The 451,399-nt window shown below is 40.2% G+C and overlaps 14 protein-coding genes and 1 long non-coding RNA gene across 26 annotated transcripts in view; 6 read left to right on the forward strand and 9 right to left on the reverse strand.

Annotated features, from left to right (window-relative positions):
* The window catches only part of mmp16b (matrix metallopeptidase 16b (membrane-inserted)), a 21,605-nt gene extending 20,910 nt beyond the window's left edge, over nucleotides 1–695 (reverse strand). For 2 of the 4 annotated variants that reach the window (XM_034702174.1, XM_034702173.1), the window contains exon 1: nucleotides 131–590. In XM_034702174.1, the coding sequence (XP_034558065.1) occupies nucleotides 131–262 (132 nt within the window). In that variant the 5' untranslated portion in view covers nucleotides 263–590. Of the gene's footprint in view, nucleotides 1–130 lie in introns of all 4 variants that reach the window. The other 2 variants (XM_034702176.1, XM_034702175.1) reach the window with 2 other exon arrangements.
* An 11,873-nt stretch (nucleotides 696–12,568) lies between these two features.
* Nucleotides 12,569–59,641, forward strand: egfra (epidermal growth factor receptor a (erythroblastic leukemia viral (v-erb-b) oncogene homolog, avian)). Of its 2 annotated transcripts, none has more exons than XM_034703793.1 (28): nucleotides 12,569–12,824; nucleotides 36,247–36,401; nucleotides 37,045–37,231; nucleotides 37,343–37,474; nucleotides 37,570–37,638; nucleotides 38,146–38,264; nucleotides 38,635–38,776; nucleotides 39,367–39,483; nucleotides 40,305–40,431; nucleotides 40,530–40,603; nucleotides 40,691–40,778; nucleotides 40,933–41,132; nucleotides 41,317–41,449; nucleotides 42,075–42,165; nucleotides 43,111–43,268; nucleotides 43,872–43,910; nucleotides 44,066–44,210; nucleotides 44,336–44,458; nucleotides 47,103–47,201; nucleotides 48,416–48,601; nucleotides 48,861–49,016; nucleotides 51,210–51,285; nucleotides 52,075–52,221; nucleotides 52,335–52,432; nucleotides 53,471–53,638; nucleotides 56,302–56,349; nucleotides 56,477–56,570; nucleotides 57,806–59,641. In XM_034703793.1, the coding sequence occupies exons 1-28, from the start codon at nucleotides 12,746–12,748 to the stop codon at nucleotides 58,147–58,149; spliced, it is 3,594 nt and encodes a 1,197-aa protein (XP_034559684.1). In that variant the 5' UTR covers nucleotides 12,569–12,745; the 3' UTR covers nucleotides 58,150–59,641. The 2 variants fall into 2 exon arrangements, with proteins under 2 accessions (XP_034559684.1, XP_034559685.1); XM_034703794.1 differs by having other exon boundaries at nucleotides 36,250–36,401.
* Nucleotides 59,642–62,960: 3,319 nt separating this feature from the next.
* On the forward strand, nucleotides 62,961–79,368 carry npc1 (Niemann-Pick disease, type C1). Its single transcript, XM_034703596.1, has 25 exons — nucleotides 62,961–63,124; nucleotides 66,353–66,481; nucleotides 66,637–66,743; nucleotides 67,058–67,203; nucleotides 67,453–67,620; nucleotides 67,863–68,112; nucleotides 68,239–68,321; nucleotides 68,417–68,787; nucleotides 68,923–69,149; nucleotides 69,694–69,794; nucleotides 70,350–70,452; nucleotides 70,551–70,740; nucleotides 71,019–71,201; nucleotides 71,376–71,490; nucleotides 72,487–72,614; nucleotides 72,864–72,998; nucleotides 73,160–73,249; nucleotides 73,481–73,671; nucleotides 73,860–73,975; nucleotides 74,458–74,587; nucleotides 74,754–74,939; nucleotides 75,746–75,977; nucleotides 76,934–77,047; nucleotides 77,408–77,570; nucleotides 77,666–79,368. The coding sequence occupies exons 1-25, from the start codon at nucleotides 63,029–63,031 to the stop codon at nucleotides 77,746–77,748; spliced, it is 3,837 nt and encodes a 1,278-aa protein (XP_034559487.1). The 5' UTR covers nucleotides 62,961–63,028; the 3' UTR covers nucleotides 77,749–79,368.
* A 7,252-nt stretch (nucleotides 79,369–86,620) lies between these two features.
* cables1 (Cdk5 and Abl enzyme substrate 1) lies at nucleotides 86,621–110,268 on the reverse strand. Of its 4 annotated transcripts, XM_034703199.1 has the most exons (10): nucleotides 109,493–110,266; nucleotides 101,907–101,978; nucleotides 101,189–101,281; nucleotides 99,959–100,036; nucleotides 96,098–96,203; nucleotides 94,791–94,947; nucleotides 94,537–94,640; nucleotides 91,564–91,670; nucleotides 90,356–90,563; nucleotides 86,621–88,365 (listed from the first exon to the last, which is right to left on the reverse strand). In XM_034703199.1, the coding sequence occupies exons 1-10, from the start codon at nucleotides 110,083–110,085 to the stop codon at nucleotides 88,225–88,227; spliced, it is 1,659 nt and encodes a 552-aa protein (XP_034559090.1). In that variant the 5' UTR covers nucleotides 110,086–110,266; the 3' UTR covers nucleotides 86,621–88,224. The 4 variants fall into 4 exon arrangements, with proteins under 4 accessions (XP_034559090.1, XP_034559091.1, XP_034559092.1 ...); XM_034703200.1 differs by lacking the exon at nucleotides 101,907–101,978 and having other exon boundaries at nucleotides 109,493–110,268; XM_034703201.1 differs by lacking the exon at nucleotides 99,959–100,036 and having other exon boundaries at nucleotides 109,493–110,265.
* Nucleotides 110,269–112,032: 1,764 nt separating this feature from the next.
* On the forward strand, nucleotides 112,033–143,314 carry LOC117826800. The gene is made up of 4 exons (XR_004634093.1): nucleotides 112,033–112,102; nucleotides 114,812–114,912; nucleotides 142,679–142,888; nucleotides 143,156–143,314. It is a non-coding gene; the product is annotated as an uncharacterized LOC117826800 (long non-coding RNA).
* Nucleotides 143,315–143,558: 244 nt separating this feature from the next.
* Nucleotides 143,559–150,525, reverse strand: gata6 (GATA binding protein 6). 2 transcript variants are annotated; one of them, XM_034703145.1, is made up of 7 exons: nucleotides 150,405–150,525; nucleotides 148,891–149,799; nucleotides 148,133–148,305; nucleotides 147,157–147,282; nucleotides 146,966–147,053; nucleotides 146,766–146,863; nucleotides 143,559–146,285 (listed from the first exon to the last, which is right to left on the reverse strand). In XM_034703145.1, the coding sequence occupies exons 2-7, from the start codon at nucleotides 149,735–149,737 to the stop codon at nucleotides 146,124–146,126; spliced, it is 1,494 nt and encodes a 497-aa protein (XP_034559036.1). In that variant the 5' UTR covers nucleotides 149,738–149,799; nucleotides 150,405–150,525; the 3' UTR covers nucleotides 143,559–146,123. The 2 variants fall into 2 exon arrangements, with proteins under 2 accessions (XP_034559036.1, XP_034559038.1); XM_034703147.1 differs by lacking the exon at nucleotides 150,405–150,525 and having other exon boundaries at nucleotides 148,891–150,290.
* A 26,250-nt stretch (nucleotides 150,526–176,775) lies between these two features.
* mib1 (mindbomb E3 ubiquitin protein ligase 1) lies at nucleotides 176,776–238,142 on the reverse strand. The gene is given in 23 exon segments (XM_034702703.1): nucleotides 176,776–179,041; nucleotides 181,243–182,048; nucleotides 183,515–183,667; nucleotides 183,786–183,830; nucleotides 183,833–183,863; nucleotides 183,959–184,148; nucleotides 186,070–186,223; nucleotides 186,226–186,250; nucleotides 188,744–188,902; nucleotides 189,371–189,457; nucleotides 190,514–190,646; nucleotides 221,575–221,726; nucleotides 221,924–222,121; nucleotides 222,285–222,392; nucleotides 223,270–223,403; nucleotides 223,528–223,672; nucleotides 224,999–225,182; nucleotides 225,580–225,784; nucleotides 226,228–226,294; nucleotides 227,334–227,438; nucleotides 231,457–231,586; nucleotides 235,833–236,004; nucleotides 237,209–238,142. Coding segments are annotated over 22 exon segments (3,078 nt in total). The 5' UTR covers nucleotides 237,438–238,142; the 3' UTR covers nucleotides 176,776–179,041; nucleotides 181,243–181,776.
* Nucleotides 238,143–240,784: 2,642 nt separating this feature from the next.
* Nucleotides 240,785–253,642, forward strand: abhd3 (abhydrolase domain containing 3, phospholipase). The gene is made up of 9 exons (XM_034702245.1): nucleotides 240,785–241,051; nucleotides 242,933–243,096; nucleotides 244,990–245,172; nucleotides 247,035–247,080; nucleotides 250,054–250,166; nucleotides 250,527–250,700; nucleotides 251,055–251,103; nucleotides 251,195–251,360; nucleotides 251,488–253,642. The coding sequence occupies exons 1-9, from the start codon at nucleotides 240,890–240,892 to the stop codon at nucleotides 251,667–251,669; spliced, it is 1,239 nt and encodes a 412-aa protein (XP_034558136.1). The 5' UTR covers nucleotides 240,785–240,889; the 3' UTR covers nucleotides 251,670–253,642.
* Nucleotides 253,643–257,488: 3,846 nt separating this feature from the next.
* On the reverse strand, nucleotides 257,489–306,483 carry greb1l (GREB1 like retinoic acid receptor coactivator). 3 transcript variants are annotated; one of them, XM_034703827.1, is made up of 34 exons: nucleotides 306,335–306,483; nucleotides 282,150–282,261; nucleotides 278,352–278,511; nucleotides 277,722–277,895; nucleotides 277,327–277,503; nucleotides 276,967–277,143; nucleotides 276,728–276,850; nucleotides 275,053–275,175; nucleotides 273,976–274,113; nucleotides 273,738–273,863; nucleotides 273,097–273,234; nucleotides 272,806–272,991; nucleotides 272,291–272,590; nucleotides 272,049–272,177; nucleotides 271,283–271,417; nucleotides 270,701–270,898; nucleotides 270,369–270,549; nucleotides 269,587–269,776; nucleotides 267,510–267,646; nucleotides 266,996–267,338; nucleotides 266,444–266,559; nucleotides 265,747–265,979; nucleotides 265,077–265,639; nucleotides 264,835–264,940; nucleotides 264,568–264,714; nucleotides 264,302–264,441; nucleotides 263,958–264,119; nucleotides 263,659–263,863; nucleotides 261,926–262,088; nucleotides 261,497–261,724; nucleotides 261,241–261,382; nucleotides 260,921–261,121; nucleotides 260,275–260,413; nucleotides 257,489–260,166 (listed from the first exon to the last, which is right to left on the reverse strand). In XM_034703827.1, exons 2-34 carry the CDS (start codon nucleotides 282,213–282,215, stop codon nucleotides 260,003–260,005), a joined length of 5,910 nt encoding a protein of 1,969 aa, XP_034559718.1. In that variant the 5' UTR covers nucleotides 282,216–282,261; nucleotides 306,335–306,483; the 3' UTR covers nucleotides 257,489–260,002. The 3 variants fall into 3 exon arrangements, with proteins under 3 accessions (XP_034559718.1, XP_034559715.1, XP_034559717.1); XM_034703824.1 differs by having other exon boundaries at nucleotides 270,701–270,901; XM_034703826.1 differs by lacking the exon at nucleotides 306,335–306,483 and adding an exon at nucleotides 285,263–285,453 and having other exon boundaries at nucleotides 270,701–270,901.
* Nucleotides 306,484–310,828: 4,345 nt separating this feature from the next.
* Nucleotides 310,829–350,338, forward strand: rock1 (Rho-associated, coiled-coil containing protein kinase 1). 2 transcript variants are annotated; one of them, XM_034703828.1, is made up of 34 exons: nucleotides 310,829–311,773; nucleotides 326,838–326,919; nucleotides 330,489–330,589; nucleotides 330,723–330,860; nucleotides 330,988–331,163; nucleotides 332,526–332,610; nucleotides 332,773–332,917; nucleotides 333,106–333,244; nucleotides 333,443–333,534; nucleotides 335,304–335,463; nucleotides 335,805–335,871; nucleotides 336,452–336,540; nucleotides 336,717–336,765; nucleotides 337,004–337,139; nucleotides 338,963–339,054; nucleotides 339,211–339,457; nucleotides 339,953–340,059; nucleotides 340,214–340,364; nucleotides 341,573–341,733; nucleotides 341,827–342,011; nucleotides 342,506–342,575; nucleotides 342,656–342,759; nucleotides 342,843–343,008; nucleotides 343,111–343,204; nucleotides 343,290–343,378; nucleotides 343,479–343,670; nucleotides 343,775–343,940; nucleotides 346,463–346,533; nucleotides 346,669–346,757; nucleotides 346,875–346,953; nucleotides 347,059–347,320; nucleotides 347,895–348,102; nucleotides 348,317–348,386; nucleotides 348,755–350,338. In XM_034703828.1, the coding sequence occupies exons 1-33, from the start codon at nucleotides 311,681–311,683 to the stop codon at nucleotides 348,366–348,368; spliced, it is 4,137 nt and encodes a 1,378-aa protein (XP_034559719.1). In that variant the 5' UTR covers nucleotides 310,829–311,680; the 3' UTR covers nucleotides 348,369–348,386; nucleotides 348,755–350,338. The 2 variants fall into 2 exon arrangements, with proteins under 2 accessions (XP_034559719.1, XP_034559720.1); XM_034703829.1 differs by lacking the exon at nucleotides 348,317–348,386.
* Nucleotides 350,339–352,766: 2,428 nt separating this feature from the next.
* usp14 (ubiquitin specific peptidase 14 (tRNA-guanine transglycosylase)) lies at nucleotides 352,767–361,015 on the forward strand. Its single transcript, XM_034702942.1, has 16 exons — nucleotides 352,767–352,990; nucleotides 353,859–354,004; nucleotides 354,966–354,998; nucleotides 355,123–355,227; nucleotides 355,941–356,044; nucleotides 356,212–356,270; nucleotides 356,364–356,494; nucleotides 356,598–356,678; nucleotides 356,767–356,849; nucleotides 356,995–357,109; nucleotides 357,347–357,412; nucleotides 357,525–357,617; nucleotides 357,717–357,845; nucleotides 358,681–358,741; nucleotides 359,708–359,815; nucleotides 359,946–361,015. Exons 1-16 carry the CDS (start codon nucleotides 352,975–352,977, stop codon nucleotides 360,092–360,094), a joined length of 1,479 nt encoding a protein of 492 aa, XP_034558833.1. The 5' UTR covers nucleotides 352,767–352,974; the 3' UTR covers nucleotides 360,095–361,015.
* Nucleotides 361,016–361,533: 518 nt separating this feature from the next.
* On the reverse strand, nucleotides 361,534–367,683 carry thoc1 (THO complex 1). The gene is made up of 21 exons (XM_034703685.1): nucleotides 367,552–367,683; nucleotides 367,242–367,315; nucleotides 367,076–367,136; nucleotides 366,925–366,994; nucleotides 366,452–366,570; nucleotides 366,290–366,338; nucleotides 365,693–365,788; nucleotides 365,525–365,607; nucleotides 365,366–365,439; nucleotides 365,164–365,272; nucleotides 364,899–365,033; nucleotides 363,935–364,035; nucleotides 363,774–363,840; nucleotides 363,551–363,601; nucleotides 363,359–363,429; nucleotides 363,127–363,222; nucleotides 362,896–362,961; nucleotides 362,719–362,802; nucleotides 362,439–362,586; nucleotides 362,241–362,325; nucleotides 361,534–361,964 (listed from the first exon to the last, which is right to left on the reverse strand). The coding sequence occupies exons 1-21, from the start codon at nucleotides 367,597–367,599 to the stop codon at nucleotides 361,687–361,689; spliced, it is 1,965 nt and encodes a 654-aa protein (XP_034559576.1). The 5' UTR covers nucleotides 367,600–367,683; the 3' UTR covers nucleotides 361,534–361,686.
* Nucleotides 367,684–374,207: 6,524 nt separating this feature from the next.
* On the reverse strand, nucleotides 374,208–377,487 carry LOC117826502 (aquaporin-1-like). Its single transcript, XM_034702601.1, has 4 exons — nucleotides 376,889–377,487; nucleotides 376,649–376,807; nucleotides 375,167–375,247; nucleotides 374,208–375,075 (listed from the first exon to the last, which is right to left on the reverse strand). Exons 1-4 carry the CDS (start codon nucleotides 377,237–377,239, stop codon nucleotides 374,881–374,883), a joined length of 786 nt encoding a protein of 261 aa, XP_034558492.1. The 5' UTR covers nucleotides 377,240–377,487; the 3' UTR covers nucleotides 374,208–374,880.
* An 11-nt stretch (nucleotides 377,488–377,498) lies between these two features.
* LOC117826503 (aquaporin-1-like) lies at nucleotides 377,499–379,246 on the reverse strand. Its single transcript, XM_034702602.1, has 4 exons — nucleotides 378,820–379,246; nucleotides 378,044–378,202; nucleotides 377,784–377,864; nucleotides 377,499–377,689 (listed from the first exon to the last, which is right to left on the reverse strand). Exons 1-4 carry the CDS (start codon nucleotides 379,180–379,182, stop codon nucleotides 377,516–377,518), a joined length of 777 nt encoding a protein of 258 aa, XP_034558493.1. The 5' UTR covers nucleotides 379,183–379,246; the 3' UTR covers nucleotides 377,499–377,515.
* A 9,493-nt stretch (nucleotides 379,247–388,739) lies between these two features.
* LOC117827422 (aquaporin-1-like) lies at nucleotides 388,740–391,165 on the reverse strand. The gene is made up of 4 exons (XM_034704026.1): nucleotides 390,727–391,165; nucleotides 389,854–390,018; nucleotides 389,538–389,618; nucleotides 388,740–389,322 (listed from the first exon to the last, which is right to left on the reverse strand). Exons 1-4 carry the CDS (start codon nucleotides 391,087–391,089, stop codon nucleotides 389,143–389,145), a joined length of 789 nt encoding a protein of 262 aa, XP_034559917.1. The 5' UTR covers nucleotides 391,090–391,165; the 3' UTR covers nucleotides 388,740–389,142.
* Between the last annotated feature and the right edge of the window lie 60,234 nt (nucleotides 391,166–451,399).

The following is a 451,399-nucleotide window of genomic DNA, read 5'->3' on the forward strand; positions in this document are numbered from 1 at the left end:
GAGCCCACGGATAGCGTGGGGAGTCGATATGAAGCCTCTGTATGTTTTTTCACGCTGAGGTAGATGATGTGGAGGAGAGAGCACGGTCATTTATGATAACCAGGGAGGCAGGGAAGGCCATTTGTCTTACCTCAACGCTGAACTGATGATGATCCTCCTCTCCGGACACGGCACACGAAATCCAAAGCAAAAGATGCAAGCAGAAAGCTGCCGCGTGAAAGCAATCCGATGGTTTTCTTTTCCTGGAGGATACTAAGGTCATAATGACCTGTTTTTCCCGAGTGTTTATTAGAAGAAGCCGCCCGTCTGCTTTGGCTCTTGTGTCAAATGGAAATCATCAGGCGAGCTGTCAAAGCGGGATTCAGATGAAAAAAGAGGAAAAATAGGGCCACGCGCTTTAAAAAATCCCGATGGTGGCATAAAATGTTCCGATGTCAAGCAGAGAAAACGCGGCATGTTAGACCCACTGCCCTCGCCATTCTTATTTACATCAGGGGCTACATCTATCCAGCAGCATCAATGGCCATGTACAGTACCCAGTCTGCGCAAGATAGGCTCCCTCCCGACTCCACGCCTGCGCTTTGATTTCTCACACGGCGCAGCGCTGCTTGGCAGCATCACAAGAGCTGCCCTACAGAGTGCATGAGAGATGAAAAAGCATGCCTCAGAACTGGCTGTACCTTTCACTTTTGCATGGCAAAGGCCGAGGAACTGCGCAATAAAAGGGGCACATGTGCAGCCAGATGGTTTGATAAATAAATAAAAAAACCAAGGCCTGTTTACAGATTATTGTCTCTGATGCAACCTACATTCCTCTACTGATGCATGCAGAACCCTAAACGATATATGTGCTCTATAATTTAAAAAAAAGTGAATTGATTACATACAAATTACAGATAATTCAAATAGTTATACTCTCTCCAGCATTAACAGCAATCTATATTAGACATAAGGGTAAAATATGGCCATCTTATATCCTCACCTATCTGATAATATGTGTCCCACAGCCCCTCCCTGTGTTGATCCTTACCCTGAGGACCAAGAAAACATGTCCTAAAAGCCTCTCCAGGCATTTATAGCTCTTGCAGCTCTTTATAGCCAAGAGATGCTGAAACAAGCTGCCTGAAGCCGACAGGCCACACGATGGCGGTGTTTCACTGGAGAAATGTAGCCGCCAGCTGTTTGCTTTAAAACTCTCTGAGGACACAGAACACACCGAAACCTCAGTCCACCCCGACACATACTAATGAGGAGGAATATGGATCTGATTTTTATTTAATGTGACAAGTGAAATGACTCATAGAGAGGAGTGAAGAAGAAGATTCGTTACACTGAAGTTTTCTATGTTGTCATACAGCAGTGTCTTATTGAGAGGTCCTGTAGGTTTTAGGAAGTAGATGATGAGCTAATACTCTAATGTATGAAAGGAAACTATCAGGTAAGATATGACACACTGAGGTTTCCCTCCATGTTTAAGTTACAAAACCACCAAATAAGAAAGAAGCAATCCAGAAGTTAAAGGGAAATACAGAAAAGGGAAAAGTATAATCCTGTATAATTGAAATGCACATTACCCCAATTCACAACACAAGCAAAACATGTGTGGTGTCTCACAGAACAAAACAACACGACCCAAATCAAAGTTACTAGCATCTGTTGATTTCCTAAAGCATTTAGCAGGCATGAATGTAATACCAACTACAAACCTTAACATAGAAAAGTCCCACATGACTCCTGTCAAGTTGCACCAAGCGGCAACTTCCGGTCCAAAAATATGAGTCCAATGCGGAAGTTCTAAAAACTAGAGTTCATCGAGGATCCGCTTGAGGCTGGCTCCGGAAGTACCGGAAACCACATACACATCAATTCAAAAAGCCGATCTATACAGCAGAAATAAACATGTTTACAGCCTGGTACAAAAGTGTGTAGTCTGGATAGCTCATTTCTCGATCGGCACACACTACGGGGGTGATTTTTTTTCTAACGCAGCAATTTCAAAGATATTGAGATTACGAGTCTTCCAATAAGAGGAACAGCTGACTTGATTGGCAGGCGGGAACACTGTAGCTTTTGGCTTATGTCTCAATCGCTCGACAGCAGCAATATGGATGCCACCGACGATTGGCCTCAAAACAGCGCTTCAGAAACAGATGGGTGACGTTACGGATACTACGTCCATATTTTATACAGTCTATGCGTTGCACCTGCCTGCTAGCTGTAGCAAACTCTTTCAAGAGGCCCACAACACATTACAGAAGTAGCTTGCTCCTAGCACATGAAGCAAACATACAGCATTAATCTTTGTTTAGGCAGTCCTCATTTTCTTCCCCATCATTAAGCACCGTGCGGCATCACAGTGTCTCAACTATGTTAGAAGTCTGCATCCTAAGAGCTGGAATAAGTGGTCTTTGGTCATTTCCCTACCGCCTCCACTCCCTTGGTGTATAATGGAGAACAAAGTAAGGCCTTACGTGACAGCTGAGGAGTAAAAATTTTACCTAAGCGATTTCCTACCTGTTGTATTTCCTGGACTCCAAACTGTTAGAGAAAGGTTTGTTTGTGTTCCCCGGTATGGATCAAAGTTAAAACTACAAATCTAGAGGGGTCAAATGTCAAACTCACTCGCTCATAGAATCATGATTATTAAATTCATAGTTTTTTTTCACATGAATATAAGCCAGATCAATGTCTCCACGTGTTTATATTACAGCTTTTATCCCCCTTCTATTTGTCATCACAAAATGATGTCTTTTACAGGAGGGCTTTAAGAACCAACTTAACAAGCCTTTTCAAACTACTTTCTTTAAAGAGAAGTGACTTTTATGGACCCCTGAAGAAATTGTGGCCACCTGCAGGGTTATTTACAACTTAAGGGGTTACATTCATGTTTTAATTCCATCAATCACTTCTACAATAGAGAAGTAGAGTGACTGTCATCATGCCAGGCTGACACATGTGTGGCTTGGCAGTTTTTTGGTGAGCACAGTCCAATACAAAATGTGGCCCGCTTCTGTAGCCAGTCTTCTGACGGTCAGTCTTTTGATCCCTATTATTCCCTCTTGTGAATGACTCAGAGATTCCTGTAGTTTGAGACACTTTCCCACCGCCGATTTGAATGAATTTGATAGAATGGGCTAACCGTTACCCGAGGAGAACCATAGTATGACCAGCGTTGTGAATGCAGACACTCACCCCGACTGTGCCGCTTTTAGTACCAAACCACTTCAGTGCACTCTGGTAATCACAGCTCCATCAAACCTTAAGAGCCTCATCAAAGACTAGAAATTTCACCTAGATAAGGTTTGAACTTGATGGAAGATTGTTGGAGAGCATGTCTGAGAGCATCATACGTTTTTGAGGCTGATAGCCATTTTTTCTCTAGATGACAAGAGACCAAATGTAACATAGATTGCAGTAAGAACTCCCGAAGAAGAATCCATAATATTCTCTTCAGAAATCTTCAAAAACACGTCGAAAAGTTCAGTGAACTCAGAGAACACCTTTGTTTTTGTGAGAAAGAGCTGTTTTTCCAGTAAGATATAGTGTATTGATTCAATACAGACACAGCCAGGCCCAACGTATAGGATTTTTGTGAAGGTAATGATTGAAGGGGGGGAATTCACTGACATGATTATGCAGTGGTGCGCTGCAGGCTGCTCTCTTAAAGGCAATGTGAAGAGTTTTTAACTGACTTTAAAATAGTCTCACTCTTCTTGACCTATATAGTGAAATGAGATTATAGGCAACAAGATTGGGTGTTACATCACACTGAATTTTACCGCCTGCGTTCTGGCACTAAAAGTTGGGTCAGAATTTCTGCAAAAAATAGTCAATATACAGCACTTACCTGGAAGTTGGTCTGTTTGGAACTCTACTTGTAAAGTTTGGAAGTGAGAAGTAAGTTAGTACGCATGAGTAGTTACTTTTTTTCTTTAGATATTTATTCTTTCATGTAATGTTTTTTTTCACATGGCTGATTCTGGAACTAAATTAGCAAAAGGAGATACTCTTTCTGTTAAAATATTAATAATACACATGGGCTGTTACAGGCAACGCTAAACCAGTAAAACCGGTCACCTTTTGTAAGCTAGCTTAAGCTAAAAATCAGAGTTTACTAAGCTTTGTTTTTACAGCTAATAATTTTACAAAGCTACACATCAATATGGTAACTTATCCCTCTGCACCCTGCCAAAAGTTGCCTTGAAGAAAGAAAGGTAGTATGAAAGAAAAGATCTGTATTCTAAAACAAATGCATACTTCGGGAAGAGCTACATCTATGACAGTGGGTGATGGTGCTCATGAGAAATTCATATTCATCCTGAAAAAAGCTACCAAATTCTTCTGCAGGGTCATCAGAATCAACACATGAAAAACCCTTATAGTGCCTTTAAATAAATTATGTTATAAGATAATATTTGACATTGTGTAATTTGCTCAGCTCCATGTGCTGCAGACAGTGCTGAAAGTACTGTATATACTGGAGCCAAAGAATGTTCTACTAGATAAACTAGGACATGACACCACCTCTTGATCAACACAAATGCTAAATTATACATTATATGTTCAGTAAAAAATATTTATGTCAGTGTAATTAATGAATTTTACAGATTGATGACGATTATATTATTTTTATAGGCTAATATCATAACTATTTCAGGTTATTACTCCTATTACTCAAGTTTATTAGTCGGACTCTAATGTGTTCTAATAACCTTTGCGGATTATTGCAGTTTTATGTTTTATTTTTCATATCTCTAACTCTGGGATCTCAAACTAGTACACCTCTACTGCTGCACTGCATTTATCATGTTTCATCAGTTTTTACATGTTTAACTGTGTTTATTCTGCATCTGTGTGTGTGTGTGTGTGGCTTTGTTGTTATTTTAATAGTCCCTTCTCACCATTATGGTCTCACTATTAAACTATTTACTGTTCACATTATTCAGTTGTATTGCTCTATGTTTGGCTTCTTACAGTACTTGGTGATTCTATAACCCACATATATTGTTATTATGAGCCTCACACACATGCATAGAAACACACACACTTGCATATGAATAATCACCCGTACCTTTAAACCTGCACACATCACATCTGCCAGGAATCATTCACATTACTCATAACTGTGGACGAGGTGTACCGTGTTGTGAAACAGGATGTGACTGGTTGAGAAGTTGAGAAAGGGATTCCTATTGGATTAAAACAGGTTCATTCATTTACTCAGAGGTGTTTACTGTGTAACCCAATGGGCTGCCATGGCGACCACATGCTCTGGCAAGTAAACCTGGCTCGGATCCAAACACTGGCGGGGGCACTACCAGGAAACAGTAAAACACAGTGATATAAGACATACACGTGTTTTATCTCTCTTCAAAGCAAGAGAAAAAAAGCATGTGAATGTGTGTTTACTCACTATAACAATACCACACACCCATTCATACATTCAAATATTTGCCTTTGCTGTCTAAGTTTAGCTGAAGGAGCATTTCCTTCAGGGGGGCAGATGGTGGGGTACAAGGTAATCTCGCTGGCTTCTCTAATTAAACCTAATTAATTGGTGCTTGACAGTTTGTTCTGAGCGCCTAAGGCTGTTCAGCCATACTGCTGAAAACAGGATTTAAGGAGCTATTATTAAAGCTTTATGGATTCAGTCAAATCCAGTTCAAGTCCACGTTCTTATCTCACATGTCAAAGAAATAGCAGCCATGACAAGGGCTTAAAATAGACCTGAGATGCACAGCAAGGCCAAGTGAAATTTAAAAAGGCTGTTTTCTATCTTTGTTATGATTGATTTTCGAAACCATATCAGTCATAATAACCTGCAGTTTAAAGAAAGGCTGTCAGTCTCCCAGACTCCAGCTTTCTCTCTGACCCATTAGGGCAATATGTTCCTATATGTTGTGTCATTTTAGTGTTGTGTGACTTTTTTTTACTGACTTTCTTGCACATGTGCTTGTTCTCCCTTATTTTCTTTCCTTTCTTATGGTCCATTTGAGCTGTGAAACACATTATACCCTCTGTGTCAACTGTATAAATCTACGGGTTAAGCTGAATTCGGAAATTTAAAAGAAGAGTTAGTTAAAGCTCTTGTGTGGAACTTTCAGCTTGTGTTAGTCTTGATGCCCTCTTTGGACAAACTGGTACCTCTTGTCTTTTTACTGATTTTGTGCTGTACTTGTGTGCAGTGAGTTTCCTAATGATACATTTAATCCTGCTGTCTTTTAACAGTCAAATGTAACACTCATTGAGGTCTGTTGCTGTGGAAAACAAGATAAGATATGATAACACTTTACTTGGGGAAATTTGGTTGTTGCAGCAACACAGACATAGTGATAAGAGTAGTACAAGAGTAATGGAGCACAAATAGAGAATTCATTTAAATACAGTAATAACACAAATAAGAATATATAAATAAAAATAAGACTAATAATATAAAAGGTATACGAAAATTTTAAACATTGTGTAAATAGTTGTAATTACAGGGAATAGCCAAGCGGCAACCTCCGGTCTCATACGATGAAGCCAATGCGGAAGTGTTGTAAACTGCAATACATCGAAAATCCGCTTGAGGCTGGCTGCAGAAACACCGGAAACCACATAGTTATGAATGGGGAAAAGACGATCTTTGCAGCATTAATAAACATGTTTACAGCCTCGTTCAAAAAACGGCTTGGCCCTACAAAGCTAATCTCTCTAATGGCACACACTGTACGGGGGGTGAATTTTTTTTCTAACGTGATGGTTCAGAAGATATTAAGATTACGAGTTTTGCCCAAATAAGGACATGACTGACTTGACTCCCAGTCGGGAACACATAGCTATTGGCTTGGAGGCTCACACTACGTCACACTCTGCCTGGTTGAGTTCCGCATTTCCAATATGGCTGCTGCCATCGATTTGCTTCAAAACAGCTCTCAGGAACAGATGGGTGACGTCACGGATACTACGTCCATATTTTATACAGTCTATGGAGTAAGCACATGTTTTTCAGTAGTGACAGGTTGATATGGTGTGATGTGATTAAGGTTTGGTTATGACAGATTGCATTCAATATAAATAAATATATATGGGTATATATTATGTGTATACAGAGATAGAGAATATTAAAAAGTACTATATAATAGTAACATGATCAGTTTTAATAAATAATCATAATATAATATAACATAATATAATATAATATAATATAATATATAATATAATATAATATTATATTATATTATATTATATTATATTATATTATATTATATTATATTATATTATATTATATTATTTAATGTGGTATAATACTATATTATGCATTATAATATATTGTATATAAACATTAACAAAGACTGTTTTTGTGGCCTGCAGTTAATCACTTCATTAGACACCTACCCTGCGGCAGCAGTTCAGGCATGAAACAAATAGAAATAATACATTGAAATTAACATTGAGACATAGGATTCTATTCTCATTTATTTGTGTACCTCATAAAGAAGTAACAATGTTAATTTTAGCCAGTTTCAAAAACGGTGAAATATTCTCACAGTAGCTTTAAATAGAGAGAAAAGACAACTTTTTTCCCTTTAAACTGCTTTTCACTCAACTTTCAACCCAATCTACAAAAACATATAGATATATTTTGACAAATATTATTTTGAGCTTTTCAGGCCTGACATGATGATAGTAGAAGACCATGGACAGAGTAACTAGGAAGAGAGAGGGGGATGATATGGGGCAAAAGGCTGTTAGTAGGACACTAACCCTGGTCGCTTGCTTCAAGGACAATAGCCTCAGTACATGTGTTGTGAATTACATCCACTCAGCTGCCACGTATGCCCCTCTTTCAAAAGTAATCAACAATTATTGTGGTACAACCAACCCAACTAGTGTACATGGCTGTTGTGTTCATTATAGTTCCCTCACATGTATCATCTAAACCTAGCGTGATGATATGTGTGGACACAGCAGATGTTGCATCTTTGAGTGACAGTGAATCCTACATGATCCCATATGTTGTGCTCCTCTCTCCTTCATCTACACCTCCTCCTTCTCCTCTCCTATCTGCAAATGCTCATGCTGTGATAGTGGGGGTTGCTATTTTCTTTGCATGTTATTTTTTTCTCCTAATATGTGCCGAGATGTTGCTGGTCCATCTGGGCCCTGTCATGCAGATCAGACTTCAGACCTCCAGGATAACGACTCATCTCCCCTCACGGCGTCGTCACATGACCTTTCTGCCTCACTGAACCACTTAATAGAACTCTTTGTGTAAACATGAGTCTCTCGGAGGTCTTCTATTTGTACTTTACTTTACCTGAAATAGCATAAATACAAATACAAACATAAGCTGCACTGATTAAGGTATAATCCAATATGTTCCTCCAATGCATACCAATATATATACCGAACATAAGAAATGGAAAATGTGAGAAATTGCAAGGTGGGACATGCATTATGTGTTGACATTGCTTTCTTGTAGCTGGCATCTCTCCTTGCTCTTTCCCACACTTTCTTTTTCTCTCCCTGGCCCTTTTTTTTTCTCTTCTCTCTTTTGAATACCCAGCGGTCTGGCCGTTATTCTGTGTTTGTTTTGTGTTTCTGCTCGGCTGACTGACAGCTGTGGTCTGAGGCTTCATATTGGCCTGTATGTGCAAAAAAGCACACAAAGCCTGAAGACAGCGATGGATGGGGACATGAAACTTGGACTTCTTTCTTTCTTTCTTTCTTACAGTGGAACATTTCATTATTGTTATGTTGACCAGTGCTGGTGAGAGGCCAAGGTGATTTATTTCCCTTTTTTTCCTTTAAGGAGCCTCCTTTGTGGCTGAGTGTGTGGCAAACCTTGGTTTAAAAAACATGTTAAACTCAGCCCTTAGCCAGATTGAAAAATATGACCCTGAAGTGCAGCTTTTATTTGATTTTCACAAAAATGTAAACTTCAATATTTGACCCATCCTTATCCTCTTAAGAGACTTTAAAGTTGGTAACCTTGCAAAGGGAAAAAGTTTCTCACTTATTTGTGCTCCTTCCAATCTACCCTGGCTTACTTGGATTTTTCTCTATTTCCTGTTGACAGCACTTAAAACAGTCAAACTGACAGTCACACCACATCCACAGCACGCTTAAAAACGGGAACGTTAGCCTCACATTACAGGTAATTTCTGCTTGAGGAAAAGGGTCATAATTTCACCCAACACAATAACCTCTTCCTCCAACAGCACGACCAGAGACGATTTGCAGAGCCATTAGGTCGCGGTAATGAAATAAACACCCGTGTGAAAAATGATTTCTATCACTCCTGTCCCCATAGAGTCTGATCTGTGTACAACAACAAACACATTTAAGCAGCTTGACATCCAATTACACTCAAGTCTGATCACACAGTCACTCCATCAACGGTCTAGACGTTTGTCATTTCAACCCCTGTATGACACTGCCTGTCTGTCATGCATGCACATCAACAATTAAACATGGATAGAAGGCAGATTTAAGGATGCCAAAGCTGTTTAGTGTTGTTGTTAAAGGCTGCACTGTAAGAAACCTCTGGAGACTTTTTCCTGTGAGACAGATGAGTCATCAACCTCCTTTCTGCTAACTTTTTATCCTTAAGTGTTCACCTTAAATCCATTTACCTTGGATTGTATATATTGTTAATTTACATAAACCTGTTTCTCCTGGCTTTACAATACCTTGACCAAACTTTAGTCATCACATTTTTTTTTGTTACATAACAAAGAAAAAGCAGTGGTATAAAGATGACTCTTCAGTTATCATCCTTAGAGCTTTATCTCAAATGAAACTACAGAAAATACTCTGCAGTTCTATACAAGCCAATATCAAGTAACTAAACGCCTGTAAGCTGGTAGTTTGACCCTTATCTTACCTTATATATAATTTTTTTTTTTGGGGGGGGGGGCATTTTTGCCTTTATGACAGGACAGCTGAAGGTAGACAGGAAACATGGGGTGTAGAGAGTGGGAGAAGACATGCAGCACATGGTTGCGGCTGGGAATCAAACCGACAACCTCTGCGACAAGGGCTATAGCCTCTGTGTGTGGGGCCTTTAGACCACAAGGCCCCCAGTGCCCCTATCTTACCATATTCAACATCTCGAATTAGCTGTTAGCATTTCAATTCAGCATGCATATATTCAGGGGCACATCTAGAGGGGCAGCTAGGGGAGGCATTACCCACACATCCACCCTCTTGAAATCTGATTGGCCACCCCAAGTGCCACCCTGAAATCCTAAACTATGCCAGCTAAATTAGCTACAGTATCTGCCTCATCAGAAGTGGGATTTATATTAAAATTGTCAGTCTGTGTTGTTGCTTTCTTTTTATTTAAATATAGTACATTTTTTAGTATATACACTGTAGAAACATAGTTTATGATAATAAATATATTTTTGATAAACAGTGTTCAGGAATTTGCTTTCTATTTCAAAGTACTTTAAATTGTGACTCTTTGCAAAGTTAACTCATTATACACAGGAACACAATATATGTATGATACTTAAATATTTGTAGATTTTATTAGTGGAGACAGAAAAGATTAACAAATTCTATCCACTTGTATGTGTGTGTGTGTGTGTGTGTGTGTGTGTGTGTGTGTGTGTGTGTGTGTGTGTGTGTGTGTGTGTGTGTGTGTGTGTGTGTGTGTATATGAGCAAATACTTACACACCACCCCTGCAGAAGTCAGTGCCCGTGCGAGTGTTGTCAAAAGTCTGGACACGGCCCTGCATATACTGACTGACAAGTGCTAAGAAATTGCGATACATTAATAATATACATGTCTGAGGTGGGCAGTTAAAATGCGCAGTCTCTCTATTTGTGGTTTGTCCACTGTCCTAGGAAATGCTTTGGACGTACTTTTAAAAGAAGTTGAAATGACTGTCAACAAAAATGATATGTTGGCTTTATCCTGTGTTATGTTTGGCCTCAAAAATCGACTACAAGTCAAGGTCTTGTGTGTAATTATGCTACTTTATGCACTTTAAAAGTTGTGTCCTGCTAGAGAATATCCAAATCCTATCTCTTCCCCCTGACAGTCTTTTTTAAAAAAAAACTTTTTAGAATGGTTTTAAAGAAAAAGAACACATGGTATGCATTTCTAAAGTTATATTTTTTTTTGGCATTTTGGCCTTTAATGTACAGGACAGCTGAAGAGAGACAGGAAATGTGGGGAGTGGAGAGTGGGGGAAGACATGCAGTAAATGGTCAACCAGCCGGGAATCGAACTAGCAACTTCTGCAAGGAGGACTATAGCCTCTAAACATGGGACGCTTAGACCGCTAGGCCACCAGCGCCCCATGGTATGCATTTCTGCCTGTAAATTATTTGATTTGATGTCTTTATTTCGAACATGTAAAAGTAAAATAGAAAAAAAAACAACATACAAGTAAAAAATAAGAAATCGTTATACAAAAACCCCAAATCAATGAGTTCCATTAGCAAGCACGGAAACATTTTACTTTACATGTGTGAAAAGGAATAGAAAGAAGTTAAAACTGATCTAATCCTACCCCTTTATTCACTATTTTCTGGCATTATACGAGAGCATTTACACTAAACAAATCTTCATCTCCTATCTTCATACTTACACCTACAATCAAAAGCAAACCCCTCATGATTCTTAACACTTGTCTTTCTCCTTGTACCTCATGAAAATTACTTCTTTATACCTCTTCCTGAACTGGATTATGTTCTGACATTGCTCTAGCTCAATGTTGAGTCTGTTCCACAGCTTTACACCACAGCTTGAGATACAAAAGCTTTTCCTTGTGGTCCAAACACTCACCATCTTTAATGTTAACTTCCCTCTTAAGTTATATAACCCCCCTCTCTTTCAAAGAAAAATCTTTGAAATAATCAGAGAAAAGCTTGGACAGTAGATCCCTGAATAATGTAGGCATTGCTATGCATGTAAGATTATTATAATCAAAGTGATAATGGGAAACTGCACTAATGTTGCCCCCGCCTCCTCCTCCTCCACCACTTGAATGTTTACTGTTGTTATTGATTTCGTGGTTTTGCATATGTGTTTTGTTTTTGTTTTTTGTGTGTTTTAGTGTTATTGTAAATCAGGTGTACTGTCCCTGTCATCGTCCTTCTTGTTATTTGGAAAATCAAATAAATATTGAATAAAAGAAGAAAAAGAACAATCTTTGAGTATTTCCTGGCAGAAGATTTTCATTGCCTTATGCCTTATACATAATTTGTGCAGATTTAAAATCCACAAGGTCAAATGATTTCAATATTTTACATTTGAGGAACAAATGAATTCGTGTGTTCACGGAAATAAACATTGTGACTGATGTTTTGAAGGACTATAACTAGTTAAATTAAATTAGTTAAATTAATCACAGCAGGTTTGCAACTACATGTCATTTTCCTATGCGTTGGCTCCATCTAGTACTCATTTTTTGTTTTTCTACACACTACAGACTATATCAAGAGAGCAGAGTATAATTTTGTCTTAAACTCAGCCTCTCTGATTTTACCTGAGCACTCAGAGAGGCGCATCTGTCCTTCCTCCTGCTGACGTCAGAGCAGCCAGTAGTTTGTCCTCGCGCTGCACGAGCCCCGGACTGCTGGAGATATCTGCGAGGAGGAGGAGCTGTCAAAGTTTCCCAGAGAAGGAAAAACTCTTTTCACTGAATAAGACAGAAGTACCTACAGATCCTTCAGTTTTGTGAAAGCGGAATATCGCGGGACATTGGCATGGAATGACACCTTCTCACGCGGAGCTTCAAAACCACGATGGCAGCCTGTTTAGTGAAGTGGATCAGTCTCACCTCTGTGCTGTGTCTGGGCTGCTGTGCTCTGACGGAAAAGAAAGGTATGTCAGACAGGGAGATTTTTTTTTTTTTACAACATATAGCCTGTGTGGGGCTCAAGTCTGAGCTCTGATCGGGCTTTCGCTTTCCACTTTGCTCGTTCAGCATTTACATAAATCTCATAGAAATCACAGACCGCTGAAAAAGCCGCAGAGAAACTTGATCCGGTGTGGGAGAAAAGTTTCTCTCTGCCCCTGTGTTCAGTCTGTGACCCAGTAAAAAGTAGCTACATAGAGGCACTACTACAGTTCAGTGTCCAGTATCAATGCTGGATGATTATTGATAATGAAAACAGTCGCTCTGTTGAGGAAAAGTTGTGATTGAATTGACCTTATGGAAAACTGCGCAATGAGAGATACGCACATTTGCACCACAGTGATTTGATTTGATGTCTTTATTTCGATCATGTAAAAGTAAAATAGAAAAAAAACAGACAAGAAGAAAAGAAGAAATAGTTATACAAAAGAAACAAAATCAATCAGTTCCATTAGCAAGCACTGAAACATTTTACTTTACATGTGCGAAAAGATGATGCTACAAGGAGGGGTGAGAATTGTGCAACTTCTTGCATACTTTACTTTATTGTCATAATGTTTCTATTTTGTCTTTTTTTTTTTTTTTTTTTTTCAATCTCTTTGCTATCTGGTTAAAGTTAGCATTACTGTCTCAAGTGCTTTACACTAACAGAGGTACTTGCAGAGCAACTCAGGATATGATAGGCTACCTGATCATATCAGGTCACAGAGAGTCTGCGATAATCCTGCAAGACAGTCATATAATGACACAAAACACAATCTGATTAGATGAAGAATACCTCTTAAAGGTAAAGTGCATAATTAATGACCAGTTTTGTCCCATCCCTCCTTGCACAGCGTTGACCTCTTTGTAGGCAAAAATAGAAATTGAATGAGGACAATGCTGTCACCTTGAATCCCAGGTACTCTTGTATCTTCTTACAAAAAATAATGGAGGACCAAAAGCATTTTCCCAGGATGCATCTAGTTTTTGTAAGTGATCTATGTACTGAGGATGATAAAAGAACAAGTGTTAGACAAACAGGCGCAGGTTCCTTGGTCGCTCTTGCTCTACATGTTTTAGTGTTTCCTTATGGCCCTGAGGTAAAGGCCACAGAAATCAAATGTTTTAAACACGTTAGTGTTTTGACTCTAAATTGAAAGCTTTCCTTCACGTATTATGTGTTTTCTTTTTAAGTTTTAGTCTGTAAGTGAACCACTCACTTGAGGCTAAGGTAGAATCTGACATAGATTTGACTGAAAAATAAGCACAGGAAAGATCCTGTTTCCTCGTGGTTGAATTTAATATACGAGCACTTCACGTGTAGTTTGAGTGACTCAGCCCTCATTTAGGCCAGATGTCGGGGAGAGAAAGTGACCAGAAGTATCACTTTGCTCCCTAATGACTTTAACTTCCTATTCTCATGAATCATCACTGTCCATCTCATTGCACTGTTGTTCCTCCTCATGAGTAGACAAGAACAGTGAGCACAATGCCAGCAGCACATGTGTGCAAGTTGCATCTTTCACTGTCTCTGTTTGCGATTCAAGAAAGACAGAGTTCCTAAATATTTCTTTGCTCCTAAACAAACCAGACAGCGCAGATTTCATGCAACAGAAAGCCTCCACAGTAAATAAGGATTATAGAATTGCATTAAGAACAGAGGAGATTAGAAAGGAGCAGCTGAAATGATAGCTATGCCAAGCAGTGCTGTTTGGTTCATTTTTTGACACTGATTCAACTTCTATTTCAAAGGAAGAGCGAGGCAGCCATATGGTGTGAGAGTTTTATTTGTTGTTGATGTTGTTTTTGTTGTTGGCCAGAGGCTAAGACAGATGTTTCTGAGTGGCACACTGGGATTTTTTAGCACACCGAGTCCAATCAACGTGAAACAGGTTTCGCACAAGATACTAATTACATTCTTATGGCATCAAATCTTCAAAATAGAACATCCAACTGACACTTGATTTAATACATGAGCTGCTTTATTTCTTGATAAACACAAACGTTTTTGTTATTGATTAAAGAAAGATTAGCTGGAGGGTGTTGGATTGTGTTCCTGGGATTTTCGCCATCAAGTTTACAGTTGGCTTATCTATTAACTCAGAATAAATCCTTTTAACTACACTTTGACTTTTTGCAATACTTTTTCTTTATATTAAGCATTGGTACTTGGATGATAAACAAAAACACACTGTGAATACTTTCACTCATGGCTTCCCTGCAGTCATTTTGAGAGTGAACCCTTTTTCATTCCCCAAAGAGGTCCCTTTTCCACGAGGCAGTTCCAGGGCTGGTTCGTGCTGGTGATAAATTGAGAACCAGTTTTTTGAGTTTAAACTGCAAGAGAGCTGGCTTCCGGCCAGGAAAACAGGTTCCAAAGTAGCACCAACTCTTTGCTGGTCTAGAACCGCGAAGCGCTTACGTCAGGGATGAGGGGTTGCCATGACCAAAAAGACCTACCAAACCAGTCTCCGCCATTTTCCTGCAGCGTAAAAATAACAAAACAAAGCTAATGGATTCCAAGGCTAAGCAGTGTTCAGTCGAGGTTTGGTCCTCGCAGGAGATCCAAAACAAGCTGGAAGGATTGATCAGGACCAAATCCATTTTAGAAGGGATCACCAGCAAGCATGCTACATTGTCCGCCATCGTTGTTATTGTCAGGGAAAGTTCGTTTGAGCGCTGCCTGGAAAAGCGGTCACGCAGAAGTGACGTCATGACGTTGATCTTCCACGGGCTCGAGCGGCTGGAAAAACAAACTGGTGCCGAGTTGGTTCGCAAGTTGAACCTGCTCCAAACCAGCAGGAACACCAGTCCGAAACTAGAACCAGGTTCGTGTTGGTCGAAAAGATCCCTTGACACAGAGTCATGGCACAACATTCAGGCCTTGCTTTCATTATTTTATGTCAATTGAAATATAATGAATCAGTCCTGCTCTTTGACAATGAAGCCTTCACCCCAGGTGTATTTACATTATTCGGTGTCAAATGGAGATCATAAGCAGCACCGTCGTGGACTACGGTTGAGCAATGTCCACCAAATTGGCAAATGAGGATGTCCTGAGTGAACTGCTGTGATGGACAACCTTATTGTTGTTTGGGAGGAGGGGAGGGCTACAGCTGAAGGGGCGCTTGTGTGTTTTTTTTTTTAGCTGCATCGTTGCACTCAGAGCTTTTCTGGAGAAACAGTATAAGAGGATGTCGCATGGATCTTCTAACTGAGGTAGAGGTGGATGCTGGTAGAGGGCTTAGTGAGATCATCAGCTGTGAATGACAATCGCTGACTGAACCAACTTATATGTAACATTTCCAAATCGACCCAATTAAAGAAACAGTATTGAAATATAGCACATTTAACGTAAGCATCTCTGCAATATCAAAACAAACAGACAGAAAGCAGTCTTGATCGGAGCTTAGTGACAATGCATTTCTGAGATAATCCATGGGGTTTGAAAGGGTTTAATAAGACTTAAGGAAGAGGATAATTTTCTCAGCCTACAAAGGAACGTGTAATCCTTTGACTTATTTTAAAATCACCGGGCCAGGAGATATGTTTTTCAGTGATTGACGACAGTTTGATTTGTATTGGTAGTCAGTTATAGCTGAGAGTGTTTGTGTTGCTAAGAGAAAGGTGAGAACACCTGGTTACCAAGAAGAGGTGAGAGTTGTTTGATTGAGAAAAACACAAAACTGAAATGTAGATTGGTGCTAGAAAATTAATTTATAGTGCTTGATGGTGATGCTCTCTTTGGAGATTTATTTCTTAATAAATACAATCATTCATCCTGTTGTTATTCTAATGATAATGAGTCAAACTCCTTTTCACTATATATATATCAATGAGCTGAACAAATAACACATTAACAATCCTCACTTAATCAAATAAACCACTGCTGAGCTGTTAGTGGACTGAAATGTACACACACATTAAACTCACTCACATTCATCATTTTTAATTAAGTTTATTTAACTCCTCCCACAAGCACTGATTGTCCAATCATAGCTTAGCAACCATCACTGAGCATAGCAGGCCTGTCAAGCCTTGGATTTCTCCACATCATGTTGAAACAGTGAGCATGAGGCTGTGGTAAGAGGGATTTGAAGTGTTTGGTGGGTGGTGTCTTTTCTGTGTTTGCCTTAAGAGAAAAATAAACACGGACAGAAGTTAAAGAAAATAATCAAACTGTGTGTTTCTTTGTGGAATCATAAAGCGAAGACACACATCATATTAACTTGGTAACAGGTCACATGAAGGCTTTCAAGCTGTGTGAGAACAAGTCCTGAATTCCACTTTTAATTTGAGTTACCAGAAACGGCTTAACGTCTGCCAAACACTGAGCTTAGTGTGAATGCAAAGGGCCTTTCTCTGTGCTGTGTTCCAAGTTAAACTGTTTGCATTTTAACCATGCAGTCAAAAAGAATGATGTTTGAACATAATCTAATCTTGTTCAGAACATTATCACTTTAGGAAAATCAGCCAGAAACCCTATAAAATAGTACAGAGTGTTTTCAATTAGGTCATGGAGCGTGTGCTATCTTAGCTAGCCAGCTACAGCTGAATTGTGCTAGCAGTGGTCATTTCAGCTGGAAAAAATGACAGCTCCTGGCTGGAAGTGAGAAATTTAACTTATGTCTACCTCTCCCTTACATCAAAGACTTCTTTTTTTTTTTTTTTAAAGATTATAAGAAATTTAAGGTATGAAGTTTACCTCTGATGTCTCTGTAAACTGTGAGTTCAGGGATGTCATAAAACTTGACGGTGAAGATGAACCACAATTAAACATCGGTGTTAGCACATATATTTCAGAAGAATCAGAATCAGAATCAGAATCAGCTTTATTCGCCAAGTATGCTTGAACACACAAGGAATTTGACTTTGGTAAACTGTGCTCTCTTTGTACAAGGCATAAGAATAGGAATAAGAATAAGAACTACAATAAAAAATAAAATGAAAATATAATAACAATAACCTTAGCTATAAATACAAAGAAACAACAAATAGCTTGACTAATATGTACAGGCTAAAATAATATGATAAAGTGCAGTGGTGAGTTGCAGAGGTAGTTTTACATTATAAAATAGAAGTTAAATAATACAAAAAATAGAAATATGGAATTCTGCTTGAGAATTGTTGCATTGTATATCTACATGTATATTTACAGAGAGTATTTATCTGACAGGTATGACACTGTTATGGTTTAGTGTTCATCAGAGTGACAGCCTGGGGGAAGAAACTGTTCTTATGGCGGGTTGTTTTGGCGCACAGTGATCTGTAGCGCCTGCCGGAGGGGAGGAGTTTGAAGAATTTGTGTCCAGGGTGTGAGGGGTCAGCGGTAATGCTCCCTGCCCGTTTCCTGGCCCGGGACCGGTACAAGTCCTGGATGGGGGGCAGGTCGACACCGATGATTTTCTCTGCAGTCCTTATAGTCCGCTGCAGTCTGTGTTTGTCTAGTTTGGTTGCAGAGCCAAACCAGACAGTGATGGAGGTGCACAGAACAGACTGGATGATGGAGGTGTAGAACATGATCAGCAGCTCCTGAGGCAGGTTGAACTTCCTGAGCTGACGCAGGAAGTACATCCTCTGCTGGGCCTTTTTTCTGATTGTGTCTATGTGGGAGGTCCACCTCAGGTGGATAGACATCAGCGCATGGCAAATAATGCGTAATGCACCAGAGTCAGACGATGCACAACTTGGGTTAAAGCTGCTGTTGGTAGGAATGGTGTAAAAAAACGTTACTTTTTTCTGGTGGGTTTGGAGAAAAGGTCTTAATACCCATCGGTACTCATCGGTAACTGGAGTCATTTAAGACTATTGCGAAATCTCTGTGTTTTCCAATGCCTTTGTATCAAGCAATGTTATTATTCCCCTCGTTCCCATTATGATGGACCAATCATAGCTAATCTCCAATCCTCTGTCCTGATTGGTTAAGGGGCGGCCCCTACTACGTCCTCCGATTGGTTATGAGTCTGGCACTATCATGACTGCAGACGCCGATCTGTGTTGGGGGGCTAAGAGGAAATCTGGTTGGGAGGGATAGTGTTGACATTCGAAGTTCCTCTCTCTGAGTCTGAACAGATGTTTACTCTGTGACTACCAACAGCAGCTTTAAGAAAGAGGTTTTATATCGGGCCGAAGAACTGACTGATGGTGTAATGTGAAAGAATATGCTGGCAGTGTAAGAGTATTACACTGTCTCTGTGAAAAATCATCAACATGCAGCTTGTCAAAGATATACCAGTGACATTTCAAGAAGAGGTACTCCTTGAATTACTTTGAATACAGTAAAGCTCATTGTCCCATAAAACCTTACAAGAAGAATAATAATGCAAAAACACCAGTGTTAAATCAGCTAGTTGCTAAATCTTATTTAAACATTGGTGATGATTGACTGATTTTCACATTTGGTGCATTTCTACTTGACATGGTGGAAGCAGCGTTTGCTGACAGAGGAAGGATGTGTTGGACAATTAAAATATTCTTATTCGCAGATATGTGAAATGTATGTTCTTATTCTGCGCGTACTAACTGAAATCCTACATGAAAATAAGCAGATCCTCTCCCACATAGTCATTTAGCCCTGCCTCTAGCTGCACTCCTGCTATGGGGAATCCATTAAGTCTTTTTGGAAATGAATTTGAGATTTGATAACAGTCCTGGCAGCGAGCAGCTTCTCCCAGAGGACGCCCACCTGTCAGTCGGCTACTCCTGACAGCCAACAGTGTGTGATGCTTTCTGTGGGAGTCAGACAGGACCTGCTGAATAATAGAAAAGAGCCTCGTCCCCACGCGCTGGCATGCTCAGTTTATTAACTGTCATCATGTGTGGAGAGGTTGTAAATAATGCCCACAGCTTCTCCCAGCACTTAACCACAAGTAATAACTGAGGTGATTTATTTCCCATGATGAAATACTGAATGGTTTTTGAATCATTTGGACGAAAGTTGTACGGTAGAGATGATCACATTTTTTTCCTACATGTATAAATATTTCCAAACTCTTCTACCTTTTAAGTGCGACTGTTCCAAGCTGCCTTAGCACAGTTATGAGGTGAGTCTGTCTGAGATCCCCCTTTAACTGGGCTATGGTTTAACCTGTGAGATCAGACTGTAATCTCAGGGGCATGTTGATGGCTAAATCCCTAATCCCTTATTCAGGACTCCTCTGCTTTCTTTCTGCACGGGATAACCGGCTTATATCCGTATGCTTTTCCCAAGTTAATAGGTGACTCTAGTTATTGACAGAATGAGATTAAAAGATAATATACTGGTGAATTCCAACTCCATCTTTTCTGGATTTAAATCTGCTTGCACACCTGCAAAAGTTAAGCTGAATCATGACTACATTTTGCTCCTGCAGTGCATTTTAGCACCCTGAGTAAGTGCTTTTCCCTCTGCCTTATGTGGGGATCTAACGAGTCAGCTCTGCTCATCGGTCCTCTATTTTTTCCAGAAACAATACCTTTTCTTGTCATTAAACCCCCTCTTTTGGATCAGATGGACAACGGTAGTGAAGTATAGGTTATGATCATGTGAAATACTAGAATCTCTACTTCAGGTCCATAGTGGTCCTTGTTATACCACTGATTCTGCTGTGTCTAGCTGCTTCTCTGACGACCTTCCCAGACTTCCATCTGCTGCAGCCATTGTTGAAAATGTAGCTTGTTGGAATGAGCCGTGGGAGCTGGAGGGATATTTCCTCGCCTTCCTCCTCCCCAGCTTTGATAAACTGCACCATGTCTGAGTGGTAGAGCTTTTAAGAGAGCGTCTGGCGAGGTGTAGGATTCTGGTTTCACTCTGGGACAATAGTGCCTCTGTAAAAAGGCAGGTTATCCGGCAGCGCTGATACTTCTGAAGAGCAGGCGAGATCTGTAGTGTGCAGCAGACGCACCCGAGGCTAGACTTGTATGTCATCAAGAGGGAAGACAGAAGTGAAGCCGCTTTTTGTTGTCCGGCTTACTTTTAGGCAAATATGAACACAGTAAATCTGTTGTGTAGAGAATCGAGTGGTGCTGTAGCCATTAATTACACGTCTGGTTCCTCTGCTGTTCAGACTAAACAAACCACAAACAATCAAAGTTTTGTGTATGGGATAAATATTTAATATGTTTAGAAATACGGCCTGCTTCATCTCTGATTTTAATTCTTGAAAGCTCTTCTTTGGGCCTTTCATTTAAAGTAAACCAGTGTTTGTTGTGTTGTAACTGCAGCTACTGAAATCCATTGTTTAGTTTGTATACATGCACTGAGAACCCAGCATGGAATAAGTGAGTGAATGTGGTTACTCATTGAACTGATCTGCGTCCTTTGTTTGTACACGGTAACAAAGTGATCCGCTGCATTTATGACCTTTCCACAATTCCCTGGCTGTGCGTGGAGTCTCCAGTGGAAAGAGACTCAGGAATTCAGGCTGGAAAAAAAAAGGCCTTCCACTATCTTCCCATCTCATCAGGTGCAGTGTCGTGTTAAAAGGGAAAGAGGCCTCTGCTCCAATTGAGTTAGTCAGACCGTCCATGTTTACTAACCTTGTAAGAGATTTCCAACTGAGGTAGTGTTAAAGAAAGGTCACACATTTTTATGATATTGGTGTTTTAAGAGTCACAGTTAATCCCTTTCAAAGAACAAATCACTTCACCCTGATAATCCTCTTTTTGGGGGATTTAATGAATCCACAACTGATTTAGTATTTTTAAAAAAACACAAGGTAGATGTACACTAAGAAAAGGATAGAGCTTAGTGAAGAAATCCATCCCATCATGCCCTGATTCCGATATTTATGCTCTTCTGATAAATTACCAAACACACCACATGGCCCTCAATGTCCCAGACGACCCAAGCTTGAATAAAGATGGGCAGCCAGAGTCAGTACATCACACCTCCTCTTACCTGTGTTTTGTCAAGCTATGCCCATTGTACCACATAGTACCCTACACCCCACACCCCATGCTCCTTACCTCCCACAATACCAAGATGCAAAAAGAGAAAAGACAACAGAAAAATCGTCTGTAGAGTTGAAAGAAAGAAAGAAAGAAAGAAAGAAAGAAAGAAAGAAAGAAAGAAAGAAAGAAAGAAAGAAAGAAAGAAAGAAAGAAAGAAAGAAAGAGGACAGGGAAGGAAGAAGGAATGCTTGGGCTAGGACTCACCCCGCCAGGTTAGGCTGTATGCCCTACCTCCTGCTACCCGCCCCCTTTGAGGCAAGAAGACAACAGAAGAGTATGTGGCGAGATGTCAAAAAGAAGACCGGGAAAGCAGTAGCTAGGGCGAGAAGCCTGTTCATGCTCAAGCTCCGGGTGGGTTAGGCTGTATGCCCTACCTCCCCCTGCCCCCTCAAGAGAGGAGAGAATACAGTGAAAACAGAGATAAGAGTATATGGAGGGATGTTAGAAAGAGGACAGGAAAGGCAGAGCAAGGGCAAGAAATTTCATACTTAAGTGGGTTAGGCTGTATGCCCTACCTCCCCCTACTCCCTAAATTGAATGAAGAAAGAGAGAAGAGAAGAGAGGGAAAACAGAGAGAAGAATATGTAGTTGTCAGAATAAAGACAGGGAAAGCAGAGCCAGGGCAAGAAGCCTGCTTTGGCTGGGACTCACCCCTTCCATGTTAGGCTGTATGCTCTACCTCCCTCTACCCTCATACTTTGAAGAGAGATGAGAGAAAGCAGAAGGGTATGTGGAGAGATGTTGGAAAGAGGACAGGAAAGGCAGAGGCTCAAACTCATACCCATGTGGGTTATGCTGGAAGCCCTACCTCCCCCTACTCAACGGAATGAAGAAAGAGAGAAGAGAGGAGAAGAGAAGAGAGAAAAAACAGAGATAAGGGTATGTAGATGTCAGAACAAAGACAGGGAAAGCAGAGCCAAGACAAGGGGCCTGCTTGCGCTAGGACTCTACCTTTCCATTTAAGCCTGTATGCACTACCTCCCCTTACTCCCTCAATTTAATCTGGGAAGAGAGGAAAGAAGAGAGGTTTGACAGAGAGAAGAGCATGGAGAGATGTCAGAAAGAAGATGGGGAAAGTAGAGACAGAATGAGAAGGCTGTTTGGGTTAAAGCTCTCACCCATGTGGGTTAGGCCTTATGCCCTACCTCCCCCCACTTCTAGATTTTCATGAAGGACAAGAAAAGAGAGGAAAGGGACAGAAAACTTTACCTGGCATTCCTCTTTTGGTCTCATTTGCATTTGATAATAAATGTAATACCTTCAGGTTTTGGGTTGTTTATTAAAAAAATGTTTTTGACCTTTTTTTCGATATTTTAATGAGTAAACAATTCATCAAAAAGAGAAAGCCTGTACATTGATTATAATGACTTAAAAAATACCACTTGGGTATGCTAGTTCATTCTTTTTTTTTTTACTTTGTATCTTTATATAAAGATTAGAACAGAATACAATGCTGCATTAGCATTTGATACCTTACACCTCCTTAAAGAAACACTTGACCTTCATATGAATGTCCTTGCTGTTCTTAACATGTATTTGTGTATATGATTTTTCTCACACAACCTTTGAAACATACTGTGGGAACAAGCCCATAACTTAGTTCTGCCTCAGTTTATTGTCAGACATAAAAATAATGTCCATTGGTTGGCTCGTATTGCCGTCTCTTTACATTATGTCGGTTGTAGGAACTGAAATATTTCTGACCAATTCATCTGAAAGAATTTCCTATTTCTTTATGTGTTTGAAAAAGCAGTTTATAATGTTTCCTGTCAGTCTGGAACTGCTGAGAACATAACTCAGTTAGAGAAGCGAAGGTTACGATGGAAAGTGGGCACAAACATGTTTCCAAACTGGAGGCTTTCAGTTTGAATGAAAACCATCGCTCATGCCAGCTCTGGAAGGCTTTTGCAGCCCAGTTCAGTGCAGAAGGAAAGCAGAGAGGCATCGTCTGAGGCCTTGTTTTTCTTACTGATTTATAAGCCGTGGTATTTGTATGCAGTGCTCGGCTCTATGGATCTTCTTGTCAAAATGCAAATGTAAGAAATGTCAATGAGATGGACGGGGTGATGCATAGATTAAAGGAAGGATCCTGGCAGGGGGAGAAAAACAGGAAAGTTGAGGATGCACAAACAAACATCAGAAGGACGGGGTGAGATCTTTGACTTTGGTATTCGTGCTCTCACGTAATCACTATTAAAGAGGCCTCTAGCTGTGCTTTGCTCCACTTTTGCATCTAAATTGGAGATGAGAGTTTTTCAGCACTATCCTGAAGAACAAGTGCAGGTGTGGCTTTTTCTCCAGTGACCTGAGGGTAACAGAACTCTGAGGAGGTTTCAGGCAGACAGTGCTCGCCCGGATGAGGACTCCCCTATTGAGAGGGAACAATAGCTTGGTAAACAAATCCACATCTTAGAATATTCCAGAAGGAAGCATTGGTTGGAGGGCTGTGGCTGATCTATGAAACTTCCCTTTTAGGATTTAGCCTCTTCCTGTGTGGACCATTGACCTATTAACAAAGTGGTGCATTTTAAACGATAACTCTCAGTGTTTGGTTTGGAACGTGTGGCACATTTTGGTCTTTTTATTCAATTCCTGTTAATAAATTCCTGTGTTTGTCAGAAGAAACTGGAACAGGAGATCTGGATTTAATTTGTCATCCGTTTTAAATTAAAAGCTTCTTGATTTAAACCTATTTAAAAGGATGTTGAAGCTCTTTTCCGGCTTTATTTAAAGTAGTGGGCTATTTTCTATCAGTTTGCATTGGCTCTGGTTGAGCCTATAACTGAAACGTTAAAAAGCACGTCATTAATACAAAGTAACTCTTCTTAATTCGACTGTACTGCACAGTGAGGGTTAATTTATGAACATCAGAATCTATGTCAGGTTCATTTTTAGAATACATAATGATTAATTTCTTTCCAGGGAAACCTGATCAGGCTTGTCTTCTAGTTTTTATTGCTCAACTACCTATGAAAAAGTGTGTTTTCTTTGCCAATGTTATTAAAGCATTACCTGCTCTGTTGCAAGGGCTTGGTACAGAATCAATCATGTGCTATATTCTTGGCAAGAAGAAGACACACACCTTCTGTAAAGTTAAACCTATATCCTGCTGTCAGCAGCTCTTGGATATTTGTATTAAGAGAAAAATAGCTTGCTAATTTGCTGATTTTTAGATGTATTGTGAGTGTATAGGGTGATTGAAACATGCTTTACAGTTAAGTCGTTCTCACGAGTAAAGTAAACATCTACAATGCACCCTCACTTGTTAACTGATACCTGTATTGCCCCCGGGCTTCTTCTTGTCTAGACCTCCTGTCACATCTTTGAATGGGTCTGGGATTGACAAGTTGCAGAGTGCAAAGCTTGAATTCTCAACTTACAGTGTGCCTTTTGTGGTAAGCCTCTCTGGGCTTCCAAACAGGAGTGTCTACTACAGAAAATGTTAATAGGGCTGAAAATTAGCCAATTGACAAAGTGGGTGGGTGGCCAGGATCCAAATAAGAAAATGAGAGAACACGCATGACTGATATACGTACACAAAGAAAATGAAAGTTAATGAGATGAGTTAATTCTCATTGAGCCTCTGTGGCTCATGTGTAGACCTAGCTTGAAGGGATCCCTCATTCTCTGCTGAAACCCAAAGTCATTGGACAAAGGGTTCTTTATTCAGGACTTTGTTGTCTTCTTTGACACAGGCTTATCTGTCTTCCTTGACCTTAACTTGCCTTGTAGACATGACTTTACAACCCTCTGTCAACAGTGAGGAGAAAAGCATCCCTGTTGGCAAAAAGTTATGAAGCCTGCTTTGTCTAAAGAATCCATTGAGCTGTTTTGGAGTTTGATGGTGGATCAGGGCATCTAATCCTACACACAAACATTAGTAGAGAAAGAAAAACTTCTGGAATGATATCAGGATTAAGAGTCTGCAGCCATGCTTGCAACTCCTGAAGGCAGTACTTTGGCACAGAAGTACTTTGAGATAAATGTTGATCTCATCAACAATGCTAACATGCATTCAGTGTTTAAATGCTTACATTTGCTATTCTGCACTGAAAAGTAAAGCTAAGGCAAAAGGGAATATCCTTCATGATTTTGGTATCTTGCAGTGATGGCATGAAATGGCAACTTAAGGATTCTCAATGTTAAGACCGTTAATGAGGGGAACATTATTGTCAATACTATCCAAAGTTACTAATTCTCTTTACTAGTACAAAGGTAAGACACCACTCAGAAAACAGTCCAAACTGAGCACAATCTATATAGCTTTAAAATGGCCAAACATGGGAACACATAGTCTGCAGGTTAACAATTCCAGAGTGGTTAGCCAAGTGTGGCTAACTGATCATCATTGATCCAGTGGAAACCATTATGGCCTACCTGTAGTTCTCACAGTTGTGCCAGAGCATCAGAAAAGTCATTTGGGATTGGTCCTTGGGATGCCATGGATAGTCTGCACCAAGTTTTGTGAGATACGTCAGTCTGAGGGAAAATTGTTGGATCAGTCTCCGGGCTATGTCCCTAATGTGGCTATATTGTATTCTATCAATAGTTGATCAGTATGTTTTTGTTTGCCTGAAGGTTTGGTTTAATCAAAACAGACCTGCCTTCCAATGCATACTCTGTCTGAGCTACAATAATAATAGTGCTGCTGGTTGTGTATATGTTGAAGTGTGTATGAGGAGGAGAAGAAGATGTCAGCCCTTCATTGTCCTGGTTCCTGTGTTTTACAAGCCAATATCATCTCTCAGGGATTTCATCATCATTGTAAAACATGTTTCACCCCAGCCATTTCTAGCTGAGCTAACAGTGTTGGTTATAATATCGTAGTGGTGGCAAGCCTTGGCGAGAGCTGATCTGTGATTTGTTTAACTCCCACTGGAAGCAATAAAATATAATGTGCTCCAAACACAACACCTGCCTTTTCTAATTGCCCTGTATGTTTCAACAACACCAATGCTTCGTTGAGCTCGGAATTAATTTCCTGGTGGGACTCTGAGCGGAACATCTTCATTACCACATGTTTTCATAATTGAAGCCAGAGGCCTGTAAAAAGGAGGAATTCTGTTTGCCCTGCTTGCAGTGTTCCTCTTAATAAAATGCAGGACCTGACCCTCTTATTGCAAGATCGCACACCAAACCATTAGAGAAGGCCATATATTGCATATATTCCCATGCACTGCAGCACATTACTGCCCCGTGACACTTAAAAGCAGCACTGAAAAACGATCAATATCAACTCCTCAACTTTCATTTTCATAACAAACCACTCCAGCTTGATTGCAGCGAGGTGGAGAATAGGTTCCCTGGTAGAAATACCCTGGAATGCATAGTTGGCCTAGTGCCAGGCAGTAAGGATTAGCCCTCTGGGCCTGCAGTGTATCAACAACCTCTTCCTGAGCTGATTAAGGCTGTCTGAGACTTTTTAATATGAATTTACTTGTTTAGTTTTGATCTGAGTATTACTTCACTTATCAGGCCCCCATAATATTTCAAGGAGATTAAAAATAATCACAATCTGATTGGGTTTCTGGGTCAAAGGACATGTAAACAACCCACTGAACTTGATTTCTGCTAACAGTCAAGCAGGAGGTATTTGAAATATGCATCTACAGTAGAAAAAATATTGACTCTGTCTTTGTGGTATGGGTTAGTGAGGCAACATTTTTGATAGTTTTAATATGCCTGTATCCTGTGCTTCCAGGAAATGAAGTGATCGGAAATGTCCAAGATTTATCCTGGGTTATAAATGCTTTGCACCTGCTCAGCAATTGAAAAACATCCGAAATGAGATCCAGGATTTAGAGCTGGAAAACATCATCACATCTGTTGAGCTGTTTGTAACTGAAATCTCACCATAATGTCCACATGTTGAAGCTACTCTAGAGTTTTTGATAAGGTCACAGAATCATCATTACTTAATTGAGTTTGTCCATCTGAGATGGAGGGAGAGAAGTATAAATCCTGTTTTTTTTTTCCTCTGAGTTTGAAGTGCATTCCAAAGTGTCCCTACGTTTCCATGCTCAGAATTTAAAATCATGAGCATGGAAATGCAGGGACACTTTGGAATGTGACTTGGGAAATTGAGATTGAACCTCCACCTTCCCACTGGGAGATGATCCACCACTGAGCCACCGTTGAGCCACAGCTGCACACAAATGGAAGTGTACGGCTGCATTTGTTTAAAAAAAATCATATAACTTCTACCTGGACTAATTTTGTTTCTGCTAGTTACCCTTTTTCAAAGATCAAGAGTTATTCTGTTTCAACATTCGTGGCATGCTTGCACGTGTCATGTATACAAGCATTACATTTGGTGGAATTAGGGCAAATAATTATCCTGCTATAAGATCAGATAAATTGATGGTTCTCTTATTGGTTGCACACGAAATAACTGAAAAGTTAGGAAGGTTTTGTGCCCTGACTACACTTTGTAGTCCACTCTCTGTCATACTCAACAAAGTTCGGAGAGCTTGTTTCATACATACTGATACAGAGCCAGGTCCTTATGTTCAGCAGTGTAGCAGATAGCGAGAAAGGGGTCTGGTCTGCCAAGTCTGGTGCCTTTGATGACTGATTCAGAGCAGCCAGGCCTTAGGTTGTGCAAAAGCCCCTCTGTGTCTCTGTAGTGAGGGGGCGGCCTTAAAACAACTACCCTCCTCAGTCATAATCGTCTTAAACAAGCTAGCGCATTGTTTCTGAGCTTTGTTGACTATGTGTGATGTTCTTTTTTGTCAGGAACAGGATAACGCCCCGCACGTTAACAATGGGCGAAATCCGAGCCGTGGGCTTGTGGGAGAGGTGTTTGATGAGAAACTACCACCATTTTCTGTCAGTCGCTGCTGCTCACTCTCTTTCAGTGGAGATAGAATTGTAATGAAAATACTCTGAAGATTATAACCTAGCGCTCTGGGGCCCCGAATACTTGGCAGTGGCACCCTGTTGCATTTCAAACATTTTAGTCGGATGTGTCAGCAGGAAGATGGAGCTAAATTCTTCCAAGCTTTCTTGAGCTAATTAAATTGGTCATGCTTTTGGCAAGTACAACGCAACATGTAACAAAATACCCTTTTCACAGTGTCGAGATTGATGAGAGCTCCTCGGCTGTACAAACTAATTCCCCAAGCCCTATTTGTTCGTGACTCCTGGCCTCTGCCAGCGTGCATGAGGAAGAAAGTACTCATCAGTGGATTTAAGGGCCTGCTGATGTGTAAAGCAGAGGTTGAAATGGTGAGTAACGGCTGAGCAACAGAGTAAAGCTTACTAACACAAACCCCAGGGCTTTTGGAGAATATTCCTTTTATGGGGTCTATCTTAGTGAAGACTTCAGCGGGGCAGAGTTTGCTAGAGACATGACTAAGGCAGTAACAGAGATGTTGGCAGGCAACGCAGTGAAACAGTGTTAAGACCTTCACAGAAATAAGCCTGTCAGCAATCGGGGCTAAAAATAAGAAACCCTTAAGCCGAAAGTCTTCCTCAAAGAGCATCTCTTTTGTTTGGATGAAGTGAGGAGGCAATGAGTGAGAGTTATCTGTCCCCTCTGTTGATGTGCTTTAACCTGGGCCTGCTGCTCCGTGCTGGGAATCTTTAAACCAACTGGGAATTCCCGAGTCACAGCTGCTTTCTCCTCCTGGAATGATGTGTGAAATGTGTGGGTTTCTTCGCTTGTGGTTGTTATTTTTCTTTCTCGCTCACTGCCTCCCTTCTTCCTCCACTCTTCTTTTCCAGGCATGGCTCAGTGATGGTTTGTGGAGAGTGGGGGGTGGGGGGGGGGTTGAGCATTGAGCTAGCAGCAGTATGCCTGCCGCCCACTCCCTCTCCAGTCTTCCTCTCGCACTTCCTGTGGGATTGAAGAGGAGTATGGTTTTAACAGGGAAGGAGAAGGAGAGAAAAAAGAGGGGCGGTGGGGGGAGTTGTCTTGGCTCGGATGGCCTTCAATAGTAAGAATGTCTGCACGTTATAGAGGAAGTGGGTTGAACATTTCAGGAGAATGGTGGGTGCATTGTTGGAATTCAAATTGGGCTGGGGCGAATGCAGGCTGTGTGAGTTTAGGGTAACAGGAGTGGGCTTGTTTGGTGCCTTCATAAGGGGGTAATGGACTTTCCAACAAGGCATGTGGGAGGACAATTGTCTGACTAATGATATGTATTGCTTGATTATTTGGGCCATCATATTGAACCCCTTTTTAAATTGGCCCCAGGTGGAGAGTAATGGCTGTGCAGCTGTGTGTAACTACCCCCAATAAATCAACTCGCTGCCCGGTAATTTATGCCTTTTCCGGTGCATCTTCTATCATTTAGGGTTTATTTATCTCCTCTGTCATGGGCACCGCTGTTGGGTAATGAATGCATCATTGACTATTGAGATAAATGGGTCGTATGTTGATTATTCACAGCACTAGCCCGAATGATAACTAGCACGAATACAATAAAAGATTTTCATAGAAGTCTGGGGGTTCGATTGCAGGTCATGCTGTCCACATGCTGAAGTGTCCTTGGGCAGGACACTAACATGCCCCCTGTGGCTGCGCCAGCGGTGTGTGAATCTAATTAGTTTATACAGGTGGGTGCTTTACTTAGCAGCCTCTGCCATCAGTGTATGAATGTTGTGTGAATAGGTGAATGTGACATGTGATATAATGGCGATTTGAGTGGTTAGAAGACTAGAGACAGCGCTTTATAAACACAGTCCATTTACTATAATATTCACTTATTCTTACCTCCAGTTGGATTTCCATTTACACGTGCACCACCTAGCTGCTAACTTCCTTCTTGCTAACTTCTGTGCACATGGATGGATAGGTGGCATAGAGAAGTTTTCCCACAGTGTCTTTGCTGAAAAAGATTGCCAGCTGGCCTCTTCACATGAGACACATGATCTATCCAAGTGTTTACATAAAGATATTGAATACTGCAGTTTTTAAAAAGGAAACTTAACCTCAGTTTTCCAGGAACAATGTCTTTGTTAGGATGGATAATCCACAGATGTCAATTAGGGCAATTTCCCTGGGACTACTTTCCACAGATTTTTTTTCCTCCGAAAACTGCCGACAGTGACATGTGACGCTCTCTCCATGAAGAAATATTTCTGTTGAATTTTATAAATATGATCTTATTTGGATGAGCAGCTGTGTTGAGCTAATTTATAGTCCTAAAGGTCTTTAAAATCACTGACCACAGTACGCAGCAGTGTGAGTATACATGCTGTATTCCTGTGTTTGTGCTGAACCCAAATCCACAGTTTCCTCACACTGAGGTGCAGAGTAAACATGAACATGGGCCCAGCCACAGGTATCTGGAGTGTCTCACTGACTGGTAGAGAGTGCTCTTCGGGAGCGGAGAGTAAACATTAGCCTTTTTGGTCTTTATTTGGTCACTTTGCTGAGCTTTTAACAGACTAAACTTCACTGACTGCGCTCACAGTGAGAGTCTAGTCTCTTGGCTTGATCTGTTTAGAGGATATGTATTCAGCGGGACGCTTCATTTGCTTGTGTTCGGCTACAGCTGGCCTGTCACATGGTTCGTCCCCTTTGTTAGCCTTCCTGAAAAGGTCAGCTATGTTCATACATCAAGTGAGAGGCTTTACACCCCCTTTTCACTTTTTGACCCCACAGCCGACTGCTGTGTCCCACATCCACATCTCGGTTAGCTTAACCACAAACCTCTCCTAGCTCTTCTTTTTTTTTCTCCACACACTTCCTTTCCATCAGTTCTGTTTCTCCCATAGTACATTATGCTCATCCTCCTCCACTGGAATCGACAATCAGCTACCATCTGGTTCAGCATCACAGGGTAGCCGTGTGGAACTGACCCCATGCAAAGATCAACTTCCTGAGATGTCAAAGGGACTTGTGTTATTGCATTCACTGGGGATAGGGAGGGAAAGTGGGGAGGGGGGTATCCTCTCGTCCTTACTGGCCCCTTTTTTTCTCTTCTCTGAGGCCCCAAGATGTTTTCTCCAAGGGATTGATGCATCTCCCACGCAGAGGAAGATAGCGTTTCCCCTTTGCAGAGTGCAGGATATCATGAAATTCTGTCAACTACACTACAAAGTGTGTTTGGTTTGCAAAGATATGGTACACCAACAAAGAATGCACACATTTGTACTTGTGCTGCTGCTTTATGTGACATTTGATCCCTCATCTCCTCCTGAATCTGAGCCAGAGAAAATCAAGGAAGTGGCTTTTCTTCCCTGATAGCTTTGAGAGATTTATGCTTCCTTGAATTTTGAAGGTCTGGAAATATGAGTTAAAGCAACCCCAAGTGAGCCCCAAGTTTAAAGCGAGGTCTATAAAAGCAGAACATGTGTTTTTTTTCCTGCTCTTATCACCATGTCCCTACCATACATGTGCACAGACATAGGGGGGTAACAATAATTTACCTCTAAGTAGGGCAGTTAATCCTGGCATTGATTTGTTATCAGCAGAGAAACAGTGCTTATTGAGTTACATAACATACCCTCCCGTAATGCCGCTGACTTGGAGGGAGAAATAAACAAGTCATGTCAGTTAGCAAGGTTACTTCCCATTAATTATGTGTAAGTTTTCAGATAATTTGATTCCCAGACTCTGGACACAGCGTAATTGAATTGCAGGTAGTGAATTAGAGGAAGACGACGCAGCAGGATCATGCCTGTTGTCTGTAGAAAAACTTGATGATTTTAAGGTTTTGCGTGACTCGGCATGCCATAGGAAACCATTAGGTGAGTAAGGGATATTTTTGATGTGTCCAAGGAAAGTTAGGTTTGGATATTCAGGATTTCCTCTCATGGACAGAAAAATACAAAGTTTCCACCAAACATTTAAATGTGACCTCAAAATGTGATTTTCTTTCGACTTTCCTTTGGTTAGTTTTTGGATTAACATTGTTTTATTTGATCCTACCGTGTTTGGTTAATGTTCCTCTATTGTTTACTGTAAATGTTGTCTTCCATGACTTTGGTTTCCTACTCTGCTTTACCAGGTCCCTTTTTCTCTGACAAAGGAGTACTTCTGTTTCAAAGTTAAATGAAAAGTTCAAGTTTTACAGTTTAATGCCAACGAATAATGAAGGAGAGAGACAATAACAGAAGCAAAATTAGCATCTCTTTCATCACTGCCTTTTTAAAAAGTTGTATTTTGGGGCTTTTTCGTCTTTAATGGATAGGAAAGCTGAAGAGAGACAAGAGATGCGTGGAGCAGAGAGTGGGGAAAGACATGCTGCAAAGGGTCTCGGCTTGGAGTCGAACCCGCGGCCGCTGCGACTAGGACTAGCGTCTGTTTATGTGGCACGCGCTCATCCCACAAGGCCAACTGTGCTCCAATAATGCCTGCATTTGGGGAGTTTTCTGTGTTTTTTAGCAGATATATTGACACTCTTTCAGGAAACTAGATGAAAAGATTGCTGGAATTCTGCTGGAATACAACATAAAGCCTCTACAAGCAGCCAGTTAGCTCAGCAACTAAGCTAACTGCTTGCTAGCAGTATAGCTTCAACCTTGCTCCTGATACCTTTCTCTTAGTTTTGTTTTGTGAGAGTTGTTGGTATATTTCCTGTCATTCTGTGCTTTACATGCACATTAAAGCTTTCTTTTATGAATTAAGTGGTTAAATTTGAGTAATGTTGCCTCAATTTCTACATTTTGGAGAGAAATACAGGAAGCTAAAGCTCTGATTGTCCAGCGACTCTCCAACAGCAACATGCGTATTCTCAACTCTAGTGTGGTACTTTAGTGTGTATTGAGTAAGCCCCTGGATAATGAGCTAAAAATATTTTGTTGAAACAGATGTGGTCCACTTTTTTTCAGTTTTACAGATCGTATAGCCTCAAGAAACAAATATCCACCACACACCCTCGACTTCTAGCACTAGTCTCCAAGTAAACACCATGAGAGCAATATGCAACCGCACATTTCAACAAGCTTAGATGAGTAATGATCAGGTTTATCAAGTCTTTTGAAAAGCGCTGGCTTGGTGCTGATCAGTGTAGTGCAATCCAGGGAACTCTTTACAGTTATGCACACTCCAACAGACACACACCCACATACACCCACGTACACACAGACATGCACAGAGTCCTGAGTATATGTACCAGAACTGCCACTCCTTATTCCTAGTTACCTCCTGAACTTTATGTGACGACAATACAGCTGAAGGAAGTGAAGCAATCTGTAATTAGTCTTTGTCACAGTATCAGTTACGTCATTGAAGGCTCCACCCTTACATTTTGGCAGATGGCAGACAGAAAAGCTGTTTGGTGGCGTGTTTGATGAGTCAAAATTGAATCAGACACTATGGGATAAAAAGTTTCCCAGTCGTTTCCAGACTGTAAGGGTTTCTTAACACTACTGTTGTCTGTCTCTACCATCACAAAGGTAGTTTTCAGGTTGTGCAACCTTTTTTATTGTCACTGTATATGGGAGTCATTTGTATCAGATTCAGAATCAGAATCAGAAATACTTTATTTATCCCGGGGAGGGAAATTCGGGAGTAGGCAGTATTGTAAGAAGATGTAGGCACATGAGGCAATCTTTTGCTATGGTATAACCTGACCTTGCTTCTTCCCCCTATGTTGCAGCCTGATGAGGAAGTCAGTTTATGATCCTGGATATCAGGTCACCTACCACCTGCAACTCAGTTTTGAAATCACAACTGAAGTGTTTACTATCCCTCTGCTAGCTTGAGCAATCAACGTTTTTTTCTTTCGTGTGCACAACACCAGTGTTAGTTTCTGTTAGGGGGAAGTTTGTTGAACCTTTAGTCACCTGCTAAACGAAAACTTTACTGCTCATCATGAATATGAACCTAACAAAACATACAGACAGGAAGCAGGTTGTATATATGCACCTGCAAGCTATATACATACTGAATATGGTAGCCCACAGACTAATTAGCCATTATCAGTATCACCACAAGCAAACAGTACAAATCAGGTTCAGTAATTTTCACAGCTTCACAATAATGGCAGCATTTGTTTTGTTTTTTACAGTTAGGTCTCTCAGTCTGAGTTATAATTAAGCAGCTAATTACATCTCACATTGCTCCTAATTAAAGTGATCAGCTTGCTCTTGCTAGTATACCCTTTGTTGCAGCCTGGATGATAGGCTGCTGGACTGCAGGGTTTAAGTCGGGGAGATCCCTCAGGGACAAACTAATGAGGAGGAGGTGAATAGCGAGGTGGGAGACAGATGTTTGTGACTAATTCTCTCTGATATGGTGCCCTGGTGTGGTTGGTTTGTGCGAATTGAAGTCAACAACATGAGAAAAACACACAAAGGATGAAAAATATTGACTTCTTAAACCAGTTTGACAGAGCTAAAAGATGACAACATTTTTAGAAAATTTGGTAAATCAGACATGCCACAGTGAAATTACATTTGGTGCTGCGAGGTGTGTCCCAGAATTCTCAGCAGCGTATTATATTTTGGCTCTCTTCTAGTCAAGAGCAGACACGTTGTGGAATGTGACCCAAGAGACATTACAACAACGCCATCATTTCTGAAAAGGAGGAAGAATATGTTGTTTTTCTGACCCTGTTGCTCAAGCTAACCACAAATTAGAGACCTAAAAGAGAAAATCATTATATACTCATTATGTGTGCATGCAGAGCGTCTGCATGTGTGCGTGTATTAGTGATGTCAATGGTGTTAGACACAGCTGACTCTCTTCTGTGCCAGTCAGAACCTGTCTGACCAGCTCAGGGAAATGATAACACGCTTTCCTAAAACTCTTCCTTTGAAAACTACCACTTTAAAAAAGCCTCTTGTTTTTTCTGTGCTTATCAGTAATGCGGCTCTCCTTATCCAAACACTTAATTGCATAACGCCTTATCAGCCCATGACTGCAGTTTGGTGAATCTCCCCCGCAATAGCTGCTCTGTATCAAACTGAACTGCATGGATCAGCATTTGATTTAGGCCCTGAGATTTTATTTAGTCATGTCAGGAACCTGCCCTAAAAGCAAATACGCTTTAACAAGGCTAAAGTTATTGAATTGGCTATTAATCATGAGATTTAGAAAGATACATTTCCCCCCAAAGAAGCACACTCACAAATCTCATGGAATATATGACACACCAAATCTTTTTTTCTCTGAAATGACACAGCGGGCCTGGAGATGTCGGTTGCAGTGGTTGTTTAAACTAGCCTGCGATGCAGTGGAAAGATTCAGGCCTCTGCCAGTATAAATACAGCCAGCTCACTTTGACTCATGAGCCAGAAATCACTTCGTTGGTGAGATCTGATTCTGACTGTAGATGCAATCCAGATCGCTTATTTTTCACATGACAGCTGGCCAAGTTATGACTGCGCAGACCAAGATTCACAAACAGAGACACACGCACAGAAAGTTGTAAGTTGGAGCCAATGAGTTACATAAGCAGTGAATGTGTGATGATAGCACCGTGGGCCTTGGATAATCAATCGTGCAAATGCTCCAAAATGGTTTGCATCTTGTGCTGCAACTCAATCTTACAAATTATTCTGTTGTTTTTGTTTTTCTAGCAGTATGCCAAGGCATCACCAACCGCTTAAACCTACTGGGTTCAAAAGAAGACCACTATGTGAACATGGTGAAGACGTACAGCAACTGCACTGTGGTCCTGGAAAACCTAGAGATCACCTACATGGAGGAGCACCGTGACCTGTCCTTCCTCAGGGTAAAGACTTCATAAATGCACATGCAAATGACAGATGGGGAAAGTTTCCTACTATCAGTTTATTTAAAGAGTCTCTTCGGTGGTCTAAAGCCACTTTGTCAGACAATCTATCCTGGATCTTTACAGGCTCGTCATAGCCACTCTTATCGCTTCAGTGCAGATAATCAAAATCAGTGGAGAGTGAGTCCGTTGTGACGGATGATTCAATGTGTTTATGACGCTCTGGTTGAAGCTTTTGCTTGAACCCCAGCTGTAAAGACAAGGCTGTGAACACTGGGGCAGATGTGAAGAGGGACCACACACACACACACTCGCATGCAAGCTTGCAAACTTGAACGCAGAATAAAATACATCAGCAGATATTGTGCAGAAGTTTGGGGATCTAATTTCCACTTGTGGGGAGGGGAGGGCATTACCTCCACACTTTTTCCAAACCTATTTTTGTCTCTCTTGCTTCTACATTTTAAGTTTGATAGAATCTTACTTGATAAAGTCCAGCTGTTACATTCCTAATAGGAGAAAGCCTTCATGTAGGTTCAGTTTTCATTCTCTTTGATTCTAATTTTTGTTTGGAAAATTACTGACATTACAAATTAGCTAACCCAGTTAACAATAACAACAACAATCTCATATTTTTCCACAGTCTATTGAAGAAGTTGGCGGCTACGTCCTGATTGCCCTCAACACAGCGTCCAGGATTTCTCTGGAGAACCTTCGTATCATTCGAGGTCATTCTCTCTATGAGGGAGACTTTGCTCTTGCTGTGTTAGCCAATCATGAAAAAACGACAGGTCAGGGCACCAATGAGCTTATTCTCACCAGCCTCACAGGTAACTTCACATTCATATTATTTCAGTTTTTAGTGATGAGAAAGCTTCACAGAATTGTGCGTCTTTAAGTGAATTGTTATATCCCAAAAGCCTTTTTTCTCTCTTTTACAGAAATTCTTAAAGGAGGTGTAAAGTTTGGAACTGGTCGTCTATGTAATGTTGAAACAATACAGTGGTACGATATCATCAATGCTGACAACAAACCTGTCATGGAGCTCCCATTGGCAAGCAAAAACCCGCGCTGTGAGTAGATCACTGATTTGTGCTGTGTTCAAGAATGTCAACAGTTTGAAATGAACATTTGACCCTCTTTGTTTCTGATGGTCCTGTTCTTACAGGTAAAACATGTGACTCAAGCTGCTTCAACGGGTCATGCTGGGCATCTGGTCCTGAAAACTGTCAGACATGTGAGCTGTCTTTTTAAGATTTGTTATTATACAGTACACAGTATATATAATTTTGTATGACCAGGAAAACACTTTATTTTGCCATGTTTTTTTAAGGTATCTTTATTCAACCTTAAATTTTTTGTCTACATTCATATTCTTATGAAATATGAGGCTTCAATTGAGCCTGAGAAGATCAATCGAGCTGTCAATCTAGAACAAGAAACATTTACGTTCTGATAAATACCAGAAGGATTCACATTTTCTGTGGTGTCCACTGCAGTTGTCCACTATGCTGGCAGTATTCACAAATAAGCCCCCAAAGTGCTGTGTTTTGCATAACATGGTCTGTTATTGACATTTTCACTGTATACCATCAGCAGCAAGGTGAAAATAAGTTGCAAGTATGCTACATTGTTTGTAGCACAATTTTAAAATGTATTCAAAGTTTTAACACAGCCTCAAAATCAACGGAAACAAAACTTGCTGGAGGTCATCCCACTGACTTTGTACTGCTCTATATTCCAGTTACTAAGCTGAATTGTGCACAGCAGTGCTCTAGAAGATGCAAAGGACCTTCACCCAGTGACTGCTGTAATGAGCACTGTGCTGCAGGCTGCACGGGACCAAGGGCTACAGACTGTCTGGTGAGAGGAAGACACCTTCATATGGAGGACAAGAGTAATGGAGGAGAAGCTTAAATAAAAAAAACACTGAATGTTTTATACCTCTGCATTAAATCTGGATTTGAAGCCTGCCATAAAACAAAGCCCTCACTCAGCAGCATCTGCTTTTATGATCAGAACTTTTAGCTGTTATTGGTTTCAGTACCAATGAGACATATAACTGCAGATTAAATCTTTCATCTGGCACTGCCTCGAGTATCAGCGTCTGCTCTCCCTCTCTGTGCAGCTCTGAGGATTAAGCCAAGGCTGTGATAGAGGAATGCAGTGTTATCATTACTGTGGGGCTCTGTTATGGTCCCAGACTGCTGGATGACTGTTGTTTGTGCTGCAGGCCTGTCGGGATTTCCAGGATGATGGGGTGTGTAAGGACGCCTGCCCGGGCCTCATGCGCTACGACCCCAACCTGCACCAGCTGGTACCCAACCCACACGGGAAGTACAACTTTGGGGCCACCTGCGTCAAGAGCTGCCCACGTAAGAAGGACTATAAACAGAGAAACTTTCTGTATTTTACATCCAAACTGTCTCTAAACCTTCATGACACTGGTATATTAATCACTTTGTATAGAAGTCTGCTCTATAGCTCTTATCTTGACAGCCAAGATAAATAAAAGAAAACTAGGTTGCTTCAATGGCCCATATGAAACTGGCCATGTGTGATTACGAGCTTTTTCACATTGTGATAAGCTGAACGAGTGGCCTGGTTGTCCTTCAGAGCCGTTAGACATTCAGTGGTTACAGTTAGTCTCAGTTTAATTATAAACTGTATAAACACGGAAAGAAAATGATTGAGTTTCAGGGCGTGTTAATGCAACACTTCTCTCTCTCAGTTTAACTTACACAGCTCTGCCCCAGCTTTACTCAGGCTATATTGCTTTCAGTTTTATAACATACTTACTGCAAAGTCACACTGGTGGTATAACTCATACAATCTTAGAAGTTAGATTGATTTATGCTGTAATGTTGAGGCTCTTTTGTGCTCTGATTCTTTGTAATATTCAACCTTTAGTTGTTGAATTCTACGTGACTATGCAGTAACAGCTTGTATTTTGCAATCACTGCAGATAACTATGTTGTGACTGATCACGGAGCATGCGTGCGGACGTGCAGCGGTAACACATACGAGGTGGACGAGGGAGGAATCAGGAAGTGTGCAAAGTGTGATGGGCCGTGTCCAAAAGGTAGGGGGTTAAACCATCACTGTGCAACCTGGGGACATATTTCTGACTCATACATACTTTCCACAAGTATAGTGCTAAATTAGAATTCCAAGGTGCTAGAGTGCTTCCATTTTATTCTAATGAAACTCCAGCTTCACAGAATCTTAAAGGCCAATACTTTGCTGCTTGGTCAGACAGACCCAGGGTAGTTTTTTCCCACTGTTGCTAGTAGTCATGCTAAGCTTCAAGGAACATTCACACAAAAACTGCATGGATAAAATTAAAGACAAATTGCGTTATCAAGTTATCTTTTTCAAAATGTGCACATTTTAACACATTTTTTAAACTTGTTTGGCCTATTATTATATGCCCAAACTCTGTTTTTGTTCATTTGTTTAGCTAATGGTTATTCTATTTTTAGAATGTATGATAAGTCAGGTATAATGTTATGGTGGACCCTGGCAGGATGAGCAGACACAAAGCAGGGCGGTTTAGCTTCTTCCTGAAACCAATGGTTTCTTATCGAGAAATAACAGATTGCTTCTATGGAGTATTGACCAATCAGAGTCAAGCATTCAACACGGCTGTGTATTACACCACTATAAAGGAACACACTGCTGACAGGATACTTTTACTGAATATATTTTGCTGATGAAAGTTGATACTATTCATGTGTTGTTTCTTTTTTACCAACGTAATGACTCTGAAAACTGCAGAGTCATTTGCTGTATTACCTCCTTAGTTTGGGTAATGCTTAATACCAGAAATAAGAGGAAGTTCCAAAAGCTTAAGATAAGTGTTGGTACTTATATTCTGGACTAATATTTTTTTATGGTTTTTAGTGTGTAATGGACTTGGAACAGGGAACATGACTCACACCCTGTCCATTAACGCCACCAACATTGACTCCTTTAAAAACTGCACTAAAATCAATGGAAACATAGCCATCATTTTCACTTCAATTCATGGGTAAGTCAATGACACAAACATCATTACAGCCTCAACTCCGTAATATGTCTCTAATCTGTGCCAACTGCATTTAAAATGTGTGTCCTTGCTATCTGTAGGGACACGTACACCAAAACACCAAAGATGATTCCCTCCCAGCTTGATGTGTTTAAGACGGTGAAAGAAATTACTGGTAAGGCTGTGTTAGACTTGGGAGATGTATGACGCGCTGAATACACACTGAAATGTTTCACAATTAACTTCCCGTTTGTCGCTTCAGGATATTTGTGGATTCAAACGTGGCCGGAAAGCATGACCTCACTGAGTCCTTTTGAGAATCTGGAGATCATTCGGGGGCGAACTAAACGGTATGTTCCTTGGAAAGACCCCCTGTAGATTCACAACAGCTGGATCAGAGGAAATTAATTTGTTTTTCAAGCATTGAGTAATACACAAGGCTGAATAAAAACTTTCCTTTTGTTGGGCTTCCCTTCCTGTTCCACTGTTGTTCTTTTTCTGTAGTGGCAGTCGCAGCGTGGTGATGGTTCAACTTAACATCCAGAGCCTCGGCCTTCGCTCCCTCAAAGAAATCAGTGATGGAGATGTGGTCATCAATAAGAACGAGAACCTGTGTTACACTGATAAAAGCCACTGGAAGAGGCTCTTCAAATCATCCAGCCAAACTGCGACCATAGAGGAGAACTCTGATCCTGCTATGTGTGGTACATAGAAAATATTTTCCCAAACCAGACTCAGTCACTCTCTTATTGCTTCACTCTCTTATTGCTTTGTAGCTTCAGCTGACCCAGTGCGCAAGACAGATTTAATTAATGACCTCTAATTTCTTAAATTGGATAATTATGGAGGAAAGATTGTTTGTTGAGTTGTTTGTTTGTCTCTTTACAGCTGGAAGGAACGAAACGTGTGACAGGAAGTGTACGGCTGATGGCTGCTGGGGCCCCGGCCCGGACATGTGTTTTGCCTGCCGTGACTTCAGCCGTGAAGAGAGCTGTGTTGACTCCTGCAACATCTTGGAGGGGTGAGGAGGAGTTTGTGTTTTGATGCTTTTCAAGCTTTGAAACGCTCTGTTCTTTTTTTAAGACAAACAAACAAACTGAGTATCAGATCTTTGTGTTGTAAAGTTAACTCCTTCAAAGTCTGCTTTTATACCTTCAGTGTTAAATACATTTGGGGATTTACTATTAAAACAATTTTAAGACTAATTACAATCCTAGTTATTGTGACAGTAGAGCCGAGTGGAGACTAGTAAATTCATGAGATTTAAGACTGGTATATTTTAATGATGGTTTTGTTTTGTTTACCAGGAATTAATTTACAGACTTCCAGCCACTCGCACTCAGTATAGCTTCTGATTGCTTTAAAAAAAAAGCTGCCTTGTGAAGGTGTGCAAATTAAAATATCGATGCAAGTTAAAACAGAGCTTTGAAGTCCTTGTTAGTAGACAGAAGACAAAACATTCCAGCTGCACTTGCACATCAGTTTATCTTTGCAGAACTTTGTCAAACATTGAGTCCAGACTTGCTTACAATTTAACTCATGGCCTCAAAAGAGGGATGACGAATTTCACTTTACATGTAACTGTTTGAAATGCGGTACACTAGCAGTGAGAGACTGTCAGCTGTGATGTTGTTTTTTTTCTGCAGAGAGCCTCGGGAGGCGGTCATGAATAAAACCTGCATGGAGTGTCACCCCGAGTGTCAACGCATGAATGGGACTGCAACCTGTAGTGCGCCTGTATGTGAAACAACTAAAATATCAATACAAAGGATAACTAAGTGGACGTTATTTATGAATCAGAACCCCATTTCCACAATGAAATGAGATGTTGTGTTAAATGTAAATAGATACAGAATGACAGGATTTGCTAAACTGATTGCGAGATTTCCCACCAGGTGTTTTCTTTTAGCATTTCACAATTTTTCTAACTTTTTGTTGCCACTGTCACACTTTTTTTAAACATGTTTCTGCCATCAAATTCAAAACTGGCATATTATTCTCCAAAACAATTCTAATTTCTCCATTTCAACGTTTGATATTTTGTATTGGTGCTATTTTCAAATGTTTTGCCAATCATCACATCCTAATTCTATTTACATTTTACACAGCATTCCAACCTTTTCTTGGAAATGAGGTGATAAGATGTCAACAATAAATGTCTGGTTTTTGCAGCATTAGAATCCAAAAGAAACTAACAAATTATGCTGCATGAAGTCTATCGCAGAAGTGTTAGTGCTACCAATTTCTCCATCAGCAGCAGCTTTAACAAACAATAATTAAAGTGAAGCCACAAGACGTGTTTTGTTTGGACTAAAAGGTGTGGGTGTGTGAAGAAGTTGTTTACTTTTACAGGAACATAATCCCATCTTTGACTGAAAAGGAAAAGTTCAAGCCCCTTTAAAGAGATTGTGGGAAGAAAGTAGGGGAGTTATTGAAAATGAGGTAGAAAGGTTGAAATAAAGTATTGGATTGCAGCGTGAGATTGTCAGGTTGTGCTGACTTAAAGTAAACTTACCGCCATCTCTGTGTGATCTTTTATTGCTAAACATTTGCGTCTTTATGAGAAACATGGATGCAGCTTGCTTGAACAAATTATTACTATGAGACTGCAGTTTACATAATATTTACTACTCCTCTCAAGAGCTGTAAACATCAGGAGTCTTTTTTATTTTTTACCTCCAGGGCTCTGGAAACTGTACAAAGTGTGCCAACTTCCAGGATGGACTGTTCTGTGTGCTTCGCTGTCCACAAGGCGTGCCAGGGGAGGATGACACGCTGGTGTGGAAATACGCGGATGAGATGAAAGTGTGCCAGCTCTGCCACAACAACTGCACCCAAGGGTAAAAGCATTGTTCCGCCGAACTGAGAACTGGCACTACTTTTCTCTGTGCAAACATTTGTGTGGTAATGTTGATGCAGTAACTTAATCCAGGAGCCAGAAGGGTCAGTTGCGGTTCTGTTGGCTTGAGCTGGGGGGAAAAAGGTCAGCTTTCAAGATGAGGCAATGTTTGCCGAGATGAATGATGAAACCGGAACATTAAGGAGGGATTATGTGGACTAAGATTAAAGGAAAAATACCAGTGATGTCTCATTTTTGTGTCCCAAAGAACAGAGAAAATTTGGGTGATATTTAACATCAATTCTTCTCTTATTTTTTTAAATCATTCCATCATTTTGTAGATTTTGTGATCCTTTGCCTTTCATTTCCATTCTGTCTTGGATTAAGATTAAAAGGACTGCACTGCATTACAAAAATTAACTAAAAAGGTTAGCAGAAATGATGGAACACTCACTATTCATGTTTTCATGATTTTAAGGACAATAAGTGCAAAGTGTCCCCATGATTTTTCATTTTTTTCATGACATGAAATGACTTGTTGAATTAGCGTTGATAAAACACAGTGATCGATAAAGTAATACTCTTTGTATCGATTTGATTACAGGTGCATCGGGCCTGGTTCTGACGGCTGCAAAGGTAGAAGGTGAGTAAATACATTACCACAGATTTCTGACGCTGGAGTATATACTAACTTTCCTTAACTCAGCATCCTTATTTAATCTCTCCTTCTTTAATAAGTTAGTATATGTGCTCTGTTTCCTATCTGCACTTTTAAGTCAGCTCCCATCTGTCTTTCAGCACTTCCGGTCTCTCCATGATTGCTGCTGGTGTGGTTGGTGGACTGCTGGCTGTTCTCATCGCGGGCCTGTCTGTGTTCGTGTTGCTACGCAGACGACACATCAAGAGAAAGAGAACCATGCGCAGAGTTCTCCAAGAGAGAGAGGTAAGATGAGGGGACTGAGTCACCACTCTTGCAGGGACATTATGATGTTGGAAGTAGTTGTTTTTGAAACCCTAGCCGTGTAATTTATCTGACATTATGTAAGATATTCAACCTTTCTTTCCCAGTTGGTTGAACCTCTCACTCCGAGTGGAGAGGCACCGAACCAGGCTCTGCTGCGGATCCTGAAGGAGCCGGAGTTTAAGAAAATCAAAGTGCTTGGATCAGGAGCTTTTGGTACAGTATACAAGGTATTACCATGCTTCAGGTTTGTGTCTCAAAATACCTTGCTGTCAGAATTACCCCTCTCTGCCTAGCTGTATCGAAGCTGGAGTTCAGGAGTGCTTTATGTGCCAAGTTTATATAACCAACACCCTTCAGTGTTTCCCTCACCCACATCTGTTGTCAATTTTTCAATTAAGAGACACATTTTAAACTTGCCAGATCATGCATGACCGACTCCAATCTCACTTAAAGAGCAGTGTGTGTGTGTGTGTGTGTGTGTGTGTGTGTGTGTGTGTGTGTGTGTGTGTGTGTGTGTGTGTGTGTGTGTGTGTGTGTGTGTGTGTGTGTGTGTGTGTGTGTGTGTGTGTGTGTGTGTGTGTGTGTGTGTGTGTGTACTTGTTTTAATGTTCTTGTGGGTACACATGTTTACACTGTGACATACAGGGATATATCTTCAGTATAGAGAAGACAGGCCTGTCTCCAAAAAGTTGAAGATCTATTTTAGGTTGCTTTTAGGTTAAGGTTGGAGTAAATCCCCAGACAAAGAATGTAGGTTACCACAGTGTTCTTCCATAGAACAAAAATAAGTGAATGTGTGTGTGTAGTCTAAGACTCCTATATTTGTGAGGACCACTGTGACTTTTGGACCTTGAGAATTTTTGGACAGAGTTGGAAAGTAAGCACATTTTTTGAAAGGGCTGTTTGAGGGTTAGTCTTGTTTTTTACAGTTTGAATTTGGTCAAGTTGAGGTTAGAGTAAACATTGAGCTCAGCCGTTTAGAAGTGGAAGTTAAAGGGTAATCCTGGTATTTCAAACCATGGTCCTTTTTAACATATTTGTTGTTTAAATGATCCATGGGCACAAACAGGTTTGGAATTGCTCCAATACACCGCCTCAGCCAGCAGAAGTAACATGGGCTGCAAAGGCTGTAAGCTCATTCTTGTGGCCAACTGTGCCTTTGATTGTTGTTTCATGTGTCTCCCAATCCCTACAGAGACAGTCTTTTGTGTTAAAAAGTAACATTGTCGTTGTTTAACCAGAAACAGAGATATCACTCTGAAATGTTACAGAGGTGAATTGTTGCAGGAAAACTGTCTAAAACCTGAGGTAACGTCTGTAGGGATCCTTTCACTCACAGTGTCAAGAAGTTAAGATAACAAAACCCTGTCACTGCAAAGATGAGTTTTTAAGTGGGCATACCATGATTTGGAACAGCTGTCCACAAAAACTATGTTGATGCTTCTGCAGCCTAACAGTGACTGTCAGAGGGGGTCTACTAGAGCAATCTCTTTATTTTCTTTGGCATGCAGCCTTAAAGATTAATTTAAGAAGATGTGGCCTGGATTAAAAATACAAGGTTAGGTCAAGTCTCTGCTGAGAGAAGTATTCACATCTACAGTAAAGGCAAACTTAAGGCTATAAAAATAATTTATTTCAAGTAAAACTCCTGCATTATAAATTCTCCCTCAAATCAAAATATAGGCTTCAAAGTGTAACAAACACATCAACAGAATGATAATTATCACAGTGTTTGATTTTGTGTAATCAATATAATTATTTTATTAAAGGTCAAGTAGCATTTTTTATTTGAGTTATGATATGGGGGATTATTTTTGCTACTTAACTAGTCGTCTAATCTATGACAGTTCATCATATTGATAACAGGTACTTCATATAGAGAATCCAGCAGTCAGAATTAAAGAATTTTATTTTCCCTGAAAGTGAAGTGAAGGAAAATTATAAAAGTAGCATCATCTGAAAAGACAAGTACCTGAAAATTGTACTTGAGGACAGTGTTTTTTAAAAGTCACCACGAAGCGCGATGGGGATCGTGGAAATTTGGAGGGAAGAGAAGGGAAAGTGGAATAAAATAAAAATCCACTAATAACATTTTAGAATGTCTATTTGGATATTATGTATCGCTGCATGTCAAAATTGTTGTTTTCCTTTTTCCTATTCCAACCCTTCTAATTTAAAAGACAACACACCACTTTAGCCAATCAGAATCAAGCAGCCGCTAAAATGACACTGATTTATCAGAAAGTTGCTGCAACACTGAAAACCAGCCTCCTATCTCTTCTTAAAATGGAAAAATATATGAAAAGAAAAAGACCACCATATGACCTGAATGAAGAAGACTCAGCTGCTACAATTACACCAAATTTTCTTGGCGTCTATAATTTGGCAGTGTGAGGCAGTGTGAGAGAAAATGGCTTTACTAAAGCAAGTAAGAATGGCTGTGATGTGCCCAAAAGTTTACAAAAAGACATTAAACAAAATAAAAGAACAATAAGTTATTAATTTTAAATGAAAATAGCAAATCTATTAATAAGTTGTATTATTCAATCTTTTGGTATTTGCCATCATAATGTAAAAGGAATTTAAGAAATTATGCAAGAGGGGGTTCCTGTCAGAAGCTAATGCTACATGGGGATCCTTGGCAAAATTTGGAAACCCCTGCTTTAGAACAACCTTAAGGAAATTCACTAGGTCCTCACAAGTACAGGAAGCACCAGTTTTGTGGGTGTGGTTTCATTCTTGCAGTTTCATTCAACAACATGTCAGCAGTTGTGCTTGTTCTGTACATACTAACATTTGTATGTAAACATGTGGTCGTATGATGTCAAATGTAATTACAGCATGTACAATAACACACTTGTTTCCCCACAGGGCCAGTGGGTTCCAGAGGGAGAGAATGTGAAGATCCCCGTTGCCATCAAGGTTTTGAGAGAAGCCACATCACCCAAAGCAAACAAAGAGATTTTGGACGTAGGTTTTTTTTATTTTTATTTGTGCGGTTCATCTCTGGATTGCGAAACTTACTGTAATGCTTTGTCAGAACTAAAAAAAGCCTTTCATATGAAATCTTATTCCCCAAACTACTTCAGTGAAGTGTGTGCTGCTGGTGGGAAATCACAAAGGGAAAATAGACTCTCAAAACTCTATGCACATATTTTAGTAATTACCCCAATATTTTGACTTGAATGAAGAGAGCCAGAAGTACTTAGAGTGTTGCTCAAAAGTGAGTGCTCCATGTGTCATTTCAGCTCTAACCTATCCTTTAATTTATAACACATGCAACTATAAATGAAACAAATGACTACTTCTTTCCTTGTAACAGGGGATGTGTCATGTTTCTCAATGGTGACCCTCTTACCAGACTGTAGAAAATGGGATTAACTCATTGGAGGGCTGCGTGTGGGTGTAGGTGTGTAATCCAAGGCTGAGGTGTTCAGGAAAGGAATGCAGTCCTGTAGCCACCCCGAAAAAGCACCCAGTCAAAATGGGCTGTGCAAACGGCTGAATGTGCAGCCTGGATCCTGTGATTTTTGCGGTCTGGGCACACAGTCACTGCACTTTAAAAACTGTGGTTCACATGAACGTCTGCTGAACTTTATGACATCAGGGCAGAAGCCGGTTGCTTTGAAGCCTCTTTGTCATCAGACTGAATTACAGAGCACCTAACAGTTAAGTGTGTATTCACTGAACATTATAATGCTATAATAGGCATGTGGGAAATATTTGGTATAATATCAATGCATTTGTGGCAGGAAATGTAGAGAATAAAGCTTAGTTTGAAGTGCTGTTTGCACGTGATCACTCCGAGGAAGCCTATCGTTGGTGGCAAGAGCGGATTATCCCCATGGTTTCTCTTAAAGCGACTTTCTTGTTAGGACAACGTCTGGTTTACACTTTTAGCTGAGCCACAGAAAATAAATGCTTTTTTGGGGCTGACTGCTGCTAAGAAACTTATCACCAAATGCTTTATGTCTCCACAAATGTGTTGTGACTGACCCTAAAATACAGTCTGTTGTGCTTTCACAGAAAACTCTTATTTAAACGTTGTCACTAACTTTTAGTTGATTTTTCCTTTCTCCTCCTGCTCTAGATGAGGGAAGTGTACTGTGTTTCTCCTGATATCTCTCAGATGATATGAAGTATTGAATTACAATGTTTCTTGTGTTTCTTCATTGACATCACAGGAGGCTTATGTGATGGCCAGTGTTGAACACCCCCACGTGTGTCGTCTGCTCGGCATCTGCCTGACCTCCACAGTGCAGCTCGTCACCCAGCTGATGCCTTACGGCTGCCTTCTGGACTACATCAAAGAGAACAAGGACAACATCGGCTCCCAGTGCCTGCTCAACTGGTGTGTGCAGATAGCCAAGGTGAGACAGGAACCTCGTAAAGGTGTCAAGTTACGTCAAAGTAGGAGAGTCAATAGATACAATCTGTTTTGGGCTGGGTTGTTTACTGGAGCTGTTTTGCAACTGTTGCCTTCAAATGCTCAGAAAAATGTTGGATAACTTGAGTTATGATGATTCTAACAAGACAACACTCAACACACCCTAAGATTTTTTATGTGTGCATTTCTGATGTATGACAAGGTAAACATCCATGTAAACATTTTGTTTTGTTTGACAAAAGGGTATGAACTACCTGGAGGAGCGCCACCTGGTGCATCGAGACCTGGCAGCGAGGAACGTCCTGGTTAAAACTCCCCAACATGTCAAGATCACAGACTTTGGTCTGGCCAAACTCCTCAACTCAGATGAGAAAGAGTACCATGCGGACGGTGGAAAGGTAAGCTGGAGAGAACAGTAGCTGCAGTCTATCAGTAATGATTATTTCCCCCTTCATACTAAAATATCTAAGTAATCAAACATTAACGCCAGTCCAAAAACAAACAGCTTTCAGCTCGAGGCAGGCATCTCTGTCGTTATGATGATGATGATGATGATGATGATGATGATGATGATGATGATGATGATGACCTTATTTTTTCATTTGGAGCCTGAAACTTTAGGCTTTTAAGATAGATGACTTCCTGTAGATCAATACATTTGCTCCATGTCATGAAGGGTGATATTTTTGTATTTGTAGTAGTGCTCTAGATTGCATCTTATGCAAGAGCTCCAGTATAAATAGTTCTGACAGAGAACCGAGTTCAGAGAAAAATGATAAATCAGATAAGTTCCTCTTTTTTATCAAAGTTTCTTTGTACCTCTGAAGTCACTTTATCCCAAACAGGAACATATGTAGTGTTTGTGTTTACTTGTAACTACGGGGAAACCTAAACACGTCTCGTTATAGAGACCAACGTTTTCCATCCAATTATAAATCTGAAATATGTGTAACTCCATTTGAGCAAAAGTAACACATAAAATAAAGTAGCATGTACTGACATATCTCCCTGTGAGGCTTTCAAACTTCCTGTTCTTTGATTAGTTTTCCAACTGACAAGATACTTTTTCTGATAATTTAATCGAGTATGAAGTTTAACAGATTTTGAGCAGACGTGGAGACTGTCCAGCTCTTTGAAATGTATAAGGACAAAGTTGGACTGCAGCTTAAACATAAAAAACCTACTAATAATGAGATTTCCTGAATCCTGTTTGTTGCAGTTAGATGTATTGCTTCTCTGAAACTTTCCTTGACAGCTTTCCAGACGCAGAATAAGCCTCCAGTTAGAGAGTATAAATATCCCTCACAAAACACTTTCAGTATGTTTCCAATTTAATCCCTTTGCAGGAAACTTTCCCAGAAATCATCTATAAACTTTGTGTGACACACTTTGAGTGATGACAACAAACCGCCTCTCATCTAATGTAAAACCCAAACGGTACCAGAAACAATCCTAATTCTAAAAATCAAACCTATTACTGGTTATTTCAATCAACAATGTGGATTGTTGTATGTTTGAGTATTTCACCACAAGGTGGCAGCACCGTTACATTGCATTCTTCATTTTGAAAGGATACTAAAGGATTATTGTTTTAAAAATGCTACATTTTTTAAATCGAAAAGACAAACTTGTCTGTTTTAGTGAGCTGATACATCTTTTCATTCAGTTTAAACCTCCCCCTGCAAACACAGATGTGTAAAATGATTTAAAATGATTTAATAAAACATAAACCTGAATACAGCATTCTTTTAGAGTCAGTTTTATGCAAGACAAGGTAAGGCAAAGCAAACTAATTTATGTGTTATGAAATAAACACAAGCTACTTGTGATAAACGTTCAGTGAGACTCATCCCAATATATGTGTCTTACTACATGGCCTCTTGTCTCCCCCACCACTCGTGGACAGATGGGCAGCGAGAGCCGGTACATCACCAAGGTTATCAGTTGGGGCGCCTCTTTACCAGCGTTTTGTCAGGTTAGGCCCAGGACAACTCAGGTACCCCTTTTCCACTAAAGGGGTTGAAAATAGAGCCTCAACAGGTGGCTCCAGTGTCCTGGAACTACTCCCTTCATGCTAGCTCTCACCTCATGCTACCCACACATGACAAAGAAAAAAAGAAGAGGGAAAACCGAGAGAGGAGTCTGTGGAGAGATTTAAGATGTTAGAGGACAGGGAAGGCAGAGCCCGGACCCAAAGTTTGTTTGGGTGAGAGCTCACCCCTGCCATGTTAGACTGTATGCTCTTTCTCCCCCCGAATCCCGCATAAAAATAGGGGAATAGATGAGGAGGGAGAAAACAAGAGCGAGGATGATATGTCACATATCAGCAACCAGGCTGTTCAGAGGGATTTTCACATGATATGAATAATGACAAAGAATCACATCGTAAGAGGACATTCAAAAGTCTTTAAAAGTCAAGAGAAGATCAAATAAAACAGCTCAAACGGAAGCTAATGGAACAGTCATAAAATATAAGATAATTCATAGAGATATGCTAGTTCCATTGCTTATTGATATGCTTAAATGAATAGATATGTTCCATATTTATAAGTTATTTGGAGACAATATCATTTCTTATTTTTCTCCCACAGGTACCAATAAAATGGATGGCTCTTGAATCCATCCTGAACAGGACATACACACACCAGAGTGACGTATGGAGTTATGGTAAGTCTTGTGCATGCTTCATGTTGTGAACATACACAGACTCTAACCCAAGGAGGCCTGCCTGCAGTGTGAGCTTGTGTAACTTCAGATATGTAAAGCAGCTGGGCTTCAGTACTCTGGGGTTTTGGTGACAGCCTCAGTGGGGGAATATTTATTCATTGCTTGATAAAGTGTTTTAACATCAAGGGGAGGAAACGAGGGAACAGAGTTTTTGAACATTCAGATAAGATGTTGTTTTTGGATCTAATAAGGCTTGTCAACATTTTACAGCACGACATGCGAGAGGGGAACATCTTGCTAGCATCTGTGATTTGAGGACACTGGTAGCACACACCTACACACCAGCAGTCTCAGATGGGCAATATCACGTCAAAAGAGATTGTTACTGACACCCACATGAACAGAAGAGTACATTTGCACAGATGCCTAAATACACACAGACGCAGAAGCCAAACACAGCACAGCTTTCTTGTGTGGGCCAGCGTCCAAATCCCCCGAGGGTTTGATCAGGCCTTCCGCTCAATATGGCAAAAGCATCAGTAAACCCTGGCAGAAGTGACATGCTTCTTCCTTTCCTCCTTTTTCTCTTCTTCAGTTCCTTCAGCACAGATACACATCCTGCTGCCTCCCACTCCTGCAGCCACAGCCAATTTGTCAACATAGTTATTTTGATACTGTGTGATATTTGTCGAGCTTACATCCTGTCACTCGTTTTTTCTTCTATTTCTCTCTTCGATTGGGAGCAAGAACAAAATGCTCATTGGGCCAACTGTGCTTGTTTGTCTGTAGGAGTAACAGTTTGGGAGCTGATGACATTTGGGACCAAACCGTACGATGGGATTCCTGCCAGTGAGATAGCCGGGGTCCTTGAAAAAGGGGAGCGACTTCCTCAGCCACCAATCTGTACCATTGATGTGTACATGATCATGGTGAAATGTAAGCAAAACACTTATTATGAGGTGCATTAACATGTTGGTTCGCTTTCCTCACGAGTAGTGCAAATGTTTAATCTCATGGTCTTGTTCTCATATGCTGCTTTTTGTTTATAGGCTGGATGATTGATGCAGATAGTCGCCCTCGCTTCCGGGAGCTGATAGCTGAGTTTACAAAGATGGCTCGTGATCCTTCTCGCTATCTGGTCATTCAGGTAACATTATATAAGATAGCAAGTTTACAAAAAATTCTATCTTAAAGCTCCTTTGGCTAAATCTTGAATGGTTCAGAAACTGGTTGAAAATGAAAGGGATGGCTCTCTGTGACCAACAAAAGCAAACAAGAACATCAACAACAAGACTAACAATTTCTATGTTGTCATTTTCAATGTCTGGAACTGCTGTGAGGGGGTAGGTGTCAGACCTAATGTAGCACCCTGAAGAAGCATATATTCACACATTCCACTGTTAAAAGCAGAGAGAGATTTTATTTGTCATAAAACAAAACTCACACATGTACAGGAAAACCAGCAATGATCTAAGAGGTACCGGCCTTGTCCACAGGGGGTGCCAGAGTCAACACAAACAGAAAGTTCCTCACAGGAGCTTTATATAATTTGACAGCGATGACATTATTTTAACCTTTTTTCTCTTGAGAAAAAAATTAAGTCCTTTTTGCAAAACATCAAGGCATGTTGTGGAAAGGAGATCTGTGACAAACAAAAAATTGTGACATTATTGCTGGGTTTTTTAATTCAGCAAGATTCTGTTCACCAATTAACAACACTTGAGTGTTTTTTTTTTTTAGCTTGAATGCAATCTTCAGGAGTGAAAAGTTAAATTTTACTTATTAAAACCTCCACCACAGTCACATGACGTTAGCTTAGACTTAATAATTTTGTTCCAACTAGTCTGTCATCTTTGGTGCCAACAACAACCTCAGTAGTGTCACAAGAGAAGCAACCTAGCAGCCTTTTATAAGACACACTAAGGGATCAGCATTCACAGGTATTTTATTGCATACTTTTATTGAATCTTCCAAGCTTCTGTTAATCACTCACCCTTTTTCAGTCATCTAACCAAAGCCAATTCAAACCCTGTGACTCTTAGAGGAGGGAAGTGGAAGTGCAGAAATGCTAACTCATTTCCAGTCTGAAGGTCTTTTTTTCCTGCAGCGCTCTACTTTATGATGAATTGCAGTAATCCTCTGGACACGTGACGCTGACTATGTAAATTCTATTTCTACTCCGCAGGGGGACGACTGCATGCACCTGCCGAGCCCCTCCGACACTAAACTGTACCGCAGCCTGATCAGCGGGGAAGACATGGAGGACACTGTGGACGCAGACGAGTACCTGGTGCCTCAACATGGCTTCTTCAGCAGCCCGAGCCATTCACGCACTCCACTGCTTCACTCCTTAGTAAGATCTGTAGAAGAGTGCACAAGCAGAGCTTTTGGAGTACATCTGTAGCTGTTTCTCCTTTGTGACGTGTCTGCAACTTATATTCTGGCGAAAACTGAGAAAATTATATGTAATTTAAAAGGAGGCTTATCATATATAGTATAGGCAAACAATCATGAACTAAACACCAAATTACATATTAACCCTGCTGGCCTCAGAGTCGCACATGGAGGAAAGTGACCACTACCTGTATTGATGTTGGTCTTCCACAAGATGGTGTAGTTTTTCTGGAAATACATCCTTCAATACTTTAAACATCCCAAGATATTCAGTATGATTGTTCATTTACAGTAGTGTAACACATTGCACTGACTCTCTTAGTGTGCAGTCTAAGGTATCAATTCAAAGGTACAAAAAATACAAATAATTGAGAAAACCAAAGTGTTTGATAGAGATAGGTTTATAAAACGGCAAAGCACACAAAGAATTACAGATTGAACTTTGAGTTGTGGCCCTGCAAATCTTATACCGATCCCCACCTGCTCACTGTACACTATTCTGCTTATTACCCAACTACTAACTTCAGAAATGAACAAGTTAATGCAAAATATTAATTTAAAGATTATTTTATTCATTTAAAAGTTATAGATTATTCAGCTTTAAAAAAGTCCCTCTGATTGATCAGTAACTCTTTCATGACAGCAGATTCTAATCAGCCTCCTTTTTGTTTGAATCAACATAGAACTTAACATTTAAATTAACAGGGAAGTTGAAACATTAGCTTGCGTATTTATTAGGATTCATATTGAACTGAGGCTTTATAGTAGACACGTATGAACATACATGAGGCAAATGTCTCATGGTTAAAGTGACTTTGTAGCGATCAGCAACTTAGAGAGCTGTGCTGCCGTTGCCTAGATTGCAGCACAGGATCTTGCTCTACACTTCCTTATTGGAGATGGTTGGATTCCAGTAGCTCCTCAGGTTGCTCTCACATCTGTGCCCCACAACTGTCATTATTTCCCAACTCTCAAGACTTTTGCCACAGTGTCAACAGGCAGAGTTGAAATGTGCTAGACTTGTTTATGCAGGTTGATTGATACGACGTGTGTGATCAGGTTATCCCTGGCGTTATGAGGTTTCGGCCAACCAGAATCAAGTATTATTCACAGCCGGGGGATATTATGTGAAGAACTATTTTCAAACTATTGCAGTTTTTGACCTTGTTCATAACATTTACTTCCACAGATTTCAGGTTTTAGCTTGATTGAGCTGGAGAAGTGTCTCAATATTTAATGCTGTGAACTTTCAGCTTTAATAGATTCAACAAAGTGTATCATACATGTAATGAGATTCAAACAGGTTCCACAGACTCCCTCACTCTGGCCATAACTTATAAAGTAGTGAATGAAAGTATTTCAGCAGCTGCTTTGGACGGTGAACTTTCCCAGAAAAGGGAGCATTAATTGATTAAGAAATTGCACCAAATGCATTAGCAGTGAACACCTTCCCAACTGTTCCAGATTTAATAGAGCTATTAACTGGGTTTTGGGGGAAAAGGATTTCTGCACAAGTCATTAAGCCATGAGTCAGAGTGGAAGTAATCGCATAGTCATATTTTGCCTTGTTGAAATCAATTATCTTTCACTTGAAGCAGCAGAACTCTGACTGCTTAACTGAATCCAGGTGTTCACACAGTGAGGAGAGCCGTACCTGATCTGAACTCCACTGAACCTACCTACCCTCACTCTGTTCCCCCACTGGGATCATTTCTCCTCTTCCTGACCCCTGCCCACTCGTCCTCATCATCGTCCCCTCTCCCACGTTTCCTCCCAGGTGCCCTTTGATGGATGAGCGCTGAATGAGCAGAACTCCTCTGCCTCAGGTTCAGTGCAGGCCATGCGTAGGTCTGGCTCTCCTTACCTGGAATCATTGCCGGACACTGACAGCCTGCTTAGCTCATATGAGCCTTAAACTTTGATTACCTTTGCAGGCATCCAGGGGAAGTCTTTAAAATCTTTGTCCAATAAAAGCTCAGCATAAGCCTGCTTGTGTAATATCACAGTTGGGGCACGGCCCACTGTGGGTCAAGACATTTTTCACAGATGGCTGCTCTTGCAGCCTGTTTAATTTCCTTTTCTTGTTGAAAGTAATTGCATTGCCACAGCTGTCAGTCTCTTCTTTTGATTCACTCGGTTTCCATGGATTTTACCTCACTCACAGTCCTCTCTGCTCGAGAAAGTGACAGACACAACAAAGCTTGTCACATTGTCTGAATGAATATGAATCTGCTCGGTGGACGGTTATTTCGATCCCTATCAGCTTGTGCTGAGATGACAGCTACGGTTCCAGAGGTACCATAAAAACACATATTTAAAGAGAACTCATCGTCTCCTGAGAGGCCTTAAAACTAATCACAGTGACGGAAGGAAACACACTCATTTCAGGAAACTTATCTATAAATGAAGGAAGCCAGAGTTATAGGAAGAAAATTGACAGATACGAAAAATGAAGGAATTGCCTACATCCTAAAATAGAGCACAGAGGACAACTTTTTGTTTGGTATTGCACTAAAATGTCTATAAAGTTACATTTTCGGCCTTCTTTTTCCTCTCTTCTGTTCTGCATTACTGATGATGGTGTCACCATTTTAAATCAAATTCATTGTATCTATTCTGCAGAGCGTCACCAGCAGCATTGGAAGGTGTCACAGCAGAAATGGCTTAACGGTAAGACAAAGTAATCTGTCTAATTGCCCTTATAGAAACTGATTCCCCTCTTGGATTTGAATTAGTTTTATTAAATTTTTTCATGAAGGTTTTTCACAGCTTTAAAACCATTTATGTTTTCTTGCAGAATGCGTACCCGAGCAGAGATGGAAGCATGGTTCTCCGGTACATTCCTGACCCCACAGACAAAAATTTAGACAACGCCTTCCAGCCAGCTCCAGGCAAGTTTCCTTCACCTTCCAAATTCCCCTCAGTGGCACCACATTTATTTTCGGTGTCAGTCAAATGGAACTCAGTAAGACTCAGCCTATGTCCTCCTAGTTGATTCGGTGAGTTGGGGGAGCATCTAGTGGACAAGGAAAACACTGCTCGCCCAGCTGGATGTGGTTTCTGTTAACTGTTTGGTGTGCTCTTTTGCAGTGATATAGATGCTTTGGGGTAAAGCAGAGACTGTAAAACATGAGACATTTATAATTACCATCAGTATCAAATTATTTTTTGTAGACCTCTTTGAATGCCATGCTTTTTTTTTTAGAAACCTGAGTACCTGTCATTAACTATTTGTAATGCACAGACTTCATAATAAGGGTGTTTTGGCAGAAATAGTAATCCTAGAATGAACCATTTAGTCTCTATTTCTTCATAGAAAGAGCCCCACTCACTGATGCATTGTCATGGCACAAATGAAAGATTTATCACTAAAACTTTATCTTAATAAAAATTTCACACACACACACACACCCTCTTCATGTGCTGGTAGCCATTGCCACCATTGTTGATTTAGTGTTGCCCTTTCATATAGACTTTCTTGTGACGCATTAAAAAAGAAAAATATGAATTTTCATGCAGCAGGGACGCTAGTTGGCCTAGCTGTTTAAGGGCACCCCATGTACTATGTAGGAGCCGCAGTCCTCTTCATGTCAGTCACTGATTTGTCTTCCTAGCATGACCGTGTGCTGCACGTCACGCCCCACTCTCTACTCCTTAAATTCCCTGTCTCTCATCAGCTGTCTTAGAAATAAAGGCAAAAATGCCACAGAACTTTTAAAAAAATCATACAGCAGAGGAAAAGGTTTCCTTGATTGTACGTATGTGTTGTGATGGAGTTACATGAAGGTGTGATTCTGCATTTTCCATGATGCATCTAGTGGCCTTTTTTCATTTTCAGAGACCTCCCTGCTTTGTTAGTGTATTATTGTGCAGACTTATCATCAAACTTAAAGTTATCCATCTGAAGCCATGATGATGATGACATAACAACACAACCAGGATTCATTTCATTGACATCAAAGATAATGTCTTTCATACTGATGTGAAAATATGTTATCCCCTTTTATTCAAACTATTCCTCAATGTAGGTATTTCAAAAGGATAACTATCTGCTTACTAATTATAAGTGTATACAATTAATAGGAAGCTTCAAGTGCAAAGTCTAACTGAACTGTCTTTGTCACAGACTACATGAACCAGAACGGTGTCTCAGATGTGATGAATCCCGTCTACCAGCAGCCTGGCCCTCCTCGCACCATCCTCCCCACCATCTCTTCAGATGACGCTGAGTCAGAGTACCTGAATTGCTTTAAAAACGAGGACAGCAGACCCGAGTACCTCAACGAGCTCCCGTCCCCCGCCATCCTCCCTCTCACCTCCAACGGCACGGTCCACAGCATTCAAAAATACCAGCCACAGAACAGCATAGACAACCCTGATTACCAACAGGACTTCACACCCACGTTCAAAACCCATACTAATGGACACATTCCCGCGGCGGAGAATGCAGAGTACCTGGGACCAGATTGAGGACTGCGTTGACACAAAATAAGAGACTTCATTTAGAAAGGGCATTGATGTCTTGGCTGGGAAAGCATAGCTAAATGGTACCACCAGTTATCAAATATGTTGTATCCATCCGTACAGAGACACGGGATGGTTTGTGCAGCTTTGTGTTGTTTGTGTGCAGTCAAACTCGCCACACAAAACCCCCTCCTCTCATTTAAAATATTTTCAGACTACAAAAGATTTCTTCGTGAAGAAAGCTGGATGAAAACCGACCCCTTAATGACTCTGTCGACTTGAGACTTTCTGGGCCAGACATGCAAAAAGTGAAAGCCTCTCTTGTACAGCGAGCGGCTCTAGAGCAGAAAACAAAGAACACACAACTGGCAGCTCAACTCAAAATAAAAACCAACCTAAGGTACATGTGATGTTTCATCACAAGTTAGATACACAATCACTCAACAATATCCACGGACATAAACACACAGTGGTGCTTTCTGCCTTGATTTGAAGCCACAGAAGTTTTCACTGTGATGAAGTCAAGATGATTAAAGGGAGCTTTACAGGGCATAATGCTGACTGTTCTGGGTCCTCAGAGGCCTGACGACGCTCGTCTTCAAGGATGAGTCAATGAGAAAGCAAAATGTTGCAATGTATAGAATGTAAAGTCAGTTTAAAGGGGAGTACTGACGACTTTAAGGTTTAAATATGTTACCTTTATACCTAAGACAGTTCTATGTGTACTACATAAATTGCTGATCTCAGAACAATATACTCACAAGATATGTGATGTAACACTAACTTTAAAGAGAACGTCATGATTAATATCTCAAATGTCACACTGTAGTGTTCAGACTCCTGTAGCTGGCTAACACTGCAGCACAATACTCTGTGCACCCAGGAAGTGTTTTATTAACGATTATTTCCCACACACTCAGAATTTTTTATGATCAACACAGGAACACAATTCATCAGGAAAAACTGTTGAGCAGTTCAAACAAAGACCTCCCACTGCATTTTAATTCATGTGTCACTACTTTTGTGTTGTTGTTTTTTACTTGTTTGAAAATGCTGGATGAACTGTCTTAGGTCATGTGAGTAACTTGTTTGAAATGTGTAGACTAAAGTAGTATCTCCCTGTAAATATGAGTTTTATTTGAATGTCTCTATGTCCAGTCAGAAGTAAGGACTCTTTCTGACGTGTCTACATTATTTCCTAAAGATCTGTCCTTGTCTAATTTCTTTTTAACAAAAAGTGTAGACTTTTGTTCCGCACAGGGTGTTGACACCACATCTATGAATCTTCTCTTCTATAAAGACTTGTAGTCTTATGAGAGCATTAACTTTGCGAGCATTATTCCTAGTTTTAAAGGAATATACTATTGTAGCAGCCTGTAAACCTACTTTTGCAGATTTTACACAGGTACATGTACAGAAAACAGACATTGTGCTGTAATTTACTCCCAAAATAATCACCTATAATTTATACTCAGTAAACACTTTTTGTCACACCATACGTGAATATGCACTTATTCTTGAATTGTGATTATTTCATTCAGATGTGAAGATGAATAAATCATTTTTTTTTCTATGTAAATACCTGTTTGTTTGTTTTTTCTCTCTCTGAGCACTCAGGGAGTCATTCATCTACTCAGGTCTGTTTATCTTGACGCCTGCAGCACTTCAAATAACAGCTTGATGAAACGCCTTGAGCTGTTAATCAGCTGAAAGAGAGCAGCCTCCCCCCGGTGACTTGCTGTTTCACTTAAAGTGAGTCTGATTAAAATGTTTAAAAGACTTTGTGGTTTCTGTGTGTCAGTGTGAGCAGCAGTCTTTCACAATCATGATGTGAAACCTCCACGAATGAGATACAAGTCATTTGATAGAGCATTACAAAACATAGTCTTATTGTAGGTATGACATGTTACATACAGTATTTATACAGGAAAAACTGTGCCTCTTCAATAGATCACTGGGGCTCTATAGATCAGTTCTTCCTCCTATGTTTAACATGAATCAAATATTACAACAGGAAGTATTATCAGTATGGTCAATGGCTGATGTTTGCCTGCTGTTTGAAATCCCTGTTACATTGCTTTTTTAAATGATGATACACTTTAGAGGTATTAGTTTTATCTTTCTGTTAGCTATATTTATATTGATTTTGAAACTGCATTTAAATCCAAATATAGATCCATACAATGGCCTTGTTTTACGTGATGTGTTCAGGAGACTGAAATTGAACTATTGTGTGAAATTCCTATAGCAAACACTACAATGAAAATGAGCTGCAGAGTTTAAAAACAACCAACATAGCAGGTTACGGTCATCTTAAAGCCAGAGTAAGAAATGTTTAGCCTTTATGTTTCTCATTTTTAGATATTTTAGAGTGAAGTTTCTAACAATATATGTAAGTATTAGGTCATAGATGATAATTACACATAGGTGGAATATTTAAGAGTTTAGATCCTGAAAAAACATACTCTCAGATCTTAGGTATTCCTCTTAAAAATACATCTATGGTTATCATTAATTAAATCTTATAGCAGGAAGTATTATAGGTTTCACATCCAGCTTTATCTGCTTCATCAGGACTGTTTGTGTGTGCTTTGATCAGATCTGATTGACAGGTTCCTCAAACTTTGAGGAACAAATCAGGAACAAAAACAAAGACTTGGAGGATGAGCTTAAATCAATGGTAATGACTCCTTTTGATTGCATATTGGTTGTGGGCCTTGCATCAAAATACATACATATGCTATTTCCCATAATGATTATTCCCAGAATGATTTTGTATAGAGATGATACCACAAAATAAGTCAAAGTTGTTATAACTTTGGTAATCAATGGAACAGGTAAAATTCTGTTTAAAATGGTGAATAGTATATTACATGGAAGTGTTCACAGCTTGTTTTCCTGTTTTATCGAGAGGACAGGAAGTAATACATTTGTAACATTAGGGCAAGGGCAGAAAAATAAAATCTTCAACTAAATGATAGTGTCAAAGCCTGAATAAAAGAACAAAACTGCAAAACTGCAAGGTAATAGTACTTTTTACATCGTATTTTCCTTTAATAAATATAATTGTCCATGTGATTGATTTTTCTAGCCTTTAAGTCCCTGTTGGCAGCTAATGTTTCTTGACATCTGATCGACACTCTGATTAGACTTGACAGAGATCGATTGAAAGTGCAAACACCGTGGACAAAATAATACAATTTCAATAAATCTGTAAAAACATTATCCTACAAAAAAACAAACTTTGACTCATACCAACAAGCTGATCAGTACAACAGGTATTCGAGACCAGTGGTGGACAGTAACAAAATAAATTTACTTGAGTACTGTACTTAAGTACATTTTTTGAGTATCTTTACTTTACTTGAGTATTATTTTGGGGGGAAACTTATTACTTTTACTTCACTACATTCACAAGACAATTATTGTACTTTTTACTCCACTACATTTCTATCAGTGCTCTAGTTAATCACTACTTTTGCTTTGAAGTCAGCTCATGAATTTACTTCTCTTTTCTGAAATCTGATCCCACGGTTGAACGTGGAGCAAAAACAGAGCAAATTTCACTCAGATCAGGCAGTTCATTTAGAGGTGGTAATGATGGCTATAATTCTCATACCTGAGCACACCCATGGTCATATCTTCAGCCCGTGTTAGAGGTTTTTAAAATGAAGAATGATACATATAATATGAAATGTTCTCCCTGTTTCCCACTCTGCCCAAACATACAAACATTCACTGTCCAACCTGAGAAAGCGTGTTGAGCTACGTAACATTTGTTTCACCCCAGATGAACATTTCAAACTAAGTCGTCTGTGCTTGGAGTAACTTAGTTTCTGTTCTAGATAAACATAATGTAACCGAATGTACTTCTATGTATTCTTGACTGATGTATTGTGAAAATACAACATTCAAGACTTTTTTAAGAAGTACTTTGAATACTTCAGTACTTTTAAAAGCAAGTACTTCAGTACTTTAACTCAAGTAATAATCTGACAGAGCAACTTTCACTTGTACTGGAGTAATATTTGACCTTGTAGATTTTAAAACTGCCCAAATTGTGTAAAAGGCAAGGACAAGTCTACTGCCAGGAAATATTCAATGATTGTTCTTCGAAAGAGAGGGGGGTTATAACTTAAGAGGGAAATTAACATTAAAGATGGTGAGTGTTCGGACCACAAGGAAAAGCTTTTGTATCTCAATCTGTGGTGTAAAACTGTGGAACAGTCTCAATATGGAGCTACAGCAATTTCAGAACATAATCCAGTTCAAGAAGAGGTATAAAGAAAGGATTTTCATGAGGTACAAGGAGGAAGACAAGTGTTGATAATCATGAGGGGTTTACTTTTGATTGTCGGTGTAAATATGAAGATTTGACGTGTGGGAGTGCACTCGTATAATGCCAGATAATAGTGAATGAAGGGGTAGGATTAGATAAGTTTGAACTTCTTCCTACTCCTTTTCGCACATGTAAAGTAAAATGTTTCAGTGCTTGCTAATTGAACTGATTGATTGTGTTTATTTTGTATAACTATTTCTATATAAATATATATAATATTTTTTTCTATTTTACTTTTACATGATCGAAATAAAGACATCAAATAAATAAAAATCCAATATTTGACCTGGAGTATCTATCCTTTGACTTGTGTAATTAGTGAAAGTAATGATGCTGTGTACTTTGTCCACCACTGTTGGAGACCAACAGAGATGAACACAATGCAGATCATTGTTGTTACATGATTTCAAAGTGTAGTGCGCCCTCAGCCTCGCTGGGTGGCAGCACTGAGGCATCCGTCGGTCCCCGCCCAAAACAAACAATCCGACGAAGAAGAAACCAACAACAAGATATGCGAAACTTTAACTGAGCTGTCACTTCGTTTGGATGTCTTCAGTAAGAGGGATGGGATTCTTACCGAGGAGAAGCTTTATATGTGTACTTTCCCTCATCGTTCTCCTGTCGGAGGGACATTTCCGATGGGTAAGTGTGATTCAATATCGGCGTTCTCGTGACAGAAACATGACTCAGCTCGGTCTGATGTTGATCCGAGGCGGCTAGCGAAAATAACACTGAGTCCAGATGAGCTCTTCAGGGTTTAACCTCCTTCTACACAGGTTACAATCAGCGTTAGACACTAATTGGCTTAGTAGTGGTCCATATATAGCTGTAGTTAGCATGATTGTCCTCGTAGATCACGGTCTGTTCCGTAACGTTGTCGAAAGTGGATGAGATGTTAGCTGAGGCGTCCCTGAGAGACTGACAGTGATGGTACAGGTTGTATCCTGGAGACTTCGCTGGATCAAATGAAGCTTTACTTTAACTAGGTTGGGAAACTAGAAGAGGTATAAAGAAGTAATTTCCATAAGGTACAAGGAGGAAGACAAGTGTTTAGAATCATGAGTTTGCTTTTGATTGTAGGTGTAAGTATGAAGATAGGAGATGAAGATTTGTTTAGTGGGAATGCTCTCGTAAAATGCTAGATAATAGTGAATAAAGTGAAATGATTAAATAAGTTTTCACTTCTTCAAACTCCTTTGTTATTATCATTATTTGTATTATTTTAATCATTATTATCTAAACTATTGTTTTAACATGTATTTATTTATCTTATTTATTTCTTGTGTTCATCTGATCTTGTTCACTCTACCTTATTTTTAACTTTTCTTTCCACTCTTACTTATTTTATTAATTTTACTGTACTGATTTTCTTTTTTTTTTTTTTAAGTATTTCCTTTTTTTAATCATGCCTTTTATAATTTTACCATTGCTGTTGTTTTCTTACTGTCTGTTATTCTGTGAAGCTCTTTGGGCTACGTGTTTTTATGTATGAAAGGTGCTATATAAATAAAGTTGAGTTGAGTTTTCACACATGTAACGTAAAATGTTTCAGTGCTTGCTAATGGAACTCATTGATTTTGGGGTTTTTGTATAACTATTTCTTCTTTTTTACTTAGTATGTTTTGTTTTCTATTTTACTTCTACATGTTCAAAATAAAAGACATCAAATCAAATCAAAGTAAATCTAGGTCTAGATAAATATGTTCAAGAAAATCTATCGTCTTACCACCAACATAAACGTTGCTTTCTCTTTAAACTGGGATAAAAACACAGAATTTATTATAATCCACACAGTCCTTGGTTTTTATTCAGCAGGTGTACGTGTAACTCAGTCAATCAAAGTAGACTCTGCTGTCAATGCTTATAACATGAAATCAAGCAAGTAACATGCTTGTTTTGATTATCACTAAAAGATCAGCCCTAAGCTAAAGATGGGCATAGAGGTGTAATACACAAGATCTACCTTTATAACATACTGACACATTCATCCTGCTCTGTAGTGTAGGGGTTCCCAAAGTGTGGTGTGGTACCCCCTGGGGGGTCTCAAGACACAAATGGGGGGTAGTGAGATGACCTCCAGAATGTTTTTTAAAATTATTTTTTTATCTAAAAATAGTACATTTTACCCATTATAGTAAAAATATAGACAAAAATACTAGCTAACTTTGAAAATAGAAAATGTAATGAGTTTTCTGTCTTTCTTTTTGCCAGATGACTCCTAAGTTTAGGGTTAGTGAACAGTTAATTATCAAAAGCATCAGTAGCAGTAGGTTAATAACGGCACAGTAAACACAGACACATGCTCATATAGGTAGGCTAATTTTCTGCAGACCAGATAAATGAAGCCACATTAAATCCCTCTGAGGGACAGTGGGGGTCACAAGACTTTGGCACCAATATTTTGGGGGTCGCTGGCTGAAAAGTTTGGGAACCCCTGCTCTCTTATTGCACAGTGGATGGTGAATAGGTTATTCCAGAACACAGCAGAATAAAGGCTCCCAGCTCTTGGTGTTTGATCTGAGTTAATCAGATACAATCAGTCAGTTTTCATTATTAGCAGTTTCTCCCTCTGATCTTATGGCTTCATTGTTTGCACCCTTATTCATGAGGTAACTAGGTCATTCAGTTTTTTTTCATAGAACTGCATGAAAATGTCCTAAAACGCATGATCTGACTGTGGTTGATTATTATAGTTGCAAGATAAGATGTCAGCATCCTGATAAAAACAACAAGGATGTAAGATTAGTCAAATATTGACTTTGCAAAGCATACTGAGAGGATTTGAGAGAAACTTGCATACAAGCATGCTTCTTTTGTGGGTCTCGGGGTCACACATCAGCTTAGTGAGTCTCATAAACCACTTTAAACAAATCTTGCAGGTTTCTGCTTCTCTCTTAATAAAAAGAAAATCCTCTTACAACAAGTTCTGAGGCTTGCCAGTTGACTTGGGGCGGTTTTCCCGGTCTGCTGTTAGGGGGTAATGACATACGAATGCTGCTCTTGAACTTCGATGCACAAAGCGCAAGTAGGACAGAGCGAAACACTGTGTCCACTCATAAAACAGTCTGTAGAGTAAGTGAATTAACTTCCTCAAGCACTCCTCTCGACTCAGACCACGTGAGAGCTTTGATGCTGAATAGACGGATCACAGAAAGCTCTGACTGCAGACGCTCACACTGGTTTCGACATGTATTGAACATGTGTAGGAAACAGCTGTTCTTTTTCTCACACATGTAACATTTAAAATAAAAGTTTCAACTTATCCCACTGAGCTTGGTTGTAGCTGTAACAACAGTGAGCAAGTGTTGTTCTGTTACCATAGATATCTGACAGCAGTTCTTCTTTTTCTGCCCTGTTTTATGTAATATGACAAATTAGTCAGTAACACATCACTGTGAGGGGCATGACTTAAACATCTTTTTTTATCTAACAAAGCTCACTCTTTTCATGCAGGTTCATAAAGAAGAAGTGAGATTATTGTTTTTAGACTTTCTAAGCATGAGACACCAGAAAGACAGGATGAGACACACACACGGGTTTTATGTGCTGAATGTAAAAGTTAAAGTAAAAAGAGGTTACTTTTAATTTCAGATCAGAATGTTTGCGTTTACGAGGAGCCGAAACCAAGCAGCCAAGAGGAACTCTGTGTGTTTGGGCTCTCAGTTATAGATGTGTTTGTAAGACCTTGCTCTTGATCTTACTTGATTAAGTAGAAGGTATCTTCTATCAGTGAGAAGATTCAATAGACTCTACTGAGAAACAGATAATCCACAAGCAGGCGAGCACCCTGAAACAATAAAGCCAGATGGATTGACTCTGTGAACACACTGCACAAGTAATCACTGCGTGTTTTTGTTGCCTTTCTGCCAGGTTGAGGCGCAGCACTGTGTGTGGTACGGGGAATGTGGAGAGTCGGAGAAGGTGCCCGGGAAGAAGTACAACTGCAACTACACTGGCCCTTCCATCCCCTTGGCCTCTGAGGGATATGAACTTCTCACGGTACACACAGTCATCTTAACATCTTGGTTAATGCTTCTGCTGACGTTCAAATGCTCAGACGTGTCTTTTGCAACATACTTCTCCTTTTTTTTTTTTTTGCACCGTTCAAAGAATTGAATCAAAGTGACGTCACGGTTTCTGTGTTTGCATTGCAGGAACTTTGTCCTGGATTTGACTATGGAAACAAGAGCCTCTGCTGTGACGCTGACCAGTTACGCACTCTCAAAGGGAGTCTTCAGCTGCCCCTTCAGTTCTTGTCTCGGTATGCATTACCATTATAGCATTAACTAATAAAGCACATGACATGGTTGGGAGGACATTATCATTCCTCTTTAGAGCTCCCGAACAAAAACAAGAGACGATGTTGTCTGTTTAAATCTGTCAAACTCTCAGTGTTGTTGTTCTAACATGCCAGCCTCATATTTGCATGTTCTAAATATGGGTTAAAGACAGACTAACTCATTCACAGTTTTGCATATTTTTCTATCTTTTATCTACCTTAGTGCATTTATCATTTCCTGCTTTTATTATTATGTTATATATCCTTTCTCTTTTTTACAATTCTTTTGTGTTCAGGTGTCCTGCGTGTTTCTTCAACCTGATGAACCTCTTCTGCGAGCTGACATGCAGCCCCAACCAGAGTCAGTTTATGAACTCCACCAAGGTCGATGGTCCCAATGTGGTGGAAGTGCAGTACTATATTGGACAGACATTCACGAATGGTGAGTTCACTGCCAGGTGAAGATTTGAACATGAAAACGACATCTTAACCCACATTGCTTTCGTGGTTTGTTACATCTGCTGCTGTCCTACTTAAAAAAAAATTCACGCTCTCACTTGTGCAAATCTGTGGTTGGCAAACATCTTCCAAGTTCCTTTTTTTGGTCAAATAAAAAAGAGGAACTGGCAGTTTAATGTCACAGATCATACGTTTTTCCCCTAAATAATCAGATTGTGTTTTTTTTTTCCAGCCATGTATAACGCCTGTAGGGATGTCCAGGCACCATCCAGTAATGTGAAGGCATTATCTCTGCTCTGTGGGAAGGATGCAGCTGAATGCAATGCTACAAACTGGATCCAATATATGTTTGATATAAACAATGGGCAGACTCCATTTCCCATCATTCCAATATTCTCAGGTGAACTCTATTGTCCTTATGTTTATAAATGTTTACTTTTTTTTAGATTATACTTTTTATAGCAGTATTTCCTTTTTCACCACAAGTTAACAAATTATATATAATTTATACAAAACCAATTAAAAATAATTAAATAAAAAAAAAAGAAGGTAAACATAAGAAAAAAAACAGAATTAAATAAACATACAGGCACTATATATTATTAATCTACCATGCCGTTTCATGGTGTATCTTCTGTCTAGATGCCCCGGTGGCTGGTTACGATCCCATGAACAACAAGACATACGACTGTACAGAGGGCCTGGAGGACGGTTCAGGACCCTGCTCCTGTCAGGACTGCTCAAAGGCCTGTGGCCCCAAACCTGTGCCTCCCCCTCTCCCCCCTCCCTGGACAATCCTCGGTATTGATGCCATGACTGTCATCATGTGGATCTTTTACGTGGCCTTCCTGCTTGTGTTTATTGGGGCTGTAGTGGGAGCTTGGTGTTACAGGTAAAGGAGTGACTGCCTTTGATTTTAAAATAAAAGTTTCAAGAATGTTTTCACCTCATAAAAGTGAAAAACAAAATCACTGATTGATCTTTGTGTGCTGGGTTGTGTTGTTGTTTGTGTGTACAGGAAAAGGACCATCATGTCTGAGTATGGCCCCATACTTGACAGTAATAACCCACTATCTCTCAACGGTGATAATCCCGGCCAAGGTATGGTAAAGCATCCAAACTGTCTGATTTTGCATTCTCAGTCTTTGGTTATAATGTCACCGCTGCAACTAACTCTGAGTTTTTTTGGTCCTTAGTAAATGCAACCTGCTGTGAAATACTGGGCGAACGCTTCGAGACCATCCTTCGAAACCTCTTCAGCTCCTGGGGTTCCTTCTGTGTCCGGTATCCCTCTGTCGTTATACTGGGAAGCCTGATTCTAGTAGTTGCCTCCTCTAGTGGTCTGGTCTACATGCACATCACCACAGACCCTGTCGATCTATGGTCGTCTCCCAGTAGCCAGGCTCGCCAAGAGAAGGACTACTTCGACAGCCACTTTGGACCCTTCTTTAGAACCGTGCAGCTCATTATTACCACTCCACTCAATAAATCTTTCCTCTACTCCCCGTACTTTGGAGGATCAGATGTCCCGTTTGGTGGCATCCTGGACAAAGAAATCCTGCACCAGGTGGGTTTATATTTTATCATTAAAAAATGATCTGTCACAAAAGAAATGCAGAACAGGACAGAAGCTTTGCGTGTGTGCCTTTTGAAACTATGGGTGAACAAGTTCTTGTTTTTTCCCTCAACCTTAACCAACCAGGTGCTGGACCTGCAGCTTGACATTGAGGCACTTGTAGCCACATACGAGGGCGAAACTGTCACCATGAAAGATCTCTGCTTGGCTCCACTGGCCCCGTACAATACCAACTGTACCATCCTGAGTGTGCTCAACTACTTCCAGAATAGCCATGCTGTGCTGGACCACATTATAGGAGACGACTTCTTTGTCTATGCTGACTTCCACAGCCACTTCCTCTACTGTGTCAGGTGATTGTTTTCTTCTTCTGAAGCTGGTTCAGTTTCTTGTTTTTACTTTTCAAAAGACGAACCAACAGGCTGGCACTCAAATTGGTATACCTTACTTTATATCTTTCCCCCAGACAGAGAGGTCCATATCAGCAGAAAAAACATAATAAAAGATATAGACAACAACACATTCATCTTAACTCTCTGCAGAAATCTGTTTCTGGTTCTTGGTCTGGGAAAGTAGCAACACTAAAAAGGTGCAAGAAAATATCGTGTGCTCAAACACCTGCAGTTCACGAGGATCTGTTTTCACGAGATGCTGCTATCTGCAATTTATAGGGTCGTCTTAAAATAGCTGCATCATACTTCCTCATTGATTGTCATGCAGTTTGTTCTCTCTGATTTTGACTGTAGGATGGTTGTGGCTCAGCACGCTATCTAAACACAGTCTGTTTCCCATTCAATTGCACAACAATAAGATCAGATTGCAGAAAACTTTTAGGAAGAATTGGGTTGATTTGGGAACATTTTTCAGGCCATTAACTGCTTCTCTTTTCTTCCGCAGTGCACCAGCATCCCTCAATGACACCACCCTTCTCCATGACCCCTGTTTAGGCACATATGGCGGGCCCGTCTTTCCTTGGCTGGCCCTCGGAGGTTATGACGGTGAGTGATTAAAACCTTCAAAACATGTGCCGAGAGATAGAAAACAGAGCAGTTTTTCCATCAGCAGCAGTTACATAAACACTTTACAATCTCAGTATGAATTATTTCATAACCCTAAGAACTGAAACACTTTGTTTTATGGGTCAATGAACTTTTATACATTATCCTGCTGAATGTTGCAATGTTGATCCAGGACTGTCTTAAGCAACAGCTCACATGAAGCAATTTTAAATCAGCTAGTATTGAGATTGAGCCACAATTTGTGGCATCAATGAAGTGTTTATAATTATGATGATAACTTAATTATTTGTGTGTACAAACTCTCTTTCCTAGTAATCATCACAAGTAAATCATGAAGTGCTTTTTTATCTTCTATTTATTAGATGAGCTGCCATGCTTTTCAAGAAAATTGTATCTATGCTTTTTCTTCCTGTCCACAAAAGGAGTGCTGAGCTGCCACCTTATCACTCTTTCACAATGTGACTGATAAGCAGCTCTTGTTTGAGTCTTGACCTCGCTTTTAAAATAACTGCATTTTCTTATTCTGCATTCCAGAGACAAACTACAACAACGCCACTGCTTTAGTGATCACATTCCCCCTCAACAACTACATGAACGACTCAGTCAAGATGGGCAAAAGTCTGGCATGGGAGAAAGAGTAAGACAACAATCTGTGTTTTTAACATTCATCACAGAGCGGGAAATACTGCTACCGGTGGCTAAGCTAGCACTCATTCAATTTCTTTTTGTGTGCAGGTTCATCAGCTTCATGAAGAACTTCAGCAACCCCAACCTGACTATCGCTTTCAGTGCGGAGAGAAGCATCGAAGACGAGTTAGACAGAGAGAGCGACAGTGACATCAGCACCATAGTGATCAGCTACGCCATCATGTTCATCTACATCTCACTCGCTCTGGGTCACATCCAGAGCTTCAGGAGAGTCCTGGTGAGAGCCACAGCACCAATCCATTGACAGACTCTTTCCTTCACAATGTGTCTTACATTGTTTCAGCTCCACGTGTCTGTTAACCCATATCTGAAATATTTTAAGCATTGCGCAATACAGCTCCTCGTCTCCGCCTGTGACACAAGAGCTTGTAAAAATGATTCAGTTAAACTTGTGGAACAGGTCTGACAACTTCTTGCTACTCAAGCAGAAAAGAGAGCAGCAGAAGGGAAGACCATGTCTGATCCTCTATCTCTCGTGTTTTTTTGCCCGTACAGGTGGACTCAAAGATCTCTCTGGGTATAGCAGGTATCCTGATTGTGCTCAGCTCTGTGTCCGCCTCTCTGGGGATCTTCAGCTACTTTGGTATACCCCTCACCCTCATTGTGATCGAGGTCATTCCTTTCCTGGTGCTGGCTGTGGGAGTGGACAACATCTTCATCATAGTGCAGACGTATCAGGTAGCCTAGATTCACCCAGTCGATACATTATCACCCACTGCTTATGATCTTTTAATAAAATCACTTGTACTTATATTTTCTCATATGAGCTTTTGCTTCTCTTTCAAAGGAGATCTTGATCTCAGTAACTGATGAGTTGTATTAAAAAGACTTCAATATTTTATTCCCTCACAGAGAGATGAGCGGATGCCACAGGAGGAACTGCACCAGCAGATTGGCCGTATCCTTGGTGATGTGGCCCCCAGCATGTTCCTCTCCTCCTTCTCTGAGACAGTGGCCTTCTTCCTGGGTAAATTCTCCTACATAAACACAGACAGTGGCACTAGATCATAAAATTATTCCACATTTAAATCAACTTAACTTTATTTAAATAGCACTTTTCATACACAAAAGCATGTAAACCAAAGTGATTCACAACAAAGGAGGAAAAAAAGATATATGGATCGCAACAGTTAAAATAATAAAAATATAAAAATAATTTGAATAATTTGAAAACATTATTTAAATAAATAGATTAAAATAGTTTAATAAATAGAAGTCAGAAAAATCAATTAAAATAAGTAAAATTTGAATAAAACTAAATAAATACCAAAAAATAAAAGTATTGAGATGTCAATAAAAACGTTGACTTAACTCTTCAAAGCCATTTTTTAAAACATCAACTCAAGTCAATTTTATTTATATAGTCAATTTAAAACAACCAGTGTTGGCCAAAGTGCTTTACAAGGGAAAAAGGACAAGAAGAAAACAATAAACAACACAACATATTTATATAAAAAAGAATAATAAAGTGAAATCTGTTGGGAAATTAATGTTCTCATCTCGAGGAGAAGGCCAGAGACAAGAGATTGGTCTGCAGTAATGATGTAAAACATTCAATTGTGTGGGGCTGATCGTATCCAAAGTGGTTAGCTATTCCAGAGATGGGGGCAGCAATTGCAAAGGCTTAATCACTTTTTAGGTGAGTTTTAGGCACAATGGAAGCCAATGGTAGGTCTTACATCTTCTTTTAAAATCAGAGAGTTTGCTGTTTTAACATCCAAAGGCAGAGATAAAAACAGAAAGCTCTCTCTCTAGTTCCTGTGTAAGACACATGAGGAATGTTTTAAAAGGAAGCATTCGAGGACCTCAGTGATCTGACTTGAACATAAAATGATAGAAGATTTGCAATATATGGAGGTGCAAGAAGTTGAAGTGCAGAAAATTGTTCCCGTTTACAGAATTGGTCCTGTAGCTACAAGAAGTGCACATGTAAATTAAACTGTTCACTTGTCTCCGTCTGTAGGAGCGCTGTCCAACATGCCCGCCGTGAGGACCTTCTCCATGTTTGCTGGCTTGGCTGTTTTTATTGATTTCCTGTTGCAGATCAGTTGCTTTGTCAGCTTGCTCGGCTTGGACGCCAGAAGACAGGAGGTGAGACTGGTGGTTACTTACATGATGAGACTTGATGTGTTTCAGAGGGCTGACAAAATGTGAGTTTTTTACGAATAGAATTTTACTTCTTTCAAATGCCTTGCACAAGCTTCATGTAACGGATAGATCTGCAAAGAAAGTGCAGAGATTGTTTGCAGTCAGTTCTCACCTGTAGGTTCAGGAAGCTCTCAATGATCACACCTCCAAATCAGTCACTCACTTTGCAACTGCTTTTTTTTTTTTTTAAAGGCGAGTCGACTCGACATCCTCTGCTGTGTGAAGCTGCCAGAAGGACAGGAAGCAAAGACAGACAGCTTCCTCTTCCGGTTTTTCAAGAAAGTCTATGCTCCATTCATTCTCAAAGAGTGGGTGCGACCAATCATAGTGAGTATCTCAGAGACACTGCAAGCCATGCACATCTGTCTTTAGAGATTTCGTCACCCTCTAATGTTAGACTATCATGTTGATGCACTGAGCTGGATGTATCTGTGACATTGAGAAGGAATAAACTGGTTGTTGATGATTTTGTATTTCTCTATTTTTAGGTGGCAGTGTTCGTGGGGATGCTCTCCTTCAGTATTGCTGTAGTGAATAAAGTAGAAATTGGACTGGACCAGAAACTCTCCATGCCTGATGTGAGTCTTCTTTCAGTTCCTGGTTGCCACAGTGTGCTGCATCCAACTTCTTAAATAGATGTCTGAAGAGAAAAATGGTTCTCTTTTTTATGTTTTATGTTTTTCAATGTTTATGTAAGAAATCCAACAAGCTAACTCTGTTCAGAATAATAATCCCATGCTGTGTTTGTTTGAATTTCCATATATTACACTGTTACATCATGTTTTTCTAATCGTCTGTTTCTCCGTTAGGACTCCTACGTGCTGGACTACTTCAGGAATCTGAGCAGGTACCTCCACACTGGAGCTCCAGTGTACTTTGTGGTGGAGGATGGTTTGAACTACAGTAGCCCAGAGGGTCAAAATGTAGTGTGTGGAGGAGTGGGCTGTAACAATGACTCTCTGGTCCAGCAGGTCTATGCTGCCTCTCTCATCAGCAACTAGTAAGTCTCTCATGATGATGAACAGATTTCTTTTAAGTCACATGAAGCATGCAGCATATATTCAAATAGAGCCAGGCCTTAGCTTTGGAGATTTGGGAGTTTAAATCCGGCAACAGGACCTAAACTTGTCTATACCTACCTTTCATTATGTGATCTATTCACTTCATTTTCCCCCTTTACTCTTTCAGCACAACCATCGCCTTCACACCGTCCTCTTGGCTCGATGACTACTTCGACTGGGTGAAGCCTCAGTCCACCTGCTGTCGATACTACAACACCACCGGAGCTTTCTGCAACGCCTCAGGTACAATTTTATCAAATGTCAACAAGCCTTGGTGCTTTGCTTCACAGTCTTTATATTTCAAAAGCTGCTGTTTGACATCATTTCCACATGACACCCTTGTTTTCATGCACAACACGCAGGGCTGATAGCTTTTCAGGACACAATGCAGCAAAAGCAGTGAGGAATTCAGTGCAGTAGGATTTATTTAAAAAAAGGTGCAGTTTCAGGGAAATTGTGCACATAAACAACTTTTTGCTTCAGCTTTTAAAAAATGTATGATCTAATAAAGTACGATTTTACTCCAGTTACTTCTGTTGTTCAGGCTCAGAATAGTACAAAAAAAAGTTCTTTATTCAGGAGTAACTTTTATGTCTTAAAGTGCATGTTTGAGGTCATTCTATCCGTTTGTTTTCACTCCATTGCTTTGTCTTGGAGCAATTTGTTGTTGTTTTTCCCATCCTGTTGTTTTAATGGACGGTTATATCCCTGATCCCGTTCTCCAGTGGTGAATCCCTCCTGTGTTCACTGTCGGCCTATGACTCCCAGTGGGAAGATGAGGCCAGAAGGAGATGACTTCATGCGGTTTCTACCCATGTTTCTGTCAGACAATCCGAACATCAAGTGTGGAAAAGGGTAATTTTACAGCCCAGCTGAAATCTTTTTATTACAAACACATGACACGACTCTGAATTACTTTCACTTCAACTTCTTTTTCTTCTGTATTAAAAAGTATTCCATCACAGTTTTGCTGCAGTTGGTAAATCCCCCTCTTTTTGTTTCTTTCTCAATGTTCCTTCAGTGGTCACGCAGCTTATGCAACAGCAGTGGACCTCTATCCTGAAAAGAAGGGGGTTGGAGCAACTTACTTCATGACTTATCACACAATCCTGAATGATTCCCCTGACTTTATACACGCTTTAAAAATGGCCCGAAACTTGGCTCACAATATCAGTCAGTCCACGAACCACAAAGTGTTTGCCTACAGGTAAGTCCTGCTGTACAAGTTGTTCTGTTGCTCTGAGTATTAAGATGTTTAAGTCACAATAAATGTTGCCTTTATGAAAATAATGATGTGCACATAGTTTCCAGTGTGAAGTTTTCTGAGGTGAAATACTTGTGAGAGAAGTTCTGCTTGTTTTGAACTCAAGGTTCAAGGGTATTCGAGAAGTGGGTCATAGATAAGCATACAGCAAAGAAAACATAATAAAAACCCCAGACACTGAAATACTCTGAATGGACCTTGTTACCTGGAAAAATGAAAGAAGTGAGAATAAGTGGATTTAGAAGTCCCAGTTTAAAAAAGAGAGTGAATACTGGAGCAGATCAACACACCTAGTTATAAATAACAAAGTGAAAACTACAGAAGAGGATTAGGGACACTGAAAAAAAAATGTTTGGTGGGCAGGCGAGCAAAAAAAAATTTAAAGTGTAATTTTATTTAACATTCTGAGATTAAATTTGGAATTCTGACTTTTTCTCATTAGACATAAAAAAGTTCAAATTTTGGAGGGCAGACAAGAACAAAATTTTGTTGTATTTTTTGTTAAATTCTGTGATTAAGGAAGAATTCTGAAGAAAAAAAGTCTGATTTCTGAGATTTACGTCAGAAGTCTGTCTTTTCTCAGAAAAGATGAAAAATTGTTTTTCCTCTATTGCCCTAAAAATTGTTTTGTAGTGCCAAATCCTCTTCCGTAGAAAATAGTTGCATATATCAGCCACATTTTTTTCTAGACCCCAGCTATCAAATTTTTACAGACAATGTTCACTAAAATAGATCTTCTTCCTCTGCAGCATCTTCTACGTCTTCTACGAGCAGTATCTCACCATCGCGTATGACACGGCTCTGAACCTGAGCGTTTCGCTGGCATCCATATTCGTGGTGACGACGGTGTTGCTGGGATTCGAGGCGTGGTCTGCCATGATGGTCAGCATCACCATCGGCATGATCCTTGTCAACATGTTCGGCGTCATGTGGCTGTGGAACATCAGCCTGAATGCAGTCTCTTTAGTGAACCTGACCATGGTGAGAAGCAACATGGATCACACATTGCTGCTTATATTTCAAAAAGTGTCTCATGTACCATAAGATAAACATCAAGTTGTAGATAAGAAGGGATTATTTGGTTTTGAAGGAGAATTATTCAGTGTTCTTAATTTATTTTATGGCAGGTGAGTGTAACCATTATGGATTACATTGTGTGCTGAAGTTTTAATTGGGCACAGAATTTTTAAAAGCTACTTATTTTATAACTGGACCCTGACTATTGAACAGTCTGATCACCTGATGAGAGAAAAAAAATCTACATTTCTTTTAAATCACTAGTAATTTAAATCAAGTAAGCAATAACTTAAAGTTCAGATACTATGTCTTTGGGGCACTGTTGCCCTAGCGGTATAAGCACGCACCCCATATACAGAGGCTATATCCCTCGTTGCAGATGTCGCAGGTTCGATTCCAGCCTCGACCATTTACTGCATGTCCTCCCCCTCTCTCTACTACCAACATTTCCTGTCTCTCTTCAGCTGTCCTATCCATTAAATGCCAAAATGCTCAAAAACATAACTTAAAAAAAAAAGATACTATGTCTTTTAGTGAGTGCTGAAATAACGAGTCATCATGTTTAAACTCTCTTTAGAAGTATTTTTAAAGATTTTTTGGTGAGCCTATAAGAGACAGAACGTACGTTACTGTTTAATCACAGATTGTATCTTTAACCTCGGACTTGTTTGCTTACTGGCTGGTGGTGTCATGTAGCAAACCCTTCAGGACTTTGAACTCACAGTTTCAATTTGTCCCAAAGTTTCCCCACCTGCTTCAGAGAATTAATGTCGCAATCATCAGCTGTTATGAACCTGCTTTACATCTCACCTGTAGAACATTCAGCTCAGGACTTCAGGATAAAAACATTTATTTACTCTGTTTTATTCCAGCTCTTCTTTGTTATGGTGCTGACTTTATTCCCCTGTTCTCTGTTGCAGAGTTGTGGTATCTCAGTGGAGTTCTGCAGTCACATTGTGCGAGCTTTTTCCATCAGTGTGAAGAAGAACAGGGTGGAGCGAGCGGAGGAGGCTCTGGCTCACATGGGCAGCTCTGTAAGTTTAACTTTACCTCTGACCATTTTCTTTCTGAACATAAGTAAATAAGGAGCTTTTGGGGTTCAAGGAGTCCTTTTGTGTGTGCTAGAAATGCAAACTATAAACAGAATTCATAAATCTGCTGTAGCTCAGAAAATAAGTCCTGAAATTTAAAGTTTTTCTAATACAAACTTTTTAAATAATTTAGGTAGAGCTTGTTTCCGTAGCATCACACTGCAGTGAATAATAAACCAATTGGAAACCATGATGATGATGATGACAGAGTTTCGTTACAGCTTGCAGACTCGTAGTATTAAAGATCTAAAGTGGTCGTCCTTACATGACATGACATTACACAACACTGTTTTCTCTCCGCAGGTGTTCAGTGGAATAACACTAACAAAGTTTGGAGGGATCCTGATCCTAGCACTCTCTAAGTCTCAGATCTTCAAGGTCTTCTACTTCAGGATGTACCTGGCCATAGTGTTGCTGGGGGCCACACACGGCCTCATCTTCCTCCCTGTCCTGCTCAGTTATATCGGTCAGTATTCTAACAAAAAGATAATAATGCAAGATTTAAGCATTGAAGTCCTTACAGTTTGGATTTCATGTTCTTTATTGTTGTTTTTATTACAGGTCCTTCGGTGAACAAAGCAAAGGCATTTGCTGCGAACAAACGCATTGCCGGCACAGAAAGGGAGCGCCTCCTCAACTACTAGCGGGCCGGTTTGGACAACGAACAATGAACTAACTATTAGACTGTGTGGGTGTGAGTGCGAGCCGTCTCTGTGATTACTGACACACTCATCATCATCATCATCATCGCTGCCGCTACTATGCACGGATTTAACTCAGGAATATACTCGTGGAGAGGTGTGCCGGAGGCCTTGTCAGACTGCAAACTTATATTGATTTTCCTCAAGAAGACTTTGGACCCCCGACATTTCACCTCTCCTCCCCCCTCCCCCTCTTTATCCTCACACTACAGGACAAGCCCAATTTCAGTATTTTGAAACTTGAGCACCCAACCCATCACAGAAGAAAAACTTGTGTGACAGTGTGGAAGTAGGAGAAACAAGGCGGCAAACATCGGTCAGTGGACAGACTCTCAGCCGGCTACATATGCTATGAGATATTTTGATTTGGGAAAACTCTAAAGGGTTAAACTGGTCGTTATTTTCATGTTTTTTTTAAGGATGAAACTGAGATATAGAAAGACAGCTTTTGAAAACAGGACTTTTGTAGAACTTTTTGGTATTATGACTAAATGACGCATTGAAGCTAACAGACAGAAAAATGATATAGGCCCTTATAGACTGGCATTAACATGTATCATATCTGGGACTAATATTATGAAGCAGGCTAGCTGGTTGCAGTATTCTCACCTTGCATTGATGCACAGCTTTTAAATATTTGGAAAGCACTGTTGGAGTCCAGCTCCTTAGATTTGAATGACCTTTGCTTGAATGCTTAAAGAGGAATTGTAGCCCCTTATTTCTTTGACAGCGTTTATAAAAAAGCTATAAGGCAATGGTCTCTGCAGTCCTAGAACTTTAACACTGTGCATCTTAGGTATTCCACACTGCTCTTAAAGCTGCATCATGCCTGGTCTGCTGCACTGCTGTGCATATCTCTCTCTCTCTCTCTCTCTCTCTCTCTCTCTATCTCTCTCTCTCTTAAAAACACTCACAGCAATAACCCAAGTGTGTCTTCTCAGACACGTGACATGTTGATGCCAGGTTTATAGGGTGCCATCATCCTATATACGGTTTTACACTCGAGTGACTGAAACTTTGCAGTTACTGAACTTTGTTTTGTTGCACCATGAGATGAAACTAAATGTTTAACTGTAGATAGCTCACCAGGACTGATTCAGATTTATAACTTTGTCATGTTGAAAACTGTTAAATAACTGGATAACGGTAAAGTCCAGACCTTTTCATTCTTAGGCATTAAGTTATTATATTTTTATTTTTATTATTAACATTTTGTTACCATGCTTTGCTGTTCACCTTTTACTTTGACCCAGTTGGTACAAAATCTTTTACCTGAACAGCAATGGTCCTCGTTTTTAAACCCCCTCCTCCCCCTTTTTTCTTTTCTTTAGATGCGGTAAAAATGTTGTTACTGCTGAGAAATGAAATCATGGATGTGAGCATTTGTTTATCGGCTACTAATAGAACAAGTTGTCTCATGAATGATGCAGAAATGTGTCTGTTAACAGTGCTGTGCATTGACATGGACAAATCGTCTCTGACACTGAGGAATGTGATTGTGGGGAAAAAGTCTTTAGTTTTTAACTATTTTAACACATATTAAACTCTTCTCAGATTTTTGAACATGTTTGTCTTGATCTTCTTTTTGGATGTTTGTCTTTGAATGTTTTCTTTGTCCTTCACAGATTAATTTGACTGAGAGAAAAAGGTTCTAGTTAAATGTAAAAAGTCACTCCAAACATCTTTTTCATTCCTCAAAACTTTTAAGAGAAAATTGTCCTCTTTTTTTAACCATCATTGTGTGTTTCTTGAAGGTAAATCTAACTGCAGTGAATTCCTCTGAAGCATAAATAACACACACTGAAGTTGAGATTGTTCAGTCTGGCCACAGTGTGGCGCCTGGATCTATCCTTGTAGCTCTGCCTGCATCACGCTCTCTCACTAATGTAGTGGGAGTGACCTAATTCATGTTCCTTGAAGAGAAGCAGTAGTGCCAGGCTTTTTGCATAGTCTTTAAATTACATTTCTGCAGGGGGACAAAAATTTTGAAACACCAAGTCCTCAGAGCATCTGAATGGATCTTGTTGTTCAGTCTCTTAATCTGCAGCTTTTGGACGTGCAGAGCAGAACTTCACAGGCCCATCAGTCACTCACATCCCATCTCTGCCAGTCTCTGCCAAACCCCTAGTTGAGCACTTCCTCGCGGCGAGTGTTGTTGTGTCTGTCTGTCCAGCTCTGTTGTCACACAAACCTCCAACTCATGACTTATTTATCCGCTGCCCTGTGAGAGCCGGGGACTGTTCTTTGGCAGGGAGATTAAAATATTAATTTCCTCTGCAGGTCTGCACTGCTGTCTGCAGGGGAGAACATGCAGGCTGTGAGAGGACTATTATGTAAGATGTGCAAGGCTTGGCTCTCACCAGACTCTAACCTGTCCCTATACTTCATTATGACAGAAAGGCACACACCAACTGCAGAGTGAGGGTGTGGTATCTATAGCTGGAAAAATATACTGTAATTGTCTTTGTTGACAAATGTAAAGGAGGAAAATTAAAACACATAGGTAAGTAAAAACCTGTTAGAGCAGAGACACACACATCAATCACTAAATCCTAATCATCTTTAAAGTTCTCTGGTGAGTTCCGTTACATCTGTTCTTGATGCTCAGTCTTGTGAATATATAGTTTAGACTGTAGAGAGCATGTATTATCCATCCTTCAATCTGCACCGCTTATAGTAATAGAGGTCATGAAGGGGCTGGAGCCAGGGGCGTGACCAGAGGGATGGCTAAGGGTGGCATGGCCCCTCCTTTGAAATCTGATATGCCACCCAAAATCCCAAACCATGAAACTATGATGGGCTTTTTGCCTTGTCAGAGGCTGGAAACATTGCCAATAGATGTCATTTTGACAGTAAGTACTTACAAATTTTAAAGTACTTTACTTGTATTGTGACCTTGTACATACAGTACATCTTCTTTTCAAGTCCTTACAAATTTAAGCTCACCAGATGTATATGTTGCCACAGTACAGGGAAACATTACATCTGTATGGTATTTTAAAAGGAGCAGTTAAAGTAGATATGATGGATGGAGGCCGGGAAGAGTAAACAGATTTCTGTCTTTGTTTATGTGTGTACACGAAACGAAAACTTTTAACTTACATTAAATTCAGTGCACTTTAATGTCATCACTTTCATGTTACCAGACTTCACCACAGAAACGCAGCACTGTGGCAGTAGACACTTCACTTTTTCACTTTACTTTGAGCTGGGGAGCCTAGTGGTGCGTCGGTCCCAAACAACTCAGCTCTCAAAGATACTACGATAATAGGAAGAGGCGTTAAGGAGCTGAAAGACCTCTTGTCTTGGCTGCATGAACTGAATCCACATCAAAAGTCAAACCCCTAGTTGGGTCATCCCAGTCGCACCAACTGACCTAACAAGCATGTTTTTAGACTGTGAGAGGATGCTGGAGTACCTGGAGTAAACCTAGGCATGTATGGGGAGGACTTGTAAACTTCCACATAGAAAGACCTCAACCTAGATTCAAACCAGGAATCTGGTTGGGATGGGAGTTGTAATCCGAGGTGCCTGCCGGGACTTGACTAACTTGTAGATAGACTTTTTTGGGGGGTTAGTTTGAACATATAGGGCACTGGAAACCTAGCTGGGATTAGTTGTATAAAAAAGCTTCTGCTGAGTTCTTTGTGCAACCTGTCTGTTTGTCCTTTTTTTGATAGTCTTGATATCCAAGATTTTGATGTGCAGCTTTTGTTTAGTCAGGAATCCGTTGTGATCCCAGTATACACTCTTTAAAAATAAACACAATCAAGTCTGTGGGTTTTGGGCAGGATGGTGGGTGAGTCTCCTTTCTTTTACCCTGGTAATGTACATTTTAAAGAGATTTGTTGCCACAGCTTGTGATTTGTGACTGTATTGAAAAGATGAAAAGCAAACATTTATATTTTTTGCGTTCCCTTTCTCCTTGAGCCTCCTTGAGCCTCTCCTGTGAGCAATACCCCCTCCCACTGAGTCACCATGAAGCCCAACATATGCTAGATAATTTAGAAACTATAGTATAATCTCCTGCATACGTCATTTAGGATGACTTGTACTGAAATAAATCCTTACATCAGAGTTTGATTTGATAAGCTGAGTGATGCTGTGCATCACTCCCACTGAGCTTCTCCCATCAGAGTGTCAGCAGCCCTGGATTATCTGTCCCTGAAATTGAATTCTTCTTAGATAACAGGACTAATATATAGAAAATAATCCGACAATAATCTTGTTGCTTATGCAGTTCAGAGGCTGTAATTTCAACAGTGGCTGAAACTGAAATAAAAGAATTGAAACGGATGTGGTGAGGAACAGGTAGTTGTGACTCAATACAGAACAGCTGTATGGTTGATGATGTATGATATCTGTACTGTTTGGTTCAGAAATCACAAGGTGATGTAATGTTATTATCAAATTACTTAGCCTGTAAACATGGGAATTTTAGTGACTTTGTTTTGTAAGGGAACTTTTTTATAATAATCCAGATTACACCAAAAGAGCTTCTAAAGTCATTATTTAAAATACTTCAATGAGTAAAATAACTACCAGTGCTTACCTATGAGTGTACAGAATTCAATCCCAAGTTCATGATCACATCTCTCTCTGGAACTTACATGTCGAATGATATGGAGTGTACTCAATGCAAACATGAACTATCCTCACATGTTCTTCCTTTAGTGTGTGCTTCCTCCTTCATTTGTCCTTAACCTGCCCTCGCGGCCTCCACCACACCGACTTTAAAAGTTGATCTGCACGTTTTTAAAACATCCATGAATAAATAAGTGGAAGAGGCGTTTAATGCCCTGTTTTGCGTCACTGGTTTTCTGTTACAGTGGGCTCGGTTGTCTCTGAAATGGACTCTTGGGGTGGAACAAAAGGGATTAGGTGGCCTTGTCAAACATGAGGAGAGGATCAGATTTTCAGGTCCACCTGCAGAGCTTTCCACCACTGACCAAGGAGTGAAAACACAAAAAATACAGAGGAAAGAAGTGTGTAGATGTCCACTGAACAGCTACTGTCAGAACAAAACATGCCTAGACTTTGGGAAAGTTTGAGGAAGTTTTAGGAGGTGCAGTATTGCTAAAGAAGAGAGTGAAGGATGAAAGTTGTAACTATTCCACAGTCCTCAGTGTTGACTACTTCCTTGTTTACAAGCTACTGCAGATGTAGGAAAAGTCCTGAGTCACAGTATCATGACAGGAAAGGGGGCAAAATGCCGTTTCAGCCGAATGTTGTTATTTTAAAGTGAAGGCCAATCGATGGTACACATATTTTCACAATGAGGGTCACTTATGTGCGAGCAGGGCTCAGGAAGGCCTGTCAATAGAGGCCTTTATGAGGTGGCGAGGGGGGAATTAGGCTGTCAATGGAGGGGACTAAGCCACGTATGCCATGTGGCCACGCTTGGCCCCGGGGCCTGTTTGTTTTGATGGCAGCACGAGACTGGCGTGACTGCAGGTCTTGTTTACATTGGATATGTGTCAGGCAGCAAGAGTTCACACTCTGCATGAGAAACTGACCTCTCAGATTGCATCAGAGCTACAAGTGTAAGCCCTTTTCCAGTCAAGGCTTGTGGAGTCACACCTTGTATTGCACTGAAAGGATCAGCTATGACAGCTGGATAATATGAGTTATGCATTTGCAAGACAAAGAAAGGCGTGTTTCAGTCTGAGAGCCAGTCTGAGAAGTGCTGGGTCATGAGTTTGAAAGGCTGAGAACATTAAGGACAAATCACACAAATTCATTATGGACAAAATGTTGATCAGATTTGCAGCATATTAACCAGATAATATAGAGCCTTAAGCAATACAATTTAAATTAATTCAAACATTCCCAAACTTTAAGCAGCATCTTGAAGACCACTAGTGAGCTGGTTCCATGTGATTTTTTCTTAAATTGTAGTGTTGGAAATTAACATGCACTATGTGTAAGGTGATGTTGCTCTATTTTTAAGCACCATATACTACCCCATGCATGTAGTTTACCTTGCAGTAGTATAATTAAATTCCTTCTGAAGTAACTCACGAGTAAGGGATCCCTCAGTTTGTGTGCTTACTCCATTATGTTGATGAATTTCTGAGAGCAGATAGTAGAGATACTACTATGAGTCCAAGTAAATCATCAGGTTTATGATGATTGTATTGCTTATAGGATTATGTGCAGATACTGGAAATATTCATATTTAAATTTTGCCCATGACCAAACGTGATAAATAAAACTTGTCTGTATGTTGACTTTGACATGACTTGTGTTCATGCAATCACAGAAACCTTCAGTGAGGAACTGTCTCAGTCAAATGGACTCATTGTTCAGCCAGGAGTGGAGCTGCAGGAAGTTGGAGAACTAGCCCAACCAGGACACAAGTTCACATGGATGAGACTAACCTGAAGTACTTCAGTGCAACAGCATTACAGGAAAGAAATCAAGAAATACTTTATAGTAAGTGAGTGGTCTTGCTCACCCTGTAGGGATTCTAATTCACAAAGCCACCTATTCACTGAACATTACCTCACTTATACCCAGCTATCAATTGAAATTTGATGCTAAATATGATTGAAACTGAAAAAGACATAAGGGCTACAGAGTGGAGACAGTTGAGAGGTTATTAAAGGAAATAAAAAACTTGAAACCCTTAAATGGAACGCTAGATGTAATGATACAGATTAAGCAGGAAAGGGAACTCAATATCAAATTTACAACAGATGAATGGCTTAACATGTATGAAATGGGTCACAACAAATTCAAGGACATGGAGTTTGAACCGGCTCCCTCATCACACCTGAACAAAGAGAAGAGAAACTGTTTTGAAACAACCATGTTGGCAGTTATGAGGAAATAGGGCAAATCATACGCACATCTTTTGGGAATGTAGGAGCATTTTGGGATATGTAGTAGCTAAGGAATGTGAAGTTATGTACCTTGGAAATATAAGTGACTGTGTCACTGATAATGAGCGATACTTAACAAGATTAGACTAAATGACTTCCAGACTTAGACAGAGGAAATGTTTTTAGCAGTAAATGGAAGAAATGGATGATTTATGACAATGTCAAATGTTTATAAAGTGACTGATAAACATCAAGATACTGGATCTGCATCCCCCCTTCTTTAATAATGGACTCCTGTGACCATGGCTGTTTTAAGTTTATTTTGTCAATTAAACACAAATAAAAATCTATAATATTTTTTTTGTATCCACAAAAAAAAGTAAACATCAAAGTTAAAAGGTATTGATCAAAAGTTAATTTTATTGGTTCAAAAATTATTTATTTATCCAGCTAGAAAATATTCCCTCAGGTTCCATGGTTGATTGCACTTCTTTGGTAACAGTATATTCTTATCAGCCTTACACCCAGCATTAAACTTTTCCTTCATTGTAAAGTCAAAACATTAGTATTTCTATTGTGATTTTGAAATGATGCATAAAGTGACTGCAGCACCACCTGATTAAGCTCTAGTGCTCTAGTGCCCTGTCACTTTTAAAGTCTGTTGACATTTCTTTTCCTAACACTGTGTTTAACCTCCTTCACTGTTTCTTGCGCCTCTTCTTCTTCTCTTTGCTTCGGACTGGTCAGCCATTAACAACAAATTTAAAGTGATTTTACAGTAAATACATTAAGAGTTATATTAAAAATATTCTCCATGTTGTTTTTAAATGCTACTGGAAGTTAACATTTCTTGCTACAGTGCTGTGAGATCAGGTCAGCCCTGGTGTCTCTTTTGCTGATCTCTGTTGTTGTGGAGTTTTGACCAATCAGAATCAAGTATGTAACACAGCTGGGTGATAAGACAGATTAAATAAATGAAGGTTTCTCTCTGAAGAGTGGTGTGAACATGCAGATGTGTTTAATGACCATGAAATAAAATGTCTATATGGTTGCTAACTAAGAGGGACAGGTTGTTGTTGTTATAAAGACACACTTTGTGTTCATGTTGAAACAGTTTTGCTGAGCTCTAATGAGGGATTCATTGTTGTCTTCCCTGTGATGGAGTGGGCAAGCTTAACTGAAAAGAGATTATGTCATATCCCCACACACCAATCACAGTTCAATCAAAATCTGAGGACACGTGACTGTTGTGATGTTTACTTACGTCACCTATCCCTCAGACAAACCACACCCACACAGTTGCAATGAGGCTATTTCAAATGTTTTGTTTGTTATTGTTTTAATAAGCAATAATGATGTATACTTAAAAGATAAACATTAGGTCATCAATAATTCATAAATTAGTTAAAAGGCTGAAAAGATTGTTTTTATGTCTTCAAGTGGTTTGTTCAGGTCTACCTCAGGAACATGTGACATCAGTGTTAAGTGTCTGTACAAGTGCAACCAAGCACATCTCTAACCACACCCAGTTTAATGAACACAAGTGAAAACAAAGTTCCCACCAAAGAGGACTGAAACACTGCTTTCAACCTACTGTTGAGTTAGTCTTTCAAAACATTAGATACTATTACTTCAGATTTGAAAACAGCTGTTTGTATGCGTGTGTGTGTTTTCCTTCTGACCACGAGGTGGTTGTCGGTGGAAAAGGCGACAGGCAACATGTTCTGATGCTGACACTGTCAGTTTAAAGATAAATAAGTTGGCATAGCTACTGAGGCTTTATCAGTCTACTTCATGAATATGCACAGAAAGGAGAAGGGAAAAAAGGGAGCTAAAGTTTCTGCAGAGATCTGAGTTCATTCAGGGGTTAAACTGAACACAAACACAGAGGCACACACCCACACTCAGTTCAGTGGCTAGAGGTGAAATTTCACACCTGACATATCACCATTTCTCGTAGAATTTGAGTGAAACGAACAGTCAGAGTCTCGTTTGATTGAACAAGCAAAGCAATTTATTTACAAACATACACAGGTCAAAATTGTCGCCCATGAGTCTTCCCTCGCCGAGTATTTAGTGTGCATCTAAACGCAAAATCTTTGGGCTTCAAACATAAAAAAGCTCAGGATGTTTTCTCCTTTAATCAGCTTTATCGATGCTTTTTCACATTTCAATTCTTTTAATTCTTCAAGCAGAATTTAATCTCTCATTTATTCATTTTATATTTAGTGCCCTTTCAATACTCTGGAATTGTGTGAGACAAGTTTTAAAGTAACACAATGAGAAATCAAGTAGAGCTACATGCCAAATAAAAGGAATAATACTTTTGAGATCGGTCACATTGGTTAGTTTGTTGATTTTCTCAGTTTTATTCTTTCTAAAAATATCTTTGATTGCAAATCAACAACTGCTGATTCAAGCTCTATGCAAATATTTGATCTGCTATTGATCCCTGTTGGAATCTCGTTGAGGATTTCCTCCTCTTTCAAGAGATCAGAGGTCAAGTCAGCTAAAGTGCAGCTTGCAGGGATTCTTGCTGGAGGACACTTCAGCTTCAGCGCCCTTCAACCAGTCTGATGCTGATCCCGCTCATTGCTTAATGGCATTTTTGCACTTATAAACACCTCATCAGGGCTGCCTTCCTGACCTCGTTTAGCACTGTAAATGTGCTAGCAATACACTCTAACATAGAGCACAGGAAATTTGACACTGATAAAAAGTAGATCTGGTCTCAGTTAGTCCATAGCAAGCGATTGAATGGTAGAAAATGAATGGAATACTTCAATGAAAATAGAAAGTCCCATCTGGTCTGCAAGTACCTTTGTACCTGTGTGTACAAATGATCGTCACTATTCATGCAGATAGTCGTGGCTAGAAAACTGTGAACAAAGCATAAGAGAGAAAACAATTCAAAAGGTCCATTCAAATGAATTGAGTGTGGTGTTCATGAACACAGCTTATTTTTCAGGGTTAGTTCCAAAGCTCAGAAAAAGTCTTAGAAAATGTTCCCCCTTTGTTTCACAATACTCAAAAAGTGCACTTTTTAAGACGATGACTTCAGGAAATGTGAGTCACTCTGAGGAATCGAAGTCCAGCCAAAAAAACAGCCACTTAAAAGGCTTCTGTTTGAATTTTACAGCGGCCAAGAGGCAACCAATCAATCCAAAGCTTACAAGAAGATTAATGGAAAGCGATGATAAAAAAAATGGTACAATCATTGGTTCCTTTAGCTGAAAAAGTCCATCATCAGATTCAAAGTTCTCTTAATCAACAAGAGAGGTGAAAAATATAAAGATGAAGACACGTAGAAACATGCAAACAAGAAAAACAATTTGTTTGCAGACGATACAACCCTTTCTTTTAGTAGTCCGTGTAGTGGTGATGAATGTAGAAGTCAAACAATGGAAAAAAGTTTTGGATACGTGGGTCCCTTTGGCTGATTTCAGGTCTCTGAGAGGGAGGAAAGTGTTTATAAGCCTGCGGTACCTTAGATCTGTCAGAGGGGAATGGAGAGAAACGTGGGGGAATGGAGACCATGGGGAGTGGAGGATCAGGAGAAGAACCTGGTGGTCTTCCTCCTGATGGGTCACTAATGCTAGGAGGTTTGCACCAGGCGTCTGTAATGGGGCATGATCTCGTGCTCAGGCAGGTGCAGGTTGAACTCTAACGCCACCAGGACTGGGAACTCGAAGGCGATCAGCTCTCTGCGGTTCACTCTGAATCTCTCCTCCAGTTTCTGAATGATAAAAAAATATGGTTAAGATGCTGCATTGGATGGATGCTTGAGGCAATCATTGTACTTTCAAGCTAATGACAAAACGCTAGTGCAGTTGAACGTTCAAATTTGACATGGAAAAACTGATATGAGTATCTTTTAAAGGGTCACTCTACACCTAAAAAACAGCGTACTTTCATAAAAGACCAGAAAGCCAGTAAAAGAGGTTTATAATGTCTCTGTGACTCCACAGAGAAGAGAGACTCTTTCAGCTGCATTATGGAGATTAGGAACCAGAGAGTTTGAGACCCCTTTTAGAAACTGCTCTTAAACTGGTGCACCTTTGAGACCGAAGAGTAAAGAGCAACTTGATTTACCCTTAAAAAATGTGGACATTTTATTCTGACCTCCTGTGGTTCTCACCGTGCTGCAGACCTCACTGCAATACCTAAGTACTGCTTTTCAATTCAGCTTGAAACTACTCTTTAAATGTGTCACACTGGAAACAAAATTCAGGAAAGCATAGCACAAATTTGCAGATTTCCTCTTTAAAGGTCAGGATCATTCGGCTATAATGATGATGGTAGAGTATACCGGAGAATACAAGTTCCAGACTCTGTGGGTTGACTAGCAACACCAGCTGTTGTTTATGTGTAAATACTAGATCTGACACTAAATATCAGCTTCTAGTGTAATCAACGGTTATGTCAGCATGTTACTTTTCTCTGACTGTCACTAACACTCTCTATTTATCCATTTTCCATATCATTGGACCTCTTTTAGAAACCATTCAGAGGAAGATAGTTCTTAAAAAACACCTATTTACATTTTCAAGACAATTCTGATATTCACAAAAGTTTTCTTATCTGGGATTTTTTCTCAGGTGGTGTTGTTTAGTATCTGTGTGGTGTCTTGTTTAATGTACATTTTGTATTTTTCACATTTATGATTGATGTACATTCATCTACAGTTCAGGTGTAGTAGTGCTACACTCTTTTATTATAATAACAATAATACAAAGAAATAAAAGACAATTGAGAGCATACTTGTGTACCTTTGAGTACTGATGTCAAATTGTTGGTTAGTATGTTTTCCTTAATTCTACATCAGTTTATAATTGAATTACATATATAAAGACATGATTTAAATAATGTTAACTTTCATTTCAGATATGCAATGGTTGCTGAAAACAAAAAAAATCTACATTTTAAATATTAAATTAAGCACATAGGGAACAATTTTTAAACTTATGTTGAAAGAGAACACTTTTCCCACAGTAACTATAACCTGATTTCACACATGGGTAATTAAATGACATGTGATCTGTCACATGCTTCGTTATTTTACAGCAACAGCTTCTGGAAAACAATGTACAGTCAGAAGATAGGTGTCCTAGAAAATAAGTAACATGGTTAGTCTCTCTACACGTCACATCGCCCAATGAATCTGGCTGTAATTTAGATTTTAAATCCACTACTGATGCTGATAAATACATTATAAAAGCTCATTTTTTGTTCTCTTCCTACAGCTCTATGTCTATTTAAAAAGTAGTACACTTTGTCTTACATTTAGATCCCAGTGTGTGCAATGGTTTAAGGATTTTACTTTGACCATTCAGGACTTCTCTGTACTCCTCTCTTTGATCCTCTGCGACTGTGCACATGGAGCTGCAGTCTCATGCCCTTTTATGGGCATTGGAGGGGCGTTTACCTCTATGGCGCCAGTGTTTCTCATCTACTTCAAATTACTTTCAAGAGGTGGTCCTGATGACCTCCATGTCTTTTTCTTAACACCTGGAAGATAAGTCAGCACAATTTTAAGTTTGATTTGGGACACCAGTCATTTGAAGGTTCAGTCTACCCAAAAATGTCCTACTTTATGTGGACAGTTTTCCCTATGTGTGATTTGTTGTGAACCGACCATTAAAAATAGGATGATATAAAGACACAGGTCAACATGAAAGTATAACGGGACAAGTTGTAATTTGAAAAGTGTGAACCAGTAAACTTACATCTATCAGGAGCTTGACCTCATGTTTTTTAAGATCACCACCAATCTTTGCCGCAAGAAGGACACACGCTCCAGTGCAGAGTTTACGGTTCTGCTTGTTTAGTTTGCCTTGAAGAACAAGTTTCTCGAAATACACGAAAGCCATGGCCACCGTGGGTTCCTCGTACCCACATTCATCCTGGGCCAACTTTCTTATCTCCCTTTTCAAGCTGCAGAGGTGTGAAGAAGGAGAGAATAAGGAAGGAAAACAGAGAACAGGGAAGTTAAGAAAGACATTTTTTTGTTTAGAAAACCTGCTTAAAGTAGAGCTACCAAGGCAGTTGTGTTGACCCATTTTACATTTTGCAATGTAACGACTTTGTTAAAGCACATGTAACAAGTGGACCCTGTATTTTCCTGAATATCAGTTCATTTCATTTTTACACTGATATGTTATCAAACCTGCCAAACACAAGGGTTCCTCTATCTAGAATGGCCATTACTATTCATTGTTGAAGTGTTACTCCCTTACTTCAATACAAGTTTTCATTGTGTTAATACATAATGAAAACCTCTTTCTTTGTAATGGTCAGGTTGACTATTTGGACACTAATGTTTTTGCCTCTGTTTAGAATGCTCATGGAAACAAATGTTGAGTCTGCTTATCACCAGGCTTTGTTTAATACTAGAGTAGTTCCTGATGGGTCGTACCCCCTGACAATGGTGATTCCTTCTCAACAGCAAACGTCTCCACAGGGACATCCTGATCGTACACATTACATGAAACAAATCAAAGAAAGGAGTATTGCGCATTTCACCTCTGTCTGTTGACACTGTGGCGTAATGTAAGTTTCTGTTGCCGTTCTAAAATGATCAGAGTTTTGTCTGTCGGGATTCCAACGGGCATAACTACCTGCTCACTATAAAATTCTTTACTTCTTCACTAGCTCACCATTATTTTAATAACCAATACAAGATCGAAGACTGAATAGAAATTAATCTGCAGAAAGGAGTTCTGGTATATTACACCTCCGCCTGTTGACACTGTGGCAAAAACATTAGTGTCCGTTAGCATTCTAAGACATTATGGGAAGGGGGCTATCTCACCCTGCCGGTACTCTAATCTGCTCACTATACATTATCCCTTAAATAATGACTGTTATCAATCTAAAATTCATCTAGAATTTTAAATGTTAAAACCAACACTGTGTACATTTCTATGCGTTTTACCTCCTGATCTTGCTGAGTGTGAGCCGTATGTGGGGGAACTTCTCCTTGAAGGTTTCATTCATGTCCTTCTTGAGGTCGGAGGGTTTCACGTATTCAATGACCGTCGTCTGAAATGAAAACCAGAAGCGGTGTCACAGTGAGCACACTTTCAGCACTGAAGCAGGTGACCGGATCCTCGCACACTAGTGTTGGATACCACCGTCTCACAATGAGGCTTTACAGAGATCTGCTGTTACACACAAACACAACACTTAAAGGATAAGTTGAGTAGTATTCTATATTTCTCTTATTGTCAAAAAAATCCCATGACAAGGCCAGAGGCAACAATAGACTGATCCTACTAACACACATCCTGCTGTGTGTATCCACAAACACAGAGCACCATTGTTGTCCAAATATGACAGCACAGTCATATTTAGTGTGAGTCACACTGTTGCTCTGGCTGACATGCTCCTTCATTACAATAAACATGAGCTTGGTGGTTTATTTTCAGTCAGTCCCACACACACCATCCTGCTGCTGTTATTACTTTCTTGCACACAGAATGTGGATCATTCCTCTGCAGAAAACAGTCTCCAACAAATTCATCATTTACTCCTGTTTGCTGTCTCAGCTGTTCCAGTACATTTCTTGGCCAAAAGACAGAGTATGGATCTTAAAAGAACACTCAGATGAATAAACCCAATGTTGGCTTTGTTTGTATCACTCATTATTATTGCCTGTCATGTTCTGTAAACATAGGGGATACAAACATACTGGCTTGCTAACTGAGCTTTCTATTCCTTCATCAGGCATGTATTAAACAGCCTTTGGAGCCTGTTCTAACATGCCGTGAGTACCATGACAGTGAATCACGTTAAGATGGTTTAATGAGCTGCTGAGAGTTTGGGCTCTGAAGAAGATCTCTGAAGTGCATTTCAAGTATTTTGTGCAATCCATAATTTGTTAAAGCTGTTCTGCAGAGACAGAACAATCTTTACTGCTGGATATGAGAGAATCATTCTAACTTTCTTAAACACACATCTTTCTTATTATTAATAAAAACAAGCTTATTCCCCACAGCTGGCATTTCTCCACCTACACGTTATTATATATGAAGGTTTGGAAAATACTGTCTGAAAACGATGCAATGATAAAAAAAATATATAAATTTTATGAACACACAATACAGTTTACAGAACAACTTCCTGGTTGAACTTTGACCTCCTGTAATAGTATCTGTGCATACAGGGTTGTAACCATCATCTTGTAACTGCTTCATTTCTTCTTTACATCACCCACACCCCAATTCAACCATTGGAGTGCAACTGCAAACCAACCTAACTCTGGTGAATGTCTAATTTAGCCAAGTGGTTAAATCACACACCCCATATACAGAGTCTATAATCCTCAAAGTGGGCAGTGCAGATTTGATCCCAACCTGCAAGCCTTTACCACACGTCACTCCAGACTCTCTCTCAAAGTTTCCTATACTGACCTATCCTCTCAATAAAGGCTTCAAAGCTCAAAAATAAAAAGTTGAAATGATAAAATGTTAATCTAACAGGTGTAGGCTTGTTTAAAATCTGAATCTATGTCTGTTCATGTTTCCTTTCCGTGACCAAAGGTGAAGCTCACCATGAGCTCTAGAAATTACTAATCGCTTTTCTACACCTTATTGCTTTTTATTTTTTATTTTGAGATTTAATAATCAGTTTAAAAAAAAACATCTGCAGACTGATCATCAGTAAACTACATCAGCAGTGGCGACTTCAGCGTAGTGAATGGAGATTTCCAAGCTGAAATAATGATCCGAGATGTACAGGAATACAAACAAAACTGAAGAAGAGCCCACTGAGCAGTAATTGTTAACAGGGGACACACTATTTAGTGGTGCCTGAGGATATTAACTCTTGACATGCATGTAAAGTACTGTGGGCCCTGCATATAGTGTAGAAAAAGGCATCAACAATAAACAACATGTTACTGATTATGACCAGTGTAAGGAAACACATGCTTAACACTGGTCAGAATGTCGCCACATAAACTATTATCACATGTTTTTTGAGTGTGAGAATCCTATTGGCTAATGAACAAGCTACCCTTTTCAAGGAAATGAATTATAAATAAATTGAGCTTTACTTTCTTTTTTAAAACAAAGGTTTCCTCATCGGCCTTCACAAGCATAAAAGCTGATTTTATCCCCAGGTTGAAATTGAAAGTTCACTCAGAGAGTCATGTCCTCAAAACAGCCTGTATTCAACCAGTAAAATGCTGAGAATTTACTGGTTCCATTCCTTTAGTAAACACAATTGCCATTGTTGTGAGATGCAGGGTTTTGTAATTGGAGGAAGAGGAAAAAAAAGCACATAGCTTGGCCTTGACTGAACAGATCAACTCTGTCAGTCCCTGTTGTGTATTCTGCCAGTCTGTGTAACAAAAACAGAGCCCAGGAAAGAATGAGGTGGGAGTCTACTCCCGTTTGTTTTTCTTTTTGCAACCACGATAAAACATCCGTTCTTTTCCGGAAAACTGTGAGAGTCACTCGTGCAGAGACAGAAGCACCACTGTTGCTGAGTTTAATAGCTCATGTCCACTACACTGTGATAAAAGTATCTGTATTCACTCCGAAGGTGGGAGAGATTCTCAGCCTGTGACCTTGCTGATTAAAAAAGTCTACAACACGGTGCTGGCTTCTTTTCAATAAGAGCTGATAAATCTCATGAGGATTTTTTGTCTGTTGAGACAATGTGTTATTGTCCTTGGTTTTAGTGGGAAAAATAAACACCAAAAAATCTCAGCAATGACCAAAATAAACACTGAAATAGAAACAGTGACATATCGGAGGACAATTTAACAAAACATGTCAAAACAGAGGAGCTTCAGCAAATCAAACAAAGCACAACTTTGGACAAGGTCACACTTGATGTTTTTAGTGTTGTGGTTGTTTTTAGTGGCGGTGTTGTATTAGAAGCAGCTTGTTTACTTTCTCACCATGTACGAAGGGAAGATAAGGACTCTCTTGTGTTTCCCACAAGGCCACTGTGGGTCATCCAGCAGATTTGGGTCGTACTCCCTGAAGTCCCCCAAATCATTCCCTGAACAAGCACAACAACAACAACAACAACAACTTGAAGAAGTGGAGCCAAAAGTTAACATTTTCAATGTATCATTTCTAATTACAATATAGTGGTAATACGTAATGAAAAAAAAGCTACGAGTGACGAATACAAAAGCATGTGACTGACCTGTGTCAATGCTGCTCTGGTTGCTGTTGGCTCGGCCCAAGCTGAGGCTTCTATGGCTGGCGTTACGAGACTGAGAGAAAGACGAGGTGGAATCGATGGTGTTTCTTCGACCACCCAGCACATTAGTGGGATAAAGGAACTGGGTGTAGGACACAGTCTGAGAACACAGATTTCAGTAATTAGAATTTAGAACATGACCTTTTAATTATTTTACAAAGTTAAAAAAGTTTGCTCTTACACATTTTACCAGTTCAACCTGCTGGATTATCGGCTACTTTAAAAGCAATAAACAGGAAAGTGCGAGCGCCTCAGCTTACATTAACTACAGCGAATGTTATTGGTGTCTCAGTAAATTATTCCTATAAGCCAAAATACATACTAACAGGACCTGGATCTGACTAGCTCTAATCGAATGTAATCATCAATAATGTGGTAATTATACCTGGTTTCCAGCTGCAGCATGTAAAACTGCTCTTTGAATAGAGGCCAATTGCCTGGATCAACTATGACAAAAAATCTGTGTTGATTAGTCTGAATCACCTGCTCAAAACTACTTAAAAATACAAAATTATGCCCCCTTTATTTCCTTTTCATCTAAACTGAAGTGCACCTTTTGAAATCCAGAATTTAGTCATAAAAGCGAAATGAAGAGGCAGCCTAGTTCGTCAACATTAGCTTCTGTCACCGCTAGCAGAGAACAAGCTAGCTTGATTATCCTTGAAACTACAGGTAAGAGCGTATAACTGGAGCCAAGCAAATGTTGTTACATTTAACAAAACAGAGCATGCATACGTTTGAGTAAGACCTTAATGAATAAGAAGATAAAGCTGAAAAAATATTGAACCATCTTTTAAGGAAAGTTGTTCGGGATGTAGCCCACAGACCGCTAGCTACTGATGTAAATTTTCAAAACAAACAATAGCAAATTACATACAGTGGTGAATGAGTTATAAAGAAGCTTAGGGTGTTTGGTTGAGCTCACTTGAAAGATTTTCAGATTGTATTTGTCTCTTACACATTTTTACATTTGCTCTGGTGTTCATAAACATCTTGTGCATTACATGTCAAAGTGATTCAGGTTTGCTTTCACAGGATTTGTATTATAATCTTCCTAATTGGTCCCATGCTAAGTGGTAGCCTTGAAATAGTGTTTTTTTTCATGTGCGATCTTTATTTGATTCAAAGAGCCCTCCCTACAATGAATCAAATCAAGAAGTGTAAACATACCACTGATTTTACTTTGATAGTGATGCCTATACAATGAGGATATTCCCCCTCCAGATATGACACCTCTGCTGATTCCTCACCTTTCCATCAGCTCCCAGCTCCACTCCCTCCAGCCCAATCACCATCTCCTTGGCACTAACACCTCCTGAAGGGTGCCGCTGACGCCCTCCTTCCAGCTTCACATCCCTGATGAGCAGAATATCTTTAGAGCTTTCATTGCACAAACCAATTCTAAAGCTTCTTTTATCTCCCTTTTCCTCAACATCTTACTGAGGCCTGTTCAAGCTCACCCCATGATCTCCACAACACAAACGGTATCCTGTGGCCCTGTATCGATCTGCACTTACCAGCTGCCCTAGTTTCTTTAATCGTCTCGTCTTTTGGTGCATGTTTGGGCAATCAGAAATAAAGAGCACCCCTGGGAGGAAGAATGGTTGAGAGCATAGTTTTCTTCTTGTAGGCAAGTCTCTTTGGACTCAGCTGCTGCCTCACCAGAGCCTGACATTTCGTACTACTGTGGGAGATTTTCAGGGGGTCAAATACTGAAGTAGAAAACATACAACTGGAGATTAAAGTGTGTCAGCGGAGCAAACAGTGGCAGGTCCTCAACTGGATGGAATTTGTATCGAACATATATTTTTGTATTTAATTCTGGCTGCTAGGAAAGGGATTTGGGCAATTGCATGCAAAATAAGGTCCTGTATGCACATTGAGCCAGATTTAATTGGCATGTCAAATGTGTTCATCAAAGCAGAAAACTTAATTGGAAAATATGCTAATTAAAAATTAAAATTGCTTTCTGCTTTAGTTTAACTTTTTTGAGTACTACAGGTCACTTCTAGCAGAGGGTAATGAGTGTGTGCACTGACAAGAAAGATTACATGCTTGCAGTCCACATCATTCATACTCTGCCATTATAAATAACTGGGCCCAAAAAGGTAATGGCTTGTTAAAAACTCTAATTAATTCCAACAATGTTAGATGAGTGATCAAATGAATGCTGGAAGATTTAAAAGTAAGGTAAAAAAAAAGCAGAGTTAAATATCTCTTGGACTTGCTTTCATTGAAGCAGGAGTACAAAAACAGCCAAATATTGGCATGTGTTGGGGTAATAAGAAATACAGCCGTACTTTAGCTTACATTGTAGTGAAATTTTGGAGCGAATTGGCAGCTGCAGACATTAAATCATGACACGGTCCTGTTTTTCTTATGCTCCCTTGTCTGCCCTTTTCTGCCTTGCTCTCTGTTTCAAGCAGTGCTCAGATAAATCGGAGAGATGACACAGTGGACCCTCACATGACTCTCCCAGTGTTTTGATGACATGTGGGGCAAATCTGTTATAATGAAAACAGTGTTATCTGGCAGACAAGGCACACCAGGACACAATGTTGACAGATGCATCACGGACATGGAGACCCCCAGGCAGCAGACGTCTTAAAAAATAGTAGAGATCAAAGTAAGAAAGGGAGGAAACATAATACACAGAAAGCTTTCTAGGGAGAGAGCTTTTCTATGAAGCCATCCAGAAAATAAATTGTTGTGCTTCGGTCTGCTGAGAGTAAAGAGAAATTAAAGAAAATCAAAAGAAAAGCAGACATTACTGAACATGCATGAATAAGAACCAATGGCTTGAAAGATCTGTACGTTATAAGTGTTATAATTTATTAAAAGTTCTTATGGTGCCCTGCAAAATGTTTCTAAATCTAGCATATGACAAGCTTAGAATAAAAATGACTATGACTACAAGAATCTGAACCCCTACTGGCTGATTTACTACCAAATACTTTACAGCTCACATAAACTGTTTAGGGTTTGGTTCACTGGCTTGTAATAACATTCCCCAACAGCCTGGCCCAAGCTTCAGCCAGTAAACTAAACTCACTAAATTATACTTTATTAATCCCTGTGAGGGGAATCTGACCTCTATATTTGAACCATCTAAAGTTTTACAATAAAAGTCAACCTTAACTTCACTCTAGTGCCAGGAGCATTGCCTAGCATGCATGTCATTTCAGGTCAGTAGCTGAAGTATACTGAATAAGGAAACCCATGCCAATAGGGGTAGAGCATGACAAGGAGAAAGTTAACGCTGGCCAAGGTTGAATCAAGGACTATCTGGCAGTTATGATCGATGCCCCAAACACAGTTACACTGATGAAACTTTAATCTGTTTTATTCATGTTTTCACATTTAGAAAAATAAATCACTCCTGTTTGTCTTCTTGGCCCTCTACAGCTAGATTAAAACAGACATACCACTTGTGTCGTGAAAATACAAAGCTGGAGCAGATAGCCTGTTAGCTTAGCCTAGCATGAAGACTCGAGCTCTGCTTAAATAGCTAACTTTTAATATTTTATCATTGTTTAGTCTGCCGTGCTGTGCAAATAAAAGGAAGTGTTAAAACATCTGAACTTGTTTTAACACATTTCATCTGAAGGGTTATTTACTTTTAGACAGGGGGAATAGCTTCTTTGCTATAACTAGAAGAAAAGTCACTGCCTCCCTCCATAAAGTCCTTCCTTGCTTACAACTTCATATCTGTTAAACTGAAAGTTGTTTAGGATTTTTACTTCTTTGTAATTCTTTTTTTGCATTCTTTGTTCGCTAGCTTGCTTTTTATCCCTGCTGCCTTGTTCTGCTAGCTAAGCCAGCCGTCACTTGGCTGTAGTTTCATATTCAACAGAAAAATACAAGAGTGGTATAAATCGTTATATTTAAAACTTTGCACCTAATTGTTTTCACAATGTCACCTTAATGCGTAACCTAACTTTAAATGTAACTATTTACAGTAGTAACTATAAACTCCTGTAAGGAGATTTGTTAAGACCAAGCATGGCTGCTATGCAAAATCTGGCCACTTTTGCTAATGGGGCTAATGAGTTGAAGTGTGGAGACAGATAGTGGAAAAAAGAGGGAGAGAAAAAACATTCAATCAGCTGTGACAGCCCAGCCTAAATAAAATGTTATTTTGCAATAACAGTATTTGACTGAGCGACTGTAAACTGACAATTAGCAGCAATGATCAGTCGAATGTGCATATTGGATAGCCCTCACGGTTTATTAACCCTTGACCTTTCTCTGATTGGCTGGCTTAGGAAATTTCACAAACGGATTGAGCCTTTTATGCTCTTCAGTAAGCTCCGGTGTGAAGCTTTTCAGTCTCTGCATTGTATTCTCTGGTGTTTATCTGTCCCTTTTCTCATTCACTTCCTCCCAAACACATGGCTTCATGTGACTGGGGGGGTCAGAACCATGGCCGTTACAGAGCTATCATCGTACAAACCAGGAGGGTTACAAAACACTGAGCCATGTGCTGCTTTGAAAACAAGATATCAAATATTGTCTACAGATAAGCCAGAGGTGTTTTCTGTTAAAGCACCACAAGATTTTAACTGAAGCAAGGAGTACAAAAATGGTTAATTACACTGTCATGACTGTAAGCAGTTCATGCAACAGAAACTCCAGTCTGCCAGCATCGCATATAATTAGACAAAAGCAAAACAAGAAAGTTACGAAAGAACTAAAGAGTATTTCTCTAAATCTAAGACGAGCAGGAATCCCAAGAAAGATGGAACTTACATGCTAAACAGCAAAGCTAGCGACAGTTGCAACAGACAAAAACGGGTTGACTTGAACAAAAAGGATGAGAGCCCAAAACCACCAGGCTATTATGGAAAAAGCAACACAGGCAACAAGAATTCAGCTCAGATGTGGTCTTAGTATAAAAAAAGATTGATTCAAAGCCCATTTAAGCTCACATGTAATCAAATTATTTGACAATAGGGTAAAAATGCATCCACCAAAACCAACCCGAAGTGATGTATGCACCAGTCAGAGGACAGTACATCCACAGAAAAAGAAGGGATGAGAAAAAACAAAAGGGAGAGAAGGAGCACAGGCTGGAGGAGGTTACAAAGTTCGGCATGCTGTAGTATACATACCCTGCTTGGCTACAATCTCGATAGGGCAGGACAGAAAATACACTATAGAAGGATCTTCTGCCACTGATAAGGACTATCCTATAAAAACACAAATGGTAAACAAGCTAATCAATATCTATGTGACAAGATCCACATGTTAAAGTTGGAGAGAGTGTGCAGTTAATATGAGAATGAAGAGAATGAGCTGAAACGTCAGAATAAGTGTGTGTGTTGTGTAGTAATGTAAATTATGTAGTCAGTGGTTTGGGGGAAACAATGATGCATTTTTGTATTTTTAAAAACTTGAGTTAAGCTATTTCAAAGTGGGACTGAATGTACGTATATATGTTGTTGTACAGTCTCCAGTGAGAGATGTTTCCCAGTGACCGGATGTCATCAGCACACAGTAGCATTACAGCTTTTAAGTACTACTTTGAACAGCTGCAACACTCATGATGGATCCTTTTCTCCACCAGAATAAATACCAGGACATCATCACAAGAGAGTCATGCGCCTGGATAAGAAGACAAACAAATTCACCTATCTGGTGACTTTATTTAACAAGTGAGGCTCATCTCTAGATGGAACAAAATTAGAGATACTGCACTGACTAAAAACAGAGATCTGCTCCTTTATACTCCTACAACACAGAATAAAGAGAAGCTAAGATTAACAAATATTTCTACCTCTTAAAGTGACAACTAAACTTGATAATATTTCCTTTGTATCTACCACAGCTAGACTTTGAAACACACACAAAGAAGCTGAAGTAATTAAATATCATCACCATCTGATATGCAGATAATAACGAAGGTCTAAAGGTCAGTTTTACTCTAAACACTTCCCAGTTGTCCTTGCCTTGATTTAACATCCATATATCCTTAGGTTCTGCATGCCCAGTAAAACATTAATATTAACATCACTGCACTGGGCCATTTGTTTTTCATAGTCAAGGATTTGTGTGCTGCATACATGCTCATGTGAAATGTGACATCAATATGAATAGATTTGCAGCAGTGAGAGTGAATTTTTAGTGATATTAATGTACTCATATTAAACTCTGTGTGCTCACAATCAATAACATTTCATTCAGAAGTGAGAATGACATGCTGTGAAAGGACCGGGCCTGATTACTACAATGTGGCCTGTAATGTGAGAAACATCCAAACTACAGTGCATTGACTGGGGCAGCCTGCCATTGTACACTCAGGACTTGTATTGACTAAGAGCTGGCCTTGTTTGCCTTCATACCTTCCATTGCGCATATCATGTTGCCTCATGTTCTTTATGAAGTGGATCTTCTTGAAGCTCTTTGGTCGAGGTGAACCCGATAGGGTCCGGCATCTAAAATGTAAAACAAACAGTACGTATTAGCAACTTAAAAAACAGAGACTCTTGCCTTGTGTGATGAAGCACATTAGATGGACTGACACAAGCCCTTTTCATACTGTGAGTTCACAGCAGCACAGAAAGACAGCTTTGATTATCTTGTTTTGGAGCGTTCTGTGAGTGTGTGTGTGTGTGTGTGAGAGAGTGTTATGCGTCCTCCAGGCCTCAAATGATGCACCTCTGCTGCCAGATGAGGAGCTTTTACTGTACTTTGATTGTGCAACTGCTTAATATTGGTGTCCCAATATACATTTTGCTCAGGTGTTGCATAAGCACGAGAGATAAAAACACAGCAGGTGCTTCACATATACACACACTCAAACTTGTAAACACATACAGCCCTCCCTGCTCTGTCAGCTCACAGTGATCACATCTTGCCTCTGTTACTGTCTCTGACGCCCGCACAGCAGTGGGGTAGCTTGGTCCCACTACTGTGAGACATTCATTTAGAAGGCGAGACGTTACAGTGGCGTAAGTATCACGGCTTGAACTAGCAATATGAAAAGGGCTTTAGTGTGGACGCAAAAAAATGTCACAGTCAACCATGTGAATGTGACATTATCTCTGTTCACATCATTACCTTCTAAGAGGAGCGTTTTCCTCAATGTCCTCTAGTGTTTCAAGTGAAGAGCGCTGAGAGATGAGTCGTCGCCTGAAGAGAGAAGTTCGAAGTTAGGAGATGTATAAAGATATTATCGCAACAAACACAGGACGAACTGTCTTTCTGCAAAACAGCTTTTCAAAGGCACATCATAAATCAAAGTCAAGCAGACAGCAAAACCTAAAACAGCTAGAGTGACACTAATAATCCATCCAAAATATCCTTAAAGCTTGCTTCATGCAGTATCATCATGCAGCATCAAAATAGATATTAACTTTTTCTACATGACTCTGCAGATACACGTTGGTCAGAAACGTTCATTACTCAGTACTTGACTTAAGTTAAAGTGTGGTCACTAAAAGCACTGGAACAAGAGGTCAGTGTTCTTACATTATCACCAATCTCTGTGTGTCCTGCAGTTCATTTACAAAAACAAGTCTTGCCTGGCTGAGTTATGACCATCCATCAACACCCCTGTTGAGCCTTTGTGTGGTCAATGATCGCTCCTCGATCTTGTGTAAATCACAGAGACTTTTTCCAGGGATCAGAGCCGCTAAGAGGATAACGATCTGGCTCTGCGAGCACTTTGTGTAACACATTTTGTCACAGATGGCCTTTATTTCACACTTTGGTTGCACGACTCAACAAGCTAAGTCTACTGGACTACTTTCATATGATCCACTGCCAGTTTAAGAAACAAACCCACATGTGATAGCTGAGTGTGCATGAGCTGTTCCAAAATTAGGTTGTAATTGCATGTTTAGCACCACAATAACAGCATAATCCAACTCATTAGTCAGCCTCACAAAGTGGCTGGATTTAGAGTTGAGGAAATGAAAAACGGTGAAAAGGGTTTATCTGTCGTCAAGTTCTTAATAAAATCTACAACTTCTTACTACTAGGAAAGTTTGGACACAAATAAAATGACTGTTCACACTGTGTTTAATCTTTGTAAAACTTTTGTTTTCAGAATGTGCTGTAAAACTGAAGATCAAGCAGCATTCAGACAAGCTGGTGACACTTGACCTGACTGGACCCCTCTTCACTGAGGATTTCAGCCAGAAGGGGAAGCAGAGGAGTGCAACAGAGGAGCATAACAGAGGAGCGTCTGGTTAATGAACAACAGAGCATGAGGACAGATTAACAAAAGATGACTCTGTCCTTGAAGATCTCCCGGGGTTAAAACCAACAAACGCTGAGTGAACACTGTCTAACAGAGGAGACAGATAGAGATGAGTGTTTACACGAGGAGCCAGACTGTTCGAGTGGATGTAACCCGAGGGCCATCACACTAGCTGACCCTCTGCTCTGTATATTATGACCTTAATGATCAAAAAGTGAAGGGGAGGACTCAAACTTTGGTTTCGGAGTGAGGCATCTGGCATCAACACTGACTCTTCTAGTGGGAGTCAAAAGGGTCGTAATGAAAGGGCGCGACCTCAGCCTGAAGGTCAGATGAGTGGGATCATGTGATTTATGGTTTTGCGTCATCATTCTCTCCCCCTGTGACAACCCTGAAAGATGGATTGGATGGATAAGGATCTCAGACTTCGGGTAGTCTGAATAAAGAAGGCTTGTAGTTTTCTATGATGCATCATTTAATTTTTTTTAACTATTTCATGCTTTCAGACCAATCTAGGTAAAGAGGATATTCTTCCAAGGTGCCATTATCCTGTATCTTCACGTATTTAGAGGGAAATGGGATGTTGGCATGGAGTTCAGTCATTAGCTAATGGAAAGTACAAATCTCATATTAGCCTTTTATCTCAAACTGACAAAGATGCAGGGTTTTAATCAAAAGACTTACCATCATTGTATGTAAACAATGAATTAAATGCATAATGTAAAAGGTGTCAGGCACCGTAACTAACCCACTAGAGATTTATCACAAATGGCAGCAGTTATCTTTAGCTACGGAGCTAGTTTAGATTTTGTTTTTAGTTTATGGCCCATAACTTTAGTCTAAATGTAGATTGCAGATGTTTTAGAAACATTGTTAGCATCTAGCTAGTAAGATATACAAAAGATATTTTTCTAAAGAAACGGGTGGAGAACAAAGCAAAGCTAAAAGGAGATGAATCCCCAAGATGACACTTAATCAGTGATTCCCAAACTGGGGGGCAGGACATCTAGTGCGGCCTAGAGTTATGACTGAGGGGTGCAGGGAGGTGCAAGACTAAATGAAAACATACCATTATGAGCTGTTTGCAAAGCACGTTAAATTTTGTGAAAGGACTGCTAGGTAAACAAAAGTCTGATGATGAATCTCAGCCAACAACACAACCATTGAATCAAGAAAAAAAATTATGGGGAGTCATACTGCATCCTCAGCTCCACCTCCTCCAACAGTGGTCTGCCTACTTATTGAAAATTTGGAAGTTGCATGCTGCAGTGTCGCTTTTAAAGGCTTCCTCTGTTTTTGTTTTTTCCTCTTCCTCTGTATTTTTTGCAGAAAATATTCAAGATCATTCTAAATGGATACAGATGATTTTCTACGTCTGCAGGAAATGTGAACATGTAGGTGGAACTGATTGCTAACACTTTTCTTTAGCAGTATAGTGTGTTAGCCATGTGTAAACAGCTTTTAGCACTAGCTCCAAGCTGCCAAAAAAGTTAATGAATGCAGGTTTCTGAATTGAAGATTTGTTTGTTCTTTTTAACAAATTACTCAGCGTTAGTGTGCACATTTAGAGAGTTTCTTTTTGGTGTTATCATTCACTTTGTCTTTACTAGCATGATGCATGGAATTATTGGGGTGAATGGAGCAGAGGATGAAGTCCAGATTTTGTTACCTTGCCTTACTATATGACTGTCATTTTACTACAAAGTTGCACTTTTGCAGACAGGTTTTTGTGGCAGGGTTGCAGGAGAGGTATGCTAAGATGAAGATGGAATTTTGTACTGAAAGTCAAAAAACATTTGGACATACTCTCATTTAAGTTGAACTTTTACAGTAAGATACACACTTATTGTACCATCTTTCACGGTGCAGCGAGGAAAGGATAAATTCTGAAGAATCCACTGACTCTTACATTACAAATAGGCATGAAGGACTAAAATAAGACCAAATCTGACTTTATACTCTACAAAGATTGATACACAGTATTTCCCAACCTACATTTAAGACAATTCATCTCTCATTGGGACCATTTGTGTTTATCCTTTGCTCCTGTTCCCAGAATAAATTGTTATTGTTTCTCAAACACCAATCACTGGTTGGTCGAAGGTTATGTTTCCAGTTCATAAAGACTCAAAATGATCCATGAGGACTTTGATCTTGGTGCTGTAGATGAATAGCAGTAGGACGTGATTATTTTATGCACAAGATGTTTTCCAGGCCTGTAAAGATTCTGGAAAAAATAACAGGCCAGGCCACTCATTTACCTCGGACACAACTCGAACAACTCAGGTTAGAACAGTCAGGTTTTTACCCGGTTTGACATTAACAAGGCTGAGCCAGAAGCTTCAAAGAACGCTCAGAATAAACCAGCTGCATGAGATCAACAAGTATCCCTCAGTATCTCTGACACAGTTCCTGCGATTGTAGCCTCAAGTGATTTTGTTGGAGTATGCTTCATAAATGCAACCGTGTTAAACCTGCATTAAGCCATTTCTTCTGCAAACACAAAGCCATCTTTCTGCAACCAAACATTGCAGAAAAAAAGGTATTGATAATCCTGCCCAGAGGTCCCATGCAGTGGGGCTATAAAACCCAAGAGGACTGTTTAGATATGGAGATTAAACAGTTTCACACGTACACACTGTTGGCAGCGTGCCACAGGACATAGTCTTCCATTTCACCGGAATGGAAATAAATGTAACATGTTGGACTTCTTTACTCCAAAACAGGCCAGGAAAATGGAAATGTGATTATTTAGATTATGTTTTAAAAGCCAGTCTAGCAGTGGTGAAACACGCTGGGAGTACAAATTGGATGTATCTTCCGATTAGGCAAGAAGGAAGATACAGAAACAGAGATAAAGAAGTCATTTGTGCAGTCTAGAAATACTACACACACTGTACATGGCAGTGTTAGCTGCTCAAAGTGAAAAACAGAGCAAGTAACAAGGGGGAAATTTCACCCCAGGGTCCAACTTGAAACCTGCATGAAGTAAAACACGTTTTTCTTATTCTTGTAGTATTTTTTTCCCCAAATCTTGTGGGCTTTACCCGGTGTTCGACAGCTCTGACATTGAGAGACTCAGTGAAAATGAGGCATTCTTATATAATCCTGTGATTATGCCAACCATGACCTCAGCAAGCAACAATCAGGCTCCTAACCAGAAGTATGTGACCCAATCGCACAAAACTCCACAGGACCATTATGATGGCTTGTGCTGCTTGTTTTCCAGCCGCAGCCTCTGCTGCCTGATGCAAAAAAAAGCTTGTAAAGTACACGATTCTGCACTCACAAAAGGTAACAGAAATGTGACTGAAGGAGGATGTGAAAAGATTTAACCTGGGAATGTTTTAGGGGGAAAAATGGAATGGAAATAGCTCTGCACCTTGGGCAGACACAGCCTGGTGGTAATAGCAATGCTATTTTTAAAGTGCAGCGCTTGGCATGCTGATTCATGATGGATGGAGGCCGAGGAGTGAGAGGAAAAGCTGAATAAGAAATCATCCATCACTTTCATGCATTAGATTCTGTTGAGGAGATGGTCTTGAGCAGTTTTGGCCTCAGACTCTTTTCTGGCGGCACATCAGAGGCTCAGCGACTTCCTGAATGGGAGCAGCACTGAGGGCCAAAAGTCTGAGGGGAGAGTGTGTCTCTGATGCCCCTGGGAGAGGAAGTGGAGGACAGAAAAATACAGAGCCCAGAGCCAGGCTGCTTCTGAGAAAGCCTGGGCATCCTGCCTCTCCCAGCCAGGGACCTCTGTACACGTTTCCACCAGCTGCCCTCAGAAAACAAACCCGGCACTGTGCACAGTGCTCGCCTGTCTGTGCACTGCTGGAATATGGCCACACTCCATCAACAGGTTGCTTACTTTTCTACATTAGAATTAATTTTGCATGGATGCACTCCAAGCACATTCCAAAAGCAGGGAACAGTCAAGGTTTAACAACTTCATGATGGGTCAAACGACTGAGGGAAAGAATGTAGCAATTACATGCCAGACATGTTACACCGTGGCAGAGCTAGGTACTGACATGAAGAGCTTAATTGGCAAAAACTGAAATGAGTTCACAACACCAAGTATCGAAGAATGACAAGAAGATTAGTAATTATTTCAGGGACTGTTTTCAGCATGCATGTCATGAATAAATCAGAATTCAGGCACATTTCTGAGATTTTAGAACACAACTTTGCCGAAAAATAATTTCAGTTAAAGTACCCAAATGCCTGCGTGTGAAATATTGAATACAATAAATATTCACACACAAATTCCCCCTGCTATTATTCACAACCACCATATACACCTGTTTGAACCACACAATTTTCATTTCAGGACCAGTAGTGAATTCTTGATCTTTAAAACAGGAGAATAAAAGAGCAGCATTCCACAAGTATCTCCATTCCAACAGCTGTTTTTGTTTATTTTTTAAGCACTTTTAAGCTCCTGTGAGGACTTTCTAACTGGTTATAAAACAGACTGTAGTTAAGGTTGATTCCTCTTTATGGCTTATAAAAGCACACAAGACCATTGGCAATTTCCCCACAATTTCTATATTGTTATCTTTGCTGCCTGCAAGAGGGTGATGTCAGATGAGGACATTTAAAGCATGTAAAGAAAAACATCTTTTAACTTATTTCCTCAGCAAACATTTATAATGACTGATTTATTTGACAGTTAAAGAACGTTGAGATTTTTTGCTAGAAAACATGATTTACATGTAAACAGGTCAAAATAAGCTTATTGCAGGTATAACTTTGCCAACAGGGGACATTAACAGAAAGTTCCTAACAGGAGCTTTAAGGACTTAAAGGTGCAGAAAAGCAATTTATGGACCTTCTAGTGAAAGTGTTCTGTCACCTGCTGTTTCTGAAGTCAAAAAGGAACTACCAAGACAAGAGTGTCCAAAAAGTGCTCAGGAAAATTGCTATTTTAACTTCTCCAATTTCATCACAGCTGGGAAGACGCCATCTGTTTAGTATAATCAACTGATGTGATTGATAACTTCTGAACAGCTGCTTTAATGTCTCTGTTGTTTTGTTCATCCTCTGTGCAGACTTTATTAATCATCTATGCAGAGTTACATAACTTCTGTAATGGCTCAATTTCCTTCAAAAAACAACTGATTAAGAGTTTTGGAAGTGGTTACTTTGGCAGTGCAATTTCCATGAATTCAGAAAAGGGGAACTAAATGCTCATTGAGTGTTGCAGTATGAAGAAGAGCTTCCTGAGGAGTCTGGCAGAGGCAGCAGAGGGAGGAGAGGATTTGGGGAAGAGAGGAGCTTTGAATGGAAAGCACAGAGAGTGAGAGGGAGGGGGGATTTGACAGCAGGTTCGGACAGTGAGAGGACCATGAGACGAGTGTTACTGACAGCTTTCCTAGTGCGAGGTCATACCCTCCTAACTCCTCCAACGTTTGGACGGAGAGGAGAAAAAAGAGGGCAAATAAAAAGGCATGCACGTAGAGCAAAGAGAGCCTGTTGTATATGTGTATGAAGAGGGGTGTAGAGTTACAGGATGTTTACAGAGGAGGAGGCAGCAGGTGTGAGGCAGGTTTTGGAATGACATTCACTAAAAATAATTTGAAGTGTAGTAAAATCTGACAGAGAACATGAGAGAATGTGAGGGGGGAGGATGAAGAAACAAAAACAGAAACTAATGAGGTGTGCTGCTGAGATCTCTCTCTGGGGGAACTGTGTTACAGCTCCACAGCTGCTGGACCTGCAATCAGACTGGATGTATCTGTCTCTGTGAGTCATGAGGCTACAAACACCTGCATGGAGCAAATACACAAACAGCTGAACTTTATCCTCCCTCTGTGGGTTGTTGCATCCAGGCCGAATTGTTTTGCCAGAAACCAAAAGTACCTTTTAATACAGCTGACTGTAAAAAGAAACAAAAACTGCAAGAACTGTGTGTAGAGTTCATTCATCAAGCGCCATGGTGAATGTGGTTGGAAACAGGAACCAAAAGACTGTACCTGATGAGCGTTTCAAATGAAGTAGTAGTGGGCAGTAAGCATCTTACTGTAATAGCCAAATTGTGAAAAACATTAAGTAACATGCTAATCTACCTGAATTTAACAAGTAAACCCATATCTGGCAGATTTTAGGGGCTAGTTGTGATTCATAATGTAAACAAACTATATAAATCCAGGGTCTTTAAGGGGGATCTTATTGGAGTTGTTAATGCAGGATTCAGAAAACACATGAAACCTTGACAGTTGTCTGCAGTTGTCTACCAAACAGTCACGAGGACAGACTGTTCTTGCATACAGTAGCAGACTTCTCAGTTGTTTTAGTGGAGTTTTGGTTTGCTTGCTGTGATAACATAACAGTGCAGTATAAACTCCTGACTATGTACATCCTGCAGACAAGCTTGCACCTTTGCAACTCTCATGAGCCCAATCACACTGTACACCTGACAGTTAATGAAGATTCACACTGTTACCTTGACCTCTGCAGCTCTATTGCAGAGTTGGCAATCTGTCCACCCTCCAGGCAGTAGTTTTGGGAGCTTTGCCTGGAGTAGTGGGCAGGTAGGATTCCCTGAGTGTATGTCTGCAGTCTCCCTCTCGTCGAGGCTGGTACCGCGGAGAACGGCGAGCTGAACGTCGAGGGCAGAAAAGCGTCTCCCTCTGTGTCCGAACCTGCTGGGGCAGCTGCGGGACCCGTCCCAAAGCTGGCCCGAGTGCTGGCAAGGAGAGCCTGGTTTGCAAAGGCGAGCGCTTGGGCGGCGGTGGTCGCAGCCGCCGCGGCCGCAGCAGCTGCAGCGGCTCCGGCGGCGCCAGCAGCAGCAGCCCCGTACGCCGAGCGCTCCGGAGAAACCAGGCTCTGTCTAGTCCTAGCATCGAGCGAGTTCTCCTCCTCGGTTTGATTGTCTGTGTCGTCTTGCACGGGTCTTCCATCTAGAGAAATGTTGCTGAGAAAAGACAACGCCGCCTGCCTCCTCCTCGGGTCTATGCGTTTCCGCGTATGCTCGATACTGGAGTGCTTGATCTGGAGCGTGGCTGTGGATGTGTTGCTGCTCGTGGCAGCCGCCATGGTCCACTTACAGCGATCCGAGTCCCCGCAGCGGCGATCTTACCTTTCTGACATGAATACTGTGTGAATCGTGCTTGTGTTGGTGAATGGTAGTGGCCTGTCTTTTAAGTACATGCGTTAAACTGGGTGAAAACAGGGAGGTCACGTGTGTGCAGTATTGTGGCAGCACAGGGAAAATTTGGACCAATGAGCTGTCAGGAATACATGTGTGTTTTTTTCACCTTTTCCTGCCTGCTCTTTTTCTGACTGGGTACAACAAAATTACAAAAGTGAGGCTGTATTCTCTCAGACAGACTGACCTTCTAAATATCAGCATGTAAACAACATTTCATTTCAACTCAATTAATTTATATTCCTACAAGAAATGTTTAACTTTGAGAGCAGCTTTTCTGCATAACAAATTTCACATAACCATGTCGAAAGTGCTGCATGCTGCGTCCTCAGTCTGCACAAGACGCGGTTGTGTATATGCAATGATGAATGGGCGCTGACAGACAGAGTGGGGCCCTGTTACTGTTTGTTTTGAAAAGCTAGATCATTTTTCTGAACTGTGCAAGTCAGCATCTCTGTGGCGATTGCGCCATCTGTCTGTTTGACATGCACCGCGTGTACTGTTTTTGACCATAATCCAGCGAAATGTGCCATCTAGTGGATTTTCAATGACAGTATAGCCTGTGAGGGGCGTCATAACTATCCCACATTGATGGACAATCAATCCGACTATGCTATCTGTATTACTTATTTATTACTGATGACTGAACTATATTCTGTACTCTGTGCAATAACGTGCAATACACTGCGCAATATCCCTGCAACTTCAACATATACAATACCTTCATTCCCAGTGCTTTTCTTTTCTTTTCTTATTTTATTCCTTCTTTCTATTGATATTTTGACTTTTTCATACTGTGTATTAGCATTGTGTAACAACTGAATTCCCTGAATAAGTTGCTTATTTCCCACATCCCTGTCAGGTCAGTGTGGCCACAAACTCCCTATTATGATAATTTCACTATAGATGGCCTTGGGGGGACAAAATTCAGTCTGCATGCCCTCACTTGTTGTGTTCTGTTGCTAGTTTGAGGCCATGATGCGAGCAACAGAATCCACAAAGTAGACCCTATAATGAACACTATCACCACCATGCTGGAAATTCTGTCACTTTTTTCTTCATTTGTTAGTGCAGGGGTATCAAACTGATTTTAGTTCAGGGGCCACATACAACCCAACTTGATCTCAAGTGGACCGGACCGGTAAAATCATAACACAACCTATAAATAACAAAAAACTAAAAATGTTCACATTTAATTACCTATCTTTTAAAAAAAAAACAGCTGTTGTATTTTTCACTCAAATGAGTCTGAAAGTGGGCCAAATGTTACTTTATATTCTTTAAGGACTGAAACCTGCTGTGAACACACCAAGCATACATGTTTCCCATTCACCTGACAGTGTGTAACAGCAAAAGAACAGATAGATTATAATAATTAAGAAGGTAAAGTTGACTATTATGGACCCCCCAGCTCCAGCATGAACACTTTGCTTGCTTGACAGTGTTGTATGCAGGGGTCCAAAATGTCTATGAATTTCCACCAGACTCCAAATATTATTTTTCCCACTTTGAGAAAAAACAGTCTCAGAGCGCTGTTCAGGTGCCCCCTGTCAGTCGTTTGATTGTAGGACAAATTTGAAACAGCAGTTACTTTTATAGAAAAATTGCAGTTCATATCTTCTCTGTAATTTTTTCACTTTGCAAAGTCATCCCATGGGCCGGATTGGAACTTCTGGCGGGCCAGTTTTGGCCCGCGGGCCTAATGTTTGACACCCCTGTGTTAGTGTGACAGAAACCAAACCTATTCACAACAAAACAAAAAAAAAAACCTGTAAAGTCTTTCCTTAAGTTGCTAGTCGGACCGTCATGGGAACACACATAAAAAGGCCGGAAGTCTTTACACCTCCACCTGTAGGCCGAACATTTGGCGGGAAAATGAACTTCTGCCCGAGCTGCAATGATACAGTAAGTTATCTACACAAGCTTCAGTCCTTTTACCTGCTGTGTTTGGGGCATACACTGTAGGTTTGGGGCTAATGTTGTCCATCGCCGACAGTCAGCTGCTAGCACATTGAAGTCATTTATCACAGTTTCCCTGTAATGTAAAAGGAAACTGGTTTACCACAGATAGTCGTCCAGTTCTGCTGTGTTAATTGCTAACACCTGGACTATTAAGTTCATCAACAGATATTACTGTAATGGCTTCTCATTTGGCTTCTTGGTTGTTGTATTGCTACTTTTTGTATGAATTTGTTATGTTGAACTGTAAGGCAGATAATTAACAGCTTAATTTATGCTGTGTTATTCAATTTAAAGTTTACCCCAGATAACTTCATCTGTTTTTCTTCAATGATTTTATTTGAAAACATCTTGCATTCATTGCTCCCTCACTGGAGCTGCATTGAAATTCCGCATTAGGCTATCAGTTTAAGTAAGAAAAAGTAATGTCTGTACACCAGTGTCAGAAGAAAGGGGGGAAAAAAATCATACATAAAGTGTGTAAAGCGTAGCAGCGTGCCTGCTATCTATCAGCAATGTTTATTTAATAATGAAATATTTCAATTTGTTTAGCAAACATATTCTCATTGCATAAAAAAATAGCTCTTTTGTGGTGATGTGTTCATTTAATCACAATCCAAATATTGACTCATATTGCTAAATGAAGTTCTAACTTAGCAGTTCACACCCATTTCACAACATATAATTTGTCATTGTGACATTCATTGTCTGTCTGAACATCATCAATAGATCCAAATGTGTATTGGAATCCACTTTAATTAATATTCTTTGTAAAGAGATATCATGTTTTCATACAGGAAAGATAAATAGATTGTGAAAGAGACATGATCCTCAATGCCACAGCACCATCAGTCCTGTCCTCATTTACAGAATAGGTTTTACAAATAGATCTTACAAATATAAATCAAATATTGTTGGCATGTGGAAGTGGTTGTAGTCTGTTAAAGAACATAGCACTCCTTCACCACTAGAGGGCACTGTTAGACCTTTAATACACACAACCCTGCATGTACCCTGCATTCAGCAGTTCACAAAGTATCACTGAGTTCTTACATCCCCTGGGTGAATATCCATCATAACATCAGCCTTGTGCATAGAGATACCATGAAACCTCGGGCTGTATTGATCATTTCTAAAATACTGTACTGACACAAGTGTTAAAGGCCCTTATACCATTTGTAGACTTGTTCAATGAGTTTAATCGCTCAACTTTTTCATGGCAATGGAAGAACCCAGTGGTATGCAGTTTTTAGGTGCATTTTGAAAATCCAAAGAACATGTGATTCTATTCTATAATTTTAGCACGGAAAAATAGACTCCACCAATACACTTCATGTGCACAATGTATCTACATTTAGCTTTGGCTTAGGATTACAGCACCACAGCCTGAAGATCTGTGCTCTGATGCCTTTCAGTAGACAGCCCGGGCAACAATAAAGAGTAGGAACTGCAGGTTCTCTGGCCCCAGTTAATCTGAGCAGCCCATCAGTCCCTGCAGCGCCGCAGTAGAGACTCCTGCCCTCGGTGAGAAACACTGAGCTTCCTGTGTTTGTGTGAAGTTTCCTACTCATGAAGTACTTCAGCACCTCATTGTGAGGCTTCATGCACATGACTGCTATTACTTCACAATGATTAAAGACAAACAGGCCAACATGCACCATCAATTTCCCCCACTGACACAGTACTATAGTCTCTTAGTGGATATAGCATTGTACAGTAGTGCCAGAATCTTGGCTCTAATAGTGAGAAGAGGGGTTTGGAGGAGAAATAGGACAAAGTTACGTGGATAGAAAGTGGAAGGAAAAGGACAGTCAGAGATAACAATAGGCTAATAAAAACGTAGTTGCCTGCGTATTTAGTGTTCTATGAAAACATGGAATTTACCTTTCATTTGGACAGATTCCCCTTCATTGACGTTTTTAAAAAACCCGACCTCTGCATGGGAAAGGATCAATCTTTTTGTTTTTTTGTACCATTTACATTTTGAGTCATTGCAGGGTAAAGCAATTAAAATGCCTGCCAAGCTATTTCAGGGGTGTCAAAGGCCCTGCTTGCCATAGTTGGTCTTGCTCAAACACACTCCTATATGCATATGTCACACACACAGAAATACAGAGGCAGGAAAGCATGATGATGTCATCTAGATGACTTTTTGAAAAAGGAAGGGAAAAAACTATACAATATGAAAACAGTAGAAATTGTTCATAATCCAGGAGATTGTCCACTTTAATGGTGCAGAAATGAAAAAGTTTTGTTTGATTTTTAGACCCTGAATTCCCCAGAAAACAATCAAATATATCAGCATTAGCAGCCGTGGTCAGATTAGGTGTGTGTTGATGAAGGATTTAGATAAGAGTGACTGCGTGAGGCCAGCGCTCAGCTTTCACACTGGGACCGCTCTCACTAATGGGACCGGGCTCTTATCAGAGGAATCAAAAGAGCTCCCTGAAGTTCACCTCGGTTTAATCACAGGCTTTTGGAAGACACAAAGCCCAGTGATGCAATCGCTGTAATAAGCTTGGTGACAAATAAATGAAGAAAACAGATTTATTTTATTCCATCCAGAGAGTGTTGATGAGTCAGAAGTGCGTCAAGTCTCTGAGAAATTTAATGAGGAAATAATTTGCACTGATCTTTATGCTTTCTGTCCTACAGCAGAAAAGATTGATGGCATTTTGCGTGAGGGTGTAGCTGCAGCCAAAAAACAGGTGAGCTTAGCACAAAGAAGAGGAAACCAGTCCTGGCCATTTTCAAAGGTAAAACAATGCAGCTTCTTGCACTTCAAAGCTCACTAATATATTATATTTCATTCAGTTCAGTCAGTGGAAAAAACAGTGTTAAAGCAACATGTTGTGGTTTTTGTGGGGGGATAATTGCGGTACTATTTCTTGGCTGGAAGCAGTGACAAGGGATGCTCTAAAGTCGAAAGGTAAGGGACACTCAGAGTGTTCAATAGATGTTGGCAAAATAATCTAAGATGATGAAGACTTGCACAGAGAGGGGTCGTCGTCAGAAAGGGCTGCTCCAGAAAAAAACAGACAGTTGCACTCCACTAATGACATTAAAACTGTGCTTTACCTTTTAGGGGCATTTTAAATCTCTTAGTTAATCAGATAGCGTGATGCATCATAATAAGATCGTCTTATAATTTAACAATTATCATAGCAGTGATGTTACCGTAAACTTTAGCCATGTGCCAGGTGTCTGGTATCTTGTCGAATCATGAGCTACCCTGATTCCCACCCCTATCTCTGTGTGTCTGCCTGTTTGTGCCTGACACTGACAGATATTTTTATCCAGCGTAAGTGTTAGTGCTCTGTGGTCAAGAGGGCAGGGCTGGTTGTGGTTGAGTCCATGGTTAGAGGAGGAGGAGGAGAAGGGGGTGGAGTGGGTTTGTGGTTGAGGCCTGGGATTGATGACTCTGTTATAGGTCGCGGAGTAAGAGCCCACCCGCGTGCCACAGCCCCCCAACATCAAACATGCCGTATTATGTTGATCTATGGAGATGGCTGGGCAGCACTTTCAACTGAGTCCGGCCAGGTCCATCAAAGGATTTATCTCTTCACAAGATTAAAGGGGGGCCGAGGCGTCTGCCAAACAAAGGCTAACTCTGAGGGTCAGTGCAGGTCCTGAACTGAGAGATTTACACTGAGACAGCCTTCAGGTCATAGCAAGACGCCCCCAAAGAATACATTTCAGGTTATGTGACGTCTGCTTTACATCTGACAGCTAATAATTTCAGTTAGCTGTTAGCTTGCAGATACTGATACCATAATTGTCTGCCATGATTGATAAAGTCATAGTTATGATTTTATTGTATGTAAATATTCAGATGTATCATCTGACGCCATAAACACATTAGCACATACTTTCTGTCAGACTGTAAGGCAGGCAGGGTTTAAGTAATTCAAAACCTCCTTTATATTTCTGACATGTTCCTGGCATCTTTCAGGATTCCACAGTAATGACGAAATCACTTTTTGGGAACATTAGGTCAGTTATTTTTTCGTATTTCCTTTTAAATAGCAGGACGGGTTCTATAGTTAATCTTGTGTGTGAAAATCTGGAGCGCTTTTGCACAGATTCATGTCACATCCAGTGACTTGTTCCTGTTGCTTTGACCTTTGCACTCCTTCCTATTAGTCATTTGTAATGTTTTTAGTCTAGGAATGTAGGCCTGTTTCACTGCTGCAGTTAAAGTTGGATGCTTTGGAAAATTTAGAAGCTGGAAGCCAAAAAAAAAATCTGCAGAATATCCTTTGTGGATGAGAATCTAAATATTAATTATTAATCATGTAGTCATCATCTTTCATTTGCTCTTGCAGTGCACACAAATGCAGACATGAAAACAATTTGGCCACAACTCTCTTTCCAAGAATTTCCTTCTTTTGTTTTCTTTTGGACAAGTTTGCTCCTTCTTAAGAATATTATCCTGTGTTTTTAGTAACATACTTTGCTGTTTTTGTTCCGTCTCGCAATGAAAACACTCATTTATATTCATTTGGAATGGAGTGGGTGAGAGACATGAAGTGGGCTTGTGGCGAGATACGATCGAGAGCAGTGACAGGGGAGACGTGGTCTCTCACACGTTAGCATCGAGGCTTTAAACACTTTAAATCAGGGTTAAACATTTGTAGGAATGCACCTTCACATACCTTGTAGTTCACTTCACATGGGAATATTTGTCTCACTTACAAAAATCTGTGCCTCAGAGTGTTGGGTGATGGTAATGGAGGAGTGAGAAGAAGGGAAGAGAAGACTTTTATTTGAATTCTTGTGTTCTTCTAAAGCAGTAAATCCATTAAAGAAGAAAAACGTGACCCGCACTGACATCTTTACACCTCATGATTCAAATAACTACTCGGCTGTTTTGATTGGCAGGCTGCTAGTCATTGTCTTCTTCTAGATAACATTGAGCACGATTAAAGAATGCAGCTGAGCTATTTACTACGTGCATAGTTTTAGAAATAAACACAAGAAAGCAGAATCAAATTCTGCACACTCCAAACTTCAAATAAAGCAGTGCACTGAGCAAATATCACTGTCTTTATTCCTTGAGCGTGTGTATGTGTGTAAATGTGTGTGTGCATGTCTGTCTGTTGACATATCTGTGCATGCACATTAGCACATTGTTGCTACGTGCTGCACCACCAAGCCTCGCCCATAGTAGGAGGAGAGTACAGGGCAGGGTCAACACTGTGTGAGCCAGAAGAGACGCTGTGCCTGGCACCACCACACAAACACACACACACCCACACACACTCTTTCTCACAGACACACACACACACCGTAGACAGGCAACCTTGGGAATCAAAGCCAAAGCAGAACAGAATGTACATTAAGGAGGTCGTCTCTCCTCCTCTCTTCTCCTTATTTCTCTCTCTGCACCGTCCATCCTAACTGCATGAAGAGGCTTAAAAGGTTCATTTAATTTCTGTGCTGAGGTGCAAATTCATGTCTTTCTAATTTATATTACAAGTAATTTTCTAACCATAAAAGTGACTCCAGTAGCACTTTACTACAATGTTTGTTTCTCTACATGAAGAGCTTTTAAAGGTTGAAGAGCAGAGTGCTATAGTCAAGCCCTCACCCTGTTGCGCCCTTCCTCCTTCAGTCACTGTCAAATAGTTTAAGCGTTGGAGGTCACATGGCTAAACTCTGCCTTGTAAACACCCATGGCACAGTTTTATCTTTGTGTTAAATGTCCTGCGTTAACAGTGCACCCAATGAGTAGCAGATGAGAGGAGTTAAGTTTTTAAGCTACATGGTGGTGGTGTGCATGTGTCGGGGTCGGCTGTGCTGTCATGTAGGACTTGGAAGATGTATTGCAGGTTTTGGGGGAATTCAGAATTAGCATGTGTGTTAAATGTTTTAGCAGTGGAGGTAACCAACCATTAACTATATAAAGGATGGATAACGTGACAGCCCCCTAAAAGGGAAGACAAAATATTTAGAGGTCCCCCTACTGACTGGTTGCACTGCAGATCATAGACCCTGCCTATTCCATGTTAACAGATGGGACATGTGTGAACAACATACTTAACAACAAGACAGAAAGGACACAACAAGACAGTAAGGACAATAAATATATAAACCTAAACACAGATCCAAAAAATCTAAATAAAAATAAAAATACTATCTGTACAAAGAAAGGTAAAGAAGTACTTTTAAAGACATGCAATACGTCTAAGCAGAGTGCACATTTAGTGGATGAATATAATAATAAGATAGATTATGGGAGAATTTACAATATTGCACATTGATATTGAGGTATTGCACCGGAAATCAAAGTATTACACATGTATGTGATCAGTCACAGGAGTCTTTTGTTGGCATACACATTTTCAGCATAAAATCTGTCAGTATGGTTCGTTCTTGCCATGCTGATTAATGTCAAAGTATTTATATTTTAGTTTTAAGATGATTTTGATTAGTTATATATTGCTTTAAAAAAAGGTTGTAACGCGATGACGGACTGCTCTGCCGACAAATGTGGCCCCATTTGCACTGTGTGCACTGGATTAGCAGAGCTGAGGAGGAACGGCAGGAGGAAAAACGTGCAATAGTTATACTAGAACAACTGATCTTTCTTTTCTTTTTCTTTGTTCTAATGTGTGTTTTGGTAGGCGGGAGAGACGAGACGTGACTTTTGCGGATCCCTACACTGCAGACTGGCTCAAAAATAAATAAATAATAATAGTGCAACAGGTCAGGGCAAGACTTTACCGTAGACTATTCTCCTGCCAGCCAATTTGTCCTGTCACATTCTGGAATTCTGGCCATAGAGACATTATAAGCTTTGAATAGCCATACATACCTAATAACCCTTCATTTATCAGAAATAAGATACACAAAACCAGCCAACTGCTCTGAGAGGGAGAGAGAGAGCGACCCCTATCATAAAATCATTTACCAGTGTTTTTACACATGTAGGATAATGGAACTGTCCAATCATTTCATTGTGTGTTTTATATGTTTTTATAATGCAAATGTTATACTATATAATGTCCCATGAGTGTCAGAAAAGACATTCGTTTTCAATGTTGTTTCAATGTATATTTCCATCAATAAAGCCAGCTCAAGCTGCAGAGTCCTCCTCATTCCTCTTGTAAGTGAACGTGGTGTAAATTTTTCAAGACTTCATCCTGTTCAGCTTGTGGGGACTGTAATTCTGGTTGATGCCGTGCTCGCAGATTGTGGATTCACTCCTGCATCTCCTGAACGTTGATCCATCTTCCGCCAGCACAGGAGTCACCTTTTATTGTTTTCTTCTGACTGCAGTTAAATTTCGACTTTATTTCGTCTCTGCTAACTTTTGGTTTAACCTTTTAAATAGTTATATAGTAGAGCTCACATCAATTTAAGCTTGTGAGATTGTAAAATCTCTTGTTTCGAGATTCCTCTGTAGGCCGCCAAACCTTACTGAAAGTCTACCTCCAGGAGTTGGCGATGGTAATGTGTTGAACGTGGTTTTCACAGACGGTAGCTGAAAGGTTTCAAATGGCTCCACTATAAAAATGGCATAGTGTACTGCTTTTACTGTAAAGCCTTTGGGAGGTTGCAGGTAACACTGTGTAGCCAGTATATTGTAGTTGTGGTGCTCCTAAATTTTTGCTGGTGCTCCTAAGTTTTTGAGGTTGGGAGCACCAGTGCTAGCTAGTAATGAACTTCATTTCCACCTCCGACATCGGACAAGGAATTCAGCCCTGTCATGCCTTCAAGCTCACCACCTCTCCCAACAACTCAGCATTGTCCCCCTATTCTTCCTGTTATGGATCCTTGCTGCTGTTGATGAGAAAGGGTTGGGGGAGAGAAGAGAAAACACAAGCAGCAGATTTCAGGCATTCTACAACGCATTAGGTCATGAGAATTGGAGCTTGTGCTGTTTAAATGATGAAATGGCTCACCAAAGGGACCTTGTTCGAGGTCCACACAATTGGTCACCAAGAGGTCATCTCCAGCCAAGAGAGGAGAAGGAATGATAAATACACTCGGCTCCGCACAATTATTAGATTTCTGTCTTCTTGTTTTTTCTCTTGCTCAAGAGTAAATGAAGTTGTTCGTGAGGCCTGTTTGGGTTTCGAACATGAGCTTTGTCTTGGTGTGGGAATTTGAATGTCACAGACACACAGAGAGCGACGAGGGCCAGAGAACGAAGAGGTCGTATCCAGACATCAGAGCTATTTTTGTTTGTAGAAATTCAGAAGTGGTCCTGTTACCCTGGAGGCAGCTCGTGTTTTCCATATAGCTCAGCGACTTGGCAGGCCTCTACAGGGGCAGTTTCACATTGAGCCCCCTCCTGTCCCTCCCTGCGTCTAGCTCCTCTCTCCCTCATGCATCTCCCCCACCCTTCTCCCTTCCTCCCTCTATCCTCCCACCATCCTCCTCTCACCCCCAGCAGGAAAACGCTCGTGGCCCGCAATGGAGACAGCCTGACTGCGCAGGCGGCCCGGCAGATGCACTGGAGATAAGTTTGTGTGCGTAAGCTGGGCCGCGACCCTTGGCGGCAGGACATTGACCAGATCCTGTCAGTGAGAGGGCAAGAGCCGGCCCTAGCACCTCTCCTGCTCATTTGCTTCTATGCTGCACCCCCTCCCCCCTCCCCATCCTACTGTCTCCATGCCTGGCTTCCCCAGCAGCCAAGCAAGGGCCAGAGGGGCGGACAGGCCCCCTGGAGCCAAGACTTTCCTCTGGGATCTGAGACTCCATCCCTTTTCTCCCCGACACCTCCTGTATGCACTGCAGAGGTGCCACAAACACAGTCAAAACTTCACCAAGCACACAATAGGTCCCCAAGATAACTTCCCCTGTCCCACGGAAAGATAATGGATAGTTGTGGCAGACTCTGCAACAGAGATGCCGAGCTGCTTATGAAAACACCATCGGTCATGCTACATCAGCACTTTTTGGTTTCTTTTGTCCCAAGAGTGGTTCTGGAGGAAACACCTCGGCTGGAAATGTGAATGATTTGTCATGTAGGAGATCGCTGGTGGCTTCAAGTGGGAACACGAAGAGAAAGTGTCTTTGATTTTTGTGTAGTCAGGGATTTTCCCCAGCAAGAATAGTATGCAACAGAATTTCTTCCTTTCCTAAATCCTTATTTCAGAGCCAGTGGAGCCGAGCGGAAAGATATGAAAAGTCATCATTAGATCATAAAAAGCAAAAACCTGGACTACTGGAATAAATTCTCTAATAAGCATGATTGCTCTTTTACAGTATAGTCTTTTGCCTTTGCCCTGAGTGCCAAGCAATGCTTTGACTTCCTGACTCTGTTTAAGTGCCAGGCCCTAAAGGACCATGGGCAGAGATGAAAGAACTGGCACAACTTGAAAAGCCATGGAGACATATCGATAATGTAGCTGCTTTGAAGTACAGATAATTAAGCTTTCACTAATTTTCTCCTCCTGGGACTATATTTAAACCACTGTGTGCTGGACGGCATCATTCAGAACTCGCCTGCAAACCAGTGGCAAATACTCTGTAACACAAGCCTGAGTTCCATGAGTTTTTGCAAATGCCATAATTAAGAGGCAATTCAGAGCAGTCTTCTTCAAACAATGAGCGCTTCAACTTCACTTCCCCAAAATATAAATAGAACCTTAAATTGCAGACTCATTCATGTCCCTGTATTTTACAACAAAGGTGCTTGTGATTCAAAACAAAGTATGCAAGAGGTATTATAAATCCATACCTTCTTCTGCCCTGAATCAGACCTATCCCCAGAGTTCATTTCTCACCAGAGGAGCAACTCCCACACAAAGCAATAAGAAGCTGAGCCCAGCTACTCATAGCTGTGAGGTTAAACCTAGTTTGTCATCAGATTCTGGTGGGAGGGATGGATGAAGGCTAGTGCGTAGAGGAAACAGGCCGGTTCACATGCAAGCAGGGACTGACTCCTACTGACACCTCTTCTTAGAAATTTCATCATCAATTCCCTTTAAAACCAGAGGCTTCATGTCTTTCGGCACTCTTACTCCTCCTGTGCTTAACTCTCCAGAGATAATTGATTGTGTGGCAACTTTTAGGCATCATCCCTCTACACCTAAGACCCACAACTTATCTGGGGGAAAAGTTGTTTTTAACCTAAAGAGAGAGGTTTTATCAGCTTATTAAAACTTGTGTTTTACAAAGTACACTACAAGGTCTTTCTTTCCCTCTATTTTCCTGGACTTCTTCTTTGTTGCACATGTTCTTTGTCCCAATATAAATGATGGTACTATACAAAAATATATATATTAAAGACAGACCCTTTCTTCTAAATTGTTTCACTGCTTGCTAATATTGATTTTGTTTCTTTTGTAAAACTGTTTCTTTTTATTTTATTTCTTTCTTGTATGTTTGTATAACTCTTTTTTCTTTTCTGCTTTTTTTTTTTTATTGTATTTTTACTTTTACATGTTTGAAATAAAGTCATCAAATCAAATCAAATCTTTGTAGAATTCAAAAACTGTCCAAAGTCTCTGAAATGAACAAGAACTGACAGAACGAAAGTAAAGGTTTGTACAAGCCATTGCAGATGTACAACACCTTACAATGACGCCAAGAAAAACTCCCAGCCAGTAGTAGGTGTGGGTTTTGGTGACTCAGAGCTGCACCTGTCCACCAGCAGCAGATCAATGACTCAACAAACCCCACTTAGGGTTTAGAGGTATTGCTCATCCAAATAATGTTGGGCTAGTTGTTGTAAAGTGACTCTGGTCACTAAGTCGAGGTCCAACAGCTGGGTGCTGAAGAAACAAAACATAAAGTAATGTAACACCTAATAGTTGCTTGTTTTATCCTATCCAGTGTATCATAATGCACACAGTCAACTTTTCTTTGCTTTCAGTTGAATAGTTTGATAAAAACTTAAATGATAAACAGAAATACTCTTTCATAAACATTAAGTGTTTATGTAAACATGTGGGTGTGACATCACCCTCTGCAAAATGTACATATGCTACACATCTATGTCCTTTAACTTTGGGAAAAGACAGCACTGTAAGTTGATGATTATTGTTGCTGTCAGGGTAAAGATTCAGGCCAGTCCATGGCACTTCATTTCAGGTACGTTTGTTTAGTGTGTTTGTGCATGTTGTGAAAGAAAATGAGTTTTGACTGATCACAGTTCAATGCAATCTTGGGTCCCATCAGGCTAACGGTGTATCTGTAGGCCCTGATCCATAATCCAAAGCGGTAAAAAACTTCTGTTTTGCATGCATACGTCTGTGTAGAAACTTTGTGCTAAACTTAATTGGATAATTGCTGGTAGATTTTGGGATAACAGCACATCAGATGCCATCCTGATCATTTTGCTCGCCCCTCTGTCTTTTTCCCTGAGTACAGCCAATACCTGCTGAAATGCATGGTGAACAAACGCTTACGGATTGTCATTATTATTCGGAATCTGTAAGTTTAGAGCTGACAATCCAATGAAAAGTAAAGTCACAGCTACGATTTGTGACTCCTTTATAGTCTTCTCTAACAGTGTCCACATCAAAAGAAAAGTTATTATGATGTCTGATCATTAAATTTGAAATCGTTAAACAAATGGAACCGAAAGGATTTATGAGGCATTAATGACACCAAAAAGAACGTCCAGCCCAAGCAAAATTCCAGCCAACTACGTAAAGCAATGGAGTCATCTCTATGAAAACTATCCCCATCACACCCACGGCATGTCACTGATGAAGAGTTATTAGGTCTTAGAGGTGCATTAGGAGGACCACGTGGAGCTGAAAAACTCAGCTACAGTGCTCATCAGGTCTGAAGGAACAATGTAATGTTGTGTCCAGCCACACTCCCTGCTGCATCGGGCCGTGAACTTCCTGTTGCATTGCACAATATGTAAGAGGCTGAGATCCAGAGTAAATATTGTCATAACATGATTCACCCAGAAAATCTTAAGGACACTGGTGGTGAGAGTGGTGTGACCAAAAGGAATTGACTCTATCGTCAGCATGCTGCTGTAACAGTAACTGTGAAGAAACAATGACAGCTTATTGAGTGTTTTTCTGCTTAATGTAAGGAGACTCACTTCAGAGTATGATCTTTACAGCTCTGTTTTTGCCAGACAAAGGGTCCTGTATTGTATTTCCACTTTGCTTTTCTATACTTTGACACCTTACCTGTACAAGAGAAATAATCAGCATTTGACATTCCCACTATTTTACACATATTACCTACAAACCACGAATCATTGTATGAGCTATGATGCATTGTTATAGATTTAAATGACAGTACTGGGTGTGTTTGTGTTAGACTATATATAACGTACATGAAATATCGGCCAGCTTACGCCATAGGTAAGAGTTCGTAAACAAAGTCCCTGTGTTCTAGATTATGGAAGTGTTTGCCAAAGCACTTTCCTTTGTCATAATATACGAAAAGTAGGATAGACCCAAATGCAGACATGTAAGGTGGCAGAGTGGTTTCAATTATTTAGCAATACTTATAATCAGGAACAGTTATGCTGGCAGGGCAAAAACAATGCCCGGGAGAGCAAGGTAACAACAAGAGAAAACTGTGGAAGTAATAAAAACACAAAGACTGATACATTCAGCGTGGGCACAGGTTAGGGACTGAGGTGCAGGCTGGGAGACCAGAGGGAAATCTTGGATGAAGGGAATAAAGAGAGTGGCAGGATCGGGTATAATTAGTAAGGTCTGAGGTCGTCTTGCTAAAAATAACAGTGAAGGACAATGGGAGTTGAGATGTCATTGAAGACAAAAACAGAGAGGTAGGTAGTCATTGATCTATCACACCTCACATGTGTATGAATTTCTTTGTCAACTACAGCAGATAAACAGTTTTGGCTCAACTTTGACCGTCATTTTGTCAGTTTTTACTGACAAAACTTTCAGTTTCAATTAAAGCTTTTTAAACCTTTTTTGGTATAAAATCACTTCTATAAAGGATCTAAACACTTTCATCCACTGCTGCTGGTCTGTATCAAGTCCAGCCCTGATTGGTTTTTCATCTTTAGTCAGCCTCATGTGGATATGCATTCATTGACCATTCATATCCACCCACTGAGATGAAACATGCTGTAATCGTTGCTTTGTTTTGTATTCTACTGTCACAAAAAGGAATAGTGCTTTTTGTGATGCATTGTTATGCTTTAACTCATATAACTTCACTCTCAATTATCATGTGAAAAACCATGTTCTTGAGGGAGTGTCTTGTTACGATTAGTGCTTTAACAGCACCATTCTTCAGCACGGCGCTCAGTGGTCAAGGGAATACGTTTTCAGTTCTTAGGAGCTCGTCTTTCAGCACAAGCTGATTTTTGCAACAGGTCGAAAAGATTGAGTCAATATTTTTAAAATGTTGAGGGACTTCCCAGATTAGAAGATCAGCTATGCTTAAGTTGTATCTGTCTCAAACTCTTCTGAGACTGAGTGAGTTACATTAATGTGACGAATGTCTTATATTAGTAGTGTTTATGGCTGAACTAGAAACACTCCAGGCATCTTTTATTTTGTTTGTATAAAAAGAGACTATAAATTATTCATAGTCTCAGAACAGGTAAACTATAACAACTGAAAATGGGATTATCTTGATTCATGCTGTGAGGTTATTTTTAATATTATTTATATATATATTTTAAACTGTATTTAAACAGATAATACCCATTGAGATCAATCCCCTCTCACAAGGCTGACGTGGTCAACAGGTCAGCAGCATCCATCATAATAAATATCACGTGCTGAACAGTCCGCATATAAATGTAACAAGATACAAGGCAGCCCAAGGTTGAAATAAATCTCAACTAACTGCTGTACTGTCATTTTTAGATCGAAACTGGTTGATCTCCAGTGCTAACTTGGTATCTCATGCGCACCAGATACTTTCCAAAAAAAAATTTCTGCACATGTCACTTTAGGGGCTCCGTAGAAATGACAGGCAGAGGGCAGAAAACAGCAGATCATCCAGGTTAATTCTTGCGCACCACATGAATGGCAAAAATACTAAAAAAATTATAGAAAACAAGCCAGATCAAAAATATAAAGTTAAATGATGACTCAAATAAAATGAAATGCAGTATGTAATTTCACAACAGAGGGTCTCTTTAGCAAAACAATAACCCATGGCGTAGTTTGATGATGTAATGAAGATGCATGGGATCATGGGAGTTGTTGTTGTCAATGTTAAATTACCATCACAGATGATAGTCTCACATAAAGGTGAAAATCAATTCCAGTCACAAGGAAGATAGTCAAAGTTGAATCAGCCACAGCTAATATACACTAGCATAGTGGTCCACTGGCTTCCCTTAATTTAAACCTCTGACATAATAACCAGTCTTTCCTGTGTTTCTCCTGAAGATATGCAACCAAATGAAATGCACCTTTACTTTAAGCAATATCGTGGATTTTTCTGAGCTTTAACACTGTCAGAAACATCTTCAGTAATGTGTTTACAGCTCAAAAAATGTACTGCATTAGTCAAGTGATTTTTTGGCAAATTCTAAGCAAAGTTACTCATTATATACCTTTTAAGGAGTTGGTATCAAACCTGAAAGATCCTTGCCATTAACACCCATAAGCCATCTAACATATGTATGAGACAATGCCTGCCATCTATTGTTGAAGATATTTAGTAATATAGATAATGCAAACATGCACTTCTAATCTTTCCTTCAGTAAAACCCTGAAATATCCTAACATATTTTCACTCTCGCTACAGCAAATTCCAGGTCAATAGTAAAAACAGGGTCAGAATAGGCACAGTCCTGGCAGCCACCAGCCCTTCAGTCAAACTATATATCAAGAAAGTCAACTGACGTCCACATCCGCTGACTAAACATGGAGTGGGTAAAATATTGTTCTCTGCTGTTTACTCCACATACTGGCCACCCTTTAATCTCTAATCCCTCTGTGAGCCCTCAGACAACACAGGCCAACGGACCCATTGTATGGAATTCCACGTCCCCCTCTCAAGGTGTGTGATTAACCCCTACTGTACATAAGAGCAAACAAGGCATCAAAGGCAGCCACAAAAGGGTGTCTGCAGGTGACAGGTCGGCGAGAGGTGAAGGGTCGGTCGCAGGCTGGTGGAGCAAGCAGTCTGAGTGGGAACAGAGAAAACAATCAAAGCAGAAAAGCTGGTTGGCTGAGAGAGAGACCGGGTGAGAGTCTTAACAATTGATTTCTCACTCCTCCATCAGAGCTGAAATTAAACCTTTGCCTTTTTAAAACAAATAGTCCCAATGTGCCTGATGAAAAATGACCCAACAAACCCTGCTGCTGCTCATTGTGTGATAAGGTGAACAAGACGTATTCATCAAAGGATTGGCTAAGTAATCGCTGAGTCTGAAAAAGGCAACGATATTAAGAGGTTGTACTTTATTTGTCTTGCTTCAAGAAAAACAATCTTCAGTATAAAATACATTTAATATGTAAAGTACATGAATCAAATCCTATATCAATACAAATTGCCTGTGGTGTTGAAAACACAGGAATGCAAAGGCTAACATGACATAAAACATGTGTCTTTGTTCCCATAACTCTCCCTCAGGTTTCACACAATTTCTGAAAAGCATTTACTTTCATTTATCCTAATAATGCAACTTTGGTTTCACCAGTCTATTTATGCACTGCCCCTTTAAAAGCCTCAAGTACAACTACTTTTGGACACACCAAACAAAACAAATATTATACATAAATAAAGCTTTGGTATTGTGATCGTGCCGATGTTACAGGCGGAACACATGCATGTGGCACTTGGTTCCAGTCCCTTAGAGCGCTAAGGGACTCATGTTGAGTGTAAACAGCCAAACAGCTGCTGTCAGTCTGCATTTTCATATCGTACACAGTAGTATACATATATGAATATAGTATATATGTCTAGTATATAGGGATGCACTCTCAGCTGGTCCTCGCCCTTCTCAGTCTCTTTTGTCAGGGTTGAATGTGTCCCTCTGACAACACCCTTGGCCTCAGCCTGGCCCCCCCAGTAAAATTGGTCTAGAACCGTCACTGGTGAGCATAACCACTCCAGCATTTCTGGTGATTTTTAAATAATTAAAGAAAAGTACGACTGCCACAAAAATAGACCTGAGATTACGTTACATTTCTGTATCATGACCTAAAAATGTACTATGTAGTGCCACTTGCAGTGTAACTTCTAAGTCTCAAATCTATCTTTTTTTGACTAAGTGTACATGACCTCTACTGTTATGCTAAGGATAAGATAAGCATTTCTAAAAAAACTAAAATTGACCTCAAGCTGAGGGTAGGTTAGTGCTTATATTCCTAAAAGTACTTGTTACAAGAGCATGACATACAGTTGCAAGTATCTGTGTATTCATTGTAGGGTGATAGATCTATTTAGCAGGTGTTGACACCCATGTGGAGGCAGGTTGATGTTACTTTCTGTAAACAGAGTCACCACAAACACACTCACTCCTCTAACCACCAACAGAGATTTCACAAAGACCACACAAACTGTATTTACACCTTGCATTGCTTTGCGTAAACACGCTGCTATTAATTGACTTCATGCTGTTTGTGTTCTACTCCATGCTGCTGTAGTGGGATTTGGGGAACAAAGATACTTTAGCTCCCTCCTCCTCCTACTCCTCCTCCTCCTCCTTCACTAATTGAGTGATTCAGAACAGGGCTCAGACACGCCGCCCCTGTGACTCTATCTGACTTGGATATTATCGGAGTGGCTGTCAGACAAGGGTCCAGAGCGCCTTGAGAGGAATGCAGCCTACGACTGTGGGCCAGCAATAGACCCTCTTCTGCAACTGCAGACCTTCAGCCCTCCCCACCCCCACCCCACAGCCCCTTATTCCCCCAAACCACCTCAGGCCAATCAGTCAAGAGGACCCCAGGGCCCATTTTCAAAAACAATCACTCTCTCTAAGTAGTCAAGAGGTGCCAGGGCTAATTATAAACAAACTATTGATGTTCTAGCAAAGGATTGTGCTAGACTGTGCCAGTGTGGTAAATGTTTGTGTGTCTATGTGTGTGAGGGTCACAGGAAGGTTCTGCTTGACAGAGGATTGGATTGCCCATTTAACAGACCTCACCCGAAGTGAACGCTCCACGAAGTTGGCCATGAACTCTGAATGACAAGTGCCTCTCTGAAACAGATAACGAAAAACTAAGTTTCTTACCCAAAATTCTGATAAAGATGTTTATGCATTTTTATCAAAGTTCAGTTAACCCGTATTAGAATTGGGTCATTTTAAGCTACATGCACTCAAGACTGGTGCACACAATGTATCAACAAAGTTTGGTGTGTATTGCACTTTCAATACAATTTTTGTCATCTAAAAAGTGAGCTGCATCTTGTACACTGGAGCGGCGAATTAACCAGTATTGTTACTGGTGCAGAGACATGTATTTTTTTATGTTATGATATATTACCCAGAGGTTGCACATAGAAAAGCAGTGCAGGGATGTGAAAAGCATGCTGGGTATACCGTAAGACAGACCCGTCTAGAGGCAACCACTTTTCTTTTCTTTTTTAAGATATATTTTTGGGCTTTTTTTGCCTTTTATTAGATAGGCCAGCTAAAGAGAGACAGGAAATGTGGGGAGTTGAGAGTGGGGGAAGCCATGCAGTCAATGGGCGACCGGCCGGGAGTCGAACTGGTGACCTCTGCAACCAGGACTATAGCCTCCATACATGGCACACTTGGACCGCTAGGTCACCAGCGCCCCGAGGCAACCACTTTTCAATGGCTTTCCTCCCTCGCTAGGTCATAATCATGCATTTAGAAAGTACTGTGGTATACTTTTCAGCAAATAAAACTTGTGGAGTGCTGGTTTGAGCTCACTGCCATACAGGTGGCAAGGGCAGAAACAAGTATTACCAGAAAAGGCTACACAAGTGCATTGAAATTGCACAGTGTTGAAATCAATGGAAGTCTTCAAGCAAGACAACAGTTTAGACCTTTCACTTTATGAGACCTCCAAAAACCGACTGCGTCTTATTTAACATGTGACTTATACTGCAGATTCTACTGTTATTGAGAGCAAATATTAATATTTTATATTTAATACATTTTGAATGTGAGGGACATCTATCCTCAACTGAAAAAAGGAACACGTACATTAAATTTGAGCTTAAACTATAAAATACACATTAAACATCCAAAAGTAACTGAGAAAAGTGGAACAAAACCAAAGGTCTTTGTGAACTCTTATGAGTGACACTGTAATGGTTGAATATAATGCCAGTTCTTACGTTGTGACATGCTTAGACTTACAACGCTATCACGATTGCATGTACAATGTGTACAATGTTCACTGTCTTATATGCAATGGTTTGAAGCGTCAACATCTGTTGTCTTCATTGTTTTGATAGCGTTACTGACCTTTAACACACAACTCGGAAGTGATTCGCAAAAACTGTTTTCTCTGGAAAATCAATACTTTTTGTTGGATGCAGCTTGTGATCTTTTTTTCTGCAAATATTGGCCATCCACCAAGTTTCCATCCACCAAAGAGCTCTGGTATAATGGGGGCTTTCTGTGGTTGTCCATTGGATCAACTACCGCTGTGTTAACATACTCAGCAAAGGACGTTGACGTAATAGATATTCAGTTAACTGCAAATCATGTTTTTTAACTCCAATTATAACATAAAGGCATTTGATATTTAGCTTTAACCCCAAAGCTAGAATAATGGATGCAGAGGCAATGTAAATATTTTTCAGCTTTGATGAGAAAAAATATTTTGGAAATAGAAATTTTGACATAATGTTGGCGCTAAATGATAAGCAACAAGTTCACCAAAGTTATCTGAAAGGAGTGTTAGACTGCCAACCATGGTAATCTACAAAAAATTCTTCAGACTTTCAGAAGTTATCCTCTTGGCGCCATGAATGACTGTGTCAAATCTCATGGCGATCAATCCGGTAATTGTTCAGATAGGACTAACAAACCTACCGACAGAGATGCAGGCAGAAACATGCCTCCAGTGAGGCTATAAACTCAATTAATGAATGTTAAAAAAAAGCTGCACCAAAAACTCAGCCTCCGGTCATTAAATTCAGAGTGACACCGTGAATCCAGTTCCTCTGCTGAGTCTCGCTCCCTTTAAAGTAATGTATTTAGTTCTAAATCATGCGATAAGAGTGTATGCCGTTGGTCTGTGCTTGTGTGACGGAGACAGAGTGACAGACGCTCTGCAGAGCCAGAGAGTTCCATCCTCCTCCGGTTAAAACAACAGTCTTTTCCTTGGAGCTATCTCACTCTGACACATGGTCTGAACCAAGAGAGCTATATTTATTTTGGTATGGGCTGCATTTCTTTCCTTGAAGTAATGAATTAAGAAAACACAGAGCCTGGCGCTGGGATGTGGAGATGTGTGGGAGAGAGCTGTGTGCACTGTCTCACTGCAAACCGGAAAGGAATGGAGTCGGGTGCAAGGTATACAAGAAAAGAAGAATCCGTCCCCCCCCTCATCCTTTCATCCTTTCATTTCTTGACCTTAGGACCCGTTTCTCTGCTGAAGTCATGTTTTAGCCCTCGGTCCTAGAGACATGGCCAAAATTGGGAGGAGTGGATGAAGCTGCTGAGAGTAGAGGAGTTGGAGGGAGTAGGGGGATGTCTTAAGAGCAGTCTAAAACACTGACAGAAACACAGAGAGAAAACAGCAACTGCGTGTCTTTTTACTAGCATATAAATTTGCATGGGCTCTTTACTGTGTGTGTAAGGATACCAGTGGAGGTTGATAACAGGTCAGCCAAATAGATTTGGGAACAGCTCCCTCCCCTGCACAGCCTCGACAGAACACCTTCTGCAGAAGGGTTAAATAAATGTTAGTGATGTGATAACCAGCCTGTTTATTGAGGGGCCTCAAGCAGGACAGCTCGTGGGCTTGCTTGGATTTCCTTTTTGATGATGTCATACCGCCAGTCCACCAAATCAAGTGTCCCTTTTCTTTCCATCTCTTAGACATAACTTTGAAAAAGAATGCGCGTTACACTATTTCATTTCTTTTTCAAAGTTGAGAGACTGTGAGAATACAACTTGTTCGGCATTGCATGATGGTTATGCAAGAACTCTTATGTATTAAGCTTTTGTGACTGAGAACCTGTGAAGTGTCTCGCTTTGCAGCAATACATTGTGACAATGGATGTAGAAAGGCTGTAACTCTATACCTGACTAACTCTGAATTCAAGGCCAGGATCTCCTTAATCTTGCCAAATAAGTCACAAGTCAGCAGGCTGTTTCCTCTGTGTTTAAATTAACAAATTAAAGGCATGTTTTCTTTTCCTGTAGACTCTGTTGAAGGACAAGAATTCAACCACTTGAGGGAAAATGTGAAGCCAAAAAGTTTGAGATGCAATATATTTTTCCATGTTACACTTTCACTACAGTTGCCACCTCCAAGCTTACTGAACTTATCCAGTGTATTTAATAACAAACAAAACTCCAAAATCTTCCACTCACAGCAAAAAGCATCAACTTATGCAGAGTTATGGACATCTACCAGACCTCTCATTTTTCAATTTCAGGTCTAGTTGCATTGTAAATTAATTTTGTTCAATATGCACTTTGCATGTTGTGAGTGTGGGAGGAGTCAGGTAGACTGTCAAGATCAATGATTTCAACTTGGAAACAACCTTCCATAGACACTCAGTTACAGTTTGTAGTACAACTTATTCTTGTATATCTTTTGAGACTGAACTTCAGAGAAGGGATCTACTTCTCCAAAAATGGTCTTTTCAGTTGAATGACAGAGTGCAATCTTTACAATCATGCTGATCTGAGCAATGTGCAGTTAACCGATCATTACTTACAATAGGCTAGCAGTGTGTAAAGATCATTCATGTTGTAAAATAATTTAAGTAGCTTATCATCATATTACGAGGACATATAAGGTGTAATCAAAATCAAAAGCTTTTTTTTTTTTTGTGTATCTGAAGTCAAACTCTGATTTATTTCATTTTGAGCAAATAGAAACCTGGTGCAGTACCATGTTTGGATGCAATGAATACATGATGAGCAGGCCACATTTAAGTAAGGGATAATAATGTATGGTTAGCAGGTAGTTGTGGGAAATAGAATCCCAACAGGGTGAGACAACCCTGACAAGGCTTTTAGCACTGCTACTATTGTCAACACCACTCATGGTTTAGGTTTTTGTTAATAGCGACCGGTAACTCAAAGTTGCACTCACCTGCTCCGTTAAGGGTGCTAACATTGTTGGACAGGATCCAATATGAAAATGTCTGTAGCCTGTCGGTTTCGCATGCTAACCAAAGCAAGTGTTTTAGCCACAAAGTTTTGATAGAAAACTTACAGTTTTACCTTGCGGTCTATGTTGTCAACAAGCAGATGCAAAATATACAGGGACTCTTTTCCGTGGATTGATTTGACATGACGTGTGATCAGTTAGTCCCTGGTGTTGATCATGTTAGTGAAAGTCTGTACTCTTGTCAAGGGGTTTTGACCAATCAGAATCAAACATCTTACACAACCGGACGACCAGTATGAAAGCAAGGTCATAATGCATTGTATTGTAAAATTGAAAAATATATCTCTGTTGAGGTGTAAATGTCTTCATCTGATATCTGAAAATATCCGATTATTCTTAGAGTTCCAGTTTGACTATATGAGCATAGGAGCAGGTTACATTTTAGAAATTATAATCAAATGAAAGTCTATTTTTGATCAGAATCAGGAGTATGTGTGTTTTGGTAATTCAGGCAAAAATAATAAAATTCTTAACATGCTGATAAAATGACACACAGAATCTGCAGTAATCCATCAGCCTGTTAGAGCAATCATTTATAGTTGATTTATTAATCAGTGTTTGGTAATCATACACATCGAGATTCAGTTACAATGGTAGAAAGATAATGGAAGAATTCCCCTCTGTACTTTTTTCATAAATTGGGATTTCTCAAGAAATACTCACCCTAATTCCCCCTTATAAAGTGTTCCAGCACTGGTACGTCTTCTCTTTCTCCTCCTTTTTCCTGTTTCCCAGTGAAAAACAGAGAGGGCGAGGCCTGGAGGTGAGTTTCAGTTCAAAGTTGAAAAGGACACTTCTCAGAAAACGCTGGCAGGTGTTCAACAACTTTGGTTATGATAACAGTCAAGTTGACTTGGTGCTCTTGAACACTGACTGTGGATTTAGTGTAACTGAAAAAAAAGACAGAGAGAGAGAGATATGAAGTGTGTCTGCTGTCAAGGTCAGTTAGTACATTTGTGTTCTGGCTTCTTTACTCAGCTTACGAGACAATAGCAAAGCCATACAGTAAGAAGCAGACAAATATCTGTGCACAGACTGCTGAATTGTGCAGTGTAAGTGAAAGTTTGACCTTATAACTGCTTAGTGTTAATACAGCAGGAATTCACTGGAATTTTGTTTTCATAAATGAGAACAGGAAAGGGTAACAGTGGAGGCATAAATCAGGGGTTTTTTCCCTCTCCCCTCAGAATAAGTGACCGTATGAGTGTAATAATAAACATCTCAGAGATTGATGTTGGATGGGCCTGACTGAGGGCACGTAGTAGCTAAACCGTGAGCGGGGCTGTGCCCACCTCAGGCACCAACTCGCCTCACAATTCCCACATAATACGGGGGCGAAGCAGGAAGAAATGACAGACATAATTTCCCTGTGATCAAACATTGTTGATCCGTACATTAACACAGCTGATCCAATCTCCACTGGGCACAAAATAATTGAATGTGCTGAAATTGGGGACTATTTTGAGGTATTTCCTCTCTTTAGAGCAGCGGGGCAGATTGGCTTAATTAAGGAGGGAAAAACAGGAAGTTTTAAAGTCATGTCTATAATTAATTGGTTGCCTCAGCCAAAGGGTCTGCCTGGTCAGGGGGGCATAGGAAGCAGCTCTGTTGTTGTGCTCAGTCACCGAGTTCACATAAGACTATATACAGTCTATGCTACTGTGGAAGGTCTTTACAGGAAAACTATAAGGCTTATTACAACTTCAGTTTCAGTTTTCAAGCTCTGCCTCACAGTTGTTTCAGTTCAAAGTTGCACTGAAAAGTGCTGACTTCTTTTGAATACTGTAGCATTGTCAAAGTAGCTCCAAAGAGGAAACAAGTGTGTACAGGGTGTACGTACACAAGCTCATAGTTTTGCCTCATTAGCTACTACAGCTTTCAGAGTTAAAACTGACAAACCATTAAAAGTAAGCAAGTCTATACTTTTGAAATAATTGGCATCAGCTGCTCTCACTAGGCTGATTAAAAATAATAATAATGGAAACTGGCTGGTGTTTAATAAGAATTATGTTCTGATGCATAGGCTAATGCAGTTTGCTTCTGTCCTAAATATTAGTGATGTTCTTAAATCTATAACCCAATATATTTTTCTAATTCATGAATTGATAAACAATCCATCTTACTGGATGTTACTGAACATCTTACTAAACATGTTACTGGTTCAGAAGCCATATATGTTAGATTGTAATGTGCATGGAATAATGGATATGATGATTATTCAATTGTTTTACTCAACTGAATGCAAACAACAACAACAATCTGATATCTGCATTATGTATCAGCCATCAGCAGACTTTCTCTCAAATTATCATCATCGGCCATTGAAAACTGATTTTGGTCAACCACTACACTCATTACACTTGAGAACACTTTGAATATGGCAGATCAAGGAAGTCAAGGTCTGACCTCTGAGCAGACTCTTTATGGGCTGCTTCAACCTGCAAGGGGACTGTTTAATAACAGAAAAACACATGCAAAGGCCTGCGTAGCCTTGCAAACATGTCCACTCGAACTGTAACGAGTTAGCATCTCTTAAAGGCACATAATAAAACAACTGTTAAACTATTTCTAAATAAATAACCTGCTGAAACTCTTATTTTTTTACATTATTTAGTGACCTATTACTATAATTCCAAAATTTCAAGCAAAAGGATTTAAATAGAAAACATCAGTAATTTAGCTGACATTAATCAAGAATATACTGTTTACCCTGCATGAACATTAAATATATATTCAAGAGAATCCAATTTACTTACACTTTTAATTTCATCCCTTCAAAATCTCCAATGTGTTTGTCTGGTACCAAGCATGAGACTCGGCAAATTGTGTGAAAAAAACAAACATCACAACATGAAGAGCAGGCTGTGCCATTGTGTTTGAAAGACAACAAATTTCCAATCTGAATTCATTTTAATCCATAAACATATTATGTTATCCTAAAAATTTTGTCAAACCATCAGCATGTGCTGTCTTTAAGCTTGTTCTGTGTCATTAGTATGCAGATTAGCTTAGCAGTGCTGCTAGCATGGCTAACCTTAATAACACATTTTTATGCGGTTAGTACTTCAAAGGAGAGATGGGTTTGCAATTTTACGGTTTGTTTCTGTCCTTCTTTTCAAAAGTTTTTACCAACATATTAGTTTGTTGTTTTGTTTGGTAGAAGATAGCCCCTTGCTCTGTCCTTGCCCACAGACTGTAAAAAATATCAACGTAGTATCCGTGACGTCACCCATCTGTTTCTGAACGCTGTTTTGAAGCCAATCGGCAGCAGCCATATTGCTTCTGTCGAGCCAGTGTGACGTAAAGAGGCGGGCTTTGAGCCTCCTAGCCAACAGCTGCAGTGTGCCTCTCATTGGAAGACTAGTAATCTCAATATCTTCAAAGTTGCCGAATTAGATAAAAATTCACCCCCCTCACAGTGAGAGGACATCGAGAAATGAGCTATTCAGACTACACTCATCTTTTGTACCAGGCTGTAAACATGTTTATTAATGCTGCAAAGATAGTCTTTTTCCCATTCATGTGTATGTGACTTCCGGTACTTCTGGAGCCAGCCTCAAGCGGATCCTCGATGAACTGCAGCTTTTAACACTTCCGCATTGACTCATATTTTTAGACCGGAGGTTGCCGCTTGTCCTTGCCCTACTTTTTCAGTAATGTCTCAACAACTACATTGATGGGAACAATGTCATAAGGACTGGCTGAGGCTATGAAACCCAGATTGTGGAAGTTTTCCTTTCTGATCTTTGTTAACCCTCCTGTTATGTTCGTTTCTCTGGAACAGCAATAATGTTCCTGGGTCAATTTGACCCGGGGCATATTCAATTATCTAAAAGTGTCAGAACCCCAAAAAATCCCAATACACATTTTTTTAAATCTAAAATTTTACTCAATTACTAACCATTTAAATCAAGATTTGGTCCATTGGTGTTCTTTAATTCTCATAGATCGCGGTTCAATGAGGATAACTCACTCGTTTTTCATTATTATAAATGTTAAAACTTTTTTTAATGTACATTGGAAAGCCCTAAATATAAATACAATAGTTTTACATGACATAGATTTTTGTTTATTTTATTTAAATGTTTTTTTTTTATGAAGTGATGTTGATAAATTAACGCGACACCTCTTCTGTCACACGCTGCCCAGATTTTTATGCTGCATTTAGCTGGTTTGGAAGGCATATATTGCCTAGAATAGACTTTAAAAAGGGTCAATTTGACCAGCAACATAACAGGAAGGTTAATTCACCTCAAAAGGAGGGCGGCAGTCGCTCAGTGTCCAGAGACTTGGCCTGGGAACTAAGGTATATCATCATCACCGTCATCTTCTTCATCTCCTTCGTTGTTGTTGTTGTCTTTGTCTTCTTTTTCTTCAAAAATATGAGACAACAATTTGTCTTTTTGGAGACGTACAGGGTCCTTTCGTGCACAAAGTTGAAATCATGGTTACTGTTCTGACTTCTATGTCTGGTGAGATTTTAATGAGCTGCTCTATCTCCAGTTTGGGAGCCTGCCATGCGTCAGCCTGTTATTTATGTTAGATGCTCATTTGGTTATCAGGAGTTTTCTTAAGAGGTCTCAGTAGAGAGACACCCAATCAGCAGGCAGCAGAGGAGCCTCGCTGGGCTCTTCAGTCAGGCTGCTGCATCCTGCAATTTATCCCCCAACTTCACTTTGTGGCCGTGCTTCTATCTAGAGCTCCAGATGTAAATTTATTACATCTCAAGACCTCAGTGGGCCAAATGATGTTTACACAAGCATACCTCGCTCGAAGTCCTAATGTCTGAGACTCTGTGTTGCATTCTGGGTAAGGAGGGGCTGGCAAAATCCCACCAAAATGTCATAGCCTTTAGTCAACCCAAGTGACTAAAGCTGTGACTCTGTCAATTCTCTGGAAGCATGGAGACTCCGAGCAGACTACTGATAACACTCAGGAAGGCACTGTTGCCAGCTACATCCAAGTCAAACACAGACATACAAACAAAAACATGCAACATACATCGTGGAGCATGGAAGTCACCCATCTCTGACTCACTTCATTGTTTTGCCTAATTCCAAATAGACATGAACAATCGAGAAAGATTCCCTTCAATTTTTTTGAATACCTTCTAAAAACTGGTAAATGAGCCTAGTTTCAAAATGATGACTGACTTGTGATCATACATCATCAGCAGAGAATTGTTTTTCCCTGGTGAGATGATGATTAGCATATTGCTTGTTGACATATGTTTAATTGATTAAATAAGGCCTGCAGTGATTTCACTGTTTTTGTTTGAAAAGGCCAGGGCTCTGACAGAAATGCTCCGGGAAGTATTGCATTTGGCGGCAGGCTCTGGTTCCCATACACAAGAGCACTGAGCTTAATTCAAAACGCCTTGGACACAAGGCTGACTGTTGGGCTAGTAGGAGAGGAGAGATAGCTGTAACCTTGCATTGAACTCCCGAGAATCTCAGCGTACTCCTTGGACTGCAGCAGAAAATACTTACACCAGTTGCATGATTTAATGGGCGACTTTCAAAGCACAGACTCCTTTAAGCACAGGGCTCGGTAATGAAATAGCTTTTCCATTAAAGAGGAACAGTTACCTGACGAAACTGGCATTGCATTGTCTAGAAATAGGGATGGATTTGGTAGTCAAATTCTGTTAAGCTCCTCACATACTTTACATACTTAACTTTGTTCCTGCAAATGCACAAAGCTTGAAAAGAGAAGTTCCAACCACTGAAAGGGAGTTTGTAAAATAATGGAGAGGAAAGAGCATGAGAAAAATAGAAACATGGTAGCAACAATACCAGCCCAGGGTTTTGTTGTTATGTATCCATGATGTATTATTTCTAGATAGTATTACTTACACTTCTAACTTCCACAACACATAGTATTTCAGGCCACGTGTTACTTCGATCTACAGTGAGTTAGTTGGATATTCTTGGTCCCCAGAGGATAAACTTGAGCTACTTTGGTGACCCCTGACTTCCCCTCAAGATCTACCATGAGATTATCACTTTCTTTGTTTAGTCTCATGAACTGTTAGATGGGTTGTTCTCTACTTTCATGCATTCAGGTCCTCCAGAGGTATAAAAAAAATCCATAGATTGAATTAAAATAACATTTCCCATGTGGACCCTATGTTGTTCATATTTTAAGCTTTTTCTGAGAATTGCTTTAAATCAATCATATCTGTGTAAATCCATGCTTGGTCTGATCCTGATGTTTGAAAAAGAAAGCAGGGGTAGTAAAACAAAGCATTCAAATCACCACATCCTTGTCCTCTTTTAAAAACACACTTTTTTAAATGTGCTTTTATTACTTAACTCATCACTGACTTTTTAATTTCTGCATGGTTTTTATTATTGTTTTTACTTAACTCATTTTGGCTCTCCTTACCTTTGTCATGTGCTTTAGTGTTTTCACTCGCTATGTCTTGCACTCTGTAAAGCACTTTGTAAACATGTTTTTAAAAGGTGCTATATAAATAAAATGTATTATTATTATTATTATTATTTGCCAGCAAAGCCTTCTTAATGAACCAACTCCTTCAAAATGACCGAGTGTCATTTGTCCTAATGTCGTTAGTATTGTGATTCATTTTGATGTCCAGCCTATCAGGTCACATCTGTTTACCTCTCAGATCTCCTCCTGAATGACTTCACTGAGTTTTAATTCTGCATTTTGTTAATAGCTCTCTCTGTGACTCAAACTTTTTCTTCATGTTTGACAACTCACTCCCGCACGAGGTAAACATGATTAACTATGATGGCCGCAGCCGATTTATGGCCATGTATTGTGTATTGTATTGTATTGTATCGTATCGTATCGTGTCTTATCTTATCATGTGTACCCTGTGATTCCCGACCCTACTTAGAAAAACACTATTTAAAGAGGAGTTATGACGAAGACCCAACACATACTACTGTTTCTTCTAAAAGTTAAACATGTTTGAGACCTATGCTACATTTTTTCTTATTCTATACATAATGTTAACAATCTATCCTCACGCAGTCGTGCGTTAACCTCATGCAAAAACAAATTGAATACAACCCTCCAGTACAATGACCTCAATCTCTCTGTGTGCCTAAGTGCAAGTTTGGCAGACTATTCAGAGCAGAAAGTTCTCAGCAGTCTGCACCTTTTAGGAGGAACAACAGATTGAACAAACAAAACACTTGACCAACTTTTTCACAGGCAGGCCAGACATTAAACCCAACATTGCTCATATTTGTCTTGAATGTTTGCATATCAGTGTAGATCTTTATTTACTGGACTTGCACGGCCACAGTCTCAAACATTCTTTTCGAGAAATATTTTTCCTCTTTAATCATAAATACTTTTGTGAGCCACAGAATCAACAAATTCAGATTTGGGGTTGAATATTATACTTAGGGTCACATATTAGACACCTGCCATGTGGACAGCAAAAACGCAGGGCCATTGTTGGTTGTATGCACTGGGCATTATGCTACTGATTTGGTTACGTTTGTGCGGTACTGTTTTGTTTAACAGCATGTTTAAAGGGAAACATTGCTGCTCTTTGTTGTTACACCCAGGCATTAGGGCAAACAAACACATCAAGGTCAATAGTTTTTGATTCACCGATCTGTCCACAGTTTAAAGAACGCTGTTTGAGAAGACGCTCAACATGCATGCGCACTATGTACTTCTATGCGCACTATGTACTTCTATGGCGTTAAACTTGACAGACTGACGTTCTTTCTCTGGATTTGCATGCATATGGAGCCGTTTTCAACTGTTTTGCGTTATCATGATGACAGAAATATTAACTGACAACTCTGGTATGGTATGGACAGTGGTGTGTCCAGAGGGGTTAGGGTTAGTAAATCCAATTGGCCACCCCAGGGGCCACCCCAAAATCCTAAACTATGATTGGCTATTTGCCTTGTCAGAGGTGGGGTTTCTGTTAAAATCTATAATTTGGGATGAGTTAAAGAGCTGACATTAGATTTCTTTATTAGTGCCCTCAAATGTGACTTTGAAGAAACATCTTTTGTAAGACCTTAAGCTTAGATGATTTATGCCACTTTGTCATGTTTTTTTTTTAAGTCAAAAGGAATATAACACCTGTTTAATACTTTAATGAAAGTAGGTTGTAAAGACAGAAAGGGTAAATGTTATTTATTTGTAAATGCACTGACCACCCCTGCCTATGTGACAGCTTCAGTTGGGTCACCCCAGTCAAAAAGTTCTGGACACACCCCTGGGTATGGACAAGATCCTCTTTTGAAACTTAGAGAAAAAGAACAGTTTTTTGAAATTCCCGTATATGGTTGGACGTATAGCCTCAGTTTTTAGTGCGTAAAATAATTCATATTTATGTCTACTTTTATAAAAGTAATCCAAAACTGTAATTACATTATAGAGACTAATGGGGCACTTGTGCCAGACTGGTGTTTGGTGTCAGCAGATAAGGTTATGTGATGGGAGTAAAGTTGGACAGTTGATACATTTACATGAAATACCCATTATTAGAAACGGCAAGAGTTTATGTAAATCAGTAGCTAATCTTATATTTGCATAATAAGCTATAATTCCAAAATATACACTTCATTTGGAGTGATACCCAATGGTTAAAAACTAATCTTCACAGCTTTTCAGCTTTACTGTTTGTTGGAATCTGGTGTAGTTTCAGTTAAAGGTTAATGGGCTCCAGGTCGTTCAGGAACTTTCCTTTTTTCATCATACCAGTGCGTTTTCCTTTTGTGCTTTTCCTCCACTTTCAGCCTTCCATTAGCTCCTATTCTTGATAACTTCCTGCATTCCTCACAGCAAACACACACTGAAGAGTAATGCCAAAGACATGTTTCCCACCCTTTGATTTTTACTCTTCTCCACCAAGTGTCATAAGTTCCAACACCCAGCCCTCCCTGAACACACTCCCACTGTTCCTGTAATAAGACACACTGACTATACATAGTAATATTTCATCTCTGCACTGTGACACTGTCATGTTAGTCCCCTTATAAAAGTTGTATGATCAGAAAGAAAGGAGGTGTGTTTCTATTTCTCACTTGTTATTTTCTGCTTCTGAAATTTACTGTTGTGTGTCGCAAACTTCCTGTGAGCAAGAGTGTGAGAGTTTATGATGTCACAGGTGGAGGAGGCGTTTTTAGTCTTTCCTATGTAGCTGTGGTTGTGTTTGCTAACTGAGTGGGTGAAATGCTCTGTGGACAAAGCTTCAAAGACACTTTGAATGTGACAAGTCATATCGTCTCTCTTTCCATAAAAGGTTTTTTAATATAACTTCAGCTCTAGAAGGGCTCCAAAAACAGGACAGCAATCATGACTTCTTTTTTTTTGCTCCCAGAATGTGCCCCTGTGTCTGTCGAGGAAACTCCAAAAGGGCTGAGTCAGAGATCCCATCTCTTCCGGAGGCAGGGCCAGTGGTGCTCTCCTTTGAAAGGCAACATGGAAAGATCAACGGGCATCTCCTGAGGGAGCCACTGGGCATTACTGTGCTGCTGCCCCCCTCAGCCAAACAGCGCTGAGGCCTGTAGTCTGCTGCTGTTGCTGCTGGGTTAGCATGCTCTGTTTACTTTGAGAGGACTTTCAACCCTGTTCAGCAATCAGGATCTCTGTAGTCTCCCTATTTGCCTGACTCTAGCATACTCTCTTCTCCCTTCTTTCAATGATTTAATCACTTATTTTGACATCATTCCCAGTTTCCCCTCAAAGCTGCAGCTCCATGCAAACATTCAAAATACCTTATCACTGCACAGATAATAACTGTAAGCTAACCGTTAGCATCACTTTGCATGAACATCGTTGTCTCTGTGACCCTCAGCTCTCTGGAACATCCATCCAGATGAGAGCGCATGCAGGGAGGATTTCTGCGCTGTTGTGTTTATATTTCCTCCCTCGCAGCACCATGGATACCAGTCAGACAGTGCCAAGGTAGGACCACCTCATAAATTCACATACCCATAAATATTTGCCCATGTTTTGAGTTCATCGCTAGTTTGCATTTACACATCTAAAGGTGGTTTAGTCATTTATCCACATGGAAGCTCAAGAGCTTAATCCCTGGTGGTCTCAATGTACGAGTTGTGTTTTATGTAACACCCAGCAGTAAATGAAGCCACGTTTCTATTTGCCCTTTACAGCGAACCCTGACACTGGTGATACAGACACAGAAAAATGAAGGTTTTTGATTAACAATTCAGGTATAAAACCAACAACAGTTTCCATTTGGTTTTCAAAATGATGAAAAGTTTCATTTTATTTCTTAAAAAGATGAAAATGAGTGCCCTCAATGTGGCTGTTGTGCAGTGTAGCACATTCCTCCACACTCAATAAACTCGGCTAAATCAATACGTCAAAAAGCAGACAGATAACGCTAAGCCCAGACATAAATCTTAACCATCTCTAAGATCTTTTCATGTGCTATTACTCACAGGCCATATTCGCTTCAGTACAGTAAACATTGTGACAGGTACTTTGAGCTGCTGGTTCAAGAGGACAGAAGAAAGTGGATCATGCTTTTGAGCCTTCAGGGGGCCGGCAGAAACGAAAAACTCTTAAGTAAAAAAGCTGTCAGGATGAAAAAAGGCCTGCTTTAATGAAACATAAGCAGAATGTGGGAGAGAGCCACCCCGGAAAATCTGAGAATCTGGGAGCATAGAGTTTGGTATGAGATGCAGTTTTTGATGCATTCAGGTCAGATATCTGAATACCTTTTGTCCTCTGTGTTAATCCCTGCCTTGCATTTGCTGGTTTGGATCCTTTTTTTAATGCCATTTATCCCAATCATGAAAACATCTGAAATAAAAGGAAGAACAGGGATGAAGAGCATGACAGTGATTGCCTACTGCAAAAACATCTTAATGTAATGAGTGTTGCAGGAATATTGGCCTTTTTACAGCTTAAATAAACTGCTTTTTTTCTTTAAACAGGGCAACTTTTACATGATTTGCATCATCTTAACAATTTATTGGACAGGATTGGAATAAAATAACAAAGAAAAATCAACACGCTTTTTAAGGAATAAATAAATCCGGAAGAATAAATTTCATGTTCATTTTTGGATGAAGCAATTTGTGAAAAATGAAAAATGAAAAATAAATTGAAAGAAGAAAGGAACCTCTTTCATCAAGTTTCACTTGCAACTCCTCAGGTTTTTTTAGCTTCAAAATGCCACCATAATCGCTTTGTGGCTCGACCTAGCTTTTTGAGCCTCCACTCATACCATACCTCTGCTGAAGGAGACAAACAGTTTTTAAAATGAGACATATCCTCAAATGTTGACATGGAGTAGCAACCATGCAGCTGTGAATTCAAAATAAACTCAAAATTAGATTTAAATTTCATGAAAAGGTTGCATTGACATACCGCTGCTGTCAGGCAGAAACCTTGTATCTCTATTTTTTTTTTCTCAAAAATGAATATTTTTGGTCTCCCTTAGTCCCTTAGTGTCAGTGGGCATTTCAAAATTTCAGCCTAGGAAAAAAGAGTTTGTGACTAAATCCCTTTAAGTGTTTTGTTATTTAAAAATCCCAGGTTTTTTTTATTTCCTGAGAGGCTGTAGTTTTGGAGATAAGAGGTTTCAGTCTGACAGCAGCCATCTTAACCACTTGCCTATTTGAACAACAAATCAGTCAACCAACTAAAACCTCATCATATAAAACTAGCAAGTCATCACTGACTTCTTCTGATGCCTGAGTCAAAGTCATCATGCAGTTGTTCACAGGTGACCTCACTCTTTGCTCTAATCCTGACATAAAAATGATGCAACAGTACACATTTACAGTGTGACAGGTACAGAGTTTATAGTGAGTCAGGTAGTGCAGCACGCAGCCTTCTTCTGTAGAATGTGTCTTGTAATGTAAAGGTCAGTAGACTCACTGCTATTCTGGGCGTGCTTTGTTCAAACATACCATCCAACTGCTTTACATGAATTTGAAGCTCTGCATTGAGAGGAGTACCACAATGCCGCTGACAACATAATTTCATCAAAAACAAGTTTAAGGGGGTTGATAATTTGCATTTTCTTCAGGAAATAATTAAACAAAACCACTAGATGTCATAGTCTTTTATACCCTGTTTAAACCAAGCTAGTTTCAGTCAAATACAGTAAGAGCTTTCAGTGAAAAACATGTGCACATTCAACACTCCTGTATGTAAAACAGCCACTAATAAAGAAAAAAAAAATAGAAAAAACGACATCAGAATGGTTAGACTTCTACTCTATAATGATATCTTTATTAACAATCATAGCCATGTTTTCAACAATGGAAGATTTATAAATATTTTTTTAAACTTTTGATTCATAAAAGTTGTCTCGGCACTTGTGGCATGATTCCAGTTGTGGAAAGAAAACTAAAGAAAAGTCTAAATGTCCTTAAAGAATACAGCGCTTTGGGAAGCTGTGGTATCCAATCAGCAGCTTCAGAGTGGAAATCTGTTATGTACAATGATGGCTTTATTTTGAAGAAGAAAGATGTGGTTCTGTGCCATGGATGGGAGAGATATCAAGTTCATGGCAGGGTCCAGAAACCATCCAAAGCGGGCCATCTGATTGATCTTTTAGCCTCACTATTCCCTTTGTTTTTCCCACACCGGCCTGGAAACTAAATCCAGCTATTCCACACTCGCATCTCGCTTCTTTTCCATCGTGTCCATCTCTTCTTGAATCAGCTGCAGGGAAGGAGTCAAACGTCTCCCCTGAATACTTCCACACTACAAAGCATCCAGACTGACAGATGGATGGACAGACAGGGGATCAGGGATTTCTGTCCTCTCAAAGATGAATGTGCTCAGGCTAAGGCCATGGGACACCAGGGTTCCCCTCTCACTGCAGCCACGTCTGAAGGCTGGGTCAGAGCCACGCTGGTGTACAGGCTGTCCTGTCCTGCGTACTTCACCGCTGAGCCTGATCCTGTTCCCTCCCCTGAGCTGGACAGCACAGACGAACTGACCTAAAACAATACAACAAAACAAAATTTAAATGTCAGGCAAATTATTATTAAAGAGAGCACTCATTCTTTATTTGAAGTACATCTTCAACTTTTGTCCTGAACCGGATTTATGTGACGTTTTTTTTATTGGGACTGACTTCTGTCAGCACTGCCTCATTCTGAGTAATGTAGAGCTCATCTTACTGAAATCTTAATGTGACACATTAGTGAGCTGCAGTCATCACCATCTGACAGCCGGCATATGATTCTTTGTTACTTGGCAACAGACCTGCCATAATTAATGCAGCAATGCTTTCACTTTGAACATTTCACATCCAAGGAATGTGTTTGAAAAAGGTTTGACATTAAAATATTTCTAGGCATTTTATAATTATTAATAACCACATTATTTATTTTATTTGTCACTAAAAATCCTGTTTTATACTGTAATTTATCAGATGCTTTGACTCGAAAAGAGCCAATGAAATAACAAGGTCTTACCCCTGACACCTGTCCAGATGGAGAGCTGGTTTTCGAGCAGTCTTCAGAATTAGATGAAGATGTGGATGTGGGAGTCATAGAGACAGAGTTGTTATTTCCTAAAGGAAAACAAATAAAAACGGTGAATATAGTATAAAAATCATAATTTGGATGATATTTTTACACCTGCACATGCGCATTATTATATATCAGCAACGTACCAGAGGACCCCTTTGCTTTATTCAACGTTTTGGGTTTTCTTTTCCTTGTCTGGATTCCCTCTTTCTTCATGGCGAGCGGCCGAGGTACCTGCACAATTGGAATCATTTTGGAAACAAATTATTATTTTGACCCTTATGATACATTTTAATCAAATTGGATATACGATTTATTAAATTAAGTCTTGACTTACCCCGTGTAATTTCGTGTAAAGCCCACATGCGTTACACACCGGCTCTCCCTCTGCGTTTCTGCGCCACAAAGTGGTTGTGCTGGTTTGACAGTTCGCGCAGGACAGACCGATTCTTCTGGACGTCGACTGAGGACAAACACGTTACATTTAATAAAGGATTAGAATCACTACATAAGTGGGACATTTCAGAGGAGAAGGGTTATTAAAATATCTGAAGGGCTTAAATGACTTTGTCTGCCACTTCAAGGGAAAAAAAGGTTTTTAGTGAAAAGAACACTTCACTAATCCAATTACAGCTCGGCCATTCACACCCTATTTCCTAACCAAAATACGGCTCCCATTATGATCTCCATTTAACTGCCATTTACGCACGCCTTTTACAGGATGTTAATTTTCAGAGAGTCCATATTTGACATTAGATTTCCTTGTGAAAACTGTGCGTAATGCGCGTAATGGCACCAGGAAGAGATTTGCCCTTATTCTGACATATTGTGATTGAATTACCCAGCTGACAGATTACTGATTAATTACATCATCAAAAATCTTCACTTATGAGTCGAATAAAAGTAATGTATTCGAAATTGTTACAATCGAAATTCAGGGACATCACTTGTAGAAATCATGGTTCAACTCTGCGTCAGCACCATATCTTTTGTCTGATAAATTAAGTTAATTTGTAACTATGAATGAACTGGCATTAAAACTCAAAGCCTTAACTAAAACATCAACAGCATGTATTACTGTTTTGTTTTTTTTTAAATAGATTTGAGATACATTTTACATACGGTCACAAATGAAAATAAATGAAAATTATTTTAAAAATGTCTACTTTAATTAAGTCTATAGTTGGAATTATCACACAACCGTTACTTTCTTTGTGTTGGACACCATGAGTATCGCCTGCGATAACCTCCAGCTAATGTTAGAGACAATTAGGCAGGAAATTGAGCGGATAAGTGCTCCCCTGGCTGCTTACCGTCCGTTTCTGTGGTTTAATTAATGGCCGGCTAAGCCCATTCATTTTGCTGTAAAGGCCGCAGGCGTTGCAGAGAAAGTGGCCCGTGCCGTCGCGCCTCCACAGCGGCGTGGAGATGGAGCCGCAGTTTACGCACTCTCTGCTCTCTCCCATGTCATCGAGTATGTCTGAAACTGAAAAATAAGACTTGGATCAACAAAAGGAACAGGTTCTACACCGAAAACATGACAAAAAAAATATATTTTCCAAAAGGAGATGTTGAAGCAAACTACATTTCATACACAGTTTTCATCCAGTAAAGAAATCAAGAACATTTTAAATATATAGGTAGTATCATTGCATTATAATGGCAGATAATAAACGTCAAACTTTGACGATACATTTATAATTTTTAAAACGTATTTATATTTCAATGGCTAGCCACGTTATTCTCTGCTACAGGTATGTGCGCACAAATAGGCCTAACACGCAAACATGCATTTGAAGACAAAATCCAGCCCGGTTTTAAATCTGATAACATCTTTGTGCTACTTTATTCAGAAAAAAATGTTATATATATCTTTTTCGTCTTTTGAACTCAGGGGACATCAGGTTTCTGTTACAGAAATCCACTGGAATGTAGCTGCCTTGCTTGAAGATGATTCAGCATTCTTCAATAAGGAATATACAACGGCCTTATGAAACGAATTTCAAAATAATTCCTGCATCTCTTTTAAATATTTCAGCACTTTCCACCATCTTCTCTGCATTTTTCTTACCTCCGTTTGGTCCTCTGATCAGAGGAGCTCCCCTGCTCTGCAAGGTGTGCAGCATGGTGTTATCAAAAGGTCCCCCGTTCCAGGGCGAGGCCAGCTGGGAGAGCTGCGGTGCAACATAAGGAGAGTAGGGACTCGCATAAGTCCCGCCGAGGGACCGAGAGAGGCCATACTGGTCTCTGCTGCTCACATTCAGCGTGTTGCTGTACCCGCTGTCCCGGGGAGTCCCGTTATTCATAGGCGGGCTCGGAGGGTAGTGGAACCGGCTTGAGGCGTGGGGACTCCCTGTGCTGTATGAAGGGCTCTCCGGGGTGGACTGAGACCACACCGAGTGGCTGGAGACAGCATGGCTTGGTTGTGCGGAGCCGTTGGCCTGCAAGTAGGAGAGGCTGGGTATCATGGGCCCCACGCGGGAGCTGGGCACGTACACGGGGGAGTTTGGGTTGGAGTGCATATAACCACCAGAGGAGGAATCATATCCAGTCTGGCTCTGGGCCGCGGCGATGGCCAGTGTTTGGTACATGTCGCTTGGGTCCACCAGCAGGCTCGCCTTATGCGCTCCGCCAGAGAGGACCAGTTTGCTGCCCTGGTCTAAATCCGTAAACAGCGGAATGTCCTCTGCAGCGCTCAGGCTGTTGTGATGTCCGAAGTGAACGTAGGAGTGTAGAGATCTGCCGTCCGAGCGGCGGTGCCCCAGTGCGTCTAGGTCGCTCGGAGGAGTCCTCAGCTCATCCGAGGCGGGGCCGTCTCTCCTGCTGTCTCCCGTCAGGTAGGTCTGCTCAGCCGGCGAGCCTGGGCTGCTGGAAACTTCTCGCTTGACCATGGACCAGCTGTTTTCGCCCAGGTCCATCCAGGAGCACTTTCCATACACCGTATAGAGGTTAATAAAAGATCGTCAGGGAGTAGTCTACCCTGTGATAACACAAGGTTTCAACCGTTAGGATAGCAGGAAGAAGATACGTTTTACGCATGGTAAGTTTTACGCATGTGTTCCCAAAAACATCTGGATAGGAAGACATGAAAATGCAAATCAATTCCTTATGCGCAGCGCGTTTTCATATTTTAAAGTAAAGCTGACATGATCACTAGAAAGGCCCTAAGCTATTAATCTGAATTTAAATGTTTCGGCCTGTTCACCGACTCTTTCTCATCTGTGACTCCAGTCAAACATTCACTCCACTGTGTCTGCCATACTCTCATCAAGCGCTTTTTTAAGAGGCGCTGGGTCCGTCCAAGTCAAATCTCTGTCCTCCCACACACACAAGTAAACACACACACACACACACATAAGAGATAGGAAACAAAACGCAATATGTCTCCACAGCAAAAGAGATAACCGTTTGATAAGACCCAAAACAGATAAGAGCAGAGGGGAAGGCTGAGGCGATAAAACAAAACCCCGAAAGGATGAGCTCGGTCCTGTTGCGCTCACAGCCAGATGTTCAGAGCAGCTGGATGAAGCATGAGAGGCAAAAGACAGTAAAAGTAGGAAACATAAGACTCTTTCTACGACATACCTGCTAGTTGTTTGCCATAGGTCGCACGCAAAGTTCCTAATAGTGGCTCGCGCTGCTTCTCCTGGAAGTACTGGGAAACGCTGGTGCGCTCTGACGACGTTTATGAGAGGAGGCGCCTCTGGGTGCTGCGGCTGCAGGAGGCGGACCAATCATGAGGAGTGTGAGCCGCTGGAAGCACGATGGGGGTGCCAGCCTGAGGACTCCTCCAATCAATCACAGAAAGGAGAGACAGAGTAACAGGGAGAGACTTGATCATGTCTGGAAGTTCTAATAATTTGCAAATGCAATCACGTGTCAGAGAGTCTGTTTGATTTGGACAGAGAAACGAAGCTCCACCCTTCTTCTTTGTTTTGATTTTTTAATTGATGTGATTTATGATCAATGGTTTTAACCTGTTTATTTTTAATGCAACGATCGACGGCTATTTAAATGCCCAGTTGTAGTACATATCATTATGAGTCTATTGTTTCACTCTAAGACGATAGTTTAAATTAGTGAAGCTGGATGCATTATCTTCCATACATCTCTCTTTTACGCACTTCTTTAGGCTATATGAGGGCGTCCACTATATGTTTCACTCTACTTATACTATATTTCATTACAGTGGGTGTTTTTGCAGTATTAAAAACGCCATAGTCATTGGACAGCAACATTTACTTTCCTGATTACGGGTTGGATCAAAAGATCGCGTGGAAGCTATCTAAATGTATTATTATAGAAAATTACTCAAGTATAAAACATGCCACAGAGTCAGTAACTATGAGGCTTACGGTGACATCTTTTTTACTCATTTATACACCCATGATAATAATCCTAGAACATTATATTTTTCACAAAGAGAGGGCTTGTTTTTTTTTTAATATATACATAATAGCAACATTTTTTTTGCCGCATGATTTTACTGGAAAAAGCCACATCTACTGTCGTTAGATTTAGCCTAAATCTGTCATCATGGGCTGATATCAGTCCTGTAGCCTATTAGATGACTGATTGATTACTTGGGACTAAATTACAATTAACACACACTTTAAAGAGCTGAGTACATTTGGATCATTGTCAAGAACCTTTTAATGGCAATATTATGTTTTTATTTCTACATGGATCATGCAAAAAAAAAAAAGGCTGGGTTACTGATGTGTTACATTTATTATCTGTGGCATTCTTGAGGTAAGCAAACGCCCCCTCTTTGTTTATTCTCCGCATACTCACCACAGTGATCAATAAATCTGCTCTTAATTAGTTTATTTAAGTGAGACGCTTTCATTGAGGATTAAATGGTTCAGCTTTGTACGAGCACAAACTCCCCTGCAGCCGTGAACAGCTCCACTTTGAACCCAATGATTCGTTCAGCCTCAATATACAAAGAGAGTGAGTGAAGTGATCAAAAGTCGCGAGGTGCCAATTGAATCATTCATTCATTCAGTCATTTACAGCGCGTCTCCTCCTCGTGCGTGTTCACAGAGCTCACAAACAGTTCATCACACTGTGCTGCATTCAGCCGCTGTTTGTGTGTTTACATTCCGTCTGTGAGGAGACAGACGAGCACTGAGCTTTACACACTACTGACCACTCCAACATTTACTACAACCAATACATCGGCTGTTACTTTAACGACTCGTACAACATAACTACAACTGACTTCACCACTGTTATTACTACTTCTGACACTGTCTTTACTTATAGTAGCCTTCTGCTGCTGGCAACAACAGGCCTGGGACCACCGGGAAATAGCTTATAATAATAATAATAATAATAATAATAATAATAATAATAACTTTTAAAAACAACGATTTGCAAAGTGCTTGACAGACAGCAGGACATACATAAGAAAAGAGCATAACAATTCAACAGCACACTTCTAATACAACAGTAATATTGCCAATTTATTGATATGCTAACATTAGCTGTGCCTCTACCATTATGCAAACTACAACTAGATGGCAAAGTGAAAGCAGTAGAAGCATATTCACTTTTTAATCCTAATATATCTTTCATTTATGTTTTTGTATTTCAAATGTTGAATGATTAAACTACCACTGCTTTAACTGTCGAATAAGAAAATGGAATTGCCATATTTTGATTTAGCCTCTATCACTGCTATCTACTGCAGCAGCTAGCGATAGCTGAGATCTCTAAAATAAGCATATTTCTTTTTAAATCTCTCTTTGTTACCTTGTTAAAATACATTTATGATTGGATTGAGATAACAAACCTATTTTTATGCTGTTGTGGTTATTTTTCAAAATCTGACTCACTGAAAGGCCTTCTGCTTTTGCCTTTACAGCTGCTACCCACTGCTAGGCAGCAGTTGTTATCACAGCCTCTTTGCACTTCTTCTTTTACTACGACTGTTAAACTTCTACTTTTATTTTCTCATTGATTTGACCTGCTGTGATAACTGCTGCTTAATATGTTACTGCTGATGTCACATAACTACCTCAGAGTTTATTCTATCAGGTAGCTTCCTTTTCTCCTTCAGATAACTGTGACATTCTGTAGATACAACACATGATGACAAATAAGGTGACATATAAATATTTATATGTTATTGGGGTTAATTTGAAATAAATTGATACATTTAATTGACACCTTCAGATTTCTATCATGTTAGTGCTGCTGAAAGTGTACAGTAACTTCTAGCTCAAACTGTGTGCTGATGTCGGTGTCAGCGTGGCTCCTTGTGCCTACAGATGTGTGTGTTGGTAGTTAGACATTTTGAAGTCCTAGCACCTGAACCTTTGATAAGTTTGGTAACATGGTATTTTTACGCATGCACGCAGACGCAATGAGATGCAAGGCATCGTGTCTTTTTTTCTCTCTCTCTATCTCAAATGTAAACCGCGATCAAAGTCGTCCCTCGATCTGACAGCCCTGGTGAGCGATGAGGTTTTGGAGCTGTGACTTTATCAGAGGGAGTAACCAAACTATTCCGCTACTGTCTCCCATCCCACCGTCTCTGCGAGCAGTTGTCAGGGAGGTGTGAGAATACAAAATCCTGTTGTTTTTTCTTCTCCTTTTTCTGTCTCCCCCTCCTCTTTCTTTTTTCTCTCTCTCTCTCGCGCGCTGCAGAGCTCGCAGGATGATGAATGAGGTGTTTTCTCAGTGATGTCAAAGTGTGCTGCTCTGACACACGGAGCCCGAGAGGAGAAGTGGCAGGACGCCGCCCTGTCTCCACGTTTATCCACGCACAGTCAAATACTGCGGGCCTGCGTGGATGACAGCCACGGAGAGGAGACACAGGCCTTTAATCCAATTATCCTTGTCATACATTATCCTACTGGGAAAAGGGCCTTTCGAAATGTATATCTTAAAATTGTAGGCTAATGGCTCTACTACTACTAGTAGTACTAATACTACTACTACAAATAACGATAATTATGGTGGGCCTAATTATTATAATGAATTGTTATTATATTGTAGCTTTAACATTATATCAAATTTCACTCAGCTACGTATTTAACACAGTAATATAACTCTTATGTCGATATCTTAGAAAATGTCAATTTGTGTTATAATGTAAAAGCTAAAAATAAGAGAATAAAAACAGTCTGACATTAGAGATATTCAAATAATGTGTAAATAGTAACAATACCAACTGGGACAATACTATTTGTATTCTATTCACTATCGTCTATTATTTGTTATACTCTAAATAATCGTTAACAAATGCAATAAAAACAATAAATACTTAATGTTGCTATAACTGTTTTTTAAGGTAATAATACTACTACTACTAATAATAATAATAATCATAATAATAATAATAATAATAATAATACATCATTTTATGTAGGCCTATTTAAATGTTTTGTTGTTTTTATGGGATTTTTACATTAATTTAGTTATTTTTTTGCAGAGCCTCATGGCAAAAGTACTTTCGAAGTTTTTATCATTCTACTATTAGTTTCTTTCAGGAGGTGCACATTAATGTCAGGCCCTCTTCAGGTGTCAGAGCCTTATGTACAGACCTGATAATGATTATCTCCAACACTCCAGCTTTGTTATAACCTGTTGCTGATGAGCCAATACTGCTGCGATATGCACCATGTTATTCAGATAACAGGGAGCATGGATAACGCTGAGTTCACATATGTCTCACTAAAAACAAGGATATAGCCTTTACCATAGTATTAACCAGGATGAATTACTCTAATTGATAACGAATGGGGCGTAGACTAAGATATGACAATGAGTCCTGATGTTCGTTAGCTTCTCTGTGACTCCGAAAAAATATACTGAAACGTAGTTTTGATTTATTGCATGCGTGCGGAAAAATAAGAACAACTTGATGGACTTCAGTTCGACCTAGAACGAGTCTGATACTGCGATAATGATCAATGACGAACGACTGTGGGCCTAGTTGACATGTTAATCGTGGAGTTCATCATTTTTATTGCCTCTCAGCTGCCATGGCGCACAAAGCCTCACACATTATGATAGGGGTTTTTAGGCTAATATTTTGATTGGGAACATGTATTTAATTTAAAGCGGAAAATTATCTTTTAAATGCGTAATTTCGGCCTCCATTTACATAAAATGTACATCTTTGCTGATTAATAATATTAACATAATCTTTATTTGCGGACAGTAAGGTCATTCTACTTACAACACAGACTGCTTCACTACCAAGGGACACATTGTTTTTTTATAAAAAGAATACCTACATATCTTCAGATGCCATTCATTTGTCATTTGTTGATATTATGAACAGTTAAAGGACCCTTGGGGCTTTTTAACCAACAAAATGTTTTTCATATTTTGCTTTTAAGTGCTAGGAAATTATTCAAACACCAGGTAATTATTTTCATGAAGAGGAGACAAAAAAGCTGAATACTATACATTTTTATAGTGCTTAAAGACATTGGGAATTAAGGGATTTTGTGAGTTATATACTTTTCTACTACTATGGCCATTAAATATATCACAGTGGTATTAAATGTGCATCCTTAAAAATGGAAACACTCAGTTTCCATAGTAAACACAAATAAATAAATAAATAAATAAATAAATAAATAAATAAATAAATAAATAAATAAATAAATAAATAAATGTCATCTTCTTCTCTGGGATAATGCGGAGACACGTGGGTTAAATCGTACAATTGTTGTTCCTGTTTGAAAATAATATACATTTAAAACTCAGAAAGGTTTTTTTTTTTTTAATAAACTGGCTCTTCCACAGTATAATATTATTATTTCATATAGTAAATCTGAAGCACCATGATTAAAACTCAGGTCCCACAGCACCATCACTTTAAGGAATAAGATTTAACAGCAGATTTAATGGTTTGTAAAGTTCAAATTTGAAAAAATTTATTGAAACAGAAAAGAAAAAACAAACAGCTCATGAACTCAGCAATGAGCACATATTTATTCTAATGTTGTTCCAGTAAAGGTGTGAATTCATTCAGGATTCATCAGTCCACTTTAACCTAGACCAGTTCATGAGAGAGATGTCTTCAATTCTGGAATATCAAATCAGCTTCAGTTACTGCAACATATCCTGTATTTATCATGTCCATGTCTTTGCTGCTGTAGCTTTTGAAACATAAACTTATTTACTCAGATTTTATTGAAGACACAGTTAAGTTTTATACCAGCACTGGTCTGCCTTCTATGAACGGCTGCTTGTCCAGGGCCGCTGGTGCAAAGGCTGCTGGGAGGCTGGGAGCAGCAGCCTCTCCTTGTTTGAAGAGGTAGATGATTAAACGGGGCTGTGACAGGTGTAAAAGCAACCTTTGTCATTTTGTCATGTACCGTCCTTGCTTCCACGGCTCGCCCTGCTCACCTGCCTGCATGAACTCATACTGTGTGTGTGTGTGTGTGTGTGTGTGTGTGTGTGTGTGTGTGTGTGTGTGTGTGTGTGTGTGTGTGTGTGTGTGTGTGTGTGTGTGTGTGTGTGTGTGTGTGTGTGTGTGTGTGTCAGGATTTTGTGGCAGGGATTCGTTGCTATAGCAATCATATCATCATATATTCCCTAGTAGTGTCGCAATCCTGCAAAATCATATACTCCCTAGAAGTGTCATGTGATCAATAAATTTTCATTTGTGAGGTGCTTGTTTTCTCAGACTTAAAGCTTTTGTACTGCAGTGTTTTTAAGAAAGGCCAAAAATGAAGGCACACACTCTGAGGGAACACATGCAGGCATAAAAAAAAGCTGGAGGCTCCTTTATCTATTGTTGCTGGTGATTATTTCTGTCTCCACAGACTCCTTTTTTATCACTTTCACAATGTCACATCAGTCTGACACACACAGGCTTCAGGGTTTATTTGACCCATTCTTATTACTCTGGCTCCAGTCATGCATCAACTACAGTCTATGTTGTGTTATTATGAATTTGTTTTATCATTGCTCTGCTTTTGTTTTTCTTGAGAAGATACCAGCCGTAATACTCGAGTTAAACTAGATACACTGTTTAAGAAGTCTGTTTTAGTTACATATTTTATTGAAAGATCCCCACAGACTGCATTCAAATACAGCTTTAACAAACAAGCTACTTTTCTGTTGTATGGACTAGTTGAGAAAAGTCTTAATGCATGTAATTATTATATTAATTTGCATGTTTATCAGATTGTGCTTTAAAATATTGGATGAGGGATTAAGCAGAGAAAGCGAAGGATCTTCTCTTGCACTGAGTTGTGAAATAAGTTTAGGACTCATCCAACAGCAGCAAGTTGTCTGCAAAAGACCAAAGTCCAGTTACTTATTCTTGATTTTCTATAATGTGGACTGATGACAGGGATTCCAAAAGATGCTTTCCTTCTTTGTTCCAGATTATGTAGTGCTTCTTATATTGTATTGGAAATTGCACTTGTGTTGGTTGACATGAAGAATTCATAGGAATTTTTTTTTTAACACTGATTGATACATTTATTTCCAGTGAAAGTCAGGCTGTGACTCACACTTATTGTGTTTCACAAGAAGTCGACTCAGAGCAGAAAGGTTTTGTTTTTGGTGGGAACTCTCTACCACGTCAATGGAAAGACCCTGTAGTCAGATAAGCACCCCCATAAATTATAAAACTGTGTTTAAAAGATCATTATAACAAGATAACAAGGTGTACAATTCAACACAGTTAATCACTAATTGCTTTTACGTTGTGATCACGACAGTGAATTGTCATGCCTTAGACAGTGGAATTGTTTGACGTGTTGAAGGAAACTGAAATGACCACTTGAACACAATTTCCAAGCAACAGCTGCTGGAAATTGGGAAAAATATCAAGACTATGTCATAGGGCATGAAGGTTAGATTTTGTTTCAAGCAGGATGCTGATATTAGTTGTCTTTCAGAGTTTGAAACATTAAAAGGAAAATAAATAATAATTTCTGGCTTAGCCCCCTTGATGCCTCCTCTTTGTTTAAGTTTAAATTCTTTGATTCAGTGGGTCATAAAGGAAAATTGTATTCTTGCTGTTAAAAAAGCATTGGGCACCAGTGGTTCCAAACCTCTGGGTTGGGACCCCTCAAACAGTTCACAAGAAAAATCTGAAGAATCATTTCCAAAGAGAGTTTGACATTTTGGAGAAAAAGTGCTCATTAGGTTGGGAAAATATGAGCACAAATATCGACTCTCATTTTTGTACAATATTGTTGTAGCTTAACTTCACACAGAGACTGAAGGAAGGTGAAACGATTAGCCTGGTCCTGTGCAGAACACAATATGTTACACACCAATTTGCCTATTCTAGAGGTTTTCATGCTGGTGCTGACTTTGGACAGAGCCAAGCTAAGTATTTTCATTTTTGTATGCTAAGCTAAGCTATCTGGATGCATTACTGTATTTGGTCAGCAAGAGCATGAGCAAATTTCCCAAACATATTGATGGAACACAAAGTTCTGTTCATGTTTCCTGAATATTTCAAAAAAACAATTTGTTTTAGATTTTCAGACTTGAAAAAACATTTGTTTAATGTAACAGATTGACAAAGGAGTAGTTACTCCTCTTATTAAACGATTTGACACCAAAGAGGAATCCAGCGTAGATGCTTAGTTTCATCAACTCAAAGACGCCTAACTGTCCGTCTCTCTGTCTCTGGAAAATCAAGCCTCATCACTTGTCTAGATTCGGAGGCTGTGTTATTGTTTCCACGCTAACGTCTCCATCCTGTGGAGCCAGTCCCTCTCTATGTGTTTTGTCTCAGGAGAGAAGGTCAGTTCTCTGGTACACTCTGTGACTTTCCCTGAATCAGCTGTTAGGAGCCCCAGCCTGAGAGAAAACAGCCTTGGGCCGTGGTGACGTCACTGATAGCAGAACAGAGAGTATTCAGAGGTAAGTGGGTGGCAGTGGTGGGCTGGCGGTTGTGGTGGGGGATACAGAGGATTTGATACTTGGGCCTGGCACCGGAGTGGAGTATGGACGGGGCAGCTGGCAGACCTTGCAGGCCCACTCATGCTTTCAAGGTCTGGGAGGCTCAGCTGCGTGTCAGAAAGATATGAGAGGTGTGTGTGGTGTAGCTGAAACAGTCACCAATTGTTAAAATCTAAATTGGGGGATGGATGGAGCAGACATTTGATGTGCAGAAGTAGGAAGAGCAGAGGTGGAAATATTATGATTAGTCAAAGCTTATTTCCTTTAATTGGCTTCTGTTTCAGGGTCCTGCTATTGTGGATATAGGCTCACTGTATTCACAAATGTATGAGTCAGAAGCAGAACCTGATGCAACTTAAAGATCGTATATCATGGGCTTGTGGGTTCATCAGATTTGAGGGCTTTTTAGCTGATCTCTCCTCTTTATCCAGTTATTATGGCAACCTCTAACTGCACATATAATACTGGACATCTTGACTGCCTTCTTTCACCCTTGCAAAGCCGGTTAACAAATCTGTTCGCGCTATCGTTGTTGAAGACAATACAAACCAACAACACTTCCGCTTAAGACAGGAAGTGAGATGACAAACTGACGCAACATGTTGCCGCCCTAGAGTTGGCAGAAAACAAGGTGAATAGGTTGAACTGTGACATGACTGATTTTGAGGAGACCTAAGTGAAGTCTCTTCAAAAACTGTCACTTGTAGCAAAAACAAAAAAGAGGACAGACCACATTCATAATCTTAATATTCACACATAATCAAGGTTATTGTTAATTTTATTCATATTTTAGTCTTTGTGTCTGGTGTTGCTTTAGTCAAGACCTAGTCAGCGTGACTTGATGATAGTTTTTTCAAGAAAAATATTTCTTCTGGTTGTAAAAACTTCAATTGGGAGAAAGAATACCTACCTGTGTGTAAGGTATAATGTGTTTCTAGCTTATACCTCTTCTTTGTCAAGTAAATAAAATGAATGCTTAAGAAGTGCTATTAAAAGTATAAAAGATCATATTTCAAAAACAGAAATTATATCACCCTTTTCTCTACCATATTCACACATGGAGCTGCATTGAACAAATTATATTAATCAATATTTTAAATCAATAGCAGAGGCCAGATCACACAGAGAGTTTTGAGAGTTACACTTTTATCCATCTCATCCAAACATCAGGCATCATTGTTTTTTACTTTGGCAGACACTTCAGGGTGCTTCGCCTTCAGGTGGCTTTTCAAATTCCCAGTGTGTTTTTTCTCCCATCTTTTCCACTCTGTCCTCATTGGGAACCACATACTCAGTCTTGTGTTCGGTATGAATACAAAAAAGTGTTCCACAGGTAGTCTCTTTTCTTACTTCCCACTGTACAGGTTCCTAGTTGTAAAGAGGTCCTAATTTTTTTAACACGTCAGCTGTCATATTTGCAGGGCTTCAAATAAGATCGCTAGCTAGTTTTAGCTTATCATCATAGACTGTATAAAACAGACTTTTTTCCAACATTTACCTGGTGACACTGAGAATTTGTACCAGCACACTTGTTGCAGACAAATGATTGATTAAAAAGGAAAACAATTGGAAAGCAGTGAAATGATAAGTTTGTCAGATTCTTGATGGTTTCGTCACTTACAACCTGGAACACAGCAGAAAGACATGCTAGCAACATTTGAGCCTCCCATCCTGAGCAGGATGTTGCAGAAAAATTGCCCCCACGTGAAGATGTTCCATGCATCATTTATCTCCAAACCAAAGCAAATAATAACAAGAGTAAACTATGAATAAATCTGGACCAAAAATCCAGGAATGCAACCTTTTAAAAACATATAGCAGCATGATGCCGAACATTGTTGCAAAGAAACTGTCTCTCTAAGTAGTAAGTGTCCAAGTTTGGCCTTGGCCTTCTGTAAATACAGTTAAACTTTCTTTGCAGGAGAAAATGTGTTCAGAGCTTTTTAGTTACAAGAACAAAAAGCTCTTTGACAAGCAGGTCTGGAGCCCCACAAAACATGGCCAACTTTGCACTTGTCCTTCCATGACCGTACAACCTCGCCTTGCCACAGCCTCTCACACTTAAGACAAACACACTTACATGGCTGCCCTTCCACACACATTAAACACTCTCAGGCGGACTCTGAGGTTTCTGACGCCCTCTCCTTCACTTGAGCCAGTCGCCAGACAATGAAAACATTAGGACGTAGTTTCTCCGGTGTGACTAGAGCTTTTTGTTTGAATGGAGAACATATGCATACATGCTCCAATTATGTTTTATCAGATCACTGTCAAACACACGATCATGGCCCTCCTTTGTGCCCTCTCTGACAGAGTGTACTGTACCGTTCGGAGCAGTGGCTGGCTGTATTTGCCCATGGTGCGGGTAAAAAACCTCAGACTGGTCCGTGCTGGCAGAAAAAACTCAGCCTACTTGAAAAAACACTGTGTCACAATCTCTTCTGCTTCACTGTAACAGATGGATTTTTAAGGCAGGACTTCCTTGTTTGAATATTACAGCAAAATTAAACATGAGTGGTGTTGCACCTCTAACAAACACATCCAGATTCTACTGCCAGCACTGGGTCTCCTGTGCTTTAAAAAACAGGCCATATCAGGGTGATCTGCAGCACGTACAGTTAAATCCCTTATTGTGACTTTCACTGTATGCCTCAACAAAAGAGGCCAAGAAATACATGGCTGCCCTGAATTACCACTGGCTCAGTTCTCATTTCTGTTTGGAGTCAAAGTCACGTCCACATCCCTAGTTATTTCACAACAATGTTGTTATCTTATAAAGTTGTATAACCATATTATAAATATGTGGTCTGAATTGTCACATGTAGCTGGAAAATTTCCTCTATTTATAAGCAAATGTACTGGGTTTTTTTTTTTTTAAAAAAAGGACTGAACCTCCAGACAGGACAAAAATACATTCTGAACTTCAAAAGAATCTTGACCCAGCTGTCTGTCTCAAAGACAAACTCTGGTCAGTGTATGGGTGTGTTTTTTTCACAGACACTGGTCAGCAGCTCAGAAACTAATGCTCCACTAAGCCACTGTTTACAGATCTGTTAGGACACTGCATTATAGCCTCAAGATGTAGGCAGACATCACTGAGGTCTGGACTGCCTGATATTATCCACAGAACATCATCTGCTACATGAAAAATCTGCTGCCAAGATTCCAAGATCTCTGGGTTTCTGAGGTTAGCGTCCAGTTACAGTACTTTGGACATAGATGTAATAGCCACTCAAAATATCCTCTATTTTTTTTTTAATCTTTGCCTTTATCAAGCTGGATAAGACGAAGAATTAGCAAGGAAACCAATAAGAAAATACATTATTTTTATTGGAGTTAAGCTCTGATAAAGTACAACTTAATATTTGTATGTACATTTTTGTGATAAATTAAACAGATTCTTGAGAGGGTATTAACAACCACTGTGGAGTAAAATGCATTCTTTTTATGTTATCCATTTTCCTTTTTATCTGTTGTGGAATATGTTCAGGTAAAAATATCAATGCCTTCTTCTGAGATTTGAATGAGAAAATCACACTATCATCATGTCTCTGTGATAACTATAGAGCTGGATCATAACTGACTCAGCTTTGCATCAAGACTGACTGCAGGAGAAACAACTGGTCTTTATTCCAAAGTGAAAGAGTAAGTCTAGAGCTGTGTCTGAAACCACAGGATGTATTGCATACTGACTTTTAGTATGCTGTTAACATCATACCAGTGCATGTCTTTTTCACGACAGGACTGTTGTGCATATTTAAAATCAACTACAATACATAAACGTTTGTCTCTTATTCAGCACACATTAAGTGTATCACATTTTTAGTTACTGTTGCTGGTGAGCACCACTTGAGTAGAGCCACAATGCATTTTGGGATGATTCAGTATTACTAGTGAGCTCTCATCTCATACTCGGAAATTCTGGTCAATTGAGGGTACATACAGGTATTTTTCACATGTACAAATTGTATGCTATGAATTGGAAAGTATTACACACTAAATAGTCATACTTGGTATAAATAGTATGAACATACATGGTTTTGGTTCCAGTCTGTGTCTTTTTGAAGGTTTAAGTAAACATGCTGTGTTTATTTGTTTAACCTGTACAAATCTGAATGTAAAAATGATCATTTATGTTAGAGACTGCTGAAAGAGCCATACCTCCCCCACACTCACACTCAGTTCCACTTTGCTGCTAATTTCTGCTACGCTAGGCTGATCATCCTCTGCATCTAGCTCTGAACTGAAAGCAAGGTCATAGCAGAATTCATATTTTTACAACATGCTGCTCCTCTAGTTCAGAGCACATTTCACTCTCTTCTCTTCACTCTATTCTTAGCTTTACTCTTGTGCAGCCTCTCTCACTCTCTTCTTATATTTATTCTGTCAGCATCCTCTTTGGTGACTTCCCCTCACCTTGGTGTCAGCATTGAGAATACAAAGCTAAGACCAGTATTAGCAGAAACTGACCCTGAGGGCATTCCTGCTGGAGATCAACCAAAAGTTTCATACGTGAATAATGGGATTGAGAAAGCTTGATTCCTCCTGTTACAGGTCAGTGTATGTATGTATACATGTTTCTGCATCTCCCTCTATCCTGCTCTCTCGGCCCATGTACCTGTCCATCATGAGTCTAGTTCGACTTAAGATTCTGTTATCGGTCAGCCATTAACCACAAATCTAAATTTTCCGACGTTATTGAAAACTAATGTTCTTGCTACAGTGTCAACAGGTAGAGAGGAAATGTTCCAGACTCCTTTCCGGGGATTGATTTGAAATGACATTTGATATTTGATATGTGGTCAGGTTGTCCCTTGTGTTGCATTTGTTGTTGGACATCAATCATACTTCACTAATCAGAAATCAAGTATTTAATAAAGTCAAGTAATAACTGCAACTAAGACTTAATCTTCCAGCACCATGTTGTAAATATTACCACTGATTGTAGCATAAGCAGAGTTCTTATCGCCAAGTGTTTTCACATTGTGCTTCGACACCTTGACATTTCCTCACAGCATGTTTTTCTGTACATGTGCTGTGAGTCATTCATCAATGTCCTCTACACCTTAGACTTTTACCCCAGAGTAAAGTACCTGCAGCTCTACATGCCAAACATGATTCCTCTCGACTTTGTACAAGACATCTTTACGTCTTTACGTTTTATGGCGGAGAGGATAAAGGTGAAAACATCCAGTGAGGGAGAGGCCTGAACTGCGTAAACGAGTCTGCGTGGGAGAGAGGGAAGCACAGAGGAATGAATGGAAGGGAGGGAGGGAGAGAGAGAGAAGAGGAAGAAAGAGTTATGGCCAGAAGGGAGGCTGCTTTCTGACACCACGCATGGTGAAGGTCTGCGTGTAAAAAAGCCACGCCACACAAACAAGTACACACCTAGTGGGATTCCTACTGTGACTCAGGTCAGTGGGAGTCTCAAGAGCATGAGGCGCTAATCAGTAACTGTGTTATATGGCTGTGTTAATGTGTAACGTGGCCCCTAGACACTGTGCCCCTGGCCCAAGCACCTGCAGCCCCTTTTACAGGGATCATCCACAGAAAGAACAAATAGTCTGAATGCTTGTTGGGCACATCAGCTTTATATGAACCAGCTTATATCCCCATGAGTGTGAAAAAATAAAGGTAAGAGGAATCTTTGTACAAAGAAAGGGTCAAATATTGGAGATCAAACTCCGTTATTAGCCCCATAAAGTCTTGGCACACAATGTACACTTTTATTGCCAGGTTGTTTTTTCTTCTCTCCTTTTCTTCTCTCCTCTCTTCCAGCTTTCTCTCCAGGGTCACAGTAACAGGAGTGAGTGCTTTCTGTCTGCCTGACTCCCCCACATGGCCTTCTGGCTTCACACAGACAAATGAATATTGACTAACATCCCTGTCAAAAAGTTGTTGCTGTGTGAAATTAGCTGCTACTTTTTTGGTCTCTCTCTTTACAGATAGGCACATGCACTAAAGTATGGATTGACTTAAAAAAAAACTGAAAAAAACATGCACCCAAATGCCTCCCTTACTTTTTGATAAACAGAGGCAGCATGAAATAAAACTCAGGTCAGGTTAACCTCACTGTGACCCACCAGATCTTTCTCCTGTAGTGACCTCTTACACCAGCTGGCCTGTTAGCCCAGCCCTGTTGCCACCATACACACACACAGACACAGACACACACACCCACCCACCCACCACAATGTGTGTTAATGTACCTGCACACAGGTACTTCTAAAAAGCACTCAAGGCTCTTCTCTCGTTTCTATGATCGGTTTGTGATAACTTTTCATTCATTATTCCACATGCAAGCAGAATTGATCGGGTCTCAAAGTCCAAGAGCTTGATGCGAACGTAATGGCAGTGACATCAAGAGTGCACTAAGGCAATGTTAATGCATCTCTACTCGGGCAGATGGAGGTGTGTGTGTGTGCATGTGTGCACAGTGCAAACAGACCCTTGTACCGAGGAGGCTAAGCTGAAGCACTCTGCAGTGTAAAAAAATCTGGGCTAATGTCTGTTTCTCTCACTAAATTGTTTTTTGATAAGGGAATATCTAGAGATAAGTGTTGTCACTATCCTATCTGAAAACCGAAGCCCGTTTGATAAATCTGCCCTGTAATCTAATGGGAGTCATGGCAGTAGCTTTCACGGAGGGTTTCTGTCTGCTGCTAGGCCGGAGGGGAAGACTCAGTCTGATTAAAAGAACCAGGAGAAGTGCAATAACACTCAAAGATGTTATCACTTATAACATCTTATCCTCTGACCAATGACTGTTTCATCTTCAGGATGACTTTAGATTTGTTGACATACCGCAGTATTACTGATAGCCTTTGTCAGCTGCCTGGTTGTAGTTTATCTCAGTTACAGCCACAGAGCCAGAAAGTGAAACAAAGTAGGAAATGAGGCAGCATATGTCACATTTTGTGTCCCTGATGTAGATCACATTTCAGGAATGCCTTTAAGAGGGATTGGAGGGAAAAAGCCTCTCCACGAGAGGAGTTTTGTGTTCAGTATTGGTAGTACATGTAAAGTAATGTAATTTAAAAGTGTGTATGCCTTTTTTTTGTTCAGCATTGGAAAGCAAAAATATAATTAGTCCAAATAGAAACTTTTTTTTTGAAAACATGAAAATATTGACAGATTACTGTTTTTGATGATCAGGATTTTGCTCTAAAAAATGTAATATTTGTGGTGCTGGTTGACCTAGCAGTTTAGGACTGATCCTCGTTGCAATTGTCACTGGTTCACTCCCAACCAAAACACTATGCTACATGTCTTCCCCAACTCTCTGTTACCAACATTTTTTGCCTCTCTTCAGCTGTGTAATCAATATAGTCCCCCCCGGCCCGAAAAAACACTTTAAAAAATGAATGACTTTTTATATTTTCCCCTTTTTTTTATTCATACATTTTTTTTTTAAATATAAAAGTTGACTTATTTTCATTGTTTGCTTTTGTTTGCTTTATATCTCTGTGCCACAAACTTCCATTATTGTCAAAAAAATGTTAAAACATGTCAAATAGTCACACTCTGGGGTGTCAGTTTGGCCTAGTGGACATGTCGTGCACCCCATGTACAGAGGCTATTGTCCTCAAGTAGGTGGGATTGATTCAAACCTGTCGATCTTTTCTCGTATGTCACTCCCCACTCTCTCTCCTGGTTTCCTGCTCTATCCACTGACCTGTCCTCTCCAAATACAGGCATAAAAAGCCTGAAAATATAACTTTAGGACAAAAGAAAGGCTGCACTTTAGACATCTTTATTGTCACGAAGATTAGTGCTGTTCGGCAGTTTTGTGCATTAATCCACAGCTGGAAATAACCCACAAAATTCCTAACTGACTCATGAAAACCGCAGTGACTGTCTATGAAGAAATAACCAATACATTCACTACATGTTTACATTTTCATGTCTTAATGGAGACATAAGTGTTCCAGGTTTAATTGTTATAGTCTTATAGGGTAGAGGAGTCACAGAAAACTATACGTTGATATAGATGATGTGAAAATTAAATTACCACCTTTGACCTCTGACTACATGATCAATGCGTATTGATTTGTATGCTGTATTGACTTCAGTGAGTCAGTGCATGTTTCGATGGGAGAAAATCAATGTAAAACATCTCAACTGGACCACAAACCCTTCTACCAGTACAGAGGCCCTTCATTATTCTACCTCCTTTTTGTTCCCCCCTCTTTTTTTTTCGGTGACAGTGCTCTGACTCTCTGAGCTTTAGGTGAACAGGGCCTCCTCCTCCTCCCCCCTACTGACCTGAGCTCCCAGGGGTTGGTGTTAAGTAAACTTAGCCAGCCACACAAACGATCTCCAGCAGAGAAACTGTCTCCCTGCTCATCAGGAGACCCTCTTGCTGACCCCCGCCTCTCCGCCTTGGCATTCCTTTGCCACCTCACCTCCCTGACCCCCTCGATCTCCATGTCTGCTGCCCACCCCCCATCAGCCCAGCCATCCATCCGTCGCCTCAGGTCCTGCTCTCCGTCCCAGCAGCCTGTGCGGCCGGCTGGTGTCTCCTTGGTTGGAGACAGCCTATCAGGGGCCTCACGTCATCTGTCTCCAGGACCTGACTGACAGGCCGACCTAAGAGATTACCAGCTACTATCAGAAAGGGTTGGGTGCGGGTGGAGGGGTTGTCTGTCCTAAAGTGGATGCTCCTTTCTCTCATCATAACACTGGTTGGGAACTGGGACCAGTGTTGGACCTCTGAAACTCTAATGTGGCATTTTATCTGTCTGGGAGCAGCTCTGTTGATTCGCTGCAAGGTCTGTGGGGACAGAGCAGCAGACAGTGACAGATATCAACTGTCTCAGCCAGCAGAGACTTAGAGAGGAGAGAAACCTCACGCTTTGTTGGTTCTTTCTGTAAACATTTAGCACAGTTTCAGTAGCCCATCCAAAGTTATTGCAAAAACAGCAAGGGAAAATTGGCAGTTGGCTATCACGGTCCAGATGCTGCTTTCCCAGGCTGCATGCAAAGACCTTCACCCCTTGTTTTAAGCCAGAGTTCTTCTGTTAAAATTTCCCCAGTTTTAAACATTTCCTGAAAAACTATATTGGTCTCTTTTTTCAGACGCAGAACAAGGAATGGAAAAAGCTACAATTTAAAAAATGTAAATGTTACGTGTTTGAAAAGTGGTAATATTACATCACCTCTTGTTGGTATCTGAATTCTATCTTTATGCTAAATTCTAAACTACTAGCCTAGTATACAAATTGTAAACATAATGTCTTTGTGTTTTCTTGGTCATCTAGATCACAGTAATTCAAAATTTAATTAAAAGGCAACTAAACTTGGAATTTCTATAAGATGGGATGCCTCTCTTTGGAGAGACTTTGTAAGAACAGAAGAGGCTAACTATCCTCACTGTACAATTAAAAAAAAAAAAAAAGAAAGTGCATTCCAATAGTTTAAACAGCCTCAATGAAGTTTTTTTAATCTGTCCCTGTGTTAATTATTATGCTACTGATAGTTTAGCAGAAGACTGGAGACAGCTAGTCTGACTCTCCAAAAGTAAGGAAATCCATAAACAAATATCTATCCCTGTTCTATTTACAAAGTTACAGCACTTGCTTAGCAAAATGGTGGGAAGCAGCGAGTCTGGCTGTCCAATATCAACACAATCTGCTTACCCAACCCATTAACTTTACTTTTTATCTTTCAATTCCCAAAACAAAAAGTTAAAGTTATCTTAGCTTAAAGACTGGGGGCTAACTACTCTGACTTGATCTGGAAAGTAAAATCTATAAAGGTATGCACTCAAATCAGCCTGATAATTGTTTTCAATCTGCCCTTTTCTCAAGACCTAGCCTGAGGACTGAGAGCTGGTTTTGCTGGCTCTGACCAAAAATAACTAAATCTGCCCAAATACAAGTCACATTTATTTTAGCATGGAAGCTAGCTACCCTGACTCTGCCCAAAATATAGCCAAATCTACGTTAGTTTGTACCAAAGTCAGTCTGTATCATGTTTCAATCCGCCCTTTGCTTATTAGCTTAGCCTAGCATAAAGATAGCAAGCTAACTTGACTGGCTCTGTCAAAAAGCAGCAAAATCTAAATTTTTTCTCTTGAATTAGGACAATTTCTTGTTTAATTTATATATATATACAGTTGTGCTCATAAGTTTACATACCCTGGCAGAATTTATTATTTCTTGGGTAGTTTCTGTTGTCATTATGATATAAAAATAGTAAACACAGTTGTTTGACAATAAATGGCTTCACCCAACCACTAACCATGAGTGAAAAAACAGTTTTTCTCTTATAATTCATGTTCTCTGAAAAATGGCCCAAAAATCACAAATTCTGCCAAGGTATATAAACTTATGAGCACAACTGTATATATATATGTGTATATATCTATATCTATATTGTATTACCATGTGTCGCTTATCTGTCTACAGTGTCCTGACTTTACGCTAAAACTGTGCTAACCACCTGCTAACTGCCCTGGTATGACAATGGCATTGAAAGACAGCCTTCTTCTCTAAACTTTAACTTTATTTTTATACATTTGTTTTTAAGATTGTTAGTGCAAACTCCTGCTTTATTTCTCTTTTTTTAACCTTATGTTAACACTAGTAGCATTGATAATCTAGCTTTACTCTTTTTGCATTGACATTATTATAAGCTTCTTCTTTTTCTTCTTCTTCTTTTTTTATAGATATCTTTCTCTCTGCCAGGTGGTGTGAAGCTGCCTCACTCTCAAGCCCTCGTCATTGCTCTCTGTCTAGAACATGGAGCCCTGGGATATTTGTGTATCGTGTATTGATTTGGAGGTACAACCCTTGGCTGTAAAACAAAGATAAAGAAGTTAGGCATTAACTATTTTTTTCCAGGGGTCACTTTGAGCTATTCACATAGCTGGAACCCACCTGAAAAAAACACACAAAATGCTTGCCCGTGGATGGGACTCGGAGTATTGATTTTCCTCTCTGAACAAAAAAAGGCCTTTGCAGTCAGTATTTTCCTCTGAGCCTAGATAGGGCTGCTACATTCCTGTCTACTCCCTCCAAGGTTACTGCTTGCTCGGCAGAGGCGAGCACCTGTCAGATGTACGCTTGTTTGTTACACAACGTGTCCTTTGTAGCATTTGCTGCCTCCACAGAACCCCCTTTTTTCCAGTAATGAAAAGAAATAGTAAGACACAAAAGCATGGCTCAGGGGAATCAGTAAACTCTGGCTTGGGGAGTTTCCTTGTTGTCTCTATCTGAGTTCACAAGGATCACAAACTGTTGAACTCTCTGCTCACATGTGGCTTAATAGTGATCCCAAAGCCGACATTGTTTGGAAATCGTCACCTGGTGTCTTCCAACACCACTGTGTTTGCTTAGTTGAGGGTCAAATGTGATGAGGTTTGCACTTGTTGATTACGCATGTCTACCCCATTGTTCTGCGTAGTTGTAGAGGTGAGAAATTCATCACATCTAAACAGAGCTCTACTTAGAGCTTCTTCATTACTTGAAGAATTTACTTGTTACTCTGATAAGACAGGGTAACAGTGGTACTTAGATTTTTTTTTCAAAATAATAAATGTAAAATATTAAAAAGCAGCAGTTATTCTTTAAATGCACCATCGCAAAGCCATACATAGATATGTTATTTAGTTTATTGTCCACCATTTTTACGTGACTCCAAATTACTGCTCTGTTTGTTTTTGTAATCTTTCCAGTAAAATTAATAGGTTGCAACATTTCTTACCCTGTCAGGAATCTTTCAATCTCAGCATCAAAAGCACTTGACAGTTTACTGCCCAGGCAAAGGTTGCACCATCACAGTTTTATAGAATTATTAAGTAAGCAATTATGATAACCCACAGTTTTAAAGATAATAGGATGATAAGGTTCTGCCAAACTCACTCTGTAGTTTGCCCTCATGCTGCTCTTTCCTGAGGAAAAAAAATCAATATCTCTTTGCACTCAGGCCACTTTGTCTCCTCATCATGTTGAGTGTTTATTATTTTTAATTTTCGTTTTATAGAAAGAATAATATAAAGTTAAGAATGTGCCTTGTTTGTTTCTACACATTGTAATGACCCTGCTTGGCGAGTGGCTTTTTTTATCAAAGCTCATAAACCTTGAATGACTATATATTGATAAAGGTTGTTTAAAGTGTCATTGGAACGATAACATTTGCACTGTAAATGCGGCACTCAGGCTCCAGCTTCAATCGTGCTGCATGATAAGGACGGCACTGAGTGGAGCCACAACCAATAGGTCAAAAGCCACAGAATGTTTGGCTGCTTAACGCTACTTTTAACTTAGCTAGAGTCATCTAAGTAAATTCAATCTTTTACACTTTTGATACTTTTACCTTCTTTTTCTTTTACTCGATTAATTTATGGATATTTCTACTCATTTAACACAACATATGTGACCAACTCTGAATTCATGATATCTTTAATTTACTGGTTTCTTGGTTTGTTTATTTGTTTGTCTTTTTCATTGTTGCTGTTGTGTTTATCGTTGTTGTGTTGTAGCTTTGGTCATTGACTATCTTCTACCTGCATTACCCTGTCATATTTTATTAATTGTTCCTCTACAGCACTTTATTTATTTTTGTATATTTACTTATTTTAGGTTATATTTTGGGAACTTTTACACCTTTATTGTAGAGAGGAGAGTACAGTAGATAGAAAAGGAATCCTGTGGTAATGACATGCAGGAGAGGGGCCGCAGGCTGGAATCGAACCTGGCCCCCTTGGTATATATCCACGCCTTGCAGCACTTTCTTAACACATAGATAGATAGATAGATAGATAGATAGATAGATAGATAGATAGATAGATAGATAGATAGATAGATAGATAGATAGATAGATAGATAGATAGATAGATAGATAGATAGATGTTAATTGATCACAATTTGTAAACAAAGAAAATAAATGCCCTCATTCGAAATTCATGACATTAACTTAATCTTGAGTAAATAACAATTTGCAAATAATTAAATGTACTTAAATTAGAAATAATTCAGTAATGTTTGAGAATACTCGATGTGACCCAATATACATCTTGAAACACTGCTTCTTATGTGTTCAGCATTTTCTATTAGTATGGGACAAAACGCCTTTAAAGTAAAATTAATGCAAATAATTAAGAAATACTGTGACTCTTTGTTTTCAAATCATAAAAAGCAGGTTACATTTAGAAATGCCCTGTTAAAAGTATATCCCTTACAAGTTTTATCTCCACATATGCATGACCTAAGTGTATGTTGTTTGATTTAACAGTCCCGCTCTGATGCATAAATAACAAACAGCCAGCACAGAAAGCGAGAGATGGACGAGCTGTTTGACACTTTGCCCTGATCAATATCAATAAAGCAATCAGTGCTTCAGGGGCTTATATGTTTTGAGGAGGGATGTGTGGCAGAGGATAACTAACTTTATGGCTTTACTGTGGAGGTGGAGCCACCGCGTTCAGCAACGCCTAACCCACCCGTACAAACACACAAACACATGCAGGGTTATATTACATTTGGTGACACCGACATAAAGTTATGCCCTAACTTTTATGACTTGTTTATTCTAAACTTCAGCCTCACAGTACATGATGCTGCAAATTAAGACAGCTTGGTTATTCTGCATGTACAAAACAAAACAGTTTGATACCTCAGTTTGACAAATGTGCCCATTTATCTTTCCTGAAGCCTGAAATGTGCTCCCAGAATGCGACAGACACAAATCCTGAGGCCCTTCCCTTTTTCTCTGGCCCTTGAAGAGTCTGTCCAGACAGCCAGGTTGCACTTTGCTCAGTCAGCCCGTCCATAAACTCAGACAATAAATTCAGCCGGACTTCTGAACTGCATGACATGAGAGAGGGAGAGAAAGAGAGAGAGGCAGAGGACCTTCAGACAGTCAGCGATCAATTGCTCCAACATGGAAGGAAAGCCCAGGTGGCCGGAACAGATGCAAAGAAGTTATTTGCCCGTTTTTGTTTATCAGTGTAGCCCGGCTAAATCCGGGGAAGAATTGATTTCTGCAGCCTCAGTTTTGTTTTTTAAAACAACAGCAGTGAGAAAATGAAGTCTAAAAATTTCAAATAATGTTGTGTTCAAAGAAACGTGTTGCAAATGGTAAGATTTAAAGTCTGACAAAAAATATCTTTCATCATCACATTTTTGTTGGACCAAATTATGTGAGACCCAAATTTCAATTTCTTCTGAGACCTGATGAACCAACCCCAAGAATACTTAGTTTTGTACATTTTAAAATCCTAATGTAAGCATATAAAAACACAGAGAGCAAAGACCTGTACTGAAAACCTTTGAAGTGAGTGATACAAAATAAAACACACAAACAAATGAAAACCTATCAAACATTTTTTATGCCTGTCAGCAATTAGACCCTTCCATCTTCTTCCGCTTATCCAGGTCGCGGGGGCAGCAGCCTCAGCAGGGAAGCCCAGACACTCCTCTACCCGGCCACTTCCACCAGCTCTTTTGGGAGGATACCGAGGCGCTCCCAGGCCAGCTGAGAGACATAGTCTCGCCAGCGTGAGATTAGACCCCTTAACTTTATAATGGTAATGTTTTGGTATACATTGTCATAAAGTTAATGTTACTGTGTTGATTATGCATCATATTCCTGCTTTTAGAAAATGATTTATTAGGACAATAGTGCTGTCATGGTTAATCATGACAGGGTTAAGGTCCAAAATGATCCTGCTATTTGTCCCTTTTGGCACATCGTAGTTGAGCCACCACAGCAAAAATAACAGCACCTTTTGAATGGCACATTTCACTTTTAAAAAAAACTCCCAGATAGCTAAGTTGACAAGTCAAAAGCAACATGCACATTGTGTCATATGAAATTAAAATATTAGTGAAGTACTTCCAGTTTGAGGTACCTAAGCATATAGGTGCAGCTAATCAGACTGATGTAGGAAACTGCATCACAAATGCCAAGAGCATTACTTCAGAGGAAACGTCCTCACAGGCCTGTGGTTAAAACTTATTGTAAGAAGTCAACTACAGTTCATGCAAATTGGGAGGCAACTGATTTCAGGTTGTCTTGGGAACAACTTAATGAAACAGAGAAAGCAACCAAAGTGGAACTCCTGAAAAGTGCAATTGCTGTTGCATTAACCAGAGATCCTTGGATGTCAGTGAGTGACACCATACCGACACTGATTGGGCGTCGCACTCATTTGCTTTAATATATAAAATAAACTCTTTTTCACAGACTTATCACTTTGAAGCTGTCTAGATCTTAAAATACATTTCATTGCATTCATTTGATTCCCAAATAAAGTCAGTGGTAAGATTTTTTTAACATTGATAGAATGGACTTAAAAACGGTTTTGAGATGCAAAATAGTGGAATTTTAAACATGAAATAAAAATGTGATTAATTTCAATTAAATATTGAAAAGTGATTAAAAAAAATCATAATTTGTCAACCATGAAAAACAAAAACAAAATACAATTACACTCCATTTAAAGGGCTAGTTTGCCCACATTGGTCAATAACATACTAACCCACAAACCTCTATACCAAAACATCGCTAGGTATATGTTTTGGTGTATTTTGCTGACTTTTCAAAAACCTTAAAGATAAATACAAATTTAATTCAATTCATTAAATAACACTTCATTTTGAACCTCTTTATTTGATACAAAAGATGCTTCAAGTGTTTTGGGACTAAGGAAACCACACATGCAAATATTGAAAATATAAATAGTTAAAACTAAATTAACTCCTCATTTGTAACTTGTGTTATACTCAGGTTGTCATTTATACAAAAAGTAAGGTGTCTCCATGTCAAGTGTTGATACATTTTAGATGTTGTATTTATTGCTGCCATCCAAGGTGAGGAGAAGCATCTCTTTTTCAAAGAACAACCTCTGGATGAATGATGGGGTGTGTAGTCTGCTGTAACAGCAAAATAGAGGACATGTTGTAAATTTAGTTGATGTGTCCTCTGAATAACAAATGTAAGACGATCTGAGTGAAGAGACCTTACACATTTAGTCATTGGATGTACTGCCACCTTGTGATGTTCTCTGAAACCTGCATGTCAAACACATGTATTAAGAGCCTCATTTTAGAGTAAAGTGGAGAGGATCATTTTATTTCTGTTGAGTCATAACTTCAGAAGCAGCACCAAGGACAGTCTGGGGATAAAGGGGGTATGGTCTTCTCCTCCCCTGTGGCATGCTGGGTCCACAGGCAGATGGATGCTCCCTGACTCCGCTCACTGATCACAGCAGACTTGCAGCAGGGTCACAGTCATTTTCCTGATCGGGTCTGTCCGCTCTCCTCTCCAGGGGTTCAATTCATCTCTATCTGCTGCTCAGTGAAGCCTGCAGTGCCGGGTCACCATCGCTCCCACCCTGCTGGGGTTCTGAGGGGGGCAGCCGGTGGATTAGCTGACCCCCGGTGTGGGAGTTACAACCCCTGCAGTCCAGTCAGCAAACACTGCAGCCCTGCGAGCAGCTGAAACCTGCAGGCTTTGCGGTCAGGGATCCTCCCCAGGACCGGGCTGTGAGCTGGGGGAGAGATAGCAGCGTCTCCAGCAGCCTGACAGTCAGTCGGCAGGCAGGGTGGGGCTGCTCTGCAGTCAGTCAGAATGATTGATAGGTGGCCTGGTCCTGACGTTCACCTCTGGATGTTTTTACTCAGCCTGAACAGAGTTTTAATTGTTTCAACTTGAGGAATTCAGACAGCAGTCAGCAGATTTCCCAAGTTGGTTTGACATGAAATTAAACCTGCAACAATTTCAAAAATCCATCATTATATAACGCATTTCTTTCATCGGGGTCAATCTAATTTGACTCAACATGAGGATACGTTCCCTCTGTCTGTTTCATCTTATTGAAAATAGTGCTTTTCAGGCTTTGGCTGTGAATGAAAGGAGACGCATTTCATTTTTCTACATTATTTTTTACATTCTTAATTTAAGAAATGTATCAGAAGACATTTAAAAAAAAATCTAGCTTAGTTGCAGCTATAATTTGGATAACAAATGAAGTAGCAGCACAATGACAGCTTTTTTTTTAGTTTGTTCCAATTTGTGCACCTAAAGCAGACAGCAGAACTCCAAAAGCACGCATACCACCCTTAATTGTGTCTCTGCCAGGCTAATCAACTAATTATATGACAGGAAACGCAGAAACAGAAAAATAAACATGACTGCCATTAATTAAAGTGTGTCGATCATCCACATTAACACTTTTAAATGAAGTAATTAACAGAAAGAAGCGTGCAAACATCTCATCTTACAATATCATTGTACACCACAGCATTAGGTTTTCATTTATGCAGAACTAAGGTGCCGGAACATAAAAGCCACCGGGAAGTCCACACACTTAAGGCCATACAGTGAATATATTCTTCATGCAAGAATGGTGACAAAGTGTGAAGCAGCGGCTGCCACTCACTTTGTCTATCACTGTGTCAGATAAACCAGGTGAGCCTGCTGTTTTTAAGACAGCTACCTGAGTCTAAAATGACAAAGTACCACACAGACAGACTTCACAGTAACCGTGGAGGCCCGGTGCCAGCTCGCACAGAGATCAGAGGGGGTATGAAGAGGTGTCAGATCCTCCTGCACAGTACAGTCTGTGTGCAATGATGGAGTGAGAGGATGACAGCGTGACGAATGTGTTGTTATGAGCAGCTGCATGTGAAGCAAGCCCAAAGATGTCCAGGGTTATGAATGGACCGGTCAATGAGTTGGAACACAACGGCCTTTGGTCATAATTTCTTAGAGCGAGGTGAGATGTCCGACTGTCACGGTGCTCAGAGGAGAAGATGCATCACTTTTTGTGTCTTTCTCATCTCTCCTGAGTCTTTACCATTTTATTCTCTCTCTCTTCGATTAGCATAGCTGACCTATCACACACTGGTGCTGAGTCATTATTAGGTGTTAGCATTTTCAATTACCTCACACCTCCCATCTCTGCCACCCTGTCTCCTCTGTGAGGCAGACGCTGCACAGCAGGGGAAAAGCAACGAAATGCTAATGCTCTGCCTCAGAAGAAGCTACAGCTCTACTAAAAAACAAGCTGATGAAGAAGAAAAAAGAAGTTAGAAAAACAAACTTCTAACGCCCATGGTTCATTGAGAACTTTATTTCAGCTATATGGTGTTTTAAAAGCACTTATTAGCAATACAGACTGAACAGTTGATACGTCGTTACTGCATATGTCAAACATTCATGCCAAGAAATACTACAGATACATTTCCAACAGGACAGTTACAGGTATTGAAAATAAAAGTACAAAATAGGCTTTTTTATAACAACCATAACAAGACAGCCTCTACCTTAAAGCGATTAGGGCTTCTAGCTTTTTGTGTTATCATGATCGATGAAAGGAATCAAACTGTACTAAAAAAAAAAGTCGCTTTCAGTCATAAAGGGAAAAAAAAATGCTTGTATGTTGTTGCAAAAAGTCTCCACACGGGCCGCCGCCTTTTAAACAGAGATAAGGCGAGTTCTGTCTCTCTTAAAAATTCATTAGCTTTCCTCCTAAATAAAACACTGGTGAAAAGATACTTGACACTTTTGACACAAAATGTCTTATTTGAAGCTTCACACATAAAAACGGGAGGCTTTCAGAGACCTGTGTGAAAGAAAGAGAGCTTCTACAGATGATCGCTAGAAAGCCAAAGCCAACGTAAAGCGAAACAGAAAACACCACAACCGCATCAACATTTATATCAAAGCAGAATGTTTGAGAGATTTTGAGGCTACATATTAGGAAGGGCAGTGAAACCTATAAATCCTATCTTTTTTGGGCAGCATTACAAAATAATTTAATCTACATTTTTATCTTAGTGTTCTAATAGATTGTACTCTCTAGCTCAATAAATGTTGATTTGAGAAAAGGAAAATACACTTAAATAAAAAAGTCATACAGAATAAAGAGCACCTTATTCCCCATACAAGTTATTCACAAGTCGATTTTTTGGAAGCGAAATGGCAACAGAGTCGTCAATGGTAAAATAGCAATGCTCATTGAATTGTACTATTTTTTTTTCGTTAGACAATACCACCAAGTCTCAACAGTTTAACCATCAAGCTGTGATGAGATACTTTTCTTACAGAAGAGTTTGCATTGTGTGAGTTTGTGTGAACAACAAAGAGGAACGACAGGAGCTGATCACCGGACAGAAGCTTGATGAGTTCGTCTTTTATTCTTGAATCCGATGCGGCGTCTCTGGAATTCACAATCATTGGGGTGTTGCGACACTGCCGTTGTTCTTGGTACAGCTTGGTAAACAGAGTGCGGGGTGTGGTGTGCTACCTGGCAGTTGCAACAACTCCATCTGTGTTTTTATCTCTGAGCTGAAGTGGACCTCTGGAGTCAGTGCAGAAAGCAGTGTTTACCCTGACTCAGCTTTTTCTAGTGCAAAACCGCCAACATCTGGTCTAAACTTAAAGAGGCCGGCTGGCGTACAGCATGCCACAACAGCCAAACTGATCACACACACATGAAGCATAAACCACTCACTGAACCTTTCACTGGTGCAAACACAGTAATGTGTCACACACTTTGCCATACTGTCATGAAATCTGAAGTACTTAAAAATCCACATCTGGAGCTTCCAATACCAAAACACGTGCATAAAGATTTACAAATACAATAAACTTGAGTGCAGCTGGCACAGACTGCGACAGGTGCATGAGAACTTACATGAAAGGTAGCAGGTCCGCCTCCAAATCCAGTCCTCAACATTTCTGAATTCGATCTGAGTTTATCCCAAGAAGAAATCCAGATTTTGGGACTTGCCCCTGCAGTACATATCCACGACCATGAGTCTAAAAGAGCTGATTTAGACTCACGTGTAAAATATATACAGAGAGAAGAATGAGAAGATGGCAGGCAGAGAGAAAATTAAGAAAAAAAAGGCAACGCTTGTGTTGCAAGCATCTTTCTGTCTGCATTTAGGACACATGACGAACTGAACAGCACGAGTGATAAGAGTCCATTCATATTTTTTCTCTGTGTTTTGTAACAGGTATTCCATCCGAACACAATTAAACCATTAAGAGAGCTTTTGTTGTGTCCAGTAAGACATGTGAGGACGCCCTTGGCTGGCTGACTCGGGTGCTGTGAGATGATCGAGCAGCAGCGGCAGCAGCTGGTGTGATTGTGGCATTGCGGGTGCGGTCAGCGTGGGCTTTAAGAGAAAGAGAAAAGAGAGTCTGTGGGAGGAGAGGGGTGTTCGGGGGGTCTAGTAGAGCAGGATACGGCGCTCGATGGCCTTGCGGCAGATGGGGCACTCGCTCATTCGGTCCCCGCACAGCTGGCAGGTGCCGTGGCCGCACATGAAGATCATGTTCTTCAGCCGGTCCAGACACACAGGACACATGGTCTGCAGACAGACGAGGAGACACGATCACAGGTCATGTTTTGGTTTGATGAGGTCATTTGAACTTTTAACAAAAGACAGAATCACACACAAAGCTCTGAACATAAACTTTATGACACCTTTGGTGACACAACTTTTAACAGCAGGCCGCCACGTCTCAGTTTTACATCTGATTTTATTCTTCTTTAGAAGTTCATGAGACACTACCGGCTTTGTCTACGCTCATAACAGGGTGTGTCCTGCTTAGCTACATCCCAGTCAGTTATTATATCTTAACAGAGGTGGAGGTGTAGTGTTGGTGTGTGATGCCAACTGTGGTGCCAGTTTCTGCAGCATAAAATCCTTTGATCTTTGTGTGTGGTCTTTAAATAGAACTGTAATCAGTGCTGGGAAGCTCTGCTGATGAACACATTGAGCTAAATATGAATCTGAGAAAGTTTACAGATAGATTATTTATAGAATATTTTTAAGACTAAAACTTTAAATACACTGAGTGAAGCTTCTCAAATTTATGCATTTAGCTGTTGTGAATTTTGAGGAGTCCATGAAGGCATGAAAAACAATAATACACACATACATCTAACTAAAACTGATATTAGCTTATTAAGGTGGGTTAATAGCGTTTCATCTTGGACTGATAGACTGAAGGGATGTAAGGATACACTCAACCCACGATTTGATTTGAATCCCGATTTTTTGGTTCACGATACGATTCACTCACGATTCTCTAACCATTTTCAAGAAAACTGGATTGAACTAACAATTTAAATAACTTTTATTTTATTTCAATTCTCAGATATGGACAGTTGCAATATTATTTTTTCTCTTGTATTTCTTTGTAAACAAAGTAATCCTTTTTCATTTTTAAGGTGTGTTGTAACTCAAATAAAACCACTGCACACTTTTTTTCAGTAACTTACAGAAAACCTTAAAATGACCTCACAAAAATACCTTGTTGGAAAGGGAACAATTCCCAAATGAAAGTATTAAATATTAAAACAAATAAGGGAAATCTCTTTAAATTAGGGATGTAAATGTCAAGTATTCTCCTTGACCGATGTTTGGAAATGTTAACAATCAATTATCGTTGAATCATTAAAGAAACGTAAAAGTTTTCCATGTCAAAAACAATGCCAACTGTGTTATTTCCCCCTAAATCAAATTTTCCTTCATGACACAGAATATATTACTGACGGTATTAAACAGCTAAGGATCATATTGAGGTGTTCAAAATGTTAACACGCTGAATATCAACGTGAGGAGCAGGCTCATAATCTCCATGGACACATGATCATAGAGTGAAGACTTCAATACATGGATCTACTGCAACAGGAAAACTGAACAGAATCATATTTTGGACTCAGCGTCAAGTTTTCTGTCTACTCGTTCTTATTGAGAAAAAGTAAGCATGGGAACGTGGTCATATGTCAGCCGGGAGTGCGACCGGGTCAGAATCAGTCCAGCAGCGGAGAAAAAAAGCCCTCGTGGAGACCTGTCACTCAGCTGCAGCCCTCAGCTGAGCGTCTCCGCTGTGAGCAGTCAGCTGATTCTGAAACATGCTTTAAACTTAAAACACCTCCACTCAACGAGTGACGAGAGAGCAGCGCAAGAGACTTAATGATAAGCGGAGTATAATACAGATAGCGCCTTCTACTGTTTAAAAATTATCCCAATACAAAATATGTTGAATCGATTTTAATCCACCCTATTCTTATAGATTTTTTACTGATTTGGGATGTATCGTTACATCCCTAATAGACTGACAAAAAGCAACTTGATAACATCAGCTGTGTTTTCTTTGTGTACGTCTTTTTTAATCTTTCTGCCTTTATCTCTTTTTCATTTTATTCATTTGATTTAAATGAAAACAACAACATAAAAATCTGTTATGATCAACTTCAAGTGACTTACTAAGTGGAAGCTCCTGTTCCTGATTAAATGTATGTTTAGTGAAGCATCCTGCGCTCTGCACTCATTATCTGCTGTTAAACTGCAAGATTTGTATTCATCATTGCTTTGCTGGACATTCACCATCTGTTTTGGTCCCCCCCTGTAACACCCAGCCAAGCCCTATAACTCAGAGACTGTTGCTCAACATTGCAACAACACTTCCACATTCACTGAAACATGTGGGAGTGGATTATTAACCTTAGAAGGAGTAGCACAACTGCTGATCTTTGCTCTTCAGCACAGGTCGGTCTTACCTGTTCCTTGATGTCCTGGAGCTGCTGCTGGAGCTTCTGCACATCCGCGTTGACGTTGGTGTTGTCTTTGTCTCTTTGTAAGGCCGGGATGTTTCCGGCTGTTTGCGGAGGACAGCATAAATGTGTGGTGAGGGGAAAAAAGGACGTTTAGTTATTCTTGCCTCCTCATAATGTAAAAAATGTGCTACCAGTAAACAGAGAAGCTGTTACTCCAACGTGTGGTGAGTTGGAAGCTACACTTTATCTAAGTTCTGTTCACAAAAACTCTCTGAGTTTCGTTACTTTTGTCAGATCACACTCGGACTACAGCAGTCTTGGCTGGCACTGTATTCACATTATGTCAGCTGAATTTAGCACTATGTAGTTTGTAATTATTTGAAACAAACTCTCAGAAAAAAACATCATAGAATAAAGTTCTTGCAAAATAAGAGCCACAGCATGTATATGTGTAATGAAACCAGTGAGAAACAACCTGAATACATGCACCAGTGTGATTCTTGGCATATGCACCACATTTGTACTGTATCACTTTATTCAGTTTATGGAGTGTGTGGTGTGTGTGTGTGTGTGTGTGTGTGTGTGTGTGGTGGTGTGTGTGTGTGTGTGTGTGTGTGTGTGTGCGTGAAAGAGAAAGGGAGAAGGGTTTGAGGGGAGGGGAGATCGGGGCCAGGGCAGCACTGTGGGGATCTGATCTGAGGGTTCTGATAAGGGGAGGGGATCATAGAGGTTATACTTACACCAACTTAGAGCCAGATTGTTGGGCTGGAGAAGATCCTGCGATCCCCCTGCCATAGTGTTAGAGCTCCCTGCTGGGAATAACCAGTCACATCGTTATAGCAGGAGCCATCCTCACCAGGCTAAGCTGTTGGTCTGAGGACCAAGAGCTGCTAACTACAGCCTCACAGGGAGGTTCAGAAAGAGAAATTTGAAAAGGAAAAGCTAGCAAGTCGGAAACACGGAAATTCGCCTACATAGTATTAATGGTTAAATGCATAGCAGCCACTTTCTCTGTTTGCAATCAGCCAATGCTAAAGCGTGGATCTACAGACTGTGCTTCCTCTTTCCAACGACATAATGAAAATCATTTGCTTCACTGGAGAAGGAGGCCTCAAAGTAATCATAGTGTCATTTGATTCTTTGTGCAGTAGATTTGCTTTAGTATCAGACATCAGTGTTACTGGAATGAAGGGAGGGGAAATAAACAATCAATGCTGCCCCTTGCATGAGAGTATGTGTGTTCGGATCTGCAGTTTTTTTTTTTTTTTTTGCTTCTGGCAACAATTGCACATAAATTTGCATGCCAACAAGCTGACGCGTGGAGGAATGTGAAATTATTAATACAGGGATAAACATGGAGTTAGTGAACTTACAACAGTTTCCCTTTTAACTCAGAATAAAACGTGGAAAACACGACAGAAATAATGACTAAAGAAAGGGTGTGGCACTTCAACACTGAGTTACACTTGGGGACAAGATGGATCATGAATGCGACAAAAACAAAGATTTACACCACAACTTACAGTCCTTATCATGTGACACTGTGAGGTCATATGTTGGGTTATTTGGGACATGTAGGGCTTCTGTGCACCTGGAAATATGTTTATAGAAGACTTGGAGTGTTCCCATACTGTTCTGTCTTCTTTTGATCAGGGTTTTTTCAATCAGTTCTTTTACCAGTCATGCATATATCAATATGACAACAGGACATTTAGTATGAGCGTACACACAGAGTCATTGATTTTAGATGTGATACTTTTAGAGGCCACAGAAACATCATTAAGGTAATCTGGTTTTCTGTGTACTCAGACATTATTATATTTTCAGTGAGGGCAAAACTTAATCTACAAATGGCTTCTGAGGTCCTGCTTATAAAAAGATTATCATTTCAAGCACAAAATCTATACGGTGAATTAAAAACAAAGCAGCAAAGCATTTAAAAAGCCACCGTCTATGCAGCCAATCTCTACAAATACGCTAGTACAAAGGACATGATTATAATAGTTGCAATGATTCAAACATGCCAGATCATTAGAGGAAGAGAGTTCAGAAAATAAGACTGACTGATTCCGACATGTGACTTCAGTATAAGCATTTCTACAACGATGAAAGAGAAATGACAACCTACGTATCAGTGACGCAAACAAAGGGATCAAATGCACAAGCAAGGCGGCGTTAAAGCGAAATATAAAACATGGAAACTAAAAATAAAGAAGAAAAGTAAAGAAGAAAAAGAATAGGGAATTAAAAGGGAATGTGTGGAAGATTCACTCACTAAGGTCATCATCATCATCATCATCATCATCATCATCATCATCATCAGCGGCATCATCCTCCATACCTTTCCCTCCACAGCACAGAACAAAGGGGGTGCGGCGTTCCACCACAGCCCGGCACTGTACGCACTTCTTCATGAGGCTGGCACAGTCTGGTGAGAACAGAATGATCATGTTTTAGACATTTTTAACCTTCAGAAGAGGCAACGCCTAAACAGTGAAGGTAGATTTAAAAGGTAAGGATGTTAAAAAAAAAAGGGTGTGACCTACTCTCACAAGCGCACATGTGACCACAGGGCTGGAACAGCACGGCGGCTTTTTGTCAGAGCAGACCACACACTCCTCAATCTGTGAACAAACAACAAAAGGGAATCAAAGTGTGTTTCTGCTCGTGTGAATAAACAGATTCTCTGGTAGGACAGGTAGAAGTGGTGTTTTGTTACCTTGGTTCTGGACTGGACCTGATCCTTGCAGATGAGACACTTCTTGACACGAGGCGAGCAGAGGGAGCAGGTGGCGATGTGTCCGCACGGCCCGAACAGAGTGTCTCTCTTCATGTCCGAACACACCATACACTCCTCCAACGACTCGATGTTGCTGTTCTGAGACGGGCTGCGGGTGCCCACCTGGCCGCTGAAAACGTTGGGAATAAAAGCACAGTGAGTGAGCGCAGAGGAGATTACAAACAGGACGGGCTGACAGAGAACAAAGAAAACAGAGGGAGACAGGGAGAGACTAAAAAAAGAAACAGGAGGCGGAAAAGGAAACATGAAACATTTTGAGCAAAGAAAGGAAATCAATACAGTCGTTTCATGATTTTCCTGAGATGGTGCTCTAATCCTTTTTTTCCTCTCCCTCTCTCTCTCTCTCTTCTCTCTAAGGTATTCTTACAGTTACTGTGTGTGCATGGAGACACTTAAAAAGCACCACACACCATCATGTAAGTTATCTTTCCCATCTCTTTGTTACTAAAGATTTCTCTTTGTTTGAAGGCTATTTTTAGAGGCACTGTGATGTCAGTGCGATTAAAGATGAGAGCTATTTTTGCAGCATAGATGTGAAAATCAGACTGAATAAATACAAGCAGGGCTGTCAAACCATTGATTTACTTAATGTCACTAATCCCTGAAATTCAACCATAATCGCATTTTTAATCGCATGTTTATAACTCCATTATTTTACATTTGAAAACAGTTTTTAAGTCGATACGAACAATAACTCTTTCCATTGTCCTCATTTGATTTCATTCACAGGTCTGTGGAATCACACACTCTTAATTAGAGCTTTGCATGATGCAGTTGCTGACTCACAGTCTAATCAGCTGTACCTGTATGCTCAGCTTGTTAGGTGGCAACTCACATTTGAAGTACTTCTGTGATATTTTAATACGGTTTGCCACAAAGTGTATATTACTTTTGACTTGTCTACTGAGCCATCGGGGAGTTTTTAAAGTGAGGTGTGCCGTTCAACAACGCAGCGGTGTCATTGTTTCCATGAAGTAGTTGCAATGGCTTGATGTAGGTCTGCATTACAGTTTTCATATGATCCCTTATTGCCTGATGAAGGCCTGTTATAATATTAAATATATATGTTTCAGTTATTTTTGTGAGGACAGGGCAGCTTAAACAGACAGGAAGTGTTGGGAGTAGAGAGTGGAGGATGACACACAATAAAGGTTTCCGGCCTGGAGTCAAACCTGCGACCACTGCAGAACTTCAGCCTCTGTGTTTGAGGTGTGTTTTAAACACTGAGCTAAACACACACCCAAAATGTTTTCACCAAAATGAAGGGTTTGTTTGTTTTTCAAATGTTAGAAAGTTGTAAAAACTGCTCTTTTTTGTGAAGCCAATCATCATTTTTTTTTCTTTTTTAAATTACAGTCTAAAATGTATTCACTTTTAATTTGCAAAAGACACAAAAGCATCAGTTCCCTATATTCTAAGAAGCTGGAAGCAGCCCATTTCTTTTACATTTCTGCAATAAAATCCCCAAACCCAACATCAGTTCAATCCAAATATTATTGATTCATGTTCTTTCAGTCAATCAATTCATTAGATTTTGCAGCTCTAGCTTCATTTCTGCTTTAAAAAGCATAAACCAGGTTTTTTGATGTTGTAAATTCGCTTATGCTGGACTCCAGAGATTACAGGATGACAGTGCTTGCAGCAAATAATGATTGCAGCAAAACAAAAACAAAAATTTAAGCTTTTTCCACATCACGCTTGTGAAGATTGAACAAAATTTCCATAATGCGTTTGATATCGAAGGATGCTGTAGGTAGATGGATTGTTTTTTTTACCTGTGGACGGTCAAGTTGATTCATTATATTACATTATTCTGACAAACCCTTTTGTCAAAAGTGACTGACAGAGACAGAGTACACTTGCTGTTTCCCTGTTTCCAGTCTTTAGGCTAAGCTATCAGTCTCCTGGCTCCAGCTTCATATTTAACAGACAGACATCAGAGTGGTATTGATCTTTCCATCTAACCCCTGGCAAGAGAGCAAAAGATGTATTTCCCAAAATGTCAAACTCTTCCTTTCAGGGATGTTTACCTGCTCTTCTCTTTGTGACATTTGGCCAGAGCTTTGCAGAGGCTGGGGTCGGGACACAAGTCCAGAGGGGACTGGCCCTTCTTGTTACGAATGGTCAAGTCTGCTCCGTTTGCTGCCAGGAAGCAGGCGATGGATGCGGCGCTCTTCTTCTCTGCCCCTGGGTGCCCAGACCCATGATTAACTGCAAGAAGCCAGACAGAAACAGAAAAACAAAGAAATTATGGGAATATCATGCTTTTGACTTTTGACAAAATAGATTGTTTTTTGAGTTGAACCGAGGGAAAAGAGAGTCACCTCTACCTCCCACACTGGGACTCCATTAATGCACTGAGCACAGAGCTGTGATTTTAATATTATTCAGATGGCTGCAGAGTTTAATTCAGATGAAGCATGTCAAAGTACTGTAAGATCACCACTAATTAGACAATCAAAGACATGCCTTCAGATGGCTGTCAGGCAGTGTCACCCCTTCACCCCCACCCAAAATCTTATTAACTGTACTGTCTTTCTCTGTCTCTCTTCCTCCTTCAGCTCATCACCTCTCTCTCTCTCTCTCTCTCTCCTCTCTCTCTCCCTCTCTCTCTCTCCTCTCTCTCTCTCTCTCTCTCTCTCTCTCTCCTCTCTCTCTCTCTCTCTCTCCTCTCTCTCTCTCTCCTCTCTCTCCTCTCTCTCTCTCTCTCTCTCTCTCTCTCTCTCTCTCTCTCTCTCTCTCTCTCTCTCTCTCTCCTCCCTCTCTCTCTCTCTCTCCTCCTCTCTCTCTCTCTCTCTCTCTCTCTCTCTCAATTTAGGCCTTCCATGTCTGATTGTCTTCAACCAGTAGCTTTTACATCTTGGCTGATGGAGCCATCGGGCCGGCTAATTCAATTCTCCTCTGAGGGAGGGCGGTGCTACAGGAGAGTGACCCAACTGCACATATCTCAATTAGGCTTGCTGTCTGTCTGTTCCGCTCCTCTGCTGGAGGACCAGGGAGGGCAGGAAGGAGGAGAGAACAGTGGAGGCGGCTAAGTCGGAGAAGAGAAGAAGAGGAGGTGGACAGGAGATGACAAGTAAGGTAAGTCTGTACTGGCAGCTAGGCGCTGCAGCCCTAAACTCCTCCCTGTAGGGATTAGTGATGTGGTGTTAATGAATAGGGTTCAGGTCTGACATGCCTCTGTTGGCCTCTACAAGAGGACAAACTCATTCAGGATGGTGGAGAGGTGGCAGTGAGCTGGTTGACTGCTCTGCGTGGTGGTGGGCAGTTGTCTGCACACTGGGCTGTCCAGTGATTCGGATGATGGGGTGTCCAGGACTGTGTGTCCAAGTGTGATCTGTCTGAATTCTTCACACATCAGGTAGAGGTTCATACAGAAATGTGTCGCCCTAATCACAGCCTGCCTCTTGAAATTTTCCCAGGTTACCCTTTTTTCACACATGTGGAAAAAAAGCAGGAGATTTTCCCTGTCAAACTAATCCCAAGGAGGCAGAACAAGATGTAAAAAGGACGTCACAGTAGTCACTGTGTGATGTTAACAATATCCAACAACTAAATACTGCATGAGATTTACCCACACGCTTTTTGAAATACTTTCACGTGTTATTTTAGAAAGCCTACTGACAGACATAAAGGAAGATCAGTAGCATTGATTAAAGGAAAGTAATTAAAATGATTAAATGTGGAGATGCAAGGTTTCTGCCTGACGGCAACAAATATCAATGGAGGAGATGAAAAAGACTCTAACCAGTGAGGGTAAAGGAGTGTAACGCACACTCATTAGATGCATGAAGATGGCACCAGTTTCATGGTGTAACATCATCACTACGACCTTAATATTACCTGCTGCGTTCACACGTCAACCAACGTCTTGCAGACATTTTGACGTGAAAAAGTCTTCATAAAGTCCAGTGTGAAAAATGTATCCGTTTGTGTTCACACATGCACCCCAGCCTGACAGTTTCAATTGATTTTCAGGAGTTTGGTGAATGTGTGCTTCTAAGAAAGCTTCCATAGAAACCTAACGAAAATGCCCCGAATCATGAACACTTCATTCAAAGATGCCAATTTACAAACTCAGTTAGAGTTGTAAAGCATTCATTTCTTGATGGAGGTGACATGCCAGTAACTTTTGATGGTGACAAGAGACATGTTCTGATGCTTTCAGAGAACTGACCTGTTTGTCCTACAATTTATTAATGCTTCTCTAGGAAGTTTTGTGTCTTTAAACCACCTGCAGACATGCTGGTGATACATTTTCGAGATGATAGAATGTTCTCTTGGTCTGCTAAGTCTAATAAGAGGGAAATTTAGATTTATTTATTTTTGTCAGTAGAATAATGACCCTACTCTTTACTGGAATAGACACAGATCTGTTAGGCTTTAAAACAAGATAGCCTCTGATTTCCAGCGCTCTATCATTATTACACAGTTATATATATTATTAAAGCCAGGGAAAGTCTATGTGAAGACTTTCTGCACTCTGCAGCACAAGTGCACCCAGCAGTTCAGAAGTTTCATGTTTTGAGTTTGTTGTTTTCTTGCTGATAACAGCGTTTTCTTTCTAACAACTGCTCCTGGCTGTTGTTTCATCTTCCTATGAACGCCTTACTGCGATGCCTAATGATACCTTAAGCAATATGACCCAGGTAAATGACTGTTATCTAGGAGGAGCAGTGATTTTAATAATGGATGTATATGTACTGTGTTCTTGGAGGGTTCCCAGGGCTCCACTTTGCTGACGTCCTGCATATCTTGGAGTTGTCGCAATTGGGACAGCGTGTGGTGACGCAGTGCCTCGTGAAGTGGCGTGTCCCCATCCTTGTCCTGCACGTCAAGCTTGGCCTCTGCACGCACCAGCAGCTGCGAAGACAAAACACAAACAGGCAGTGAAACAGAAAGTCTACAAAGAACCATAAAACAACTTTAAATTTATGCAACAATGCAAATGCCAAAGTGCTGATTTATAAGGCAGCTGCTAACAATGAAACGCCTCAGTGCAATTATGGAGTGCATTTTTTCTTGAGTCCACAAGATGGCAACGTGGCAATCTCAATCCAACACTACGCCAAATGACTCAAACCAAGACACTGCCTCGGAAAGCTTTTTCCCTACACAGCATTAAATCCGAAGCAGGACCTCATACAACTGCAGAACATCCACCAGTGTAAATTTAATGGAGGCTGCACTCTAAAAGTGCAGTACAGGATAAAGGACTGAAGGAGAGTTAACAAGAGACCTTTAGTTTGTGGTGAAAGTGAGTGTGCTTAGAAGGGTAGAAAAAGAAAGAAGGCAAAAAAAGGAGGATAAGTAAGATGAGGATCCACTAACCCGGACTATCTGAGTGTGTTGACGCTCCACTGCAAGATGTAAGGCTGTCTGCTGGTTGACATTTTGGATGTCCAAGCTGGCGCTGCCCTGAGAGGCGAGAAGAGGAGAGGAGAACACACAAAAATGAGCATGTTGGCTTGCACGTATTAACCAGAATCAATCACACGTAGGTTTGTGCATGTAGAAACAACAGACAAGTGAGAAATAATCACAAACAGAAAAAGAGAAGACTTTAATTAAAAGTAAATTAATTGTTCTGCACATAGAAGATAGAAACAACCTCTCCAGCTACTTGTGCCTTGACTAAACCTTTCTTCCTACAACCCCACCGACCAACAAAGTATCAGCTGGGGGGCAGTAAAAAAAAAAATGCATCCTACAAAAACCCTGCATGTGATTGTCATTTCCAATTGCAAAGAAATCAACTGAGGAGATGTGGAAGGAAGATAAGCATTGTGATCAGGCAGTGTGTGAAATCCCCAAGTAATAAGACTGACTGGCTGGGCTTGCTGGCAGGGAATCTGCAGTGCACCTTGTAGTGTGGTGCAATTTCTGAATAGAAAGCTGAGCCATCACTGCGAACCAGCCCATTGCAGGGACCTGTAAAAAAAAAGAAAAAAAAAAGGCCATCCCCCAGTGAAAGGTAGCCTGCACGGCGAGCATTCATGCGTTTGAATGTTGCAGCAACATTGCTGCCTTGCACCACATCCTAATTAACCCAGTTCCCACTTGGTCAGGTGACTTTTTTTCCCATAAACTCCTGCATGTTTGAGACTTCTGAGAGTTAAACCTGCAATCTCAGAAGGGAAAAAAGCATGAAGGTGTGATTGCGAGAAGAGGAGGAGGATATGAGGGCCCAAAAGCACTAAAGAATACCCCTGGAGACCCCGGGAACCGTATGGATTCAATAAAAAAATGGCAGTTACAGCAGCTTGAACTGGTCTACAGCTTGCTGGCTGCAGGGAGTGCAGGGGAAGCTGCTCTTAATGGTCTTTAGTCAGCCAGAAGCGCAGGCTGAGCTGATGCAGCTATGCTTAAGGCTGCTTCGGGGCTCTTGTAGACTATGAATAACAGCAATCGTTGTCAGTCTGAGTAATTAAGCATGCATTCAAATGCATGTCTGTAGCTGCTGGTGTGTTTTACCTGGTGCACTAACAGCTCAGCCACCTCCACGTGGTTGTTGAGGGCAGCCAGGTGCAGTGCAGTGTAACCATCATCCTTCTTCTCGTCTACGATCCAAGGCCTCGGCAGTTTGGACAGCAGCACACGCATGGCACTGCACAGAGGAGGAGAGGAGAGAGAAGGGGAGGAGGGTGAGTGTTTGAACTGGCTGAGCTGGACAACGTTACAGAAAAAGCCAGAGAAGGTTCAGACAGTACAGTCAATTTGATAGTTTACGATATAAACTGCCAAAATCAATCCATCTCTGACTGAATATCTCAGGACTGTATAAAAGCTTATGGCCAGACACAAGCTGGTGTAAGCAAACACATCATAGAGTCTGTACTGCTGATATACACCATATTCCCATACAATTTCCCTCTTTCTCCCTCCCTTTTTTTTCTTTTACAGCAGAGAATACTAAATCAACTTGGGGAGGAGTTGCTTTCTCAAGCAGAGTGTTATTTACATCAAGTTTTGAGTGGTACAAGTGCTGTGTGTTATTTTGGAGCACACATCCCCCCCTACCATCTCTTCAGTTCAAAAGGGAGGCCACATTTCCCCTGGTGATGCGCAAAAAGTGTCTATCATTGGAAGGCAAAATGGTAATTACACAAGATTTAGCTGGGTTCACTTAGGTCTTCTCCTGGGTAAAAATGGGCTGAAGAGAGAGAGAGAGAGAGAGGGGGGGGGGTCCATTGTTTGAACTGCGCTGTCTTACGGAGGTGGCCTGGTGTGGTGAGAGGAGCGAGTCAGTTCTGTGCCACTCAAGGTCATTTGGAGGATGTGTGCCACAGAGACGTGGCTGCAAGGAAAACTGTACAAGAGGAGGGCTGAGAAGGAGTCACAGTGTCACGGTGGGGATGAAGAGTGAGGCTGGCTGCCTCTCTCTACTGTGTTGTTTAAAGAAGAGACGTGTGTTTGACAAGTAAACGGAAACCACAAGATTTCTCATGGCTTATTAAATCCAAGGATCACACAAAAGAAACAGAGAGGAATAAGTAAAAAACAATAAGTTAGGCTTAATCTATAATACAGATGAACTGAGAGGAAAAAGATTTGATTTAACACTCCTCTTTCTACTAAGTCAACTATGTTTCACAGCATGGCTGCTTAAGTTTAATGTTTGAACTCATCCATTATCTCTTTGCCCCCAACCCCTTCCTCTTCTCTTCCTCTTCTTGCTTTAGTCCCTGGGCACACATCCAGGCATATGGTACATGAGAACACTGGAATGAGACTCATCCCCCTGTTAAGTGTTATGGCCAGTCGAGGATATGTGATGAGAAACAAAAGCTGCAAACACATCTCTTCAATTTGTGCAAATACTTGGGAACATAAAGCGAGACACTTAAAAGCCATAAACATCTCTGAAGTGTTCTTTTATCCTGTCTATAGTTGGGTACACAATGTACCTTCAATAAGCATTAAAGCGGCAACGCTGGAGGGAAACTTCTGACCTTGATTAACCCTGAATACTCATGCAGGGCATATCTTTGAACTGCGACAAAAGGAGGCAGCTGATTTAACCCTGACTTTGATATGGCTGAGCAGCCCCTTGGCGAGCGCAGTTGTGTTTACGTACACAGCAGTAAGGTAAATAGTGTCTAAAGGAGAAGAGGGAGGAAATGGGCTCCAGCACGGAGCAGGAAGGCCACAGCCGCACAATCAATGCAAACTGTTAACTATTAAGAAAGAACAAAGAAAGAAATGCAAACCAACATGCTGGCAGGCTTTCAGACTAAAGGCAATCAGGATGACCGGTTCCCTGCGGGTTTTTGCTAAACCTACAGCTTGTCTTCCATCCTTCTGGAGTAATGAAAGGGAGCATCACACACCCTCTTTAGGAAGCAGAGAAAGAGGGGCAGAGAGGCAGCAGGCAGGAGGAGGAGGAGGAGAAGGAAGAAGGGGGATGGGGGGGTGGGGTGGCAGGCAGTCAGCACCTCTGTACGGACAGAGATCCGGCGCTGGTGTACTGCTGCAGTGATGAACAGCGCAGCACACTGATCCCAGGCTCCCTCGCTCTCTCTCTCTACCTCTCATCGCACAGAGGCTTACGCACACACATACACCTGCATTGCTTGCAGCTATTCTTCAACCACTTAATGCAGAGGAGCACTGCTTAAATGTGATAGCAACCGCACCATTCTGCCTAATCTCACATTCATAATGTGCGCCTTGTTACAAGGAATTATTTGCTTGCGTACTGTAGATTTACCATCTCAGGGGGGGACTTTTGAGTAATTTCATCCTGGTGCTCCCAATGGGAAGGAGTTGAGACTTAAACAAGCAAATTATTCAAGAAAAGACCTTGCCACATCAGATTCTGCCTGAAGCTTTAACATTAAACTTATTCCCGGTGGTTAAACACAGCACTCTTTCAGCTGCCTTTCAAGTAAGACTGATAGACAATACAGGCATGCAATTTTTTTTTTTCTTAACTACAACAATTCACACCAGAATCAAGGGCAATTGTTTCACATAAAGCCTTTGTTCTTTTTCCTCCTCCTATTGGTGCAATATACAACATTTGTGCTGCCTGGATTGGCTGCAAATACCTCCTATATGTAGAACAACTGGCCAATAAATGCAGGCCTGCTGCGCTATAGGGGCAGAATGGCGCCTTCTACAGTCAGAGCCGCGCACTGGAGCGCTGGGCAGGTGTATGCTGTAGTAGGGAGCCCCTCCAATAGAAGTCTTGATTGACAGGCTCCCTGCCACGCTGGGCGAAATGGGCAGGCATTAATATTAATGCCCCATACTGGCACTGCTGCATTGCAGTTAAGCTATTTGCTGTAAAGGCAGAAAAAAAGAGAGTAATTAAGAACAGAGGAATAAATCCTAGTTCTTTTTTTATCTCCTCGCTAAGTGATGTTAGCAGTGACTGAGGGGGGTATGAGAGAAACTGTGTCGGCCCTTGAGGCAGGATGTCAAGAGAAGATGGAGGAAAATAGTGAGTCTACCAGCTGACCTGAGACTTAACATTTAGACATCACAGGATTTGAGAGGGAGACTGATATTTAGAGTGAAGTGAGGATCTCCTTATTGCAGCTGAACCTGAAAACCAATGCTACGGTCTGTTTAAATGCAGGAGGACATGCAGCTGAAAAGGGAGGAAAGGTAGAGGAGAGAGGTAGAAGGGGAGACGTGATGGAACTGGGTCACCCTGTGAGAGATCTCAAGAGTCCCTCAGGAGAGCTGCACAGGGGCCTGTTGTCTTGGGCTGCAATTGTCATTGACCAGGACGCTCTCTGACACCCCCAGCTCGCTGTGTATCGGCGTTTGTCATGTATGTAAGACACTGGAAGTGTGAGTAAAGAGTATGTGTGCGGCTGTGATTTTGTGTGTGTGTTCGAGCGTTCGGGTCGACAGGGCCCTTCTGCCGCCCTCGCCTAGCTGACAGCCATCTGTGTGGTGGTCAGTGGGATGTTATTACAACAGGAAGTGGGAGTCGGGGGACAATAACTTGGGTAGGACAGGGCAAAAACGGGAACAGTCAACATCCAGTCTGAGATTAATGGCTGCGCACAAACATATGGTTACTCTGATGCAGGAGACGTGTTTGGCATACCCTCGTTTATTAACTAAGGCTTCAAGCTCCAAATTCTGCATCGGAAATTAGTCGCCCAAAGGTGCCACCTGCCTTGGGAAAAGAAAGGCTTTAGAACACGGCTAATAGACAATGATCAGGTGCGTGACTCTTGAGCAGAGGAGGTTTAGGCTATTGGGGAAAGGTGCGCCATATTTATCCATATTCTTAACTGTCTGTCCTGAGATATATTTAAAATTCAAGGTCCATGTGCTTTCAACTGTATCACACAGTCTTCAGCAGCAGATGGAGATTGTTTTATTTATTTTTTTACATACTTTTTTTGGCAGACTTTTGCCCCAAAAAATTGTAAAATATCACATCACACCTGAGCTAACTCTTTCTACAGAACAAAAAAACTTGAATAGTTGTAATTTTATTCCATATTGACTCATTTTCTAGTCGTTTGAAAAAAAATTGAATTAAGACTAACCGACTAGTCTAAAGGTGAGAAAAATTTTTGACTTTGAGCATGGGATCAGAGAGTCTGCAGACAAACACTGTCTGAATAGTTTAGCTCTCCTACAGTTGGAAGAGCCAGCAACACCAGCATTTGGTTCCTCTTGCACATATTGCTTCAGCAGAGTGGTTACATACCTGTTTAACTTAGCACAAGCTACATACAACTTTATCTCCACTGTCCAGATCAAAATACTGCTAAACCAAGCCACGCTACAAGATACCATATGTCACCTGTGCTTCTTTACATCCAGGTGTCAGAGCATGATAGCATTATGACATTATCAACAGGACGTTGAGCCCTGGCTAGTGGCTGCGCTACAGTTTAGAAACAACATATATATATATACAAATATACATATAACGTGACGTCTGCAAGGATTAAAATACGCTACCAGCTGAGCATTTTTCTTTCAAAGATTTCACAGTAAATGCAGTGAGAGCAGAGCAACATGTGGATATTTAAGAGACCCATCAAGGAAAGGAAAGAGACCAGCTCAAACTTAACAGACATCTGTCCAGGATGAACCGAAAAGTGAGAGAGATGCTTAAGTTTCTTGAGACCGTTCATCACTTTACTGTGTTAGTATAACGGTAACATAAGCGACAAAAGTAACTAAACCAAGTTATTAAGTTGTTTCATTAGTCAGAATTCTGATTAATAGTGTTAGGGCTGAGTTTATTGGACACCGGCAGTGATCCCAGTGCAGCAGAATCTCTGAGTGCTTCCCCTCATCAACAGAAGCGCATTTACACATGGCACGCAGCACTGTGGCTTCATTCATAAATTAATCTCCAGACACACTGGCCGGATTTCATTAGAATCTCACTGCAGTGGCAGTTAGACCTCGTCAATTTACTAAAATCAAAACTGAAAATCAAACCGGCCACAGCGCTGGGGTAGAGCGGATCGTACAGGATCAGACACATTTTTAAATGTCCAGGTAAAAACTGCAGATTCTCTGATGTCATATACAAGATAGATTCTCATTAAACAGTCTGTAGCGTCCTCGTGCTCTTCTGGTAAAAAAAATAACATTCACCTCTCCTGTGTCCGCCCCCTCCTATCTTACCTGCCAATCCAGGTGAAAACCATCAAACTATCAAAATGCTTACTAAAATCAAATAATAATAATGCACATGACATTGCCCTTAATATAAACAACAATAAATAAATGACATAAAGTAAAATGATTATGAATATACTAGAATATTCATATGTATGACATAAAATGATTGAAAAAGCTCCAACACTAATGTTAATGAAATAAATGTGTTTCCTACACATCCAAAAGGTCCTACACAGCCAGTCTAACAGTCAATAGTTTGGATAATATATATTACCGGTGAGGACTCGACTTGGACTCAAGTAATGAGGACGCGACTTGGACTCAAGTAATGAGGACTCGACTTGGACTCAAGTAATGAGAACTCGACTTAGACTCGGGTTTTTCTCTGGTGAATTGGACTCAACTCAGACTCGAACACAGAGGACTGAGGACTCGACTCGGACTCTGATTTGGGGACTCGACTACAACACTGAATTTAGATTTATTAATCCCCCTGACCCAACCCATTCAAAAATGAACAAAAATGCAATCCCAACAAAGTCCCATTCAAAATGTTAAATGAAAAGTGCATGTAGGGGGTGTGGTCTCAATAGCCCTGCAGTAAGCAGTGTACTATGTGCATGTGATTGAGGAACAGCATAGATATTAAAATGTACTTGCATGAAATCTGGTTGTTTTAGTCAGGATTATGATCAAATATATTTTCCCCAACTATATGTAAGATCCCTGTTAAGAGCCAACCTTCAATTTAGTAAATTCATGGTTTATTCCCGTTAATTCCCATGGAAAGTTTCCAATTTTGAAAATTCCAGGAATTTTGCAACCTACATATAACTGGAGCTTCAGGCCGACAATAACCAAAATATTATTATTTTTTGACCGACTGAACATTTGGAAGCTTATTAGTAAGGGGAATGACCTTTAGTTAGAATGATTTAAGTTTTTCTGTCTTCATGGAACTTAGCTCATCATATTGCTCTGTGAGCTTTTCTGCATCCTCTTTGGTCCTGGTAGGATTTTTTTTCTCTGAGGCAGCCTTCTTACCAGAACAGCTTTTCAAGATGTGCCGCCTTCAGACGATACATGAGGCTTCAGCTCAGAGGGGACAGGATCGATACTTTCAGGTGCTTTGAAATAGTGAACCCTGTACCCAACAAATCATTCACAAATGCAACACACTAACTCAAAATGGGACCCTGCCTTCCCACTTTCCTCTCTGCACAGGGAGAAACTCTTCATCATGTTTAGAGAGTTTGAATGGCACCTTAAGTTTGTGGCAGCTGGGAGGATAAGAGACTTCAACCTGATCAGGATTTCACTCCTGTTAGTGATGCTTTGATTGGGAATATTGGCTTGGATATTTTGCGATTTTATCATTTGTATGTGAAAGTCAAGCCGGCGTAGTTTCTACAGAAAAGGGCAAACTTTTTTGAAAAAAACCACACCTTCCGTTTCAACCGCAGTCACTAAATAACTCCTGACATCAGACGTGACAAATACATCAAGGAGTCTGTAATCCGCATGCAAATATAACTAGATGAACTTCCGATCCTTCTTTCTACCTCCAGGAGCAATTAGTTCCCTGTTCACTTTGCCAGGCTGTCCTATCAGCTGCTGGCCGTCCTGCTGTGGACAGAGTAAATAAACACAGGTAGCGTCCAGGCCAGCAGTGCAGCAGAGAGCTGAGGACAAGAACCTCGCTGGCTGCACTCGATAAAAAAAGCCTTTCATTACCATGCCGTGAAGAGAATAATTTCCCCTACAATGTGACCTTCCCCTGCCTGCCTGTACCTGAGGCCCCTGAGTGAGCAGGCTTTATTAAGGACTATTTGCATAAACCGGGAAGAGGGAAGACGGGTAAAGGGGTGCATTTCTATGATGTTTTGGTTATCACTATAGCTATTGCCTGTGCCTTGAAGGTTGTTTAGGAGACACCGGGTGCATTTCAAACATCTCAGGTACATTTGTCTGTCCGTTTAGGAAGTGGGTGGGGCCTATAAAGCTTAGCTTTAATTAGCCTTAAATCACCTGGTATTACGGAGCAACCTGATTCGTAGCAATTTATGAAGAAGGAGGCAGCAAGACAGTCAGAGAAGCCCAATGGCGCGTTAATGTCCCATTGGTTCAAGATGACCCAATTATTTTTCCCATGCTACTCTTCTTTGCACTTTATTCTCCTCAGCACCTTGAAAAACCTCATTCTCATTCTGCACCAGCCATAACAGTCATATATACATCCTTTTTAAGAAAGAAGCAGTGGATGTCATAAAAGATAAAGCAAGGGCATGCAGATTATAACGGAGTAAAGAGACACCTAAATCATGCGTACTATAGGGAACAAATGCTCAATAGCACTATTACCTCGAAAACAACCGGGTAATTATTGAGCATCACTTTTCTCACAGGCTCAGACACGTCTGCATTAGAATGCAATAGGTTGTACATCCATTTTAGTCTATGCTAACGCAAATGTGATGAAAGCTGAATAAATAATACAACTAAGTAACAATTGACCTGCTGTGTAGAACAAAGTACGCGTGGTTGATCTGCAGCTGACACAAGGAATGCATGCTTTGACAATGTGCAAATAACAAACCTGAGAGCTGACAGAACTGCTCGCCAGGATTTGATAATTACATTTTGAATGGTTGACTTGACATAAGACAAGGTACACAGAACGAGGGACAGAAAATGAGAACTGTAGATCAAATCATTATCAGGCGAAGACACAAGCTGACTCGAGTACACTGTCACCAGAGTGTCCACTCACTGACTTCTGTTTCATTACAGTCAGTCCATCTCAACAAGCTGCTAACAGGGTGAAGAAAATCATCTCTGACCCCTCGCCCCGCTCACTCCCTTCCCAACAAACAGCCTGGTGGAAACACGTTACAGATCACTGCTCGCTCACATAAGAGCTTCAAACTGAGGGTTATTGAATTGAAATTAAATACAAGCAACAAAACCTCCTTAGGTGTGTGATTTCTACACCTATCAATAACAATTTTGAGGTATCAGAATATCTACAAGGCTGTTTGGCTTAATGAAATATTTTTATTAATGGGCATGACATGTTTTTGCTTAGACCATAGACAGTATAAATAATGGACGTAGTATCCGTCACCCATCTGTTCCTGAGCGCTGTTTTGAAGCCAATCGACGGCGGAAGCCATATTGGAAATGCGGAACTCAACCAGTCAAGGTGTGCTGCAAAGAGGCGGAGTTTGAGCCTCCTAGCCAACAGCTATGTTCCTGTCTGGGAGTCAAGTCAGTCATGTCCTTACTTGGGCAAAAACTCGTAATCTTACTATCTTCTGAACAGTCACGTTAGAAAAAAAGTTCATCCCCCGTACAGTGTGTGCCGATAGAGAGATTATCTACGTAGAGCCATGCCGTTTTTGGAACCAGGCTGTAAACATGTTTATTAATGCTGCAAAGATCGTCTTTTTTGAATTGGTGTCTATGTGGTTTCTGGTGTTTCTGCCCGCCTCAGGCGGATTCTCGAATGGATTACAGTTTATAACGCTTCGGCATGGGCTTCATAGTTTGAGACCGGAGGTTGCTGCTTGGGGAGGACACAGTGTTCATTGTGAGACATTGAACTCAATTCAAAATGAAAGACCCCTGTAACTGTTTATGTGATTGTGAGACGCCAAAGCAAGGGATCAAATCATAGCTTATGAAACCCATAGGTTAAATATATATATTACACGCCCTTTATCTTTTTTTTTGTACTGTCCAAGGTGCAGAGATACAATTGATTGATAATGTGAGCAGCATCTTCACAGAGAATTGTTTGCACCAGGAAAAAAATTTATGAAACAGTAAAACTTTTGTGTGAACTGCTCCTTCATTTTGCTCATCGTCGAATCGTTTTAACCCAAACCATCAAGCCTGGAGTAATTAAGACATTTTCAGATTTTATTTTTTGGTTGCAGCTTATGTGAGTGGATTCCAAAAAAAACGCTCTGACACAATCTCCACTGTATTAGATCCTCTCACAGCTCCAGGCTTTACTTTAATATGTACATATTTCCAACTTGCTCGGTCATCAGCTGCCTTTGTGATGAGTCACAATGTCTTTGTTATTTAATCGTTTTCAAGTTTTAGCCCGGCTCAACACCCCAAATCATCTAAATGACCTATATGTAAAGCCGACGCTTCGTTTTGGTGACGTCAGAGTTCCTCTCAGTTTGTTTGAAACAACGTCAGACTTGCTCCTGCCGGGTGAAATTAACTGCAAGTTCTTCCACACAGAGTCACAGAGCGTTAAATAGAACCGAGGGGACTGACTCTGGCTTTTGCAGAGCGGTAGAGAAATCAGCCATACTGAAGGTCCTTCGATCGGCAGCCACTCTGCAGAATGCCACACTGTCACCACGCGGGCAGACAGTCTGAGAGGCTCCCATGATCTACAGTCTCATTGCAAATCTACCACTTTAAATCACCCCTCGCTTCCCGGCCCCGCCTCCCACCTTTCTGCCCTCGCAAACACATCGCACTCACCCTCACACTCCCAGAGAAACGCTCATCTCCGTATGTTGTGACCTGTGAGGGTCCCTTTACGCACAGCACTGCAGCAGTAACTGTGCTGCCGCTTAAACACAACAGACAAAACGATGATAACACACCATCATATTCTCTTCCACGGTAATTGGCAGAACAGATCCAAAGTGACACAAACAGGCTGCCGTACTGCAGCTGATGAGTCTGACTTTTTCAGCTGTTACACTTCTAGGCGCACATGCAGAGGGAGACACTGTGGCTGAAAGAGCGATTTGGTAATTAAAATCTATTGTTTGCAGGGGGAAATAATAGGGATCAAAAGGGCCTTGTATCAGCTCCTGCCTCCCCTAAGCACTGAAACAACAACAGACCATATGCCCCAGAGCTGCACGCAGAATGTCTACCAGCCAACTTGTTAATGGAGCTCGTATGAATGTGCTATACATTAAACAGATAAGACTATATAGAAACATAAATGTTTCCCACACACATTCATGATTCCTGAGATACAGTGGATAGAATATTTACTCGTACTGTTTTCTATGTAAGCTCCGCTGCTCCATCCCAAAAAGTGGAGCTAATGTTTTTCTGTGCCACGGTCGATTTTTTCAGTATTCCCTGCATGTTTGGACGCAACCATCCACACACAAACACAAGCACAAGCCTTACCAAATGACACAAACAAAAACAAATCCTCATCCCCTTGACCTGTCATACTGCATTTGCATGGGGGCCACTGACTTCAGTGTCCGCACAGGTTATCAAGGTAAACTGGTCTGCATTATTCAACAGCAAAGCTTGGTTTAGAGGTGAAAGTCGGCCTGGATGTGTCCCTCAGAGTACATTAAGGACACTAATACCTCTTTGGCTGACAACAATTTGGGATGATAGGGATGCTAAATATTATTTATGCTCACATCTGAGTCAGACGAGATATGATCATTCTTAAGATGTGCAAATTTGGCTCGCTACAGAGCTTAAATCATGGAAAACGAGTCCCCACATATCAGCTTTAAGTGTGAAATGCAAAATGTGTTCAGATAATTGTGGTTTATGACCAAGAGTTCCTTACAGTTTTTGTCACTGGAGTTGCAACTTACATTTAATTGTATTATTAAGTTGTCTATTAATGTTTCACAAAGTGACCTGTTATGTTATCTATAGACATTTTTTGTAATGTCAGAACTTGTATGTAGATGTTTGATTTATTCCTGTATTTATTATTATTATTATCATCATCATCATCATCATCATAACTACTATTATCTTTAAATGCATTGTCACTACTGTAAAGCTTTTGTGGACCCCAACAAGAAGAATAGCTGTTGCAATGTGACAGCTAATGGGGATCCTGATAAACTAAACTAAAATAATCCACTGGATATCAAAAAAGAGAAAAAAAATATTGACATCTAGAAGCTGGAGGTTACTGCATTAAAACAGTAACAATTGTTTACTTCATTTTTTTTTTAAGTAATCAATGATGATCCGTGCATTTCTGATCCTATGTTTGTTTACCTAAATAATAAAACAGTATATGATATTAATTTGAAATCAAAAGGTTAGACTGTGTACTTAAAAAAAATAAGTAATGGTCGGGATCATAAATGCATGACCTAGACATCTCTGTTAAATCTGGGTTTACTATTATATTTGTGTTTATGTATGAATAACATTATTTTGATACAAAATCAAGCTCTGTGAAGTCTAAAATAGGGAAATATAAAAAAAATTAATCATGATATTCAATCACACAAGGTGACCAGCTAATAAAAAGATGCACACAGTGACACATTTTCTTGAGTTTTGTGTTGTGTGAAATCATATTTACCATACCGCACAGATTATACTGATGTTTTACATGAGCTCACTCAGCTAAGAACAATGCAGCACGCTCCTTTGTGTTTCATTAAAATACACTAGTGCCGTCACTGGCGCTGAAGTACCACCAAACACTAAAATAAATTCTATTACTTATCCCGATACATCAGGTAAATAGATAAACTACATTTGTTTTTAAATGGAGGGAGAAAATATTAAAGATGCCTGACAGCTGGGCTGTTGAAGTATATCACCTTGCTCTGTCATATTTATTACCTGCATTGCTGAGGCACTTAAAGTGCCACAAATAAATCCTGCTCTTTCTAGGTTTGGCTGGTGAGGAAGAAACCATACCATCAGCGCTTATAGAGGCTTCACAATGCAAGCTTTTCTCTTTGCATGCTATAGTCACTTTCCCAAAAGCTCTTTATGTCCTTGAGTCCCTTCAGGAAGGGATGCACCCCTCCCTCTCTCTCCCTCCACCCATCCCTTGATCCCTCATTCCCCTCTTCTCCCTCCATCCATCCATTCTCTCCTCCCCCCCTACCCCCACCCCTCCCTCTCCCAACATGTGCTATAGCAACATAGCAGCCAGGACTCAATGTTTCAGCATGCCACAGGACAGACAGAGCATTACAGCATGGCTGAGCTTATCTATTGGCTCCGAGCCACCGTTGGCCCAGCCCTAGGAGGAAGTGTAGGCGTTCTGATTGGTCACAGGGGGATTGGGGCTTGTATCAGCTTGTCCTCTGGCTGATCTGTTGGACTGGTCCCAGCTCAGACAGAGGTGGACACTGGGAGGGCTTCTAGGATTGGGTGACTTTTTATCTATTAAGTCACAGTGCACGCTGCAGCAAACTGGTGCCCTGGCTGGCTGAATGGACCAGTGACTGCACTACATCTTTAATGAGAATACACTCTTCAGTGAGTAATTCAACTAGAACAAGCCACAGCAACATAATGCAGAGTCTAATTGAACAACTGAAGATAATAACAGATCACACTAAGGAGACATATATAATTACATGCAGTAAATCAGCAGTATCAGGCTGATTTCTCCAGACTACATGGAGTATGTTACAATAATCGGCCAACATAAGGATATTACCTCCCATTGTGGGCTACAAGAACCCACTAAGTGCAGTTTATCTGGATTCAAAGTGTTACTTTGACATATCTCTGCTATGAGTTATCTTTTAATGAATTACAGAAGGGAACCTGTGAATACCCTTTCCCCTGACCAAGTTTATCACCTCCACCATCCTGCTATCAGGAGTTATCGTATATTACTCTGTAAACACGGAGATATTACACAGGCGGCCGATAAACACACAAACGCTAATAGCCGGATCGGTATGGCTAAGAGACATCCCTCCTCAATTTTGACCCAGTAAAACCCCCGTATACTGCCATCATGTATTGTGTGAACTGGTGTGTGTGTGTGTGTGTGTGTGTGTGTTGTCTGTAAAGGCATCTGAGCATATGGTGACAAGGAGGAGCTCATACATTGTCCTCAGCAGCTACAGCACCTTTCCTGTCACCTCTCTTTTATTTTATGGATAGGGTTGTTGGCTGGTGCATCTGGCCATCCTCACCTGTGTTAAAATCCAAAAATCTGGAGGGGAAAAAAAAAGTCCTACAAGTATAAAAGGCTAAATCATGCTAAGCATAACAATATACCCTTTGCTCATAACTTTAGTGGCAATAGACTATAAGCAGTTCACAGCGGGTGTGTTTGTGTGAGCCCCCTGAGAAAATGGTCTTGCACACGCACACACCCCTGCAGTGCGTAGGTATTCATGCAGTTTGTGAGTCACTTAACGGTAACATGTGGCGCCGGTACGGCACAGTAAAAGATCAGAGACGGGAGAGGCAGAGGAGCTTCCCCTGCAGTGAGGCTGGAGGGAACAATGGGCTGCTGGATCAGAGAGCCTGACTGCCACTGGCTTCCCCCTCCAGCACCCAGGTAGGCTGGCCCATTCATAAATCACTTTTATTCCTCCAAGCGCTCAACAGCCTCACCTCTTCAAATGATGCACTGTGTAAAGGGATGAGGAGAGATGGAGGGGAGGGGTGGGACGGGGGTGGTGGGGGACGGATGGAGGAAGCGATGTGGGGGAGGGAGAGGAGAAGAAGTGATGAGACAGACGGAGTAAGCAGGAGGAAGAGCCAGGCTGATGGAGATTTACTCAAAAAGCACAAACTGGACTCATTAGAAAAAGCTCTAATCCCTCTATGATGTTGACTGGTGGGCAGGCTCACAGAAAGGAGGAATTAAGACGAGCTGAAAGAGCGGCTAGCATTCTTGATGCTCGAAATAAAAGGGGGCTTCAACACCATCTGAAGCTGCCCAAAATCCTAGTACAAAACTTTTCAATTTGAAGCGTCCTGCCTCTCGTTTTGTAAGATAAAACAGAAGTGTTCTCGTAGTATTGGGAGGAAAAAATGAAGAAATTCACATCCACCACAACTCAATTTTTCCTTGTTTTGTAGTATTATGAATCTAAATCATAGCGGGAGTAATACAGCTTTCTGAAATTAAAGCTCCTGTAAGGAATTTTAGCAGTGAGTGAATTTTGGCGAACCCTGTGGACAACAGACTGTAAAAAAAATGGACGTCTGATCGCTCGGCTGGAAGTGAGGCTTCCACAAAAGCTTCTCCCCCTAGTGGCTGGCTGCAGTATAGGTCAAAAACTCAGTCTCCACCATTCATTTGAATGGTGCTGCGGTCAAACTTCAAAAAATAAATACACGTACAACTGTTTCTCACATCTGTATGCTGTGTTGATATGTAGTTAGTATTTGACTGTTTTCTGCTCAAGGCCATTTTTTTTCTGAAAAGTTTATTTTTCTTCAGTAAGAGTTAAAAAAATTGGGTTTTACTTCCGGATTCACTCTGATTGACAGTTGCCGTAGTTGGAAACTCTATAGGACCTCGTGACGGTACGCTGTAGGGCGGAGCTTGTTACCGTGGAAACAGAAATTACTGTGGCACCATGTTGGCAACACAGAAAATTCTCTACTGTGCATTTAAACAGGGTTTTTTGGCTTCAAACCCGTACAACCGGAAGAGGCGAAGCAACGCTGTCCATTTTTTTCTACAGTCTATGCTGGCCAAGTGGTACCTCTTATTAGTTTGCTGATTTTATCCTGCACATGTACAAGAAGTGTTTTGTCATGAAAAAGCTCTTTTTTTTTTTTCAACAATCGAATGCGTCACTCATGGACAATCTATCCTGTGAGAAAAGGGGAAAAAAAGTTTTTTGCTTGAGTGCATCTAGTCACTTAGTCTGACACCTACCCTAGTTTTAGACATTGAAAATAACCTTACAGAAACAGTCAATCTTAAAATGAATATTCATGTTTCCTTAGATAGGCATACAATTTTAATTTCAGTCCGTTTCATCATTAGTTTAAAATTCCTCATAGGACCTTTAATAAATAGAAAGAATTGAAGAGAGACAAAACTTAACTGATTAGATCCGTCCTCTTCATTCAATATTAAGTCGAGGCACTATTGAAACAAGTTGCTGCTTTTTTAAAATATAAATTCTTCTTTATTCAACAGCCAAACTTTGTTTTTTGACTTGAAAGCTCTGCCACAAATTCTCCGTCACAAGCCTTGCATGGCCTGCAGCAGCGAATCATCCTCGCAGCATGGCATTGCTACCAACACACTTCATGGTCCACGTTTCCATCAGTTTGCATAGTGTGCACCAAACGCATATTGATTAAAAAAATTCATAATCCCTCGGTGACTTTGTAAAACATCCACAAACAACTTTCTTCAGCGCTGATGATTTCGAAATACAATCAGAGAAACCATTTGAAGGGTAAAGACTCCAGCAATTAATTATGTTTCCTATTTGTACCAATTGAGATCAATTTGTAGGATTAATTTGGTTCGGCCCTATTCCTGTTAACTGATGCGAATAATCCCAATAACATCTAGTCACACTTCTTAAATAACAACTGTGCAACAATTAGCCCCTAATATTCCAGTTTCCACCCACGATTCATCTTCTGAACAACACGGAGCATCGTAACAACATGCAAATGAATGATGTCAAGACGGTCTGTTTTGACTTTACTTGAATGGAGATATGTTTAAAGCAGTACTCGTCTGGAAGAACAACCGTCCCACCCCCTCATCCATAGAAAGAAAGCACATCCATTAGTCGACCCTGCTCTTATTGATCGATTAACTGCTCAGCTAAACATTCAGCCCCTTGCTATTCATCATGGAGGGAAGATGTAAGCTGGGCTGCTGAGTTTCAGGAGCAGATGGGATGTCGGGATGTAATTGAGATTAAACTGGTGGGTTGGGTGGCTGGAACAGGCAGGGTGGAGACCCACTGAGGGGATACACAAAACACACAAGGGGCTTTGTCAGGGTAGATACTTGTTGTCCACAAAAACCTTAACCGACTGGGTAGAAAATTAATACACACTTTCAAGTCCGAAACCATATGTAGGGTGAGAATGGATTTATACTCGGCCATGAAGATTTCTTCTGTGAACCCTAACAAGGCTTAGTGTAAAATTACTACAGGGTCCTTCTAATTGGTGTGCAAACAAAATAGTCTGTAGAGTAATAACAGGTGGACATTCACAGCTGCCGTTTACATAGCTGCAGTTTTGCACTTTGATTGGCCATGTAAGGTCAAGTTTTGAGCAGACACATTAGCTTGGAATCCATTTTACCTCGCAAATGGTCAATTCTTGTAAGAGCCGTAAAGATAATGTAATCGAAAAGCTATAAATTGCAGTGGCAATGCATTAATTAAATTGCACACTTAAATCTATGCAGAATTATCTCCAGCATGAAAAAGGTCTGGGACATAACTGAGAGTGAGGGCCGAATGACTGGGAGCTCGTTAAAAGGCTTATCAAATCAGCGAGCAGAGAGTCGCGTGACATTTTTCTGGCTCATGAAAACACACTTTGACAAATGTTCACACCGTGTTTCGGGTGTTTGTGAGTTTTTTTTTTTACAATCTCATTCATTACAAGTGCAACAGTCTGGGTTCCATATGATCACTTTAAACTTTCACTCTCACATCCTCGGGCTTTCTGCAGTTAAGATGCGTGTGGGGTAAGTGAGAGGACTTGTTCGCCGTCATTGAGGTATAAGAGGATTGAAGAGGAGAGAGTGAGAAAGAGGAGGGCACAGAGGACGTTGCTTTCGTACAGTATAGATGTGCCCCGTGATGAAACCAACTAATTAAACAGATTCTTCAGTGGCCGCGCCTCGGGAAAGCTTGAAAAAGACACTTGAAAATTAATGAGAGCTCAAAAAGGAGAGAGAAAGCAGACCAAACTTTTCATTGCCTTGGAGGTGAGGCTGCCACTTGTCTGCCTGTATTGCCAAATGCAGTAAAAATAAATAAATGGGAAAATACTAGGGGTGTAACGATTCATCTATTACATCGATGTATCGATTTATATTCCTATGATCGGACTACATCGATATGTGCTCGGCAAGTTGGGCTTCCGGACGACATATCGACCTAACATCGTTTTAAAAGGTAATAAATTAATTGTATCAATACAAGGAAATAACGCATTGGATTTAAGCACGGCAGACTTTATATGGATGATTTTTTTGCACTTTTAATGATTAAGACATTAAACTTTACTCAATTCAGGCTGCCTGTCTGTGACTCCATCACCACGCGCCAGCAGACAACAAAACATAGCATGGCGGATGGCAGAGGAGAAACCGATGAGTGAGAAATGATCAAGCCAACTTTGCGGTCCAGCATGTGGAAACACTTTGGCTTTTGCAAAAACGGAGATGTTCTAAATAAGTTGCTCCCTGTTTGTAGGATATGTAAAGGTCAAGTGAAGTACCACGGCAATACGACAAATCTACCCAACCACCTACTAAGGCGCCATGGGATTTCACACAACACCAACCGTCCAGGCACCTCTTACAGTGTTCCCACTGCAGCAGCAGAAGCACAAGGTAACATCAGCGCTACAGAAGCCTCAGGCCTCACCAGCATGTTTAGTCAGAGACTAGGACAAAACTCGGCTCGGGTGAAAAACATCACGGCACTGTCCAAGATCAAGGTATTTGTTTCAGTCACACAGGTTGAATTTTTGGCTAAGAAGTTACTGAATCGATTTCAAGTCACAGAATAGGATCGGATCGTTCTAAATGAACCAATATCGTCCTTTAATCATATCGGCATCGATGCGAATCGAATCGTTGAAAAGAATCGTTACACCCCTAGACAATACAATAATACTTCCTGCTGTCTAACACTCTCTATGCTCCTCCTCACTACACAGTCACACTTACTCTCTCCTCCATTTGTCGAATGTGCAGTAATTCTAAGTATAGAGGTGAGCAGACGGAAGCTCTACCATAAGCAGAGTGTTCCAGCTCTATTTAAAAAGAAGAATGATAGAGACTGGGGGGGGTCAAAAGGACACACAGAGTGAGGGGGTGGTATCAGAAGAGGCGTTGGAGTTGGTGGTGAAGGATGTAAAGCAGGGGAGGAGGAGGAGGAGGTAGCGGTGGGGGAAGAATCAAGAATACACAAGTGGAAGCACGGGAGACCACTTTATTTGGAGCTACTAAAAATAGCGTGGCAAATGGTAGCAGGGGCTAGCTGGCCTAAAGCTGCTCTCTCCTTCCAGGCCGCTGGTATCAATAGGCAGGGAGCAGGAGGGGAGGCTTCCTGGAGCCTGGAGCCAACAGTTGCTGAGGGGTGGGGGGTGGGGGGGGGGGGGGGGGTATGGACGAGAGGGTAGAGGGGGTGAGGCGAGGAGAGGAGCAGAGTGGAATGGAGCGGAGCTGGAACTATTTTTTGCACTGCTTGACTAAATATGGTCAGGGAGGTGGTGAGACAAGACACATGAGCAGCCCGGCAACAGGGGCCGAGGCGTGTTTCAAATGCTTGGCTTCCCACAAAGTGCTAACTGCTAAGCGTAGCCCTCCACACTGCAGGGCAGGCAGATTGACCCCTTGTACCTAATTTGCTGCCACGGTGTTCTTCACAGTGCTCCATGCCCCTCTAAACTGCAGCAGCATCTCTGCTTGATCTTATCCCGGTGAAAAGGTGGACCTCGCGATGCGCCATCAAGAATGCATAAAGCTGCGGTTGAACATTCACAAGGGCAAAGAATCTAAACAAGAAAATACTGAAACATATTGCGATATCCTCTGTCCCCAGTCTCTGACAATGGTAATCAAATTTGCATGGATCGCAAGGGACTATTAAAAGTACAGCTGTCTTCTACTGCAGAGGCACGTCTTTCTTAAATACCTCCATCACAATTCTGCTCTCAAACATTCAGTAAACTCTCTCTTCCAAGCTGCTGTATAAAGTTCCACTGAATAATAAAAGCGCATTTTAGGAGCAGGATAAGGCTCTGGGGCTCCGTGTGTGTGTGTGTGTGTGTCGATGGAATAAGAAAGAGGCAGGGTGGGAGGACGGTTGGTACACTTTCTGCCTCCTGCACCGACCAGGGCATCCTCCCAGCTCTCTCCCTCAGAATGCACATGATGGAGAGGAGAGTGCTGCAGATTTTTTTTTTTCACCCCTCCTTCCTTCCCTCTTCCCTCCCTTCCTCTCTCTCTCTCTCTTCCTCCCCACTTTTTTTTTTTTTTCAAACGGCAGCTCTTCAAGTCAGCTCTACGTCTTCCTCTTCTAAAGGTATGACTTGAGATTGTGTGGGAATGTGTGTGCATATGTGTATGTGTGTGTGTGTGTGTGTGTGTGTGTGTGTGTGTGTGTGTGTGTGTGTGTGTGTGTGCGCGCCTGCTTTCTCTCCTTTCCCCCCCTCCTCCTCATCCTCCCCTCCTCCCTGACTCTGGCACTCAACCCGCCCACCACCACCCCTCCTCCCCCCAATCATAGAAGCTGATTCAGCGAGTCAGGCGTGCACCCGGCACACACGATGGCTGCAGCAGCTGGAGCGCTCTCTAGGTCATTATGGCTCTCTTCACTACGGGAAGAGGAGGAGAGGAGGGGACGAGAGGAGGAGCAGCTCAGATAAGAAACTGATCTGACAGGTAATATATGCTCTTCCTTCGCTTTTGGACGGAGTTTACCCTGACGGGCCTTGACATCCTCTGTCCCATCTCTTCCCTCTCTCTTCCTCGGATGCGATCAGTTATTAACCGCATGGTTTGCCTGTGAGTCGCGTAGTCGGAAGGGGGAGTGGACTGTTCTGCAGCAGCAGCAGCACTGGGACAGAACTTAACCAGAGAACACCTTTGGGCTTTTTTTTCTCCTCTCCTACTCTTGTTCCTCTTCTCTTAAAAGAAAGGAAGAAATAAAGGTTTTGTAAAAAGAAAAAAGTATAGAGAGGAAGAGGATGCAGGAGAAGGTGGACCAGGGATAAGGGAGGCTGGGGAGTTGCTATGGCCCACATGGATTTTAGCCCTGCTTTTTTTTTTGCACTCTCTTCACTCTATCTCTCTCATCTTGTTCCTTCTCCCTCCCTCCCTCTCTTGTCTCTCTCTCTCTTTCTCTCTCTCTCTCTCTCTCTCTCTCTCTCTCTTGTGTTCCTGGCACTGGCCGGACATGCTGCAGCAGCAGAGCTCTTTGGCTCATTAGGCTTCATGGTTGCAGCCCTGCCGCTATCTAATGACGGACTCGTTAACTCAGACCTGCACTGGTGTGGAGAGACATTCCCTTACGCACAATTCGCCCTCTGCGTCCGACACCTTCCAAGATTGTTTTTCTCGCCATGTCTAAGGATGCTATAATTACTTGGACTTTTGATGTGTTCTTTTTCTCTCCTTTTTTTTTTAAGTATCCTTTTTTGTGGTCTTACCAAAACCACTTTTTAATGCACTGAGGGGTGGGGGAGGTCACTGCCATTCTTAATTGATGGGAGGTAAGTTTGACAAAACGTCGCACTTTTGAACCCAAGGTTGGCTGATTGGGGCAGAAGCATGGAACGTGGCAACCGGAGCGATGACGAAGCATCAGAATAATAAACAGCAGGCAGGACAGGAGTTTAAACGGGTAGGAGGGGGTAAGGGGGAAGCGGATTGACAGCACACAGCTGTGAGAAGTGTATTAACACAGATGTGGGGGGTGGGGTGGGGGGGGATATTGGGCAGCGGTGGTTGGCTGAGTAGATGTGTGTCACCAGCTGAACCCACAGGACTTAGGGTAGGGTAGTAACCCAGTTTCTTCTTTCTATGTGTACCTGGTTGCTTTAGTCTAGGCAGGGCACGCAGGGTGCAAAGTGCTGCAGTGTTTAGCCCAAACCTGAAAAGACAACAACCACTGGGCTACTTCGCTGGTGCACAATCCTCCATCCCGCTGTGTGTAGGAAGGAATTTCTACCCCTCTCTGTCCCATTTGCTCACCCTCTCGGGTGGCTGTGACATTTCCTAAACAGGACGTCACACCTTTAGGACTCTGCTCATCCACCAACTGTCACCTCCAGTTCAACCTAGGCTCATTGCTATTCCAAACCCTTCCTCTGCAAAAACATTGCACCACTTTTCCAATTTATTCAGCTCTCTGCCACCAAGACTACAAACTCTAACCTAAGCTGGGCTCCCCTAATCCATTTTTCTTTTGTTTTACACCCATTCCCTCAGCACTCAGCCGCCTGGTTAGCTTAGCATGGTTGGAGGCAGTGTCAACTTGTGGAATGTGTTGGTCTGGGGCAAAGATTCATTAGAGGCTTGCTGAACATTTCTCGCCACCATGCAAATAGTTATTGATCTGATCCACCCCCTCTGCAATAGAACAGCTGCATTGCAAACACAGACAGGTGAGGTTTGATCAGGAGGGAAGGGAAGTGACAATAGATGACCACAAAAACAGTGGTCTAGTGAGAAAACAAGGTACAGAGAGAAAGAGGGGGGATTGGTGCTGGTGCTGGGTGGGGGTTACAGCCAGGACCAATCCACAAGTGCTGAGTGGGCATTAGCGCCTTCATGTGACCTATGGCCTGCCTCTGCGCCTAAAGCCCAAATCCTGCTCACAATAGCTTCCTGTTCCACTTGGATCACCCTCGTTTTCAAACATCAGCAAGGGCTCCGGCTAGCCGCTGGGGACGTTGCTGACACAAGAGAGACGAGCGACAGGCAAGAGGGGAGCACGTACTGGTACAAGTGTGAGGTAGGGAAGGAGAAAGGATATATAAAGCGTCAGGTGAAATAGGAGATGGCGGTGAGGGAGACGACCGAAAGAGAAGTGGGAGGAGAGAAGGGAACGTGTTTAGTATGTCAGCGGGGCCGCTCAGCTTATAGGTGCCCCCCTGCTCCCAGGACACGGCAAATGATCATCATACAGGACAAGGTGCACACAGGCACCTCACACTGTGGACTTTCTATCAAGGAGAAAAACTCTTCCCTCCTTTGCTGCTGTTTTTGTCTAACCCCTTAATCTTCTTCAACATTTTCCTGGAAAGAGAAAAAGACTACCTTCTAACTGCCATAGAAAGAACAGGAGCTGTATTTCTTCCCCCTGATCCTCCTGCTTTCTCCCAGTTGTCTGGAGGACAGCGGGGGTCACTGAGACAGTCGACTATGGTATGGACTGCAAAACTTCTGTTATGTTCAGGGGCGGGGGGACTGACTGTTCAGCCTTACATGGCAACCAAGTGAAAGCCTTGAGTGTTGAACTGAATTTACACTCAAAGTCACCTTACGGTGCAGACTACCATACTTGGGAGAGAGAACGGTGAGGAGAAATATCTGCTCATAACTTCCTGACCTTGGCGAAAGGTGAGAACATTTCGTACCTAAGATTACCTCCTTGGTGTACATACTTCTTTATGTACCCATATGAACATATGATAGCTATGGAATGTAAAGAAGTATGTATTCTTGGTGAGGTGTGAATCCTCGCTCTGGGAAAAAAAAGATGTTTAACAACAGCTTGTAAGAAAATGTTTGTGCTTTGAATATTGTTGAAATGAGTGTGATCACAGTGTGAGAGGAGAAAAAGAGGAATTAGTATAGAGAAAGAGAGGGGGAGAGGAAGTCAGAGAGAGAGAGAGAGAGAGAGAGGGGGAGAGGGGGAGGAAAAGAGGGTATGAATGTGAGTGGTAGGGCTCATACATTAGCTATACTGTCTCTGGGCAGTCTCACTGCAGCAATAACCGCTGTAGGGAACTTACTGCCTTCTCTAACTGGCTGACTTGGCCAATAAAAAACCTCTCATCCAAGATACACCACCAATTCATTAGACAATTACGTAAGTTAGCAGAAAATGAAAGCAATCATGTTTGGAGCTTGCTCTGTCAGTAGTGTGTTTGGAGAGCTGCTTTAGATACCTTTCCTAAAGTATGGCAGACAGCTGCCTCATGAACAGGCCCTCCTTTCATTATTCTGTGATTTTTACTGCATTACAGCCCTTGAGATTCAGTCAGCTGCAACTTAGCACCAACTTTAGCAAGCAGAGTGTGGTATGCTGGAGCTGCTCCTGACCATTAATACCATAATCTTTTCCAGTGCTCCCTCATGGCTCAAGGGGAAAAGAGAGCCAGGTGAATTAGACCGAAACTCTGCCATTGTTTCGCTTTTTCTTTTCTTTTTTTTTTTTTTTACATGCAACTGAAAGAGCAGGACATAGTTGCTGAGGAGGCAGAATGAAGAGGCACTGAGGTTGCTGCTGCTGCTGCTGCTGTCACACGCTGGCTCTATCCTATTGCTGTATCGTATGGCTTCCGTGTTAACAATCTTGTGTGTTTAACCGCTCTCCCTTTATGCCGCTGCCCTTATCCGCACCCCCAGCCCACATCAACCCGGCTGCCCCGTGTTCCCCTCCCCTCCCCTTCCCCCCTGATTCCTGCTCTCATTGTTCACGTTTGCTATGCTTGCCAAATGCTTTGCTGGGCCGCATGGCAGTCAGATTAGACCATCAAAAAGTGACAATGCAGGATCAGAGTCAACTCTGGCCTGTCAGCTGATTCCAATTGTTGACTGCTTCAAACAAAAAAAAGGGCAACAGAATATGGAGAGGGGGCACAGAGAGAAATGAAGGGAGGGGGAGCGGTTTGCATGGCGAGCTATTCATATCAAGCACTTTCACCTATTCTGACCCCCTCTCTGGCCTGTGCTTGGATCATAGACAAAGCATGTACCAGTTTTAGTTCAGGTCTGCTTCTCTTTAAACCCCTTTAATGCAGATCCACAGCCGTACTAAATGTATTCCCACTAAACACATAATGCCTCTCGTTAATATAAAACTAAAACAGTGCGCCGCAAACTCTAAAACCTTGATGACGTATTAAACTATTAACCTAAAACCGTTCCTCTATGCATTTAATGAGCTCTCAACAAAGTCGATTTAGTTTTCTCTATTACAGTGTTCGTAGAATCTGCAGACTGGGCTGTAACGGTGCCCACAAAATTTCTCCCGCAGTGGAGCAATGACAAAGTGTACATACGCCACGGTAGCATGGCCGCTCTTTTCTAATGAAACACAGGACACTTCATTCTGAAACAGATTAATACACCGAGAGTACGACCGACTTCATCTATTCCTTATGATTTAAAAAAGATGAGCTGAAGTGACTGAGGTGAGGTGACACGACCGATACCAGCGCTAACAAAGCTGTCTTTTTTATTCAGGTTTACTCACAATGATTTAGATTATTTCACTCCTAATTTAAAAATACTTTTAAATGAAAAGTATTTAAAAATACTTTTAAATTAATCAGCTGCTTGTTTGTATCATGGTCAAGTGTATCTGATGTATGCAAAATAAAACTAAAGATCTACTTAAAGATTCTCTTAAATCTTAAATAGTCTTCTTTTATATCTCACCAAATGTATATGATTTTAGTCTATTTTAAACTCATGATTTTTTGACGTTGAACAGCTTCTACATCGGATCAAATCAGTTTAGATTATAAAAAATAGAACTTAGCAAAACTACTGATCAGAAAATGAAACTGAGTTCAGATCGAAAGGAGAAAATCTATTTTTTAATTGAGCTAATTTAAGTTAATTCGCTTAGTTTTCCCAACTTGATACATCCAGCTCATGCGTATAATGTTCTGTCTGTCCAGCTCTCTTTTCTGTCAAGACATCAGAGTGCATGGCTTGCACTGCATGTTTCTCCCGGGCCCTCAATAGCATTGACCTGGTGTCTGAGTGACAAACACAGCAGATGCTGACATTATCAAATGCTCACTGCCTGTCGTCCCCCCTTGCTTTTGCCCTGTTATGGCCCTTAGACGAGGTGAGCCGCCCGGCCACCTGACTCTGAGTGACGGGGAGAGAGAGGCTGTGTGTGTGTGTGGGTACATGTGCAAGCATGAATGTGCATGTGTATGTTACAAATAGACCAGCCTCTGGTGTGCCATATCAAGCTGGCCCTATGTTGAACTCCATCCTGTCTACAAGCAGTGCTGTATATCGCTCAGCTGTCGCCGGCCACTCTGAGAAGCTCATTTTTAGCTTGGCAGAAGGAGTCAATAATTATAACAGCTGATTAAAAGTGAGAGCTAAAAAAAGGCAGAATAAACGTCACTAAACTGTATCTCGACAACTTTTGGAGGAAGCTCACATGCTTGAGATGTTAAATGATGAGTTTTATAAATAGAGAACACTGCAGCAGTATGAGGAAAAAGACTCAAATATAGATACAAATACTTTGTTTTCACAAAAACAGTCAACGGTTTTTATGCAGGTGCTACTGTAATCATTTCTGTATCAGGATAGGATGGATTTTCATTGGAAAAATGTTACAATATTGTACTAGTGTAGAGCCCTGAGAGAGACATAAAATCATCTGCCCTCAGTCACTGTTCAAACACTTCTCTCCACACTACAAATCAGTCTCCAGGACTTAAATGACTGGTTTAAATTAATGTTGTGACTTGACACCCCAGAGTGCTGCTGTAGGAACATGAGTGAGAGAGCCTGTGTATGTGGTTATGCCTCTGCGTTAGTCTGTTGGCCGTCTCGGTGACCGCGGCGGCAGCGTGCTTGCAGCAGGGCCCATCTGTCAGAGGCTGTAATTGCTTCATGACTCCAGGACATTTGACTCAAGTGCACTGCCACAGATTATTATTATCCTTTTCTCAGGGAACAATTTCTCTCACTCTCTGGGAGGGGGGCAACATAAAACTTAAAAAGATAGCGAGGAGGATAAATAGGCTGCCTGGGAGGCAGCAAAGGAGAAAGTTAGGTAAGGTTGATCAACTGTACCTATTTGTTATGGTGTGGTGGGGAATGGGGTGTACTGTGCTGAGTGTGCTGTGTGTCTTGCAGAGTGGGTGAAGGTGAACGAGTGAGTAGCAATGTTCTCTCTAACTAGTTGTGCAGTAAATGGTGTGATGAGCCACATTTCAGGTTTCAATGTAACGTGCTCTTTCTCTGCTCAGTGCCTCTTTGCAGTTCCCATGTCTGCCCCTCAAACAGTGATTCCACAATGCTTTGCTAAAGCTGGTAAAATGGAACCAAATCACCTCTTGAATGGATTTGGTCCCCTTCAACCAGCTGTAGCTATGCTTTGATGACTACAGGAGCTCCTTCTGCTTTGATGTCTTCAATCACTGTAATGACAGCAGCTCTTTCCTTCATGAGGACTGGCTCATGGCTTTCTTCTACAGACAACATCTGGACTGTTCAGCACTGACTTTCATGTTCTGTGTCTTTATTTTCTGACTAATAAAGAAATCAATCTGAGCTTCAAAACTTTGCCAGCGTCCACTTTTCCTGACTGAGTGTTACCTCTCTGCCTCCTACGGAATTGATATTCTGACCACACTATCAATGGCTGGTTCAAAAATAGCAGGGGAGGGTAGACATGCAGCGTGGGCTATTTCAGAAACACAGCACTCACATGCCTCTGTGAGAATGTGCGGCTGTCTTGCTTAGACATCTCCTTAACTGACTGACACTGGATGCTAACGGTCAGCCACACTCTGGGAGGGAGTAGGCAAGAGGATAAAAAAAATAAAGGGGGACAGTTAATGCAGCTTTGCAGGAGTACAGCAGCTACCAAGACGAAATACCAAAAGGAGAGCACAGAAACATAAAAAGAGGGGGTGAGATAGTCGTTTACAGACTGCGGAATACACACAAACAAACTCAAAAATCTTTGGCCTCCTTTCCCTGAAGCCTCCTGCAGTGACAGGCCGGGGTAGATGAGCGCCAGACGCTCGGAGAGGACAGAAGCTGAGCGCACAAATCACAGGAGCGGACAGTTACATTCTCACACATTCATTCGTTTGTTACTGCAGAAGAGAGAGGAGGATCAAAACTGCCTTCACACTGCATCACCTGCACACCTTCTTTTGCTATTATCTCTGTTTATTCTACTTTTCTCTGCAGTTGTATGCCTTTTATGTAGCTTTTGTCTGCCCAGTTCTGCCCTTCACACTACATGAAAGTGAAACTTTGACAAAATAAACATAATCACATACAGTCCTGAATTAGTTGCAACAAAGTTAATTAAATTGGAAGTTTCTACACTCATTTAAAGACTTGCAAGGCATTTGGAAATACATTAAAACTCTGTCTTAATTCTATTTGTATAATTCTTCACCTGCATTACTTGCTATCATGTTCTTTGTGCTTTTATTGCCTTATTTTTGTTACATACCAATTTACCAAAACCTTTTTTTTGCACCCATAAAAATCTAATGTATTTAGGTAATGTAAGAGGACCTATCTTACTCATTTACAGGAGTCTAACTTTGTGAGTCTAGTCTGAAATATGCATTAAAAACATCTACTTAATAGACGCCATGAGGAGCATGTGAATATAGCGCTGAGTCCCACATTTTACACACGTCTCCACGCAGCTCTATTTCTATCTAATTGTGATTCTCTTATTTCAAAACACACTGTGAACAATTACAGACCCCCCTTCTCTCTGCTCAGGTGTGGTAAACCTCTTACCTGTGTGTCGCCGCATTAAAAGAAAGCTGAGCACTATATGAGAAAAAGAGGAGGGCAAATATTACGAGGAGGTGACACGTAAAAGGGTACAGACCGCCGCTGCAGGGCTTGTTTGGGGCCCTTTTATGAGTCACGGGCTATTAATCGTATTGTTTACAGTATTGTAGCAGCTACTGGCTTCGAGCGGCCCGAGGGAAAGACACAAACCAGGCTCTCCTAGCAAGCTGCGGTAAACACGTACGGAGGGAACACACGATGTGGATGTCCGAGAAAATCCTGTCCTCAACGCGTTAGTACAGGTTATAAGAGCACTTTCAATTTACTAGCAATTGTAAAAGTTAACAACAAGGTCTAATTTATGAGGAAATACCTTCACACTTTGCAGCCAAGTGTGTGTGTGTGTGTGTGTATGTGTATGTGTATGTGTATGTGTGTGTGTGTGTGTGTGTGTGTGTGTGTGTGTGTGTGTGTGTGTGTGTGTGTGTAATGAACGAGGTGAAATATTGTAAAACTCCCCAGTCCCTGCTGCCCCCCTGATGGGAGAGTTGATTTGTCTCTGTATTTGGGACTCCAAGTTGAAAGAATCATCTGTCACCCACAGGGTTCTTCCTGTGAGTCTTCCTCAATCTTCTTTCCACTGCTGGAAGACCCACCCAGCCAAAGAACACAAATTACACACAAACACACACACACCGGGGTCTCTGTCACACTCTCTACTTGAATCCAAAGCGAGAAGGCAGGGGGAAAACTCAAAGCTGGGGGGAGTATTTACAGCCTTGTGTTTGTATTAGTTCTGATGAGAAATGAAAGATAAGACTTGTTTAACTTGTTTTATAGCCGAACATTCTGTGCCGCAGCTAAATCTTAACACAAGCAGAGCGAGTGGAGCTTCTATCTGGAGAAGTAATGACATCTATAGCAACTAGAGCGGCTGAATTTCATCCTTCATGCGGGGTCCTCCTGATCAACTTCCAACTCTAAGCGCTCCATCACAACGGTCATCACAGGTACTTTGTAGAAATATGATGTTATGGCAGGAATTCCTCTAAGCACTCAGCTGAAACAGCCACCCCTCCACTAAAAACACACCAGACAAGGTACTTTCACTCCAACCAAGGGAGAGATTTTCGAGGGCTTTAGGACTCGTGGACTGTCTCCCCGATATTGCGGGAGCTCGAGTGTGAAATAAAAGTAAATGGGCAGACTGGAGAAGGCGACATATATCTTCATTTCTCTGAAGGCAAAGGGACAGAGCGTGGACCGGAGCAAGCGACACACACACACACAAAATACACACCACGCACACAACATAACAAGAGCCCCCGATACAGAAAATACTGTAGTGTGCACTTTTCACCACTTAATCAATGAGTCTTACAGCAGCTTTCAGCGCCTTTATATTCTGAGTCCTGGTTTACATACACATCTTACACACACGCTGCATTTTAATATTTACGATGCAAGCAATTTTCTAACCGTGTGTGACCTCTCCTTAATAAGACCACTATTATTTAGTAAAGTTTAAAAGCTGTGGAATAAAAGACAATAAAGGTATTTATTTTTTGCATTTTACTGCTGAAGCTTTTCTTCCTGTCTAAAAAAACTCAGACTGACGAACATATGATGGGTTATGCAAGTTTTGTGTGAATCTTTGCAAATGTTGTCCTTTAGCGTGAATAATTTGAAGGACAATTTACACATGCATGGATCAGAAAGCAATTTATTTGTACAATTCAGTTATATTATAGAGTTTTGGATATGATCAGCAGGCCAAAAAACAAAGAGGCGATCAAATTCTGTCCTTTTTTGAAATTTAAATGAAGAACAAGTTTGCTTTCACTTGAACTATCTTAATAATTATACTCTGTGTCTTATTCATACTTGTTCTATATATTCAAATTAACATTTTATTTCCATCTTGTAGATACTATTTCCAAATTTTATTTATTCTAATCAATGAAAATCCTTCTTTCATTTACTGTGGAAAAAGAAAACCCTATAACCACATCTACACGTCTCTTTCATTTACTTGCTAATACATTCTGATGAAGATAACTTTGACACCTGCCTGGATAAACACTGTTCTATAAATTAATGTAATTACTTTTACGTCTAAATCAATCAGCAGATCAACTTATCAGTGCTCCACGCAGGAAATAAACACTCGTTTTGAGACAATCCTCTCTGCACCATGCTAGAGGTGGAGGGTTGAGTCTGGCCATGCTTGTGGCAGGTGGCAGGTGTTCCACAGCACTCTGACCTCAATTCCATTTGTCCCAATGCCAAAGGAATGAATGCCAGTGAAGGGGAATGACATTTAGCCTGGGATAACCATGCTCATGCGCAGACATTTACACACCCAGAGTGCTCAACACTAGAAACAGCTGTTAACTTTTCTAGCGATAGCTCCAGTCTAAATCACTGACCCTGCAACGTTACGTCCGTCATGTTCAGACACACTGGATGATCAGCCTGATACAGATAGCTGCCATCCTGAAGACGCTCATGGTTGAGAAACAAGAATAAAAACTACCAGAGAGTGGAACAGAAACCCGCAGAACAGCTATGACAGAGGAGGAGGCAACTGCCACTGCCGCACAGGCCGACCGCTTCGGGCCAGCTCGTGCTCACAACACACGCTGATGGACCACAATAACAGTAAAAGGAACAACAAATGAATTTCAAGGGCTGTTAGCTACAATAATAAAAGAAAATAAACACAAGACAGATGCTGTCAAGGCCTCAAAGGTAGCATAATGTCAACTTGAGACCAAACCATCTGTTGGGGAGATGGAGGAAGCCTATAGGCCTGCTTTTAACTTCAATCAATGTCAAACTAAATAGTGATCCCAAGTCATTTTATGGTGAGATAAGATAGGATGGTTCAATTAAATGCTTTAAACTACTTCAGGCTTGTGTTAGAGTGAAATCTGTGGAAGAATTTCAGAGGTAAATCTATTTCAGATGAATAACTTCAACAGGAAATATTACAAAGATGGCAAAAGTGTGTTAAATAGCATTTCTGGAATATAAAGAAAAACTTGTCTGATCCAGTTGATCCAGAGGTGTGTGCATGTTTCTTTGGAATATAGACAAAAGCATTATGAACACATAGGTGATCATTACTTTTGATCTTTATGAAAAGTGCAATGATTTATAAAAGTAATACAGATCCTGCAAAGGCATTTTTATACACAGCTGATGCCTCAATAGGATCTTTTGGCAGTTAATTAAAGTTTTGAATTTTGTTTGTATTCGTGATTAAACTCAGTCTGTCTCCTGGTTTAGACCTGTAGGTAGTAAGCCCAAATTTGTCATTCCAAAGGAGGATGATTAAGCAACGGATTAGTGGTCACAGATTAGTAATTCTGCCATGGCCTGTGTCGTCTGGCTGCTACCAAGCAGAAAATAAAGTCTAGCTGTTATAGATTTGACTAATATGTTAGTATTGATAAAGCGTTTGTTGTTGAAATTAGAAAACAGATCAAGAGAAACGCAACATGTCAGGTGTGCATTCATTAAAAAGGAAAAAATATCTACTTCTCTTTGCCATCATGGTTTGTAAATCAGGAGGAAATATACTCTATAATCATTTTAAAATAATAAGAGTTTACTGTTCACTGTTTACTGTCTGTATCCACATTAGGCCTTTAGCACATGTTTGATTAAATCTCAGTACACATTCCCCACAGATTCCACCCTAACGTGCCGCTTTCTTTCATACACACATGAGCATGAGCAGGGTAGGGTCTCATACCTGGGGTTTCCTCGCAGGGCAGCATGATGCAAAGCATTGAAGCCATTATTGTTGGTGATGGTGACATCAGCACCTGCCTCCAGCAGCACAGACAGCATGTCATCTCTCTTCTTGCTTATAGCATCGTGCAGGGGTGTGTCCCCCTCTGAATCCTGAAATGACAATCTGATGTTACTCATTGCTCTGTTTTTAATCCATCAAAGCCTGCTTAAAGAGGATTCTATGTAGTGCAGTCATAAATATACCTCCAACAGAGCAGAGTATAAAATGTGTTTAGACTGACTGTTGTTGTATGTAATCTGCATCACTAAATTATTTAATAATTTTTAAATAAGTTGTTGATAGATACCTGGAGGCTGGGGTGGCAGCCAAAGTCCAGCAGGGTTTTGACCACCTGCAGATGGCCCTTGTTAACAGCTATGTGTAATGGAGTCTGCCTTCGCTTGTTCCTGGCATTCAAGTCAGCACCGCCCCTCTGCAGCACCTCAATGACAGAGCCCTCATCACCAAAGGCTGCGTGGTGCACTGCCCGGTCTCCATCTTTGTCCTGTACAGTGACACACCCGCATAATGATGAGACATCATTCTGTGTCCGTGAGTGGACTTCTACTCTTTTTTTTTTATATTGTAAAAAGCACTTAGGAGGGTTTGGATGCATTTGTGAAAAGTAAGATAATGGATGAGAGAGGGATTTATGTGATGACACAAACCTCGGCTTCAAGGTCCACATTGTGTTTAAGCAGCAGCTTGAGGACGTCCACGTGACCATTCTGACTGGCTGCCTGCATCGCAGTGTGTCCAGCACACTGTCCGTTCACCTGTAAACACATCAAGAGGCAAAGTGTGAATATGAATGCGAGTCATGTCATGTTTAAGATTAGATATGCCTCAAATGAATTAGCTGTCCACCTGAGGGGCTGAGAGATTTGTGAGGGTGTGTTTAAGCGTTTGCATGTGTGTACGTGCATGAACGGCTGGGTGTGCATGTTTCATCACCAACTGCGGCACTGCAAAAACTAAGAGCATGAATATTAATGTGGAGTCCTTTGGGAGTCTCGAGTCGTCTCTTGTCCTGGCTGGCGGATCACTTGGCCAAGCTCAGTGTGCTCAGCTTTAAGCAAATAATTCCACTGAAAGGCAGTAGGGCATCTGGCCAGCCTTTGCCACTGACACACACACATACACACACATACACACACTCTCATTCACTCTCTCTTGCTTTCTGAGTGACGACAGTATTGCAGACTTGACATAGCCAGTTCTCATAACCTATGCAGAGCACAGGCTTCTGTCCTGTGGCAAACGGGTGTTTTCCCTGGCCTCTAGCCTGTGTCAGAACACAATGTGCTGCCGTATGGGGTTTGTAGATCTCAGCTCGATTCTAAGAGTGAATCGGGTCTGTGCTGCAGTGCACACCAATGCTCCCTGGTGTCTCCTCTGGGCCCGGCCTTAATGCTTTTCAGATTGAGAGAGGTGCAGGAGTGGGAGGATCTCAGAGCTCCCTCCTAGGAGACTCTCAGCCTCTTCAATATACTGAGAGCAGAGCAGAACACAGACAGGGCCGTACCACCTCCAATTATCAGGGTACTCAGATCTTTTGAATGTTTTCAATGGCAAATGTCTCTGTGTTCCTCAAACCCCTATCTAGAAACACTGCAGCTGCTCATATCATAGGAGTGTATTTTAAGCACTTACATCGACATCAGGTCTCTTAAGGATGTCCTCCACCTTGGCCAGGTCTCCATTGGCTGCTGCTTTTACCAGCTCCTCATTAATATCTCCAGATTCTTGTGTCTCAAATAGCTTTTTCAGCAACTGAGACAGGCGCTCTGGACAAAACAGGTAGACAACATCAAAAAGTTAGCGCATGCAAATGTCAGGGATCAGGGATCAGGGGGGACAAACAACCAAGATGACACTTCCTTGATCTTAGTCCTGCTTGTTCATACACACCTCCAGATGCGTTGCTGACAGCAGAACCAGAGGGAGCAATCTTTGTGACAGCGGCAGGATTGTACGTCCAGGAGGTTCCACAAACCTCGACCTTCAGGTCACTGTCAGAGTAGATCTGCTGCACGCGGCCCACCTTGCCTAGGGTCTGTTGATAAATGTTGGGACAAATTCATTAGTGTATGGAGAGTTTTTTTTTTTTAGGGCTGTGTAACAGAGCCTGTAAGAGGCAGAGGGAAGATGGAGCGAGATTGTTAGAAACAGCAAAAAATATGAGAGGGTGGAGAAAACGATAAAGTGGAAACAATACCAGCCCAACAAAACAATTGTTCTACACTGAGCAGAAACAAAGCTGGTTGCAAAAATGAAAAACTGACTACAATATAAAACTAAATATTGCAGATAAAAGCTGTGTTCTCATTATTCAGAGCACATTTATTTGCACACAAAAGAAGATGGATATAAAAGAAAGAGACCCCTCTTCTGGCTGGGCTATTTTTCATCTAAAAAAGCATTACAGAGAGGACAGAGCAAAATGCTTTCCAATTTTGAATCATATCATCTCGGTCCTGGCTATATGAGAAAGAGGTACTTTGAGTGTGTCGAGCGGGGTCCGGGGCTGTCCTGGAGGATGCCATCAATAACGGGGACTGCAGCGGCGGGCGGCAAACAGCCGTGGTTAGTGATCAAAGCTGCAACCCATCTCAGGGTTTTAAGGCTCATTAGCTGCTGAGGGGGGCCAGTTTGGCAGGGACAAGTGGCATATTGGAGTAGACTGGCGTTACATAACCTGAGGCGTGCTGGGCAGCAATGAATAAACTATGTAATAAGGGAAGAATAAAATTGTGTCAGGACTTAAAAAAATGTAAGAAAAGAGACCGACAGGAACAGAGCCATGGTCTGATAAGAGGGGAGGACCTGTGTCTCTGCATGTACTGACAGCTGCTACCTCTTTTATGCAAATAAAAGACAGGAACTGCTACAAGTGAGGCTACACGCAGAAATCAAACACAGTAAGATGAACTGAGCGTAATTTATGGAAGGCAATCAAACACAAATCATCAGTATGTCATCAAGTACAAGTCAAACTCCTAATTAGCATTACAAAAACAGCTGGTTGAAATATCAACAGTGACAACTGTCTCAGATTTTTAACTACTGTAAATAGCAGTGTCATTCTTCAGGGTTACATGAGAGTGTTTAGTCTAGTTGTTCCATTTCCAGGATGTTTTTATGCTAACAAAAATTTATGGCCGCAATCCTTTGGGTTGTTTAAATCAGAAACTGTACTTCCTAGAATAATCAGGTCAAATACACAAACACATCCCCTCTTGTTTTTGAAAATCAGTCATTAAATCCTTATAAGACAGGGATGCTGAATATGTATCTGCTGGTGTAAAATCTTGAACAGTAAAATAACAAAATCCTAAAGTGATAGAGATTAATTTATATCAAACATATTTAAGACTCTCACAGGCAGCATGGCCTCAGCCCACTCTCCGTGGCCTCTTTGCAGCAGCTTGATGCGGTCGATGTCGTAGCAAATCTGGACCAGGTCTCCCACCAGGAACTGGGAACTGCCTCCCTCTGCGCCGGCTGCTACCTCACCGCTGCGCACCACGTTGGCCTTTGTCAGCACTGCTGGGTTGAATGTCCATCTGAGGATACAGGTTCAAAATGCTCTCAGACTGATTCCCTCACAGTTTATAACAAAGTATCTCTGACTCAGGATACAGTAGATGCTACAAACAGTCACAGGGTGAGCGTTGAGGATCTGCTAGCTACAATTGAGTAATGAAAAAATTATGAAATGAAGAAAATTACTTTAATAGTGCATGTATGATGGTAGGATAGTCATTGACTACTATAGCAGACTGAAAATTCCCATTTAAGGGGTAAAAGTGAATACAACATTTAGTAGAGTCTGTTCTTTAAATGTTAACAAGCTTAACAAAAGGTGATTTTATTTTTAGTCATGACATAAAATAAAAACATTTTTGGTGCTAAAATTGCAGTGAAAAGGGTAAAAAAAAAGAAAAGAAAATACATGCTCACCTGTTTCCACTGGGGTACTGAACGACAATATCGTGATCCTCATCAATGCCGCATACTGTGCCGGTGGTGGTGAGCGTCTCAAACATGCCGTCAGTCCACCCACCGTGACCGTGTTGCAGGGACTGAACGATTTCAAGGTCTAAGTCAATGTTGACCAAGTCTCCAATCTGGAGACCACCAGGATTTCTGTTGCCATTCTGTTCACCTAAGAAATAAAAAGGGGTAAAAGTAAGATAAGATAAGATACTCCTTTAATCGTCCCAGAACCGGGAAGTTCATGGAGTTACAGCAACAAACAAGAAGGTGTACAGTACAAGAATATACATAGAAATAAGAAATTTCCATCAGAGATGACAGCTTGTTGTCTAATGATAAAAGATAATGCAGAGAAGTATGTTAAAAAGTATGTTAATTTAAAAGAAATGTAGTGAGGGAGACTAAATGTATGTATTGGAGTACTGTAACTGCATGACCCGAGTCTGCACCCGGTTGGGCAGCCAGGTAACTATGTAGTGCTGCCATCTAGTGGCCAAACTGAGCCAACTGCAAGTAAAACTCCCCTAATGCCCTTGAATTCACTGCACCAGAACGATAGGTGAAAGAATTGGTGCAATAATGACGGTGGACACAGATCACTGGCTTACTTACCTAAAACAGGACAGTGGTCTCTGTAAAAAGAGCCTCCTTTGGCATCCTGGACACATTTCAGATCCGACTGAGAGAGACAAGAGGGAAGTGGTTAGATAATTACCAACGGTAATTTCATTAGTGGAGGAGAACAATGATCATGAATAATGAAAGTGAGAGTGAACACACTCTAAGCTGTAGCGTCAGTGTAGTTTCCTTCAATATCTGTGTCCTAAGGCTAAGGCAGGACAAAGAAGCACTACATTGTAACAAAGGGAGAGCTTCATATCATTTGTGATGACTCAGATGCGCAGCCACTGTGCAGAGTTAGAGGGCAGCGATGATCATGAGGCAGAGCAAACATTCCTGAGAACTGATGGAGCACTTAAGTCCTAACTACAACAAGTTCCAACAACTTAATAACTCAGGTCTGTGCACCGCATCAAGCCAGAATAAAACTTTTGATCCTATTTTTCTTTATGCACAAAGCAGACATTACAAAACAGGAAAAGGTGTTGTCCTTGCATGCTGCATTTGAATCACTGATCTGCAGTGTGTTTGTGTTTGTTTGGAGGATTTGATCACCGTCTGAATATAAGACAATGCCAAAGTAAAACTGTCTAGATAGGTGGTCTAAGCCTTGATTTACTTAATCCAGAGGCAGATGCCATCAACATCCCCATTAGCTTCTTAGAATAACAAAAGACAAATCTGTTAGGAAACCCAGAAACCTGATTGGCCTCTTTCATAAAAAGGCAAGGGCAGTCTCCACCAATGGCGAAGGTGCTTTTTCATTGGAGACGCGTGTGTAGAAGCCCCTGCGACAACCCCAAGAGAATGTCCCCCTCCTCTAAAGTTGACCTTCATGTTCACTCTCTCCCCCTAAAAAGCAGTAGGAACAGCTTGCCTTTATCATGCAGATACCTTCCCCTTCCAGCTGCCTTTACAATGGTGCCTTACTCATGCTGGCTGCGTGGCTCTCACAAAGGCCTGGCAGCTAAAGAAAGAGCCTCAGCCCCGCGGTCAAACACAAAAGCCACCTGACAGCTGATCTTTTGTGAGACTCAGTGTGTGTTGGTGTGTGAGTGAGTGTCTAAGTGTGATGGTCAGGATGGAAGTTTGCTCACCATCCCCTCAAAGCCAACTCGGTACAGGTTCTTGGCCCCATTGTCCCACAGAACGTAGGCAGCACTGTGAGGGCTGGCTGCACTCCAGTCCTGGATCTCTGTCACCTGAGGAGGAGGAGGAAGAGGGACAAGATGAGGTAGATGGAAAAGAAACACTGACAGAACATTGATGGGTCTTATAAAGTTTTCAGTGCTAATGAAAGACAAAGAGCTTTCCACTGAACCAGAAAGTTAACCTTGGGCTTTCTGGTGGAATGGTCCAATATGGTATCCAAGAGTTTTAGTCACATGTGAAACTTTTCCTTACATGGTGAGTGTTTCTGCATTTGACAAGCCATGGAAGTATATCTAGAAAACTGTAAGATACCTTGTATGTTACAGCAGCACTGTTTTTTGATTTGGAAGTAAATCAAATTATTTTACTTCTGAGAAAAGTAAAGAGTGGGACTCATCAAGAACAAATGAGATTAGGGTTTTCATTCTTTAGATCACAATTAAATTTGGTTTTAATTTCCCCAACACTGCAATCCTACAGTCAATGCTAAGACCTAAAATGTATTGGTTTTTATAACCAGTTGGGGATAGTTGTGTAATCTCAAAGAATCTTTTAATTAAACTTTTGAAACCGTTGCTGTGTTTTTATCAAAGAGAAAACAAGACAAAAGAAGAAGGCCAGTGCAGTTCACACCGACCACAAATAGAGCCTGAGGAAACATTGTCCATCAAAGCAACTCGACCCACTTCATTTTAACTTCTTCCTTATTTATTGGAAGGTGGACGGAATTGTTATTTTATTTATAATTTGAGTCCTAAGAAAATCAGAGTCTGGAGATCCAAATACGCACAGCTACATCATATTTGTTGTCACAGGAAGGTCCCGCACATTAATATCCATGAATGTTTTATTCATTAGGTTTTGCGGAGCATAATCAGGGGCTGTAAACAAACTCTGGTTGTGGTTGTATGGAATGCTTAAGCCAGCAATAAAAACATTAATCATCAGGCCACTTCAAAGCATATTTTAAACTGAGGCAGTGAGTCTGCCATTTTTTTTTTTGTCACAACAGTTTGAAGCTCTCCCTGTTTCAACAGAGCAAGGAAACAGTGGTGCAGGAAACACACTTTTAGGAGACACTTCTGTACCCTGCACCCTGTTGTTATTGTAGATCAGTGATTCTCAAATGGGGGTAGGTGGGAGTACTGCAAGAGGTACGTGACAAATGTATATAAAAAAAAAAAAAAAGTTGCACCACAATAAATTAAAAAAAATAATCTGATTAAAGACAACTTCATCAAGAGCATTTAATTTTTAATTCAATGCAACATCAAATAGGGCACTATTTCCAAATTGAGCATATTCATTCACAAATATATTATTTGCAAAACTGCTTGGACCAGGGATTTTCATCTGTTACCACGGCTCTACCTGCCTCAACGTGTGTAAAAACTTGGTTTTCCAAATTTCAAGATGAGTAGGATCGATGACTGTAGCTGTGACTTGAGGCCAGATGAACAATTGTAAATATTATAACTCCTGACGGACGCCGCTAATCGTAGTTAGTGGACATTTGGACTTGGCTGAAATTGTTCATGAAAGGGGGTACACAAGCCCAAAAAGTTTGGGAACCCCTGTTGTAGATAACAAAAATGCTGGAACAATGTCACTGCCCTATAATTATGAAAATACTTCTACACCTATAAATTAAAATTAATAATATGCAATTAATGTGCTAAAGCTCTCACAAAAGGACTCAGGCTGTGGGTGTGACGCTACAATAAGTTCACGGTTCAAAACTCTGTACCACTGAACTCCTGCATGCACATTAGACATTGAGAAATCAGTGTAAGCTATACAACTTTTGTTTACTACACCGTTTGGTCCACTCCTGAGAGCACACTAACACGCATCAGAACCTTTTATCATTTCTTTCTTGCTGTTGATCGTCTTCAGATCACATCATGACTGATACTATGTCTAACTTTGTGGTGTGGAGTGGTCACCAGCTTTAGGCTAATAAAGTTTGAAAAGCCTTTAAGCCTAGATTTATTATTTGTTACAAGCGTAAATATGCAGTGAGTTACGACGGGGGACTGAAAAATCAATTCAAATTTGGAAGCTAAGTTCAGAGTTTTCACATGAGACTAGCAGTGCAACATTTCCATCACACTGAAGAGTGTCAAGAGAAGAGCAGCACTGGAGTAAATGAATTCTTTAATTAAACGCTGTGCCTTAAGTAAACACAGAAATCAGATCGTTAAATTATTTCCAGGCCCCTTACAGAGGTAATTGATAAATGGGCCTTAGGAGGTAATATTCATGCTAAACTAATGGAACATCTAAGCTGCAGGACATGCAATAGCAGTTTTCTGGAAAGCATATTGCTTACAGCATCATAAAACAGTAATGAGATATGCCATTAAATAACACAGCAAAATGAAGTCTTAAATTGCCGCAAGGGGCTCTTAAATTGAATACTCTGGGGTCTGGACCAGAGTCAAAATACAAGCACTTTACAGCACATTTACAGCATAAATCTAAATAGACTGTGCTAAACAAATGCAACCTCATCAGACATTGTATTACTTTCTAATGATGTATTTATGCCTGGAACAACCTGCAGCAAGGAAGGAAGTTTATAGCCTCTGTGAAGATATGTAGGAATCAGCAGAATGAAACCAAGGAATCAAGGTCTCTCTGTGAACTCCTGTACTGGGACCTAAATAACACAACACATTGGGCTGATTTTGTCGGCACTACTGGATCTATATTTCTCAGGCCTGACAACGGGGTTACTGTACTGTTGTTTACGTATGAAAATGTATGTTAAATCCTTACCCTCAAATGTCATCTATCTTTTGACTTCTGTTTTAAAAGTAGGAGGAGTAGCATGTGTGTGATGACAGCATATTAACACTGACTCTGTAAAATAAGACAAACATTGATTTGAGTCATCAGAGTCTGCTGTGGATTGGCTAATAGATAAGTGTTAGTATATTTTTGAGATTAAACGATACAGACCCATAGCATAGTTGTCTTGTTAAATTCAAGACAGCACTACTTTAACCACAGCACAAGTGTGCACGCCGAACTTGACACCACAGGACTGGACAGTTTGTGTTCTCCAATGCTCATAGTACAGCATGTCCATGTTAGTGACATGTTGGTTCAGGCAGAGCCTTTCCTGTTTTGATTGAGGCTCCTGCACATTTCAAATCAACTCATATCCTGGGATGCAAGTTTGTTTTTTCCTCTCTAAGTTTATTCAGAGCAAGGGATCCCTGGTTTTTCCTTTAATGCAACTCTTACATAGGCGCTTGTTTCAGTAGCACACATTTTGGTGGGATAGCCTCTTGCAACCTCCAGGGATTTATGAATGACCCATAGACTGTATAAAATATGGACGTAGTATCCGTGACATCACCCATCTGTTTCTGAAGCACTGTTTTGAGGCTAATCGTCAGCGGCAGCCATATTGCTGCTGTCGAGCGATTGTGACGTAAAGAGGCGGGCGTTGAGCCTCCTAGCCAACAGCTACAGTGTTCCCGAGCACACTCGTCTTTTGTACCAGGCTGTAAACATGTTTATTTCTGCTGTAAAGATCATCTTTTTTGAATTGGTGTGTATGTGGTTTCGGGTACTTCCGGAGCCAGCCTCAAGCGGATCCTCGATGAACTGCAGTTTTTAGCACTTCCGCATTGGACTCATATTGTTAGACTGGAGGTTGCCGCTTGGAATGAACTTAATTTTGCAGCTTTGCATAAAATAAAGGAGTGATTGCCGTCGTTTTTGGGATTGAATCAATTGACAGTTTTGTTCAATAAAGACAAATGGAAAGATATCTGTGCACTAAAGTCATTTTGTGAACCATTCTTAACATGTTACTTTGCTTAAAAAAAAACATAATGTCTTGTCCACTGCAGACTATAAGCAGATTTGATGTTACTGGATCAACTGCTTTTCTATACATGAGAAAAAGCACCAGTGCTATCTTTTTCAGCAACAGCCTTTCTGTGTGACCGACTCACAGACTTATTGTCGCAACTACCTGCTGCTTTAAAGACTTTACAGTGCACTTCAAGGATTAAAGAAAGGGAAGTGTGGAGTTATAGATTTTGAACCTACCTTTCCTCTCCGTAGATTGCCTCCATCTTGGTCTTCCCACTGCCAGTCCACTCCCCTCACCACTCGACCGCCAGTGAAGATGCCTCTGGCTGTGATTTTCTTCGACTTGCGACGTGACTCCAAAAGTACTCTGCTCAGACAGAAACATTTACAAGCAACGTCAATTATCTTCATTTGATTATTCCACAGCAAGCCGTTACATGGTCTCTGTTGATATGAATCACTTCACAGTTTTTATCTCCTCTCCAGATGTCAAATATGCACTATAGAGGGGATGTCTATCAACTGGTACCTTGTATCCTTAACTGCCCTTCCCTTTGAGCTTACTCTGCAGAGTCGTGGTGTAAATTACTTTCTGCAAATGAGACTCAGCTACAAATGAAAAATGTTACTGTGAGCATCAAGCCTTAACAGCTTCTAATCTCCAACTATGTCATGCAGCCCCTGACAATCAAATATATCTCTGCTTTGGGAAACTGATGTTTGAGGAGAGATAAACCAAACTACTCTGAAACGTTTCCCAGAGCAGTGAGCAACAGGTGATCCCTGATCTTCCTTTCTTTCTAATAGGGATTTACATAATTCATTGATTATCGATTCATTGATTGTTGAACTCGAACTCGAAACACACGTTTTTGTTTTCAATTTTCCGTCACGTGGAACAAACATCATGTGGTCTCATATTACACTCAGCTATCAGGGAGGTGTTTTAAGTTTAAAGCATGTTTCAATGTGAATCAGCTGTTAAAGGTGTTGCACACAGAGACGCTCAGCTGGGGGCTGCGGCTGTGCATCAGGTCTCTGTTTTTTAAAGAGGATCAATACGCAACTTCTGCCAACAGCGACACAGACATGAAGGTTGACAACTTTAAAAGAGCTCACTTCCCCACCTTTGGATACAAAGCCAACAGACTGGTGGGAATTGCTAGTACGCTATGTTTGCAGACCAGCAGCATCAAAGCCGTCTGGGTTTTTCTGCAGCTGGACTGATTTTGACCCGGTTGCGCTCCTGGCTCACACCTGACCGAATACACATGTTTATTTTTCTCAATAAGAACGAGTAGGCAGAAAACTGGACACTGTGAGTCTGAAGTACTTTTCTGTTAGTAGTATGAGCATTCACTATATAAGTGAAGGCACACTGATAATCAGTGTTAAAAATGTTGTACACCAGTATTCAATACAGTCAGTTATATGCATTTTGTTGCTGTAGAAAATATAATTTAGAGGGAAATAACATAGTTGGCATTGTTTTTGACATAAGAATAATAATGTTTTCTTTAATTGATGAATCGATAATTGATCGTTAACATTTCCAAAGATCACTCACAGAAAATACTTAAAATGTACATCCCTACTTTCTAATGACAAGCAGGTGAGACTTTCTCATGCTGTTTGATTCAGTGACATCCAAAGAAGTGCTTGCTATTGAATCGTAGGTGTCATGTTGTAATATTATGAATAACAATGGTTTTTGTGATAGCTCCACGATCACACCATACCAATAACTACACCCCTTTTCCTCCACATCCCCCAATCATGGCACCGCAAATGTAAGAGACAAACCAGTTCTAAAGTAGCTTAACACACAGATTCTAAAAACTACTACCACCATAATGCAGGGATCTGTAGTCTTAACACCAGTTTAGCAACTAGCTAAACTAGCTAATGAAACATTGAACCATGATCCAGCAGAGCTCTCCCCCTCTAACAACAGTGAGCTTGGTGGTAGACACGGCAGCTGGACAGTGGAGGTCTAACCAATACAAACAGCTTGGGGCCTCTAACCACTCCCTCTTCGGCAGTTAGTGACAGAATCTAATGCGCTGTAACAAAACACTCCACCTCGCTGTCGGAGCAGTGTGAATTGGGGAGACCTCCAGCACCTATTGTTCATTATGCAATGTCTGTCTCCCGGGAAATGAAGTCGTACTCTGTTGAAAAGGCTGCCAGCTGTTGGGCCATGTGTTCATTTACAAAACTATTGTGTTTGGCTGCAATAGGCCTGAAATGGATGGAGCATCATCACAGTACTGACGGGGTATGCAGTAACCAGATCAAATGTGAGTTGTGGAATTTAGCAAGTGTGCAGACTCACTAAAGGATCCAAATAACACATTTAACATAGTAAAATTAAATCAGTGGTTGGTCTGATTGCATGAATTTCCTACAATAAATGAGCTGCATTAGTTCTCTATGGTGCATATCTCTACATGCACAAAGTAAAGCTGCCTTTAACAATGTTTCTTGGTCTCGTCTGTACATGAATATACTGGTAACAATGTTGCTACCTTCCACACACCACACCTTTAACATTGTTTCCACTAGACACTTATGGCAATTTTTACTGACCTGAGGGTAGATAAAAATCAGTTACGCCTACTTCTAGATATAGAACACACACACCCAAACACTACTACATGCACACTCAATGGCATTGTGCACAATTGTCTTAGTTTTAGATACACAATCACTGATTTTGGCACTTTTGAGAAGTTTGCACAAAATGTGAAAAGTTCAGCATCAAATTCAACTATGCTGACTTGAACAAAAATCAGTCCCACCTTGTAATGACTTAGCTAATGTATTTAAAGTAGACCTATAACTGTCTTCAAAATTAAACACGTTTGTGCTTTTATCAGTTAAAGTGGGTCACGTGACACAGCTGAGAAGTGCTGAATTTGTATTATGACAGTAAAAGGACAGTTTTACACATGAACCTCATCTTCTAGCAGCAAAAAACAGCAAAAGGTTACACAGTGAGGTTCCCAATGTGCAAAGCATTTGAGCAGCTGACTTAATTCAGGCAAATATTGACAATTTAAGCGGTATTAAGGACTTCTGTAGTAATCTCGTACAAGTGAATGAAGTAGAAATGACAGCTTGTATGTACATAGTGTGGGTTATTATTATTATAAGGGTTATTGTATTAAGTAGTAGCAGTAGTAGTAGTAGTAATACTAGTAGTAGTATTAGTAGTAGTAGTAGTAGTATATAATAGGGATGCACCAAAAATTCGGCCACCGAAAATGTTCGGCCACCGAAAATGTTCGGCCACCGAAAATGTTCGGCCAAAAATGGCCCAAAGGTGCATTTTCGGTTTTCGGCCGAAAGACTTTTATCACTGAAACAACACGGACGAAACAGAATGTTGTGATGACGCAAGGAAAAACCGTTGCCAGTATGCACTTGTCTTGATAAGGTCCAACATGTCTGCATCCGTTCTTCTTTTAATTGCAGCACTAAAGGGTCTTCTAAGCAAAGAGGTTGAGACGGACCACGGAGTGAAAACAATGGAAAGTACACTCTTAGAGTCTGTCAGCACACGTTTCACTGAGATCTAGTCGGATCCTCTGCACTTCATCGTGACTGTAATTGATCTGCGTTATAAAGATCATTACTTGGATGTGGGAATAAAGCAGCGCGCACAAGAAATGATCCAGGCCGTGATGGATGCGGAGAACCCGCTTGGAGACGGAGAAGCTCACAGCCCAGGAGAAGGAGAACAGATTGCAGAAAAAAGGACTCGTCTCTCTGAACCAGATGAGGGTCATGCACCCTCGATGTCTGATATGTTCAATGAGATCCTTGATTTTAGTGAGGTCAGTACACAGTCAGAGCCATAAATGCAATGGTAGGGGAGACCGGGGACAGTTGTAACATTTTTGACATTTCTGTCTATAACTTTGAGCTCTTTTAACCCAGTGTGTTCAAACTGCTATACAAACTAGCTGCAACTAAACTGAGCATGTGCAGAGTGAATCAGGTGATTCATAACTTGTTCGTGATTGGAGCAAGTGCAAATGTTACAACTGACCCCAGTCTCCCTTGGCATAATAATTTATTTTGGTGTTTCGGCCTTGGTTTCCTCATTTTCGGTTTTCGGTTTCGGCCAAGAGTTTTCATTTTGGTGCATCCCTAGTTGTCACTAAGGGTTATTGTAATAGGTAGTAGCAATAGTATATAATTAACTTTTAGGACAGTTATTACACTTTATCCTCTATATTCACTAAGAAGCTACTTTAAATGTAGTTTAAGTGCTCTAAAAAGTGTTTGTTACCAGGATGCAGCGGTGCATTAATATCATTTTGAAAAGCGTCAGACTGAATCTTATAATGAGGCTGAGTGGTTGCCTGGCAACTGAGGGCTGGGTGCATGGAGACAGATTCTGTCTGCCTGTGAGGCAAGGTGCACAAAAGACTTCTCAAATGTCACATACACGTAAAGCAACCTGAAGCCAAACTAAAGGAGTGAAAGGGTAAACCTAGTGATCACAATCAAGAGCAGGGATTGAGTGGCTGGCCTGTGTCTATGTTGACACACAGACACAGGGTGGGTATCAGTGGAGGCATAATGATGCTGCTGGGTTAACTAACCTCTCACTGCCCGGGGTGGTGATCCTGTAGAACCGGTGTCTCAGGTGATGCTTGTCTCCATGGTAACAGGTTGTGCAGAGGTCATAATTGGTGCACTCAGCACATTTCCAGCGGATACCGATGATGGGCTGTTGACGGCAGGTGTCACACATGGTTCCATCATGCTTGATGCCTGGAGGGAAAGTGTTCTCAGCGTTAGTAAACTGTGGTTTTACAAGTGTTGTTTGTGTACATTACACATACTTAATACACATTAAACTACATTTTAGTTTTATACTATCAACATATATGCTACTGAGATAATACATCAAGTCAATGTGCAACCTTATGAATAATTCACAGGCTGACACTTTCTTGATATTCACCATGTCTTATAGGAAAAAATCCCCAAAAACTCTACACCCGAACATGTAAGAAAGCCAGACTTATTTAGGCCTCTCACTCTTATCATCATTGTGACCTGATGGTGTGATAACATCTACCAACAACTGCATCATCGGGTGGAGACAAACAGAACTGGTTGTACCCTTTCAATGTACATGTATTGGCATGTAATGAAACTAAATGATGTTTAATTGCCACATTTATGCCTTTGCATAAACAGAACTGACACATCCTACTGAAGAGTGTTTCCTTTTTAATGTGCAATATGCAGTCACATGGTGTGGGTACTATTTTAAGTGTGTTCATGCATATCTTGTAGATCTCACCCGCCTGTTTTGCATATTTTGCACCAAGCTGTGTGTGATATGATCTGTTCAGACTATATGTCATCAAATACTGACCTGGTCTTTACAAGTGGTAGCAGCCATGCGTTAGTATGACAACAAAACAAAAAGTAAAGCTATTGTGCTCCATGTCCTCCATTCTTGTAATAGTTGTTAACCTGGTCATTTCATCAACTCAATTCAACTTTATTAATATAGCACCTTTCATACATAAAAACATGCAGCCCAAAGTGCTTCACAGAATAACAGAGACAGAAAACAACAGCAATGGTAAAATGATAAAAGGCATGATTATAAATAAAATACTTCAAAATAAAATAAATACAGTAAAAATTAATAAAATATGTAATAGTGGAAAGAAACGTTAAAAAATAAGGTAGCGTTAACAAGATCAGAGGAATAAAAGAAATAAATAGAAAAATAAATAATTAATTAAGATAAATATAGGTTAAAGCAATGATTCAAATAATAATGATTAAAAAATAATACATTACAGCAACAAGTCATTCACATTGTGTAGTTGCCAGATAAACAAAGTTTCTACACCCTAAAAAGAAGAACAGTGGTGCACAACAAGAAAAGAGCAACCAGCTAAAGGATCTGAAACAATGAGTGTGAGAGCAAGAGAGCCATCTGATGTGAAGTTACCTGTTGGAGCGCTGTCTAGTATCCTCACGTCGTAGGCTCCAGAACATCGGTAGTTTGCAGCGGTCCCATTATCCCAGACTACAACCACCTCCTCTGGACTTTCGAAACTCCTCACGGTGCCAACATGTCCTTCTCCACCATCCTGCTTCCCCCACTTCCAGTCCGGTCCACGGACCACTCTCGCCCCAACTCCTTCCATCATCGCTCGGTTATTCCTGCCGGTGGTCATTTCAGAAACCTGGTCTCACAATACTCCAAAAATACTTGATAGATAGCAGGCTAGACGTCGTTGCTAGCAAGCTGTGGTGAACAGTTCAAAATGTAAGTGCAAAGCAAGTCCTAACAGGAAAGAAAGGAACAATCCTCACAGCTATCCTGCTAGCTAACTTAGCTATTGAAGAAAGCTGCTGGACCTACAAAAAACTGTTCACACAAGCTAACGTCGACTGCAAGCCTGAGTCTCCTCAACGCTGCCCCTGAAAAAAAAACCCACTATATACCCCCGATTATTCTGAGCGGCCACATTGCCAGCCCAGCCAAATCTCAGCTCTGTGCACACAGTCTGTCCCTCTCCTCTACTCCACACACAAGAATGCCACCTCTTCAACTTAGCGAGCTAACGAGCTGAGTTGCTAGCTATCGCAATGCTAGCTTGATAAACCTCTCCCGACCAGCAGGTCCTGGTCGCTGGGGTCAATGTAGTCCGTCTGGGGGTAGATTATCCAAACGTTTGTTGTCTGTGTTGCTGAAAATCAATCCAAGGTGTTCCCTTTGTCAACCAGAGATGGTTCCCTGGAGTCAACTCAGAATAAACGCGTCGCCATTATTGTCAATCATCGTTCAGTGCTCTCAGACGAGCAACAACTAGCTCCGGAGATACACGACAAAGCCCGAAGACTCGAGGCTGGAAAAACAAGCACGGGAGTAGCTTCAAGCACGCATGCGCACTAGAGCAGATCAACACCATGCATTCCCATCCAAGAAAATGAATGGAAGACAACCCAACCACAGGAGAAAGATATTCTTGACTTTTATTTAAAAAGGGTTTCAGCAAAGTGCTCTTTTTATTTTATTTTATTTATTCACTTCTTTTTCTCTTCCTCCCTTTTTCTATTATCTCTCTATCTATATGTATTATTTATTCTTATTTGTTAATTCATTCATTTAAAGGTATGTCTTTTGTGTTCTGTTTATTGTTATATTATATTTTATGAAACCATATAGCAATAGATACAGTAAAGATGTATAAATGAATGTTTATTTTGCCTAAACCAAAATAAAAACCAAGTTTTAAAAAAAGGCTTTCACCGGGACATTTAAACTAACAGAGCAATTGTGAATGGCACATTTTGCATGAATTTAAACAAAAAAATAGTTAGCTATAGCTGATATAATAACACGATCATTATTTGTGTTAGACCATACAGTTGCTTTTATAGCTAAAGAGTTTAAAAACTCCATTGATATAAAGACATATGTATAAAGATATAGTTTACTAGATCAGGGGTTCCCAAAGTGTGGGTCGGGACCCCCTAGGGGTTCGCGAAACACAAATGGGGGGTCGTGAGATGTCTTCCAGAATGAATTTTTTTAATGATCTAAAAATTGTTCATTTAACCCATTATAGTAAAAAAATATCCTCAAAAATAGTAGCTAAACTTTTAATAAAACCCTGAAAATAGAAAATGTAATGAGTTTTCTGTCTTTTTTTTTTTTTTGCCAGATGACTCCTAAGTGTAGGGTTAGTGAACAGTTAATTATCAAACGCATCAGTAGCAGTAAGTTAATTCATAATGGCACAGGAAACACAGACACATGCTCATATAGGTAGAGTCCATCTAAATGAAGACACATTAAATCACTTAGAGGGACAGCTGGGGTTGCAAGTCTTTGGCACCAATATTTTGGGGGTAGCGGGCTGAAAAGGTTGGGAACCCCTGTACTAGATGAGGGAACAAACTGTGGGAAAAACAGTTTTTTTATGAATGGTTGAAGAATGAGCTACTCAGAAGAATGAAGACTTTCTCACAGGGGCCTCCATACTGTTTTGAATACAGTAAAAAAAGAAAAAAAAAAAAGCATAATTAGTTGTTCATCAAACTTAATAGTCACATGATCATTGCAGCTGATTGAGCTGATGGTAACTAACATCAATTCCACTTCTCATAATCAAATGAGATTGACCTATAGAGAAGAAGTGGTGGCCGCATAAATGGCCACCAGGTGATGTAAGCTGATATTTCTCTCATTTAAGTGTGATAATCCAACATAATATAGTTAATAATTAACATTTTGAATGTATGTTTATATTTTTTCTTCTCTCTTTTTAGTAGAGGATATAATGGGAATACCAAAGTAAGATTCTGTATTTTTTTTCCAGAACCAAATGTAATACAAATTCACAAATTGAGTAGAGAAATGTTTCCTCTTCTAAGACTATCAGAGTCCAGCAACAAATGTGTGGGGAAGGTCATAATGATGGGTGAAATCATGCCCTTCTACATTTTTTCTGAAACCAGTATCATCCTCAAAAAATGTAATATTATAATAATCATTAACTCATAATCTGAATTTTGATTCTGTTCAAATGTTGTTTTAACTTATACCAGACTTGCCAGGTGCTTAAAACTGAGAACGCCAGACTGGATCTACTTTTAAATGAGACTGAGACTACAATAACCCAACAGGGATTTGACTTGCAAGCCTTCACTTTGGGGTGGCATCCTGTAGACCCCAAAAATACCATCCTCTATGGTTTGTTGAAGTATTAAACAGATTTAAAGCACAATCATTATAATAGAATTAAACTCTTAACAAGGCCTTCACTTTCTAATTTCATCACAGGGCCCCCTCTAAAGCAGTAGAGGCACCATCAAAATATAAAATAAAACAAGTTTAGCCTCAGGGTCCCTACAATTTCTGATTACATCAAGCTATATCATCATCATTATCATATTATTTTAGCCTGTACATATTAGTCGTGACCATTTCTTGTTCTTTTGTATTTATAGTGGATGATATTGTTATTACATTTTTATTTTTATTTGTATGTCTTATTCTTATGCCTTGTACAAAGAGAGCACAGTTTACCAAGCCAAATTCCTTGTGTGTCCAAGCATACCTGGCCAACAAAGCTGATTCTGATTCTTCTATAGGCTAGTAGTGCATAGGCCTACAATGGAAAAAAGGACCTCATGTTAATGGAATTATAACAACTAATTGCCACGTGGGGAACCTTGTGTCTATTAGCCCCATGTGGATCCGGAGGCCCTGGGGAAGATGTCATTGATTATAATCCAGAATTAATGTGGCCATTTCTTGCAGTTTTTTCATGCTTATTTAAAAAAGTTGACTGTGTTCTATTTCCACTGTTGTCGCATACACTTTCTTATTCTTATAAAAGCTCAGGAGGGACACCTTGAAGACTCGGTATTATCCCTGTTCTGCATCGTGCACTTCACCTGTGCTGACTGCAGGAGGCGTCGGGCTGACTGTGAGCAGCGTCCACTGAAAGCTGGTCAAAGAGCGCCACCGCTCGCTGATATTTGTACAAATATATCTCCCCTCCACATCAGGTCCCCTTGACTGTCTCCTTCACAGTGGGCTTGCAGGCAGACACAGCTGACTTTCAACCGAGCTGGCCCCTGTCCTCACAGTCTGGGTGACAACAGGAACCTTGCAATGATCTCGCTGGACTTGAATTTCAACATTTTGACAAGAGACCTGTCGCATTATTTGGAAAATCAAGTGAAAGTTGGTTTGTTCGGTTCGGGCGTAGGACTGTCTCTGGTACTGGGCTTTAGCGCGGCATACACCTGCTACTATCTAATATCAGTAGCGAAGGTAAGGACAGCATATGCATGGATTATTACTCTTGATTATTACAGAAGGGACTATTTTTAGCATTACTATGGCTTATTGAATGAAACCCGGCTCCTTAAGGGGAGGCGCGTCGTCGCTGCCATGCCTGTGATGATGCCCGACATACAGACCGGTATATTTACTGATAGAGGATTTGATCAGGCTGCATCTGTCCACTGGTGGGCTAATGTTACACGCCTGCACATGTGGGGTGAATTTCAGCGACTAGAAAGCAATATAATCAACATGCATACAAACAATGGATATATATAGCGTTGCATTCATGTGGAGCAGTTATGTAACTACATTAAACCCCCAACAAAAGAGTTACAGTGATGCATTGACGAAGCATCCAACGTTACTGTATGTTAGCTTGAAACACCGGTAGAAGGTTTTCTCTAATGCATGCTCATAGACTTACAGTTACAGTGCTGTGTTTGTTTAATGTATCATGTATTGAGTAAGCTCAGCATTTTTTAGTTAAATGCATAATATGAACAAAAGGAACATATTGCATAACGTTTATTTCACAGCCTTAGCAGTCTATATACATAACAGTTTCATCTACTGCATGGATATCACATGTGAAGAGTTCATTTGCAAAAACAGATATCTCCGTTTTTATACATTTTCAAAAAACATGTTTACTTTTAATATAATTTTTTAATCAAGTTACATTTTTAAGATACAGCCAATTAGTAATGCAATTTTGACTTATTAAAAGCCACCAATTTCAATTGATTGATAATATCTAAAGCTAGTAATAGTAAAAAGATGTTTTTGAAACATTTTTTAATTTTGTTTAAAGTGAGTTATCTGGTTTTTCAAATTAACTCTTCATATGCAAACAGCATCTCTAGGTGGCAATACGCTAACTTATGTAACAAATGTATACTGTTAAAAATCACTGTGCAACAAAGTAAGAGCTTAAAATATGCAATTTAAATCATACTAGGCTAATGCATTCCTAAATGTAATGCTTGAAATGCAATAAGGATCTTTAATGCAAGTAGGCTACACACAGATATGCGCATCTCATAACCTTAATACTTCATGTAAAAGGTTTTGGGTTGTCTCAGTTAAACCTAATTTTCCTAACAGTCTGGCTCTTTAAAATCCTGCTGGTGGTTTATAAAGCACTGAATGGTTTAGGCCCAAAATACATTGCTGATCTGCTGCTACTTTATGAACCATCTTGACCTCTGAGGTCATCAGGTACTGGTCTGCTTTCAGTCCCTAGAGTCCGAACGAAACATGGTGAAGCAGCATTTAGTCATTATTCACCACATATCTGGAACAAACTCCCTGAAAGCTGTAGGTCCGCTCCAAGTCTCACCTCTTTTAAATCAAAGATTAAGACTTTTTTATTTGTCACTGCCTTCTTATCTTAGCTTATTTTAACTCACTTTAAATGAAAAATTTTAATTTACTTTTAGTATATTTCTAATTTTCCTTTTCTTTTCTATGTTTCATTTTATTTGTCATTGTAATTGTGCTCTTTTATGCTTTTCTGAATGTTTCCAATGCTTTTAATGTTTTAATGTAAAGCACATTGAGTTGCCCTCCTGTATGAAATGCACTATACAAATAATGTTGCCTTGCCTTGCCTTAAGTTGTAAACAACCCATTACAGCTGATTTTTTTTTAAGTTAAGTATAAGTTGCATAAAAAAGTTTACAAATAAAGGTTATGGTGCAACAAATCATCTAATGTATAAAAAAAAGGCAGAGATGATTTTTAACATCAAATCATGTAACGGCATATGTCTCACAGTTTAATCCAGTTCTATAACAGTGATGTTACTGTATTTCATATCTGATGGTCTTTTTTTTATGCCACACTTTGTTCACCTGTATTTTGTAGAAGCCACAGCTCATCTCGGGGGGCAAGAAGTTCTACCACTTTCTAAGGGAGCAATGTCCGGTAGTGTCAGAGACCTACTACCCCACCTTTTGGTGCTGGGAGAGCCGCATCCAGACTCTACTAAGACCCTTTGTCACAGCCAAACCTGGGGTCGTCTACAGAAAGTAAGTCCTTAGCTTCATCACACAGCACAGAAACATACACACATGCTTAGAATTTTTATTTGATATATTAAACATTTGTTAAAAATGCCGATATCCAATATCCATCCAAGGAGAAAGAAAGTTTGGTTATGCATTTAACACGGCAGTTCTCTTCTTCAGCAGTTCCAGAGTGATAAAATGCAAAGCTGCCCACATTAAAAAGCTTTGGTGAGACATTTCAAAAACGTGCTTGGTCAGTAGGAACAATTCCACTGCCTATTTCTTCATTTCTTTCTTTCCACTTTCACAACTGGAGACAAATCCCAGTGCTGTTCTTAGCTGGGATTCAAAAGCTCAAAGGAGAAAGGAATCCTTTGTGGGTCGTTGCTGGCTCGAGCAGCCCTGCCAGCACCCTGATAATGTACATTCTGTCAAAGATTAATTGGCACTGCATTCCTTGCCCCCTGTGTACATAAAGCAGATTACAATTACTTCATTAAGAGGGACTTATTTCTCATTATTATTAATGAAACATATTACATTCTTGTGTTTTTTGTTACATCTATTGAGACTTTTCATAACTTGAATTCTTTATTTGCTGGTGTGATGTTGGTGAGTGTTTGCAGCAGAATTTGTTCATGAATTGTTTGTTATTTGGTGTGTCATTTGTGAGCCTTTAACTTTGAAAAAAGATCACGAAAATAGGCTTTTGCTGTGTTCATTTTTCACATAAAATGTGAACCCGAATACAACTCCTAACATGGAAATAAGAAAAAGGTTAATTCAAGCATTATAATTTGTGAACATTTTGATTTGTAACTTATACAATTGATTTAAAAACAGTACCCCAACCATTCTAATAGCTGTAGATTTTTCTTTCTGCACTGTATATAGAGCAAGAATCATCCAAAGGAAATTTGCTGTCTTCTTTGTCAAGGAGACAAGCAGACTTAATCCCATAATGCAAAGGTACTTGATACACCCTATAGTCCAAGTGTCTGTATCAAGCGTAGCAACATGGTCACATTCCCTGCATTACTATCACATTTCCTCCAGGGACAACAGGACGCCCCCTCCTCCTAATGAAGTTACCTAAGGTTGACCCAAGGACAGGCGTCATGAAAACTGACTTATTTGTTATTGGCTGTCTGGGTGAAATTCCACTCATCTCCTTGTCCGAGCTGAGGATTAGCAGCAGGTCTCCTCCCACTCTCCGTGCTGGTCACTCAGGATTGGCCCTCGTTGGCTTTAAAGTCTAGCCTCAGGTGCATATTTCATGGAGGGTTCTGTAATTTCATGCTGAAGCCGTTATCACTGGACTGGACAAGTTGGTTTACTGGCTCTGTCTCTCTCTCTGTGTGTGTGTGTGTGTGTGTGTGTGTGTGTGTGTGTGTGTGTGTGTGTGTGTGTGTGTGTGTGTGTGTGTGTGTGTGTGCATTGCAGGCTTTTAAATGCACTATAGTACTGGCATTGAATGACCTCATCTGCTGGGTGAGGGTTGTCCAGCCTTGGAATTGATTGATCATAAGAGCCCGCTGGTGCAATGCCCTCCTCCTTATCTTAACCTATGTGGTGAGGCAAAGCACACTGACAGGATGATCACAGGGGGAACGAGGCAGCAGACAGTGATCGTTGTTCTCACATATCCAATTCCCTTTTGGCAGTGCTTGTGGTGGATCCAATGAAGTAATCGCCTTACCTGTAATTGAACAGAGGGTATTAATTGGACGTAGATCTGAGCCAGGGTGTTTAATGACCACTCAATGAGAAAATCTGCATTTATATTCGTTTAAATATCAGCACTGTCCTGTAAGTGTGCTCAAGTATTTGCATGTGTTTAGATGGGACAGATAAATAGATAAATAAAGATACAGATCCTTGTTGCTGAGTTGCGTGTTTGGCTTGTCTCTGCAGTGAGCTCATTAAGGCAGCAGATGGAGGACAGATCTCTTTGGATTGGTTTGACAACGACGAAAGCTCCGCTCATCCCGACCCCGCCACCAGGCCCACTGTCCTCCTCCTCCCCGGTCTGACCGGCACCAGCCGAGAGTCCTACATCCTGCACATGGTCCAACAGAGCCGGGATCTGGGTTATAGGTGGGTGGTCTTGGCAGGTCACTCTGGATGAGATTCCAGAGCAGAGGGACAAACTCAAGGCACTAAATCACAAAACTGACACTATTTGTAGCCAGTGCTCTAATTTTCAAGCTATGTGACATGCATGTCTAGTAGAAGAAAATCTCAGCAGTCGTACAGATATTGATCAAAAGGAAAAACCTGATACACACTTTTGTCCTGATTTTGTAACTTTTACATAATGGGTGCATTACGTTGGGGTTATTTCAGGTGATGTGCACAAATAAAGTGTGCAGCCAAGCTCTCTGTCAAGAGCTGCTTTAGTAAATAGCCAAACGTAGCACAAGCTAGAAGAGCTGCAGAGCGAGGCAGTTTTCCCCCTCCTTTCTTCCTCTCCAATAGGCCCCTTTCTCTGTGTTCTCTGCACTCATTCTTTCACCCAGATTTGGGAAAAGAGCCGGCAAACTCAGCATCTTCCACCCCTCACCCCTGTCTGTGTAGCTTAATGAATTACAGCTTATCCTGGTTCAAGCTTTGCAGCTTAGCCCCAGACCAGCTTCCGAGTCTATGCTATGCTGCAGTATGTGTTTAAGCAGCCCCCCCACACACTACCAGCACCTCCCGAGTCCTCTTAGTCCAACACCCCCGTACAGCCCCGCCCCACTGCTGAGTTACACCGATAGAAACTGCAAGCATGACTCCAACAGATAATAGATGACTGGCGAGGGATGAGGGGTGAGGAGATGCCTTTGCTCTGTAGTACAAACACAATGCTCTTCACACAGCTGGCCTCTTTCTGCATGCCTCATCATATTCCCACTTCAATTTTTTTAAAGTTGAGAACATTTGTTTAAAAGAATTTAGGCCACCGTGTTCCGTTGAACATGCACAGTAGGTAACTTGTAGTGACAACAAAAACAAGCGTACGCTGAATAGAACTTATAAAAGCGTAGAATCTAGTTTATATGTTTCATAATACAAAACAAACCCTTTAATTTATACCAGTATGAACTGCAGGTTATCTTCTTTATCAAGCAAGTAATCTTCTTACACAAATATAAAATGATATACAACAGGATAAAGCAAAGTAAGAATGAATTGATGAGCTGTGCCATCATTTAAACTGGATGGCTTATATTGCTTAAAGCTCCTGTGAGGAGCTTTTATGTAGATATGAAACAGCCTAAAATTAATACAGATGTCTCTTTATGACCCACAAAAGCAAACAAGACTATCAGAAACAAGTCTAAAAAGTTCCCTAAAAACTTCCCACTGACACAGGGTAGGCGTCAGTCAAGAGGATTTATGGCATCCTTCAAAGACTCTCGATGTGTGATACATGTGACTGTTAAATTAGAAATTAGGATCTTATTCTTTGGGGGGAAAAAACTTACAAATGCAGAGAAAGAAATGAAGGAAGAAAAAACGAGGTCCTGCTTTGTCCAAAGGGGGCGCCAAAATCGTCATGAAACAAAAGTTCCTTGCAGGAGCTTTAATAAAAAAACGTCACATTTCTGTTGATTAACAAATCAATGAATTGACAAATGGTTTCAGCTGTACATACATTTTGTTCAATTATATGATAATACAAAAATATGGAATACATTTTTTTGGTCACTAAAAAGCCAGCAGTAAATGCTGATTGGCCATTCCCAGACTTCAAAGTGAAATGTAGCTTCAAGCTTGATATTAACATTGTTGGAACAAAAAATGTTACTCATTTTTTTTGGCTTTAAAAACAATGCTTTACTACTACATGTTTCTGTTTATTAAGAACTGAAGTTAAAACATTTTCAGATTTTGTTGCAAAACCACAGATGTATTGTGTAAGAATCCTGCATGAGGCTGAAATAACTTAACGCGTCTGTATTTTTCTGTTTCAGATGTGTGGTATTCAACAACAGAGGGGTTTCTGGTGAAACACTGCTGGTAAGCACTGTCATTTCAACCTGTCACGCTTCATTATTTAATCTCTCCATTTGTCTTCAGATAGGCAGACGTGTGCACCAGATACAAAGGACTGTTAAGGACAGTTGGTTTTCCCATTAGTCAGTGTGACAGCTTCCCAGCTGAGTTGTCCTTTTCATTGCTTTGACCAGCGCCAAGCATGTCAGCACCACACGTGTCCCAGAGCCCACAGGGAGCCCGAGCAGACGCTGAAAACACAATGTTGTTGCACAGTGGGGATTAAGTTGCAGGCAGATACTGTATTTTAATTCCGATCCGCAGAAATATGACCTCGTTGAGCACGTGCTGTTCTGACACCTGGCCTAATCTGTCCTCTTACACACCCGGGTGTATTTAGCCAACAGAATGGACCAGGGCTCTGATAGTGCTTAGCAGGCCCGCTGCGTTTATGTCCCTTCTTCTCTGTATGTATATCCCCACTTTATAACAGAGGCACATTCTTTATGGAAGCTGCATCATCCTGATCTAATCATACCATCACTCCCATACTGAGATCTCATCCTAAGCACAAGTGGAGTTTTATCACAGACAATCAAATCTAATGTTCCATTATGTGGATATAAATCTGAAGCACTGGCTGATCTGTGTCCTTCTGCTGTTGAATTCTCTATCAGCTGCACTTTTAGTTTGTATTAAAAGAATCATAAAAGTGACACCGATGCAAAGAGTCACTGAGTTTGATTTAAATAGTATTCTAGGTCAAATAGACTATTAAGTTGGCTCAGCTGTCCTCAGATGAAAAGAAAGTCTAAACTCTGTAACCTTGGCGCTGGATCAAGTGTTGGTGAAAGAGAGGGAATTGTTCTATATTTGATGCAAGTGATTCAGCATTTGTTCGCTCCTGTGAGTGTTTTCTCTGTGTCCACTCCTGTGAGTGTTTTCTCTGTGTCCACTTGGTGTGAATATCTTCCATTGTTCAAACAGGCCAGCACTTTAGAATGACCCACTGTGTGAAAGATGCCCCCTGCCTCAAAGACCGTCCTGAGTGCCAGTGCCCTATTTCTAGACATCGTTAACATCCTATTATTTTACAGTTTCCTGTGGAAATGCTTGGTTGTGCCAAAATTGAAGTTGGCAGAATTCTTGGCAGATCACATCTCTGTTAAGAGAAGGTTGGGCGAGAGAGAGTGGGAGAAACAGGAATTTACTTTGCCTGAGTTTCTGCTTGAATGTTAATGGAGGGCCTTTAAGAGCTGCAGAGTCAACAGCACCCTGGAGAATCAGACTTGTTAAATAGGCTGCTCTAAGTTTTTGTTGCTTTGCTATCTAAAGTTAAGTCACATGCTCTGCCTGATTAACTGTTAAGACAGCCTAAAGTCTTCATCAGTATCAGAAAGTACCTTACCAGTTAATGATAACACAATACTTTTGAAGACGCTGCAGATTACAGAGTAATAAAACCTGCTCATGCGTTCACCTCTAAAGTTCAACAGATGTCTGAAGAGATGCTTCCAAATACTGATGCAACAGTTTGTGTCAGATATCAGTCAGATAGCAACTCTGATAGCTTGGTCAGGGTCTCCTGAGAACTGTGGCAGTAAGAACGACACTAAAAGTTGACAAAATGTTGCAAATTTATAATTTCAAGAAAGGATTGGTCAGGAATTATTTTTTTGTTGGATGATGTCCATTGTTGCTTCCACTGCAGATAAATGTTTTGCCTAAAAATCTGTCTAAAACTGGAGAGGCTAATTTGAAAAAAGTTATACTTATTTTTTTACAGATTACATGTTGGAATTTTATTTTATTTTTTTGTTATTTTTGGGGCATTCTTGCCTTATCAGATAGGACAGCTTAATAGAGACAAGAAACATGGGGAAGACGTGCAGCAAAGGGCTGTTGCTGGGAGTCGAACCAGTGATCGCTGCAACAAGGACTATAGCCTTAATATCTGGGGCATGTGCTTAGACCTGCTAACCCAGTACAGAATTCTTCACAAGCCTTTGTCAATCATGACATCACACCCCCTCTTTTTGAAATAAAACTACAAATTAAAACTAAACTTCTCAGAAAAATGAACACAGTGACATAAGGAAGTATGATAAGAACTAACTTTAATGATAGAAATGATGTTTGACCAAAAAGTATTTGACATGTGTTTTAATTTTATAGTTTATCCTCTAGGGGGCGGGGTTTATGAACTATACTGCAGCCAGACAGCAGGGGGAGCTCTAAATCTTTTGGCTTCACAGTCAGCAATGACTTATGGCATCCATTCTGATAAACGGTCTGTGTCATAGACCGACAAGCCAACCTATGCCCCAGAAGATTTTTCTGGGGCATAGGTTGTTGCAGATCTGTTTTCTTTTAACCAATCATTTCAGCTTAAGTCTGATTTATCTCAGATTTCATTGATTAATTCTACTGACAAGTAATCTCCCCTAACAAAGACTATACTGGGAGCTGTGAACATGTGCACATGTGCAGGCTAACACTGGTAGAAGTTATACAGCCTTCAGGGCTACTCCTGTCTCTTGATAACAAAGGGAGACTGTGTCTGTTACATGATAATCTATAAGCTCTTTGTGACCTCGTGTGGGTGTCTATGTTTAGCTACTTTATGCTTCATGCCATGTCTTTGTTCCTCACACCTGTCAATTCTATATAACATTTGTCTTTTGAGAATCAACCATAAGTACATTCTGCAAGTTCATGTTCCTCTTTTTATGAGTCTCATATCTCTGTTGTAGTCCCACTGATTCTTGCTAGTTTAAGCTGTTTCTTTGATCCCTTTGTGGTTATCAGATCTATACTGCTGGTATTTGACAAGAGGTATAATTGCCTACATTTTAAATGAGTCTCAATAGAAATAAAGCAAAACGCTATGTACAGTATATTGAACTGCAGCTCATTTTGGAGTAAAGTCTTTGAGTTCATTTTATGTTGTTAAGCCCTTCACAATTGCTGCCTTTATTGTCTTCCTGTCCCACCCAGACCCCGAGGACCTACTGTGCAGCCAACACAGAGGATCTAGAGACTGTCATTGTGCACATCCAGAAGAATTATGAAGCTGCTCCCATGATGGCTGCTGGAGTATCAATGGGAGGGTAATGAAGCTGCTCACTTCCAGCTGACTGGAGTCTTTAATACTGGAGAATACATTTCTAACAAATCCTAAAATGTGACCAAAAGCTGTGCAAGACATCACCACTCATTTGTTGATGATTGGGTAGAAACTAATGTTGCAACCAAAAGAAATATACAAGATGGATATTTTCCCTAAAATATGTAGTTTTGGTTGGGCTATGTTCAGTGCTTCAGTATGGTCCAGTCACCAGAGAAGGTGTTTTTTTCTGCACTGCTCTAATCCCATGAAGTGAAGGATTGGCCAGGAATGGAACATGTCCCAATCCCTGGTTTTTTTTACCCATCTGTCCCTTCCTTTCACCCTCTCTCTCTAAATTCAGGATGATGCTCGCCAACTACTTAGGGCGCAAGGGCCGGGAAACCTGTCTGAAAGGGGTGGTGGTCTTCTCAGCAGGCTGGGATGTATTTGAGTGCACTGCTTCGCTGGAAAAACCCCTTGATCGCTTCCTCTTCAACTCCTACCTCACAAGCTGCCTACAAGCCTCTGTGCACAGGTCAGCCAGGGTCAGACTGGGATTAACACAGGCGCTGATTCAATGCTAGTGCTAAAGGCTAGACATTTGGATCGCTTGGTTTGAGGCAGTTTTATGTTACATGTTGAGAAAGGATTTGTTTTTTCTGCAGTTACAGGAACAAATTATGGGCAAAGTTTTTATTTTGTATACACGTAACATATTTCTCTGGGCATGTGAAAATGGGCTTGACTTGAGTGCACAGTATCCTGATATAGCACCATCTTAAAAGTGGAGCTTGGTTGTTGTTTCAGCGTCTTTTTACAGGCATGTTCAGACAAAAATGATTTCACCTAACTGCAGAAATTCACACTTTTTTTTCCAATACCCCTGCAGACACAGACCAGTGCTTGAAAAGTGTTACGACATCGATCATGTCATGAAGGTCAGTATTATTTTCAGTGACCCTAAGCCACAAATGCTAATCTAATTAAGCGCAGTCGCCAACATTTAATCAATTTACTGTGGCCCTACAGGCAAAGACCATTAGAGAGTTTGATGAGAGGTTCACCTCAATTATGTTTGGCTATCCAACCAATGACGACTACTACCATGATGCCAGTCCTGTCCACAGGCTGAAATCTGTGCAGGTGCCAATGCTGTGTCTGAATGCTGCTGATGATGTCTTTTCTCCGTCCCATGGTGAGTCCAACAAACCTTACCAGAGTATCAGAGTGCTCTGGCTGTCTGATTTGACCCTAAAGAATTGTAATGGAATGAATACATGAGGTAAACCTATGAAACGAGCAATGCAATGTTTCCTCTGCAGCAATCCCTGTGGAGACGGTGAAGCAGAATCCCAACCTGGCCCTGCTCATTACCTGTCATGGCGGCCATATTGGTTTCCTGGAGGGCCTGTGGCCTCGTCAGAGCACCTACATGGACCGAGTCTTCAAGCAGTTTGCTAAAGCGGTTATCGAACAAGGCAGCCGACTCGCAGACCTCTCCTGATAAGAGAGTTCAACAAAGAGTTCCTCTGGTCCTATTTCCTCTTTCTGTCCTACCTTTCTTTAATCTTTTCTTCCATTTATGCCATCCATCTTACTTTTAATGCCACATTCCACATTGCATTCCTTCCATTTAGAGTTAAATTCTTTCATTTTCCTTCCTTCCTTTGACCCTTTTCCCCCTTTCATTATTTTCCTTCATATCTCCGTCCATCATTTGTGCCTTCCTCCTCTCCCTGATCCCTTTTCTGCTTCCTTCCTTCTATTGACTTTCTTATATCTTTGGCCTCAATCCTTCCGTCCCATTCCTCCTCCTGATGCCACAAGCAAAAAAAACAACAAAAAACAAAATACATTCTTTCTTATTTGAAAGGCACATTCTATCGAATGCAGCGTTTGTGCTGCATTCAGCATTCATGTATTTATTCCAGACAGCTAACAACTCATTGTATGTAACCATAAAATGCTTTAAAAAAAAAAAAAAAGCAAAGCTGTTCATGTTGAAAAGCTGAATCTGTGCCCATCTTGGTTAGTCACGTTAGCTAGCAAAAAAGAAGTCTGCTTTTATCTTGTGCAATTATTTGAAGACAACACGAGTACTGTACATGACAAATCAATCATCTGTGTTCATGAAGCATCTTTTAGTGCTCATATTAGTAGGATTTTAGCCCTCAGGGATTGTCTTTATTTACTCACTCCTTTCTGTCCTGTGTCGTTCTGCTTTGTCGCCCATTGTCATCAGTTTGTGGTTTCATGTTTGAAGGTAGATGATGTTTAAGTTTGTTTCTTTTCTTTGACATTATAGTAGGATATGATGGGAAATGCACTTATTTTATATTTTTTGTGGAGTATATAGTCAATTATATTATATAGTCAATTTAATAAATAGAATTAGGCTAGCCTAGCATTAAGGCTTAAAGCAGGGGGGAACTACTAGCTTGGCTCTGTCCTAGAGTTAACAAATATCCTGCCTGCAAGTGCTAGTAGTTGGATTTTGTTGCTTTTGGACACTACCAAGCAAGCTGTCTCCCCTTGTTTTTATTTAATTTTGCTATGCTAAGCTAAGCTAAGCTAACAAACTGCTTCATACAACGCAAAGCCATAAAGATGGTATCAATCTTCTCGTCCAGCTTTCCTCCAGAAAGTGAATGAGTGTATTTCCCAAGCCATTCCTTCCTTAAAACCTCTGCATGCACTTTTTTCTTTCACACATTCTACCTTTACGCACACCAAATAGTTCTAAACATGTATTATATGAAGAAAAAAAATGCATTAATAATGACAAGGAATGTGAAATTGCACTATTTTAGTTGATACTGTCATGCCTCTAACTCCTTAATGCAACGCTCTTCATTTCATTCGCTTTATGAAGGTATGTCCCAAAGGCGGAACAGAGCAGTTTGTAAATTCCATGAGGTATTTGTGAAAACCTCAGTGGTTCTCTGTGTCTGTGAGTCTGAAGGTGTTAGATACGGTGATGTGAGTGAAGATGATGCATATAGGACAGACAGTGTACAGCGGCAGTGTGAAGCAGTGCTTTTGTTTCGCCAACAATGAATAAGGGCCTGGCTACCGTGTATGAGTTGGCATCCATGAAACAGCAGACCTGACTGTCAGCCAGACTTTCAGTAACGCACTGCATGAGGGCTTTTTGACTTCCTGTTCCTGTGGAATTTCGGTGTCTGTTTGTTTTGCCAAGTGTCCATCGAGTAGCATGTGTCTCATTGGCGTCACCATGTCCTGAACCTTAACATCACTTTGTTATTTGTAGCACAAAGGACATGTTTGTGTGATAGGATACTGCATTTCATTTTGTACACTACGTGTAGAGATGAAGTTAAAAAAAGACATTCTGTTTAACATGTACAGCAATAAGATTTTAAAACGTCTCTATAGTATAAGTACCAGTATATGCACATTATCAACACAAGTGTATTATGCTGTATTTATTAAATTATTAAACAGAGTCTAGGTGAATTTGTGTGCAGTCTCCACTGCTTTTGCTTTAATGCATTTTGTGAACAGAGTGGACTTCTCGACTGACCGAGCACTGCAGGTAAGAATAATTCACTGCACCTGCTTTGTGTCAGCGATTCTCTTTCTTTCGGCTTTTTTCTATGCCTCTCTTTTCTGTCTTCCCTTCCTGTCTCTTTGTATTTTTGCCTATTACTGCCTCACTTTGTCTTTTTCCTGGATGTCTTTTTGTTTCCCCCTTCTGTCTTTCCTTTTTGTCTCTTTGTCTCTTTGTCTCTGTCTTTTTCTCGTATCTTTCTTTGTCTGTCTTTTTCTTTATGCATTCTGTCTTTTTGTCTGTTTCTGTCCCTCTCTGTCTCTGCCTTTTCTTGTTTGTTTTTTCTGTCTTTCTTTTCTGTTCATCTTTTTGTTTCCTTTTGACTCTGTCCTTCCTCTGTCTTTTTATGTCCTTTTTTGTCTTCTTGTTTGGTCCATCTTTTTGTCTTTCCTTCTCGTTTTCCCTTTCATTTCAAACTCTTTTCTTTTTGTGCCTTTACTCCATCCTTTCTCTTCCTGTCCTGTCCTGTCCTTTCCTTTTTTTTGCCAGAACTGTCTTGTTCTGTCTTTCATCTCTGTCTTTATTTGTCTTTTCTTCTGTTCCTGTCTTTCCTTTTTGCCTATGTCTCTCTGTCTTTTCTTTCTTTCCTGTCTCTTTTTTCTTCCTTTTTTACCCTTAAGCTAAATACTGATAATCTCTCAGCTGTTTAGTCAGGAGCTCATCAGTAACATGAGGCGGGCAGCTCGTGTCATGACTTCACCCGATGTCAACGTCTCTCTCTTTAAAGTCAAATCACTTGACAGCCTCACTGGAGCTCTGGCTTACGGCATGGCCAGTGTGCCCCTGCAGGGGTCATGCTCCCTCTCCTCTGCCATCACTGTATTGGGTTTTTGGTCACTGGAATTGACTCTCACTACACTCACGGGCTAAGCTGCTGATAGGATGTGCATTGCTGCAGCAGTAGTGGATGTGATCCACCAAAGGCGAACTGTAATCCCCCGGCACTCCATTTACCTTCACCCCCACCCCCTCCAATAAGCCCTCAGACAGATGAGCTTTGGTTTTAGCTGGATGGTTTATAGAAGCCTGAGAGTAATTAGAGTAGTCTGCCAAGCAGGATGAGTAATTTACTGAAGGTTACCAGCTATGAAAATTGATATTATGTGTCAGGAATCTGTCTATTATCTGCTAATATGAGGATGCTCACTGCAGAAATATGCACATGGGCATTTTTTACATGTCATAATGGAATAAAAATTATTTCACTGTGATAGAAATTTCAATCATGTCACTGTTAGAAAGTAGTTTAATTGTAAGTATTGCATTGCTCGAGGACTCAACAACTGAGAGAGATGTGTCAGATGGAATTATCAAGAGACACATCTCCTCCTTTTCCTTTAAAGGTTTTGTTTAAATATCACTTAGAAAAATGAACCAAGCATTGAAATCATAGAAGAGGATTGTAGCATTACGTTAAACACTGAAACAGAAGACAAGGAAACATATTTTGAAGCATTCAAAATCCAATTTTTAACTCCTCAAAATCAGAACTCTTGTTCTCCATCAGCATAATCTCTCTGCTTCTCAAAATGCAGCAATAATGAGGTGCAAGAATCAGCATGCCATCCACTCTTTGGTGCCCTTTCTTCCTTATCCTACCCTGACTTCAGCTGGCTGAAAATAGCAGTGTGTTATATCACACAGGGGCTGTAGGTTGATGGAAAGTGTGCTCTAATATTACCTCGCAGGAGCTGAAATAGTACTGTCCCTGGACCAACAATGCCCTTGTGCCCTTACAGAGGAAATCCTGTAGCATCCATTAAGGAACCATTTCTCCTCTTGATAATGAGAGAAGGGGTCACGGTGCATTTAGTCACAGCACGACTACAGAGGTGCTGAGGTGAAACAAATTTCAGGGAAGAGGGTTGACTTGGAAATGAGCAAGGTCCTTGGCTCTTGAGCAGAATTAAAAGATGTGGGATTGGGTGGATGCAGAGGGGAGTGAGAGGATTATTAATCACAGGCTAAAGGCAGAGCTGCACATTCATTTCAATTGCACTACTTAAGCTTTGTATTAAATCACTTGCAACCCACTTTAAAATACACAGCAACTACATGGAAAGCAAACCAAAATAACACAGAGCTCATCATACAAATGAAAATCAGAGCTTACATGTAAAGCCAGCAATTTTTAGTTTTCACAAGCAGACCTGAAAACAGTTGTGTAATGACTCCTGTGGCAGCAGAGGAGGGCTTACTGAAGTTAGTAAAAAAAACAACCCTGGTGATGTTATTAGAGCTCTCTCGGTTTCTGGTTTGGACTTTTAATTTTAACACAAAACATTTGTTTCAAAGAGGAGATCTGGAGTTTGATGGGAGTAAGTAACTGGGGGCAGCAGCTGGGCTTACACTACCTATAGGAGGGGAAATCAAGCTTTGTTAGCCACAAATAGGTTTGATACTCAGATAAGCAATCATAAGGAGGGCCATCAACACCAGCAGGGGAGAGGGGAAAGCAAGTGAAGTTAAAACAGGAAACCAGAAACCCTACCATGAGGGAAAACGCCCTGCTAGGGCAACACAGGAAGCACAAAGACTTTTAAATCCTTTGATGCCCAAATCAGTCAAAAGAAACTCATGTCAGGTAACAACATCTGGTAAACAACTCTCCAAGTTGACAGACTTGATGCCGTACTTATATAGAAACATGACAGCCAGAGGTTAATGTTGGTTTGCATACCAGGCATGTACACAGAAGAATGAAATTCTGATGAATCTGACTCCAGACGCCAAACAAAAACGATAAGAAACAAATGAATATATATAAATGTAAAAGGGAGATCAATTGATAAATAAATCTGTAAAAAAGCTCAATCCATCTTAATATGAATGTATGTACAAGTAGGGAAAATTTCAAGGTGCACTGAACAGTGACAAGCAGGGAAACGCAATGAGTGAATGAATGAATGACACTGTGCAATTATTATCATTATTTTTAATCACTTACATGATGCTAATAAATACATAATGTCACGTATACACATATGCATACATCCACACACTAAAACACCTACATCATATACTCATGCACATACACCTTAATTCACTTCTAAATGTATATAAGCACAGTTGCATGTAAAAGGTTAGGATATACTTGCATGCACACGACCCCACAAAACAGCTGTGTGCAACTGTAAATAGAAGGTATGTGCAAATATGATAGTCTATATTGTCTGTGCAATGGGGTCGGAGGCGGAGCCAGTGGGAGTACAGAAGTCTAATTGCAGTGGGGATGTGTCTCTATACCTTTGTCCTGAGGGCAAAAGGGTGAACAGACTGTGGTTGGGATGGGGGCGGTCTTTCATGATCCTGGTGGCTGTAGATTGGTAACTACTGGGAGAGATGTCATCAATGGACGGGAAAGTGGTGCCATTAATCCTTGTGGTGGCTTTCATCACTTTCTGCAGGGCTCTCCGGTCTGAGGCAGTTCTAACACCAGATGGAGATGCAGCTGGTATTTACGATCTCTACTTATAGTTCCCTCATTTGTTAATTGTTAAATGCAAGCCAATTACTTTGGCAATAGACAGTAATACCAGAGTTTTTTGAAACATACAAGGCACCAAATCATGTGCACTTACTCTGTAGACTCATTGAAGTAAATAGTAAAAACAAAATGCTTATTTCCACTGTGATATTCATGTAACCATCATTTGTCCTATAAAATAAACTGTACCTATAATGAGGTCACATGTTTTCTAGATGTTTAGATATTTAAATTAAAACATTTGAATTTAAAACAAACATTCATATGAGTTTAAAAGTAATTTTTATTACATTCATAAATTTTCATCAACAACAGCATGACTGATGTCATACCTTCACAGGCTGCAACCACAATAGTAAACATGAGGTAGATCACCAGACACCACGGCTACCACACGGCTGCACATGGTCATCAAACATATTTCAGTGAAGATTGTGAAAGCAAGTTGCATATTATGTGTTAAATTATCAAAAAGAAGACACATTCTGTGGACCTTTGGAGTTTAAGTTAAACTTTTGATCACCAGTCTTCCATTTGGACTAACTTTTTGGTTTCATGTAATAATGGGAAACAATTTATTCAGCTGGCAACTTGTATAGTGCAAGTTTACATTTGCCGCCCCCCATGACATTCAGTAGATCGAAGAATCATTCATTTTGGGTCTTGTGCAAAGCCTTCATGGATGGTTTTGAAGAGGACACATGCCCTTGTTTTAAGAGAGCTCAGCATGCAATCAAATATTACACATCAATATGATTATCAGTCCAAAATGCTTGTCAAATAAATAAGAATCCCCGCATGGACTTGATTTCAATTTTTTCACAATAATCCAACACAAGAACAAGAAGGGACACAGACATATGGGTAAAGACACATCTAGGTAGATTCTTCTTGCCTTTGCAAACATCACAAAAAATGCAGAAAGACATTATGACCAAAATATACTGGCAAAAGTTACACAAGACTAAAAAACATCAGTAACCCTCAGCGGTTTAGGGGATGATAGAATATATTAATAATGTAAACAAAGCTTTAAACAGTACAGTAGTCCAAAATCAAATGATTTCATTTTGCTCAACTCAAACATTACTTTGTTTCCTCCTCACAGTTAACTGGTTTCTTCATTCTCACTGGTCAAAATAAAAATGTAGTGACTCGAGCAGTGACAGTCTGAAACCTCACCTAAGGCATATTCTATGGACAACCCTGTGCAGAAACATATAAAAACATTCTTATTTCAAGTACATGAAATGGTAAGGTCAGCTGCTTTTGGCTACTTCTTCTTCTTTGATTACACTTCATTTTGGCAGGGAGAGGTTGCAGTTTAGGACTCTCACCTCAACCGTCTATGTAAAAACAGTCTCAGAGCAAACGTTAGAACAGGAGGTGAAACTCAGGCACAGTGAGTAGCAGGATACTTGGCAGTGATTATTAAAAGCATTTACTGACATAATGTGATTAAAATACCCAGTATTTAAGTCTGTATATGCTTAAATGCTAAGATTTATGTTGATAAGAACATAAGTGTCTTACTTTCATGTTGCTTTGATTAGTATTACACTGAAGAGTAAAACCCTTTGGACTGCAGACCTCCACTAAACTCAAGCCAGAACAAAACATCAACATACTACATTCTTGAAAAGACTTTTCTTTTCTTTAATTGTGATAGAACTATTGGATTAAATTGTGTGTGAGTCATTTGGACACTATAGCCACACTCATACGCTCCTTGTCAGAAGGATTATCAATGCCATATAAATATTTCAAGAGGCACAGCAGAAAATGGGTCCCATTTGCAGCTAAAACTCATACTTTTTTCCTTTCTTGTTACCATTTCAATATTTGTTCCATTAAAATTCACTGGTTTGATGTAAAATATCTTGTGACAATAACAAAAAAAAACAACGTGGTCCCAGCAGGGAGCGGAATGTTAGCCAAAGCTAGCAAATAGTCAGCCACCTGTGTTTTTACATCAACATTCTGTTTGTATCTCAGCCTTAGTCTGGTCTTGGTATCAGAATTGATAACAGGAAGGAAAAAAGTGGAACAGAACATGTCCTCAATGTGCTGACTCCTAAAGTCGTACTCTGTTTAAACCCCAATGGTATTAAAGTGATACTCTTGGTAGTAGGAATCTGTCAACCTCTATGTTAGTGTGTTTTGAATGTAGTGAGTTCTAGAGTCTATGAGGCAGAGCAGGTGTGAAGGAAAGCGAAGAGAAAAGGTAACACGCAGCTGAGGATGTCTTTGGTAGCAACAGAAGTTAATGCAGTGGAGAAAAGCTGTACCTCTTTCTGCAACCACCCTTGGATCTCCCTTTAAAACCCTGAGATAAACAAGTACGCCCAGCATGGGACGCACTTTCATAGTCCATATACACATTACAATCTTCAAATAGTCACATCATCAATGGGAAAGCGTTCGTTTTTGCAAAAAATACAACAAAAGAATCAAAAGTTCAGTTTCAGCTGTGCTTTTTCTTCCGCAGCAAAGTCTTTGTCAGTAGGTCAGTAAGCTTTTGGGAGGCAAGCCCAGTTACAAACCAGAGTTACATCCAACCCTGACCCTCTACAGAGCTGGGAGAGTACACTGTGGTGGTGCAGGTGTAGGGAAAGCCACATAAGGTGTCCACTTGTAGGGCACTTCAGATTTGTGCTCCAGCAAATCCCTTTCTGACCTTCCAGCGGAATGACAGGAATTGTGATTGCTGGCTGGTTTGTTTATAAGTCTCTCCTCTCTGATTGTGTTTCAGTAGCAGAGCATTGAAGCCAGTTTGGGTTCAAACATGGCGGCCAGTCAGAAAGTAGAGGGGCCGGTCCTCGCTGCAGTTGGCTGTCTGAAATTCGTCCCGCAGGCGGAACTGCCACTCATCCTCCAGCTCCAGTCGGGCGATGGTCTGACGGAGGGAACTTCGGTCCTGGCTGATTACGCAGAGAGTGGCACCTGTGGAAACATCAGGGTAAAATAAAAATCAGGACCAGGGTACTTCCTCAAAGACTTATTGACCTTTAGAGGACACTAGAAGAAACTATGACTCCACTCATGATTCACCTTTAAGGAAGCGGAACTTCTTGAGGAGTCCAGAGACGACGAAGGAGTCACAGAGGTAAAGCAGGAGGCCACTGAACAGCAGCCCCTGATGATTCAGGTTGGTGGAGTGTGGGCGAGAGTTGATGTAACATACAGTGATCTGCAACAGAAGATATCTTATTAATTCCAACCATGAAAAAATAAAGGAAGCCTAAAGAGTATCATTTTCAGGTTACAATGAATGAAATGAATATCTTGAAACTTGAATCATTCCTGTGTGGGGCTGCAGAAGGTGAGCAAATCTAAATGTAGCATTGTTTGCAAGTATGTGTCATGATTTATTTCTAGTATGCACATGGTGAAGAAGTGCAGAGTAAGTGGACAGTTGTGTCTTCACATGCACAAATGTTGTGTTCAAATGTGCATAGTTAGCATTCATGGATGCAAATGTGTGTGGATGTAGGTCACAATGTTTTAAGCCAAGCAGATGACAAAATTGTGCAAACTTTAGGTCTTAAATCAAAACTTATGACGAACATATGTTCAAAAATGGAACACTTTACTTCCATCTCAAGAGTTTCTTCAGAATAGTTTGGCTCAAATTTGAAGGCATAATGCTAATAAGCTCCTATCCTGCATGCAACTGCAACCTCCTGGGAGCTCTTACCTCTGGGCTGATGTTGAGGTAGCTGTCGATGGACAGAACTGGGTTGTTCCTGTTCTTAACAGCCTTTGGAAAAAGTCTGTGGCTGCAGCTTTGTAAGAATCTTTCAAGAAGGAACTGGGCTGGGGCATCCAGGAGGGTCTGCTCACTGTCTGGGGCGCAGACATACTGTGACGGGCTGATGGGGGCGGGGTTTTCAATTTCCTGGAGAGAGAGGAAGTCAGTGTAATATTAGATGGTGTTTCATTGCAGAAGAATACAAAATACAGTCACAAGAAACTGAGTGGAACAATGGGTGTATGTGTCATCATCATGAAACCCACCATGAGTTTAGGTTTGACCAGGAAGTCTTTGTTTCCCCCAACTGGAATGTGTTTCTTCATGAGGCTGAAGTGGTTGAAGCGGCACAGCAGCAGCCCACTGCTGTTCACTCGAAGATTGAAGTCCACCTCCTCACAGCTATACCTGCACACAGGAACAAAACAACAATGCCAGATGATTAAAACGTATAAAGTTTCATCATAAATAGCATTAATCACCAAACGTGTGAATGACTGACCCAGTTGTCTACTGACTTACCGATTTAGGTCATATTGAACATTCTGCGTCAGGTCCACGTTGAGCATGACAAAGTCGTGGAGGTGACACCGGCTGAAGGGTTGACTGGGGGACTTGCGAGCTAGGTTGCTGCTCCACTTGCGTGCACCGCACATGGCATACAGGGATATCTTTGGTGTGTTTTCCATATGCTGCAGCACCGTCTTCAGAGATATGTCAGTGAGGGTAGAACCTATGTCTGATGTCTCACTGAGGGATGGAGAGAAATGGAAATAAAAATTATAAAGAACTCCTTCAATATGTCATTTTTAGCAGGGGGACATGCTATAATACAACTCATCAGTAGGGGTACTTAATATGAAGGCAGGCTATAAGTAAAAAAATAACTAGTGTGAACAAAAAGTCAAGAACTCCTCACTGCAAATTTGACAAATGAAAAACAATTCCTACCTGCTGTCTGCCGGCTGGTGAGCCTTCCACTGCACACAGGAGTCATCCATCATGACAATGAAGGGCCATACATCTTGTCTTCTGACACCTTGCTCCTCCAGTCGGTTTCTCTCCAGCTCCAGGTTATGGTACGACAGCTCTTTGATCATGAAGCGTGCAGCACCTTTAAACAGACAAGAGCACAAGTGTCAGTTTCCTTTCATTTATCTTCCACACCACTGCATGTGCATTGCCTTTGGAGGACAACACACAGCTGCAGAAAGAAATAAGCCGTGAAAGTCACGTACAAAAGGTGAGCTTTAGATTTGCATGAGTGTGTTTGCATCACAAATGCACTCTCATTCATGTTCCATCCATCCCCAACAGACGCAGCAGGTTGACCGCTTGTGTCCTACTGGGTAAAAGTTGAAATGGTCCCTGGCTGGATCTCACTCAGCCCAGTTGGTATCTGACTGAGAGCTATTTACTTAAGTTAAACTCATTACAGGCTGGCCACACACCTGATTGGCTTACTTAGAAATCAGACTTGTGTACCTCACATGTTTGCATGCAAATAGACTCTTTCCAACTGGTTGTAACCACAGCTAACCTTTTACCTACTGCTACTGTACACAAACCTGCCTGACTGTAACCAAACATGAGACTTGGTGGCTCAGTCTTTGGAGTAAATCACCCATGTGGATGACATGAATGTCCCCTTGAGGGTTTCTGACAAGTAGAAGTGCTAAACAGAATGTTTTTCTGAACAGGTCACCAGTTTAACACTGATGCTCTGATGTAATGTCAGGGGCAGGAACATATAAAGAATTCTTAAAATGTGCAGAAACAGGCAGACCAGAAACATTTCTGCACAGCTAAAAAAAACCAAAAATATAAACAATGCAAGATTGAAAATATTTCCCTATTATATAATATAAAGTTATTTTTTAGGGGAAGGAAGACTTCGCTGTGGAAGGAAAAGCACAGCTGAAACTGAACTTTAGATTTTTTTTGTTGTATACAGACCATGAGATTTTTTGCAAGTGTAATTTTGGTGAGAGAGAATAAATGTGTACTTTCAAGAAAGCTCCATCACATACATTTTTTATATTCATTATATATATTTGTATACATGGATTTATATTTTGTGAGACCAAATATAGTTAGTAAAAAATATAAGATATCTAAACAAGTTTAAGACAGCTGATAGAGAGAGATAGAGAGAGGGGAGGGAAGTGAGACAGAGAGAGAGGAAACGAGAAAGAGAAAGAAAGAAAAAATAGAGAGTGAAAGAGGAAATGAGAAAGAGAGAGAAAGTGAGAAAAAAGAGAGAGGAGAGAGAGAACCTAATTGGATGATTAATTGAAAACGAGAAAGTGGAGGAATTAAATACGATTTACTTCTATCCACTCCTGTTCACATGTGTAAAACTGAGAGTTTGAAAACATCTCTTGCATTAGGTGTGACTTTTGTTTTTTCTGTCTTTTTGCTAGCTTGTAGGTCCAGTCCTCTTTTTTACACGTTTGAAATAAAATTTCGATTCAAATCAAAAGTCAATTTATCAGGATAATGCGACTGACAGTCAGAGTAATTAAATATTTTGACCAGAAGTACATTAGCAATACACCAACTAAGAGCCTTTGCAGTGAAGTACAGTTTGATAAGTCTCTGGAAAAATGGTGCATTCATGGAGGAAGAAATTGGGTTGGAATATTTGACTTCATGGTACATCTCAGGTGAATAAAGCCGCTTACCAACTCCTGCGCTGTTGAACATAGCCGGCAGGACAAGCAAGATGTGGTTGGGCCAGTACTTCCTGTAGAGTGGCATCTCAAATTGCTTGACCACAAGAATGTGCAGATGAGCAGTGCCCTCCATGGCGTGAAAAATGTTGAGCAGGGCGTGCTCTTGTCGTCCTGTAGTCGGGGTAAAGATCGGGCTCTTTAACAGATCAGGGTCCTGGAGGAGAGAACAATAGTTATAGAACGAATGCTGTTTTATAGACTGTCATACAGCTGCACACAAACACAAATATGCCTGAAAGTTAATGTACCTTTGCGGAGACCAGCGGCAGGTGCATGCTCTCCAGATGGCTACCCTGCTGACTGAAGACAAAGTGCTGCTCCTTGGCTTTAGGAATGACAAACTGGAGCTGGACCTCCTCACCCAGCATGGACGAGCAGAAGGTGAAGGCATGGAAGGTGCACTCCGATAGCTGCACAGACACACATACACACATGCATTATTAACATGGATACACCACCATTAAGCATGACTGCACTGAGTTAAAAGCTATCAAGCTGTCACAGTATTATGACAGGTTAGAGTGCAGCTATGCGGATGGTTCAGTCCAGCCTAAACATGCAATAGACACTGTTTTATGTGTGCTGCACTCACCTGTGTGGCTGGGCCAGGTTCACAGTAGTGCTGACACTGTTCACAGTGATGAAAGGCATTGTGGGCGGCAAATCTGCTCAGACGAATGGACTTGGTTTCTCTTTTGGCTACTGTTTGGCTCTCTTCTTCTTGCTTTAAATCTGCATATAGAAAAAATAAAACGTATTAAATAAAAAATAAAAAGTGTAAACGTTGATGATATGGTGTCGGGTTAAAATGAGTAACTCAGAGGCTGCCTCATTTGTGGGTTGACTCATTTGGCTGACCTTTTATACACATTGGCATCTTGTCAGTGTAAACAGAGCTGGCCTTCCTGAACTTAGGGTCCCGAGGGTAGAGGTCAAAGGGCAACTTTCGAACTTCCTCAATATCAGGCAACTGGGTAATAACCGGGGTTGTGACTTCTGATGTTTCTAGAGGAAAATAAGAGGAAAAGATTATAAACATGCTGAATAACCATCATTACTAAGACTATCTGATATTGGATTTCTCATTGTATCTATGACAGAATAAAGGTGTCCAGTGATCCTTACCTCCTTCCTCCTCCTCTTCCTCATCATACACATCTACCTCTAACAGTCTGATGAGCATCCGAAACAGGATACGGAGAAACTGCAGATAGGCACCAGTTTTTCCCACCTTGCAAGGGACAAAAATAAATTGCATTTAAATCCTGCTAAACAGTAAAATGCATAAAATCATGCATCGTATTTTTTCAAAACAAAAGATGATTAGGGCTTGAGGCAAACTTGAAGCAGTATTAGTGTTTCGTTACCTGTGGCGGTCCACTGAGCAGCAGGCGCCGTGGATGTGGCACAGATGGAGCTTCATGGTCGGCGTGATGCTGCCTGGCGACAGTCCACTGCCGGTAGTACGTACTCTGATCCGCCCCCTGTAAGTTGGAGGTGATAAGGGGCCTCAGCGGGCTGTTCCAGGCCACGTCTGCGTGAGGCAGCAGGGAGTAGGAGCTCAGCTGACTCCCTGATTCCCCTGACAGCAAGTTGTACGCCGCCCGAGACATGATGACGGTCCTGGGTGACACACGGGTGGGTTTGGGGTCTCGACTGCACTGCGTAGACTGGCTGGGCCGCTGGGTGGAGGAGGACGATGGCGAAAGGGAAGAGGAAGAGGAACTGGAGCAAAGAGAGGGAGGGGCCTTGGAGGTTTTGGAGGGGTTGGAGGAGAGTTGGCTTCCCAGGGAGTCGCACTCCTGTTTAAAGCCTTCTCTTGATCCCATGTCGGAGGTGACAGCACCTTCAGGAGGGCAGGAGGAGGTGGAGGGCTTCTGTAAAGAGTCTGTGACATCAGATGAACTGACACCATTCTCTGCCTGCGAGCCTATGTGGGGACATGAACAGTGTCAAATGTAGAAGTTGTGCCTTATTTCAATTGATGAAAGTTGCTCTTTACTTGTTTTTGTGTCAGTGTTTGCATCACAGACTCACCAGAGGTTCTGGTTGCAGCGCTGCCATTACTCTGTGGTCTTTCCAGCTCATCTCCATCATTCAGGCTGGTGGCCATCTTCTCTCCGTCTGACTCCCGAGGGACCATCTCCCTCTTGGGCTCCGTGACAACGCTCATGGACACGTAGGTGCAGGCCAGACCGACCTCCTGCTCCAGTGCTGTTCGAGTCAGGTAGCTTGAGTCTATGAGACGCAGGTCACTGTATTTCAGAGACCTAGAAGTGTGAAGAAGAATGATGACGAGAAAAAAGTCTGATCATTTCATTTCATTTGATCAAATTGATTTATTTTAATGTCTGTTCAACAAGCTGTACTTTGAAAATGAATCTCAAGAAATAATTAGCTTTTATGTCAGATTGAACTGTTTTGAATCATTTATTTTATCTGAGTCCTCCTGCCCCATGTTGGTTTACTGGTGTTACACAGCACAGACACACAAGTGACGACTGACGCACTGTGTGCAGGACAATAATGTAACTTGACCTCTCTTGTAGAGAAGACATTGCACACTGTGTGAAAGCAGACATGTAAAACAACACTGGGAGGATGAACAGGACACAAAGCGAGAGCCAACTAAGGGAAATTATAGATGAGGGGGAAAAAAGGTCCAGTATAGAATGTCCATAAAGAATCACTTTAAGTAGTAATAGAGGTTTGTGATGCACAGCTATGAGCCTACCTGGGGAATGTTTCTCCAAGAGGGTCCTTCCCTGTGAGGATGACGATACAGGGCAGGCCCTCCAGATCCTCATAAGTGTGCGGTACCCACTCTTCATTTTCGCAGCCTCTCCACGCCTACAAGAAAACACAGTTATGATGTAATGGTCTGTGTTTGGTTGAGTATGCTTCTTCTGTGATGTTCTATCTACTTTCCTTTTTTCTCTTCCTTCTCTTTTGTCAAGCCTTTTGTAACCTTCTTACTTTATATGTTTGAGTTATAAAAACAGCTACTACATTTTGCATTCATAGCTGATACTGGATGTAGGAATTAAATAGGGTTTCATTTATTTTAGATCTTATATGCAAATGTCATAAAGGTAGTTCATTTTCTATATTTAGCAAATTCCAAACTTGTCATCTAGTCATTAGGTTAACATTAAAAAAATACTGAGGAAAAAGAAAGAAGTCAATATAATTATCTTGCATGAATAAGTCACAGTCACTAATGCAAATGCTAAAAAGGTTTCATAACAAACCCAAAAAGAAGAAATGATACACGTGACGTTCTCACCCTGAGGCGGTTGATGAAGTTTCTGGGCAAGTTGAGTTCGGAGGCGGGGCTTCCCAGCAGTACAGCAAAGCACAGCTGGAGTCCCAGTTTGTCCCTCACATCCTCCAGTCTCTCCCGAGCCAGCATGGCCAGCTGCAGCGAGGGGACTCGAACAAGCAGCATGTGACCCCTACCCTGGGAGCCCTCTCTGCTGGGGGCATTGATCAGGTCCTCCACCATGGCCAGGGTCTCTGGGGTGATGTGGTCTCTCAGGGAGGGGGAGGAGGTCAGCGCCATCATAGCCTCAGTGTACTGCTGAATCAGCAGGTAGCTGCGGATCACCATGCTGTGGAGGTGTGGATGTCTGGGGAATAAAATAGTAGATTTTGTGTTTGTGAATGACATATCCTGTAAATACATGCACTGCAGGACATGAACTCTATTTACTGTCAGACAATGACATTTCAGAAGGACAGGTAACACATCTAAACAGTCCTCTGTGTTATTGATTTCTAAGTGCTGACACTGTGCTGACCTCTCCAGCAGCGTGTGGACCATCTTCTCAAAGGCATCATCACAGCGCAGGATGGGGCTGGCCACGCCCCACTGCAGGGAGCTGCTGTAGTCCCTCAGGCCAAAGTAGACCAACTCATTAGCAGACTGCTCCCCCTGCTGGAAGAAGAAAATAATGCCTGGCTGAGTGCTAAAAGGGGAACTGTGCATCAGAAAAGGGCAAACTCAACACTTTTAACTGATAAAACCTGTTGAAAAGCAGAACACATTTGTTTAGTGTATAATGAGTGTAATTAACGTTGGTGAGTGTCAGTGATTTTTGATCTGAAGCTGACTTCTAAATACTTCTTCTTTGAAATTAGTTCTTGCAAACCATTTTAGACTCGTCACTTTGAAGAGTCCTTAAATTCCACAAGAGTATCTTCAAGAACATCTTGTTCTGCATGCTTTCGTCACACTGCCTTTGGGCAATCAGCCTTCTCTGTGAGAGCAACGAATCAGTGGAATGCCCCTCCAGATCATAATAAGAACTGTGATTGGCCTGCAGCTATAAAACCAAACTGAAAAACCTGCTTAGAGGTACTCAACTCTGTTACCCCTGATTTATATCACTGCTTTCATTCAATAAAAACTCTTGTTGCTAGTGTTGCTGTTACAATGTAGTAAATAGTATTATTCATTTCAATATAGCACCAGGCACATTATTAATGAATGAATGAATAAATAGACAAATACATAAATAGATAGATAGATAGATAGATAGATAGATAGATAGATAGATAGATAGATAGATAGATAGATAGATAGATAGATAGATAGATAGATAGATAGATAGATAGATAGATAAATAAATAAATAAATAAATAAATAAATAAATAAATGCATCTAATATGTACAGAAGTAGCACATGCTGTAGGGTCTAGAGGACATTTAAGTTTGGTGAAGTTTGGAAAATGAGCTGGTTGCTGGGTACCAGTTCACTTTCTGAGCACTGCTGTGCTGCCATTGAGCAAGGCAGCAAGAGCCCCAAATTGCTCATTTGTGTGCAGCCCCCTCACTCTGACCTCTCTCTACTTGTGCGTGTTCAAATGACCCTGTTGGTACATGTCTAAGTCTATTTCAGTCTATGTGTGTGTGGCATTTTCCCCTTGTGAAAAAGTAATATCAAAGTGTATTAAAAAAAGAAACAGTAAAAGGAAAATAAGATAAAATAAAATAAATAAATAGTGACCCTTTAAAATATTAGAAATAACATTTTTGAAAATTAAGTGACTCTCATAGGCTTCTCATTTTCAGACGCTCGTTTCGAAAAAAATAGATATCAAGAGAAATGAAAATCATTCTTGTTTAGTCCTAATCGTCTTGATTTGCCTTCATTAAAAAGAGTTATGACTGGTTATTACTGGACATTACTGGTGCACTAACTCGTACAGCATTATATTTACAACCCATATTTACCCTGGATATAGCTTAAATATATCAAATGACCACTGACCAAAACCCTGTTTTTGAAGTAGATGTTTATCAACAGAATTACAACAAAAGACTGAATGACATGAACAGAGCAAATACTGCTTCTCAGACTTCACAGCAGCATACTGTTATAATACGATGCATGACTCAGAAACTCCAAAGGTTCAATAATAAGAGCAATTCCAGCAGTTTGATGCATAACATGCTCTCTCCTCCTTCTGTCTACTTCTTTAACTGCTAAAGTATGCCATAACTGCAAACAATTTAAAATGTTTTTTGTGACATGTTTCCAAGGGATCAAGTTCTTGCGTCTTAAGTGTTGGGTGCAGTTTAAGTCCACTAGGTGGAGTAGCTGAACCTCAGTGAAACAAACTGGTATCTGTGTTCCACCACAGGCTTAAAGCTAAGGTAAACTAATACTCTATGTAAGTCAAATATCATAAAACCCTGCACAAAAACAGTTAAAAAGTAAAGTATATAGGAGTAATGACGTGTGTGGTTTGATTTTCAGCAGCTCTGAATAAGCAGTCAGTATTCTCAGTCACACTTTAATAAGGATGTTCAGGCATTTTGAGCAGCTTCAGGATATTTTGGGAACTTTTTGGTGTTACTATAACCACACTCACCAGACTTTCGCTGGAGGGCCAGTGAACTTCATTATGGATGCTGATGCGGGACTGGTGGGTCTGCAGTGTGTATGGGAAGCAGCTGACCTGCAGGACCAGGAGGTTCATGGCATCCAGGACTTCCTGGCAGTTCACCACTCGGTCAGCCAATCCCTGCAGCTCCCCATGGCACACAGAGCCTGACAGAGCACTGCAGAGGGAGGAGGGCAGAGGAGTTTGTCATTTGGATTCCCTTACAAATCCAACTTTAGCTGCTTATTACATTAAACATGAACTGACGTGCTCCGCGTGGTACAGGAAAGCTTTTACATTTACTGAGCTAACTGAACAGTATGTTGTTCCCAGGAAAAATATCCTCTGGAAAACAGGAAATGTTTCAATCTATTTATCTGGCAGTAAACGGCAGTTTCCTTGGCAGATGATCTTGGCAGCTGGAAGCAGCAGCAATCATCTGAACAAGCCTCTGAAATGTCAAAGAACATCTACACAAAATTTAGCATAAAATAAATGCCAGGTCTCCCTCAAAAACAAAATATGTCTTAGCAAGAAAGAAAAACAAGAACCTTAAACTCTGTGACCCACATTTATTCAATTTCCCGGTGACAGATACTTTGTTTTTGCTTTGCAGCTGTTCTCCTCTCAGCACTTTTATCAGTGAACAACAAGCACAAAGCTGGACCTGCAGCCATAACAACTCATCTTTCCCACACAGCTAAAATAATCAGAGGAGCAAATTAGATTAAGCTCTCATAATGTTAGGTTGTTACTTTGTTTCTGCGTACCTTGTGAGGTCTACGTGTGAGTTGTCATGGATGAGGACAAACAGGGTGTAGGGGTTCTGTTTGACTTTCTTCATGAAGGCCTCCATCTTGGTGTGCACGTCAGCGTCAAGGCGCACCACATACTTGTCGGATTTCTGGTAGGCTGAGGAGGCATCTTCTATTCCCAGGTCCACAAGAACTCCTGGCACAAACAAAAATACATCAGATAAAATGTAAGTGATGAAATAAAAAAATCACTTATCGCTGCTTGACTGTTATTGTTCTACTTTATAAGTCTTAGACTGGATCCAGTTTAAAAAAATCATCCTTGAAATTTGTGCTTTGACACAAACCTGATTGTCGGATGCGCTGTGCCGTCTGGTGCACTAGAATATGGGATGGAGGCACCAAAACCAGAAAGTCCACTTTACAAAAACGCCCCAAGTCCAGATTCTGTGTCCCTGAGTCAGCGATGGAGCAGACTTGAGAGAGGAGGCTGCGAGCCACACTCAGCTGGGTTGGGTAGATCTGAAAGATCTTATTTAACAGCTCTGCTGCAGGAACATAAAGAGGGAGAGAGACAACGTATAAGCATCAAGAAAACTGTCAGTTAAAAGTGCAACAAAATAAGAATCACCAAACTTTAAAAATGTGGAAAATAATGCTTCATCTGACAATTACTGTTATGAATGAATTGTCATTTATCACTGCTTAATGTACAATTAACTATAAAAATGACTGATGCTATTACGTAGAATAAAAGACCACATGACTGGGACTCCGGTAACATTTGTACTGTGGATAAATCACTGCAGGGCTCAGTAACATATTGATTTGCTGCATTCGTAGAAGATCTATCGATTGTTTTGGCTGGTAAATAAAAGTGGCCCTGGCAGGTCAGATTAGACAGCTAGCGCGCTGGGGAGCGGTCTAACCTCTGCCCGAGGGGGGTGACATGCTGGCAGCCTCCTGGGAGTGGATGTAGTCAGTGACATCGCCTTGGAAGGGCTGGATGACCTGCCCCTTCCGCCGACGCTGGTATCGCACCAGCTGCTTGTCCAGATTGTCCCCTAAAAAACCCAAAGCAGATAGCAGTGTCACACACCTACACACTGACACAACAACGTCACACGTAGACACAGAGGCAAGCATTCAAGCTGCTGCTACACAGCTGTGCAGAGAACAGAGGATGCTAAACACAGAGACAAGCATTCAGTTATCACACAACACATCTTTAACTGATGTGTATAAACATGTTCTTAGTCTTTTGCATTATGGTTAGAAAAAAGTAGCAGTGAATGTGAATGCAGGCTCATTAATGCACTTTTGGTTCAATCAAAATGATGATGACCCTGTCGAGACTTTAAATCAGGTGTTGGTGGACTATATTATACCAAATATTTTGCAACTATTCAAACTTTCTGACCATGCTTACTTCCAAACTATTTCAGGTACAGAAACTCAAGAGTAATTTTTCAATGAAGATGATAACTAACTTAGATACTGACAAAACTTGACAGCCAAAAAGACATCTTTATTACATTTATCTCTTTGGCTGAGAGAAATCCTGGCTTATTAATGTCATACAAGTGGCAGACATTCAGTTAATCTTCCAGATAAAGACATGATATTTTTCTAATCTTTTAGAAGGAAAAACATAGAAAAGCTAAAAGACACTCATGGTATGAGCACATCACTCACCCAGTGACGTGGTTTTGAAGTGAGAAGCCAAGATGCTGACTTTCCCCGTGATAAGTTCATAGCTTATCTCCTTCAGGAACTCATTGGTTGTTAGCATGCCTTCAGCTAAGGCCCGTGCCTGGTACTTCCCTGTGAACACAGAAATAAAGAATTGTTTATATTGCACACAGACTGTTCATAGCACCAATATCACAGTCAGGTAAAAAGATTTTAGATTGAACTGATAAGGTTGCAGCACTCACCCAAAACAAGCACGCAGAACTCATTGCCGCTCACTTTGGAGGCACATATGATGACAACATAGGTGGGCAGGCACTGCTGGTGGTGAGGACCCTCGGTGAGAGAGCGGAGGGACTCCGAGATGCCCTCTCCCAAAGAGTTGTGGGTGACCACGACTTGGACACTGCCACCAGAGACGCTGGCTTCAAGCCGAGCTAACCAGGGCAGCTGGGAGGGGGAGATGGCGGGACCCCCGGGGCAGCACAGCATGGCCTTCAGAACAATCTGCTCTAACTCCTCTCGCAAAGGAATCTGATCTGAGCCTGCAAGACAAGATCAAATATGAAAACCTGAAATTAAATATCAAAGCTGACATGCAACACACAAAGGATTTCATTTGGCAGTGATGTGCCTCAGTAGAGTATGAGTCACCACCACCATGGGGTCATTCACCCCACCACAGAACAATAAACACCCAAGGAGGAGAACTGATGACAGTGGGACTCTCTTTGTGATAACGTTTGTGCTCGCTGCTTACCTAAGCGTGCAAGATACTGCAAAGAGAGCAGGATCATCGTCTCCACACAGAGAAGCTGGCTCCTGTTGAGGCCCAGCATCTCCAGGTTTTTCTCTGTCAGCTGGCTGCTCTTGTAGCAGCTGACCAGCAGTGGGCTCACTACTATGTCCCCAACATTCCCATAGAAATAAGGTAAAGTGCCGTGCCCTGGAAAGAAACATCAACATACGTCAAAACGGAAACATTTAGTAACTACGAGTGGATGTGAGTTTAAAGCATTAAATAGAGCACACAAAGGAATCACAGTTATACCGATCAAGATGACAGGGCGAACTCCTGAAGAGCTGAGCAGGTTGTCAGGGACAATGACTGTCTCTCCAGCGGTGACAGGCTGAGGCTGAATGACTCCTGATACTGGTGGCTGAGGAGGGGACACACCTAATACAGAGCCTGGAGGGACACAAATGACTATTCAGTACTACAATAAGTAAGCCATAGCTAATCTAATTCTGAACATACTGTTCATAGTGTTGCACATTACTCAGAAAATACTGCAGTCACATTTGTAGCTAATGTGTTCTATTGCAGAAACCTTTTAAATAACCAGCGCAGACAATTTGAAATGATGACCGTATTCACGTACAACTATCATGACATGATATCTGAGAAATCTTTCACAATTATACAATTTTAAACTATTTTGTCCACAAACTCTCCAGCCTTATCTCCATGGAGATGCTAGATGAATCATCCCTAACAACCAGACGACGTCAGTGATGGCACACTCATCCCCAAACCAGAGGGAGAGAGTTAATAAAACAACAGTCTATGCTCTGCACACACTCGCTTACACACACAGTGAAAGAAGCCCAAAAGAAAACACACAAGATGATCAGTTATCATCCCATCTCACAGTGACTCATAGATCTGTCCTTTATAACTCAGGAACTGACCTGGAGAGCAAACTATGGGCCGGATGGCTGGCACGGGGACAGCTGTTGGTGGGACAGGTACCATCGAACTGGGATGCCAGCTCCGGTGGCGCTTCTTTGGAGGACCAGAGTTCATGGCGGAGGATACTGAGGATCAAATCCACATGGACAAGAAGTTAATGCGGATCAGCAAAAAGGACAATGGATATTCATACAATGCTCTTTTAAGACATTATTTTTTAATGCAGAAAGGACTTACCAGGACTGTCTCCTAGATCAGCAGTGCGATAACCCTGACTCTGAGGCCCTAACGACACCTGGGAGGGGCTCAGTAAGGGAGGACGTCCATCAACACCCAGACCATTAGCCACCACGTTCACCCTCAGAGCTGTGGGAACTGATGACACACACACACACACACACACACACACACACACACACACACACACACACACACATGCTTTAATAAAGACATTAGCAATCAAGCATCATTGTTCATATTTACTGATCAGTACATCAGACCAAATACCACTGAGGCCATTCATAATTTTGCTGAGACACACTTCAGTTTTGGAAAGTGTTAACCTAATGATGTGTTAAAGGGAAAAAAACATCCTTAGAACACGAATGTATTCAACATGTCTACCAAGCCTCAAAGCAACCCATCCTAATGCTGTTTAGACATTTTGATGGAAGAGCCAATCAAAATTGACATATCTCTCCATTCTACATGTAGGTTCAAATGATCCCTGCTGGATTTATACATAAAAAGCTGCACAGAAAACATTTGTGCAGCTATACCTTCCTGCACAGGCTGACCAATACATTACAATGAGTCAGTTCAAACAGCAGCATATTGATTTCCCATACATGAACAGCTACCGCCAATGACCGGATCGGCCATTTTCCAATCTCATATTCACTGTGTTTGCAATACGCTGAAACATTGATTGGTATGTGTAGCCTTTGCCTGTCAATATCACAACCTTGTAGAGGAGCTAATGGATAGCAAGGCCTTAAAAAGTCATTACAGCATTCCTTCCTTCAGTATTGATTAGTGTGTATATGCAAGTGCAAACCCATGACTGTTTACTGGTGTGTGTGTTTGAAAGCAGGTGGTGGCAGATGTTAATTTTGGTTCCATGGTCAGCTGCAGCCCCACTACCTAATGGTGAACCACATCAAATAAAAAACACCTGTAGCTAAGCAACCTTCTGGCCAGTGTCAAAGCCTCAGTGCATTCAGGAATGTGGGATGAAGCTGTAGTAAAGCAGAGAAGGGAAGGAAAATAACATAATGAGGTAATTAGCATGAAATCACTGAAAAAGAGCTTCACCTATTGGTAGAGTCTTGTTTCCTGGTGTGGACACCAGAGGTTTGAGGAAACTGATGTCTCTGCTGAGGTCCTGACTCCCAAAAAAGACTGATGATACCTGCGTCGTTCTGGTGGGTGGAGAATCTGTAGGAAGAAACAAAAACTTGGCTATTTAGGAATTTAATATTCAAATACTTAATCCCTAACATTCTCGTTCCTGATGTTAGCTTGTCCAACAACTGTTAACAAATCTTTGTGGGCTAAAAACTCTGTAGCGGTCCAGTTTGGGAAAGATACCCAAATAACCGATCCGTACCATCCTGTTTTTTGGTATAAGGCGCGTAACTCAAACATCAGCTGAGCAGTGAGAGGGGCTCTGAGATGGATGTAAAAGGAGAGGGATCATACAAGACAAAAAAAAAATCCCATTACCTAATGTTATTCAATAACTAACACAGGTAACCTGCAGCCAACGTATTTCATGAAAACTTTTTTTTCAATGCAAGTTCACTCTAAGGCCAAATAAAGTGTTCTGGAAGTTATATCTTTTGGCAAATAACTGTCCTAAATAAAACTTCAAAATAAATGCATTGTGTAAAAACAAGTGTAGTCTCTGCACAGGATAATACTGAAAGGACTTTTACTTTGAAAAGCATTTCAGAAGCACTTTCGTACTACATCTTTTAATGCTTTTGACATAAATATACGCAGCAAATACACTTTCTGTGTGAGGCGCCAAAGGGTGCAGTTTGCTGTGGAAATGCTTTGTTCTGTACTAAACCATATCAAACATGCCAGAAGTGAAGCATTTCACCCTGATTGGTCCTTGAGCTACCTTTAGCAATCATACAAACTGTATGTATCCAAACTCCACAGCACAATACAGACAATCTGTAACTCTCTTTTTCATTGATCACTTCAGGATAAACAATCATGTAAGCAGAGGCAGAGAGCTTAGGTGTCGAACCTTTTGGCCTCTAGTGTGAGCGACTTCATTAGGCGCAGGAAGTACCTGAAGGTCGCAGTCAGGTGATCTGGAGCAATGTTTATGTAAAAAATGAGCCCTATAGGTCAGCTGTCTGACTCATCAACAGGTTCAGAAAAAAGTCAACACAATTAGCCAAGGGCTGTTTTTTCAGCAAGAGAGGGCACAGGCGCTGCTGGGGTCAGATACTACAAAATCTCCTTAAAGAGAGGCAAAGCTTGGCTTGTAAATGGCACTTTAATATTGGTTAACATGACAACAAGATTCAGGCCCTCTATGTTATATGTTGACATGTGAATACGACAAATAAGGTGCTCTATAAAAAAAGTATGCTTCTTAGTTTTATAAAGTCAGCTTTTTGCTTAATAGTGTGTTTTCCATTGGAAACTTATACAAGATACTTCAACAAGCACTGCTAATTTGGATCACAATAATACAACACCTAACATACTCAGAAACAGAGCTTCCTCATTGTCGTGACCTGACTAATAAACAGCTGAATGCTGACTCGTGGTTCGAGGATCAGGCTACACTCACCTAATACATTTCAGGGCTTAGCCACCACTACTTGCCTCTATGGCAACAGCATATACCAATACACCTCATGACTTCTTAATGAAACATATAGGACTATATCTTGCTCAGTAGTTAATCCATGTTAATCCAAAGGGGGGATGAATCTTGCAATAAGTGTGCTGTGTTCAGATTTACCTGAGAGGGAAAAGGGAGATGAGCTGTGTCCGCTGGTGCCTCCGTTTTCTTTGCTGCTGAGGGAGGAGGACGAGCTGGGTTTGGATGTTGACACGCTGTTGGAGAACTGACGGGTTTTACAGTCTGAGGAGGAAGAGAGAGGAAAGACTGTGACTTTGAATCCAGATGATCGAAGACTAAACTGTGAGCATTGTGAGCAAGAACTGAAAAACTGAGGTTTATGCAGAATTTATTTGAACCTTTCCAGCAGATGAGGGGTCCTTTGCACAGAGCACCCTGAGAATTCTTCACCAGGTAGTGTTTTAAGTGCTTCTGCTTCTTGGGCTGCGTGGATAACTTCAGGTTGATGTGGTTGGAAAACTCAGTGAAGTATCTGAAACCCTTTTCCCCACAGCCTACGCAGTTTCCTGAAAAACCTGCAAATAATGCAACAAAAACGTAATTATTATATGACTTCACAGACATCGTGTACTGTCCGGGAGCAACAGAGTGTATTCATCCTAACAGGGTCTAAAAATGACATGATGATGCTGTCTGTCTAAATGAGATGATGCTATCTGTCTGTTCACTCTAACCTCAGACTACAGGAACACACTGACCTAAAAGTGCATTTTTCCCGTTCTCATCAGGCAAAAAGCGGCGGTCCACAGCACACACGAGGATGTGCTCGGGGACACCGGGGGACTTGGCGCCAACCAACTCAAAGCCTGCTGGGATGTCAATGGGTTCTGTTGCTATGGAGACCAGTCGGAGGTCCTTGCCGGCCTGACAGAACCCTGAGGAGAGAGGATTATTTTCAGTCAGAGGATGAAACAGATATGAAGGAAATAAAGATGTCTTTGGCTGACATTTCATATATGCACAAAGACACTGAAAGCACATCTTCCCTGGTTTCATCATAGTTATATTTCATATTTAATTCTAAATTAAAATTTTACTCCTAAATATTTTTTTCTACCGTTAAAATCAAGGATTTTTTGAGTTCAGGACTTACCGTCTAATGTGCAGCAGCCGTCAGGTGCAGGGGTCTGTAGGTAGGGAAGAGGAGGGCTGCTGCTGTCTGAGTCATCGTCATCCTCCAGCTCCTCCGTATCGTTGGATGAGTGGCCGTTCATGAGGTCGTGGCCAGGCGGCTCTCCGCATTGGACGTCAGCTTTTGGCTTTACATCTAATGAAACAGTAGTTTTTCTTAGCAGCTAATAATTCATATAACACAGGATTTCAAATTCCTCAAGGTTTTCTGGAAAGACCTATGTATTCTGATACTTATTGTAATCATGATTTAAACTGGTTGATTTGAGCTGTGGATACATGAGATTACTGTAAACAGCTTTGATCCATAATTCATGTTAATACTTTGGGTAGAAAATTGTCACTGTGATAAAAATAAAGATGTTTGCAAAAAGTAGAAGTAGAAAAGAAAGTCAAATTAATATTTATGGAGATATATCAGTCAGGCATGTATCTAGCCTTGTTTAACTACAGCAGTTTCACAAAATGACACAACTGAGAGTGTTAGTACGTGGTTTTATAGCAGCCTTTAAGACCAGGAAACCCCACACTGTAGTTTTAATTTTTCAGTTGCAACCACTTCCTGTTTTGCTGTTTCCTGTGAGGCTCTTACCTTCCATGTTACCAGGATATGGTTCAGGGTCCAGGTAGAGCTGCGTGAAGATTGGCTGAGGGTCTCCACTGCTGGAGCGCAGTGATGCCTCAATGGAGTTATGGAGAGCCTCTTCAAATCGAGCAGACTTCAGCTGCCCGGCGTACGAATTCCCCATTTTCTGAGAGAGCAAAGAGAAAAGAGGAGAAAGATGAGTGAAGAAGAACAGTCTCAGGGGCTTTCTATCTCAGGTCAGGGACTAACAAGAAAAGCTAACTCATTAGAAAGCAACAGGTGTCTCAAGCAAATTCATGTTTTACATGATCTTGTGTCAATGTTAAACATACTGAATAAACATTGTATGATTATATAAAATACAGTCAGTTAAGAGAATCCTAAACCATATGCATAAAGCTGTTAAATGCCTCCAATGTTGAATGTTTTCTAAACAAGAGCAGGAATCAGTGATGAGAGGTTTGACAATGGTTATTTGGCTTTACTAGATCACATGATGAAGTGTAGCCAATGAAATCAGCAGAAATCAGGGTGAGGAGAGATTTTATAATGATAATTACAAAAAAATGTGCAATATGGACTTACATTTTTCAATATATTGCAATAATAATTTGGAGTGCATTAGAGGAACAAACTTTAAAGCCCCTAAGAGGAGTTTTGATCTGGTTATATGAAACAGATTAAACTAGTGTTGATGCTTATAAATGATCTACCAAATCAGATCATCAGCACATCAAATAAACAGCTGTTTATATCTATTTTGAAGCAAATATTCACAGTGAGGGATCTGTTTGATGGTTACAAGACAGCAGGATGAGGAACAAAAACAGAAGCAAGGTGAAATCATGAAAATTGTAGTGAGTAGTTTATCTTGAATTTTTTGGACTGTTCAAGACATTTTCCTTACACGTGTCAAAATGGGCTTTGAGTTATTTTAGTGGGAAAGCTTCCATTTTCTTTTGTCATTAATTGACCAAACTACAAATCTGCTAATAACTAAAATCAGAATAATCCACCGTAACAAGAATTATCAGGTTTTGTTACAGATATTATTTATCCCGTGGTAAATGCATGTGGTTGTCTGAACCCTCCTTCATATAATAACAGAACCTCTTTGAATAATCATTCACACATGCACTCAATAGCACTCAATCTGTGTATGCTTGCATTCATAGACACACACACGCACACACATTTGCTCTGTGTCAGCTCAAACATAATGGTCAAAGCTAATGGCTTTTGCCCATCTTTTTTCCCCTCTTTCTCCTTCTGTCTGTCGTGTCACTCTGCCTGCTCTGCCCCCCAGTGCCCCCTCCACCCCAATGTCCACTCAGGGACATCTGCTGGGGTCGGCTGTGTGGGCCTGAGGTTGGCTGGCCAGCTCTCTGGTGGCAGGTGGCAGCTGGACAGAGGGCTTAGCATGTAGTCTCAAAGAGGAGAAAGAGGGGCAGAAATAAAGGGACAAAAAGAGGAAGAAAAAGGGACAGAAGGAGGAAAAAGAAGGATCAGAAAGAGCTTCAAATGGGGTGAAAAGCCTAAACTGAGCTACATCATGGTGTTGATACTCTGCACACTAACTCCCATTACTCAGTTTGTCAAAACATTTCATTAAGTCTGTTTTTAATTCTTTGTAAAGTTGAGTGGAATGGAAGGCTGAAGAGGTAAATAAAGGGAGTTTTGGCTGCTCTCCTGAAGCACTCTTTTAGCCTCAAAAGCTTCCATGTTTGTCCTTGGACTACATTTGACTGATGCTGAAGATCATTGTGCGTCATCAGCACTGAAGGCCTTGATGGAAGCCTTCAGCTGTTTGGGAAGTGCCCAAACTCCAAAGTCAAGTCAGACAAAGATTTCTCACAGCTGCTGAAGCATGACAAGGTTATGGGTTTCTTTCCCAGCTTTGAAATTGGCCAGTTCTGCAACTGACCTAAACTTGAGTTCAGAGTTAAGTGATGAGTCACAGAGCATTGCACTGGCCTTCAAGTTGAGTCTTGGGGGTGCATACAAACAAAGACAAAGTCTTACTTTTTGCTATAGATGCAGCTTTTACAACTCATGCACTCTGCTGGGTCTTTGTATCAGTCACATAGAGGTGCTCTTTTGGTATTTCAGGCATATTGCGTTTAATTCTTCTAGTGATGGGGCTGTTGCATGGGTTAAAAAGTGAATTCGGTCAAAATGTGAGAAGTGCAAAAACATACCAAGGCACACTGTAGTGTTGGTGCAGAATTGAAATAGAAGAAATAAAGGCACTATAATTCTATACCAATACTTCAGTGTGCCTTGGTGGGTTTGTGCAGCTGTCATGTTTTGACTGAGTTCATCTTTTCACCCATGCAACCACCTCCTCACATTAAGAACCATGAGTAAGACTAAATTAGAAACACAACTAAATCATTGCGATGTAAAGTATTGAAGCTTTTAAATGTAAGCCATAATTATTTTAATAATATTCCATTATGCATCCAGATTTGTACTTTTGTTCCTTAGGCAGCTAATTTACATTATTGATTTTTCTGCAGATGCTTTTCACAAGTCAATTGATTTGCTATTATTTATGCAAATTGTGAGAAGCTAGAGAACAATGTCTATCCAAATCCAGAAGGCGGGGTCTTTATAATGTTATTTTATATGATGACCAACAATCCATATTAAGCATATTCAATTTTCCATCATTAATGACAAAAACACTGGAAAAATCTATTACTTTAATGTGACAGTGATAGTGACCAGATCGTACCAAATTCATCCTCCTCAATAGATACATGGAGAGATGGCTGGGGATTCAGTTAAAGAACACACTTAACAGATTGAATCACTGATCTTTATGTTAGGTGTAGTTTTTGATCTGAACCAAACACTGAAGGTGTCTGACACTGGATCAATATTAACCAGATACACTGTGTCTTTTGGTCACACAGACACCCTGAACATTTTATTTTGTTAATAATGAGCCAGGTGGGAATCAAGTTGGGTTTGCAGGTCTCATTTTGTCCATGCCTGGACAGATTCCAGACTCCGTGTTTACCTAACAACCTTCCTGAGGAGGAATCTGAGCAGCCCAGACAAAAGACAAGATTAACAGTGCCTGACTGTGCTGTCAAAGAGATAAGAAGCTTAACAGAAAGAAGCTACAGTATTTCTTGCCTAACTGATGGAGGAAGAGAAACAAAGACAGAGGAGGTAAAAAAAAAAAAAAAAAGAGAGGGAGAAGAAATGAGTGCCTGGGGGTGTTTTAAAGTGGCTGCTGCCTGTTCGATCATGAAGTCAAAGGAGGCTCCGGAGGCTTCTTTGACTGGCTGACCCTAAAGCCTCAGAGGACAGATTTGTCATTAACCTCGCACAAGCCGGAGGTGAACACAGAGAATGACCTTTTATCACCTGCATGACTTAAAACAAAGCATGACTGTGAAAAAGGTCGCTTAAATGGTGTTTCTGGGGTGTGACTCAGGTGGTTGCTAAGGTCAGAGGCAGTGGTGAGAAGGGGAGGTGGGGGTGTTTCAGGTGAGTCAGCGGCTGTGGTCGGTTGATGGATGGCTACACATAATGAGCAGAGTAGAGGCGGTTTAATGTTCAAAGACTAATGGCTTAAAAGGAGAGTTCATGTCGCTGAGTGGGGACTTTAAATGTGCCTCTCAGCCACTCAGATGGTCAGTCAAGGCCACTCCTAGGCTCTTCTTGGGTGGCATCAACAGATTGCATGAATGTGACCCTGAGGTCATAATAAGCCGGTCTCATCTACACTCCAGAGCAGAGAAAATATGAGAGCTCAAGCAGAGAAATGAGTTTTTAAAAAAAAAGACTTACGTTGTCAGATTGTTCCCAAGCGTGAAGGCACTTGTTCACCTCTGCTACATGCTGGATCTCTATCATTCAGGAGAAACTTTCAGCAGAGACATCTCAGTCAGTGCCCCCTGACCTGAAGGGGAAGCAGAGAGATCTCACATAAGCGACACAGTCAATAATACAGAGAAACATATAAAACACATAGAAGAGGTATTCTTTAGTGTACTGGGTTTAAAAGTAGTCCCAATTAAAAATGATTTGTTGTTTGTTTGCTCTTGGTTTGATTATTTCGATATTGTTATCTTAAATGCCTGAAACTGCTGCCGGGGGTAGATAGAGTGTCAGATAGAGTGAATAATGCTTGCATAATGCCGAAACAGCCCTTTTCTTTTCATTTTCAACTAATATTCACAGTGAGTGAATGAGTGAGTGATATGCTTGACATGAAAAGAGAGTAGCATGAGATTTTTTTTCGAAACAACCCAAAAAAAAATTTTTCACAAGACAAATCAGCAAAAAAATAACAGGTACTGCTTTGTCCACAAGTGCTGCCAAAATGGACAAAAAATTACATTTTCTCACACAATTCTTAAAAAAAATAAGGCTTAAATGGAAACAAAATTTCTTGAACGCACCAAGTAATTTATGCAATTTATTTAAACAATGGTGTAATCCATACTGAATAAAATATGGACTGAGCTTTTTGAACAAACTTCTATCAAACAATTAAAGCTCCTTATGAGGAACTTTTGTGAGATGATGTTGGCGCCCCCTTTGGCCAAAGCAGTCCCTTTTTCGTCTTCACTGATTTTGTCCTATAAAAGTTTAGGTTGTGGTTTTAAGCTGTCATTTAGCAATTGCATGTATCCCTAATTGAGAATCTGTTTTGGAAAATGAATATAAAAGATGTTTCAGCCTCTGACACCTACCCCCTCTCAGCGGTTTAAGACATTAAAGCTGGCTATGTAGAAATAAAAACCTTTATACTGATGGTCTTGATCACTTTTGGAGCCCATAAAGTGGTATTGATATTAATTTCAGTCAGTTTCAAAACCAGATAAAAACTCCTCAATGGAGCTTTAATTTGATTTTGCCAATTCAAAGTTGCACTTTTCGATTAAAACAGTAAATTACAGTTGGATTTATTCATTTTTAAGATATGATAAAATGCAATGTTTAGGATTTAATATACAGCTAAGCATAAATGAAACAGTTAATGTGTTACGGCAGGTCAATAGTACATACCCATTCACCAAAATTAATGGCTGCACTTACGACCACTCAAACATTAGGAGTGCCACAAACATGACATATGTACCAGCTACTTTGAGGCTAAAAAGGAGATATGTGACACCGTGGGCCTGAGGCTATTTTCATTGAACACAATTGGATGTTTTAGTTTGGTGCTGCGCTCAGGACACACAGTCACTCCTCTGTGAATGGATCTGCCCGTTACTTTGACCCTTTGGCAAAGTATTGTTTAGCAACTCAGGCCCTGATACAACATAAGCACAATCTCCTAACTGTGAGGTGCTCTCTGGGGTCCAAGTCCTTTACACAGCAAGTGTACACAAGCTGGTTCAACTGTTCAACTTGCATTTACTGACCACTGTGGAACTTTTTTGTGAATGATTAGCCAGCTTGATACAACTGATCAAAAGTGAAGGGTTAGAAATGTCAATATGTCAGATAAAAGAATGTGCTCCTCCAACTTCTGGCATAGAATTAACTATTCTGGCTAAAGCAGTAAAACACGAGTTCATTCTTCACCCGTCATCCCAGAACGATATGAATCTCAACTACTGCTTTCACACTCTGCTAATTACCCAGAGAGCACAGCCTTGAAATATTTTGATGCCTATCTACTCGAGAAAGACAGACGACACAGAAGGAGACGCAGATGGCTGCTGAGATGAAGATGAAGGAGCCGTAAATCTAGACAACCAACATGAGCGTGGCCCGAGGTGCTTAATAAGGTCCTGTTTTTCCCGTAATGACATTTAAAGGAAGCTTTAGGCTGACATGCCGGAGCCACACTGGATTCAAGGCAGTGGTTAAAGGCACTCACATTTCTCGCATGCTCTTTGTGATGCAAGTGCAACTGCATGTCCTAGCACACACATGCCCGAAAAATACATATAAATGGCTATTTCTGATATGCACCGAGAGAAATTAGAATAGAAAAGATTTGTTTTGTTACAGGAAAGCACAGAGATAACTAGCTGGTGGTCACTAAGATTTTGAAAATTTTTAATCAAAATTTCAAAACTGTTAAAAATACACAGATTTATTTTTAAAGCCTAAAAAGTGGCACAAAAAATGTCAATATTTGGACGTTAGAGGAAGAAATTAATGTGGATATCTCCTTTTTAAAAAATGTAAATCATTAATCTTCTTCAATTGTAAAATATTACTTCTTTAATAATGTTAATTCACAGACAAACATGACAATACCGTATATTAGATTCCCTTCTTAACATACTTTAGATATCAAATGTTGTGATTTTAATTGAGACCCTGTTTTTTCCTCTCTGGCCTGCCTTTTGTTTCCTCGACTGTATAATTGCATTACAGTGTTTACAATAGAGAGACAGAGGGAGGGAGGGAGAGAAGAAGAGAGGCAGGATTAAACTTACTTCACCTCTTCACCCAGTTTGATCATTACTGAGTCAGCAAATCTTTAAACATTTTAACATTTACTTTTTTTTCAATGCTCAAACTGTCTATATAGCTAAATGTGACACTTTGGCTAGGTTGGTTGCATAGTGAGTAAATTAAAAGCTAAAGGTAACTAGATGCAACATGTACGTTAAAAGTGAACCTACTTTTTTGACTTAAGGTTTTTAAACTAAGACATTGAAATAAAAGTGGATTAAATGTTAATGAAAATTTGATAAATATCTCTAGGTCCACACCAATAGTTAAAATGCGAGAATGAGCTCTTAACACTCTTAACATAAGAAAAGCAGTGGTGAAGACACACATGAGAGAAAAGAGAGGTGTGGTTAGAAATGCGGACAAAAAAAGACTAACATCTCTCCAAGTTCTCTAAATTAGGTGCTAAAAGCCCATCTCATTAATGCTACATCAGAGCCACATGTGACACACAGCAAGAAATAAAACCTCTCCTGTACCTTCCATGGCTGCTCAGCTGCTGCATGAACCCTCAAAATCCAAACGAAATGCAGTAAATCCAACAGATGGCAGCTTTTTCTCAAATATAGTCCATGATAGATAGCAAATCCTTGAGGAAAGAATATCCAGGCTGCATATGGAGTTTCACTCTCCTCTGGTATGTCTCAGGTCACCTTTGTCATGATAGAATGAAATGGGAATCCCACTCTTTCCCTCAGTACAGCACAAACCCTCCCTCTTTCTCTCTCTGTTGCTCCTCTATCTCACTCGCATGCAAACAAACACACACACACACCCACATACATACACACACACCCACATACATACACACACACACACACACACACAAACTGACCCCTCCCCCTAGACCTAGTGCCCTCCTCTATCCTGTGCCATTTGCCAAGGAGGGAGGGAATCCACTGGGGGCTCATTCATCTTGGCCCTGCTGACCCCCTGCGGTGACAGATGCTCTTGGAGGCCTGCAGAGCTGAAGAGGGAGGGGGGGGCGGGGGGGGGGGGGGGGACAAAGAAGAATCCCCCCGCACTACCCCGATGCCTCACGAGTCACAGCGCCCTGCCACGCGTGACCCCAAGCAGACCGAGGCGTTCGCCGCCGGCACAAAGTCAGGTGGAAGGTTTTGTTTGAAAGATGCAACCGGGGGTCTTTAAATCAAACTTTCACTCTCATGCTCAAGCCCAGTTTTTTATTGGGGGTCAATTCAGGGAGACAGGAGAATCCCAGTTCAGCAAAAAACAGGGGAGAAGAATGTCAGGTCAGCCAGAGCATTTTGTCTCGGTAGCCTTGCCCGGGATTGACCCCACCACACTGGGCTTTTACTCTGGTTGTAAATACCAGGGGCTCATCTGGTCAAAATAAATAAACGGGAATGCACCGCAAATCAACAGGCGAGGGCAGATGTTAGGGTTTATACGTCATGAGTGATCAAAGCTGGAATCTTATCATATATTATCACATATAATTTACTACTTAACAGACAGGTTAATCATTTACATGATACCAAGAAGGACAGATCTGGAGTTATGTTTGTGTTACGTCAACATGCAAAAGGTCTGCAAAAGCAAATCTTTTTGATTTTCGCTCTTCCAGACTCTAAAAAAATCCTTCCACTTCTCTGCAATGTTATTAAAGCTTTAACATCAGAAATAAAACAATTACATTTTAAACCATCTTCCATTCAGGGTCCAGGGTTCTGAGACACACTGAACTAACTCTGACTTTGAAAGGTATACACGACCAGCTGCCACACTGCCAAGTCTAACGGTACTGTAAAAACACTCTTTGGATTGTAATAAATGTTTCTGGTACTAGTAATCCACTGGGTCTTTACATTGTATAACAATGAATAATATCCTCTTAGGCCACTTAAGGCTTCTGCTTGTTTCCCTGCCCAACCATCTCATGTCATGTTAGGTCTTCAAGAATTTCTCAGGCAAATAAAAGGTCTTTGTAAACTCACATCTACTTGACGGCAAGGGAAAAGTCACCCAGGATTTACCATGACAGAGTTTTCTAGCTCTCTCCTCAAGACTTGTACGTCTTCCAAATAAAATGTCCAGACTTTTTAAAAGTGAAAGAGCTAATGGAAGAAAAAAAAGAGTATAAAACTTTAAGAAATTTGGTGTTGAAAAAAACTTTTTGCAAGAAATACTCACTCTAATCACAAATAAGTGCAACCAATTAATGCTTGGAATAAACTCTAAACTATCAGACTTTTTTCACCATAAATTCTCTGTCACAGGTTTTCTTGCTTTGCTGAGCCGTGTGACCACTGTTCCAGTTCATTACCACAGACACAGTCAACAGTTGTTTTAATCAAGTCATGTGCAGCTCTTCTCACCTCCTCTCCAATGGTTATATTAGGGTTATATTAGTGTGAAAGCTGCTGTAAACCACTATGGCAGCCAATGAGGGCCTCCATTAGTCCTGACCCTGCTCTCATGCACTCATTTCTCTCCATCAGCCACATTTGTCCAAACATTGGGCTTGAGTTTGACTGTGAAATGTATCCAGCTATTGCTGATTTGGACCACACATGGGATATTTTGGTGATTATGTAGCAGTACTCACGATTAAAGATCATTTTTAAGTAAGAGAAATATTTTGAATATATGTTATCAGGTGTAGAAAAAAAGAAAGTGAAGCCTCTTTCATGATTCATCTGCATTTAGCCACAAGTTCAACTGGGGGAAAAGAACTGTCAAGAGTGATTTATCTCTCAGCCCCTGACTTTGACATGGCTTGCCTTAAATAGCCCATTTAAAATGGAGATAATGAGTAAACCCGGCATTTTCTTTAGCCTCAAAAGACACCGTGCAGAAAAACAAAAGAGTGTGGATTGAATGCTCGCCCGCCCCCCAAGCCCATCCTTCACCGCTGCATTGAGCTCCTGCTAAAGTCCCTGACAAAGGGGAAGTATCCCTGCCGCCGCCACCTGAGGAAAGACGGGTCATGTGACCTGCTGTGGGGGAGCCTTCTGGGAGATCTTGGGCTTTGGGATCTAAAATGTAAAGGAGATAGGGGATAGCTGATCTTCCTCTCTTTGGATTCCCAGAGGAGTGACGGAGCTTTGCTTTAGCTTACTCAGCAGCTGCCAAATATGGAGGTTGTTTAGAGTGACCTACCTCCCCAATCTATCGCATTAGGATGTGTTCTATTGGCTAAGAAAACATGACAGCCTAAGGATTACACAGTGTGAATAAATAAGAAGGTAAAAACAACAAATCAGAAATGAGAGATGAGTATCAGGTGGGCAGGAAGTACAGTAACCAGAGGTGCTAATTGACACGTCTGACTCTTATAATAAGAAAACAATGTGGCAGCTCAACTGTCAAAAAACAAAACAAGAAAACAACCCGCCACCATGTGAAAATTCCCGTGACACAATTCCCTTTTCTCTCCACGTCATGCGAGTTACCTGACACCAAGGGTGTGAAGACTCGCGCGGCTGTTTGGCAGTCCAAGGCTCTAATTTCCTTATAAAAAGCCCCCCAACCTTCTCTCCCCCCCCCCCGAAAAACAGCCTTCCCCCACTCCTTGTGACTACCTGCTGGGCCCTGAAGTGCAAATCGGTGCTAGTGAGGATAGCAGATGAGCTGAGGTCATTCATGGCTTTCCAGTGGCCCACGCAAACAAAAGCAAACATTCCAGCTGAATGCCATTGCTGAAGTCGGCAGCGACGCCGGGAAAGAGCTGGAGAAGGAGACCAAGCAGGGCTAAGTGGAGATAATAGCCTGAAGCACTGTGTGTGTATGCGTGTATGTGTGTGTGTTCTGTGGGATTATCTGTGGTACTATAAAGTGGGGTGAAACAGGGTTTAAGGCCTGGTGTGACCAGAGGGATCGGGGGCAGGGTCCCTGGTCTGAGGAGGGGTGGACAAAAGGAGCATTTGGGCAGATGAAGAAGTCATCATCATTAAGCCACTGGAAGTTTACTGTCCAGTTATAAAAGTCATTTCAAAATGAGGGGCGAGGGGGTGCGTGTGAAAGGGCAGCAGGGATGGGAAGGCCTGCGAGGAGCTGGCGAACTGTAGCGCTAATTCATTAGGGGACAAGCAGGCTTTGTGTTAACACCAGGTTGATTGGAGTGGTGACCTTGCCACACACTCTGGCCCGGCGAATGAGTTTAAGGGCAAGGCGGTTAACCTTAAACTAAATCTGAGCCACAAACAAAGGACAGCATCATTTTATGGCTCAGGCTTACCAAACCAAAAGTGATGTAACAAAAACACAGAGAGGGGGTTTATTAAAAGAAACAAATCCATAGATTAAAATGGAGATAACCCTTTCTTACAGCATACCAGATATCTAAGTAACAGGGAAGCATCTTAGATGATTTTTTTTTTTTTTACAACAAAACGAATAATCATCTTATTTATCTTTTTGTTTATCTATTGAGCACAATTTGAAATATATATATTGAAATCGTCCTCTACCTCACAATCAAGTGCTGTAAATTCAGTGATTTTTCATAAAGTAGTTTAGCTTTGGGTTATTTTTGGTAAACTTTCTGCAGTTCTCAAATTGGAACTATAACTCTCACGGTTTTATTTTTGCTAAAGCTAGCTATAGCTACTGCTGCTTTCTATTTCTATTTCTTTGCGATGACGACTTTTCAGGTGACTTAAAAGATTTGTTGTGTTGTGTTTTTGCTACTCTACCTACTGAGTCAGAATGTCAACTCGTTCATAAGAAAATGAAAACAACTGTTGAAAAAAAGGTAGCAGCAGACTAATAAATGCTAATAAAGTATTTCCTTATTGAGACGGTAACTTATCAGCTTGATCTATATCATGGATCATAAATTCTACTGATAGAAGAGAGCAAGATGTCTGCATACATGTAGGCAACAAAATCTGCAGAGAGATAACAGTACCTCCTTGTCCACAGGGTCATCAAAATTAGCACAATCAAAAGTTCTTTACAGAAGCTTTCAATTGGCCTGTGCATAACCAAAAGTTGTTTTCTTTCATGTAAGCCTTAAGTACCTATATAAAATATTTATTCAATTAATTTAATTGATATTCATAATAGAAATTAAACATTACAATTCTTAACAGCCAAATAAGATGTTTTAAAATTGTTAAACAAAAAAAATTCATCATATGTTCTATGCAAACCATGTAAAACACAAAGACAAAGTAAGTATTTATATTGTATTTGAATGGCTGCAAATAAGGAGTTAAATAAGTGTTTGACATGGGTAATTCTGAGAGACACCTTGTTTCATTTTAAGCAAGGTATAAAGCATATTTTAAATACGATAATAGTATAATCTCAAGGCCTTCAAGCCACGTCATCATTTGCAAAGAATGGAATGTGGCGGAAAGCAAGATGTTCAAATTGCACCACGATTTGACCAAAATGTCAAATGATTGATGGTATAAGCACATAGATCATTTCTCATAGTTATTATCCCTGACAGAAATAAGTGAATGAAAGTGAAGGACGAGTGACAGTTTACAATGGTGTTCATGACTGTGTAATAAAAGGGAAGGCCTGTCAGTGAACCCAATCTGCATTTTACAACTCTGCTGGGTTGAACGCCAGTTCACCCACGACTGAACAACAGGGAAGACACAGGACCCTAATACATTTATGGACTTATTCAGGGACGCCATATTGAATAAGACAACGAGTTCTATTTCATACAGTAAAGCTGTCACTTGCGGTGGTCAAATAGCGGTCAATGGTAAAGGGCAAGAGGAGGGAAGGAGGGGAAAAAACATTAAACGTGGGAACACGTTTTTATTTGGGGGGGGGGTTTTATTTGGGGAATATGCATTTTTCTGAGGTTTCAAACTTTTTTTTCTGAGGCTGAAAAAAATCCTCTCCTACATCTTCCCTTATTTATGTTCTTAAAAGATTAAATCAACTCCTTTTTACTGGAATCACTTATCACAAGTCAGTTTAGTCCAAGCCTGGATATGATCATTGGCAGACTGATCCGTCACATCATTGCAGCTTCATTTAACATCTGGTCCACACCTCATGGCTCATCCCAGAGCAGATCTTTGATGCTGCTTGACCAGGCCTTGTCCTGGCCGTAAACGGTTGTTTAGACAGCCCTATTTGTTATGGGGTGTAAAAGGAGAGGCATGGATCACATTGAGAGGGCCAACACTATCAAAACATTGGCTCTTATCAGATGACACAGAGAGCAAAGGGGGTCAGATTCTGATTCCAGGAGCTGGCTCGAGCTGCACTTCACCCTCCCTCCACAGCACTTGTGGGTCAAACTGAGAGGCCGATGATGTGATACTACAGAGGGGTTTCAAAGCTTTTAGATACATTACACCAGGATTTTTATTATTTGAACTTTTTTTCTTACCTCAAGATCTTCACTGATCTTTAAATCAAATACTAAGGTCTTCATCTGCCCATTAGTACTTTACATTTTGTACTGTACTTACACTAGTGTTAAAAAGCACAATGCTCTAGCTCTTTCAAATCAAACAAGATATCTGAAGAAGTCCTCTTGAGAAAAGCAACTTTCCTCTTAATGTTTAATTAATCAACCATTCATTCAAACAATGAATTTGCCAATGAATCTATAAAATGAAAATAGTCATTAGTTGCACTCTCTTCTTGATTAGAATGGTTAAGAAACAGTTATATAGGTCCATTCACATCAGTTGCTTGTGTTTAAAGTATTTAACTGGAAATTGAATAATTTGTCAGATCAAAGAATAGTATATAGAAGCATCGGATATAAAGGACAGGCGCCCCACTCAGAGTTAAGCCAAAGTGCTGTCTCAAAAGTTCACACAGCCGACACACTAACTCAATTTAGCCATGCAGGAGAGCTGACCACTCATGGAGAGGACAGAAGAAAGAGTCCTGTTGTGTTTATCAGGCATCCAGAGAGACCAGTGTTTTACAACAGGACCTCTCCTTTCTTTTCCTCCTGAAAAAAGTCTCAGCCAACTTGAATCAATTTGAGTGACAGCGGGACAAAGGGGCTTCTTAATGTCCTGACGAAGGACCGTCCTCCCCTTTCCCTTCAAACTTCCTTACCGGGCGATCAGCTGTATCCATCATGCCTCTCTTCCTGACCCCAGGCGGCATTGCTGCATCAGCAGCACCCAACCCCCGTCACCCCCCACACACCCCTGTCACATCCCCTCCATTAAACCCCCACCCTCCCGATTAATAAGCACCAGGTTGCCATCGGTGATGGGACCCACACTTAAATCCCATCAGTCCTTCTTACTGCAAGCAAGAGCCACGGAATCAGCAGGACTCTTTTTGTTTTAACGGGACAATGGAGACACAGCCATGCTTTGTTGAGGGTTTGACCCCCCACACAAACCTTGCTGAGGAGAAAAAGTGACAGTAAACCTATTCAGGCTTGCTGCGCATCATCCCGCACTGATCTGTCTGAGAGATGAGATACTTTACCAACTGGCAGATGTGACATGAAACACAATGCTTTTCAGACAATGTGTCGTACCAGGCAGAAATGAAGGATGGTGAGACACTCAGTGATATCATTTTGAACAACACAGAGAGGAAGATGTTGATATTTGTTCATTATTTTCTTTCAGCCTTATTTCCTAAAGACAGGATACTGCACCTATCAATTATTTCTTAGCATCTCTAAAATAAATGATCTACAGCAGTCTTCTTTAAACACCAAGCAAGTCTGCATAAGCAAGATAAATGGGGCTGCAAAAGGCAGTGAGTGAATGAATTTGAAGTAACTTCAATCAAACTTAATTCTGAAACATCCCAAAATAAAAAAGATGGAAACATTCACATTAAAAATGTAAATGAAGTAAACCACACCTTTCAAAAAACACTCACTCGCATTATAAGAGAGTTGTTTACAAGCTGTTCCCCCTACACCTTAATATAGAGCACAGACATTTAAACATATACTTAAAGAAAAGTACAAACATGATTGAAATAATAATCATAAAGTATTGATAAAAAGTTGAGAAAGTTACTTTATAGTGCTGATTAAATGGTTAGAAGAGTTTACAGCAAGATAATGATACACATAAAAAATCATTATATTTTGTTAAAAGCTGGAGAAACAGTGAAAACAGTTTGCTAAGATTTATTCATAACTGGTTTAAATAGTTATCTGGTTAAAATGTTTCGGTAATTTTGGTAGCTAGCTTTTAGCTATGATAACTGGTTGAAACAGCTTTCTAAGCTTCTAAATTAAAGGTTCAAACAGCTAGCTAAAAGTAAGACAATGTTGAAATAGTTTGCTACACAAAGACTTAAACAGTTTAAATACTTATCTGAAACAACAGATAGCTGGTTTAAAAGTAAGGAAAGAATTGATAGATGATTGAAATATTTTCTATGATAAATTGTCAAAATGTTAGCTACAGTATTTTTTGACAGTTAGCTAAAAGCAATGCTTAACATGTTGAAAGAGATAGATCAAAGTGTTGACAAATGGTTAAATTGTTAGCTGAAAGTACTGAAACTATTGAAATAGTTTGCAAAGGAAGGGGCAGATGTTTAAACACTTAGCTACAGTAGCAGATGAACAGTTTTGGTGGCAAGTCTTAAGTTATGCACAACTGGTTAAAATAGTTAGCTAGAGCACGGTTTCTGAAACTTTTTTGGCTTGTGTACCCCCTTTCAAAAACAATTTCAGCCAAGTGCCCCCTTGTATGACCGAGAAAAAAAATCTGGGAATAAAATAGGACAATAACATGAATAAATGCATGTGGTTTTACAGCAGTGGTTCCCAAAGTTTTTCTGTGGGTGAAAAAATTTCCACTAACTACAATTAGCGGCGGCCGTCAGGAGTTATAATATTTACAATTGTTCATCTAACCTAAAGTCACAGCTACAGTCATTGATCCTACTCATCTTGAACTTTAGAAAAAACAAGTCTTAACACACGTTGAGGCAGGTAGAGCCGTGTTAATAGATGAAAATCCCTGGTCCAAGAGGTTTTGCAAATAATACATTTTATGAATGAAAATGCTCAATTTGGAAATAGTGCCCTATTTGAAGTTGCATTTAAATAAAAATTAAATGCTGTTGATAAAGTTGTCTTTAATCAGATTTTTTTATTTATTTATTGTGATGCAACTTTTACCCCTTGCAGTATTCCTACATACCTCTATGGGTACGCATACACCCATTTGAGAACCACTGAGCTAGAGTACTGAATTAACAGCTGACACAGCTAGCTAAAAGTAACAAACAGTAATGGATTCAGTTCTGTAATGGATAAACATATTATATAATCCAAAGATAATGGATAGAAAGTTGAAAAGTATATAAAGGTGATAAAAGGGTAAGATAGTTATGAATAGATGTTTAAGAAGTTAGAAGCAATTAAAAGTAAAGTATAGCTGGTTGAATTAGCTGTATTAAGTATTAAAGTATTAGAAAAATGGTTGACACTGGAGATGGACTGATAAGTCAGTCAGCCAATTAATCACATTTTAAAATAAACTGTATCGCTTACGCTTGGGTTGATGTGATGTCACCTTGTCTTTTCTAAGTGAAAACATGTTTAATATTTATCTTAAGATATAAATATTATAGCTGAAATTGTAACACACTTTTTTAAACCCAAAAGTTATGTTACAATAATGTCTTAAAACAAGTATTGTCATAAGTTTCTATCTTGATGGGTGAAGATTAATGAAGGGGTGTTGGGATTCCATCAACAGGGCTTAGGGAATCAACTTAATGTCTGAAATCACTGGCCTACAACCACAAAAGCTGCTCTCTCTATTATGTCCAGAGAAAAGCAGAGACAGAATAAACAAATCCCAAATGGATTAACACCGCCAAGTATGATTTAAGCATTCCTTACTCGCACTGAGAACAGCAGTAACTCCCTGACAAACATTTTATACATCTCTGGAAATCTACGTAAGCATGAACAGCACTCTCCCAAAGACATTATCTTATCTGGTGTCTTACATGCTCATGATGAGATGATGAGATTACAAAGGACACCGTTTTCCAGCAATACATTTGTATAACGCACAAAAAAGAATTCTACATGCAGATGAGAGCCTGTGTGCTGCTGACATTTTCTAATGCCTGAGCTGCAAATGTGAGCACAGAGAGAATGAAAAGAGAGAGTGAGCGAGAGACAGAGGAAGAGAATGACCTCCCCTGCTTCAGAGGAACGTTGAGTCCTTGCAGCACACACAGGACTAGGTCTTGGTGACCGTATCCTTGGACAATCTGTGACAGCCTATATGGAAAAAAGAAAAAAAAAGCCTTCCGCTTCTTACAGCTCTCTCCCCCGCAAAGCCTGGCAGCATCAACACACACTCAGTGACCTTGTGTTTCAATTTGAAGAGAGAGGGACAGTGAGAGGATGGATGGATGTCCTCACTGGGTCTTTGTTTGTGCAATTTGTGTTTCTATATGTGTGTGTGGACATAAAGAAGGACTGTACATGTGCTGTGATAATCTGGGACATGTTACAGACAAATTTGCAATACAATCTAACACTGAGCACTGTTCTTTGTCTTTATTTGCATTGTAGGCATGAGAAAGTAATATATAAAATTAGTATTTATAGATATAAGTGCCAACTAGGGCTGTCATGATACCAGAATTTCCCGCCACAATTATCGTGGCTGAAACATTTCACAATAACGGTATTATCACAATATTTATTGAAAACTTGGGTGGAAATAAATCGGATGAATCTTCGACTATACTGTTCATTTCTTCTTTGTCAAAATACTCTAAACAGAAGCATAGGGAGGGGAAGAGAGCAACAATAACTGTATACAAGAAAGAACAATAACTATTAATGATAATGAAAGGCAAACAGATAATCTAGTGACAAAACATCCACAAGACCCAACATCTGACTACAATATGCCAATTAAATCAAAACCACTAGCTGTCGCAGAGACAGAGAGCTTGTGTGTGAAATCACAGACAGCCTTGCACTCTGACATCTTTGGCTTAATGTTAACCGATCCTGTCTTCTGCTTTTTCTCTCTCCATTTTTAATTTTCTCCCTTTTGCAGACACTGTTGTTTCACATTTCTTGCAGACTAAAGTGTCCACAAATGCCCGCCTCTTTATATGAAATCCAAATAACTTCCAAACTGGTGAAGAAACTTCTTTGGGGGGTGTCAGGTAGAGTACCTCGCTTTTGTTTGTCCTCTCCTCGGACATGATTTGTGCTGCAGTAGAAGCCTATTGTCTGAGAAGCCAGAGTGTCTCACTTTGACAGTTAGTTTGGAGGAGGAATATAAACATTTGCTAAAGGAACCAAATTATGACCTAAAGGGAATTCAAATCCAAGGTCCCCATATGGACCAAAAAACAGGAGCATACACACACACACACACACACACACACACACACACACACACACACACACACACACACACACACACACACACACACACACACACACAGCATGCCCGTCTCTCAAGAATCATTCACTTCAGTCCAGTGAGTTTCTCAACAAGGCACCTAAAAGCATCCTGAGTTTTCATTCTTTGAACCTGTGATCAGTTTTGTGCTGCGAACTCAAAATCATTGGTGTGTGTCTGTTACAGTGAGGAGCGGGAGGAGTAGAAGAAGCTGATTGAGCGGGAAGTGCATTCATTAACTGAGTGGATATCGCATTATGTCTGGGAGTATAACCTCATATCAATCCACTTCCACAGGCCTCTAGTTAGGAGCCCTGTCATGAAGTCTTGATCCCAAAAACCTGGTTTCAGTGTAATAAACAGTGGCGTGCATTTGTTTGTGTGTGCCGCCCCTCCCTGTAAAATTCCAACATGCAGACAGCAGAGGAGCAGGAGAGAGAGAAGCTGCAGCCACAAAAAAACAAGGTAAAAACTCAGCAAAGTTATTTTAAAGGTGACTATTTTGGTACAAATATTTACCCGTTATGTTTATATGCCTCGTAATACTCACCAAACGGAAAAAGTTTCCTGTATTTGGCAGTTGGCAAAGGTTAATTTCAGACCCTCTATTACTTATCTTTATTCAAAGACCTACAAACCTGAACTGTTGATGCAGCACTTTGGATATTGAAAAATAATTTTATATTATAATAAATGGCTGTAACTTACTCAGTAAAGGTTTGATAGTGATAACATTTCATTTGGAAGTCTAAAACACCTAAGTACAACTTTCTAACAAAACAACCCAAACTTCCTGATGAGCTCACAGTAAACAAAGACCTACATTTGAAGACATTTTAAAAAATATCTAGTATTTTCATCCATTATCAGACAGAAAAATTTAATAGTGGGACTTTAAATGCAGAACAGCTAAATGTCTGTGAAGGTTCTCAGTCATCCAGGTCATGGTTATTCAAAGCTTGATCTGTAAGGTAACTGGACTGGTAAAAGTTCTAATTCTAAAATATAAGCCTCTAACAGTCGTGGGTGTGTCCAGGTAGTCACAAAGGGTTTTCTAGCTCTTCTCCAGTCATGTCAGAACTGAAGAAGCCTTTTCGGAGGAGAGGTGAAACGTCTTCAAGAATTTCTACCAGTCCAGTTGCCTTACGAATCAAGCTTTGAAGAACAGCGAAAGGTAAGGTTCTCCTGAATCAAATGATGTATGGTACTTGATGCTGAGTGCTTTAATAGGTTAGAAAAACAAAATAAGTACAGGAGAGTCTGGTGCCCCCCAAAATGGTCTAGGTCTTTAAGGGTTAAAGTTCTGTCAGTTCCTAATTGAGGAAAATAAATTGCATGTGTTGCATTTTTTTCCCTTACTGTACCAAAAATGGACCGAACCAACTTTAAAACCGAGAACTGTATCGAACTGAATCTTTTTTTTTGTACTGTTACACCACTACTAGCCAACTAAGCTAACGTTAGTCTCATGAGAGGTGAAAGGTGACACTCGGGGTCTCTTGGGATTGAGAACGCTGAGCACAGTATGCAGAACGGCAGCCAAGGCTCTGTAAACCGTTGCATAACTTCACAGTATGTATTTACCGATCCACTGCTGTGTCAACCCATGCACTCAGATCTGAAACTGATATGGATTGGGGATTCTTCACACCCATATAGGACTGTTTATTTTATATAATGCAAAGGATGACTAATAAATAATATATTAATATATTTTAAAAGGTACTATTTCAGTTGAACACAAGCGGTCTAAAACAAGCTAGTTACGGAATAAAGATTTCTGAAAATGTTTACAACAATAAAAGCCCAATAAAGGCCCAATAAAATAAAGGTGGGGATGTGTGTCTAACTGCCATGTTAATCAATAAACAGATCGTATTTTGTGATGAATCATTTAAATGTTTCTTAGCTTTGTGAAAACAGTCACGCACTCAAAGTGAATGCTGAAACAATCAAATTCAACAGAAAAATGTTAACTCTCCTCCTGACTAGTGAACTATGATCCAGCCTGTGGCACAGCACACACTGTACTCTTTAGAAAGAACACGTCCTACAGTCATTTCTGGACGCCGGTACTGTATCATTTCACTGGGGTTGGCATCTGTGCACTGGAGGGAGAGAAGGAGGGAGGGAGGGAGGGAGGGAGGGAGGGGGTTACAGAAGAACACCCTGTGAGAACACACTGTTCCACAACAGGACTGTGCGAGACTGGATTCTCAGCTGGATGCTCTCCAGGATTCAATGGCATAAATGAGGATATATCATCACTGAGTGCTTTTCACAGAACTGCACACACACTTTGCTCTTCATGAACTCACGTTTATGTAACTGAGCCCACAAAACACAAGAGGTTGAACTAAAAAAAGGAGGAAGAGCAGAGTCATGGGATAAGCAATTCATACCACAATCACTCTGTAATGCGATGCAAAAGGTTTTTGGCCTTGTTTGTTTACTACAACTGCAAACAGAATAGTTTGACTGAAGCAACAAAAGACTGAAATTCCTCCTTCACCTTGACATGCCGACAACAACTCCCCCGCAAACACGCACGTCCCCGACACTACTGGTGACCCTTTGACTTTGCTCTGGACACGCTTCCTGACAGATGACTTGAGGGTACGTCCAGATAAGTTCCATTCATTTCTGTCAGAAAGCTATTTCAACTTTGATCTAAGGGTGGGAAGACAGATTAAGAAGAGAGTGCAATGGAGGATGTATTTGGAGTTTTCTTAACATCTTTCAATTGGAAGAAACACATTCTACCATCGCCATGAAACAAGCTGCAAAATCTGGAGTGATAAATAAAAACTGTAGAGTTAGTTGAATTGGGTACATTGAGTCATTTGTTGATCAACCAGGCAACCCAGCTGTGACAGATAAGAACTTGCCCTGCATGTAAGAATCAGAGATAATGAAAAGGACAACAGGAAGTACCATCCACCGGGGTCGAGTTCCACTCATGCATAAATGTACAAACAAACACACACACATTGAGCATCCCAGGGCTCCCTGGCAACAAAAAGCAGGATGCTCAGGCCAGTCTTTTTTGGCTGCACTCCCACGTATTGCATATCCTATCTCCCTTGACTGTAAGTCCTTTCCATCAGTCACAAAAGGCCTCATTCTTAACAGACTGCGAGAATGAAAAGCTTTCTTCAGCTTTGAGAATTTTCCTCCTCACAACATTTCCCTTTTCCCCTTTATTCCTGAGAAGGCTGTAAATACAGAGGCGTGAAGGAGACCAGCACACAACAGCACAAATTCATGGTCAGACACTAAGCATTGAGAGGCATGCTGCAGAGAGAAGCCATAAAACTATGCTAGGGTATAAGGGTTGGATAAGTGCAACACCGAAGTGAATGTGACACAAACAGGTTGGTATTAAGTAAGAACATTTTTCAGCTTTGTGTAGCTGCTCGATTTTGTGCTTTAAGTTGTGGGCTGCATGTATCATTTGTTTCTATAAATACATCTTTATAAGGGCAATTTCCCAGAGTCAAGGTTGACTAATTTAACCTGATTCTCTCATTTTACTTATCTTTATACAACTCTGTTATAAAGACGACTTATAAAATCAGCAGAGATGAACATTTAAGAGGATGAAACCAGCTCATTGCTTTTTTTAGGTAGTTATATAACTTAAATGTTATACCACTTATACAAAATATTGCTGATTTAATTTCTTTATAGTCATACTGCTCATCTTGGACAGCTGTTTTTAAAGCTAGAGTAAATTACATAAGAATGAAGAGGGGAACATTAGAAGAATAAATCCAGGTCATAGGATTGTTCTGCTTCCTGCAGGTGAAACTAAGATATAACAGCTGATGGTGGTGATGGGCTTTGAGGAGGATGCCCCACCCCCCACCAGAGGGATCAATGCACATAAATGGAAGAGGTCACAGACCTTTGACATCTCCTTTCAGGCGGGGGAGGGGCACAGGCCTTTGTGAGATTGGCTTTAATGATCCAATTGTCGACTGTGTCATGCACCCACATACAGTACACACGGCTTGTCTCACATTTTGTTATGCAGCCCCCCCCCCCCCCTTCCTCTCCTCCTTACTGTATGTCCTTTCCCTTCACTGTCCAATCACCAGTGTGATGTTTGAAGTGTCCTGTATCTCTCTTGCTGTCTGCATCCAGCTGCCTTGTTTCGCTCTTCATCACTCCCACATCTGTTTCAACCTTCCTTCCCATCTCTTACCCTCCCAATCCTCCCTTGCTTCTATGCAGACCTTATCTGCGCTCTCCCCCTCCTTTCCGCCTCGCTCTTGCTGCATTTTGGAGAAAGGACATGGTTGCTTCAAAGGCTACCTTCTAAGATGCTTTTTCTCCCCATAAAAATAATTTAGACTGAATAGCAACAACCTTAAGTGACTTACTGTATATCTAACATGAGTGAGTGATTCTTGATCCCCACTCAGTATAAGCAACCTTTTCAAATGACTTCCTGTGTTAACTTGACCTGATTTGAATCCCAGCTCCACAGAGAAATATTAACAACCTTGACATGTCTATCAGAGCGTGAGTATTTCTTTCTATTTTTTTATGTAGACACAGATGCTATCAGTGAGCACAGTGTTCCTGACCCTCATAAAAAAGACAGAGTAAAAGTTTATAAGCAGCCACGCCGAGCACACTTAGTTCTGCAAATTGGCAAAGAGATGCTCTTTAACTTCCCATGATTAATTCATCAAAATGGACTCTGAGCAGTGTTTAATATCACAATCATCTTCCTGTTGCAAACAGCTCAATATATCAGTTCAATTCACATTGTCAGCTACTTGCAGTACTGAATTATTCAGACTTATATCACAGGCTGTTACTGCTAAAGCAACACACTGTCTTTGCTACAGATCCTGAGATATCATGCTAGGCTTGTACTTAACTTTGATTTGCAATCATGTGTTTTACTTCCTCTCAAATACATTTCCAAAGGGGATAAGGTGCCTTTTAGGCCCTTGCATTTACACATTTACCAATTTCTTGCAACCATGCACACAAGATATATTAAAATATTGAAGATTTGAAGCATTCTCAAAGATTGTACACACCACAATTTAAATCGATAACTTCCCCTTCAACAGCTAAAATATTAACTTTTCACTTAGACATTAAAGCTTGTGTAAGGAATTTTTAACTGGTTATGAAAAAGACTAAAACTAAATGATGTGTTTTATGGCCTCAAAAAGCAAAGAGACATGATTTCCATATGGTCATTTTTGATGCATGTAACTTCTGCGAGGGGGTAGGTGTCAGACGAGGCAATTTACATCACATCAAATAAAAACCCTAGTTTTACTTTTATCCCACAGAAAACATTCATAATGAGTGATGTCTTTGACCATTAAAAGAAAGCAAGGTGAGATTTCTTTTTCAGAAAAACTTGATTGATATGTACCAGAGAAAATAAGCAGTTATTGAAGGTATCAATTTGTTCACATGGGGCACCAAAATCAACACAAACAGAAAGTTCCTCACAGGAGCTTTAATCGTTGGGTTCCCAAACTTTTAAGCCAGCGACCCCAAAACAATGCTGCTTGAAACTGGTGAATGTTTCAATGACAGGACATACTGTATACAGGTACTACTCGGGAAATTAGAATATCATGTAAAAGTTCTTTTATTCAGGCAATTCAACATAAAAGGTGAAACCAATACATTTTATAGACTCAATACATGCAAAGTGAGATATCTCAAGCATTTCTTTGTTGTAATTTTGCTGATTATGATTTACAGCTTATTAAAACCTCAAACCCAAAAACTCTGAAAATTAGAATACTGTGAAAAGCTTCAGTATTTTAGGCTCTAAGTGTCACACACTAATCAGGTAAGTAATCCAAAACACCTGCAAAAGGGTCCTGAGCCTTTAAAAAGTCTGTCTTGTTTGGTTTAGAAAAATTCACAATCATGGGGAAGACTACTGATCTGACAGTTGTGCAGAAAACCACCATTGACTCCCTGCACAAGGTGGGTAAGACACAAAAAGTGATAGCAAAAGAAGCTGGCTGTTCTCAGAGTGCTGTCTCAAAGCACATTAATGGAAAGTTAAGTGGAAGGCAGAAGTGTGGAAGAAAACGGTGTACAAGCCGGAGGGATGACCGCAGCCTGCAGGAGATGGTCAGGAAAGGGCCATTCAAAAGTGTGGGGGAACTTCATAAGGAGTGGACATGGGCTTCAAATGTCGAATTCCTCTTGTCAAGCCGCTCCTCACGAGCAAGCAACGCCAGAGGCGCCTTAGCTGGGCTAGAGAAAAGAAAGACTGGACTGTTCCCCAGTGGTCCAAAGTCCTCTTTTCTGATGAGAGCAAGTTTTGCATCTCATTTGGCAACAAAGGTCCCAGAGTCTGGAGGAAGACCAGAGAGGTGCACAATTGAAGATGCATGAAGTCCAGTGTTAAGTTTCCCCAGTCTGTGATGACTTGGGGATCCATGTCAGCTGCTGGTGTTGGTCCTCTGTGCTTTATAAAGTCCAGCATAAATGCAGCGGTCTACAAGGACATTTAAGAGCACTTCATGCTTGCTTCAGCGGACCAGCTTTATGGGGATGTGGACTTCATCTTCCAGCGGGACTTGGCACCTGCCCACACTGCCAAAAGTACAAAATCCTGGTTCAACAACCATGGGATTACTGTGCTTGATTGGCCCGCAAACTCACCTGACCTGAACCCCATAGAAAATTTGTGGGGCATTGCCAAGAGAAAGCTGAACGGGAAGAGACCAAACAATAAAGAAGAGCTAAAGGCTGCGATTGAAGCATGTTGGTCTGCCATAACACCTGAGATATGCCACAAGCTGGTAGCATCCATGCCACGCTGGATTAAGGCAGTCATTCGTGCAAAAGGGGCCCCAACCAAGTACTAAGTACAGATGCAAGATTTTACTTTCAGAGGCCTGACATTTTTGTATTTAAAATCCTTTTTTTTATTGATTTCAAGCAATATTCAAATTTTCTGAGTTTTTGAATTTGAGGTTTTCTGAATCTGCAAGTCCTAATCAGCAAAATCAAAACAAATAAAAGCTTGAAATATATTGATTCACGTACTGTTTGTCTATATAATATGTACATTTCACCTTTAAAGTTGAGTTACAGAAATGCATGCACTTTTTCAGGATATTCTAATTTTCCGAGTAGTACCTGTAATGTTTAATGAGCCGATGCAAACGTAAGTCTGTTTGCGTCTGTGAGTTTCAAATTGGCTCAAACCTAGGATTCTTAATTTGCTTGCCTGCAGAAAATTAAACTGCCTATGATGCTGTGTTTCCTGTGCTGCTGTGAATTAACCTTTCAGTGATCTGTCACAATCACCTCAGGAGTCGTGTGGTAACAAAGAAGAGCTGAAAACTAATGACACATTTGTATTTGCCTGGTGTTAGTCAAAATAAAACTAATAATTGTGTAGGATTTTTCTACAATAATAGATAAAATATGCCATTTTAAATATACTTAACTTTGTTTCCGAAGGCATCTTGGGACACCTTCCAACCGTTACACTTACTCATGGGATGTATTAATATTTCACTACAAGAGGTCATTCTTAGTGCAATGGACACTTTGACTGAAATATTTGAAATACAACTTCTGATAATACTTCTATTTTGTATTCTATGAGTTTTTCTCACTCTTGTAATGCTACTTTTCACAGACTCAAACACCTTCTAAAACTAGTACTAGCAATTTTCAGATCACATGGCATGTTTAAGTGACTCAATTCTCTCTCCATGTCAAAATAACAAGGCAACAAAATGAAAACTCTGAAAAATGGTCCTGAAATTTGCTCTGGCAGTTTGATGACTAACAGCTTTTTGAGAATTACCTATTTTAACAGATCCACTCACATCTCACACCAGGCTCCTAAAGCGTGTGAAACAATAGCTCTGATCTCTCTAGCTGAATAGGGCTTTTTTTTCTATTTGCACCATCTGTACTCCGGATCACAGAGACCTACAATCACAGACGAACCTCTAAAAGGATCAGGAGAAACATCTGCCTGCACTGCTGACTCGTCCCTGAGTGTTTTTTTCATCTAAATTGGTATTGGGAAAATCAGTGAGGGTGTTGGGTGTGAAAGGTTTTGCCTCATTGATCAATATTTAAGATGATATGTAGCCAAAACAGAAACTGAAACCTCTTTGCTACTAACTGCATTGGTAATCAATCACTATGTATGCCTTGTTGTTATGACGCTGAATACGGATTGGTGTGATCCATCACACACTGGTTTGTCATAATCTTTTTACAGAGATATGGTGAGGCCTTCTCAAACAATAGATTAAATGCTTTGGGAAAATGTCTTTGCCTCACAGAAAGACTCATTCACTGTGCATCTCATATCTATCTGTGTATGGGAACCAAGATTGCACAGAGATAGGAAGGCATTTTCATTTCAGAATAAAAGGTCGGCTAAACAGTTTTTTGGCTAGCAAAAAATTGGTAAGCCATTGGTACATTGTTAATATTTAGTTAGGTATATGCTGTTATGGCTCATTTGAATTGCTAAAAGTGGGCTTTTATTCTTCAGAGCAGAGAAGAATCATCTGTTAAATACTCATCTGTGATATTTGGTCAACATGTCACTTCTTGAACATCATCACTTACACGTAAATACAGGTCTGACCACAGTCCAGTGCAGGTTTGGCATATACAAAGAGGCCACACTTCCACAATCAAATAAAGAAGATGTCCTCCGCCAACTCCAGGCAGGGAGATGTCTCCTTCAAGTCTAAAGACGGAAACCTGTCCGAGCGCAGGAGTGGTGTCACGGGGGCCTTACTTATCTCCTCCCAGATTAAGTCCCAATTGTTTGCCGTGAACAAAGGCGGCCAGTGAGGAAACCAGCCCCCCAAGGGCCAGATGGTCAGCGATCAGAGCCCCCTGACCCCTCCAGCCCTTGCCCTCTCTGACAGGACTTTGCATGCTCCGGGTGAGACAGGCCACCCAGCGAAGTCACAATCCACACGCCTCGAACGGTGCATGGACTCACATGACACTGTACTCCCTACCTCAAAGAAAGTGATGCTAATCTTTATAGTTATTTTCTTGTATAGGATGTGAAGTTGTGGTAGGATATAATGAATGTTTAATGTTTGGCTGTATTTCTAGCACCTATAAATATAGTTAAGATAAAAGATGTGATTGTTGGGAGTGATGAATACACTTAACTCAACACTACTGTGCTGTTTTTATATCAAAGTTATTGAGTCTGCATCACAAACATTACAGAATCAACATCATCATATCATCTCTCTGCATCTGGTGAGATTCACACCTTTCCTGAAAGACATGCATGTAATGTGCATGTATTTATCATTAGCTCCAATGACATTTTGAAAGTACAGAAGGGGGCAGGGGGCTAGTTAGCAGGAATGCAACCTTTGGGACATGAAACATGAGGACAGGCAGATTAGACACAGTCAAGACAGACTGGTTTGCCTGTAATTACAATGACAACCCACCAAATACATCTCCTGGTCACTCTTATCTGATATGACTTTATCTGAGCAGCTGAAGACTGTTTCAACACCAAGCCTTAGGCAACTGGAACGGTATTTAACAGACAAACATGTAAATTACAGGCCAGGTTCCAGATATACTTGACATACAACCAAGATTAATCAGCTTAAGTGACATTTGGGGACATGAAATAAGATTTAAAACAAGCATCTTAAGGAGCACAGGCTGATCATTAATGCATTTAAAGAGTCATTATTTGTTTGCTGATGTAATACGAGGTTTCGTTGCCTTTTTATCCTTTTAGAGGAATCACTTCAGTCTGACACTGACAGTCACATAAAACTAAAAAACACTTTCATTAAAAGGCCTATTAGACTGTTAGGTGAACCTCGGCTAAACATTTGACGTTCATAATTTTACAACTTGTGCAAAAAAAGATGGAAAAGTGTTTTGAAAGGAGCTTCGAACATGCTTACTAACAGGCTTTGCTTATAAATGGATTATAGGCTTGCTAATTGCCTCCTGTCATACTTTAATTACCTTCACCTATAAATGACCGTGCTTCCTTAGCAGAAGTTTCAACGCAAACAAATGTGATATTAAAGTGAAACAAAGTTTTAAGCATCTTTCAAAGCCTCGCTGATGGACCGACACCAGGCTGCGCGATCGAGCGACCATCCTCAGAGGAGCGTCAACCTTGTTTACGTGACACGTGAATTAATGCAATGTGCCATGGACAGGGAAAGAAGCAACGCGCAAGCTTACCTTTATCCACGCGGAGTTTCGGTCTGTAGTGGGTAAACTTGCCTTCCACGTCCTCGAAAAAACACCCCACTGCTGCTGCTGTTCTGTTGCTCCTGTAGTCTCTCTGCTCCGCCACAGCTGATCTGCGCCAAGTGACGTCACGGCATAACTGTGAGTCTACGTACCGTTTGGTTCAGCACTGGAGGGAGGAAATAAAGTTCAGTTCAGCTTGTTGATCTAATGGGAGGATGAAAACCCTGAGAAAACACTACAGTCATGATGTCGTAAACAGTCAACTGGCTTATTGTTGGAAAGGAAACTTGAAACAACCGAGTTTTAAAAGGAAGTTCAGCCAAATAGGCTCACCATTGCCATCATAACATGATATTAGGACAACAAAAAATAAGCTATAGTACTATCCAGAGGATTAGAAAAAATGCAGAAAAGGGGAGTCTGACCGTAAATATAAATAACTGAGGAAATGAAGTTTAAAAAAAAAGATGCATACGAAAACAACAACGAAACTAAATCAAAAGTGTCAGAAACTTCAAGATACATATAAGAATCAAGAGAATCAAGAAGAATCAAGACATTTTTATTGCCAAGTGAGCTTGCACACACAAGGAATTTGACCTGGTGAATGGAACACTTGTACTTAAGACAGTAAGGACACAACAAGACAGCAAGGACAATAAATATATAAACCTAAAAACTAACCTTAAAAATTCTAAATAAAAATACCATCTGTACAAAAGAAAGGTGTAGAAGTACTTTTTATACATTTTTTTAATCAGCATTCACAGGATTATACAATGATGGTGACAGATACATATATCAGCGCCTTTTGTATAGTGGCATTAACAATGTACATATGATTAGTTTTTTTAACAAGGTACAGAAATCCTGTTACCCTAAGACAATCTTAAACAAATACAAGTAGAGATATTAGAGAAAACAGTAGCTGCATTACTGTATTTGTTGATGTCGAACAGACAACATTTAAATAAGAATGACCACACTTGTGACTCCAGCTTTCTTTAACATAAAACATAAGGAAAAAATAAAAATAAATAAAGGTAAAAAAAAATAATGATAGTAATGATAAAAGTTTAATATGTTATATTACTAAAATATGTTATAGAATAAATATTATTTTATTGTACGTGGTTGTTGAGATATTGCACTGGAAATCAAGGATTGGACATAAGTATGTGATGTTTCACAGGAGTCTAGTGTTTCACAGTTTGATTGTTCATGAGGGATATGGCCTGAGGGAAGAAGCTGCTCCGACCGTATAAATGCATGTGCATGTTTAATAGTCGGTCATATTTCCTTGTATACAGTCTGTGTAAGTAAAGCTCTGTAGTCATTTGCAATTAACCTTTATTATACAGTCTATGGCCAGGACACAACTCATCAAGTAACCGTCGCCCCCTCTCGGCAGAAATAGCATACTGCATTGAGGAAATGAGTTCAGGCTGCACTGTAAAATGGGTCGTATCGTTTCGTGGTATTTATGGTATAACAATAAAAAGTACATCTTCAACCGAACAAATGATTAAAGCTGATATTCATTCAAAACAAGAAACCCGGAACTGAAGGTACAATGTCCGCAGCGATAGTGCAATTCTTAGTGGTGTTAAGATACAAAATTATAGAATAGCGCCCTCTGTTGGGGTCAGGCTGAATAAAGCAGTCTACAAAGGGAGGGAGGCAAAATCCATTTTCAACTTAATTGTATTGCCCTTTTAGTCATGGGATTGGTATATTAGTACTTTTGTTTTCATAATGAATCTGCACACGTGTTTGCATTGGTTATAAGAAAGGGTTGAAACTGTCTTGAACATTGGGTGCATTTGCTGTAGATGTTTAGAACCACTTCCTGGATCACTCAGGTAACTGTATACTGCAACTATGAAAAGACTCCAGGACAAATTTACTGTCAAAAACTAGACTTCAAAGTTTCTTTGAGGTGATCATAACTTTAGACTCTTGACTCTTATCTTTTCTATATTCAAATTGAGGGAATAAATGAAGAAAGTTCTTAAGTAATGAATCTCTGTGACCTGTGGATTAACTTTTAAATCACTGCAGTCTGCAGTATAAGCTTGGAAAAATGATACGCCTGTGGTGACTCACCCTTACTACAGACATCTATTCTTAGACCTTAATGGATATCACATCAGGACTCAAGTGATATTGACCTTATATCAGAGATTTAATCATTAGCAGTAATTTCATTATTCTGCTTCCATTATTATTATTCATATTTACAGCCAATTATGGGATAGGGAGGGCAACTATTTGTTGTTGTTCTGAAGAAGATTTAAAAAAGCATAGAAAGGAACTGAATGGGCAACTCAATTATGGCCAAAAGCGCAAAAAGGTTTAAAAGATGTATCTATTTGGGAAGTCCCAAATAAAAAATGTTTTTGTAAGTGAGAGCTGAGAATAAATTACATGTAAACAAGATCATAAATGTCAGCCATCAATAAGAAGAAACAACAATCACAGATATACATAAAAAAAAGCACAGGTCTACAAATTCAAACACCACTGTCAGCAAATAAAGTGGTCTCATAAGTGAAGGAATGTCTCTACTTTTAAGTTTGTTTTTCAGTTTAATTCAGTAGTTATGCCTGGTGACGAATCTAGAATTTGCTAATGAAAACAATAGTATTGAAACAGGTAGACCAGAATACAACATAATATCCATTATCTAGTTGTATCTGTAACCCACATACACTCATAACATCACTGTTAGACGATGTTAGCTCATATTAATATTCATTCATTCATTCATAAGAATTTATTTGCTCACTTCAGTGTTTGACAACACAACATATTCGATACACATCTTCACAAAATAGAGTATACACTGTCCACGAACAAACAGGAGCAGGAAGAAGAAAAACTTATAATACCTGCCCCTCCCCTTAATCACAACATAATCTACCACTAAACCAGACAGCTAACCCGTTGGTAAACAGTTTCTCTTTTCACCAAACATCAAATTTAACAATGAACACTGAAACAATCAAATACAGATTTACTGGATGAGTTTGTAGTTCCCATTTACTTTACCTTTTAACTTTCTTTTAAACTGTAAAATCTTAGAGCAGCATTTTATATCATCATCCAGAGAATTCCAAAGTTTAACTTCAGAAACTGAAACACACATTTGCTTTAATGTAGTGCGTGCGTATGGACTTTTGAAATTAAATTTCTATGAGCCTCCTCATGAGATGTAAACACAAACAACTTCTGTAAGTTTTCAGGTAATAACCTGTTTCTGGCTTTAAACATAAATCAGAATCTGAATCAGAATCAACTTTATTGGCCAGGTATGCTTGAACACACAAGGAATTTGACTTGGTAAGCTGTGCTCTCTTCGTACAAGGCATAAGAATAAGACATACAAATAAAAATACAAATATATTAACAATAACATCAGCTATAAATACAAAAGAACAACAAATAGGCATGACTAACATGTACAAGCTAAAATAATATGATAATAGTGCAGTGATGAGTAGCAGAGGTAGTCTTTACATTAAAAGAATAACAATGTTTTAAAGTTAACTAGATTCAGAATATAATAATATGATATAATATGATCATATTATTAATGATTAAGAACCAAGCTTATGTATCCTTTGTGCATGCTTTTCATCTGGACAGATAAAATAATATAAAATAAAGTAGAAACGAGTAGGTGTAGGGTTCAAAATCAGAGCTCATCCTTCCAATTGTGATAAGATAAGATAAGATAAGATATACTTTATTTGTCCCCCGTTGGAGGAAATTCTTTTGTTACAACATCTTACAACACGGGACAGGGGAATACAACAATTCTACTAACATAGTTTAAAAATATAATAACAATAATAATAGCAATGACAAGGGTAAAATATAATAAAACAAAATAAAATAAAGTAAAAATAGAATAGAATATGGAAACTATTACAGATATATACACACTATGTACACTTCTATCTGATAAATAGATAAGATGAGTTATTGCACAATAAAAATTGCACCAGGTTATTAAAAAAAATATACACAGTATGAAGAACAGTGCGATTCAGATGGATACACTAGTTATTTGGGAATGTGCCAAGTCACATAATAATAATAATAATAATAATAATAATAATAATAATAATAATAATAATAATAATAATGTTTTAAAGTTAACTAGATTCAGAATATAATAATATGATACAATATGATCATATTATTAATGATTCAGAACCAAGTTTATGTATCCTTTGTGCATGCTTTTCATCTGAACAGATAAAATACTAGAAAATAAAGTAGAAACGACTAGGTGTAGGGTTCAAAATCAGAGCACATCCTTCCAATTGTGATAATTTATTGATTAGAAAGAATAAAATAAAAACAGTGATGACAAGAACATGAAACATCATGTTTTGTAAGCTTAAGAACCCCCACAAAGGACATTTTATCCTCTGGTTTTATCTATTTCTTACCTTTTTCTCGACACATTTGGATACAGCAACATGTTGCCATCAACAGTCTGTGAACTCCTGAATGCGCCTCGGCAGGGCGCATGCGCAGTACTTGACATTTTGAAGTTGCTTCTCCGGGGTGTTTGAACAGGAAGGCGGACATGTTGGTCGGGCTGTGGGAGAAAATCGGGCATCGTCTGCTGTTTTTTCTCGAAAACTAACACATATCTAAGCCCGTTTCAAACGTCCTCGCCTTGAGAGAGTGATCCGTCTGGATGTGGGACCATCGACATCCAGTGACAAAGCCCGGGATGCGGCAGAGGGGCTGCCGTGAAACCTTGTTACGAGTCCGTGTTTAAACTCAGTGAAATTTGGAAGAAGCAGAAGTTTTTTTCCCACCACTTCTACTTTTGAGCTGTCAGATTCTATTGTCGTTTTCTGCAAGGGCCTGGCACAGATATGGAAAGGGGCCTGGACTAACCTTCCAACAAGCTGTGCTCTCCACAAAGACATTACATTTGTTTTAATTGCCTTTTGTTTGGATGCAATAACATTTTAAGCCCTTCTCCTCGGTGGCATCCTGCGGAGGCTGACTAATCTGTCGCCTCATTTATCTTTTGCCACTGAAGTTATTTGCCACTTAAAACTGGGGAAAACCTCTTTCGGCTCTGAACATGTGGCTTCTGTATATCCAACGCAACCTTAAACGTTTCATCGTGTGTGAAAGCTCGAGGAGAACGATGTCTTTTCTCTGAAGTGGAAAGTTCACACGAAGAAAGGAACATTTGGCTAGCTAGCTACTGCTGGCTGCTAAAGCTAGCTAGCCAGCCTTCTGCCTCGCCAGTGAGCTGTTTTTGTTCCTAACCCGACGTCGGGACTGACTTTAACAGCAGAAATGTCGTCTGGACAAAGCATGGAGGCTCGGTTTGAAAAAATCGATGCCATGTTGAAGGATCCAAAGTCAGAAGTAAACACGGATTGTCTTCTGGTAAGTTTGTAGCCTGCTAGCTTGGCAAAGCAGCTAAAAGCTAAGCAAGCCAGCCATTCGGGGTCAGTCTACTCCTTGGAGCAGAAAGTCTTTCCGAGTCCAACAAGTCGTCTCGATTGTCACTGAAGGAATGTGCTGATCCTAACAAACTCAGGCCATATTTGCTCTAACACTTTATCAAGTTCATCAAGTTTTCCTACGATCAAATATACATATGTTTATAGGAAATCAGTCTGCGGGTTGAAAATATTTCCCTGCAGCCTCAAACATTACATGAAGTGTATGAGATGATGTTTAACGAGGATATACAGTCACTACTTTATAAGGTAGCTTTAAGATCATGAAAAAGCAATGGTAGCTGAAACACCCTGACAGATGGTCGCCGTGTGTTCGCCCTCCTCTACTCAGATATACTCTGTCACATTACTGTAGGTTATTTAAGAAGCTACATCCATCCTAACACACTGATCATGTTTGTTTTTTGCTGTGATCATTAGGAAGTGATCTGTGCTGTTAAGTCTACATGTACTTATCTAAGCTTCATGTGAAGTGATAGTCTGCCCGCATGCCTGTTGAAACCTGCAGGCCTCCTCCAGCAGCTGCATCAGTACACCTGTTGGCAGAAGTTTGCCCTGACTGCTTCCTGTCGGGCTCATGAAGTGACTCTCCTGTCTGTGGAAAGAAGGCGGCTGCTGCCACGTGCTAAACCCTAAAGCAACACCTTCAGAGGGTTTTATTACATGCCGCAATCCCACAAATTGAGTCACTGTGGAGTAGATGCCAAAGGGGATGTTGTTGTGTCAAGTGTTTGTTGATATCAATGGCCTCTCAGCTTGGGTGACAGTGGCAATGAGTGTTGTCATAAGGATCTGGCTCTTGGTGACTCATGGCAGTCTTTTTGCCCTGTATGGTGCTATGAAGCCTACATTCATGGGGGTAATTGGATTGAAGATTTTGGGTGGATTTCTAGGAAGAGAGCTCTGGATTTTTTTTTTTACTTGCTAGGATGAAAGTTTTTTTTGAATAGAGAACATAAAGGTAGTTCTGGGTTAGGGCTAGGCTATTATTCACTATAGCATCCTTATTGTGACATGAGGATTCACAAGAAATACATCACAGAGGTCTGAATTTATTGCAGTAGATACAGTAGTTATATGTGAACCAGCAATACTGTATCGTTAAGCATGGTTACATTTGACCTGTTTGAGTTCTAATTGTAGTGGCAATGTTTTATACCACTTCCAGCTGTCAACTACCCTCAGATCAATTGGAGCAAATTTGATGGTAATGTTTGAAATATGAAGAAAGCAGACAGACTTAGAACTGTAGAACTGTGAGCTACAGCTAATGTTCACTCCAAGCGGCAACCTCCAGTCTCAAACTAAAGCCTATACAGAAGTGTTATAAACTGCAGTTAATCCAGAATCCGCTTGAGGCTGGCTCCAGAAACACTGGAAACCACATAGACACCAATTCAAAAAAGACGATCTTTGCAGCATCAATAAACATGTTTACAGCCTGGTTCAAAAAACGGCTTGGCTCTACGTAGCTTATTTCTCTATCGGCACACACTGTACGGGGGTGAATTGTTTTCTAACGCGACGGTTCAAAAGATATTAAGATTACGAGTTTTTGCCCAAGTAAGGAAATGACTGACTTGACTCCCGGACGGGAACACATAGCTGTTGGCTAGGAGACTTAAACTCCGCCTCTTTACGTCACACTCTGCCTGGTTGAGTTCCCCATTTCCAATTTGGCCGCCGCCGACAATTGGCTTCAAAACAGCGCTCGGGAACAGATGGGTGACGTCATGGATACTACATCCATTATTTATACAGTCTATGGTTCCCTCTTTATAGTGTTGTATTAGTTATTGTACGTCATATTGTTAGCACAATGTTGAGCACGGTTATGTATCATTTTTCCCGTTTCTTGCAGGCCTATTTTGAGTCTGTATTGTCCTTTCAGTAGCCCCTTTCATACCACCAGTTAGAGGCAGGATATTTATGCCCCTGTAACGTCTCAGTCCAATATGAATGTCTCAGAGGCGTGATTGTGGGACCAAGTGGACCCACCGCTGTGCCTGCATTGGAGTCAGTAACAGAGACCCTGTTCAGACCTTGCATCAACATGCAGGGTTTTAGTGATAGGAACACCAGTGACCAGCTTCAAGTTGGAACATTCACACCCTGCATCAACAGTAGATCTCCAGTGACCTCTAGTATCAGATCTCGCTTTCCCACTTCAGATGCAAATTAATGCAAGCCGGTGGTCTGTTACTCCACATGATTGTTGCTGTGGATACGGGAAATAGTGGGTGGTGCTTCAGCACGCAGAAGCGTACAGACTATCAGACCAATGCGGACTGGACTGGACTGAGGGATCAGATCTTAGCACGCACTGATGAGCGTTCACACCTGGAGTTGAGGCTTGTCACTTGAGGTCTGATCGCCCAGAGTTGACTTTAATGCGAGGTGTAAACAGGGTCAGAGGGAGAGTCAGGATCACTGTGAGCCAGCAAAGCAGGCAGGCAGGGCGGTGCTGTGTGTGTTTTTGTGTGTGTGCATGTCCGCTCGTCCTGCCGTGTGTTTACCTCTCGGCTTCCACAACACTGTAACGCAATGTGAAATGACACACTGGGATACTACTGAAATTATTTGTTTCTTGCAGATTGAAATACCATGGCATCAAACTACTATAGATTGGTTGTGGTGGAGAGAAGAATGTTTGTGAAAGCTTGCCAGCTGTCAGGAATCAAAGTTTCCTCACCAGTGATGTGTTATTTTCTACAGCACAGATATCAGAGAGCGACTCAGTATGTCTGTGGCTCAGTCTGATAGTACTTTCATTCTGAGTCATTCAGTGTTATTTATTTAAGGTAATAATTTATGCCCGAGTTCCTCTCCTTTGATTGTATAATATGTCATGTTAAATGCAGACTGCCTCACCAACATAGCAAAAGAACATCAGAGGAGCTGTTCTGGGAAGGGGGCTTGACCAAATACCCCGCCCACACACCCTACTTGTTTAGTGTTAGCAGAGGCTGCTGCAGATAGCCGGCTTTCCAAAAGAAAACTTGCTTAGTCTCTTTGACCTCCCATCCTGCTGCAGAAAGAGGCAATTAAACTCACCTAAAAAAGTGCACACACTCTGCATTTTTAATGGCAAAAAGCTGTGGGGACTGTTCCTGCTGGCAGCCTCACACACAAGGGTGTTGTTTCTCTTTTTTCCCCCTTTTCTGCAATCTCGCCTGATCAATGAATGGAGGCCTTTTGCTGAGGCTCTCTCTGCGACCATGCAACTCCACCCACAGCTTAATAAAATTCCATGCTAATCAAATAACCTCTTGTCTTTGACTGGCCTGGAGTTCCCTGTGTGTCCCAAAGCCATTCTGTGCGTCTGGAGAGAGTTGAAGCCATGCAGGCAGCTCTGAGGTAGCTGGGTGTGGGCTTTGCTCGCTACCCATAAACCAAAATTATGTGGACTGAAGACTCATGTTTCTGAAGGCCGTGAATCAGGACATTTAACTCATAAAGCAGCCGACATGCTTGGCTATGAGTAATAGGTTCCATCAGAATGTACAATGCAAGTCTGTTACTGGCTGTGTTTCCATACCTGAGTCTAGAGCTGGCATCGCCTGAGCTCTGTTGGGCTTGTACATTTTCCCCAAAGAAGCCTGGTCTGTGTCGTGCGATGGTGACATTCGGCCTGCACCTTAACACTCAGCTTCAGGCCGGCCTGTTGAGCACAGTGGCCTGTCGCCCTTATCTTCACCCCTTAAATAAATCCTGCTGGGAGAGAAGAGAGCCTTATCTGGACTGGCTGCCCCCTCTTCTATCACTCTGCTCCAGGCTGGCTTCTAAGAGCCAATGTGAAGAGACAGAATTCCTGACATTGTGATGTGAAAGCTCACTGACATTAAGGGTCTGAGGATTTTCTGACTATGTATTTTCTGTATTATGAACCAGATCTTCTTATCAAATAATTCAGTTCTTAAAATTAACATTTAAAAATGTCTGTTATCACTTTGTGGGATTATAGAGTTCTAACTTTTATTGCTTCGTTTAGCCCTTCAGTGAAGTGTCATCGGCTGATGTGTTGGAACTTGTTTTGCAGATGCTTTACCTCTATTTAGGAAATATTGATGTTTCCTGGAACAGTGTTTCATCTTGGTGTGACACTTGGGGTGCTTTGGCTTCTGTGTTTTGGTCCTTCTTTCATCTGTTATTTGGATTCTTAATCTTTAATAAGAGTAGTGGGAGAGAAACGGCAAAAACAAGAATCAAAGAGCATTATAAATGAAGTGAAAGCTGCATGCACAGCTGGGCGGATGCTCTTGTGTCTGAGGGATTTAGAAAACAAGTAAAATGAGCTTTAAGTTTTTCATAAATGTCATTCTTTTAAAGTAAATGACATGATGAATGTGTCAGAATCAAACTCACCACACGTGTTTAATAGATCTCATCCTTTGGCAATATCTACGTTGACTACTTAGGGAAGGCGCTCATCACTACTTATGTTGTTATAAATACTTAATGGGACTACTAGCAAATAAAAGATGAATTTGAAATAGCCGGTGTTCAACATTTAACTTCCTTATGTATGTTTCTTTTGTTCTTTTTCATATTCAATTATCATCCCGATTCAACAATCATAACCCAGCATGTTTCCCCCTTCAGCAAAATTCAGCAAAATTCAGCCCAGGCTTACCAAACAGCCCTAATAACTTGACTCCTAACTTTACACTGACCTGTACAACTTTTTTTTTCCTGCCATGATTCCTTGTTTACTTGCACACTTACTCTACTCAGGCTCAGCTTAAGAAAGTCAGTGTTTGTTTTGTCTCTTTATAGTACCTGCCCTCGTTTTAGCGACCTTTGCCTTGAATGGACAAACCTTACCTGTAAGGTGTCGTCAGCGCTGATAATGTGGCTGTAGCTGTGTTTGGATGAAGGCTTGGAGCGATTGTCAGTCAAGAGTGTTTACACTACATTTAGTAAAACCTCATGATTTAGCCTTGTTTCAGGCAACTTGATCTTCGTGATCAATACATAAGATTGCCAATTAACTGAAGAAAAAACTGGTTATTTTTATTGTAGAAGTTGGACACTGTGAACCTTTCACAATGCTCTCATGAGGGTTAGATTGACTAGTTGTTTCAGGATGTGGTAGTGCTATTCAGGCTCTTGCTTTGTTTATATATGTTCATTTTAAACAATGAATGGCAACAAAACTTCAATGTTACACAAAGAGTTTAAGTGTTTATATTCACACATATTAAAGAACAGTTAGGCTTTAAATGCAAGAATGTTTGTCTCATGTGTTCCTGACATGTTAATATTATCTGGTGGTAATCAAGCGGTAACCTCCGGTCTCAAACTATGAAGCCCATGTGGAAGTGTTATAAACTGCAATTCATCGAGCACCCGCTTGATGCTGTCTGCAGAAACCACATACACACCAATTCAAAAAAGACGATCTTTGCAGCATTAATAAACATGTTTACTGCCTGGTTCAGAAAAACGATTGGCTCTACGTAGCTAACCTCTCTATCAGCACACACTGTACGGGGGGGGATTTTTTTCTAACGCGACGGTTCATAAGATATTAAGATTACTAGTTTTTGCCCAAATAAGGACATGACTGACGTGACTCCCGGACGGGAAGGCTCAAACTCCACCTCTTTACGTCACACTATGCTTGGTTGAGTTCCGCATTTCCAATATGGCTGCCGCCGTCGATTTGCTTCAAAACAGCGCTCAGAAACAGATGGGTGACGTCACGGATACTACGTCCATTATTTATACAATCTATGGTGGTAATGCAGCTGACAGAAGGCACTAGAATCTTCGATACTGTGTCCATGAATGCACCATCATCCTTTGCAAAGAAAAATTGCCCTCTTCTTACTTTAACTTACTGCAAAGCTTAAGTGCAGAAGCTGCACTGAATAGTCATCTTTTTGGGTAATCTACCTAAGTTGTGTCTCACCTCCCTGGAGGTTGGTTTTCAAAGCAGACTGGGAGACACAAAGCTCTTAATTAGTCTAAATGTCTCTTCAAGGAATAACAAGTTGTTTTGTTTTTTTTATTTCTAATGGCATCTCCTTGAGCCTGAAACATGTATCTGTAGCAGCGGTCACAGTCAGCGTTTGATCCATCCCTATTGTCAGAAAGGTTCAGGCCTGTCCGCGGTAAACTGCTCCCCTCAGCTATTCAGCCAGGGGAACAACAATTGGCTGAGCTATTTGTAGCTCCACATTCCCTCAAACGGCTGATTATGTGCAGGAATGCAAACTAAAATGATCCATTCTTTGAGTAATGGTTTGATATACCCATTGAACTTTACAGCCTCCTGCTTTCCTTTTTATCGTGCTCCTTCAGCGCTTGAGTTTGTCCCACTTCCACAGTCCTCTGCGACCCCCTGTCCTGTGAAGATGTCTGGAGTGAACTCAGATGATGTTTAATAAGGAGGGTTATTGGTTGGGTGAGGTCAGAAATCGGGGGCAGAGCTGGCAGGCTTGAGAATCCGGAGCCCGGTTGGTCAGTGGAAACTCGTGAGTGCTCTCCACTGTTGCTGTAGCTTAATTATATTTTGACATGAAAGCATTTGTGACAGTGATTCTCGCTCTCTGGGACTTCATAAGGAAATGGAATGCCCCTGTTTAGCCACCCCTGAGTTCACTGCCACTGCCGTTTATCCAGTAGAGTTGTTAGATATGCAGTCTTTCTAGGTAAATAGGATTTCCTCTCTGTAGATGTTATGTAGAGCACGGGTTGGGCATAGTGCCTGTTGATAAAGAAACTTGAATTATTATCTGAATCATAGTGGATTGTAGCATTTTTAATAAATACAAAAGCAGGTGGAGATAGCTTCCACTCTGACTATTCCTCTCTGACTGTCTGTAGCTGAATGCTAGCAGTGAGGAAGCAGTGCGGTGCTTCATGCTTTGAATAACTTCACTGGTTTGTATGATCACATTAGTCTTTCCACAGGCCCGATCTGCAGTGGCACGGCCTTTATTTGCATGGCAAACTGAACGGCCGTCTGCACAATTGCTCACATGTGGAAAGCATATTGTCTCAAAGAGGTGGCAGAAAAGGAAGTGAGAAGCAGGGCTCAACTCAGGCCGGTCCACATGCCTCGCGCTGGCATGCAGAAAGGGATGATGTGGCTGAGTCTCCCATGGAAATTTTAACTCAGACTTTTTAATGTCTGGAAAAGAGCTTGTGTGTGTGAGTGTGTGTGGATTTCTCTCCCCTTGAGCTTAAAGAAATAATAACCATATGTGATGTCAACCACTGGCCTTTGCGTTTTGTATGACTATACATTTTTTTTATGTAACCACCACATTTCATTAATAGGTTGATGAGATGGTTTTACATGTTATTATTTAGTAATCCCAGGGATGTGTCGCCCTCTGGCTGAAGCAGCATCAGCAGAAATAGGATAACATGGAGTCCTGTGAGCTCTGGTTTGTTTTCCCAGTGACTTTTTTTTTCTCTCCCAAGACTGCCACATCGTGAAACATAATCTGTAAACTGCTGTGCTGCCACCCAAAGCTTGTCACACTGAGGGGAATTAACGAAAGATTTCACCCTGTCTCTTAAGAATAAAATTAGGGATGCACCGAAAATTTGCATTTTCGTGCGAAAGACTTTTATCACCGAAGCAACATTGCCGAAACAGAATGTTGTGATGACGCACGCAAAAACCGCGTCCAGTCTGGATAAGGTCCAACATGTCCTCATCTGTTCTTCCTTTAATTGCAGCACTAAAGCGTCTTCTAAGCAAAGAGGTTGGGACGGACCACGGAGTGAAAACAATGAAAAGTACACTCTTAGAGTCTGTCAGCACACGTTTCACTGAGATCTATTCGGATCCTCTGCACTTCATCGTGACTGTACTTGATCTGCGTTATAAAGATCATTACTTGGATGTGGGAATAAAGCAGCGCGCACGAGAAATGATCCAGGCCACGATGGATGCGGAGAACCCGCTTGGAGGTGGAGAACCCACTTGGAGACGGAGAAGCGTACAGTGCAGGAGAAGGAGAAGAGAGCACAGAAAAAAGGACTCATCTCTCTGAACCAGATGAGGGTCATGCACCCTCGATGTCTGATATGTCCAATGAGATCCTTGATTTTAGTGAGGTCAGTACACAGTCAGAGCCATAAATGCAATGGTAGGGGAGACCGGGGACAGTTGTAACATTTTTGGTATTTATGTCTATAACTTTGAGCTCTTTTAACCCAGTGTGTTCAAACTGCTATACAAACTAGCTGCAACTAAACTGAGCATGTGCAGAGTAGGGCTGTCAACGAATATTCTAAATTCGAATATATATTCGAATATATTTTAAAAAAACGGAGATTCGATTGTGAAAATTAATATTTGACTGTGGAAAAAAAACACATCAGCGGCTGCTTTGCGAGTGGGCGCACTGCATAACGGGTCAGGGACAGGTCACAGGAGTCACACATGCACAGGCAGAGAGAAATCTTTCCGTCCCCTGATCCTCAGTGCGCTCTGAACGCGTCTTTTTCTCCGCTGGGAATATAGTGAATAAAAAGAGATCGGGCTTCTTTGCATGTGAACTGTCTTCTTCACATGTGGACTGTCTTGTGTTTTTGGCAAATAACCTGTCCGGCCTAAGACCCTGCATTGACAGTGGACTAAAAGAGCCAGACAATCAGTGACACTGGGATAAAATGCAGTTTTTCCTCTCTTTTTTTATACAAGCACCAAGAATGTAAGTGCTACTTTTTCGTTTTTAACTTTAACTTCAGTTAATGTTAATATTTGCTTGAATCACTGAATGAAGCCTGCCTATATTAGGGACAAGAGTCGGGACCTTTAATTGCTCGCACAAGTCTTGTTCAGCACTCACTCAGCGCATTACGTACAGAGAGGGGAGGGGGGCGAGCGAGCGAGCGAGATGTCTACAGTCCTAAAAGTGTTACGGTATAGACCATTAGGTCATTTACTTGTTTTGTAATGTGTAGGTATGTTTTAGCCATGTTAAATCTGAAATCTCCTTGTATTAGTTTGTCCACCTGTTATTGACTTAATGCGCAAATATAGATATTCGAATGGTTCGAACCTATGGGTTTTTTAGAGCGAATATTCGATTGTCATTTTGGAGCAATTTTGACAGCCCTAGTGCAGAGTGAATCAGGTGATTCCTGGAGCAAGTGCAAGTGTTACAACTGTCCCCTAGTCTCCCTACTAATAATTTGCATAATAATTTATTTTGGTGTTTTGGTTTTCGGCCTTGGTTTCCTCATTTTCGGTTTTCCGTTTCGGCCAAGAATTTTCATTTTGGTGCATCCCTAAATAAAATCAGAGATTTTTAAATGTAACAAATTGATTTGTGACTACTCCTACAGTGAACGAGGAGATCCCAGATTCACAAAGATTAGAATATAGACCTGTGATGTTTTTATCTACACAGCTCCATCCCTCTATGCCCTTTTGTACTGCACATCTTTCCTTGTATTCCCTCTCCTTAACTCTGCCTGGAAAGGAGACAAAGTCTTGAGCCCTTTGGCTGAAATAAGTGCTTATCTAGGAACAGCATCACCTCTACAAATTACTCTGTAGTACTGGCCACAAAAAGAGCTTTTGTCAGTGATCCCAGAGTATTAGCATCATATTTGTTAGCGTAGCCTGGAGCTGCGTTTGGGCTGAGTCTGGCATGCTACTCCCATCTGGCCCAGCGGCACAGCGGTCTGATAGCTAAAGCCAGATAGAGAGGGATGACTGTGGTTACGAACCCTCAACCTTGATGATTACAAACCAAATGTCAGCTGTGGTTACTTATGTTTCATATTTATAGTTTGAACCTGGATGACCCTGCATCTCTGTGTGTGTTGGGTGTTTGTAAACAAAATGCAGATATGCTGAGTGAGATACACCAAGGCAGAGGCAGTAACGTGTGAGACATTCAGGTACGCATCTTTGAATCTGCCTTTATTAGATAGCAATCACTTCAACATTCCTTGACACCCTTTGAGGCAGTCATAGATTTGATGGGTGTAGCTTCATATGAATTTTTATGACATATTTAAAAACATTTCTTCAAAGCCTCAGATATTTTATATACTAAATAATATATAGATATTTAAAATACTAATGTAGCAAAAAAGAGACTATTCCCCCAAAATGAAATAAAAAAATCAAGATTATGAATTGAATGTATAGCACACATTTGCTTCTCTGAATAAAGCTCTATCTCTTCCATCTAAGATTGCCAAAATGTTCAATACTTTTCTATACTACATGCTTTAAAACAACAATCTGCATTATTTTAACATGAGACAGTACTCTGAAGCAGTGATTCTCAAATGGGGATACGCGTACGTGGGAGTACTGTAAGGGGTATGTGACAAATGTAAGTTGCATCACAACAAATTTAAAAAACAAATCTTATTCAAACAACGTTATTAAATGCATTTCATTTGTATTTAAATGCAACATCAAATAGGGCACTATTTCCAAATTGAGCATATTCATTCATAAAATGGACAAGTGGTTGAAATGCTTCTTGTTTGACAGAAATAAATCGGTGTGTTCCTTGGGTCATCAAAAGGTACTAGCTGCCTCAATCTTGAATTTTTTCTGAAAAATATTGCACTACAAAAGTATTGAATTTCTGTCATCTTTCATTTCAGTTATGACAGTGTAAATCCATATGCATACATTTATTCATATTATTTTTTCATACTATTTCCTGAAATTTTTTCTTGGCCATACAAGGGGGCACTTGGCTGAAATTGTTTTTGAAAGGGGGTTCACAAGACCAAAAAGTTTGAGAACCCCTGCTCTAAAGTACCAAAGCGTCTGAAAAGAGAGAATTAAAGTCATATTTTCAACGCAGAGCTGCTGCAATCAAAAGAGAGAGAGCAGTGGTGGAGGAGGCATATAGAGATAAAGTAAGAGAGAGAGCTCGGCTAATGAAATAGGTGAAATAGTACGTCAGACATTATTTATTGTTATGTCAAATGTTGCTCTCTGCTCAATGACTTTCTGATCTAGATCTGTTCGCAGTGTAGTGACTAAAAAAGCTACCCAGTTAAGGGTGCCCAGGAGTTTAATTTGTTGCCATGGTATCAGAGCAAGTATTGATAGTCTTTCATTTTTACTTGTATTGAAGTTTATAATGCGGACACTGTTCCAGCCCTCCGTCTTTACATTGAAAGGAAGTGCAACACACAGTAGCTGATTTAGTGTCAGTTTTTTCTACTCAGCATATTTAAAATGCTTGACTTTGCTTTTTACTCGGTAAACCTGCTTCACATTGTCACATCAGTGCTTCACTTAAAAAAAAAAAAAAAGAAAAAAAAAACTCCCTGCTTTTTTCCTTCATTTGTTCCTCTGTTGGACTTGCCAGCTGCACATGCACCATCCCTCTACTCCCTTCCTCCTCCTCCTCCTCCTCCTCCTTTCCATCACAGGCACTAATGCTGATTGAACATAAGGCTCACTATGTGACTGTATACTTGGGATGGATATTTTTTTTCCTCCCTTCCTTCACTTTTTGTTTGAGAACTTGTTTGGCCACATACCTAAAATAGCTCTCTGACGTGTACAGTCCTGTTAAGGAATGTTACTGTGGCTGTCCAGAGTTCTCTGCGGCAGGAAGTTATGCAAACGTGCATCGCAGAGCACAGAGCCTTGTGATTAGGGTCCTGAAGGACTCGGTTCTTCTCCTTCTTTTTTTCCAGGCGGGCTGGATTCTATATGACCAACAGGGTCCCTTTTTTTTTCCTCACAGCCTACGGTCCATATTTTATAAATCCTCCCCCCTGAAAGTTGACTTAATGTATATATTTCTTGAAGTCAAACACATGGTTCTCAGCCCAGCCATGTGTGTGAGTCTCAACCTTACCCTGTCATTAATTTCTCCCATTCTGTCTCCGTGAATGTCTACGATGTCATTCTTCTCATCCTATCTTTTGCCTTCTCCCCTCCCTTTCCCAGATCCCACCCATCCCACAGGGCGATGGCTTGTTTTATGTCTCATATGGGTGAGTGGGGCTAGGTGGGTGGAGGGGTCTAGCCCTGACCTCCACTGCTGAGCAGCAGAAGCAGAATTACTTAAGAGGATTCCTCAGTGGGTCTGAGCTGCTGATTCACCATGTCATCATTGCTTTGCTCAGAGAAGCAAAAATGAGTCTGTCACTATGTAACAGAGGATCATTCATGATACAGGAATTACCAGATTCTTGCTGTAGTAGTGAATTCATAGTGATGATGCAAACATCCACAAGTGAATAAATCATCTATAAATTATCCATTTTTATGCAGTTCATATTTTCCAGTCTGTTCAGCTGGGCTATGCATTGTTTTATATAAAGAATAAAAAATGTAGGTTGGTTGACTTGCTTTGTTTCAACATCTGGTCCGCACCTGCTAAATGAAGGAAATGCATAACTCTGCTCTGTTTTCAAGTGTTTGTGTGCCTGTCTTCTTTTAGCCATTGTGGATTATAGAAGATTAGATTAAATCCCACCAGTAGCACTTATACGCCTGACTTGAGCCAATCTAGCCTGTACTGTGTCTCAGAATACAGCTCTTCCATCCTGATTTTAGATAGGTATTTCCTCCTTTTCAATTATACTCATCCTTTAATTTTAATCCCATTTTTTTAAAAAGTAAACACAATTTGGGTTTGAGTTAAATCAATTCCAAAAAGGGGTCAGACACTGGTGAGACGGAGGGGAAATAACCTCATTAACTTTGGTAGGTGTTGCAGCCCTGTATTGTGGAGTTCACCTCACTGTTTGTTTATGTTCGGCACCACCCTGTTGCCTCAGTCATCGCTCATTCAGTTGCTGCGTTTAGAAACTGTGACCAGGGTGGGAAATTCTGCTTTTGGTCATCAAACCAAAATCTACCTCAGGCGCTTTTTAAACATTTAAAAAAGGTGTTCATCTCCAAACTTGTGAAATATTTCTTGCCAATATGTTTGCTAACAGAGATGGATATTTCAAGCAAAAATACTAGGTTATGCGATAGTCACTGTCATCTGAAAAAGAACAATGGTAAATAGTGTTTTACTTCTCGTAACATGTCTTTTTATCGTTATGCCTTGTATTTGACATTTTTTTTAAGTAAAGTAGATGTCATGCTGTTTTGACATACTATTATGGCTGTGATATTGAACAGTAAAAAATGTTGATTGGTCGTGTGAACACGGGTATTTATCACAGCTATGAATGATCATGTGATAATAATGGGCGGAATGCGCTGCGTACGGCAAACGAGTACATGAGTTGGCTGTACATGGAGAGACCTCTTTTATTCCTTTGTGTCAAGTCACTGGCATCTGCCTGTAATCGATTATTTCGTATTTGTAAGCGTTGCTTATGTTTACGTTGGACAGCCATGCTCATTCTGCGATTGTATCCGTTTCTGAATCTCCCAGCTGTACACCTGTACTTCAAGCAATGGTGTCTCCATGTTTTTTTCTTCTTTTCCTATTTATTGCAGTTATGATCATAGACTGTATAAAATATGGACTCAGTATCCGTGACGTCACCCATCTGTTTCTGAAGCGCTGTTTTCAGGCCAATCATCGGCGGTAGCCATATTGCTGCTGTTGAGCGATTGTGACATAAGAGGCGGGCTTTGAGCCTCCTAGCCAACAGCTACAGTGTTCCCACCTGTCAATGAAGTCAGCTGTGCCTCTCATTGAAAGACTCGTAATCTCAATATCTTTGAAATTGCCACGTTAGAATACAGTGTGTGCCAGGCTGTAAACATGTTTATTTTTGATGTAAAGATCGGCTTTTTTGAATAAGTGTGTATGTGGTTTCTGGTACTTCCAGAGCCAGCCTCAAGCGGATCCTCGATGAACTGCAGTTTTTAGCACTTCCGCATTGGACTCACATTTTTAGACCGGAGGTTAATGTATGTAGTATTCTCACAGGCGCGTTACTGCCACCATGTGGTGGGAGTACAGTATTACAAACTTTGAACGATAAATAAAAACCGATGGAAATTTTTATTTTTTTGATGAGATAATATTTGCTTTAGCTCTTCAACTTTTAATGCATCAATAAATATTCAAGTATTTAAAAATCATGACCCATCCCTGTTTGCTAAGTGGCTTCAAAGTTCTGTAGTAGAATTTCAGTGTTTGGTTCAGGACAGTGTCTAAGAATAAAAAAAGTGTGTTATTTTTTGATGAGATACAAGAACTTCTTCAGCTTTCATAGAGTAAAATTACATGAGTTAGCTTAACATATATTTAATATAAATATGGAAGCATATGCTAAAGCTAATAAACAATTGCGCTCTATTAGCTTTAGCATTCCAATTTCAAACACTTTCCTCTGACAAGTCACTCTAAGGACCCATTCATGTATGGATCTTAAACAGTGGCACACAGCTGAGTGGGAGTTGCGTAATCCAGCAGGAGCTCTAAAGCAGATACTGTTGCCTCCTGATAGTCTATTAAAATCATAAGTCAGACATTACGTGAAATATTAGTTCATTTTTAGATCGCATTGTCCTCCAGCAGCAGTGCTTATGATGAATGCTCAGCTGACTGTAGTCTCCAGATGTTGAGTACACTCGCACAGACACTCCCAAGAATAGATTTTTACCTCCACCTGTGGAAGAGTAATAAATCGTGACGTGTTCACGGTTCTTTGGGCAACTGTGGTTGATGTTCCAGACGATTTCAGAAACACAAATGGTGCTTGAAGTTTCTATCCTGTATGTGTTCGACATCTTACTTTGTCACATGCTTTTAAGACACACACTGTATGATGCAAAAATGTCTCTCCTGCATTTAAAGAGCTTTCTGTTGATACATTATTAACCAAATAGTAGAACTGAAATCTGAATATCAAGATTTAGAAAACATCAGACATTTGATAATGTTTCGACCATAAGCACACTACTAGTCCTCTTCAGAGTTATTTTAAAGACTCTTGTACAGATCCAGTGTTCTGACAGCACCCTGTGATTGCCTACATGCTGACTGTGATTCTACAGCAGTAACAAACTGCAGTGTCGATTTCCTGCTTGTTAACCCTTCTCCTCTCTCCCTCAGGACGGCTTGGACGCACTAGTGTATGACCTGGACTTCCCTGCCCTGAGGAAGAACAAGAGCATTGACAACTTTCTGAATAGATGTAAGTAGCACACATCATGTTTTCCCCTCTTATCCCTTTCTTTAACATCGACCTGTCCTTGCACACCCGTGTTTGCAGACCCTGCTACATATGGGTACATAAGCCCGGGCTCGGAACAAGAAGGCTGTTTTTGGGTCACTGCTTCTATGTAGGCTTGGACACAATAGGTGTCTGCTGCTTAGTGTCCCCAACAAAGAGGCTTTCATAAATGGTTGGTGACCCACATGGTGCCTATCGTGATGGCTTCTCTTTTTGTCCTCAGACTGGGGAACCCCACGATTACGCTTAAACAAACAAAAAAAATACCAACGCAAAGGCTGAATCTATCCCTTCATGTTTTAACAGATCAAGGAAAAACAAGCAGCTTCTCAGCAGTGACTTTATAGGAAATACAAAACTCTCATATTTCAGTGTTTATGCCAGAACTTGTTCTTGTAAAGCCAGCAGCGTTCGAGGTGGGGGGCAGGGCATCGATGTTATATCACAGGGATAAACTGTATGTCTTTAATTTCCTGAATTACATACAGGCAAACATATAATTTAACCTAAACACTTTAAATAAGCAACAATTGCTTACTCCCACCATCTCTGTCATAAGTGCAGATTTCCCTCCCTTTCAGGCATGTTTTGTCGCCCTCTCTTTTCAATTCTCTTTGCTTTCTTAAAGGATTTTTGTGCAGTGGAAATAATGTTGCATCAAAATCTACTTGAGATCTGTATTCATGTGCAATATGGACTGGATACCTTTACCTTTACTGCTATGTTAGCACTTTATAGATTGGAGAAATGCACGCCCACAAGTAATCACCTTCAATACCGCTACAGTTCTCATAATTTAAGTTATTCGATCAGTTTATGGAATGTAGAAAATCAGTCCCCCACATTTGATAGACAGCCCAAGCTACTGTAAACCCCTGCGGCTGAAACTGCCATTAAACATCTCCTCAATTACTGCTGCTACAGTAGCTCTGTGTGTAGCAGCCAAGTGTTTGAGCTGCATTGATGGATACGGACTAATGGACTAGCTGTCTTGTGAGACACGGCTCCTCCAGTAGCATGCATGGCCTGAGGGGCTCTTTACTTTAAATCTCGCTTCTCCATGCATCTTGCTTCACGACCCAATCACCTCAGATGATTGCGCTGCAGTATAGATGGTGAGAACTGCTCCACCCACACACACATGTAAAAACACACAGCATATCTCTAGAACTAGCATGAAATCCTATTTGTACCTCCTTCTAAACATGGCGTCCATGCTCCTTTAGGTCCTCTAGGATTTGGCAAAGAAGGGATCATGATCCCGGGAACTTGTGTTCTAAGTGGAAATGACTCACTCTTCAATGTTCTTCTTTCCTTGCTCTTTATTTTTAGATCAATTGAACTTGATGCCCCACACACCCCCCCCCCCCCCCCCCCCCCCCCCCCCCCTTCCTCTCCATGTGGTCCTGTGCCAGTTTTGACCCATGTGAATTGGAAATTATCCCCCTAGTTCAGCTATGACCAAATTTGGCCGACCAGTGAATGTTGTCTCCCCAAGGGGAGCGAGTTAGTATTGTTACCTCAGGGAGAGGCCGACAGACTTTTCTGCAGCGGCATCCCTCAGCTGTAGAGGAGCTGTCAGCTCTGATCACCAACAGGCTGGATGTTGGAAATGTTGGAAAACTGCTGTAAATGTAGAAACACAAAAAATGTTCTTTTATATAAACAGGTTGTGGAATTTACCACCTAGACCTGTGATCTGCTGTGTTGCTACAGTGCACAAGAATACAGCAACATTTCTATCATCAGTTCAAGGTGGGACTTTCATGCTGTTGTAATTTCTCATCTTTAATGTAAATGCCACAGAGTTGTGATGATGGGACTGAAATGTCCCACTGCTGTGGATGCATCAGAGGAGCTAAGCAGAGCTGGCAGGGTGGAACAGCACTGTGTGTGTGTTCATGTCTGAGTCCTGTGTTGTGCTTTTCTAACGCTTTAATCAAGCCGCAAACTCCGGTCTAAAAATATGAGTCCAATGCGGAGCTGCTAAAAACTTCAGTTCATCAAGGATCAGCTTAAGGCTGGCTCCAGAAGTACCGGAAACCACATACACACCAATTCAAAAAAGCAGATTCTTACAGCAGAAATAAACATGTTTACAGCCTGGTACAAACGACAAGTGTAGTCTGGATAGCTCATTTCTCAGTCGGCACACACTGTGAGGGGGGTGAATTTTTTTTCTAATGAGGCAATTTCCAAGATATTGAGTTTAGGAGTCTTCCAATGAGAGGCACACCTGACTTCATTGACAGGCAGGAACACTGTAGCTGTTGGCGAGGAGGCTCAAAGCCCGCCTCTTTACGTCACAATCGCTCGACGGCAGCAATATGGCTGCCGCCGCCGATCGGCCTCAAAACAGCTCTTCAGGAACAGATGGGTGACGTCACTGATACTACGTTCATATTTTATACAGTCAATGGTTTTAACATGACTTAAAATCACATAACTGGGACACCAACATTACACCGTTGCAGATTCAATATTAAAGGAAAAATGAAGGTCGTAGAGATGGCGGAGGGTTGGGCAGTATGATGTAAAATCAATATCACAGTTGTTTGCTTTTTGCAGGAACTGTATTATATTGCAGTATTAAATGAAAAGGTATCACACATGTTCACTTACTCAAACAAGCCTGTGATACTCTTGTCATGTCTGTGCCTGAGACCAGAGAAGGATGGTTTATAAACCACCCAGTGTTCAGTTCTTATTAAGTTGTATCTCTCTTTGAATCTCTGTGATCTGAATTTCTTATTCCTTTTCTTCCCTCTTTTTGATGTTAGATGTCTGCTTTATCTTACAGTTTGAATTGTGCTAAGTTAACAACTGGGGGCTTTTATTTTGAAGATTTTTTCAGAAATGAAATGTGTTTGGCATCGAATGAACATTAGCTTTAGCAGAGCTGTATTTAGTTGTGATTGTCAGGAGTTACAGTATTAACAGTCAATCCTTTGTACATGAATCACAGCCACAAGTCCTTTTAAACATTTTGGACTGAAGACAGCTGAGTCATCAGTTCAGACTCACTTTAGGAGACAAAATCCCTCCAACGCTGTTACTTTCTGACGCCAAACTTGGAAAGAGAAGAGTACAAGCTTACCTGATCGCTGTGCCACAATCCCCTTTTTTTCTACACGTTGACTTTGACACGAAGAGGCAGTGTTTGGTTTGTTGACAAGGCTCTGCTCTACATTGTCAGAGGAGATTTTGACAGTCACAAATCACTCCATTACACTACTATTTCACCTGCCACTGTAGCTGCATCTGTGTTAGGAGAAGTACACTTACATCATGCACTAAAACCAAAACATGTATGCACAAAAACCTAAATGTGTTTTTAAACCGGTGATGATGGTGTAGCAAAATCCACACCATAGCAGAACGTGACAGCGGTGACAGTGCCCGTCCCTTTCTCACAAAGAGAGCTTGAAACTCTTCTTAAAGAACACTGCAAACATAGTTAGCATATTTTATTTTGCTGCTAAGCATTTATTTTCTGTTAACATCGTTCTCTCTTTGTTTCTTTTTTCCAGACAAGGAAACCATTAGTAATATCCGTGAACTCCGCATGAGAGCAGTGGACTATGAGGTGGTTAAAGTTATAGGCAGGGGAGCGTTTGGAGAGGTGCAGCTGGTAAGCCCTTTTGTGATTCTTTTATACATTTGTATTTTTTTGCTTTTTATTTTTAAAAAATTTGCTCTAAAACTATTACAGATTATACATGCTTAATGAAGCTAACCTTACTCCCTCCTCTTATCTCCCCCAGGTAAGACACAGAGCCACGTGCAAAGTTTACGCCATGAAGCTTCTGAGCAAGTTTGAGATGATCAAGAGGTCGGACTCTGCTTTCTTCTGGGAGGAAAGAGACATCATGGCCTTCGCCAACAGCTCATGGGTTGTGCAGGTACGATGAGATCGTAAATGAAACATCCACGTGTGTCTCTGTGTCTTACATTGCATTTAAAAGATGTCCTCACTTTTGACTTTTTCTTTTAAATGCATCATTTTAACAAATCCTTTCTTCCCCACAGCTCTTTTTTGCATTCCAAGATGACCGCTACCTCTATATGGTGATGGAATACATGCCCGGTGGGGACTTGGTTAACTTGATGAGCAACTATGATGTCCCGGAGAAGTGGGCCCGCTTTTACACAGCTGAGGTGGTGCTGGCTCTGGATGGGATCCACGCCATGGGCTTCATTCACAGGTAACAACTCCTCTGTGTTTGTTGGTCAGCCTTTAGCTTCACCTGGAGTAAGACACTTGAATATTAATTAACCTCACCTGTGGTAAAGGGGTTAAAGTTGTTCTCCTTTATGGTTCTTTACAACAGTGCAAAATATAGAAAGAACGAGAAGCTGTGGTAGCAACCTATGATCTAATGTGGCTTTGTAGCATTCAGGAAGTAGTTCACGGTCAGAGGTGCTGCTCCTAGCATAAATGCTCGGTACTTGCTTCTTTTTTTTATATATTTAATTTGTAACTTTTTTAATGTAAGAAAAAGACAAAACAAATGTAATCAAACTGGGGCTCAGACATGTGAAATTAAATAAAATAAAATTGATAATATTAGAAATAGAATTAATAAAGTAAACAGATAAGTAAATTAATAGAAAAAACATGAAGACATTTTTTGTTGAATAAATAATTTAAAATGACAAAATAATCAAAGAGAAGTAATAAAATAAGTAGGAATACATATATATACATAAAAACCTACATATGCACACACATGCATACATATGCATACACATAAATACACATGAATAATGTAGAGAAAGAGCAGAAAAAATAAAAAACAGAAAAAGACCATACAAAGCTGCCAATTAAATTGTGTAACCTGGAGTGCTATGCGTCAAGTCTGTATATAAAGAAATACTCCACTTCCATCACACGTCAGCCTCATCCAAGAAGGCAAGGACTCGGTACTTGCCTGTAAGTATATGAGTAAGTCTGATTAATACTTGTTTCCAAAATAAAAGCCCTGTTACTTAAACACCAATTCTAACTTAATATATTTAATAAATCAAAAACTCATGCTTGAATATATTATCTGCTCTTGCTTCAGAGTCCGTGCAGCAGTGATTAGTGAAAGTTTTAAATACTTTATTAAAGTTCCATGATCCAAACTTGCCATATTTTTATGGTTAAATTTTTTTAGCATAAGCCTCTAAATATAGTTTTCCTTTCATAAAATGTGCACTGATCTTTTTTACACACTCAGTTCTGCACACAGCTGCAGTGGAGGAACACTCACAGCATGACAGCTGCATTAAATAGTCCTCTCGCTGTTTCCCTATTAGCCCTCTGGATGTTGCAGTAAAAGAACATTTTGAGAAAACATAAATTCTGCTCTCTCAGCCTCCTTCACACCTCATTACATCTGACCTATAGCAGCAGAACACTTCAGCAACTCCAGACTGCTCTGATTTGAAGGGAACTTTTTTTCCACCTCTTCCCTTCACTTTCACACATGTTAAGTGCTTCGGTTTTATTGTTCTCCTCGTGAGTCTGATGTGTTGTTTGTGTTGAACGTGTGTTTGATACCACGTTGTGTTTGCCTCCTCAGGGACGTGAAGCCTGATAACATGTTGCTAGACAGGACGGGCCACTTGAAACTTGCAGACTTTGGGACCTGCATGAAAATGAACAAGGTACGTCATCTAGTTTCTCCACAATGATATGAAAGTTTGGAAAGTATGAAAGCAGGAAAATGTGTGTATTTCTGATGATGTGAAAACTCACTACACGTGATTTTGGAGTCTAAATAAAGACTATTCAAAGTGCTGATTTTAAAAAATGCCTCTCCGCCTCAGGATGGTATGGTACGATGTGACACAGCAGTGGGAACTCCAGACTACATTTCGCCTGAGGTACTGAAATCCCAAGGAGGAGACGGCTATTATGGCAGAGAGTGCGACTGGTGGTCTGTGGGTGTGTTCCTGTACGAAATGCTAGTTGGTGAGTTTTTGTGAACTTTATTAAACCCATTACAAAGCCTTTTAACCATCCTAGAAGATATAAAACACTCAAATGAGTCCCAGAAGAATGTTTTTGACTCTCTATACGTGTCCTTCAAGCAGTTTGCTCTCACCATGGACTCATCAGTAACCCCCGACTCGTTTAACTGTCTTCTGTTCTGTGCACAGGCGACACTCCTTTCTATGCAGACTCCCTGGTGGGGACCTACAGCAAAATCATGAACCACAAGAATGCCCTGACCTTCCCCGACGACAGTGACATCTCCAATGACGCCAAGAATCTCATCTGTGCTTTCCTGACTGACAGGTTAGATAAAGGCGGGCTAAGTGCTGGACTCTGAGGAGGGTTCCTATCTTAGGACCGTTCCCTTGTTTAGGCATCGATTGTTTTCTGGCCTAGAGGAAAACAAGTGGAGGGAATCTTGAATAAATACACAAAACACAGTGTGCCTGTTTGCATGAGAACAAAGGATTAAACTCGGTGTGTCTTCCCTGACCCTCACAGAGAAGTCCGACTCGGCCGTAACGGCGTAGACGAAATCAAGAGGCATCCATTCTTCAAGAATGACCAGTGGACGTGGGAGAACATCAGAGAGAGTAAGATGACTGAATACTTTCACACCTCTTGTTTCATTTGGCAGCCTGCTCTCTGTTACCACAGCCATTTAGCCAGCAATCATGTTTTCCATCTGACCTACTACAGACAGTTGCAGGAAATTCTTGCGGACGAGCCATTCATTCAGTATCCTTTCCAAGACCGAACGTGATTCCTGCTCCGAGTCATAATTGGCAGAACAGAGCTTTTTGAGGCCAACTGCAGGGGAAGCGAACGCTAATGCGCCAGGATTGACACTGGAGCAGAGAGAGATTTAAAAGTCGAGCTAAATCCAGGAGCTAGAGTCAGTTCTTTAGTGGCTTTATATTTAATACTTAACTAGGCTGATGTCAGCACTTTGGTGGCGTTCCACTGGCTGAGCTGCTCTGCTAGCTGGCTGCTTTCCCTTGTTTTAAAGACGGTTTCAAAAGAGATCTGTGATCCAGAAAAAACAGGCATACAGGGGAAAGTTGGAGTCTTAATTCTGCCTTTTGTCCCTCTTGATGGTAATTCACCTCAAAAATACATATATGTAAAATAAAGAGGCTGTATTGATTGAATCTTGTACACTTAGACAAATTAATGCTGAACCTATTTGAAACATGGGTCCACACACACAGTCGCTTCTTGTGTTTTTGTCTTTTACTGATATTCAAATTTGAGCAAAATGAAGAGACAGAACAAAAAAGGAATGACACAATGTATTCCTCTTTCCTTCTGACCTCCTCCAAAACATCCTGCCTCCATCTTGCTATTGATATAGGAAAATAACTATATGTTGACGTAATTGACTTTAGCACGACAGATCCTTGTTGCACACATTGAGGAGTAAATAAATAAATAAAGGAATAACTGAGAGAGACAAAAGAAACTGTGGGGTCAACAGTGTAAGAATAGTAGGATAGGAAAGGTTGCATGAATTTTAAACTAAGTGGCAACAAAATATCTGATTCCAGATTTATTTAAAGACTAGATATTTGCAATACCTCTTATTAACTCAACTTTATTTGTATGGCACCTTTCATACATACAAGCATGCAGCCCAAAGTGCTTTATAAAAAGAACAGAGACAGAAAACAACAGAAATGGGTAAAACAGTAAAAGACATAGTCATAAATAAAATACTTAAAAATAGAATCGAATTAATTAAGTAAGCAAGAGTAGAAAGCATAATTAAAAATCAGTTAAAGTAAATTTAAAAAACCCAGATAAATACAAGAAATAAATGAATGTTGTTAAAAAATGATTATGATAATGCATTCCAGGACTAAAAGTAAATGACTCAAAATTAAAAGCCAGATTAAAAAGGTAAGTCTGAAGTTTACTTTTAAAAACACTCAGAGAGCTCGCCACTCTGATGTCCAGGGGCAGAGAGTTCCACAGCTCAGGGGCATAAAAACATTATCTATTAACTTTTACACATTTTTCTTTCAGTTTGTCCTCCTTTTAATCTTAACATTTTTTATTTATGGATTTTCTTGTTTTTATGCTTATTTTGAGGATGTTATTACTTTACAGAGAAACAAACTATGCAGATGAGTTTTGTTTTAATACTGTGCCAGAAGATGTACTCCCTTACTTTCCAGACTGTTATTGTAACGTGATGGTGACTTCATTGAGGTTTTTCTCTGAAAGAAAAGATAAGAAAGGTTGAGATCAAAACTTCTGAGTCACAGCCTCATGTTAAGTAACAAGATGTTCTCTAATGCACACAGTACTCTTTGATGTTTGAAGAACTCATGTGGCCTCCACTTGTTTTTTTTTCTTGTAGCGGCTGCTCCTGTTGTGCCTGAGCTGAGCAGTGATGTCGACACCAGTAACTTTGACGACATAGAGGAAGATCGGGGCGAGGAGGAAACCTTCCCTGTACCAAAGGCCTTTGTGGGCAACCAGCTCCCCTTTGTGGGCTTCACTTACTACAGCAACCAGCAGTGAGTGTGACAGACTTTGCCCCCAAAACTGTGTCAGGAATGAGTGTGCAGAACTCTGTGTAGTGTAACTTTGTGTCCACATACTTTCACATATATTAAACATTTTGTATTTATGATGTGATGCACTTTATGTTAATTTCTCACATCTTATAGAAATCTAAAGGGCACTCTGTTTTCATGGCAGAAATCTATTTGTCACAGTAGACATTGTTTGAATACCTCACTGTGGAGTAAATGCCACAGATTTACTAACTCTGGTAGCTTTCTTTAAGATGTTATATTTTGACCTATTTGTTGTGTAGGAACATGAATAACAAAGCTTGATTCTTTGTTTTTTGCAGTCCTTTGCGCACCTCCTCAAAGACCAGTGACAAACGTAGCAGCTCCGTAAAGGAAGACAAGAGTCATGTAAGTGGATCACTACACTTCTTCACCCTCCTGTTATGTTGCGGGTCAAATTGACCCTTTTTAAAGTATATTTTAGGCAATATATGCCTTCAAAACCAGCTAAATGCAGCATAAACATCTGGGACAGAAGAGGTGTTAATTTATCACTTCATAAAGAAAAAAAAGTATAATAAAATAAACAAAAATATGTCATGTAAAAACTATTGTATTTATATTTACGGCTTTCAAAGTTTTAACATGAATTTAAATGAAAGTTATCCTCATTGAACCATGATCTGTGAGAATTAAAAAACACCAATGGACTAAATCTTGATTTGAATGGTTAGTAATGGAGTTAAAAATTAGATTTAAAAAAATGTGTATTGGGATTTTTTGGGGTTCTGACACGTTTGGATAATCGAATATGCCCTGGGTCAAATTGACCCAGGAACATTACTGCTGTTCCAGAAAAACGAACATAACAGGAGGGTTAAAAAGAAAATATTTGAGATTTTGATCTTCTGTTTATTCCCCCCCCCCCCCCCCCCCCCCTCATGACTTTAAAGCTCTTCATTAAAATGTTACTGTTGTCTCTGTTTAGCTGGAGAACCTGCAGAAAAGGAACCACCAGCTGGAGGAGCAGCTCCACAGCGAGATGCAGCTGAAGGATGAGTTAGAGCAGCGATGCAGGTATGGAGTAAGATCATTCATATACAGTAAATGAGATGCTTTCAGTGAAAATACAGACGGGGGGCAAAATATTTGGTCACATAGACAGGCTACTAAATAACCAACAGCACAACAGAGAAACGTAATCTAAAAATGTTCATTGTAGTAATGTGTTCCTGAAACTGTCTTCTCCCCAGGGCATCAAGCACCAAGATCGACAAGATCATGAAAGAACTGGATGAAGAGGTGAAAAGCAAACTTTTATTCCCTCTCTACATTCTTCCTTTGTTTGAATGTAATAACGCAGGATTTAATATCAATAAAAAAGAAACACACACTCCAGCCTTTATTCTGCCATTTTGTGAGAACGTTCAAAAGGAATGTTAAAGTAGTTAAAAACATCAACATTTAAAATCTAAGGCTAGATCATGAATGGGTTCCTTCCTGCCACATCCCAGCTGCTCTCTTTGTTTCCTTGCCACAGGCGAACCTGAGGAAGACTACAGAGGCCAGCATGTCTCTGCTGGAGAAGGACAAGATCATGCAGCAGCACAGATTCACCGAGTACCAAAGAAAAGCTGACCAGGAGGCAGAGAAGAGGCGCAATTTGGAGAATGAGGGTAAAGATAATGAGGTGCTGCCGACGTATGATTCAGACAGTTTGCAATTAAAGATATAATTGCAGAGTGAGGCAGGAAGGAGTGCAGTCATTGAGGAAAGTCTTTGCAGCATGCTAATCCCTCATCCTCTCAGCATTATTTCCCATAATAATCAGCCTGCATTCAGGTGTGACCTGCAATTTGCTCATGGCTAGGTGAAAAAGTTTTACCTTTAAAACCATGGAAGACTCTGTCGGTACACTTTTAGGATTTTGGACCTGATAGTCTCACATGTAGTTTAATGTTATTGTAATCAGGAAATTGACCATCATCACACTCTTTGGCAGCCATTTTTCCCTTATCATGCACAAGTTGGAAGCTTAAATGCTGAATCGGACACTAAATGATGCAACAACTATCCACACATTGAATACACAATGGATGGTAACATATTGCTAAGGGGCTGTGAACTAGAGTTCAAAGTAAAATATGAGCTTACTCATAATTATGTTTCAGACAAATGCTAAAATTAGCATTTTATTACGAGACATTATTGGAAAGGTTTAAATGCTTTCCTTTTAAATGTTGTTGAAGCAGCGGAGAGAGAGATTTCTGTTATTCTGCTCCCAGACTCTGGAACTCTGCTTTGGATGTTAAACAACAAGCTCTCTGTGTTTTTAAAACTGAAGACCTATCTATTTTAATCTGGCTTTCAACTAAGGCTGGTTTAAGGGTTTAGCAAAGTTTCTTTTGACTTCACAATAGTTTTATTTCTTGGTAATTATTTTATGTTATTCAAATTTTACTGTTTTAATTGATTTTTTGTACTCCTATTTATTTAACTTTTTTACTCTTTTTATTTTAATTATTAAAGCCGCTGTTGGTAGGAATGGTGTAAAAAACATTACTTTTTTTCTGCTGGGTTTGGAGAAAAGGTCATAATACCAATCGGTACATATCTGAAAGTGAAGGTATTTGAGATTATGGCGACATCAGTGTTTTCCAATGCCTTTTGTATCAAGCAATGTTATTATTCCCCTCGTTCCCGTTATCATGGACCAATCATAGCTACTCCCCGACCCTCTGTCCTGATTGGTCGAGTGGCGTCCGCACTACGTCGCCCTGATTGGCTGGGAAGCCACAACTTCCTCATAGAACGCGCACAACGATCTTCTGTGGGTGGGGTTACGACAGCAGAGAGGAGAGGGGAAGTGTTGAGATTTTAAATCACTCTCAGAACTGATGTTTATATCACAACTACCAACAGCTGCTTTAATTGAAATTATTTTATTATTTTTAACTATTTAAAGAAATATGTTATTATTATTTTTGTATAATTTAACTGTTGCTGTCCATATATCCCTGTTTTCTCTCTTGTTGTGAATCACTTTGCACTTAATGCTTCTGTGTATGAAAGGTGCTGTATAAATTGAGTAGAGTTAAATTCAATACTGTTCTAGCAAATTTGTGCGAGCTAATGATACTATGGAGCCAGGAAGTGGCTGAAAGCTAACGTTGCTGTTAAAATGCAGCTGTTGATTAATGACTTTTAAATTATAGTGTTGATTTTGACGTGTCCAGATTTTGTTATCTGTTGTCTTCTCAGTTGCTGATCAGTTAAAGATGTGATGACATGTTAATGCTCTGTCAGTCCCCCAATATTAAAATAGCTTGTAAACCTCAAACACGGCATTACACCATAATAACAGCACTTGAGCTTCCACCCTGAGCATGATGTCAGAGGAAAATGACCACTAAATGACTTTTGTGAATTGGATTTTGTTTATAGTTGAAATAAGGCCTTGAATGAAATTCCCTCTAATTTCCCACCTTTACTTTCCTAGTTTCCACTTTAAAGGAGCAGCTTGAAGACATGAAGAAGATCAGCCAGAACTCTCAGGCTTCGAATGACAAGATCGTCCAGCTGCAGAATCAGGTATACAGTAGTCACACTTAACCCCCCCCCCCCCCCCCCCCCCCCCCCCCCACACACACACACACACACACACACACACACACACACACACGTTCAGCCAGGACGACCTGGAAGGGCAAAGCATTGACATTTTCCTCTCTTGTTTTCAATCAACAGCTGGAAGAGGCCAACGACCTCCTGCGGGCAGAGTCGGACACCGCTGCCAGGCTGCGCAAGAGCCACACGGAGATGGGCAAGACAGTGAGCCAGCTGGAGAGCTTGAACCGTGATCTGCAGGAGAGAAGCCGTGGAGGAGATGCGGAGAAGTCCCAGCTGGAGAAGGAGCTTCTGGTCATGCAGAGCACCTTGGACTCGGAGAGGAGGAACTACAGCCAGGGCTCGGAGGAGATCAGGGAGCTGCAAGGTGACAAATGAATGCACAATGATGAAGACGACTACAAATGCAAATCCCACGCTAAAATCCTGATCTGCTTGATTTGAAGTTCACAGTGAAGACTTTTAAATCTAATCTGAATCTATCTTCACTTGATTAAAATAACTCTTTAAGGCTAGTAATCTCTCTCTCATTTAGATATATGAGCTCAGTCATTAGACAGCTGCAGAAATTAAAAGCCATCTCACATGTTGGAGTACTGACGACGCCCACAGCGGTTAAATTAGTCTATGATTTACAATATGCTTTTATTAGACACAAGCTTACGAAAGTCTGAGAATTAGTGGGAAGTCGAGAAGAGGATGGGGGGGATGGAGGCGTTCATTTTCTGACAGTGCATTCTGAGAGGTTATGACATTCAAAACTATCTGATTAGCTACAATGAAAGAGGTTTCCAATGAAAAAACATCCTCCTGTCACGTCAGAGCATGATTGTGATTTTTTGCCTTTATCTTTTCTTCCCAGCGAGGATGGCTGGGCTGCAGGAGGACAACAAAAACTTGAAGCACAGCCTCTCCAAAGTGGAGGCAGAACGCAAACAGGCCCAGGAGAGGAGCAACAACCTGGAAAAGGTATAAATAATATGGAATGATGTCATGATAGGGTTTAAAGGTATACAGAAGTGCTTCCACCCTGTAGAATTAGAGGGAGTTGCAGTTATTCCGTGTATTTCTAATTGGATGATAGAGGCCTCATGTTATTCTCCTTATCATTCCTTTCACGCAGGAAAAGAACAACCTGGAGATCGACCTGAACTACAAGCTGAAGACCTTGCAGCAGCGTCTGGAGCAGGAGCAGACCGAGCACAGGGTGACGCGGGCACAACTCACTGACAAATATGAGTCCATTGAAGAAGCCAAATCAGCTGCCATGACTGGTATGCCTGTCCTGTGTCAGAGCATGTCACTATCCGCTGTTTTTCACTCTAATTCTCCCAAATCCCACTTAAACTCCCCTCTCTCCTGATTTTAATTTGCCTTCCCACTTTTATTTTCTAAACCTTCTCTCTGACCCTGTCTTCCTGTTTCATCGTCCCTGTCTACCATCTGATCAGACTCACCTTCAGGGGATGTTTGGCTGAGAGGAATTCGAGGCGTGTAAGCCAGTCAGCATGTCAGAACATCCCCTCATGCATATTAAAGCTGGACTTTAGAAGTACCTTTAGTTTTTCAATAAATTAAAGGTTTGTCAGGTCGACTCTTACATTTCACCTGCCACATACAGGACTACACTCCAGGCTTTTTTTGTACCCACTTTCAACCCAACAAAGATATAATAATAAAACCATTACCTGATCTTCATTCTAATCCCAAAACACAGATTTTTACCAGGTTTTAAACTGTGTTTTCATCAATAATTTAAGCCCCCGTGCATCTGTATGTTGTTTCCAGCTCAACGAAAACACTCCGACGTTTATCGATGCTCACAAATTAGTGGATGTGCAGTTTCTGCTCCTCAATTCCTGCTATGCCCTTAGTTATTGAAAACATTATCACTAAAGTATCATCATTCCTTTCTTCCTCTGAATGATACAAAATGTTCATGCTTTTATTTTCTCATTTAGATTATCGTAATGCATTTCTTCCGGGTGTCAGTCAGAGCTCCCTCCACCAACTCCAGCTGCTGCTCATATTTTAACCGGCACCAATGAATCCCAACACATGACTTCTGTCCTTGCCAGCCTATTGCTTTGATTTCAAGCATCTATTGATTACTTTTAAGTTCCCAAAGCTCAGTGAATGTATCTCTGCTGGTTGTACTGAGATCCCAGCTTGTAACCAAAGGTGACAGGGCCTCTGCACGACTATGGAAGTCTCTGCTAACAACGATAAGACATCTTTAGCCTCCTTTTTTAATCTTCTTTAAAAACCATGTTTTATTGGACAGCTTGTCTAAATGCTTAAATCTTCTTCTTCTTCCTTCTGTCTTTAAATCTTCTGGAAGGGAACTTTTTGGACAGATGGATATTTCATGGTTACAAAATAGCAAGCGCACTGAAATCAACATGTTTGTTGGATTGTTGGTATTCAGTTACTTGGCAGCAGAACAAACGGTTTCATGTGATATCTTGCTGTCCCTCACCAGCTGTTACGCAGAAGATGTCTGAGGAGAATGGAGCGAGGATGCGAGCAGAGAGCCGAATCGTGGAGGTTGAGAAGCAATGCTCCATGTTGGAGTTTGACCTCAAGCAGTCTGTGCAAAAGATGGAGCAGCTGATGAAGCAGAAAGAACGGCTGGAAGATGAGGTGAGTAATCCTTCTCTCTTTCTTACTCGGGCTTCTTTTAACACTTGGATATATCAAATAAACCTGTTTTTTCTTTCTGTCTCCCTTCTCCAGGTAAAGAATCTGAGGATACAGCTAGAACAGGAGTCAAGCAAGCGCGTGCAGTCTCAGAACGACCTGAAGGGCCGCACACAGGAGGTGGACCGTCTTCGGGTTTCAGAGAAGCAGCTCAAACAGGAGATCAATACAGCGCTGGAGAGTAAACGCTCGCTGGAGTTCCAGCTGGCTCAGCTGACCAAGTGAGTGGGCATCCTCCACTGGAGTGGACTTGTTTTTCATTTTTGACACTTGTTACAGGCTTCACTCGAAGAAGAACATTTTAACGTATTTAGGCGATTGTGTCACTTAATTTCTCTCTCATACTGACTGCCAGTAGTTTGAGCCAGGAGCTTTAATTTCCTGCTACTCCTGCCCGGGCCAGTAATGCTCTTTGGAAGTCAAGGCGTAAATTGGCCCACAATTGCCTGTGATTTTCAAATTAGTACTATTATTGCAGCTTAGACGGTGACTGTGCCAAAGCTGTTCTGCGATGGTGTTTACATCAGAGGATCAGGGTTTACTGTGTCCAGCTCCATGCACTCTGCTGCTAATCCTCTGGCTAGTGCTATAGCCAGTGCTGCTGGATGGGCCGCTGGTTACATTTTCAAGGCAGAGTCTGAGTCAAGAGTGTTGTTTGGAAAGTGCTCAAGTGTGTGCAATTAGTCCTTTATGAATTTGTTTTGTGTGTTCACAGACAATACAGAGGCAACGAGGGACAGATGAGGGAACTTCAGGACCAGCTTGAGGCCGAACAGTATTTTTCTGTAAGTATACAGGAAGTCTCAAAATTGTCTTCTTAAATTAGTGTGGAACTGTGGACTAAATGTCTGTGTTTCTCCTTCAGACACTTTATAAAACTCAGGTCAAGGAGCTAAAAGAGGAGATTGAAGAAAGGAACAGGCAGATACAAGAGGCTCATAAAAAGATGCAGGATTTCAGCAGTGAAAGGTAAGAGACATCCAAATCATAGTTTTGTTATAGCATGATCTGGGGCTCCATGGCGTATCTAACATGTTTTTACCTGGACGTAGGGACTCCCTGTCTGCCCAGCTGGATCTGACAGTGACCAAGGCGGAGTCGGAACAGCTTGCCCGGGCACTTCAGGAGGAGCAGTACTTTGAGCTCAGCCAGGAGAACAAGAAGGCAGTGATGAGACATAAGCAGGAGATCAATGACAAGGAGGCAACAATCTCACGGGTGAGTAGTACCTGGATTGTCTCTGTGATACCATGTGGTTACTGTCCACCTCAGTGCACAGCACATTCAGCTTTATTTACCTTCTAATGTATGTGTCTGCAGCTCGAGGAGTCGAATAAAACTCTGACCAAAGATGTAGAGAACCTCAGCAAAGAGAAGGCTGAGTTAAGCGAGAAGATTCAAACTCAGGATGAAGGTACTGCCCATGCCGTGACTTTTCTTTGTCTTAGCTGTGCTCTAGTCACGTATTTGTCTAAGCATTGTTATTTTTCCCTCAACAGAGTATACAACTCAGAAGGAGGAGATTTCAAATGCAATCAAGGCCAACTATGAGAAGGTCCTCAACACAGAGCGCACACTGAAGACTCAGGTGAGGATGCATCTTATTCAGCCAAAAGGTTTCCTCAAACTTCTTCTAAAGCGAGTGGAAAATGGTCGCTGACACTTCCTTCATCACTTTAATTTATCAGGCGGTGAACAAGCTGGCAGAGATCATGAACCGCAAGGACATGAAGCTGGACCAGAAGAAGAAGGGCAGCACAGCCGACTTGCGGAAGAAGGAGAAAGAAAACCGCAAGCTTCAGCTAGAACTTAACCAGGAGAAGGAGAAGTTTAACCACATGGCCATCAAGTATCAGAAAGAGCTGAGTGAGATGCAGGGGGTGAGTAATGGGCTCTCGGTATGCTAGAGCGTGTTTGATTTAAAAATATATATATATATATCTGTTTCTAATAAAAAAAAATCTCTTTGATTTTCTACCAACAGCAACTTGTAGAGGAATGCACATATCGTAATGAGCTGCAGATGCAGCTTGACAGCAAGGAGAGCGACATCGAGCAGCTGCGGGAGAAACTGAGCGACCTGCAACTGCGCATGGATAACTCCAGTGTCACCAGCCTGCAGACTGATGAGACAGACAGCAACATTGCAGGTAGGGTCAACTGGACACTACTGCTGCTCCTTCTAACATGTATTACAAACTCCAGGCCCAAATGTACGAGTCCTGAAAAAAGTCTGTAAATGAAACGGTCTATAAAGGCATAAATGTAAACAATGCATTAGAGGACTGGTTTTAGATATATTCAAACTGGAGTTAACCTACAAGTTTTTCATCAACACTGTTCATTTCTTGAGGATGCTTTTAAACATCCTATTCAGATAGAAGTAGGTAAGATATTTTGGGTTAATTATGCACCTGAATTAGCCAATCATTGAAATACCCTACTGTTCCAAACTCCTCCTTGTTTCCTTGTAGTCGTGTTTTTTATTCAAAGGTCATTTTTAGGATATTTTTTTTCTAATGTTGACCTGCAAGGTTGTCTTTTCCCCTAAAGGCGATCTTTAGATGATCACTGTATTTGTAACCATCTGCTACATATTACCCATGAATGATGTTTTGTGGTATGCTGGGTGGATCAGGCTATGCTGGTTTTCGGTTTTTGATAGCGGAAGTAAACAATGGCAAAGCTGTTAGCAAAACTGCTTTGGTAGCATCCACTTACAATTTTTGAAAAAGTTGTGAAGTAATGTATATATATGTATATGTATGGAATTGAATACATTTCATATAAAATAACGGTTACCTGTGAGATTGCCTCTGTAACAAAAGGAAGTGACAAAATTCACCTAACTCCACTGTGAATGTAACGCACCGTTAACGTTAGCATTGGTTACTACTTTGGTCTGCACTAAAACGCATTAGGTGGCGGTAATGCACCTAAAAACTGAAAAAAGATATAGAAGATTATTAGCGCTGTGCATTGTGAGGAACGGTAAGCGAGAGGGACTGGTCAGTTGCATACAGAGGATTTATTCCGAATCAGTAAAACATCCGGGTACTTTTTGGAATACTGCGAGTTTCACTTTTGTTTACATACTACATCCTACGTTTTGGCTAAAACAGTACGTACTGTTTTGGGAATCAGCCGAGATTTCTAAAACCAACTTTTGTTTCTAGAACTGATTTTAAATGTTAATGTTTGTATCACCTTATGTAAAATGTTCCATTCATCTCTTTGACCAAAAGTTCTAATTCATTTAGGGGGGTTTTGCTTCCTATGCTTACCTGGGATTTAAAAAAGAAATCTATTGTGTGCACTAAAATCAGTCTACCAAAAACAATCTTACTGTTTTTACCAAATGTTCAGTTTAAGCTCGTAGGTTGAAAAAAGTAACCATCCAGTGTGAGAAACATTGCTAATTAGAGACACAGGAGCAAGTGTTCACTGAGGAGACTGTTCAACAGGTGCCTAGGAATTCAGCTTTGGTGTATTCCAAAGGAGAAAGAGCATCTATAGGACAAATCTGCATTATTATTGTAGGTGTGTTTTCATGTACTGGTTGATATCTGTGGTTAAATCAGTCTCTCTTTATCCCCCTCATGTCCAGCCGGCTCTCCTCTCCTTCTTATCTTTGTAACTTCTATTCCTTTCCCTCTGTGAGTAACTGAGTGGACGAGCCCCTCTTGCCTGGCCTGTGCTGCAGCTGCTGTGTGTTTTGTGTCTCTTTTGCCTCTGAGTTTCTTTAAGTATTCTTTTGCGAGGTGAGAAAGCCATCTCTGTTTGGGGGAGGGGGAACACTTTTGAAAGAAGCCTGATGGAATGAAGAGAACATCTTATTCCCCAAATGTGCACACATTCTGAACAACACAGTTTTAGGAGACTAACTAAGAAGGCTGTCGGTGAATTTGCATAATGTCACACAAGTTCAGCTCTAACGGTAAAGTAACCACATCAGATGGTACCAGACTACACCCTGTTTGAGGTTTACTGCCTCACTCTCAGCAACTTTCAAAACGTGTGACACTGACGCAGCTGTTACTTGTCATATACAGCACTGTGTGTTTTTTAACACGTAACACTCTTATTGTTTTGGGTTTTTTTCAGCATGTTCACCCAGAAGCACTGCTTGTTTGGACACAGAGACCTCCCTCACAAAGCCACACGTAGTAGACCAGCCCCTCGTAGATCACTGCTCCCGTTTAACTTGTGTTGTTTCAGCCGCATGCACTTGAAGTTATTTTGACAGCATATGATGTTAAATCTGCAGATGCACATGGTTGTTTCTATGAAAAGAGTGAGAGACAGAGATAACCAAGAGGAAATAAATACTAACTTCTGCTTTAAGGAGCTTGTAGCATAATTTGAACTGATAAACCATCTTTTAACATGCTGTCAGAAGTATTTAACCATGGCTCATGTTTTCCTCCTGCATGAGGAGTGTGTAGACGCAGCATGGGATCTCTAAACTCAGCTCTTCTCACCAACTCCAGTGCAGCTCCCTTAACGCCGGCAGAACTCCTTAAAGGGTTTCCCTGGTGTTTTGAAACCTTAATGACCTTTGTCACTTAATGTATGATTTCGTTTCTCCCCAGTTAAGTTTGGATTTAAACACTGCATGGCCTGTGCGCTTCCTTCACTGCATAGGTTTGTAATTCTTTTTTCTTCCTTATAGAATCCAGACTGGAGGGCTGGCTGTCTATTCCTAACCGTGCTAACATCAAGCGCTACGGATGGAAGAAGCAGGTATGCTGTGTTTATTTGGCACTTCCTCTTTGTGCCCCGCATTGTTTCAAAGTCTGCTTCAGTTTGTTAAGAATGCTGCCAACCCCTCGGGGGCAGTATCTGTCTTCCTCTCATTGTCCTCTTAAATATGTGCAGTATGTGGTGGTGAGCAGTAAGAAGATTCTGTTCTACAATGACGAGCAGGATAAGGAGCAGTCCAACCCCTCAATGGTACTAGATATCGAGTAAGTATTCTTTTTTCTGTCTTGTGTGTGGCTGAAAAATGTACGAACCAGAAGAGATTTGTTAAAGGTCATGGTGTTATATAAATATCAGATTTAATTTGGTGCCTTCTTCAACAGTAAATTGTTCCATGTGAGACCAGTAACACAAGGAGACGTGTACCGAGCTGAGACAGAGGAGATTCCAAGGATATTCCAGGTTGGAGGCCTTTTCCTGTCTCGCAGAGTTCCTTACATTTCATATTCAGCCCCGAGATTCTTTTCTCCTTTTCTGACTTGGCCCTCTTTCTCTGTCTGTCTTCAGATTCTTTATGCCAATGAGGGAGAGTGCAGGAAGGAGGCGGACATGGAGACAGTCCCTCAGGGCGACAAGACCAACTGTCTCCCACACAAAGGCCACGAGTTCATCCCCACGCTCTATCACTTCCCTTCCAACTGCGAGGCCTGTGCCAAGCCCCTGTGGCACGTCTTCAAGCCACCTCCGGCCCTGGAGTGTCGCCGCTGCCACGTGAAGTGCCACAAGGACCACCTTGACAAAAAGGAGGATGTTATTGCCCCTTGCAAAGGTGACGGCCTGTCCTAGATCGTCTAAGATCTGACCAATACATGAACATGTTATAGTTTCAGACCATTTTTTTTTAAAGACCGTTTTCAGTATATTGATTGCAGTCATACAGAACATACAGCCGAACCTTTGAGTAACTTCACCTCCACTTTACGTTTGTTTGTCAATAAGTTGAGTGAAAGGAATTACATTTTGAAGGGTAATCACTAACTTTTGTGAAAAGTGATGGATTGATTTAAGCTAAGTTGACAGAGATGGACCAGTTTCAGTCCCTACATGTACTTTTCTCTGTTTGTCTCTGTCTGCTATGATACATAACTAAATAGGTTTTTTAGGTTGCTGTTATAAAATCAAAGTTCCTAAAATGCACTAGCACTGGCTCCTTAAGTGTCATAATGTCTGTTTTTCTTGTCGTTTATTGCCGTAAACTGACTGTCTTTGGGTTTGAGATTGTTGGTTGGGTAAAACAAGCATATCTTATGGTTTCAGGGTTACTCTTGACTTGCAGTATTGTTTTTGGGTCATGTTTGCAATAATCTATTCTTGACCTGTACAACATGTACTGTTCTCTACAGTGAACTACGACATAACCTCTGCCCGCGACATGCTCCTGCTGGCCCTGACCCAAGACGAGCAGAAGAAATGGATCGGTCATCTCGGAAAGAAGATTCCTAAGACCCCACCAACCACATTTTCAAGAGCCTCACCTCGTTCTATGTCCACTCGCTCTGGACCAAACCAGTCCTTCCGCAAGAACCCTAAAAGCAATACAGGAAAGCTGAGGTAACTTGACAATCTGTGACTTAACACACCTATTTATTTAGATGTTTGTTTTTGTAACCAAGACAATTGCATGAAATCCAATAAGGCACTGTGATGTTGTTTAAGGCAGTAAGCAAGGGTGTGCAGCAGTCACCAGTCTTATTTTATCCCGCGTGCTGGGCTGAGCTGTGGTCAAGTCAGTGGCGTGACCTGCTGTTTGTCTCCTGTGTTGTAGCAGAGCGCAGTCCAGCCTCCAAGCAGCAGACACAACATCCAGCACTTGTTGACAGGAACTTCTTCAGAAAGTGCTGATTATGATTTTTATTAAGACTTTTCTCTACAGCTTTAAACTTGTCTATTTATTAATAGTGTTTTTGGGTGTTTCTAACACGAGACACTTCCTGGTTGTTTGATTGTTTGACTCTTGGGCTCTTTCCAGTTGACACGTGGGATTTTTCTTATTGGCACTAATGTGTTGTTGGGCTCAGTGACTAACTCATTGATTTACTCTCATTAGATCGTCCACCTGAAGAATTTTTACATCATCTGTCAAACACAATATAAAGTGGTGTCTGTGAATCAGCTTGTTTGTTGACTTAGATCGGGTTACTAACGTAGGTAGTGATATTTTGCCTTTCTGTTACTGGACACCTGTCTCTGCTCTTTCTTTCAGCTAACCATCTGAACCGTTTGGATTTTTTTTGGACTCTTTACTTTCCCTCCTTACCCACCCCTTGAAAATGGATACCTGTATTTTGTCTAAAATGCATAAAAAAGAAAAAAGTATAGAAACCCAGCGCTGGATTTCTGCAACGCATGTCACACACAAGGCATCGTGGAAATTAAGAGGCCTGATCCCCACAAACCCTTCTGCAGCCTTTTCCTCCTCAAGAAAATCTCCATCATCCAACTCATCAAACTTGCAGCGCTCCATTTCTACCAGAAGATGGCTCCCTCGCCTTGAGCTACAGTCGGACAGTGGCGCTATAAAGAGGGACTCGTGTCATGGATACATCCTGTTTCATATTATTACATGACGGTTATGATGGCAAAGGTAAAAAGGGGGTTTTGCTGGGACACCTTCAAGTATGTGTTCAGCTAAAGGTACTGTCATACAGGGATTGCAGATCTGCAGTGAGTGGTTGTGTCTCAGGGGTGGAAAACTAATATCTGTTTTGTCATTTCTTTCCCCATGTGACAGATACTCAAGCTAAATGCATGCGTACTTCTGTTTCCAGCTAAAAAAAAAAATAAGACTGATGCCTTCATCTAATATCTTTGGCCTTTTTGCCTTTCTTCTTATCACTCTACAAGTCACTTATCAGGTTTGGGACAGAGTATTGGGACATAAGTATTAGATGTTTTGAGTATTGAGTGAGGAGCATGCAAGATCATCATATAAATCTATGCATTATTTTTATTATTATAATTATTTTTATTGCTCCAAGCCATAAGGAAAATTCCATATTATTGGCATATAGGAGTCCTAAAACTTAATTGATTTTTTTTCTGTTTATTTGGTACATTGTCTCTGTAATATTTTTTTTCTTGTATTGTTTATTTTTTTGTAATGTATTGCCTTACATTGATTCATAGATAAATGGTTCAAAAGGAAAACATTAAGTTAACAAATGTAAAACTGCACTGTTTGAATTGTAAATTATTTGTAGAAGACTAAACAGGTGTAGCATTTGGCCCACCTAGTGCCTTAACGTTTGGATATTGATTTTACTGCCATATCTGTTTGCTCTTTTTCCTCCTCCAAAACAAGACAAATCTTAACTCTTCCATCATTTATTTTTTAAGAAATCGCCACACATTTGTGGTTTTATCTGAACTTTTTTTCCTCTGGTTTGAGTATATAAGATATATATATATATATTAGGTTACATCTTTATGGACACATGCAATAGAGTTAGTGTGTTAAAGCAAAGTCCCCACACTCGATTCATATCACGACAAGTTTCGGGATGGTGTACCAAAAGGAGCCTACCTGTGTCATTGATTGTCCAAGGTAACAACTACAAGTTTGTTTCTCTAACACGGTAATGTCCCGTTAATGCAAACCCCCAACAGTGTATATAATGAGAGACATAAGGATTCTGGAATACCTCCGCAATCTTTGTATTTGTAACTTTTTGTTCAGTTAAAAAAAGCACTGGAACTATGATCTACTCTTGTCTTGGATAATTTGCATGGTTAATTGCATTGGAGTCCGCACTGATGGATATGTCAATAAACATATCTTTATCATTCATTGTACGCTAGTTTTCACTTCAGGTTCAATCATTGGGTTCACAATTGTATACCAGGCGTTACATGGGTCAATCCCAAAACTGGATTATCAACCAGGCTTTAGGGCAATAGCCCCAGCCACCTCGAATTACCTCATGGCTTACTGTAGCCCACCTTGTTTGGAAATACATAGCACAGAGGGAAAACATTAGCTTACTTATGAACAGCCCTGTTTTATTTTCTAATCGTAAAGACCTGTCAGAAAAGCTTCTGTTCCAAAATCTGAAATCTTGCTTTGTGTTGTTTAGAATTCCCTTTAGGTGCTGAAATGAAGGATATCTGAAATTAATCAACTTACTTAGCAGTTGATGTTGGACCAGGTAGTATTTTAGTGTACACATACTGGAAATAGCACACAGAATGTTAGGAAATAACGAGCCAAATATACAGTGGCCCTGAAGGACAAAACAAATTTACAAAAGATGAAGCACTTTTACAAAGTTGGAGACAAATTTACATTTGTACATTTTATAAAACAAAATTACATTAGCAAAACACTTTTACCAAGGCCAAAACAAATTTCCATTTAAGAAAACAAATTTACAAAATCAAAAAAACACTTTTACAAGCGTTGAGACAATTTTACAAATGCCGGAACACTTTTACCATTCCTGAAACTAATTTACATTCATTTTTAATGGAAAGGGAATGTACCAAACACTGGAAGTGATCCGGTACCAAACAGAGTACTAGTACCAAACGTCACTCCGTTTGGTTTCTCCAAACTAAATGACCCTTCACTCCCAGAATTTGGTGCATTCCCTTTCTGTTAAAAATAAATGTAAATATGTTTCCAAAATGGTAAAAGTGTTCTGCCGTTTGTAAAATTGTTTCACCGCTTGTAAAAGTGTTTTTTGATTTTGTACATTTGTTTTCTTAAATGTAAATTTGTTTTGGCCTTGGCAAAAGTGTTTTGATTTTGTACATTTGTTTTCCAAAATGTAAATTTTTCTCCAACTTTGGAAAAAGTGTTTCATCTTTTGTGAATTTGTTTTGTCCTTCAGGGCCACCGTACAAATAGGACCGAGCTGCTATTTTGCCCTGTAAATATCCAACAGGCTAACCCCTCCATAACTAATACAGGAAATCAGAGGTTCAGGTGAGTTTTGTTCTAAAGTGGAAAAATATACCTACTCGTGATTCCTTGGACTGACCACACTTTAGTAACAACAACCCTCACTCTAATAAATACTGTCATCAATGTGGCGGAGTGATCTAGGCAAACATGATCTTGGTGTGTGCAGACCAGCCAACACTCCCGATTTAGGCGGGAGTCTACCGCTTTTAACTTGTTCTCCTGCTGTACTCCCGAATTGTTATTTCTCCCGACAATCTCCCTATTTCACGTTGATGTAAATCAAATGAGTGTCCCACAACTTATTTTTTAAGAAGTCCCCTACTTGAGCCTTATATTCAAACCCAAAAAATCATCCACCCCTCCTCTCCTTATAGATGGTTTGATCCAAAAGACGCTGTCTGAGATCGTTTCTGACAGCAGGTAAACACAGACGCACAGGTACTAAAGACAGGTATATCTGTGACACCGGTAGCCGAAGTGTTTATTGGACGAGTTGTTATGAGTTCAACAAACTTCTGCAGTGTTTAAAGATTGTATCCATCCCTCATCAAAGTGGGTTAGCTCTGTTCATGCTAGCTAACTTAAGTTGTAAAGTGCAACAACGCAGCATCCTCTTAAAAGTTCATCAGGAGAGTTAGAGCTGTGTGAATCTGATGACAGAGTGCTGACAGTGTCACTATCGCAATATCACAGGGGAAGTTATTAAATCACTAGACTCTACCTGATAACCTCAGGTGGAGATGTAGAGGAGATCTCTTCCTTCTTAAAATAAAGAGCAGGAAGCAGCAGAGGATGCAGAGGTTACTGCAGGTCAGATAACATTTAGCTGCAGGTATAAATATGGTAATAAATAAATATGGTTTAAAGGACCCAGATAAATGACTTTAAAAAGCACATAGAGATGTAGATTCATGTTACAGAGACTCCTTCATTGAAATAATACTATAATGGTATTAACATCAAAATATGGTGTCAACACAAACCCCTCTACCTGGAATATGTGTGTTACTCCTCACTGCAGTGGTTCACTCTACTCTCACTCTTCAACATGATTATGAATTTTGTCATATTTCTAAGACATGGATTTTTTTAATTGTGTATGTTTTCATTGCCATATTTTACTGCAAACCTTGAAAATAAGAGAAATTTAAAGTATTTGACTTACATATCCGTTTATTAATTGTATTACTCTGTAGTTTAGGGTTATAGACTGTGTTGCTGGGTATAGGCTGATTTTTACGATACTCCAGAAAATCTCCCTCTTTTTCACAGTCCAATGTTGGCAGGTATGGTCCTTAATGTGGCAGAATGATCTTGTTGTGATATCTGGGTGCAGTTCTTCATGAGGCAGCAGGATGTCGAGCTGATGTCAGAGCGCATCGATAAGTTCCCAGCGTGTTGTTGCTTCGTCATTCTGTTTGAATGAAGTTCAGACCGAGAACTAGCCAACTCTTCATTCGCGCCCCGGTGGACTGAATCAGGAAAAAACAAAGAGTTGAGGGATCAAAGGGTTGCCAAATATGCCGGTGTTTACAGGTATGCAACTATTTTATATCGCTCATCAATTGCCACCGAAAAAACTATAGCACAATAATCCATTACACGTGTTTAGTGTTGTAACGTAAATTCAAGTTAGCATGCTAGCTTAGCGAGCTTTAGCATGATATGCTCTTAGCATGCTAACGGTCTCATGCAGCCTGTCAACATTATCAGGCCACTGTTGTAAATATTAAAGGGATCAATATTTGAGACGGATGAAAACACGAAAGTGTTCCACTGTTTAATTAACTTACTGTTTATTGGTAGAGTTTATCTCTTGAGTTTGGTGAAGCCGGCTAACTAATGTGAAGGCTCTCAGCAGAAACAGCTACTTCCTCTGTTAGCTGCTCTAGCTAGGTGACAGTTCAGGATTCATGTAGTGTTAAAAAGGTTTGTTTTTCAGGAAAACATTATTTTCTTGTCTCTTTAAAGCATGTCCATGCTTTACTTTTAGTATAAGCACTATAGTAACAATTTCACATAATCGATTAGCATAGCTAGCCTTGTTTGTTACGTTAGCCAAATCATGATTGTACACTTCATATGCTCCATGTTGAATTTGATTGATATTAAAGGCAAACAAGGCGAATAAAAGGAGAATGTATCTCTGTAAAGTGCCACTGGTTTTAGTTTACTGTCTTTTAAGCAGTTAACTAATTGTATACTAGCTGTGTCTGTCTGTGCTGCTAGCTTGATAGTTAGCTGGGCTCTACCTGTCTGAATCCAAGGAGCTTTCTATTGTTGCTAACTAGATGCTGTGTCATACACTCTGGTCATATATGGCAGCAGTCTGGCAACATGTTGGTGGTAATGCTCATTTTTTTTTGGGACACCTGAAACTGAATTGTTCGTTTGTTTCTTTCAGTAAATGTGAAATGGGGCAAAGAGAAGTTTGATGCAGTCGAGCTGAACACTGAGGAGCCACCCATGGTGTTCAAGGCTCAACTCTTCGCCCTGACAGGAGTTCAGCCTGACAGACAGAAGGTCATGGTGAAGGGAGGCACTCTGAAGGTACTAATACAAACAAACACACAGCATCTAATTCTGACATGGATGTCAATAACAGTGCTGAGATGTTTCTTTTTGGCAACTAATTATATTAAACAACGTGAAACAACAGATCTTTAGACATATTAAAGCTGCTGTTGGTAGTCACAGAGTAAACATCTGTTCAGAGAGAGGGACTTCGAATGTCAACACTATCCCTCCCAACCATAATTCCTCTTAGCCCCCCAACACAGATCGGCGTGTGCAGCCATGATAGTGCCGGACTCATAACCAATCGGAGGACAAAGTAGGGGCCGCCCTGTAACCAATCAGGATAGTGGATTGGAGATTAGCTATGATTGGTCCATCATAACGGGGACGAGGGGAATAATAACATTGCTTGATACATTGGAAAGCACAGAGATTTCGCAATAGTCTTAAATTACTTCACTTACCGATGAGTACCGATGGGTATTATGACCTTTTCTCCAAACCCAGCCAAAAAAGATTAACGTTTTTACACCATTCCTACCAACAGCAGCTTTAACAACTGTTGTCTGTTCAAGGCAGCACCTGTTATGTCATTATACACACATTACACCCTTATTTAAAAACTATTAAAACACGCTAAAGAACAACAGCTTGGTATGAAACGACATGTGCCTTTATTACACCAAACAAATAATGTCATAGTGTACAAAACCACTTCATAAAATCAACATTTATCCACAGCTGAAAATAGTCATCAACCCATTAAAGACACTATTGGAGTAGTGTTTTTAACAACTACAGTGCCCAGCTATTTGGAAAATTAGAATTGCATCATTTTACATTTTCTTTCATTCCTTTTATATTTTCCTTTTCATTTTTTAAAGACAAGTGTTTTTAGTAGGATCACTTACATCATCGCCGAATGCAACTGGTTAACACTGACCCAATCTTTGTCCATTTTTAAGAAGCTAACACGTCTTGTCCTTTGTTCTAGGATGATGAGTGGGGCAACATCAAACTGAAAAATGTGAGTATTTACGCTGTGTTTGGTTTCCTTTTAAAAAACCTCTTGTAGTTCACAGAGTCATTGTACAAAATTGCATTCAGCAATAGAGTTTATTAAACTTATATGCATTTCTATTTTTCCATAGGGAATGACTCTGCTGATGGTGGGCTCAGCTGATGCCCTGCCTGAGGAACCTGCCGTCCGGCCAATGTTTGTAGAGGACATGACTGAGGAGCAGCTGGCCTCAGCGGTTAGTACGCCTGAAAAAAACCAGCACACCTAAAACAAATAGGCTTGTTGCTGTTTTCTGCTCTGACACGGCCAGTTAAACAGGTTTCCTCAGTTTGTATGTTGCCAATTGGAGAATATTATACACTTGATGTGCAGTTAATGCTCCTTTGGCAAGATCAGCTCCTGCAAATGAAAGGCTTTGTCGGGTCAGCTTTTGTTTGGATCTGAGAGAAAATTATCTTCAAGTTGTGGAGTTTGTGATGCATCAGGTGTTTGGTGCTTGGAAGATTTGATGAACAAAAAGCTGCTGAGTCACTCGATACTATGCTGCTGTTTTGTCTCTGGTGTCATCTCAGTCAGCAAATTGCCTGCACTTCATGGCAAAGAGCCCTGTTTTAACAAGGAAGGGAGATGACTTGATTTTCTGTGATGCTGCAAGCTCCTCTTTGAAATCCACCGAATATAATCATTTGAACAACAGACTCACTTCAGCTCCCTAGAACGAATGGAAGCTCTAAGATAAGATCAAATAATTATCAGCAGAACTGAAATAAAATATTTTATTAATTTAGAGTCTGTGCATGAATGTCATGTTTTCCAAATATTTTTCATAACCGCTGTGGTAGAGGAGTAATCCTTATCACTACAAATCAGCTTTGCATGATGAATATCATAATACTTAATGAAGCTGATGGCTGTAGATAAACTATCCTAATATGTTATCATTTTCAGATGGAGCTGCCATGTGGGCTGACAAACTTGGGCAACACCTGTTACATGAACGCCACAGTGCAGTGTCTGCGCTCTGTGCCTGAGCTCAAAACTGCACTCAGAAAGTGAGTGTGTGTCTGAGTATATTTTCAGTACTTTAAGACACCCTCGGCCTAAGTCAGCACTCCCTAAAGTCATCTTTTTATCACACATTTGATAACTACATTTTCTCTTTCTCTAATTTCTTCTGATGTTTATATGGCCTTGCTACAGCTCTCTCTTCTCCTTTCAGGTATTCAGGTGCTCTGAGATCATCCGGGGCAAATGCACCATCACAGTACATCACAGCAGGTATGAGGCAGAGTGGAAATCACAGCCAAAGATTCACTCATTAATTTAACTAGTGCACGTGGAATTAGTATGTATTTATCCTTGCATCCTCAGCCCTTCGTGACTTGTATGAGACCATGGAGAAGACCTCATCCAGCCTCCCGCCCATCATTCTGCTGCAGTTCCTCCACATGGCCTTTCCACAGTTTGCAGAGAAAGGAGACCAGGGACAGTACCTCCAGCAGGTAACTTATCATCACTGATACAGATTCAGACATGGGTTACAATCCTTAAAAGGCTGCTGTGTGAAATATGGAGACAAGGGATAATCTTTCCCTGCTCCCTAAGGATGCCAATGAGTGCTGGCTGCAGATGATGAGAGTACTCCAGCAGAAGTTGGAGCCTGTCGAGCCAGAGACTTCCATGGAGGTAAAACCTTATAATGCAAGTGGTGGTTTGTGCCGTTGTGTGATAAGTGAGCTCTGGATAAATTACATGTTGTGGTTTTACTCTACAGACCGACTCAGAGAGTGGAGCAGCCTCTGCCTCTTCAAAGAAGAACTTCATCGACCAGTATTTTGGGGTAGAATTTGAAACCTCGTATCCTCTCAGTGCATTCTATCGGCTGAATTTCTACATTGAATTGGTTTATTCTGTGTGGTGGGCTCTAAGTTCATACAGACATTGTTCATTGAGACTCAACTCATCATTCTGTGTAAGGCTTCTACTTAACTCTGCTGTTCAGCATGAAATGTACAGAGTCTGAGGAGGAAGAGCCAATTAAGGGCAAGGAGAGTCAACTCCAGCTCAGTTGCTTCATCAACCAAGAAGTCAAATACCTTGCAACAGGACTGAGGCTGGTATGTATCTTTTAAACATGGTTTAAACCAGGAGCATGTGTTTTCTTTGACTTGTGGAGGCAAGCACCTTTGTAAAGCTTTGATGTGTAAGCTATGCTAGGATGGTTTTATGTTTTTCTAGATCTTGTCTCCGTAAGAGAAGACAAAATAACAAATGCAAGACAGTCTGGCATAGTTTGTCTCTATTTAGCTTTTAGAGTAAAATAGTGATTTTGTTTTCCTCTTTTATCCCTCCAGAGACTGCAGGAAGAAATCACAAAAATGTCAACAACTTTGGAAAGAAATGCCCTGTATATAAAATCTGTAAGTCGTCTATTTTACCTTGTTCCCCTTCTACATCCAAATAACTTTTCTTGTATTTGCAACCTTGTGTATAAAATGCATTTACCCTCTGAACTGTCTGTTCACCCTCCAGTCAAAACTCAGCCGTCTGCCTGCCTACTTAACCGTTCAAATGGTTCGATTTTTCTACAAAGAGAAGGAGTCTGTCAACGCAAAAGTCCTCAAGGTTTGTTTGATCTACCCTCCATTTTTTATCAGCAGTCACTGCAACTTTGCATGGTTTACTTCCAAGTCTAAACTATTCTCTTCAAAAATGTTTTAAAAGGATGTCAAGTTCCCACTCATGCTGGATGTCTATGAGCTGTGCACCACAGAGATCCAGGAGAAAATGCTGGCAATCAGGTCAAAGTTCAAGGAGGTTGAGGACAAGAAGCTAGAGAAGCAGCAGCAAAAGGTAAGACTGATCCATGGCTTTATTATTGTTATTGCCGTAATACCAGAGACTGCATAAAAGGATGGACACGAATGTTTCCCAAAAGTGATGCCAAAACATTTCACTTCCCCCCTTCTGACTGACTGCAGTATAGGTCACAACCCCCTCCCTCATGTTGAGGGATGGGACATGGATTAAGCTTTATGAATGATTGAAAATGCTGTCTTAAACATAGTCTGGTTGATATTCTGATGTAAGTCCGAATGTTCATTTTTAGTGTAGTTTCAGTAATTTCTTTGATTCTAAAATTTGGGTGTAACACCATGATTGACAGCTCAGTTGACAAATCTGTCTCCTGAAGCAATGTGTGTGTGTGTGTGTGTGTGTGTGTGTGTGTGTGTGTGTGTGTGTGTGTGTGTGTGTGTGTGTGTGTGTGTGTGTGTGTGTGTGTGTGTGTGTGTGTGTGTGTGTGTGTGTGTGTGTGTGTGCGCGTGTGCACCAGCTGAGCAGATATGAAGAGTAGCATCAAGAAAGAAAGTAGCAAACACTGGCTGCAACTTTCCTGAGTGATTGTAACGAATCAATCAATCTTTATTCATATAGCACCATATAACAAGTGTTATCTAATTGTGTCCTTAAGTTCAATGTTATTGGATGCAATAGTGCAGCTCCTTACTGCGAATCTGACTCCACATGCTCAATATATCAGCACCCATGGCCCATAGTAATATTTGTATGATAGGAAGGGGTGGAACTGTGTCATCCATCTTTATATAAAATAATTGCTGAACACATTTTTTGCTGCAGCTACTGTTAACTTCTGTGTTGCATCAAACTATGTTTTCTTTTGCATCAGGTGGTGAAGAAGCCGGACGCAGCAAAAGAAGTGAAATATGAGCCTTTCTCATTCTCTGACGGTATGTTGAAACAAGACTTTTAAATCAAATGTTTATGTAAATGGAAGCATATATGTACCAAAATTAAAATGAAAAGGCAAATTTGAAAATTAAATAGCATTAACAGAAAGGCTTTTTAATTTTCTAAATATGTGCGCATTATTTGACTCTCAAATAAAATTTATATTCAATAATCATATTTGCATTTTAATTTTTCTTCTTCAACTATGCTAATTATGTTACACAATTAAAAAGAAAATGACATTTTTCTTTTTCATTTTCAAGAAAGTGCCCCTCCTAAATTAGTATCAAAAAGAAAATTTGAAAACTGAAATTCATTCACAGAAATGCTTTTTAATTTTCAGAATGAATACGCATTTTCTTTACTCAAAAATAAAAATAAAATCCGTCCTTTTATGTTTTAACTTTCATGTTCAAGCTTGCACATTTTGTAACACAATTGAAATGAAAACGGAAAGGACATAACTTTTTCTTTTTCAAATCTGCCCCGTCAATTCTGTATTCAAACCAACTCGAAAATGAATTTACAATGTGCACAGCACAAATTAAAAAGCATTTCTGTTAATGCTATTTAATTTTCAAATTTGTTTTTCATTCTAATTTTGGTACATATGTGCTTCCATATATGTAGTGACTAGAGCACAATGCAGATTATTTTTAAATACAGATAGTTTTAATGGGTCAGAATAAAAATATGTTTTTAAATTCTTTATTAGATGCTTAAGAATTAAAGAACTCAACTAAATGTAATCCTACCCATTGTGAAAAAAAATCATGAACAAAGAACAAAAGAACGTATTGGATTATCATTGAAAAGGAAGATAGATTTTGTATTCTTAGTGTTAAGCTCACGAAACGTCCAAATTAAATTTCAAAGGTTTTGTGTATTTGCATTCAGGTTTTGACTGACCTTTTGTTCATGATTGCCATTTCAGTGAATTCAAGTTGTATGTGTTTCCTCTGCAGACTTTGGTTCCAACAACAGCGGCTACTACGACCTGCAGGCTGTGCTGACACACCAAGGCCGCTCCAGCTCATCAGGTCACTACGTTGGATGGGTGAAGAGGAAAGAAGGTAACCACAGTCTTTCCAGCAGTGATAGCTATCAGTTGTAAATCATTAAATCTAACAGGAACTTGATGGTGGGTGCACACACATGTTCAGGAACTGATTGTTTACACTTTTTTTCCCCTGCCTGGCTCAGATGAGTGGGTCAAGTTTGATGATGACAAGGTGAGTGTGGTGTCTCCAGAGGATATCCTGCGACTGTCCGGAGGCGGAGACTGGCATATAGCGTACGTTCTACTGTACGGACCCCGGAGACTGGAAATACTTGAAGAGGAGGATCAGTAGCTGTGGAAGAATTTCCTAGAAGACAAAAACATCAAACACGTACAAATTGCCATTTCCAAGCACTGTCTGTATAGATGTGCAATAAAACTGGTGTCTTTAAAGATTTGATGACCTTAATTTTTTTTTGTTTTCTTTTTGTAACCAACACGGATGCTTGTAAAACAAATTCTGTCAAATGGTGTTAAATATTCTACCACAGTGGGCTTTAAAAATGGAGATATGACGGGAGGCAATCTCTGGACTGGATCCTCGAGAGAGGTTTTTAAGTCTAGCTCTGCAGTTTCATTAAATGTTTTATACACATTGTATATTTTTTAAAGCCTTTGATAAGGTGCTCATATCATTAAAGCAAAATATTTCTCTTTAGTCATTTAACCAACTTGTATAAAAAATGCCTAGCCAAGCTGTTGTCCTTGACATTCTGGCTTGTGTCCTCTCAGATGTATAACGGAGATTCTCACTCTACACTGTAAAGACTCGCCCTTATTCACCTGTTGGCCCTTTGGGAGGTTTGGGTTCAATCTCAGGTCTTTTCTTAAGTGCTTAGCTCACGTCATCTCCTGGAATTGTTCTCAAATGGGGTTTCTTTCTGCCAAATCTTCACTAATGCTTTTTGGGGGGGAAGTGTGCAGGGAACTCTTTCAGAATAGGTTGCACTTGTGGTGAACTGTGTGCAGTTAAATAAAGACTTGAGATTCAACTGTGATGATGGTTTACTCGACAAGCCTTGAGCAATGTTCTGCCGACACTGATTCAGACTTTTGACATCTGTAAGTTTAAAATGCTATGCTTCATTTTGTTTCTCCTCGCAGGTCTCCTGATCACCCTGCCACCATGTGTAAGATCTAACATCACCACTCTGTAATAAGTTATTGTCTGATTGCTTTTCATAGGTGGTGAAAATAAACTGTTATACCAAAATGTGAGCTTCATTGTGTGTGTTTAAAGCAAGCGGCAACCTCTGGTCTCAAACTATGAAGCCCATGCGGAAGTGTTTTAAACTGTAGTTCGAGAATCCGCTTGAGGCTGGCTGCAGAAACACCACATAGATACCAATTCAAGAAAGACAATCATTGCAGCATTAATAGACATGTTTACAGCCTGGTTCAAAAAACGGCTTGGCTCTACACAGCTAAATTCTCTATCGGCACACATTGTACGGGGGGTGAATTTATTTCTAACGCGACGGTTCAGAAGATGTTAAGATTACGAGTTTTTGCCCATAAGAACGTGACTGACTTGACTCCCGGATGGGAATACGTAGCCGTTGGCTAAGAGGCTCAAACTCTGCCCCTTTACGTCACACAATGCCTGGTTGAGTTCTGCATTTCAAATATGGCTGCCGCCGTCGTTTGGCTTCAAAACAGCGCACAGGAACAGATGGATGACGTCAAGGATACTATACAGTCTATGGTTTAAAGTAATTGATACAAAAGTGATTTATTAGAAAAAAAAAAACATTTATTGGATTTTCCACAGTGAAAAACTCGACATGCATCCTTTACTACATAGAAAAATCTTCCTGTCCAACTGGTTTTGGTATAAAAAGGATGCAACGATCTGATGGAGGTACTGATTACAAATGATGATCTCTAAGCCTCACTGAGGCTGTCTGCAAACTGGGAGAACCCTGCCGCATTAAGAGCTGAGACCAGGTTCTCCACTGTGGCTTGTGATCCCTCTCTTTCCTGCCAGGCCACCAGCAGCAGCTTGGCCTGCATGTCCACATCTTCGCTGTCTGTTTCAATCTCCCGCATCTCTGCCGCTTTCATCTCCAGATGAGAGGCCAGCGTCTTCCACTGAGAGCCCAGTTTGGCTGCTAAATCATCCATCTGATTGTTTGTCACCAGCTTGCTCTGTATGCTGGGACCTGGATGAAAGCAAAAAAACAGGGGGATAAAAATAGATTATTGATCTAAACATGAATGAGTGAATGAAAAGCAGACGGTAGAAACTAAAAGGTCCAGCTTGAGGAAAGATAAACCTGTGTTGCATCTATTTAAAGTTCAAGGAGCATGACAATAAATACTGTGTGCCAAGAGAGCAGCTTTAATCTAAGATCAAGGAATTAATACCAAAGTAGCCAAATAATGAATAGAACACTGAAGGAGAGGTGTCAGGTTTTATAGCAACTACTCATACTCACTGTCATTGCTGTCTTTGAGAAGATTGTCTCCGTTATCGTCGTCATCCTCTTCTCCTGTCTTGATCTCTTCGGAGGGGATATCCTTCTGCACGCATGTAATAACAGTCATGATATCAGTGTTTGCTTGCAGCTTTTGTGTCGACCATGTTCACTCTTTCTTACTGATGAAATGCTCAAGAAAAAAAACAAAACCCTCACCGGTAGTTCTTTGGCCAGCTTGCTAACCATGCTGTCCAGGTAGTCTGCCAGGCTTTTGAACTTTTGGTTCGTTGGTTGAAAGAAGTGCGGACTCCTCCGAGACAGTAGCCTCAGGGCTCGCCAGCCGTAGTTCGGATTACGGACAACTCTGTGTTTATTTGCAGGAAGAAACAGAGAGTCACACACGCACATATGGAGAAAGGTCGGTCTCAGAAGCCAGTAATGAATTTGGTTCCTACAAACAGAAGTTCTGGTAACAAATGTCTCCGTGCAAACTCACTTGTACTCGTCTTCCACCATGTTGACGGGGTCGGCCTGTTCAATGGCCTCCGTGAAGAATTCATCGAGCGATGGCATAAACTCCCTGAATCACACACATCAAATGTCAAAATCTCGAAATTCAGATTTATTTGAAAGGCTGAGTTTAATGGTATATGGGAGCTGATGAACCACTGACCTGCTGTCTGACTTGCAGGCCTCCATGTTGTCCTGGTTCAGATTCCACAGTCGAGTCAGCTCGTCACTAAGAAAACACAAAAGGAGCGAGACATTCAGAAGCAAACTCTGCAGGTTGGTGTTGTTGTTGTAGCTGCTAACTATCACAGGGTTAAAATCTATGATCTGATATCTAAAAATAAAAATCTCTGCATCACTCTGCTCGTCCTCCCTTCTGGATTAGATCACATACTTTCCCATGAAAATTTTTCGGTCTGGCCCTTTGCCAAGGAAGTCTTCTGGAGCTTGTCTCTTCCTGGTGGGTCTTTTAGGTTTGTCATCTACTGTCCTGTTAAAAAGGAAACAAGTGAGATTAGCTTTTACATCCTGGCCACATCTAACACACGGACACACAAGCACACACACACTGCATTCCTTAGTTATAAATAAACAGAAATAAATCAGATTTCATTGAGCATTTGTACCTTTCTTTCACAAAGCTTGAGCAGCCCTCATTTTTCCAGCCATTCCAGTTCTCCTCCGTGTCGAGGATGTGCTGTCAAGGATTCAGATTTCTAGTGTTACATGTCTACAGAGGGCTCCATCGACAGTTTTGGCAAATGTGTGTTTATATAAACAGATGACATTCTTTAACTTTGCATCAATGAGTGGCTTACCTCAACCATAGTCGCAAACTTGTCTCCATCAGGAGGGATCTCCTTCAGCAGCTACGACAGAAACCAAAGATATTAGCACAGCTGATATCAATGAGCTGACAGTAAGTACCACCTGTAGGTCTTTAATAATCCACACATTAACATCCAAACAGCTAAGATAATCAGAGGCATTGTTTTTCAACTTTTCTACATTTGATCAAACACAGTTTGACTTAGGACTGACCTGATACACAAGCTTAGTCGTCTCTTCAATCCAAGTAGTCTGGTCATCATTGAGAACACAGCTAGAGCTGTAGGAGGGTAAAGCATGAAACATATGAGCCTCCCAAAGATCTGCTGTCCGTCTTTTATTTTCTCCACATTCAGAGCCGAGTCACGCTTTACCTTTTGAACTTGACCTGACCCTTCAGGTACTGGAACAGGATGAGGTACTGCAGGAGAATGTGCCGCCTGAAGTTGCTGTCGCTGAGCTGCAGGTCCATCAGCTGGAGACGAAGAGGGAAGAAAAGAAAAGAAAGTACGGTTAGATTCAACCCATTTGTTGGCAGAAGAGTGATACTGGGGGTAGACATCAAAGAGCATATCTTCATTGACATGGAAGAGCGTTATATAGTCTTTTTAAAAATGAACCTCTTATTTTCTACAAAGTGGAATTTGATGCCTTATGAAGCCATAATCAGTCTCAATCAGGGCTGCAATATAAACGATTTCTTATTTAACTATCTTAAATTTGTCTTGGCTTTGAACATAACTTGTGTTACAGGAAGATAGTTCTCATTTGTAGTATAGAGAGCTTGCTGCAGTGTGTGCTAGAAAAGGAGAAAGGAAAAGAGATGAGAAGGGGGGGGGGGGGGGGGGGGGGGGGGGGGGAAGATGAAGTGTCCTGGGGGAAAGATTTTGAAGCTGAGTGACTTAAAATGTAAATTAGAGGAAAATCACCGAGCGTGGCGGGGTAACGTTGGACTCTTAGATTAAATATCACAGCTGGTGTCCAAAGTGCCTTCCCTAAAGACACTCACACATTATGATGTGCTCTTATGATAAGCAGGCTTCACTTTAGAAGTTTTGCAGGCAGCCATCTGTCATCTACTTTGCAGTGTTGAGGGTGAAATGCTCCCTGAGCTAAGAAGTTTAGAACACGATGGTGTACCACTGTGTTACGTTTCTGTCACTTTGCTGTTTGACAGGCACAAACCTCAGCAGGGCTATGACTCCCTCCTCAGCAACTCAGCAACAGGAAAACAATGTGATGTTTGCTCTCAGCATGAAAAGCACAGGTGATGACGCAACCAACTAAATACCGCCTCAAGTTACACAAAGTAACGCAAGCTTTGACGAGTTTCTTTACCTTCTCGCTTGTTAGAAACTTGGCAAAGTAGACGTGCTCTCCTCCAGATGCTCTCAGCTCCTCCAGTTTTCTCTTGGACGCCTGCATGTCATCCAGCTTGAAGCTTTTAAACACCGCCAAGGTCTCGTCTGAGTACTGGGCAGCATGAAGAGGAAATTCACAGTGAGTCACCACTTTTTAGCACCCACTTTGACATTTTGTTTTGACTCGAGGAATGGACAGAAAGCCCCAGCATGTTCTCTGCTGTTGTGGTTCGGTGCGTTACCTTCAGAAATGTCATCCAGGAGAATTTATCGTAACACTGCACAGGGTTTCTGAAGTAGTCCTGGAGAGTCCAGAACTTTCTGTACAAGTTGTAGTCGATTGGAATGGTGCTGAAAGTAGAATTTGATTTAGATTCGATAAACTTCAAAAAATACACTGTGGTCAAATTTGATTGTAGGTTGTGGAGCATGGCTTTTACTTACCATGGTGCAGGAGCATCTTCTTCTCCCATTTCTCCCTCCTCCACCTCCATACCATCTTCCTTTTCTTCTGTGTGCTACAAACATAGAGCCATCAAACACAATTAAACTCAAACTTACACATTAAATATAAAACTAATTAAGTCATCATCAACATTTTACCTTCTGTCCCAGAGTGCTTTCTTGTTCATTTTTGTTGAACACTGTTACGTTGTCCAGATTAAACTGGCTCTGTAGATTGAGACCTGAAATAAACACAAAGAGCATTAAGAGCTGCAATTGGACAGAAATTGTAGACTACTGGTTTTTTTTGTACCTCCAAAGACTTACCTGATTTTTCAGACAGAGGGAAGAGACGTGCCAGGAAGAGCTGAATGCGTCCACAGAATACAGTATTCTGAGACTTAGACAGCCTCCGTAAAAGATCTACATAGATTGAGAGATGTGTTACAAACAGCTGTGGAACTTTACCCTGGAACTAGGGACTTTACCCCTGAACTACATGCGTTTCGACCAGAGGAACCAGGGTCTAAATTTAGTTCAGGGATAGATAATCTCCCCCTTAAAAAAGCCCCTGCTTGGGGGGTAGTACTTTTCAAAGGTCCTGGGACTTTCGGTTGAACGTAACAGTGTTTGTGGAGTTGTTGAAACACAGAGGGAGTTCCTGGGAATGCATACGAGTTTGTTTTTTTTATTAAGATTTCAAAATATTATTTAATATAATTTTTTATCTCCATACATCATGGGCCTGATTTGCACAATCTACCTGGGCCTTCAGCCCGCAGTCGAAACACAGACAAAAATGGGGGCACAGGAACCTTTTAGTTCTGGGGAAAGTAGTTCTGGGGCCTAAAAGACCCTGGAACTCTTGGTCGAAATACACCTTTAAAAGCTTTGTTCAACAACAAAATGTAACGCTTTACTCACCATTACACATCCTCAACAAGTAGTTCTTCCCAGCAGTGTAAAAAGAGTTCTAAGTAAAAGGAGAATACAGATACAGTGATCAAATGATCTATTGTAAGCTAGTTTAGTACATGCTGCTAAAGTACACAACTGCTCTTTTTTGAGAGGGTGTGTTGTATGTACCGATTTCCAGGTAGAAACATTCTCCTCAACAAAGGTGAATATTTTGTCACACTGATCAAGAGGCAGGCAGTCCAGTACGTCTCCCAGGAGAACGAAAGGGGTTGTAGCAGAACAGATACCTACATGAAGAGAGTGAAACATGATATGAAAGGCTTTCAGAACGACATTATGACAATAACAGCAGGGTTCAGATAAAAGGGCTCAATGATAAACGTGCAGAGGTTTAATTTAGCTAAACCCTTGTGCCACATTTAACTAACAGTGAATGAAGTACACTGAAACAAGGATGGAGTATACAGTATAAGCACCAGTTGACAACATTTTTTATGAACAGTGACAAACTCAAAGTATGATTGTAGAATTGCAAGATTCCAGTAAAACTAGAATGTATGAGAGACAAAATGAAGACAATGTGGTAAATTATATTATTTGAGTAAGTATATGTATGTGAAATTTCACATAGAACAACATACCTTCTGTTACTGCATCAATACTCAGATAGATGAGAGATAAGTAGTCATCACAGCTGGCTTTCTGCTCCACCTGTATTAAAAGAACACCAATGTGAGGGATTAATAGAAGCCTGGTTGATATACTGAGGTGTGTGGCTGCTAATAAACTTACAATCTGGTCACCGAGAACACCTCGTAGAGCCTGGTCCAGTGTGGTCTTCTTCTCAGTCTCGCTGTAACACAACCGGAGAAGTAAACATCACGCGGGTGGTGTTTTGGTAAAACAACATAACTCGTGTGTTTAATAGTAATGCAGAGACAATAACAGCATCACTTACTTTCCAGAGATCTGGTTGAAAACGTTTACTAATTGTTTGCCGGTTTTCCCAGACAGGGCATTTCTAGCAGATGTCTGTGTGTGTGTGTGAAAAAAAGAAAGAAAGAAAGAACAAAAGAAAGAAAGAAAGGTTTACAAAGGATAAAGTTAAAGACAGCGTTTTTGTTAGCTTAGCTAGCAACTGCTACTCCATTTAGAACAATTGAAGAGCAAACACAACCACAGAAACGCCTGATGGTAACTATGATTATAAATACGACAGACGTTGTATGAAAAAACGGTTATAAATCATGAAGGGAAACATTTATTACCGTAAATTTGTCTTTAGCGTCAAGAAAATCAAATAAGGTCGGCGACATCTTTAGCCCGTTGTAACAGGAAGTGACGTAAAGCGCTTCCGGTGTAGATGGCGTTGAGAGCACATTGACTGTAAATCGTATATAAATGTTTATACTTTATTTTATTGTTTATATAATTGTTTGAGCACCGGTCTGTAGTGTTTGTAAGTGTATCATCATAAAATGTTCCATTGAACAAATAAATTAAATTAAATTAAATTAAATTAAATTAAATTAAATTAAATTGAAATAAAATAAAATAAAATAAAATAAAATAAAATAAAATAAAAATAATTAAATTAACTTGTATACTTTATTATTGTTTATATAATGGTTTGAGCACAGGTCTGTAGTGTTTGTAAGTGTATCATAAAATGCTCTATAAAACAAATAAATACAATTAAATAAATAAATAAAATTAAATAAATCTGTATACAGTCTATCAATTTGGGGAGGGTGTAGGTGTGCATGTATGTAGGTGTACATCAGTTGTTATTCATCCTTTCTTATATGATGAAAATCCCTTACGTATGAATTGCGTAATATTTTCATATTTTGATGAGCTCAGTTCCAGTCAGTGTATCAGAAGTTATTTAAGCAGATAAGTTAGTATTGTGTATTAAAGCACCTAAAAATACCGTAAATATAATTAAAAAAATAAATCGCCACAAAATTTCCTCGTCAAATCAAACGTTTTTTTGTCAAAGTCACAAGTCATAAATTACATCAAACACAGATTTCGATTTTGCTTCGCAAACAAATCCAAGCAATGATTTCCAAATGACTAATTTATATTAAATTCTTGCACTTTACGGTAAAGCCAGAATTTGTTCAGAAGGATGACCACTTATTATTTGAATCCATCTATCAGCAATACAAATAATTTGAAGTGTTCTCAGAAATCAAATCACAATGGAACACAGGAGAGTAGTCTGTACTTTGTAGTTTCTTTCGTGTACAGTTTGAAGTCTTATAAAATCCTAATATTGAAAAGCTTTCCAGATCAACAGGAGGAAAATATTGAGTGACATACTCAAAAAGCTATGTAAAAAGTGATCATGTATTTGTTAACAGACCAGATACTACTTAGCTTGAGGAAGATAACATAACACTCAAAGTAGTTTCTCTCTGAGTGTTAATGGGACGTCTACTTTGCTAACTTTTATTTTTGATGTCACTCTATTAGGAGCAGGCTTAGACCCAGTTCAGACCAGAGGGTGGCAGTGTTGTACACTCATTTTCTCTTCCATTAAAGCTATTAGAACATACACAGCCCTGTTTACACACATTCATATAGGTTGACGCAGGATGAGTGGGTGTATGTGTACAAGTGTGGAAGTCCTGTACCAATGGCAGGATAAGCCTGAAATCCACCCTTTCCTCATGATAACCTCTACAGCATTTTACACAACATGTACATACAACCAGTGAATAGCTGCTGACTTCAAAACAAGAAAGAAGCTTTTTTGACTCATTATTTGTTGATGCTGTACATGACCTAATAGTCATTGGAGTTTCTGTTAGGGACAGGACTTAAGTCAAATTTGACTTTCAGTATTTGTCAAATGGCTTCACAGAGGTCGGAACGGTCACATGTGGGTTTTTTAAGTGCGTTCGTGTGTGTGTGTGTGTGTGTGTGTGTGTGTGTGTGTGCGTGCGCGTGCGTGTGTGTGTGTGTGCGTGTGTGGTGCGTGTGTGTGTGTGTGGTGCGTGTGTGTGTGTGTGTGTGTGTGTGTGATGGGCACACACTTTGAATTTCAAGCATTGAGCTGCAGGGCTTGATTTCTTTGATAAACTGACTTTCAACACTGCCACAGAACACAGCTGAACAACTGAGGCATTACATTGTGACTTTAGTCATTAAAGGAACAATCTGTGATTTAAAAAAAAAAAAAGATAATTCAAGATGTAGTGATGTACAAAATTGAGTTAATTATCATTTTGTCAGTTTAATTGCACACAGTATCATCAGGTTATTTGAACTCCTAAAAGTTAAATGATGTAACCGAACTTAAACAATGCCAAAAAATACATTGGAAAAACATCTGTGCTTTAAAACATGTTGTCATAAATTTACAAGCCAGTCCCTTGTTTTTGATTTTGGTGGCAAAGTCATTGTTCTGTTATCATCGGAATCACGCTCACTGCCTTCGACTTTAATGGAGCCGATGTGAACACTGTGGCCTGTTTTGATCCATGTTTACCACATAGTTTCATCGGTCAGGACCTCTGAAGTTGTTCCTAGTGGTGGAAATATCCACCTTCTGCATTCTTTGACAAGTGTTTACAGCCCTGCAGTTACGAAGGCAGTTAACTGATCGTAAAGATTTTCTGCTGATGATTGTAGAAAAACAATAAAGTTGTGAAAATGTGGGCCAGTAGTGTCAACTTGAAAGGGCTGAGAGGTGAATTTCATGACATCTGCCTGGTTGCAGCGGTCGTAAAAAGAGGAAGTAAGAACTGTTTTACCCTACAGTTTTGATTGGCACCTTGTTGCTCATATGTGGAGTTTGTTAGACAGTTGGCCAGATATCTAGCTGTGCTCCACCCCCCGAAACCCCCCACAGCCTCTTTGTCTGACACAGCGTTTATTGAATCTTTGCCAAAAACTGATGAAAAACAGAGAGGGAGTGAGCATGGTGCGGAGGTTGTAGATAAGAGCCCTGCATCAGTCAGAGTGTGGAGACAGGGTGAAGAAAGCTAAATGGGGGGGGGGGGGGGGGGGGGGGGGGGGTAAGGTTAATGTTAAATGTTAAAGGCAGATAGTCCTCAAATGAGAGACGCCACTACACGTCAGTTCTGATGCTATATGTCCCTTTGGATGTAGGTATTAATATATATTTTCGTTTTTGACCAATGCCCCCTTTAATAAATCCAACAATGTGTTACTCACTCTCTTCATTTCTTGCTTAAAAAGGTTAACTTTAGCTTACAGCAAATATTACTCAAACAAATAGTGCTTCTGTTGGGGACTATTTTCTTTGATTCACATTTGATTCATTCTAAAGTATTTACAGGAGCAGGTTGGATGGCGATTAGTTGATTTTGTTAAAAAATTAGGAACTGCTTTGGTTCATCAAAATCTTTTCTGAATCAAATGTATTGATGTTTTTAAGAGTTGGATGAGTTTACTGTTCCAAAGACCTCTGCAAAAATATGTTTTCACCTGTTTTGCTGTTACTATTCATTGGTTTGTGTTGGATAAAAATGAACCTTCTGTTTTATTGTGTCCAACATTTCTCCCAACACCTGAATGAAATATTCTCACTTAGGTCTATTATTTGCAGAAAAGGACAACTGGTTAAGATAACAAAAAGATGCAGTTCTTTACAGACCGCAACATGATCCTGTTCTCTAGCAATCAACACAATATTTTAACATAGTTAAAGTTCAGAAATCAGTTCTCAGTGGAATGAAACAGATTTTCAATTACACCTTGGTGTGCCCTCTACCAGTCTTTTACATTGTGTTGGGTTATGTTGTGCTGCTCTTGACATAAAAATTCAAGCAGTCGGTGATCACCAAATAACTAACTCACCAGATAGAATATTGTTTGCACAAAGAGATGCTGATTTGGAGTGATCTCTTCGGGTGTTTGTATATCTGTGAATGTATAGGGATAGATATGATGTCAACGAGACCACGTCCATATTTTCTAATGTATTATTTCACACTGCATTCAAGCTTGTACATAATGCTGTGTTTCCCATATGTTGGTGTCTGAAGAGTAAATTTGAAGCCAATCAATGGTGGTTACCATATTGGAAATGCAACAACCTACCAGAACGTGAACCTTTGGTTAACCTAAAGGTGGAGCTGAGGCCCGTTTTTAGCCTCCTGACTAGCAGCTACAATGCCTCAATCACCTGTGAGTCAAATCAGCAATGTCTCTAATCATACAAACCTATGCATAACTCTTAGGCTTATCTAAATAAAAAAAGATGAGTTATGTAAAATGATCTCCTGTACAGCGTGCAAAAATAAAGACATTCAGTTTTCGGACAAAAACGCTTTTTTGTATGGGACTGAACATTTCGCATTTCAACATGGATGTTGAAGGGGTTTCCTTGGCTTGGGAAGCCAGCCCCAATTGGATACTTGAGGAACTGCAGCTTTTAGCTCTTGCGCTTTTCTCAACACTGGAGGCTGCTGCTTGTATCGACCTGTTATTCAAGCCTATCATTTTTCCGTAGTGTGAGCTGTCAAACTTGAAACATCCAAACTACACACATGAACAAATCCACAGTTTCATCTCTCTCTCTGTTGCTTAAATTAGCTACAAGTTAAGACAAAATACAGTTGTTTAATTCTGAGAAGCTGTTGAGGGTGTCCAGGTTGTTTGCTAGATCTATAGTCCACAATGCTGGTTTTATGGTTTACTGTAAATATTGAGTTTAGTTTCAAACTAGTCGGGCCTTCTTTCCCAGTAGTTTATTATGTCTGGGTAAATAAAACGAGAGGTTCACAGAACACTTTCTCATGCCAAGGCCAGGGAATATCCAAGCTCAACATGGGAGCCAAATCATTTGATGAAGGACAGTTGCAGACAAACTGACTGAGGGGCAACAAAAAGAGCATTGTTCATGTTGTTGAGGAAAAACTTCAAAACAAGAGGCTAAACACAATGCCCTGACCTCGGAGGTTATGCACACAAAGGAAAGAGATTTTTAGATTGGCCGCCGTCACATGACCGGCCCGAAATTCCACCATAAAAAAGCATGTGAAGAAGTGTCATGTCATATAAGGGAGATAAAGCCATCAACAGCACTCTCCTCCATTGATGAATCCAGAGACAAAGTAGGTTTATGAGGCTGCAAACAGACAGAGCTGTGGGGACATACACCAGAGCAATATTCCTCCCTAATGGGTGAAAAATTAATGATAATATGATCTCTATACTGAATATAGATCAGTGTTTTGTTCTGATGTAGCCAGAGCAACTTAATAGGACATGCAAAGATTAATGCAGGAACTTAAAGTCTCTTTCCTCTGCACAAACTTGTTGCATTAAGTTTGTGTTTTGTATCAGTGATTTTCCAACTCCTTGCAGATCTGTGGGGTGATAAGTAGAGCGTGGACGTGTCAATAAAACAAAATGTACACCTACACTCTCTCCCAGGACATTGTAAAATTATAAATTGGGACAGAGACATTTCGTTAATGATCATCTCACACAGAGCAGAATAATGGGACCGCTCCACGAGGGGATGTGCAACCAACCAGAGCGCTTACCCTGCCCCTGATTGGTTCTTAAGCCAACAATCACTCACATCTACTTAAAGACCTTGGCTGCTCTGCCCTCAGACCACGGGGTGTCTGTTGAGAAATGCTGGGTTGTGAGAGTTTAAAGTCACTCAATGGTTATTCAATGATTAGCCCAGTGTATGTGTGTGTGTGTGTATCATCAAATACCCATAAGCCATAAAACGGGATGTGAGAGGGGGCAGTGTGCGTAGATGGAGAAAGGACATTCTTGTGACACAGCCAAACAGGAAATCTCCGTGATGGCTACATCTTGTCTCATCGTGCTTTTTCTTATGAAATGCTTTTATGTGCAATTACCTGATCCACATCCTTGTGTTGTTGCACTACAGAGAGATTTTGGGACTGTCGCCAAACACCTCCAATAAAATTATACTGTACTGTGAAGTGATGCATTATAAATACACTCATGTCAAGGTCAAGCAGATGTAAAGATACATTGTGTTATTCTGATTAATAAACAATGTAGAGAAAATTATGTCTGTTCCTAACTTTGACAGTTGGTATAATGTGTGAGATGAAGAATGCTGAAACTGGTTGAAAAGTCTTTATCTAATATAGTCACAGTAAAACATTACGTACAATACTCATTGGAAAAAGAAAATCTGTAAAATCTCATTTTATTATTTTGTCATTTTGAACTCCTGTGATGAGTTTTTAGCAGGTCGGAAAACAGGCTGATTTCTTTTTATTGTAGCCTCTTTATGAGCCGCAAAAGCAAACAAAACCACCAGCATAAAGACTGGCTAGACTTTCTCTATATAAGTATTTCTTACATCTGAAACTGCTGGTGCAGGGTAAGTGTCAGCAAAGTGATAGACAGGCTAAAAAAAAAAAGTCACTTTTTCAAGCCAAAGGTTCTTGATGATTGGTGCATTCTACTGTCAAAAGAAGGCAGGTTAATATTTTTTTTTTAAATCATTTTATTTCAGGAAAAGTAATCTCCTTGCATTCAGTATTTCACCTATTACTATTTTAACCAAGACATTTAAAATAAAAAAAACATTTCAGCACATAAGATTAATTTTATTACATTTCAGCTCTTTCAGATACATTTTCATCTTAAAGCCTTGTTAACATGAGAACAGCCCTATCAAAAAAGGAAAAGTATTTCCTTCATCACATTACAGTACAAGTAACATTAGCTTGAATTATTAACAACTGAATATCAGAAACTTTCACCTTAGCGGAAGGAAAAGAGGTGTGTGTGTGAAGGGAGGTTAAAATAAAGAGCAAGCTAACAGATGCAAGACACTAAGAGCTTACATTGTGTTTCACTCATAAGTCACATTCAGATTATTTTCATCCATTCATCAATAGTTGGTGGGAAGTATTATAAAAAAAAAATTAAAAGGATTTTTGCTCGCTTTTAGAGAAATATATTCAAGTTTATTATCATTAATATTCCACCAATCAAATTGTCACCCATATACATCGTTTCTTCTTAAAGGGATGCCAACTCTAAATATCATATGTTCATTGACTTCCTGCCAATTAGGAATAATAACCGGGCACCTCTGGATATTGTTGTGGACATCACTTTAGCTACATGCACTGTAGTCACTGCCGTCACTTCCTGGATAGTTTTTTGGCAGCAGTATAATTGAAAAAAATAAATAAAAAAAAACAAGATTCTTGCCATGTGGTAAAACTTCATTGTGGTTGAGCTCCATTGTGTTTGACTTATTCTTCTCCAGCCCTACTCGGAAATATAAAAAAATTTCCCTTCCTTTTCCGTTTTTGGAAACTATCTAAGCACATGATGCAGATTTAATTGATACATTTTTTCTTAACTCCTGTCTCTTCTGTTTCTATCTCTGCACCCAAATTCAGATTGAAATCGTGTCTAACTTAAAGACAGCAATATGTTAGTTTTTTTTTATCTATTAAAAAGCACTTTGACATGTACAGGACATCAGCAACCACAAAAGGCATCAATTTGTCCACAGGGGGCACCAAAATTGACATACTGAAAGGCCCTAACAGGGGCTTTTAAGATTCCATGACTGACAGAAAAGTTAAAAAAAAGTTGCATATCTATTATTGTTTTGGCCACTGACTCGGCTCTGGGCTAACATTTCCTCCCCCAGTTAACTCGGATCCATCTAATCCATCTTCTGTACCATAAAGCAGGACGTTTCTGCGAGTTCTTAGGTTGTTTGTTCGTGGGTACAGAAGGAAATCGTAGAGAAGAGCTGCAGCTATGCCACCACACATGGGAGCCAGCCAGTACACCTGGAAGAAAGCAGAGGTCAGCTGTGTTTGTCTAAAATAATATATAAACTGAGAGGAGATTCTAAAGTGTTTAAGTGTTTGCTGATATTACCCAGTGGTTCTTCATGACACTTCGTATCAAGGCAGGTCCAAACGAGCGAGCGGGATTAATGCCACATCCAGTGAAGCTGATCTGTAATTGCAAAAGCAGTTATTAAATATGACAGACTGATTTCTCCTGGCTGAATGATCATGAAAACTTGAGACAGCTTTAGAAGAGGAGCAGATTTTATCTGCAAAGCTTGGGAGAAAAAGCAGAATACAATGTTCAAGACTGTAAAAGGAACATGCAACTTTGTAAAGACTTCAAGTGAATTGTTGGACCACTGCGACTGGACTGGTGCTGTCCATTTCCTTTAGTCACAAAGCAAAATCACAGTACAGTCAAAAGCAGCAAATTTAACATGCAAAATGTGTTCACTCAGCTTTTTTGACTGATCATATTAAAGCCGTTTTAAACAGTGTTATACTTCTCAAAAGTTTTTTTTAATCTATTCATAATGGCAAGAGCCTGGTTGTGAGTTTTTATGTATTTAAGATAAGATTAGACATACTTTATTGATCCCCTATTGTAGGAAATTCTTTTGTTCCAGCAGCTTACATCAAGGGACCGGGAGATACAACAATGTACTTTGACTTAAAAATAATAATATTAAAAGTAAAAAAAAAAAATTAATTCATCATATACACTATGTATAATTCCTATGTATGCATAGATAAGTTATTGCACAGGGAAAAGAGAAAATTGCACCAGGTTGCTAAACCCACACACACACAGTATGTACCATAATGACATGGTGGAGTGACTGCTGCAGTGATGACCGTATTCAGTACCTTCACAGCTACTTATAAATATGTATAATATAAAAATATGTAAAGATATAAGTGAGCTGAGAATGACACATTCAGCATTGGCATTACAATGATTGAAATATAAAATTATTACACTTGGTTTGTGGGTATGAATCATAAATAAAATAATAAAGTCACCAGGAGTGAAAATTTAACATGTTTTTGGTGATTTTGAAACCAGTTTCTCTGGCTGTCTTTCATAAGATAATTCTTGCTCTATCATTAAAGGCAGTTTCACATTTGTATGCTAGAAAATACACCCACTGACTTCTAAAAACTTACTTGTAATATACAGTTTACTTCAGCTCTGGTGCAGTTGTTGTTGCAATTGTGACTTGCTAAAACAGTTTCCTGAACTGCTGGCTAATCAGCCTGACAAGCTGCAAAATAATGTGACAAAGCATGATGGAAAAGGTTTTAACCGTACCAAAGAGGAAGGGTGTATCAGTAAAGAGGAAGAGTGGTCTTTGATAGACCCTTACTGTGAAATCTACCGTATGCTGTTGTTTACTGAAAAGCATTATGTATTGATAATGCCTCTGTCCATCCTCTAATCTCATCTTTGCTCGTTTTACGCCTCTCCTCAACACATTAGTCTCCTGCTATCATTTAAGACGCTGTTGGTCTTGCCACAACTGCCGTCAGATGCTGCCACAGATTTATAGTAATGTGATTCACTTACAGCAGCTAAGTGGCCAAGTCCCACAGACAGCCCGATGGCCAGCGGCGCAGAGCCTGTAACATCCCTGCGTCGCTTATCAGTCACCGCTATCACACACAGGACGAGCTGAAGGGTGGCAAGGAACTCGATGATGAAGCCTTGTCCTAGAGGCACATTGAGCTGCAAGAGAATAAACAACCATAGCTGAATTAGAATTATATATATATATAAATGTCAAAGGTCACAAGTTTGACCTCTTACCTGGTTGACACCAATAGATCCACTGTTCTTAAAGCTGTACACAATTGCACTAGCTGCAACCGCCCCGAGCATCTGAGCCAGAATGTAGAAAATGCATCTAAGGGCACTGATCTGGCAGCAGACCAGCAGGCCGAGAGTCACCGCAGGGTTCAAGTGTGCTCCACTGACGTGCCCCAGACTCTGAGCCAAAGTTGCAATGGCCAGAGCGAAAGCCAACGAGACCTTAAGCTCCTGAGCAGGACTCACAGGGTTTCCAACGATGGAAGATAAACCGATGAAAATGAAGAGTAACATGCCAAAAAACTCTGCAGACACAGCCCTCCAAAACACCCCAGTTTTAATTTCTGTCATGTCTGCCTCAAAACGTGTCTGCTGTGTTAAACCAATATGTATTTGTCTGTCTGCAGTATTTATAGTGGAGAGGTTTTTGTGTGTGAAGAGGGGAGGAGAGAAGAGATGACACAGGAAATAAAGTAAGTGCAACACAAATTTCCAGATCACACATTTGAGCACTCAAGAAGATGGAACTGCTTATTTTGAAAAATATATATATTTTACAGGGTACAAAAAATACAGTATAAAAGGAGTAATTTGCACTCAGACTGGCTCCTTTTTTTTTTTTTTTTTTTACCAGTCTTTAACATCCTCAAGGAGTGGCTCACGAATTTCACTTTCCAGTATGGAGCCACAGCAGAACAGGACTCTTGTTCGTTCTCTGAAAGGCTCATCTCTGGGTGCAAGCAGAACATCATACAGAAGAGTCGCCACTGCTCCAGCCGTCATCGGTCCCGCCCAGTACACCTGAAAAACAAATTAACAGGCAAACACATTTCAAGGAATTACTTTGCAGTCTGAAAACCTGTAAGATGTGGAATTCAAAAGTCAAAATCCATACCCAATGGTCTTCAAAAGACTCCTGTATGACCGCAGGCCCAAACGATCGAGCTGGGTTGATTCCGCATCCTGTGTAGCTGATCTGTAAAGCACATCAGAGGAAAACCCTGCTTACGTCTTTGGCTGTGCATCAGCAGATTGCATGCAGGCCTGATTTACAACCAGTTCATCCTATGCCAATCCATTGTATCAAACCCCAGAGCGATGGGGAAACCTTTTTCCAAATTAACATGGGAGGAAATGTTTTTGATATATTCTCACTCCGGCAAGGTGTCCCAGCCCAACGGACAGTCCGATGGCCAGGGGTGCAAATCCATTCACATCTCGTCTTTTGTCGGTGACTGCAAGAACACAGAGGACGAGCTGGAGCGTGAGCAGGAATTCTACAACGAATCCTTGACCTGGGGTGATTCCATTGAGCTGCAATACAGAGAAAACCGCTTAGTTCATATCTGTGCTACTTTTTTTTTTTTTTTTTTTTTTTTTTTAAACTTGTCTCTGCAGATAATCAGGTCACAATGAGTTGTTCTTTTACTTCCACTTTGCAGCTTTTGCATTAAAAACAAACAAAAATACCTAAAATAAAATGTTCTATGCTGCTTCACAAAGAGATCATGCTTTGATACTTGTTTGTCTGACTGCTTTAAAATAATAAAAAATTAAACAAAGTATGATGTCAAACAAAAAGTCTGATCATGACTTAAGTACAATGTTGCAGTCATGACCTCATTTTCATGCAGTTAAAAACAGTACAACACCCATATGAAATGCACATGCTGTTGAAAGAAAGGGAGATCATGCTTCAACATGTTTAGTATTAATCTGCACTGACTGGTTGTTTCTGAAATATTTGCAACAGCAGTTATATTCAAGTCTTTGCAGTTAATACACAAACTTGGGGTCGGAAGTGTCTGTTTTTTTGTCACACAAAAACGAGTCAGCCAATTTCCCAAATGCCACTCAACCCGAGCAGTACAAGTACTACATTGATGAGAACATTACTCAGGAAAATTGGACACACATGGGTTCAATCTTACCTTGTTAACACCAAGTGAATCCGTGGTTTTGGGCCCGATACCGTACACAATGGCACTGCCTGCTACTGCTCCCAACATCTGAGCGAGCATGTAGAAAACTGCTCTGAGGACGCTCATCTGGCAGTTCGCAAGCATGCCCAGGCTGATGGCAGGATTCAGATGAGCGCCGCTAATGTGACCTAAACACTGAGCTAAGGTGGCAACAGCAAGGCCGAACGCTAAAGCTACTTTGAGCTCCTGGTCTGGGTAAGTGTTGTTTTTGCCCCCGATTGCGGCTGACAGGCCGATGAAGACAAACATGGTCATACCCAGGAGCTCGGCCATGACGGCCCTCCAAAAGGACCACATCTTGATTTCTGACATGACTGCTCAGAGAGACAGACTGAGGAAGGGACTGGTTCTACAGGCAGCCCGGTTGTAAACACCTGTGATGCTGTGTGGCTTTAAAGAACAGGCCTGATTAGAAACAGCTGAGAGAAACACATGACCCCAGATTGTCTTTCTCCAGTGTGGTGCTGCCTATTGCCAACTCATTAAAGCTCCTGTGAGGAGTTTGTAGCTGGTTATGGTTTCAGTTAACATATTTCAATTAACACAGATGTTTCTATATGATCTGTTAAAGACAGTGATGGACGAAGTACACAGCTTCATTACTTAAGTCAAAGTATAGATACTCCAGGTCAAATATTACTCCAATACAAGTGAAAGTTGTTCAGTAAAATTATTATTTGAGTTAAAGTACTGAAGTACTTGCTTTTAAAAATACTTAATTCTTAAAAAATCTCAAAACTTTGTATTTTCAAAATACACAAGTGCAGTCAAGAATACATAGTTACTTACATTATGTTTATCTGGAAACCATTACTTAAAATCTCTAAAAACTATACCATGGAATAGAAACAGCAACTAAGTTACTCCAAGCACAGACAACTTAGTTTGAAATGTTTATCTGGAATGAAACAAATGTTACGTAGCTCAACACACTTTCTCAGGTTGGACAGTGAATTTTTGTATGTTTGGGCAGAGTGGGAAACTGAACATTTCACACGATACTATCATTCTTCATTTCAAAAACCTCTAACATGCGCTGAATATATGGCCATGGGTGTTTAGGTGGAGAATCATAGCCATCATTACCACCTCTAAATGAACTGATCTAAGTGAAATCTGCTGTGTTTGCTCCACGTTCAACCGTGGAGAAGCACGATATACAGGTATGGCTAAACCACTGAGACAAACAGAACTACTCAAACACATTTTACTGTCTTAGGGAGCAGATTTCAGAAAAGAGAAGGAAATTCATGAGCTGACTTCAAAGCTAAAGTAGTGAGTAACTAGAGCACTGATAGAAATGTAGTGGAGTAAAAAGTACAATACAGTGGAGTAAAAGTAATAAGTTTCCCCAAAAAATAATACTCAAGTAAAGTAAAGATACTCAAAAAATGTACTTAAGTACTGTACTCAAGTAAATTTACTTTGTTACTGTCCACCACTGGTTAAGGACACAAAACCACCAGCATATAAACTATACTACTAAGTATACTCAGTTCCTTTCAGAGGCTTTGTTTTGAAATAAAAGTAAAAACTGTATAATGTTTGCAATTTATTCTAAAAGCTATGCAGAGATAAGCAGCTTGCATGCATAATTTATTCCATGCTGAGGCTAAATATAAATTTACATTTAAAGTATTGCTATAATTTGTTTTAATACATGCTTTCTTCAGGATAATTCAGGACTTAAAGATAATGCACTGCATATTTACATCATGAAACCCGTAATCTGGCTTCATTCAGGCACATGAGTTCTAAAACTATGGTAGACATCCATCAGATAAACTCACAGCCCAGCACTTTTAGCAGGTCATTGTGAATGGTTTCCCTGTCTTTAAATCTTCATCTATTCTGAGCGTGTGTCATGCAGGGCCCGCCGCATTGAAGTGAACATCAGTCGCACGCTGCTGTGAAGGAAATGGGACCTTTTGAAATTATGACAAGGAAACCAGCTTCCCACTCTGCCTTTTTCTGTGTGAACAGATCGTGAGGTTAAAAGGTCATGCTGCCTCTAGAGCTATTGTCAGTTAGGAAGAAAAAGAGGAGACTGTCAAGGCATCACCTTTGACTCTGGAGACACCCCAAAAGAACAGCCGATCCCCATTGTATCTCTATCAAAGAAATGTAGCTTCTTGCACCATTTTGCTGAATATCTCCTCAACACTCTGCTGTTTAAATCTTCTCATAGCGATTTGTCTGAAACTGCTTGATACCCTTAAACCACAATATAACAGTCTTGACTTCATAGTGTTTGCAGCTAAGATACCTGAGATGAGAGATGATAGCATAAATCAGAGGATGTAGGATTTATTACTGAATGAATGAGGAGTATAGTACAGTAATAAAATGCCCACAATGAAATAAATATAAAAGAGAGGAGGGATAATCCAGAGGGGCTGATAAGAAAGACACGATTTCTAATCCTTTAAGCAGAGGCATCTCTCTGGCCTGAAAATCCTCCGCATTTCATTTGCTGGTTAATGACTTTTGCTACATGCATGTCTGATAATGTTTCTTTACTGTTGAGGATTTCAGGAGCCGCCTCTGCTCACGCGTGTAGGCTCCGAGTCTATAGGGGGGAAGTTGTTATCATGCTGCACGTCTCCCTGCTGTGCTCAGCTCACAGTTTCCTTTCAGGGAGTGAATAGGTCAGAGCTGCAACGCAAAAACTCCATCTCTGTACATGGTGTACACTCACATTATAATCTATTCTGCATGAGAAGGCTGACTGAAAGGGAGCTATAGGATAATTATCACATCAGCCAGCAAGTCAATACACAACAAGATTGACTCACCTCTCTGCAATAACAAGACACCAGTGTACAAGAGGGTATGACATAAAAAAGCATAAGAAAATCAACTCTTGAATCCTGCAAAATCTGAGGTAAATGTGTGAAACTCTGTTCCAAATTACTTGTGGAAAATATTTAATTTATGTTATAGGAAATGTATTTTTGATGTGGACAGATTATTAGACCATTGCTACAGGTACAGGATTGTCCCCGTAAAATATAATATCTGTACATTGCTCCTAGAGTCAGCCTTGTAGAAGATAGTAAAGTGACAAAAGTAACAAAATTGTACACTGATTTTGAAATAGTGCCACTTTTTTTTTGGAGATGAAATGTAGGAAAGGGGACAGGTACTCTTAACAGTCTTATACAGATGCCTCTTTATGACCCACACAGTAAAATGAGATTATCAACAATAAGATTGGTTAATTTATTTATACTCATTTTTAGTATCTCATCCCTCTGCATCCTACAAACGGTAGTCTTGAACAAAGAACAGTATGACAAGGCTCTTTGTTCCATTTATGTGTTCTCAAAATGATGGTGCTCATGGGAAATTCAGCCCACGTCCCAAAGAAAAAACATTACCAATTTCACCCAGAGGGGTCCCCAGAATCAAAAAACCATGACAGCTCCTCACAGCGCTTTTATAAATACACTGTATAGAAAAATCTAACTTTATACAATATAAATGGAGATGCTGTATTAAAAAACAATAAAACATACTTACTTTATATGCATATTATCCTGACAGTTATCACATTCTGTGATTGCACATAAAAATTTTGCATTACACATTAGGCCTCTGCAGAATGTTTGTAAACTGGTACTCTTGCACATTGTGTGAATGCATTGTGAGGGTGCTAACTGTCTGACAAGCAGATGAGGGGTTCTGTTTTATAAGTCTGGATAAAGTAATGATAAACTTTGTGTTAAAATTCAGGTTATAAACTGAGCAGATTTATCAAAAAGGCTTTGTTACATCGGTAGTCTCTTGGCAGGTTCATACCACCCAATTAGAGAACGCTACAAGGCACTGTGTGCCAATGTTTGGAAAGGATATAATATTGTAATCTCATTCAATTGACTTTAAACTCCCGTGAAGAACATGTGGCTTGTGTTGATTTTGCTGTGGTCAAAGTGGTACCTTACCACTTTTTGTTTTTGTCAGCCTGCAGTTAATCACTTTGACTGACACCTTCCCAGCAGCAGTTTTAGACATTAAAAATACATCAGAACAAACAGTCCGTTTTAAAGCTGTTAGTTTAATTTGCTTTTGCAGCTCATAAAGAGATATTGGTATTTATCTCACCCTGTTTTATAACTAGTTGAAAACCCCTCACTGGAGTTTTATAAAAAATCTGCTGTAACTTGTTTGGAAAAACGCTGTATTGAGTGGAAATTTAACAATCAAACCAACAGCTACGTTTGGAATTTATCAAGGGAATGTGACATACTATCAACCTGTTAGCCAGATAGAAGATTTGACCAAATCTTTCCTGTTTAGGAAAGTTTTAGGGCACACAAAGCCTATTTTGATCATGTGCAAATTGAGGAAAATGTCATCTACTCATCCGTGATGTCCACGCCCCTGGCCTTTAGATGTAAATAGGACACAAATGCAGTTCTTCCTTCCAAATCTAGTTGTCTAGAGACAGAAACAACACGAAGATGCAGGTGTCCTGAAGAAGCCTGAGGAGGGTTTGTTATTGTGCTCAGGCCCTCAGGGATTATAGGATGAACACAGATAATTCAACCATGCAATAATGGAAGCAAGTCAAGTATATAATCAATATGTATGCTGGTCTGTTAGGCAGAGTTAAATGGTACTTGTAACTTCAAAAGGTTTTTGACTCACGGTAGCTTAAAATAAATGAAAATCATGATGACGTGCAAAAACAGCAAGAGCAGCAGTAAACACTGTCTTAAAAATAATCTGCTTTATAAAATAGTGAAATGTAAGTGCTCATTTTTTCAGTTGCAACCAAGTTACGGCTCATCAAATGCCAAAACATTGCACAGTAGGTTACTCTAACTCATGGTTTACACTTCTGGAAAGATATCACGAGGCAGTTGTTCATATTTTGCCTCAAAGATAAACAGTAAAAAAAAAGGCCACCAGGATTATGTGCCTCTACATATTTGATCAGCCACAGCAGAATCTCTCCAGATGACATCATAATGCCTTTTAACAAATGCTTAGCAAGACACAACTTTTTGGGTGGCCAACCCAGAATTAGTTTGTTGCAGCCCACTGCATTGGCACTCCTGCTCCTTCACCAGACTGGCTCCATTCAAAAGAAGGCTGCTGAAGGACTGCTGCTGTTTTCCATGCAAGGCTGGATCCCACAACTGATCCAGCTGTTCTATGACAGAATTTTACTTGTTATCGTTAAATTTATTGTCTAGCCCTTGAAGCTGTAGCATACTCGGGTTGTTTGATGGGCAAGGGCAAACAGAACTGAAATTGAACCCACTGTATGCCATGGGGCACTGGCGCACAAAACTAATGATCAACAGAGATCTGCCTCTGGCAGCATTTTGAAAACCATTTCGCAAGCTCTTTAGTTTTCCGCCTCTTTTCGGCATTCTGTAATCATAAGGTAATTGCACAGGCCTGTCAAAAGGGTGGTAAAGATTTTGGGTGGGCAACTTCGGCAGAAGGTAACCTGGAGGTTAGTGATTTGGAATATTTTTTTAAACCCCTGATAGCTACAGTGAAGGGATAATTTAAGAATTTAATTTAGACACAAGCAATAAGAGGGGGGTCGTGGGGTTCTCCCTTGGGGATATTTTGAGTTACTAAGACTTAAATCCCAGTGTTCTGATGAATATCTCTACAACAATTTGGGGTGGAAATTTAATAATGTAAAAGAAGAACACAACTATTAATGAATAACACTTAAAAAAAAAAAAAGGAATGATACTTCCTGCGTGTAGCTTAAATAGTGAGACATAATATATTATTTATCACATGGTCATTTTAAAACTAAATAGTGTGGAAAAAAAGAACATTCATGTGATAGAATTCTGTTGACTAATTTAACATTTTATTTAACAAAAAAAACCCCGAAACCCTCTGTAGAGTCTTAAACCTTCATGATACACCTTGCAAAACAACCAATCATATAAAGGTTCAACTCCTAGGGGGTACTTTGTTTACATCTTATCCACTAGGAGGGCATTCGAGGGTACCTTGTTTACATTTTATCCACTAGGATGGCATCCAGGGGGTACCATGTTTACATTTTATCCACTAGGATGGCATCCAGAGCGTACCTTGTTTACATTTTATCCACAAGGATGGCATCCAGGGGGTACTTTGTTTACATTTTATCCACTAGGATGGCATCCAGAGGGTACCTTGTTTACATTTTATCCACTAGGATGGCATCCAGGGGGTACCTTGTTTACATTTTATCCACTTGGATGGCATCTAGGGGGTACCTTGTTTACATTTTATTCACTGGAAGGGCATCCAGAGAGTACCTTGTTTACATTTTATTCACTGGAAGGGCATCCAGGGGGTACCTTGTTTACATTTTATCCACTGGAAGGGCATCCAGAGGGTACCTTGTTTACATTTTATCCACTAGGATGGCATCCAGGGGGTACTTTGTTTACATTTTATCCACTAGGATGGCATCTAGGGGGTACCTTGTTTACATTTTATCCACTAGGATGGCATCTAGGGGGTACCTTGTTTACATTTTATTCACTGGAAGGGCATCCAGAGGGTACCTTGTTTACATTTTATCCACTGGAATGGCATCCAGAGGGTACTTTGTTTACATATCACCTGTTGAAGCGCACCCACATGGGCATTTTTAGGTGATTTCCACAAGGACAACAGTGAGAGTATCATATATTGTTTTTACTTCTTCAAAGGCATCTGAGCACTTGAGCAGCATGTTTCAGACATGATGGCAGGGTCCCACCTTTTGATTAAAGCAATGACTTGAAGCAACAAAGCTGCAAAAGAGCTGCACACCATACATGTTATATTGTTGTGCCACTAGACTATCATAGAAATGTTTCAGATCCAAAAAGTTCAAAGTGGGTGACTGCAGCCTTTTTACTCTGAATTTTCATCCATAACCTGTATGTTTGTGGACACATAGGACACTTTCATGGTTTAGTTGTATTCCCTAACCATGGAATATATTTGCCCGAGTTCCAACAAATTCTCCTCTGATTGGACCTCCAAAAACAAAAATTTTGCCAAAAGTCTCTCTCTGTTGCTCAAGCAATTTCAGCCAAAATTGACCTCAACACTTAGCCAAAAAGTCCCCTAGAATCAGAGAAAAGGTGAGTCAGAGAAATGTCCTGTATTCACTGAGGAGAAACTCTCATCAACTTGGCAATCTGCCATTTGGTGTTTCCCCTGATGAAAACATGAGCGAGAGCAGCTATTCATCAATCAGCAAAGACAGCTGGGCGGTAAAAAGAAAACACAAGAAGATTGGAAGGATAACTGAGTGCCCAATATTTTTATTGTGTTATGGAGTTGGCCATGCTTTTGATCTTTTCTCATAACTTAAACTGACACCAGTTGAAAAACAGCGATACTGGGTCTGGATAATTATCTATTTCTTGTCAGAGGAATATTGTTGGTTACATTTTATGCAGATCACAACCTGATCAGCAATTTTGACCTGATGAGTAAAAATAATATTCAAAAATGAAACTGAAGACATTGATGTAATGATGACAAATCTACATGATGAACTTTTACTCTCTTAATAAATCATATTTGGTGGAAGACTTTAGTGCTCCACTCCTGAATTGGACCACTCTAATTTAATCAACCTCTAACATCAGATGAAATAAACAACTCAAGCTCTTGTACAAACATTGCATGGCATTCAAAAACGATCAGCCAGTATTGATGTGAAAGCAAATTGGGATCTTATTAGTACGTTTTTATTTTCAGGGGTGAGCTCTTGTGTACATTCAAATTAAACTTCATAATACATTGCTTCCTGAATGTGTTAATCTTGATTTTGATTGGTTAATAACCACAGCAATGGTTTGATATCACTTACCTGTGACAGACTAGTTTTAATGAAAGAAACATGTCTTGTTTTAAACCACAACATCATTGCTAAATCAATATTTGGTGTTCAATGATTGGTTTATTAAGTGAGTAGCCGTGTAATAGTTGGGATAATGTATAGTGAGCAGGTTGTTCTGGCAGATTGGAACCACTTCCGGCAGCTGTGGCTCAGTGGCAGAGTGAGTGATTACGGTTTGTAGTTTGATCCCACCTCCCTGAGTCACATATCAAAGTGTCCTTGGGCAAGACACTGAACCCCAAACTGCTCCCTGTGACATAGTCAATGGTGTGTAACTGCATATGAATAGCGTTAGTTAACAGTGATGTAGCAGCCGCTGTCATCAGCATATGAATGTAGGGTTAATGGGTGGATATGATAAGTGGTGTAAAGAAGCGCTTTGATTGGTAGTACAAGAAGTACAAGTCCATCAACCATTTACTATCTATGCAGGAGTTTGAGATAACAGTTGGTTAACTTGTGAATTGATTGACTATACAATAGTATGCAGTAAGTGTGAATATTCATACTTACAAAAGAAAAATTCAGGGATGACTTGATAATTGCTTGTTTATAAGTAGTTTTTATTTTCTCAATATAATTTAACTTTAAGAGGCAACAAGGTCTATGTAATGGTTAAGTATTGAATGACTGAGTAGTTGCCAAAATGAGTCTGAGTCAATCAGGAACAACTTGGGAAAAACTGATCCTGGTTTAGATTCACAGGTACTGTATTTCTAAACTAATCTTTAGCCCATGATTCTTTAATCCTCCTTTTGTTTGACAGCAGCTTTCCACTATAAAGTTATTGAATTTCATTGTTTGAGACACACTTGTTAATGATAAGATATCAGGTTGATACCTTTCTTTTCAAGACAGCTTTTGCCTCAGCTCCTTGGTCATTTACTCAGTGTCATGTGGTATTACGCACTTATCTGATTGCGTTATTTGATCATTATGTAACCTTCGATTCTGAAGTTCACTTATTACAACATGAATGATTATTGTTCGGTTTTTCCTGGCATTCAAAAATTATCTCCACTAGAAGAAATGTTTTGGCCAATGAATAAAAGAATGAGACGACTTTGCTCAGTTATTTCAAGAATGCAGACTTTCGCAAACTTTTTATAAACAGATGATTAGATTGCCGACAGGGCAAAAACTTTATCAACCACAGAGCTAGAGGCTCACATTTAACTGCAAGTCTTATTATTTTGGGTAATTTGATTATTTGCGACTTCGTAACAGCATTTACATCATTCAAGTACAATATCAACAAATGTTTACATGTGGCCTCATGTCAAAATCCAGCTGTTTAATTTTAATAGTTGTTTAAAATTATTTTTATTGTTTAGAGAAAGTTTTACTGTCAACGGCAGCTCATGTATGATTATCTGTGGGCATAGTATTTAACTCAACTCAACTCAACTTTATTAATTAATAAAGCACCTTTCATACATTCAAGCATGCAGCCAAAAGTGTTTCAAAAAAGAATAGAGACAGAAAATGACAGCAATAGGTAAAAAGGTACAAACAAGATAGAGGATAGTAAAATGATATACTTAGAAGAGTATATAGAATAAAATGATTTCAATAAAATCAATTAAAACAAGTTCAGATAAATACCAGACAAATTACATAAAAAAGATTAAATTAAAGAAGAATTGTTAGAATGGTTATATTTACAGGGCTAAAAAGACTTTACTGCACTTTAAAAGCCATTTTAAAAAGTCAGGTCTTAAGGGCATAAAAAAAGAAAGCTCTCTGGCAAGCACTTATGAGGGACTTGTAATTTAGAAGAACCCTGGAGGTAAATACGCTACTGACAATACCACTAATTCAATGTTATAATAATAATAATAATAATAACAAAAATAAAAATAATAATAATATTAATGACTTATATTGAGATTTCTCTTGATATTCAAAGAAACTTGACATTGTGTTCAAAACAAATATAGGTATAGGTTAATATATGTCTATTATTGGTACCATTGCAATAAGAAAGAACATAAAGCCACCATTGATAACAACAAGTGTTTTATTTACTTAAAAAAGTCAGAGATGTTTCAAGAGTGTACATACAATACATTATCCATCAGCAAAATAAGTGATAAAGGCACAAAGAGTATACAAAAACATGGCTCATTGAGAAATACTGATATGGGGAAAAAAATTCAACACACTGCTCCATCAGGATTCTCACAACCTCGGCTCGTACGCTTCAGTGGCAGTTTGAATGAAAATTTTTGTGTGCAGGGACAAGGAGTGAGTTAGAAAGAGACGCTAACTGACCCATTACCATAATCCTCATTGGTATCTCAAATAGCACAAAACACTACACTATATTTAAGGGCTTTTTTCTTTTTACAGGAGTATAAACATGTTCAGTAGAACTAAGTGTTGGGGACAGTGGGGAGGAGGGACTATTTTGAAGACATTTCCACGGTTGTAGTGTCGTTGCCTCCATTGACATCATAGTCGCCAACCGGGCCGCTGACGAGGACTTTCACTCGCTCAGGGAAGTCATCAAATTTTGGAGACAGCAGGAAGTCGTATATGAGGGCTGCTGCTACACCGCCACACATTGGTCCCACCCAGTACACCTGCAATGGATAACTTTGATTAGTCTTTGGCAATTGTTGAAAGGGAAAACAGTTAAAAAAGGTCTACCTTTGTCAATATCTCAGGCAGGGTAATTGAAACAATAGGAATGCTTTAGCTGATTAACTTATGAGTCATCTGTCGGTTATTGAATTATTTAAGCTCCACATGTAGCATGCATGATAAAAAATGTGAGCCTCTCTCAGCCTTTACTTACCCAGTGGTTCGTGAAATCGTTCATGATCAAAGCTGGACCAAAGGAGCGAGCAGGGTTGATGCCGCAGCCTGTGTAGCTGATCTGTAATTAGCAACAAAAAGACAACATTAGAGGATGTTTTCAGCTACATGGTCTGCTGGATTAATTGAAACTATCAGGTGTGAGGAGGAACTAAAGCAATAAAAAAAGCATGAAATTCTATTACTCTGAGAGCTGAAACATATCGACTGCTTGTTTGCGTTGCTCAAATGTGGCGTGCATAATCTATGATAAGCATTACGCTGCTTTGGTTATAGTAGTGAGGGTTGCAACTTACCGCTGCCAAGTGTCCAAGGCAGACCGAGAGGCCAATGGCCAAGGGTGCTGAGCCGGTGACATCACGCCGTCTTTTATCAGTGACTGCAATGACACACAGCACCAACTGGAAGGTTGCCAGGAGCTCGATGCCCACGCCTTGGCTGGGAGTGACACCAGGGCTGAGCTGCGAAAATCCAAAACAACAACAGTTTGTAAGTGTGTCGGTTAGATGGATAGTTTCCCATAACAACCACTTCCCATTTAGCTGCAGCCGCCGCTGCTGCTGCTGCTGGCATTGTCCTTGAGTGTTGACAGAAATTTGGCAAGGATTCCAAAGTGAAACATTGCTATTTTCATTTTTCATTTGTACAGAACCTGATCATTGCTATTCAGTGTATATTTGTAGAATGGTTTACTGTGTGTGGGGTCGCACAGTTTCCCTCAGTGAGCAGATATTATCTTGACCCTCTCAAGCTTGTACATATAAGTCAGCTGGTGTTGCACATATCAGATCATTTAAGGAAAGCAAAGCATTTTTGTAGGCCACATTTTGAAAACAGCTGAGGAGAATGTCAAAAAGTTGACATAGCATATTTTAATTTGCAGACTCTTTCAGCTGTTGCAAGTTTCTGTGCTAAATTAACATGTCATCACTACTAAATATTCAGCAAAGACAAAATGTCCAAATAACAAAGCTAACAGTGCCAAACTAAGTGTCTACATGCTTTTAAACCCTTCAGTTTGACTTACAGGGTAACTTTAGGCAACAAAGGTCCTTAAAATACAGAATGCTGCATCATGTTAAAATGATGACTCATGTTTCTCAGGATGATTAAAGCTCACATTATCACATGTTCTATCATCAACAGTGAAATGAAAAAGTAATACTTACAGAGTTGAGCCCCAGTGCATCAGTGGAACTTGGACGTGCTCCGAACATAATGCCACTGGCCAGAGCAGAACCCAGCATCTGGGCAATGATGTACATGACAGCCTTGAACACACTGATCTGGCAGCTGGCGAGCATCCCAAGGGTGACCGCAGGGTTCAGGTGGGCTCCGCTGATGTGGCCTAAACTTTGAGCCAGTGTGGCGATGGCCAGTCCAAAGCCCAGAGCCACCTTCACCTCCTGGTCTGGGTTGTTGTTGTTCTTGTTCCCAATAGCAGTGGCCAGGCTGAGGAAAATGAAAAGGGTCATGCCAACCAGTTCGGCCAGGACGGCTCTCCAGAATTCCTTGCTCTTGAACTCTCTCATGTTGGTGGGAATGGGAGCTGTCCGGTTGTGGGTTTGAGCTGAGGAAAGTGTGTGTACTCACAAACAACAGCGACTGGCTGCATATATAAGGCCCAGGCTGATAATGGTCAGTGGGCGGGCTTAAAAAAACTGAAAGAGAGGGCCACACTGAATTAATGAGAAATCCAAAAGACTGGTCTCTTGCTTCCCTCCCTCTGCCCCCTCCACCCCCTCCTCCTCTCTCTGTCCTCCGGCCCCTCTCCCAGTTCTTCCCTGTGCACCCAGCTCTGGTCTTTGGACTTCTGTGAGTAACACAACTGGGTTTGGTGATAGCTATAACTTAGAAAAAAGTTTCTACAAACTTTTTCCACAATGTTTTATGTCAAGAAATAATTGTGTTTTAAATCCAGATGAATTAACATTTTACATTTTGTCTTTTTTTGGTGTGTGATTCAACTTAAAAAAATCTAACTTTGCACAATTATGTTTTTCCCATCTATGGAATAATCACGCCATGACTTACTGACAGCACGTAAGATAGAGCCGGAGAGCAGGCAGACAACTCCCAGACACTCATTTTAGGTCTCACTCCTTTTCTACAGATAGCTTTTACAAGAAAGACCACCCAAATGACACCGCACATGCTGACTATGAGAGGTACACTGAGACAAAGAAAAGGAATACAAGTCAAAGTTAGGAGAGTGCAAAATATTCTAAGTTGTACTTGTAACTTTCATGACAAGTAAAAGAAACTAGACAAACAAATCAAAATGATGTAACATTTATTTTATTCTTGTGGAGAGAAGATTTGGTTTTAGAAAAGGGGCACTATTCTAGTCACAGCTTCACTAACTGATTAAATAAGCATGCTGTCTGAATAATTGTTTGATGTATTTTCGAGTTCGGTGAAACATCAACTTTGGGAAATGAGCTGCCTGTTGCACCTGGCTCTGAATTCCAGGGGGTGTGACGGTGAACAGAAGCGACATATGTCAACAAGTTTACATTACTACCTCTGCATGTCTCTATTCATGTCTCTGTGTGGTCACGTCTTTGGTTGAATATATCTTATGTGATTCAATACAATAATTTAACAAATGTAACTTATAGTTAACAGTTACTGTATATAGTTACTGTAACACTTCTAGTAACTATGACAGCTCTGCTCATACAGTACACTCAGTTGGTGACGAATCCTGTCATTGCAACACAGGGTGACTCTGTGTTTTGAAGCAGCATCAAAGGCATGAGGGAAAGTGTCCTGTCCTTAAACAAATTTATGTTCTTTTAATTATTAACTCTGCCAGCTTGAACTCTCAGCAGCTCTGTGGGCTCCTATTTGGCACATTCCTGACACTGAGAGTGACTAAGTGACACACTTAAACCATTACTTTGGAACATCTAGTGTTTCCTCATGCTTTTACACCAACATGACTACTGCTGGAGAGACTCATTCAAGCAGCTCAGTGCTGTCATCAGTTGTTTTAGTAACTTTTGGGTGCTGACAAGTTTGTCTTAAGACTTAATTCATTCTGTTTTTTTTTAATGTCATCACTTTCACTTTCTGTGTCGGTATATTCAGCACAAGCATAGACACTTAACTTTTGTTGTATTATGTACCTTAGATCATCATTGTATGTTTAAAGCACGGAAGTTAACACATATATACTGTAGTATGCACAAAAATACCTGATTAACTCTTGTTTTATATTACACCTACACCTGTGTCTATATCCCTACACTGTGCTGAATTCAGTAGATATAGCACTGTTTTTCATTAAGAGACTGAGTCATGACACTTCTTCTTTAATTCTGCACAAACTGCACTTTAACAGAAGAGTATTTACAACAAAGTGGAGCAAACTCATGGCTCTACTTCTCAAATAGGTTAATAAGAAAAAAATCTGGTTGTCCAATTTCAAAGTCTGTTATGAATTGTTTTATCCTCCATGTTGATGAATGTAAAATTCATGGACTATTTTGTGTACACCAGCATGATCTTTCTAGGTACAATGTTTTTTCATTCAGAAGTAAGTGCGGATAAAAAAAACATTATTTCTTGTTTTTGTTATTGTTGGTACTTGGTCATTTTTTCCATCTTTGCAAAAATGTAAGTAAAAAGTAATCACAAGTGAGACAAAAGCGGCATGAGGTTGTTAGTTAACTTTTTAGAATAGTTTCTTTCCCCCTTTCATATTGAAGTACTTTTGTATCATTCATTTTTATCACAAACAGCTGAAGTATACAACCGGGAAGCACTTCAGGATGCATTTAATCTTACTTTCATGTGAGTTTCTATTGCCAGGCCATCACTGTCAGCTGCCATTTTACTAACAAATGAACCATAAGCATAAATATAGTCAACAGAGTAGTTAGCATAACTTATGACATACCTTCTTGTGAGCCCCTTTCATGACTTTTCCCCCTCTAAAAACTCAGCCTGATGTCTCACATTACTGTAACCCACACAAAGAGAGAAACTCATGACAGGGGATTACTCATTAATAAGTTGTCAGCAGTTCCACTCCTTGGCTTATTCAAATCAGGAACGACTAATGACAAAGATGGTTGTTATTCCGATTGATGATGTTGCTGGGGTGGGTGCTGTAAAATGTTTATTCTCACAATGCTATCTTTCATCTAAGCTCCTCCACTTTGCAGGAAAAACTACAGACAATAGTAGCAAAAATTAGCATTAAGACCTCTCACGTTCTTTTGATCTGAGCACAAGCTCCATGCAGTTTCTAATCTTTGGATAGACAGACGTAAACAGCATGTTTCAGTCTCATCTTATTAAACAATGACATGCAGTATTTCCAGTTTGATAGTTAGCATTTATTTTTAGTGTCACCTTGTAATTCGAGTCACAGAAAATGCTGTTCAGCAGCCTTAATTTGTTATTCTAGCAGGCAGCTTGACACTACAACTACGTAACTTTGGACTGATCACTTTTGTCATGGTAATCCCGTTACACAAGCAAGAAACAACAGGAGACACATCAACAGACAACAGGGGATTTTATTTGCATAGGTTTAATAACATATGCAAATGCATTGGACTCACTAAAGCCTTGTTTATACTTCTGCATTGAATTGACTCTGTAGCATACGCCATAGGTCTGCGTAGCCATGACGCTGCTTGACAGCTGAAGATGATGGCTCTGGCTCATGTTGTCATGATATTCACACACAGGCTGGGCCATGGCTCCTGGGTGGTTCGGCCACATACACCTACGGTATTGAATTTTAACTTTGTACACATTGCGCCCTGAACAGTGTTATATGTGTGTCCCTGTGTGGGATTTTACATTGCGTAAGGTTGCAAGAGGCATGGCTTCTAAAGAAAGTACATGCACATACACACAGCGTTGTTCAGGCCTGCCATGTCCAATGTTATGCATCGTAACCGTCACTCCACCTCTATTACTATGTCCAAGGGACGATACAAGGCTGAACAACGCTGCCCCAGTAGTGTAAATATCCTGCCTTGGAATTGCAGTATGTCAGAGCCAAGTACTTTAAAGTAGTAGAAAATCACCTCCTCCATGTGTTGCAACAAAATGTTTTTTTGTTTTGGCTATTTGCAGATCTATACGTTTGATGATAACAAATTAATTATTGCAATTAAATATTTGTATATGACATCTTGCTCCAGAATTCTGTTTTCCTGGTTTTAACAGAATTATCTTGCATCCACTCGACCATTTCCTCAAGCCATGTTGGTGCAGCACAGGGTGCCCAAGTTACAAAACAGAGACATTAGAGTTATGTCACCAGAGTACTTAAGAATGTATTGTCTTGACTGATCATCACCTGAGGATTAGTTGGGTACTGTTGTTTTTGAACTAATTATTATTATAATTGTTTGCCTAATCCTCTGTTTAGAGTTTTTTAGGTAATTATTAATTTGTTGGGTATCAGGTCGTTGTTGAATCCTGTATTACTTCCTCCTCTCTGACTCCTCTCCTGCTCACACGTGTGCTGTATTGTTATATATTATTGATTCAACAAATCTCTCACAGTGGACTTTATATTAGACATTGCTGCATCTTATCAGACCCATTAAGCTTAGGTTGTGCTTATATTTTCTGCAGACATAATCGCTGGTGGTCGTCATAACAGACTGAACCCTGAGGTGTTCAGACCACTTATGGAGGAATGTAGAGAATGCTCAAAAATACACCAAGTACTAACAAAGTGAGACTCTGTATAAGTGATTCATGTGAGAGTTGAAATAAATGTTCCAAAAACCTTTTAAATCGCCAGTAAATGGGAGTGATGGATGTCAGAGCAGCAGAAAGTAAAGGTTGAGGTCATGGTGGGCCTGATATCACATGGGTTTGCTTGGTATTTGGAGTCAAAGGTGACACATACCTTACACAGAGGTTGACACTGTTACATCTAATAATCCAACCATGCATGCAGTTTGGACACAGAAGCATAAATACCTGTACAACTGTGGTAAAAGTAATAAAGAGTAGTAAAATAAAACCCTCTCTGGCTCATGGAATGCATCTTTCATCCTTTTTTTCTTTCAGAGGAGCGAGTTGAATTCGACTGGAACTTTTTCTTATTCAAATAGAAAATACTTGGAGCAGAAATTCTTCCATTTTCCAGAGTCTTCCTCTTTGCTTCTAAACTACAAAATTTGAATCTCCCATCCCAAATGATAGCAGCTGAAGCTCACTGCATTGTGGACAATGGGAGGCTTTTCTTCCTCTTAATACTTTATGCAACGATGCACCATGTAATTTCCAATTCCTTACCTATCTAGTTTCATACAGTATCCCTAGTGCTGCATAACTAGACAGAAAATACATTAAATAACAACTAAATATGCTTATATTAAAAGAGGAGAGTATGGGTAAATTCCCATCAGTTCTAAATAAGGCTTTCAGTGTTAATGCATTCATCACAATGTGATTAAGGTCCAAAGTTAACATGTTAATTTTTTTTAAACGCATACTTTTTTATTTCCCTTTTGGCACAACGTAGTTAAATGACAGCTGCGTCTTTCACTTTTAATCACTCCCCGATGGCTCAGCTGACAACCCAAAAGTACTTCCAGTTTGAGCTTACACCTAAAGTGCTTGCTAGATGAGTGGCAACTGACTGCTAGCCAGTGAAAAACATAGCAGACTCAGTTCTCTTGGACATCCATGGGCTGGCATGCTATGATATGTCTTACCATTGTGGAAAAAACAATAGTTTTATGCATACATGACCTGTATGTAACAGAGAAAGCAACCAAACTGGAACTCCTGTAAATACTGTCGCATTAACCAGCAATCACTGGACGTCAGTGAGTGATCAAACATTCTTGGAATAACTGAACACTATCATGACACAGTTTTTCACAGATTTAGCACACAGAAGCAGCCTGCCTTCATGCACACTTGTGTTGTGCATAATACATTTAAAAGTCAAGATAATAAAGGCCATGTTATTGTATTCATTTGATTGCCAAATAGAATGGAAAAAGGTAAGAATTACTTTTCACTGTCAATATGGATTTAAAAACAGTTTTGAAATAAAAAAATAACTGAATATTAAATGTGAATAAAATATGATGAATTGTGTTTACATTTTGTGATCAAACGTTATAAAAAAAAGAGTTGTTTGACAGTCAATTATTTCTTCTTTGGCTTCTACACCTTTATTGACAGAGGAGAGGAAAGTGGATAGTGCAGGAAACTGGGAGATAGTAGGGGAATGACATGCAGGGAAGAGTCAAACCCGGGCCGCCCACTATATGGGCGCTCAGCTTAACCATTAGGCTAAATCCGCACCCGCAGTTTTAAATGAAAGCATAACATTTTGTTTGTATTATTTCTTAGAAAATCCATCAGATATTTGATCTGCGTTTGTTCATATTTACAATTGAAATCCTCAGATCTCAACACAATATATAGAATAGAAAAGTTTGCATAAGTTGACAGGAAAGGGCCTGTTTTATCACTTCCTGATGTCAGTCTGCCTTCCCTGCTACTCTGTTTTTTATTTTAAAGTGGTACATTGTGCTTAGTAAGGGAAATACAGATTCAAACTGTACAAATGCTGCAAGCGTTTGTCAGGAAAACAGTGGGTTTGTAGTTGATGGGTTAAAGGTTGTGGAGCATGGACAGCACAGAAATGCAGTGACCCATGAAACCGCCTGTGACAGTGAGGAACTCATTTTACTAATTGCTCAAACTTATCTAATTACAGTTTGGTCCCAAGGTATTTAGTGCAAAGGAAAATAGCCTTCAGACCAAAACAAATATGACACATTTGCACCATCGCTTGCTACTACCTCTATAAAAAACACCCGAAAGATCAAACTTTTTATTAACATAGAAACTTGGTGGTGCGTTTGATACATTTTTCTCTAACCAGATGTTTGGATGGCTGGGATAAAGAGAGGTCAATCTTTTCAAAGACCTCACACTGACAAGAAAGAGGAGTTTGTGAGTTGTAAGTGTGCGAAAGCAGATAAAGACAAAAGAGCCGAACAGTTAATTCAATGCGTCGCTAGGGCTTACATTCATGTCTTAGACACCACAAAAACACCAGAATGCACACCCCTCACACCTCTGCACATGCTCTGAAATCATCCCCACTGAACGGCTCCCTTCAAAGGCTTCTATTCTGCCCCATGAGACAGTATCGTTAGCTTGCAAATCACTGTCATGAGACTGCTGGTACTTAGCGGGTTTGGGTCAATGAGCTCGTGAGATGACCCAGACTGGACTGTCCGTTATGCAACCAGCATGCTTCTCAAAATAGAGAGGGTAAAATAAGTTTATTTTGGGGGCTTTCACATCAGAATCATCAGTAATGGATACACAAACATGACCAAATTTCTGCAGCTTCTCATGCATTTTTCACTCACACGCTGTTTTTAAGATCTTTGCTTTGTTTACCTCATGATTGATCAGCTTTTCTCCGAAATAGCTGTATACGTGCAGATATTGTTAGAAAAGACAGGTAGAATTATGACACCCCAGGAACTTCCTCTGCGTCATTTTTTATTTGTTTATAAAATACCCAAGGTGTAGTGTTTGGTGTGGCTGCTTAGATAGGAAGCATTAGCACTGTCTAATGTCGCTTTAATGGTTTTTGGCTTATCTGACTTCCACAGTGGGAGTGTAATTAGTGAGTTATAAGGTGAAACTGTTTATTTTTGCAACAGCCATCATAGGATATCCTCTTATTCTACGTGTGTCTTGTGAAAGAAAAACAGTAGTGAATTTGTATGCCTCCACACATCGTTGATCAGCAATTTTGACAGGATGTGAACTTCTTAAGGTCAACTGCACAGATCTACTGTTCATAAAATCTATTTTGGTGTGCCAGCTGTGTGAATAAATAGTTTTTTATAACTTATTCCCAGTCCTCTGCTTTATTTCTTTAAAGAAAGCTGTCCAAGTTCTTTACAACAGCATCATAGTCTCTTATCAGCAACAGGTTTGAATAACTTTTTGAGACACAGATTAGACTTTGAAGCGATTTTGCGCTAAGGTGCACCTTCTCTGTGCTTAAAACTGAACATTGTCATAATTATCTCTATTTTATTTGGTAGCAAGTTCCTTCGTGAGTGTATCAGACCAGCCTCTCCAATCAAGTTTTACGGTTGATGCAAACAAATCATCATCACTGAACACATTTACACTCCCACTCTGTGTTTTCTCTAGAGCCAGGCAGACCCACAAACACATAGGGGGGGGGGCTTTTATTAGGCGGATCAGTTCCCCTCAATTGTTGCGTGTGGCTCCTGGCTCTTTGCCTATTTATTAACATTGTAAAGTCTCTCGCTTGTGTCCCCCACCTCTACAAAAACTATACAAAAACATTTCTGAAAGGCTCGGTTGGAGGTCTGTGGCACCATGACGACAGATCCAATGTTCTTGAAGTTTTCCCGCTTCAGAGACCATATCATGTTTTACGCACCTCTGCGTCAGGATTCACCAAGGAGACCCCTACGACTTAGCACATTAGGATTTTGGAGGATCTGCTCTGTTGCTCACCCTTCAATGTTTAGCTTGGTCATCAGGAAATCTGTGTCTTAAAATTGATCTCTAACTCTGACTGACAACACGACAAATGTCACATGTTAAAACAGCTTTATTTGATTGTAGAAGAGATACACAACATTTTCTGACACAAACAGATATCTCAATTTTTATGATGACTTCACACATTGAGGAATAACAATGCCCTGTAGACTGTGGCTCTCTCCCTATAAAGCCCTATGTAGCCCCAGACAACACTAAACTTTATGGGGATTTAATGGCCAACTGCCATCTTGGACACTTGGGGATAACATGAACCTCTCTGGCATGAAAAGACGTTTATAAAAGAATAAAATGTGGTGTGTAAACTGATAAGGATGGACTTTGGACTTTTGGCAAGTTCATCCCTGGCTTTCATCCAGTATAGATAATATTACTGTAGCAGCTCCAAACTCCCTTGTGAGTCTAATTAAAAAGCTGATGCATTTTTTGTTATTTGCACCCCTTATTGAGTAACAGCAGGAACACAAAGCAGTTAGCAAGAGATTAAATTGATTTAAGTGACATAAAAGGTAATTACCGCATATCCATCCAAACATCTGTGCATCATGAAAATCATAACAAAATAAATCACCCTTTTTTGAAAAAGCTGTAAAAAATGTGTTGATATCCTTACGACAAAAATGTATTGACACAACCAATTTATGAATGCTTTGACCGAGAATGTATGATTATGGTAAATATACATTATGTGTATGCACAACCATGCAACAAAAAAGCTCATCCCTATATGTAAATAAGATCAAATTCTAGAGGTTCACAAGCTCGTTGTCATTTTTGTCTGTATATTTTTGGGCTGGTTGTTTACAGTGGTTATTACTCAATCAATCAATCTTTATCTAAGTGGCAACAAATCACAACAAATGTTATCTCAAGACGCTTTACAAACAGAGCTGGTCTAAACCATACTCTGTTATATTATTAACAAAGACCCAACATCAAGACAGGATAAGATCCAGTCCCATTTTAAAGACAGGACTCGGTCTAATCGTGATCCACCAGAGCAGAGCACATTTTGCATGAGCAAGTTACAGTGGCAAGGACAAACTTCCTTTAACAGGCAGAAACCTCGAACAGAACCAGATTCTTGTCAGACAGCCATCTGCCTTGACTGAGTTGGGGTTAGACAGAGGGATAGAGGGAGATGAAGAGAGAGGTGGAACCTGAGTTCCCTCTCCCTAAACAGCTACCTACTGCTGCTGGAAAAATGTGGCTAGTAGGAAGCTCAATTGCTAATACAATGTCGTCCAGCTCTATTGTAAGAATTTGGTCCGTCTGAAAATAGTTACCAATTAGCTGATGATTAATCAGCAAGTAAAAAAGAAAACTAACAGTGAAAATTCAGAGCAATATATTGACCTTATCTCAAGATTAAGCAACATATGGCTAACGTTAGCATTCTGCCACTTTCTAGAATCTAGATAGTAATGTTAGCTTGGAATTGACTCATGGCTAATGGCACTTTTTGTAGTTTTACATGATACAATAGGGTAGGCTCATTACTGGCTCGTAACAAATTTAAACTGACAGTGTACTTGCTGATATATACTAACTTGCATATATACTAGCTAGGAAATTCTAGCATTAGCTGTCGTCTGAAGATAGCTACGAGCAGCAAACAACATTCAAGCTTTCCACCCTGAGCAGGACGTAACAGTAAATGTGTGACAGTGTGAATTCAAGGGTCGTCAAAATCTAAAACGATGAGCTGTAGGATGCTAAAACAGTCAATAAAGCTAAGGGAAGGAAGAGTTAATGATTTCTAGTAGTTTGTTGCTGTACCAAAAACAGCTGTCTGACTATGTACTCATAATAGTTTTATTTAAAAAAAGGGCAATGAGCAACAAAACACAACATTGATTAAGCCAAGCTGCTTTCTTTTGGTGCTATAACAGCAGCTGGTGTATGTCACCTGCTGAAGTGTGCTTTCAGTGAAATATTGTAGTGTTAGTGGGGTGATTTTTCCTACTCCAAACAGAGCACTTACAGTTATTTATGATGTCTTGACAACACTTTCAACCCACTGCTCGATGGTTTCTTGGCAAAAAACATGTTTCACTGGGAGGCAAGATATGCACTGATAAATAGTCAATTCTCCTAAGGCCTCCCTCATGGCTAAAGTGGGGTCCTTCGTATACCTTGAGCAATAAATCTAAGTAGTTAAATGAATTTTATTCATACAACATTCATTCTAAGCATCTCAGTAACTCTAAAGTGATTGGGATAAGAAAGAGGTGTAACTGGTGGTACCACTGTCTCGACTGACGCATGCATTTTTCAGGCAGAACTATTCAAATAATAACTTAATCAGCCGGGATTTTACAGGCATACCCCCTCAGATGAAAATAGCTTGTAACAATTTAACATCCAGACTAAGTACTTCCTCATGAAATATCCACTTTAATAGCAATGAAACTGCTGGGATAATTTGAAAATTACACTTGATCAAAGTGAACATTAAGCTCACTTGCATGTTTGTGTAGGAATCAACAAGATGAACATATTTCTGAGTTGGAGTGGACACAGTATGGTATATCAAATCAAATATACAGTGTGTGCAGCCAAGTGTAAAAACATGTGTTAAATCAGCGTGATGTTGTGTATTACATTATCTGATGGAAGCTGAAAACAGCTGCGTCATTTCACCAACTCCCAGTGACAGCAATAAATAATAACTATTCTGCTTCACAAAGCAGCCAGGGAGGCTGTTACAGATGAACATCACATACCAGAAACATTCTCTGTCTGCAGCTCTGGCCGCAATAATCAGTCAGAAACATCAGCAGTATTACAAACTTTATCTCGTAAGGTCAATTTGTCCTAGATTATTCTAATTCAGATCGAAAGCCACACTATAAACTCAGACAATCTACTTTCATTTTTTGTGATGACACCACTGATGGCTTAACATTTCTTGTTGTTTCTCTCCTCCCGCATTGTGGTTAAAGTGCTTGTGCCGGCCATTATCTATCATTTCCCTGAAGTGTCAGGGACTGTTCATGAGGGTGGATGCTTGCTGTCACGGGTAGTTGACCCTTTGGGCTTTGTGGCGGAGACTCCTTTCATACCAAAACTTCCTTTTGCTCACAGAGGCTTGACCAGATAACAAAAAGAGAATGTGTTGGAAAAAGCTTTTGTGAGTCAAAAGTCAGACATCTACACTCGGTGAAACCCCTTTACCTAAAAAAGTATATATTTTTTTGACATTCAGTAACATCTACTGTAATACTTACATGTTGACAAGTGCTCAGCCTATGCAATGTGAGGAGACAATCCATGCCCTTGTCCAGATACAGGGGGGTCACAAAGTGCAGTATTACTGTACATGAAGTACATCTGTTCATTGCAGAATGTGTAGATGCACAAGAGAGCGTGTGTGGGTGCGTGTATGGGTGTGTAAGGCCATCTGTTTAAATACTGAGAAGGGAAACAATGAAACCAAATTAGACTATCCTAAGAGACAATCATTGGGGGGCCAGGAATAATGACATACTTCCTTATCATATAGTCAGTCTCATTATATCACACTTGTTAATGGCTCAGACATTGTGCTGTTATTATGTAATCAAGAAGGAAACACATATGCAGCAACATATGAGTTTAGTGCACAGACCAAGATTTCAGACTGTACCCGAGAACAATGGATTCCAATATGGTTAGCCATCATCAAGGATGTGTCCTCAAATATTTTTGATTTCACAGAGGGTGTCAGAAGCTAAGTCCTCTTTTGGAGTCCCACCCAACACAAAGGATCCATAAATTTTCTCTGTGGTTGAAAACAAACTGTCGACAACAAAATATTTTCATGTACCAGTAAGGGTCTGATGAAACTGGTTGTAATAAAGAGGCAACAAGATTCCTATTTAGCTCCTCTGTCATAATCTTTCCATATAACTGTACTATTTTTAATGTGATACGGTATGGATGTGACTCAAATAGCGTGAGATATGTGACTCAAATATATGACTCAAATGTGCAACTCAAATGTGACTCAAATACTTGTAAAAGGGGTTGAACATTTAGATAAACATTACAATAAAATAGTGACACCAACTAATATGGGCAGTCAACTTATGCCTTTTATCATCCAAGGCTACAGAACATTGATCTTCAACACCTGCATGAAAACTTAAAAAAAAATCTTTTGAGATATCGTCAATTTCTCTGGTGTTTGGTAGATGGTAAATGAACTGTACTTATATAGCACTGATATAATGTAACATTCCCAACTGACAATCAGTGCTAATCATATTTATGCATGTTCATACATAATTGGAGTAACTTAAAGTTGTTTTGCCCAACGATTTCAACAGACAGATTTAAATAGACTGAATCTTTCCACTGAGAGCCAACCCAATCTACCACTGAGCCACAGCGGCCATGAAAGTTTCTCCTTCAGCTTTCGGCAAAGCAGGCAACTGTTTGAGGCCCTAGCCCAGTAGGGCCCCCCTGAAGGCAGACACACTTTCAACCACAGCAGTGGCTCAGCATGTGAAAAATTTGCAATGACAGTCGGAACCTCCTTAAAAAGGCCCCCTCTGACAGCACTCACTCTAGTTGCGTTGCGAAGCGTAAAAAATTAAGAGGAATTATACATCTGGGTTCTGGGAAAGAAAAGAAAGAGGGAAAAAACAACAAGACAGCAGTAAATGGAGCAGATAATGATGATTAGATATAGTAGTAAATGACTGCATGCTGCTAGTCTAGCCTAGTGGGGAGAGACACTCAAATAATGTAACTACTAATAGCGTTACATTGTGGCGTTTGTCCATATTAGTTATCTTAGTTAGCAGAGCAGCCTAGTGCGTCCAACAATGCTAATTGTGAGAAGGTTGAGGGTGTGTCGCCCCATTAATTTTTTGCCCCGGAGCCCCAACAGATTCCAGAGTCGGCACTGCTCAAGGCCTGTCTGGTTCTGTTGGTGCCTGGTAATCCATAGATGGTGATTTCCCCCTGCAGTGTTCATATTGATTTTCCTCTGGGATAGATTTATTTGTCTTATTGCGTCTGTTCGATGGATCTGTGGACTATTTCAAAGCAGCTTTTATTTGCAAAGGTATGTATTTCATATTACTTTCATTAGTCTCAGTTATTATTGTTAGGACTTTGGCCTGCACAGAATTCAAGTATGGACCAGTGTCAGTAAAGACACTGTGCTGTTTAAACAAATCCACACACAAGGATAGAGGTGGAGTTTCTTGTCAACACTGGACTGCCTTGATGTCTAATTTAATCATCTTGTTTGTGCTCTCATTTTGTTGGAGTTTGCAGTATTTTTCAGACTCCAAACATCAAATGTTGCAATCCCGTCTGCATCACTATCTTTCACTCGATTTGCACTGATAAATAAGTGCCTCCATGTCTGTTCCCTCTGGCATGATTGACTCTATCCTGGTGGTATTGATTTACATTTTGTCTGGATCTGATGGTGTCTGTTGTAAGCCAGCCGTCATCACTAACATCGAATCATGCCATTGAATTTGTAAATAAGGATGTCTGGCTTTCTTCAGAGTGTTGTCTTTGATATTTAAAAAATGACAGTGACAACTGGCATGCGACTCTTTTTAGCCCCAAAAATCTGTGCAGATGACTGTGGGTTGTGCCCAAGGGTCCTTACATTTTTTATTTTTATGTAGTACCAAATTAAAGTCCACACACTAAAATATTAAAGAAGAATTGGAACCACATGCCTGTTGTAGAGAAAGAAAATACTCAACGCAGGACTATCTCACAAAGCATATCTCCCAGTTCTTCATTTTGTTGTTCCATACACTGTATGTCTTTTATCTTTTCAACACAATCCTGTATATGACCTTTACTTGGACAACTGGTAGTACGATACCTTTGTGGATATTGTGACAGCTAAGGTCACCATTCAGAAAAAAATCTATATCCCATCTTCCAGTGCCCTGGTGTCTATTCATCCATTCCTGTCACTATATATAATAAAATAAAAAAGATCACAGAAAAGTCCAAGTAAACACCACCCATAACGGGCTCCAGCATGTATAAATAACCATCATAATCTTTAAATATTTGAGGTAGAAATGTGCAAAAATTCTTATGTCAGTGCAGCACACTCAAAGCAGTATTTGAGGGTTGAAAAGGGTTAAAAAAAAAGCATGTGATACAGCATCACAGAAACCTGGGTGAACTCAGCAGCAGTGTCCTTCTTCACTATTGGGATGCTGGTGAGGGATTATATTTGGTACTCTTTGTGGCATGTATTGCATCGTAGGGAATTCTACAGCACAAAATATGAACTAGTACAAAACAGACTTCCAAGAAAGAGTCTTGTAGAATAATTGAAGAGGGTATTAGATAAAAGCAATTCAATTGTACCTTAGCCACAGACATGGACCGGTAATTATAGAGCTGTTGTACTCTAATAGAGTAGAGGGCATTAGATGAATGTTGACAGTAGAAACCCTTTGGTTGGTTGACAAGGCAGGATCAGTGGATAATGGATTCCAGACTGATCCACCACCAATTGACTAGAGTTTGAAAGTGAAGCACAAATCTTCTAGGTAGAGTCAAGTATCCTCAGAACAAGCTTGAGAGAGACTTTAACTGGTACTGACAGAACTACAAAAAGGGATCATATCTCCCATGTAAGCTTGGTTCTTTGTTAAATCTAAAATATAATCTAAAATGAGTCATCTCAACTACAAAGCTCTTAATGGTCAGGCACCATTGAACCTTAAAGAACCCCCATAGAACACTCCACTTTCACATTACAGGCCTGCTAATGCTGCCTAAGCTCTCTAAAATAAGTATGGGAGGTGGTGGCTTCAATTATCAGGCCCCTCTCCTGTGGAATTGTCAACTAGTCAGGGTTGGAGAGACAGACACCCTCTCTATTTCTGAATCTCCCTCCATTGTATTTTTCTTGGCCTATTCAGCTGTGGCCATTGACTATTCATTATGAGTCTGGTGCTGCTTGAGGTTTCTGCCTGTTTGAAGGGGGCTCCTTTTTGCCACTGTTGCCACATGTAGCCAAATACACAAGGTAAATTCATGATGGGTCTCTTTAAACCAGTGCTTTTAGATAATCATTATGCTTCAGTATATAGTACCGCCTCTTCTATATTGAACCCCTTGGCGTACTGGAACTATTCGGCTTACCAGGATCTCTTACCTTTCTTATCCTCTCTGTATCAGTTTCTCTTGGCGATTTGTAATAGCTCCTAAATTCATGACCCATGGTGCCCTTGCTGATACTCTGGTCCTTTCATGGGTGTTAAATAATGCTCACTTGTCTGTTTCCCCTGGAATCTGAAAGTAAAATCTAATTAATGCAAATTTGCAAGTCTGTACAGTGTTAGATAAAGGGGGAAATTCTGAGCAGAAAGACGAGGACAGCATTATTGGCCTGGCTACAAAAGGACCAAAACAGGACATGAACCAAAGCAGCATTGGATGAAGACACAGGAAATTTAGAATGCAATACTAATGATTTATTGATACTGGCTGCATGATACACACACCAACAAGTGAATAAGGTGTGTAACTGCACTTATTTTTTCCACTTACAGTACTCCTTTAAGCATATATGAGTAGAATTTGAACCGTTTTGTAAAATGTCATGATATACTGTAACTTTTATTATGTTTAGGTTCAAAATAATAAATGTTGTAACCTGTTGAAATTGGTTGAAAACATGATTTGTTTAAACTTTCCTTATTGAATTTAAATGGTTAAAAGTATATTTTTCTGTTCAATGCCACTTTCAAAGTATATGTATATTTATAGTAGTATAGTATTTATATGTTTATTTTACTTTTCAGTTAATATCAGCAAGGGACACTATAAGCAAATTAAGGTAAAATCCCAGAATTGTGTGTATGTGTGTGTGTGTATGTGTATGTGTATGTGTGTGTGTGTGGGAGAAAGCATAGTTCAGTTAGACAACTCACGTTTGAATTGTTTATTGTAGCAGCAAATACATATTAAATGTTTGGCGCCCAGGCTACGGTCTCATCACTCCCTGCAGATAAGTTTACATGGAGACATTGAGGAGCGATGAGCAAAAAATACTGTACACCCCTTGGGGCCTGCAGGTGGATGCTGGGGTGGGGGTGGGGATGAAAGAATATGCAGCAATAGGAATGCAGGGCAGCAGAGGCGTTGACATGCAGAGGGAGAGATGGGAGATTTTCCTGGTTTAAATAGACAGCCAAACTGAGAGGCAGAGGGTGGGATTGGATGATGGTTATGAGAGTGGGACATGTGATATGTGTAGCAGTGAAGCTCGAGTTGTCTGCCTGAACTAGCTCACAGGCGTCGCTCCATTTGGGTAAGTCAAGATTTTGTCTGAAACTTTAATCAAATGAATATTAAAGTCAAGAAGAACAAACAATTTAGCAGTGACCATGAATTTTAAATAATGTGCCTGGACCAGCTGCCCAGCCGATGGTGGTGCTGTGAGGTATTCGAGACTGTCTGCGTGGGACAGGGTTAAAACATCAGAGTGTCAAATGAGATGTGAGTACTGACAAACACAAATGTACATGAGGGGTTATGGCGTGATAATAACACAGTCCACAGAAGCATGCTTATGCTAACTTTAAGATTTAGCCAATGTAATAAGCTAACTGGGCCTCTCTGCACCCTAGGCAGTTATATATTTGATCAGTTGTGTTTATACACATGGCCAAAATGTCAGTTGACGCCTACCGACTCATTCCTCATAAAATGTATTATAAGTGGTTAGGTGTATAATGACCGTTGTGAAAAAAAGATGAGTTGTGTGGGAGAGCCACAAAAAATTGATTTATTGATAGACATGAAAAAGGGAGCCAGTAACGGGTAAGGATTCAAAGAGTCCATTGGATGACATGGAATTATCTAAAGGAAGAACAAGAACTGAAGAAATTTCATGACAGTACATCAGACATCTCTTCAATGGAGAAAGCATTTCTGCCCTCAAGCTGAACAGGTTCCCTGAATCAGCCCAAAGAGAATAAGTCAGAGAAGAGGTTTTTCAAGGACACTATTAAATGTGTGGGTCAAAGGAACACCAAGTATTAACTGCACCCCTGAGGCGATGAGGCCATACAAAAGGCAGAAGTTATATGTATGGCTCCTAGACGAAGCAGAGATCCAAACAGATTGCAGGTTGGCACGCTGCCCCATATTGAAACTAAACCAGCTATATGATAAGGACAACCACCTTGATGCCCTCACACAGGATGCAAAGCTGGTTTCACCTATCAACAAGCGCTGGGTACAAGGAAACAACAACAGAAGGAATGGCTATCAGCAGGGACCATGCTGAAGATGGAGACACGACAAAAGAAAAAGGAAGCTGTGAACAAACGGCCCGTGCAGGACCAGGGACAGTGTCAGCTCAGGCCGAATACATGCCCACCCACAGAGAGGCGGAATTCTGAGAAGAGAGTGGACAAAACGCACGTAAGTGAGAATCCAACTGTATAAAACACTACTGCACATAATTAAATGTCCCTTCCAAGCCCAGAGTTGTATTTAAATGATTAATCTTTAGCTGAAATATTCAATGGCCTTTAAACCAACATGTTACACAAGTGACTTGTTAGCTCCTGTCAATTTATGATTGAAGGTCTCAAAGGAACGCTGCATAATAAGACATGTTGACCTTATTGGACTAACATTGTCATTTTTTTGGCCATACAAAAAAAAAAACAATACATATTTTTTTTGGGAATATTTCAGAAATAAATTCACTTGTAGGCCGCTATTGTCACTTAGACTGTGACTTGAACCGGTTACTGTGCTTCACAGATTATTATCATGAGAGATCCCATCAGCAGTCATTACTGCAGACACATTAAGAAACGCACAATCTGGTCAGGTCTGAACAGCCGTACTTAGAGCTGTCCACTTCAAATCAGCCACAACATACATTTAGCACCAGGTATTCAACCCCCCTGCCCCCCTCCTTCCCTCTCTGTTTGAGTTGGCATCAACAAACTGTGTAGATACCATCGTTTCAGTGCCTCTCTCACCTCCTCAGTTCTCTCATTGTTTTTTAATCCACATTGAGAGTAATTCTTGCGGGGAAGATTTACAGGAGACTAATGGATAGGAGCAGCTAAGTAACATCACAGTGTAGGTAACAATGGCATCCTATGGGTGAATATGTTTTTTAGATTTTCTCAAAACCTTGAAGTCTATCATATTTTTTTTATTTTCATTGCATACATATAAAAAAATAACATTGCTAATCTAACAAGGTCTAAATGTCTTGGTATGCAGGGTTCCTTTTAAAAGATGCCCCTTACACAATCTTTGAATTGGAATCTGGGATTTTGTGAGTGTATGAATATAATTGTCTCTACAATCGAAGGTTAGTAGATGCCTCTGCATCTACTAACCTTCAACCTGTACACAAATATGCAACACCCAAAATATTTAAAGGTTTCTGACTTTAAACAAGGTTTTAAAAAGGTTTTTATGTTCCCTCATCATCAACATTTTATGCAGCCAGGAATCCTAATAGTTAAAATCGTATTTCAACACTGTTCAAGAGTTTGTATAGTATGAACACTAATGCAGCATTCATCTCGCAAGGCAACCTTTGCTCAGGGTTATTTTAGGTATCCAATGCCTGTTGTTGCTTTTAACTGTGGTAAATTGTATCTTATCCTTCATCTCATCTTATCTTTTTAGCTTATCTTGATCTCCTTATCTATAACTATAGCTCCAGTATCTTTAGATTTTTATTTGGTTAAGAGGATGGTTGTTGAGGAAAAATGCAACAACACATCCTCAAAAAAGACAACGCCTGCAGAAAATATGTATGCTTTGAAGCAAACAATCATTTACATATACCCCTAAAACAGCAGTGTACACTCTGAACTTCAATTCAGGCTGTCGTATTGCTTTTAGGAGCATGCCTTTGCTCTGTGCCAAAATTGACAATAAGTGCTTTATTCGCATGTTTACGTTTATGGTCAATGACAAAAGCAGCCTTACCGGAGAATTGATTTTTTAAACAACTTTACTTTTGATATTTGGGCCGAATTGAAGTCATATACAAGCAATTTTGGACCAGGATCGTGGCCAGAGGATCATATTATTTAGCATGAAAGCAGATACTGTGAATAATGTCACTATGCTATGTTATAGATATCCTGTCTTACAGTGCGAGTTTGAATGAATAAATTAATTGGAATTTGGAATCTCTCTCTGATCTGTATTTTATACCCTTTTTTTAAAAAAAAATTGCCACACAAACACTTCTTTCATCACCAGAGGAATATTTGTACATTTAATATTACAAAGAATTTAAGATCATAGGAGATGGACTATTTGACTTTATGGAGTTGCGGGCTTGTCTTGCAGCAGAATGTTCTGCTTTATTTCCACACTACACAGGGCCCTCTAAATAAATGAATAACTTTGCTTTGAGCCATGAGGAAGTTGGTACAATTTCGAAATAACGCAGCCTTGAGGTTTTTTTGACATTGTTGGTCGGAGAATGGAGGCGCTTGTGGAGGGCTTCACCCCCTTAACTGAAAGACAATACAAGGAATTGGGATGCAGATGTGTGTAATCCAACACGAGAGATCTGGGGCAGCAAGAGAGAGGATACAATAGAGAGTTTTTTTTTTGTTTTACTCTTTGATTGGTTTCTCTTTCTTTTTATTAGGGAACAACAAAGCATATTTCTGCTTTGGATTTCAAAATACAAAGCCAATCTAACAGAGATGCATTGTAAAAACTCTGCTCTTAGTTTTTTTGTCTCAGTCAGAAGACGTATTGCCTCAAATTTACAAATCAAGCAAAGAATCTTATTTTGAGATATAGCAAACTAAAAATAAGGCCCGAATTGCTTGAACAGAGTGTAAAGATCCGCCATTGTGCCACTGCATTTAATAGCCAAAAAACTTGGGTGATGCAAAATGTTAAACACTTATGTACTATCTAGGATTTCTATATATAATAAACAGAAATATTAAGGTGTATCTTTCATTTTTATAAAGGGAGATTGATCAAAATTACTTCTTTTTCTTTTTTTTTTTTTTTACATTTTTAAATACCAAAGAGTTTGAAAGATCCTCTCTCAACCTTATCCTAGACAGACAGAAAAGAGAACATAAAGAAACCTATATAAATAATGGATAACCTGGAGATTTCTTCAATGTCTGGACAGGGCTGTAATTTCCCTTTTTGAAATCACTCATGTGACATGTCAGTAGCTGTCACAATATGTTCAATAACAATGATGAGTACTGACAGTAAGAACAGAGTCAGGTTGACTAAAGGTTGACCCATGTGGCTTTGTATTGCCAATAAAACCTCAAATATAATAGTAAATAAAACAAATTATCTTGACTGAGAATGTTGGCTTTCAGAATATCTGCGTTATTTAAGAGCAGTAAACTAAAAGCAAATTAATTGGATATACAGTGTAATCAGCCTTTGTTTGTATGGTTGGACTCACTTCTTCAAACCTCTGCAGAGACAATTCTGCCTGCTGGGAAATGAGAAAGCACCCCTCTTTCCCTTCCCATGTCCACCAGCTTGTCGCAGGAATCCTGTCTCTGTGAGAGTCACTAGTTATAGATGTCAAAGTCTTTGAAGTGGTGAAAATCAGTAGCGAGAACAATATGGGGTAAAGCTGGCCAACTGGTGTGTTGGACAATGTCCCATGCCGTCCGCAGTTTCTTTGTACTGATCAATGACAGCATTGCAGAACAGAAGCTCCTGGGTGAGGAAGGGAGTCACGTTATGGATTCAGGTTCCTCTGAGTGGCCTTGTGGGCAGAGGAACAACATCGGGAAAGGGAATGCAGTGTGTGTTAATAGTCTGACGTGCTCAAGTGGCTTTAAACAAGGCACCATATTCCTCCTGGTTCCTGGCCTGACGTAAGAGCAGAGTTCCTCTAAAGGGAATAATAAAAGAATACAGCAAGCTATTATTTCAAGTGATTGTATTTTTTGATTGAAAAAAGTACACACGTGCCGCACAGCTTGAAAATATTTAACGGGTGACTGCTGATCAAAAGACTTGAGTTTTTAATGAATTATGACCAATATAACTTAAAGTTGTGATTGCATAGCCCTCAACATTCTTCTTGAATATAGTTTTTTTTTTAGACTTATGCAACCTGTTCTCTTAGCAAATGACCAAGTCAGACAATTATGCTCTCTGTGCACTCCTCCCAATACTTAAGAAAGACAACAATATCAGACTGCAAGCATTTTCTAGATGCCTGAGTGTCAGCTTTAAATCTTAAAAGCATTGTGTATGCGTCGGGTGGAAATCAGCAAGGGCTGATTATCAGTGGGAGGTTCACTGGGAACTGCAGTGAGAGTTCACTGGTGGCAACAGGGCAGGTGTTGGCTCCAAAGGCACAGGATCTTCTCACACAGCGCTGGTCCCTAGGGTGTGAAAAGGACTCTCCTGTCTCCTATTCTGTAGTAGCCACTGCCCTTATCAAGGGAAGGAAATAATCTGGGAGCTGCTTCCCTGCATTGTGTGTTATTGTTCCCCCTAGTGAGAGGAGGCTGCATTGGTCAGCAGGAGGAAGATAATGCTTAAGGCTGGCTAAGGGTACGTTTGTTTGTGTTTTCAAGGAATATCGGTTGTTCTGACTCAGGATATAATCACAGGAACCTGAGAGGTTAAGAAGAAGCTGTTAGGAAGTAAAAACTGATAAAAACAAGACTTAAAACTGTCAATAAAGTAAATTGCCACTTGGGCTCATACTCTACCTCCAAAAGGGCATCCGCCATTCTCATTTGATTAGTGAGAAATATTATTTGGCATGGGACATTTCCAGGTGTCATACTTGAACAAACTTCTCCAAGGGTATGGATGTGGTCAAGCTCAAAATTTCTGTGCAGCTTTGAAAAACCAGAACAATGAAAAGTTATTCATTTATGAAACTTAAAACGTGTGGCTTTGGAAAGCCCTCTAATTTGCATGATTTGCCAAGAATCAGGAAACGTTTTTTTAATCGTCTGCCCATGCTCCACCATGTATGATAAGGGTTCAGAGCTGAACATATTCTTATTGCCATATTTTAATGTAGTTGTAGCGCCTTGTAATGGCTACAGGAAATGTCATTGTAAGAACCTAAGTGTAGTTGGGACATATGAAGTCAGCATGCAATAATCTAAGTTTATATGTGAAACAGTAACTTACATGGTAAATTGATTGATTTGCAAAGAATATATTACAAAATGTGTAGATTGATTAAGTTACAATTCATATTAATAGTAATTCTACAGGGTAAGTGTTTGATATTTTAAATTTATGATGTAGAAGGATGATTTTAATTTATTTTGGGTCAGCACAGAATAGTTTTGAGTGAGCATGCCAATTCTCTCTCTTACTCTGGAGCTGATCCATGCCCATTCTAGTCAAAATCAAACAACACCTACAGACTAGCATCCGTATATCAGATTGTGTAGAGGAGAATTAACAATTAAAGTTAAATATAATGTTAACAACTACAAAACAGACACAATTTTTGATCCGCTTTGAATGTAAGAGGATATTTATTAGCTGTTATTTTTGGTAGGAGCAAAATCTTGGCGCTGACTGAACATGGTGGACATGCTTGCTGTGAATCAAAGGATCAAGGGGCGAGGTAATGCACTATCAAATTTAGTATTTTACTTACGCAAAGGTACGGGCGTGAACAACTGGTGACGTAAACAGGAAGTCTTCCGTAGACTGAACGGTCTCATTTCAGAGTTGTCTACGCAGGCTATGAAGTCTGTTCCCTTTTAAGGATGCTTCCCTTACATTGCAACACAGCATTTTGTGCCCCCATTTTGTGCTCTTAAAAGTCCCCGCAGGCTGAGTTTTTATCCTCCAACTACAAGTGACTCTCCCTGTACCTGAAATTCATTTGACAGCTGAGTTGTGTAGCTGCATAGTAAGAGGCCTGTCCATTCACTTCCACTGGCGAATAACCCTGCCAAAAAACACACCATGCCAACTTGGTTTGAGGAACAGAGGATGTCCTTTTCCATTCCTTGGACGGATAGCAGCACCGTAGGCGTCCGCATTATCACAACATTGACAGTTTTAGCCACCACTTATCTCTGGAGACATCCTGTATACATAGCCAGGCTGCAGTGTCATTCAACCTGATTTTTAAAAGCAAGTGCGAGAACAGATGGATGGCTCAGTATCTGATTGTTCATGCAAGGTAATACTTGGTGCTGAGTGTATGACTGCAAAGATGTCAGGGGAGCCGTTAAAAGGCTGAGCAGTTAAAGCTGTATTCTTGTTCTCTGCTTAGTGAAACCCTGGGCTGCTGTTCAGCTTCCCAGGCCAAGACTGACTTGTAACCTGACCAACACCTCCCCATGAAAGCTAAACAGTTAAGCCAAGCTTTATCCATGAGACAAAATGCATTAAGAGGGTTACCCTCTTAGAAAGGGGGCTCCTTATTAGCTTTATCTCTATGAAGACTCCAATCCACCCTCATACTCTTGTCAAGTAAGTGGTGCTTGTTGAAAACCACCCCAACTTTTGCTGATAATCTTATCGACTGGCCAGGCCTCATTATTTCTACAGTCCTCTCTCAGCAGGAAAATCAGCACATTATTCACTGGGGCTATAGGGTAGGCTGCTCAGATATTTGTTTGGGACTGAAAAATGTAACCTTTGTGAGTGCAGTGTAACTCCAGCAGAAACTTTATAGTACGATTGAGCAGTGAATGCCAGCATATGACAGCTAAAAAATCATTATGTGACATTTTTGGGTTCCTGCTGATCCTTTGTGAAAAAGGGAAACCTGTATTAGAACTAGGAACCTTTGATGATTAATAAACCACCATTTTCTTTGTAAATTACACAAGTGACATACTTGAAAAGCTTGCCAGAGTAGTAACAGTTGGTCAGGGAAGTAAAGTGAACATAATACAGTCCTATCAAAAACCTAGCCAAGTTGACAGCCACACAGCTTCATGCCATACCTCTCTCTTGTCAGATAAATGAGTGCAGTCACAGTTTTGTCTCTGACTGCTAGTATAATTGGGGTTAGAAGGGTGAAGTTTCCAAGCCATTATTTTAAATGTCACACCATTCAATGGAGACCAACTCCCTCTGTTGTTAAACCTCTCATGTAACTGCAGCACTAATTTGGGACATGATATATACTAATTTCAAGTCACAGAGAATGAGAATACTAAACCGCAAGAGGCATGGACATGAGTACATAAAGTACTTTGACTGCTTCAGTCGACCTTTGCACTTTACCTCTTTGAATGAGAGCAGTTCAGAATATAATTATCACAAAGTGTAATTACAAAATCCCTGGTATTTGAAAGGGTCAACTCTACTTTTTTATTGAAACCTCTGATGGCTGTGGCTCTTCATCTTGAGCTGTGTATCAGTGAAAGGATCTGCTGCCATTTTCCAACCAACCCCCCCCCCCTGCAGTGGGGAATAAAGAGCTATTGAGACAGCCAGGGTGTAAGGCCCCCTGGATGAAAAGGGATCAAATATGTGAGCAGAAGGCTGCTTCAGACCTATATGTTAATGAGAGAGTGATGCCAAAAGGCTGTAGCTGCATCACATCACAGCTCACACTCGGGGAGTAAATAAGACTGAAGACTAAGGCCATGTTTAAATGAGAAGGCCCCATTGAAAACTTAGAATTCCTTTGCATCTCAAATTTTTTTTACAAACATATGTCTCTAAATGCTTCAGTATGCATGCCAGGACAGTAGTTGGTATAACTTTGTAATAATACACCATGCCCATGTCCATAAAGACTTAAACAGACCTGTGAGTACAAACAAGCAGTCTGCAAATCTATACTTAGCATTAATAAACTCAGTCGGGTCATCTGCACAAACACAGCTTGGAAGTCCACCATTGTCATTCTCACATAGCTATTTGACTGGGAACATAATACGTATGTACTAATTGGACTGTGAGATCACCATTTTCACAGCAATTGACAATTGCCAGTTTACAAGGCCATGGTGGTGTTTCAAAAGATTTCACACTGTTTCATAAGTCTGTGTTTTCAGCCATCCAAAAACGCTCTTATCGTGCAAAGAAAAGGCCAAATCACAACAGCAGTTTACTTATTTTTTATTGGAACAATGTAAAAAAATAATGTTTCAGTGCAAACAGCCTCTAAGTAGATAATAAACATTTGTCACTTTATGCTGTGGACAGGGGGGTGCAACAGTCTCACTTCATCATGAGGTAACATTTTGACACATCATAAATCATAAATCATAAATACCTTGGCACATCAGATATAAATGCAAACAAGCTGCACTGAGATCCTATTAGTCATCAAATGCTTCAGAAATTACCCTTGGCAGCTGGAATACCTCGGAATTTCCCCGTTGTATTTTAGTGACATTGTTTCTGTCAAAATAAAAAGTCACCAAGAAGAAGGTAGAGGGAGTCATTCTGCCTCGCTCATAAAGAGAGGACTTCACTTCACTTTACAGAAACAAGATTTTCTTCTCCATGGAACGTTTTGTACAATGGGTTTAAGTAGCAGCAGAGCAGTTGTCATCTACAAATCAGACCTCTCAGGCAAAGGGCCAGTCATTGTGGCAGCCTTTTGCTGAGTTCAAAACACGCCATCCAGACTGGACTGCCTTGTTTTCTTTTGGAAAGTCTAATATGTTTGCAACATCCTGTCTTGGTTGGTAGCGAATGAGCTCTATCCACTTGTGTATATGAGCATTTTTACCGTGTGTATTTTAAAGAAAAATTGTTCATTTCTGTGCAAAAATGTAAAAGGTATTTTTGGCTATTTCAAGGAGAAAACTTGTTTTTAGTGCAGTATCACTACATCCATCAAGAACTTAATTAAACTTGAGTCATGAAAACATTGTGGCCTGTAATACAGGGAAATGTAGTTCTTTCACAAACTATAGGCCTTGTGGAACTGATTTGATTCTTTTGTATCCAGGCAACAGATAAAACATTATCATGTTTTCTCACACAACACTATTGCTCTGCGCCAAACATAACAGACCCAAAACAATCACTTCATATCAGATGATATTGCCACTTTCTCACAGAGGAACTTATCTCTACCCATAGTGCACTGGTCGTCTTTATTCCGCTTCCCCAAACACAGCAGAGGCTTCAGTGAAAGAACAACTCAAACCAGCATAATGTATTCATAGTGTTTCCAATATTGCATATCAACTCATAGAATACACTTATTTGTGGATTTCGCAACATTTCTGCTGTACATGACTCATTCTGGGCCATATGGAACCCAATGTCTTTGTCTTGTTCCAAGTTCTGTGCTTTGTGCTGCTGCTTTTAGATACTCAGTGAGTTCAAAACTTTCCAGGCTTCCTTTGCTGTCTTATTCTTCCTTGTGTCCCTTGAGCCTGTCTTGAACCAAAGCATGCACAAAGCAAATATTAACTTCAAGGCATGCCTGTTGCACCTTTTACAACCCCAATTCCAAAAAGTTGTGGAAAATGTTAGGAAAAACAGAATTTGATGGTTTTAAATCATTCAAACATTTAATTGAAAATAGTGAAAAGACAACGTGTGAAATGAGGAATCTGGAAAATGTTGTTTTATGATAAACAATGTGCATTGTAATGTGTGCAGTGTAGTTTGACATTGTCTTGCTGAAATATGGAAGGTCTTTCCTAAAAAAAACATTGTCTTGTTGACAGCATATTCTGCTCCGAAACCTGTATATTGTTCTGCATTATTATAGCCTTTCTAGATGTGTAAGCTAACATGAGCACTTATACATCCCTACACTGTCACGGATGCTGGCTTTTGAACTGTAGGCTGATAACAAGCCAGATGGTCCTTACACTCTTTACAGCAAAGGATGTGATGTCCATGACTTCCAAAACAAATGTCAAATTTGATGTGTCAGACCACAGGACAGGGCACAGGACTGGAACCTCTTCCCATCTTTACCTCTGAGAGACTCAGCCTCTATGGAATTACGTTTTCCACCCTAGTCGTGTTAGTAACTGATTTCAAATTAACATTAACCTGATCATTTGGGAGATATTCCTCCAGGTTTTTGTTTTCTCTCAACTTTTTCAGTGTTTTGTTATCCCTGTCTCATGTTTTTTGAATAGTGTTGCTGGCACCAAATCTAAAATGAGCATATATTTTTCATAAAAAAATGTATTTATTTAATTATTTATGCATGTTATGTTTTTTTTGCACTATTATCAGCTAAAAATAGGACTGAAATGATTTACAATCCATCACAATCTGTTTTCTTCAACATTTTACACAACGTCCCAACTTTTTAGGAATAGGAATTGTAGAAAATGTGTTTCTGACAGTAACACTAAAATCTAGATTTGGTTACAAATTTCTCATGATAATCCTTATTTGGGGAAAGTAAAAATGGGAGGACAGGAAACATCAGTATTGACAAAGGACTTGTACAAATATTAGGATAACACTCTGCTGAACTCAAAATAAGGAAGGTTTGGGCTTGTGTGTTATTCTAACTTGGTATCCTGCTATTGTAAGACGGGTTAGGATGGGAAAAAAGCACCATGAAATTCACAAATCTTGATTTAAATACTATTTGTCGAAATAAAATAAACAGATTTACAAGTTAATACTGGAAAATGGTTTTCTGACATTTCATAAAGCTGTAATCTTTGGAGTGGAACAAAACTTCCTCTTGATCATTGACTGCCTCTTGGGTAGATCCAGGCTTGACCTGCAGTATCAACTTTAATGATCTCTGGAGTCATTACGTGTAAATGTATACTGCTGCATATCAACTATGACATTCTGTAGAGGCTGTAGAGCTTGCTTCAGAGGTCGGGAGGACTATAAAGAGATCATGTTATCTTCGCAGGTATCAGGACATGCCTTGTGTTCAGCAGAGGCCCATCAGGCCTCCCACGAAGCTCAATCTAATAGAAGTTTGTTGTACAGCTATATAAAAGAGCTATATGAAAATCCCACAAAATGTATTATTTATCACTGCATTAGGTGGAATGGTGGCGTCTCAGTCATCACCCTCTTGTTATTTTCAATCTCTGAGTGCAGAGATAGTGCAGATGATGCATCTGTAAGCAGGCTCAGTGTCTAAGCAGAAAAAAACAGAGGATTTTTCTGGTATTTCTCTAACACTGCTGAGGTGAGCCTGTAGGCTGTTCATGTGCCTATGATAATGGAATATCTAATATCTGTGATACCTCACAAAAGAATTCCAAAGTGCAGATTAGACCTCCCTGAAAAGGTTTTCCAGTCATTGATGCAAAAAAAGGAGTCAGTCATAGTTCAACTGTAGGATGATGCAACAGAACTATTCCAACCCTTAGAAAACACCCAGAGTTAATATCATTGTGATGTAAGATACAATTTGTGTATTTACAATGTTGGGATAAAAAGTGAGCCTCCTTAATTCCACACATTGTTGGATAGGGTCTATCAAAGTTGACCTGATATGTCGAGTGGGAGTTGAGTATTATCTCGAACTAATGAAAGAAGCCTGTGTTGATGCTTCCAGATATACCTCATGGGATAAAATAATTTTTTTATCCATCTCTATAAACTTCTCTGGGGTGGTCAGACCAACCTAACAGAATTTTCTTGCATTTGGATAAAGCTTTGGAAATTTGGTGTGAATTGCTTATGCAGACTTGTTGATTAAACATTCTCTCTTTTAATCAGCACCAACATCATCTGCCGATGCAAGTAAAAAAGACATGAGAGGCGCCACACTGTGCTAAAGTGTGGGGGTTGCTGTTCACTGTATGTTCTGTCCTCACTTGTATCTCCCTCTGCCCACATACAGTTGTGCTCATAATTTTACATACCCTGGCAGAATTTATGGTTTCTTTGGTAGTTTCTGTTGTCTTTATGATATAAAAAGAGTAAACACAGTTGTTTGATAAAAATTTTGCTCACCCAACCACTAACCGTGTGTGGAAAAAAGGTTTCTCTTATCATTCATATTCTCTGAAAAATGGCCAAAAAAATCACAAATTCTGCCAGGGTATGTAAACTTATGAGCACAACTGTATCTGTTATTGGTTTGGCTGTAAAAAAATCAAGCAATGTAAGCCAAATTATGGGGAGTGATGCATACAATACTCTTGATTTGTTTCTTTCCTCTGCCTGATGAGGGAAATGCACAGTTCCTTGACCTTTTTAAACAGCTACACTGGGGAAAAGGCAGGAGGGATTGTCCCCCCTCCACCAGATGGTGTAACCATTGGAGTCCATGGAGGCATTTTATAGCAACAAGGTGGGGTCTAACGTGCGACCGAGGTGGGAGAATGTTTGGATACAATAATGGTGAAGTCACATGCTTACTCCATGTGACACAGGTCAGATTGACTCCCATCAAAACTGAAATCAACATAATGCCCCAAACAATTCCCTCTGAATGGATTTCATTGTTTACTGCACTGCAAAAACTTTAAATAGCAGATTGCTTGAACTTCCTCTGCATTATGCTTTGTGATTGCATCCGACTTCAAAACATGTCCATAGATATATTGCCCAATAGTCTTTCTTCACTGTGGACGGCGTACTGTAGCAATCACAAGACTCCTTGGTTTTCCATCTGATTCCACTCATTCCAGATGTACTCTGAGATACAAAATCTGCACCATGTTCCAACAACATGAGATAAGAATCAGCATTTTAACTTCTGTTCTCTCATCTCATAGCCTCACTACTGCCCTCTAGTGGACACAAAGTGACACGCCTGCGCATAAAACTGTACTCCTGAACTACTGTCACCACTCAGGGCAAAAGATAAAAACCAAAATGATTAATCTATTGCAGATGACTGTATGCCTTTGTGATAAGTACTTGTAATTTATGTCAAAGTTCAGAGATGGTTTAGTGCTAAGGTTACAAAAATTTGGTTTGTTCTTATTTATTAAATAATAAACACAATCAGTCTTAAAAACAGATAAAACACAGAAAATGCACTAAGTTATGCATGTTGATTTTATTATTGGGCCCAGAAAAACTGAGTGTTGCTGCTTTAAAAATTGGAAACCAATATTTGAAATGACTCAAGGACCTTTCTCAGCATGATTGAAAGACTAATGGTAAAATCATTTATCAGAGCAAGGTTATCTCCCATACACCATTCTATCCAGACTATTGTTTTTTGCCTTGAACTTAAAGGTGCAGTCAATCGTTCAGCAACATTCAGCGGCAAAAATCTTAAATCCCGCAAGAGGTGTCTTGGTTGAAACAAATAACAAAAGATGAAGTTCCGCTAGGATGGGACGCATACCATCTGAGTCATCAACATTGTTCAACAACTACCAGTGCTGTTAAAATCCATCTGACATGACTGAAGAAAGATAATCGTAGTAGGTTATATCTAAGTTTTAGGCAAGTCAGTTTCATGGCCTTTATTCTGCATTGAACCTTATTTAAAACCATTTAGGGCTGCACAGTGGTGCAGTGGGTTGCGTTGTTGCCTCACAGTGAGAAGGGTTCCTGGTCGTGTCCTAAGTCAGGCAGGTGCCTTTCTGTGTGGAGGTTTGCATGTTCTCCCGAGCATGTGTGGGTTCTTTCTGGGTACTCCGGCTTCCTCCCACAGTCCAAAAATATGCTCTCCAGGTTAATTGGTCACTCTAAATTGCCCGGTGTGCGTGAATAGTTGTCTGTCTTTCCATGTTTGCCCTGTGATAGGTTGGCGACCTGTCCACGGTGTACCCTGCCTTCCGCCTAAAGTCAGCTGGGATTGGCTGAGTATGCTCATGTAAAATAAGCTGACTTAATTTTTCCTTTCGAAGTATCATATGGTGTGTGGAAGATAAACCAGATTAAAGTAAATAGATATTTGTATATAACACCTCTAATTAAAAAAAATAATCATATCACTTTTGGTTTTAAAGTTAAGATATAGGATAATATTTTTACACAGTTAAACAAATGAAACGGCAAGGGCATGCTCTTTTTTAAAAACTTTTTTTTGCCATTAAAATAATTTGGCTTTTGATATCTTTATGCTTGAAAGTATGAAAGTGCAGCGAATGATCAAATCTAACAAGTCCCCCAACCAACTTCATTGTTGCTAGTGGGTCTGTAAACAATAACCCACACACGAATAGAAAGTCCTGGTGAGACTTTTTTGGGGCTTTGAAGTCTGTTGGCTGGAAAGCCCTAAAAGTTGGCCATTGCTCTCAAATAACTTCAAGTGTCACAACATGTTGACACAATATACAAGTTAGTGGTTATGGGCTAATTATGGACTACTTTTTTTTATCCAAAAGGTGTGAGGGAGGATGAGTAGATTGTTTCGCTAATCAAAGCAATGATAATTTCAGCACGACGAGACTCTGTAATGCCTCAGATGGAGGATAAGGAGAGGATGAGGACAGGTTGTGTATTATGGTATACTTGGGTAATGGTCAGCATGATAAATCTGCCCATCTAGCCCATGTTACAGCAATTCTTTCTCACGACTTAAGTATTTAATAAATCTACAGATGGTTCTAGTAGTGTCTCAAATTTTGGTTTTGATTTTTCATATTTGTATTTATCCATCCGTACTTCATTGTTAGTGCCTGTTTTAAACATTAAGTGTACTTCAGTTCAAATTAGGGTGAAGTTAATCTCATTCAAGTGCAGTTATTTTAATGTTGTATTATTTGTTGCTTCAAAAACCATTAGTTGTTCCCTGTAGCTCCATCAAAATCCTCTGGCGCCACTACATTATGCAATACTGTGATTTGATATTGGGGATATACCAAACACAAATATAACCAATTAAGCTTATGAGGGTAATGTTACTGGCATCATAAACTATTGTCCATCAAATAAAATGCCACTCCATCATCCCTTTTGGAAATTTCTCAAAACCATTGTGCTGCTAAGAGTTTTTCTGCGAATAACATAGCACTTAAGGCTGGCCAATATTACTGGTAACACTGGTAACAATTGTGGGACACATTCATTAAAATGGTGCTATTTTGCTTTCTTGTATTTTACAAATAGATATTAAGATAATGTCAATACTAAACTTGACAAGCAGTATATTATTTCTATGTATATATTAAGAATGTATTATATACAGAGACACACAACTTTGTTGCAAGGCAGCAGTGGAGGAGGTTTCTTGAGTGCTGGTAGGGCTTTAAAGAGACAGTAGCCGGAATGAAGCGCTCAGACAGAGGATGAAATATTTCTTTTCCAAAGGACACCCATCTGAGATAAGTAAAGAATTTTTGAGCTGTAAATCATGTAAAGCTTCTACAAAGCTATCAGAAGGACAATGTGAAGCTTAAAAGTCCCCCCTTTTTGAAGGTTCAACAGGTTTTCATGTGTTTTCTTGTCAGGTCTCCATCCCAACTCCTCCCTGACATATTGACGTTTTCACTTGTAATCGATTCAGGCCCCAGTAGATTCAGTCTAAACAGTATGAATAGAACTACTTTTCATTCATATGCATGGAAATTTTCATTTATGCCACATTATTTGGAAAACAATACACTAAATAAGCAGAGCAGCAAGTAAAATGATTATCTAATCACTCAGATCTCACAGCTCTCTTATTTCACTGCTACAAGTTTCGTTGAATTACCCAAACACTTTCTTTTGTCTCAGCTCCCTGGAGAAATTGATTTCACTTGACTTCAGACTGTCTGCAAGACTCTAAGTGACTGAGCTTTCCAGTCCCTTAGAGTTGTAATGAGATGGAAGTCTACTTTGAAAATGGAGGCATGGAAACATTGAAACAAACAAACTGAAGCAAGATCAATGATGGAGACAAAATGTCTGTCCCCCTGCTGATGTACTAAAAGCTTTTTTTAAGATGCGGACTACCGAAGCTTGCTAACTATTCACTCACTTCTATCCCCCCTCTAAAATGTTTGTGACAGAAAGTATGCTACAGAGACATCCATAGCTCAAGCAATGCTACATTCTCTAAAAGTACATTCTGCTATGCAAATCAGTTCCAATTTGGGGTATTTTACTTACAAGTGCATGTCAATAAATGAGTCTACTTCCAAAACATTCTTTTTCATTATCTACCTTAAAAGTACACATCCACATCTTATTTGTGACATGTACAATGAACATTTGGGTATTTCTCATCTTCCTATCCCTCAGATTCTACATAGGGTACAGATCAGGTGAGTTGGGCGACCATTCAAGCACAGTAATCTCAAGGTAAACCATTTGGTAATAGTTTTGGCGCTTTGGTCTGGAAAAGGAAATTGGAATTGTCATAAAGCTTGTCAGCATATGAAAACAGACTGCAGACTTCAAACTGGGCTTCAAGTGCCTCAGATTTGTGCCTCTCCACTCTTCCTCCAGACTCGAGGACCATGATATCTAAATGATATTCAAAATAATTTTAATTTTTATCTGAAAAAAGGAATTTGGACCACCAACTAAGCGACCAGTTTTTTTTCTCCTTAGCCCAAGTAAGACGCCTCTGACGTCTATGGTTCAGGAATTGCTTGATATAGGGGATGCAACAGTTTTGACCTCTTTCCTGAAGACATTGTTGGGGCTCTCAGAGCACAGATAACAGCCTGAGTCCACTTCTTGTGCAGCTTTCGGAAGTTTTAATCAAGTTTTCTTGGCAATCTTCCTCAAGGCTGCAGTCACCCTTGTTACTTGTGCACCTTTGCTCTGCCACAGTTTTCCTTTACAGTCAACTTTCCATTAATATGCTCCAATACAAACACTGTGGACAGCTAAGCAATGACCCTCTGTGGCTTTGCCTACCTGTGAAGGGTGTAGATGATCACTTCTGGACCACTGACAAGTCAACAATTTTCCCCCATGATTATGATTGCATGCTCTGAGCTAGACTTAGAAATACTTGGAATTATTCAGTTTGAACATAATTATTTCCTCAAACTCCAAATCAAATATTCTAATATTTTGAAGTATATGTTCTTTTATGTTTTTAGCTGTAGGCTAAAATTATTCAATTGGAGTAGATGAACAGAAAATTTAGTTTACATGTAATGAGTCTAGAATATATTGCTTAACTTTCTTAAATAACTAATGGAAAATATTGAGCCTTTCCCTTTCCTTATTTATTGAGCTGCACTAGTATAATCAAAGCTTTGGTGGGGATTTTTTAAAAACTGTCTTAAATTAAAATGGCCTCTTTATGTCATCTAAAAGCAAACAAGACCATCATCATAAAGATAGACATGTTTCAAACCATTCTTTTTCATGTCTGAAACTGCCGCAGTGGATAGGTATCAAAAGACAAAAGAGATATTATTATGAGGAGATATTACTGAGAAATCATTACCAACTTAAAATTCTGCACCCCAGGGACTATCAGTGCTTCATTCTTCCTTTTAGGTATGCAGGAGTCATACAGACTCAGTTTGTTATTGAATTAATAAGATGGGTGTGATTAAACACCACTGAACTAGACTTAATACAATTTTATTATGTGTATATTTTATTAAGCAAGATAAAATTAAGAATGATCTCCAAAGCAGAAACTGCATTAAAAAATAGTCCTTGTCTTAAGGGTGAATGCATATCTAGATAGAGTGTAGAAAGAGGGAAAAGGGAGTGAATGATAGAGAGAGAGAGAGACAAAGAGGCAGACACACACACACACATGGACAGGGTAAAATGTATTGTCCCTGAGTGGAAATTTGGCTTGAGAGGCATTTGGCATGATGTTAGAGAGATGCTTCTCATAAAACAGTAAGACTACGCTTTTGATGATGAATTACTAGAATGTAGAAGTTCTTAGTGTTTATGTATTTATTGCACAATGATCTGTTGCTCTAAATATTTATCAATGAGAGTTCAACAACTTGATGGAGCTTTGATTAACACTTTGGCATACAGAGTATATTTCCTTATGGCAGTGGTTCATATCCAGAGATGAGGGGACATGGTTTAGGCCTGTTTACGCCTCTGTCTTATTCCTTTAAACCTTCGAAGCTGTCTAATGCACGGTGGCAAGCCTGCTTTCAATTACACCGCTCCAATTCTGAGCAGTGTTGTGAATCAATACCCAATGACACTCGAGAGTTGCCCTGTTGAACATCAGCATGATCTGGCTGCTCACTGAACAGACTCAATAGTCCTTTCTGCTATCATGGGTAAGTATGGATGAGTGTTTCCCAGCAAAGAAGACAATCATATATAAATGAAAAGGATTCCAACATTGAAACTATGTACGATTGTCTGACATTAAAATGTTAAAATGGTCCTGTGATGTGTGAATGAAGTGAAATATTGAGACACATTCACTGAGATAGATTAGTGTCCAGCAGAGGGCAATAATGGATCAAATGATTTCTTATAATATACCTCTCTACATTTAAATGGTTGCTTATAACCTTATGATTATCATAACTATGATCTTTTAGGGTCTTTTTTTTTGCTTCAGGTCATCTTGTTTTTTTTTCATTACTTACCCTCTCTATCTTGAGCAGCTTCTCCTTTAAGTCTACTTTACTACAATGTTCTGTATCCTTTCAGCTGCAAGCATCATCTTTTTTATAAGCTTTTCTACTTAAACCACAATTCCCTATGTGTACTCTTTCTGAACCTTCAGCTAAATAAATGATAGACTTAAATTGAGTTGCCTGATTGAAAAGGTGGTTAGATTAACACTTTTCTGTCCCTCGTGAGGGTGTAAAAGCTCAGCAAAATATCTTTTTAAGATTTTCATATGCTTAAATGGATCTTAACAGAAAACACAGAAACAACTTTAACCAAAACCCCACCAGGAATTTATTACACATGTAGGCGAATGTTTAGGCTTTAGGGAAGGTTCAGAAGGGTATTACATATCATATCACTGTCTTCTGCCCTCTGGGCGGCTGACATGCAATACTTTCACACTATATCATGGTCTCCTAACCTTCTGTATTGAAGTCAGGCTGTCTCAGAATTTCTATAACCTCAAATTGACCCTGCAAACAAGTTTATTCATTCTACCAAAACTAACAGACCCCCCCCCCCCCCCCCCCCCCCCCCTCCCCCCCAAAAACAGTCTAATATCTGTGAAAAGCATACGGTTTTCAAACACACGAAGTAACAGATTATCAGCCGGCCCTGCTTCCTCTTTAATATATGAGTTGATCAGAAATGATTGCAATGAACTACAGTGGACACTAACCTGCAGGGAGGACCAAAGGCTGGTGCTGCTAGCTCTGCCAACATAGCCACACTCTGTAACCCCGTTGACATTGGGATATAGAGATTTCTTGGAAGGATTTATGGTACTGTATCCTATAAGAATGTACCATTCAAAGTGAAAGTAAGAGTTTAAAATGTCAAAAATCCTTTGATGTGGCAATTTGTATTGTTTACAATCAGGACTTCCACAGCTTCTGGAAAGACTTAAAAAACCTCTAAAATGACATGTGTGGGCATCAGGCTAATTGAAGACGTTTGGTTTGATTGATGTGAAGGGAGGCAAGATTAAAGTATTAGAGATCTAAGCTCTAACTGTTAAACACCAAAGGCAAACCTCATGAAACACTATTGTGATTGCTTGATAATCTTCGGTAAGTTTTTCCAACTTCCTGTCATGGACACTGCTGGAGCAGCCTGCTCCTCCTAGCCCCACCCCCTCTGCTCTCTCCTAATCACACACACCTGCAACCTGTTGGTAATCACTCCCTGGTATATAAGCCAGCCAGTACCTTTGCTGGTTGCCAGATTGTTATGTGTGCTCCTGCCTGTTTGTGTTTTGGCCTGCTGTGTGTTCTTTTGTCTCCTTGGAAATTCGACCACTGCCTGTTGGCCTGTTTTTTTGGATTTGCCTGCCGTGAATAAATCCACTTTCTTCCTTAAATCTGCTCTTGGGTCCTTCCTGAATTGTGACACTTCCACCCTCTCTTCCTCCCTAGGTCTTTTTTGGCTTTAAGATTTAAAGTTTAATCCCACTCTTAGCCTGTAGTTTATTGCCTTTTAGCTCTGGCTTATTGCAAATCTAATCACTTTGAAATATGTCTGACTCCATCAAATATCCTGCCTGTTTATGTATGTCAGTTTTCACACTGATTCGCCTTCAGTGTTGACAGGATAATCTGCATCATATGCTAATCCAATTAGCTTCCATAGCTAAAGGATTGTACAGCACAGCCAAACAGATGAATTTCTTCCACACTTGACAGATTACTGCGAATTAGACATGCACACATGCACTCACACATGCACTCAAACACATTCGTCATGCTTGCACAAACAAATACAAAAGTTGCAGTTTGTGTGATGTATAGCATGACTGTCCTTGTAGTGTCTGGATGATGTGGAGGCGAAATAACAGCAATTTTCCTGATTAAACCACAGGGGGCTATTCACATACACTCTGATTGTGCCGTCACATGGGTCCCTGATTCCCCATTCTCCATCCAGCCATTTGCTGTGATCACAAAAGAGACAAATCAGATATACGTACAAAGACAGTTTAGCAGAGATGGTTGGGCTCTTTAATGGTTGGTCCTAGAATCAAAGTACATGATGTCTCTATAGTACATCTCAAGAGAACCTCATCAGTCTAAAAAGAGAGTCCTGTCACTGTAAAGAAAGAAAAGTGGTGATAAATGTGTGATGGAATCCATTGACCTAGAAACAATCCCAGCTAATGCTCCTTCAGAGATTTTGTAGCCTCATTATCCTAACAGATTCTCTCTATGAGGAGGTATTGTCAACTCTTGAATCACAAGTTTGCAGCATGAACTCAAATACGTTTTTAGAAAACTGATAATCATAAACCACATATCACTTTTTTTTATACCTCATTTACTTGAAAATGTTTTATCTATAGCTTCAGGTGACACATACAAGTATAAAAACCCACAAAGGACTCTTCATACAAACAAACTTCTCTGTCAGCATATTGGAGCTACGTATTTAATTCCAGTACCAATAAGAACAAGGAATCTAGCCAATAGATGAAGAACCATTTCAATAAGGACTCCAAATAATTAGGAATCACCTGGAGACAATGACTGTATAATCAGCCACCGGTGAAATTACAAGATTGAACAAATATCAACTGTCCGAAGAAGACTTTTGGCCTTAACAGCCATTAAATCAATTATGAAAGTCTCTTTACTCTCCTGAAGACATTGGCTTTTTGGCAGTCTGGATCTTGGCTTTTTTAATCTGAAATGACTATTTTTGGACAAAGGTTGGCCCTGCATTGCTACAGCCCTGTTCTAACTGAGAAGTCATCATAATTGCAGCCAGACCATTAGCTTATTGAGGAAATGTGCGCTGAGGTAATCAGAATAGAAGAAGGATCTTTCTTTTCATAGCCTTCTTTACAAACAGACTTTTAGTAGAATTACCCCCTGTTGCCCATTAAAAATAATAATTGTTTAAGACACTTGTGCATCGGGTACATTTGCTCAGTTTTGCTCAGTTTCTTTATTACCTTGGATTCCACATCTTATAGAGGCTTTTATTCTATGGCTCAAGGTTAGTTAGACATAGTAGAAAGTTAAATAGTGGATGCAGTTTATTTATCAAATTTTCAAGCCAGATTATTTAAACTTGGTATCAGTATAATGACTCTCAGCAGCATTGATTGGTCCTAAATTAATCCTGAATGAAACTGTACCTCTTATGTCATGAATTCACACCAGCGGACATCATGATTGCTATTTTTCTTTGAACAGTATTTTTTATTAATTGAAAAGCTGTCAAAAGGCACTTCACACACACTGATGATGGATCCAGTAGTGCTAAACAGATGCATAAGAGGTTCTTAACTCAAAACATTGCGTCAGAAAACCGAAGTGGCAAGCATAAATAATGGAGATAGCACACATTTAATAACCACTCAATGTTAGTTGACAATGCGGTAGGAAAGATAGTGTTATTGTTATGGAAAATGCCTGCTGCTGTTTAAGAGGGTTTCATGTCAGGTCCTTGGTTCAGTAATCGGGTTTGTGAAATGCTTGAAAAAGGTCAAAACTCTGATATGTAGATTCTTGATTGTGAAAACTGTCACCCACTGTTTATAACCCACTTCCATCCTCAAACAAGGATCTTTTAGTGTTGACATACAAAGAGGGTCACATATTTAATAGATATGTGAATGTGGTTTATTTCAACTCTGCTTTGAGCTGTTTCTGAACATCCTACATTTTTGCAATAACACACAGTTTTAAGAGTCTCTGGACTAAAACAGAAGTAAACTAGAAACAGTTTCTGTAGCTATTAAAGTTAATGTGCATTTATTACTTATGTGACATGTTTTATTTTGTTCTTTATGATACGTGCTGTACGCAACAATCATAATCCTTTGATGTCTCAAGTCATCAAATAATTGTAGTGAAGTAAAAAGCACATTTCCTTTTGAAATGAAATAGAGAAGAGGTAGGAAAGCATAAAAAAGAAGACTCAAGTTCAGTTAAATTACATTAAATCAATTAAATCAGTAAAGGCCTTGTTTTTGTCTTTAAAGCTGTGGTTGGTATTCAGATTTAGATACACTTTTTGTTATACTGGTTAAAATAATATTTATGTCCCGATGGCAATCAATACATAATTTGTTTTTAAAAAAAAGAATGAAACAAATCTCCTATCTACAGCCGGAGTAAACATGGGAAAACACCAACCAATCCCTGCCATCAGGAGCCAAATTATGAAACCAATCAAATCCTGTCTTGCCGTTCAGCCCGCCTCCTGTGCGTACATTTCATGTTTGTTTGTGTTTTTAACTTTCACTATGAGAATGTTTTGATTTTTTCTTACCTTTGAGTGAGACATGAGTTGACGTAATGCAAAACACAAACGATGTGCTGAGGACCGGTTTTGTATCAGTCACGATCATATGGTCGCGAATCAGCGGGTCTCGTGCATGTGAGGGGGGGGGGGGGGCGTTGTTTTGGAGGAGCTCCGAGGGGGAGGGGTTAGACGGAGTCCTGAGGAAATGCTAGATTCGAATTCATGCTAGTTTTCCGTGACTACCAACCCCAGCTTTAAATGTTACATTCAAATATGACAGTTACATAAATACATCTACATATTTTTCACAGTTAGACAGCTCTGTAATATTGGGGAAATTAAGCAATATTGCGTGTGAGCATTAGATTTTATTCTCAGTAGCTCCATTGCTAATGATCGCCCCTCTGGAAGTTACTTTAAGTGTTATTTAATATTACACTGAGCAGGATGTTTGATGGAGCTCATCTTTGTAGGAGGAAAGGGGCATGATGAAAATAATGGAATTATTACACTTCCACCTGAACTCACAAGCAGTAAAGTGTGTTTGCCACTTTGCAGGGTATGCAGACTGCAGAGCTGAAGAAACCAATTAAATCAAAATATAGAGTTCAAATGAAGGAGTTAAGCTGCAAATATGTAAATAGTGATCATTATCCTGTCTGGTGGGTTGTTTCACAGCTTCAGGGGCTCTGATAGAAGGATCTGGTTCCATTTATTAATTATAGATTTCACCTCATCCAAGCCGCAGTCAGGGATATTATGCCTTACAGGTTTGGTAGAATTATACAAAAACAGAAATCAATCTAGCTCACTGTTTTCTATTTGTTATGTTTTTATATCCAACCTGGACTGATTTGAAGAGAACCATCCAAGGTTATTAGAAGGTATGTGGGTTATAAAGTCGCAATATGCAGTAATAAGGCTGGCTGGTTTAGAACATTCAACTTAGAGTATTTGACAGGTGTCCAATAATCCTTTGTGATGCCACCAGCTCTGTGAGGCTGATAATGAGCTGTGATTAGAGCTAATTGTCAAGGTGTACAAGGAATCAATGTTGCCGGTGTGACTTCACTCACTGGTTTCTCAACTGCTTACATGAAAGCCTGTAGTTCAGCATCAAGCCCTAGCCACGTTGGTTTCTGGGGCTGGTCGTGACCATATTAGGAGGAGAGGGTGGTGTTGGAAAGGAGGGAGGGGTTGACCCTTGCTAAGGTATCCTTAAGCTTAACAGTCAATAGCCGTGGCTACTTCTGTAGCTCGTGACTTAACTAGTTTACCCTTGTGTTTTTCAAAGAGTGAGATTCTAATTGTGGTTATTGCTGACCACATCTGTTAATTTAGCTTACTGAACAAGCTGCAGAGCTTAAAGGCTTTATATAATTAGAATGATTGAGTAATGCAGAAACTCACCCCCTCTGTGTAGTTGTCAGGATTTAAAAAAAAAAATTGGCTATAAAGACCGATACTACATTTTTTAAATTAGGCTGTCTGATAATACACAGCATTAGATTATTTGATTTTTGTGACTACCTCCAGTGGACACTCAAGGAAATGGAGCGCCGCCTGCAAGCTAGTTCAGGCAGACAACTCGAGCCGCGCTCATCATACTGACACGTCACCACCTCTCATCAGCTGATCTCAACATCCTCATTCGGCGGTCTATTTAAACGGCAAGCCTCCCTGTCTCTGCCTCTGCTAGCAGTGCTCTGCTGTTCTGCTCAGTGCTGCGTGAAGTTTGTCCCCACCTCCTCCCCGGCTTCCACCTGCGGGCTCCGAGGGGGGTTAGTCCTATCTCATTGCTCCTAAATGTCTGCTTTAAATAATCTACAAGGAGTAATGAAGTCGGAGCCCACACGCCAAACACAATACTGTATGCTGCAATAAACTTATTAAGTAAACGTGAGTTGTCTGACTGAACTGTAGGTTGTTGCAGTTCCGCTTTGGTTTCAGTTTAACATCTGAGGTACTGCTTGGCTAATATGTGTGTGGTGAAATGAGCCAATGTAAAGCAACTACATATTTACTACAACATTGCCACCTTGTGTAAGTCTTAAAAACTAAGAAGACTTTGTCACGTTGGTGGAAAGACTTAAGGAGGACCCAAGTGCAGAATTTAAAATAAAAAGGTTTTAATCAACAAAAAGTACAAACAAAACTCATTTAAATGTCCAAAAACTAAATCCAAAAGAAAACGCTAGAAACACTAAGATAAGGGAACACAAGGAAGAATTCCACACTCTACACATGGAAGACGTACACACTGAACACAAGGAAGACGTACAATGATCCAAGTAGGGACAGGGGAAACAGAGGAACTAAATACACAGTAATCAACACAGGTATGGAACACAGGACACAGGTGAAACTAATGAGGGTAATCAAAAAGGAGGGAAACACACAAGTTCAGAAAGTAACTAAACTGGAAACACAGGGATCAGAACTACAGAACAGAGAACACAAAGGCAAGACTAAGAAACACAGGAACATACAAGAGACATGGATCACAAAACACACAAGGGACACAAATAATAACTAACACAGAATAAACATAGGAGAAACCAAGGCATGACACACATGTGAAAACTGAACTAAACATAGACTCATGACAGACTTAACTTATAGGTAATCTCTTGAAACAGATATCTCAGATAACAGATATTAATGCAGATTGGATATGATTTTTGTATCGGAAGTGTTCTGTTCTTCATTGCAGTCTGTTTGTAGACAAATTTCAAAAGACATCTGCTATTGTTTTGCAAACATTTACCATACTGTTTTCTTTTTCTGCGTAAAAATGCAGGTTATAATCTATTTGGAGATGTCAACTCAAACTCCAGTTTCATGTCTCAAATTGCCTGTTGACTGGAAAACGAAAAAAGGAATGTTAAAAAAATGAAAATTCTGGCTCGAATATTTTTCTCTTCACTTTTAAAATATCAGTTGGCTAAAGCAGAAATATTGTTCCCTTCCTGATAATCAAATCAAAAATGTTACAATGTCATTTAGCAGACGCTTTTATCCAAAGCGACGTACATACGAGAACAAGAACAACACAAGCAAAGATCTAGACAAAAGGAAACAAAATCAGAACGGGTAACAAAGTGCTTCAAGTCCATTTGGGTGCAGGTACTGCCAAGCAGTGTAAAGGCATTGCACTAAAGTAAATAAGGAATTTTTTTTTTTTTTTTGTAAATTAAGGAACATCTACAATGAAGCAACCAAACCATTTAAGGCTTTCCGTTATCATCATCAACAATTAACATCACCACAATAATTACCAAAGTACCAAGTGCTGGGTCACTCAAGAGCTGAACATAGATTCCCAGAGTAGAGCAGGAAAGTGCGAGTCAATTGTAGCTGGACAACACGATCTGCCACTGGGGACAACAGTGGAGAACAGTCTAGCTAAGTGCATAGTGCTTCCTAAAGAGCTGGGTCTTTAGCTGTCTTTTGAAAGTAGAGAGGGACTCTGCAGATCGAATGGAGTTGACCAATTCATTCCACCATTTAGGGGCAACAGAAGAGAAGAGTCCAGCTAGTGATTTTGAGGCCTTGTGTGCTGGAAGCACTAGAGGCGCTTTTCAGAGGCTGAGCGTAGCATAGTGTTCTCAGATGTAAAAAAACTGGACCTGAGATTGAACAACGTGCAACCTCAACAGAATTCTCAAAGGTGTACAGTCATTTTCATTTTCTGTACAAATATGTGAATTTGCATGAAAAGGTTGAGTGGCAGCATTATGATTAAATAGAAGTATTGGGATGAATATAAATAACGCTGTTCTCCAGGCCTTTTTATCACACCAAAATCCAATGCATAATTCCAGCAAGTACGAAAACTGTATAGTAAGTGTGTAAATTATTGTACTGCTTATTCACTCACATTTTGAGCTCTTGTTGTATCTCAAGTGGAATGCATGCGGCAACAAAGCAGAGCTAATCAGCTTATTGTCTCTTCAAGTGTGCTGCTCTGTGTGCTCTGTCATCTCAGTAGACCCAGAGATTTGTGGCCAAACCAAGGGGTCTGTTCTTTGGAGATACATTTAGAATATAGATGATAGATGCCCTAGGGGAGTGGTTGAACCAGGGCTAGCCTTGTTATCTCTAAAGACATGAGTTTTTGGCTTCCAGAACTGCCTTTTTAATTTTGTTTCATCTGACTTGCCCAAAAGTGTAGATCTGCCTTTCATTCCCATCATCCCCAGGCTTGGCCCCTCATATATTTAACCCCATTTCCTTTGGATTCTCCGGGCAAAGATAAAGAAATGCAGAAACCTAAATGATCATTGCTGTATGTAGCAACTATCCATTGACACAGATGTTAGGGCTGGACAATATTGAAAAACAAATAACCATTGCAGTACTTTTTCTTACCAGGCAAATGCAGTGTGTTTTTATGTATGTATATGTATATGATTCAAAATGAAAATACTTTTTATTGTTTGGGTCTTCAGGTCTATTTTCTGTGAAACTCTTCTCCTGCTCACTTGGGTCAGCCCTCTGCCAGCAACTCTGACACGTCTCTTATAAAGCTTCCCAAATAAACTTGTTGGTTACAGTTGTGTAACTTAGATGTCATCAACCATCTCTTGCTTCCGACATGACCAGCCCCCTGGCTGTTACCTCTGAAAACAAAATCATACCATCTCCTATTTCTGTCAACTCACACAACACTACACCATGCCCATGTGCTGCAGGTGTTGTGACTAAATATAAAGACTCTGCAGCTCATCTGCTACATGAACAGTCTGTGTGTATTTTGTCCACGCGTTAACCAGCACTGGGACGAGGTGCCACTGGAAACAGGAATACACTCACTCAAAAAGCCGCCTCTGGAAACTAAGTGTCTACCTCTATCATTCTGATGGCATTACGTATGACAGCAGCAGCATTGCGTGTGTGATGATTTAGATGTAGGGGAAACATAGACTCTACAGACACAGCGCTCCGTTCACTTTGTGCTCTGGTGACTAATGTGTCTGCGCTAATGTGTTATCAGATAGACTTTTATTGCAGATTCATCTTGGAAGACATGAAACACCAAAAAATGTCAACATGATGAGTTTCAGGTCATGTGCTTGGCATCATATTGCAATTGAGATGGAAAGATGTATCATGCAGTCCTAACACCCTACTTGTTGTATTTGTCATAACCTATTTGACAAAAAAAAGTATGTGCAAGTAGCTATGCAGAATTTAATGCTATATTAAAAATAAAAAAATGCCAGTTTCTTTGTCTCGGAGGAGCTAGCTCAGCAAAAAATAACAAGGGCTGCACGATTACAGTCAAAATTATAATCTTGATGAATCTGATTAATGTTGAGATCATAATTATCAACTATGGCTATTCATTAATTTAGGAACTACCTTTCTTAATTTGGCCACCCAGACCTCAAATGTCCTGACACACAGCTGACTAAGAGTCCCTCTGAAACATCCCAGCTTGGAACATTACCAATACACAATGTCACAAGTTATTTTAATGTAAATATATATTTCTACATTAACTTAAGTCACAGGCGCACAGCTGAACAAAAATAGCTGTCTTTTGGATCAATTGTCTAAAACACCAGAGCTGATTTGTTGTTCCAGTCCATCCCTGAGTTGAACTGGAGATGAAGCATTAGCAATTATTACATTATTTCAGCAAGTGAAGCGCATTGCATGACGGAGGAAAGCAATTGAAAGTGATGTTCCAGAGTCAGAGTCTCTGTCAGATCAGCAAGCTTCAACTCTCATAGGAATTGTTGACAGAGTGCAGTCTCCAGCTGATTGATCATTCATCAAAAAGTGGATTGCTCAACATGAGTTCTGATTATCACTAAATGAAAACATGCAGAGTGATTATATGCGGTCAGAGAGAATTGGCCCCCCTGCTGATCTCATTTCAAAAGGGAGATAATTAAATGGATCATAAACCAGTGAGACTAATAAAAGATGCATTCTCTCCAGGGGTTGTTATTACAATGGATTTGTAATTGCTTGACACCAGCCAATCTGTCATTCATAAATCCACTAATGCCCTTTTCATTACTGCAGGTATTAAACAGAATCCAAGGGTTATCATTGTTATCTTATAGTAAGTAGGGTGGACCGAAGTCTGGAAACAGTTACAAAATAAAAAGTCATAAAAAATAATAATAGTTATTAGATCAATAAAGGTCCTGCAAATTCATGGAAAGAAGTGTGTTTTTTAAAGCTCCTATGAACAGCTTTCAGTATACTGCCAACCAACAAATAAAATAAAAGCGAGTGTCCAAATGATGATCAGAGTCCCCACTTGAATTGAGGGTCAGAGATAGAGACTGTGAAACCAGGACTGAGTAAGGTTAAGAGAGGGTCGAGACAAAGGAAAAAGAGCCAGGATATACTTAAATGAAAGCACATTGCGTTTCAAGATGGTACAAAACAGTACCATCCAGTGCAGTACAGCACAATCCAGAGCAGTCAGTTCCCACATTGATGTCTTTCCTTCTTAATACGCTCTGTGAAAGGTCTCCAGATCTTTCGAAACTTGAGTGTTGGACAGTGTGTTCCAAATGTATTCTCCTTATAGGCAGGAAACTGGAAGACGATTCCCTCTCTCTCTCAATATGACTTTGGGACTATGACTTTGCATTGACCATACCAAATCTCAGAGCTTATTGTGAAGCAGAGGGAAGGGTGAAAAAGTAGTTGGAGTAACCAAATCATCAGGAACAAGCTATCCATTACATATGTCACATTATGACCAGAAATCATGACCAGGGGTCCCATCACAAAACCTGCGTTATCACAGAAAGCAGAGACAGAGGGTAAATGTCTGTTCAACTTGGTCCTGGAATAATGCAGTCAATGAATGACCTTAAACTGAATAAGTTGCTGTCTAGTATTTATAGAACACCTTCCTGCTATTTTTACCAGTTGAATTTGTCTCTCAGTGAGAATCTCTGCTGGGTAAGAAAAGGCTGTTTTGGCAGCTGACAGTTCCATCACTCTGCCTAACACCTATCCTGTGCCAGCAGTTTTGTACATCAATGACTTTATAAACAATCAAGTTTGTTATTAATAGTTTGGCTTGCTTTGATAGGTCATAGAGAGGCCTCAACATTAATTTGCTTTTGTTTTGTAACCATTTTAATGCTTCTCACAGGAGCTTTGAACAAAACAAATGACAATTTGAATATCCCGAAATGAAATGATGTGTATATAATCAGGGAGATTCAGAAGAAATTAAGACAGCACATGTAGCACTTTGTCAATGAACTTTAAAAAAATAGAAATGTGGGCCACCATTTGTTTCCTTTTTTGTGCAGCATAAATAATGAATTTTTCAGCTAAGGAACATAAACTCTTTGTTTGAAGTTCAGAATATATACAGGAACAAGGCACACTTTGATACTGGGTTTTATTATTCATCACCAGACTCTAAAAGTCTCAACAGCGGCTGCAAATTGAACAGAGGATTAGCATTATGAAACTTCTGATGTATTGTTTAAACTGCACATCTAAAGGGATAAGGTTTTTCTGTTTTACATTGTTTTAAGAAAATAGACTAACACCAGTATTAGCCCAAGAAGGTGGGATGCAGGTACTGAAGATAATACCACAGTTATCACAAATTAAAAATGAATTGACTATTTAATCAGGCATAGAATCTAACACATACGAGATCATGTTTATGGCAGTATCAGGGCTTAAAGTAGAATACAATGTAACATCAGAAATGAGCATGAAAAACATGAGGTTATAAAGTGGAAAATTGAAGTGTCTTCAGCATCCATTTTTCTCTTGCATAGCAGTTAATCAGTGACACTTCAACTTGCCATAATTTCAATTACATGCTGATTATAGTGACTATATAGATTTATCAGTAGTTATCATACTAATCAGAGATAAAGCTGATGTGTAGAGCAGAGCGATTACCTCTAGGGATTCAGTGCACGTAGTCTTTGAATAAGATATCTCTACTGTTCTTCTATAAGCCTTAAGACTGTTGTTAACACAACACCAGTGAACCATTAGAGAGAACTTCATTATGCTTATCGCCTCTGATCCTTATCAGCTCTGTGGCTACAAAAACACAATGAGACGGACGGTAATGAGCTGGTCACGCAACAAAACCAGGTAAACAAGCTGGATTGAAACAGTTCCTCTAATTGCCCTCAGGCAAACATCTCATTTACTTTTATTTATTCCTCTTACTCTTCATACAACCACGACTCTGCTCTATGTCATGTCATGTCATAGCTACCTCTTTAAGATGCAGACAGGACTGAAAGGCGTGCTGGCCTCTGTGGGACTGAGTTCCTGCAAAAGCTTAAAAATTGGGTGGTAAACGCCTGAAAACAAAGAACATTTCCTCAAAAGATGAGAATACTAACCTCTGTGGCAGTGCCTATTATGCTGTCAAAGAGCATCTAAATAGGGGAGGCAGTGGAAGGTGTACCTGGGGGCATATTTCCAACAAGTGTATTTTATAAGCTTTATTCTCACCTTAGAGTCTGTCTTTTCTCCCTTTTCTCTTTTCGGGGCAGGGAGATCAATGCCAGTCAGAGCCGAATGAAAACTACAGAACTCCCCTAACATGCATGAAAATGTGTATCCTCGCAATACAGAAACCTGTTTTTGAAGTGTGAACATCATGCCCCTGATGCATCTGAGCAGACAGAGAGACAATGAACTCACCTCTAGTTGTGCTACTTGTGGGTCTAAATGTTTGATGTACACACTTTTGTTCGGCTGAAAATCCACCTCAAACTAAATATGAATAAAAAAATACACTATAGATCATTTTGGGGTGATTTAAAGCTCCTGATAAGAGTTTTTATCTGGTTGTGAAGAGGACTAAAAGTAGTGTTGGTGCCTCCTAATGAGCTACAAAAGCAGTCTAAACCATCAGGAACAAAATGTACTATTACTTTGGGGATAATTTTAGAGCCTGAAACTGCTGCCGTGGGGTAGGTGTCAGACAAGCAGTTTGCTGAATTGGTGTTTACATTTTCCATGATCAAGATTAACAATGAGTGATACATTTAACTGTTGAAAGAAAGCAGGATACAATTTATTTTTCAGATAACACAAGATCAGCAAAAATATAAGATGACATTTTGACCACAGGGGGCGCCAAAGTCGACACAAACCAGGAGTTCTTCACAGTAGCTTTAAATTAAGGTAATGAGGATGTCACTGCATCCTCTTTCAGGCTGCTCGAATAATGTTCTGAAAAATTGTAACTGTATTACAAATGGCAGCATTTAAAGTTTTTTATTTAGCTTTAATTTTGGTTGTAATTACTTTGGCTTAAATTATACTTACAAACCTTCTCGTAGATACTTCAATTTAAATGCACTAAACTAGTTATCGACCTCTCTCCTGTGGGTGCCTCAGGTTTATCACATGACTCTGTGAAATGTAATTCCCCAAAATAACCTGATTGACATATTGTCTCTTGGAGGCACAAAGGCTGATTACCAAGTCACTTGTGAGTGCTGCATGCCACAATTTAAGATTTAGCATATGTGAGTATAGGCTCTTAATTGGATTTCTAATGCAGGGTGCATCTTTGCATACAAAATATGAGCCACAGAATTCAAGGGCAAAGCTGGTGCATGCATCAATAGCATGCATATTACACATGCCCCACATGCTCACATATGACCAAACAGCTGATTAGATAGATTTGTTTTAAAACGACAGTGTGCAAAATATCAAAGAAGACTCTAAAGTGGACCTTATTTCTTCCCCTATGGAGGTGATGGAGGTAATCATTGTAACGTCAGAGTGGATTTTTGGTCTAAAAAAGCAGTGGGGAATGACCTGCCTCCTGTCCAACAGGATACATTTCTCATGCACTATCTCTGCAGCTGTATCCTCCTGGACAAAAGGGCTACCTGCCAAGCTTGGTGATAAGTGGAAATAGCCTATGCAAATCAAGCAGTGTCTCTATTGTTCAGAAAGAACCAGTACACAAAGCACTCTGCATTTACCAACAACAACATCATCAGGGGAGACTATTGAATTTTCTACAAAAGGCAACAACAAGAAGAGTAAAGGTAGATCAATACATGGAAATCAAAGATCGCTAACAGAGCTTATTTACATGCACTTACTATGCAACCTGATTACTGAGACAAATTAGATCAATATTATGGTTTGTTTGAGACTCTTACAAGGTCTCCAGTAAGCCAATTCTCTGAGGAAGCTTTGCTCAAGTGATGTGTTTGGATAGTGTAACAAGAATGTGTGGTTGCATAAGGTAACATAAACCAATTCATTAAAAAGGGGAATGATTATGGCATTTCTGTGTTTTCTTTTGCTGTGTGTCATAAAGCAGCAAGACCGCTATCTGCTCGTTGTCCTCCTACGGCCCCCTCTATGTCTCCTGGTGTACTGGCCTGTCTCCTGGTATCTCCTCCATGCTCTTGACACTGTGCTGGGAGACACAGCAAACCTTCTTGCCACAGAGTGCATTGATGTGCCAGCCTGGATGAGCTGCACTACCTGAGCAACTTCTGTGGGTTGCAGACACCGCCGCATACTACCTCTAATGGTGAGGGCCCTGGTAAAATGCAAAGGGACCAAAAATCTGGCAGAAAGGATGAGGACAGAGAAATGGTCTGTGGCCTCCACCTGCAGAACCATTCCTTTATAGGGGTTGTCTTGCTAATTGCCTCTCATTTCCACCTATTGTCTGTTCCATTTGCACAACAGCGGGTGAAATTGATTCACAATACGTGTTGCTTCCTAACTGGACAGGTTGATATTACAGAAGTGTGATTGATTTGGAGTTACATAGTAATTTTTAAGTGTTCCCTTTATTTTTTTGAGCAGTGTAGTAATTGTATCCCTTTAATCCCATACTGGTACTTTTTGGATGTTTTTCAACATTATGAGCATTCAGCTTTGAAAAGAACTCATTGGGTGAAGTAGGTCTGGGCAGCTATGCTTGTGATATTAAAAACCCCTGATGTGCAGGATTAGGGTTTCATGAATCAAAGATGACACAAGATTTCTGTGCTGGATACCATAGCATTAAAGGATAGACATAATATTTGTGCGTTCAAAGTGTTTTTAAATTTAAGATTCAAAAGCGCAAAGTAAATCCTGACCTCATTTTACGACAAGCCAACTTCAAGCCTAAAACACTGCATGGGAAAAAAATGGCTTGACAACTTAAACTTTTGGATTTGTTCAGGGTTGAGAAATACTTTATAAAATAAAAAGTTTATAAATTACGATAGCTTTTAGCTGCCACAAGTTATTAGGATGAGATTATTTTTGAATGGGATTCCTGTGTTGCTGTAGTCTATTTGACATGAACAATAAATCACTGCTAAGAAGAAATGGCAGGGTGGCAGATCCAATGAATCACAAAGCAGTATCAACACCCCATAGACAAAACTTAACTTGTGGCTGATATGAAATTAGGTCCAGTTATCTTGCATGAGATGGAGTATGACAATTGCCTCAGTGAATAGAAAACGCAGACCACTGAATTTATTGCCTTTAGACCCTGATAAAAAACAATGAAAAAAGGTCCACATCAAACTGCAGTTTCACAGCGCAAGACACATATCCTTTATTACAGTTTTTGTTGAGAAATGTCCAATGTGTGAATGTTGTTTAAAGTTAAAGTTTCATTAAAGTTTTCACAGCAAAAAGTTATATTGCTTTTTTGTATTTGTAAAAGCCTATAAAGCCTGCAACAGGCCCATAAAGTGCTTTATGTATACAAAATGATTCATACATGTTTTTATAAATATATATATATATATATATATATATATATATATATTTTTTTTTTTTTTTTACAGATTTTCATTGTGAGTTGACATATTTCTTTCAAATATTTATTTTTCTCTGCAGCGAATTTGTAAATACTTGGTCAAATGTATTTTCTACATTTTCCTTTTCCCAATTTTTCAAAAATGCTCTTGATTTCTTTTTTTGACACATTGTATTTATCACCTAAATTATGTGTAATGAATATTGAACTTTATTTTCTATATTAATGTTTATGTAATACTTGCTGAGTTGTGCCACCGTTCAAATCCACTATCCCCACAGGGAACATCAAAAATGCATCAAAGAAGCTTAATGTGTAAACAGCAATCTCAGGACTGATTATGCCATACCTTGGAGTAGTTACTGTACATATACAATCCATTATTATGGCTGCAAAGACGTACAAACAAATGGCAATGACACCCAATACATGCAATGTGCAGGGGGCTGGAATGAATTAGAGCATAGATCACCATAGCTGTTTGTATTTGTTCGTGCATGACTGAGTTACAGAGGCAGGGGCCTTTCAGCCAGACAAACAGCCATATCCAGATTAATGTCAGCACCTCTGAGGCATCTGTTAGCACAGAGCCATGCCAGGGATTTATACTGGATATTAGTGAAGGTGGGATGTGCTTTTGATGAGTGAGAGAAGGTGGTTGTGTGGAAGCATAATGACATAAATTAGGGGTTTAGAAGGAAGAAGATTAGCACACGGGACAAAATATTTAACAGTCTGGGACCGGCGTCTGTCATTGACTAGGGACAAAGGGGACTTGGGAAACCTGTTTGATAAAATTCCAATTAGTTTTTTATTTTTATTTCTTTTGAGTAGTTTCTTTTTATGCTGTACAAAAAGATCTTAAATTAATTTAATCCGGCTCTAGTAAAGCTGTAGACCAAACTGAACATCCGTTTTCATTGCTGCTCCCTCCCTCCTTCTCACTTTTCACTATGTGGGAGTCATTGTGAGAAAAACACCTGGTGAAGCAAATCCCCTGTGTAATTGACAGCTATCAGGCTGCTTGTTATACTCTTAAAGTAACTCGTGAAGTGACATTCAATTGTTGACCCATCTAATTTCTTCACTTGAGAAGAGGTGGCGTCTGAAACAGGTGCTTAGATAGATTAGAGGGACAGCGGCTGAGTGTTAATGGACCAGGACTCTGTTTGAAATCAGCCAATGAGGGGGGTAAGGTAGGGAGATAGATAGGTTAGAGTATGACAGTGACATTCAGTTGTTGTTGAGGAAAAAAGAGGGATTTCATGGATGTCAAATTGACGTCATGGTTTTTCAGGAAGCTGCATTATTGTGACACTAGAGCTGTGACTGGAAACATTGAGCACTTGTATCATTTAAACTGCAGCATAGCATGAAATAGTTGTGGACAGAGTAGCAGAGCTAAGTGAAAAAGTAATGACCAACCATGTGAATATACTGTACGGTAATGGAAGCTGTAGTCATGGAACACAGAGTCATATTGACCAATCATTTATCAGAAAGCTATGTTGCATCCTGGAAAAAAAAGAATGTATGTATTATGCTGGCAGAACCCAAACCCGCGATTATCTGAGTACTTATTCTCATCTATAAACAAATATCCCTGAATGCAGCTTGCAATACGTTCGAAAAATAATTACAGCTTCAAAGCAAACCTGCCTGATGATGTCTCAATGAATCCAATCAGCATTCAGATTTCCCAACTTCCTGGAATGCACCATGAATGATTAATCTGACCTCAAATTAGCTAACAATGAGAACAGACTTGACAAAAGCTTGCCATTAAATTTCTTAAAATCTGTTTAATATTACTGCTATTTTGGCAAATGTAAATCCTGCTTATTGCTAATTGCTCAGTTCGATACCTTTGAAATATGCCAAAGTTAAGCCTCTGTGTAATTTACAGTTTACAGTGAAACAGAGACTCCCTCAAATAAGATGAGCATTTGCTGCTGAAGTTGAACTTAAAGTCATTGAGGGGCTACATTGACAGGCTAATTACTTACTGTTGTATTGCTTCTGTGTCTCTTTTGAAAATAAGACTTTTTTTGTGGAAGACTGATTTTTTCTCCATTATGGTCTTCAATGTCATTTACAAGCAAGAATACAACATTGGTCATACATGTCCATTCCAAGGTTCACAGTTAGGCACTACTTGGGTTTTAATTATATGGGCTTCTCTGTCTTGCATCCCCCTGACACCTCATAGTGAAGGTTCTTATAAAATGCATCAGTTGAACCCAAGAGTGACACATGCTGGATAATTCATGCCACACACCTTCTTAGCCTCTCATATGGCTCCTACATGATCATTGGAAATGCTTTGCAGCAGCTGCTTTCATTCTGCACATTTCCCTTATACTTACATGTCACAGTGTACATTGTTTTTTTTGCCAGCATTTTAGCAAACGTTTAGGTAATGTCACAGCCAGGAGACATTGAAACTTCTCTTTTTCGAGTAATGTTCTTTTCACCTCAAGTAGCACAGTCACGTTTGTCTGCAACAACTCTTAAAAAAGATACATGTCTCTTCAGCAGCTGAATGCTTCAGCGTGTTCAGCAGCTGTCAGTTGTTTAGAATCTAAAAACAGGTGTCTCCTGCTGTTGAAAATGAGATTGGTTTGAGGAGACAGAAACAATAAAGATCTAGGCTGTGACACCGCAACAATGAGGTGACTTGGTGACTGCAGAGTCAGATCATTATTCTTGCCGAATGCATAACATGGAGAAAATCTCTTTTACATTACACGTGATAGAATATAAGTTTAATGCAAAAATATGTATTATAGTTTGTGGTGTAATGGTGTCTAAAAACTTTTAAAAATGCTAAAATATATCCCTACACTATTATCATCATTATGGGAGGAAGATACTTTTTTATGTCATCTCATTTCAATAATATCTTCAAGAATCAAAAGTAGTTGCTACTTCAATCAGATGCGTTTGTAAATTAGATTTGAATGTATGAGGACAAATTGCAATCAAAAGTTAAAAGTCTTACTTAACAGGCTCCTAGATGGGAATAATACAATTACAATAGTGAATGGTTTTAATTTCGATGAGAATTCTCCTCATTCTCTGCCTGCTGGTGGCTTCTCCATCCATTCACTCATCCACCCAACCGTTCATTCATCCCTCATTCATGTTTGAGCTGTATTTCATTGTGGCATATTGTATACGACATAATAGACTGTTGTGTCATCTTTGTAGGATCTACAATAAATATTTATTTGCTTTGCCAGTTCTTTTCCTCCAGATATTAATATCATGTGACACTTCTCTGGCGTGTTTATAACTCACCCTGTTCTGTGACTCAAAAGAGACAAACACAAATGGAAGCATTGTGTATGTGTTTTACGCCTGAGAAGCTTTTAAAAATAATCACTTTGTGACTGGTGCATTAACCTGCAGCATTTAGTGCTTCTACAGCGAAGATGCACTTGGTGTACAGCCCTGCCGAACTAATGGGCATACGGGACATTTTGACCTCAACAGCTTCGCCTGGGACGTAATTTGGTTCCATATCATGCGACAGCTTGTATTGGTATGACAATAAAAAACCTTGAATCCTTGAATATACGGCATATTGGTGATTCACAGAGATGGCCATGATATCAGAGATTAATCCCTTTGAATATAAATGCTGAGGAGTCCATTAGCACAAATCAAACATTTCAATTATAACAATTACTATAATGTACAACTGTATGACTATTTTGCCACCAGAAAACCATTACATAATTATGTATATATTAACTGGTATTGCACAACATTATCATGCTTTCTATGTTTCCTGAATGTCATCAGAGACAGATTACAGATTAAGGGTCTGGGAAATTTAATTCATGATGGATGTAGAACTGCAGGTTAATGGAGGATTTACTGCTTATAACCATTAAAATGCAACAGGTCATGAGAAGGGGAAAGACCTGGGACATTACCCACACACTCAATGTACAGAGAGAATGGTATAATGACATAATCATGCATGTACTGTCCAACAATTATAAAGCAATTACTCTAAATTGATTTTTCTGTCAGTCATTGTTTTGGTGTTTTAGATATGATTCCCATCGAGATTTACTTCACTCTGTACTAAACATGTCATATAAGAACCCTCCATGGACCTGGTTTGTGATTTAATCTCAGACAAATACTGAACAGGATATTAAAACATGAAACAACCCTACACAGAAAGTGAAAGGGGACGCACACATTTGTCACACTGATTCCTATCTGAAAAATGGCTGAGGTAAACTGAACACCTTATCTGTTTTTCTCACAAAAAAATAATCTTTCATGCTATGACTTATCAGATGGCAGGAAAAAATGTTTTTTTTTTTTTTTTTTACAGGAAACAACAAAGTTTCTCCCCAAATGATTGAAGTCATTGTTATACAAAAGCAAAAGTTGGCTGCCCTCGGTATTCATAGTTGCAAACAACCAGTTGCTAAATTGTTCAATTGGTAATCAGAGCAGAGGGGTAAAGGCGTGTCTCCTGTCTTGGAGATGGATCAATTGTAGCTGCAGTAAAAGGTGGAGGGGGAGGATGAATGAAAGGAAGAGATGGGCATGGGGGTCATATAAATCATGTCTAACAATTTACCTTCTGTTGTTTAGCCAAGTAGAGCAGTGAATGTGACGATAAAAACATTGACCCATCTTGGCATTCAGGAGAAAAAAAATGAATAGTGTCAATCATGGCTAAAACTCATCTGGTTCTTACATTAGTGCATAGAATGTCATTTGACATCCTTCGAACCCAAAATTTGGCTCTTTGGTGACAGAAAAAGGTTTAAAGATATGAATGAATGGGCAAAGACAAAAAAATCCTGATTGTCTGCCTATCCCAGCAGCCTGCTCTCCTCTAAATTATAAATGCTAACATATCTTGTGTGTGAGTTACTTGTTAATAAATATAAGCTGGCTCAGAAAATTACAATTAATTTACAGATTGGATTTTCCAAACTGGGCTTGTGGAACAAATGAAAAACAATTAACATTCACAAAAAATGTCCAGCCACCAATTAAATGAAACAGTTTTAGTTTGGGCTTTGGAGCATCCTGGTTAGTTTAGAGTCAATAGTGGACATGTTGCCCAAGTATGCACCATACTGCCAAAATCATTCAAAATATCCTGAAGCTACAAGTGCTTCAAAGTGATCTTATCACCTGTTTTAAAAATCTTTTTTAACATTTGTGTTTTAGGGTTTGTTTATTATGAGTTTAACTGAGACGCTGTCACAGTCCTGTTCTTCTTTGTCTATTAATGGCGTTCCAGTAGGGTCTACACTGTAGAGTGTAGTGCTGCCCTCCACAGTCTAGAGGTACTCAACTCATATCTTAGAATACAGACCCATTGCTCGTAGATATCTAAGAACAGCTCCACAGACAGGTTGAAAGTTTGTTACAGGGGAAATGTAGACTAGAAAGATAAGGTTTCGAGTCCCAGATCGGACAGCTCCCTCAACAACTGTTGCCTTTCACTCCTGTGTTTCTTACACAAAAAACGACATGTTGGGTTGTTTCCTCGTTCCCACACTGGCACAAACTATTGGTGTGTTTACCCCTGACTTTCAAATAACTAGCCAGAACACAATGTTCCAATCTCAGCGTGGTACAAGCCACACCATGCTTTCTGCAAGACTTCCACAGCAGCCTCTTCCTCTTAACAGATGCTTGCAGGGCGAATGAATGCCTGCGCTTTCACTCTTCATCCCATTCTCTTTGCCACTGGAGCGCTAAGTTATCTTTACATTCACCTTTCCCCAAAGGGACGTTAAAATCAACAGTCTGTTGTAAGAGAGACTCCTTTGCCAGCTGAAATTCAGCAATTCAGAAATCCCATTCCCCTTAAATCTGGTACCCGTAAAAACTCTGCAAGATACTACCTCTATCTGAAGCAAGCTGCTAGGAACCTCAACAAGCAGATTAGGATGGGATGCTGATGTCCCCTCTTTTATGGCAGCTGCAGAGTCAAAACAGATGACACTCTCTAAGGGTTTAACCTCCCCAACCCAGTGGCCCGTGAAATTGCTGAAAGTTCAGATGTGATACAGACAAATCATCAATTATTATCGAAAAATCTGTATAGTCATCCTGCAGCAGATTTATATATCTACCATCAAAAATACCAAGAACAGAGATAGGTCTATTTCAGGTTCAGGGATAAACCAGTAAGGACCCAGTCACATTGCCTTGCTCAAGCCCAATGTCAACTGCAAGCTGTTTAATGTATTGAAAGAAGTTGGATTTCTTCTTCTGACCTGCAAATTCATAGTCCTTTTCCAAACGACCTAAATGAAGGGCTTGGTGTATGGCCTCTTAATTTACTCCGATGATGGACACAGTTTTGATCTTTGGATTTTCCCCCTCATCTAACTTCTGCTCCCCTCTGTATGCAGGCCACACCCACCTCATCAATTCACTCAGCTCACCTGTGCACACAGCTGCTCCTCATCATTAATCAGGCCAGCACTTACCTCTCCTGCACACTTCAGACATCCTCACTTGGACTGAGTCCCTGTTGCCGCCCCGGTTTCATCATTCCTCATCATTCCTCGGTTACTGTCTGCCTCTCCTTTGGGCTGTTTGGTGTTTACCTGGTGGTAAACATCAGCGTGAGTTTCCTGACTTCATACCTGTGGTTTTGCTGTGGCTCTGAGACTCTCACCATGTTTCCACACATCAGTGTGTGTGCTACCTGTTAACACTCATCTATCTCCTGGTTTGGTTTACCCAGCCTGAGCCTCTGGTCCAGTCTAAGGACTCTGAGCATTCCTATTGAACTGAAGTGTGTTACAACCTGCCTCTTTGTTTCTGCACACTAAAGCTGTAGTAGAGTAATCATTAACAACAATACAAAATTACATGTGGCCCCTTATTGGGCCCTAGCACTACCTGTTGCAGCTATGAAAAGTTTTGACTTGTAAGGCTCTTGGCATTCTGAATATGGAGCTGGAGCCAAGAAGGGAAGCATGGTGGGAAGAACAGAGCCTGGCTCCTTTTAAAATGCCTAAAAAAACAGAGAAAAACAAATTTTTTCTAAAGCTCACTCAGTACATCACATTTGTTTCATTCAAACAAAAGAAGTAGGGGAAGCTATTTTCCACCCTGTCTTGGTGCTTCTAAAAATTAAGTAGTTCCTTGGGTACATTTATTTCATAAATTACTACCAACACCTGAGCAAGTTAGCCCAGATGTCTGCCTCCCAAACAACTTGCCTTGCTCCTCCTTGGGGATCCAGAAGTGATGCCACCAAGATGAAATTTGTTATCTCTCCAGCATGTTCTGCTTGGACCCTGGTGTACATTGTTAGCTGTACATTTCCAAAAGAAAACATCCAGAAGGTTACTTGAACAGTTCAACTAATTCCATTTGATGCAGGGGGTAAGCTGATGTACTCTCCTTATTTATGCATTGAGGGATATTTATCTGTAATATAAGAAGATCTTATAATTAGCATTTCCCTATGCCAGCTGTTGTGTTGTGGCATCCAGTTTTTTGACTGATTTACAAGATATGCCACTCACGTAAACACTAGACACACAGAAAACACATGCTGATGTTTGCTTTCATTCAACAAAGTTTTGACCCCGATGAAAGATTTTCACAAAGGAACTTGTTCATATTTTATGTACTCAAATATTTAAACCATGGAACCTATCTTTTTAGAAATGAATAGCATTTCTTCTGTAATACTTTTCTTTAAAAACATGATGCCTGAATAGGAGCCTCTTCCATTGTTAGTCCTGTTGAATTTGTTGATTGTGTACTAGATTGTATTCCAAAGGGTGACTGATCCAGTTATACAATGTGACATACTGGTGTGAATATGGATGTAGAGCTGTTTTCAGATACTCTGCACATGTCTGTTTTTTTGGAAGGATTGCAGATTCTGCTGTCTCTGGCTGGTGTCACTCACAAACTAATGACACAGCTCCAGTGAAAGTCTGTCAGCTGGAGAGACTGCCCTACACGTTTGCTGAGGTGACACAAATATGGTGAGCAACAATAGGTCAACTATCAGACAGTGTTGCTTTCTCACTAACATTCTAGTACGATGCAACATTTTACTTGAAAGGATAGAAAATAATAACTGATGACTGGAAACATTAATGAAGTGATGGCAATGTATGAATGGATGCATGACATACACAGTAACACCAGATTCAGGGTGAATATGGAGTGAAGTGAATTCAAATGAGGGACCTTCGAAAAGTGAGATGTGGAGTTGATGTGGAACAGGGGCACAGACTGCAGCACATTAAACAGGACATCCTCACAAATCAGTTCATCCTAATGGAACTGCTGCCATCACAAGACACATCTGGGGAGCAGGAGAATCTGCTGAGTGATTCTTCTTGTGGAGTTCAACTGTGGTGAACTTTATTCAAGATTCAAGATTCAAAGGTTTTTATTGTCAATTTTCACTGTATATACGAGACATACAGGAAAAACGAGACGCTGTTTCTCTCTTCAAGCTTTTAAATATCTAACATTTAAATATAAAGTACAATAAAATGTAATAAAATACAGTTATATAAAAACATCCCATGTACACAGTGCAGGTAGTGCAGTGGCAGTTTAAAAATGGACAATGTAAATAGATAATAGTGCAAATGATATTAAGGTGCAGACAGTATTTGAGATAAGTAAATGATTAAGTAAACGGTTAATTTGCAAATGCAGCTGAGGTAGAGTCCTTGTATGTAGTGTGTGTGTGTGTGTGTGTGTGTGTGTGTGTGTGTGTGTGTTACAGTCCAGGGGGCAGAGGGGGGAGGTAGTGAGTGGAGTTCAGCATTCTGACAGCCTGGTGGAAGAAGCTGTTCAAAAGTCTGGTGGAGCGGGCCCGGAGGCTCTGGTACCTTTTCCCTGAAGGCAGGAGACTGAAGAGGGAGTGGTAGGGGTGGGAGGTGTCACCAGCGATG

This window comes from Notolabrus celidotus, chromosome 15 (assembly GCF_009762535.1).
Source record: "Notolabrus celidotus isolate fNotCel1 chromosome 15, fNotCel1.pri, whole genome shotgun sequence".
Taxonomy (NCBI): domain Eukaryota; kingdom Metazoa; phylum Chordata; class Actinopteri; order Labriformes; family Labridae; genus Notolabrus; species Notolabrus celidotus.

What these genes read in the sequence shown, in the direction of transcription:
- usp14 (XM_034702942.1), top strand. An exon ending in TGAAGGGAGGCACTCTGAAG is followed by an intron (nt 354,005 to 354,965) that starts GTACTAATACAA and finishes CCTTTGTTCTAG; the next exon opens with GATGATGAGTGGGGCAACAT. An exon ending in AGGGACAGTACCTCCAGCAG is followed by an intron (nt 356,495 to 356,597) that starts GTAACTTATCAT and finishes CTGCTCCCTAAG; the next exon opens with GATGCCAATGAGTGCTGGCT.
- npc1 (XM_034703596.1), top strand. Translation starts at nt 63,029, where the DNA reads ATGTCTTCAGTAAGAGGGATGGGATTCTTACCGAGGAGAAGCTTTATA. An exon ending in TGGACAGACATTCACGAATG is followed by an intron (nt 67,204 to 67,452) that starts GTGAGTTCACTG and finishes TTTTTTTTCCAG; the next exon opens with CCATGTATAACGCCTGTAGG. An exon ending in ACAAAGAAATCCTGCACCAG is followed by an intron (nt 68,788 to 68,922) that starts GTGGGTTTATAT and finishes TTAACCAACCAG; the next exon opens with GTGCTGGACCTGCAGCTTGA.
- egfra (XM_034703793.1), top strand. Translation starts at nt 12,746, where the DNA reads ATGGCAGCCTGTTTAGTGAAGTGGATCAGTCTCACCTCTGTGCTGTGT. An exon ending in CTGCAACCTGTAGTGCGCCT is followed by an intron (nt 42,166 to 43,110) that starts GTATGTGAAACA and finishes TTTTACCTCCAG; the next exon opens with GGCTCTGGAAACTGTACAAA. An exon ending in GACGGCTGCAAAGGTAGAAG is followed by an intron (nt 43,911 to 44,065) that starts GTGAGTAAATAC and finishes TCTGTCTTTCAG; the next exon opens with CACTTCCGGTCTCTCCATGA.
- rock1 (XM_034703828.1), top strand. Translation starts at nt 311,681, where the DNA reads ATGTCGTCTGGACAAAGCATGGAGGCTCGGTTTGAAAAAATCGATGCC. An exon ending in CGTTTGGAGAGGTGCAGCTG is followed by an intron (nt 330,590 to 330,722) that starts GTAAGCCCTTTT and finishes TATCTCCCCCAG; the next exon opens with GTAAGACACAGAGCCACGTG. An exon ending in CCTGCATGAAAATGAACAAG is followed by an intron (nt 332,611 to 332,772) that starts GTACGTCATCTA and finishes TCTCCGCCTCAG; the next exon opens with GATGGTATGGTACGATGTGA.
- gata6 (XM_034703145.1), bottom strand. Translation starts at nt 149,737, where the DNA reads ATGGACCTGGGCGAAAACAGCTGGTCCATGGTCAAGCGAGAAGTTTCC. An exon ending in TTAAACCACAGAAACGGACG is followed by an intron (nt 147,283 to 148,132) that starts GTAAGCAGCCAG and finishes GTTTGTCCTCAG; the next exon opens with TCGACGTCCAGAAGAATCGG. An exon ending in TAAAGCAAAGGGGTCCTCTG is followed by an intron (nt 146,864 to 146,965) that starts GTACGTTGCTGA and finishes GTTTTCCTTTAG; the next exon opens with GAAATAACAACTCTGTCTCT.
- cables1 (XM_034703199.1), bottom strand. Translation starts at nt 110,085, where the DNA reads ATGGCGGCTGCCACGAGCAGCAACACATCCACAGCCACGCTCCAGATC. An exon ending in CCAGAGCAGCATTGACACAG is followed by an intron (nt 94,641 to 94,790) that starts GTCAGTCACATG and finishes GTGCTTGTTCAG; the next exon opens with GGAATGATTTGGGGGACTTC. An exon ending in ACACTCAGCAAGATCAGGAG is followed by an intron (nt 90,564 to 91,563) that starts GTAAAACGCATA and finishes ACACCTCTGCAG; the next exon opens with CTTGAAAAGGGAGATAAGAA.
- thoc1 (XM_034703685.1), bottom strand. Translation starts at nt 367,599, where the DNA reads ATGTCGCCGACCTTATTTGATTTTCTTGACGCTAAAGACAAATTTACG. An exon ending in GTGTTCTCGGTGACCAGATT is followed by an intron (nt 366,995 to 367,075) that starts GTAAGTTTATTA and finishes CTTTTAATACAG; the next exon opens with GTGGAGCAGAAAGCCAGCTG. An exon ending in AAAGCACTCTGGGACAGAAG is followed by an intron (nt 365,440 to 365,524) that starts GTAAAATGTTGA and finishes CTATGTTTGTAG; the next exon opens with CACACAGAAGAAAAGGAAGA.
- LOC117826502 (XM_034702601.1), bottom strand. Translation starts at nt 377,239, where the DNA reads ATGACAGAAATTAAAACTGGGGTGTTTTGGAGGGCTGTGTCTGCAGAG. An exon ending in GATCTATTGGTGTCAACCAG is followed by an intron (nt 376,808 to 376,888) that starts GTAAGAGGTCAA and finishes ATTCTCTTGCAG; the next exon opens with CTCAATGTGCCTCTAGGACA. An exon ending in GTGTCATGAAGAACCACTGG is followed by an intron (nt 375,076 to 375,166) that starts GTAATATCAGCA and finishes GCTTTCTTCCAG; the next exon opens with GTGTACTGGCTGGCTCCCAT.
- abhd3 (XM_034702245.1), top strand. Translation starts at nt 240,890, where the DNA reads ATGATCTCGCTGGACTTGAATTTCAACATTTTGACAAGAGACCTGTCG. An exon ending in CCTGGGGTCGTCTACAGAAA is followed by an intron (nt 243,097 to 244,989) that starts GTAAGTCCTTAG and finishes TTGTCTCTGCAG; the next exon opens with TGAGCTCATTAAGGCAGCAG. An exon ending in CTACAAGCCTCTGTGCACAG is followed by an intron (nt 250,701 to 251,054) that starts GTCAGCCAGGGT and finishes ATACCCCTGCAG; the next exon opens with ACACAGACCAGTGCTTGAAA.
- greb1l (XM_034703824.1), bottom strand. Translation starts at nt 282,215, where the DNA reads ATGATAGAGATCCAGCATGTAGCAGAGGTGAACAAGTGCCTTCACGCT. An exon ending in GATGCCAATGTGTATAAAAG is followed by an intron (nt 264,442 to 264,567) that starts GTCAGCCAAATG and finishes TTCTATATGCAG; the next exon opens with ATTTAAAGCAAGAAGAAGAG. An exon ending in ACCTCAACATCAGCCCAGAG is followed by an intron (nt 260,414 to 260,920) that starts GTAAGAGCTCCC and finishes CTTCTGTTGCAG; the next exon opens with ATCACTGTATGTTACATCAA.
- LOC117826503 (XM_034702602.1), bottom strand. Translation starts at nt 379,182, where the DNA reads ATGTCAGAAATCAAGATGTGGTCCTTTTGGAGGGCCGTCATGGCCGAG. An exon ending in ATTCACTTGGTGTTAACAAG is followed by an intron (nt 378,203 to 378,819) that starts GTAAGATTGAAC and finishes TCTGTATTGCAG; the next exon opens with CTCAATGGAATCACCCCAGG. An exon ending in AGTCTTTTGAAGACCATTGG is followed by an intron (nt 377,690 to 377,783) that starts GTATGGATTTTG and finishes TTTGTTTTTCAG; the next exon opens with GTGTACTGGGCGGGACCGAT.
- LOC117827422 (XM_034704026.1), bottom strand. Translation starts at nt 391,089, where the DNA reads ATGAGAGAGTTCAAGAGCAAGGAATTCTGGAGAGCCGTCCTGGCCGAA. An exon ending in GCCTTGGACACTTGGCAGCG is followed by an intron (nt 389,619 to 389,853) that starts GTAAGTTGCAAC and finishes TGCTAATTACAG; the next exon opens with ATCAGCTACACAGGCTGCGG. An exon ending in ACGATTTCACGAACCACTGG is followed by an intron (nt 389,323 to 389,537) that starts GTAAGTAAAGGC and finishes TATCCATTGCAG; the next exon opens with GTGTACTGGGTGGGACCAAT.